We start from the raw sequence: 487,587 nt of genomic DNA on the forward strand, positions 1-487,587 counted from the left end.
TGTATGTGTCCAAACCAACTCCCCACCTCACCCACACCAGACTCAACCTCTCCACAAGCAGCTTCAAACAGCCTGTGAGGCAGCCTACCACGCCTGCACAGAGGCTACAGAAAGGAGTCCCTGGAATAAGGAGATAAGGTGGCCTTCTGAGAGTTAATTTAGTCTCAATCAAGACATCCATGTGGAGGCACCAGATAGCTGCAGAAACCACCTTACAGGGACAAGATTTCCCCAAATCATGAAAAGAGCAGAGAGAGCTACAGACCAATCAGGGTGACAAAGTTCTTCTTCAAAATGACAATGCATCAACAAGACTGAAACTTGAACAGTCTGGATAAAGATGTGTATATCCACTCAAGGTGGTTGCCTGGAGAGCAGAGCGAATGGCAAGACACACTTGGGTTTCAAGCCTACAATAACCAAGGACAGAGCTGTAATGAGTGGCTCACTGCTCAGGGGAAATCTGGCAGGGGACAGCAGCAGCAGAGCATTGGGCTTCCCAGCATGGATAACATCATCGAGGACCATTGGTTTCTGGCTCTGATTTTACATTCCACCCGTGAGACAGCAGTTCTCCAACATGTCTTTCTTGCTGTGTAAGTCCCAAATTTATTCAAGAGTTTGGCCTCCACAAAGGCCCACATCTCAAATGGGCTCAATCAAGATTAGAATAAACCAGTGATGCACATCAAATCCCTTTGACAGGACAGGATTAGGCCAGGCATAGAGGTCTCCATCTCCTCGCCAGTGTAAGCTTAGCAATAGTTGTGTGACCAAAGTCCGGCAGAGTGGGTGAAACTGGAAGTCTGCTGGAGGCGTCAAGAAAAACTTTTCACTGCTGTTCAAGAAGTGCACATCAAAGTCAAGTGCCAGTGGCTTGCACCTGTAATCCTAACTACTCAGAAGGCTGAGATCTGAGGATCTCCGTTCAAAGCCAGACTGATCAAGAAAACCCATGAAACTTGTATCTCAAACGGCTGGAAGTAGGGCTGTGACTCAAGTTGTAGAGTACCAGCCTTGAGTGAGAAAGCTAAGGGATCATGACAGCCCCTGAATTCAATTCCCAGTACCAGCATGTATACCCGTGTGCACACACTACTACTACTAATACTAATGCTGTTGCTGCTGCTGCTGCTGCCACTACTGTTATTGCTACTACTAAACATCAGGCAATCTCACTTCTTCCTACTTTGTTTATCTGCTCACAAAACTGGAACTATTACAGACTTCTGCTGAGTGCTAAAGAGACTTCACTGAGGCGTCCACAATGGTGAAGCAGCAAAAGAGAGCATGCTTCCTAAGGTCTAAGGTAGACATGTTGACCTAGGCCTGTAGCCACCCAACCTGTGGCCTTCTAGGTGCAACCAGGCTTCAGTTGAGATTCACACTCTTAGCTCCACTGGCAGCGGCTGAGACCATCTCAGAGTCACTTGATAAAAACTTTAGGCAACAATTGCACACGCTAGACACCATAGCAGCCATCATTCTTTCATTAACTGGATAAGAAGAGACCCACTGTAGTGAATAAGGTAGTGTTCCACCTTAAATATCAATAGATTAGGAGATTCTGTGTGCTACTCCTGAGAATCTGTTCATCTCTGGGAACACTAGTGAAGCCAGGCCATGGCTGGTGATAACCAGCTAGTGTCAAATTATCTAAAATTATCTAATGGCAACTAAAGGAACCAAGAGAAAACGCATGCTGTGTTCCTATCTCCACTCCACCTTTCATCCACCCACTCTATTCCTTGGTACTTGTAGAGTGATTAGTTCCAGGATCCCTCCTTGGATACCAAAACCCAAGGATCGCCAGATGTCCTATGCAAAATGGTATGGTATTTGCATAGAATCTGCACACATCCTCCTATACAATGGAAATCACCTCTAGAGGACTTATACAAAACAAGGCAAAGGGCATTTGAATAATTATTGAACTGTATTGTTTGGGTCCAGACCCCACAGTTCGTGGATATTTGTTTGCTGGCCTTTAAATCCACTATATTATTCTTACCTGCCTCCTGAGGTTTTTTTTTTTTCAGAGACTGCTGGCAATTAAGTCAATATGAACAGTACAAAATGATGGATAAATTATGGAATTTATAATACAAAGACTGCATTGGAAATCATCTCAACCTAAAGTGCATCATTATCCACAGTTGATGGATGCAGAAGCTCAAAGTCAGAGCTCACTCATTCTAGAAACACAAAAGGAGTCACGCGCTGGGCTGGGAACCAGAATCCAGCACTCTTTTCACACCAAATGTTCACCCCAGTCTTTTGGCTGTGTCTATGCACCAATTTTGCAGTGTCTAGCTCATCAGTAAACAACTAAAGGCACAAAAGATGTTTTAGCCCATGAGAGTGAGCTACAAAATAACTAACATTCTTGTCAAAGAAATCAGGAGAGAGAGAGAAAAAATGTGAGGCAGGCATGATTTGAGTACTACTAGAGTACTATCTATGGGTCAAGAGGCACAACTGTGCGGATGAGTTGGCTGAGCTTAGAATGCTGGCCACTTTTTCTTCATTCTCATGAAATCAGTTGCCTCTTATCAATGTGAAAGGAGAATCTTCTCTCATCGTCCAAAATAGCATGACTTCATTCCATCTTTTGTGCATGCTCCTTTGTCTGTCACACATTGTGTTACAGTCACTTCCCTAAACCCTGTGCTTCTTCTCCTCCCAAGACACTTGCCTGCTCTGGTCATGACACTCTTCTACTTAAGAACTTTCCATGGCTCCCCACTGCCTATAAAATGAAGGACAGGCTTAGGCTCAGATTTGATGATCGGGGTCCAAATAGAACTACTCACTATTGTCCACACACATCCTGTACCTGTTGACTTTTATGACTTCAAGTTGCTCATTTTGTCTAGGATTCCCCTCTCTTGCTTCCTTCCCTACCTCCATACTTATCAGTTTGACCTTAGGAAAATTACTTGTTCCTTAGAGGACTCAGTTCCCTCAACCATGAAATGGGAATGACACTGAGGCCTACCTTCCCCCCACTCACAGTGGAGAATGAACATGGAAGCCCATGGGACCAGTCACCACTCAACTTCCCTCTGAACAAATCACTCTTAACTTCCCAGCCAATGGATTTTTCTCTCCTTTGCTTAACTTCCAAAAGGACAGGACATACCATTAGCTTTTCTGCTTCCTCTTTGTATTTGCATGAATGTTTATATCTGGCTTGGACCTACTTCTCTTTGACAAATTATTCCTGTTGAGATAAAGATATACTTCTTCATTTGAGTGCAATGTACAATACTCAACCCAATTTAAGTACCCAGTCGAATTCAGTTCAATAATCAGTATTCTCTGGCTTTAAGTTGTTTCCCAGAGTGGCCTCACAGGGCTCTGAGCCACCAAGGAAGGTGGCCAGCACCTTGGGAAGGACACAAATTCAGAAATTAGATTTCACGTGTCTCTAGATACCTCTGTTCAAAGGGTCCCCCCAATCCACACGGGCTGGCCTGAGTCCAGTTCTCCATCCCAGAGCATCTTCCAATAATTCAAAGATTTCCTTCACATCAGGAGTCTCTTGTGCTTACTTAAAACAAAACAAAATAACCTTGGCTTCAGAAGAAAACCAATTTTCTCCTGTTTGATGCTCCAAGCCTCTGTTCTCCTTTTTGTTCTACTAGTCTAGGAAGCTTCATCTCTGCTTCTCTCCATAGGGAGTTGGACTCAGCAGAGGCCCAGGGCTTCTCAGCCCACAGCGGCAGGTCCAGCATAATCCTTTCCCCTGACTGCCCCCCCCCCCCCCCGTGCCCGGCGCTTCCTATGTACTTGAACAAGGCCCCCTCCTCATGTTGGGACCTAAGAACTCTGGATGGGACTTACTTCTTTCAGACTAGACCCTTCTGGGGGTGTTCCAAAAAAACTGAATAAGGCAGTTTTGATTTTTTTTTAATTTTGTTTGATTTTTTTTTTAGCAACTCACTAGGCAACAGAAACAATGAGATGGAGAGATATTCCTTGGGAATGCTGAAAATAAGGCATGCTGGGTAACAAAATGACCACTTTCTGATGACTCCCAAGGCTGACCCTATTTAGAAGAAAAAAATGTCAGCCACAATCCAATGCCTGTGTCAGAAGGCAGGAGCACAAGCTGAAATGCAGAACTGGCTGCCATCGCTGAAGGATAGAATACTTCCAATGGGCAGTTCCCATCTTCCTCCACTCCCTACCCAACTGTTTTGCTGCAGAGCCCTAATCCCACTAACTACTTCCATTCTTAGACCCACTACCCTCTACAGAGACGGCCAAGACCAGGAGAGAGAGCCTGGTCTGGGCCCCTCACGCAGCCTAACCCAGTATCTACTTATCTAGGTCCAGTGTAGATGCCAAGTCTCTGGCCACAAGGTTCCATGTATGAAGATCAACCATGTGTATGGCATCATGTACAGAGGCATGATGGGATAGAAAGGAACACAGGTCCACAAAGGGAAATGGCACTCTAACACTTAAGCCACGCTTCTAGCCTGTTTTTTGTGGCTTCATTTTGAGATAGAAAACTTTTCTGCCAAGGGTGGCCTTGAACCATGATCCTCTGAATTTCAGCCTCCTGAGTAGCTAGGATTACAGGCGCAAGCAACTGGTGCCAAGCTAACACCAGTGTTTTCAAAAAGCCTTTTGTGACTAAGATCATCCAATGGATTCCTTTCTCCGCTTAGCCTCTTCTTCACTAGTTGCAGGGTTTAAGCTCCAGAGGAAAAGGGAGGGGACTCTTACCTGTTCACACATACCATTCATCTCACTTACCTGAAGGACAGCCAAAATCGTCGCCCCTATCCTGCCAATCCACCCAAAAGGCCCCCAGACAAGCTCAATGTGGAGAGAGCTGGAGTCTCGCTTGCTTTGTCCTCAGACTCCCGCTTGATTCTCTGGCTGAGGTCCCCATAGGAAGGACATTTTTTGTCTGTGTTTGACAATCAAAACATCTTCCCCTGCAGATAAGAGCTAATTACTGAGGCCTTGCCACATGCCAGGCACTGAGCTGCACACTTGACCGGCCTGATGTCTGCTAAGCCTCACCTCAGGCCTGGAAGGAACTCTAACTCAAACCCTTTGACAGAGGACAGACTTGGGGTTCACAGAGGGCAGTCTGGGAGGCACGAACTTGAAGAAACACTTTTACCCACCAGGTGACCTTGTTAAGCTCTGCACCTCAGACATTTTAGGTGTCAAGGGGGCTATGCTAGCACATACTGCATGGGGCTTTGGTGAGATTAAATGAGCTAATACATATAAACGCATTAAGAATGCTAACAACGATTAACTGCTGCATTCTATTGGCAGTTAGCACTGCCATCGTTTCCAGAAAACTCGGCATTTCCTCTTCTCACTCTCTAGGACCAACTCCTCGTCTTTTATCCAATTTTCATCCTTGTACCAAACCTAGAGAGAATGTTCCAGAGGGAAAACTGAATGGCCCTTCCTCACCACTGCTTCCGGACACTCGAGTGCATCTGGGTCTCAAATAAAAGCAAGATGCGAATGGAGCAGCAGAGAGACTTGGCTTCTGGACCAGGCTTCCTTCAACCCTTGCTTACAAGGCCCCCCTTGGCACAGCCAAACCTCCTCCTCTGCGTCAACCTTCCAGATATAGGCTGCTCTGCTGGGATCCAGACACCTGGAGACTAATTAGCAGCCAGTCCTTGGGCAAATCAGCCCAGAGGCCCCAAGCAGGGGGCAGCTGCTGAGAGAGGCAGGCAGGCTGGGAGCCCACAGCCCATCCAAGGACTTACCGCAGCCAGCAACCTCTACTACAACAGTGACTCATAAGCCATCCTCCTACAAGGAAAGGGTACCATAAAGAGGTGCTGAACTGTGATAAATCTGAGGTCCTGGCTTCCAGAAATCGTGTAGAAAGAGATGGTTTGATTTTGTTTTTGTAAAAAAGGAGGAACTCCCACTCTGGACCTCAGACTCTGTTTCCTGCACAAGGAGGTTGGTGAGGATGCCCTTACTTTCTGGCACTGACCTTAAAATAATGACAAGCAGCTGGGCACCACTGGCTGATGCCTGTAATCCTAGCTGCTCAGGAGGCTGAGCTCTGAGGATCCAGCTTCAAAGCCAGCCAGGGCAGGAAAGTCCATGGGACTGTTATCGCTAAATAACTACCAGAAAACTGGAGCACTTGCCTTGAGCTGAAGAGCTCAGGGACAGTGCCCTGGCCCAGAGTTCAAGCCCCACAATAACAACAACAACAACCATTGGTAGCTCACACCTGTAATCCTAGCTACTCAGGAGGCTGAGATCTGAGGGCCAGGATCTGAAGTCAGCCCAAGAAGGAAAGTCTACCAGAAAACTGGAAGTAGAGCTATAGCTCAAAGTGGTAGAGTGCTAGCCTTGAGCAGAAAAGCTCAGTGAGAGTGCCCAGGATCTGAGTTCAAGCCCATAACCAAAAAGAAAGAGGGGGGGAAAGAAAGGGGAGGGAGGGAGAGGGGGAGAGGGAAAGAGGGAGAGGGAGAGAGAGAGAGAGGAAAAAAGAAAGAAAGAAAGAAAAGAGAGAAAGAGAGAGAGAATGGGAGAAAATCAAAGAGAAAGAAAGAAAGAAAGAAGGAAGGAAGGAAGGAAACAAGAAAGAGAAGAAAGGAAGGAAGGAAGGGAAGGGAGGGGAAGGGAAGGGAAAGAAAGACCGGAAGGGAAAAAGTCAGGCAAGCAAGCAAGCTTACTTTCTGGATTCCTCCAAAAAGCAGAAACAGAGCCTGTAAAAATCACCAGTCCCTGAATCTCTCCAGCAACCAGCCAGGCTGTCCCCTAATGCTCTGGGGACTGATAACCAGATTCAGGCCTGCAGATATCTTGGACCTCATCAGACCTAGGCCCAGACTCGGCGCAGGGTGGGAGGCCTTTTCTGAACAGACTTCATGTTCTTGATGGTGCAAGAACATGAAGGCAAAAGGCCTTCTGGAAGTGAGGTGTCAGATCCACGATGCCAAGGAAACCTCTGGAAAGAACCAGGGTTAGAAAACGGAAAATAAAGGACAAGGTTTTTCTCTGGCTCTAGCTCTTCTTCAAGTGATGAAGTATGTTGTCAACTTCATGGGGAAGTACATGGGCAGGGCAGTGGTAGCCACTGAGGGCAGCCTGTTCAGCCTGGACCCCCCAATCAGGGGCTATTTATCAAACCAGCAGAGGAGGCAATCCCTCTACACAGAGCAATGCCACTGGGAGATGCAGGGCCTTGCTCACCCCACCCCAACTGGACCAGCTTGCATTTCAATTCCTCCAGAAAAAATGCATCTCACCAACATTGTCCTTTCCAGCATCTGTTTCCCAGCTTCCCATGCCACTGCCCACTTGGAGAGGTATGCACTAAAGCAAAAGCTAGCCGGTGCCTGCCTGCACACGCCCCTGCCCAGCCGACTGGATGGACAGAGGATACCATCATTTTTCCTCCAGGAGTCTAGAGACATGACTATGTCTTCATGGCAGCCTAGCAAGAAGAAATGGGCTCTAGTGCTTACCCAGGAACCCTAATGCCTCATGAGGTTCTATAACCCGCTCAAGCTCGTGGGTAAGGTCCTAGGCAGAGTCAATCTACACCTTGCGGCATTACCAGCTGAACTCATTTTGGGAGTAGCTGTGTCTGACAAGAAAGGATCTATGGCATCCCCACAGTAAGGAACACAGGTCTTACCTGATTTATTCCAACAAGGATAATGTTCCAGGGGAGCACAGGTATGAAGAGATTAAGGACTGAGGCCTCACCTAAGCCTCACTTACTGTATGAACTTGAGAAGATTTCTCTCAAGCTTACTTTCTTCCTATACAATTGATTTTGAAAATAGAACCCATTGCCACAACTATGATAAAGCATCCAGCGTAAGCCTTGGTACACGGTGAGCTAGTAAGAACTCCAGGCTGGGAATCTGGTATCATTACTGCAAGCATTTCCGGGGGGAGGTGGACAACTGACCGAGCAAGCGTGGGTGCTGCTGCCCCATGAGGCCCCACATCAGCCTCTCTTCAGATCTCTTTCTCTCCCCACCACCCCCCTGATTCTAGCTGTCATGCGTCCCAACCTTCTGACCTAAACATTAAAAAAAAGAATCTACTAGCCACAATAAAAATGCAAACAGAGCAGAAAGGCTGAATTTGTTGGGAACAGATCTCTGGCCCTATAATAACTATATGACTTTCAACCTCCTTACTCCTGACACCCACCACCCTGCCCTTCTTTCTTCTGCTGCAAGACTCCAGGGCCTCATTAGTGCCTATTTAAGACTCTGCCTCTCTATCTGGAGGATAAGGGACCTAGAGAGTTTTACTAGATTGACAGAGAAGTAAAATCCACGGAGTCCCTACTATACTGACTGCACCCTATTCAAGGTCATGTTAAACCATAGAAAAATCCCTTGAAGTGAGTGTTATGTATGCATATGGAGATGGGCATACTCTCCACATGCCTCCCCAGGTCTCAGAGTACATGGCTAATTATTGGAAGTAACACATTGAAAGGCTCAAGTCTTAACACGTTTCTCAACACAGGGTAAATGCCCAAGACAGCAGCACTAGCAACACTGAGTACTTGTTAAAAACTCACCCTAGAACTAACAGGACAGAAGGCTGGAGATGGGTTCTAGTAATCTGTAGTTCTCAGAAGCACACCAGGAACTATATGAAAATTTGTGAACCACTGGTATAAATTATAGTCCAGCTAGCTGCTAGACTAGACTAGCTAGCTAGACTTCTTGTGAAGTCTTTACATTTATTAGAAAGGGAGCAGAAAATCATCTTGCCATCCGTGAAGTAAGAATCATGATGGGATCTTCTTCACTAGGTTATGAGGATTAAAGGAGATCCTGCATATAGCATGCTTAGCAACTACATGCTCATAAATGTTTGCTAGGTAAGTCTTCCCAACACGCCTAAGAGATGGATTCTAGAACTCAGAGGACAGGATGTTCCTCCTCCTGCATTATGCAATGTGCTTCTCAATGATAAGAAATTATTAGATGCGAAATGCTCATGGCACCTCCACTGAGAAACTCTCTGGAGCAGAGCACCAGGCCAGAGGCTTCCTGGGGAATCCATCAAACAAATCACAATAATGGCAGGGAGGGGGTGGGGTCCACAGAAGCCCTGTGTGGAGTGTTGGGAGAGCTAGCTTCCATTTTGGACACTCTGTAGATGTCCACTTCCACAAATGTACATCCTAACACCCAACACCATAGTATTAGGGATTCTGCAAATTCTCCAAAAGCTCAGACAGGAAATGATGAGGAGATGTGGTATGGATCTATTTTAAATTTTCTTTCTTCTTTTCTTTCTTTCTTTTTTCCTTCCTTCCTTCCTTCCTTCCTTCCTTCCTTCCTTCCTTCCTTCCTTCCTTCCTTCCTTCCTTCCGTTTTGATTGGTTGTAAGGCTTGAATTCAGGGCCTGGGCACTGTCCCTGAGCTTCTTTGGCTCAAGGATAGCACTTTGAGCCACAGAGCCACTTCTGGTTTTCTAGTGGTTAATTGGAGATAAGAGTCTCACAGATTTTCCTGCCCAAGCTGGCTTCTGTACCATGATCCTCAGATCTCAGCCTCCTGAGTAGCTAGGATTACAGGCATGAGCCACTGATGCCTATCTTAAAAGTTTTTGTGCTATTTATTATTTATTAGTCAGAGAGGAGAGAGGGAAACAAGACCTAGAATCAAAGGTTGGTGCTTTCACAAAGTAAAATATCCCGGCTATCAATAATGTAAGGAGTAGACTTATTCAAAAGAAGCAATAAAGATTTACTTTAAAGGCTGCCCAGACAATCCCTAGATAGAAAGACAGAAGTGAAAAAGTTCTAACAGTCCACAAAAGCGTGCACAAATCACTGGTTCTCCTGAAGTCATGACAATCTGTGGCACTGATGAAGTTGGCTCTTTCTCCTAACTTAACACCTCTTCTTCCCATACACAGCCCCTTTCTCGAGAGACTTCTACCTAGTGCTTTCACCAGTCTCCCCCTCCCCACAGAGTAGCAACCAACTGTGCTAAAATGTTCCCTGCCCCATAAACCATTAAGCTGTCAAGCTGAGGTGGTGAACAAACCCAGAGAGAGCCAGTACTGGAATGCTAATGGCAAAATAGCAATTATTCTTTCTGCTCTGGACAATTCCTGCTTCAACTTTACTGGCCTCAGGTCATATTTTGTGATCTCCGGATGTTGATGGAAGCGACATGGCCTGATGTAGAAAATGACCAGGGAGATTCTGCCTTGACAGAGATGGAAGAACTAGTAGAGGGTTTTTGTTGTTGTTGTTGATGCTGATGATGTGGTTTGCCTTTTGACAACCACACAGGTGTCAGAATAATATAGCTTCTGGCCATAAAGCCCCCTATCCAAAGGGAAAATAACCTCTCCATAAATACCTTGCCCACATCAGGGAAATAGCTGTGTTACACACTTGAGTACCATTTTGGAGGGTACTTTAAATAGAGCATTGGTGGTCGCTGCTTTCAATTTAACGTGTGAACGGAAGGGGAACTGCCAAGGCAGGCAGTGATGTTAAGGTGGAGGGGACAGGCTTGTAGTTTCTGCTGCTCTGACTTTCCAAGTGGAGCATCTGCTCTGACCTTTCACAGATCCACAGAGGGCAAGCCTCATGCAAGACCCACTTAACACATGAATGAGTGAGTACCTACTATGCATGAACCTAGCAAGCTAGGTGTTAGGTATTTCCCCTAGAGAGGTGGGCTTTACATGCAAATCACAATCGTTCAGGGAAGGTTGTAAATGGTATAAGATGATCCAAGTTCACAGCATTGCTGGGTAGCTACTATGTATTTTCCTTAGGTAAAACCCCACGCTATATTATGAGGGTTAAATGATATCATGTATGGATGGTGTTAAAGACAATGCCTGGAATTAAGTAAGTCACTCTCCTCATCTTCTTCCTCCTACCCCTTCTTCTCATCCCCAACCTCCCCTTCAATTTCCTTCTTCTCCTTCTCCCCTTCCTTCTCCTGCTCTTTTTTTTTTTCTTTGACTGTACCAGGGTAGGTGGCATTACCCTCAGGCCTGGTGTAATATAGGTGAGCCAAACCTCCAACCTTCTGATGATGAGAAAAGTAGTTGTAGAAGTAGGATTCATACTGTTGACCATAAGTTATCATTGACCTTTTTTAAACTGGGGCATAAACTCAGGGCCTCATGCTCTCACAAGGCTTTTCCCCTCAAGGCTGGTACTTGAGCCACACCCTAACTTCCAGCTTTGATTGGTTAATTGGAGATCAGAGTCTCATAGACTTTTCTACCGTGGTTGGCTTCAAACTGCAATTTTCAGATCTCAGTCTTCTGAGTTGCTGGGATTATAGGCATGAGCCAATAGCACCCAACTTATTATTGCTCATTTTAATGATAAATCCAGTTAAAGGTAAAAATAGGAAGATTATCAGATAGAGCTTTGTAAACAATGGGCAGATGAATATGACAATGTGTATGTCAAAGTATAGGTACAAGCAAATTGAGGACTTGCTTGATACTTCACAATAGTACAGCATGCCTTCAGCTTTCTATGTTTGAATTATGGCATGTCTAGATGTCCATTTCCTTTTATGAATCCTCCTTAAAGTATTTAGGTCTTCTTGTATCTATTGCCATTTTTTCTTAGTTCTAGAAACTTTATAGCCATCACTTCTGATATTTTTTTCCATGCTCTCTTTATTTGTAGAAATCCAATTAGATAGGCATAACATCCTCACTGTATATTTTATAGAGCAGTCTCTTACCTCCAACTTCATATTGATTATACTTTGGATGATTTCTTTTGCCACATCCTTTATTTTAATTATCTCTCTGGATGTTTCTAAATTATAGTTTAACTTGCCTATTGAATTCTTACTTATAGTTGCTACATTTTTTTCCATTCTAGAAGGTACTTGTTTAATATTTCCTCTATCATTTTTATAGTTTTTAGCTTTCTGTCAAAATTTGTAATTGTATTTTACTTCTTCTGAAAAATAGTAAACTTGAGCATTTTAAACCCAGTGCCTCATAACTGCAGTATCTAGAAGACTTACAGGGCTGCTATTTCTGCTGGTTCTTGCTTGGATTGACTTATTTCCTTGTGTGCCAGCTTATCTTTGATTGCATACCGGACAATGTATTCAAAGAGTTCTTTGTAGAAATAATTTGAAGATTAGGATAAAATATCTCTCTCTAGATATTATTTAGTTTCTTTGCAGCAGGTAACTGACTTGTAATAAAGTGTAACATTAATCTCATTTCAGGAATTGACATTTTTCTCAGCTACTCAAATGATTCAGAATGTGTGAAGCCAAGTTTACTTATAATCCTGACCCAAAATGTTCCCCATTTTGTCCCTTGACCTCCTGACGCTGACAGATGCAAGGCTTATACCTCAGCCGCCTCTTTAGAAACCAGGAAATATCTCATCCTTATGATTACTTAACATTTGGTTTCCATCTTCATCCAAAATTTGAGTCTATAAATAAATATTCATCACTTTGCTAGATTTATGTTTCCAAGTATCCTTTAAAAAATATTTCCCCCACATTTAAATTTTGTCTTAATAAGTGGGTCAGTCTGAATAATCTGTTTGCCACAAACAGAGCAAAAATGTGGATAGATAACTGGTTTTGTGTTAGGGAGTAAATAAAAAATAAAGTTAAAATATAAACTAATTCCAAAACATGCATCAACTTAAATGGCTGATTCAAGAGGAAAGAGACTCAGTAAGCTAAATGAGACACTGAAAATTCTAGAGAAAAAGAACAACTTGAAAGCTACACTTGAGGAAAATGAATTGGTCACTTGTAGATCAGATGGTGCCAAACAAAGTCCAAAATGCCATAATTCCAGATATTAAAATCCCCAAACATCACGACCCCCTAAAGTCTCAAAAGTCACAACTCAAAAGCTTAAAGTACATTTTGGTTGTGTAAAGAGCAGTTGCATCAAGTAGATCAAATGCCTAGGACTATTATTCTGGGTGTGTTCGTGAGGGAGTTTCCAATCATCAATGTGTATGTAACTCCAATGGACTGAGTAAAGACAATCTATCATTCAGAGTATGAAATGAGAAAAGGTGAGTGTATTCTCCAAGGAGGGCCAGGCTATAAAGAAAGAAGGCAGCCACTCACTGAGATGCAAGACTTCAAACTGTAGTTGGTGATCAGGAAAATCAGCCAGCTCTTAGAGACCACCTCTGTGCAAACACCCATCATCTGTCCTGCAGTACATTTTCCACATGTCAAGTTTTCTCTCTAGATTTCTTGGTTTGTCTTATTACTGTCATTTTTTTAAGTATTTTTAAGTATTGTATTTTAAGTAGTCAGTATGACTTGCACAATTCACTATGCTATGTATTTCACCCATGTACCATTTCCAATACTGGAATTGTAAATGGTTAAATATTTTTAGAAAGTGCTGATTTGCTTGATGTATTTTTTTTTTGCAAATTTGATTGTATGAGTGCACTATCACAATATTGACCGTATATAAGATTTATATGTGCATGTATAAAAACATTAAAACTTGCCAGGTGCTGGTGGCTCATGACTGTAATCCTAGCTACTCAAGAGACTGAGATCTGAGAATCATAGTTCTAAGTCAACCCAGGCAGGAAAATCTGTGAGAATGTTATCTCCAATAAATCACCAAAATACCAGAAGTGGAGCTATGACTCAAGAGGAAGAGTTCTAGCCTTGAGCACTCATGAACACCCAGATGCTCAGTTCAACCCTCAGAACCAGCAACATATAAATAAATATATATATATAATAGATCATAGATAATATAGATGTTATATATAATTAAAACATCCTCAACAAATAAAAAGATGTCCTTTCTATACATGTGTATTTATTAAATATAATTTTTGAGCTCTTAGTTCCTTATAAAACTACATATCATCAAAGAATTTGGGGCATCTATCATGGTGTTTCAGATAACCACAGTTATGAAATTGAGTGCATGCATCACATACCGCAGTGAGGGGCATGTACACACTTTGCTTTGTGGGCTATTTTCCTTATGAATATGGTTTTCCTGCTCATAACTGTGAAACCCATTCTATTGTCATTAGTAAACCTGAGTGTTGATGCTTGCAAGAATGTTAACATTGCCTATTTCAGAGAGTAAAGTGGTTGAGAAGTATTCTCATTTTTCTGCAGAATGACATTTTGGGGATTTTGCTCATCAAGAATTTAGACATTAGGAAAGTTGATGTTTTGAATGTTTAACATTTGAGATTATGACATTTCGAATCATGTCTTTCAAGACTGTGGCTCAAACCCCAAGTAAGGAAGGAGAATGGACATGTTTTATTGAACTTTGTGTGTTGCCAGTACCGGGTCTTGATCTCAGGACCTTAAACTCTTGACTGGCTTTTTCAAGGTTGATGCCATATCTCTACTTCTAGCTTTTTGCTGGTTAACTGGAGCTAAGAGCCATAGGGATTTTCCTGCCTGAACTGACTTTGAACCTCGATCTTCAGATCTCAGCCTCCCAAGTAGCTAGGATTACAGAGGTGAGCTCCTGGCATCCAGCTCCGTCAAACTTTTTAAAGAGTTACATGAAGCTACACCAGGGGTGTGGTATAAGAGTAATCAGGCAGGAAGAGGGACATCATCAAAAAAGAAATGCACTCATTTCCAGATTTATGGAACAGTAACCCCTCTGTACAACACCCTAATAATACCAATAAAATTATATATTTTAAAAAAGACTAATAAGACAATGGCAGGTGGAAGTTGAGGACTCCTGTGTGAGTGGGAACACTAATCAGAAAATGAGACAGGAATTAAATTGCCTGATGAAAAATAAACTCAGGGGGAAAGAGTAGAAACAGTAGAGTTTGTTCAGTAGCTGGGGATGGACTTGAAAGTAAAAGAAGAGGCAACAAAGGCTCTGAGCTACATGGGTAGCTCACAGTGATATGGTCTAAGCCACACCTACCCATCCTCCTTTTCGTTTTCATGACACAGTTGCAAGAGAAAGATCTCGACCAAGAAAACTCACAGAGATGACTTTGTGTGAGAACACATGCTCTAGAGTCACTAGGACGAGGCAGGTTTGCAGAAAGAAAGAGAAGCACTCTGCTTTGTGACATTCACTAAGTGAAGTTGGTTGGCTGCACAGTTCTTCGAGGGTGCAAAGAGAAAGCTCTGAGGGCCCTTGGTTAATGAGGTTCTGGGGTTTCAGAATATAAGCCAATAGATGCCATGGAAAATGAAGGCACACTGAAACAGACTGAAGTGTGCAGGGAGTGAATGGAGCTTACTCCACCGCTAACTGACTGCTGGCCACCGGGGACTTCCAGGTTTGTCATTTCTGGTTTGATTGAGTGCCACAAATGTTGCCACTAGGGTAACTTCCCTATAATCTACACACATACTGAAGTCAATAGGAATGTAAACCCTTAAACTATAAGCACACCTTTCTCATCCTAGATGTTTGCCACATTCTAGAGAGTTTTTACCGCCCCTCCCCAACCTCCACATCTCCTTTTCCATTTATATGAATAAGTGTCAAAGGCAACTATCTGTCAGGGAAAAGAAATCCAGCTTTCACTGTGGGGTTGTGGAAGATGAAATAAAATAAGAGTGAAATGTTACACGAGAAAGGGGCTATATAATTTCATAAATAAATTACAGAGCCTGACATCAATCTGAGCTAAAGCTGAGTTATATAGACAGAGGAGAGCAATCCAGCCACATCCGGCAAAGCTAACCACATGTCATATTTGCTTTTGCCGTTTTTTTTTGTCAGTCATGAGTCTTGAACTCAGGGCCTGGACATTGTTCTCCAGCTCTTTTATTCAAGGTTAGCACTCTACTATTTTGAGCCACAAAACCACTTCCAGTTTTCTGGTAGATAAGAGTCTTACAGACTTTCCTTCCAAGGAAGGTCCTCTGATTTCAGTCAGTGATCCTCAGCTCTCAGCCTTCTAAGTAGCTAGGATTATAGGTGTGAGCCACCAATGCCAACTTTTTTGGCTTTTTTTAAAAAACGAACTATCTGTACCAAATCCATAAGACCTGTAAAAAGCAAGTGCACTTTCTTTTTCCTAGCCTATCCCAGAACTCTTCTCCCTTTTCACACCTAGAATTCAAGACCTATGTTCCAAGTTATTTTAGGTCACATAGTCTAGCCCAAAAAGTTTCTGCTAATTCTCTCTGAAGAACCTCGGTTCTGCCATCACTCTGTAAGTGACTATGAGTAGCCTTTCATTTAACTAATCAATATTAGCATGAAGGAGTGGGTGAAGAATTAGAAAAACTATCCTGACAGAGTGAGGCTTGAACAAAACTTCTCAGTAACAGAAACTGGCTCCCTAAATATGGGACCATGCTTGCCAATTTACTACTGAAACCTCAAAATGTGGTACTTGGCTTTTAGAAGACCCCTCACAATATGTTTATTACATTGCTGAATTGGAAGAGATAGAATAAGAGATAGGCCACACATCCCCATATTCTTCAAATAATTCTTAAAATACTTGTCAGCTTCGAGCAAGGCCATGTATTGAGTCAATGTTTTCCCAACTCTTTCATTATACAGTCCCAAGAAAGATCTTTTCTTGAATTATGTTCTCAGTTTTTCCCATCAAAGCCTTTATTCCATAAACAAGCAAAACAACAACTGAATCTTCATAATGCCAAGAAAAGGAATGGCTCTGTAAATTTATTTTGTTTTGCAGGAAGGGAAAAAGGTGAGGAGAAGGATAAGTTGGGATTGAGGTGTTAAGATGTGTAATAGAGAAAAGAGACTAAGAAAAGCTGGAGTGTTGCTAAGGTAGGGAAAGGTCTGGCTGATTGGTTGACTACAACCACAACAGAATTACCTGCTATCTGGGGGTTTGGACCTAGCAGGAGAAGGTTGGGTATATTTCTCCTGACTGATGGGATAACTTTGCATATAAGAATTAACACTGAACCTGTTGCAACAACGAGAAGTACAAGTTGTCATGTTGAAAACGAGCTTTACAACGTTGGTGCGGGGGGGGGGGGGGTAGGATTGGGGGGGGAGGCTGGGAAGGGATGTGAAGGGTAAACAAAGGAGGAGGCTGCAATGCTTGATAAGAAATGTACGCATTATCCTGCCCATGTAATTGTAACCCCTTTGTACAGTATGTTCACAAAAAAAAAAATTAAATTAAATTTAAAAAAAAAGAATTAACACTGAGAACCAAAGAAGGACTCCTCCAATAACAAGCTAGCTCCAGAAAATGATAACTACCATGTGGCCAACCACCTTTGATAACCCAGCCATCAGCAGCTAGTCATCAGGAAACTGACTGTAGCAACCATCCTAGATGGACAACGTGGTCCAGAATGCTACACCTAGCTGAGCCAGACCTATGTCCAGTGTTTCTCTATGATGTTCAGGACAGGGACCATGATGTAGGGTCCTTTCTTTGAGCTACAGCTTCAGAAATTGCATAGCAACTACACCCAAAGCTAACATTTAGTATGAAAAACAATGGTTGGAACTGCAGAGAAAAGGAGAGATGGATATGAGAAAACAGATAGACTTCAAGAGAGGGCAAGTGTTAAATGTCCCCTTCGTATGGCCTGAGTCCCTAGCCAGTGGAAGAAGCATTTGCTCTCTGTGTTTTGTTCCGTCCTCCATTGCTTGCTTCTGACCAGTGCTGGGCTACCCTATAAATCCACCAGTGACTCTTCATCTACAACACTGGCCCTAAAGTGAGACTTCCAGTTGGAATGAGGGGGGGTGGGGAGCAGGGGTCATGCTGCTCCTCTTAGAATCCTCAGCAAAAGGTGTTCTATTCACTAAGCACAACCACAAAGAAAAGACTATCCGCTAGAATGCACCTGTGTGTTCAAGAGCAAAACTTAGGTGACAGTATCTTCTATCTCCACATAGACTCCAGAACTCTAGATCCTGTAACAATAATGGTTATATGGCATTCCTCTTCAGTAGGATTTGCCTAAACACCTTTGTGGAAGTCACAGGTTAACTCATTAAAGACCATGCTTTTAGGTCTGGGATAACAGCTCAATCTCAGTGTCCTATATTAGAAACATACATATAGAATCTAAGCATCTCAAGGGAAGTGGCAGAAATCAATAGCTTTACTGGATCTTTACCTAATTCTCATAGCATAGGCAGGGATCCTAAACTCATGAGCCAACCCAGAGACTCAAGCTACTAAGGCAAAGAGTGCAACAGAATAAATCAACCTAGGGAAGGGGTGGAGAGCAGGGAGATATAATGCTTCACAGGCTGAAGAGATGCAATCCAGGAAGAGTTCTAGTTATCTCCAGTTTTTCCATATGGGGATCAAGGTCCAGTGTTCCCAGATAGGCCTGCATTTCTATAGAAGTGCAAAATCATATTTGAAGTGAGATCTCCTGATCTTCAAACATTGACCACAGCAAAACATTCCATGGCCTAAATAAAACACAAATGTGGTTTGGCTCGTCAGCCTTACTCTGGTTAACAGTCACACTTGAAAACCACTAGTTTAGAGCTGGGAAGGTGGCTCAGTGGTAGAGCACTTGCCTTGCATGCCTGAGGCCCTGGGTTCGATTCCTCAGCACCACATAAGCAAAAAGAGAAAAGCCGGAAGTGGTGCTGTGGCTCAAGTGGTAGAGTGCTAGCCTTGAGCTGAAGAGCTGAGGAACAGCGCCCAGGCCCAGAGTTCAGGTCCCACAACCAGACCCCCCACCCCCCAAAAGAAAAACACTGGTTTAGTATCCACTTGAGAGTCACTAAGCTTTAGGGTGCCTCAGCCATGCCTAAAATGCCCCTCTTCTCCTTTCCCATTTTCAGGGTAGCATTGGTTATCCCAGGTAGAAAAAGAGCCAATAGCCTCCTAGACTGTTCAATTATAGCTTTCTGGTTCCTCCCAGCAATGAGGAGGAGGAAGACTTTTTAAAGTCCTTTCAAGGTCACCCAGTCTGACCCAACAGCTCCTACCACATAGACCACCCCTTCCTGATTCAGTTTTATCCACAATGACAATGCTACTTTGTAGGGTCCTTCAGTGCTCTGCTGGAAAATCACCAGAAATGAGGCTGCCATGCTCTTCCCTTGAGTTCCAGAATCTACAGGAGGAATAAAATTGGCACCACTCCAGAATCTGCTCATCCACAGTACCTAAAACCTACCCTGGAGAAGTAGAAGGAAGAAAAAAATGGGGAAAATAATAGCCCTCTAATTTCCTGAAGTCTGTCCTCACTCAGGCACGAAGAAGCAACTCCAGCAGCATTTCTGCTGGAAGAATCAGAAGACAACAATGGCTTCAGCTTTCGCAAGAGCTGCTGAGAGACTGTTTTCTTTCCTACCCAGGCAAAACAAGGAAGAGGCAAGGAAGGGACCGTGAGGAAACCCACAATCACATGCTGTTCTTCATCGTCTCTTCACGCCTCTGCAATGCCACAGCTTAGGAGAATCCTTGCAAAGAGCTTTGAAAACCTGAAAGGTGAAGGGAGGAGGGCAAAGAAGCTCACTGCCATGGGTGTGCGTGAGGCAGGCTTCGATTTCCATCTCCTCTGCTAGAATATGCCTCACTGCTGGGCTGGAAGAACTGCACAAGAAAGGAGTCCAACGATAGATCAAACTGTTAGAAGTCCCCCAAAAGGAAGAATACTGGTAGAAGCCATTGGTAAGAGTATCTCTGGGCTAATAAGGGCACCATTAATTCACAACCAGACACTCATGTAAATGCAAAGACAGTAGAGGACAGATGCTAAGTCTCCCCTGAGTAGTAAGTTTCTAATTACACCCTAGAGGGCAGAAGGGAGAAGCTACACCATTAATGAGCATGATTGAAAAGAACTTCCCAATAGTGAACAGAGGTCTTGCCTGGAGCTTCCAAAATTTGAGACCCTTTTATGAAGGTTCTTGTTCCCCACTCCCTACACTCCCAGTACTCTTGGATTCAGTGGTCCAGCATGGGGCTGGAGAAATAATACTTTTTCCAAAGTTCCTTAGATGAATCCTAGGATAAGAAGGGCTTGAGAATCATGGATCCAGTTGATGAGTGAGATTCACAAAACGAAAATAGATTTGCAAGTCAAAAGTTTAACCAGCCCATCTGGTTTCCTTATTCCAGGAAAGGGAGTCCTAAAGAATGGCAAGTTATTACAAGTATTCTGAAAAATACATTCTTTAAAGCACTTTCTCTTTTGCAATAGTAAACTGAATTACAGCAAGCTGGATCCGTGGTAATGTTTTCTCCTGATTCTGGTTCCAGAGAGGATTTAAAGTTAAAACACTTTTCCAAAAGGAAGGCATATGAGGCCAGGCTTCTTAACAATGCCTGCACTGGGCCAGCTACTAGCACTGAACATTCATATGCATCATCTCTCCTCAGCTGTAAGGAAGGAATGGACATCTTCATTTGAAACTCAAAGAAGTCACCTAAGGGAGTTTTAAGTAATTTTTCAGATTAGGAAGTGATGGGCTATAGATTTAATTGAGATGAGACGCTGACTCTTTACCTCTGGCCTAAAGTATGTCACTTTCTTAAACTTGCCCAGGCCTCTGTTTCTGCTTCAGTTTCTCATTCTCTGAGCATCACTTGACAAACAGCCCACCCTTCATCAGCAGCTTATTCAGTACCTCTGATGATCCTAAATGCATGCAATCATGGCTCAAAGATCCAACAGGTGACTGGAGCTAAGAGAGGCTGAGGACTGAGTTTAGGACCCTTCCTTTGAATTCTTGGTGAAAGGAAGAACTACCAGTGATTCTGACTCATTTACCAGTACATCAGGGTCAAAGGACAGATATTTCAACTGCAAGGCAAGCTGAAGCCTGGATGAGACAGGGGAGAACTGAATGTGGGCAGGACTCTGCAACCCACCGACCAACAGGATCAGATCCGTGGAGGCAGCAAGAGAATTTACTGGGAGTAAATTTGCCTGGTTTTCTACTCCTTTTGGTTGCTCTATGATTTACCCTTGTGTAGCAGGCTGCAAATAAGCCCTGGGGATGAGGAGAAAGTTGAAAGCACCTTTCTTTGTAGCCATAACTACAGAGCCCAAGATCACCATGACCAAATGAGGACAGAAGGCCCGCACTGACGCACACACGGCCCCGAAGAGTCTGAGCGCAAACAGATCCAGTGCTGTCGAACAAAACATGAAACCCAAGAAAACACCCAGCCACACAGAGCCTTTTGAATTGGTGGCTTCTCTCCAGGACCACAAGTGGGGAGAGAGACAAAGCTGTGCTTTGGAAAGTCTCAAAAGAGTTTCGAGGAATGCCACCTCCCAAATCCGGTGGGGTTTGCAAAGAGGTTAGAATCCTGGTTCTGGAACTCAACTTAGTTGTCATAGTAGACAGTAGAGCTCCACCCTCCCCCAGCCCTAGTCTTTAATCAAATTAAATCCGAATGCAAAATTAACTCAGAGTAGAGTTTCGTTCTAATTGCTGGATGACAGAGAGGAATTTCATGACAAGCAGATGAGCCTGGGGTAATTTCAAGTGCAAGTGAGGACGTCTTCATTTATTGCTATTACTTTATTTCCCATCATTTTGGATTTATTTTTATTTTATTATGATGGGGTGTTTTTTTGTGAGGAGAGCCCAGAAGGCAGGCTCAGACATGGACACAGACATTAGTAGCATCCATGAGAAAGCAACAGCTGAGTGACAACAGGGACTCTGAGTTTGCTGCTCCTACCAGCCACCCCAGAACACGTGCTCTCACTCAGCCAGGCACCGGCTCGCCAAGAACCAAGTGTAAGAGTTCCAGGATTACACTTCCAATAAATGCCCAGTCCTGCTTTCTCCAAAGCTAGAAATAGAGAACAAAACATCCATCTGTTCTGTCCTAATTTGCATGAATAACATGCACCCCCACATCATCACCCCAACCTAAGAAGCCCAGAATCCCAGGAAACCAAAGCTCCCCTACACAAAAAACACTGGCTAACTATTTGCTCCCTTGGAGGTCTGTCAGGAGGAACTGAACCACTTGGGGGTCAGCCTCTGGAAACAGCTCTGACTATGGTAACATGCCAGTTACCTGGGGGACATTTTTAAATCCTAGGTCCCCCACCCCAGACTCTGATACAGTTGTTCCCTCCCTCACTGAAACTTAGCACCACAGACCCTGGAAACATTTCCAAAGTAAACCATACAAATATCTCCAGGGCCAGATTCCCTTGATGCTGGGCAGACTGTTTGCTTGAGCCACTACCCATTTGCTGTCCTTGAAAATGGGAAAGCATTTCTGAATATAGAAAGGTAGCCTTAGCAGCCATGTGTATGCCTGCTTGGGTTGGAGCTCAAAGTGCCCCCCTACTAACAGCACAGTGATGAGTGGTTCTTTCTCTCTAGGGGTGCCAAGAGTGGCCTGTGAAGGCTGTCCAAGCCTAGAGATCTTTGCATTGATCTCCGACTTCCCTCAGTCCATCAGAGAAGCTTTATTTTTAATTACTGGTTTTGTAGAGTTGTTGTTATACAGAGGAGTTATGGTTACATGAATTCGTACAATCAGTACAATTCTTTTGGGGTCATGTCTCCCCTTCTATCGCTTTAAGCATGGGAGTTTTATTCAAAGTTATGACTAGAAGGGATCTGGGGAAGGGCTTTTATCCAAACTTGGATAAATAGATGGGACAGCAATGGGTCAGCATTTCTTGTAATTAGTGGACACTAAAAGGAGACTGGAGTACCATTCAATGTGTTAAAATCAGAATCTGAGTTTTAACCAAACTATGACCTTCTTTTATAAGGCACTGGATTCTGCTATACACTCACCCTCCCTGCCCTTTCCTGCCTGGTGGTTTTTCTGTAGACACTCGGGAAGGAGGAAGGAGTCAGCCCATCCTTTCTGCCTACCAACAATCGCCTTGGCTCGGTGCTTCATTCATCCTCCCTGAGGGTGCTGACCATACTTCTACTCTTACCCCTTTCCCACCTCTCCGGCCACAATCCTCAGGCTACTCACACAGTCACACCCTCACACCTGAACTCAGTGTCCCCACAGCCACCTAAATCTCAGCTTCAAAAACAGACTTCAGCAATTTTTTTCCCACCCGTGCTTCTTCTCTAACCTTCCCTTCCTTTGTTGGAGCAGAGCTACTTCCTGGCTCCTCCATGCCCCTGAGCTGCCCTGTCTGATTACCACCTTTCCCTTCCTCCCACTGATGCCATCAACCCAAACCCTCGTGACCTCTTTTCTGGACCAAAGTAACAGCTCATAATTGAGTCCCTCACTACAACATCATTGCTTCCATACTCTCCACCATGCCACTGAGACTGATATTTTTTAAAAGTACATCCACTTAGGCCACTTCCCTGAATCAACTTCTTCTGTAACTGCCCACATACTACAGTGCCAAAGAAGTCTAAACCTATTTTTATTTTGGCTTTTCTGCCTTCCTCCACCCCCGCTCCTCCCACCTCCCCTCTCCAGGAGAATGTTGACAGTGAAGTTTCCTCCATATGTTTCTGCATACTCATGTAACCAAACACACAGTCATATTACACATATTTTCTGCCACCAACAATCCCTCATGGAAATCTCTGCAGTTGCCAGGTTTAGCTACAACTCGGTTTGGGGATAGCTGTATAATATTCCCTGGTGTGAATGTACCACACCATCCATTCAGCTGTTTTCCTACCAACGTACATTCTGTGTAGTTTCTTCCCACTCTTTTTTTTTTTTTGGCACAAAGACTGATACCAGTGTAAACCTCTTTGTACTAACACTCTTACCTATTAGTACTGTGCTTCGCATGAGCGATATTTCTGGGAGTAAGAACTGGTTCTCCTGCTGTTGTTGTTCTTGCTTTATTAGATGTTGCCACAGTACTGTATGGATATTCTCATAGAAGCTTGGTTGATCCTCAACACAATTAGTGTCAGAGGCCATAACCCTGGTAATGGCTCAGCAATCCTCTTTATTAGCAAGAGAAGCTATCACCATGCATCAGGATATACATTATATAACCCAAAAGAGACATAAAAGATGTATGCTTAACTACCACAGATTTTAGGACAAGCAGTAAAAGGTCAAGGTCATTGGGACAAAGCAGACAGAGAGTTCCATGTTGTGGGACTAGGATTTGGCTAGGACTCACTTTTGTGACAATGAGGATGTGAAAGATAGATAACAGTGAATCTTTTCAAAAATCAATCTCTTCTCTTCTCAAACCATCTCACCATGATGACATGGTCCCCGTAGCTCTTGGCATCCTATACACATTGTTTTGCTTTTCTCCCTATAATATAAAGAGACTATTTGAGCTCTACCCTAGGAATCTAGTTCTTTGGACATCTACAGGAAAACCATTCCCTAAATACTTCTGAAACACAAAACTACTTCCTTTGGAGGCTCTTACAACCATTGCTCTATTCCCTTTAGTTTTTTTTTGTTGTTGTTGTTTTATTTTGGGTTTCTTTTTTCAACATTGGTTTAGAAAATACCTCCTCCGTTGATCTTTTTTTATCTTTTAATTGAAAAGGTGACGAGCTAGGGGGTTGATCTTGATGAGAAGTAGATAGTGTTGCCACCTTGAAGGTGTCCTGATGACTCTCTTGGCCATGTTCAGCCTCAAGGCTGCTCTGCAGCTTCACTTGGATCCTGTATTAAAGGACTGGTGTGTCCAGACTCTGCTGTCTATGAGAAATAGTGATCCCAGTCCAGATCTTCATGTCAGCTCTATCAAAGTCTACACATACATCAGTCCTGCTTTATCTATAGTATTGCTTTCTCTGGCTTTACTCATCCTCAATCAACTGTAGACCAAAAGTATTATTCTAGAAACAAGCAATTCATAAGTTAAATTGGGCCCCATTCTGGGTAGCATGATGAAATCTCACACCATCCTACTCCATCTTGCCCAGGTTGTCACCAGCCCGTTGTTTGGTATATCCATATTGCATATGATCTCTGCCTGTTATTTGATTAATGGTCACCACAGTTATCAGACAGAATACCATGGGCTTGTAGTGCTGGTATACAGGATTCAGTTCTCTTCCTGGATTCAGGAGTACTGGAATTTGTCCCTTCAAAATAAGGGGAAAGAAAAACTACTGTGCTTTCTCATTTGTTCTCTCACTTTTATTTAGTAGTTCATTCATTCATTTGCTTTTATGCTTTTACTTGTGCTGGATGGGGCTTAACACTTTTGCTCAGGTTTTCCATTCATGGCTGGTACTCTATCACTTGAACCACACATCCAGCTGGGTATTTTTGCTGGTTCATTAGAGGTTATCTCATGTAAATTTCTTTCCCTGCTGTTTTCATACCTTGATCTGATCTCAGCCTCCTGAGTAGCTAAGATTACAGGCAAGAACCTATCTTAACATGACACAGAGGAACCGGTAAGGAATTACAAAGCCCTAGAGATGGTAGAGCCACAGAATAGAAGGAACCTTGGTTCCTAAATGACTGTGTAGAGCAAATTCTCTCACATAATAATAACTTACCTTGGACCACAACATGTTCCCCTACTGAGAAATGACATTGTTTGCTACAGAATTAGCCTGCCCTGGTTTATACTGAACAACCCAAGAACAACAGAACAAGCCTATACCAGAATAGCAACACTTGTCCATGGACAGACCTCTCTCATTACAAGATGTTTGAGGGCCCTACAGCCATATAAGTAAATGAAGCTTTCTGGTCACTGCCCAAGGCCAGAGAGTCTCCATACATAAGCAGAGCTGTCTACGAGAGGCAGCCCTGCATCTCTACTTTCCTCTAGTTTCTCTCTTCAAATCATGCTGTTATCTGATCACAGAAGGAAAATAAAACATGACTCAAGGTGTCATATTTCAAAGGGTGTTAGTGACTGTCAGCTAAAGTGATTTAAACCCCAGAAAAACTTCCATGTCCTTTTCACATCCAAAATGAATCCTCTTCAGGCCAAGCATCAATGTTAAATAAACACAGGTTCCCATTAACCTGAACCTCTGTACATTTATTTTTTTTTTAAGCGGTGTCATTCTCTTTTAAATGAACATACTAATTAGTGTATTAATAAATAGCTGAATGGAATCAATGAGACATGTAATCAAGGTCTGACCAGGAATCAAGGCCAGGTTGAAAGAGGTGGGAGGAAGGAGAGGAGGACGGAAAAGAATCTTATTAGCAGGTTTGCTGAAGGGACACATGTAAAATCAATGCCTCATGTGCAGCCAAGATGTGGCCAGAGTTGACAGTTTGTGGGAAGCTAAGTGCTTGCCCCGCCTCTTCCTTTTGACAGGAAAGGTCCTGGTGAGAGTTAATGCAACTAGCAGGAAGGATGTTCATTGGTGCTGGAAAAGCCATTCCAAGATGGTGTCCCAGAACTTCAGTGCCAGGGACCTAACTCTTAAACCTTTATTTATAACAGTAAAAAACACACAAAAAAAGAACATGTGAGGAGAATGTTTGTTTTCAGCAATTACTCCCTCTCAAAACAAGAAGTTCAAGCGGGAGTTATCTGTTTAGGGCTCTTCATTGGTCTTGTTCCCCTTCCCAAGTCTTGGCTTACCTTTGCCCCAAGCTTCCTGGGCTTAGGAGGTCACATGACCCACCCTTTAGAACAGCCAACAGCTGTAGGGATGCTGAGGGAGAACTCTGCTCCCCCATCAGCTCTCAATTTCCAGTGACACACCTCCGATCAGGAAAGCTTGAGAAAGTGAGAAGGAGGAAATCTGTGTGCAGAGCTGAAGTGGGATCTGATTACTTGTACCTCTGCTGTTAGAAGTCAGGTGAGCATTGAGACTCCCATGTCTTCCTGCTGGGGTCCCACCCCCTTTGAGCTGCAAATCTCAGAACAGAAGAAAAGAAACCTGGGTTTTTATTTCCCTGGAGACAAACGTCCAGAGAAATGCCCTTCTGTTCAAAGTGCATTAGGTGACTGAGCTCCTCCCCCAAAGCCAGCTAAGGAATTCCAACTGAACTGGACATTGTGTTAGGCCCAGCTTTGCCCAGGACAAGTTCTCATGGAAAGCGAGGGGCTGAGGGTGGGGGTGAGGGGGCGCAAGCAGAGTGACTCCTACTAGTAGATAGAATTTGCTCCTTAACCATGGCGGGGGCTGCCTGGCCCAGAGTTCCAAAATGTCAAGGGGCTCTAATACCACAAAAATAAGCTTTTTCCTCATTCTGGTTGCCAGAGAAATCAGCTTCTGGGTATATCTTACAGGGAGAAAGCTTGCTGTCTGATTACCTACCTCATATTCTCTCTCTCTCTCTCTCTCTCTCTCTCTCTCTCTCACACACACACACACACACACACACACACACACACACACACACACAGAGTAGCTGATCTGGAAGCCTCAGCAGAGTCTGTATCCTGAGGTCCATTCTTGCCAGCACCAGGTGTGGCCTGTGACCTGCTCAACCCCAGGTCCACATTTCCTCTGAGGACACAGATTAAAGCAAGTGTGGGGACATGAGGAAAGGCAGCTCCCAGTGGCCCCTTGAGTTATTTTTCACATCACCACTGATCATGTTTTGTCCCAAGAGGCTCATAGCACTGCCAGAACATCCCAAGTTCCCCAGACCTGCCCCAGACCCATCAGAAAAGCCAAGGGGTGACAGCCATCATCAGCTCGGAGGCAGAGCTTCCTGCCACTATCCACAAATGAAAAGAAATGCAAAAGGAGGGGCCAGACACCGTGGGCTCCAAGCCCAATCTGTAAACAGAAAATGGAGCAGCAGACTCGCATAGGGCCTCCCTGAGTGGTTTGTAAGATTCTACCCAAGTCTCTCATACCAGTCAACATCTGCCAAAGTGCTTGGTAGGACATCATTCGCATATTGTGTCATTGTGTCTACCATCATGCTCTCTTTCAACGGCCTTTACCCTAGTGCTCCTCTTCAACTACTGTTATTTCCCTGTAGCCAAATGACTCTGGGAGGACATGAAAAGTGCTTACATCAGAGTTCCCAAAGGTTGATCTGGCTATGTAGTAAAAAGTGGGGAATGTTAGGGGATGCTGTCTTCTCTAGTCAACCAGAATTTGGTGGGCAGAAGGTATCTTGGCAGAACAAAAGGGCAATGACTTCCCAGCATAGAGATACAGCAAGGGAAGGCTAATGAAGCATGGAAAGGAATTTGCTCTTACTGCCCTTGAGCTGTAGGTTTATAAACTACAGTACAAAGCAATGGGGATCCTATCTAAAAAAAAGGAAAAGGGTAGAAATGACAAGTCTAATGGAGTACTGACAGCAAAATTCAACTACTTCTCAATTTAGTCCAAAGGTGACCACATTTGGATGGAGACAGAATATCGGATAATAACTAGATATATGAATATAAGTACAGAGAGAGATACGATGGCTGTTTTTAAAATCAAAAATATCAGGACACACTCCCCAGGAATAGCATAGAACATCTGGATCATGGACTGCTTTAGTGAATACAGGGCTGGTAATCATTATAGATGTGATAAAGAGTAGAAGATAGCTGTGAAAAGGATCCTGGGACTGAGGAAGACAGAGGAGGAAGAAGTGACAGTGCTCCACACAGTGTGACTTATAGTAGGAAGACCATCTCATTCAGGGCCAGCTGAATTCCCAGAGGCCCACGCATCTTCAAAAAACATTGACACACTTAAAATTCCTCAACTCCCAAAACCTTTGTTCCCTCTCTATATGTCTTATCACCATTCCTCACAGTTGACCAATGGCTTCTCCCTTTCTCAACAAGAGTGCTCCTTGGAATAATCCGATGTTTCAAGTCTGCCAGCATACCAAGATTTTACTGATTTGGGAGCTGAGTTACCTGGGGAAGAACTAAGCATGTCCTGCCAGCCAAGGGCAAAGACTCCGAATGTGACAGCTGTCCACACGTGGTGAAAACCCATGCAAGCAAATCTCAGGGGCCCTTACTATAAAGTGGAAGGCTATCTGTCCAGGGAATAAGGTCTGGAGATGAAGAAAGCAGAGATAGACTCTTTGTATACATATTTTCTGTTGAATGAAGGGAGGAAAACAAATTCTGTAGATGCAGTGAACATACCCCTTTTGACTCCAATGGACCATTTCAGCTTTTTAAGTCTGTTATAGGCATATATCAGTAAATACCCTACTCTGCAATGCTTGGCATAAGCATCAGGTAGGCTCCAGGCAATAATTACCCACTAATGGTTAGCTATTGCTTCGAGCCAAAAGTCTCCTATTTACTCTCTCCTAAAGTGAATTTAGAGCACTGGGGAAAAAACCTGAAAAAAAAAATCCAGTCATCATCACTATGACTTGGAAAGAAAAATACATTATCTGAGACATCTCTGTAGGTCCTATAAAAATACTGTACATTTATTTACATGTGTTCACTGGCAAGACGAATGGCCAAATCGAGCCCAGATTGGATATATAAACATGGCTGCTAAATCTAGACTCTGGAGAAATTCTGGTTCTTCCAGAGATGGAGGAATCCCTATAAATATTTTGAAGAGGTCATACTCAGAGGAAGAGCCAGAATTGATGCATCAGAAACAGCCACCTGCTCTTCCTCCCTTCCATGTGCTTGTAGAAACTCAAGGCTAGAGACTCATTCAAGCCCAGTGTTAGAAACAGGTGTGGCTATTTATAAACCAAGAAATTCAAGTTATTTTAACCCAACACAGGGAAGCAAGAAGCAGAACAACTTTTAGTTCTGAAGAGAAAGGAATGATTCCTGCGGTATTATACCTCCATATATTGAGCATTTAATAGGTGCCTGTGCAAATTAGTTCTCTCCTAATATGTCACATCACTGTCACAGTAGTCATCAATAGACTATTTTATTCTTTTAATAATAAACTAAATATCAGAGAAGGTATATAGCATGCCCTCATAAGAACTAGCACTGGATGCTACCTGTAAATTATGGCAGTGACTCCTTATCCACAAGGAACACCTTTGAAGACTCCACTGGGTTTCTGAAATCACAGATAATGTCAAATACCAGTTACATTGTACTTACTCCTATACTTACATACCTATAATGAAGTTTATTGTAAAAAAAAATAAGGCACAGAAAGAGATTAACAACAATAATCAATAGTAAAAATAAAACAAGCATAATCCTATCTTTCCACAAACTAATGCAAATGTGGAAGTAGCTACTCATAAACACACAGTCTCTCTCCATCATCTCTCTGATAAGATGAAGGGAGAGAAACCACATAGGTATTGCATATAGCATTAGGCTACTACATCACTTAAGAATTCCTTGAACACATGCACCACAGTGCTATGATAGTTGATCTGATTACAAATCACTACTAATTGAGAAGCAGACAGGTAGCATACACAGTATGGATATGATGGACAAAGATGATTTATGTCCTGGGTGAGAAAGACTGAGAAGGCAGGAGATTTAATACTACAACTCAGAAAGGGCACACAAGGTTAAACTTACAAACTGTGGGAACTTTCCATTTAGTATTTTTGGGCCTGATGATTATGCTAAGCATTGTAGGATGGGGTATCTGCTAACATGGGCTATGCTCACCTGCATCCAGTAGATAATATGTATGAAAAAGGCCTGTCCCTGCTATCTTCAGCCCCAGGCTCTGGTTTCCTGGTCAGGTAGTCTTCAACATCATAGTAAGAAGTGTAGAAAGTGAACTCTGAATAGAGGAGGACTTGTACTTTTAAGATATTTCTCTTTAAACCATGTAAGATAATAGCATGCGTGTTACTTTTAATCTGCATCTGGGGATGGTTAATTAACATCTCAAGTACTGAATCAGAAATGCAGACCCAGAGTTGGCAACTCTAAAAATCTTTTTCAGAATCTACACTGAGCATTTCAACTACATTATCCCAATGGGCACTACTGGGTTTGTTAGAGAGCAAAAGACAGGAATGATTTTTCACTGGAAAGTTAGAAGGTGACAAATCTAGATGACTGATTATAAATAGTATCCTGGGAATCTGTGCCTTTTGGGCTCAAGAATTTGGCAAGCATAGATCCCTTTGTGACTGTTCTTACCTAGGGCTCCCATTAGATCTATGGTTCAGCACTCAAAGGATGTTATCCTCTGGCCCCAATTGAAGACTAAGCTGAAAACTATAACCAAGGTAATTCTGTACCTTTTTTTTTTAAGCTTCCTTCAAGTGAATTCATCAAATCGCTAAGTCAGTACTTCATAAGCTTTCTCACTTCCTGGTACGTACAGAAAATGATAACAAAAATTTGCAATATCTTAGAGCCAAGAAAGGAGGCCTCTGCAGGCCACATGCTCTCCGTGGGGGGGGGGGGGGGGGAGAGGGGGGGGTTTGAGGATGGTCAAGGTGATGTACCACCTTAGCAGATCTTCTTACCCTGCCTGACAGATGAGCTGAGGCCCAGAGGAAGGTCTTCCTGGAACTGGCTGTGTCTGCTGACTAGCAAAGATTGGCAGGACTTGGAGAATTCCCATTGCTTTCAATAGAAGGTGGCCCGGGAAGAGGCCCACAGCACTCACCTACCAGTAATCACACAAACTGAGCCTACAAATAATCTGACCCAATGGTAGAGTTGGCACAGGTTGGGATGCACTGCCAGTTCCATCTGCCTCCAAAGTCTAGGTGGGTTCTTGGTATTTTACTACTTCTCGGGCCCACAGAAGGTGGCTCAATGCTTATTTGTCAAACCCATGAGAGACAGTCCCTAGGAAATGCCATGTCAAAGAGTTCTTTTCTTGGTACTATGCTGTTCCTTATTTTTAATCAATAATTTGAATGAAGACTGAGAGTCACATTTATCAAACATGCAGATGACAGTTTCTAGGACTCGTGAAGGTCATATGTGATAAATAAGAGAGCATTCATTAGGTATTAGAGTGAGTTTCAACCCACTGCAGGAGATAACACAAAGTTTAAAGTTATCTGCTTATCCCAATCGAACTCATCAAACTCCAAAGGAAACTTAAGGTAATAAATATGTTTAAAAATTTTAAGTGAATGCATAAAACTACTAGATGTCAGAAAAATATGTAAAACGCACACAAAAAATGAGGGTGGGCTGACTCTGCCTCTAGTTTCTAAGGGAGCTTATAACCAACAACATATACATAAAGATGAGTTTGACCTCAGGATTTTCTATCCCTGCCTCCTGCAAATTGTGACCGGTTTGTCTTTGCTGTACCACAAAGAGCAATTCACTCTCAGTCCAGGTGGAAAGGCCTTACTAGACAAAGAACTGGCTGATGTGCCACCAAGTATGGGTTGTTCTCCTTCTCTACAGATGTGCCCAACATGCCAGCTCAGCCAGGATGTCTGGCTCAGAGAAAAGAGGAGGAAAGAGAGCTGATAAAACTCTGAAAATGAACATTTACTTCACAGAAGATGGATGGATTTTACAATAAAAACGTATATATATATATATATATATATATATATATATATATACACACACATATAAAGATGGATGGAGTTGGGGGAAATGGATGAAAATAGACAATTTACTTATAATCCCAGTTATTTGGGAAGGTGAGAAACAAACTTCAGGATTGCCTGAAGTTTAAGGCCAGATGCTTCTCTAATATACCCCAAACCCTGGGTTCATCCCCCATGCCCCAAAAGAAAACAGACCATTAACAATTAATGTCCTTATCATTTTTTTTTTATGTTTCTACCTTTGTGAAACCTCAAACTGTTCTGGTTCAAGAAGACAGAAAGTGAGTCAAAGTTAGTGGAGTTTCCGTGTTAGAAAAGAAGCAACTTCTATCCCTACAAGGCAATATAGTCCTTTGACCCTAACTCATTGGATGCTCTATCATCATCCCACGGAAGTAAGAATGATAAAATGGAAGCATAAACACCTAGGCAGTCTTTCTCAGGAAACTGCTTCCACTTCCTGTACAAGTTATTTCAGAATGTGTAATGTCTTCTGCTATCTAGTCTTTCTAATACTCTTTTCAAGCTCAAAAAGTCCAGTTTCATATGGGAGGAGAAGAGAAAAATCAAACAATCTTATGTTGGGTCCAAAGGGAGCTTCTAATGTGTGTGAGACAATGCTTTGCTTTCAAGAAGTCTGCAATTAACTAAAGGGAAATAGCAAAAATACAAGATGGTAAATTGCAAAGTACCAGGAAATCTTGGCAGCATGCACTTTTTGGAGAGTCTCTCAGAAAACTACTATCTTCAGAGAAAAATGCCTGGACCCGTCTAACATCTAGAATATGTATAAAGTTATTTGCAAAGTTGGTTCATTAGTTAAAAACCCCACCATGCCCAGTAACATTTTAAAGTTCGCAAACCTAAGTTTGAGGTGAAAATGCCATTCTTTCAAAACAATATGTGCTAAGGAAATGTTATTTGACATTCCAAGAGTTTGTTTTCCATATTTGGCCTTGTGATATGCCTTCAGCTTTTTACTGTAGCTCTCTTGAGCGTTCTAAAAACAAACCTAGTGAAATTAAAACAGAAGAACTATTACCTCACTGCAAATCCTAGATGCAAACAAAATAGCATTTCATTCCATGATGACAGCCAGTAACATAAATACAGTTTGTACAAATTATTTAATAAGTCTATTTTAGAATATTTGCCAAGAAGGGTTGGTCTTGCTAGACTGAAGTCCTGGAAGGAGGAATAAAGGAGGGTGGAAGGAACTACACCAGTGTACCATGCAGTCAGGCCTGGGCTTCTGTATTTTGAGCATTCATCTCCTTTCTTGGGTCTTTTCATGTGACCTTAGGACCAGTGACCCCTTTGATAACCCACTGGCCAGTGGAAAGTCTTCAAAAGGAAGCCTAAAATGGTGATGTAAGGAAAGGAGATGCCCTACCTTTGTCTCAGGCTTGGAGATAACCTTGGAGGAAACCCAACATCCTGGTCCTGGCAGCCCCGCCACAGTAGAGAGATCTGTGTAGGGCTATAACCTGAGCACTCAGGCAGTGCCCACTGCTCTCTCCTTCGGTCCTGGCCACAGAGCACTGTGGTTAGGTTACTTCCCTTCTCTGGGTACCATATCTTGCCTTCTGCTCCTCAAGTTAGGAAATAATGTGTCACCAGATAAACTGGGGAAGCTGCTGTGTTCTCTGAAAGTAGAGATGCAGCTACAGCATAGCATATACAGAGAGCAGTGGAAAATGCACAAGGTTGTGTACAGAGGCATACTATGGGGCTCCTAGAAAAGTTAGTGCCCCCCCCAAAAAAGAAAAACCCACCTCTTCCCCTGCTGTTCTCCATGAGGTACCCCTACCGGACAGCTGTGTTTATTGACAGCCAGACAATACAGAGTCAAGACCAGATCTACCAACTCATTTGTGATTACACTGAGATCTTGAAGCTAAAGACACAGCGTGGGGCTGACCTCTCAGAGCTCCTGGTTCTAAAGGACTGACATGCACAGTGCCTGGGCTAGTCAGAAATTCTGCAGCGAGGGTCCTCTCTCCCCCATAAAAGGATGATTATCTTCCCTGGTAGCACAGGGGAGCCAAAGGTCTCCATGGAGTAGGGCAAGCCAGATGTCCCAAACTCTGCTCAAAGCCAATAGACTGCTTCCCATAGCTGCTGTCATATGAGCACTCTGATTGGGCTCAGAGAGTCTGAAAGGTTCACCACCAGCCCCCTCCATCCCTCCTACTGGATAGGGACCACTGAATTGCAAAGCTACCCTGTGGAATGCTAAGCACTCGGTACCATATTAATCTATTTCTTTTTGCCCACTGGGGAAAAGAGTAAGCAAACACTGGTTGGCATAAGGCTGTATTTGGCATTTTCATCCAAATACCCTCACTATAGATGTGCCAAGTGAAGGTTCAAGACCACAGGGAGGAGAGTCTGTGCCTTACTGCAAGGCACTGTCCCACCAAAAGGCATTCAGATAGTACAGCCTTTGTTTAATACTCCAGATTAAGCCTATCTAGTAGGCAGATCTTCCCTGCAGGCCTTGACTGTGCAAGCTGCCTCCTACTATTTAGGATGTGAGACTGGAGAAATAAGACATTATTCCTAGCTGGGCATAAAAAAGCATTATTCCTAACTACCCAGGAGGCTGAGAGCTGAGGATCATGAGTCGAAGTCAGTCCAGGCAGAAAAGTCTGTAAGACTCTCGCTTCCAGTTAACCAGCAAAAAAAAAAGTGATGTGAGCGCATGGCTCAAGTGGTAGAGAACTAGGCTTGAGTCAAAAAAAAGGCAAGCAAGAGCACAAGGCCCTGAGTTTAAGCTGCAGTCCTAGCACACATGCATGCATGCGTGCGTGCACGCACACATGTGCGCACGCATACACACACATACACACACACACACACACACATGATTGCTAAAGGGAAGAATTAAAATTTTAATCACCAGGTCTGGTGACTGAATGTTGTCTTCACTGAAAATGGAGGGCATAGACCAAGAAAGGGAACAACCTAATGTATAGAACAAAGAGCATCACCACCTTAATTCCAAGCTCACTCTGTAAGAGTCTGAATACTACTCAATCTCCCTGAATCGTCCTTTTCCAATTAGAAAATAGTGGGACCCTCCTAAGTCAAGGCAGATACCTTGGGTGCTATTAAGACAAATCTCAAGGAAATGGTTCAGGATAGCATGTTTAATTCCAAACATGAAACCTGCAACTGTAAAATTCCAGAGATGGTCTTCTTGCTTCTTTACCAAGCTGCTGCCAGATCCCAAAGTGAACTCCTAAAGTCCACAACGGGGCCCAGACATAAACAGCATAGGTAAACACGAGATGAAGCTGCCCTGAACACAAGTCTCTCCTATTTGCTGGCCTCTGGTCACCTCCAGTGGCAAATCCTACATCCCTTCCCCATACCTGGAGAAGAAAGCATCATTCCTACCCCAACACTCACCCCAACCTAGCTTCCTTCTAGAAACCTCTAGCTCTGTAACCACATTATCTTCTACAAAGCTGCCTATGCCAGACAGCTGTAAGATGGCCCCCAACTTCCCTTCCCTTGCTCCGATTAGTGTTACCACCACAGCCATCATCAGCTTCCCTCCTACGCTCCTCTCAAATCTATCCACCCCATTCACCGGAAGCCAGTGGTCCACACCTGTAATCCTAGCTTCTCAGGAGACTGAAATTTGAAGATCATGGTTCAGAGTCAGCCTAAGCAGCCAAATCCTTGAGACTATTATCTCCAGTGAACCTCCAGAAAAGAAGAAAAGGAAAGAAAAGAAGCCAGAAGTAGAGGCATGGATCAAATGGTAGAGTACTAATTCTAAGCAAAAACAAAAACAAAACTGAGCCCGAACTCAAGGCCCTGAGTTCAAGTCCCGGTACCAGCTGCCACTTCCTCTAGTCAATCCCCTCTAAGGTCTCCCTGGCTACTAGAATGCCCAGCTTCCAACAGTTCTCCACATGGCTTACATCTAGACATTTCTACACAAGTACCTGTGTTGATTCTTTGCCTTGGAAATCCCCTAGCCTGATCACTGCCTACCTTTAGCCAGACACTTGCATGGGTCCCATTACCCTCCTCCCTACTCAGAGTAGAACTCTGCAGGGGATCTGTTCTCAAACCTCTCCATGCATGCTCACGGTACATCTTCTACAGGAGCCTCCCATGTTCACAAAACCATCTTTGTTGGATTCCCCGCCCCCCTCCCCCCTTGTCCTGCTTCTTGTGAGCTACACAGGTTGCTCCACTTATAATTCCCAGGGCAACCTCTTCCTGCCACATTGCCTTTCATCTCTCTATATACTTCATGCTATGGCCACCCTACACTGCAAACTCCTTAACATCAGGAGCTAGGCTATTCACCTGTCACCTGGTCTTGCCTAGTGCTGGGCCCATAGTCGGTGATCAATAGATACTGACTGTATTGACTGATGAGCCATATGTCTGTACCTTTTATTCCATCATTTTACATCTAATCTCTCTAAATAAGACATGCAAATATATTTGGAGGAGTACAGTGAAAGGTGGACACTGAAGAATATCACAGCCTCTTTTCTTTTTTCAAGGTCCTCAGTTTAAACTGCTACCTTACCAGGCCTCACCCAGGCCTCTGTCTCTTGAGCTAACACCCACCCTCCTCCCCAGCCACCATCTCCAAGGAGCCCAATTGCATTGTCTCTTCTAGCCCTTGGCAAGAGGCATTTATCTCTTATAGATCTTCATCAGCAAACACAGGAGGTGCTAAAGGTGTTGTAGTGAGAGGCTTAGCTCATTCTTCAGTCTCTCCTTCTTGATTTCCTCTGACCTTGTGTGTAAATAGAATCTGCTTTCTGAAGCTCTCCAGGCCTTTAATATGTATGACCACATTCATCCTCACCTTCCCCGCTCTAGGTGGGGACAGCCAGGGCTTATTCCTGGCTTTAAAGAAAGAGAAATTGAGGACTCGCCCGGAGAGAACTCACTGGAAGCTATTCAGCAAATCTAGGATTAGAAGCTAGGTCTCCCTATTCCCTGGTCAGTACATAATACTTCTTCAATTGCTCTGAGAAATGAAAACCTCAGGATTATTTTTGCAGGAGAAGAGGGCGGAAAAGACCTGGAAAATGCTGTGGCCACATTTCCAACAAGCTCCATTCAGAGGACATGTAACTTACATAAATGATTTCCTATTACACCACAATTGTCACTGAAGCATGACAGTTTTTGCCATTTCCTTGAAGTGTTCTCTTTGTTGTTTTTCTGTGCAGATCCCCCACACACACACATACAGCAAAATCAAATATGGTCCGAGCAGGAAAACAAACCACATGACACCAGCAGTCCCAGATTCCCCTTCTGTGTGACTCTGCCTGAGCAGGACCAAAGAGAATGCAATGAATAGTCCCCTGTGGGTCTGAGCCCTCTCCCACCTGCCCTCTCCCCAAAGCTCTGCTGGATCTGTACAAATAGGATTCCTTCTTTTAAAAAAAAAAAATGAAAGCCAACCGTTTATGAAGAAGAAATGAAGTGGCAATTTCCCAGCATGGCTGGGAATCAATACAAGCTGTTGTCAGGGTTTTCCTTTCAAAGGGTGCTGTGCCTGCCACACTTCTCCAAAGTCAAGAGTGACAGAGCTCCAGTGCTTGACGTACAACTGTTTCATCATAGCAAGATATGTTTCGTTTAAAACTCACTGCAGTTGGGTTCGAACTCTGATGGGACTTGATTTATGGCTAATTCATTTCTCCGATTCCTATAATTCTAAACTCAGTCACCAAACAGTTTAATGCTGATAGAATCACCAGTGCAAAGCTTTATGAATGAGTGTTGGGGGAATTTTGTTAGTGTGTGTGTGTGTGTGTGTGTGTGTGTGTGTGTGTGTGTGTGTGTGTGTGTGTGTATGTGTGTTAGCAACTGTTATTTGCTTTGGAATGGAGTATGGTGCTCAGCTAGAGCAGGGAAAAGAGGCCCTATAATTGGGCATGTGGTTCCCAATTATTAGCTGGTGTCCCCAGGTGACCTAAACCCAAATACCACCAGAGGGCTACCTTCTTTTACCCCTTTACTCATGAATACACACACACCCACACACCCCATTGTCTCTGTAAAGTAAATTCCAGCTGTTGAAGATGCTTCCTAGGGGAATACCTATCTTTGCCCTTTGGGTCACTACTCCCATGGTGAAAACCATATATTTACAGTCAGATCAGAAACTAGAAATTTCCTGCCTGTCCTCTCTCAGGTGGCAAAGTTTCCTGTCCAGGAGAAAATTGTTTCAACCATCCAAAAATTCATGCAGCTGTGTCTTCACAACTCAATCCTCCTTCGTTAATTTGATAAACAAGCATTTATCTTTGTCAGTTATATTGAAGCCTCATATTCAATAAGTGTGGCTGGGAAAAAGAAATGGAGAGAGTGACTGGCATCACTCACATAGTTTGCAAACATCCCTCTTGATCTATAATGTGTAATAGAAAAAAAGTACTACTTGTTGGAAACAAGTCCACAACCTGTCTAAGCTGCATTCACACTTCTTAAGACAGTCCCTTTGGAAAACACACACCTGAAAGTTGGCTGTGTGGCCATCAGTGCAGAACTTCTGGGCCAATTCACCATCATTTCTGAGATGCTCAAGGGCACAAGAAGTTGGTGCTACTGAAAGTTGTTCCTAACAAGTTTTAACCAATACAGAAGAAAATCTATTTCCCTGATTTTTTTTCTTCTCTGAAACAAAACTTGAACTTAAAAGCTTCTGGTTGGAAGCCAGCATCAAGTCAGTCTGCCCCTCCCTCCCTTCCTTCCTTTCTTTCCTTTCTTCATTGCCTTCCTTCTTTCCTTTCTTCCTTCCTTCCTTCCTTCCTTCCTTCCTTCCCTCCTTCCTTCCTTCCCTCCTTCCTTTCTTCATTGCCTTCCTTCCTTCTTTCCCTCCTTCCTTCCTTCCTTCCTTCCTTCCTTCCTTCCTTCCTTCCTTCCTTCCTTCCTTCCTTCCTTCCTCCTTCCTTCTTCCCTCCCTCCCTTCTTTCTTTCCTTTTTTTTTTTTTTGTCAGTCATGGGGCTTGAACTCTGGGCCTGGGCACTGTCCCTCAGCTCTTCAGCTCAAGGCTAGTGCTCTACCACTTAAGCCACAGCGCCACTTTCAGTGTTCTGAGTGGTTTATTGGAGATAAGAGTCTCATAGACTTTCCTGCCTAGACTGGCTTTGAACCACGATCCTCAGATCTCATCTTCTTGAGTAGCTAGGATTACAGGCATAAGCCATGGGTGCTCGGCTTGTTTTTTCTTTCTCAGTGCTGAGGATCAAACCCAGGTCCTTGCACATGCTAGGCAAGAGCTCTACCATTAAGCTTCAAATCAGCCTCAAAATGCTTCCTGTCAAACAATAGTTCCAGAAGATACCAGCTGGTTTAAAACATGCACGCACACATGCATGCATGCACACCACACACACACACACACACACACACACACACACACACACACACACACACACACACAGAGTGAACGCCTATTACCAAACATATTGAAGAACAGTTGGCTGGCAATAAACAGGTTTCTCAATAGCAGGTCTGCTTCAGTTTTAATATGCTTACAAGGCACCTTGAATGTCTAGGAAGAATTCACAAGACAAGGTAGGTGCAGAACTTACTTGGCCACGAATTTTTTTTCTTCATGGTGGTGGAGGGGTCTTACAGACTAGTCTTTGAGAGGCTCTGAGGAATGCAGCTTGGCCAGTCCTCCCAAACTATCAGCACCTAATCCAACCTCAAGTGTCACATAGAAAACGAAGCTGCAAGTCCATGTTCATCAATATGAAAAGACTACTGTACCCTACCTGTCCCACTTCTACAGGCTCAGGAGATCTAAGAAATGTCCCAGTCAGTCACTGGCGGCTCACATCTGTAATCCTAGCTACTCAGCAAGCTGAGATCTGAGGATTGCGGTTCAAAGCCAGCCTGGGTAGGAAAGTCCATGAGACTCTTATGTCCAATTAACCACCAGAAACCCAGAAGTGGAGCTGTGGCTCAAATGGCAGAGTGCTAGCCTTGAGCTGAAGAGCTCAGGGGCAGCGCCCAGGCCCAGAGTTCAAGCCCCACGACCAGGGGGAAAAAAAATGTAGACACAGAAGGAAATCTAGTTGGTTTGGCAGGGGATGGGTTCCAGGAGCCCCTATGGATACCAAAATCTGAAGATTTATATGTAAAACTCTTACATGTAATGGGGTAGTAATTGCAAATAGTCTATGTATGCCCTCCAATATATTTCAAACCATCTTTCAATTATTCATAATACCTAATACACTGGAAATGTCATGTAAATGGTGGTTGTACCATATTATGTAGGGAGTAATGACAAAAAAAAAAGCCCATACATACTCAATACATATACACTCTTCTTTTTCTATTTTCAACCTGCATTCATTAAATCTACAGATCCAAAACCCTTGGATCGAGTGGACAAGCTGTAAATACAATCTCAGTGGTCATCTCTGCTGCTACCAGCAGCAGCTTCTTTGTCATCATGAGAAAGGATAACTTGAGTCCTGGTTGCACAAAAGACTGCTTCAAGTAGAGGCTGCCCCTGTCCAGCAATAGGAAGGAGAGAACTCTCAGGTAGACCCAGGTCCCTGCCAGTAAGACACTCACATCAGTCAGCGGTTAAAGACAAGTTAGAGGAGGAAGACGGAGCCACGTCGACTGGGGAGGAGAGCAGGGACAGTGACACAAGAAGAGTACAATCATCAGTCCTTTGACCAGCCTGACCTGAGAAGTGCTTCCCATCACAAGAGTCGGTGGTTCTGTTTTGTTTTTAAATGTTTTTTTAATGGAGGGACAGCAGAGCTGGCTAGAGGCAATGAGTTACAGAAAGTATTTTACTCAGAGATGCCCTCTGCTGTGTTATATTTCAGTACAACAGTTCTTAAAACTAGGAGAGGAAGCTAGGTACGGTGGCCCAAGTGTGTAATCCTAGTTATGTGAGAGGCAGAAATCAGGGGATCACAGTTCAAGGATAGTCTGGGCATAAACGTTTGTGAGAACCACAAACTGAACCACCTCAATTAGTGGCTGGTGTGTGGTATGTGCTGGTACAGCAATAGGCGAAGCACAATGACTGGACACACATCCCCAAGTGACAAGTAGAAGGATCACTGCCCTGGCCAACCCAGGCATAAAGTGAGACCCCACTTCAAAAATAACCAGCACAGCTGGACACCAGTGGCTCAGGCTTGTAATCCTAGCTACTCAGGAAGTGGAGATCTGAGGATCATGGTTTGAAGCCAACCTGAGCTGGAAAGCTTGTGAGACTCTTATCTCTGATTAATCACAAAAGAGAAAAAGAGAGAGAGAGAGTGCAAAGGGGGGGGGAATTAGAATTATGGCTCAAGTGGTAGAGTGCTAGCTTTGAGCAATATAAAGCTCAGGGATAGCACCCAGGTCCTGAGTTCAAGCCCCAAGACTGGCACCAAAAACACTATTTTAAAATAACACAAAAAGGAGGTTCAAAGTGCCTAGCAAATGTTCTAGGCCTCAACAAAATAAAACTAGAGAGTAGCTGAGGTCATTTTCTTCCAAGCTTTGGCTTCCCAGTAGCTGTGCCACTCAACTTATATGAGCTGATGTGCCAGGTATGGCCCCATACCACTCCACGAACGTGCTCGGAAGACAACTGTGTCTCAAAGTTAGGCAAAGCTCCTGGAATCTGATTAACACCTATACTCTTTTTAATATATTAAATTTAATAACTGCTATCAGGTATTAGCCAACTGTAAGAAATAATAAAGTCATTACATTCACAAGAGCAGAAATCATATAATGTAATGAGTAATAACTTCAAGAGAGGTCTGCACTCTTCATATCATTTCTGTTTGGATCTAAGGCGAGTGACTTGCCCCCACTCCCCATGTAGTTGGCCAATGCTACCACAGCTTCATGAGACTGGGGTGTGCTTTATTGGTACATCCTACCCTGTTTTGTTTCATTGCCTGGTCTCAGTCCTGAGGAATCGTGTGTTCCTTAATACAGAACCTATGACCTTGATCTCCCAAATTGTAATTTCCCAGATCGGTGTGGTTCTACTTATATTTCGCCCACCTACTCAATTCCAAGCTTCAAAACATTCTTTCTGCTTCCCATTAGAGTGGCTCCCTCTTCCTAAAGTTCTGATTGCCTTTCTTCCCTCAGAGAGAATGGTCAGGAAGCTCCCTCCCACTCTCAGGTACCCTGGGACATGGAAATCCAGCCCCTGGGACCTGACCCCAAACACCAATCTTGACAACCGACAAGGGAGTTAACACCTGATGGAGTGGCCTGTAGTCAACTAACCACAGCAGAAAAGAAAAACCAGGTCGGGGGAACTGCTGGCTATATCTACCTGCCATGATCCCCTCTGAGTGGCTGAGCAGCAGTGGTGTTCCACTGGGAACTCTGGCTGACCTTCCTTTCCTTTCTCACCTGTCTTCCCCTTTCCCAGAAAGCCCATCCCTCAATCAGGTGCCATCACACAGGCTCCAGGGAAGCCAAGCAGGCCAAAGTGGAGGGCCAAAGGGCCAGAGCATATGCCCAGGCATCCTTGCCTTTGACAAGAATGACCTTATTTGCATCTGATTGTGTGTGTGTGTGTGTGTGTGTGTGTGTGTATGTGTGTGTTATAGAGACTTCTACAACACACATATTAAAACATTGAAAAATCATTCTAGATCAACTGTTTCAATTCAAAACTGGTACTACGAAGACAGAGCTGGGATGATTCACATACATACATGTCTAGAGCCTTTCCTGTCCCATTGGTGGTTTTTGTTTTTATTTAAGCAAAAAAAAAAATACATACAAGAATTATTCATGACTCTAAGAAAAGGTACACATGCCTGAGGTGCACATGGTGTGTGAAGGTACACACCATCACCAGGACCCAGCACGCAGTAGAATGAAAACATTCAGATGGAATGTGTCACAGTCAAGAATGAAGACAAATGAAGACCTACGTCCTACTCATGTGTATGTACATGGTGCTAGCTGGATCTCAGGTCCTCTTCACTTGCATCTACCTGTGTAGTCCTCAATCCTTGTGGAAAAGTCCCCAAGTCAGGAACTCCTTTAATCCTTTGCACCATGGTCAATTTGGCCTGGCAATCGTTGCGCATAACTTGTATTCATGTTTCCATGGAATAAACTTTAGGAAATTCCTCTCTTTTCCAGTATTACTTGGAAGGTTGACATTCCACGTAGTTCAAACACACACCTTGATGTCTGCGGCCTCAACGCGCCCTCCTCTCTCTGTCTCTCTGCTCCTTCCACATAAAAAGAACCAGTAGACCAATTCTGCCTTGCTTAATCTCTGTCCTCTTGACTTCTGGGCCAAATCCAAGGAGCAATTAGTTCACTTTCTTGTTGTAGGGAAATGAGCTGAGCTCACGGGACAAGAGTTCTGTAAGGATGTCAGACAGGAAACTGAGCTACATCGATATCCAGAGAAGTCTTTGAACTTCTGTAGTTCTCCTTCCTAAATTTCCAGTGACCCTTTGCTCTCAACCGCTTCTGTCCTCACACCTCCAAATGAAAAGACTCTTCCGTGTAAGACCTCGGGAATTGATTGCACAGGGCTGGATTGAGCACATGGACTGCAGAGACGAGATCCTCTTAGCTAGTGATCTGTTTTGTGTTAGAGTGACAAAACATCCTAAAATCCAATTTGCTGTTGCGAATCCTGGTTCATGGGGACGACACGGAGGAGGGGAGGAGATATCCAAGCTTAGCAGGCCCAGGGACGGTGCCTGAGATGTCAGCAGGCACCTGTTGGTTTAATTCTGCATCGTTTCTGGCTACTATTGTCCTAGGTGGAGGTGATAAAACTCCCAGTGCATCCCTTTGATCCACTCCCAAGTTTTCTAGAACTTTCCCTCAGGTTACAATGCAGGGGAAAGCCAAATAAATAATGCACAGAGGAAAAGCATGTCTTTTGAAAATACACACACACACACACACACACACACACACACACACACACACACACACACACTAGAGCTCCACTTGTGGCTATTCTGTAAAAACATGAAGAGCAGAGAAGCCTGTGTCTGACAGCTTAGCCCTGGCTTTGGGGTAGAACAATTCCATGATCTCTCAGTACCTCACTGCCACACACACACCTCTCAGCATCAGTGTAAAACCTAATCACTGGCCTCAGTCCATGCTGTCTCTAGCTTCTGTTTTCTATCCATAAGGCAACCTGCCCAAATCAACCAGGTGTTCTAGGTCCATTCTCCCCCTCCACACACCATTGGCATGGACTTCCAACAAACCTCTGTCTCAACTGCCAACTAGGCCCACAGCGTGGCATGACAGCCCCTTGCCTCTGGGTCCCCACACCCTGAGCCCTACAGTCAGTGAATGAATGAAAGACCAAGTATGGAGGCCTGCCTTTGAGCAATGTAATGGGAAAAATTCTTGTCAGAGAATGAACCTGACATCTGTTGCCTAGCAACCTGGGGACTGGGGCATCTCACTTAAACTCTCTTCTCATCCTAAATTCCTAGGCCATCAAAATGGGAATCCATAAGATGCATCTGCAGGGCTACTGTCAGGATGCAATGAGGAAGTTCTTTCTACAACACCACCAATGCACAAGTCACTGGAGAGAACCACCCTTTCGCCAGAATTGGAACTCTCCCAGAAACAAAAGTAGAGATGGAAAGCTAATTTCACTCATTCACTTTTTTTCTGTTTCTCCCAGGAGAACGTGGGAGTTGCCAGCCTTCAGTAACTAACTGAGCACTTTGCTAGAAAGACCCATGTAGCCTTGTAATCTACCAACAGCTAAAAATAAAACTCGCCCCTCTTGACTCATGGGTTAACTGAAGTACCAAGAAAAAGTGCATTTGTTTGAGGCCAGAGGTGATTCAAGGGAGAAAGGAGAGCCATTCTAAACTTTTTGCTGGGGGGGGGGGGGGGGTTGGGGGTGGGTGGGGAGGGGAGGGCGGGTGTGAGCAACTCTCCTAGAGAGCAGCAACATGCTAGGCCCAAGCAGCTAAGTAAGAAGAATCTGGGTCAGATTGTTTAGAGTTGATGTGTGGCCTTATCCACTCTTTGGCTATGTGACCTTGGACAAAGTCCTTAAACTCTCTCCTCTTCATCACTGAAAACATAGCCCCCTTACCCCTGCCCTGCTTAAGAGGAATGCTTAAGAGCCAACCCCCACAAGGGTCTAAAATAATGCCTAATCCAAGGAAGTGTTCTACAACATGGACTACCACCATCAGCATCACCATCACCACCACCGTCATCATCATCATCACCACCACCATCATCATTATCACCACCACCACCACCACCACCATCATCGTTATCACCATGAATTAGGACTACTTTCTGTTCCCATCATTTCCATGAGGATTAGAGGCAAGTTCAGGGTCCTCGGAGCCTTTTCCCTGGGGAAGCCTAGGCCACGTAATCCTAAGGACAAGGATATAGGCAGGGGGACGTGAAGCAGGTTCCTTCTGGAATAAGTCCTGTGATCCCAAATTAGGACCCTTGCCTGCTAGCCTTCATGTGGAAGATCCACCTCTTACCCCTTAGCAGCGGGTTCTCTGCCTCTCCCCACCCCCTTCATTCTCCCCACTGGCTCCACCTTCCTGTCACCACTAGAAAGCTGCAGCAGGACTGGAAACTAAAGAGTAAGTCAGGACTGGGAGGGGACTTTGAGCATTAGAGGAGGGAGCAGTGAGGTCCGTCGCTTTTAAAGAGACAGTGTCTGCTTCAGGGTAGATCAAACCTTGCGTGGTGTGGACCAAGCATTGCTCAGTGAAGCCCACAGGGCAAATGCCCTAATCATGTGTGTCTCCCAACCCGCCTTTTGATTTATTAGCATCACATCTTTTTTTTTAATGTCGCTCTTAAATATAAATAACACTTAATCATCCAGCTGTCATTAAATTCATGTTATATTGATTTCTTGGAGTGCCACAGATTTGAGGAAGAATGGGCCAGCGGATGTGTGCACAAAACCACGAGGTAGATTAGCAAACTGGGGTGGGTGGAGAGGAAGGAGGAAGGAGACATTGGATAAAGGAGGGAAAAGAACCCTGTTCAATTGCTCAGAGTCAGAACCAGTTACTCATGGCATAGCATGGGACACAAACAAAGGAGGAGAGATCCCAGAACATCTGTTGCAATAAGGAATCAGAGCCAAGATCAGGGCTGATTTTCCCCTGATTGCTGCTGCCCCATCATGGCCAGTCACAGAGCCACTCCAACAGGTCTCTGATGTGCATTGTCTGTTCAGTGCTTTCTCTGGTGAGAAGAAGAGAAGTAGCTAAGAAATGCCCCCAGCTGGCTAGGAGGAGAGAGACTGGCTGCAATTTCTTTTGCAGCAAAGCCTGGTGATAACTATGAGCTAAGAGTAGTCCCTCACCCATCAGTCTTAGCTCTCTCCTCATTTAAAAAGTGCTGCTGTTCTTTAAAAAAAAAAAAAAGCCCCCCCCATTCAATTCCCAGCATTGTAATGAAAAGAAGGGGGGGGGGGCGCAAGTAGAGGCATACTCTGCTATGTAGATTTCCCTGACTGCAGGGAGCTGGAGCAGGAGAAGGAGATACAGAGGAGGACACAGTTAGCTGCCTTGGATTCCTCCAGAAATGACTGCATCCAAGGGGAGGTTCCTGGAAGCCCAGAGGAGACCCATAGGAATCCGGGAAGGAGAAGTTTGTGGGTGTCCCACGTGAAGTGTTCACAGAAGAGGTGTTAGGGCCTAGTGCAGCCACAGTAAGGGGTGGCTAGTATCTGTGCAGGGGTCTGTGCAGGGGCCTTTTGTCATTGTATGTGGCCGACTGCCTTCCAGTGAGAACCAGAGAACTTAGAAGGATGGCCACAGAAGAGCAATGGAGAGAGAAGGATGGGGCCAGACTAGACAGCCAGGCGGGGAAAATGAAAAGGTATACAGCCAGCTTTGCACAGATGTGCCTGGTCCTAGAGACCAAATCTCACACTCAGTGCAGAAAGTCTGAGGATTTTTTTTTTTCGAATCCTGATGTTCAGCTTATAACCAGCATACTGACTGCTGGTTTCACATTTAAAATGATGGATCCAGAGGCTGCAAGCATACGAGAAAGAAAAGGGGGAAGGCGGGGGAGGCAGAGGAATATACAGAGGACGACAGAAGAGATGAACAATTCAGGAAGATCTGCACCTAAACCTCTGCCCCTTCCACGTCCTGTGAGGGAATGTTTAACTGGGAACACCCACTTTCGCTGGAGCTTGCTAATCCTGCTGGAAATCATATGCTCTTCTACGAGAACATGAGACCTCCCTCTCCACATACTCCAAAGGGACGTGGGCACAGAAAGAGGCCAGGTTGTTTTTGCTTTTGTTTTTGCCACTGCCCCGGGGGACAAGAGTTGGACCTCACTGTCACACACAGTTGGATGTATCGGCTGCATTGGGCTAGACTCTGAGAATGTATAGGTACCCCCTCCCAAGTCTGTGCACACGCCCACCATTCTTAAAAAGAAAATATTCTCCTCCTGCCTGGCGTCTCCCCATTGTGAGTGCTTTGCTTTATTCTAGCTACCCTTTTCAATCAATCAAAGGGCAACTCACATCCCACCCAGCAGGAATACAATCTCCCTCCTGGGGCGTTTGCTCTCCTCCCCAGCCTAGTCTGGGAGAGAGAGAGGGAGAGAAAGATCTTTTCTGGAACTGAAAAAAAGAAGTTTGGAAATAGCAGAGCTGGGGGTGCAGGGAACCCCTTCTGCTATGCATCCCCCTTCAGGATCTACAAAAGCAACCCAAATTCTGTGCCCTTCCCGCCAGACCACCTAGAGCTAACGGTTCATTCTTTGCACACACCTTTGGAAGACACATTTCTCTCATTGGTGGGTTCACAGACACTCTAAACACATGATTTTATTTGGCAGTACAACCTTACTACAATTTTTTCCCCAGGTGGCCCCAAAGCCATCTCCAAGGAACAGCTATAGAAACATAGGAGCCTGCTACATGGATACATCAAAGCTATTCTTCCTACAACTGAGCCTCAAAAGAAGTTACTCTTAGACGCCGCCTCCTCCTCCTTTCCTCCTCCAGATGGGAATTATGAAAATGGCCCCTTTGCATCCCCAATCACCTTCTACCTCTTCCAGGAAAAGTTTGAAAAGGAGCAGCCTGTGAAAACCCCAGCCAGGGGAAAAGGGACAGAAGTGGCTTTGGGGAAAACAGCACCTTGCGCCATTGGTTTTGCAGAGAGCCATTCTGCAGGCAGGAAGAGCTGGGCTCTTGGGAGACGCTGGCAGACCCAAGAACGCCTACTTAGGGTGGGCAGCGCCAACATGGCCATGACAGTCCTCTTGGCTTTGGGAGGGGGGTCTCTTTGAACACACCCCTTCTCGATTCCCCGTTTCTAGTTCTTTTCTCTCAGACACACATCTCAAAAGGCTTGTGACAGGTGTGAGCCGGAGGCACGGGGAAAAGATGGAAAAGCCGGCTCCACGTGCCCAGGGAAAGGGGGGGGGGGGTGGACAGAGCCCCTGTCTGCCTGCGAGGTCCCCAGCAGCAGTTGGGAGTGTGATGAGACCCTCTCTTTGAAGGCAGATCTGGACCCCCCACCCCAGCATTCTCCCTAGGCCAGCTAACCATGGAGATCCCAGCATATGCCGGGGAAGCAGGGCCACGCCGCGCGTCAGGAAAGCGTTTGCACTGCCTCTTACTGGGGAAACGCAGCGTCGGTTCCGTATGCACCGCCCTACGGGACTGCAGCCTCCCCGGCGGCCGAGGTGGCCTCCTCCCCGCACCCACGCTCTCCAAATAATCTGCTCGAATAGCAGTCAGTCCGTCCGTCTGTCCGTCTGTCCGTCTGTCTCCCATTTTAAAAAAATCCCAGGTTGTCCAAAAGGCCAGGGTGCAGCCGCGATTACACTGGGCGGGTCTCTCAACATCTCCCATGACTTCTTAAAATTAAAAAGCCAGCTAGAGATGAAAGGAGCTAGAAACTGGGGGGGGGGGGGGGGCGGTCCTCCTCTTAGCCTCCCTGGGAGGAAAGGGGGGACACCAGATCCGGTACCGAATCGCACCCTCCAAGTCCAGGGGTTACCCGAAGTCTTGCGTCCTGGAGCTGGAGAGGAGAACGAGCCCCGGGGAATCCCCCGCTCGGGCCGGCCGTGCGCTGCCGCCCACGCGGGTGTCCAGGTGGGACGTGGGCAGGTGCGTGAGTGCGGCGTGTGCCTCTGTGTGTGTGTGTGCACACGCGTGTGTGCGCGCAGCGGGCTGGCTCCGGGGCAGCTGAGGACTCCAGGATCGGACTGGGTACGACCCCCCTCTCCGTGGTCCCTCCCCGCGGCCCGCCCGGGCCCCTCCACCCCACCCCCGAGCCCCAGCCGCCCCCCGGCGGCGGCGGCGGCGGCTCCTTACCTGCGGGCGCCGCGTTCGTCCCCCTCGTTCAGCGGGAGCGCCGCATTGACACTGCAGATGGAGCCTCTCGCCCTCCTCCGAACGTGTGCGTGTGTGCGCGCGTGTGGCTGCCTCCTCCAGCCCCAGCCCCGAACGCAAAGCCTCCACCACCCGCGGTGGCACCGGGGAAGCCGGCGGGGCCACGGCCACGCCGCCGCCGCCGCTCGGCAGGCGCCCAGATCCGAGCCTCTTTGCCCAGCCCGCCGAGGGGGGGCTCGACAGCTCCTCCCGTCGCGTCCAAGGTGGTGGGCGGTCGAATGTCCACAGAAAGGTCAGCAGACGTGGCTGGTTCCGAACGCACGCCCCGGAGCCCGGAGCCCCGGAGCCCCGAGCGGCAGTGGCGAGCTCTGTAGGGGGCTGCGGGTCTGGCGACGTGGGGCTGCTCCCCCCCTCACACACACACACTCACACACACACCCACACACACCCCTCCTTCTCCGTCCCCACCCCCGCGGGCTGAATGTCCTTGATGCCAAGCGGGCACGGCGGCGTCACTCCGCGCCGCCCATGCCGGCCGGGTCGGGCTGCTTTTCCCGGGCGCAAGCGAGTGCGCTGGGGACCCGCCGGGGCTGGGCAGGGTCCCCCTCCCTTCCCCAAGTCCCACCCCCCACCCCCCACCCACGAGCCCCCGGCCGGCTACGCCGCCGCTGTCCCCGCCCCTGCCGGGGGACTCTCGGAGCAGTGCTCCTCCTCCGGAGCCGGGGATCGGGGGGCTGCGGGAGCCGCGGGCTGCTCCCCGGGGAGGCGCGGGGCGGCGGCGGCGGCGGCGGCCGCGCGGGTGCTGGTGGTGACGGCGGCGGCGGAGCTGCCGGGCGCTGCTGCCGCTGCGGCTGCGGCTCCGGCGGCGGCCGCGAGCTCGGCCAGGGTCGGAGCCGGACCTCCTCCGCCGTGCGCCCCCGGGCCCCGGGGCTGGCGGGCTCGCAAAGTTTGCAGGGGGCACCGAGCGGGGCCGCGACCCCCGCGCCGCCGCCGCCGCCGGAGCTGCCGGGCCGCCCGCTGCCGCCGCGGCTCGCCGCTGCCGCTGTGCGTGGAAGCCCGGCCGAGCGCTGCGAAAAAACTCCAGCTGCCTGGCGCTCCCTGGGCCCTCCCCCCTCCGCCCGCCCTCCCCGCTCCGAGTCCCCTCCCCGCCGCCGCCGCCGCCGCCGCCGCCGCTCCCTCCCTGGCTCGCTCACGCTGGCTCGGAGCTCGCGGCTGACATCTAGACGCCGGCAGAGCCGAGGGGGACCGGCCCGGGGGCGCCTTCCCTGCCCGATCGCGCTCTCCATCTCCCTCCTCCGCTCCCCCACCCGGCTCGACCCCTTCTCCCGGGCACGCACGATGACCCCCCACCCCGCCGGGAGTCCCTTTGGCCTGTTCCCCAGCCACCGGGGCCGGGGCGATGGGGGGCCGAGGGGGGCGCAGACGTGGCCCGAGGAGGCACGCTGGTCTGCCCCCGGAACCCCCCCCCCCGCCTCCCTTCCCGGGCCAGAGGGGGGTGTCTGTTGGTCACCGGGACCTGGAGGTGTTCAGAAAGAGATCTGGGGTATCGCTGCCACGGATCGGTTCCTAATCAGAAACCGCCCTGCCACGGCCACCCCCCACCAAAGGACCAACACCCCCCCCGCCCCCGCTCCCGCTCCGTCCTGCGGCACCCGTGCCCAGCCGTTCCCCCCACCCCCACCCTCAGGACGGAAGGCCTGAGCCGGGGAGCAGGAATGGCCAGGTGCCCGAAGGCTCAAAACCTGACTTCTCTCCTATTGTCTACACGAAGACATTGCTGACCTGCCTGGTCTGGGGAACCCTGGATGCTGGACTCCATCCCAGACAGACAAAGCCAACATCGGGGTCGTTTCAGAGCACCCAGAAAGAAGTCCTGAGCTTGCTCGGGTTCCCGTCAGCCTACGGGGATGGGAATCGAACGCTCTCTAGAACGGTGCTGCCAGACCTGTCCCCCTGGGCATGCCCTGACCACCAGGAGAAACTTCAGGAATGCCCACTTTAATCCACTAGACTCTGGATACCTCCTTCTCCTCCAACTCCTAACCATAATCGCAGGACAAGTGGCTCCATCCGTCCTGTTGCCTAAAGAATCTCCTTGAAGGAACACCAGTCAAGGGTAAACTCTAAAGGAGCCCTGGAGTCCGGGTTTCACCCACCGTGTAAGTTTGCTTCGCACCCAGCCAGCCACTGCCTGCACACGACGGCCCCTCCCACCCAAGCCTCTTCTCAGAACCTGCTTATTAGGTAGAAAAGACTGACAGCGCTATACATTCCTACGCCTTCCTATAGGGGTTATATTTTCACAGAAATCCAAGTTGTAACCTGGGGAGGAGCTGCGGGGTGACAGGTTACATGAGCCCCACGGAGGGCAGCACGGGAGGGTCACAAGACCTGGCTGAAACCTCGCTGTCGCCTGGGAGAAGGTGATGAAGGAAGGAAGCCATTGCAGGAGGCAGGCAGACGTGGATGCTTTGGGTAAAGGGTATGCCCGGAGACAGTGTGGAGCCCCGTTAGTCTGGTTCTCCACTGAGTATTGCATGACCCAGAAAGCAGTAAGGAGTTATCATCTCATTAGCTCACGTTAATACATTGATCTGGCTCCTCTCTTCTCAGAAACCCTGGATCCCAGACTCTAGATAACGCTCACAATATCAAGTTAGTTTCAGAAGTCCAGAGAAACACAGAATAATTCAATCTTGAAGTTTCTCTGACATCCTTCCAGGGCTAAGGAGACTCCAGGACCAAATGTCTGTCTGTGCAGAACAAGGAGACACATGCGATGCCAAAATCTCAGCCTCCCTCAGGTCTGTGTGCGCTCTGTCTCACCTGGGCCTCAGCCTGCTTCTAGATGTTTCCTCGAAAAGTTCCATATGGCACCATCACAGACCCAGCCCAGGGGTGACATCCCACATAAGCTTCTGGAAGACTCTGCTGGGTTACTTAAGGAATATGGCTTGATAAGTTTGAGGGGGGGGGAATGTGTTTTCAAATATGTTGGCACTCAGCTCTCAGGATATGCCATAGAAACACAGAGAGGGAGGGAGGGAAGGAGGGAGGGAGGGAGGGAAGGAGGAGAAAAGTGAGAAACTAGCTCTGCCTCCCTTCTCCCTTCTCAGTCGTTCTAGCATATATTTTTAATGCTACCTGGTCATCTTTTCTGCCCCTTAGTTCTGTGTGTGTGTGTGTGTGTGTGTGTGTGTGTGTGTGTGTGTGTGTGTGTGTGTGTGTGTGTGTGTGTGTGTGTGTGTGTGTGTGTGTGTATCTGGTTGCCAGTTCCAGGCTCATTTCCTGATGGATGGATGAGATGTAAAGACCTCTGCCCCCCCCCTTTTTTTTTCCAGAGGTGGCAAATAAAATGTGTTTATTATTCTTTATCTCCCGCCTAGTGTGTGGTGTCATTTATTTTCATTCAGAGAAATGAATGTCATGTGGTGCCTGAAGAGTAATAACAGAGCCAGATGACAGGGAAGAAGTACACAGAAAGCAGGACCAACAATGAACAGGGAAGGAGCCCCTACCAGCTCTCTTGTTCTTGATGAGACCCAACCTTGTCCTGTCTTTTCTTTCCTTTCCTTCCACAGGGGAAAAAGGCAGGCCAACGGGGAAGTGTCCATATAATATCATTGTAAGGATGGACAGGAAGATGAGAGTCACCGCAGCGTGGACTTGTTGGCCCATTCAGTTTGCTCTGTGGAGTCTGCAAATTGACTAGGGGAGAGCGAGGAGAGGATCTGCGCTGGAGGTTACAAGACTCCTGTCATACTCCCGGCCCACCACTGACCAACTCTGTTATTGGACATGGATTGTGCTATCAGAGGAACTCACAGTCACCGACCACATTCACCCCTTACAGTGAAATTCCAAGGAGTCACTATATATTAGTGGGTTCTTTTTTTTCTTATCCCCTGTTAGTGTTTTATAACTCTAAGGTAAGTGCAATATACAGGTAGAGAATTAGTATTGCTTTTCAGATGAACCTATCTTTTTTTTCTTTTCAGTACTGGGGCTTGAACTCAGAATCTTCATGCTTGCTCAGCTTGCTTGATGGCTGTTCTACCACTTGAGCCATATATCCAGACTGACTTTTGGGTGTTTTTTTGTTTGGAAGATAATCGACTTTTCTACTTAGGCTGGCTTTGGACCGCTGTCCTTCAGATCTCAGCTTCCCAAGTAGCTAGGATTACAGGCATGAGCCACCAGTGCCCGGCCAAACATCTCTTTGTTCAAGTGAGACAATGCAATGAGGGCAGGCCCTCTGCTACCCTGACCCAACACTATGAATGAACACACTGGAAAAGGCAGAGTTGAAATGGTTTAAAGCAAATTTCTGCCTTAGATATCAGCCATCTAATTCACACCTCTGCCACTCCCACCAGCTGGTGAGGGGTGAAAAGAGTCCTCCGTGGGCAGTCTAGCTGTTTCCTGCAGACAATGAGTCTGTGAGTCACCTCCTCTAGCCTTGCCTGGTGGTGAAACTGGATAGGTCATTGTCTGGTTCTATGGCCACAAGAGGGAGAAGCTAAATGGCATATATCTTCTTAGAGTCTATTTTCTAAAGAGGCTATTTTTGTGAGCTTTTGGCTGTGGTTTATTGCCAGGTTTGAGAAGAAAAGTATTGGCTCATCTGTCCTGGCTAAAAGGGCCAGATTTAAGAAGAAATCCCTAACTTTTCCTTTACTTAGCTACCACCACTTTTATTAGCCTAGAAACAGAGCTGCTATTTGCGTTGATAAAAGCCAGATTTGCTCGTTAAACAAATCGCCAGAGCCTAACAAGTGCTATATAGAAAATGTTCTCCCATAAACTGCCCGGTGCCTGGGCTGGCACTCTAGCACTGGGAGAGAAAAAAAACAAAAAACCTCAAGCAGACAGCTGCTTAAAAACCTACATTGTGGCGCCACCTGCAGGAGAGCATAAATATCGACATTAGCCCAAATCTCAGTAGAGCATGGAAGAGAAGCTTTGTACAATGACACTGCCTTGACCAGCTAGCCAGGATCACACATCAAAAGTGTCTAAACATTACACTGGCCCTGCTTTGAGGCTCTATCAAGAGATGTCCTGTGAACATTCCAGCAACCTTCGATCTGCATCCTCCTTGGAAGCTGCCATTTTCAAAAACTGGCTGCAGCTCTACAGATTGTCAGTCTATTCGAACGTACTCTTTCCTCCATTTCCTTAAAATCTTGTCAGCCTGTAACCTGAGGTTTCTGTCTTCCAGGGACTGGCCACAGGATAGAAAATGACCATCTTTTGAGGAAGTTGACAAGAGGAGCATCCTCGTGTACCCCTTTTTCCTCAATGTTGCTTAAACTTGGCAGCTAGATATTAGCAGATTCAAACCATCGTAGGCTTCACTGGCTTGTATATAGAAATGAGGATACCAATATTAACATGTACATCTTATCCCAGCCTCTTCTGTTCATCTATGACAACTGCTCCCTATCTCCTCCTGTAATGTCAAAGACCCAGGTGATGCCATATTTAGGAACCAGCCTGACCATGTTAGTTCTTTTTTTTGGGGGGGGGGGGGGTCCAGTTGTGGGGCCTGAACTCTGGGCCTGGGCGCTGTCCCTCAGCTCTTCAGCTCAAGGCTAGCACTCTACCACTTGAGCCACAGCTCCACTTCCGGCTTTTTTCTTTTTGCTTATGTGGTGCTGAGGAATCGAACCCAGGGCCTCAGGCATGCAAGGCAAGCGCTCTACCACTGAGCCACCTTCCCAGCCCCTGACCATGTTAGTTCTTATTGGTCTTCTCCTTGTGTCCACTGCCCATGAGCCATTTGATGGGGAGACATCGTGGCATTGCTAGCCATATGATACCCTCTTCCATATTGCCTCTACTTGGTTATACTGCTGTACATTATCAGTGGCTTCCTACTCCGCACAAGGGTTGGGGCTATAGTAGAGAGGGTATCCCTCCACTCACTCACATACACACAGACACACACACAGACACACACACACACATACACTGCAGATTTTGGTCAAATCAGCTCTCATGTCTCCGTGGCCCAAGTCTTATTGCTTTTCCTCTGTTGACCCCATCACCCATGACCCTTTCTACAGAATCCTTTTTCTCTTTCAGCCAACAAACACATCTTTTCAAGTACACAACTCAAAAATATCTGGATGCCAGTGGCTTACATTTGTAATCCTAGCTACTCAGGAGCTGAGATCTGAGGATCACAGTTTGAAACCAGCCCAGGCAGAAAAATCCTGGAGATTCTTACCTCTAATTAATCACCATCTGCTCTTCACCTACTGCTCTTCAGGATCTCATACCAAATTAATTCTCCCATATCAACTCAGAGCTGTTAAGTGACCAATGAACTACTGCCGGTAGGGCCTCTCCTGAAGCTCTACTGAACCAGAGCCTCTACTGAAGCTCTCTCTTGGTCTCCTGGGTCATCTAGAGCTGCCATATGGTAGAGAACTGAGTCCATGTACTGGTCAGCCCCATGACCAGAGCTTCAGAAGTAAATTCTCTATCCCAGTCAAGTTATTTAGTTAATTCCAGCCTTTGGACTTTTCTTCTGAGGTCCAAGACATCATGGAACAGGGATAAGCTGTTGTTTTATGCCAATGATTTGGAGGTGGTCAGTTATGCATCGACGTGGCAAATATGGTAACTGGCAGAGAGGAAGCCATGCTGTATCTGCCTTGGATAGCATTGGACACCACTACACAGGTGTCTCTGCCAGGAAGTCTCATCACAGTTCCAGGGGTCAGCTTCTTACCACATTTCAATGTGTTAAGTGAACATGGGAAACCCAACTAAGATATCAGCACACAGAATGTTCCAGTCTAGCACTCACTTGACGTGGGCTGCTATCAGCTCCAGAATGTCAGCAATCAGAGATACCCTGGAGGGATGCAGAACATATGCTAGGTCCTATTTATTTTAGCCAGATGTCTGGCGCCTGCCCTTGGCAGAACTTGCTGAGGCCTCGTTGGGAATTTGTGGGGCTTTAGTGTGAGAACCTGTATCTACAGACACAAGACCCTGTGGGCTTTTGGACCTCCATCACACTTCCTGCTGGGCAGGAAGTCTGAGAAGAGCAGAAGATATAGTAAAAAAAGAGAGACTAAAAGCAAGAATGGAAGCTGACAGTGTAGTTTTTCCTCCCTACAATTCTGAGGACCTTGCCGCACTGCCTTCTCTCCTGGCCGAGAGTCTATCAGTAAGGCCAAGCCATGCATGAAAATGAAGAAGCCAGGCATGGTGGTGCATGCCTGTAATCTTAGCACTCAAACTGCTGAAGCAGGAAGATCTAGAGTTTGAGGCTAGATTGTGTTACATTGCAAAACTCTTCGATTCAAAACAACAATAGGGGAAAGGAGGAGGAGAAAGGGAGGAGAGGGAGAGAGGGAAAAACAGAAGAAGGAAGACAGGTACCTATCTCAAGTCAGAGTAAAAAGAGAACTAGATAATTGCCTTAGGGAGGTTCTGGAGACAACACTTAGGTCTGAGGTGACCTCTTCCCCCTTCACGGCCTTCTTCCAAAACTTCCCCTTCTTCCTTCTTCCCCTTCCCCCATTCCGTTCCTGGTTCTTTATTCTCTGTCAGGACCCATTCCTGCTCCTCTTTTGAAGGGCTGGCTACAAGCTTTACAAATGTGAACCGTTCCCCGTGGAATTCAGAGATTTTAAGTGTCCATCAAACCCCAAAGTTATGCTGGTCAGTAGCCTGTAGGAATTGGGAGTGAGTTAAACATTCCCATCTTCCCCAACTCTGCCTTCAGTGCTGCCATACTGATCACTGGGAACCAGTGGTCATGAAAATATTAACAACTGGCTATCAGCACACAGTGTAAATTGGAACTATCATTTTTGTGGTGAGCCAGTTACTACACAGTTGCTGGCACAACACTGGTGTGGTCAATGACGGGCCAATTATGAATAAAGTGGGTCATTGCAAATCAACCTGCTTATCTGGTCAGGTTATTGTTAATGGAAACTCATGCGTATTAGTTTATTTTCTGTTTCTATAATGAAATACCTGAAGATAGGTAACTATGTAAAGAAAACTAGTTTGTTTAGCATTCAGTTCTGGAGATTGGAGGGCAGGCATAGTACCAACATTAAGCTCTGGAGAATGGCATCACAAATCACAGCAGCATATGCAAGTGGGAGAAATAATATCACCAGATGGGAAGTCAAAGAGACTGGAGAGTAGCCAGATTCGTTCCTCTTTAACAACACTTCTGCAGGAACTAACAGGTATGCCAGGAGGACTATATTCATCTCTTCCAAGGGCAATGTCCCCAATGACCTAGAGATCTCCCACTAAGTCCCGCCTCTTAAAGGCATACCACCTCAACTGCTACCACTAACAACCAAGACTCCAATGCATGGACTTTTAGGAAATACATTCTAACAGTATCTAAACAGTAAAACCATCAAGTGCACCGTTATCATAAACCTGCCTTAGAGGTCATTATAGCCAAATAAGGATTCTCTTCTGCCTGATTTTCTTCTGCCTACATATCATCTCTAGATAGATATATACTCTCTGTTAGTTGACTGTCCCTAATAAAAGGGGCTTTTCTCTCCCAGAGCCAATTGTTTGTGGTTTCCTTTCACAAGGGATGTTAATGTGACCCAATTCAAGGCACACTGGAAGCTCAAAAGTAAATCTGTGGACACCTCTCATTAACTTTCTCCACTTCAATCTCACGATTAACTCCCTAGGTTTGGCATGAATTCTGTTTTTGCTCCCTGGAAGAAACTGCTGTTGAAATTATGGATACACCCATGCATTAGAATGCTGTGCAGATGTTAAACAAAATGAAGTAAATCTATGTATGCAAAACAACAGCTAAGCGGAGAACAGCATTTTGGTATATATATATTTGCATATTTTAAGTATATAGCAGAATGCATTCGTATCTATACAGGGCTGTAGACGTATACAGCATTTTGGAAGAATGCACCCCCCTCCCCCTGAAAAAAAGGTTTACTGCAGAAACTTCAGAGTAGAAGACAGGACGATAGATATATACTTTATACTTATTGTTTTGCTATATATCCTTTGTTCTTTTTGACATTTTACCATGTGCAAGTACTACATTCTCCTCTTTAAAAAAAAAAAAACCAGCTTGTTAAAAATGAACAAAAAAATACTGCTTCTAAAAGCATCTTCATCACACCGCCAGTCCTCTGCTCTCTCGCTTCTCAAAGCCAGCCAACCACTCCTCCACCCCATCTGTATACTTACCCAGGCTTGTCTTTGTTCTACTTTCCTATCCTACCCTCCATGCCACTCCTCCTTGTGCGCTGCTGTGGTGGTCAGACATCTGCCCAGGTGTGATGGGGTGAATGTCCCAAAGTCCTCATCTCTCCTATCCTCAAGACCAGACAATGCCTATTGTCCTGAGGATGGTGGTTTGGCGCTAGATGGATCAGCAGGAAATTTCATCCATTCCATGCTAACACAAGTCATATTAGATCAAGAGAAAGGAAATATGGAGAGAAACGAAGTAAGCCTGAAAGAAAGGAAGAGGGTTTGGTAATGGGAGGAAGATGGAATGGGACCCAGGAAGGGAAGCAGGGAGAGTAGGAGACTGACTGGGCAGGAAGAAGGCTTTGAGGACAGGAACTGGGATCAGAAAGCTCATGGTAATGAACACCCAGAGATGGTACCAGAGAACGGGAGAAAACTTTGCGTTCTTACTCATCTGAACCAGAAATGTAGAGAGAAGAAAGACTACAGACAAGAAAATGTCCTCCTAGGGGCTGGGAAGGCGGCTCAGTGGTAGAGTGCTTGCCTTGCATACATGAGGCCCTGGGTTCGAGTCCTCAGCACCACATAAGCAGAACAAGCCAGAAGTGGCACTATAGCTCAAGTGGTAGAGTGCTAGCCTTGAGAGAAGACCTGAGGGACAGCGCCCAGGCCCAGAGTTCAGGCCCCATGAGCAACAAACCAAGAAAAACAAAACCAACAAAAAAAAAGAAAAACAAATAGTTTAAATAGAAATACAGATTGACCCATCTCAACAATGAGATGTACAAGATGCTATGTCAAAAAAATAAACTTTACAATTTAGGCAGGGGGGGAGGCAGGGAGAGGGGAGGAGAGGGGGTAGCTGAGGAGATAGGAGGGAAGGGATGGAAGGGGAAAAACAAAGGAGGAGGCAACAATGCTGGATTAAAAATGTTCTCATTACCTTGCTCATGTAAATGTAACCCCGTTATACAGTATTTTCACAATAAAAAACTTAATTAATAAAAAAGAAAAAGAAGAAAATGTCCTCCTAGTTTTGCAAAAAAGGGAAACATCGTCTATCTTCTGAAAAATGCAAACATGAACATGACCTAGAAACAGACTGTTGGATCACGACAACAGGAAATTGATTATTTAGAAAAGAGTGGCATCGATCACCCGGAATAAGCCTGGAATCACTTGGGGACCACTATCATGAAAAACTACACTGAGCAACCTAAACAACGAATGGTTATTTTATGTAGTTCTGAAACCTGGGACTCTCAGATTTTAATGCAAGCAAGGGTGGGTTTGTGGTAAGGATCATCTCCTGGTTACATTTTCACTTGGCTTTTTTGGATTTATGTACACCAAGATCCCAAATGTCCATTCCCTTCTTTTTAAAAAACAATTTTGGTTGATTGTGGGGCTTGGACTCAAGACCTAGGTGCTACCCATGAGCTTTTTTGCTCAAGGCTAGTGTTCTACCACTTGAGCCACAGCTCCATGTTTGGGTTTTTGGTGGTTGATTGGAGATAACAGTTTTACAGACTTACCTGTCTGGGCTGGCTTTGAACAGAGATTCTCAGATCTCAGCCTCCTGAGTAGCTGGGATAACAGGTGTGAGCCACCAGTGCCCCTTCCATTCTTTTTATAAGGACATTGACTTTGACATAGGTAGAAACCTCACCTGTGAAACCTCACCTTACCACCACATCCTAGAGGGTTTCTTCTCCAAATACCATTACGTTGGGCTTGGGGTTTTCACCTGGAAATCTGGGGGAACCACTAGCACTCAGTTCATAGCAATTGTGAAGAACAAACTTGGTAAGGTTTGCCTCACCCTGGAACTCAACAAGGCTGTGAAGCTTTAAGGTACAGGAAACGTAAGAGGGAGCATCTGAATTAAATCAAGGCATTTACTTATTTGATAGGCTTTTAAATAAAAATTCATGTAGAACATGGGGCAATGTTCTACTTGAGAATATCAACTCAATCATTAAGCCTACAAGATTTTCATTACTATATCAAATGTGGAGGAAGGTTTTCTTGGGAAAGGGACCCACATTCTGTTCTTTAATTGAGCCTACTCAACACAATTACTATATGACTTGGATGAAGGCAGAAATGGTCATCAAGTATGTCCATGATCACAGGAAAATAAAAAAAAAATCATCACGAGTACAATCCTTGCTAGGGAGAAGGGCACCTTGGCCTGCTATTGAGCACTTTCAATATTAATTGGCATTTTGACATTAACTTGAGACATCCTACTGAGGAAAGAAAAAAAGTGAGAGCAGCTACACAGCTTACATGGAGCACTCCAAAAAACTCCAAAAAGGAAAAGGATTTGTGATGGGGTGGAGTGTGGAGAGGACGGGGGGGGGGGGGGGGGGGGGGGGGGGGGGGGAGATGGCGGAGAAACAGAGAAGGTGGAAGCCCCAGGAGGCATGCGCAGCCATTACCAGAAGATCCGGGGAAGTTTTTCAGAGTGTATGATTGGCTTCTTCCTTTTGATCCTTCTTCTTCAAGAGGCCGTCAATGAAGAATGCTGGGAATTTTTTCAGTGCTTTGAAGGTGCTTGGTTTGGCTTTCTTTTGGATAGATCATCAAGTTTCAGTAGATCACAAGACTCATTTTCTTCAGACTACAAGTGTTTGAAGAGAGCTCAGCAAGGAATAAGCATATAGTATCTGTATTCAGAAGTGATTCTGCATGCTGAAACTCTGAGGAAGCTTTTAAAACAATAAAGTGTAATATGGATATACGCAAGATAACAACTTTGAAAATATAGAATCAACAAGACATTCTAAAAAAAAAAAGTAGTGACACCAAGTTCAATACCAATTAACAGTGGGATGCAGTGAATAGGATGAATAAAGAGTGGAGATTCCAAAGAAAGTTGTCACTGTCCAGCTCTACCTTGAGAGAGAACATGCCCAGATTACTGTACACAGCTCAAAGCCCTTTACGATAAATTTGAGCACATTCAGGGGGCAGTAGCCAATCTCAGAATTAAAATTAGGATTAGAATTAGAATTAGAATCTGGTTATATTTGAACCAATCAAAGAAACTACTGTTGTTCAATTTGGAAAAGTTACGACTCATGATAGCTTCAAATATTTGAGGGGCTGCCAAAAAGGACAGTTGCTGCATTAGTTTTATGTAGTGTTTAAGATTTGTAAGGATGCTAAGAAGAGGGCACAGAATCAGAGGGAAATGGGAAAATATACAACAGAGGGGCCTATCAGCTGCACTGGACATTGATAAAAACAAACTAAGCAATTCAAGGGCAGTGATGGGAGGGAAGGAATGAGAGGGGAACAGGGAATAGTTTACACTAAGCAAAAGGAAAGAGATGTACATATCACCTGATGTGGAAGAAATAGTTGTATTGTCAAAGCTCATAGAATTCACAAACATTATAGACCATAATAATGACAATTTGCCTGTGGAGGTTAAAATATGTTTGTGACTTTAACTAAGTATCACTATCCCACAATACTGTGAAATTTGTCAAAGTTATATAATCACTTAATCTCAATAAAAAACTATTTTAAAAAAAGATTTGTAAGGAGGGCTGGGCGCTGGGGGCTTATGCCTGTAATCATAGATTCTCAAGGCTGAGATCTGAGGATCACGGTTCAAAGACAGCCCACGCAGGAAAATCCATGAAACTCATCTCCAAATAGCCACCCGAAAACCAAAAGTGGCGCTGTGGCTCAAAGTGGTAGAGTGCTAGCCTTGAGCTGAAGAGCTGAGGGACAGTGCCCAGGCCCAGAGTTGGAGCCCCATGACCAACAAAATTAAAAAAAAAAGATTGTAAGGAGGATCAATCGCTGAGTAGGATGTTTCTTATTTAGAGCTAATAATCAGAGCTCTCTGAGGTAGGCCAAATGTCTCTTTGCCACTCCTTTACTATGCTTCCTCCACATCTCCACCCATGTTGTCAAGGCCCTCCTGATCTCCTGCAAAACAAAACTAAAGCCTCCCATCTCTTCCTCCCCAAGGGCTAGAACACTGTTCAGGTGTTGTCATCTTTCCTCTCCTGATTCTTTGTGAAACTACAGTGAAAGAGAATATATTAGAAGTGGAGAGGAGAGGAGAGGAGGGGAGGGGAAAGGGGAAAGGGGAGGGGAGGGGGAAAGGGGAGGGGAGAAGAGGAGGGGAAAGGAGGAGAGGAGGGGAAAGGAGGGAATAGGGAGGGGAGGAGAGGAGAGGAGAGAGGAGAAGAAAAGCGATAGAAGGGGAAAGGGGGAAGGGAAAGAAGGGAGGAAAAGGGAATAGAGGGAAATGGAAGGAAGGGCAATAAGAGAGTGGGAGGGAGAAAGGAAGGAAAAGTGACAGAGAGGAGGAAGAAGGGAGGAGAGGGAGTAAAAGAGGATAAAGAGGGAAGGAAACAACAAGAGGAAAAGAATAAGATAATGGCAATGATAAAGCCATCATCCCAAGACCAAAACTGAGTCTGGGTGTTGAAGGCTCATACATGTAATCCTAGCTATTCAGGCAGTTGAGATCTGAGGATTTCAGTTTGGAGCCAGCCTGGGCAGAAAAGTTCCCAGGAGATTCATCATTAACTACTCAAAAACCAGAAATGACACTGTGGCTCAAAGTGATAGAGCACTAGCCTTGAGCAAAAAGAGCTCGGGGACTATGCCCAGGCCCAGAGTTTAAATCCTCATGACTGAACTAAAAAAAAAAAAAGCCAAATACCAAAACAGATATCACTGTTTTGCATGGAACTATAGTGATTTTTTTGTTTATATTTCACTAAGCAAAATATGCCAACAGATTAGTTTGTATAACTCATATCATGTTTCCAACCCCGCCTCTGCTCCCATGCAAAAGAACACTTCTGGGACACCTACCATATGGCTCCATGCTGCAGATCAAAACTTCGTCAGCCATAGTTGATACCTTCAGGGGCTTTAAGGTGAGCTGAGGACAACTCAGTCACCAAGTACAGCAATACACTGTTGGTACAAAAATGTCAGGAAGTTCCTGGCAGTGTAGGAGCAGAGGGCAAGTGTCATCTAGAAAGCCATTCTTCATTCTGATGGTAGCACCATATTCAAATTGTGACTATCCTTTTATTATTATTGTTATTATTATTATTATTAACAGTGCCTCTGCCTTCACAATGTTTTAAAAAAATCAGGCTCAGCTCAGTGAAAAGTAATAACATTCATATATGTTCCCCTAAGTTAGGATATTAAACTGTGGAAAGTTGATGATAGTGCAATATTTAATTAGCACTTTGCCTAGGAAACTGATTGTATTACCTTTTAGGATCCTCACTTCATAAATACTGAAATGCTCCCTTGGGGAGAAAAGCCGAGGACTCGCATGAGCAGGAGCCTCGGTTTCATTCATTCTTTCCATTATTGTTTCATTATATAAATACGAGCTCCTATGAAGCACCAGGTCCAGGGGATAAAGAGGAGCTCATGGCAAACAAGATCTTTGCTCTTCTGGGTAGAGGCAAGAATTAACAAGCTAAATGAATGAACGAGATGACTTCTGGGTATGGTAAATTCTATGAAGAAAATCAAAACCTAGTGTCATAAGGAGAAGAGATATTTATAAAGAGAAGAGAGTTAGGGGAAACTGCCCTGAGGTGATCTCATCTAAAGTGAGATTAAAGGACAGGAAGGAATTAGTCAGATGAAGAGAATATCAAATAGGAAAGCCCTGCGGTAGGTTGTGAATAAAGAATAATATTCAGTTGTAAAGAAGGCAGGTTTGGGGAGCCATGAAAGGATTGCTGTACACAGGAAAGCAATGGAACTAGCCATTAGCAATGCACAAATACACATACAGTAATATAAGAAGATAAAACAGGAAAGTTAGAAAAATGAATCATAATGCTATAAAAAGGAAAAGAAACATTTGGGTCATATGACTTCTTATGCCACATGGACCAAACCTAGCTCACTATCTTAGTTTGGATGAGCACAGAAGGAAACTGAGGGAATGAACTGAAGACAGAAGATGCTGATTAGAAATAGTGTCTAGGTTGGTTAGGAATGCTCTTGTCTGCCAGTAACAAAACATTCATCTATCTGCTTAAACGGTGATGACATTTCACATCTCACACAGCAGCCTGGAGGTGGGTGGTCTCTGGCTCAGAGCAGGGACTCAGTGAGGTTGCCAAAGCCCGCTTCATTACACTTTTTCTGTCTCACCCTTAGCAAGTTGGGCTTTTTTGCTCCAAAGTTTAGCTCCAGGCATCCCCTCCTCATGATCGTATTTCAGGCACAAGGGAAGAGAACAGCGGAGTTAGGGGTGACCATTTGGAGGAGCTCTTCTTTCTAACAGTTGAGATTTCTCAGAAAATTCCTATATGTCTGATTGGCTAAAACTGGGTCACATGGCTACTCAAAGCTGCAAGGGAGTCTGGGTAAGGAGGCCTGGAAAAGCAGAAAAGGATTACTACAGTTGATTTGTACTCAAGGTTCAGTCATCCCCTGCTGAGGTGACCATCATGGCAACCTTGGACAGAATTGGGAGGGAATGGCAGAGCTCAGGGATGTGCACCCTGGATGGAAGTGGGAGTTACAGCCAATGCACTACAAAGGAAAAATCCCATCTACAAGCAGAAGATAGAGGCTACCGTCCCAATTCTGACCAAGTCACTAAAATAGTCTCAACCACAATTCTTCATCTACAAAGTGGAAGTAACACCTACATATCAGGCAGGCTGTGAGGAGTGGAAATCACCAGAGTAGGACATGAATGCCTAGCATCTGCCCACAGCTACATGGGGATGCAGAGAGAAAGCATAACGTCCATCTATTTATGTGTCTCATTCTTTAAAAATATAGACAGTTGTGCATATATTATGATCTACAGAACACATTACAATAGCATAAATACAACTCATAAATAAATACATGTACATATGTTGCAGTGCTCAAAAATTTACTCATAAAGGTCCACTTGTTTTAAGTTTGGAAATACTTTTTAAAGAATGTGAGGCATATAAAGTACTCAGCACAAGATTGGGCACATATTGGGGCCTTCAAGAAAGGCTGTCTCTGTTCTCCCTTTCAGATGTAGAAGAATTACAAGTTTTACTGACAAGGACAGACATCTGTCACCAGTCCTTCCAAAATCCACTTGTGAAAAGTTGAATATCATATACTTTGGAGGGGGGGACAGCTCAAATCCCTGTCCCAGATAAACAGGATTACAGCTCTTCTCAGTGCAAGCAAGCCCTAGGAGGCCTTCATCTATTGCATAGTTTCCCTGACCCTTAGCCTCTTCTCTTTCCACCTGCCGCCCATCTTTTCAATATTTTCCTGGCTGGTGGGCAGCACACAAGGACAAGGAGAAGAGGGATGCAAAGTCAACCCTCTGGTGACTTGCCAACACAAGAAGGGAAAGGCCTCTCTGAGAGTGGATCTGGGCATTATCAGAACAATTCATTTCTCCCTAGGAGCTCTGCTTCCCATTAGCACAGACAAGGGAGAATTGTGGTATCTACTTCCCATCTGCCCTCATTTGTCTCTGCAGGTATTCAAGGCATTTAAGAAAGCTCATCCTTTTCTACCTCTCAGCATCTTCCCGGTGGTGTGTGACAGACAATGATGGGGTATGGGGTGCAGGTGGAGAAACCAAGTCATGAGATCATTTAGTGGCTTGGCTTAGAGGTATGCCCAGCAGTCTTAATGCCATCAGTTATTTGGGCTGTGAAGGCATCATTCACTCATTTAATTTCATCTCACCCTCCCCTTTCTGAAAAGGTTTATGGTTTGCCTTTCAAACGTCATGTTAAATTCTCACTGACCATCTTGCCTGGCACCCCTTCCTTTTGCTCCCTTTAAATGAGTTGTCGATAAAGGAATAAACTTGCTGAACAAATTGGAAAGAAGTCTCCAGAACGCTGTAGTCCTTTATGCTGCCCCTGTCCATGCTGAAGCCCCTCTCAAAAGAATTGAGAGATAATGCTAATGGAATTACATATTATGACTAGATCAGGGGCTGCCTCAGGAAGATAAATACCAAAGCAAGGCTAAGGCATTTAATCAAAAATAAACCCCCTGCATGTCTTTCTTGTTTTTTTTTTTTCTGAAGAGGAAAAAAAAATACTCAAGACCTTTCTCTATTTGCCACAGAGATGACTTCGCCTGTTGTGATGCTATTTTTCCAAAATAATTTGGTTTCAGGGAGGTCCGAAAGCAAAATTAAATGAGTAAGAGTGACCCACCCTGCCTATGTTTATAGTGACACAAAAGGCACGGTGGCAAATGTCTCTGAAGATAAACCATACATGGATAAATTTGTAGAGATGACATAGAGCTTATCTGTTTTGTTTAGGCGGCTCAATTTTAACAAGATAAAAATCACTAGGCCCTGTGATCTGCCACCAGTGAAGCTGTTTCCCCGCACTGTTGACATGTGATGTGGGCTGCTACAGAATGCAAATTAGCATGTGGCACCTGGTAGTCACATCCTTTCCCTGCCTACCCCAGCTCCAACCTGGTTGGGTTAGTCATATCCTCACTGAATACGTCTGAGATCTCACTCAAAGGGAAAAAAAAAAAAAAAATTTACATCATGGTAGTTAGTCATCTGTTAGGTCTCATGATACTTCCTGACTTGTTGTGAAATTCAAATGAAGGTGGAGACACCTCCCCAGGTAACCCATGGCCCCCTAGCTGTGTTAGACTTGCAAAAGTAACTGAAATGACTCAGTCTGCCCTCATAGGCAAAGATGGCGCTTCAAGGGGAAAAAATAAAAGCCATCAGGGATTTGCAAAGTGAGAAGCGAAGAAATTCAGGAGAACGATCTGGGAGGAGGCCACCATCCAAAACCAACTGGATTCAAAAAGAGGCCTCCACACAGGGGTTGCCCTTACTCAGAGGACAGAGCCCCTGGAAAATGGCCCTAAGAGGATGAGTCTAAGTATGACCCCACCTCAGCTCACTAGTAATAGAAGGAAGGTTTTCCCTTTCAGTTGCAAGAGAGAGAAAAACAAGCATTCTCTACAGAGGAAGTTCCAGACCACACAGGATTCCCCAGAGGAGAGAGTAAAACCTCAAAAGAGGAATGAGGAGTCCTCCAAGACTGACCACTGCCTGCCATTTTATAGATAAGAAAAACACAGTTAAGAATCCCGTTTACTCAGGAGGCTGAAATCTGAGGCTTCTGGTTCGAAGCCAGCCTGGGTAGAAAAGTCCCTGTGAAACTTATCGCCAATTAACCACTCAAAAACCAGAAGTGGTGCTGAGCCCAAGTGGTAGCACTCTACCACTAGGCTTGAACACAAAGAGGCTCAAGGGCCCTGAATTCAAGCCCCACAACTGACAGACAAAAAAAACCCAAAAAGAACAAAAAAAGAATCTCATTTAAAAACTGATATTTCACCTCACCCTAGTTAAAATGGCTACTATCAACAGAACAAACAAAAACAAATGCTGGCAAGGTTTCAGCAAAAAAGGAATTCTAATGTACTGTTGGTGGGAATGTAAGCTTTTTCAATCACTCTGAAAAACAGTGTGGACATTCTTCAAAAAAAATTGAATAGAAATACCATATGACCCAACAATCCCACTCTTGGGCATTTATCCAGTAGGACAAAAACAAGGTCACAGTAAAGCCACCAGCACAACCATGTTCATTATAGTACTGTTCTATTCACCATAGGCAAGGTGTGGAATCAGCCTAGATGCTCCTCAATGAATGAATGGATCAAGAAAATATGGTATATATACAAAATGGAATTTTAGTCACTATTGGAAAGAATGGTGTTGTACCATGGGTGAGGAAAGGGAAACATTTGGAAAAAATTATATTAAGTGAAGTAACCCAGACCCAGAGAAACAAAGATTGCATGGTTTCCTTTATTTGTGTTAGACAGAATGTAAATAAACACATGTAGTATGCAAGTGGTTACAAATGAATTAACTGAAGTATAATAGACTGTGGAGAAAGACTAGGTCAAAGCCCAACAAATCAACACCAAGGAATGGGTACATCCAAGAATTTGTTGGGGGCCAAGGAGAAAGGGGTAGATGAACGAAAGGGAGAAGGTAGGAAAAATATAGTCAAAAATTGATTGTATATACCATAAAATTAAGAAAAGTAAGGGAAGAAGTTGGTTGGATGGAGGTAATGTTGAAGAGGCGACACTGATTAAGAAGCATTGTATTCATAAACTGTTTTGTTATATGTCACCTCCTTTATACAACTACTTTAAGATCATTAAAAAAATTTTAAAAATGAATCCCACATTTAGTCTGAGCATCAGTCAGGAAGCGATAATGAAATGCCATAATGAAAAGAGTTCTGTATGAGGAATGGGGAGATTTAAAGTTAGGCTTGGGTGTCGTTGGGCAAGTCCATTTCATCTAGTTCATTGTTAGGGCTTTAACTGTCTTCTCAAAGTCCTATGTTGGATTCCTTACCTCCAGTGCTTCAGAACGTGAGTTTATCTGGAAACAGGATAATTACACACATATAATTAGATTAAGATGAGGTCATACTGGTCCTACTCCAGTTTGCTGGTGTCCCTAAAAAGAGGAAATTTAGACAGAGCCACACACACACAGGGAGAATGACGTGCTTTCCATAATTAGAGTTATTCTGTTATAAGCCAAAGAAATACTATCAGAAACCAAGAGAGAGAAGCTTCCAACAGCTCTTTACCTAGCACAACAGTAGCAAAGTAACCGGGCTGGCACCTTGAACTTGGACTCCTAGCCTCTAGAACTTGTGAGACAATATGTTTCCAAGCCAATTACTTTGTAGTACTGTGATAAAGCAGCCTTAGGAAACAAACACCCTTGTTTTGGGTTGTTATAGTTGTTGAACTATTTGAGTCTTAAGTTTGAACTTTGATTTAAGAGTCCCTAAACTTCTTGGAAAGACCCTTTGACAACCATGGAGCCAAGTAATCACCCAAGTTCCTTCAGCTCTCTCTATATATACTAAAGCCCTTCTCAGCTTTTGCAAAAGACTATTGAAAAGCTTGGAAAGGATGGACAACATTGGAGGGACTTTTTTTTTTCCTTCCTGATCAGTGACAGGCAGGCCTCTGCCTGTGTGGGTGTGTAGGTGCATGTATTATATATATGTATATAGCAAGTATATATGTGCATATATATTGCTGGGCATTGTTGAAAGGCTCTGTGATCTATCTCCTCAGCCACTCCTATCTCAGATCAGTCACCATGTCCAATGCCTTCTAGAAAAAGACACTACTTTAAGATATATATATATGTCCCTGGGTTTTGGTTATTTTGTGTTGTTATGGGTTTTTTGTTTGTTTGTTTTTGCTTTCAAATGAAGAAAGAAGGATTCTATATCACCAGTATTTGGAAGACTGTACCAATCATGATCCCAGGCTTGGTGTGTCAGAAGTTCTATATGGGATGATTACACAGTGGGAGACCAGTTGACTGATTATTCATTCGTCTTCCGTGCCAGACTAGGAGCTCCCTGAGAATGAGCACTACTGTGCTCAACTGTCTTGCATCCTCAGATACAAAAACCATGCGTACAGATGGAGAAGCCATAAGTGCTTTAGTGGGAAGACCTGAATAGCTGCCTCCCTCCGAGGCTCATATTATTTTAAAACCTGGAAAGGCATACACTCCCAACATCCAGATGCTAAGTCATAGCAGAGAGGAAAATTCAGCCAGCTAGACTTGCCCAACCTGATTCTGTCACAACATCAATCAAGCAATGATGCTCTCATAGAGGGGAGCCTCCAAGAGACAAAGAAAACAAGGCCCCTGGGCTTTTTTCCCCTAGAAACATTATAAAAATCATCCCATCCCTATATAATCAGTTTAAAAATGAGCACATGGCCACCTTCTACCGATACTGATTGTTATCATTTTTCCACATTTGTAGACATCATGAAATTTCAGCCTGCTGTTCTTGAGAATAAAACATTATCAAGAACCTACAAGGCCTACATTACCATGCATACAGAATTAATAAGTCTATCGTTATTATCTAACATTCAATTGTTTCATTGTGTGTTTCATTACAATATCATATAGGTTTCTTTCTTAATAGAGATGTGTTTCATAGCTATTTTTTTTAATAACCAAGATCCAAGTTTACATATTGCTTTTGGTTACAATATCCGGAGTCTCCTTTCACCCCACACAGCAATACAACCTTCCAACTTCTTTCTTTCATGCCAATGACTTCTTAAGGAATTTGGGCTGATGGTTTAATGGTGTGCTGTATATTGTTAACTGGCCTGATTGATTTGTCTTTCTATCTCCTAGAGACAGCCACTATCTTGACCTACCAAAAACTCTCCGTGTTGATTAAGATTATAAGAGAAATGAGCCGAGCACTGGTGGCCAATGCCTGTAATCCTAGCTACTCATCTGAGATCTAACGATGATCGTTCAAAACCAGACCAGACAGGAAAGTCCATGAGACTCTTGCCTTTCATTAAAACTACCCAAAAGCCAGAAACGGAACTGTGGCTCAAGTAGTAGAGCAACTAACCTTGAGTAAGAAAAAGTCAGGGATAGCACCCAGGTTCTGAGTTCAAGCCCCAGGAGGGAGAGAGAGAGAGAGAGAGAGAGAGAGACAGAGAGACAGAGAGACAGAGACAGAGACAGAGACAGACAGACAGACAGACAGGCAGGCAGACAGGCAGGCAGACAGACAGACAGAGAGACAGAGAGAGACAGAGACAGAGACAGAGAGACAGAGAGACACACAGAGAGAGACACACAGAGAGAGACAGAGACAGAGACAAAGAGGTAAAGAGAGACAGAAAGAGACAGAGGGAGAGATGGAGAAAGGGAGAGGGAGGGAGGGAAAGAGAGAGACAAACAGAGACAGAGACAGAGAGAGACAGAGACACATAGAGAGAGACAGAGACAGAGACAGAGAGGCAAAGAGAGACAGAAAGAGACAGGGGGAGAGATGGAGAAAGGGAGATAAAGGGAGGGGGGAGGGAGGGAGAGAGAAAGAGAGAGAATATGAGAGAGAGAGAGAGAGAGAGAGAGCACAATAGAACTGTTCACAGGGTCCTTCCAGTTCACTATACCAGCAGCTGCAACATCACACCCAATGTGTGGTCCTGTATGGAGCCATGGGTCCAGGACCTCGGAAAGCAGAGCTGTGCCCCTCCAAAGTGTGCTGCCTTTGAGGGTGTAGTGAGCATGGCTGGAAGTCTACATGTGGCCCCACAAAAAATTATGATGATTTAAAGATTTCTCAATGATTTATGTCTCTTTAATTAAGGGCTTTTATGCTTTAATTAAAAAGCTACAGAAGTTGTCTTTACTTCTGAAAAATGTGTTTATGGTTGACTGCATGAGTGAAGTAAATAGTGTGAACCCCTGGACTGGCTCCGTGCTGGAGACCTGGAGCTCATTTTCAGGGTAGGGAGAGGGAGAAGGAGGTCAGTGAGAAATACCATTAAGAAAGGAAGCTGTGACAACTTTCATTACTTTTTGATGATCATGCAATAATTTTCCATGATAAATCATCTCATTACATCTCAAACTTAGAGACAGAATTTAAATGTCATAGTTCTGCAAGGGGGGGAGGAAGGGGGGAGGGAATAAGACTTGTTTTTAAAGGAATCTGCCTCCTTTTCACGCATACAGAATAGAAGGTTATATCTTATTACTGATCTATGGATGAGGTCTTAGACACTGATCACGTTTACCAAAGGACTGTACAGAGTTCCATGTGGCTTCCATGCAAGTAGCCACTTCTAATTCTAACCGAGATGTGACCTGAGATTGAAAAAAACTATCCGTCAATAGAAAGCCCACGGACTGGGAGAAGATCTTTACTAGCCATACAACGGACAAGGGTCTCATATCTAAAATATACTAGGAACTCAAAAAATTAAACCCCCCAACAACAAATCCTCAAAGAAACAACTGCCCAATAAGTAAGTGGGCGAAAGACTTAAAGAGAAGCTTCTCTGAAGAAGAAAGAAGGATGGCCAATAGACACATGAAGAAATGTTCAACATCCCTAGCCATAAAAGAAATGCAAATCAAAACAACATTGAGATATCACCTCACTCCAGTTAGAACGGCAAAAATCAAGAACTCTAACAACAACAGATGCTGGAGGGGATGTGGACAGAAAGGAACCTTACTTCATTGTTGGTGGGAATGTAAACTTGTTCAACCACTTTGGAAAGCAGTATGGAGGTTCCTCAAAAGACTTCACATAGAGCTCCCCTATGACCCAGCAATCCCACTTTTGGGCATTTACCCTAATGTTTACAAACAAGACCACACTAAAGCTACCAGCACAACTATGTTTATTGCAGCATTATTTACCATAGCTAAGATATGGAACCAACCCAGATGCCCCTCAGTAGATGAATGGATCAAGAAAATGTGGTATATATACACAATGGAATTCTATGCCTCCATCAGAAAGAATGACATTGCCCCATTTGTTAGGAAATGGAAAAACTTGGAAAAAATTATATTAAGTGAAGTAAGCCAGGCCCAAAGAAACGTAGGTCCCATGGTTTCCCTTATTTGTAATATCTAGTATATGTATGAGTCAAGCGGAAAAGGTTAGATAATGTGATGTCAGGAAAATGAACCCTTAGATGTGTATTTTAATGTTTTTTTTTCTTTCATGCATGTGTTTCTAACACATTTATAAGATTATCTCTTTGTTGCTTTGTATGTCCCTCCTCCACAGTATAACCCCTGCTTTCACTATATTTGATGTCAGTATAACTTGTGGAGGTGATGGGGAAAAACCAGTTGTTTAAGGATACAGGTGGACCTGTTGCAACAATGAGAAGTACAAGTTGTCATGTCCAAAACGAGCTTTACAACGTTGGTGCAGGGGGGGGGGGGGGGGGGAGGAGAAGGATTGGGATTAGGGGGGGAGGGGGGAGGCTGGGAAGGGATGTGAAGGATAAACAAAGGAGGAGGCTGCAATGCTTGGTAAGAAATGTACGCATTATCCTGCCCATGTAACTGTAACTCCTCTGTACAGTATGTTCACAAATAAAATTAATTTAAATTTAAAAAAAAAAAAAAAAAACTATCCGTGTCCCCCGCTGGGTTCTGCAGGCTTAGTCTGGCTCAACATGCTCTCCTCCGTTCCCTACTCAGGATTACCATTCCCTGCCTTTGTATTTCATCCAATTTATTTCTATAATTCTTCACATCATTTGTGTATCTATCGTGAGCAGAATTCCCCCCAATATGTAAATCATTCTATGTCATTTTCAAGTGAAATATGTGATTCTTCTTTACTAAATTGGAGGAGGTAATAACTATAATTTGACTTCAATTTTTTTCTTTTTTTAATAGTCAAAAACCCTGTATTTAGTTTCTTCACCGGTTATAGTAATAATGGCACAATTCTCAGTCTTAAAGGAACATACAAAAATTTTCAATAAAACAATGTTTACTGTATAGGTTTTTTTATGTTATAAAACATTTGCTACTTTAAGGAATTTTCATTTAGTTGCTAGTTAGCTAAGAGTTTTGTCATAAACAATTGTTGAACTTAAGTCCTTTTTCTCTATCAGCTGAGATAGTGGTATGACTTTCCCCTTGGTGTATTAATATTCCAGGTTACATTGATGGATTTTCTGTTTGGTCATAATACATTTTAATATACTTCTACATTTAGCTAGTATTTAGTTAGCATTTTCATAAGAGAAATGTGCCTGTCGTTTTATTTTTTACATTGACTTTATCTTATTTTGAAATGACAATTACACTAACCTCAGGAACAAGCATTTATTCTTTTTTCTCTTTTCTAGAATAGAGTATAAAATTGATGGGGTGTGTTTCAAGTGCTAGAGTACCTGCCTAGAATGGAATAAATAGATTTTTATACATAGATATATGTGTGCACGTATATATATGTATATGCATACATATGTATCTGCACATATATATGTATATATACATATATGTATATGCATGCATATATATACAGGCATACATATATGTATGCATATACATATATATAGTGCACACATATATCTATGTGTACATAGAGAGAGAGAGAGAGAGAGAGAGAGAGGGAGAGAGAGAATTCACAGCTCTTCATACATTTGGTAAATGCAACATAACTCTCTGGGCTTGAGTTTTAAAGAAATCAGAGGTTTTGGTTACTACTCTAATTTCCTTAATATTTATTGGTCCAAATACATTCTCTAATTTTTCATCTTGAACCAATTCTCTAAGAATGTATTCATTACATCTTGCCTAATACTCATTATTTTTATTTTAATCCTTACTTCATCTATAGTTATTTCATTTTAATACCATTTCATTTATTTGTATCTTTTGTCTTCCATCTTGATTAGTCTCTTCAGAGCTCTATTTTACTAGTGATACCAAATAATTGACTTTTTTGTTTTGCTAATCTTTTTATTTGTTCTTAACTTATTGATTTCTGCTCTTGAATTTATTGTTTAATTTATTCTTTTTGTTTTTGTTGTTATTGTGTTGTTGAACTCCATAGTTGACTTTATGTCTCTAGAGATGAATACACAGAAGCTTTAATCAAGGATTAATTTTAGTATAACAGAGTTAAAGTAGGGAAAAATAGAAGAAAAGAGAGAAATATCTCTTGTTCCCATGCAAGGAAATGGAAATGAAAGACTCATAATGGCAGTATTTATCTGTAGCTTTTATATTTCCTGAGCTAGGCAAATAGATGTGGTCAAATTAGTCTAACAATTCTTAGTCTTTAGACAATGGTTTTGAGTAGGTAAGATAAACGAGGCCCATTCAAAACACAAGTGACCAGCAGGACTTTCAGTCTCTACTCAACCATAAAGAGTTCCCAGATTTTCACCATTTCAAAGGAGAAATTCCCTCCCATATTTCCTAATCTTAGATGCATTTAAATTTACATTTCAAAAATAAAACTATTTCTCTTAAGTTCTTACAGTAGAAGCAGAAATAGTCAGGCTCATCAAAGAATAAAAAATCTTTTCCTGTGGGTCATTAAAGGTTTTAAAATCAACCTACCTCTTCCATGAGACACTCAGTATAAATGCAAAACATTGCCCATAGAGCACAAACAGATGGAGATGGGTTGCCATCTTTAACACAGCTATCCACCTAGTATGCTGTTTATGTGGGTGGCAGGTGTATTCAATATGTCTCTTTGAAAGGATGATTTTTACTAATATCTCTTTGACTTCTCTCTTAGTTAGAAGAGTATCTTCTGATGTCTTCTGATCTTGGTCATCTTCTGGTCCTGATCATGGCAGCCTGTCAAGTACATTTCCTGCCAACTACATTTTCCACATCACCTCCTTCATCAGATAAAGAAACAAGTTTCTGGTTCCATTTCTGCAGACAGGGCCAGCATAACACTCTCAGCACAAAAGCAGCTGTAGAAGATAGACCATTACCCCCTCTGGACCTCTTGTAAGATGTAAAGCTACCAAAGTGGTTTAGAGGAGAAATAAAGAAGGATAGATATATGAGGAGACAAGAAAATGATATTCTCTTTTGAACAAATATCAAAAGAGCTATACCAGATGTTAAAAAGTAAAGTGAAAAGGCAGATGAACTTCCCTCCCGCCATAGAAGCTTTTAATTTATTTTTTAAATAAATGAATGAATTGTAAATACCTCATGATCATATAATATGTTTTGTCCATCTTCATTGTTCTACTTAGCATATGAAAGTCCTCAGTAATAGAATATTTTCAGAGGGAATATTTAATACAAATAAGCACATTGTTTGCTATCTAAAGAAACTTCTGAGGATTGTCTGATTACATGAAAAGATATTCTTCATATACTACGAGGAACTGTTGGTATGATCCTATGAACAAGAAGAAACATGGAAAAAAGGAAGAGACTTCCCTTACTATGACCTTAAATTCTTTATATTCTCATCAGCAATTTACTATTAATCAATAAAAAACATAGGAATGGGTATTGTGTATCTCAGTGGTAAAGTGGTTATAAGACCCTATGTAAGACCCTAAGTCTGATCCCCAACAGTAGAAATAAAAATAAATCCCCAAAATATATAGAAAAGAGCTGTTAGCCTGGAAATGAAAGTGTTAAAATGGTCCCTGTTCACCTTCCTTTCCATGCCAGTTTCTATTCTTCTCATAGCCAGTATGCTGGTTTCAATTTTCCTTTGAGTATCTCTCACACTACTGCAATTGCTAGTTTAAATGTCTCAAAGAAATGACATAGACTGCGGGGATCTGTATTCTTTCTCTTGAAAAAAATATCAAATGGACTGCAGAGAATTAGGTGGAATTAATTCCACCCTAGGAAGAGAGCAGGCGAGCCGTTTCAATCTCTTGGTTTATAAGGTCACCAAAATCCCTTGTTGGGAATTATTCCCCCGTAAATCACTTCTGCCCAGCTACTCAGCTGTCCTGTGCTGCAGATAATCCAGACACTGATTGTGCTTGGTCTCCAAGCAAAAGCCTCGCTGACCTCTTCCATGAGATTCTGGTACCAGCTTTGGCTATATGAAGTGAAAGACGCCTCCTGTTACCAGCACTAGCTCTTTTGACTACCTGCAAGCTAGAATTCAGCGTCATAGGAAACCATCTTGGGTAGGAGCCACTAATAAAAATACAGACTCTGATCCAGATGAGGGTTCCCAAACCCAGGGGCCCAGCTCAGTCTAAGAGTAGGAGGGCAGGGTTTGCCTTAGGTCTCAGGAAATGGGGTAGCCAGCTGTCACCACACATACTACAGTTCTAGCTCTAGCTGTGAGGTTTGGGGTGTAGGTCTTCATCGGAGGTGTTTTTATATTTTAGAAGTCATGTCCCAATGATCTTTAGCATCTAGTTAACTGGTCTTGAACAAATTGTTTCCTTTGGGATAAGGGGACTTAAAACAGAACTAAATTAAAATCCTACATCTGCTATATAGAAATGGTCCCTTTGAGCAAATGATATGGTGACCCTGAGCCTCAGTTTCTACACCAGTAGATTGGGGATGCTGATGCATATTTTGCAAGATTGTATTGAGTATTTTTTTTAACACTAACCTATAGAAATCTCATAGCAGACCACCTGGTTGTATTAGGCTCCAGTTGGGTATTTGTCCAACTGTGATCTTCATTCCTCACCACCATCTTCTGAAATGTTCCTGTAGGCCTGTAATCTGCATAGATGCAGGGTGGGGGCTGCTACTGACTTATGACTACTCTGTGGTCCAGAGTGAATACTCAGCCCAAGCTAAGCTAAAGTGAGTGCCTTACCCAAAGATTTCACACTGAGTGTAATGAGAAAGCTCTGAGTCTCCTCTGGACAGTGGACTATGAATATATTCTGTCTTAGGAATTGATAGGAAACAAATATTCTGTCAATCAGATTGTAACAGTGCAAGATTTAGTTCCCAAATGGAGAGAGAGAGAGAGAGAGACAGACAGACAGACAGACAGACAGACAAGAGGAACAGACAAGAGGAACAGACTTGTAGCAAGAGAGGACACAAGAGATGGGGAGAGGATTACATTTGAGTCCCTGGCTTCTCATTCATCTCTGCTTTGGACTTCTATGAAACTCACACCCCTCTATCCTCATAATAAAGTTTCCTTCCTTGTCAAAGTAAGTTTTTACTGATTTGCATTACCTGTAATAGGAAAAAAAAGGATTCTTAACAATCTGGGAGACTCTTGTTGTTCAATAAACAATGTAAAATGAAAAAAAAAAAAACAATGTAAGATGAGAGAATTGGCCACGGGATGCTGCAGTTTCTCCCATCCACCTCCCATCTGACTTGATGTAATTATTTTCTGGATGCTTGTCCTTGTCTCTAGCTCCTCTGCAACAATTCAGTCTAAATTACCACTGCCCAATAATTTATTCATTTGAATCATGACACAGCTCTATTCCCATGAGCAGATGTCTACCTCTCTCAGCCTTGTTCTCAGCCATAACTCTATCTGTACCAGGCTCTGACCATCACCACAGCCACGTGCGGGGACTCCCCCCTTATGGGGCTGCACTGTCCTCCCATCCTAACCCTGGATGGTCCTTCCTCCCCTGACCGTAGCCCTGGCTGTGCACTCCCGCCCAGCCTCAGCACCACTTGAGAAAGATGCACCTCTATAAGACGATTCAAAGAGCACACATGCACATCTTGTTCTGAGTACCCCACATCATCTCATTGAAGTCTCAGCGTGACTGGCTTCTGGCTTCCAGAACGGGAAACAACACATTTCTGTCATTTTAAGCTACCAGTTCATAGCACTTACTTATATAATCAGCCTGAGTAAATTAATACTGTCACCATCAGAGAAAGCTCTCAGGTCCCTGTACAGGTTTGAGTAATAATGAGAAACAGTAGTTTCCACTTTGAAGAAACTAGAGCCAGCCTGGCTGCTTCTCTGTACTTTCTACCTCTCTTAGAGGCCAAGGAACATCCTTTCCCCACCTCCTAGATGACCTATGGATGGATCAGAGCAACTCTCTTCCTTCCCTCCCTCCCTCCCTCCCTCCCCCTTCCTTTGCTTCCTTCCTTCCTTCCTTTTTTCTTCCTTCCTTCCTTTTTTCTTCCTTCCTTCTTTTTTCCTTCCTTCCTTTTTTCTTCCTTCCTTCTTTTATCCTTCCTTCTTTTTTCTCTTTCTTTTTCTCTCCTTCCTTCCTTCCTTCCTTCCTTCCTTCCTTTCTTTCTTTCTTTCTTTCTTTCTCCCTCCTTCCTTCCTTCCTTCCTTCTTTCTTTCTTTCCTTCTTTCTTTCTTTCTTGTACTGGTGCTTGAACTCAGGGCCAGGACACTGTCCCCAAGCTTCTATTTGCTCAGAGCTAGAGGTCTATCACTTGTACCACAGTTTCACATCTGGTTTTGGGGTGATTAACTGAAGATAAGAGTCTTATGATTTTCCTTCCTGGCCTGGCTTTGAAACAGGATCCTCAGATCTCAGGTTCCTGAGTAACTAGGATTATAGGTGTGAGCCACCAGTGCCCAGCCAGACACTCCTTTCTTTACCTCCACTGTAGAAATGGAGAAGACAATGTTCCAGCTCCCTCTTTAAGGCCCCTCAGTTGTCCTTTCTGTTTCCTCTGCCCCAAATATCTCTTCCTGGTGATTTTTTGCTCCATAGCATTTTCTTCCCCATGCAGAGGCATGCTGGTTTGATTATTTACCTTCAACTCCCTCCCGGGCAGCAGTGAACCCCCTCCACTAGGATTACCCTACTCCCAGATATGCACAGGGCTCAGTGTACTTACAAAGCATAGGACTGGAGCGGTGTGAATGCTAAGTAAGGTGATACACATAGACGGTCACTGTTTTAAGGACTTACTATAGGCCAAGCCTTCTCCTGTGTGTCCCTGAATGCTATGTGTTTCCCAAAGAATTGTTACAGGTGACAGTGAGGATGTGTTTGATGTTTTGGATACCATCTAGATACAGCTGAAGAACATCTTTTGTACTTAGTTTAAGATGCGGTCAAGCTTACAGTTTAGAAATGATCTTTGTAAATGATCTTATGCATTATTTGAGAAATCAACTTTGCCTGTTGTAAGAACAACTGTTTTGCTAGGTACCATGGTTCACACCTGTAATTACATCTACTTGAGAGGAGACATAGCATGCATGGGTAGCATGCCAGCCACAGGCAAAATAGGAGACCTTAACTAAAAATATAAATAACTAAAGCAAAAAGGGGTCGGGGGTATGGCTTAAATAGTAGAGCACTTGCCCAGCAAGTATAAGGCTATGAGTTCAAACCTCAGCTGTGTGTGTGCATGTGTGTGTATGTGTGCATGTGAACTACTATTTGTACAACCAGTTAGTGTGTTTTCTTATAAGAAAACACATGCCTTCCTGAAAAACACCACAATTTGAAAAGTCACAAAATAAAAGCCATGATGCTTATGGGGAAAACAGAGTTCAGGTACAACACTCAAAACTTCATCACTGACATACTAAAAACAACCTACTAAATATAGTAGCACATTTGTTTCATGTATAAAATGAAAATGATAAAGAGAACCATAAACAGTATAATAAGTATGGCTTTGCCCTGAAAAATGTCTTGAAGTTGGCTGGTAGAAATGGGTATCAGAAAGGCTGGAGTTTGTAGGCTATTGTGGAGTGGATGAGGACAGATGTATTAAACAGCTTTCTACCACTATTACAAAAGACTGGAGATAATTAACTTCAAAGGAAAAAGGGTTGTGGTTCATATAATTTCAGAGGCTCAGTCCATGATTGGTTGACCCCATTATCATGGTAGGAGCATATGCTGGAGCAAACTAGCTCACCTCATGGCAAAGAAACAAACAGTAAACAAGGAGAGACTGAGGCTCCACTAGCCCTTCAAGGGCAGGTTAGAGATCCTTGTGGTCTAACTACCAACAGCAAAACCCTAGGGAGCCAGTCTTCAAGACACCTAGGGAGACATTCAAGGAACTTCAGCATCAAGGAACTTCAGCATTGGGGTCATACCACCAGATGTGGACAGTTGTGCTTATACACAGTGGTGGACCGAGGTACTTAAAGGAGGCGAGCGTGCATCTTCTACATCCTTATGCCACTCAGTTTGGCTCTGTGCAGCTTTCTGTATTCACCTAGTGTTTCTCACAGGCTGAGTCGCACATAAGTAAATGTGAAATTCATGCTATGCTCAGATCGTTCCCTAATCCAACAATTGCGTTGGAACAGATTTGCCTTTCCAAAACAAGCGTCATTGCAGAACTGGCTCATCATCCAAACTGACGCAGGGAGTCAGCACCGGGGTGGGGCTGAGCTGACATGAAATTCTACAGCTTCCCGGAGCCCATCTCCCCTTTAGCCTGGCAACACATCAGGAGGAAGGAACACCTGATATGAAACAAAACTTTATTAGTCAGAGAGCAAGACACATCTTGATATATCTAAGATGCAAATGGCAATTCAGCCAAATAACATCGAGAACATACTGGAAAGAATAAGTCCCCTCCTCAAAGCTTTCCACACCTATAGCTGTGTGTAATAAAAATTGGCATTTCAGACTCAAGTTTCTGACTCAGGATCCTGTATCATTCTTGAATCACCAAACCAAGAGAAAAACAATATTCAATGTCCCAACGGCTGAGGAAAGGAAATAGACTGAAGTGTCTGAAAAAGAGTTTAACAAGACGAATCAACAGAAGGATTTTTTTGTGGTTGTTATTATCTGATGTTAACCAGCAACCTCATGGCTGGAACATTCCAGGGCTGAGAGCCAGCCTGTACCTGCCCACAGCAAAAGAGCCTTCAGGACACTGAAGGTATGTCCCAGGAGACAGATTGCCTGTATGGCTTAACTTGTCTAAGGTGAAGCTGCCTTTCTGTCCCTTCCTCCTTCCGGCTATATTTCACCCACTCCTCCCACCACCAGCCCAGGGCCCTTCCTGCTTCCCTGGGGGCAGACTAGGCTTCCCCAACCTCACCAGAAACAGCAGAACGCACAACAAAATAGCAGTTACAGATCTGTACTGAGCAGATGAGGGACTGCTGAGACATTTTCTAGATGGGGAGATGGATAGTTCTGAAGTGTAATAACCAGGCAAAGGGGATTGGAGTTTTATCTGCCTCTGGTAGAAAAGCCTTAATGGGGGCACCTCGTGAGCTATGACAGCAGCAGTCACAGTGTAATTGCAAGGTTCCCTGAGCCTATGGCTTCTTCCCGCCTGCCGAGATGTTCCAATCAGAGTAGTTTAGTCTAATTAATGAGGCCCCCTGTGTTCCCAGCTTAGAAGAATGTTTTGGAAAGAGGAAGGTGTTTGGCCTCCCATCATCACCATCAACTTCCATTATTACCATCATCATCATCACCATTACCATCATCATCATCTCCCAGGGGAGAAGGCACCTACAAGACCTCATGCTGAGGACTGTAACTAGCTGACCCGATACACTCTACCCTCCAGGAGTAGACAGTGCAAGGCAGAACAAAACACTCACTCACAAACGTATTCATTCCCTTACCAACAGCTTCAAATCTGTATTTGCAGAATAGTGAACATGAATAGAGGGCCCTGCATTCAAGGAGCATCCTGCCTAATGGCTAAGGAGAAATAGAATGTCAAAGATCATCAGGTGCTAGTGGCTCATACCTGTAATCCTCCTGACTCTGGAGGCTGAGGATCATGGTTCCAAGCCAGCCTGGGCAGAAAAATCTGTGAGACTCTCTGCAGTTAACCAGAAAATGAAATGAGGAAGTGGAACAGTGGCTATGGTTCAAGTGATAAAGCACTAGCCTCGAGAGAAAAAGCTCAAGAACCATGCCCAGGCTCTGAGTTCAAGACCAGCACACGCACACACACACACACACACAATCACATAACAAAGATTCTAATTACTCTGGAAAGCAAGAAGGCAATCACCCCAGCCTGTGGTTCCTCACCCCTATGCTCGATTCACCATCAAGATTGCCCAGTCTTTCCTCTCATTGTGACTTAACCCTGTCCATTCTGCCACTTTCTTGAGTCTGACTCCCCTATCTTTTATCACAAGCTAAAATCTAGCCTCTTCTTTCTCTTGGTCCAGTCTCCCCAGGGAAGCCAGATGTGTCTTTCTAAAGGAGTTTACAACGTCAGACTTATAGCCAAAAGTGATTTTCTTCAGGCAGATTCAAACCCACGGAGGGTTCCTGAGCATGGAACACAGCCTTACCCAGCAACTGGCACCTGACATGTCGAATCACCCCTGTGTTCTGGATGCTGGAAACCCTGTTGGGTTCATTGTTCCCTAGGGAGCCAAGCATGGCTGCACTCCCAAAAGTCTGCCTCTAGACCATCACTTCTGCCTGGACTGCCACACCCTGGGACTGCCTGTTGAAGTCTCTTTTGCTCCTAATGGCCCAGCTCAGCTATCTTTCTGAGTGACACCCAAGCACTTTTCTTCCCCTTCCAAGTAGAAGTCACCATACCTCCGTGATGGCATTTGACAATTGTGTCATGGTTATCTAACGATCTTTCCTCCTCGGCTGCAAATTCCTTGATGGCACAGCCAAGTCAGGGTCTGAGACTCATTTTTTGGTTCATCCAAAAAATAAAAATATATAACAGCCAGCCACAAAGTACCTGCCTTCAAAAGGCTCCTGTGGCCCTCTACTGTCCCATGACTGCTCTGTCCGGTGACTGGGGCCCTTCCCTCACCCTGGCTGACTGCAGGAACTCGTGTTTATGGGGTGAGTCCTGGTCTGAGGGCAAATACGCCATGGACACCTCATGGTCATGGATCCCCTTTTTGTTTGTCACAACTTCCATGTGACCTGCCCCATTTCTGACCTGGGCTGGTTTACCTCTCTTTAGGCTATTTGGTGACCCTCCATTTCCCAGGAGGTCACCATCTTGATGCCGAACTTAGTGCAGACACCCAATTGGCATAGCCCACTGCAGCCTAGAACTGGACTAAGCAATCCTTTGAGCTCAGACTTCTGAGTAGCTGAGATTACAGGTGTGTGATACCACACCCAGTGAATATTTCAAAAGACTCCACAGAGTTAAGTGTGGGGTTGGCTGGCATTACTCATAAGCTATTACTATAGAAGTCCCCTGCATATTCTTCTTTATTTTGTGAGACTGCTTTTGCTCATTCTGTTAGAATAATAGATACTGTCATCCCCATGGTGTAGGCACAAAAGCAGACCTTCTCAAGTTAATCCACCGTAGACCATACAGCTAGGAGGTACCAGCTCTAGGATTTGAATCCAGGACTGTTGACTCAGATCCTGAGCTCTGCCCACCACTCTGGCAGTGGAAGAGGGAAGCCTGGGGCTTATGGAAGGGTCGCTCGGATGGCATTGCTCCTGAAGCTCCTACTGCCAACACCCAGTGAACACTGGTTCTTGCTTACCTTATATGGTGAACAGAGTGGTACCCATGTCCCCCACCCCCCATTTCTGCAGACTCTAACAGACGGGTGCTAATTTGGTAAGTGCAAATTGTCTGGCTTCAGTTCTATCCACCATCTGCCTGTGTGAACTAGTGAAACCAGGGTGACTTGTAATTATGCCCAGTTCTCTTCCCCAGGTCCATCCATCCCTTCAGATGAGTTTATCCTCTTCCTATTTTAAGAAAGAGCTTCACAGAGCAGGACATTTGTGGAAGACTTCCAAGATCCAGAGAAAAAGAAAAAGAAAAAAAAGAAATGATATGAGGAAGTTAAAGCAATCATGCAGACAAAAACCCTCATATGAGATGCCAGAGCCTGGGGCTGGCCCTACTCTTCCCAGGGAAATTCCGGAAGATGGAATCAAGTCACTGCTACTCTCTGGCCTCAGTTTAACACTGGGTCACTAGCATTTGGAGTCCCTGGAAACAGAAAGTAGAGCTTTGTGGTTTGTATGGTGGACTACCCCTGAGGTGGTGGGCAGGTGTTTGGAGGAACTATCTCTAAGCCTCTCATCTCCACACTCCTAAAGAAGCCGTTAAGTGGGGCTGGGAAGATGGCTCAGTGGTAGAGTGCTTGCCTTGCATGCATGAGGCCTTGGGTTCGATTCCTCAGCACCACATAAGCAAAAAGAAAAAAGCCGGAAGTGGTGCTGTGACTCAAGTGGTAGAGCGCTAGCCTTGAGCTGAAGAGCTGAGGGACAGCGCCCAGGTCCAGAGTTCAGGCCCCATAACCGGATCCCCCCTGCAAAAAAAAGAAGCCGTTAAGTCCCTCTCAAAGATTCTGCCTGCTCCCCAGCCCAGCTGAAAATACAAGGTTGGATTTCATCTCTTTCAGACCACAATTAGGGTACCACTGCCTATCTGCTGTTTGTATTAACATCCAGCTCCCATCGTGTTTGTAAAACCAAACACATATGTAAACAATAGTCTGGCCAAGAGAAGCCATTTAAACCAACCACAGGGTACTCTTCAAACTCCAGGAGTCATTCACTCAAGTCTGAAGGAATACTTCCCATTCATTTATCTCAGGCTCTTCCTGGCCCACCAGTTTCTGTCTCCCTTTCTGTATCTTCTAGGAGCTAGCCACCCACATGGCAAGGAGAATGATCCCCACTCTTTTGTGTGGTAATTCCTTCTCAGAGTCTTGCTGCTTATGACGTGGGTGAGCAGAAATGTACATGGCCCATGGAGCAGCTCCCAGCCTGACCCCACGAGGAGATGACTTCCTGAGTTCAGAAAGCCCCTCTGCCTCCCTCCTCTTGGATCTCCCCAACCCCAACCACATACCCACCCTTCACTGCCATCTCTGAGACTGGCAAATGAGCCAGTCCCCCTGCCAGACGCCAAGTTAATTTTATAAAGTCTCTCCTTGACAAACTAAGAGGGAATGTTGGCTGATTCCTTGGGTGGTTTTCTTTAGCAACACTGAAATGTCTAACATCTAAATGTGTGGTGTTTGCGAACTTAAATATGTTGCCTCTGGACCAGCCATTCCTTAAGGAACATCTGCTCTCCAGAAGATCAGAAGTGAGAAAACACAACGTCGCATTACTTATCTTTCCTTAAAGAAATGAAAGGTGTTTCTCTCCCCCTCAAAGCAACAGCTCCTTCTCCACTCCACATCAAAACTCCAGCCTTTGGCAAACACATCTTAACGCTTGCTTCCAAATCCAAGCACCGGCACAGAACTTCAGAAGACTTCAAAAGTGACAGCAGCAGGCTGAGCTTGTGTAAAGGCAAAGAGTGAGGAAGCCTAGGCCTTTTCAGAGAAAAGAGTAGCCTGGTGCTGTCCAATAGAAATGCAGTGGGAGTCACACAGATAATTTTCTTTTTCTTTCTTTTATTTTTTGCTGATTGTGGGGCTTGAATTCTGGGCCCGGGCGCTGTTCCTCTCTTCAGCTCAAGGCTAGAGCTCTACCACTAGAGCCACAGCACTACTTCTGGTTTTCTGAGTGGTTTATTGGAGATAAGCGTCTCACGGTCTTTCCTGCCCAGGCTGACTTTGAACTGCAGTCCTCAGATCTCAGCCTCCTGAGTAGGTAGGATTACAGGCGTGAGCCACCGGTGCCTGGCTAATGTTCAATTTTCTAACAGACATATTAAGCAAACAAATACAAGGGAAGGAAAAGTGAGAGAAGAGATGGGTGAGGATGTTGAAAGGGGCGACATTGGTGAAGATGTCCTGTGCACATAGCCTGCTTTGTTGAATGGCGACACCTTTGTACAATTTTTAAAAGATAGTAAAAATACTCAAACATAAATAAATAAAATTCTACCCATGGAGGGAAAAAAGAAAGGAAATAGACTGGGGATGTAGGAGAGTGGCGAAGTTCTTGTTTGGCCTGTCTGAGTGGTGCTGGTTTCTATCCTCAGTGACTGAGTGGAAGGAGAAGGAAGGAAGGGGAGAGAGGGAGGAAGGAGGAAGGGAAGAAGAGAGAAGAAGAGAAAGAGAGGGAAGAGATAGGAAGGAGAGGGGAGGGAGAGGTCATTCCAACATAAAACAGCTAGTGCTCAGTAGCTACACATGGCCAGTATTGGGCATGTTGGCCTATGTAGGGCAGATCCACCCTGAGAAGATAATAAAATGTAGCAGGGAGAAGGGGAATTAGAAGAGGCTTATTCAGCGCTGCTTCATGATGAAAGTTACTGAAAGTAAAGCTTAGAGGTGGGGAGGTACGGACGGAGAGGCTTCTAGGATACAGGCTAAGGGGAGATCCTCAGGAGCACCACAGGACCACACACAGTAGCCACCACTATCCCTACTGATCTGACCACCTGACTCAGTGGGGACACAGAGCACCCAGCCCAATCTGGCTAAAGAGAACTTTCTAGGGACTTTGAGACTCATCCCATTGACTTGGGTCTCTCCGGTGATAAGCACTAAGGTGAGGTAGGAGCAGAGACACACAAGCAACAGAGAAAGAGATGGAAGCAAACATGCAGGGTGGGAGGCGATGATAAGCAGGCCCCCCCGGGGCTCTTCTCCCTTTCAAATTCTAGCTGCCAGACCCTTCTGAGCCTTCCTCAAAAGCCTACTGTTGCCAGCCCCAATGGCTCAGCCCTGTAATCCTAGCTACTCTGGAGGCTGAAATCTGGGGATTGAGGTTCAAAGCCAGCCCAGGCAGGGAAGTTCATGAGATACTTACCTCCAATTAATCACCATCAAGCTGCAAGCGGAGCTGTCGCTCAAGCCGTAGGACACCAGCCTTGAATGAAAAAGCTGAAGTCCAGCATCCAGGTCCTAAGTTCAACCCTAGTACAGGAGTGTGCATTCCATGTGTGCACACTTACGCACACACACATTTATTCTGTCTCTCCTCCATCCTTCTGTCACCTCTACCCTCAGGTAAGCTAATTAGCCTCTCTCTCTCTTTCTCTCTCCTCTTTTCATCCCCTCTCTCCCTCTTCCTCCTTTATTTTCCTTCTGGCTTTCTTCTTTCTCCTCCTCCCCCCCACACTGCACCCCCAACCATCAACCAGATTAATCTAGCAACTGCCTTTCCCTGAATAGATCTATCAAAGACCTCCAGCTATTCCAGGAAAAGCATGACAGGCAATATCTGGACTCCCTGGTTCTGTTTCCCTGGGCTCTCTAGACTGAGGCAGTAATTCTCTACCTGACCTCTGGTTGTTGAACACATTCCATGCCCGGTACTAGGCACCCTGCACTGCTATGAATGTACTTCTCCTCTGCTGTCCTTCTGAAAGTGTAGCTGTTTTACCCTCACTACTTCAAGCAATGGAGAAGAGAAGGCATTCACCCTAAATCTCCTTGTGTAGTCCTCTAATAACCTTTGAGTATTAACCCTAGGCACTTTTGAAAAGTGGGTCACAACCAGGAATCTATAGCCAGGGAATCAGAGTGTCATATGCCCTTTGGGTTAAGGATTTGGGGAGGGGGACCCTGTTTTCAAAGACTTCTCAGCATTCAACTCCCTAGAGGTTCGTGGGTTATCTTCTGTAGTCCAGTAGTATCCAAACATTTTTGATTGCTGGCTCTATCCATAATGCTTCTTTGAGCATCCATTTCCAGCATATACACATTTATTTATTTGTAATTATAATCACGTATAACTACATGTCCAAAATTATGTATATTATAAATAGACAAACTCATTATAATGGAAGTAACAGACCTCCTCAGAAAATAGAAATTGTAAAAGAAGATAAAGAATAAATATAACTAGACGTTCCATTATGGTGTGTGTGTATGTGTGCATGCTGATACTGGGCCTTGAACTCAGGGCCTAGAAACTGTCCCTTAGCTTTTCAGCTCAAGGCAGGTGCTCTGCTACTTGAACCACTGGTCCACTTCTGGGTTGTGTTTTTTTTTTTTTTTTGTGGTTGTTGTTTTGGTTTCGTTTTTAGTGGTTAATTAAAGATTAGAGTCTCAGACTTTCCTGCCTGGGCTGGCTTCAAACCTTGAACCTTACATCTCAGCCTCCTGAACAGTTAGTGTTACAAGTGTGAGCCACTGGCTCACACTTCCATTACATTCTGTCTGCAACCTATGCACCTCATAAGCACAAACGTGCTTTGAAGACTCACTGATTTTGGCCATCAGCCTTTTCACGGATAATCTCTGAGGCAGAAAGAACCACTGTCCACAAAAACTACCAGTTCCCCAAATCAGATACATACTTCCCCTTGAAGTCAGGAGTGGCATTATGACTAACTTTGTCCAATCATTGGGCCACTTCTAACTGAGTAGCAAGAGCCATGTCTGGCAAAGTCTTCTTTTCCCATGCTACAACAGAGCCTAAAGTTGCCTATTGGAACATATTTCACAAGAGGGCCATCCTGGATCCCTTCATGGATGACTAAAATGCACAGACATTGTCAATTCATGCTATATTTGAAGTGTGTGAGTTTCTGTTATTTCACTACAACTTAGCCTATTCCAATCCTGTTTCTGAAGAACCCAAGTGACAATGCCGTCATGGGCTCGTTTTCTGAGGTCTGGTCTTTCCAGATGTCATACTGAGAAGGTCCTCATTGAGCCACAGCACCATGGAGATAGAAGAGCACGGAACAGAGCAAGGGGTGGGTGGAGGTAGAAGACATGGCTCAGAGTCAGAAGACCAAATCTAGGGACCAAGCAAACACCATGTAGGCAGACGTCCCAGGAACCACTGGAGTCAAAGGCCATCCATGATGCCTGGACTGAGTGAAGAGTCATGCCAGAGCCTGAAACACAGCTCTGTCTCCTGCTTTCTGCATGCCTTGTATCTTCTTAATAGAAAATGGATTGCAAGCCAGACTGTAAATTCTTCTCCCTCTTGGGCAATATTCTTCCAGTTCCTGAGGCAATGGGTCTCTCTCTGTCTTTTAGAAGTTTGGAGGGAATTAAATTGGAAAAGTACCTAGAAGTAACCAAGGCTCCATCTCTATGGAATCTAAAACATTGTCCATCCATTGCCCAGATGCCTCCTGGATAAACCAATCTGGTGACCTCGGCTGACTCACACCCATTGGTTTCCAAGCAGTTTAGGAGAATTTAGAAGTTTAGAATTCTCATTTCAATCCACCATGACTTCATGTCTGAGTCCTGATGAACTATTGGAACAACTAAGTATCAGAAGCTTGGAAGAGATTGAGTTTCTTTTCTTTTCCATGTAGGATTTGCTACCTTCATCGTCGAAGCTCCCACATCATGGTCTAAGATGATTTCTCTAGTTTTCACCTCCAGGTGATTACACACTCTTCCTAATCACTTTCCCAGAAAACAGGAATAAGAGAAAGGACAGCGCACTCGTCATCATTTCAGGCATAAATCAGAAGTTATACTTCTGCTCCTGTCTGATTGACCAAAATTTAGTCTCCTGGCCAAACTCCATTGCAAGGAAGCCTGGGAAATGTAGTCCAGCCAACCAGTTATTGCTGGCTAAATTTTAAGAGTGCTATTATTAAAGGAAGAAGAGCAGAGGGGACATTGATAGACCACTAGCAGTCCCTGGTTAGTTAGTATTCTGTGCGGCCTTCTTCAGGAAGCTTTTCTCCTCCCTCCTCCTTGCCCAATATCTCTTGCACTATTGGCCAAGAGCATCCCCGAAGGGCCCTGTGAATACATGTAATCCTCTCTGGTCCCATGAGGTGAAGCTGTATGAGGCATTCGTTTACCGTGGTATCCACAGGCTCTGACACTTCGTAAGAACTTAATAAATATCCTTATGCATGCTTTCACTTTCTGTATTTGCAGTCCGGCATCAGCCCCAAACCCATATATTCAATAAGATATTTTGAGAAACCACACTTACGTAACTTTCATTATGATATAGTGTTACAATTATTCTATTATTATTATTATTATTTTGCCGGTCAGGGGGCCTGAACTCTGGGGCTGGGTGCTGTCCCTCAGCTCTTCAGCTCAAGGCTAGCGTTCTACCACTTGAGCCACAGCGACACTTCCAGCTTTTTTCTTTATGCTTCTGTGGTGCTGAGGAAACGAACCCAGGGCCTCTGGCATGCAAGGCAAGCGCTCTACCACTGAGCCACCTTCCCAGCCCCACATTTTCACCTTTTTATTAGTACACATTCACTGCGACATCTCCACACATCTTCAATGTTTTCCAGTCACTTCCCTTCCATCGCTCCCCTTCTCTCCTCTTCCCACTTCTGATACACTATCAACAGGTTTCACGGTTCCATTTTCATACATGCTGACAATCCATTTTGATCACATCCATTCTCTTTCACCCTCATTAGCCCACCCCTCTCACTAGTGCCCCTTTCAACAGAGCCTGTTTCTCTTTCCTCTCCCTCAACCCCCTACTGATCTTCATCTTCATGGGTTCTTTATGCTGTTTTCACATATAGTTGCAATGTATCTCAAACTTACTTCTTTCTTTCCCCCTTTCCCTTTCTCCTCCTATGTAGTCACCCCTATATACATATATAATTATGTTCATGTCTATGACTATACTGTAGCTTGCACAAATATGTGACAACATATGATACGTTGTTTTGAGCTTGGCTTGGCTGGCTCAATATGATGTCTTCCAATTCCATTCATTTTCCTTTATGGCTGGATAACATTGTCTTTTGAGGACCCTCCATGCTGATTTCCATAGTGGTTGTAGCCCCACAGTGTGGTTTCATTCCCACCAATGGTATGAGGATCCTTTTCCTTGCAGCCTCACCAGCATTTGTTGTTGTTTATTTTCTTTTGGATATCATTCTGATTGCTTCCAGATGGAATCTTGGTGTGGTTTTGATTTGCATACCTTTTTTGTTGTTGTTGTTGTTGTTGGTCGTGGGGCCTGAACTCTGGGCCTGAGCATTGTCCCTCAGCTCTTCAGCTCAAGGCTAGCGCTCTACCACTTGAGCCACAGCATCACTTCCGGCTTTTTTCTTTTTGCTTATGTGGTGCTGAGGAATTGAACCCAGGGCCTCATGCATGCAAGGCAAGTGCTCTACTACTCTAGCCACCTTCCCAGCCCCTATTTACATACATTTTATGGACAAGAACGTTGAACATTTCTTCATATATCTATGTGACTATTTATATTCCTTCTGAAAACTGTCTGCTTAGTCTTCTTGCCCATTTATTAACTGGATCTTTCTATTTTTCTTTCTCTCTTTCCCTCCCTCCCTCCCTTTCTCCCCTCCCTTGTTCCCTTGCTCCTTTCCTTCCTTCCTTCCTTTCTTCCTTCCTTCCTTCCTTCCTTCCTCCCTTCCTTCCTTCCTTCCTTCTCTCTTTCTTTCTTTCTCTCCCTCTCTTTCTTTCTTTCTTTTTTTCTTTCTCTCTTTTTCATTCCTTCATGGAAGTTGAACTCAGGGCCTGGGTGCTGTCCCTGAACATTTTACCACTTTGAGCCACAGTACCACATCTACTTTCCTGGTGGTTAATCGGAGATAAAAGTCTCATGGAAGCTGGGCACTGGTGGCTCACACCTGTAATCCTAGCTACTCAGGAGGCTGAGATTTGAGGATCACAGTTCAAAGCCAGCCCAGGCAGGAAAGTCCGTGAGACTCTTTTCTCCAATAAACCACTAGAAAACCGGAAGTGGCCTTGTGGCTCAAGCGGTAAAGCGCTCACCTTGAGCTGAAGAGCTGAGGGATGGTGCCCAAGCCCAGAGTTCAAGCCCCATGACTGACCAAAAAAAAAAAAAAAAAAAAGTCTCATGGACTTTTCTGCCTTGGCTGGCTTTGAATCACACTCCTTAGATCTCAGCTTCCTGAGTAGTAACTTACAGGAGTGAACCTCCAGTGCTCAACTGGATTATCCTTTTAATGTTTAATTTTTAATTTGATGTTAATTCTGGATATTAATACTTGATCTGTTGACTAACTGGCAAAGCTGTCTCTTGGCTCTGGTGATTATTTCTTCTGCTGTGCAAAACCTCTTCAATCCCATATGGTTCTCTTTTTCAATTCTTACTCTCATCCTCTGAGCACTGGAGTCCTATTTGGAAAGTATTTACCTGTGCCTTGAAACCATGATATTCTCTGGAGATTCCCATGATATACTGATATTCTTAATTCCATGTACAAACCAACTATTTTGGTTTGGTGCAATATGTTATCACATACATGAAATGCAATTTCAGGGTCTTCCTTATGCTTTCCTCCAGTACATTTAGTTTCAGGTCTTACTGTGAGCTTTGATTTGTGCACAGTTTTGGTCTCCTTCAAGTAGATGCTCCATTTTCCCAGAACCTTTTGTTCTTTCTCTAGTGTATGTTTTAGTTTCTAATACTAAGACTATAGTATAATTTGAAGTCTGGCATTCTGATAGTTCTAGTAGTGTTCTTTTTACTTAGAATTTCTTTTGTTATTTGGAGTCTTTTAGGCTTCTATGTGATTTTTTAGATTAATTTTTTTCTAATTCTGTGAGGAATGATATTGGTATTTTGATGGGTATTACATTGTATTACAAGTGTTTTGTGGCATTAAAAATACAAGAAGAGAATCTAATTTATTTGGATTTTTTTTTCAAATGTTAGATTGTGTTTCTCTGACCTAGACACTGCTGGGTCAATCAACAAGCCATGGCTCAGAAGGAATGACTCAGAACTCTGAGAAAATGTCAGCAAAGAATAAATCTCAGGAAACCTATTTGCAAAGATTTCTGTCTGCTTTGAATCCTTAGGAAAATAAATAAACAACCCTATAAAATATCAAAGTATATATCCATGTTTGTCAGGTAGAACTAAGCCTAGAAAACATGATATTCTATAGATAGCCTCATGAGATATTCATATTCTAAATTCCATTTACAAATCAACTATTTGAGTTGGAGGCAAAATAATTATATCATTTACATGAAATGCAACATCATGAACATGTGTACATGTCCAAAAGGATTAGCCGTCAGATACAAAAAAAAATTCTGAATTTTCCCATTAAGACGCAATAGTTCCTGGCTCATCGACCTAATTTTCTGGTTGTACTTGCTAGTCTGTGAGCAGTATCAAAAACTAAAGGAATAACATGGGAAACACACTGAAAAGAGAAAATTCTATGAGTTAGCTAAATGGTTATCAATGAGGAAATATTGAGACAGCTCCACAGGCAAAGTGGCAATAGTTATCAACTATTCTGCTTCTGCTCTTAGGAGAAACTGTCTGGAATAGTCTAGAAGTGAAACAAGTATATGTATCTAACAACTTTATATTACCTACTAGACTACTCAACTATAGTTTGGGAACTGTAGGGTAACAGCAGCTCCTTTGTTGTCAGTTTTTCTCAATTAGTTCTTTTTGATAGTTAGCATATTCAACGCTACAGGGCCATAATATCCTCCTAAGATTAAAGGACTCTTATCATGCATAAAGTCATAAACTCATCCACAGTTACCGTTCTTGAGGATAAATGGATAAATGGCCTGAATTCAAGCAGTTGACTGAATTCTTGTTTTGGAGTCCCCACCATTGAAATAGCGGAGTGCTATGTACCACTCCCAGCACTCCCATATTATTTTCCCTTCCTCTGCCTTGATGCTAACTGGCATGATGAGCCCGAGAGCCTTATGCTGAAGAGGGTGGAAACACAGAGGAGAGATGCCTGAATCCTGGAGTCACTGTTTGGAAAAGTGATACCCACCCATCTAGAATATCTAGTTAGAGTCAATGCAAGTGAGACACAAACTTCAAGTAGTTGAAGTATTCATTATAGCAGTCATCAGTATGGTAGTGAAAATCAGTTTGTTTATTTGTTTGTTTTAAATATTTGTGAGGCTGGGTACCAGTGGTTTATGCCTGTAATCCTAGCTACTCATGAGGCTGCGATCTGAGGATCATGGATCCAGGCCAGCCCAAGCAGGAAAGCCCCTGAGATTCTTAATCCCAAAAACCCAGGAATCAAGCTGTGGTTCAAGTGGTGGAGCACCAGCCTTGAGGGAAAAAGATAAGAGACAGCACCCAGGCCCTAAGTTCAAGCCCCTGTACTGGCATAAAAAAATAATAATAAAATAAATTGTGGGTGTTATTCTTTTTCTTTTTAGAAAAAGTTGCAATAAATCAGGACAGCCCTCAAGTAATTCAGGCCTCCCTAAATATCTCAAAAAATACTCCATCCTAGAGCTGTCTAAATAAGTAGGAACTATCTGAAGTCAGAAACCAGTGAAATATTCCACACTTTGGCTATCAAAGAGATTTCATCCATTTTATGGTCTCTACTTTGTCCTGAGAAGCAGTGCTTGCTGGGAAAGCTCAGTTTGTTGGTCAGTGCTTCAGGGTTGAGGGGCTGTCCCCTTGGAAATGTCCTGTCAGCCCTCAAGGTCAATTTCTGCCAAGCGTCTGGATGCTGCAGAATTGTTTCATCGGCGGCCACAGAATGACATTTGCTATTAGAATGCCGCCCACGAGCCCAGGGCTGAAGCCACTGCCTGGTTACCGGGTTACCTATGGAGGGTGACTTTCTGTGAAGCTGAGAAATTGCCTTAGGTGGAATCATGTCCAGTCTCTCTCATGAAGCACAGCCTCCTAGCCTGGTGGCTATCAAAGCCATTTGTGCAGGCTGGTGTCCTAGAGTGATGAAAGGAAACCAACTCTGCCTTCCAGGTGCCCTGTCACCCACATAGTCCCTTTCCCCTGACATTTACAAACTCGGATTAAAGTCTCCATGCCCTGGTTATACTCCAGTAATGGTGATAAGCTGACTATGCCCATGGCTGCTGGTGGGAAAGGAGAAGGACAAAGGGACTTTTTAAGAGGCTCACCCATGAGTTAACTACAGCAGTTAGGAAAGATCTTGGAGTCGGGCAGCCCGAGGCTCCTCTCACCAAAGCAGCAGTTGTGAACAAACAAAGCAGGCAAAGAGAAACAGCCTGGATGGAAGGCAGGGAGGAGGGCCAAGGACCTTCCTACATAGGAGTGTCTTCCTGGCACTCTCAGGCAGTTTGTAAACTTCCTGTCTAAAGGCCATTCCATGAGACCCATCCAAAGTTCTAGCCAGAAGCAACCTCCAAAAGGTCCAGCTTCACACCCAAGGGTGATAGACCAGCAAATCTAAACATGGAAATCACCACTGGGTCATAAAGCCATGATGCTTAGCTGTCTTTTGCCTATTATATTCCCACTACCTTGGCTGAATATCCAGCATAGAGCAAGCACTTAACATTTAGGGAATGAAAAGAATCAGAGTCACTTGGTATTGCAGTCAGAGTGTCCCCAAAACAAACTGGACACAGTTTACCCAGCACTCCCCACTGCACCTTCTCATTCAGTCCTCAGAACCCACAGTAAGAGAAGTAAGATAGAATTTGTCAGCCTCCTAGAAACTGAATAGCATGGAGGGTAGATGACAAGCTCAAAAACATGTAGCTAGTCACAGGCAATCACAGGTCCACAACTACATCTTCATGGTCCATACACTAATGCTCTCTCTTCTCCCCTCACCACAGACTCTGCCCACAAAATACTAGTCATGATGACGGCATGATGTTCATCAAGCTCATGGAATATGCAAAGCACAGACCATAAGCACACACAAGCAGGTTCTGCTCTTTCCATTGAGGTGATCCTTGCTCTGTGATAGGACAACAAATAGTCTAAGTGTTCCTACCAGAAGGTACTGGAGGAGTGGAGATCCTGGGCACATCAAACGCGCTCATCTGTATGCCATAGAAACCAACTCAAAACTTAACTCCCCTTCACATGGAAAATCCATGGAGGAGTTACTCAATCTGAGATCTCCTGGCTACTCCTCCACAAACCTTGGACATATGCACAGCACTGGGCTTGGTGCTGTGAGATATAGAGAAGTAAAATAATCTTCAATGGCAATAGTAAAAGACCTGGCCTCCCATCGAAGGAGGCAGACAGACACAAACAGGTGATACTGAAAATGATACCCTGGATCAAGAACAAAGGCCCACATATGCTACATGCTAACTACCAGGATGTGTTCTAGGTACTAGGATACAGCAAAGGAAACACAAGCCTGGAAACTACAATTCCTGCTTCCCGGTATAAGTCATAAACTGGGTCCATATAACTCATGGCTCACTGATGTGGTGGTATTTGGCAATCCATAGAGTAAACATCAACAGTGCTGATCCCAACAAATTTGACAAAGACCGACCTACTTACATTTCCACAAACCTGCCCATCACTTGTAGAATCAACTTCACCATAAGCCTTCAAATAAAGTCAGCACTTCTGGTCCCAGTGTGAACAGAAAAGCCTAGTGCAGAGCAGTCTCATGCAAGAGGATACGCAACTTCAGTCAGGAGACTTTTTTCTTTTTTCTTTTTTAATTTAATTTTTTTGTGAACATACTGTACAGAGGGGTTACAATTACATGGGCAGGATAATGCATACATTTCTTATCAAGCATTGCAGCCTCCTCCTTTGTTTACCCTTCAAATCCCTTCCCTACCTCCCCCCTCCCAGGAGACTTTTTTCTAGTTCCAGATTCTTTCACTTATTCTCCTTGTCTAAAGTAGATTAAATACCTCCTTTTCTGAGAATAACCAATGCTATCAGTGCACTTTTGCTGGCTGGACACTGAGCCCCAAAAATCTAACAATATATTTGACCTTCAAGGTCCTCCCCTTTAGCTTTTCAAATTTTTTCCTCTACTTTTTCCACCTGAAATATGAGGTCCAGGCAATCCCAGGAATTTAACCATCACCCTTTGATGGTGTGCAGACTGATGCTTTCAGCCCAGAAGAGTTAGAGGGTGTTGAATCAGGCCTCTGAAGGCTGAGGGTTATGCAGCCACATAAGAGGATCCTAGAGCCCAGCACACTTAACTTGAAACAATAGAGTTAGGATGATGAGGGAATCCCTATAGTTGCCTTTCTGACTTTTGTGGCTCTAAAATACAACCACTTCCCTGCTCTGCTAATGTACATTAATCTCCAATAAAACTGGATAATTTTACAATATTTTAAATGGAGTTTCCCCTGTCTCTGAACACCAACTTTTCACAACTCAGAGATCCTCTAGAACATCTGTTGCATCAAATACCAGACAGAACCTCGCAGAAAAGAGGAGCAGATCTGGCAGGCTGAGTTGGATATATGGGATTTTAAACGGTTAGAAACCTGAGATCTCCTGGCCACTCATCCACAAACTTTGGACATGTGTATACTTTGTACACAGTATTGTGCTGGGTGGCATGTAGAGGAGTAAAATAAACTTCGGTAGCAACACAGTAAAAGACCTGGCCTCCCATCCAAGGAGCCAGACAGACACAAACAAATGATCCTGGGAGCAGTACCCTGATCAAGAACAAATATCCACGTATGCTACATGTTGAGTACCAGGATCTGTTCTAGGCACTAGGAGACAGCAAAGGAAATGTGAGTCCCCTTCTCTTACTGGGTGTGTACTGTAGTAGGAAAAGATACTTCCAGATTTGACTGTGGAGCTCAGAAAAGCCATCAGTAGTATAGAGAAGAGCTCTGGATGGGCTGAGGCAGAAGCTCCAAGCAGATCTTCTGACCTGAAGACTTTTCTATATGGCTTACCCAAACAGCATCATTACCTTTCCTCCCATTTTCCTTAAACCTAGTCATCACCATGGTCCACTAAGCTTTAGCAACAAGAAGCCTGAGGTACACCAGATAATCCTATTTCCTCTTCTTCCCTTTACCAATCAAGCATATTCTGGATACGTGGTCTGCTAAATACCTCTGAAATCTCTTCCTTTCTTCCTGTTCCTACTGCCATACCCCATTCCAGTCCTCAACTTTTATGATCTGTAGTGGATATTATCATGCAAAGATTAAGTTGCCCTTTCATGAGGGATGCATTGTATCAGAGGTGGGAATGCTGGTGGTACCCAGCTTCCAGCTGTCAACAGCTGCAGAGAACTGATTTAGACAAGACCAACGCACCTCAGGCTACCCCGGTCAGCGCTGAAACGCAGTCGCTCTAGCTCCAGGGTGAGGTTGTTACTAGGTTGCTACTGGTCCTGCAGCATAACTTAGCATGTTCTCTACCTACTGTACCACCACAAGGGTTGATCCCAAGGGTTCTCTGTAAACAAGAAGCTTGCATGCTGGAATCCAACTATGATGCCAAGAAAATTGCCATGGCTCCAGATTCTGTCTCTGCTCAACATCTCACCAATCTCCTCAGAATATCTACAGAGATTTCCCATTTATTTAATTTAACTTTTGCTTCAATAGAAGTATTACAGAGTTGATGGAATTAAATATAACTTGAAGCTTAGAAAGAAGCGTGGCATTCCATTCCGCTACTCCTACCATCACCTTCTGGCATTTATTTTCACATTTCTAAATAACAGGCTTCTGCTTCTACTTGTTGATGCTTTTTAGTTTCAGATCTGTTTGTTGGATTCCTATTTTGGAAGATGAAGGTTTAGATCTTTTTTACATACACATGCATGTGTGTGTGCGTGAGCATGTACACGTGCGTGCGTACACACACACACTTTCCTATCTTTATTCTCCTGAAATTGTTAAGTCACAATTTTCATGTTTTTTTTGTTGTTGTTGTTGCTGTTGTTTTGACTCTATTTCTCACAACTGGTCCACATTATATGCTGTATTTACACTTATTTCCCTGTATTCTGTTGTTTGTTTTCCGTGTCTATCTTAGTGAGGTAGTTTGTATGCAGCCCTCCATTGCTAGGGTTTGAAGGTATGTGTCGCTCCTTATTTGGAATTAAGAACCATTGTGATAGGACAAAGAACTGGGGCTTTGGGAGATGAATAGGTGATGAGGGTTCCATCCTGATGAGTGGGAATGAGTGGTTTTGAGGAAACTAGCTAGACTCTCTTGCCCCTAATTCATTCCATCATATGAAGATTCATTTACCGTGTGAGGACCCAGCCAGAAGGCACTACCTTTGAAGCGGCGAGTGGGCCTTACCACACAAAGAATCTGCTGGTACATTTAGCTTGGGTGCTAAGCCTTTATAATTGTAGGAAAGGACATTTCTGTTCTTCATAACTTACCCAAACTAAGGTATTTGTTATAAAAGAAATGCTTCTTCTCAATATACTTAGACATCTGGTAATCAATTCATGTAATGTTTTTCTTCTTGGAGACATCCTTGCTGAAGCTATTTGCCTTGATTTTTTTAATTTTAATTTTTTAAAATTTTTTGGTCATTTATGGGCTTGAACTCAGGGCCTGAGCATTGTCCTTAGCTTTTCTGCTTAAGGTTAGCTCTCTCCCACTTTGAGCCACAGTACCACTTCTGGTTTTCTGGTATTTAGTTAGAGATAAAAGTCTTGTGGACTTTTCTGCCAGGGGTGGCTTTGAATTGCAATCATCAGATCTCAGCCTCCTGAGCTAGCTAGGATTACAGGTGTGAGCCACCAGTGCCTGGCCATTTTTAAATTTTTTATTATAGCCTAAAGCCCTCTGCTCAATAGTCTTCATTTTTGTGCCACATACTTTCTTGCAGCTCCTTAATAAAGGGTACCTTTTCTAAATACATTTTATCCAAATTTAGGATTTCCTAGATTTCCTTTTACTCTTTCATTTCACTCTCTATGCTATTTGATTTAATTTCTTAAAGTATTTCCATCAATGTTGTCATGTAGCTTTTTAGTAAATTTATTTTTTTCTCTTATTTTTAACTTCTGAGATTTTGTTTTTTGAAATTCCCTTGTTTTGTTTTACAACCATCTATTCTTCTTTTATGAATATATATCTGTCCTACATCTCAAAACATTTTTTTTTGTTTTTTGTTTTTTTAATTTAATTTTATTTTATTTGAGAACATACTGTACAGAGGGGTTACAATTACATGGGCAGGATAATGCATACATTTCTTACCAAGCATTGCAGCCTCCTCCTTTGTTTACCCTTCACCTTCCTTCCCAGCCTCCCCCCTCCCCCCCGCCACCGACATTGTAAAGCTCATTTTTGACATGACATTTTGTACTTCTCATTGTTGCAACAGGTCCACCTGAATCCTTAAACTACTTGTTTGTCCCCATCTCCTCCACAAGTTATACTGACATCAAATATAGTGAAAGCGGGGGTTACACTGTGGGGAAGGAACATACAAAGCAACAAAGAGATAATCTTATAAATGCGTTAGAAACACATGCATGAAAGAAAAAAACATTAAAATACATATTTAAGGGATCATTTTCCTAACATCACATTATCTGACTCAAAACATTTTAATCACAGGAATCTTTTTGTTTTCTTTCTAAACTAGGTCTTGAATTTGCTTCCCCTCAGTTCTTTCTGGTTTATTTAATTCAAGTTTTATCTCACTTAATTTACTTTTTCCAAAGTGGGCACCAGCGGCTCACACCTGCAATGCTACCTACACAGGAGGCTGAGATCTGAGGATCATTGATCAAAGCTAGCCCAGGCAGAAAAGTCCATGAGACTATTATCTCTAAGAAACTACTCAGAAAAAAGCTGACGTGGCACTGTGACTCAAGTGGTAGATCACTAAGAGGCTCAGGACAGCACCTAAGCCTTGAGCTCAAGCCCAGGACTGGCAAAAAAAAATTTTTTTTCAAAACTGAGCACTGGTGGCTCACAGCTGTAATCTTAGCTGCTCAGAAGGCCGAAATCTAAGGATCATAGTTCTCAGACAGCCCAGGAAGCAAAGTCCATGAGACTCTTATCTCCAATTAAATCACCAAAAAGCCAGAAGTGAAACTGTGGCTCAAATGGTAGAGTGGTAGCCCTGAAAAAAAGTTCAGGTACCATACCCAGAACTGGCATACACACACACATACACACACACACACACACACACACACACACACACACACACAATTTTTTTCCCCCAAATCTGATGTCCTTGGTTGTTTGTTTATGTTCAAGGCTAAAGCACTCAAATTATCATGGGAGGCTCTGTCACTGTCTTTCCCACTGGTGATCTTACTAATAGGGTGTCTAGTTGGGGACTAGGCCCTTTTATGAGGAGGTCCCAAATGTTAATTCTTTTTTTTTCCTGTTGATTGTGAGTCTTGAACTCAGGGCCTGGATGCTCTCTCTGAGCCTCTTTTGTGCTCAAGACTAGAGCTCAACCATTTGAGCCACAGTACCACTTCCAATTTTTGAGTAGTTACTTGGAATGAGAGTCTCATAAGGCCTTTTACTGCCCAGGCTGGCTTCAAACTGTGCTCCTCAGATCTCAGCCTTCTGAGTAGCCAAGGATTACAGGCATGAGCCACCAGCACCTGGCTCCAAATGTTAATTCTTTTAGATCATTTCTTTGGGGTGGATGGATTATTTTAGTCAGGGAAGAATCCTTGGAATTCCTGTCTTGGACTATGTCCCTCATATCGTCTTTCTACTGAGCATCACAGAGTCCTCCACTATCGGGTGTGTGTGTGTGTGTGTGTGTGAGAGAGAGAGAGAGAGAGAGAGAGAGAGAGAGAGAGTGATATATGTGTTCAAGCTGGTTCTGGGGCTTGAACGCAGGCCCTTATGCTCTTGTTTGTATTTCTTGCTTGTAGCTGGAGCTATACCAATGTAGCCTTGCCACCAGTCAGTCATCTCTCCTTATAGGAAATTAATCTTATCAGATGATGAGTCCACCCTCATGACAACATTTAACCTTAATTATCTCCCAAAGTTCTGATGTCTAAGGGTTGTCCCACTAGAGATGAAATCAGTCCAGAGCACCGAGTCTGTAAAAGGAGACTTCAGTGGGAGCCTTTGGTTCTGATTTCGAGTTCTTTCTATAAACTGATTCATTTCTTAGTTACTCCTGAACACAGTTTTGGCTTTTCCCACACTGTCAAGTCATATAGGCTTGTGCTTTGCACCATCCACAACTATGTAGGCACAATCTGCCTTAAAAAAATCTTTATGATCATTTCAGTGGAATTGGGAAGGATACAGGAATAAAAGTGAATATCCAAATGGTAAAATTTACCTGGCGTTCCTCAAGGGTGACATTTCTATACTGTAATCTTTACTCTGTCTCTTCCCTAACTAAAATCCTTCAATTTTCCCCGTGACACATGGAAAGAGCTTTCAAACTTTTGAACCAATGCACTGTAGTGGCAGAGGAGAATTAACATGTGTATGCATTCTCAAGTTTCTGGGATGTGGTCCAAAAAAGTCAACCACTTGCATGAAATTTGTCTGAAATCTCAAGTTTTATTTTTTTAACTATATGCAAATTTTGCCCCGATTCCATAATAGTTGTTTATTTTAATATAAGAATATTATTTAAAATTACTTGGCATTTAACTCGCTTTGCTTTCTTCTCTTTCCTCAATCTTCAAGTAAAACTGATGCGTTAGAAGACTGCTTGTGTTTACCTCAGTGCTTTCTGTATTCATGGGTGTATACCTCTACTTCAGAGACTGAGACTTTACTTCCCCTTTTTGTTACTTTCTAATTTATTGGTGGATATTAATTGTACAAAGGGTTTCATTGTGATATTCCCTTATGTGTATATAATTTGATCATGTTCACCTCTTTTATTACTTTTCCTTATCCCTCCCTTTATTAAACAATTTTAATAGGTTTCATTTTTCTGTTTTCATACATTCACACAAAGTACTTTAATCATATTCACCCTCTTCATCCGCTTCTTTTGCATTTCTGCCTCTTCCTATTTCCCTTATCCTAACAGTCCCTGCCTCATACTTGTATCACTCATTTTTCTTTTTAGGTTTAGATTTTACATATGAGAGAGACCATTTGATATTTGTTTTTCTTGGCCTACTGGTTGACTTCTCTTTAATATGATGATCATCTGTTTTATCTCTTTTTCTACCAAAAAATAATTTCTTGGTTGAAAAAGTACTCTAATGTACACACACTCACACACACATCTATCTATCTATCTATCTATCTATCTATCTATCTATCTATCTATCTATCTATTCCATTTTATTTTCTTTCTTGCCTGCACTTTCTTTTTTTCTCTGTTCTTGGTGGTATGGGGTTTGAACTTGGGGACTTGTACTTGCTCGGCAGCTGCCCTCACATTTTCTTTAGCCATTTCTCAGCTGATATAAGCACACACAAAGTCTGATTCTATATTTTGGCTATCAAGAATATAAACATGCTATAAACATGGATGTGTTGTATCTCTAGTATATGCTGATATTCCATTTGATATATGCTCAGAGGTGACAGAGCAGGGTACATTCCTATTCTGTATTCTGAGAAGCAGCCACAGTGATTTCTTGTTAATATTATTGTCTTTGAGTAGTTTGTACAAAGGGGTTTCCATTCAACATGTCAATTTATGAGTACAATGTATCTTCCATGTTACCTCTTCCATAATTCTTCATACCAATTTCTATAGTAACGTGCTCATATCAACAGTGCAGGATCTTCACCAGCATTTGTTGTTGCTTATTTCCTTAATAGTCATTTTGACTGACAAGCCTCAATCTTAAAGTACAAGTCATTTGGGCTGACAAGCCTTAATCTTATTGTGTTCCTAACTGTAGTGCATAGTCCTTAGGAAATACAAGAATATGATGAATGAAATGACAGGAATGATTTTGTTTGGATGGAGGATGGTGAGATATGGTCTAGAAGGTAGACTATTTAGCTAAACCACATTATAGATGAAGGAGGGAACACAGAGAGTGTCTGGTGAGTGTATACACTTAGCAGCTCCTTGAACTGGGAGCTTTTCCAAATACTTTTCTTCTAGACTTTTGCCCTATGAGCTCAGGGTAGCTGCATCCTTGATGAGTCTTGTCATTGAAGTGTCTTATCCTGACACATAATCCATCGTATATATCCACCCCCTGTTGCTCACTTGCTCCTCCTCTTTATGCCTGCAAAGACTGGCTATACTACACATCCAAGCCAAGGTAGAAGCAGGGCTGGTCTTCCACTGAGTAAATGCAGATGTTTCTGTTGTAAGCATCTCAAGGAGAGTCCCTAGCCCACTCAAGTCAGACATTCTTTCTTTGAGCCACTGTTCTCCTTCACCATCCCCCTACAAAAGGCCCTGGGAGGAGCACTGCAGGAAGTCTTTCACAGTCCAGGTGAAGTGATAGAAAAATAGCTATCTTCTGAGAACGACAGAGAGATTAAAAGACACAGACATTTTAACTTGTCCAACATAGCTAAGAGTCAGGACTAGTGGTGCCAGAAATAAAAATTGGAAACTAAGTAGCTTCTAGTGCATGAAGGCAGCTACTGGAGAATTCTTTGGTTCTCCTTTCCGCGTTTGTAGTGTGGCCTCATAATTGTGGTACAGTGAGTCCTCTGAATCTATGGATTTTGATCCTCAGGGGGGAAAGATAACTTTGGGCGTACTGAACACATATAGACTTCTTTCCTTATCATCTCTCCTGAAATAGTGTAGTATATCAACTAGTTACATAGTTTTTACATTATATTAAGAACTTTAAGTAATGTAGGGATTATTTATATATTTTTATATCTTTATATCCCTCTCTATATAGTATATATAAATACTATATCATTTTCTAAAAGGATTTGATCTGCTACCAGTTTAGGGGTCCATAGTGGAGGTCCTAAATACTAAGGGATGGCTATATACACAAATAGCAGTCTACAGCATTCTCTCATTTTTCTCCTTTCAATCTCTTTTTCTTTCACTGAAACCTAAACGACAAAGAAATATGAAAGAGGCCAGAGTATTTGACTACAAAAACATTCTAAGTTTTAAAAATTACACTTGGGATTACACTTCCTGGTAGGAAAAGAAAGAACAGTTTTAATGGAAATCTTTCAACGTGATAATAAAGGGGAACACCCAATAACTCATGTAAATTCTAGATTACTTCTAGTCTACTAAAAGTGTCTTCTAGAATGTTTCAAGTTTATGGAGGGGAAATCTGAAGCACGAGAGTCAGATGGCTAAATAGGTGCTGGCGTTGAGTATGACCTGGGCTGCACAGGCTCCAGGTTAAGTCCTTCCTTACTCTGGGTGCCAGTGGCTCATACCTGTGATCCTAGCTACGCAGCTAGGCGCTGGTGGCTCATACCTGTAATCCTAGCTACGCAGGAGGCTGAGATCTGAGGATCATGGTTCAAAGCCAGCCGGGTCAGGAAAGTCTGTGAGACTCTTATCTCCAATAAACCACCAGAAAACCAGAAGTGGCACTGTGGCTCAAGTGGTAGAGCGCTTGCCTTGAGCTGAAGAGCTGAGCGACAGCGCCCAGGTGCAGAGCTTAAGCCCCATGACTGACAACAACAACAAAAAGAAATGTAGCATCTATCTCAACAGCTTCCCAACTTGAGACTTCATTTGCCAAGAAAATTTAAAATAATTGGGGGGGGGGAGGGTAAATCAATGCCGTATTGCCAAGTTTATATTTTGCCAAATAGGCACATTAAAAATAAATCCTATTATCACTGTCATTTCACTTTTTAAAATGACTTGTTAACACCACAAAATGGGGAAGAAATAATCTCAGGATAGAGGCAGAAACTGAAGCAGAATAAATTTAGACTTATGAAAGACTATCTGCTCCTTATTTTCCTTATTTCACTGAAGACCAGTAAGAACTTACCGGAGCTGCCATGATCCCTTTCTAATACTCAAAACCACAGATCACTGCATCTCTGCTTTCTCAAAACCCAGAGCTGAATCTCTAGGACCATTTTGAGTGGGGTGGGGGGACACACACTCCAGCTCCAATGCCCCAACATTACAAGGAGGGAAAGCCAGTACTATCTGCCCCTCAGCAAGGCAGCCTCCATCACAACCAGACTTCCCACAACCTTCTTCTGCTCAAAATCATCCAGGGCCAAGAGCAGTCATAGTGGGGGGTGGAGGGGGAAGGTAAGGGAGGGAGGAGGTGGGCAGAGAGACAGCGACTAAAACCAAATCAATAAAGCCGGTGTTCTGAGTGGGCTGCGGAGATCGGAGGTCTAAAACTGAAATGGGGTTAATTGCTCAAGACTGAGGAGGACAAACAGCATTTACTGACGGTGACTGAGAAAACTGGGGCTTGACACTTTTACTCAGTTCTATCCTCAGTTCTATCCCCAGCAACACGTATTTATTCATTAATCCAGTTGTTCAGGGTAAGGCTCTGGAACTGGCCATTTTGCATCCTAAGTATTTTGCCAGATACTTCCTCTTTTACTCTCTCTCTCTCTCTCTCTCTCTCACACACACACACAATTATCTCCTTTAAAAAGTAGAACATTGCCAGCAACCCAGAAGACCCCCATGTTCCTCTTCCATTATTGGAAGTCTCTTATGGACTGAATCTTCCTAACCCTACTTCCCTGCCCATTACCTCAGGCTTCCATGTAAGGCCCCAACTCCTCAATCAACTCTGGCGGCAAAACACAACAGCCTCAGAAAATGCCTCGTGCTCATTTAAAGGTATGAGAAGTTTCCTGAAGGGCGGGTTCCATGAGTGTAAAAGACTTTGAACTTCTAAAAAAATTAATTTTTAAAGCGTTCTTCTCAAGTCGTTGTACTAAGGGGATTCATCTCAACATGTCAGTTTGTGAGCACAATGCATCTAGATTGATGTCACCCCTTTCATCATTCCCTCCCCTCTTTTGAAGAGAAGAAAGGCATGAAGTTACCTGCAGCAGCCAGGAGAGGCTGGAGAGAGGCGGGGATGGAAGAGGGGCTCTGAGGTCCTGGGAGGAGAAACTCTTTGCCCGAACCTGAAGGATTTAGGGTCTCTGAAGTTGATAGGCCTGCTGAAGAACTTTGGTGGCACCTTACCTTGCCATAGAGAAGGAACTATGGTTTGCAGACGGCTTGCTGCATCATCCCTGGGGCTTTCCAGGTTGGGATTTCATCTCTGTTGTAGAGCAGAAACTTCATTCAACTATGGTATTTATAGATGGGGCTTTGGGAAGTGATTAGGATTAGATAAGATTATTAAGAGGATTTCTGATTGAATCCTGCTGGCTGTATGAGAGAGGGAGAGAGACCACACACACACACACACACACATTCCTGGTGTCTCATCATGTAATACTGACTCTACCTTAAGACTCTACCAGTAATCTTGGACCAGAACCATGGGCCAAAATAAATTTTATTTCTTAAAATGTACCTAGTCTGTGGTATCATCCTAAGCAAAATAAAATGGACAAATGCACATGAGAAATGAGGACAATAAACCTCTGTCTCAACACCTCGGTTCCAAGACCTTTATCAGCTCAGCTCTGCACAAGAACTCAAAATCTCTGAGGCCTTCAGAGCCAGGAAGTAGCAGAGATCCTCAGAAACGGTCCCCGAGATGGGAGCCAAGAGGCTTCTGGAAGTTGAGGGACCAAAATAAATCAGTCAGGGTAGAGGCGAAAAAGGTCTACACAAAGTCAGGGAGGTGAACAGGGGTATCTTAGCCTGGGCTAGCCATGAGTTAGGAGACCTCTTTAGACACTAATGCTCCACACTAATTTGTGGAGCTTCTCAAATACATTTTTCAGGTATATTTGAGCTTCAGAGACTGTACTAAGGAATCACACACCCCACCCATGATAGACTGGCTGTAGTTTCATACCCTTGCCTCCATCCCATAGTTGCTATGTGAATGTCCCAATGTCCAGGTGCGATTGGGTATCACAGTGAGTCCATGCATGGAGTAGAGAGCAGCCACAGTCCCCTACCCGACCCTGCCCTAGGCTCCTGCCTGAATCTAACTCAAGCCTTAGATGGGTGTTTGACTTGATGCGATATTACAAGCCTTCCCTCACTGAACCTCAAAAAGAAGACTTTTACTGAATAAAGAAAGAGTTTCTTGGCTTAGCAGCTCCCTGTGATCATTCTCTTCCAACTATATTATTTGGTTCTCCTTGGGAAACCCCAAACTCACCCTTGCCTTTGAAAAAGGTTGCAAAGACCACAGCCAACTGGACCCAAAGCATATAGGAGACGGGGGGGGGGGGGGGGTGTGCCATGTCTAACAACCCAATATGCACTTCCTCCCTTCCAGGAAACTCAGTATTGCATGATGCAGAGCCATTGTCTATTGAAACGCCTGGAATGACAGGGATGGGTGAGAGAGAGGGCAGAGATAGATGATGGTACAAGTCCAATCCCAAAGAGCCTTTTGATCATTCGCTTGGCTCTCGGCTGCCCACCTGCCCCCTCCCTTGGCCAGGGCTACAATCTGTATGCACAGCCCTTGCTCAGCCTGTGGGTGTAAAAAAGGATGAATTACCTCCTTGATCTCAACATGATGGCCTCTATCCAAGCACCCCTCACCTGCTGGGTACATAATTGAAGTGTGGTCTCTGAGACTGCAGCCGTCCTGGAGGGGCTGACAGGATCTCTCCATGGCTGCCCTGACCACACAAGAATGCAATTTTCCACACCCTGAACACGAGGACATGCATGCGCAGACGCTGCAATTGCCCTTCACCTGACATCTACAAAAAAAGGAATCAGGATGACCCAGATTTGCTCTCAGTTTTCCTTTACCTCTGCTCCTGCCTAGGAAGATTCTGGAAGGCTGATCAGTGGAAACTAGGCTAGTCTTCCCACTCTAAGAGAAACTCTCAGCCTTTACCTGGGGTCTGTCCTATATCTCAGTTTCTCCCTTCTGTGTTGTGGCTACTCTAGCACTAAATAAATTAAAAATGAGCAAATAAAAATAAGAAAAATCACGTCTCCAAATTATAACTACCAGGCTTTCATTGTTTCTGCTACCTCTGTCTTCTCTTCTGCAGGTTGAGTAGCATGGCTACCTTCTCCTTTCCTGATTTCTGCTAATCTTAAGGAGACAAAAAACTTACAAAGGTGGCCCAGTCTTGTTTCCTACAACAGTCTCAGACTGGATAGCAACACCGATGTTTCCTGGAGTTTCTGGAATTGGCATAATCCACTGGGTTTCACCATCACCCACCTCAGTACTTCCTGACCCCAGCTGACTGTGGCCCAGCCTGCAGCTCATTCCTACTCATTCCAAGCTTCTGTGTTCCCATGCCTAGTAAGCATGAACCCCTGAGTTCAAACTCCAGTATAACAAAAAAAATCAATTAACCATGTACTGTGAACTGAAGGCAGCCGGGGACCCTGAACATTAGCAAGGGTCAGTGAACAGAACAGCCCCTCTGGGCTGAGCTTCAGTTCGGATCTTTCCTCCCCGTCTCTTCTGAAGGGACAGTGAGAGTTGTGAGCCCTGGGCCTTTTGTGCTCAATTTCTATGAGCCCCGGTGTCCACATCAGTCTTTCTCACAAGGGAAAGACCAAACCTCAAGCTCCTGAGTCTTCTCTCTACTTCTATTTTCCTGAAAGCAACTCCCAACTTCCCCCATCTCACCGCGACTACCACACTTGCATAAGACAAAGCAAGTAAAATAAAATGTGTGTCATTCAGCCTCTCCCACACTTGCCTGGAGGCCCTCAGGAACCATTTCTCTCATCGCTCACATAAAACGTTCTGCAACCCCATCCTTGCCAAGTGTCACCTCTACATTAAGCCAATGCTGCCTGCTCTCTTCCCAGCATGACACCTACGAAACTAAGGGGCTATTCTTGTGGAACAAAAGCCTAATCTCCAAAATAGTTTTACAATTTTGATCTCTTGCTAGTAAAAAAAAAAATAATACAGGTAATTTTTCCAGTAATAATTTTCTGTTTTCTGCACATCAAATTGCAGAAATCCAGCCTTGAGCCGGTGACTCAACACCTGTAATCCTAGCTACTCAGTAGGCTGAGATCTGAGGATCACAGATTGAAGCCAGCTGAGGCAGAAAAGTCCATGAGACTCTTATCTCCAATAAACTATTCAGAAAAAGCCAAAAGTGGCTCTGTGGCTCAAGTGGTAGACCACTACCCTTGAGCACAGAGGTCATTTCTGAAATTCTTTCCCCAAAACAGAAATGGTGCTGGATTCTTGGAAAAGATCACAAAAAAAAAGTCAGCAGTGAGACTACAAATTTGTGGAGCACCTGCCAGACTGCAGGCTGGGGTACAACAGGGTCAGTCAGCCTTCTCTTCATCATAACAAAACACATAAGGTCATTAACTTAAAAGGAGAAAAAAGTTATTTGGGCTCATAGAAATTTTGGTCCATGATTGGGTAGACTTAGTGTTTTTAGGTCATAGGGAGAGGACATGGCAGAGAAGGCTGCTGACATTATGAGCCAGAGAGAGAAGAGCAGAAAGAGAGGAGAAATCTTGACTTCCATTGCCATCAAGGGCATATTTCCAATGACCTAATGACCTCTGACTAGGCCCTGCTTTTAAAATTTCTACCACTTCCCAATAACCCTACCCTGGGGACAAGGGCTTTTGTGGGACATTCACCATCCAGACTGTAGCAGTGACCAAAGACGACATGTCATCATAGACAATCAAAGAAGTTATGTTTGTGGTCATTTGGGTAAATGTCCAGAAGTGGGATTGTTGGGTCTTGAGGAGCTCTATGTTTAGTCTTTTAAGATACCTCCAGGGAGGCTGGGAAGGGAGGTGAAGGGTAAACAAAGGAGGAGGCTGCAATGCTTGGTAAGAAATGTATGCATTATCCTGCCCATGTAATTGTAACCCCTCTGTACAGTATGTTCTCAAATAAAATAAAATTAAATTTAAAAAAAAAGGAACCTCCATACTGCTTTCCAAAGCAGTTGAACAAGTTTATACTCCCACCAACAGTGTAGCATCTGTTGTTATTAGTTTTCTTGATTATAGCCATTCTAACTAGGGTGAGGTGGAATCTCAATGTTGTTTTTATTTGCATTTCTTTTATGGCCAGAGAAGTTGAGCATTTCTTCATTTCTTCTTCTTATTTCCTCTTCATCAAGGTCTCTCTTTAAGTCTTTAGCCCACTTACTAATGAGGTGGTTGTTTTTTTGAGGATTTGCTTTGGGAGGGATTTAATTTTTTGAGTTCTAAGTACATTTTAGATATGAGGCCCTTGTCTGTTATATGGCTAGTGAAGATCTTCTCCCAATCTGTGGGCTTTCTACTGATCTTGCTAGTTATGGCCTTTTCCATGCAGAAGCTCTGAAGTTTAATGCAATCCCATTTGTCCAACCTTTCTTTAATTTGTTGTGTTTCTGGGTCTTTATTAAGAAAATTTCATCCTGTGCCAAGGAGCCCTAGAGTTTCTCTTATTCCTTCCTGTAATGTTTACAGGGTGTCTGCTCTTACTTCAAGGTTTTTGATCCAAGGCCACACTAAAGTTACCAGCACAACTATGTTTATTGAAGCATTATTCACCATAGCTAAGATACGGAATCAACCAGATGCCCCTCAGTAGGTGAATGGATTAAGAAAATGTGAGATATACATATATCACATATACATACATATATATCTATATCTCATATATATGTGTGTATATATATATGTATATATATATGTAGGAATTCTATGCTTCCATCACAAAGAATAATACTACCCCATTTGTAAAGAAATGGAAAGACTTGGAAAAAATCATATTAAGTGAATTAATCCAGACCCAAAGAAACATAGGTCCCATGGTTCTCTTATTTGCAAGAATTAGTATACGTCTAGGATAATCTTAGCAGATGAGCAGAATAGCTCAATAGCTATGTACATATGATCATATAAGATGATGCTAAGCAAAATGAACACCAAGATATGGACACAAGAGGTTCTTCTTTGTTGTTGTTGTTGTTGCTGCTGCTTTGTCAGTCATGGGGCCTGAACTCTGGGCCTGGACACTGTTCCTCAACTCTTCAGCTGAAGACTAGTGCTCTACCACTTGAACCATAGTGCCACTTCCGGCTTTTTCTGCTTATGTGGTGCTGAGGAATCAAACCCAGGGCCTCATGCATGCAAGGCAAGCACTCTACCACTGAGCCATCTTCCCAGCCCCTGTTGTTGTTTTTAATGTACTATGTGATTTCTTGTTTCTATTGTATGTTTCCCCTTATGGTATATCCCCTGTTGTCACTGCATTTGATTTTTGTACTCTGATATTTTATATACATTTATCTGAATTAGGAAAGGGAAGGGGAACAACAGAATGGTGAGACAAAGGACAAGGGGGAACCAATGTAACAGCGATACTCACAAGACATTATGTTGGAAATGATCTGTACAACTTAGGGGGTTGGGGGAGGAAAAGTAGAAGAAAATGAGGGAAGGGGTAACAGGTTTGACAAGAAATGTACTTATTACCTTACTTATATAACTGTAACCCCTCTGTACATCACCGTGACAAAAAAGAGAAAAATATATACTTATTGCCCTACTTATATAACTATAAACCCTCTGTACTTCATGTTCACAATAAAATAAAATATTATTTTTTTTAAAGTTATGGTCTTCAGGGAACTTTCAATGGGTGGGAGAGACTAAATAACAAAATAATTAAATAAAAGAACCAAACAAATAAATTACAATTGCTTATGGGTAAATTATGTGTCCTTTTGTCCTCAGAATTTACATTTTGAAGCCCTTTCCTCTACTGCAACTGTATTTGAAGATAAGTTCTTTGGATGAACGTAGTTAAGGTTAAAAACTCTAACTCACCAGGATTAGTACCCTTGTAAGAACAGGAAGAGACCAGTGCTCTCTCACACAACACATATGAAGAAAATGGGTCACATGAGGACACAGAGATCTAGCCACCAGAAGTATGAAAAAATAAATAATTTTCTCCTTCTGTCCAGTCAGTGGTATTTGGTTACAGAAACCTGAACTAATACCTGACATTACATGAAGCCTAAAACTCTATCCATTGGTTTTGCAATCATTATCTTAGGTATCATTTTTAAAATAAATGTAATTCTTCTTATCACTTCTAGACTTCAAGTTCCTAAAACTTTGTATGACTTACTGAAAGACTCTGTGTGTGTGATCGTGCACACGTGTGCACACACAGACACATGAATATGATGGTTCTGGGACTTGAATTCAGGGTCTGGGCTCTGGCCCTGACCTTTGTAGCTTAAGGCTAGCACTTTACCACTTGAGCCAAGGCTCTATTTCTAGGTTTTTTGCTGTTTGATTGGAGAGACAAGTCTCACACTTTCCTGCCCAGTCTGGCTTTGAACCATAATGCTCAGATCTCAGCCGCCTGAGTAGCTAGGATTATAGTCATGAGCCTGGCTCTGAAGGACGTTTAAAGAATCATTTCAACAGATACTTTTCTTTCCCTTATACAGGCGTGAAAATGGAAAATCAAAGCAACATCAGTTGACAAAAATTCCTCACTTAGAGTCTCACTCTTTCTGACTCACTTTCCATCTCAGAGTTCAAAATGGCATCATGGATAAACAGTAGATGAGGTGGCATTTCTTAAAAATGTGTTCAAACTATTGTCTCCAAGGCTTTCTTCCAAGCCCTGACAGCCATCATGTGAGATCTCTAAAGTATGACTTGTGATCTAACACCAGCAACAAAATGTCTTCCTGGTTTCATCCACTGGTGAGAAATGTTCTTAGGTTCTACCATTGCTCTACCAGGGATGCCTTATCAAAATGTCATAGGTTGGGGGCTAACACAACAGACCTTTAAGTTCTCAGTTGTGGGAGCTAAAGTCTAAAGACAAGGTGAGGTCAGGTTTGGTGGCTCCTGAGGAACATCTTGGCTTGCAGGTAGTCACTTTTGTGCTGTGTATTCACATGGCCATTCCTCTAATACACATCTCTTGTTAGGACATTGGTACTATTATATCACCAGCCATTCATTTGCCCTCATTTTATCCTAATCACCTTTTTAAAGGCGCTGTCTCCAAATATAGACTCACTGGGGATCTAAGTTTCAATATAGGGATCTGGGGTACCACAGTGAGAATTCTAAATGGCATTTGTGGTTACTTTGTAAGAAAAATGCTGCAATGATTCTCTTCAAATGATGAAAATTTGCTTTGCTTGCTAGCAAATTAACAATCTTCTGTTTCCTTCTTTCCTTTTCTTCCCCTTCCTTCTTCCCTTTCTTTCTTTCTTCCTTCCTACCTTTTTATTCTTCTTGCCCTGCCTTCCATCCTGCCATTTTTTTTCTTCCTCTGCTTTGCTCCATCTCTCCCTCTTTCATTCTTTCCTTCCTTTTTTGTGATTTTGATTTTATTCTTTGAAACAGTCACCATGCAGCGTGGCCTGGCCTCTAACTCACAATCTTCCCATTTCAGACTCCAGAGAGTGCATTGCACAAGGCATGCATCGCCATGCCTAGTAACCCTGTTTCCTCTCCATATACTTTTTGTGTCAGTGCTTAATCACAGTGACACCATTTTGAAGGTACTTTAGATATAAATTAAATGCCACCCATGTAATGTCAATCATGCACCACTGAGGGGCTGGATGTCAGGGTGAACAGCTATGATGAAGTCTGCTTGCTCAGACAATAACACAAGACTGCCGCCCCTCTCACACTTTGTGACAATATTGACAGTCACAGACATCCCAGCTTCAAGGGTGCATGTGTTACATGAACTACCACAAAATAAATTAAATTAGTATATCCACATCATTATTCCACAGTTTGAGTTCTTAATAAATTCGTTTCTATGTAATATAAAAACAATTTGCAAAATGCAACAGAGAAGGGATATACCCAAGATTTCAGTGAAGTTTTTAATGATTCTTTTGTTGTCCTTTCTTCCTTTAATTTTCTAGGTAATAAACCCTTGAGTCTTTTGAATGCTATATCAAAATGCATCGACACAATATCAGCTATGTCAAGGGCCAATGTTTCTATAATTAAACAGAGTCAATTGTGATTAAATTCCTTATCTGTTCCATCTTGCAGATTGCTTTTATCATATACAGAAGTGAAATTATTAAAATTCCAGACAGCAGAAGGACGTTCAGCCTTCCCTGTATGGTACTAAATGATTGATTAGGAGTGTACAAAAAGTATGCTGAGGATAAAGAGCTTTTCTGAGTAAAGACTTCCCAAGCTGATATCTGGAGGGTGAGTTAAAAATGAGAATTTCAAGAAGCAGCAGCACACAGAGTTCCTAGAGGCCAAAAGGAGAAGGCCAAAGACTACACCAGGAGAGGGCAAGAAGATCATGGCAGGAAGGGGAATCGGATGCAGAGCCCTCGCTTTGCCATGCTAAGATGCATTACCCCGAATAAGGAGGCCATTCATTGCTTCATTTTTCCATAATAGCAAAAGATTACATATAATCTAAATGTCTTACCAATAAAGGACTGGTTAAATAAACGTTAGTCCAACCAAATAAGAATTTCTAGAAGTCAGGAAAAAAAAGGAACATTGAACTCTGCATGAAGTGATTTCTGAGATATATTAAGTGCTAGATGGAAAGTACCAGATACAAAACAGTGAGCATAATGTGATATACGTGCTTTTTAAAAAGGACAAATGGATTTACACTCACTTATATGTGCTAGACTATTTCTGGGAGGATGCACAAGAAACTGGGAAAGCCGGCTACCTCCTGAGCACATCAGGGGGCTAGGGGGAGAGACAGGAGGGAGAATTTCAAGGGTCTGCCCTTTTGGACTCCTTTCACTCTTGAATATTGCAGATGTAGTGTCTTTCCTCCTAATTGCACTACAATTGAAAGAGAAAGAAGAGATGGAGGAACAGAAGGAGAAAAGGAGAAGGGAGAATAGAAAAGCAGCCTACTGAGGCTGGGGCTCTGAGTTTGGAAAGTCTTGCAGATGGACAAGTATGTATTCATTCAGGTTCCTTCATGCCATTCTCTCCCCAATATAATTCTATCTTTTCATATGGTGATACTATTTGACAAAGATCATTAAGCCCTCAAAGACAGCATAACCTGCAAATTTGGAATCACTTCAGCACTTAATATGTGCTAGACAAAGCAAAGTGGCAGGGGTGGGAATGTCTTACTTTTGGCTGCCATATTGCCCGGCTTCCTCCTCCCTCCCCAGACTTCTCCCTGGGGTCTAAGCAAATTCAATGTAGCACAGATGAGCTCAGTGCCTGACCTTCATGAGTCCTGTCAGCCCAATCTGAAGACCAGACACGTGTTTCTTAGAACTGATGTTTATGGTTGAAAGAATGTGTACAAACAATCACTGAGAAGAAGGCTCTATAAACTGAGTGTTCACAATTCATTAGTGAGTTGTAAAATCAATGTACTGAGTCCATCTAGCCTTTTCAAAAGAGAATGAAACCAGAGGCTGGTGACTTATGCCTGTAATCTTAGCTACTCAGGAGGCTGAGATCTGAGGATGACTGTTCAAATCCGTGAGACGCTTTTTTTCCTAATTAATCAGCAAAGAGCCTGAAATGAAGCTGTGGCTCAAGGGTAGAGCACTAGCCTTAAGCAAAAACAACAAAAAAAAGAAAAACACAAAGAGCTCAGGAACAGCACACAGACCAAGTTCAAGGCCCAGGACCACCAGCACACAAATTAAAAAAAGAAGAAGAAGAAGAATGGAATTTTTAAACCATCAGAATATATCACCCACAAATAAGAACAAATATTGTTTTGCGAGAATATTTTTATCTTCATTGTATGGTGAATGGGTTGTGAGGTAAACAATTTTTCCTACTGCAGATTGCAGCCCTAATATTTGAAAGCCAGTGAGAGAAGTGAGTGGGTAAAGTATTCTGGAATCAGATAAAGTTTGGATCGATCCCAGTTTTACATTTTTTTTATCTTCATGGAGAGACCCTCCCCTCCCCTCATAGTAAAGTGCAGACTTTAGCAATGCATGCCTCATGGACTATTTCTAAGATCTTAGCACTGGACTGAAGAAACAGGCTTCCAGCTTATTGAGCCCCCCTGGCTCAGATTTGACTAATATCTGGTTAAAGCAGAGGGTGTGTGTGTGTGTGTGTGTGTGTGTGTGTGTGTGTGTGTGTGTGTGTGTGTGTGTGTGTGTGTGTGTGTGTGTGTGTGTGTGTGTGTGTGTGTGTGTGTGTGTGTGTGTGTGTGTGTGTGTGTGTGTGTGTGTGTGTGTGTGTGTGTGTGTGTGTGTGTGTGTGTGTGTGTGTGTGTGTGTGTCCATGATATTAGCTGCCTCACAGCCCTCCTGATTGGCAGCTACCCCTCAATCTTTCTGCAAGCCAACAGTGGGCTCCCTAACATTCTGCCTCTTCCCCATCAGAACGGCTGTGTGACCACAAAACATATCTTAATTCAGCAGCAAACATTACTTTGATCTAATAGGACATTTGCTATCACAACCCCCTTTCAGCGTTGATGCTTGGGAAATAGCCCCTGGCTATTATAATCCCTTCATGATAGATTTAAAGAGGAAGAAAATGAAGAAAAAGATGGCAGCTGACTTGTGGTTTGAAGGAATATACAAAATACATGGCCCATCCAAAATTAAAGGTGTTGAATCAATATCTGCACAGCAGAGAAAGTGCTTTCTAACCTTAAGACTTCCTTTCTGGTTTTGTGTATTAGCCTTTGAAGAGTGGTGTGGCTTGGTCTTGAGACTCCTTGCCTGAAAGCTCACTTTCCTCCCTCTCGTGCTTCCCAAACCAGTGTGTGTACCCACCCAAAGCACAGGACGATAAGGTGGCCATATGCAGCCAAGAACCCAAAGACACTGGGGGATACTTAGATGGCACCTGTTGGATTATGATCATACTCAATGCCTTTGGGCCAGGAAGTCATGTATCACTTGAAGAAGTATGGAGTCCAGGGGTAACATACCTGTTGCTAAAGATACTCATAAGAGATTCACACCAGGACCAAGTACAGGCCTCAAGTAGCTGCTGTCATCACACTCATTTCATGTGCCCCTCCCTGTTCTATTACTAGCAGAAGGGCTTAGGTAAGTAGAGTTGCCACTGCAAAATCTTACAGACTAGGCAGCTTCAACAACAGCCATTCTGAAGGCTTGGAAATCCAGAGTGAAGATGTTAGTAGGTTGGTTTCTGGTAAAGCCTATCTTCCTAGCTTGCAGGTGGCTATTCCCTGTGCCTTCCCATGGTGCATTGAAAGTTCTGGTCTCGTCTTCATGATAAGGACATGAATTACATCACAGGGACTTCACCCTCATGACCTCTTCTAAACCTATTTATCCCCCAATGCACAACCTCCAAATACCATCACATACCATCATATTTTTTAACATATAAATTCTGAGGAGTGTTTATAAAGGGGAGATAATAAGATGGAGACTTCCCGTGCACTCAGATTTCATGAGTGGAAGAAACTCAGGATGGAAGATCTCAGTCAATCTAATGCTTCAGTTTTATCCTCATATGACTCAGCTCTAGAGAGATTGTAGCTATTCCTGAGAGAAAAACACTGAGAGGGCTGACAGAGGGGACATACTGTGCTTTATGAAGCTTGTCACTTTAATGGCCTGATGAAGGGAGGTTGACAGAGATAGATCAGGATAATATTGTAGATTACTTACTGGATTGCCATTATCATTAACAGTCTTAATTAGTCTATAATATACTGTACCTCGGCAGCAAGTGCTACTGCTAGGAATGGAAATCGGGCCAGCAAGTGGGAAGATGAGCAGCAGGAAGGCAGGAGTCCCCGGTTGCTCAAATCTACACAGCAGGCTAGTCTGACCTTGGGATTCAAGTACTCATTCAAGTACAAAATTGAAACTCCAGTTTCTAGTCCAGCCTCAATTTCTAGAGTCTTATTTTTTTTTTAGTCCCTACTCTCCCTTACCTAGAGAAGCAATACTTCATCTCCTCCTTTTGCTCACAGACAATGAGCATCCCACAGAGCATACTACGTTACACTTTTACCTAACATGTGTAGACTTACTTCTTTCATTCAGTAACTGCAACATAGGGAGGAGGAGTTCATTGTACCGACATAGGGAGTTGAGATATGGAGTCATCTGAAAAATGAAATAGGACTGAAGTCACAATCCACTGCCCATTCTATAGTCTGTCTGTCTCTGTCATACATACACATACTCACATACAGTCTCATCCACTCACACAGTCCCATGCACACATCCACACATGCTGTATACATGCATACGTACACTTGTGTTCATGTACACACACACATACATCACTACAATCCTTCTGATTACAGATTCGCTTTCCATTTCCAATAGTCTCATATAACACCTAATTTTTAAGATAAGGAATTTCTCATCAGTTTTCCAATGACACCAAGTGATTTGGCCATTTCTCAGGGGGCCTCTGCCAAGGGACATTGCTAAGTGCTATCTCTTGTGCATTTTCTGCCTCTACCACTGCTCCAAATATCAGTGAGTCTTAGTGAATGAGCCTCTCCACCCCATTCTTTTCCTGCGTGTGGGGAAATGAAAGCAGAGTCGTCAAAGAGTAGGTCCCTATCTTTATCCTTCCTTGATCCTGCTCAAAAGGAAGAAACACTAACCTGATCAGTTTATTCCTTCTATCCCCCCAATAATGGCCGAAACACAGCTCTGAGTAGGCAAGATCACTATGTATGATCTTGGGGAATATGTCTGTGCCCCCCACCAAATTCCATAACCCCAGTCACACTAGACAAACTAAGAAGACTCTATAGAACATATGATCAGTGCTTTTCTGATGCATTGAGGTCATGCAAAAAAAGAGATGATTGGAAACACATCACAGACTGGAGAACACTAAGAAGATGTGACAGCTAAATGCCACACAGAACACTGGAATGGGTCATGGGACAGAAAAGAATGTCAGTAGAAGAGCTTCTAAAGTCTGAATGAAGTTAGTACTTTAGTTAGTAATATCCTGTGCCAATTCTTGTTTCCCGGTTTTGACAGTGGTTTGATAGTTATAGGGGAAGGGAAGGGAAGCTGGTAATGGTGTATGGAAATGTACTATACTACCTCAGAAATTTTTCTATAAATCTAAAATCATTTCCAAATAAAATGTTTATCTGGAAACAGGCAAAACCAGACCATATTGACACAAAGCGACATGTTAAATGTTCCTTGTCCCTGAAACTGATGATTGTGTACTACAAGAGCTTGTGGAGATGATTACCCAGGGCATCTGAGCCTAGCCTGTGGGTCATTGCTAGGAAGGGTGCATATTTCAGGAATGCACTTGCTGATACTGTTCCATGGGGGTCAATGTGCCATATAAGTGCAGGGTTACAACCAATCAATGGCATGTTAATAAATAGCTTATACATACGTGTACAGAAGGCAAAAAGAGCTGTCTTCTAAGATCAATGTAAAAATAGGTTAGCCTAACAAAACAGACTAAACATTACATCATAATATGTTGCTATCTCGCATGTAACCCATGGGAGTTGTGTCTTCTATCTCTCTATAAAAGCAATTTTGAATGGAATCCAAAGCACTTCTGCAGAGGGATAACCTAGATCACGCAAGAGTTTGAGAGTCCCTCGTGCAATCCTTTGATTTAATAAGTACATACCCTGACAGGCTTATCCAAGATCACATAGCAAGTTGGGATAAGACCCAGATCTTCTGGCCTCTAGCCCTGGGCTTTCTGCACTATGGAAGAGAAGGGCAACGCTGAAAGGCTAAAGCACAGATAGTCTAGTGCATTTTAGCAAGGCAGGGAAGGTCAGCTGACTTGGAATGCTGAGGGCACGCAGTTCCGTGGCCCATACAGATGGATTTGCTTCCGGTAGAACTCACAGTCTTCAGAAAGGACTTCAAAAGAGAATCAGACGTGGGTGCATTGTGTGAAGCAGCTGATGAGCGAACAACTACCTGGAAGAGCTCAGAAGACTCTAGGCCTCCCCAGCATGACAGAGACCAGAAGAGCCAGCAGCTGAGCACAGCAGCTTGTGCAAAGCTGAGCACAGACCCTCCTGTGGAAAGCTGCTGTGGAATCTTGGCCAAGAGAAAGTGAGAAGCCACAATGGCTGGGTTCTCAGGGGAAATCAGATGCTTTGTGAGAATTGCCCAGGCTGCCCTGAAGGAAACAACATTATAGAGGCTATACAAACGCAAATAAGCCTTCGATGAATATTTCAACTGTTCCACACATACCCTTTTGTAAAAGATAGGTATGGCAGAATACACAGAGACATGCAAACTCTACTTCCAACTAAGCCCAAAGAACTCTAGTTCTGAGGCTTCTGTCAGTAATGCTTAGAGAAGCCAGCTCTTAGAGCCAGGTTGCTTGGATTTGGATGTCCTCCAAAGTGTCTTTTGTTAAGTCTTGTTCACCAGCTGTAGCATTACTGGGAGGTGGCAGAAAATATAAGGGGGGAGTCTAGTGGAAGGAAGTTAGATCATTGCAGGCATGCTCTTGGAGACTCTATTGCAACCCAAGCCCCATCCTTTCTCTTTGCCTCCCAGTAGGAGTGAAGTTAAGAGTCTTACTCTACCCTGCTCCTGTCACCATGATATACTGTGCCAATATGAAGCTGAGGTAAATGGCCATGGAAATCTCTGAAGTCAAGATCCCAAACAAGCCATTCTTCCTTTTAAATTTATTTTCCCCAGTATTCGGTCACAATGGAAAATAGGTGACTAGCACACAGGCCAACAGAGGGACAGACTGACATCTAAAGGAGTAATCCCAGGATGCAAGAAGTTCAGATTCCCTGGTATTTGATTTAGGGCAATAGTTGCCATCATCTTTCCCAAGACCATGGCTTGCTCTTTTTCAATCCCCACAGAGCTGTTACTTCAACTTTTTGGAAGGAGGGAAGTACTAGGGTCTGAATTCAGGGCCTTACACTTGCTAGATGAGCACTGTACTACTTGAACCAACCCCCTTATTTCTTCTTTTGTTATTCTTTTCAATAGGATCTTGCTTTTGTCCTTGGGTCAGCCTGGACAGTGACCCCCTAACTTATTTATTTATTTATTTATTTAGTCTGTCATGGGTCCTTTTTTTTTTGCTTTATTTTTTTATAATTGTGAAAATACCATACAGAGGGGTTACAATTACATGGGCAAGGTAATGAGTGCATTTCTTATCAAGCATTGTTGCCTCCTCTTTTGTTTCCCCTTACCATCGGTCATGGGTCTTGAGCTCTGGGCCTAGGCGCTGTTCCTCAGCTCTTCAGCTCAAGGCAAGTGGAGCCACGGCACCACTTCCGGTTAATTGGAGATAAGAGTCTCATGGACTTTCTTGCCTAGGCTAGCTTTGAACCGCAATCCTCAGATCTCAGCCTCCTAATCTACGATTACAGGCCTGAGCCACCGGCGCCAGATGCAATCTCCTACTTTATGCTTTTCATGTAGCTGAGATAATAGGTTGTGTGTTAGTTATTGGTTGAGATTACGTCTTGTGAACTTTTTTCCCCCAGGGTAGCCTGGAACTACAATCTTCTTTCTGTTCCCCAAGTAGCTAAGATTCTAGGCATGAACCACCATGCCTTGCTTTTCATCTTGTCAGCAAGATAATAATTTTCTTATCCTAAATTGTGAACACCATATTTCCCCCTTTCAAATCTTCTCATTCTTTAAAAGAGAACCTAAACTCCAGACACGGCCTGCAAGTCACCCTGGGATTTGGCTGCTGCCTGCTGTTCCAACCTCATGGTCACCTGCCTCCTCCCTCTCCTACCCACAAGTTTCACAGGTCTTTTTCTTGTGCCTAAACAGCATCTCAGAGGTATTCATTTGATGGTTCAGAACCAGAACACCATCCCTGCCCCGCCTCCCCCGCCCCCTTCCCAGGGCTGTCCCTTCCTGTCACGTGTCCTTCCTGATGCAAACAGTCACAGAGCATCACACAGCCTCCATTCTAGATAAGTACCATTTACATCTGAAAGGATCTTTCTCAGTGTGTGGTCATTTAATGCTTGTCTCCCTTATTAGAATGTCAGCATCTCATCTGTCTTGCTCAATGCTGTATCCCTCATCCCCTAGAACAGTGGTCCACGTGCAGAAGGGGTTCACAAATAGCTCTCATAAGGATGAATAGAAAGGCTCTCCCTGCACCTCCCGTTTGGGAGCTTTCTACATCAGAGACCTTGCCTGGATGCATCTCAGAGGCCGTTAGATGGGAAAAACGCTTCTCTGAGTATCTCAAGCAGCATCTTCCTTCAGCTTCATTTTCTCTTCCTACTGTGTGGCAGTGCAGCACCATGGTCTGCAAGCCGCCCTGAGACCCGGCTGCCTCCCGCTCGGGTTGTCACATCCACTGCAGCTGGTTTACAAGCCGAACGCTGGTATTTTTCTGTCCTTGGGTAAACTCTAACATTTGTGTCAGATGGTTTCTCTGTCTTAGGAATTCAAGACTTAGAAGGATATTGAAAGTATAGCCCAAGGCTAAAAGAGATTTAGCATTTCCTACATGGAACAGGGAACTTTAGCATCACAGACAGATGGTTTTGGCAGTCTACTTGGTGTAGCCCTTCATAAGCAAGCTTTACACACGAATTGTCAGAATTTTGAGTGTCTGGTATTTATGAGTTAGGGTAACAGTACCACTCTCTTTTCTTCCAGGTTTTTAAGAATAAAAGGACACTTCTTAATAAGAAAAAGGAAGTGGGGGACTTGTCCCACCAGATTTCAAGATTTATTACGCGGACCCATATTTTTGATATAAAAATGGCATTTTTGGATCACTGGGGAAAGTGGAAATTACAGTACATGAAGCCAAGACAATTGGCTAGCCACAGAGGGAAGGGGAGAAGAGGGAAATGTGTGACACATAAAAGCAATTTCAGGTACCTTGAAGACTGTAATATGAAAGGCAAACCTTCAAACATTTAGAAGATAAAATAGGGAAGAAATTTTATAAACCCAAGATAAGAAGGGGACACACATGTACACGCACGGGCGCACGAGCACACACACACACACATATACACACACAAAGATGAGTAGATATTGACTACTCTAGGATCAAGAACTTTTGTTCAAAAAAGAAAATAAGAAATGTGGCTTACCAGAAGATATCATTAAATAAATAAATAACAACCGAGATCAAACATTGGAAGGATATTTAATCAGTAAAGGATTAGTGTCTAAAACACAGACATAATTCTTATAAGTCAGTTTAGAAAAAGATAAATCCCACTGGAAAGAGAACAGAGATATGAAAAGGAAAAGTACTGAAGAGCATATGTGAAAATAAAGCACATGAGCAACACAGGCAACCTAATTCTATAATTAGGAGAAACAGAAATTAGGAGTACAAGTACATACCATATGATACTCACTAGATTAGTAAAGATTAAGAAACCAGGCACTGGTGGCTTTAGCCTGTAATCTTAGCTACTCAGGAAACTAAGATCTGTGGATCATGGTTTGAAGCCAGCCCAGGCAGGATAGTCTTTGAATCTCTTGTCTCCAGTTAACCAGTAAAAAGCCAGAATTAGGGAGATGTGGCTGAAGTGGTAAAGCACCAGTCTTGAACAAAAAGCCAAGCAAGACATGAGGCCTGGAGTTCAAGCCCCAGTATCAGCACAGAGGAAAGAACAAAGAAAAAAAGGAAACTGGGACTAAGTAGTGGTGACAGCCATTGGGAGTTAGAGGAACTCTGCTTTCAGAAGTATAAGTGAATTAGTATACCGAAACTAACTGGAGATATCTTGAAAGTTAAACCTGTATCTGCCATAGGCTAGACAGATTCTACTCTAGGAACACATACTAGAGAAAATCTTACAGGCGTGTACCAAGAGACACATATAAGATGTTTCTATCCAATATTCTCATAAGTTTGACACACCCAAATATCCATCAATAGCAAAAGAAATGCATTGGTTCTGGTGTATTCCCACAATGTAGTGTTAGACAACAGTAAAACAGGAACGGAATATAGTCACTCACAGACACACAGATCATTTTTGAATAAAAAACAAGAAGACAAAGAGTAGAGGATCTGGCACAACCTTTCTTCTCTAGTACTATAAAGGACTTTCTGTGACAGTGAAATGTTCCATATCTGCCTCGCCAATATGGTAGCCATCAGCACTTAAAATATAACTGGTATGACCAAGAAACTGAATTCTTAATTTTACTTGATTTGAATTAATTTGAAGAGCCAAGTGTAGCTAGTTACTCATGTACTCATGAATTATTAGACAGAAAAACTCTAGAAAAAAACTCTGAACAAAACTAGAAAAACAACAAAAATTGTCAGAAGGAAACAGCAAAATCAGAAGGCTTTTTGGCAGGTTCTAATCCAAGCTTAAGAATTCAGTATGAGCAGCATTCCTATGGTCTATGAGAAGAGAAATTTCTACCTGAAGTTGAGGGAAGAACCTAAACCCACTACCAAAAATATTCTTCTTTCCTAAGTAACGAGAGGCTAAAGTTAGATATAAATAAAGTCATCACTTTTGTTTATAATAATCCAAAACAGGAAAATATTTGGATGAACCAAATAAAAACTGTCATATTCTTATGATGGAATATTATACAAACATTAGAAATCGTGTTGGGGAGGGGGGGAGATGCAGTGGCTTATACCAGTAAGCCCAGCTACTCTGTAGGCAGAAATCAGGAGGATTACATTTCAGGATAGTCTTGACAAAAAGTTGGCAAGACTTCATTTCAACAAATACACTGGATGTTGTATTAAGTACCAGTAGTCCAAGTTATTCGGAAGACATACATGGAGGGATTGTGATCCAATGTTGTTACCAGGATAAGACTTTATAACCAATCCCTAGTTTAAAAAAAATGTAGCATACTAAAACATTGATAGAAGTCATTTCTAGGTGGTAGAATTTAGAGTATTGTTTTCACTTGTTTTTATATACGTTTTTATATTTTTCCATATTTTCAGTATGGCTATTTGTTATTCTAGCCAAAAAAGTTCTTGTTTAAAGGAGATTCAGAAGAACTTGTCATTTTCCTGTTTTTTTCTTTTTAACTACTTAGGTTTGAACTAAAATATTTTCCATAGAGGTTGGTGTTACATGGCTTGAGCCACATCTCCAGCCCAAGAATTTTTTTCCCTTAAGTAGTTGTAAAAAGGGGTTTCAATTCAACATGTCAGTTTGTGACTGTGATGCATCTCAATCTCCTCCATCTCTCCCAACCCCCACCAATCCCCTGAATTTACCTTGTTCCACTTTCACATATATATATTAAATATTATGACTGTGTTCTCCTGCCCCTTCTAATTTCATTTATCTCCCTCCCTCCCTTTGACCTCACCTTCCCCTCCCCACCCCCAACACATTTTCCAACCTCCTGGTAATCATTTTGTTAAACTGTCAGTTAGCTGTTCAAAGGATTTGCCCCACGGAAACCTTCCCCTGCCTATGCCATACTTCAGTCAGTACATCTGTGTGTATATGCATATGACCCTGTATGTGTTTACATAGATAGATACCATTTAGATCTAACTTCCACAGAGGAGAGAAAACCTGCATCTTTTGTCTCTCTGAGCCTGACTTACTTCACTTAACATAATTTTCCCAAGGATTTTTAATAATATGGAAAGTATACTTTATTATTGAAAAGACAAAAAGATAAGAAAAAAACAAGATATGATGTTCAGAAAAAGGTGGGTATGGTCGACATCCTCATAAGGAAGCACAAACAATACAGTGGTGTAGGTGCATTTCTTCCTACCATAGTCGTCTTCTTCCCAGCTTCCCTGCAATTAGATGTGTATTAGCTTCAAAAACAGGAGGGGAGAGGTGGAAATACAATCTAACACACCTGGACAAGACTCCTCTCCCAAATAGGAGTCTCCAGCCCTTACCCCATCCTGTCTTCTCCTCCCCCATCCTCCCAGGAACCCAGGGGCAGGATATGCCCAGTGACCTCGATGACCTCATGGCTCTCCCCCTTCCCAAATGGATGGCTACTTACCCCCGGAGGTCAATCCTCTCCTCTGCTCCCCTCCGACTCCATTACCACAGTGATTCATTCAACAAGATCAATACTTTTTAAAAAAGCAAAACCAATTGATCTTCTTTTCCCCGCCCACCTCTTCTTTCTCTAAACCATCTTGTCTGGCATACTATCCAGAATCAAACCAGATCAAATCCCTCAGAGGATGCCTTGCTATCTTGCCCTCTGTCCACATCTGCAGTGATTCCAACCTGGCAGATGCTATTGTTTCTACTGGCTCACAGGCAGTCCATATTGGGCTCCCCTTGTCTTCCTCCCTTCCTGCTAAAATCCCCAGCACCAGCCTCCCCGCCCATCCCCCCAAGTCAGCCAAAGCACAGGCTGTGATCACATCAATCTGTTTAGGAAAGACAGAAGATGATAACAGCTGCTTGAACAGCCTCCACGATGCACCCCAGTGCCTTGGCATAAGAAAGGAGGGATTCTCAAGTAGGCACATCTCAATAAAGATCCCCATTGCCTTCATCTCAAAATGGAGAGCTCAGAGATGCACATGAGCCAAAGTCAAGTAGGAACCCACCAAACCACCTCTCTCTGGAGGTTGAGGCATACAATCGACCGAACTTTAACACAAGTTTCCTATTTCCTATTGTCACCCAAGAGGTCCATTACCTGAAGTATTATTAAGGTCTATCTTTGCACAGTTTGTGTGGCCGGGTTGATGAACCCAACAAAACAGACATGGTATGAAATGCTAATTTAGAAGGAAAACTAGGACACCAAGAGATGAAGGTGGGGGTTCAGCTTCAGATGCCAAAGAGACTGTCTTGGTCCTTTTTATGTTGTTATAATCACAGATGTGAGGCTTTGTTTACAAAAAAAATGAGGTTTATTTGGTTCCATTTTTGAGGATGGAAGTCCAAGACTGAGCAATGTCACCTCTTTAGTTCCCTATATGATAATGTGGTAGAGCAGCGGAAAGTTACCAGCCACATGCAGAAGGGGCCCCGGGATACAGTGATTTAGCTTTATAACAACCAAGTCTCTTAATACTGATCTTGAATGCCTGCAAGAAATCATTAATATTCATGAGGGTAGCACCCTCTCACTAGACTCCCACTACTTCCTTAAATGTCTACCACCCACACTGGGGACCCAGCCTCCAACACATGAACCTTTGAGAACCACATCAAACCACAGCAGGCGTTTTGGGCATGTTAGAAATAGAGGCTGACCTAGATCTGGTATAATACCCACACAAACACACCCTACTGATGGCTTTAAACTATACCACTTGCCCTTAGAGATCGCCACTCCATCTTCACTGTAAAATCACCCCTGTTGGTACTAATCACTGATGCCAAACAGATACCATGGAGACCACACTGTTCCTGGTGTGACAACAGATGAACCCCTTCTTACCCTATTTCCTTTTCTGCCTTTCTTCTTATCTCCACTTGCTTTCATGTATCCCTGTATTTCTCTCATCACTCTATTATCTAAACATTCCTGTCATACCGTGGGTTGGCCTGGGATACTTACATGCACAAATTCCATCTCAAGGAGGGAAGACATGCCATCCCAATTGCAAAGCACACTCCACTGCTCCCAGGTGCAGGCCCAGCTGGCTTTGAGAGGCGAAACTCCTCACATTCTACAATGAATAGTACACATCTCCTTTCAAATGGAGTGCACAGTTCCTCCTCTGTATGCACATGTGGGACTAGAGCTCCTTAATGCCTGGCTTACCAGTCATGTAGCAAGCGTAGAAGGAACAGATGGAGATAGCTTGTGCCCAGGTGTGTGGAGGAGGGTGAGTCAGGAAGGGGAAAAAGGAAGAACATTTGGAGAAGAAGCAGGCAGAGACTAGTGAGAGTCATTTGGTGAGATGCATCTCAGGGACCAACCACAACCTGGCCAGTGGTGATGGAAATTCCGTCATTCCAACATCATTGCTGTAACTCAAGTCTGTGAAAACACCAAGGTCTTGGTAACACTTTAAAAGGTTGGTGGTGTTTTACACAGCTCTGAAGGTGTCTCTACTTCCTGGAGGCTGGTTTTGGAGATAGAAGTTGGGGAGTAGTCACCTTGAGCAAGGAAGGGTGGCTAAGGAGACTGGGGGTCGGGGATGCCGAGACAGTGAGGAGGTACTCAGAGCTCACCAGCTCCATACCATCCATGTCCCTCATGGGTCATCTCTAGTCTTTCCTCTTTTACCTGGTGTTGACTTCTTCTTTTCCCTCCTCTCTTCTTCTGCTGCACCTCTGCCCAGTCCCTATCCTTCTTTCCAGTCAGGTAGCTACAGGCCTTTCGACTGGCCTGACTCATTAGTTGCCTGCTGTGTGTGTCCCAAGGACTTGATAAGATAGTTAGCAAATAAACTTTCTTTTAATGTCTTCTAACTCAATAGCTTTTCCTTTATTCACTCCTTTCTTCTTCATTCTTTTTATTTCATTCCTCTTTCTTCTCCTCTTGCCCTCTACTCATCTTTCCTTTAATATTTAAATACCTATTTATGTGCTCAGCACAGGAAGTTATAAAAATACACAAACTAAGTGATTGCTCGTCTTTCATTCAAAACACACTTCAAAAAATCAAAGCCCAATGCAGAAAGCCAAAGGGCTTGTCTCATGAAGTTTAGATCTCACTTTAAATATGTATGTAAACATATACAATGGGCTACATACGTGTACACAGAAACATATTAACTGAAGTATGGTATATGGAGGAGGAGTAATATGGAGTGGTGTAATTCCTTTGTATAATTAACACAATTTAATAAAATGTATGCCAAGAGTCTGGAACATGTGTTGGAGGAAGTGAGGTCAGGTGAGCAGGGGGTAACAAGTGGAAAGAGGAAGGGTGGATGGATACAGTCATAATAGTCCATGTACCTGTGTGAAAATGAAGCCAGGTAGGTAACCTGCGGGGATGGACAGAGTTGGAAGAGATAAGGGAGGATGATGAAAGGGGTGACATTGATCAAGATGCATTGTACTCACACGCTGACATAGAGATTGAAACCCCTTTGGACAACCACTTAAAAATAATCGTAATAACCTAAGCCCCAAGCTTAGAGAGCCACAGACATTTGAGTTGCAAGTCTAGCTCATTTGCTATAGTTTAAGGCCCACTGAAAAGTGCACCTGTTAAATTCTGGTTCCCCGGATCATGGTTCTAGTGGGAGGTGATGGAGTCTAAGAAGTTAAGCCTGTTTGGAAGTCTTCCAGTCTCTCTCTTTGCTTCCCAGAGATGACAAGGAGAGCAGCCTTCTCTAACATCCACTCTATGCTACTCGCCCCAAAGCAATAGGGCCAACCAGTCATCAACTTCAGCCTCCAAAAACTCTAAACCAAACTAGATCTTTCCCCTTTAGAATTTCACTATCCTGAGTATTTTCGTCCCTACATGCGGCATCTCTATTGATAAAACAGGAACAGCAGTAAAGATAGGAAATCCTTATTTTTTTTCCTCACAACCTTGAAAAAGAATATATTGTTTTTGTCTATAGAAGCATATTCTATTCATTTGCATCCCTCTAGGAATTCATAGAAAAGCAAGCCGTATTAAATACACCAGTGAAAGATATTTCAACATTCAGAGAATGTCTATTTTGTGTATTAGTGCTTTGGCAAATCTACCCTAGAGATTGTGTTATAATAATATCTCATTTTAAAGTAAATGGAATTCATTATCTTAATGTAATAGAATATTTAGGGTATGTGTGATTTTTGTTTACTCTAGGTCATATTTGGAAAAGGAATTTCCAACAAAGACTGCCAAAAAAAGATTGCTTTTTTCTTCCTTATAAATTGCATTGTCTAATAATTACTGCATCTCTCACAGCATGAGTTATACCAAGGACTTGTACGTCGTGTTTTGAGTGCCAGCATGATGTGCTCAGAAGAACATTATACCAGTGTATTAACTGAAATATGGTAGATTCAAGAGAGAATTCAAATAGTGTGATTCCTTAGAAAGGCAAAGTTCAACAAAATAAATACCAGCAAGTGGGTACTTGAAATGGGTGGGGGATGGGGTCAAGAGGAAAGGGGGTAGATGAATGAAGAGAACACGTAGAGGAGAATTGAAGTCAAGAATTCAATGTAGGCTGGGAAGGTGGCTCAGTGGTAGAGTGCTTGCCTTGCATGCATGAGGCCCTGGGTTCGATTCCTCAGCACCACATAAGCAGAAACAGCCATAAGTGGCGCTGTGGCTCAAATGGTAGAGCACTAGCCTTGAACTGAAGAGCTGAGGGATGGTGCCCAGGCCCAGAGTTCAGGCCCCACGACTGGCAAAAGAAAAAAAAAGAAAAAAAAAAGAATTCAATGTATACCCTATAAGTTTAAGAAGAGTGAGAGGAGAGGTGGGAGGGATGGGTAAGAATGTTGGAAGAGGTAATATTGATCAAGATGTATTGGATTTATAAACTGCTGTTAGATGGCAACTCCTTTGTACAACTATTTTTAAGTTGTTTTTAAGTTTTGAAGCCTGGGTTCTTATGTTAGTATCCTCACTATTTCTGTAACTTTTCAAGTTCTTTTACTAGCTAGCATTGGACACTATCTCTAAATGACCTTTGAGTTATTAATTAGGAAGAATCCATCAGAAAGACCTTGGGGTCTCTCACAAAGTTGATGAATTAGTTGCACATCCAAGCTACATGAGGAGAAGGTGGGAGTTAGTTCTCACTGTTGGCATCAAAGAATGTGGACATCCTTCCAACGGAGATGCTCTTCAAGGCCTTACTTCAAAAATCCTTCCGGCTCCATTCTATCTTTAGTATCAAACACTGGTCTCAGCCTGAGACTGGGAGAAAAAGAAGGATGTTGTGTCTGGGGTTTAAGTTTAGAGGAGTCCATCAGATTATGATGACAGCCTACTTGTACTGCTGCCCCTGAACCATAGTCATCCTCAGAATACAGGGACTTGCACTTGTAACATTAGCTCCTCAGGAGGCGGAGATCTGAGGATCATTGTTCAGAGTTAGCCCAGGGAAGAAAAGTCCATGAGACTCTTGGCTTCAATTAATCAACCAAGAAGCAGAAGTGGAGGTATGGCCTAAACAGTAGAGCACCAGCCTTGTGCATAAAAGCCAAATGATAGCATGAAACCCTGAGTTCAAGTCCAAATATTCTCACACAAAAAAAAAGGAAGAAGAGAAGGACACTAACATGTTTTGGGGAGAGCTCTTAAGAGACGTCTGCCAGTATCTTTCAGCAAGTTACCCAACTCCTGGGCATTCAGTTCCTTCCATGAAGTCAGAATTGGTCCTGTAGCTAATAGTTTCTAATGCAATTAGAAAACAGTAATGATACTTCTTTGGAAATGTTCAACATTTCCAAAAATGCAGCAGAAAATTTGTTTTGTTTGTTTTGGGGGTTTTTGGGGGGTGGGAGAGATACAGTTGTGTAGGCATATTAAAGTATCATGCTTTGATTCGTGCCCTAGACTTGTTTCAACCAAGCAGAGAAGCAATGATCATTAAGTAATCAGAAACTCTCACTGGCAATTAATTTTGATTAACATAACATGGAAAAATAATCACTATTTGATCAATGTAACTTGAGTGAAAAAAAGTCTGAGATCTATCTTGTAAAAACAAACATATTTGTGGGAAGTTAAAATGCTTTTTTTTTACATCTAAACCAATAGACAGCTAAAAGAGAATTTGGGGAAAAAAGGAACTTGTGGCCACCGCTAGGAGCTCTCAGAAGTTGGAATATAATAGGCTTGTGTATTTTCTCTCCATGTGGACATTCATGATGAAAACACATTAAAATGACCAGAATATTATATTTTTATGCTTAAGTATTCCAGATAAATTATGACCTAGAAAGCTACTGTACCAGTTTGAATATCAAGAGAACCAGATTCTACTAACATTCTAGTTAGTCCTTTTCTTCCTGTAGCAACTGTTGTGTTTCTGGACCTCACCCTCTCAACTTCAATTTCCTTCTCAATATGTTAAGAATCTGAAGATGAGGCCCCTTAAGATTCTTTCTACTCCTTGGTATTTACCCAAAAGATTACAAACCAGGATATAGCAAAGTCACCAGTGCAACCATGTTTATTGCAGCTCTATTCACTATACCCAAGATATGGAATCAGCCCAGATGCCCCTCAATAGATGAATGGATCAAGAAAACGTGGCACCTATATACACTTGAATTTTAACCATCCATTAGAAAAAAAATTGGAAGTGAAGTGAGTGACTCAAGTGGTAGCGGAAGAGCTGAGGTACAACGCCCAGGCCCAGAGTTCAAGCCTCACAACCAACAAAAAAAAATTATATTGTACCATTTGTAAAGAAATGGAAAGACCTGCAAAAAATTATGCTAAGTAAGTCAAGCCCACAGAAACAAAGGATGTACGTTTAAGTAAATAAACACATTGAGTGGTATGCCAGTGTACACAAATATATTAACTGGAATATGGTAGATTCCTTAGAAGGGCAAAGTCAAAGTTAAGCAAAATAAAACACCAGGAAGTGGGTAGTCAAATAGATGGGTGGCGTCAAGTGGAAAGAGGTAGACTAATGAAAAGGAGTAAGGGGATGGGGATGTAGTTAAGGATTCAATGTATAGCCTACAAAATTAAAAAGAGTGAGGGAAAGAGTGGGGAGGGGGTGGGGAGAGGAAGGATGGTGAGAATGCCAATCAAGATATATTGTATTCCTTTTTTTAAAATAGCTTTGTTACATGCAGCTCCTTTGTACAAACAAGGATAATTTTTTCAAAAATAATTTTTAAAAGATTATTTCTAGTGCTTCTTTTTTTTGTGTTTTAGAAATAACTTCATTACTCTGGCTGATCATTACTATATAGTGATCTCTAGCAACAAAAGGCCATTTTCATCCCAGTTTTATGAACTGATGCATAGGGAAGCCAAGCCAGGAAGGAACTTAGAGTCTAATGCACTCAAGCACTGGCTGCTTCCCACATCCCCTTCCTCAAATCATGTCTACACAACCTGAGCAGACGCTTGCACATGCAGTTCTTTTCATCTTTCCCCGACATCATGCCTAATCACCTAAGTTACTTGTCTCTAGATTGCCTGTAATTTGTCTTCATCTTCCCAGAACTGAAAAGATGAGACAATGTACCTTCCAGGTGCAGGTTCCTGGAGGACCCTCAATAAGGTAATAAGTGTCTATCTGGAGGTACCTGGGGAAGTCCTCTATAGAGAACTGGCTGAATGGTGCTGTCCTAAATGAAGGGAAGCACAGAGAGCCCAAGTGGAGAGAACTGGAGGACAAATGGAGCAGGTTGGGAAACAGAACCCACGGTTCTTCAAGAACCGGAATTTGTCCACCTAAACATACTAAAGCTGAAATATTTCTCCATAGAAAACTGAGGTTTTTTACTCATTTTGCAATCAAGATACTGATTGACTGGGCTCCAGATCAATGGTGTAAGAACATTTATAAAGCAAACAGCTCTGTCTGGAAGACAGAGAAATTGGGTCCCACTCTGGAGTGACACTGCCCATTACAGATTTAGGTTTCCTAAGCTCAGAGTTGCTCTTCTATAATGGAATTCACCGTGCACACAGGCCAGTTTCCTTCTCATTTCATTAGTAATTCGGGTCCAGGAGGAAAATACAAGTAAACCAAGAATCTGGATACCGCATGTGCAATGAACCATAACAATCTTTCATCTTGGATCCAAGAATCTCAGGTCTTCCACAAGCCTGAAACCATCACAAGTTATTATTAATTTGTAAGTAGAGTAAAATTTCAGTCACTTTAAAACTCTTGGCATTAATAGATTTGAAGACAAGCTTCAATGAAAAAAAGGAACTTTCTGGTCTTCAAAGACAGGTCAATACACTTTATGGCTCTCTTCTTGAGAACTGAAGCAAGTACTCTTAAACTATAGAAAGAGATGTCAACAAACACACAAATGTGTGTTTGTTCTAGGACAAGTTTGGGATCTACTATCCCAGAAGATTTTAAAGAATAACATAAATACCTACTCATCTTGGATACAAGATCAGGCCTACCAGAATGCAGAGGTAAAAGCAAGTAGAAGCATGGCCTTCATAACCCCATAGTGTCCAAAAAGTGACTCTTTCTATACAGAGGCCCTGAGCCTGACTCCTCTCCCATGGCAAATATCCACCACATATAAGGCTTTCTCCAATGGGTTCGCTTCAAGTTGGTCAGTCCTAGAACAAAGTTGCTATGATTCTCACGATTCCCAGTGAGCACCTAAAAACAGGCTTTTAAGGAACTTCCTCCTCCTACTGTAGCTTTACCTTCCTGGCAAAGCTGCTGTTGAATTCAGAACCTTACCAAAGCAAGGAGGAGATGATGACAATTTTCCTAGAACCCAGTGGGTTGGGTGGCCACTATTACTTCACAATCGCTCTCTATTCTCCTTTCTTCTGTCCTCCCCATAATGTCCTCACAGGAATGGGTTGAGGAATGACTAGACCAGGATTGGGAAATCCCAATAAGTCATCATGTCCCACATGCCAGCAGATGGTGAAGGGAGTGATAACAATAGCAGGGAACTCTGAGTGCCACAGAAGGATTGATATTCTTACTTCCTCCATGACTATGGTACTTCCAATGCTCACTTTGCATACATGCTTTCTGACAAAGAGTTCAGAGCATTCCACATGACATCTTCTACACGTACCTACTCCATCAGGACTGTTTTACTTTCATATAGACCTTTTCCTCTCTCAAAATGCTGCTATCTCACTTGATTCTAATGAAACTCCATAGCCAGGGCAAATATTAGTAAATTCATGTTACCAATGAGGAAATTGGAGTTTCTAGAGATTTAAAGTATTGCTCGAGGCCAAGGTTTGCTGTTGTCTGTCATTGCTGAAACTGGAACCTGGTCTGAATTATGCTCTAGAAGGTGGTGCAAGAAGTAGACACGGGGAAGCTATCTCCATTTTACAGAAAGATAAGAATCAATTATTTGTCCAAGGCCACATATCAGGCGAGCTACCGTGAAATCAGAACTGGATTGGAGGTATCCAGAATCTCTGGTCCTAGATCCTTGTCAGTAACTTGGCCTTGCCTGAATGAATAGATGGAAAATCAAATTTAAGAGGAAAGCTAACAGGGCTGGGGGGTGAGGGTTGGCTCAGTGGTAGAACACTTGCCTAACAAGTACAAGGTCCTGAGTTCAAACTTCAGTACAACCAAAACAATAAAGGAAATTATCATGAAAGGGCTGGGTATGGGTTGATCCAGTTGCTGAATCTCCACAATCTGAATACCAGGACTTACAGAAAGATCGATCTGTCCTTGGTCTTTGACAATATAAGTTCCCCTCTTTACTTCACTGAGGAAGCAAATCTCCTAGTTTGGTATCAGACCAATTAGAATGTGAATCCCAACTCTGTTCTTTACTCTTTATGAGAACTAGGACAAAAAAAGAGAGAGAATTTCTTGGTCCTCCATATCTTTTCCTGTACAATAGTAATAATAATCATCTTATAGGACACAACATGGAGAAAAACGTAAATGTACAGCATTAACCAAATTAAAGATATTAACCAAATTATTAGCCATAAGACAGGGAGTTGGTAGATGACAAGTAGTTCCAGGGAGAAGAAGAGAGAAGGCAGATGACATTGGAGGCAGTGACAACACGCTTGCCCTGAATGTACTGAGTCCTATGGCCTCCCCCTAAGAAGAGGGATGGAAATGCCATCTTCAGGCTCTCCAGCCTGGTTTAAAGCCAGAGATGACTGAGCTGCCTGGAAGTCTTATGGCTCTGGGAAATGGCCATGAGTCAACCAAATCAGCTGAGCCTAGAAGCGACAGGATGCAGGAAGAAAAGCCCACTGCAGTGGAACCTCTGCTTGCCCAGACTCAAGACATGAAGACATCCAACCATGTCAAAGAAACCTAAGAGAAAATGTTTACAGACATGGAAAACGAAGTCTTGATCTTACTTCATATTGCTCAAACTCTTGTATCGAATGCATCCTCTCCATAACCTTAGTAGAGAAAAGGCAAGGGAAATGTTGGGTGCTGGATCCTTTTGTTAGTAAAGTGGTCTCGATGCTGACAGGGACTTATTTTCTAGCTCCAAGAAGAACCCAGTCCCAAGACAGATTTCTCTGCCTGCTGGCTGACCAGATGGAAAGCAACTCTGCAAAACACAGCAGTGTCCAGATGATCTGCAAAATCTGGAGCAGCCTATTTCAAACAGGAGCCGTTGGGCCAGGAGAAAGACACCAGTTATACGTCATTGCCATGAACAGTGCCGTGGAAGTGGGCCAGGCCAGTTAGAAGAACAAAAACGAGATTTATGCTATTTGAGCACGCTTGGCCTTGGACTTCCTCCCCTTCCTTATACACATATCACATATCAACTCCGCAAACTGACCCCCTCACTCACTCAGTTTCTCCTCCTTTGCTTTACCTTGGTGGTTTCATTTAGACCCCAGTGTGTCCTATGTTCTTTCTATAGAATCTCCCTGGGTGCCAAGATCCCTCACCCCAGCTATTCCTTACCCATCCATGCCCTATTCTCCAGCCAATTCTCTTAAAGGTCTGAACTAGAGAGCACTCTAGAACCTATTTGTTCCAATTTCTCTATTTACAGACAGAGACACTGCACAATAGCCTGTCCAAGGTTGCCCAGCAGGGGTTAGGAGTCTGGATCTAGAATCGAAGTGTCTTGGATAAAAACCTATTATTCTTTCACATCCCTCCCTTCTCTGGAACTATCTCTTTCACAGAGCTGAAATGGGGGTCTAAAATCCCACAATACTGCCAAACCCAGTCCCCTTTTCCCTGACACCTAAAGGAAGAGAAAATTGAAGTATGATTAACCTTTTTCTATGCTACATCTCAGGAAGTCTTAAGAGAACAAGAACCCCCTTTCAAGTATTCAAGCCATTAGAAGTGGAAGCAGTATGTGTCTGTATAAATCCAAGATGATAAAATCAGCCTGAGGAAAGTTGGTTGACAGCAATTCTTCTAGCTTTAGTTACATAATACTGGGACTCTTGAAATAAGGATAGTTTGGCATGGAGAATATAAGGCTGAGGGCAGTGAAGTAAGACTTTCATACTGACTCCACATTTAAAAAGAATTATAGATAGACAGACATATATAAAGAGGAACAAGAGAAAAAGAAAAGAAACAGACTTCTGTTATAGCAAGAAGATCAGACAGATCAAATATGTCCAAGAACTCCTAAACACTAAGACCCAGAAGACAGGAAATCAAGAAAGAACACAGAACACTGGCTTTGACCCCCAGGAGCTCAGGGTCACTGGTACGAAATGGACCTATGAGAACAGCACTTATATGAAGAGGGAAAACAGGTAATTATGCAGTTGGCCTTGTAGACCATGATCAGGTAACCTGAACACAAAGGGGGCCATGTCTTTTCCTGGGGGAAGATAATTATGTGGGCAGTCTCTTCCTGAGAGTACAGCTTTGTGGCAGGCTTAGTTCTCCTTCCCACCAGGGACCTAGGAAGTCCTGAATTTATTGGGACCCAGGTTCTGGTTAGAAGATTCAAGACCCCTGGAATGATCTGTTTCCTGACTAGAGACGGAGATCTGAGCTGCAGAGCTGAGGCATAAAGTTGGTATGGAGACCAAAGAACACTCAAGCAACTAAGTCCTCTCCTTTTTCTTCTTTTCTCTCCCACTCTCCCTGCTCAGTGTCCACGCTAATGAAAATCAGCCCGCACAGCTTCTTCTACAGCCCAAGAATTTGTTCAGAGCAATTTGAAGCCAATTGAATGATCGGGAATAAATGAGCAGATATTGCAGTTCATGGCTGGCTGCTCCAAGGCCCCAGGCAGTGATTAGAAGCCCTTGGTCCTTTTTATGCCCACAGCAAGGAGACGGGTGAAATTTAGTTCAGCTAAGAACTCTAAACAGGAGGTGCACTGGTAAGAAACAGGGTGGGTAATTATAGTCTGTGTTAATACTGGGGTGGTGGCTCTGCCACCCAGACCCAAGAAATCATTAAATGATTGAGAGAAAAGATTGAAACGGCGGGAGGCAGTGATTGCTTTGTTAGACCCATGGATAGACAGGGATGATGTTTCCTCGTGGGAGGGAAAGACAATTGCTACTTGTGGTTGACCTTGACTGTTGCTTGACTCTGTCCCAGCACCGATTCGGTTTCCTTAAGCAACAGGAGAAACACATGTGACCCACACACCTGCACACGTTTCCCTGGAGTATGCTTTGCTCTCTGTCCTCTTCCTTTATCTACCACCACTGCTGGAAAGTAGACTAGGACCATGAGGAACCCCTTGGCATTTGATGTCCAAGATTGGCTGTGCACTGGTCTGACCATGATCTGTCATCAGCTCTTTCTTTCAACCACACCAAGATGGCCATCTAGGGCCGTGGGCTCATCTGTGGTTTGGAATCAAGATTTTCTCCAAGTAAACAACTGTCTTTGAAAGGTGGAGTCCATGATCTTGAAGGCAGGACTAGATGGATGACCTTGGATGAACGTTTAAACTTCAGTGAAACATTTTGGGGAGAGGCTCCTGGGATGAGTACAAAAAAAAGAAAACACAGTCTTTATTAGGACACCCTCTATCCTTAGGCATTTTGTCCCCCTCCAGTATTGTGAGAATAAAATCAAAGACAGCATTTCTTCTAAAGCTCCCACCACACACACTTCTTTGTTCTGCTTTGCAGTAGCAGCACTGAAGCTATAAAAATGGATAAGGTTTGGTTTCCTGCTCTCAAGAAACTGAAGTCTTATAATGGAGACAGATAAGTAAACATAACCATTTCTACCTATAACACAGAAAATCCCATGTTGGAAATGGGTAGAGGGTGTTACTCAAGCAAAGAAAAATAGTACCTAATCCAGCCCCAGGGCATGAAATGAGCTGTGTCCTAAAAGGCGAGGAACAAGAATGAGCCAAAAAGAAGAGAATGCACAGGAAAAACTAGCACTAGCAAAAGCATTATGGTGGAAAATTGTATGGCTCATTTGGAGAATTACTGTTGGCCCAGTATTATGAAAACATAAGGTATAATACAGTTAGATGGACGCGATGAGATCAGCAGTTCCCAGACATCGTGCTCAAAACTACAGACCTTACTAAATAATGAGAGCCTCTGAAAGGTTTCAAATTAGTTGGAAAGGGTGGGAGAAAATGGTGAAGGATAACTAGATTTCAAATTTTGGAGAATGGAATTTAAGAAGTCAAATCTAGGATAGAGGAGTTAGGAAACTAACAGCAAAGGTCCAGATAAAACACTATGAGGTCATGCCTTGCTCTGATCATTTTAAGATGGGAAGAAGGGGAAAGATTTGAGAAATCCCTCAGGACAGTGGGTCAGCACTTGATTGAATATAAAGTCATGATGAAATTACAAAAGCAAGAGACAGGATAAGACTGGCTAGATCTGACCAGGAGAAGGACAAAGCCTGGGAGAGAAGGAGTTGATGTGCATATGAACAGGTGAATCCCAAGGACTTGATGGTATCCTATTGGAGAAATTTCCAGGGAATGGTAGGTCCCCTTCCTTGTCACTGTATAGATCTCTGGCTTAAGGAAGGCAATTGGTCTGTGCTTCAGTGAGAACTATAGCATTTTGCTCTCTTCAACCCACCTTCTGCAAATACATTGTAGAAGCCCAACATGAAAATATATTTTAAGCACTTTGGAAATAAATCTACTATATAAATACAATGGATTTTAAAGTCTCTATACTGAGCCTTCTTGGGTTCTCTATTGTTGCAAAGTGATTTAAAATGATGAATTTCTTTTGTGATGGGTCTGCTCTTCATGCATGAATCTTAAGATGTGTTTAAAAGATATGCAAGCTGAAAAGTTCAAGGTGCTTGGTTTCACTCATTTCTTCTTTGGTGCTGCAGAGATTGAGGAATGTATATCGCAGAGCACGCATGCACCTTGGAGGGACCTGAAAAGTTATTTACTTCAGTGGTCTCACTTTACAAATGAGGGGTGGGGGACAAGATTCACTGAAAGGATCTGAGAAGTGAATAGCAAAGCGGTATGCAGAGTCTCTAACTTTCCCTACAGCTCTTCATCCTTGGCAGGGTCTTTATCGATGGTAGCTTCTGAACTAAGACCCCACCTCAGCCTACTGGGCCTTTTATGTACCTCTGTCCTTCTGAGAGAAGACAGAGCTACTGTAATAATGGTGAAAAAGCCCTCTGAAGTCTCAAAAAAGTTAGAGATATATACATAAGGCCCGCACTAATGAGTCTCTCTCTCTTCATTTCAGGGCCAGAACATTTTCTAGATTTAAATAATGCAAGACTGAATATGGATGGGCTCAGTGACTGAGAGCAGCAGGAGAGAGATGTGGAACTGTGAATAAATTATAGCACTTGGGCCAGAGTGGGGTGCAAAAATGAACAGAAGTCAGAAGATAAACGAGCCTTCAGATGGGAAGAAGTATGGGCTAGAGACCTGGAAGATGAGGATGACTTCATCAGCCCCACAGAGCTCACAGCCCAAGCCAGGCTAGGACAGCTTCAGGGTACCTAGGAAGGTAGGTGGAGGGACCAGGACACCAAAGCTATCAGGTCTCCAAGACCCGGATACCATGTGAAGGTGGTGTGTTGGGAAAGTGTGTACATGTATCATACAATCTTCAGTGAGGATTCTATCATACAGAAAGTTCCCCAAGACCAAGCCATGAGACCTCCTGGGAGATGACTCTCACCAGGGATTCAGAGTAAGACATAGATGGAACTAGCACAGCCTGCTCCTGTTTTAAGGGATTTGAGTTCTCCTGTAGATAAATAGGCTTAAGTTGGCCGCCTCAATAAGCCAACCTTCCATTGCTGTAAGAAAATGCCTAGAGTAAGTTAATTTAAAAGAGTCAGGGTTACTTTGGCTCCAAAGTTGGCTTGCTCCATAACTTTGGGCCTGAGGTACAGAAGAATATTATGGCCATAGGAGTATGTGGTTAAAGAGGCTGCTTACCTCATAGCAGCTAGGAAGCAGAGAGGGAAAATGGGTTCCAACAGACCCTTCAAAGGCATACCCCTAGTGACCTTTAGCTAGGTTCCAGCTCCTAATATTCCATTCAGTTGCAAACTCCTCAATGCATTGATCCATTGTAGGTTAGCAAAGCTGTGGTCCAATCACCTCTCAATAGCACCATCAACTGGATACCAAGCACACGAGTGTTTGGGGACATTTATATCCAAACCATAATTTTGGTTTGTATCATTTCCCAAAGCTACTGATCACAGAAGTCCTTCCTCATAGCCTCATCTTGGAGATACAGCTGGAGACCATGCCCCATCTGTCCTTCCCAAGGTCAGGTGGGCACCTCTACTGAATGGACGCCATGATTACCAACTCTGTGGTGAAGCTGAGCATTAGGATTCTAGTATATAGTAGTAACTACTAACACAGATCAATCTAAACTTAGGTCAAAATAAAACTCTCAGTCTTCTGTAAGAATTCAGACCAGAATTCAATTTCATCTAGTACAGCAACTACATCCTAACATCAAGATCTCAGCACTAGAGTTCATACAGACACAGATAAAAGGATTCTGGTTTGAATACATTCTAGGCAAAGATGTAAGGCTCCAACACCAAACTTGGTAGATTCAAATCTGAGGTGGTCTTGAAGCCAAGCTAAAACTAGGGGTCCAGGGGATCAGACTATAGATGTTTGGAGAAGGAAAAGAAAAAATTTGAAAGACTTCCCTTTTTTATTGTAGTTCATTTAGCTTGAAATCTTCCATCTTACCCATTTTAAGTACACAGTCTATAGTATTAAATATATTCATGTTTCCAACCATTACTACTACAGCTCCATAACTTTTCATCTTACAAACCTGAAACTGTGTGGGAAGCAACTTCCCATTCCCCTCCCCCACTCTCTGGTAGCCACAAGTCTACTTTCTGTCCCTGAGAATCTAACTACTTCAGGGACCTCTTATAAATAAATTATACCGTATTTATACTTGTATACAATATTTATAAATTTTATACAGTATTTATACAGATAGATAGATAGATAGATAGATAGATAGATAGATAGATAGATAGATAGATAGTGTAACTTGTCCATGTAGCCTTCTTGCAAAGGTGGAGATCCAGAATTTAAGGATAGAGGAAAGAGCATGGCTGAGGGGGCTGCTTATGAACAGCTGTATGAAGGTGTCCACAGGACCCTGGACTTGCTAGAAACTGGGAAGTGACAGAGGCTCTTTTACTAGGGAACTGTAGCCTAGCAAGGACATATATCCCTTTTGATAGTGAAGGAAGGAAGGAAGGAAGGAAGGAAGGAAGGAAGGAAGGAAGGAAGGAAGGAAGGAAGGGAGGGAGGGAGGGAGGGAGGGAGGGAGGGAGGGAGGGAGGGAGGGAGGGAAAGGGAAGTGAAGGAAGGAGGACAGGAGGGAGGGAGAACAAGGCTCATCATTTGTAGATGGAAGAATATACTTTCCTCTTGATCTTAGAAGATTTTTAAGGTAGGTTCTAGAAGGAAAACTGCTTAATTGAGAGTAATCATGATACACATATGAGAGAAGACAGATGACCTCATGTTTGGGGTACTCCAAGGTAGATGAATGAAATGACTTCTCAAAATCTGGCCCTGAAGGAAGTCATTTTTCTGGTTAATAAACTAGTTCGCCCACCCAGGCCAGATGGTTTTCCCAATGAGGTCCTGGAATTCTGTCATATCACAGAACGGATTGGTCATTCCTACATTGATGGCATTTAAAATGCAACTTGACCACTGCTCCTGCTGAGTCCTCCCCACCAGTCCAGGCCAGAGGAACCAACAGATTGTCCCCCATCCCCCTGGGAGCTCAACTCTCAGTCCTGTCTCAACTCCCACATCCCTGTCACTGAACAATGGCCCCTGTATTACTCTGCCTCCTTCCCTGTCCACAAACCTTTATTATAGTAACTATGGAGCCAGCCTCTGTGCTTTCTGATGAGAAGGAAAAGAGCAATTAAAGGCTTTTGTCTCTGTCTTGTAGCCTGTCTGACATCATTCTCCATACCCTCAAATACACGGTTCATCATTAATGCCTCTTTCTCCTTGTGCCTCCTGATCAGGAAATCAAGTCAGGGACACACAACGAGGAACAGAATAATGAGTTGCAGCCCCCACGTCTAGACAAGCCAGGGCTCTGAGGATGCTGGGAGGAAATGTTCGAACAACCCAGAATATACAAAAAGATCTAGGCAATCACTGAAGTCACTGGGGACAGTTTACTACCTCACCTTGGCCCGTCCAGGGCCATGCTGTACACAGTGGAAACAAGTCCAGGGCTGAGTTCTGCAGCCCCTGAGGTTTTCTTCTCCTTCCCATAGTATTCTCTACTTGGAATCAATCCTGCCCACGCCAGTGCTAAGACAACAGAATGCAAGGTGCAAAACTCAATGTACATTGACTGTTCTCACAGCACTGAAACAATCCCTGGATCTTAGAAAAATCTTGTCAATTCTTAAAGCCTTTATTGAGTGCCTACTGCATGGTGGGCAGAACACAGAGCAATGAAAGTGAACAATGAATATAAGAGATCTAGGCCCTGTCCTTGGGGATCTCAAATAGACATTGAATCTTCCAGCGGATGGGAGAGGGCGGGCTAAAAGCCCCTTAGAGGTACCCCTAATCCAGTGCCAGACTTCAGGATCTTCCTGCAGAAAATGATGTTTTTGAGCTAGAAAGATAGGCAGAAATTAACCATAGGAAAAAGTGATGGATTGATGGGTGAAAACTCTTCATCATGGGAAAGAAGACAGACAGTTTCAGGAACTCCCAGGGCTGGATATCTAGAATATAGCAGACAAGGTCAGTGATGAGGGCACCAAGGCTATCCAAGCCTGCCCTCCCTACCTCTCCCTCCTCACAGGCACCAATGGAGAAGCCCCTTGTGGGACTGCTACAGCTTCTACTAAAACATCCCAGGGAAAGAAAGGAAGGAAATTGCAGTCTCTCTATATACAGCGGCAGTTGTTAGCAATGTCTTCTTTAAGTGAAGGTGAAGTATGAGTCAGGGCAGCAAACAGGAAAGAACATAGAACCTTGAATCCAAACAGATGGTATTCAGATCCTATCTCCGCCTCTTGCCAGCTCTGCAAATTCATCCAAATAACACTAATCTCTCTGAGTCTTTGTTCCCTCATCTTTGAAGCAGAGCAATAACATCTACCTCTAGATCTGTTAGGAAGATTAATTGAAAGAGGGAGAATAGAGCTCCTAGCCCAAAGCGTAGCCATATTTTCTTAAGCCCAAGTCCTCTTTCTCCTTGTGTTTCTTTGTGACATTTGTTAGATGATATGACCCTTTGTATTTATGAAGCTTCTCTAAATCTCATCATTCCTGGTCCTGTGGACCCTTTGTCATTTCCTATGATTCCAGGCTTTTTACCACCTGCTTGTACATCATTTTTATTTAAACCTGAGCTGCATGAGGGGAGGGTTTGTCCTTTATACCCCCAGCACAAAGTCCAGCACACTGGAAGCAATCACCATATGCTTCCCGACTGAATGACTGCAGCCCAAGTATGATGCTATTAACCCAGCCTATAATAGCCTTCGTTTTCACAGACTTGCATCATTCTAATAGACAATGAGAACCCTAGAACTTCCATATTGGAAGCTTATAGTAGGTTAAGCCTCTCTCATCCCAGCCTCATTCAGTTAGATTCTTACACTAAAGGCTTTGATTTATAACTCCTACATCTTATCTTGTTAGTTTCAGTCCATTGTTCTGGCCTACCCAGATCTCTTTGAACCTTCACTTATCATCTAACGTATTAGTTCTCCCATCTAGCTTTGCTTCATCTATCAATTTGCTGAGCATGTCTCCTATGTCTTCATGTATTGGGGGAGAAAATGTCAAAGAAGACAGTTCTTTGGGGAGATAGACAAGCCTCTTGTGACTCAGAACTAGAGAATTTCTAGTTGACATCAATTTGGTAGCCAACACATCTTGGAAACAAGTGTTAAACCTATAAGAAGCCTCCCACCAGCCCATATGTCTCCATTTTGACCACAATATTACAAGTCACTATAAAACTCTTCCTATATTAATAATCATCATCTAGGGGGGTGGTCTACCAGTGCCAAGCCTACTATGCACTATCTCATTTAACCCTTACCACACCATCACAAGCAGTTGAACAAGGCAGGCAAGATTGCTTGAGTTTGAGTCCTGACCCTGTTCCCTGCTGGCTGGCCTACTTCGGGACAATGAATTGTCACAGTAAGCCATTAGACTTCTCAATCTAAGTGAGTTAATACCATAAAGTTTTATTTCTTGCTCCTGTCTGGCCTGACCCCATGGGAGTGGCCTTCCACAGGATGGTTTGAAGATCAAGGATCTTGAAAATCTTCTCGGAGGCCTCCACTTTGTCTTCTCCAGTCTGCTAAATCACAAAGAGGACAGGGAATCCCTAGGCAGGTTCAGTCTTGACATGTATGGTGCTCATCTTCTTGTGACCGGCACTAGTCACATGACCAATCTCAATGCATTAGTCTCAATGCACTAGAGGCCATGAGTACTGTCGTCTCTGGTCCAGTAGCAGAGTCTGCTCCACTTATGTCACAGACTTGGATCCTGTTCTCTGATTCATAATGTCTATAATTAAAGATTGCCAGCAACCAAAGGCAATAGCGAGAGGACGAGAGAAAGAGGAGAGAGAGAAAGAGATTTGTTGTGAGGAATGGTTGTATAGGCTTCATGTCTGACACCTTCAGAGTAGACTGGAAATTCCAGCAGGGGTTCATGTCACAGACTTAAGTCCAAGAACAGCTTAGAGGCAGAATCCTTTTCTCTCTGGAGGACCTCAGTCTTTTCTCTTAGGGCCTTGAACTGATTGGATACGCCCAACCCATATGATGGAAGGTAATCTGCTTTACTCAAAATATACTGATATAATTGTTAATTACTTCTTTTAAAAATGCCTTTACAGCAACATCTTAGACTGGTATTTGGCCAACCAATTGGACACTATGACCTAGCCAAGTTGATAACAAAATGAATCACAATGCTATTGTATTAAATAAACAAAAACCATGTGTGACCTAGATTAGACTGGCTCTTGACACATACATAATACTCTTATACTTATTATAATTATTACTGTCTTGTTTTACAGATGAAGAAATTTGAGTCAAACAAGTCAAATACCTTGTCTAAAAACACCATTTCCAGATTCCAGGGCCAATTGCTCTTCTCTCCTCCCACAGTTCATTGGGACCAATAGGTGATAAGGAACTGTAACTGATGGTCAGAGGGTAGGACAGAGGGGAAGCTTGGGGTACCTAGTAGTCAGAGGGCCAGCTGCAATCAGGCAGAATGCCTCCTCTGCAAGTATATTGTGGTGCTGCTGAGAAACACCTGCCAATGAAAATATAAATGCTCTTATGAAATAACAGGTATGATCGCAGAGATTGAGCTGGTTCTTCTGTGGAGGAAGACGCCCAAGGAGAATGAAGGAGAATGGCTATCTTGTGGCCTTGTGTGCTGATGCTCCCCAACATCAGTTTAGATGGTATGTGACACACCCAGAAGATTCTCAGTGGCAAGGTGTGCCTTGGCCATAAAGTTCCACTCCTGCCATGTTTGGGAGGAAGGGTACTCTTCACACGTTGGTCAAGAGTTGGATAGTGAGAGGATGGCAAGTAATTCTGGGACCCCCCTAGGGGCAGCTCCCAAGCCAGTCACAACAGAAGCCTGTGGAAACTAGACTAGCAAAGTAACATACCAACACACGTGAGTGATCACATGTGTGACCAACGGTATCTAACCGCCCCTACCAGCACATGATGGATGCCTCACCTTTGCAGAAGCATGTTAAGAGCACAGATTGCAGAGGTCTACCTGGTGTTGACTGCTCTCTGATATGCCATGCAGCTAGGCTGGCCTGCTGCGTTTTTATCCAAGCTATGCCATCAGCACCATCTCCTCCAGCTAAACAGACACCTGGTCTAGAAATGAAACTTCATGGATCTATAAAGCCATCAATGACACCCAAGAAATCTCTGACCCAGCCCCCACTTTCCCCTTTGTCACATAATCTTAACTTCTTCAAGTCCAACCAGATGTACATTTACTCTCCTTTCCAACACGGCTTTGAAAACTAAAAATATTATCCAGCCTGCAGCCCTACCAATGGCATTTCTATTTGCAGGAACAAGACTACAGGCAGCCCCAGTCCAATAGGCCTATCTCTCCCTGTGCCAGCTGGTGCAGACTTTGGCAGTGGTACCCACAGACACAGTTCCTCGGTGTTGTCTGCCTGTGGCCATGGCATCTCAGGCTGTGAGTGCTGATCACATCTGGCTCCCGCCTGATCACCAGGCATTTCAGCCAAATGAAAAGAGTCTGAGCAACAAGCTTCACTTCTTGTACACTATGTAGGCAAAATGATGGCTCTCCAGGAAGATGTCCACACACTAAACTCCAAGACCTTGGACAGACAATTTGCATAGTAGAGAGATATCTGCAGATGAGACTAAGGTCAAGTCTGCTGAAACAGGGAGAGTGTCCTCCATTATTCAGGTAGACTCAATCTTATCACCAGAGTTCTTGAAAGTGGAGAAGCTTTCCCAGGTGTAGTGCAGGAAATACATGATCGCAGAGTGTGAATCACAGAGATGAGCACTGTTGGCTTTGGAGAGAAAAGAAGGAATCAAGAGCCAACCAATGAAACACAAATACACCATCCTCCCTAGAGCCTGGGGAGCAAAGCCCAGCCTAAGGATCTTCACTCAATGAGATTCCTGACTTCAAATGATAACACATGTATGTGTTAGGTCACTAGTGGGTGGTCATTTGCAACAGCAGCCACTGATACACATGTCCAGAAGGAGATGGCAGAAGCAGATACGTGTAAACTGGAATAAAGATGGAGAAATGAAGAGAAACGGAGAGGTTTAGGATAAGCCCTATACCAACTCTTCCATTCTTCCCCTCCCGTATGGAATACCATCCAAGTTTTTTGAATTTGAGAATAGCCGGTAGGGGTGGGATTGATGGAAGTGTTTTTTGTTCCCGATCCCAAGTTAGATAACACCACATCTGGCTACCTTAATGATTTCAAGGTGTTTCTGGTATGTGTGTTGGGGGGGCGGGGGGTTGAAATAGGAGAACACCAGTGCTTTTGCTACATACATCTCGACCTAAGAATGAAGAACAATCCTCTGTCTCTTTCTCCCTCTCTCCTTTCCACAGACATCCATCCACCAAGGGCCAGGCATCACACCACCTCTCCCTGGTGCCTACTTCCCTCCTCAGCAAGAGCCAGCAGTCATCCATGCTCAGCTCCTAGCCTTCTCTTTAGAGCGATGAATGTCATCGTTAGGGGCCTTTCATTATCAGCGGCTTGCACGCAGCTGATGTTGATTTGATGGAATCCAATTTAGCGTCCCGCTCTGGGCTCTGCTCCATACGCATTTGGGTTTAGCACGTACCAGCAGTTTGATGCTGTCTTGATGGCCTTTTAAGTGGCCGAGAAAATTGCTGGCATGGCAGTCTGGGAGCAGGAGTCTTTGACAGGTGGGGCTGGAGGAATGGGGGAAGGAGCAAGAGACCAGGGGACACTTCGGTCCCTATCTGTTAAAGGCAATCAAGTGTCTAGAAATCCTGTGTGGAAATAAAAACTGAACAGATACACACCAGGGTATCTGAGGGATCTGATCCGGAGAGACCATGGTGCCTCTTTCTGCAGGGTCCAGCATTGTCCCCAAAGCAAAAATATTTAGGAAGGGCACCTCAGCATTTACAAAACATTCTTGGTAGGTGATGTGCCAACTCCTTGCAGAATGAATGTGCTTCCTAGAGGGCAGTGATGTGCAGGTGAATGTTTAACCCCTGGATCTCCAAATTCAAAAGCCTGACTTTCAGCACTTGCCCATGAACCTGGTGTAAACACTGCCAACTCTGCAGATGACAAATCAACCAAGAGATGTCACTTAATGTGGTCTCAGGAAGAGATGTCCTTAATATATCCTGAAAGAGTGAGCTTTGCTTCACCAATAAGAAAAAAAAAATGATTTTTTTTGGTTGATCATGGGGCTTGAACTCAGGTCCTGGGCACTGTTCCTAAGCTCTTTTTCTCAAAGCTAGTGCTCTACCACTTAGAGTCACAGTGCCACTTTCCAGTTTTCTGGTGGTTAATCGGAGATAAGTCTCACAGGCTTTCCTGCCTGGGCTGGCTTCGAATAGCGATCCTCAGATCTCAGCCTCCTGAGTAGTTAGGGTTAGAGGTGTGAGCCACTGGTGCCTAGCATGACATTATTTTGAACCTATTTTTATAACAAAACAAATTGAGGCTTTGGAAAGCCAATATAGTCACAGGTATTAACGCAAACACTGGCTGCTGGTGTCAGGACCCTCAGAAGATGTGAAAAACTCTGTCACAGCAGCCACACTGTCACATCCTAAGAAATGCAGATGGAGAGAATGGAGGGAAGAGAATGGACAGAATAATTGAAAGGGGGTAAAGGAAGATTTGGAGGTCATATACAGAGCCCTCTCCAGGTACACAGCTGCGCTGCGGCGGGAAAGGAGCTGGGAGAAGAGAGACGAGGACTCTTCCATGTGCAGTGTGCACAGGCTCTGTGACAAGGATAGGGAGTTGAGGAGGAAAGGCCTTTGACTAGAACAAAAGAACTTGCTAAGAAAGCGCTCTGGAGGAGATGGACAGGACCTCAGCCTTGGGGGAACTTCATTAGTCAGCATTTATCACCGTCCCTTGGGGGCAGAAGGATACCTCATCCTTGAAAGTGCTGAGAGAAAGAGGATTTGTCCCAAGGGACCAAACATTCCACACATTTGGGTTAACCAATCCTGTTCTAACCATGGCCTGTCCACCTCCACGCCCCCCAGGACATGAAGAGTCTTACTACTGTCCCCTACCAGCTGTTAGCATGGTAACTGCCAGAAACCCAATAAACACGTTGAACAAGAAATCTAACCAATGCCCCTCCTCAGATGAAAGAGGCTATTGGTCTGGGTAGAAAGAAAATTAGTCAGATGACCTGGGGTTTTGTTCCCTTCCAGCCTCCTGTTCGTGACTTTGGGGAGGTCAGCTGTGTTTATGATTCCATTCCACAAAAGAGGAAAGGTTTGCTCCCAAAGAAAATCCTGAGATAGACATCATGTATTATATATATATATATATATATATATATATATATCAGCTATATGTATGTTTACTATAGATTATTCCTGGGGATAAACACTGGCATAAATGGCAAGCTCAACTCCTCAAGCTACAGGAATATCTAGCCTGGTCAGCCAGGCAGGTACCTGAGGATGCTAAGACTTCTAAGGCAAAGGCTGTGGTGTTGGGGGCTGGGTTGATGCTGAGGCTGGGTGTGGCTCTTTTCAGCGGCTCTTCAATAGCCTCTCCCGGGGGAACCTTGTGGTCTTAATGGAGGCTGCATTAGCTGATCTAGTGATTCAATTAGTTCTAAATGCTCCTGGCCTGAGAAGGAAGGATAGCAAGGTGGGGATTTGCTGACTCCTATTTGCCGGGAAGGGTTTCCCAAGACAATGGAGATGCAATTTGAATTCCCAAGCCCCCCACTTCTTATTCCATTCAGGAGCCCCTGGGTCATCAACCCAAATGAGATCATGCCTAGAAAGCACTTTGTATTTTTTATTACTCATCCCCCCTCTTGGGGGAGAGAGTAGGGGCTCATTGCCTAAGCCGGCCACTCTCTGGCCCAGAGAGTGAGGGGCTTCCTAGGTGCGGGGAGAAGGGCAAAAACCCAGGAAGTTGTAAGGGGATGCCTCAGGGCTAATGTGAGGACACCCTGGCCTATTGGCTTCTCTGATAGTCATAGGGCTATGAGGGTCATCTACAGGAAACACCAATTCTTCCTCTTGAGACAGTTCTGCTGAGTGCCTGGCCACCCTGCGTGGAAGGGAAACCCAGCACCACTTATTGGGACACACAACTAACACTTTCTATTTCCTGTAGGGGCCTTGCTCTCTAGAATGACCTCACTTTGGAGACATCTGAATTGTGAGTTCCTAGGGAACCAGGATTGATGGCCAGGAGGAAGAGTGGCCCACACAGCCTGCCATCCTCAGGTCCTTTCTCTAAGGAGGAAGATGTGCTTTTTCTAAAATGCAAGAAGCTCTAAGAACTTTATTTATTCATTTATTTATTTTTATTGGTCATGGGGCTTGAACTCAGGGCCTGGGTGCCATTCCTGAGCTTTTGTGCTCAAGGCTGACGCTTTACCACTTTGAGCCACAGCTCCACTTTTGGTTTTCTAGTAGTCAACTGGAGATAAGAGTCTCATGGACTTTCCTGCCCAGGCTGGCTTTGAACCGCAATCCTGAGATCTCTTAAGTAGCTAGGATTGCATGCATGAACCATAGGTGCCTGGCTTCTAGGAACTTTTGAAAAATACAGATAGCATTACCCTTCTGATCCCAGTGCCTTGAAAGCAAAATGTGCAATTTAGCTTGGAAATGAATTCCAACTTTGGCTTCACATTGAAATCAACTGGAAAGCTTTAAAACTATTCACGCCTTGCCACGCCTCTCACACCCCCCCCCCCCCCCGCCCCAGCCCCACCCCAGCATCCCCCTCCGCCAGATACTAAGTTAATTGCTTTAAGTACAGAAGCTTGAATGTGAGATCTCTTTTTGTTTCTCTATAGTTACTGATGTGTTGATAAATAAGATTTCAAATTAAAAAATAAAAAGATGGGATTGGTATCATCTGACAATTTCTATGGTGTGAACACTCCTATACAGCCTATTTCAAGCTATCAAGAGCATACCAAATGGCATACCACATTCTCCTGGTAGTCTAAGTGCCTCCCACCCCCACCAATGCTGGCCCTGTGGTCTACATGAACACCAGGAGACTTTTACCTAGGACTCAGTCCCCAGAGCAGAGGCTGGGGGAAGGATTTGGTTATAACTTACACGGAAACATCTCCCACGCCTCCCTTTTCTCTACCAGCCACAGAGGCCATCTTCTCACCCCATTCCCTTTGCCAAAGGCACTCCACAGCGGTTAGTGGAGATAAAGAGCCAAGACAGAAAGTGCTAGAGGCTGCCAAATGCTGTCAAGGCCCTTTCCAGGAAACCAGCTCTTAGCTGCTCATCCCCCTTTCTTATCCATCCGGAAAACCTCTTCAATACTGAAAGCAGTCAGCCAGACACAGTAGAGGTCAATTTTTAGCACATTATCCACTCTCACTAGTCGTAAGATCAAGAACTATTTCCCCAGAAGACACTTGGAACCTGTGTGGGAGCCGGGGAGGGGAGGGTTTCACAGGAAGAAGACAGACAGCTGCTTCTCCAGGCAGTGGTAAGCTTTTGGATGCTTTTTCTTAGAACCAAGTGTAGGGTCCTTTTCTTCCAACAGCATAGCACATGTTTAAGAACATTCACAAGTTCAGCTCTGTGTTAACCATTTTCCAATTTGGGTTTTTTGAGTGGAAACTTCTATACTTTGAGACACTTAATTAATAGAAATACACAGGCAAGAAATAAACTTAGAATGACAGGTGAGTAGAGGGCTAGTATCTGACCACTAACAGAAAGACAAGGGTTTTTGTTGATTTTTATAATAAACAAACCAGTGCTGGGGCTGAGAATGTGGCTTAGTGGTAGAGTGCTTGCCTAGCATGCATGAAGTCCTGGGTTTGATTCCTTATTACCACATAAACAGAAAAAGCCAGAAGTGGGTCTGTGGCTCAAGTGGTAGAGTGCTAAACCTGAACAAAAAGAAAGGAAGAAAGAGGAAAGGAAACGAAACGAAACGAAAGGAAATGAAAGGAAACGAAAGGAAAGGAAAGGAAAGGAAAGGAAAAAAGAAACCAGTACTGGGGCTTGAACTCAGGGCCTCACACTCTCATTTGGCTTTTTTGCTCAAGGCTGGGGCTCTACTTCCAGCTTTTTGCTGATTAGTTGGAAATAGGAGTGGCACAGAGTTTTCTATCCAGGCCAGCTTTGAACTCAGTTTCCTGAGTAGCTAGGAAACAGGCATAAGTCACCAGCGCCTGGTCAAGAGTACATTTTGTAAATATTTTTAAATACGATCAATTTCCAAAACTGAATATAAGCGGGTGATGTTCAGAGAAGGCTGTATAGGCTCAGACTAGTGGTCTTCATGGTAGAGAGACACGTGGTAATACAGAAAGCCATTGGTGGTCCCATGGGCAAGACAAGTCCAAGGCTACTAGGCCTCTAGAAAGTAGGAGAACTCAGCAGTCTCAGTGACAAAATGGAAGCAGGCCCTTGGTTGGACAATTTTGTCTTGCAGGGCCATCTTGCAGAACTGTCAAGCCACGAGCAATGGGTATATTCAAACTTAAAAGGGTATCTTTATCTAACTTGTTCAAAATCATCCAGTTGGCCAGCGAGAGTCCCAGAATGAGCTCATCCTACCAACACCATAGGGCCAAGCTTGCCTAGCTGACAGATCTGCACAAACTCCACTGCTAAGATTCAAGGATTCTCTAAAGAGATGCAACAATAAGTACTTTGCAGGTGAGTCTTTGATCATTGCTACCTTGGATTTACCTCAGATTTAGGCCAATATTTTATATTCTCCAAGTCTGCGTTGGCCTGGTAGCAGTTGGATGCCTGGGCATATCATGAGATACAAAATAGTTAAAAGGACTCTCTATAAGTAGTTATAATTGATCTGGGCACCAGTGGCTCATGCTTGTAATCCTAGCTACTCAGGAGGCTGAGATCTGAGGATCACAGTTAAAAGCCAGCTTGGGCAGGAAAGTTGTGAGATTCTTATCTCCAATGAACCACCAGAAAACTGGAAGTAGCACTGTGGCTCAAGTGGTAGATCACTAGCCTTGAACTGAAGAGCTCAGGGATAGTGCTCAGGATCAGGGTTCAAGTACCACAACTGACCCTCCCCCAAAAATGGTTATGATTGACTGCTTCTATAGTTTAGGTGTCAGATATTCCCAAATGTCCATGTGTTAAAGTCTTAGTCCTCAGGGAGGCACTAATGAGAGGTGATCTTAGGAGATGAGTCCTCATGACAGGTCCTTAGGTTATGGGGGTACAAATTTGAACGAGACCGTGGGAACATGGCCTCTTCTCCTTTCCCTTTTGCTCCCTGGCTATGAAGTGAGAAATGTGCACTGCTATGTGCTCCCTGCCATTGCTAGGCAACATGCCCACCAGAGGCCCAACATGATGATTCTGCTTGATCTTGCAAGTTCTGAAACTTTCAGAACTGCCCATTAAATCAAACCATGTATAAGTTAATCTTTCAAGCATTTTGTGATAGTCACACAAAGCTGACTAATAAAACTGCCTTCCCATATGCTAAAGTGAATATTTGTCATCCATCAAGTCCCCTGAACCACAGAACTGACAAATACTGACACTAGACAAGAGCTGGTAGATGCAGCTTGACGATAGACACTTGCCTAACCATGCATAAAGCCCTGAGTTTGATTCCTAAAAAACTAAAGGGATGCTTAGAGATGATCAGCAAAAATCATCTAATTCTACAAAAAAAAAAAAAAAACAGGAATAAAGAAGTAAAGTGGGAGAAATGGGGCTGTGACTCACATGGAGAGTGCCACAAAAAAAGCTAAGGAACAGTGCCTAGGCCTTGAGTTCAATCCCTCCATACTGGCATATGTACACACACATACACACACACTACACACACACACACACACACACACACACACACACACACTCACACACGCCTGCATCAATTCATACCACTTCTTAGACATGAATCACAGAGAGAAGGCATAGTCAGAGCAGTAACTACCATTCACAAGCCCCCATAATGGGCCTGAAAAGATAAGATAGAAGACAAGGCTGAATTGCACAAGAAATATTGAAGTAGACAGTAACACTGACACAATTCAATGGCAAATTGGAGTGAGGAGAGGAAAAAATAGATTTTAGAATTAGGCAAGGGCCAGATCAGTCAAGGGTGAACAAAGAGAACTATGAATGAAAGATGAATGGGGCACAGAATCATAGAGGAAGATGAAATAACTGAAGTATGAAATCAATCCTCCTAGGGCCACACTGCACGAGAAAGCCTTGAAAGATGCCACTCACTACCAGCCAGGGACGGACAGGAGGGGATGAGTCAGATGGCAGAGTTGCTCCTGGAGACTAAGGGGTTAACTCATCTGGTAGATCAATCCCTCCTTCACCAGCCAGAATAAGACTGCATCTGCCTTTCTCCACTGCCTGCTGAACCTTCAGAGTGAGTCTGGAGTGCAGGGTTCCATTGTCATCCAAGAACCCAGCATACATGCCGCCTCTTCCCCATGGGTCTACACAGAGGTGTCATGGCCCAAGTTCAAGATGTCTTAAACCCTCCCCTTAGCCATCATGCCCTTCCCCAGCCCCTCACTACGAAGGTTTGAGAACAGAGCCTCACTCCTGCTGAATTCAACTCCAGGAAGGCAGAATGGGAACAGAGGTGTCCCCTGGCAGAGAGACAGGATTCAGACTGCACTAGTCAACCATCCTACATCCTGGGAAGACCCTTCTGATCATAAAGGACCCCTTAAGCCACACAGATGCATAAGCTTTACTTCAAGGACAAAGATACAGACTAGAGTGACAGCCCAGAAAGCCAACAGATGAATGTGGGAGACGGGATAAAAGGACTGTAGTCGCCAGCTGAGCCTCATTCCAAGGACCATGATGCTCTCCTGACGACATGAGGGAGGCCTGAGACAGAGAGCTCAAGACTCATGGAGGGAGAGCCAAAGGTGTTCATTTGGCTTCCACCTTCAAGAAAGCAGAGAACTCACATAAACATCCATTATTCCTTCAGCCACTCTTCCTCAAGTCCCAGAGAAGAATAGTAGATGCTTTGCAAGTGAACTAGAAGAACTCCAAGAACTAAGGGTACAAGAATCATCCTTGAAGCAAGTTCAAATGCAGATCCCTATGCTCAGAGTTCCCTCAGCTTCTGTCACAGTAGGTCTGGGATGAGACTTGCTAATCTATAGATCTAAAGAACATGGGAACTGTTATCTCTGATCAGGTTGGTCCACACGTTGAAAGCCCTGGCAATAGTGTTACAGGCACTCCCAGAAGGCAAATTGTCAGGAAGGAAGGGAGAGGCACAAGGTTCAACTTTTACATCATTTTCCTCAGCACCTGACCTAGTTCACTGTAACAGCAATGACATTTCAGGGTCCAAAGCACTTCCCTGCTCAACTGACTGGGTCATCCCAGCCCCCGAGGATGTAGCCCGAGTGCATGTCAATCATCTCAAGTTCACAAAGAGAAAACCAGGGTCTTGTGTGGCAGTGGGAATTTCAAACTATGACCAATCCTTCCCGCTTCTGACTTCACCAATGCCCTACCCACCCTGTTCCACCTCTCCCCCAGAATAAAAAATAGTCAGATGGACAGTGGGAGATAGATGGAGGTACATTCACGAGAAAGGGTACCTGTTTGTTCTCAGAGGCCACAGCCAGCACACACACATGGCATCCTATACTCATGGGTACCACTGCTAAGCAGAGCACAGCTATTCCTCTAGGCACCCTAAGTTTCCTGTTTGTATGGTGACATGGGCTATCCCTGCTTATCTCACTCCTCTATCCCTGCCCACTTCACCCCTTCATGTACACAGTGGGCCAAGTCAATGTCAGAGGGGAGGGGAGCATCCAAGTTTAAATCCCCACTCTGAAAAGTAATCCTGTGTAGCTTTAAATGAGGATTTTACCTCTTTGAGCTCCCTTACCATAAGACCCTAATACAGACCTCTCAGGTTATTATAAAGAGTGAATAGAAAAGTGAAGGAAACCCCAGCAAATGGAAATTTATCCTTAAGTCTTTTCAGCCTTCTTGCTCTTGCAAAGGAACACAGTGTGGAGATGCTTAGGAATTTCCCTAAGCTCAGAAGTGGCGTTGCCCTAAAGGAAAAGCCCGGAAGAGCTACACTAGACCATGTAACACTCAGAACAGTCCCTTACTTAGAAAAGCCTCTCTCTACCGACCCCAGGATGTCTGCCCCCACTGAGCAGGATAATTGGGAATGTGGGCAGCAGGATGCTGGCTCAGCAGAGACCCCATACATAAAAATTATTCTTGATGGCTCCAATGGAGTTTGCACTGTCCAGGCCAAAATGAAATATGAAAGCGAGGCAGCGGAGAATGGCTGGGTGACACCTGGGAGCAGTGATTGAATGCAGCCCATGAGTTACATTCAATACTTATTGAAGTATAAAGATGTTAGCTTCCAATGGGTTATTTCTTCTCTGGTTTTCCAGATCCTGTCTCCAGCATCTCATTATGTGATCCCCTTTCTCTCTGGCCACTCCCTCCCTGGTAGGCATTGAAACAAGCTTGATCTCTCCCTGTGAATAAGAATCTCCTCATAGCTCTTTGTCCTGGTGTGGTGCCTCTGCCTGAGGTGGGAAAGCCCATTTCATTAATGGGCTGTGCAGCTAGGTACGGACATAAATGGGAATGTGGGAGACCTGGGTCCCTTTGTTTGACCTCTGCTTGACTATGGGAGCCTGAGCAAGCCATTCACCAAAGAATACGATCATTTAAATCCCATGAGCTAGGCACTAGTGGCTCCAACCTGTAATCTAAGCTACTCAGGAGGCTCAGATCTGAGGATTGTAGTTCAAAGCCATCCCAGGCAGGAAAATCCATGGGACTCTTATCTCCAATTAATTTGGCAAAAAAAAAAAGCCAAAAGTGGAGCTGTGGCTCAAATAGTAGAGTGCCAGCCTTGAACATAAAAGCTAAAGGACAGCACCTAGGCCCTGAAGCCTCATTGTTGGCATAAAAACAAAAAGTTTCTCAATCTGACTGATAGAGCCAAAGTATTTTGAGATACCTGGAAAGAGCTAATAGATTCCCACAATGGTTAATTTGGTGGCTGTATAAAAAGACAGCCACAGAGGCAGAGACCTGGCCTGGGAGGACTTCTTGGGGTGGGGGGGGGGGGGTGACTCTTTTTACCCACACTATGATGGAAAAATGTACTACTACTACTAATACTACTACTACTAATAATAATAATGTGGGACTCATTCGTTGTTTTCTTTGCCCAGTCACAGATCAGAGGTGAACGTCATTAATTCCGGAGGTTTTGTTCACTCAAAACTGAGAAGGCTTTTGCCTAATGAAGAACTCCTAATAGGTGTTGTTTTTCCTAAATTATCATATTAACCACAGATAATTAACAAGCGTATCCTTAATGCCGCAGGATACTGACAAACCCACTGAACGCATCTTGGTGCCTATAAATCATCCAGGCATCCTTCAAGGCAGCTGGTTAATTACTCTGCATTTGGGAGGAGCAATCTTGAGGCTCTCTAAATTTGGTTGCCAGTGAAAAATAAAGTCAGCAACATTTCAGTTCTTTATCATTGTGGCTCCATCTTAAGATGCGGTTGCAGTTCTATTTATAATGCTCAACACTGGAAACAACTCCAAGCCAAATGTCTAGCAATGGTGGAAGAGCTTGGCTGAACCAATTAAGGGTGCATACATTCAATGGGCCAACATATGGATCATAGTTAAATGACAAGACTGTGTCTACACATGGAAACACACCTTCTAAATCATATAAGATGGAAAGGAAACATAAAAGAACATGTTCACCATGATTATAACTAAATAAAAAGGTATACAGCCAGGTGCTGGTGGCTCACGTCTATAATTCTAACTACTCAGGAGGCTGAGATTGGGAGATCCTGGTTTGAAGTCAATCCAGGCAGGAAAGTCTGTGAGATTCTTGTCTTCAACTAATCAGCAAAAAGCTGTAAGTGGAAGTGTGGCTCCATTGTTAGAATGCCAACCTTAAGTAAAAAAGCTAAGTAACAATGCCCAGGCCCTGAGTTCTAACACCAGTACCAACACAAAGAGGAAATATATATATATAATTATTGACATATAATAGATGAGAATTTAAACTATGCTTGTTTTCTATTCTAAAGTAGACAATGTGTATTTCTAAAAGCCAAAATAAAATACTGCTAGTGGCAGTGCACTGAGTAGGTTTGGACTCCACCCACCATTGCTGAGGTTCACAAACTTTAAGAAAAGTCCCTCTACTGCCAGCTGATATCCCTTCTCTACAGTGCACTGGCTGTTCACTGGGCCCTGTGTCTAGATGGTGTTCAGCGGAACAATCAGCTACATTTGTTTATTTTTTTTAATACTCCATCGTTCCTGGCAACATGGGAAAAAAGGAACTACAAGGAACCTTACTCTCAGCAGCAATGTATTCTGCTCTCTTTAGGCCAGAATTCCTTCCTATAGGTTCAGCTGTGGGCTAGACTTGCCCAGACTTAGATCTCTGGATCATCAGCATCACCCAAAATCCAATAAGGCACAAAGATGCAGGATAGGAATCCTGGAGGAGGGGGAGAGAACTCTTCTTGCCTTTGAATTTGGAGAATTACTCTGAACTCAGAGCCTGGGTTCTGTTCCTTAGCATTTTTACTCAAGGCTGATACTCTACCCCTTGAAACATATCTTTACTTCTGGCATTTGGGGAGGGGGGTTGTTGTTGTTATCTGTCTCTGTGTTTGCTGGTTAAATGGAGATTACATTGATCCTCAGATCTCAGTCCCCTGAATATCTGCGATTTCAGGCTGGAGCTAACAGTGGCTGGCACTAGTACTTCTTTCTTGATGTAAATAGGAACTGAGTTCAACTCAATCATTGTGATATTTTTTTCAAGTTTATTTTTCCTTTTTTCCCCAAGGGAAGAAGAAAGGCCAGTGAACAGCAGCAAGGAGCACCAGGAAACCTCATGTTGGTTAGAAGGTGGACGCTGAGTGGTAAAGGATCACTCGCTAGCCAGCTTAGATTCTTTGTTCTTTCTGGTCAGGCTACTGGAATGTACAAGGAGAGAAAGAGATATTGAACCAAAGGCCTCTATCAGTCCCAAGCTCCGAGACTCAAGCTGTAGTCTCTGATCTCCCTTTCCCGGTAGAGGGAAGAGCTTTTAGTCATAAAAAAAAAAAAAAAAAAAAAGCAAGCTTAGCTAGTGGGGCACTGGTGGCTCACACCTATTGTGAAGGCTGAGATCCCAAGATTGCAGTTCAAGCTGAGCACTAGTGGCTCATGCCTGTAAGCCTAGCTACTCAAGAGGCTGAGGTCTGAGGATCACTTTCAACAGCAGCCTAGGCAAGAAAGTCTGTAAGGCTCTTATCTCCAATTAACCACCAGAAAACCAGAAGTGGTGCTGTGGTTCAAAGTGGTAGAAGGCTAGCCTTGAGCACAAAAGCTCAAGGACAGTTCCCAGGCCCTAAGTTCAAGCCCCACAACCAACAAAAACAACAAAGATTGTAGTTCAAAGTCAGTCCAGGCAAAAAAGTCCATGAGACTCTTACCTCCAATTAACCAGCAAAAAGCTGGAGGGGAGGTATGGCTCAAGTGGTAAAGCACCAGTTATGAGTGAAACAGCCGAGTAAGAGCAAAATGTCCCAAGTTCAAGCTACCAGGACCAGCGCATGTGTGTGCACACACACACACTAAAAGGAACAAGCTTGCTTAGTACCTCAGCTGGGTTAGGAACTTGCTTTGTGTAACACCAGCTGATTCTTGGCATGGAGCTGGGACATGTACCCCTCTGTGGAGACAGATGGAGGATGGTGGCTTCTCCCTCCCACCAGGCTGGGTGTTTGGGAGAGGTCTCCATCTCTTCTCCCACTCACATCTGCTTGTAGTCCATTATCTCCTTCGCCCTGCCTCCTGCTCACTGCCTCCTACTTCTCCTTGAGTTTATTTTTGGTTCTCATTAACATATGTAAGCAAAGTTAGGCATGAAGTCCTGAGGTGACCTGAGCCACTATGTTGTATTCACTTCTGTCCCTTATGGAGCCTGTGGGAAGCCATTAAACTGAAGTACTTGACAAGCTCTTTAAACCCAAAATACCAGTAACAAGCACCATAATAAAGAGAAAGGACCACAACATCACTCGTACATTGCCTGAATCCTAAAAGAAAAGCTAGTAGGGAAAACAGTCTCTGAGTAGGAAGCTAAGACCTGACCCTACAGGCATTCTCAAAGCACTTGTGAGATATGAGTGCTTTACACAGAGAATCTGATGCTCGAAGTCTAGTTACTTCTAAACTCATCCAACCGACAGCCAACATGTATCAACAGCAGACTCCAGATGCATGCTTGTAGCAAATGCTACATTCTGTCCTATGGATGACCACTACAAGAAGGTGAGTAAAAGGTAAGCTGGGGGGGGTGGGGTGGTGGGGCGGATACTATTCAGTGCAATCACCAATCAGGCAATACTGAAGCATCAATGCAGTAAGTTCCCCTGGGCATTGAAACAAGTGAATTATTTTCTAATGCCTTTTGCTCAGATTCTGTGCCCGTGACTTGAGCCTGTACACTGCCATTTGATTTTTAGAAAGGATACGTTCTCTGGGGAATGGGGCTGGAGCAAATAAATTGGGTTCTTCCATTTGTTTCCTGGTTGGTCATGCAGCTGGTGGCTTAGGGGTGAGTCAGATGGTACAAATCCCTCTGTCCTCTTCAGGCAGCAGCAAGTAAGCATCAAGAGCATCTTTCTAACAGAACAGTCTGTCTCAGGGTGCAGGTAGACAAGGGAGAGCCAGCTAATGGAGTCCCTGGTAGATCATGGAGGGGAGAGTGAGCCAATTCTCAGGAACTTGGGCAGGAGAATAAGCTGTCCAGTCCTTCACAGAACTCGGTCTATTTGTACTGCTAGCACAGAACACAGAGGACCAAACGATTTATAAAGAACAGATGTTTCTTTCACACAGTTTTGGGAAGTCCAAGATCAAGGTAGCAGGTTCAATGTCTGGTGAGCTATCTGCTTCCAAAATGGCACCTACTCCAAAGGAGAGAGTGCTATGTTTTTTACGTGGCAGAGTCTAAAACAGACCAACTTCCTTCCTCAAGGCTTTTTACCGGGGCATCAAGTCTCATCTCTGGAGGAGTTCACATAGCCCAATCTTGCCTTTTAAAGACCTACTTCCTAATATGATTACATTGGTAACATGTGAATTTTAGACAAGATACATTCATATCATAGCAGCCTACCTCTCCCCTTTCTTACCTGGTCAGATTTTAACTCTAGCCATGGAATGCCTACTTACCTGCCAGCCCAGTCCTTCTACCATCCAAAGACTACCCTCACTTCCATCCTTGAGGGCTGATTACAGTCACCAATAAAAGAAAACAAAACATTCTACAAAATAAAGAAGAAGAGAAAATAAAGGAACTCATGTTCAGCTAATGGGATTCCATTTGTGGAAAATGCTAATTACACATGTGTATGCCCAGAGAGAGGTCAGAAACCATTTGCTTGGGGCAGGGGGAGAGTGAGGAATTTCAGAGTGATTGTTCCTTTCTTTTTTATACTGCCTTGAATCACTTGAACGTTCTGCAATGAATGTGTATTGCCTCCATAAACAGAAAATATGCAAAAAAAAAAAAACCCTATAAACATAAATAAAATCCTCCCTTTCTCAGCAAAGCCTTTTTGGATTGGCTCAGGGAGCACCAAATTCTCCCAAAGATTTCTGGGAAATGGCTGCTTTACATTCCATGGAGGCTAGCTATTGTTTTCCTCCAAACCATGGATGGCACTTTACAATGTGGAAGACAGCCTCCTCTCCCTGGACAGCCGGTGTCTGTGTCCTAGATACCTCCAGGTACTTCTCCTTTAGAGGTGCTTAGACAAAAAGGTAGACGTTCCTCAGACTCCCTTACTCCAAGGAAGGCTTGGATCTATGTTTTCCAGAAGTTTCTGACAGTATATATGTTCATTAATTTCTCTTTTTTAAAACTTTTATTGTAAGGGTGATGTACAGAGGGGTTACAGTTACATAAGTCAGGTAATGAGAGCATTTTGTTTTGAACACTGTTACCCCCTCCCTCATTGTCTCCCACTCCCCACCCCTGCAAGGTGTAATGTTCATTTCCAACATAGGTCTAGTATCACTGTTGCATTGATTCACACTTTGTCCCATCGTTTCTGTGATTCCCCTTCCCTTCCCCAAATCAGATAAACTTATATACAAGACAAAGGGTACAGAAATTTAAAAATCAAAACAGTGACAAGGAATAAACCAAAAGGGAGGGGAAAAAAAAAGAAAAAAGGAAATAACTGCTAACAGCACAATTAAAAAAAAAACTCTTACTTCCATTTATTGGAGTTCATTTCGATAAGCATCATTTTATATGGCCATTCATTTCTTCTCCCTCTAAGGCAGCCTCTGGAATTCTCAGAGGTAAGCTGTGCCTGCTGTGCTGTAAGAGTGAAGCTTCTCCTCCTGGGGCTGGGCTGTCTTGCCCCTGGGCAGGTGTCTCTGGCCTCAGTCTCTCTATAGGTCTGTCATTTAGATGTATACCACTGGTCACATCTAGTGTCCTCAGAGGTCTTCCTTAATCCCACATGGATTCTCTGTATTCCCATCAAGCTCTGAATGGTAGTGCCAGTCAGAAATATGCTCAGTTATAATATCTCAGCCCTAGCCCAAGCCCTCACACCTACAGTTGAGAGAGGAAGGAGAAGGATTGATGAAGTTCAGTCATGTCTTTCCCTCCGTCCCTCCCTCCCTCCCTCCCTTCCTTCCTTCCTCCCTCTCTTCTTTCCTTCTTTCCTTCGTTCCTTTGTTCCTTCCTCTCTCTCTCCTCCTTCCTTCCTTCCTTTCTCCCTTTCTTCCTTCCTTTCTCTCTCTCTCCTTCTTCCTTCCTTCCTTCTTTCCTTTCTTCCTTCCTTTCTTCCTTCCTTTCTTTCTTTCTTCCTTTCTTTCTTTCTTTTTTCTTTCTTTCTTTCTTTCTTTTCTTCTTTCTTGGCAGGGTCTCCCTATGTAGCCCAGGCTTGCTTTGAACTCATGATATCCCTCCTACCGTAGTCTCTCCAGTGCTAGGATTATAAGTATGGCCTACTGAGCCTGATTCATGCCTTACTTTTTACCAGGAAATCCAAGCTTTACCAGGTCACTCATAGCAGACTTCCATTTGTACATTATCCTATGATCATTCCTGGATGCATGGGAGGCTGAGAAGCAAATATTTAGTTTTCCAGCCTCTAGTGTGGCATGTCCCGAAGATCCACTGAGCTAGCAAACCATCAGTTTGCATTGTAGGGGCCAACAGTGAGGTTGATCCTTTTTGTTAAGAAGCACAGTACACAGAATGACAACAGCAAATCCCTTGACAGAGCACTAACTAGTACTGTGCCTCTGTATATCTGCTGCTGTTTCCAGGCACGTGTGCGTGCACGCGCATACACACACACATACACACACACACACACACACACACACACACACTGTGGGGAAAGCACTCTGAGTGCTTCTTATAACTACAAAACCCACAACTTACAATGACTAGAGAACTTGCTGACAATGTTGCCATGTTAGCTACATTAAAGCTGGGATTTAAATCCCTCTTAACTGCTGCTCTCTCTGGGAAGGGCCAGATAATAAATACTGGGTTATAAGAGCCAAGCTGTCTGTGTTACTTCAGCTCTGCCATTGTAGCACAATGGCAGTAGGAACAAATGAGTCAAGTTCTAATAAAACTTTATTTATGGACACTATAATTTGAATTTCATGTCATTTTCATCTGTCATGAAATATTATTCTTCTTTGTTTTTTTTTTTTTCCTCACAACTAAAAATGGAAAAACTAAGCCAGACACCAGTGGTGCCTGGAGGACTCAGGAGGCTGAGATCTGAAAATCCATGGTTCAAAACCAGTCTGGGGAAGAAACCCTGAGAAACTCTTATCTCCAATTAATAACCAAAAAGCAGGAAGTAGAGCTGCGGCTCAAATGGTAGAGCTGTAGCCTTGAACATAAAAGCTCAGGGGCAGTGTCCAGATCCTCAGTTCAAGCTCCAAAACAAGCAAATAATAATAATAAAAAGAAGAAGAAGAAGAAACAGAAGCAGAAGAAGAAGAAAAAGAAGAAGCAGAAAGAAAGAAAGAAAGAAAGAAAGAAAGAAAGAAAGAAAGAAAGAAAGAAAGAAAGAAAGAAAGAAAGAAAGGAAAGAAAGAAAGGAAGGAAGGAAGGAAGGAAGGAAGGAAGGAAGGAAGGAAGGAAGGAAGAAAGAAAGAAAGAAAGAAAGAAAGAAAGAAAGAAAGAAAGAAAGAAAGAAAGAAAGAAAGAAAGAAAGAAAGAAAAGAAAGAAAGAAAGAAAAGCTATGTTCAACTTAAGCACCATACATATAAAACAGGCCACCATTCAGATTTGGCCCAAGTCCATGGTTTGTCAGCTCCTATGGTCAATGCATGCTGGAAAGATCTAGTATTCTATGTGCCTGTGGCTTTAACACTATGACGCCAAGGACTAATATTTGGGGACCAAGCCATCATCAAGCCATTGTAGAAACTGCTGGGCCTAGCCCTGGAGCTCACATTTGCCTCTTGACCCTTCCTGAGGGGCAGGTTTCCTCTGAAAGACACAGCAGTCTTCACTTGGCACTGACTCCCTTTGAGACTTGGAGGCTGTTGTGAGTCCTAATTTGAAGATGGCAAAGTTATGAAGGAAGAAGAATAGAAACGGAAGCAAGGTTGAGGCAAGAGGGCAAGCCAAGAAATCTATTATTTCCTCTGGGCAGACAACGGCTTGAGGTAGAGGAAATGCATTAGCCACAAAAAGCATCTGTTAGATGCTGTCTTTCCCTGTCATAACCTCCTACCACACTGCTTGGCTCCAGACAGCACATGTATCCCCTGGAGTGGAACTCCAGGAAGCTCTCGAAAGGAATCTAGAAAGGAATTCCTGAGAAGGGGTTGTGTTCTCTCTCAACATTATAGAAGACTAGGGGTCTTGACACCTTTGGTTTCCATGTCTTTCATTCCAGCAAGACCGTGGGCTGCCCCGGTGGCCTGATACCGTTCCCACACAGAAGACTTACCAAAGGAACCATTGTAAGAGATCGGTGCGGTGGCTTCACCTGCATTTACGCGGTGCAGCTTTCGCCATCATCCACCTCCTGAACTCTTCCTCTTTCAGAACTGAAACTCTAAGCCCATTCAACAGCAACACACATCCTCATTTCTCCCTCTCACATGCCCCTGCAACAACCATTCTGTTTCCTGTCTAGGTACAATGTGACTGACGAATCAGGCGGTACTTGTCCTTTTGCAGCTAGCTTATTTCACTGAGTGTAATGTTGTAAAGCATGTGATGTGTCGAAGTTTTCTTCTTTCTTTTATTTTTTGTGGTGCTGGGAACTGAACTCAGCATCTCACGCTGCTGAGACAGTTTCCCTCCTTTTGAAGGCTAAATAATTTTCCATTGTTCAGCTATATCACATGTTGGTTACGGGTGGGCAGCAAAAGCTGCTGTTATGCACAAGTATCCGTTTGAGAACATGATCTCAGTTAGTTGAGTTATATATTCAAAAGTAGCTGGATCACGGGCTGGGAGGGTGACTCAGTGGTAGAGAACCTGCCTCACACGCATGAGGCCCTGGGTTTGATTCCTCCACACCACATAAGCAGAAAAAGCTGGAAGTGGTGCTGTGGCTCAAGTGGTAGAGTGCTACTCTTGAGCTGAAGAGCTCAGGGACAGAGCCCAGGCCCAGAGTTCAGGCCCCACAACCGACTAAAAAACGCAAAAAACAAAAAACTAGCTGAATCATAAAGGAAGCAATCCTCATACTGCTCTCTAGGGCTACTATACCATCTAACTTCTCTCCCAACAGTACCCAGAGGTCCATTTTATCCATATCCATGACATGTACTACCTGCTTTTATTGCTGTTTGGTAGTAACCCTCGTAAAGAGTATGAGATGCCAAAGCCCCTTTAAAAGCATCCAGGGGTGTGAGAGTACCCTCATGTGCAGATGTATATATGAGGAGATGGACAAGAACCAGGCAATCGCTCTTTTATTTCCTGAAAGCCATTTCCTTACTAATAGTGGCAGAAGCATAAAAGAAGTTTCTGTGGTTGTTATGAGCTGAATTGTATTCCTCCAAAGTTCATATATGTCAAGTCCTTACCACCAGTACCTCAGCATGTGAGCTTATGTGGACATAGGGTCATGACAGATACAAATTGTTAAGATGAGTTTATTCTGGAGGAGAATGAGCCCTAATCCAATGCAACTGGTGTCCTTAGGAAAAGGGAAGCCACATAAGACAGAGACTGACACAGAGGGAGATGACTGGAAAAGATAGAGATGTTCCTTCTACAAGCCAGCGGATGTCTAAGGCTACCAGAGGTCTGAAGAGAACATTGGAACAGACGTGGAGCTTTCAGAGATACTGACACCTTGACTAAAGATTTCTAGCCCCTAGGATTGTGAAACAACATTTTTCTTTTGTTCGAAACCTCCTTGTTTGTGGTGCTTTGTTAAAGTAGCCCTAAGAAACCAGTACAGTGTCAGTCAATAAAGGTGATGATGGAATCCAGACACCGGTGGTTCACGCCTGTCATCCTAGCTACTCAGGAGGCTGAGATCTGAGGATTAAGGCTCGAAGCCAACCTAGGCAGGAGTCTGTGTGTCTCTCATCTCCTCTAAACTATCAAAAATTCCAGAAGTGGACCTGTGGCTCAAGTGGTGGACTGCTAGCATTGAGCCAAAGAAGCTCAGAGATAGTGCATAGATCCTCAGTTCCAGTGCCTAGGACCAGCAAAAAAAAAAAGTGATGGGCTGGGAAGGTGGCTCAGTGGTAGAGTGCCACTGTGGCTCAAGTGGTAGAGCGCTAGCCTTGAGCTGAAGAGCTGAGGGACAGCGCCCAGGCCTAGAGTTCAGTTCCCACAACCAACAACAACAAAAACAAAAAGTGACTGTGGGCATGAATATTCTCTATAGTGAAGACTGCAAACAAGCAAATATGTTTCTCAGCTGCTGACATGGGTGTTTAAGTCACGTCTATGATCTCAGCCAGGTAGGCTGTTGGCAAATGGCGAAGTGGGTGGAAAGCCATTCTCTGTGGAGCAGAGTCCAGCGCAGATAGAAGCCACTAAGGAAATTATCACAAAGGGAATAGAGCTGGATCTTCTCAGCTCTCCAGGACCCTGGGGAGTGACTGAGGACTCAGACACAGTCATCTCTAGGGTCCAGTATTAGTGTAACTAGTCTAGCCTTGCGGGCTACCCCACTCCCCCATCCTAACACTCCATCACTAGAGGGAGGGACCAATAACTTGTCTCAGAATAAGACCGTTTCCTGTGATTTGGGGAGGTACTTCAGGGAGGGAGGCCCTCCCTCAAATTACTACAAAGTAGACCTTGAGGTATTGAAAGAGGCTGAGAACCTTAGAAAAACATCCTGCTCCTTATCCCATTGTCCTAACATAGCAAACACTAGATTTCTGAAGTTCTATGTGATTGATTCTCCCTTCCTAACTTAGTCTTTAAGACAGAAGTAGAAGTCTGACAAGAGTCTTTTAGTGCCACGCCTCTCCAAGTTGTTTCAACTGCCATCTCCTGGGGAGCGTCTCAGGAGAGATTCCGGTTTACTATGTGATGCTGGAGCTCAGGCAACTAATATTAATGAAACTCCTTATCTTTCTCCGTCAGAAACCTTTACACACACACATGCAGACTCAATCCACATGCACACATACACATAACACTTCTCTTGCTCGCTCCATGGGGAGCATTCATTTTCCCTATAATGCTTTCCCATTGTGAGTGGTGATGGGCAATAGAGATGATGTAATAATAATTTTATTGGATCAATATATCATTTAGAAAACAAAAGCTCTCTGCTTTGTCAGGTGGTGACCAGGAGGGGAAATGCCTGTGTCTGGTCAGTAATTTATGTCTGTCACACAGAACGGATGGGGTCTCTAGCTCAAAGCATTGGTGTCTTTGTGTTTTACTGTATCCCCTATGTGTTCAGCAGTGCTCATAAACATTTCTCTGCTGAACAGGAATAGCTGCTGCCCCAAAGGGGTCAAGATGTCCTCTGCGAGGGGAGCTGGCCTGGCCTTGGCTGGTGATGAGGTTGATGTTGTTAAGGCTATTATTTTTTGAAGCTCATTTTGGTGCCTTCCTCAGCAAATCCCATTGTACAGATGGGAAAACAGAACCAAGATGGTAAATCTTTCCCTTTAGCTCCTAAGAGTAGACAAATATGGAACCAAGCAAGTCTTCCATTTCCACAGCAATGAAACACAGGTTCTAGCTCTCTCAGCTTTGTGGGTGGGATCAGAGCTGGAGAATGTAGGCAGGGAACTGTGTCACCCTGGGGTGGCTAAGTCAGGAGGACAGCGAAGTTCACTTCTCTCTCCCTTCCGGCCAATCCTGCCTTCCCATCTCAACCATAACCTTCTACTTCTGCCCTCTCCTCTATGAAAGGTCAGGGCCAGCTCCATGGGCAGCAGATTCTTTGGAGCTGGCTATGGTGCCCCTTGAATTTCTGTGTCATATTCCTGGCTGCTGGATTAGTGTGACTCGGCTTTGATTCAGTCCACATCCCTAAAGGAACTGGGAGGAATAGGAGGGGTGGGTAGAAACAAAAAACAAAAAAACAAAAATCAATGCAGGGAAACATTTGGCTGGTCAGTAGATTTCTGGGAGTAAAATGAAAGAAGGAAGAAAATCATTATTTTATGCATGGTAGACACTACATTGAAACCTTAAAATATACAAACACTCCGAAGGAAATTAAGTGATGTATATCTATATATATTATACCAATATATTATACATAATATATAATACACATATATATGCCTATAATGTATACATGGATGCAAGTACATACATGTATATATGTATGTATATATACATATATATCATATATAATAGTGTATATGAGTCTGTGTATGTATTCTATTTTATTCCTCTCTCCTCAGTATGTACTTGGTTAGTTTTACCCACTGTGAAGTTTTAGCTTCACAGCAAATTTTCAATTTTGAACAAGGGCATCCATTCATCTACCCATTCATTCACCCAGCTTCCTGAGGGAGGAGACAGGATTGGCCATGTGTCTAATGTATTCAGGACTAAGTCTTACAACAGAGAAGGAAACGTCCTAGTGAATTCCTTGTCAGCCTCTATGATGCTAGTATATACTATAAATTATATTCTACTAAAAAATAATTCATTGAGCACTTACTATGAGTCTGGCACTACCCCAAGCACAAGAGGTTCAAGGACAAATGAGACCCCATCCCTGCCCTCCAGTGACATGAGTAATGGCCAGGACACAGGACACGGCATAGTATTTCTCACATTGGCCTGGTTGCATCCAAATGAGTCAACTATTCCAGATTGAAATGCTTAGTGTTGTATTTGTTTTAGAAAAAGACATTCAAAACTCAGAAGGACCAGAAACCAATCAATAATAAAAAGCCACAATCCTGTCTTTCATCAAAGTGCATATCCCTCCTTCAATATGAAATCTCTCCAGAGATTCAATATGAAATGTCTCCAGAGAGACATCATTAGTTCTAACCTCTGGTTGTTTTAGGAAAAATCTCTGGCCACTGTCAGGACTTCCTCAAGGCTGGTCAGAGTTGTCCACTCATGCTCATTAAGTGAATGACTCCTTCCCCTCGGAAGGCCAGGGGGACTGGGTGGAGACAATGGGCTAGCATGGAATTCATAGCTCTCCATTCTGTCAATGATGCTCTGTGGAACAGCTCTTAGACCTTCTGTCCACCAAAAACCACTGCAGCTCCTGTTATTTATCATCTTCCTACCCCCGGGACTCTGCACCATGTCTACCACACAGTACAAGTTCAATAAATTTTTTTACAGTTGCCATTTTCTCAAAATGATGTGCATACAGTAGCAAATCAAATAACACAGAAGTGCTCTTTTGTACAAAGGGGGCATGAAGACATAACTGGCTAGCACCAGGTAGTATAGCTATAAAGCAGGGATTACTGGGAGAATATTTACAAGTAGAAAAATAGCAGAGCACACAGCCCAGGGGCTCACTGAGCCTTCCTGGCCTCTGGGCTAAGTGGGAGACAGCAGTTGCTGTCACAAGAGAGAGTGCAGGACTTAACTTTAGCCAGTATTTGTTTCCATCATTTACTTTTCTTGACTTCTAGATCCTTTGTCTGTTGACAGAGCTGCTGCCCAGCTTTCTTCTCATAGGGGACAATCCTGCTTTGATAGAATGAAGTGTTTTTCTTCAGTTCTTTGTCCATAACCCCTGACATCTTCCTGTAGAAGCTGAGCTTCTGGTATGAAGTTTGTTTCTATTTGACTGAGGGGACGTTTCTTCTCTGTTTCTTAACAGGACACTTCCACATCAGCAGGCATTTTCCTGATCTTCATGATGTATTTCACAATTAAGTTTAGACTTCATACTATTAGCTGTGAATTTCAGGTGGCAAAGGGAATGGGTCTTTTCGAAGACTTTTTATTCATCCTGGTAGCTCTTCACTTCTTCGATTTTCTTCATGTCTTTTTGAGAGCTTTTTTTGCTTTCACATTCAAAGTCTTTTAAAAGACATATGTAAGTTGATGTATCCACAGATCTCTTCAAATCAGCTTTTGACTAAGAGGCTGGATGAACTCCATTTTTCCTGTTTCCTCTTTTTCTTTTCCAGTTCCAAGTGTTCATTATCCATATGAGCTCTGAAGTGATCAGACAAATCTCCTGACTTCTCTTTGACATCCTCCAGTAGTGCTTTTGTTTTCTGCATTATTGTGCCAGTACTAAGGCTTGAACTCTGGGAAAGAAAGTCTGTGAGACCCTTGTTTCCAACTAATCAGCAAAAAGCCAGAAGTTCAGCTGTGGCTCAAGTGGCAGAGTCCTAGCCTTGAGCAAAAAAAGCCATGTGAGAGAGTACAAGGCTCTGAGTTTTCCATTTTCCTTTTTCAAGGTTCTTTTAATTTTTGTTTGATCTCAAGGATGATTATGTCTCTTGTCTTTAGTATATTTTCTTGTTGCATTCTTGTTCTACATTTTGGAAAAAAAATGACTTTCCATTCAAAGGTGGTTTTTTACTTTTTTATTTTGGAAATCAACATTTTTCAATCTCTTGGAACTGTTCTTTTTCAGTATATCTAATTCTTGCTTATGGATGCAATATACTCAAATTTGAGCTTATAAATTCCCTAAAAAAATTTTTTTCTGAATTCACTTGGTTTCTAGTGTGGCTAGTACATGTGGTAAATCTGTTGATCTTGGTCTGTCTTTTCATTCTTTTCATGCTCCTGGTTCTACTCTAATTCTTGAGCTTCTTAATTATCCTTTCATATTAAAAAGAAAAAAGGAAAGGCAGCTAATTTGGGTTTTGTGTATTATAATGGAACCCAAGAGGTCTATTTTTTTTTCTCACCAGGTCTATCCCTGGCATTCTGATTAGGCACTCTCTGTGGGTTGTGAAATGATGCCTGGTTACAAATTGGCAGTGTGGACTTTAAAGGAAGGCTTTAAGGAATTGATTTGATAGTCAATCATACTCCAAAGGCAGAGTACGGAAGGCCTTATTCTGTCACACCAAAGCCTGCACTAGATACTTTAGTCTTCTCTAGAGCCAGTTTATTCAGAGATGTACCTTTTAACATTTTGTCTTGAACCAGATACTAAACTGTACTAAGTAGGTTAGGTAGACATAACAACTCACCCCCATTCTTCTTATGCTCCCCATTTTCTATTCCTGTCTTCCACTGTACTTGCTAAATCTTGGCTCAGAATCCTTTTTGTTTCCTAGCAGAGCTTTTGGCTCCCATGTCCAGAGTAGGCCCATTTTATTCTTATGTTGATGTTTTCCTATTGCATGCATCAAAAAACCCATTCATTCCATCTGCCAGAAAGATGTTGAGCTTCCTTACATTGTACCCATTTCCCTCCCAAATCTCTGCCACCACAGGCATCTCAGAACACATGGCTCCATCCACCATCTTGAACCAGAAATTCTCACTGAAAATCTGTTGCAATTCTACAATGAATTCAAACTATAAATGCTATTCTGCTATGTGCCAACCATTATGTTTGACTTCATTAGGTTGCTGGTGATAACGTTAAACTAAAGATTAGATTGAGTCTGTTTAATTAAAAAGTTACTAACGGAAACTCAAAGTGGACTTGAGAGAACTACCTCAAAGGTTCAAGGGCTGAGAGGCCAGGCTTGGCAGCTCCTGCCGTGCCCCTTGACTGCAGCTGCTGGAGCACATAAGGGTTGGAGGCCACTTCAGCTCCTGCGGGGAAGAGGCCATGACTGTCAGTCAAGAGCAAAAGGCTGTGCCCTGGGGCTCTGATCCTGGGCTCCTCACCAACTTTTTCTCTGTGTCAGCTCAGCTGCCACCTCTGCACACACCTGCTTCCCCGCGTGGTGCCAGGAGAGCCATGAGGGCCAGACAGAGAGGAGGGAAGGCTGAATTCTAGACTGGTCTTGGATGTGCTCTTCATCCCCTGCTCTGGGAGTCACAACCAGCATAAAACTTCACCACACTATGATCTGGGACTCTGGTTGCCCAAAACAGAACAGGTTTGACCTAGCTGATAGTGACTAATGAAATCCAGCAGAGTTAAGTGGGTATTTGTTTGCCTACCAGTCCTAACTGTCATCCCCAGTGCTCTGTTTCATGCTCTTTTGTCCCTTCAGACTGGCTTTTTCTTCAGTCTATGTAATAGAACGTGTATATGGCTCCAATTGAAGGTTCACATAGACTGGTCTGACCATTCACAGAGCTTGATTCCCTTAAGGCGAGGACTAGGAAGCTTTTTTCTAAAGGCCAGATAGAAGACATCTTTAATTATGTAGGCCATACAATTCTGGGTAGAACTATTTAACTCTACTCTTCATTTCACAAAGGCATGAATGGATATGTGATTGTGTCCCAATAAAACTTTATTTACAAAAGCAGACAGTGAGCACTTTTTGACTACGTAGCTGATCTGGACCTTAGACACCGTCTCAATCTTTACAAGAAAACTGGATGGTTCTGTGGGAATCAGTAATCAGTCTCTTAATCAGTAAACAAGAGAGAGAAACATGGCCACTGGTCACTGAGGGTAGTTTCCACAGACCAAGAATCTGAGAAGCACCATGTATGGGCTCACTGATCAGTGCCTCATTAGGAAAGCCATCAATGAGGTGTTAGTTCTTAGTTCTTGCCCCTTCAAGCTCTTGTAGTATCATCTTGATATTCTCAGAAACAAAGTCCTTTCAAAATGAGACATTTCAAAATGTTCAATGAAGAAAAAAAGAAGAAAGAGGAAGAGGAGGAGGACTGCAAAGCAATTAGCCCTATAAACTACCCCAGCTCAGGAAGCCTATTCAAAAATGCTTATTGTTTTTAGATGAGCATTTAACTGTGATGTTTCACATTTAAACCCAAGACTCTGAAATAGAACAGAAGTAATTTTGAGCTACAGCTGCTGAGAGATTACACACCTCCACCCCCAGGGTCTGCGAGTGTACAGCAGTGTGGTGGAGGACTGAGTAATACACCCAGTGTGGTTATAACTCAGTTTGTCTCTTTGCCTCCCTTTACTGTGGGCCCTGCAGCTCACAGGTATGTTATAAAAATTCTGTGGTGGTGGTCAACTGATCTCAGATCACACATTGAGGTAGAAAACTGCCCATGCACTGACCTTTACTGGCTCCTACCTACCCTGTAGGAGCAAACTCCTGAGTCTGTGGGGCTTGCTCCCTGTCCTCTCCTCCAGTCAGTTTTTCGTTTTTGTGTTCCTGATCCCCATACATCCCTACATTATCCTAAATATATCGCTTTGAATACAATCAATTAGCCATGTCCCTTGTTCTCAACAAAGCATGGTGGTTCATCCATTCCAGGTTCTGTGCACTCCTCTGGGGGCCTCCAATTGTCCTCTATATTTCAGGGTTGATCCAAAGAATACAGAGAACAGCTAAAGGTTCAGGAAGTGACATTACAAGTTTGAACATCTGACATGACCAAAGACCAAAGACAATGGATCTAAATGATGGAAGTGGGTATTTAAGATAAACTGCCAATAAGGACTTAGAAGCATTAGGATACCTTCAGAAGACTATCTCTTTCACCTCCTAAATTTACTCATTAAGTCAGAAGCAGACCTGGCTAGACTGGTTCAGGTCCAGTCTGTAGGTAAGAGGTAGTCTAGGAGATGGATTACCTGTCCACAAGAAGTTAGGACTGCTTTACTGGGAGCCCCAATTCTTTCTCTTTATTCTGATATGTGGAGGTGAAAATCCTTAAAAATTCTGTCCAAACTCCTAGGTTACTAAGGTAGAGGGACCAGTGTCTAGGGCTGCATACCATGCTGCCATGTGATTAATGCTATCAAGAGAAGGTGAGAAAGTCTAACAACTGAACGGAAGGCTTGCATTTCTGAAGTCCTTGCCTTCTCTGAAGTCCTTGGAAGTTAGGATGAGTGGAGGCTTTGCCAGAGTCTATCTTCTGTGATCAACAATTTAGAAATGTGAGAGAACTGCAGTCAGCCCTCCATATCCAAGAGTTCCACCAATCAAGAATGGAAAGTATTTGGAGGGAAAAGTGCACCAGGGGTGAATTCCGCATCCTGCTTTTCTTGTCACCATGCACTAAATAATAGATTACAGTAACTATTTACATAGCCTTGTGCCAGGTATTATAGGTAATGTAGAGATGACATAAAGTGTTCAGAAACATTTCCCAGGTTCTATGCAAATATTACACCATTTTATTTGAGGGACAGGGACAACACAGATTTGAATATTGAGTTGTAGAGTCCTGGTTGTCTCCTGAGCACTGGAGGGGTAAATTCTATATATTTTTTTTACAAATTTCTTTTTCTTTCCTTCTGATGTCCTAGTCACTGCATCTAACCTGGTCCCCAAGTTCCCCTCATGCTAAACAGAGATGCTATCATGAAAGGGTTTGGAAACCATAAAGGTGTAATAGGGATACAAGTTTTAAGAAATGTCTAGAGTAAATAAGAGTGATATAAAGCTACACACTTCATTTCAAGAGAAGAATACATGGTTCATGGTTAATAAGGTAATTATTGGGGAAAAAAAGAAAGATGAACCACCCTTAGATGGGCAGAGAAATTGAGCTGAGGAGCAATCATCTTGGAGACAAACCAACAAAAGTTTATGAGAACTGCACAGCACCAGCTGAGCACAGGTCAGCCAAGCTGTTGGTCACCTGACCTGAGCTTAGTCACACTTGCATCATCTCTAGCTCAAGGCCTGGAGCTACTACTCATCTCAAGACACTAACAACAGCCGTGGGAAAGGCCAGGTCCATCCATCAGCACAGATCTTCAGATATGGCCATGGAGCCTGTATGCAAACAGGAAGTCATCCCCATTTCCTACTTCCGGTTATGGTCTCTGCTCAAGAGGGAGGTGCTGTCAGACAGTCTATTCCCAGAGACAAACATTCTCTCCCCAGGACCTTGGGGACTCAGGCGATCACCAAATTCACGGCCCCCAGTTCTCCTTAAGTGTGATAGATGGTCTGAGTTTTCCTGGCAGTTTAAACACTTTGCATTGATTTGTGTATTAGTTTGTATATTGTTTTGAGAGACCAATTTCAAGAAAATCTGTGCCCATCATCCATCAAAGCTCACTGGTGCTTTATCTTCATTCCAAGTTGGCTGCTCATCAGACTCTAGGCAGGCTGCTGCCAAAAGATCTTGCTTCAGGGAGGCCTTCATCCATCACAGCATGAGGAGCTCACCGTCTCAGGCTTGAGAAAGCTCAGGTAGAAGGGATGGTTCTTCACACTCATCCTCACTGCTCCTTGGAGAAGGTCTGGACACTGATCTTTGGGATTCTTTACATCTCCAGAACTGATAAGGTTGCAGCTTATAACCATTCTATCCATGTGGAAACTGAGTCAAGCAATATAGAATAGAAAAAGATATAACATACAGCTACTGCTCACAGTGTAGTGAATTGGACAGATGACAACACCTATTGAAATCAAGACATTCTTATGTGCCAAGCACCTATACTCAAAGCTGTGATGGCATATAACCTTGAAAGAGGGGTACCAGATTGAGCAGGAGTCTAAAACAAGCACCTATTCCCCTCCCCCCATTCTTTTCCTTTGTCCATCCCGAGCAGATCAAAGAGAGACATACAACATAAAAACAATATTGCAAAGGGACCACGGAGTGACCCCTCCTCCAAGTTACTGCTATGGTTTAGATGAGGCTTGCACCGTGTACTTGTTCCAGTATGGCGATATTGAGGGATGGTGGAACCTTTAATAGGTGGAGCTTAGTGCAAGGGAATTAGGGCATTGGGAGGGATTAATTAGGTCCCTGGAAGAGATGAATGTAGGTCTCCTGGCCTCCTGGGAGGTTATAGAAGAGCAAGCATAGCCCCTTGGTATGCTCTGGCTTGTGATCTCTGCCTCTCACATATGTTCCCACACAATGCCATCTGCTATGGTGGCTTAGATGGGGGGTGAAGGTCTGTCTGTCTGTCTGTCTGTCTCTGTCTCTCTCTCTCTCTCTTTCTCCAATACTAACACCTGCTGCTTGGACTTTCAGCCTCCTAAGTTATGAGCACCAGAAACCTCTCTTCTTAAAAGCTAAGCAGCCTCATATAGTTTGGTATAGTCACACAAACTAATTTACAAAGAATGAGGCTTCTCTGAGCAGACATATCTGGTGTTAACCCAGATATGAGGTGGTAACCCCTCACTCCAGTCTGTAGAATCAACAACTGTCCTGGCCACCCTCCTCCTCTACCATTAGAGTTCAGGCTAAAATGTTCTTACTATGCCCAGGTCTAAGAGTCATAAGAAATGGTAGTGAAGAAAGGCAGGCCAGGGTCATTATTTGGAGCAAGAGCAAGCCCAAGAGTGCCCCAGAGAGGCCATTGAGACAGTGAAGCCCTCTAAGACAAAGCAGGGGCCAGGAAAGTCTTGTGAAAGGAAATACACAAAGCTAGGTGATATATATGGCAGGAGGAATGGGCATCATTGTAAATAATTTTCATAGTGCAAAAATCATTCCACTTCCTTTATGAGATTCACCTACATCTTTTCAAGTTCTGTCTGTGCATTTTGAACCATGGTGCATAGCCATGTTATTTAGAGCATGTTCAAACTTGCATATGTCGTGAAATTGTATATGTCGTGACCTCTGTTAGCATAAAAGGAGCAAAATTCAAATACACAAAAACATTTTTTAAAAAATCATTCTACTTCCTGCACCACAAGAAATGCTATGTTCTGAACACTCTCCCAAGCAGAAAGCTGGAAGATCCAGCCCTCCCCAACAGGTCCAATACATTCACACAACATTACAAGCTTTATGTACCATCAACAGTAGATTACTTTATTCTCATGGAAAGGGTGTGAGTTAAGGAAAACCTAGGACCCCCAGAAGAGTGAATACTAAAATCATGTAGTTTAACAAGTTACTGTATTTCTGACTCATGCAATACTGTAGTCCCAGGCTGGTGTATAGGGACAGTAGATGCCTTTTCTTCCCAGCACAATGATACAAGGATTTATCACTATTGTCGTTTTATAAAGTTAAGTTTACTAGGAGGTTTCCAAACAAAAGGTGAATAGACTTCCTCATGGAGACTCAGACTCTTGCACCCTAGAACTTCATAGTTCTCTAGTGGTGTCTGTGTCAGTGTGGTTGATACAAACTATGTGGAGCTCTTTAAGTTCACATGTAAATTAATTAAATAGAACACAAAATTCAGCTTCTAAATTGCACTAACATATAGGGCCTGCTATGTATATAGTGGCTTCCAGTGATGGTTAATCTGATTTGTGAGCTGGATTGGATTGAGGAAGTATTAAAAGATTAGTAAAGCCGCCTCTGGGTATGCCTGTAAAGGAGTTCCCCGAAAGGTTTTTGGAGGGAGGAAGATCCACCCTGAATGTGGGCAGTACAATCCTCTAAGCTGGGAGAAAGGAAACTCTTTCCCGGTGACTGTTCTCTCTGTTTCCCTGGCTCCCATAAAGTGAGCTGCCCTGCTCTGCCATGCCTATGATGAACTGAAACCTTTGAAACCGTGAGCAGGATAAAATCTTTCCTCCTGAAGCTGTTTTGCTTAGGTATTTTGCCATAGCGGACACTACCTATCATATTGGATAGAGCAGTTATAGACACTGCCATTGTCACAGAAAATATTGGACATGCTGTTCCAGGGGCTCAGTCCGCTACTGCCAACCAACCAAAGGGGAAAGGGAGTGCAGAAGGGGCTATGCCTCTGCTCAGCCATGATCTTGAGGTGACACTCTTCCTTGGCTCACTGCCCATCAGAACATACTACACATACTTTCCCACATAGATGCATGGGACTGGGAAAGATCGCCACAGCTGCACAACTATATCACAGCCACACCTCCATGCCATGAACAGGAGGGGTGATCAGGCACCTCTCTATGCCACAAGTTAGTGTCCTCTCCTCCTAGTTGAGAGAACCAAAGATAAGAGATATAAAATGGATCCAACAGCCCAAAGGGAAAGTGGGAAGCTGAGACTAGAACCCAGATTGACACCTAGAGGGCCTTTCTAGGTGACAGATGTTCCTCAGCCTCGCCCTCATTGGCCAGAACTGAGAAATTGAGTAAGAGAAGAACATCCATACCCTGAGTGAAAGAGCCAATGAGGCCACAGTTAAAACCGACCTTTCCAGGAAAGGACCTTTCTCAACCCAACCAGCACTGAATTCTCCTGAGAGCAACTCCTAGGAGATGGTATCAGTATCTAGCAGCCACTTCATCTCTAAACTCACACAAAAATAAAAAGAAGACGGCAATATACTGATTATCGCAAGCACCCTAAGTTCATGCAAAGCAAGATGTGTCTTAAATGTTCCAATTCCCTAGCCGTATTTACTTCTTGGAGATAGATTTCCCTGGAGTTTCTCTGGGTGCCATCAAACTTCCCTAGATGCTGAAAATGACCAAGGAGGAGGAGGAAGCACAGAAACCCTGGGAGGGGCTGTTATGATGGGAATCCAGCACAAGACCATTCAGCAAAGGATGCCTTCTGTCTCTGTGCTACACAGGACAAACCATGCTTACTGGGCCAGAATTGCCCATGTTCTGAGGAAGGAAAGATGGTTGGCTGGGATGTCTGTCTCCTTAATAGAAAGCTTCACATCTCCATCAAGGATTCGCTAGGTACTTGTGGTGATATGGTAAAAAGTGCATCATGACCAAAAACAAATGGTCTGTGATCCTCCATTCTCACCACAAGGGCAGGTTGCAACTATAGCCAGAGAGAAGGAAAGGACATGCAGAAAGCAGGAGAGATACCTTGAGTGGTTAAATCTTGGGGTTTGCCTAATTTGAACTTGTTTTGAATAGTTGGCTGCCCCTGATTCACTAAAACTTGGCTGTTGTGATTAGTTGCGATTTGGCTACTTGTTACAGGAGTAGGAAACAATCTATTTATATATCAAATTAAGGTATGGCTCATGATGTACAAAGGAGCATTGAGACCAAATTTAAAATAGATATAGAGGAACCTTTCAAATAATCAATTTGATTTAGTATTTCTATTTGTTTGAATGAATGTATATCATATACTTCCTGTGAGTCCTGGCTAAGATAATTTTCATGAATGTACATCATTGTCTTAATATAAAGTCTCCAAACATGATAGTCACACTTTCTCTGAATGGTTGAATCTCAGGTACCTTGCCAGAAGCAATAATCTAGTTTGAAGAGCCTCTAACACCTCCAAGTAAAATGCCAAAAGTAACTTCCCATGTTGAACCTTCTTGAAGAATAAACCTAACCACAGCAAAGTAAGGAAGAAAAGAACTAGACAAATAGGGCTGAAATTTCGTATAGTTAAATTATTCAGGAGAAAGGCAAATGTTTGTTTGCATATAGATCATGCAGGAAAACCAATTGTATAAGCTTCAATGCAATGGTGAGTAATGAGTTACATCAAGCCCATGTTTCTCCTGTTTGGCCAGATTTACTGACCTCCAAATCCTGTTGCAAAGTGGCTGGTGATGATGCCCACCAAAACCCTGTGTGTGAAGCTTGTTGGCATCTATCTGTGACACTCTACCCAGCTCATGCCAGCCAGGAGCAAAAACTCAGAACACAAGCGTTCATCATCCATGTTGTGTGACAAACCAAGTTGTGTCTCAACAGGCTGAGAGAGTTCTAAGAGAGATATTGTAAGTAGCTTACAGATTGAGTAAGGCTATCAGTGATGGATGAGAGTTACATAAATCAGCGAGATCTAGATCTTATGAGGAGAGTCCCATTGGAGAGCTTGTGGTCACAAATTAGAGTCATGTTTAGGTCCTAGATACAGCTGGCTGCCTGCTACAAAAGGAACAAGGGCTATCAAAGCCGCCAGAGGGAGAATGAATAAGTGAGATGAATGGAGATCAAATCCCATTACAACCAATCCCATTACAAAGAAATTTTCACCTTAACAAAAATATATCCAAGCCCCAGGCCTTGACCCATAATAATCATATATCGTTAAAATAACCCAGTGTGAAGCATGCTGTTCCTCATCCTTCCAGATAATAGTCTGCAGCTATAACAACACTCTAGCACAATCCCATTTACCAGAATGAAAAACCTGCAGTTCTTACAATAGCCACAATCCTTTCCCCGCCCTCTAACTGTAGGAGGTGACTCTGAGATGCTCTATCAGAGGGTGACATTGGGAAATTTTTAAGAAATTGATCTTCATAAGAATCTTCATCTCACAGATATCCACCAAACTAGCCACCCAGCTCCAGTATCAATGGGAAGATTATTTAAAATGTTAACTTAGCACCTCCAAATATCCAGAACCAAAAATATAGAAGTTCATAGTGATATGTTAGTTTCCTGTAACTGGCTATAAAGTTGCATCCTATCTTTTATTTATTTACCTTTTAATTTATAGATCTATTTTACATGTAAAAGTTTTAATTTTTATAAAGTCATAGGACCACTTGCCCTTTTGGTTTTTTAAAAAATTTTAGTGTATGCATATACCTATGTGTAAATAAACATATGTATGTATGTATACATACATGTGTATATATCTGCTGAGATCTGCAGATCATGGTTCAAGACAAGCACAGAACAGAAAAGTTTCCTATACTCCATCTCTCAAATTAAAGAAAAAGTAAGGCCGCAGGTATACTTCAAGTAGGAGAGTACCAGCCTAGCGAACATGGGTTCCTAAGTTTAAACCCCAGTAGCACTAAAATAAAAAATGCTTACAGTATTTTGCTTCTCAGATAGGCAGCGTTCATTATATAATTCTTTAAAATTGTTAAGTATATATCATACTTGTAAACATAAGAGTCTTTGACCAAGATAGTTTGAAATATAAAGTGCCGATCTGCATGCTTTTGAACTAAAAGTACCAATGTCACATTGGTGTTGTGGCTCCCTTTGCTCATAATTGTAATCGCTCATCATGCCTAGGTCCACATCCCATCTTCTATTAACCTGTCATGTAGTGACAGTCCACTGACTTGGTTGTGGGAATAAGCCAGGGTTCTATTGTAGCCCAGTTCATGGAACTCTTCTATGCCATTTGCAAGTTTATCAGCTATGTAGCCACAATGTATTATTATTCTTAATGTGTATTCAGAAAGTAAGTTTTAAAATGTATTTTATGATGACAAAAGTAATGCAAGTTGTTATGCAGAATTTTTTAAGTAAATGTCAAGAACAAAATCAAAATTACCTATATTACCATCATGTAGGGACATTGTTAACAAGTCTTTATATTGACATTAGAATCCCACTGAAATATAATTATATGCCCTTATTGTTACCATTTAGTAAGTTTTCTTTTGACAACATAATTTTATTAGCAGCATAATACTTCATCTCATGGATGAATCGGTATTTATTAAGCAGCTCCAGATTTTGTGAACATCAAGGGTTTATTTTGTTCCCTCCAAAAGTGTATTTGACAAAGTATTCATAGTTCAAAAGAAAACCTTATTTTTTCTACTTCTATTTCAAAGAGGTACATCATTATAATTAAACTACAAGATCAGCAAGTACAACAATCATACTCAGGCTTAGAACTAAACAAGGAAAGTACACACGCCAACTGGGTATCCTTAAGGAGTTCATTAATTGGAGGTCAATTAAGAAACGAAACTACCAGATAAGAAAATGTACTATATATGTATATGGAACAGATATTGCCCAATTTCCTTTCCAATGTTTGTAACTACATTACACACAAAACATCAATCTACAATCAGATCCTCACTATACACAACACTGCATTTTTATTAGCAGTACAACAGATTTGCTAATATAGAAGACAAAAGAAAGAGAATCCTTTTATATCTTGATTTGTGTATAATTAGTAAGAAAGCTGAGCCTATTTTCATACTTTAACTGTTTTCTTTGCTTTCCTGTCTTTCTTCTTCCTTCCCTTCTTCCTTCCTTCCTTCCTTCCTTCCTTTCTTCCTCCCTCCCTCCCTCCTAGAATTTGAAGTCAGGACCAGACCCAAGCTCCAGCACTTTTTTGTGCCGGTTATTTTTGAGATAGAGTCTCACTTCCTGTCTCAGCATACTCCTGGACACCAATTCTCCTACTTCTCTCTCGCTGACGTAGCCTTCCTTGCCTTCATCTTCCATTGAGATAGGGTCTATCTCTATCTTGCTCCATGGGTTGGCCTGGAACCACAATCATTTTCATATTAGCTAGGAAGCCTGGCCTGTTTCATCATGCTCAGCTATTGGTTGAAAAGAGATCTCTTGAATATTTTTGCCTGGACTGGCTAGGAGCAGGAGTCCTCACAATCGAAGACTCCAAAGTAGCCACCAGTACCCAGCTGTATTTCCATGAATGGACCTAGTGTATTTCAGAAATCCTTTATTCTTGAGTAAAAGACTGGAGCAACCCCTAGTCCTTTTTAACCTTCATAATTTCTTTTCTGTTCTTTCTTTCTCTTTCCATTGTTTCTTTGTCTCTCTCTCTGTGTCTTTCTTCCTTCTTTCCTTCTTTCTTTCTTTCATTTGCCTGGATTTGGGGTTGGGGAAAGAGAAAAGAGAAAAATTTTATTGTCTAGTTATGGTCTAGTTAAATACCATATTCCCTAGACTTTGGGAATTCATAAACTTATGAAATTTAAAAATCAAGTTGCTGGTTCAAGGCTAAATCAGGCAGAAAAGTAAGGCACCTTCTCAATGAAAAACAGGACATGGTAGTATGCGTCTGTGATCCTAATTACCGGGAAGCCTAACATAGGTGAATCATACCCAGATGCATACCTGCACAGGAAGCAATATCCTATCTAAAAATTAATCAGCAGAAGACAGAGCTGGAAGTGGTGCTCAGTAGTTAGAGCTCCTCCTAGCAAAATGAGGTTCAAACCCTAGTGCCACTTTTTAAAAAAATAATTAAAGATCAAGGTTATCAGTTCGTTATTTGGTTAATTTTGGACATTTTGGGAAAACATTCATTGTGTAGGTGTGCTAATCTTGTGACTTACACTCAGTGCCTGGGGACTGACCTCAGTTTTTGTGCTCAGTGCCAGCATTCTACCACTTGAACATAGCTCTACTTCCAGCTTTTTTGATTGTTAATTGAACATAAGAGTTTCATAGAATTTCTTGTTTAGGCTGGCTTTGAACAGTGATCTTAAGGTCTCAGCCACCTGAGTAGCTAGGATCATGGGTGTAAGCCACCAGTGCCTGACGCATCATCTACTATTATTATTTCATTTTTAAAAGAGTTAGGAGGAAGGAGGGGGGAAGGGAAGTTGGGGGACGCATATCAACCTATCTACAAGAAAAGCAAGAGCTTCATTTTAGAGCTATGAATGCCCTCAAAGGAGTTTTTAACCTGACAATAGTGTTTTTGCTGAGAAGGATGAAAATTTCTCCAGCTGTGTGGCGGCAGCTGTCTATGGATAGGCATTTTGGAACTTCTACTCCAGGAACCCACACTGCCCCCTTTTCTTCCCAGAATTGCGTTTCTGCTCACCTCCCAGTATGACACCCAACCCCCGTCCAAATCCAGACATTCGTCCAAAGTCTAAGCATTTGACAGGCATGGCCCAATTTCCCTTCTGATGTTTATAACTCATTTTTATACAAGACATCAATCTATGGGTGGGACAATCCCCCTTCCCATCCTCACCACAGAGAACACTGTGTTTCTATCTGTCATATAAAAAGTTTGCTAATTTAAAAGACAAAGAAATCACAGCCTATTATCATCTTGATTTGCATTTAATTAGTAGGAAAGCTAATTTCCCACTTTCACCACCAGGGACAGTTTGTAGTTGATATAGAAATCAGACAGCAACAAGATTTGAAATGACCAAGCTACCAGGAAGCAGAAGCTCCTATCCAGTGAGAGAGTTCACACATCCCTACGTAGGGGAAATAGGTAATGCGCCATGTCTTCCCAGCAATCCTACTGTCACCTAGGACCTGGCTCTTACCCCCAGAATAGCTACAGTGCTACAGAACCCTGCCGCCCTCAGTCTAGCCCTGCCATGGCCTATAGAATAGTCTATGGCCCTCCCCTTACCAAACCCCTCCTCATCCTGACATTCAAGTTTCTTCAAGTTAGCCCAATCGTCTCTTATAGATTCATCTTCCATGTGGTACTTTCTGGACTATTGCCTTATACATATATATATACACATATATGCATATATAATTTGTATATTACTTATATTTATAATTTGTCACTTATCAAAGATTAATAGAGCATTTATCATGCTTGAAATGAATCTAAACACTTGAGGGGAAGCTATGACCTCAGATCTGCTTTCGTGATCTCTCTCTTTCTTTCTCTTTCTCCTGGTAATTTGCATTTTGTTTAGAGATATGTAGGCATAGAAGGGGACTCCCAATGGGACCAGGGAGAGGAAGGCCATAAACACTTCTTCTGGGAGTCTCCAGCACTACTTTGTCCCAACAGAGACTCTCATATCTTGTCTCTACAGTTAGACTAGGAAATTGGTAGTTTAGGAAGAGGTCCTCTTTTCTACTTGTCTCCTCACTCCTTTCCCATCCCTACATCTGATCTCCTCGGACTACTTATTACCTGCATATCTATTAAGCGTGCAGAAAGTTAGTTCCATTCTCTAGAATAGTTCCATTCACCTCTACCTCTCCAGATCAGCAGAGCCATTAGAAGACCAAGAAAAAAATTATAAAGTCCTTGCTGATGGGGTCAGTATGATCCCACTGCTTTCATCTAGACCTTGGAGCTTCAAGGAAATTAAGATGATGCGATTTAACTTGCTTCCTCTCTGAGGTCCAGAGGATAATGTGTCTGATGTCCTACTGTTGTCTAGCAAGACTCCAAACGGTCTTCTGCCTCTAAGAATCATGTTGTGTGTACTCTGCTGCAGCAGTCTCTGAGGTATATTCATTTGCTAAATCCCCAAAGCATCAGCTCAAGTCCTCTGGTCCCTGTGGGGGTTCCAAAAATATCAGAACGTGATTTAGTGACGTTCAAGCTCAGAGGGGGCTCATCCTCAGGACCCCACCCGTGTGGGGTCAGAGCCATGTTCTTCATCTCCGATGGGGACGGCACCCAAGCTGGTACAGTGGTGCAAGCAGAATAACAGGTTCCACATTTAGACAGTGACTCATCTTTTCGAATGTCACTGGGCTTGGAACAACTTGAAAGAGAAGGAAGGAAAGATGGGAATGCTAGAATCTCAGCAGCGTGTGCTGATGGAGACATAGTGCAAAGCAAAACAATGCTAACATTCCTTCACTCACTGACTGGATCCCTAGGATCGATGAACCTCTAAGAGCCAAGGATTGTGTTTAACAAGAGAATGACCTGGCTGTATTTATAGGTCAGTATCTGCAAATATCCCATCTAGACTGCTTTCTGGGTGGTGCTGATTTGTGCAGATCCAGGAGAAATGCACATGAGATGTAAAAAGGAGCTGGTGGTCCACACTATTGAATGGAAAAAACTAGAAGAAGCTTTTCCAATGCCTACACTCCCAAAGCTCATAGTGTAATGGGGACGCAGAATGACCTCTCGTGACCAATTGAAGACATCTATGGATAAGCACACAGGAGCTGGGACTTCACTTAAAGATAGTAACATATCCTTCTGATGAAAAGATAGATTAGTTAGGACCCAGGACAGCATCTTGGCCTAATAAGCTGAACCCAGATGGCAAAAGAGACATTACTTGAGAGAATTTGCCTCTGCCCTTCTCTAGTGGCTTCTAGATTCAATAATCTTCCCATGATCCTAGGGAGAGGATTTTCAGAAGAGACCTGATAAGGAATTAGCACCAATCAGAATGCTGTTGGACTAGACCAATAATGAGTTACCTTCCAAAACACCTAGTTAGAATGGGGCTAATCAATCAGAAAATAGCCCTAGGGTTATAAAAAAAACCCACTAGCTCAGTCACCCAGGAATGTATGCACACACAGAGCAGCTGTGGCCTTTAAGAGACGTAGCCATTGGGATTTTGAAAGCTCTTCAATCCCATTATGCAGTCAAACTGAGAACCATTGAAAGAGGTAAGGCAGGATCTGCATTTCACAGAGGGAATCTTAGACTTAGCAAGACTAAGAAGCTTGGCCTAGTCTTCTGTGGGCAGCAGCCCACAGTGGCAAAGCTAAATCTTAACCCCTGATTTTTGGATCCCAGAGGATTCCTTGAATGATCAAAATAGTCAGAGACAACAATATAGACCAACTGATAGCTGTTAAACAAAGTAGCCAGGAAAGTACAGGCTTGGGGTGAGGGAATAATCTAGATCCTTCAATATTTATGAAATTGACCTGTTTGATTTGCTGGTCAAGATTCAAGGACAATGAAAAAATGGGCTCTGAGTTTCAAAGTCTGAGGAGGCAGAACTGGTAGCATAGCTGTAAGCCATTGATCTCTTGGCTTACTAGGTACACCAGCCTACAAAGGTTGGGGAGAGGAGGGTACGACATGGAGCCCTCAATGTCAGACAATGTGGTTCTCTATGCACAAACCCTCACATATAGAAAAGTATCTCCAAATACCTACTCAACACCAGATTGCTCAACATCTTCTCATATGCAAAGATGTGCATTTGATTACTAACTCAATGTCAGACTAGGCAGGGCATTTCCTCTTTTCCTTCTTGCAGCCTGACTTTAGCAGCTTGGATCCAGCTAGACTCCAGCTACATCTCTGCACAGAATCATCCAGCCTTAAAGAGTGTCAGATTCAAAGTTGCTTAACTTTTATGCCTAATTAAAATGACCATAGGAATACTTGGTAAATACTTTGGGTCTAATTAAATCTGGTTGCTTTTGTGACAGAGAATCATACTTTTATTTTAATTTTGCAATTCCAAAGTGACTCTGCTCTCTGTGGTCACAATGATAACCTCACACTGCTCTTTCCTGCTGGAGTACAGTCCAGTCACACACAAGCCACAAGATCCACCGATTCTCCCATCCTGCAAAAGAAACTGCCTCATGCCATCACTCCACCTTTCTGGAACCATCTGCTGTCCTGGACCCTAATACTTGGAGGGCTCTCGTCTCTTCTCATTGGCTTCTTCATTGTTGTCAACCCTTGATAGTGATTCTCAACTTGGCTTTGGATTGAAATTGAAGAGCTTTCAAAATCCCAGTGGCCAGGTAACCTCCCCCCCAACCCCTGATTTGGAGAATGGCCTACCATCTGAATGTTTTTTAACATCTCATGTGGTTCTGCTGGGCATCTAAGGTTGGAAGAACACAACTGCGAGATTGACCTCGCTTTCAGGCTCTCGATCCTATCTCCACAGGTTGTGACTTCCAAATTTAATCTCCTCAACTCCAGAGCATTCATTCAGACTGCTGAGGAGACAAATTCATGTAAGATCTCACAAGCTTCACAAACTTCAAAAGTTGACCATGAGAATTTCTCTACAATGATTTAATGGAGCTCAAACCAAAGTCCTAGAAGCTATCCTTTGACTCTTCCCTTATTCTCGTGTAGCACATCCAATTTCGGTAGCAAAGTTCATCAATTGATTATACAACCAATATAGATACCAAACCTACTGTAGTAGACAGTATCCAAAATGACTCCCAAGCGTCCCTGATTCTGGGTATTCATATCCTGGTAAAATCTCCTCCCATATTGCCCCAGCACTGGTCAGGTGGTAGAATTGATGGTATGTCACTTCAGAGATTAGGTAATAAAATGGTTATAACTTCAGTCTTGTGTGCTATCATCTCCTTCTTCTCCTCTTTTTTCTCCTCATGCACAAGTCACACACATTTTCCCTTCATCCAGACACAAGAAATCTGTAGCCATGTGATGACCAGCCCCCAGAGATACTCCTGTGGCAGGGAACATAGGCTCCATGCCACCAGCTGTGGGTAATGGAGTCTTTCAATAGCCACATGAATGAGTCCAGAAGTAAATTCTCCAGCCCAACTTGGTCAATAGATAGAATATAACCTCATGAAACATTCTGGTCCAGAAAAAAAAAAAAAAACAGTTTTCTAGATTTCTAACCATGAGAAAATGTATAATGCAAGTGGTTGTTAAGTTACTACATTTAAGACTAATTAATGACATGACAACAGATAATCCACTCCTTCACATTTTTACTGCCTATAACTTGTATGAACTACTACAATGGCCTCTCAACAGGTCTCTACTTCTGTTCTTCACAAACTGTCCCCATATTTTAAAACATTAAGTTAGTTCCCATTCCTCCCCTGTTTAACAGCCTCACATATCTTCCTGATGACTTAGGATAAAAACTAGTTCCCACAGTAGTCTTGTATGAACTAAAGCCAATCATTATTTCCAATTTACTCTCCTCTCTCTTTTCCATTTTGTATTTCATTCCAGCCATATTGGTCTTTTGTTATATAGTACATACCCTTGTTTTTCTTTATGGTTAAAGGGGCTAGAGGAAAAGGGAAAAGTTTAACATCAGGGCCAGTGGGATCTGGGCAGCATTGCTCAAAACAGAAATAATGTTTTCTAAACCTATGACAAGTGTCCATCAAGCTGAGAATTACAGGAGTGCTAGATGGGAAAGAGCAAACACTGTGCTTCCGGGAATTTGTTGGCATAAGTGAGGCCATCCTCCAACATAAAACATCTAGAATTGCTAGAGAAAACATCACACATATTTTTAGATCATGGCTGAGCTATCAGGAGCAAAGGAATATATACAGAGGAAATAAATAAAGGGAAGTCGAATTCAATGGGGGATAAATAAGCTATGAAACATTTTCTCTGAGGAAATACACAGATTTCCAAGTGACCCAGAACCCTTCAGATAAGAGACTAGAAGAAAAACAGAACAAAACCAAACCACCTAGGACTTTCATAGAATGGGATTCTTATTAGCTAGAATCCTATAGAGTGACACTTCAGTGGCCCCATGGATAGAATTTGTGTGTTTCACCCTTGGTTCTTAGAGTAGAATAATGACATGGAGAAAATCTTCCCTAATATAAATTCAGGAACACAAGACTGGAATTCCCACCAAATAGGACCAGAAGGAAAAAGTAACTATATGGAAAAAAAAAAAAGTGGTTCCAGTTGATAGTTTTCTAAGTAACTGGTGAAACCAATGCAAATTCTCTCTCAAGAAATATATTCTTGATTCAGGATGCTTGTGCTTTTCACAAAAATCACTGCACATGTAGGAATGCCAGCTGGTGTGAGGGAGGGGCCACAGAACCAGACCCATGGTGCTCAAAGGTATGGAATCATCACACAAGGTTTTTAAAAGAATACACTTAATATAACTCAAGGCATAAAAGAGGATTTATAGTATTGTAAAGAAGCAAGAGATTATCAATATTGAACAAATCTATTTTAAAGAATCAAATATAACTTTTTGGAATTAAATCATAGTAATTAAACTGAGCATGTACTAGATGGGCCAAACCCCAAGTTAGACACAGCAAATGTCTATTTAGCAAACTGGAGGAAATAACCAAAAATTACCCATGATGCACCAGGAAGAAAAAGGAGAAAGGTATATTAAAAAAAAAAAAAGTTTTGGCCAGACACTGGTGGCTCACTCCTGTAATCCTAGCTGCTCAGGCAGTTGAGATTTTAAGATCAAGGGTCAAAGCCAGACTTGGCAGGAAAGTCCACGAGGCTTTTATCTCCAATTAACCACCAGAAAACTGGAAGTGGTGCTGTGGCTCAAGTGATACAGTGCTTACCTTGGGCTGAAGAGCTCAGGGACGGTACCCAGGCCCAGAGTTCAAGCCCCGCAACTGACCAAAAAAATAAATAAATAAAGTTTGAAGACAAGAGAGAAAGAATAAGATACAACATAAATATAAGTGTGGAGCTTCAGAGACTACAAATAAAGAATAAATGAAAGATAAAATATTTGAAAAGAAAATTATTTAGAATTTTCCAGATAACACTACTTGATTTCAGAGCATCTAAACCAAGTCTAACCAAGGTACAATATAATGAGGTTTTAAAAAGCTAAAGTCCAAAAAATCTTAGAAATATCGAGAGTTTAACAACAAAAGCACTACCCAAGGAAGAGCAATTACAGTGACTAGACTGACAGCTGCCCTCCACAGCAACAAAGAAAGTCAGAATGGTGGGCTGGGAAGGTGGCTCAGTAGTAGAGTGCTTGCCTTGCATACATGAGGCTCTGGGTTCAATTCCTTAGCACCACATAAGCAGAAAAGGCTGGAAGTGGTACTATAGCTCAGGTGATAGAGCACTAGCCTTGAGTTGAAGTGCTGAGGGACAGCGCCCAGGCCCAGAGTTCAGGCCCCACAACCATCAAAAAAAAAAAAAAAGGTCAGAATGGTGTCTTCAAATTGCTGAAAGAGATTCACTGTCCATTCTTTAGTGTATTAAAAATATTCATGGAAACTATAATCAAGGGTAACTGAGATTTATAAGATCAAAAGTCCATACAAAAGGAATATTCATCATATCGGAACTAAAAGATATATGAGTACTTATCCAATAGATTACAAAGTTACAGGAAAGCCATCAGCACAACCATATTCATTGGAACACTATTCAGCCAAAATATGGAATCATCCCAGTTGCCTCACATGGATCAAGAAGATGTGGTATATATACACAATGGAATTTACTCATCTATTGGAAAGAATGATATTATAACATTTGTAAGGAAAGGGAAAGAGCTGGAAAAAAATTATATTAAGTGAAGTGAGCAAACCCAGAAGAAAAAAGGTTGCATGGTTTCCCTCATTTGTGGTAGCCTGAATGTGCCTATGAATCTATAAGTAAACATATATTTATATAATATATATATAATATATAAACATACTCCTGCAAGTGGTTACAAATGAATTAACTGAAGTATAATAGACTCTACGTAGAGCTCAAATAGTATAATCTTTTACAAAGACTAGGGCAAAGTCCACCAAAATGACACCCGGAAATGGGTACATCCATGTGGAAAAATGTGAATTGGGAAAATGAGAAGGGAGAAGGGAGAAAGAATGAAGTCAAGAATTCATAGTATATACCATAAAACTAAGAAACTTAAGAAAAGGGATGGGCCAAAGGGGGGTAAAAATGAAGAGGTGACACTGATCATGATGTATTATAGTCATAAAATGCTTTGTTATATGGCACCTCCTCTGTACAATTACTTAAAGATAATTTTTAAAAAATCAAAATGGTACTTGAAGAAAATGACAAAATGTAAGATGGGCTACTAAATGACCAAAAATTGTAACATTGTGTGTAAAAAATGATTAGATAACCCATAATATATGTATATGACTTGTGAGATTAGATAGAATCAGGCTGAGGACTGAAAAATGCACAAAGCAATCTCATACTGATGGAGTTGACCTTCTAGTAGGGGGAAAATGAGATTCAGCAATTACAAGGGAGTGGACGCCATTCCTGCCCCAAAAGACCAGGCCATCCGAACAGTGGCAACCACAGCCACAAAGAGGTCAATGAGGATCACTCAAGAGCCAAAGACTTAGCTTTACTGTAGCACTGGGAATCAAACCAAGCGCCTTGGACCTGCTAAGTGCTCTCCTGGCCTTTGGGGGCCACTTTTCACTTGGTTAACAGGAAAGACCTTTTGGAGTCAGCCACATTCCAGCCATATGACCTCATAGGAAACAGCATTCCAGGCCAAGAGAAGTGTCAACAAGAGCAAAAGCCCTCTCTCTGCCTGGCTCAACATCTCTGATCTCAGATTCTTCATCCATAAAATAAAGATCATATTTTTCTCACTTTCATCAACTTCAATCGGCTTTTGTATGTGAAGTTCATCAAAAGTTTTGGATTATAGCCTACATGATCATTTCATGGAAGCAGCCTAGATTCCTGCAAAGAATACAGATTTTGGGCCGGCCAAAGCAAGATTTAGGCTGTAGGCTAAACAGTTCTTGTGGGCACACTCTGAAATACAATGTCACCATTTATAACTGGGAATGAAGCCTTTGCCACTTATGAGGAAGATAAAACCTTCACATAGTTCCTAGTCCTGTGCCTGGCATAGTGTAGAACTCAGTAAATACTAGTTTATTTCTCTTCCCTAGGCTACAATGCTAACATTTGTTTTAAAAGGGTTCCCATGGTCCCTTTTATCCTCCTCACAATGACTCCAGCTAGATATTCTCTTTTTTTCCACCATTTCTACCACACTGTATTCTTCTTTCTCAAACTTTTTTTATTACTCCTATAATAGTCATAGGCTCTCAGCCTTTTCCCATCTTTTGTTCCCCATAGTACCTAACCCAATGGCTTGCACAGTTCAGGCATTTAATGTTTTAATAAATGGAAGAATAAAGACATGAGCTCATTAGAATATCTCTACCACCTGGGAGCCAACTATTTCACAAGGCAGCTGATTGCCTGGCTCCAGTTATAAAGTTATATTTATATAGAATATAGTTATATAGTTCTCTCATCTTAAGTCGCAATCTGCTAGCAGTATATTTCATACCAACAGTCCCCAATAAGTCACTTCTCTGCTATCCAAACATCTCATGGTGACACCCCCACCCTGACTCTAGGCTTGGCCACAAAATATGCTTTGGTCAAACAGGACACAGAGGATTCTAGTCCTGTGCCTTGGGTCTCTTTATCTTGAGTCAGAGCCATTGCCATGGAAATGCTCACCAAATTCTCTTGTGAAAGAAGAAAGGTCACAGCATCTGAGGAACTCAGGGAGCCCAGAGCCCTGCCAGCCCATCTTGGGGTGTAAGTATATCAGCCCAGACAAAACGAACAGAAGCTACAAAATGGTGAGAAAGAATATAAATTGTTTTAAACCGCTCACTACCTTTTGGGAGGTAGCTTGTAACACAGAAATAGATACTTGTCCTTGAACTTCTGTCTTCAGTCCATGAACCTGATCCCTGTCCCACAGGATAGTCCTTCAAATGACTGTTTTCTTCTCGTCCTTGGGCCTTCTCCAAGCTAACCACCTTTCTGTAACAGATTTTCACTCTGAAAATGTCTCCAATGGTCCTCTGGTTTATCACTCCCCTTACAAATCCGGGATTAGTATAGAAACATATTCTCCATGGGCATATGACTCTCCACAGGAGAATGTTCTGGTAGATCTGACATTGGTCCACCTGCTCTTCCTCTTATATGTGGCAAAATCAATGTGAATCTGGCTCTTGGACATCCCCATCATAGAGTTCTGTTACCATGAGTCACTAATCTCATCAATCGTTATGAAGTCACATCTTCTAAACATTTTCACTTGACCCAATGTGTGAGTTCCTTCAAAACTGGTCACAATAATTTTGGCCTACTGAAGCCTTTCTAAACCCAAATCCTCTGTGTCCATGGATTTTCCTAACTTCCCTGGTCACTCTTCCAGTACCACTTGTTGGTGTTAACTATGGCCACTTTCCTCCCTATATTATTCTTCCATAACAAGTACTCTAGACTGGGAAGATGAAACTAAAGAAACAGTTCTGGAAGCTGAAGTCCCAGATCATGCTGCCAGGGTCTGTGGCTTCTGGTGACATCTCTCCCCGTGGCTCACAGATAGGTACCACCCAGTGTCTTCATCTGGCCTTTCTTCTGCACAGGTGAGGAGGGCAGGGAGGACAAAGGCACCATCTCCAAGTATCACAGTGGGGTTAGAGTTTTAGGGAGCATGCAATATTTAATCCATAACATCCACTCTAATCAGGCTTCTGACTATATTGCTCAATGGAAAAAGCTGTTATTATTTGACCACGATGCTGGCTAATTCAACTGTCAATTCCCAGTCTCCATCTGACAGTATATCAGCAACATCTAACACGCTTGCTCCCTCCTTCCTCCTCCTACGGATATTTCCTTTCCTTGGCTCAGAGAAAGTCCCCTCTCTGCTTTCTTCCCATCCCATTGGCTGCTCCTTCTCAAGTCTTTGCTGGGTCCTTGACTTCCCTCCTGTTTAATAGCATCTGAACAACCTATAAGTCCTAATTGCTCCCTTAAATTTCAGGCACATATATCCAATTGTCCACTAACTATCTCAGTGACACAACAAGAATCTTACATTTAACCCACCCAAATAGAACTCTTGATTTTCCACCCTCACTCTACCCTTGAACATCTCCCCATCTCAGGATGTTACACTGTCTTGTATATTTCCTGATTGCTCAGTGTGAAATCTGTGGGGCCCCTGCCTCAGCTCTTCCATTCTATATGTGATAGATGTGCAGATCTTAATGACTCTGCCTGCAGAGTACCTATGGACTCCAACATTGTCACCAACTCCACCACTCAGGCCCCTGGTCTAAACCACCACTGCCTTTCCCTTTGTCCCTCAAAGCAGCCAGTTCTGCATACAGCACCTGTTGTCATCACATAAAACACAAGTCATTCCCATCTCTCAATTATTCAAAGCCTTCAAGTGGTTTCTCACAGTCACTGAGAGCAAGACCCAACAATCACCCACGGCAGAGTGTTCTACATGATCTGGCCTTCACTTCCTTTTCAATCTGCCTGCTATTCTCACCCTCACTCACTTACCCACAGTCACACAGGCTTCCTCACTGTTGATACATATTCTTGCCTCAGAGGCCTGCAGAAAAAAAGATCAACAGGAATCTCTGTCACACATTGTCAGCCATGTCTTCTTAGCACTCACCCACCTGACACATAGATCTGTCTCCTCTTCTCAGGTGCATTGTTTCAGAGCATATAGGGGCTCTACCTGCTTTCCTGCTATCATCCAAGACTAGAACCAAGGCCAGATAATCCTAATTATTCTATACTAATTGAATAAATACATTAATGATCTCTCTTAGTTTTGGTTGTCTATATCATTATATTAACCCTAGAAATTGAGTCTTTCCATGGTCAAAATGCCATAACCATAGCACAGGCTGTGGTAGGAGCCACTGTAGACACAGCTGTGGAAATGGAAGATCCCAAGCTTAGACCATCTTGAATGATCAGTGAAATCTAGATTGTTTTCTCAACAGGCAGTAGGATATTATTAACAGTATTTGAATGTAAAAGGGTAGAAACTCTCATAAATAACTTCTACTGGGTACATTTTTTTTAATTCTAGATTGATTTGGAAGCAACTTGACATTTTCTTTTCTACTTTTTTTATTATTATGAACTGGCTTTTAGAACATGTTGACAAGTGTGCTTCATTTTGAATGGTTTCAAGCAATTCTCTGGACCAGAGCCGGGACCACCAGGTCATTTACAAACAAATGCACGTGGCTATGAATAAAGAGATTTATGCATCTGGGACTTTCTGACTACATTTCAGACTCCTAGCACATGTAGTTCTTATGTAACACCTGTGTGCAAAACTATATATAGCATACACAGAATCTTGTTTTCATATCATATGTATAGGTTCTTGCCAGAACTTCCTTCCAAGCCACAAGCCGGAGAGTCTGAGAAATAAAGCAAAGGGAACAGAGTGGAAGAGGATGTAGCCCAATCTGGCGTTGGCTCTGCCATGTACGCCCAACGCTGATGAGCTCATGGGTGTACACTCCTGCTCCCCGCAGCTGTCTGAGTTAACAGTTCAGTGGCAGCGAGTGGCCAAGAGAACGGAAATCTTGTCAGGGGGAATGGGCCCAGGGTGAGAAGGGAGTAAGTAGCAGAGGCCATGAACTTCCTCAGAATCAAGTAGAAAACAGCAGGGGGCGGCTGGCATTGAGACTTCAGAGCTCTACTGCCCATGCCTTCAGCCATCAGGGACAGCAGATGGGCTGTCAGAAGCAGCTACAGGACCCCAGGGGTTCAGAAGCAGAAGGACTCATCTCCAACGGGGCATCACTTTAGGCCACCCTCCTCAGAGACCCGAATGCTCAGGAACCAAAACCCAGATTTTTCTTCCTTACTGGATCTAGAAATATTACTGACACTTAGTTTTTCCTCTACGTAAACTATATCAGATCTGTCCTCAACTTTTCTTTCCTCCTTTCCTTCCAATGAAGCACTAATCCTTTCTTCCCAAACTCTGTCTCTCCCTCGCCACCCCTACTTTCTCTTTCCCTTCCCTTTCCTCCCTGACCATCTCTCTATCTTCCCCCCTTCAGCTTCCTGGCTCCTCTATATGACCTCCACTCTGACGTCCACTTCCCTTTGTTCATCCATGGCATAAATCTAAGTACAGATATCTGCCCACGCCAACAATCTCTTGTTCTGCTCTGGGTATAGTCACGCGTATGATTTTTCATGCACACAACTTCCACTTAGGCCAACTCTTGTAGTGATGGGTGAGCTTTTCCAGCTGGGAAAGCTCATGTGTGCTTGCTTACATACCTACAGCATGCATCAGCACCAATATACTGGGAAGGGAGCCAATGGGTGTGAACTGGGTCTTGCAGACCCACTAAGAGTCACCAGGTAACTACATCTGGATGCAGTAGGCATACACGTGCCATATAAGGCCTTGGCAATGGGGCCCCTCCTCCATGAGCTGCTCTCCGACTGGGAGCTGCAGGATGATTTGTGGGAACATACCAACATTTCCATGAGGCTCCCCATAGTTGTTTTAATCCCTGTAGGAAAGTCCTCTAGGAGAGGGCTCATGTTGAAAGGTCTGGAGCACACATAGTCCAGTGTGTTATCCCCTTCCCATATACCTCCATGTTTCTTGAACAAATATTTGTCTGCTAGACACTTTGTAGAAATGGAAGCAAGGCCTTACATCTCACCTGGATCCCAGGAAATGCCTGACTTCCTGCTCATACCAATTCAGGCACAGCTAGAAGCTGAAGAGGTGGAAGGGAGCGGTAGCCCTGAGCTTTGCATTTCAGGAAGTCTTGCAATGAAATTAATCATCGTTCTCCTGCTTCTCGGGCCTGAAATATGCAAGTGGCATGAAAAGAGTCTTCAATTCCACTGATGCAACATTTCCTGTGTTGTGTTCTTTCCTATTAGTAAAAGTCTGATTATTAACATCTGGCATTCAAAACACTTAATCCTGACCAGTGACACTCCTCATTACTCATTCTTTCCTTTTTTCTTTTAAGTTTTTTTGGCAGTACTAGGGTTTGAATTTAGGGACCCGTGCTTGCTAGGCCGGTGCTCTATCACTTGAACCATGCCCCCAACACTTTCTGCTTTAGTTACTTTTCAATTATGGTCTTGTATTCTTACTCAGTGCCTTCCTGAGGCTGCAATCATTCTACTTGTGCCTCCTGCATAGCTAGGATCATAGGCCAGCACTACCATGACCAGCTTGTTGGTTGAGATGGGATCTCTTTAACTTTTCATCTTGACTGGCCTCAACCTGTGATCCTCCTGATCTCTTTGTCCTAAGTAGCGGGGATTACAGGTGTGAGCCACCAAGCCTGGCTCCTCATTCCTTCTTTTCTTGAGGAAGTTCATTATTGAGTTTCAGTTCAGATCTTTCATTAGTATTTCTTTAAAGTTTCCTTAGAATTTTACAAGAGATGAAGTAGTCAATATACTTTCTGCACTTTTAAACAGTGGTGGAGTGCTAGCCTTGAGCAAAAAATAAAAAGCTCAGGGACAGCACCTAAGCCCTGAGTTCTAGACTGGCACATGTACACACATACACACACATACACACATGCGCGCACACACACATGCACATAAACACACATACACTTTCCTTACATGTTCTCATTTTACCATAATCTACACTGAGAAACTCAGACAGCTCTATGACTTGGTCATAGCACACTTCTGGTCTTTATCCTATCACCCAGTGCTTATAAGTGCCTATGAGATTTGGTTACAGAAACAGAGCTTTCTCTAGCTGTTCCATGGAGATTCAAACTGAGAGATGGCTGGTAAGTGAAGTCTGAACACAAGGCCAAGTCTTTGGCTACTAATAAGCTCTTTGGAGTTGGGAACAGCGGAAAAGGAAACAGAACCTCTGATGGCTTGGAAGACAAAGATTCTGAGTGCCCTGGTTGAAAGGTCTTAGGAATCATATGCAAGATGCAGGAGAGAATGGAATTAGAAGGCCTCAGCCTGAGCCTCAATGTTCCTCATGAATGCTAACTTCTTCAAATCACTGTTACATGAAAAAGTGGGAAGACTGATTTTTATGTGACAACTTGCCTAGCCTACAGTGCCCAGTTATTTGATCAAACACAAGTCTAGATGTGGCTGTGGATTTTTTTGTTATCTTATTGTATGTTGTAGATGTGAGTTGCATTCAATTCAAGGGACTTTGAAGGAAGCAGATTAGCCTCCACAGCATGGACAGACCTCAGCTAGTTAGTTGGAAAGACTGAGGGGGGGGAAGAAGAAGAAGAAGGAGGAGGAGGAGGAAGAGGAGGAGGAGGAGGAAGAGGAGGAGGAGGAGGAAGAGGAGGAGGAGGAGGAGGAGGAGGAGGAGGAGGAGGAGGAGGAGGAGGAAGGAGGAAGGAGGAAGGAGGAAGGAGGAAGGAGGAAGGAGGAAGGAGGAAGGAGGAAGGAGGAAGGAGGAAGGAAGAAGAAGAAGGAATTTTCCCTCCAGACTAACAAAATGGGTTTGTTTCTCTCAGAAACCTTAATAGGACAGTAAATGAAGCTCTAGGATAGCCTTAGAGTGGGTATCCAAGTAGTTGCTCTTTTCTGTCGTCCTCCCTGAATCTAGCTCCATCACCTTGTCAAATATACAAATGCCTGTACAGCGCCAAATGGACAAAAGTAGCATTTGTAACTGTCTGAATGTGCTGATGACCAGTCTGTGACAATATTAGGCTGGAATCCCCAGTGTTCTCTCTCGTCATCTGTTTCTTCATCAGCAACCTGTTTCCAACCCACCTCTCCACCCCCGCAACTTCCACAGTTGCTGTGCACATTTCACCCTAGAAACCAGAGATCCTCAAGCAAGAATGTACTGCAGCCCTTTGGGCCATAATTCTATTTGCACATTTCACCCAGGATTCTTGCCACCTTGGAACATCAGAAGTGTTTCAGGGAGAGACCTGATTTCTCGGTCTCTGCATGCAAGGTTCACACTGACCATCACTCAGGGAACTGTGATGATGTCTTCCACTAAGAGCCTGGGTCCCTATCTCTGTTTGCCTCATTTGCATATTGACTCTACTCTGTCAGTCTACCTATGGTCAGTTCACTGAGTCACGTAAGCCAAGCCAGCCTTTAAAAGCTGTTGGTCTGGGGCTGGGAAGGTGGCTCAGTGGTAGAGTGCTTGCCTTGCATGCATGAGGCCCTGGGTTCGATTCCTCAGCACCACATAAGCAAAAAGAAAAAAGCCAGAAGTGGTGCTGTGGCTCAAGTGGTAGAGGCTAGCCTTGAGCTGAAGAGCTGAGGGACAGCGCCCAGGCCCAGAGTTCAGGCCCCACGACCGGACCCAAAAAAAAAAAAAAAAAGCTGTTGGTCTGGTAAAGGATTCTGCCTACTTGCATGGCTCTCTAACTCTGCTTTACTACGGCCCACAGAGTTCATTCATATAGGCCATTCTCACTTCTGACGCCTACTGCAAGTTCTGAGGGGTTTCCATGACTCCTCTCAGGTTGACAATTTGTTAGAAGGACTCATTGAACTCACTGGAATCTGTTACACTCACATTTACAGCTGATTATCGCTACAGGTTGCAGGTTACAATCTGACTATGAAAGAGGCCATAAGGCAGAATTGAGGAAAGTAACACCAACAGTTTCCAGTTGTCCTCTCTCCGTAGAGTCGTGGACAACACAGGACATATGATATGTGCATAGGACATTGCTAACCAGGCCAGGTCTTCTGGGCCTCAATGTCTAGGGTTTTTATTTGGGCTACACGGTGGGCCTCTACAGAATTGACCTTGAATCTCCATTCCTCAAGAGACAAAGTAGAAACCACTTGGCTAAGAGCCCTATAATAAATCACTTTATCCCATGTAGCTAACACCCCCAGGAAAACAAAGACATTCTTATCAGGCAGGACACCCCAGGGAAGGTCACCCCTAATAGCTGAAGACACCACCAAATACATTTCTAACTCTACCTTAGTAGTTTTGAAAGTAAAGACTTCTTGTTTTAGAGCTGACCAGGAGGGAGAAGAACTGGAGATAATTCCACACACAGTCATCCCCTCTGTTGGTATTTTAATGAGATGCCAGGTCCACCAGAGGGGGCTGTGGTGTATACCTCTATAGTCTTCCTGCCACAAGCTCTCAAAGTTTAACCCCAATTTTAGGATCACTCAGAATTCTTCCTGATCCCTAAAGAATTAGCCAGCCTACCCCTCTGCCAACTGCAACTCCATTGTACCAGACAGCAGCATCTTTCCTCATCAAACACCTCTTTCTTCCAATGGCCTCACTTGACACGTTTCTTTTATATCACAAAAGGTAACTGAGCGAATTTTACATCTAGAAACAATGAACATTCAAATTCCTATCGGATTCATACAACACATCAAAACCAAGGACACAGGCTGGGAGAAAAGCTCAGTGGTGGTTGGACAGAGGTCCTTATGGATGTTAGTTGTACCTCCATGTCACATATCATATCTGGCATATATGTGTGTACATATATATGTGTGGACATACATTTTTATGTCTATACCCATATACATATTTTTGAGGCAGTCTTGTTATATTGTCCAGAATGGTCTTGAACACACAAACCTTCTGCTTCAGTTTCCTAAGGAGCTGAGATTAGGGGCGTATGTACTCCTGTACACAGCTCTCTGATTCCTTTTATGGGGGGAGCAGCAGAAAGGAATGAATGCTTGCAATCAAATCCCAGAGTGAAGTTGATCCTAAAACAGCACCTGTCCCAAGGCCCACCCTCCCATGACCCTGAAAGGGTACCAAGAGACCTGCTTTGCTCAGTGGAACTAAGACATCACTATAAATACTATCACAGAGAGCACACCCCCCCTCCCCCACTTTATCCAGGCTGGATGGGGCCTTGGCTGCTTCTGGAAGTGGCTTTGTCCCAATCTTTGCCCATAGGAGCAAAGAGACTAGAGGAAGTCACAAACTCAGTGTCCTTATGCCTTCTACCAATGCTACGCAATGCACAGACAGAAACTAGAGATTCCAAATTACCTGGGTTTTCATCAATTGCAGATTCTAGAGAGACCACTTTACTGCCTGGCCCCAAACTTTACCTTCCCCCCACCCAGAGCAAAAGAGCCCCTTTTCCCCTGCTCCCATAGAAGCCACCTTGCACAGTCCTCACCTGACTAGCATTACTCTGGGAGGAGACAGCAACCTTGTCTCTTTCATCTCCAAGTCCCATGGTAAGTTAAGATAGAATTGTTAGCACTTGTCAACTGTGTCAGTTTTAATCCTGGCTCCAGGACTGCAGAGAAAGAGACAAGAACAGCTGGTTATCCTGCCCCCTCCTTAGGGCTGGGTGAGGTCCCCTTGGTGTGCACAGAGTAGGGAGAGTTTACTGGGTGACCTGAGAAAAAAATCAGGTGCAGCCCCTTACCCCTCCCCCCCAAAATCATGGTCTATGACAATGTACCAAGGCTGAATCTCTAGGATTGAAGCCTACTCATCTCAAATGCCAAAGAAATCCAGCAAACCAGGGACACGTTCCAAGGACATCCTGGAAGCTGAGCTCAGCTCCCTCTCTCCCACCTGCAACTCCTGAAGCTAGAGACACCAGCATCCAGGGGCCAGGCGGGTAACGGCACAGGATCGGAACAACCTTGACACTGCTCCTTATCATCAGCCCAACAAAGTCACCCCCAGTGACCTGGAGTGACAGTCCTGGCTCCTTTATTTGGGGGCCATGAACTTAGCTCTCCTTCCAGGCTCTGCTTCCGGGGATGAGTGCCAAGGCTTGACCTGGCCATGACTAGAACATGCTACCACATTTCATCTCAACTCTGTCACCCATGATCTTGAGCTGTGTAAACTCTCCTCCTCTCTAAAATGAATTAAACTCGTTTCTGGAGAAGTCCTATGGAGAATGAGGTGACTCGTGCCAGGAAAGAGCCAGGAACACCTGGAGACACAGCAACACACTATTTTTACTTCCTACCTGAAAACAACAATCTCTCCACAAGTGGGCTATGTTGGCTTTTTCCGCACATTATGTTTGTGGTCGGATCATGTCTGTATTTAAACCAAACACAATATTTAAGCCACCAGAAATAAGAAATAAGAAAACAAAGAAGGGAAATTTCTACCTCATGTTTTTTTCTTCTTCTTTTTCTTCCTTCAGTCTATTCATCCAGATGGTGATAATTAGTGGAATCGCCTGTCTGCACCTGTTTATTGTTTATGTACACGTTCTACCTATAGGAATATGTGGGGAACTTTCTAGAAGAGTCTACTGAGTGGAGCTACAGATCTACCTTGTAGCTCCAGCATGCATCCTTGAGTTCTTGAGTGGAGTCAAGAATAAAACTCTTGATACAAGAAAGACCAGCAAATCCAGGCATAAATGACCAGGCCCAGGCCTCCTCTGCCTGGCACTTAAGCTGAAGCACATCCTGAACTTCAGTGCTTGCTTGTGATGATGCCATCATCACAATGACTACTGGCATTCCTTAACATTCCTCTTGCCAAGTCCCACACTAAACCCTTTGGGTGGCCACTCAGGTAGCCAGTCACTTGATTGAGTGATGTGAAAAAGAACTCAAAACTTTCAGTGGACATGTGGGTTGTGTTCCAGTTTTTGCCAGTAACTTCCTATCTTTCTTTTATGACTCTAGGTAAGTCATCTTCCTCTGGACCTAGCGCTAAAGTCTGGAATAACTGAATTCCTACATGTGTCCCAGGAGCTCCTGGAGTCATGGTTGGGTTCTTGGGTTGCCTGCTGGTTACAGGGATCAGAATGTTTCCAATGGCCTCAGTGAATCAGCTGAGGATATCTATGTGGATGAGACACATACAGCCCCAGTACTAGTTTAAGGTGAAATGGTTATTATAGAAATCATATTTAAAATGTTGATCCCAAGTGCAGTTTAGGATTGGAACGTGGCATTATTACAGAGAAGACGGCATTACTTCTGTGTGCTGTAATTTTCTCTGTAAGCAGAGACTCTGCTTTAGGGCACTGGAAGTTTGCCCTTCCAGTGCCTTGCAGTGAACCCACCTCTTCACCCTCTGAGCAGACCTGGGCAGACTGTCCGGGTAGGAAGCTGAACCCTGGGACACAGCCTTGGCCTTGTTACTATGTGCTAGGGACCCAGTTGTGTCCCCAGTTTATATGTTGGATGCCTGACTACTAGGTGACTATATTTTGGGGGGGATTTATGAGGCTAATCAAATTTAAATGAAGTCATAAGTCTGAGTTGAACAGGATGAATACCCTTATAAAAAGGAATCAGGGGGCTGGGAAGGTAGCTCCGTGGTGGAGTGTTTGCCTTGCATGCATGAGGCCCTGGGTTTGATTCCTCTACACCACAGAAGCTGGAAAGGCCAAAAGTGGCACTGTGGCTCAAGTGGTGGAGTGCTAGCCTTGAGCTGAAGAGCTGAGGGACAGCACCCAGGCCCAGAGTTCAGGCCCCTTGACTGACCAAAATAAAAGGAATCAGGGATCATACTTGATAACAGTACTAGAATACCTAGCCAGAGCAATAAGGCAAGAAGATGAAATGAAAGAGATTCAAATAGAGAAGGAAGAGTTATCCCTGTTTGCAAATGATTTGATCCTATATTTGAAAGATTTTTAAAGGAACATACACACACACACACACACACACACACACACACACACACACACACACACACACACACATACACACACACATGATCTGCCACACAGTAGGATATAAAATCAACACTAAAACTTAGTAGCTTTACCATAAACCAATAATAAAGGGAATGAACTTGTCCAAAGTACACTGAATGCATGTATAGAGTTTATCACAATAAAAGTCCTTCATATATGTAATATATGCTGATTCAAGAATAAGAAGGAGCAGGGAGAAGAAAGGAGAGTTTAACTCTCCAGTCTGTGATGCCTTTTATGGCAGCCAGAGCTAAGCTCTTCATCCACTATGATCAGTTAGCTTCCTGGACCATGTCAGTGGAGGCAGCCCACAGTTGTATGTGAATGTCACAATCTGCCTCAGGACAACTATTTCATCCTAAGTAGGGCTTCAGTGATTCAATGTGGGTCTTGTCTCCTAAACTCAATACAAACTCCTTCAGGCAGGAAGGTTAACAACCTTTTTTCCAACTTGTCTGCAAATTGCTCATGAAGTTGGTACTGGAAGGTATCACTCCAGTTGAGCTGATGGAGAAGACAACTGTGGTAGGAAACAGTGCTTCAGCTTTCCAGCTCTGGGTACTTGCTGTGCCTGTTTCCTTCAAGACCTAGGCTCTGGCAGCCCTCAGTGAAGACTTCCCTATGGGGTCAGATGGGCATGGGAGTGAGATGCTCTGGCTGCTTCCTACCATGTGGGACCAATGGAGATGGGTGGCATTTCCATGCCTGTGCAGTGGAACTCTCAACACAACTGAAGCTGTATCCATGGTTGGATCAAGAGGGCCATGGCTGTTGGACAGGGCATCTATGTTCCTCCTCCAGAGCCCTGTCCAGGGCAGATAGGACTGACCAGATTAGAGAGGCATGTACATTCAACACAATGTCAATGAAGTTATGATGTTTTGAGTATTTTTCATATTCTAGTAAACACCTTTAAATTGTTTGTCTTAAAATATAAATAAATATCTCAGGAGACTGAGATCTGAGGATTATCATTTAAACCCATCCCAGGCCAAAAAAAAAAAAAAAGTCTATGAGACTTTTATCTCCAATCAATCATCAAAAAGCTGGAAGTAGAAGTGTACCGCAAGTGGTCAGAGCTCTTGCCTTGGAGTGAAAAAGCCAAGTGCGACTGTGAGGCTCTGAGTTCAAGCCCCAGTACAATCATAGCCAGCTAGCTTGCTAGATAGACAGCTTGTCTAGACCTTTTGTGGCTAAGTACTTTCCTTAGTAATGTAGCTCTTTACAATTGCCTTTAGAGGCAGGTTTTATAGACAGTTTGTAGGGAAGGAAACAGCTAGGCCATGAGTGACCAAATTCATGAACGCCACACTCAGACTAACTCCTTGCTCTATTCCCTGTTCTGTGCTTCACACAGACGTTAATCCTAGCTATAAGCTACTGCTCCACTCAGCCCTCTGTGTCACAATCCTGTGCTATTGACTTTGAACTATAAGTGGTTAGATGGCTCATTGTAAAGTAGTGTTTCCCAAATAGGGTTCCAAGGGAACCTTATTTTTTAGGGAGATGGTGAAACACACTTAAAAAAATACTGAGTTGGTCTATGATCCAGTCGGGGCCATGCTAAATAGAGTCCTTAGCAACTAAAAGCTCAGAAACAAAATCTTCACAGTAAGACACCATTGTGAAGTCAATTCCACTAATTTTTCAAACAATATCTTGGTCCAGAAAGCAGGTGATGTAAGATCGAGAAATGTCAGTAGCGAAGAGTACACACTTGCTCTCCGTGACAGAAATAACGGATCGTTGGAGCAAAAGGAATTAAAGCCATAATCACTGTCAAATCACCATGCTTAACTCCTCTTATAAAACATGTCACTAAAAAAATTCTGTTAAATAACCTCTCCATGGTATTAACTCGCATCATTTCTCATGTCTAAGTGTATCTGTGGTTTTACTTGCACTATTACTACACATTACTTTGGTTACTTTATGGCTTATTTTCTAGATTTCTCAAGTATATGAATAGGTATCATTTACTAACACAAAGCAAGTAATTTCATGACATCTGCCAGCCCACACAGAGATTTTTAAAGGGAAGGATGGAGGAAATGGAGAAGGCAGTCTATGGGAGAAGCTCACTGCATGTTCTATTGTGCACAGCGCAAGCGGTTTCAAGCTGCAGCCAAGAGCCACTCTGAGGCATGGAAACTTGACTTTAGACAAATGGACTGCTGAGCCTCCCAGAGCTGACCTGTGTGTGCGTCCCTGTGTGGCCTGGGGAACTAGAAAAGAGATTAGAGACCAGGGAGATGGGAGGGGAGACATGGGCAAGAGCAGAAACTGGCTTTAGAAACTTGGAATCAAGGGAGTAGGGAGAGGGAAAGGAAGAGGGAGGGGCAGCGTGGTTTGACACAACACTTGAGGGTTCTAGAAATGATAGGGACCCACCAGAAACAGGGGAAGTGGTGACACAAATGAGGCTGGTTCACCATGCACACTGCCCCAAAAGCCTTTGAGTAATTTAGGTCATCCTCCCAGTGGGCCCATTTTGAACACAGGGAAATTGAGGCAGAACCATTTATGTCACAGGCTGGATTTCATAGAGCTAATAAGTGGTCAAGTCAAGTATGAACTCCTGACAGACTCACATGAGTGAAGGAGCTGTATGGTGGAGGCGGGGGTAAGGGATGCAGAGGCAGGTTCACCGCTTTGCATGGAGGAAGAGTGTGGTATTGATATCCATGCGAACCATAGGGGATGTCATGGAAAGTCAGGTTAAGGAAGGCAGTGTCAGCTATGTTCAACTGTGATCTCTGTTGGTTCTTTGCCATAATGGCATCCCAGGCATGGCTTTATTCATCCTTTAGTGCCCTTATAGGTAGGCATGAGCCAGGCTGTAACCTGAAAGCATGAAAATAGAAGGATATGAGTTAATTTTTAAAAGACTACACACCACCAGGCACACATACCTGTAATGTCAGCACTTAGGAAGCTGAAGTAGAAGGATCGAGAGTTTGAGGCCCACCTGGACTACATAGCAAGACTTTGTGTCAAAACAAAAAACAAAAACTAACAATCCTAAACCAAACAGACTATCCATGCAACAGAAGGACACAGGAGCCATCTTCACATACAAAATCACCTTCAAATGAATCAGAGATCTGAATGTGAAAGCTAAAAGTGTTGAACTCTTACAAGAAAATATAGGCATGCACCTTCATGATCTTGATTTAGGAAATGGCTTTCTTACAGCTGAATACCAACATCACAAGCAAAAAGAAGAAACACATTAGAATTCATAAAAGCTAAAAAACCTTTCTTCTGCAAACAATTCCATCAAGAAAGCAAAGACTGCTCAGAATAGGAGAAAATTCTGGCAAATCATACAGCTGATAAAGGATCTGTTTATAAAATGCATGAAGAACAATAATAAGATAAGCAACTCAATTTTTAAACATGGAAAAAGGATATGAATAGACATTTCTGCAAAGAAGAAATATAAATGGCTAATAAACACATAAAAGATACTCAGCACTATTAGTCATCAGGGATATAAGCAAAAAATCACAATGTAATACCAGTTTACACCAACCAGGATAGCTCTGATCAAATGACAGTCAATAAATAATAAAATTGTGAAAGCATTCAACTGTCATAATTACAGGTGGAACTTAAGATGGAAAACAGCTAGTTAGCCCTTCCAAATTTTAAGCACACGTATCATACAACTCATGAATCCCATCGCCACATATAAACCCAAAAGAAATGCAAACACAAAAACTCACAGAGAAAGGAGATATTCTGGGATCTCTGGGTCCCCAGCTCAGCCTGGAGGAAGCTGCTCAGCCCATGAGGGCCAGCCAGACAGGAGGAAAGGGAGAGCCATACCTGCTGCTGACTGTGGGCTCTCCCAACCAGCTTCTCGGGTGTTCTGAGATGTTCCCCGAGATTTCCTCCATCTGGTGACTCTTGGCACTCTTTGCAGCCCCCCTTGGAGCCTGTGACAGCCAGGCTTTGTCTCTCTCCTGCTGTGATGGAAGCACCTTCCACTTCCATTCCTCTTAATGAGCCAGAGAGGTGAGGTAAACAGCCAGCACTGAAATTCACAGATGATACTAATTTGGGAAGTGTAGGAAGTCCCAGCTCTCCGAGAAAGAGCAAACCTACTAGGGAGGGAGAGGTTAGCAGCCAAAGCAAGTGCTAAGGTAGTGAGGCAGGCTTGGGACCCCAGGAATGTGGATGGTCACTGCTGACAGAGGGAAAAAGGTTGGGGAGAGGGGGGGCAGTGGGGGGGGGACAGGGAAGGGCTCTATTTTCCCACATCTTCACCAGCACCTGTCATTATCCTTTTCTGTAATTAGTCATTTCCTTCGGATGAGTGAGAAGGCTACCTCATTGTGGTTTTCATTTGTACATTCCTAATGATCAGAGTTCCCAAACACCTCTTCCTCTTGTTGACTGCTTGTAATCATCTACAGAATATAATGTGTTCAAAGCCTTTGCCCACTGCCCAAGTGATGCTCATGAGCCTGTCTGGAGAATTCATTTACTGGGTTCTGTTCCATGAGTAGAGATTAAAAGCCAACCTTGAACCAGCAATGAGAAAGAGCTTCAGGTGGGAAATTACGAAAGTATCCGTAAAGCTAAGGAAAGCGCTAGACTGGAGATGGAGGAGAACTGGGAGAGGGGCTGCATCAGCAGCAGGTGTATCAGTTAGTTTTTCAGCTGAAGGTCACAGCAAACCCAACCTAACCACAAAAATGCACTGATTGTATAGCAGGCAATCTGAGGGCCAGAAGTGTTCAACAAAGCGGCTCAACAATATCACACAACAATGGACTTGGTTGTCTTTTACTTGTATCATCTGCCATGTTGCAGTTTTTGATTCTTAGTCCTGTCACTCCACAGTCATTAGGTCTTGTACACTTGCTCAGAAACTTCAAAGGCCATGATGAGAAGGAGGAAGCCCAGCTTCCCTTGCCACTGTGTAACTTTCCAGGAAGCACCCAGCAGAATTCTACCTCATTGGACAGAATTATATTTATTCCTGATCCAATCACTGGTGAGGCTTAGGCTAACCATGATTCATCCCTGGGTGGAAGAAAAGAGGCTAGTTTCATGCAAAAAGCCTGTTCATCTTTTACTTGAACAAATTCAAGGTCAGTCCACATGCAGGGTATTTGTTTTTAGTTAGACAACAGAGCAATGTCATTTATAGTATACTGTGGAGTAAGAGATTATGGCAACAAGAACAGGGAGAGACTTGACCCTTTTACATCACCCTCTACAGATTTATAGAGATTGCCCCAAAGGATACTATAGGCTGCCTGTAACCTTTTTAATGCCTAGCAATCCTCACTCTCAGGACATTATTTATGTGGCTGCAAGATGTCTATAAAACAAATTATTAGCTCAAGTTCTCCTGGTTCTAAAAGGCTGTCAAGGCCGAATGGATGATACTCACAAGCTCAAAGAATTATGGGATGAGGGAAGACTCTACGAACTACTAGATACCAGGCCATAGGACATGGTGATGTATGCACATACATACCAAAGAGTCAAAAGAGAAGCATCTGTGTCTCACACCTATAATCCTAGCTACTTAGGAGGCTGAGATCTGAGGATTGTAGTTCAAAGCCAGACCAGGAAGGAAACTCCGTGAGACTCTTGTTCAAAAACTTCAGAAACCCCATAAGTGAAACTATGGCTCATATGGCGGAGTGCTAGCTTTGAGCAGAAAAAGCTAAAGCACAGCATCTAAGCCTTGGGTCCCAGTACTGGAACACAAAGGAAGGAAGGAAGGAAGGAAGGAAGGAAGGAAGGAAGGAAGGAAGGAAGGAAGGAAGGAAGGAAGGAAGGAAGGAAGGAAGGAAGGAAGGGAGGGAGGGAGGGAGGGTGGGAGGGAGATCAAAGGATGAATGGTTTGGAAGAATCGAGGGAAATTGTAACTATCAGTTTTGGATACTTTGGGACAGTAGTCAAAATCATATAGAAGGGAAGGAAGGGGTGAAATTGTCCAAAAAGAAATGTAATCTTTACCTGACATATAACTGTAACCCCTCTGTATATTACCTTTATAATAACAATAAAAAAGTTTAAAAATCATCTAGAAAAATAAATGCAAGTTTTGGACCTTTGATTCTTTCTTTGGTTGCTGTTTAATCTTCAGCAACAAGAAAAAAACATATGCTAAAGGCATGAAGCAAAGGCTGAGCTGGTGGTATTTCATGCAGCCACACTCGTATCTGCCACTTCGTATCTGCATTCTTTTGTTGTTGTTGGTTGTGAAGCCTGAACTCTGGGCCTGGATATTATCCCTCAGCTCTTCAGCTCAAGGCTAGCACTCTACCACTTGAGCCACAGCACCACTTCTGGCTTTTTCTGCTGATGTGGTGCTGAGGAATCGAACCCAGGGCCTCATGCATGCAAGGCAAGCACTCTACCACTGAGCCACCTTCCCAGCCCACACGTTATCTGCATTCTTGAGCAGCCCAGCTTGCAAGCCAACACACCAACAACAAATGGCTGCTAAACAGGGGCCAGAAAGTTCTAACCAACTGTTACTTGCCTTCCAATCTTTTCACCTCAGAAGACCTTGGGAAACCAGCAGGTACGTGGACCTGGGTGATTTATTTAGAAAGACTGGGATCCACGCCCTGGGCCCTGATGGCCCACCTGGAGCCTGTTGAGGGGCTGCACCTGGGACACCCTTTGGTGGCAGACGCAGTGGGAGCACGCGGCCTGGTTGCCTCTCCAGCTCCGTCTCCAGCTTCCTGGGTGGCAGGCGGAGGGAGGGAAAGCGTGGAGTCAGGCAGATGTCTTGGAGCTCAGGGAAAGCTTTTTTTTTTTTTTAAAAGGAAGTGGGGAAATTGTCTGACAGACCCCAGTGAGCAAAATTAGCATCACTCACAGGCTGGAGGCTTTCCATTTTCCTCTGCTTGAAACCTCAGTAATTTTGCAACGATGAGACATTTTGTGGTACTGTACCTAGTACACAAGGATAAGGAAATGAAAAGAATGGGGCTTTTTTATTCGTTATTTATTCGCTTCAACCTTTATTGAGGGCTTCAACTGCATAAATGGTCCCATATTAGGCCAGAAGTTCAACAGGGATGAGAAAGCTAGAGAGAGCTAGACTCAGGCTGGTGATTCTAAGTGTGAGCCACTGTGCTTGGCTCTGTTTCTGACAGTACTGGTGATTTGATTCAGGTGGTGTTTGTCAGGGTTGTTCGAAATGTCCTGTATACTCTCAACCATTCACAGGCTTGGAGGTGCTATGGGTCTAGTTCAACTGTGTTCTCTGAGGATCCATATGCTGGAAGTCTGGTCCCTACTTAATTGATGTGAGAGGTGGTGGGGTCGTTCAGAACTGTGGCCCAGCAGAAGGTCGTTAGGTCATTGGGGGTACTGCCCTCAGAGGGAACTGTTACCTCAGTTATTTCTTGTGCAAGCATTGTTTATCAAAGAATGAGTGGCCCCTCTGCCTTCTCTCCGGCTTCTTGGTCCTTCCTGTGATCTTTCTGGTGTTGGCAATCTTCCACAGTCCCTTGCCAAAGCCGGGACCATGATGTATGGATTTTCAGCTTTCAAACCCATCAGCTCCATAAACCTTTCTTTTTTATGTTATTCAACCTTAGGTATTTTAGACCAATAACAAAAAAGAGATGAACATAGGAAGCAACTTAAATAACATCCTATCTTCTAAAAAAAAAAATTCTTGCCCGGTGCCTGTGGCTCCCATCTATAATCCTATTATAATCTTAGCTATTCAGTAGGCTGAGATCTGAGGATCACTGTTCAAAGCCAGCTTGGACAAGAAAGTGTCCCCATGAAATCTTATTTCCAATTAACTACTCGAAAACCAGAAGTGGAGCTGTGGCTCAAAGTGGCAGAGCATTAGCCTTGAGCAAAAGTGCTCATGGGACAGCACCCAAGCCTTGAGTTCAAGCTCTAGGGCCAACAACAACAACAAAAATTCTTCCTGAGTTTTAATATCCATTATTGTGATGATTACTCCTTTTGCATTTATTAGTTTGTGTAAGGTCCATTCCTGGACGGCGAACAGACCTCACCCAGTACCTGCGTTACCTAGGCAACTGGGATACCTGGAAGAGGTCACATCCGCATCCGCTGAGGTCACATCTTAACCTGATGTGGCCACACCTTTCTCCCACCTGATCCCACTTCCCTTTACCTGGACACACCCTTCCCCACCCCCTACCCTATATAAGGCCTAAACCGCGGCCAGACCGCCCTCTTTTCCTTTTGCCAGCCGTGTGGAGTGCCAACCTTGCCTGGTCCCAGCAGGTCTACTGAATAAACCTACCCCTTACCTGAATACCACGTGCGTGGTGCAGTTCTTACTCGGCCACCTCTTTTTAAAAACCTAACATAAATGGTGCCGTGACTCGGATAAAGGCTTAAAGTCAGGAAAGCTGGGATTTCTCTGTTTTTTTCCTCTTTTTTCTTTTTTTGTTCTTCCCTTTTTGCTCTGAGGAATACCCACAGTTCTGACGGCCTTTTGCGACTGTCTGCGGCGGAATCAGTGCATCTATACCATTGCTGCCTTCACATCCACGTCCACACCACTTCTCTACTCTGGTGAGTGAAACTACTCTATGGCTCTCTGTTACTCAGTCTCTGTCCAGACGTGGCGCCACGCCAGAGAGCTCCTACGGCCTTTAGCTGAAAGGCCGGTCACCTCTGAAGCCGAGGACGCTTGGCTTTGGGGGCTTGGCCATTTCTCTCTAGAGGGCTCTGGGGGAAGTCGGGACGCCGCTTCTGCCTGGTCAGCTCTCCTTCACTCACCAGACTGACTCTACTCATTTAATGGGGTGCTACGAATCACGCCTGAGCCGTGAAACCCCTTTGAAATGTCTCCTGCGCTCCCTGGAAAGCCAGAGAGCCTCATTTTTATGCCATTCTCAGAAGTACAGTTTTTGCTACTGCAATGGTAAATGATCAGAAGTCTGTTTACTTTCGGGCTAAAAACCTAACAGTTTGCAGTTTATTCTATTATTCTATATGTTCTAGGAAATACTTGCTTATTTGTATAGACTCTATCAGTATGAGGCCTCCCTGTATGATGTGTTACAATCATTATTGGTTTTGATGTTGAGACTGGCTCCGATTTGTTCCCATCTTGTATTTTTCCTTCGCTTACCCTGGTCTTAGCCATTTCTTCAAACATCCATGGTTTCTTTTAGGGGAGGATGGCATTTAGAAACTAAGATCTAGGCATCTGGTGTGCTCATTGCGATTAGAGTATTGTCGCATCCAGCTCCTCTCAGTGACAGAGCTAAGGTACACATGTAGGAATATACATACAATATGCATAATATATACATGTGGGTAGACTATAGATAAATATGCATGCACATCTGTGTCTGCATTTGCTTCAGGGTCTATCTGTTTATAGTTTAAACCGCCATTTGACATTCATATCTCCAATGCCGAGTGCAAAACCAACACCAGAATTCATTTTAATTAGTCTCCCTTTCCTTATTTGTAATTCACTTTTCTGATAGGAAGAAATCGGATTCCCGTTATCCTCCATAAATGTATGTATTGGATTTGTGCGTTCTGTAAGTAACCTACTTCCTCCTGCTATTGCTGTCTTTCCCCAAACTGCACAGCCCCTGTCCTCCCGTCCTCAGTCTCCAACACTACCGTGGGTGGGCAGCCTCCACCTCTGCTGTCTTGTGTCTCACTCTTGGCTGCCTTCCCTTCACCCCTCACCCCTGCGTGCAGACCCACATTGCTTGGCTCTACCTAATGGTTTCCGGTCTGAATTATTTAGGAAGGAAGAAAGGCAGAGAGAAAGGAAAGCCCTCAGACACTGTCATTTATTATTAGTGAACATTTCCTCGGGACACTCACCCCTCCTGGCTCATGGGAAGGTGGAAGCCATCAGAAAATGACATCATCCTCTCCCCACTTCATCCGCTAGCCGGCCTGTACCTGTCCTTACACTCCTACTTGTTGGTGGGTGGCTTGATCCCACTTTGTGGGAGGATTCTGGATTCCAGAGTCTTGATCCGCTCAAAGACTTGTCACGTAACTTATGGCAGTCGTCACTTATAGAATGTGGTCAGTCGCTCCCTCCTTGAAACTTCCTGTCCCCGGCCTCCAACTCAGCCTGGGGTTGTCTCCCACTTCTATTGTTCTTCCCTCATGGCCTCTTGCTGCCTCCTCTTCCTCTTTCTGTAAAGGTCAGAGAGTCCTTGGGCTGCCCTTTCCCCGTTGCCTATCACAACCTGTGCTCACACAAGGCCCTATTCCTTTCATCAGTAAGGACTTCATACCTTTCCCCTTAGCATTGGATCTGCATCCAATGGCCTCTTGGCCCCTCTGCTATGCAACATAACTTAAAAATTACAACATGAACTTATTTCCCACAGTTCTAGAGATTGAGAAGACTTCAGATCAAGATTCTGGAGAACTTGGTAGCTGGTGAGAGCCGCTTTCCTGCTTCACAGATGGCAGTTCCCAGAGTCCTCTAGAACAAGGCACCATTCCACTCATGAGGGCCCTGCTTTCATGCCCTAGTGCCCCCTAGAGGCCCCACCTCCCACACCAACCCTTTCCAGACTAGATTTCAGCATATGGATTTGTGGGTAGGACTCACACATTCAGACCACAGTAGTATCATTAGCCAATGCACTTATTTCTTCAGTCTGTTTTCCACTACTGTAACGCCGCTTCCTAAAGCACAGTGTTTTCTCTGTTATAAAAGTGTCTATTCAATAAAATTTGTAAATAGAACACAGAACAAAGGAAACCAAACCACGATGGTTCTTATTTTGATGTTTCTATTCCTTTGCTTCTGTTTTAAAAACAAAATCATGTTCAACACACACACACACACACACACACACACACACACAAATTTTACTTTACAAAACGGCATTATCACTTCCTTCCTGTTCCCCTCCTCCAAATCTTACTGGTATGAAGTATTTCTACCACCTACCAGGCTGCTTAGGCAATTTTTTTTGTTTTTTGAGAGGGGAGGTCTTTCCCTTTATTTCATTCCTCTTCCTCTCACACTCAATATCAAAAGCATCGGTGGGTGAGTCTGGGTCTTATGTGTGTCTCTACACCTCCTAAATCTGACTTATTTACTGCTGTCATTTCCAAGTCACCACTTTTTCTTGGATCACTAATGCAATGGCCCCTAATATTCTCCCAGCTTTTACTTAACCCACACTTCGATAATTCTGCATAAAGCCTGTAAAATCTTTTGTTAACATAAGACAGATCAATGGATGGCTCAGCATAAAACCCTCCAATGGGTTTTTGTCATCAAACCTCAAATCCTTACTACCATGGACAAACCCGCTTGCCTCCCCTGGGCCCATTTGCACCTTTGGATTTATCTCCCAGCACGATTCGCCTTTTCACTCCACTTAAGCTTTACTGTTCCCTTAACACACCCAGCTTGAATGTCCCTCTGGACCTCTGTGCTTACTATCCCTCCAACCTGGAAGGCACCTTCTCCAGATCTTCATGGGAATGAGTTCTCTTCTCTTTCCACGCTTAGGATTCTGTTCACAAGTCTTCTCCTTATAGCTAGCTGTCCTTACCATCCCACTAAAATAGCACACACTATCAAATGCTTATTCTCCCTCTTTTAGTATTTTGCATAGGATTCATCACTAGCTGATGAGAATAGCTATGGGTTGGTCCTCCTACCTCCTCCCTGGGAAGGCAAGAGCAGAAACAATTCACACAATGCCAGTGGTCAGAAGCCATTTCTCCTCAGGTCCAAGCTAAGACAAACATGGTGTCTAGGCATTAGGATGCACAAACTGTTCATATTGGGGAATGGAGGATGGTTAGGGAAACCCCAGACAGGAGGTAAAGTCCCCAACTGCTCTACCACAACATCTGTCCAACTTTTCTGCTACATTCATTTCCAGAGGGGGAAAAAAACTAACACTCTGGGCCCCCAACACTGGTATTTCCAGGTTCCATGTTATAAGCACCTGAGCATGAGGAATGGATACTTTTATTTGGGATTTGTATTTGAGATGTGGCTGCTGCAAAGGGTGTTTGAAGCACCCAGAGGAAATGCAAAATAACCCTTGTCGGCAGGTTAGCTGGCAGATAGCCTGTTGATGCCCTGTTGGAAGTGCATGGAACTCCTATTCTGGTCCACAGGCTGCCTTCCAGGCTTGACAAAAATGACAAATGTAAAGCCAAGCAAAAAGGCATGGGCTGGCTTTCTTTGATCACAGTGCCACCTTGTCCCCTAGACTGCACAGGAAACAGATAATAGGCACTTGACCTGTTATCTGGCCCTTAGCCCTATCCTCCATATTCACAGGAAGGGGCTGAGAGTGAGTAAGCATGGCCCTTAACCCATGCTGTGGCGAGTCTAGAGCAGCAGGCTGGTCACAGGCAGACCTGATAAGGAAAGCACTCAGCGGGAGGCTCCCAAATGTGAGAGCGCAGGTTCTGTGCTGTCCAGAAGGGCCCAGCAAGAATAGAGTGGTCCCTTGCAACCCAACTCTGACCAGTGAGGCCCACATTTGCATTTAAAAGCTATTATGGAAATTAATTTACTTTGAAGGCAGGGCTATATTCAAAGCCATCTCCTCAGCAAAGTGACCATGAGTCTAGCCAAAACCGGTTCTCCTAGGAGTGGGAGAAAGGAGACAGGGTGGGTGGGCCAAGTGGGGAGGGAAGTCAAGGTTTTCAGCATGGGGAAATCTTTGAAGTATGTGGTGGTCTCACCTACCTAATCAAGCTCACCGTGAAAGGTTTGAAGCACTTCATTAATTCCAGGCATAGCTGCTTTCCATTTAGAGTTCACTTGGTTTGAGGGACTTGTGGGGTGGAAATGAACAGTTTTAATTTCCAACTTCATCTGAAAAGCACAAGCTTGCTGCTCTGATTTATTTATTAATTTATTTTTTTATGAATCTAGGGAGGACGTAATACATTGGATTGTCCTAAGGCTTCTTTTCACTGATGGAGGAGACTTCATCTCACTGAGGAAGGGCAGGCAGAGCAGATTTGGGTCCTTTGCTCCATCCTCTATATTGAATCCATTTGCTTAGGATTAGAATCCATCTCCATGTGCAGCCTTGATCCAGAGCCAGGCTTCCACTTCAAGGATGTTTGTCTCATTCCTGGAGTTTTCCGTATGTTTTACTGTCAGTGAGTCCAAAGCAAAGGGACAAGAGAGGAGTCAAACTTGATAATCGTCTTCACTTTGTACTTGTGTGAAGGCTCAGATCCAGCGTCAGGGACCCACAATAAAATGCCTTAAACCAAGCTGAGGTCTTGCTAACTGCTAAACCCTTGGTATTCTTCACGGGCCACCGCAGGTGGTAGGGCCTCCCATTTCCCCGAGTGTCTGGACTGTGGGTCTCATTACACCTGCTTCTCTGGAGATATACACATACCTGGCCACCAACTCAACTCCTTGAGGCAGTGGACTTAAAAAGGGCATTGAGAGCTAGAAACAAATTTGTTTTGAGTGAATCTTAAAGTTCTATTTGTTTAGTTTGTAAATTAAAAGAACTACAGACCTAAGGGATTGCTAAAAGAGGAAAAAATATTGAAGATTGAATGGATTTTATAGGAGGCTGGAGAAGAAATGAGAGATGTGTTAAAAAAAATCACATTGTAACAGCAAGCAACACTGCAATGAAATGCTGCGGGCGGGGTGTGGGGGGGGGGAGTGAGAGCCCAGGATTCAGCCGTTTGAGCTCCTACACTGCCCAGCTCTTGGGAGGACCTGCCAGGCTATGAGTGGTGTGAAAAGTTTAAACATGCACAAGAGCCTATGGAGGGGATAAAGACGGCGGAGAAAGAGAAGCCGGGCTAGACAGATAACTTTTGGGAAAAGGCAAGGGAGCAGTGTGGGCATATGAATGAATGGCTAACACCCAGCACCAGCTTTTCAGGAATATTGAATTTAAAGGCACCTAACTTTTCAATTCATATGGTTTGAGTCACAGTATGTTGAAGCTCCCCATTCAATTGTTCAACTGCTCTAATTCTTTTTATAACTCCCTCCCCCCAAATGCAATATTAACTATAGTCATCATTTTGGACAAAAGGTCCTTTGAAGGTGTTCCTCCTCCCTGAAATTTTGTTCCAATTCTTCAATCTTCAAAGGGTCAGGGCTGGGAAGGTGGCTCAGTGGTTGAGTGCTTGCCTTGCATGCATGAGGCCCTGGGTTTGATTCCTCAACACAACATAAACAGAAAAAGCCAGAAGTGGGAGCTGTGGCTCAAGTAGTAGAGTGCTTGCCTTGAGCGCCCAGGCCCAGAGTTCAAGAACCCACAACTGACAAAAAATAAAAAAATAAAAAATGGAAAGGGTCAAGTCTTTGGGAAAATATGGGTTTCTAGCAAAGACAATTATATGTCAGGTTGGAAGAAAAGATGGACAAAGAGCCACCTGTCCTGGCTGTCCAGCCAGGGAAGTTGAAGCCTGTGGCTGCTCAGTTCAATTCTTAAGCTAGTATTACTTAAAACTCTTCAGTTGACCAGTTGCTACATTCCATTTTCAACAGTCCTTATCTGCATCAATGAGGCCCAGTCAGCAGGTTATAAATCCCTTCCATGTTGACAAGCTTCTTGCAGTCACTGGCTTCTCAAACACAAGACTTTGGGCTGGTCCAACCCAGCTCTCTTGTGTACGTTCACCAGATGTTTGTTCGGGTGCTAACATCTAACCAGCTTCTAAGGGACTGTATTCTAACTGGAGCTAAACTGATGTGGTTCAAGGTATGTTCACTTAGTGGGGGAAACTGTAACAGACCCCTCTGTGAGCTGCACACAGTCTTCCTAAGAGTGAATGGCGGCTAGGATGGAGTCAGGGTGCCATTAACAGGTCAAGGAGCAGAAAGGCTTCACACCTCACCTCCAGTGTCTCCCAAGTGCCATTCTTCCCTCTTGTACCCATCAGGTGTATCCACATGACAATGTGACACAGGGGCTGACAGCCCCCAAGGACTTCACTGGCTTGAAACACCCGACTCCTCGGTGCTGCTTTTTTCCGCCAGCGATAAGACTAGCAGACTGGGACATGCCAAGTTCTTGGCTCTAAATTGCAAAACAAAAGCATGTAAGAGGGAATTTGTGAATTAGACTGATTTGCAAACACTATAGAGCAAGTCACCATGTAAACATTTGTTTCTGTGTAACTACTAATTCTCTCAGGCTGCTACCTGGGTGTGATCCTGACATTGGTGGGCGCACTGCTGGGGAGTGACTGATGACTCTGTCCTTCACATCGAAGCGAACTCTGTCAATGCTGCATCATTAAAAAGCAAAACCAATACAACCAAACTGACCCAACAGGAAAAGAAAAATCTTCACTAGACAGCAATCACCGAGTAGCTCGGTAATGATAGAAGGAGTGTTTCCAGTGTCACTCAGAATCTACAGCAGGCCCACAGGTGTGCCCCCAAATGTGTGAAGATGTCGTTTAGGTGATAGAAACCTGGGAACAGAGCCAGTGACACTGACAAGGCTGTGCGAAGCTCTCTTGTCACATCTGCATCCTGTCTGTGAAGAGAAATGTGGCATGTGGATATACTTACCATGCCCCCAACTCCAAATCCAGCTTGCCCAAGAACTGCAGAAAGCCCCAACTTCCTGGGACAGACCAAATGTAGGTGGCGACAATCCCCACTCCTCCCCAGGCCCCTCTTCATGGCTGAGCAAGGGGACTTGGTTTGGCACTACAGCTACTACGTCATCGCCAGAATCTAACCATGGATGTGCCTTAGTAGAGCATGCATTTTTAATCATTTCACTTAGTTTTCTGGAACAAAGTTAAAGTGAAATAAGAATTTTACATTCAGGTGACATCACAGAACATGCGATTTACCATCCCCCCCCCCCCCCCCCCCCCCATTTTCTGGAAGAACTTTCTCAACTTAGCTTTCAACTCACTCAAATCCAGGGTTGAGCCAACAATCCTCATAGGAAGGGGAGAGTTAGAATCAGGAAGCTTCAATAAATTGGAAAGGTTTGGCTTTTCTTTCTATAACATTTTCATAACAGTATCACAGGGTCAGAAGGTCCTAACCAAGGTCATCTAATTTGTTTCTTGCTCCAGGCAGGATAGCTTAAGTCTTCTGAAAGAAAGCAAGATTCGTGAAAAGCCTTACAGAATTCTACCTATCTGAGAGGCAAGCTGCGATTATCACTGGCGTGTCTGGGACCTTGGTGAACTTGCCAGAGAAAGATATGGTGCACACGCAAATGAATAACCAAGTAAATCAATTACTATATACACACCCATCTAAGTCAGCTAAAGGAATGAACGAGGCTCCAAGCTATAATGCCAGTCTTTGTCAGAAAATATATTTATTATTGATAGTAAGTGAAGTTGTCAGTATTCACGATAGAGGTTGCATAAGCCAATGCTGTCTTTATATTGATAAAAACGCCTTATTTCATTGTAAATCATAAACATTATTCCAGTAAAACAGGTACATTTTCTTTCCTTTTTGTCTTCTTACTTACATGATCATCATAATAAGTTAAATGAAAAGCTCTTACATAATCAAAGAAGAAAAGAGAAAAAAAAGAACCCACAAGCCACAGCCTAGATAATTCTACTCAGCTGTGCCATCTCTAGCTCTCCTCTCCTCTCCTCTCCCCGGTCCACTTAGTTTAGCCTCTCCACCCCTCCCAGCTTGCCTAGAGAGGAGCTCTACCAATGGTGGAGTTTGGTGTGGGGAGAAACATTTTATGTCACTGGAAATTGAATAGAAAGTACAAAAAAAGGTGAAGAGGGCTTCCCTCCTCTTTTATTCATCACAAATGGGGTTTGTCATTCTCAGTGTATCTGCTGATAACTGATCCCTGATCTAGGTCTTGGCTTCTCAAAATGTTGCTGATCAAAACATGATATGCTTCCGCCCAATTCATTTTCCGGGGCTTCTCTTCTCTCTTAATTGGATTATTTTCTCATTAGGAAAAAAAAATGTTCCGCCTCTGGAATGAACGTTGAGGGAGTTTTGCATGTTCTGAAAGTTGATTTTATCCTCCTTTCTCTATCATGCCCTGAAAGAGAAATGGAAAGCACAAGTTTTACAACCACAAAGAGGATGGGGAAAAAAGCAGTAACTACTTGGGGTGCTTTTCAAATAGCTATCTCACACATCCTAAGGGATGGTAGATAGAATTCCTTCCTTCCCTTCTTCCTTCCTTCCCTCCTTCTCTCCCTCTCTCCCTCCCTCCCTCCCTTCCTTCCTTCCCTCCTTCCTTCCTTTTTTCCATTCCTTCCTTCCTTTTTTTCATTCCTTCTTCCCTCCCTCCCTTTCTTCTTTCTTCCTTCCTCCTTCCCTTCTCCCCTCTTTCCCTCCCTTTCATTCCCCCCCCCCCCCCTTTCCTTTTCCCTGTCCCTTTCCAGAGGACCTCAAGCTACCTGTAAGATCTGCCCTGGGCCATGCAGACCCTGTGCAGACACCTCCCTACCTCTTGGCTGTTTCCACTCAGTATTGGTGTTACCTAGGTAAATGGCTCACCCCGAAGCAGTTACTTCCCCTTCCTGCTAGGTCACATCCTGGACCATCTCTGGTCACATCTCCCATCTGACCTTAGGAGGGTCCCAGGCCCTGAGGTCACATTCGGATCCAGTGTGGCCACACCTTTCCCCTACACCTCTTCCTGTCTCTGGCCTAGATAAGTCCTGGCCTGGGGGGTGGGTCTACCCTTTCAGCCTTGCCTCTAGGGGCAGCAGTTTGGTAAATAAACTTTTCCTGCCTGAATATCATATGGTGTTCTCTTCATTGGCTACCTAATGAAACCTACCTACTTAATATACCTTGCACTACTCATGCCCCCCCGTAGAAAGAACTTGTAAACTATCACCTGGAGCATGGGGCATACTTCTTCCATTTGTATGGATTTTTAAGGAGGAAAAAAGTGATCCTTTCTCTCTTGGTTTTGAAATTACCATAAGGGGGAAGGTGCCATCCGATGCCACCTCTAGAGCACAGGTGCACGCCCTCCCCTTCCTGCCATCCCGGCACCCAGTTCTTACTGGGTCAAATCTTAGGTCAAGATTTGTTTTCCTAAATAATGTAGGCACACAGTAAAAAAAACTCAAAAGGAACAAAAACTCTGTCTGGGAATACGAACAGTCAGAGAGCCAGGGTGTGGGTGGGAAAGGGTAGGGAAAAGTCTCAGTATTTCCAGAAAGCAAGGAAGGAGACAGCCCCACTGGAAGACAGGTGTATGATCAGCTGATCTAGAGGAAGAGTACCTAGGCACAGAATAGATGCCACTGAAATGGTGAAAAAAATGGGTATTTTTTTTTGTCTAAATAGAAAACCTTTACAAAGGTGAACCTGACAGTGGGTCCAATAAAGGAGAGTATGGAGGCTGAGGACCAGGGAGGAGTCAACGGGAAACAAAGGAACAGGAAATAGAGCTGCCAAACACAATACCGGCAGAAAAGGAGAAGGTGAGAGCCCAGATACAGGTGGACTCTTGGAGGGGGAGGGGAGGGTCACGGAGCCAATGAGGAGCCAGTGGCAGGGGTCAGTTTGGAAACAAGGAGGATGACTTGAATTTTGAGTTTGTGTGTTAGGTGATTTGGGATGAGAAATCCCACATGGAAATGTCTAGAACAGACAGAGAAGAGAAGGTCAAGCGTATAGGTCACAGAAGAAGAGGGGATTCTTTCAGAGTCCAAGGTTATATGTTTCTGTAATCCATATCTACAAAGCATTGATAGATTTAAGGCAGGGAAACTAGCTGGAGAGAACGCACATGGAGATGGAAAGAAAAGAGATAATGATTCAGTCCAACCGGATGTAAAGGACAAACGCTCCATGTGTGCAGGAAAGACCTATAGATGAGCAGGAGGCTCTGCTCAGCCAACTTCCCTGGTAGAACACACCAGAATGTGAGCTTTTCTCAAACCCAGCTGTGGTGTTTTGGCAAAATAAAGCACTGAGTGGCTCTCATCCTTGATAACTCCCAAATACTGCTCGGCAGTGTCTCAGGGCCATCAGCGGTCCGACCAGTCACCCAGATGTAAACTCCAAATATACACCCCTCCCCCCAAGTCCCAACATTCTTTATTAAATGACAATGGAGGCCATAAAAGGCAGGTCTGTGCTGACTCATCTAAGGGCAGTTGGTTCCAGAACAAAGCACTCTGTCTCCTTAGGCATGAAGCCACTTGGCCATTTTGTATTACATGTCACCGATTCACTATTTTCTTGAATACACCAACAGGAACTTTAATTATCCAAGTACCTGCTGATTACCATTTCAAGACCCTGCCCTTTCCCTTCCCTACAACTCAGGTCTCATTATTCGGGGAACAACCATTTGACAATGTACCTCTTTCCAAATGTTGCCCTCCCTCCTTCCCCCACAAAAAAATCTGCTGTGTGCTAGTGCAATATAACTAACCACGGGGATTCTTTTAACCATTCTTTTCTCTGGATGGGCCATTTATCAGTCACATCATATAAATACTAACAATGTTAGTCTCTTTGAAAAACAAAACACAACAACATACAAAGACAGGCTTGGGCCCTGGCTGGGTTGGGGATCAGTGGGCCAGTTTGGCATGAAGATACTTGAGAATCCACATGAACAAATATGAAGCACATAACCCCACTTGAACCTCATTCACTCCCGAAGCGGACTCGGGAGTGAGCAGACTCATCAGGGGCCACAGCAAAGTTGGAGGTCTGTGTCTAAAACTCCGCTGTCTAACTGCAATACCAGCCACTAATTGTGGCAGAGGTGGTACAAAAGATCACATCATGGCCAGAGATCTCAACAAATGGAACAACTTACAGATGAAGGAATGGCTAGAATATTCTGTGGAATTCGTCTATTACAGCTATGCAATATGACGTGATGGAGAGTCCCAGACCTCAGGGCTTGGGTTGGGGGAGCCTCTGTCCTGCTAGGGTCTGTGCTCCATGAGGTTCTGTAAGTAGATGGCTGTTGGGCTGAATTTCAACACTGCATAAATTTAACACTGCATAAATTAACATAGGAAATTCCCCAAAGGATGAAGAAGCTTTGCAAGTTACATATTAAAAAAATCACTTCCTTCATTTAAGGAACTGCTAACACTTAATCTTCCATGTGGAGAAAGAAATTCCTTGCTGCTGCTGCTGCTCATTCACAGATTTGGGCCTAGAGCCCCTGGGGACTCAGCAGAAGGAACCCTAGGTTTGAGCAGCCATGCTGCTATCTCCTCAATTTTTCTCAACCCAGCCCCTGAGGAACCACCAGCAACTTTCACTGTCAAACAACAACAGTGCCCCTGGAGACCCAAGATACCGCATCATTTCCACTCACTAAAACAATCAACAACAATCCTCAAATATTTTTGTTACACAGCAATTTCATCAACTAATTTCTGAACTGTAGCTTTCTGAAGGGCCCAGCTATTCTATAGCAGTGTGCCAGCTCCTGTGTTTCAATAGATTTAAGAGGGATTTTGGCAGCCCTAGACTGCTCAATGATTATTACACAGAGAAGAGGTCTTTTTGTTTGTTTGTTTATTAAGACACCAATCAGAGGGGCAGGCCCAGTGATGAGCAACTGTAATCCCAGCTATTCAGGAGGTAGTGATCAGGAGAATCATGGCTTGAAGCCAGCAGGGACAAAATGTGAATGAGACTAACTTCAGGAAATAGAAACAAGATGGTTTTATCCTTTGGTGCTGTTTTTCTTTTCTGTCTTGCTTGTTCACTTATATGTTCTTGGGAGGGTAAGAGGAGGCTCCGAAATGGAGGGACAAAGGGTAAACAAATGCAGCAATGGTACTCACTAGACATTATGTTGAAAATGAACGGTATAACTTGTGGGTAGGGATGGGAGGGAAAAAAACTGGGTGAGAGGGAAGAGGTGACATTGTGCAAAAAGAAATGTACTCTTTACCTGACTTATGTAACTGTAACCCCTCTGTACATCACCTTTATAATAACAATAGAAAATTCTGTAAAAAAATTAATGAGAATCCTGTCGCACCAAATAAGCTGTGCATGGTGACTCATGCTTGCAATCTCTCATACTAGGAACACTAGTAAGAGAATCATAATACAAAATGTAGGGCCTTACCTGAAAAAATAAATAAAACACTATGGCAATAAAGGGAATGGAAGCCTGATTCAAGTAGAAGTGTGTTTGACTAGAAGTGTAAGGCCCTGAGATCAAATCCAGTACCATCAGTGGAAAAAAAAAATGCCACTTGGAGTTCTTGTTTAGATTCATTTACCAGACTTTTTCTAGGACTTCAGATGGAATCAGGCTGTGTATACATACATAGGCAGGTTTACATAGGTGTGTGGGGGAGGGAGAGAGGGGCAAGTCCTGATACCCAGTCTCAGTATCTGAGTTTCCACTAAGAAGAGACAGGAAGAGAATGGGGTCAATGATGATGAAGGACACAAGAAGACTGTGAGTGAGACAGGAAGGAAAAGCCATCTACAAATTCAATTAGGAGAAGCACAAAGCCGGCTATGCGGCATGCTCACCGTCCCTCACTACCTGCAAATCTGATTAGCTGACTAATTTTGTTTCCAGTGTCCGTCCTTTTCCCCAGCCAGGGCTGTGCTTCGTTTTCTTGCTTTAGAGGAAACTTTTTTCCACCTGGATCTCGTTTTCTATCTTCCATGACAAATGCTCCGTGTATTATTCAGATTAAGTTACAAGTAATTAACTGTTTATACAACTTGCTGCAATAACAGACAAAAACACTAACATATTGCAGTGCAGTTCTAACTCTTGAAGGATGAGCCTTAGAAAAGAAATACCTATTAGGAAAAATGAAAATCTATTACCATGGTAATATTTCTTCTATTAGACTCAGATTAAAACCAGAGAAAATATCATAAAGTCAACTATTACTCTCAGAAAGTGGTTTAGCAAAGGATTTCTGTGATGGAAGAGGCTGGGCCAACAGATTTGAAGTTGGGAATTTCATTTGCTTTGATGGGTCTCCAAATCCCAAGGGCTGCCTCACCTGCGTGGGAGCCTGAGCCCAGTAGCCCAGTAGCCCAGCGGGGAGAGTCATAAATGTCACTGGGCAATGGTGATAAGGAAGGCTCTGAACACAATAAACACATCTCCTGCAGGCCTTCCAACCAAGCTGACCTTCTTGATTTATCTTGGTGCTTTCTGAAGGGGTGCGGGGTACACATATTAGAGATCTCTCCCACCCCAACCAGGAGCAGGATGTTGGGGAATAGTACAGCCGAGGGTGGGTCTGGTCACAGCCGTAACCTAGCCGGGGCCGGACAGTATCACCTCAGATCGGCACTCCTTCCTGGCTCCCACCCATGAATACCAGGAGTGGCTCCTCTCCCAGCACTGCTTACAGATGGGGGGGGCGGGGGGGGGGGGAAGAGGACTTCTGGGGCTTCTTTCTCTTTCCATCAGCCCTGGAGGCTAATGATGCATTACGAGGGAGGTCCTGATGAAATCACTGTTGGTGGGTCTCATCTTTCTGAACGAGGAACAACACAGACCTGGCAGGACCTGGCCTGGAGAGGAGGAAGACCTCAATGCGGTCTAGCATGATGGGTTTTAGGAGAAACAGATCCCAGATGGCCGTACAGTCTTACAGGAGAGTTGGTGAAAGTTCAGGTGCCCTGCTCCCCATCCCACCTCCCAAATCAGAATTCGCAGAGGGGTTAAGCTCACCTACACTGACACCCACGGAGAAGAAGGCCCACTGGGCTGGAAATCCAGAGCAGGCTCTGGGGGGCTGGGCTTTGCTGCACCTACAGATTGGACCGCTCTGGTGCTAACTGTGCACAGGAAAAGATGAAGCTGATTTAGGTAACTGCTAAGTCCTTCTAGCTCCAACTGCCTGTTCTACTAAATCATTCACATATGCAGAATTCACCTGAAAATGATCAGAAAGTACAGTTTGCTTAGGCACATTCAAGAATAGTGACTGTTAAGTAAAAGCACCACCATGGTTTTCAGGTCCTCTTCCATATTTAAAATAAAAGGAAATATAGAATTCTAGTCGAACAGAAATCCAACCTATATGAGAGGTAAAATACAAATACATTGTCCTTAAGAAGGCTGTCAGAAAATTAGCCTAGCATATGCACTGATCTTGAGGTCTTCTGTTTGGAGCTGACCACTTACCAGAATGCCACTTACATTTAGGTATGCCAGCCTTGGCTGGAGGAATGGGGGGGTAGAGGGGAGGTTGTCACATTAAGATCCCATCTCCTTTATCAGAGTCTTAAATCTACTCCCCTCATTACATTATTTTCTGATTTGACAAGTAGGTGAACAGGAGACACATGTCTGAGGTGGAATAGAAGACTTTACTAGCTTGGTTGCTGATCCACTGCTGGCTCATTGATTTAAATCTCTGTGTGGTTTGCGGACTTCGCATTGCCCCAGCATCGGGCCCTACACAGCTCTCTGATCTTCAGGCATCTTCTGGGGTTAGCCCTTGCTTCCCTGAGTGTTCTTTGGTTCTTCACATCCTGGTTTTCTGCCCCCACACCTCTCCCCTCCCAGGGTCCCCTGCACCATCACCCACACCTCAAAGGACAAGGCATCATGATATATAGCAGGGGCCTGGGCATTCTGCATTTTCCAATGGTGTTTCTTCGTGGCAGTCCTGAGATAGCTGGTTTTCACTTACTGAGTTGGGAGAAACTGTGAAACTGTTTCCATCCCTCCCAGTTCGCCCTGCCGCTTGACTTCCCACAGGCTGTCAGGAGTGTGAACGTGCAGAAAGCACAAGTTGCTGTGGGAGGCGGGCAGTAGGCAGACCAGTCCCACGTGCCACCGCTCTGTCTGAGTGAAAGCTTAAGGCTGACAGCCAAATCTAAGAGGCAAAGACCCCAAACCCAGAGGTTTCGAAAGCGAGGGTGCTGCTTGTTCATCCATGAAGGCAGAATCAGTCCTAGAGCTCAGAGCTCAGGCCCCCACGGGTCACCTGCTTCAAACCCGTAACTCCTCAGAATTTGGGGGTTTTGAAGAAAATGGAAGTTCTAATCACTATACCTGGGCTAGGGAAGTAGTAATGGCATTTCCCAGGAATGCTTCTCTTCACGGAACACAGAATATTCTGAGAATCTAGCTAGCTCCTGTGCTTTCTGCCAATGGCAGGAGGAAACCCGAAATGCCCAAGAGTCCCTACCTTACCCTACAGCTGACCAGGAGGGAAGAATCAAGGCAGTAGGGTGTCGTGGCGCTCAGGAGCAATGCGGATCAGGAAGCTAGCCCTTTCTATGCCCTCTCTCCCTTTTAAAAAGCAGAACTTGGGCATACCCGGTCCCCTCCCCATGTAAAAAGGTGTACAGTTAAACTGAGTGGGAACTAGGTTTTTAAAGGTAAGAAGAAGTAATTCAATCTTAGGGCATTTAGAAAATTACAACTCTAAGCAGATTAAGAGAAAGAAAAAGAACACAGAATTCTGTGTCAGTCCATATTCTATATTTATTTAATTATTTATTTAGATAGAATCTCACTCTATATCACTATGTAGGCAAGACTGACCTAAAACTTGCAATTCTCTTTAATCGGCCTCCAGAGTGTGCACCCATACCAGGCATCTCCTTCATTTAAAAAGGCTCTCTCTCAGAGCCTGGGAGGTAGTTTAATAGTAGAGTTCGTTCTAGCATGTATAGGACCCTTAGATCTTTGGTTTGATTCCCAGCACCAAAAACAAACAAACAAACAAAAAAGGAGGGGGTGGGGGGGAAGAGGAGTGCTGTATCTCACATATCCTGGCGTTAGTCTTATAATTAATAATGAAAACATTTAATCTCTTTACCCTTATGAAGAACACATAAGTTAATATACTGACAGCAAGAGTCTAGATGTTTCAGGACAACTCATGAGTGGTTATTTAGGAATAGCTGAGATTGATGTGAAGAAGTGAAGAAGAATGGAAAGGAAGGCTAAAGAATATCCGGAAATCTTCCTACCAGTAAAATCTATTAGGTCTCCAGAACAATGCCCCAGGGATCCTGTGAAAGCCAATCATACGAGTAGAGAGGGTTTGTACTGGAGTTATTCCATGGGGAAATTTTACTTCAGAAATGGGCTGTATGATCTAATGGCTTGCATGTTCACATGTCTAGTCTGTTCTTGGGATCTAACAGGAAGTAGAAGGGAGTAGGTCCATCAAAACTGCCACCCTAGTCAGTGAGGACCACAGCACTGCCAAACAGCAGGACAGAGTTGGAGTCATGAGGCTAACTTCCCAGGGAGCAAGAGGTGTAGGCGTCTGAAGAAAAGCAACCATTCATAAGCAGTAGTATAATCTCTCTCTGGCTAAGAAACTTGGTGGGATCCTGGGATTCCTTTGACTGTGGGCTCTGTCATCTCTGCCTCTACTGATGATATTCAGTCTCTGTTATAACTTGACTACACCTTCCATGTTCTTTGCCCTCACTTTGTCATTATTGCCTTCATTTTCTCTCTCAGCAGTGTTTCTGTGTTAGTGGATGATGAATGGTCCTTCTAACACCCACTCAAAACAAAGCCCCATTTAACCTATTTTGAATTTGTTTTTATTTTTATGGCAGGTATATCTTGGTCTAGTTGTTAAATTTACCATTATGATTTCCCTGGGTTTCAATGCTCTCAACTGTAAAACGGTGAAAATAAAACCATTTCTATTTACATCTCAGGCTGTCAGAAAAAACAAGCAAGAGAATGGATATGAAATGACCTTGAAATCTCAAGTAGTGTAGAGACATAGGGTGGCATTGTTTCCTGGTTCTTGTCCATTTCAGTGTTGCCCATCTTAGGAAAAAGGTTTTGTAGGCTCTTACCTTTTAAATATTCCTTGTATTATACAAGTCATGGTGCATAAGGGTCATGGAAATAATAGGCACTTCAAGCACATATGTATATAATGACACTAAATTACATGGTAGACATGGGAGTGAGGGGAGGGAGGGGGTGTCTTGGAGTCACCAGTAATAATTTAATATTTTTGGCTGATGTGCATAGTTTCAACATGAAATGATACAATGGAGGAGAGAAAGGGAAATACAATTTAATTAAATCAAAAATAATCACAACATTACCCCAATTCACAGATGAGCAAAATCAAGGCTCAAAGTCTAGAGCTAGTAAACAAACCCAGGTCTGTCAGGTCTACCCTCCTTGTACATACCCCTATGTTCTGTCTGATATTGTGCCACGCCAATTTTGTTTTATCCTCTCTTTCTCTATGATCTCATGAAGCTGTGTGGATGATTCAACATCACCTGGTAGGCAGGATGGAGCTCATAGTCCTGATGCCCTTGTCCACAGCCAGTGTGTTATAAATCACACTGTGGAAATAGGCACACATGTCAGATTCTAGCCTTGAAACCTGTACTTTGTCACTGCTATTCTTCTACTGACTACTCAGTCTCACCTTAATAAAGCACTATTATCAAGTTAGAAAAATCCATGAGTCAACTGCCAAGTCCCAAGAGCATCAGGTAGTATTAATATGGAAGGTTGGGGCTTGTAAAGAGCATATAAGAAGCTGTTTTTGACAAATAAAATGCACTAACTCTTCACAATAGCCATATTACCTCTAGCAAAGATATTGAAAGCAAACGATCCCTGGCATGTACCAAGAGTTCTACAAGTGCTGCTATAAGGATGGAGCAGACAAAAGCAAGCCAGTAGCTTCTAAAGGCAACAGAGGCTTTTAACCTTGATATTTGTAGTGTTGCTGATAGTTTTGAGCTATTCAGACAATAGCAACCCTCCCATCAGTTATTAAGAATGTGTTAGAAATTTACACTAAATAGTATTATTATAACTGCAGCAAACGAGACTACAGAAAGGCATGCTGAACTCAAACACTAGATTTAGTTGGGTTAGAAGATCAACTCTAGGGAATTTGTCAGCAGAAAGAACCAAGGTTTCCAACAAGTTCTGTCTCTCAGAACCACCTACGTCCAACTGCAAACGTGGTTAAATGATAGGCAATTATGTGACCTGTCAGAATTGTTGGTTTGCTTTAGGGTTATCATTAGCTTTCTAATGTACATAAATTAAATACATATCCGGTGCACATCATATTATTCTGATATGAATGAAAGGCTAAGAAAAACCTATGAAAAAAAGGAAAAGCCTTTCCTAAGTTCTATCTCCAGTTTCCTTCTCTTGCCCAAATGAATGAACTCTACCAACTGGTAAAAGGGGTGACATGGTGACTGACTTGTGTTTCTTTCGTTGGTTTTTGACAGCAGGCTCTCTGTAAACCACTCTGCTGTTTATGGACCAGAGGCTGCTGGCCACTTCATTTACAGTGTTCTTCTGTTGGTTATGAATAGTGACCAAGGAATACAAGGCCATGACTGTGGATTATTAGAAAATAATGAGAAATGTAAAATTTTAATAGAACAGTTATTTCCGCCCCCTGCAAGCGTGTTTAACACCCAATCCAGCCTCTTCCTACAACCAAGTGGTTATAGGAAGCTATGAACTGACCAACTCTATAGAAATTCAAAATGAGGAAGACTTGTTGCGTTTCTAAAGCTTTCCACACACATGGAATTCTTACCTGTGCTCCATGGTGCTGGGCTTTCTATCTTACTCTCCTGGTACCCCAGTTAGGCTGTTCACACACCCACCTGTTTGGCATGGTTGACACACAGCATGTATTGGCTGGCCAGAGCGGAGCAGCTGAGGGTCTGCTGGGTGTTTTGGCGGAAACACTGGAGGATTTTCGCCTGCAGATCAGCACAGACTGGATGATACTCATACCGCCTGAAAACCAAAACAGGGGCCACTGAGATATCCATTCATTCAGAATAAAGGCCAAGGTTGAAGAACATATAAAACATCGAATAAGATAGAAATGGTACAGTAGTAGAAAAGGCACAATACTGTATTTCCCTTCATTTGACACTACTTCAAGTGACACTATCATCTTCTCTCCTAAAGCCAAAGTCAAAGCCAAACCCTATGTATGGTGCCAGGTCTCTATACTCATGTTCTCTGAGCCAGAAATCTTGTGGCCCTAACTTTGCTTTCCCTGCCCATATTCAGCAAGTCACAGATCTGGAGATCCAATTTTGTGGTGTGGTCCTTCTTAATACTGTCATTATAAAAATTCCAAGTGATTTACCTCCTAGATTCTGTGACCTACTGTGTCTCTATCCGTTACCCTCTACATGCTTGCCTTTGCCTTTGCCTGCCCCCCTCCCCCTGTCTCTCCCTCCCCCCACCCCTCATTTTCCCCCTGTAGTACTGGCTTTGAACTCATAGACTTGTACTTGCTAGAAAGGGGCTCTACCACTTGAGCCACATCCCTAGACCCATGAAGATTTTTCTAATCTGCAGATCTGAATCACGGCCTCTCCCTACCGCTTTCTAGCTTTCTAGATAAAACATGAGGCCAATAAACAAGCCAGCTTTAATCAGGTTCCCGCCTCAACTTTAGCCTCCATCCCACCCTACACTCTGCTGCAGCCTGGGCAAACCATATTCCCAGTTCGGTTCATGCAGTTTTCCTCACATTTGTGCTCACATTGCTCACAATTTTTTTTTTTTTTTGGTGAGGTGTGGGGCCTGAACTCTGGGCCTGAGCGCTGTGACACCTCAGCTCTTGAGCTCAAGGCTAGCGCTCTACCTGCCACTTGAGCCATATCCCCACTTCTGGCCTATTCTGCTTATGTGGTGCCTAGGAATAGAACCCAGGGCCTCATGCATGCAAGGCAAGCACTCTACCACTGAGCCACCTTCCCAGCCCCACATTGCTCATAATTTTGAAAATGTTCTGTGCCCAAAGTGCTACCCACACCTATGGAACAGGAAAATGCTCATCTTCCATCTCATCTTTCAGTGTTCATCTCATGTGTAAACTCTCCAGCTTTTGCTAGCGACCAGCCCCACCAACCCCCACCTCCACACCCCTTCCCCCTGCCCTGTCTCTCGCTCACCTCACCAGTGACACAGACTACAGACTAGTCTAATGGGGTGTATGAATCTAAATTTACTAGAATGCAAATGATATGTTTTCATTGAGATGCTGGCTGTTAGATATGGATACCTCTTACAGAAGTCACACAGTTAAGTTTGTTGAATGAATACAAATGGGTAGAAAGAAAACATTTGGAAGTATCCTGGATTAAGGCCTTGCAACTCTATTTACACATCTTAGATTTTTAGTTGCTCTCAGTGCCTCCACTGTACCAAATACAAATGTTTCTAAAAGCTGACATACACACTTCAAAGATAACAACAAAATAAACCAAATGAATTATATGAACAAAAATAAAATATTCTTTTTAATACGGTAGGGGAATTTGGATTATAAGGGCTAGACACACATAGAGAAAACCCATAAAACAATTGCTTTTCAAATTAGTTTAACAGAAAATGCTTCCAGTCTTCCTTATCAGTTCTGTCTCAGAAATTTAAATTTGTTATTTCCATATAATCTTGAAACTGCATTATTTTAAATTTAATAGGTTCTTAAAAAAAACAAACCCTAGAGAACACAGGGGGAATATTTGCTATCAATAAAGAACCCCCTGGGTGACGATTTGTCTCCTCATTACTTTTATCCAACATGCTAAGCTAATATATATCTTACTGGAATAGAAATGCAAACCATGTTACTAGTCCCTGAGGGAATTTACTTCCTTCTACCCTTCAAAGAAAGTAGACACAGGGAAAAAATAATCTCACAAATTTCAAATATCATTGAGTTTCCTTTTCCATTCATTATCTTACTGCTTTGTCAAATATCTAAGAACAGAATTTAAATTTAATCCCGAGAGTTTCAATTTTTTTTTCTTTTTTAAGATTGCAAAGTTCAGATGTCTGTGAATTTTTCTGGATCCAGACTTCTCTAATCCCCTACCATGAACACCAGTATTTTAAAAGGAGTCAGCCATGATTCCATGAGCGCAGGCACAGACACTGCTGACTGACTGATTACAGGAGGACTCACATCTGGATAAATATCAAAGAAAACATGAATAAGCATCAGGTCAGTGGAAAGCAGAACTACATTCTATCTCTGTGCTGAAAGGAATCGCTTCTCCAAAAGCAGAGGGAAGACCAGAAGAACACTGACCAGATAGATACATATCTCCTCCCAAGTAACACACACACACACACACACACACACACACACACACACACACACACACACACACAAGGGATCACACACACACACACACACACACACACACAAGGGATCACACACACACACACACACACACAAGGGATCACACACACACACTGCACACACACACACACACACACACAAGGGATCACACACACACACACACACACAAGGGATCACACACACACACACACACAAGGGATCACACACACACACACACACACACACACAAGGGATCACACACACACACACACAAGGGATCACACACACACACACACGCGCGCACACACACACACACACACACACACACACACACACACACACACACACACTGCACACCAGAAGGTGGTAACCATGCATATACTTTTTTTTTCCTCCAAAAGACTATTTGCAATGGGATAAGTCAGCTAATAACTTGGACTCCTTAGATAGAGATAATATAAGTTGAATATAAGCATTTACCTTTAGCTGAGATATTTGTCATGCACGTGAAAAAAAAATCTATGAGTTATTCATGATTAGGATGTGTCAAAATTTACTTTTATCAACACAAATCAATACTACTACTTTGCTTCCAGGGCTCTTTGTTTCTTGTCTGGCAGTTTTTCTGGATATGTGTATACACATAGCCATCATCTCAGATGGTTTCTATACACATTTCCATTTGTATTGACGATTAGATGGTAGAGAGGGAGCGAAGAGCAGTGAAAGTCAGCATCATTGTCCCCCAGCTCCTGGAGTAGACTTTGCCCATTTTTCTTGGCTTCATGTATAATGGTAAAGCTCTGCTTCTGTATTGATCTGCAAGCCTTGTTATGCTGCTCTAATGCACTGTTTTCACTTTGGGAAAATGCTAAATGAGATTAGTACCTAACTTTAGAAGGCCATAAAGCACAAGCCATGGCACCTTCCATTCAGGAAAAGAATTTCAAAGACATTTCCAATATGCATTATGGTAAAACCCTCTGTATAATCATAGACCTAGCAATTGACTTTTATTGACTGCTTTCATTCCTGCTGATGGAAGAAGCCATTATTAGGTAAAAATAACAAAAGGAAGAATTTCAAGCTGCCTAAGAAGGAAAATTAAATCTCAGTTGCAAAGGAGATTTGAACAACTTAATTTCATTGTATGTAGGAAGATTCAATAAAGAAATGGAGCATGGCAATGTAAAGAGCAAGATGAAGTGTAGATTTGGAGGACTCTAAGTCATAATAAGGAAAATATAACAATTATCCAAAAACAAGTTCAGCATAGAAGAGCCGGTAAGATACAGTCAAGCTTAAAATACATACATATATCAAAATCAAGAAAAAAAATCCAGTCTGTGACTACTTGAAATCATTGAGGACTTTTAATGGAATCCAATCCGTGTACACTCATTTTCTTTCTTTAGCCTTTCCTCTTCCTTCATTTATACCTGCATTAGCAGCCTGCCTACAGAGTAACTCTCCCCCCCTCCACCGCAGTGCTTATGGTCAGGGGTTAATGACAGTACACAAAAAGCAGGCCTGGAGCCCCAAAGATAGGGTCCAAGATCAAAATCAAAAGGAAGCGCTCTTTGTAGGTATTCTGTAGCCAAGTAAAACATTCTTATTTTGCTAATGTTTAATGCAAGTATTCACTTCAAAGGCATCTAAGATATTATTCCTAAAGATTTTTCTCAGAACTACTCTGCAAACTTTGGAAAAAGAAAAGAATCAAGATAGATAGAAGTTGTGACTCTAATTCTCCAGTGCTTTAAAACACCCGATAATGGACAGAAATTATTGTTATCACTTCTGATTACTTCCTTCTCGAAGTCTGGATTAACTGGTCAAAAGTACATGGAAACATTTTTTTTTTTTTGTAGAATGGAAGCTGATTTGAGCAGTCTTTAGAAGAACTCTCCTTTTCAGACTCTTGACTGTAGTGGCTTGGTTATCTGTTTTATAGCTAGCTGTTGGGTTCCCTGCTGCCGCTCTGACTTTCATGTTTTACAATCATCTTTGACGTGTGTCTGGAGCTTTCAACTTTGACGCAACTACTTAGCATCTTTTTAGTTTTGCTAATATAAAGAACTTGAATAATAAGGTAACTTCAGAGAAGGAAAATCAGGGAGCTAGATCTTTCTCAGAAGATCTCCATTCAGAAGGCAAAAAAAGTCAGGTAATGACAACCAGCAGCCATATCCCTAAAGCTCTCAGAGTGCAAACCATTTATTATCAATGCAAGTAACGCAGCAAAAGATTGCTTCCTGTATCTGGACCAGTCAGTACTCCGTGAGAATTCTACAGATCTGATGATGAAAGGAGAAAGAGAAGGAGCAAGGGAGAAAGAATCAATGAGAATGCCAAAAATTAAAGGAAAATTCTGTAAAAAACAAAAAAAAGTCCAATAACGAATCCTGCATGAAGTCAGGTGGTCTTATAAAACCCTATCTAACAAAGTAAAAACAGGATCAACTCTTCAATTCTTAAATTTCAAAAGCATTTATTTTATTTTGTACTAAATTGTACATCCGCTGTTAAATCTAGTAGTTGGCATTTCTGTCTTTCTTTCAAAACCCCAAAGGAAAGCTATTAAACACACTGCCAATATTTAAAATGTTTTAATAGTTCACCCATTTCTTATCATTTATAAGGTGATTACAGAACTCAAAGGAAGAAAATATCTAAAGTATATGAATTGTCTTCTAATAATATTTTTTCCATTTTTATTTTACCTGAGAGTATAGTATGGTAATGTTAGCAAGATAAAATGTAAACAAGATCTGCAAAACAACTTAATTTCAAGGTTTCCTGACATTCTTAACAACTGCTAACTATTTCATTAATGATGTTTCTAGCTTGGCTGTAATCAACTTTCCATAATCATACTTCAGAGGCCAAATATCTCCAAAAGGTGTCTGCTTTCTTTTTTGCATTTGTATACTACACACATTTCATGATATAATTCCTTCACAAATAAAATTAAGATGCAGGTTTTCCTCATAGACAACTATTACTAACGCGATGGATGCTAACTGCTGTGTTTTGTACCATCACCACACAATGAGAGGCAAAAGCCCCCCACTAGCACTGGAAAAGGGAACACCACCCCCAACTACAGCTTGGCTCAGCACTTAGTTCAATGAACCAGTCAAGCTAACAACAGACTACCACCCATAACAAGTGTGCGCTAGACCATTCAAACAGCAGATTGGCCGTGGGGCTGCAGGAGAAACAGCTCTGGCTAGAAGTGCTACAGAATATAGCCTGCCCTCTGTGTGTATGGACTAAGCAAGGAAACAAGTAGTTTGGACTACTACATCTACTATTTATATACCATGTACATTGTATTCAGTATTATAAGCAATCTGGGATGAGTTAGAGTATATGGAAGGATATGTATACATTATATGCAAATATCAAAACATTTTACTAAAGGATGTGAAGATTTAGGGGTGTGATATCTTTGCAGGGTCCTGGAACCAAGACTTTGGGGGGGAGGGATACAGAGGGATGAGGTAACTTTCTACCCCTACCATATTGTACTGTACAGTCTCAGTGAGAAGACTTTTCTTAGAGATATAAGCTATCCTTGTTAATAGATAATAAACAATATCAGGCAATAAGTCTGTAATAAAAGCAAGCACTAATGAGTTAACAACAGCGTCAAGAAACAGCAGCGGCTGTTTGCATAGAGTACACCAGGTGGGAAAAAGCACATAGTAGGAACTGCAAAATCAGTCTAGAGGAGCGGCTTGGTTATAAGTACGGGAATATTTGGAGCAGTAGTCTCCATGGCTTTTCACAAATTGGCAACAGTGAAATGTGGATGTTAGAGCCCCAAGTTGCATTTGCCAGAATTCACCAATGAGTGAGTGAAACCCAAACTTTATACACTTGAATTGTTCCCATTTGAGTATCTCAATAATCACGATTAAGACTAGCATTTTTGTTATTGTTAAGAAAAGCAAGACATTTCCACTCACCTGACTTTGTAAAGTAACTGGTTGGACAACTTAAGAAACTATTAATCAGAGGCATACACCATGTACCACTTTAGGTTTCATTTCTTTAGATACACGAGGCTATATAATACATTGGACCCTTTGTTAGCACAAATTCAAAGTTATTTTAATCTCTAGGATATGTGAGTTATTTCTATTCTCCCATGCTGCTACTCTGGGATGTTCATAAAGTTCGTTCAAAATATGAGAGTTGGCTGGTTGGTTCATTCACTTTACCAAATATGACTAAGCCTTGGATAATGATTAAGCATTTATGTCATCTGCAGGGACAGGTGTGGAACAGATGTGATCCTTGCCAGCAGCAGCTTGTGGTCTGTGGTCTGGGGAGGGGTGGGGCAGAGGTGTACATAAGCCTTACCTTGAGATCAAGAGGACAATAAACAGGAGGATGAAACAGAGATTTGGTTTGGGATGTCAACAAAATTGTATTCCAGATAAGAAACTCACCACCAGTGAAAAGGAAGTGAAGATTGGGCTTAAGAGTCCCTTTAACTTCCTAGCCATCAGGAAGCTATGTCCAGTGGACCTAGACTATAGAGATTCTGAGACTTGAGCTATGAATATATTCATAACCTTGCAAGTATATACATTCTGAATGCCTTTGCTTTCCCTCAGAGAAATGTTCAGTGCTTGTGCTCATGACATCTAACACAGGCTTGGCCTGGAGAGGTGGGAGGGGCTGAATGTGGTAGGAGCTTAAGTTTTCAGTCACCTCAAGAATCCACATGAAAACGATTAGAGGCCTTAGGTCAGCTTGTACATCCACCAAAGTAATCATGATGAGACCTTCCAGTTATTGAGCTTTAGGAAGAGGGCTCTGGCAGTAATTGCCAGTTGATGCCAATGGTCCCTCATAGGATGTCTTTTATAACCACTCTACTGCACTACACTGGTGTTGCCAAGAAGGAGAAAACTAGACAACTTGGTTCTGGATTATTGTCCTGATGTAGAGGCAGAGTTAGGAGGAGCTCAAAAAAGGTAGAATGATTGTGGGAAGCAAATAATTTGCCGATAAATCCTGGAGGAGATGTCATGGAGGTGGGGAGAGAGGGGGGGGATGGAGGGGGGACTGGCTGAGCAGGATCAATAATTCACTGAGAAGGACCAAGGGAAGAAGAAGCTGCAAGTTGTTCTAGACCAGGAGACTCATGAAAACTGGGATGCTTGTTTTCAAAGCTAGACTGAATTTCAATTTCTTGGAGGCATTACTTCCTCTATCATTCATTCTTCCTAAAGAAAGTCCTCAAGTCTAGAAGAGGAAGAAGCAGAAATAGGGCATCATCAGTATGGCCAGGTCAGGGCATTCATCCTGGCAATCTACCACTCTATCTAACAATGGATCCTTGCAATGAACCTAATGCTTTCTGAGAAAATCACCGAATCCCAGCCACCACCCCTCCACCACAGCCAAGAATCTTCCCATATTTGGAGAATTTACTTCATATGCCTTCAGGTATCATCTTTACCGGCAGAATCTGTTATAATAACAGATCTGCAGACCCTTCCTGTTGAGCAGCACAAAGGCTACTTCCTGTGTGTCACTCAGTTCAATACGGGCATTTAAACTTCTTCTTTTAGGTGCTTAGAAGTTTTAGGTGCTTAGTAGAAGTTTGCAAAAAGAATAACCCTTTGAGATACTTTTGTAATGCTTCTTCTCAGTTGAGGAGAGACTTGGGGATGGGGGAGGTTGGTGAATTCCATTTGGGTCACCCAGTATCTCAATGGCTTTCCTGCTATGACCACATTAAATTTAATATGAAGATAAGTTATTAACAACTTCATGTAAAAAAATTAAAAATGTCACATATCTCAATGAGGACTGTGACACACTTCAAAATACTACATTAAGATCAAAATTTAAGTCTGTAGACAGTGTGTTTCTTTACTTTAGGTGGTACTTTCTTCTGCATTTTAGGAGCAAGATCCAAATCCCAGAGAACTATATATTGGAAGGGCACATGTATGGCTCCCTTAGCTGAAAGAATTGTAATGCATGTGTTTTAGTGACAAGGAAGGAAAGGAATTATCCATATAGATTTGCCCTTTATGTGTCAGAGTATTCAAAAAGTTAGGAGCAGAGGAAGCAGACGTTGAAATGACGGGCAGAATTAAACCTTCTGTCTGCCTCCCATCTCTTCTGAGTGCCCAAAAGGGAGAACATTTGGGTGCTGCGATCCAAAGGACATCCCCCATAGATACAGGGCTGCCAGGCAGAGAGAATGCCACACGAGCATCACAGACACATAGCAACACAGGGGGAGGATACTGCATTCATCTCCCTGCCAGAAGCTTAACATTTATGGAAGGAGAAAGATACACATTAGCCAAGTGGTACAACTGTTCGTAGAGAGTGGCAGTGATCACAAGTCGTTAGGAGTAGCCAGTGGAGTTCCTGGAAGAGAAGAGATGGAATTTACAAAAATCTCCAAATGAAAGATAGGGCTGTAAGGTGCCAGGGGGGCGTTTTCCAGGGCCAGTGCAAGCCGACATCCAGGCTCCGGCAAGTTCTACAAGGTCAGGGCTCCTGGGTGGTACTGAGATGCTTAGGGCTGGGGAATGGGAAATATGAAACGAAGACCCAGTTCCAGACTACAGGTGATAGCAAGTCACTGAAGTTATAAAGGTGGTGTATTAGAAAAGTTCATAGCATGAATGAATCAGATATATGGAAGTGAGATCCCCTGGCTAGGTGGCTAGAGGTTCAGCACCTACCCATAAAGATGAAAACAGGTCAATAAGAGGACTAGCCAGGAAGAATAGAGGTACTGGCAAGCAAGAATGCAAAGAGTGGTAATTGACAGGCCATGGAAACAGAGAAAAGGAAGGGCCGAAGGAGCACACAGTGGCTCAGGCTGTGAGATTTGAAGAATTAGGGCACCTGAGTAATGTCAAGAAGCCAAAGTGATCCCCTCCTCCGCCTGCCCCCAAGAATCTAGTGTGTAGTGGGAGCTCAGCCTGAGGGCAGAGCTGTACCTCCCTGTCCCTCATGAAATCTCTGGCAAGATGTGAGGGGAGTGTGGGGACTGAGGGCAGGAAGGACAGTTGAGCCCTGAGGAACAGCTCGCATGGGACTGACAAGGAAGGGAGATGGTGCCCCCAGAGATTGAAGCATGGAGGAAAGCAGCAGTGTAATGCAGCATCACAAGGCTGGTAAGACCAAAGGCAAAAGGAATGAGACTGATAACAGGCCACAGAATGTGGCCCCTAGAATCTGGAGAAAGAAACTTCTACATAGCGCCAGAAGCCAGAAGCCAGATAGCAGGGAAGTGATCAAGGAGAAAGCAGACAGCAAAGCAAGAGGGCAGTAGATCAGGTCAGTTCAATATCCTCCACTTAGACTAGGAATGTGGGAGATGGGGAGGAACACCGACTGGCTTAATGAATGGCCTTAATGCAGTTCATCTGGCAATGGCAAAATATAACAGGGAAAGGATTAAATCTGGCTAGAGATGACTGGGCAGAGTCTTCAGATAAGATGGAATTAACAGTCCAGTCTGAAGGAACAGGAAAGGGCTTGGGCAGTGAAGGATGGGGTAGACAGACATTCCAGACAGAGAAGTGAAGGCAAGAAAAGCTGGAGCCAGAGGCAGTGATATCACTAATGAATGTCTTTTTTTTTTTTTTTAAGACATGGGAATTTTACACAAACAGATTAAAAAGCCAGAACACTTCCGGTAAGGATATACTGAAGAAATTCCCAAAAAGGCCTATGAGGAGTTGGGGCAGCCAGAGCAGAGCATGCGTAAAAGGGTGAGCTTTCAAGTCATTTCAAGAATGACCAAGTAGCACAGGGAGGAGGGCGTGGCCCGTGCAGAGGGAGTGGGGTTGAGAGTAACGCAGAGCTCTTGGCTCACACGCAAAGTCCACGGTGCAGGGTATTTTTAAATGAGGCTGTGAAGATAGGGAGGAGTGGAAGGAAATGGTTTATTGGGTGGGAAATCTTAAAGGTTAGATGAGTCACATGACAGTGACAGGAATCTTGGAGGGAGCTGGCTTAGGAGAAAAGAGCTAGAGGCAAGAGCAGGATTGAGGAGCGGAAAGGAGGCCCAGCTGCCCAGCAAAGGGTGACATCTGAGTGGAACAGGGGACTCCATCACACAGATGCCAGCAACAGCAGCGCCGGCCAAACTCCCTCCTGTGTCTCCCAACTTGTACATTCCTCTACTACACACATGCTTTTGTTCCTCTTCTTTTTTGGTGCCTGTCTTGGGGCTTAAACTCAGGGCTTGAGCACTATCCCTAAGGATTTTTACTCAAGGTAATACTCTACCACTTGCCAAGTCTCAGTTTTCTGGTTTGAGTCCCCTTCAAGAGCTCCAAACAGATACGTTCTAAAAATAATGGTTGGTTAAAGGTAATTGAAAGTGGAGAAACCTTGGTATAAAATATCTTCAAAAGTAAGAGTTTATGGATGTCAGTCAAGGATGCTTATTTATTCTGTATAAGCTCATGATTTATACAAGTTAATTTAAAAACATATAGCACCTACATGCTGACATATGCATAAAATATATCTGAAAAAAATATATAACTGGAAATAGCAGCTGCTTCCAAGGAGGAGAATTTGATAGGTGGTCAAAGAATTAAGATTTACTTTTCCATATATTTAAATTTTCTATCGCATTTCCCATTGCTTATCAGGAAATAACTATCAAAAATACAGTGGCATAGTGTTTATACATACTTTGTACGATCACAGCCCCCATCCCCCACCAGCTGCCTTGACATCACAATTCCTAATGGTAAGATCACTTTTATAGGGTTGGTGACATTAATTGAAAAACTGGTTGAAGATTTAACTCCCAGACACCAGATATGAAACCCAACAAAGCAAGTGTTACATGAAAGCAAAATGCAAATTGGGAAGTAAGTCCTAATGCCTCCATACACATCACCCTTCATTATATGTTTGGTACAAGTTTTTCTGATTTCAACATCTCAGTGACATTGTAAGAAAAGAGAGAGACTGCCAAAGCAGGTAAATTCTGGGTTAAGGTCCTGGTAGTAAAAGAGTAATTTGAAATTTTGAAAAACCGAGGAATGTTTGCCATCCATGGAATTTATTCCAAATTACTCTTTCTCTATTAATTTATCTATTTAGCCAGTACTGGGGCTTGAACTCAGGGCCTGGGTGCTATCCCTTAGTGTTTTCACTCAAGGCTAGCACTCTACCATTTGAACCACACCTGCACTCCTAGCTTTTTTGGTAGGTAGATATAAGAGCCATATGGCTTTTCTTCCCCGGCTAGCTTCAAACCATGATCCTCAGTTCTCAGCCTCCTGAGGAGATAGGCTGAGGCAGGAGCCACACTGGTGTCTGCTCTGCCTTTTAAATCCATTCTGTACCCTTCCTCTCTGTATGCACCTTCTCTTAGTTGTAAGTAATTCCCAAAGTGTGAATATTTGCTCTTAGTTCCTGGTACAGTTTTTCTACTTTCTTTAGCGGTTTTCTCACTACTTTTTGTGTGTGATGAAGTAGATTTCTAGTCTCTCTTCACTAAGCAGCTCTCTGTGTTTAGGTTGCACGATAAAATACATAGATAGTAATCTGAAGCTAGAGCTAGATTTGATGATCTACCTGGATTCCTTCCATGTAAGATTTCTAAACATCACCTAGATCTGTTCAATTTATTATTTTCATTTTCTTAACCAAACAAAAGCTCTTGAATCTATTTTAACGCAATGTGAGATTTGAACCTAGGGCCTCGTGCATATAACACGAACATCCTTGCAGACCTCCTTAGGATTTTTTTCAGCAGCAATTCTATAGCTCACCATTTTGCATTAAATCTTGGCTCTTTTGCTGTTATTTCATACTATGTATTTAAGAACTCATTGAAACCATCAGTTCTTCCTTTGAAATGCTTTCTGTTTTCAGGTCTTTCTCGGTTTCTCCTGTCCTCTCCCTAGACAAAGATGTCACTTCTTGCATATCCTAATACCAGTGCCCTGCAAATAGTCTCTCTGCCCTCAGGCACCTGCTTGCTGCTCATCAACAAGAATCCTAGCTTGCCTGGGAGTCAACTAGCCTTCGCCCTTCTCTACCTCCCAAAGCTAATTTTACCTTCAAAATATTTCTCACATCCCTTGCCTTCTCATAAGCTATTCCTAGTGGTGATGGGAGGGAAAAAAACACAAAACACTGAAAGTTGTGCTGAACCCCTGTGTACCTATTCTGACCCCAAAGTAAAGCACAGATGGTGACATTTACAAGATTGTTTTTGAACACAATCTAATATGAACCAGGATAATGGCAAAAGAGCACAACTACCACATTCCTAGTGTCTATTTCCCAAGCCATGTTATAAAATTATAAAATCATTTTTGAGATTGATTTTACTTTTCACTTGTGGAGAAGGGCACCATCTACAGCAGGGATAAGTTTCCATAGGAACTAAATTCATTTCAAAAGGTTGGACATCGAGGCTTAAAAAAAAGTGTTCAAATAACATAACAATATTAAGGCCTCACATCCTCAAAACTAAGAGCATTATAAAATATTAACCTTTCATTCTCCCAATGCCCCTGGAAATAGGAAGGCAGGCTCTTTGGATTTGAGGAATAAGTGTTGAGGGAAACTGGGTAGAGAATAAAAACAAACTCAGGAGATGAAATGCTAATTAACAATGTTTCATTTCTATGATTAATCACAATTAATCACATACAGTAACACCATTGGCTACTTCTTGGCAGTACACTATGAAATCAAGTAGTTACTTGATACTCTCTAAGTCAAATATAAAAATTAGAAAAAAAATGTCTTCAAAGCATTTTGTAGCTAAGAAAAGTGAAACCTTCACATGGGTACTTAAGCAACCGAACTAACGACATGTGTTCTTGTGGAACATCACACAATAACTGAATTTTAAACAACCTAATATGCTTCTTTCTCTGTTCTGATTAACTGAAATATTCGGTACTCATGTCAGAAGACAGCTTTGAATTCTAACACATCATATAATCTCATCCCCTTGTGTTAGCGAAATAGATTTAAGCATTTTTCAGAAGACAGGCAAAATTTAGCAAATTGGCTTAACATTTTAGGCTGCTGCTGAGTCTCAAAATGAACAAGACCAAATATAAAGCATAGAAAACAGCAATCTACTATACAAATTCTCCGAATGATTCTGATCAGCCTCATGCTTGAGTGTTTCAGGGGTGGGATCTCAGTGATTTCCACCTAAAGGCATAATGATGTATTACTGCAGGACCAAACAATGCATTTCTCAATTCATGTCTGGATTGGATTCACCATGCTGAGCTCCATTCGCTTTACCTCTCTCCACGGGTCCCAATTCAGCAGTATTAATCTATGCCATTACACATAGCCCCACCCTAGGAATGTCTGCCTTATGAATGTCCCTTAATACAGCTTTCCAGTTGAACATGTCTAGAGAAAAGCCACAAAACTAGGGAGACCGAAAACACTATAAATTCATGAGTAGACAAAGACTCCAGCCTACAAGATTACTTCATTTCTGTGAGCTAAACTCATTCTCCTTCCGCATTGACTATTCATGCAATAGCCAAGTTCCTCTTGAGATCTCACCTTGCCCTTCCCCTTTTACCTCTGGCTAATGACCAGGTCTCTTATTTAATGGAGGAAAATGGAAACCAAGAAGAACTCCCTCCCCTTCTTATCATAAAAATCTGGATCTTTACTTACCTTCCTTTTTGTTTCTTTGAAGTATATCTTACAAAGAAAGGCAAACTCTGCATATAGATCCAATTCTTACCACCCCCCACCCCACCCCCCTACCCCGGTTCTAGTGAGAGTTTCCCTATTTTCAAACTCTTCCTCTACTTGGTTATTTTCACCAGTGCTCAACATTTCTATAACTCCCAAACAAAACCTTGCACAGTGATAGAATCAGTCGAAATCCATGCCAGCATAATGGTCATGGCCACACGTGGCTATTGGACATCTAAAATGACCAGTGCAATTTAAATTTAATTTAATTTTCATAAATTTAAAATGAGAGTCCTCTGTGGATGCTGCCCTGTTGAAAGCACAGCTCTGACAAATTTCACCCTGACCACGGCTCCCTCCAGATCCTTCCAGGTGCTACCTTCTACCTGCACCTAAGTGCTTTCCATTCATTCACTCGAACAGCTAACATCAGAGCTCTCTAATGTGGCAAATTCAATGATCTTTAGTACACACTTTATAAGACTTAGCAGCACAGACTTGTTCCTGTAGGTTACCCTTTCTTGAAAAAATTTTGTGCCTGCCACAATAATCTCTGGCTCCTCTTCCTCTCAGTGCTCTGGCTAATCTCCAGCTGGTATCTACATGGTGGAGTCCTTGGGGGTCATGGGCCTGAAGGCCCTTCTCTTTTTAATCTGTACTCTCTCCACAGGAATCACAACTATCCCCCTGGCTTTACATTTTATCTATATGTTGGCAGCTCTCAAATCTGTATTTCTAGCCTACTCCTCTTATAGGACATTGCCTACTGCTACTTAGCACTGAAGCCCTCTTATAGGGCACTGTGTGTTTAAAACAGAACTCTCAATTCCCTCCTCTGTCCCTAATTTGTTCTTTCTTTCCTACTTCAGTAAATGGGCCCTCCAAAATCAGAGTCGTCCTTGACACTTCCGCCTCTTACATCACCAGTATCTAATCTGTCACCCAGAGCCAATGCATTACCCGATTCAATCTGCCTGGAAGTCTAAAATAGATCAACTCACTTCTCTCCACCTCCATTATTATTAGCCTAGTCCCAGCCATCACAACTGCCTGCCTTGAATAACAGTGGTCTCTTAAATAGTCTACAGGTTTTAATTGTCAGTTCCCCACGCTACAAATTATTAACAAAAGGACAACAGCAATCCCTTTAAAATGACAAATTTGATATTACCATGTCTGTGTTACTGTCCTAACTCTTCAAAGACCGTCCGCCTCTCTTGGAATAAAATCCAAAATATAATGACCCACAAGGAGCTAACAAGGTATCACCCCACTTCATCCCACATCATGATGACTCCACACTCTCTCCTCCCTTCAGAGTACCAAACTCTTTATGCAGACCCCTACACACTGGTCCTATAGTTTGTCTTTTAGGTGTCTCTTGATGCCAACTATTTAAAAATAGTTCTCAAATCTCAGCCTTAGAAGAGGTTGTCTCTCACCCTTTCCAGTCAATCCCTGTGGCTGATACACATTCTCATAGCACTTGACAACACTTTTCACAATTACTATTGTCAAGTTATGTGGGTGGCAACCTTTTCTCCCAATAGACTATAATCTCCAGGAACCACATCTGTTTAGTTTACCATACACAGAATTCCCAGTGCCTCACAAAACATCTGTCAACCTCCACTGGCTGCTCAGACTCATCTCCCACTAAAGCAACTGTTCTTACTTCTCACTGCCTTCAATGAGTCAGCGTGAACGTGTGAATGTGTGGAGAGAAGGTGCAAGGTGTGGGGGTGGGGAGAGAGAGGCTACAATAAGAGTGGCCAAAGCGTGCTGGAGAGAGACAAATCCCTTAACAGCCAAACTGGAACTGAAAGTGAACTTCCTAATACAGTGGCAGGACCAAAGTTGGTTAGGTTCTACAGGAATGCTTATGTATACTTACTTACTGTGATGATTTCTAAACACTAGCTCTAGCACGTGAAACATACATCTCTAAATCTGGGCTCTATCTTTCTTACTTAAAGAAGCTTGGTGAAGTTGTTAAAATAAGGTGAATTTAAGATTTTTTTGTAAATATTAGTCCCATATGGAAATAGAGGTGTGGGTCAGGTAGACAGAGTGCCAGCCTTAAATGAAAACAATAAGCAAGAGTGCTAAGCCCTGATTTTAAGCCTTACAGGTGTGTGCCCACGCACACGTGTACACACTCACACACACTCACACATACATTAGTTCTATACTATTTAAGGTTTCAGTACATGTCTGGCATAGAGGAAACTTTCATATACTAGCTATTTTTATTAGTTATTATTTACTGTAATAAATTCCTAATGAATTTCTGTGTCTTCTTCTGGCAGCCTAACAGTTATTACTTCATTTTCAAGGAAGAATGGGTTTCTACTTTTAAAGAGACAACTTCAGAACCAGGGTTTAGAATACAGCCATCTAAATGGGGGTGGCTGTTTACACAGCACGGGGTGCCCACGGTTTTCAGGTGGTGGTCAAAGATGGCTTGCCGCACGTGCTTTTGATAAAGGGATTAAAAGGCTGTACTCCTGTTAAAATCAGACCTCCAGCATGGGGTATATAATTAACATAAACCTATATACCGTTTCTTTCCTCAACTAAGTTCTCATGGGGAGCAACAGTTCCCTATGAATAAATGGAATTGTATTTGGAGTAATTACACTTGGCACAGATTTGCCCAACTGCTGGTGGCACGGCTGCTGCGTGTGACCAGGCAGGGAGGGGAACGCAACAGAATTGATGGCAAACTGCTTTAATTTGCTTTCATACTAGCAAAAGCCTGTCTAAAATAAGTTGGGCATTTCAAGAATAATCACCACAGTTAAAGTTCTATTACCATTAAACCAGTATTCAAACAGGTCAGAAACTGGTTTTCAGCTCCTTTCAGTGAGTCTCTGCATCTTTTGGGTCTTAAATGTCATTTTGTAAAGTCAAGCTGGCAGTCCTCAGCAAGAGGCCTAGAAGTGCCAGTGTTAATTAAAAATGTCGTCTACTGTTTCCGTGTTCCTGTGGTGAGGTCTGGTTCTCCCCCATCCCACCCTTTCACCACCAATGGACATCCAGAAGCAATAGAGAGGAATAGGGAGTATCAACGAGGATTTTATTTTGCAATGGTTTTGAATGGCCAGGTAATGATACCACTGATGGTCATGGGTCCCTAACCAGGCTATATAAGCAAGCTGGGGAAGGGGAAGTTCTCCCTTTGTAATACATGTACCGTGGCTGGATGCCAAGAAAAACCCAGATAAAAGATAAGGACAGGCTTCCTTGGTCCTGAACTGGTGGCCTCTGTGAAGGGTTGACGAGAATCTGGAGTCACACACACAACAAAAACAAGTGCTTATGGGTTGATTACTGTTCAGAGATAACTACATATTACTACACGATTATGTGGTGTTATATAATGGCTGCACCTATATTTTAGAGCATGAAGTAGGCATTTTAGACTTATCTGCCTAACTGGATTGACATAAATCGTCAAATTCACTAAGGATGGCCAATAATCCAGTTTTGGGAAAGTAGTGATGCTCACAGTTATAATTTCAGGTTAAGGTGCGGAAAGCTGGTCTAGTTGTATAAACTGAGTACATTTAGTTAGCTAAATGTCACCACAACCAATTATAATGAAATAAAGCATAAGGGCTTTGGCTAAAGCTCTTTAATATAATGGTAAATCAATGATAACATTGATTTCTACCAAATAGCATCAGCTTCTACCACCTTTAGGTCTGGCAATGGCTCCAATATTTTGGTTGAAGGGAGAACTTCTTTTTAACATGTGAAACTCTTCCTATTTGCCATACTCAGAAGTATTGGACTTTAAGTCAAATGACCCCTCAGACCCTATCTTAGAAATGCACTGAAGGTTACTATCTTTTCTTGTATTAACATTGTACTGAATGTCAAGCATAACCTCTTCTTACAAAGTAAGTGGCAGGTATGGCTGCATATGCAAGATACTTTCTTAACAGTGGTTTTTATCATGACTACTTTTTTAAGTCTCTACAAATGCCAGTCACTGTTTCCTAATGCTCAGGTTGCAGGAAATGAGAGAGAAGTAATGGAATCTTCTATGAGGAGTCACACTGGAACAAACAGTAACAAATTAAGAGTCCTGGTTAAGGTATTTCATTTTGCCAAGCGTGCTAGTAGAAGAGGCTGGAGCACAGATATTAATATTGTAGAGCTGCCAATTTTTCTTCATTCTTTTCTTTCCCACTACCCTCCACACTTCCTCGCTCTGGTTTGAGTACCATTAATTAAGGAATAAACAGATATTTATATATGCCTCTCAAGTAAGTATAGAAAATGGTGAAGTAACAATGCCAACTTTCTTCAATGTTTATGCCACTGACAGACATCACTAATAAATCCTGATCCTCTCTCAGCCATAAGCTATTGTCAAAGTTCTGGAATCCTTCTTACCTAATGTTTCAGGGAGCCACCATAACTAACTGAAGTTGGTGCCTAAAACCAAATTTATTTGCAAGTAAACTCTCTCCTAGTGCTTTTGCTCTGGCACTGGGCTAGACTCTCTTGACTCTGCACTTCCTGTGGTTCTACAGTTTAGATCAGGGCTGAACATTTTGTGATGCTGACATTCATGAGGCCTGGCTCTGTCTCCAACAGCACTTTGCAGTATAAAACTCAAGGTTTCTGAAAGCAAGAAAGAGACCAGATAATGCCTCTTCCATACTCATTCCACATTCTCTGAAAGGAAATAAAAACCCATGAAATACTGTCCGGGCTTCACAATTTATTTCCTGGAAAAATAAGAAAGAGTGGGGTTCTATAAATGTTCAAGCCGTGGTCGTAACTAAAGCTGATGGGAGGTGGAGATTCAGTATTTAGGTTTTGAGGTGTGTGTTTAGAAGTTTCCTGACAGTCACCAGATTGCCTTCATGAGCACTTGAGAAGCACCTTCCCCATACTTTAGTATACTCGCTCATTTGGCTTCATGTTTAATTGAACCGTCTCTCCAGAAAGCTGGTAATGACTCCATCTCACATATCCAACCTTCATAATTTGGCTCTCCCAAAATCAGTGCAGGGCTTCCTGAGGTACATATTGCTGCCATCATGGGCCAAATGTGATTCTCACAGCTGCTGCTGAGCGTCCTCCTCCTTGGCAGGGGCAGGGGCAGGGGCAGGGTTGTGATCATGCTCCCAGGCCTATGCATTAGAAGCCTTCCCAGCATCAAGAGGTCCTGAAAGGCACCCAGCCTGGGCCAGGGGCCATGTTCTGTTCACCGTGATGACTAAGGGGTGCTTCAGAGAGCACTGTCTCCACACTTAATTGAGAGACCTTCCCAGATAAAGAAGCTAACCAAAATTCAGGGGATTGGCAAAATCTTGCCATTTTTTTCTTTCAAGAAATTATACCCAAAAGCTTTAAAAACTCATAGCATATTGAAATAGAGGTAGGTTCAATCATGAACCTAGCGTGGCTGCCTGAAAGAGAGACATGAGCCACAGAGACACAGAGCTAGGAGCGGAAAGAAAGGTGGTAATTTGCACAGAGCTCTGGAGAATATGCTGGTTGTGGCAGTTCTCATCAGCTTTATAAGGCGTTGAGAAGACTGGAGTGATTTTTCTGGGGTTCCAAGCTTTTAGAATTTTTTTGGGTGTGGGGGAGATCCACAGAGACCCCTTTTCCCACAATTACCTTCACTTAAAAGAAAACACAGCTGCTGTTCTGCATATTCAGATGCAACATGGATTTGTGAGATTTCAGCCTAAAAGATCTACCATAGTAGATTAAAGTTTTTTTTTTAAACACATACAACAACAACAAAACAGAGGCAAAGTGACTATTCTTCTTGGGGACAAATGTCTTATTGAGCAAGAAGCTATAGGTACTATTTTTCAGAAGAGCTGCCTGCTACTACTTGGAGTGATTGCAGATATTCAGGAGCCAGAATTTCTGGCTCCTCCCACCTCTGGGGTTTGTGTGGTAGAGTGAGCTGGTGGTACATGTGCCCTGAGGCTAAATTAGTGTGTAATTACTGGACTGCTGTCACCTTGGGATAACTGAACCATCCTGTCCATTACTAGCTCTGCATTGCTGGCTACTGTTAAGAGGAAACCTTGGGAGAAATGTGCTAACTCAAGCAAAAGCAAGGGAGTCACTCACTCTTTTGAGTGGATGCTGTATTGCTCAGAGGGCCTGGCCCATGCAAAATGTGGAATAGTGCCAGAGAGGACAATGAACCTAATTAGAGTTAGTTAGTATTTGTTACAGTTACAATCGCAAGTAATAACACTCCTGCCTACTGTGCTGTTTTATGTGATGTCTTCTTCATGTGACCATCTTTTCATAAATCAACGCAAAAGCCAATACCAGACAGTTTCTTATACAGCTTGCCTGATAATAAAAGTTAACACTGACCTTAGCTGTTATCAATCTTCATAAATGTGTCCACAATGTGGCAAGAGTGCTTCATGTTACAGAGGGGCTGTCACTAATGAATGCAAGGGAGTGACCCACTGCGTTAATAGGACTTGACAATCAGTGCAGTTTTAATTGAGCCAGGAAAAAGGAATGATGCAAAAGTAGACATGAGTTTTCCCCTCTATTCCTCAGTCCCCTCAGTATCTTGGCTCAGAAAATGCCTCTAATCATGTTTAATATAGACCCACAGAGCAGACAATAGAGATCTCATGGGGAATGGAGGTAGGTAGGTTTCTAGAAAAAGAAGACTTTGTTATACAGTATTTAATTGGCATTCTTGGTAGAGAACTCCCAGACTTGAAGATAGATACGATGTTTCCAGGTTCAACTAGAAAATACTAATGAGTCATACTTTGGTTTTCAAAAAATATAAATCTATCTACATTAACAGAAGTGAAAAGCAGTCTTCAAACATAGCAGAAAAATTCAAATACCAATAAGTTTTCCTTAAGAAAAATTCACAGAAGATCTTGTTCTCTTTCTAAATACCGTATTGATACTGTCAAAAGGAAAACCCAGTTCTATCTAGCATGTCTTAGAGATGAACTCTGGCAATTAGCTAATGTCCACAAAAATCAACTCTGTATTAATGGCATGTAATGAACCATCAACAGCTAGTTAAATCAAACCATTACATTGGACACAGCTTAATGGCATCACCCTAATTTGCTGAGTGAATTCATTTCAACATGTATTTTTCAAAGGCAGTAAACTCACTAATTGTGGGGAAGATGCAGAAAGAGAACCAAATTCCTGCCTGCAGGAAGGTTCCAGTTCAATTGGGAATGAGATTCACTATTTGCTGTAACTAGAGAGAAGATCTTGGTCCTTCAAGTTCTCAACAGTCATTCTTTCTTAGCTCTTTAGAGTATTTTTTGTTCTGTTTTGTTTTTAAGGGCTGCTGATATAGTGAAAACATTCTGAGAGCTGAAAGTAAGATGCTGGACTTACGAGTTCAGTTCAGCTTAGGGAAGAACAATTCGGATATTAATTGAGCATCTATTAGAGTGCTCCGCTTATCAGAGCTCAGGTCCAGCTCATGTATACAGGGCAAACGAGAAGAGACTGGGCACAAGTAATCGTGAAACAAATTAATAAGGGTTTGAATTTCACAAACACAAAGGAGAGATTACTGTGTCTTTTCAGTGGGAATAAAATGAACATGGGAAGCAGGCCCTGGCAGACGAAGTTCACCAGCAGAGAAACAGAAAGGTGGGTGGGGCTCTGAATACAGGGACTCAGATGTATGTAGCACCAGGAGGAAAAAGCTCCGGACAGGCTGGATGTGGGCTGGTGAGTGAGCTGAAGTACAGGAGGCAGGAGGGCTGCAGAAGTGCCGGAGGCTCTTTTCACATTGTACTCCATAGCGTGGCCTACTATCAGAAGTTTGGGGCATTTGTCTGAACTTCTATATTATGATTTATTAGATACTGTCAATTATTCTGCTTTGAAGCAGGAACTTGGTGTGTTTTTAATCATATAGATCAGACTGATGGTTGAGTATCTTGTGATTGCCAAGACAAGCTGTTAAAAAAAAAAAGAAAAAAAAAACCCTCAGCATTTGCCACTATTTATACCACTGCACAGAAGGGTCATCACAGCTGCAACTGATTACATAAATATGTGCTGCGGCTGAAGTAAGACTGCAGCTTTTACCTCTAGCCCTTAACCACCAAATGCTGTATTCATGAAAGGAAGTTTCATTGTCTTCTTTATAGTTAAGGAAAGGCTGTAGGTCCATTTAGAAACTACAGTTAAAGTGATAAAATAGCATCTTATCAATTATAGGTAGGTACTAGGAAGTCTATATTTGCTTTCATTTGACAATAAGGATTCCACTAACTGCTACATAGTCCACCAACAGCTAAGTAACAATATTTGCAACGTTGGTGGAGGGGAGGTAGAGGGGTGGGAGACAGGGAGAAGGCCAATATCCTGAGGTTTTCTAGTGCTTCTTCACAAAAAGGGGGCTGTACCTATAATTGAGTTAGCACAGACTACTAAGCAGTGTACACACGCACACACGCGCGCGCACACACACACACCCCTCTTATTTCTTTTTCTCTTTGGTTCTTCATTGTCTCCAACTTCCAGTCTTCCATTCTTAATTATAGAGGAATAGGATTCAACAGGCTTTTAAGGACAAACCTAGACAGCTAAACTATAGTGTCATTTTTATTTCCAGGGAAAATAATGATCTAAGTGCCAAGCAACTGGGTTCAGAACAAGTTTTAGGAACATTTAATTGCCCACAATCTTAAATGAGTATAAATATTCTCAAGGTACAACAAAGATCCATATGACAAGTATGCCATGAGCTAACCAGAGTGGCATTTATCTGAGCAAAGCATTCCAGATGCATTTCTAATGAAATTACATAGTTCTTTCTCATTTACCATGATAAAATATAATTATTATTTTGAGCTGTGTGGATGTTAGTTAATTATTTGACAGGAAACACATGCTTTTAAAAGCATGTATGTTCCCAATTGCAATTTTATTGTGGCCACAGATTATACCCTAGAGAAATGCGTATTAGATTATACGATGAGCATTGATTTAAAAAAATACAAAACTCACTCAATAGAAACTTGAACTATTGATGCTTAGAATAATTAGCTAACTCCTGAGTGCTTGTGTTGCCAAGAACATGAATGGACATCATTGAATCCTTCATAACATCTCTATACTAATATTTTACAGTAGGATGGGAAGGAGGAGAACTTGCAAGAGTAAATCTATTGCATTATGTGAATGATAGCCAGAGACACTATATTCAATTTTTGCATAAGTGGCTATTACTTCATCATAGATCTCATGGAGTGGGGAAATTAGAGAAATTCTAAAAGGTTAAGAAAAAAAAAAAAAACCTGGGAAGACCAAGAACCACAAATAGGAGTGAAAAAATTTTCTGTTTGATTCTATAGGAAAATCTGTAGCATATTAAAACATTCCTCTTTTCTTGAATCTATTTCCGAGATACTCTATCATACAAAAGAAGAATTGTAGAGGATGAAGGACAAATAGATGTATCATTAATAAGAATGGATCAGCCTTTCTACAAAAGCTTAGCACTCAAATCTTTTAAAGATTCTAGCCTTAATGTACTTTCTGGAGCAACAATCTTATTTTCTCTGCATCATCAAGTTCTGAGAATGTATTTTCCATTTGTCTTGTTGTCAAGTAGAAAGGTGAAGATGTGTATACATTTTGGTTTTCAATTCTCCTATTAAGTCAGCTTCTCGGCACTCCAGGTTCCAAATGCTCCAGAAGAGGTATGTATAGACTGACATTTCTGCCAAAGGACAATTTTTTTGCTCTGTAGTTTTCCCCAGAGTTAATGGAAAAAAGTTCTAATACTAATCTTTTCAATTCACCTCTAGGGAATTATAAACTAGCAGCAAAACCTGCAATGGTTGTGCCAAAATATAGTTCTTTTTAAATTATACAAATCAAGAAAAGAAAAAAAAACTCTACAATCCACAAAACAAGTTCATTTTCTTTCTTTCTTTTTTTTTTAATCGTCATTACTGTGGATGTGTACAAAGAGGTTACAGGCTATGAGTGCTTCTTGGACCAGGTCACCACTTCCTTCACTTTTCCCATCTCCCCCTTTCTGTCCCTGCCCACGGTTACCTGGCTTATTTTTTATATAGTGTACATTGAATACAAGGACTACATTTGTTCACACTTCCTCCCTCCATTCCTGTCCCCCCTCCCCAGCTCCCAGAAAAAAATCCCCAACCCCCCCATGTTCCCATTTCCTGGAATTTGTTGTGACAAATACTACTTTGGATATTCAGGAGTTACACCTTTGGGTTCCTTCCCTAAATATATCCTCCTTTAGTCATAGAACCCTATATACATTATCCTATCCAGATGCAAACATGCCTTTCCTTAGAAGCAAAGCAAAACAAACAAACAAAAATCCCTTGTAGATTTCAATCTGCACTGTGATGATGAAAGCTGTAAAGGCTAACTGACCTGAGTACTGACAACTCTAACCCTTCTAGGTCTCCAAGGACATTAACCTTCGACAGGGCTGGTAAGCTCATAAATGTCTGAAATTTTACTTGTAAACCATATAGCAATGCACATATACATTTCCGACATCAGCCAAAAGAAGCTCAAGAGCTTAATGCAACACAGTTCCCAGGGAAGGTTGCAATTCAAGCCCCATCCTTACTACAGAAATAAAAGTATTTGCCAATTCCTGAGGGTTCATCTGCAAGTTTGTTTCACAGCAGCCTTTTTTTTTTCTTCTATCAAAATAGAAAAGTCTTTTGAAGGGAATAGAGTATCTGCCAATGGGGGAGGGACCCTAGAAATTAGAGTGGACCAATGCTATGGAATATTATGCAGCTATTTAAAAGAATGAGCTGGAGTTCTGTGCAAATGGCTTATGCTTCTAACTACGTAGGAAGCTGAGATCTGAGGATCACAGTTAGAAGCCAGCCAGGGCAGGAAAGTCTTTAAGATGTTTAGCTCCAATTAACCACAAAAAGCTGAAAGTCAATGCTGGGCACTGGCAGATCATGCCTTTAATCCTAGCTATTCAGGAGGCTAAAAAATCGGAGGATCACTGTTCAAAGCCAGCTTGGGCAGGAAAGTCTACGGGACTCCTCTCTAATTAATCACCAGAAAACCAAAGTGGCTCAAAGTAGTAGAACACTAGTCCCTAAGCCTGAGTTCAAGCCCTACCGTGGGCACACAAAAAAAGAGAGAGCTAAATTTATATATGTTGGCATATGATAAACATGGCATAATTCCATATATTTTTATAAAATAAACAAAATCTGTTAACACTTCTATTCATAGACATTAATGTGAATGGTTTAATATCAAACTACAACTTCATAAATTTTACTTTTAAAGGGTTGACTTAGAGGAGAGGAGAAAAATTACATTTCTCTTCTAAAAAGGAAGAAAAAAAATACTTAAGAATTTTTAAATAAAACTAACCATTTTAACTAATATCCTTTATACTTTCTGGCCTAAATCTCAAGAGAGTATTTCAAAAATTGATCATAAAGTCCAATGGGAAGAAAAGAGCATATTTAAAAAGATGTATTTAATAATAACAGTAGAATTTTCAAGTGGATAAACAGGAGAAAATTTACCTGGAATATGATCTAATTTTACAAACTTTGGTTATGCTCAACTAGTTACAGACATAAATAAAAGAAAGGAAATCTAAAGAAATTCCATCTGAAGATGCTTGTAATACATTCTTTGTAACAACATGCAGAATTTGGCTCTGCATGAATTCTTAGATAACTTTTCATAGTCTGTGATTAGGAACATTTACAAAGTTCACATATACAATCCCACTGGTTCTTTGCTTTCTAAAGACTTGAGATTTCCTCAGACATCATGCCAAGAACCAAATCTTTCTTAACTCTTTCCTTTCTGGTCTCTCAGGCAAAACTACCATTGCTTATGTCCCATTCTCTTAAGCCCTGAACTTTGCCAGGAGATAGGAAATATGACAAGCTATTATGTGCTTAGTTTTGGATGGAATATTCATATATACTCAACAAAGAGTAAGTTGAAATGATAACAAATGTAATTGTTATATGTATATTATACTTGTATATGGAGTAGAGAATGTCTAGAAACAATGCGCAGCTCAAAACACCTAATTTTAATTGTGAGACCTACGGGTAACAGGCATAAGTGGCAGAAAACAATACAATTACCAAGCTGGGTACTGGTGGCTCTGTCATGTAAATCCTAGCTATTCAGGGACCTGACACCTGAAGATCATGGTTTGAAGTCAGCATAAGCAGAGATATTCATGAGTCTTATCTCCAATTAATCAGCAAAAAGCCAGAAATGGAGACATGACTCAAGTGGGAGAGTGCCAGCCAAGTGAGAATATAGGGCACTGAGTTCAAGCCCCAGCACCAGTGAAGGACGGACGGATGGAAGGAAAAGAAAGAAAAATACTACTCCCAAGTAGGTAGAAGTTTTGATTAAATCTTTATATTGTACAAGCTTTGCCTTTCTAAGCACAGTATTTAAACCTCCTCAAAATCTGAGTTTAGTGTTCCATTATGGTCCCATACTCCATCTGATCTCTTCTCATTTAATTCAAACTATTCTTAGTATTTGATTCCTCCTTAATAGCCATTTTGGTACTACCTACATTGAGAACACGTCAAGGCGAGATGTGTTTAAGCTAGCCCCTTCCACATGCACCCTAAGTCCTCCTCAGTCCTGCAGCACTCTTTACCTTCCATGCTAACATCTCTCACAGGAGGGCCACTTTTTGTATTTCCAACATACAAGACCCACCAGCGATGCCTATGATATGGTTCTCAACAGTTCCTAAAGAAATGTTAAAGTTATAATTTTTTAAATCAGATCTTAATGTTGTTAATAAACTCTCTCAAAAGAGACAGTTAATATTCTTAATGAGTATAAAACTCTGAGGGCAGGGAATCTTGTACTCCCAGAGCCAAGAGAACTTGGAGCATCAAAGGGAAACTTGTCAGTTAAGTGCTGTCACATTAACACTTTCAAGAAATAATAAATATATGCCACTGAGCTATCCACTGAGGGAACAAGCCAACCAAATGGGGACAGGGTGTCAGAATTCACTAATTATGAAGCACTCTCAATATAGCAGAGATATGAAATTGGTCTAGAAAAATCCAGTCTCTTAACTGATGCTCAGTGACTTGAGAAAGACTCTCAAAGCCAAAGACCACTATCAAATCAAAACCACAAATGCTAGAAGCAATGGAACATTTAGTTCCTGCTTCTGGCCTGCTGACGGGGACACCGGACACACCCGGTCAGATGCATCCCACTGCCATCATGTTTTGGTTCTTTACTGTCCTTTGTACTATCATGCAAAGAAAGGAACCATTTCATGATGAGTAGTAACAAATGAGCTGTAATGGAGGTGTTATGAATGTAAATCAGGCGAGGCCTGACACAGAGAACAGCAGCATCTGGGCTTGCAGCTTGCAAAGTAATGAGACTGATGATGCACTGGCACTGGGTTTGATCACTTCATCTTGTTCCAGCGCGCTGCTGGGGACACCAAGGGAAGAGGCGCTGACCTCCTGCCCACAGCTCGCACAAACACCTAAAATTTGAAGGGTTGGAGACTGATCCAATCCTCTTCCCTCTTCTCTTCCTTGCTAACACAGGCCTTTCCTGGAACTGATGGTTTCTTAGCTGGGGGCCCAGCAGAAAGCACGATGAGCAGGTTTCTGCCATATGAGACGTCATGTCTGAACATGTCGACAGTAATTGGCAATTCATTTTTCATCCGGAAAGCAGAAACAGGTGTATGCTATCTTTGAAATCTCAAGCATAAACCATGCTGCATCCATTTCTGGTGCAGGCACTTTGTTGAGATCTATGCCAGTGGCAGGTTAGTGTACCTTCTGGACTCTCCATAGAAGGCTCTGTCTCATAAATACTTAGATATTTCTGTAGTCCCAGAAGCACAAGAGAACAAAATGAGAAAGAAAGAAAGAAAAATCCCAGTACACAGCAGCAGCCCTTGGTCTTTCTGGAGTAAATACTGTTAATTAACAAATAACTGACTTCTCTGTGCTTGAAAGATTCCCACAATACCCATGAAACAGAGTCCAAAAAAAAAAAGAGAGAGGTTTCAGTTCTTGAAATGAGTATAAAGCCAGATACAACACTGCACTGAGTTTCATGCCAACTTCATTCAGAAACACTAGCTGGGGTGACTTGTGAAATGGAGCCAAGAGCAAGAACTCTCCTTAATGAGCACATCTATCAATTTTCAAGGGATGCAGCTGATTACCAGCATTTGGACATACAAATTCACAAAAGGAACAAGGCAATTTAACTGTGGGCCACTGAATGAGAAGGCACAGAAAATAAGGCAGCCATGTGAGCAAGTTGGGGATGGCTGGGATGCTTGGCGACACGTTAACATGTGAACATGTGTGCTTTCACTTCAACATGCAGGGAAGGGCCAAGATGCAGGCTTTTACAAGTTTTCAAGCATTCTGCCGGGACTCAATAAATAGTATGAACAAATTGCCGCGTAAGATTAATATCTTAAACTGTGCCAGAGCTACTGTACAAATGTTTCATTTCCAAATACTACTCTCTTCAAATCTCTTTATCAAAAATAATCTACCAAATTTAAACAGGCCTATTGACATGGTTCCAGTGAAAAAAGTCCTCCCCCTCCCCCAACACATTCCCCAGCAACACTGGTCTTCCTCCTGGAAACACTGGAATTAGCAAATAGCTTACAGATTTCCTTGTGTGCCTGAGATCCATAAACAGTTCAATAGGCAAGTGTAATTTCAGAAGGGTAAGAAAGCTAATTCTTCAGAAACAAATAACATGATGCATTCCTATGTCTATAGTAAAAAAAAAAACCCAACATACTGAATGAATAACCTTTTGAGATAAGAAATTCAAATTCTGATAAAAAAACATGATTGTGGATAGGATTAGTAACCAGAGTTCCTTCAGACTGTGATATTATTTGGAGCAAAGAATTAAAAATTGAGAATTTCAAGTATTAAAAATTTCCCATTTTTAGGGTCTGGGAAGGTGGCTCAGTGGTAGAGTGCTTGCCTTGCATGCATGAGACCCTGAGTTTGATTCCTTAGCACCATGTGAGCAGAGAAAGCTGGAAGTGGTGCTGCGGCTCACGTGGTAGAGCTCTAGCCTTGAGCTGAAGAGCTGAGGGACACAGAACCTAGGCCCAGATCAGCACCCATGGCCGACAAAAAGAAAAAAGAAAAAAAAATTAGCATTTTTTAATTAAAATTAAAAATGAATTCAGGGTCTCAAAGATATAATTGACATATAAAATGCTCTGATCATAAATGTTCATATTGCCCTTAAAGTCATAAACCAGTGTTACTATCACTCAGAATACCAGAGACTTGTGTTCCTTTGCAATCAAGTCACTATCTTCATTAAGCACGTCCAGGTTCCTATTGGTATCATTCTATTTTTGGACTTCATCTAATGGAATCACACACAGTAGTATTGCTTCACATCTGGGTTTTTTGCTTTTTTGTGTAACACACTTTTCCACACATGTATGGATGGCCTATCAGACGATGCCCCCTTTGGGGTTGTTTCTAAAACATTTGCCTAATGTGAATGAACCTGCTATGAACATATGTGTAGAAATCTTACTGTGGATGTAGCTAAGACTGATGTAGCTATGACTGCTGAGTCATAGATAAGGAACATGCTTAAGTTTTTAAGAAACTTTACAAGTTTTCCCCAAGTGGTGGTTTTTTTGTTTTGTTTTTGTTTTACCATTTTAAACCTTTACCAACAAAACACTAGAATTATAGTTTTTCCACATCTTTTTGGACAATTAAGTATTATCAGTCTTTGGATTTTAGCCATTCAGACGGTTTTAATTTGCATTTCCTTGGCAACTAATAATGTGGAGCCCTTTTCATGTGCTAATTGGTCATTCATATATCTCCCTTTGAAGTGTAAGTCATCTGCCTATTTTGAAAAAAAATTCTCTTAATGGTGTCTTAAGATGTGCAGAACTTTAACATTTTAATCCAATTTATCAATTTTTGAATTTTGTTTATATTCTAAGGAAAATCAGAGAACAAGAAATACGAATCCTTGACAGACTGAGTCCAAGAGGGACGGTTTTGTAATTATTCTTTAAAAAGGGCAAGAGAAAGAAACCCTTGGCTAAGTACAATCACCTGAAAGTTCTGGTATCAACTTTAGCAAGTGGCTTTATCTAAGGCACTTAGATAACTGTATAGATCTATAACCTAAATATCTGGTGGAGAACAGGGAAGAAGTGATAACATTTAGAATGGACGTGCCAAACTCTGCAGTTATAACACAAAAGCAAGCGGCATAATATAGCTTACCCTGTACAAGATTCCAGAGCTAATCCTGCCGGCTACTATTTTGATGGGTAGACAGCATCTTTGATACAATTTTTCACCATGCTTAAGTTTTAAGATGGTTAACTTTGTGAATTTGACATGAGGACATTATTTAATGTCTACCTTTCCAGAAGTCTTGGGCATTTTATAATGTGGCAGGTCAGTCAGACAATAATTAACTCTAATTGGCCCTCCCGCCAGCTCACTGCTTTCTACCTGTAGCTGAGTGGCTCTTGAAAAGCAAAGTAATGTTTCCTTATCTTTGAAAGCATCAAAGGGAAAAAAAATCAAAGAAATTATTTTAAACTGGAGCCCTTAAAAAGTAAGTGAACTCTAGTTCAAATCAGCAAGAGGAAGAACTCAGTAACTCCAGTTAGAAATAACTTTGGGGAACTCGAAGCCATGTAACTAATTACTCAAATAAGCAAGAATCAATAAACAAATTTCAAAAGACCATGTACCCCAGAACTCACAATGTTCTCATTGAACATAGCACGGCACAAGGAAAAGTAATAAGCTATCACTTTGGCAGGATCTTCATTTATCTAACTAACAGGGTACAATTAATATTTCATATAGCACGTAGAGTACACTAGATTCTTAATGGATCGTATTGATTAAAGAAGAAAGTTCAATGTTAATGTTCCTGTAGGGGAAAACAGAACAATTTGTTATCTCACAAGGAAGAGATCATGAGTTTAGAAGCTTACGGGCCATGAACTTGAAGGCAACATGACTAGCTTCACTCATTTCCATGCAGGACATAAACAGATTACATTAACAGAAAGAAGACTTGATTGCAAAGGGACACAAGGACCTTCTCAGGTGTTGGGAATAGTCTCTGGTATTCTGAGTGATAGTAACACTGGTATACAACTTTAAGGGCAACATGAACACTTATGATTGGCGCATTTTTATATGTCAGTTATATCTTTGAGACCCTGAATTCACTGTGAATCTTAATTAACAATGAAATTAAATAACTGGGTTGAAATTTAGTGGAAATTTATGACTGGCTTCTTATACAAAGTCTAAGAAGAGCAATTTAACAACCCCCAGCTATGAGCTGGGACAGAGAAAAGAGCTCTAGATCATAGATTTATCAGCAACTATTTCACGATCTATGATTTCCTCACACCTTACATAGAAGGAATAGAGAAATTTCCACAGTGATCCATCCTCCTGAGCTTGTGACCAACACAGGCATTCAAGAGATGGCTACAGCTTGCAATGACTCTTTGCAGAAACAGGTAACACTGTCTGTCCCGTTTGCAAGCCTGCTCCTGTCCTTCTGAGCTGTCTATTACAAGCAGCTCTGCCATCCTGCCCTGCGCCCCTCTGTAGAACAGAAATGGAAAAATAAAACAGATGAAGTCAAGCCGGATGCCAGTGGCTCACGCCTGTAATCTCAGGAGGCTGAGATCTGAGGATCGCGGTTCAAAGCCAGCCCGGGCAGGAAAGTCGGTGAGACTCTTATCTCCAATAAACCACCAGAAAACCAGAAGTGGTGCTGTGGCTCAAGTGGTAGAGCGCTGGCCTTGAGCTGAAGAGCTGAGGGACAGTGCCCAGGCCCAGAGTTCAAGCCCCACGACTGACCCCCCCCCAAAAAAAAAAAAACCAGATGAAGTCTAAATACTGAGGATCTAGTTTCCCAGCACTTCTATTATCTTAGAATAAAACAGTATCTTACATTAAACATGGAGACTCAACCCAAAGAAGAAACAGAAAATAAGCATCTAACCAGATAGTTCTGGAAAGTCTCCAATCTTGGGGGTGGGGGGGAGAGGAGGGCTTATTATAAAGAATGCTGCCAAACAGCAGGTCTCTCTTTCCTTGGAACTACTTTGGTGAGAAATGAATTTGTGAGAAAACAGCAAACAAAAAACAAAACAAAACAAAAAAACCATCACAGCTCAAGAGCACTGCACAGCTCTGACTGGGTCTTCAAGACCACTGTTTTCTCCGGACAAACACCAAGAACATGAGTCTTTACTTTCCGTTTCTTTCAGCGGAATCAGGAATGTTTCTCTGTCTCTGTCTCTGTCTCTGTCTCTGTCTCTTCTCTTTCTCTTCCCATTTCTTCCTACTTTATTTTGTTAGCCTGAACTAAAATAAAGCCTTGCCAAAGTATTAAAAAAGAGATCAAAACTCATTGAATATATAAACTGCTTTATTAAATGGCCAAAACAATGCAACATATACCTTACAAAATTAAGAACAGCGAGGAGGGGTGGGCTGGGAGCGTAAGGTGCGAATGTTGAAAGGGGTGACATTGATCAAAATGCACTGTGTTCACAAACTGCTTTGTTGAATGGTAACACCTTTGTACAACTGCTTAAAGACAATAAAACATTTTTTAAAGAGATCACTAAAAGAACTTCTTTTTGTAACTTTGAAATCTTTTAGTTTGCAGGTGCTGACAAATGCAAGGATGACAGTTCATGGTTCACACTTTATTGATGGAAAAATATAATACGGACAAGTCAGAGACATAATAAATAATCTGCCTGGACTTGGACATTTTAAATAACAATGTTTGTGTTTCAATTTACTGGGAATTTACCATTAGTTTTTATACAAAGTCTGTTCTTAAGCACAAACATATTTAACTTCAGAGTTATAATCCTCATATTCCACAAGGCAACGTGAATTACTATAGAAGCTGACGTGGATGAGCAGATGTCTAAAAAACAAACACCAACAAATAAGCTGAGAAGGCATTTGTAACTAAGAAACTTAGCACAAAAGGTACAGGTATATTTACTTTATCTAGAATTTTGTCTCTTCAATTACTCTCTTACTGAATAATCAAGATGTTACTTGGCTCCAAGGGCCACAGGGAATAAAATGTCACCACTGCAGCTGTTGTATTTCCTGCTCACAGCCCTTCAAATTAAAAAAAGGGGAATAAGGCCCAATACAAATGTAGAATTTAATTAGTTAGTAAAAGCCCAAATCCTTGCCTGAAGCCCTGTTCTTCCCAGAATACTGCATTCTTTTCTTCTTGTGTAAACTTTTCATTATGAAGGAGACATCTTTATAATGCAATAACTGTAGTTATAATGTAACTGCGGGTAACATAACTCCCACATTAGAAAAAGCAGCATGTTCAAGTAATGTCGCTTTAATACAATTTGTGTTCAGCAAAAACCAAGTCAACTTGGTCATTTAGAATTTGATCAATGTGTATTAGTGTCTTACTGAGATGAACCATTTGATCATTTCAAAATTGATCAATGAGAATCAGAGATAAAACATTTATCATGTGCATTTGGCATATTAGATCCATTCACACAGCACTAAAGTAGGTTATAAGTAGACATCAGTAAGTGTTAGAGATGAGGTACAGGGTCCGTCATCTGGGGATACAAATACATGGACAACAGCATACAAGACTTTTGATCAGCAGAGTTATTTGATAAAGCAGGTGGAGTCACTAAAAATTTGGAAGAGCTCAACTTCAGAGAAGCCAGAAAGAGCAGCACAGCCACACAGACTAGCTTAAACTTTTGAAAAAACTTTTAATTAAAAATTTAGGCAGGGGAACATAAATTTACCTCACTAAACTTCGAGACGAGATTGAAGCCTATTAATCAGGGTAAACTTGGTACCTGCAGCACAATTAAGTCTATGAATCTAATATTTCCAAACTGAAGTTGCATTGACATTCAGGCACACTGGCTTATGCATCTAACGGAATTATAAATTCACCAGTCAAAACCTTATTTAATTATTTTACAGCCAATTAGGCAGGATCTTTAAGTGGTGTTGGTACAACTGTCCACGATCCACATGGTAATTACAGAGAACAGGAGAAACACCTGCTGGTTCCTTTGTCACCCTCAGCTTCACAGATTTCTTTCAAAGCACAGCTATCAAAATCCATACCCAAAACAGAAATAAAACACCACCAAAAAAAAAATTCAAGGACATTTTAGAGTTAAATCTCTCAATACACAGTTTTATCTGTCGAGGTTTGCATAGCATTCTCAGATATTTTAACCCCACCTCAACTAGTCCTTCAGGGCAATTCATCTTTTAATTCTCTGTAAGGCTAACCCAAGCTTCTTCCCAGGAGCCTAAATTTATAACTCAGGTTTCAAAAACTTCATTCAAAGATAAAAGTGAAAAGTCCTTCTACAATCTGGCACACAAAGGACCATTACCTGTATTCATGCACCATCTCAGAAAATTATGCGCCTTCACAGGAGCGTCAACTTTCAAAGAAACTGAAGTCAAGTTGGAAAGTCATACCTCTAATGAAACCATTCGAATAACATCAGTAGGGCTCTATGTCACTTTCCATGCATATTTCATTTTCTATTATAGAAGGCAGAGATCTGTCACTTCATTATCTTAAGGACAGCATAGGAATACAAGAGCAATTGATCAACCAGTCCTTTTTAGACTGTGTTTCATGACTGCTATTACATTGTCTTGACAATGTTTGTTTTGCCTTTAGACATTTTACATTTGTTTGGTATGTGCTTTTTGTTTTAAAAGCAATTGCATGAGCATAAATACTCTGACAGCATTTCCTTTTTAAGGCCTGGTCTATGGGCTCCAATCTACACAGAGTGCTCCAGTTCCCAGGCTGCCAGAGAACGTCGCCCTGCAGCAGGACCACTGTCCTGCCACCGATTGCTTTATGAGCTTAGTCCTGGCTACAATGTGGGCATCCTGCATCCATCTCATTCCTCTATTGAAGAATCTATCTGCATATAGATATTTGTGGGATCAAAATGAAGAAATATCACCTATGGTATATGCTTTTATAACCTGAAGATCAATTTAACATTTATGTGGTATTAGACCTGTGTGAAGGACTGCACTTAACTTTTTTGGGAAGGTATGAGGGCCCGAATCCAAGGCCTCATGCATGCTAGGCACAGGCAAACTTCCTTATCCTAAGCACCATGTAACATTATTGAATATATTACTTTACTACTCTATAACTGAGAGGATAGAATTAAAGGATTAATACAGAACACAAATTTTATTCAGCTCATCTACAGCATGGTACCAATACCATAGAACAACAGCCAACATTGTAAGTTGTTCTTTTTAGCAAATAATAACTATGGTGATCAGGTCATATAAAGTGCAAATAAAGATTGTTTTGTTGGAATAGAAAAAGAAATGGTAGTTCTGAAAGCTGAATGTCCAAAAAATGTTGAATTTGCTTAATGATTTACATGTTACAGCTAAAAATTGAAAGCTGTTATGAACAAAAGTTCTTGCAGGAAAAGAGACAGTACAAATTCTCTATCTTGTCTTTTACTTCTTACTAAAATGAGGATGCATGCACGTGCACACACACACACTCACACACACACACACACACACACACACACACACACACACACACACACTCACATACCAGAACTTAAACTCAGGGCTTTGTGCTACTCAACCATGTGAGTCAGACCTCCAGTCTGGCATTTGCTGGAGATGGAGTCTGGAGGATTGTTCTGCTCATGTAGCTTTGAAGCATGACCTTCCGACCTCAGTCTCCTACATGGCTTAGGATTACAGGAGTGAGCCACTGTGACTCAACTGAGAAATAATATTTTTAATAGCTTAATATTTGTTGTGATATAACTGTCTGGTCATCATAGGACTTTGGATTTTTTTTGGAGCTTTTAAAAAAGGTACTTAACTTTTTCTTCTTTGGAAGTAGTGGAGTTTGAATTTAAGGCCTCATGCTTGCCAGGCAGGCACTCTACTATTTGAACTACACTCCAGCCCTATTTGCTTTCATTATCTTTCAAGTAAGACCTTACATTTATACCTAGGCTGGCCTGGGACCCAAGCCTTATAATTGTATGTTGTCCTCCAAGCTGGGATGTCAGGTGTAAATCAAAATACCTGTCTTTTATTGGTGGTTGAGTGAAATGGCTCACATGAACCTTTTGTCTGGACTGTCTATAAACCATGATCCTGTTGATCACTGCCTCCTTTAGCATTTCATGAGTGAGCCACTGTGTCTGACCAGCTTTTAATGTTACAATGTTGTCTTCTTTTTGTTCTCCTGTGATGAAGTCTAAGTTTCATGCTCGTATGATCCTGCCTGGCTCATAGCTGAACACTCAGAATCAAACAGGGGCTTCTTTGTAGAAAAAAATAGGGAAATTGTACCACTAATTCTTCAGTGTTTATATGGTTGGCAGCCCAAACTACACCTGAAGGACCAAAGTGTGAGCTAATGCTTTAAGGTGCTTACAATCACCTTATGAGTTATCTGGTTGCATTTACCCACAAGAGGGATGTTAGTTGTGTTCAGCTATAAATGCGTTCTGCTCTCATTTCCTTTATGGTGATTGTGTGTGATGGGCTATAATAGGTGCATAATATTGTCCTTTAGATTACAACTTAAAAAAAAAATCCATCTCCTCTAGTTAGGATGCACCTGAATGAACTCAACTTCCTTCAGATACATCTTCCTTAAAATCCTTCAGTGCCTAACGAGGGACTGCAGAGTGCTCAGAGATCTTCAGGCAAGGTTTGCTGATGCTAATCTGGTTGTAGAGACAGGAGCCAGGCAAGACATTGCTGTTCTGCAATGGAAAGAGTACCGCCTGCTGCGGTACTCTGGAAGACTCAAGGGTCATGATTACCAGAGATGGTCGAACTTCTAAGGAGAAACATAGTTTTCCTAGCAATCTCTGTTCCATCAAAGATAGTAAGCATCCCATACAGTCAACACACTATCACTTCCTAGTACCAGAGATGGTCCAACTTCTAAGGAGAAACATAGTTTTCCTAGCAATCTCTGTTCCATCAAAGATAGTAAGCATCCTGTACAGTCAACACACCATCACTTCCTAGGGGTTTAATGAAAGATATTATGTAATACAGTAACTCTTGAAATCCCTTTATGGTGTGTAAACTTGGTGTCTCTGTTTATAATGAAGTTGGTCAAATAGCTAAGGAAACAATCCCTAGACTGCCTCCCTCCACCCTTTTCCTTGACAAAAAGTGTCATATAGTTCTCAAACAACTCTAAGGATCAATAGTTCACTAAAAAAAAAAAATCTCAGAACTGACCAGAAGCTATTAAATCACAGGTATGGCTTATCACAAGGAAAATGATAGAATCAGACAAAGGTGGAGATGCAGAGCAATCTGAAACAGTAGCAATCTGGATGTGTCCACTGCCCCAGGACCACTGACCTGGTATCAGAATATGATAACTCCCATCAAGTAATGTCAACCTGTGAGTATGTGTGCAGAGTTCTATTGGGCCTCATTACATAATATGATTGGCTGCTTGCTCATATTCTATAATTCAGTCAACCCCACTCCACTACTATTGAATGGACTGAGAAGTCCACAAAGAATATCAAAGGCTTAGACATTACCAGTACCCTTGGAGCTAGTACAAAACTGGCTTCTCTATGGTAAATCTACAAGCTTATGACAGTATAGACAGATGAATATAGGATCTTATAAGGAATAGTGTTTTAAACCAGGTACCAGTGTCTCACACTTAGAATCCTAGCTGCTCAGGAGGAGGAGATCTGGAGAATCCAGATTCAAAGCCAGACAGACAGAAAAGTCTGCAAGACTCTATTTCTAAAATAACCAGCAAAAGTCCAGGCTGAAGGTATGGCTCAAGGGGTAGAGTAATAGCTGAGCAAGGAAACTGAGCAAGTATGAGGCTCTGAGCTCAAACCCCAGTACTGGCAAACAAACAAACAAACAGACAGAGAAGGATGTGGACTGGGCGTGGTGATTGTGAAGTTCTGGTTCAAGACCAGCCTAGAGTGAGAACTGTGCCCCCTCAATAAATAAATAAATTAACCAGGCAATGGTGGGTTCTCTCATTCCATCTTAATCTGTGCGTCATTTTTAGAGGTCTTTTTCCACTGCCCCCAGAAGAGATAAGTTACTAAGGAAGACTGGCCATTTTTATCAGTCTTAATACACCTAAAACTACCTTTTTATTTTTACAAATCTTAGTGAACATAATATCCATTACCACACAAATTGTACTGTAGCAGAAAATAGTATCTCTATGTTAAGGTTTAATCATTTTTTTAAAAAACAATTTTTTTATTGAGATTAAGTGATTACATAAATTTCACAGTATTGTGGGATAGTGATACTTTGTTAAAGTCACAAACACATTTTTAACCTTCACAAGGCAAATTGTCATTTTATCCAATACTTACAAACATGCACAATACAGGTCAGAGCCCAATGCAGTCCTTTAACTAAACCTGTCACAACACCCTTTTTTGCTTCATTAATGTGCACATATGTTTCTCACAGGGTGATACAATGGGATCATTTATACACTCAGGAAAAAGGCTTAATGATGTCTTCTTACCTGACAGGAGAGTTGGCAACAGAGAGAATGTACAAGGCCACGGGTCATGGACACTCTGATCCATCAATTACAGAACATTCACTTGAGCATCCCAAGGATTAACAGAGGCAGCAATTTAACATCACCTCCATAATCAAGGGCAAGGTAAAGTCTACGGTTTAAATGCTTTCAGGGTTCTTGTTAAAGAAAATAAAGATAGTTTAAACATGAGAAAGGTAGGTATCCACACTTGGACATGTCCATTATTTCACTATACTGAAGTAAATGTTTTCTGTAATTCTATTAATAGAGGTGGCAATTGAACATCACCTTCATAATGAAGGGCTTTCTGTCTTATATACTATTCCAAATGAAAATTCTATTATGTTGCTTCTACTTTCCTTTGTTCATAAAATGCATGAAGTTTCAATAAGCTTTCATCAATTATCCTATATCCTATTGTTGGTACAGCACAGAATATGGCCCTATTTCACTACCCCCAAAACACTTCCACGTACTCTACAGTCTACATAACGAACTCTTCTCTATTCAGAAAGCTATAAAATTGTGTTTCTGTCTTGTTAAGAAGAGCAAATAATCACAGTAATGTTAAAAGACTTACTTGAACTTGGCTTCTACTTCTTCAGCAGCTTTCTGATATTGCTCGGTGGTAACTTTGTAGAACTCTGAGCTCTGTGAATAAAAAAAGAGCATTTCACTATCCAAGAAGACAAAATGTGTGGAAGATCTACGATTTTCAAACAATATATACAACCTTGTTTCAGCCACTGAAATAGTGTAGAGGATCTCTTATCTAAGTGGCACATGTAGATTGTATTTACAGAATAAATGTTCATAGTAACAACTCAACGATATTTGACCCTCTCTTGAGAAAATTCTTAGCTTTGAAAGATTACTTGGCTCTACCATTGCCAGATCAAATGCTGTTTGATCACTCATTTGCTTATTAGTCTATTAATGTTCTAATTCAGACGTTTATACATTATTTCTTTTACATAATATTTTGTCTTCAAGCTGGATTCTTTGTGGAATGGAAACTAAAACAGTATCAGCATCTGTAATAATAACTTATTCAACAGAAGTGAAGGGCAGCCTTAGGTACTCCACTACCGAATCTACACCAAAATGACAAGTCGCAATGGGAAGTGATGCCTTTTCTAGGGCAGGAGAATTTAGAATTATCCATTGTGACTGGCTATTTAGAAACCACTCCTCCGGTAGGGCTAGATGAGCTCTCTCAGACTCGGTGAACTCCCCTGCAAAATATACAGCAATACAAAAGAACTCAACACTGTGATACATAGGTCTAACCCTCGCCCCCTCACTCAGGCTTCACCCGTGGGCAGGACTACAGTGGTTTATTTTGTAATAAATCATTGGCAGTTGGGGAGAAGATGAAAACGAAACCCTCTTCACACCAGCGACCCCTCTGCATTTCACAATCTGGGTTGCCCAATGACAGTCACATCCAGGTTTCTAGGATGTAGATAAAATCAATAGGTATGTGATTAGACATCAGGCTCAGGGTGGCTGGAGCCACCGACAGGTCACCATTTGAGATGATGAATGGCTTTCTATCAACCTATAGTCCCCTATGATGCTAACACTTACTATAATCTTATTTGGGCTACGATTTATCTTTCTTGCACCTGATCAATAAAGATGAACAGAACAGTTGTAAGGATCGATTGTAATTTTTTATCATTTTCAAGCACAAAGGTGCATTTCTGACACGAAGACAATATTCTAAGTGGACTGCTTCTGCATTTTTTAAAAATTGCAATTTGAGTGATCAACTGCACTAGTCTATATGTGGAGAGGTTTTAATCCATCTGTGGGTCTAAAGCTACCCAAAAGCCATTTATCTTCCCGGATACTGTAACTTTAGGTTATATCATACCTTCCTCTTACACTTGCAAGATTTTCTCTCCTTTACAATATATACTGGTCATGTTGATTTTCTTTCCCAATGTTTGGCTTAAGTTCTTCTTTTAACATTTTTAACCAGGAGGTTAACAGCAGAGGTAGTTACTAACATATCACTAACAACAAAGAGAAACTCCCAGATTGCTGTGACTGGCTGTCAATAGGCATTCTGCTATTGAATTATCTATTAACATGTGGACAAAGCAGTATCATCTGGATTACTACCTCCGCTTATTTTTAGCAGTGATGTTGTGGCATATGGACAGGACTGGGTTGAAAGACTGAGTTTCTGGTTCTGTTCTGTGACCCTGATTCACTCTTACCACCTCCCCCCAGCTTCCATCTCAGTGTTTGTAGCCCATAAAATGGGGATGGTGATCTGGCACAGCTACTGTCCACACACACTGCTACAGAGGCCAAAGAAGTCATTTTAGAGAGCTGTGAAATCTAGGTGTTTTTGCAAAGTAAGACCAACATCAAAGTAAAGTAACGTCAGAGGAAAATAGCTAATTTTGGTAATTCCACTAAGAATTCTAAGTGGTCAAATTCTAAATGATCTAAAATAAATACGATGCTTTCTCACAACAATGACCTACAGAAGCAAGAGTTCTTGTGATATCAGTCATTCCCACTCCCTCCCCCTCTCCCTTCCCCCCAGCTCAAGCCCCCATAATGTCAAATGCAGGCTGATGGTGTCAAGATTTCCCACAGGAGGTTAAACACAAGAACCCGAACATGTTTTGCCTGAAAACTCAGCATATAAAGCTTAGGCCTCACATGTTCACATCAGTGACAGTGTTTCATACTGTAGAAATCTCTCTCACAATAATGAAAATCACCAGGAAACAATATTACATAAATAGCAAGGAGATAAACAGAAATATATGAAAAACATGTAGGTAGTGTTTAATTAAAGTCTTTCTTTATTCATTCAACATCAGATCCTAATTATCAAAATAGTACATGTCTTCTCAAAAAGTTTTCCATCTAACACAATAGGAAATTAAAATAATCATAATGGAAGCCCACAAGGGTTACCTAAATTTGGAAAGATAAGATGTCTCCATTGGCTCCAAAAACCTCTAAAGAATACACATTACTCATTCAAAATCAAAACTAGAACATATCAATATATATTTACCAACTAGAGGATGAATAAATGTTGAGGGCTTATACAGTAGAGGCAAGAATGAAATAGGCATATTGTAATTTATAGACAAATTGAAAAAATGCCAAGTTGAAGATACGTGGCAGGCTGCAATTTATACCAAATTTGAAAAAGTGAACTTAGTAATACTGAGTGACATATTCCACTGATGATCTCCAAGGGACAGCAGTTAGGTGGTGGCAGAAGGGATAAGAAGGGAAAAGGGGATAAGAGTTACAGGTAAGAAGGGCCACAAAGGGAGCATGGGATTCACTCATCCTTAAAATGAGGTATGGGGAGGCACCCAGCGGTTATGCTGGCTTCAAATATTTCATAATGATGTAAAGACTGTATTCCCCCTTACCCACAAGGGGGCTAATTAACAACAAATGAAATTTTATTTGGCCAGAACAGTGTATCTGGGGAAGCAGGATATATACAGAAGAGGTTGGCCTGAGTAGAGACTTTATATTTTTTCTTGCATACTATGCCCCTACACATACATATTACACAAATGTACTTTTTTCACCTTTTTGATTGTAATTTTAGACTCACAAAAAAGAGGTTAAAAAAAAAAGAGCTTCTCACAGATCACTTAACTGTCTCCTCATCTCAACATCATACCCAAAGCACAGGTATCTAGAGAACAACCAAACAGTGCTACAGTACCAATACCTAGTAGCTGCAGTAATAGGTACAAAGTAAACTACAGGACATTTTTTCCCCACTAAGGTTCTTTTTCTCCTTTAGGATTTGACCCTGGATCCCATAAAGCAATCAGTGGCTGTGGCTCCTTAGTCTCCTCTAACCTGTGACTGTTTCTCAGCCTTTACCAGGGTTTTCCCCCATCCCCATCATGCCCTTAATTTTTGTGCCAGCATCAGGTCCAACTCAGGACTTGGGCTTCATCCCTGAGATTCTTTTGTTCAGGGTTAGCACTATACCACTTGAGCCACAGCTCCACTTCTGGCTTTTTGGTAGCTTATTAAAGATGAGCATCTCATGGACTTTCTTGCTTGAGCTGGCTTTGAACTGCAATCCTCAGATCCCAGTCTCCAAAGTAACTGGGATTACAGGCATGAGCTTCTGCTGCCTTGTCTTCCCAAGTCTTTTATGACTTTCATATCCCTGAAAGATACTGGTCAGAAACTTTTGGCAAGCCTTGTACAATGAGGGATTGTGAAGTTTTTCGTGATGAATTGGGTTCCTTCACCATTAGCAAGAATTCCACATAAGCAAGGAGCCCTTCTCAGAGCAGGCCTCCAGGGCTACTTTATGCAGCTAGATCTTTCTAGATGTTGGCTTTGATCACTTCTGCATGGTTTCTGCACATCAAAGTCACTGTTTTTCCTCCCGTAATTAATCTCTTGCAGGAGATACTTGGATACTGCATCTATCCTGTTTCTCCACAAGGCTTGTCCCTCCCTTTGTGTGTCCTTTGGTGAGTCTCTTCTGCCGCAATGATTAACTGGTGCTCTGGCGATGCACTTAGTTTTAAATGGCATCATTGCACACTTAGACCTTATTGATATAATGACAATCTTCATTTCCTTTTACTCAATAATGAAAACTACAGAGGCGCATAGGAAAAGCCTTTTAAAACAAAGGCCTTCAAAGACTGGGTAACTGTTCACAGTATGGAATGGTAGGTAAACAAGAGGGGAAGTAAGGAACTCTAGAAGGATGTATCTGAGTTTTGGAAACCAATCCCCTCCTTCTATTCTGCTGCAATATCTGGACTTTCTAGCTTCCCTGAGTGACCCTCTGTACTACTGCATACTGAAGCCCACCCATACTACTGTAAGGACCTGTCCATCAAGAGGAGGATGAGAAGACTGGCTTTGGCAAGGAGAGAAAGTGGGGAGGGGGTGGGTGATTTGTGATGCTCCCCAGGGGCTGCTGAAGCTCCAGATCCAGCTGTTTAGGAGTTGAGGAGAGAGCTTCAACTCACTTGACTGTCTTGTGAAGCCCTGGACAAAGGCCAATTCTAGGGTTACTTGTGCAGTCATTTGTAGAGTCCTGAATGGAACCAGGAAGCTGCATTTCTAACAGGGATCTCAGGTGATTCTGAACCCACATTGAGGCTGGAAAGCTACTGCTTCCTAGAACAATACACAAATAATCCACTATTTAGCTTGCCATTCAACATGAAAAACCATCAGTGTCTTTGAAGAACAATGGCAAATACCACTTTTCATAATTAAATGTAGCTATAATCTTACAGAAGTGTTCCAAATTAGCGATGCTGCCAATATTGTCTACAAATCACGGGTGAAACCCTAACTCCCCCAAGAATCTGGCTTCCCACATTGCCAAGCAACACAGCACTGTGCCTCCCCCAATAGAAAATAAGTCTAAAGTACAGTAATTTCAGAAAGGCTGCTTTCATTATGTGTGTTAGCCTGAGACAGTACTTGTTTGTACACGCTGCTGTCTTATTTATTAACCATACATGAATGCTACTTTAACATCATCATTGCAATGAAGTTTGTCATTTGATGAACCCTACAATTTGTAGTGGACATACTTTCATCGACTGTTTCTAATCATTTCACAATAACTAAATTTAGATAAATAAGGAATATCTCCTCTCTTATTTCTTAAGAAGGTATGTGTATATTCCTTCTAAACAGTTGATATATGAAGTCTCATAGTCTAAGGAGTCCAGGAAAAAACCTGGGTAAGATGACCTTAAAAACAGAACTTATTTTTTGCTTTGGTAGCATATAAGCTAAAATTAGGGCTGGGATGTAGCTCAGTGACAACGTGTGCCTAGCAAGTGCAATGTCTTGGGCTTGATCCTCAGTACCAAAAAAGGGAAAGACCGAAACAAACAAACAACAAAACCCTAAAATTAGGACATGCAGAGAAGAGTATCATGGACCCAATTCACAGATCAAACTGTTCCATAATTTTTATGACTAAAGTATTTCTTATGCATGTATGGATATGTCACAATGAAATCCTTATTCTATACAATTAACATGTTAATAAAAGATAAAAATACAGCCAGGCACCGGTAGTTCATGCCTGTAATCCTAGCTACTCAGACTGAGATCTGAGCCAGCCCAGGCAGGAAAGTCCGTGAGAGTCTTATCTCCAATAAACCACCAGAACACTGGAAGTGGCATTGTGGCTCAAGTGGTAGAGCACAAGCTTTGAGCTGAAGAATTGAGGAACAGTGCCCAGGCCCAGAGTTTAAGCCACATGACTGACAAAAAAAAATAAACATAAAAATTCAGCAGGTATGGTGGTATACATCTGTAATCCCAGCTGTGTAGAAAATTTCCACAGGTATAGGCTCTTCAAAGCCTACTCCAGGCAAAAAGCACAAGATATTACCTGAAAAATAAAGTAAAAAGATCTGGAGGTATGAGTGAAATGGTATTGCACCTGCCCAGCATGTCCAAGGCTTTCAGTTAATATCCCAATACTGCCCTCCCCAAAAGTTAAAAAGAGTTAAGAAAGGGAAAGACCCACAAAGAACAGATGAAGAAAGAGGCTTGTGATCTTGAAGGGTGGCCTTCCAATGAATGGTTATTGCTTTGCATAAGGCTTATCATTTCTATGTCTGTAAGGAGCTTGACAGCCTAAAATTAAAAACCCTTCCACTCATATTCCTTCTGCACAGTCTCCTGCCTCATCAACAACAAGAGAAATTTTTGACATGATTTGCCTGGCAGTGGTATGGATTTGTGGCAGGTAAATGTGATTTAAATCAAATATTAGAGGTCTGATTTATTAATTTCTTCCTTCCAGACAGAAACCTTTATTGATATGAGCATAAAACATGTTTCCCACCAAGATTTTCTTTGAGAAGGTAGATCTCTTAAATTCAAAGTAGAATGGCAGTATCTTTTAGATGTTTTAGCCCTATCAAAAAATCGGATAAAGGCTGTCTTTCTTTATTAAATGAAATGAGTTCCTAGAAGGTGAACCGTCTCCAAAATAACAATATAATTTTTTTATATTTGGGACATTCCTGTCACCTATCCTATAGGATAGATGAAGTATCATTGGAAGAAATTTTGCATTTTTATTGTTTATATTCAAACATTTCCAAACACAGCTAGCGAAGTGCATGGGGTGCAGTAGAAGACCCCTACTCAGGCAGTACTAGTACTGCCTAGTACTAGTACTCCGGAGTGACAGAGCCCACCGCAACGAAGTTATTAACAAAGAAGCAACTTTATTGAGAAGGTTCCTACACTGACCGGTCAGGGCTGCAGCACAGGTTCGAGAGCTGACACTGTGACCCCGAGCGACCCCCATTCTTTTGTTTTTTAAAGGCAAAATCCATAAGGTTGAGCCCGGCCATGAGCAGGTGACCCATGAGATCGTAACACACAAATGATTGTACAGTCATACCAGACCACAGGCAGGTGGCCAATGAGGTTACAGTTTGTCTGTAATGGCTGTCTAGCCTATCACTTTGGTTTAAAAATGGCACCCAAATTTAGCGGGTAAGGTGGGTCTACCTTTTGGTGGGCAAAAGGCGGAGTTTACTGTAAGCACTTGCAAAAGGCGCAAAAGGTGGGTGTCGCCAGTTTGAGCCAAGTTACAACCTACCTGTTTTATGGGTCAGTCTTTAACTCAACAATCAAGGGTGGGCTAGGTTGTTAAGGGAAGGGGGACTAGATGCATTTTTTTCCACTCTGGGAACTAGGCCCATTGAGTCTAAAATCCCTAAAACAAAGGCAAAGCTCAAAATGGAATCAGACCAGCTTGGGCTCCATCTCAGGATCCACTTCAGGGGAGACTTGGGTTTTTTTGTTGGTCATGGGGCTTGGACTCAGGGCCTTCGTCCTATCCCTGAGCTTTTTTGCTCAAGGCTAGTTAGTACTCTATCACTTTGAGCCACAGATCCGTTTCTGGTTTTTAGGTGGTTTCGTGGACATAAGAGGCTTGTGGCCTTTCCTGTTCTGGCTGGCTTTGAACCATGATCATCAGATCTCAGCCTCCTGAGTAGCTAAGATTACAGGCGTGAGCGGGGCCCATCTTGTGGTGAGACTTTGAATGTCTTACTCAACACGACTACCCCATCCAGCACTCCACACTCTGCAGCACAGTTGTTATAGTGTGCTGGTTAGGAGGAAGGATTGCAGGGTCACACTGCCAATCCCTGGGTGTGCCTTTGTGGAACTGAACAGGTTTCTGAACCCCAACACATTGCCTCATATCTGCCAAATAGGGACAGTAACAATGATTTCCTAATAGCATCCTTTGGATAGGAAACAGGATTGCACATATAATAATTTCTTGATAGAACCTGGGAGCATGTAACTGTTTCAAAAAGCCATTAAAAATGCAACTCTTGCAAAGAACAAGTTCTTTTTTTTTTTTTTTCCCTAGCAAGCCAAGCACCACTGAGTGCTGTGTACATTGTCTGCCAGCCTGGTCAGCATCCAGAGTGCTGAAGCCTATCATTAAGTTACTGGCCCCTAGAGTTGTAATCCAAGCATTGGAAGGCTGAGGCAGGAGGCTCACTAGTTTGTGGGCCTGGCCCAGACTGGGCCACTTAACAAGAGTTTTTCTTCACAAAACAGACATCAACAAATTTTTTTTAAAAAAATCGTATTTTCCAAGTTAGAACCAATGACATCGAATAAAGTACAGAAGTATTTTAATGTCAAGACTTCTCATGGCCTTAATTCCCACTCTACACTGTAAATCTCCAATAAATGTTGTCTATAGTTTTAAAAAGATCATGGAACTCCAACTCCACCCCTTTCCATTTTTTTTTTTTTTGTGCTAGTCCTGGGGTGTGAACTCAGGGACTGAGTACTGTCCCTGGGCTTTTTTTTTTCCCTCCCTAAAAGCTAGCAGTCTACCACTGAAATCACTTCTGGCTTTTTGGTGATTAGCTGAGGTAAGAATCTCATGAACGTTCCTGCCTGGGCTAGATTTTAACTGTGATCCTCAGATCTCAGCCTCCTGATGTGAGCCACCAACACTGGGCTTTTAATTTTGAAGTCTCCTGTTGAAGTTCCTGAGGGGAACAAAAACCCCTCAGTCTAAGAGAAATGCAATGAAAATTCAACCACTATTCCAATACTGCACTTTTTGACATGCGACTTTTCCTTTCTCAAAGCCACATTTTCTTATGGCTATTTTTAAACTCATAAGAAACAAGCTCAAATGTTCAGGAAAGAGAAGAAATTGCCAATACTGGAAAATGATTCTCAAACTGATGACATCACGATTGTATCATTTTTTTTCACCACTAGTGGAAAACGAATATGTTATTATCCTGAATTTTGAAAATGTCAGATGAAATACTTTTAAGAAAATTGTTGCTATTTTTGCCACTTGTTCTGTCAGATCCCCGCGGTAGGTGACAAAAATGGGCCACAATTCTTTCTCCCCTTTTCTGAATTCATGCCCCTTGGGTTCCAGCATGAACAGATGGAGTGTACTTCCCCATCTCTTTGATCTGGGCCATGCTTCTGACTTGTGGTCCATGCATGTGGCCATTCCAATATGACACTTCTAACCCCAAACCTTTCTCTTGGAATCCTGCCCTGAGTCAAAACCCCCTCTGGCCTGGTGATACCAAGTTACCCGTGCTGAGGACATCCCAGCTAAGCCAGCCCCACTGGTGACCTGCACAACCAACAGGTGAATAACCTGTGGTTATTTCAAGCCACAACATTTGGTTGTCATACAGGAGAGCGGACTAAAGTTCCCACATATTCTGACAACAGGTATTTACATGTGGTCTCTGCTAGTCCATAAGCCCTACCAAGAAGATACCTTGTCTTCTTCATTATTACACTAAGCAAAACTCCTGATGTCACCAACTCACTGAAATAATATTAGAGGGACACCAGCAATTCTGAACTGTATTCAACTATACTTCAATAAGACAGGGCAGAGAGCTATATCTAATATACATGAAATAAAGCCACAATAAGAATATGATAGTTGGGCACCAGTGGCTCATGCCTGTAATCCTGGCTACTCTGGAGGCTGAGATCTGAGGATCATGGGTCAAAGTCAGCCCAAGCAGGAAAGTCTGTGAGACACTTATCTCTAATTAACCACCAAAAAACTAGAAGTGTCACTGTGGCTCTAGTGGTAGAGCACTTGCCTTGAGCTGAAGAGCTCAGGGACAGTGCCCAGCTGAGTTCAAGCCCCGTGACCGACCAAAAAAAAAAAGGAGAAATATAAAATATGACATGATATGACACGAATTAGGTCTCCCAGAAATAACTTCAGGCTGAGACACTGCAGCCTGTAATGTCCCCCCTCCCGCCCACGAAGATTGCTTAAGGGATAGGGAGCCTTTTTTTTTTCCTAGCAAGGGCCCTTTGGATATTTATAACATTTTTGGGACAATACAGGCAGACCACTAAGAGCAACTGACAAGAAAAGCATTCGGGAAGCATCTGTATCTATTTCACCATGAACCAAGTGATTCCTCAGGTCCTGTATCACCCATGGACTGGATGTTCTCCACCCCTGAGCAATGACTGCACAGTGAGACCTAAGGCTGTGAACAGTGCCTTCAACTAAAAGATGTTGTTTCTTTTTCATGTACTAAGAAAAGTAGATGATGGAAATCTGGAGCTGACATAGCTATTCAAACATACCATCAAACAATAAGGCCCTTTTGTCTGTTTCTTCCCTGCGTCCCTTGGTACCTAGGTTTTTTTTGGTCTCAGTGTACCTCCAGTTTTTACACCCACATTCTAAGAAAGGAAAAGGGGGTAGGAAGATAGAGGGTGAAAAGCCTTCTCCAGAAATTCACATTCATACATTTAGCCTGAATTATACATCAAGTTCAATCCTGACTGCAAAAAAGAGCCTGAGAACCTGAGTACTTTTGTTTTCTCACTTCTAGAGTAAAGAAAGAAAAGAAGGAATTTGCAATGGGCTTTATTGAATCAATTTATCATACTTGCCAGAGTTGAGCGGACAGCATAAAATAATGCTCAAAATTGTGTGGCTGATTTTAGCCTAATGGGAGAGGAGGTAGATCTGCCTATCTGATACCCAGAAAAAAAAGTTTCAGGCAGTAAGGGAGAAGAATGGGAATGAACACAGTGGCATGGCTCCCAAGTTTCTTTGTCCTGGCCAGCCCCGTGTTTGAATATGTGATACACTTGCTCAACTTTGTCCTTAAAAAATTTTTTTTACAATGCACAGGCACAGATATATATTAGTGCTAGATCTGAAGTGTCTGTTTTCAAGCTCTAAATTAGATCAGAAGAAAACATGCATACACATACAATGTCTTTGCAATATTTTCTGAGTCTCTGTCTGAATCTCATTTCTGTCTTCCTGCCATCACTGTGATCATACCTGTAGTTCAGAAGACACAAAGGTCAGCAGAAAAACTAGTAATTAGCTCTTGGTAGTTCTTCACAGAATGAAGTAGCACTGCAATTCTGGTGGCCTGAGATGATTCCCCAGGGAACAAGACGTCTCCTCACTATCACATATGGGTCATACAACCCCATGACAGGCACCTGAGAGTGAGAGGCAGCAAGAATTAACCAGGCACATGCTGGGCATGCGCTGACTGGTCAAAATGGTGTTGTTTTCCTGTCTACACTGATCTACAACCACCCTTAAGAACCACAGATCTCTCTCCACATACAGCCCATCTAATACAGTGCTGTTCTAGTGGCTAGTCAACTTAAGCATAGGTTTAGAACATACACCACCAATGCCAGCAAAAGCAGAAGGTTCAAAACAGTCTTATTAAGCTGGATGCCTGTGACTCACTCCTGTAATCATACCTACTCAGGAGGCTGAGATCTGAGGATATGAGTTCAAAACCTGCCACAGGCAGGGAAAGTCCATGAGACTTTCTGATTAAACGGCAGAAAGCAGGAAGTGGAGCTGTGGCTAAGAGTATCAGCCTTGAGCAAAAAAGCTAAGGGGCAGTGCCCAGACCCTGAGTTCAAGCCCTAGTACTTTCCTTGTATCTGTATGTGTGTGTGTGGGGGGGGGGGGGGGGGAGATCCATAAAATACAAAGAAGTCTTATTTATCCTTTTCGCTGTAACACCCAGGAACTGTGTAGTAATACATGATCGGACAAATATATGCAAATCTGTTTCCCTCAAGGTGAAAGGAAGCACTTAGGAGCCAAATTTAATTCTGCATTAATTGCAGCTCGGACATAATTCCAGGCATGCAAGCCTCAAAATAGTCTTTTTACTCAGTGGCAGCAGGTGGCTAAAGAGTCTGTGTCTTGTCTTTTTATATAACTACCCAGAATTAAGAGGCTGACTCTGCAATACAACCACATTTTTACCACAACAATTTCAAGAGTTATTTTTTTTTAAATCACTAATGGTCCAAATTAGAAAGTATATGGTAGTTTTAGCATTTCTCCTGAGAATGCTGTTTTACATTGTGCTTTCCCTCCCCCTGCGTGGACATCAGGAGGATCAGTGGAACAAACTAAAATCTCAGCCACAGAAGGGGCTCCATGGGGCAGCTAGCTGGCATCCTAAAGAACCTAGAACCTTTTATGACAGGGACATCTGTAACCCAGGGCCTTGATTCTATCATCTCCTGCCTCTCTCCTTTGCTCTCTTTTACTCTTACCCCTGCCTGCTCAGGAGAAGGCTGTCCATAGGACAGTAAATACAAAGACAATACTTAAACTGCCTGCAAATGGCCAACAGTGGTTCAGATTCATAGTATATCAGATCCAGTATTGCTTTTCTGAAATGTGCCCCAAGGAATAGTTTGGGTTATTTAAACCAAGCCTCACTTTTTTTTTTTTTTTTCCCTGTTAAAATGAGGTGTGTGATTCTATCTCTGGGAGAGAGTAAGCCAGGAGCTGGCTTACAGCCTGGATTCTCTCTGAATAACCAACCACCCTTCACAGCCTGAATCTCCACTAATCTATCCACACCTGAGCACAATCCTGAAAAACGATGGCTGAGGTTAGAGATTTAAACTGCATCTCTAAGGCTCAGCATTGTAGTCTGCTTTGTGTAAGCTATGTTATTTATTCTCAGTGTTCCTGTATTTCTAATAGACATTTGTGAATATCCCTAAGTGTATCTTAGTTTTTCTCAGCCTTATTTTTTTCCAAATCCATACCACTAGTGATCAATAGCAAATGACTAATTTAGCACTTTCTATTGATTTAAAAAAAAATCCTATTACATATTGTAGTAAAGACAAATGAAGATACCCTACAGGGGAAAAACTATCAGTGGCTTATCCCAACAGCGTTCCTTCTACTTCAATAATCCTGATTTTTCAGCAGGACATATGGTCAACCAAACTACATTTCCAGGTCTGCTCCCATGTGAACAGTGCTGTGAGTGACTCGTTCGCGTCAGCTGAACTCAGCTGGCCAGGAATCTTTACAGGCGTTTTGCCTACCCTCCTTCTCCCTCCAGTTTGCAACGTCGATGTGATGGTCAGGGCTCTAGCAGCCACCTTGAAATTGTAGACTTAAGAGAGGGAAACTGTCAAGAGTCTAAGAGTGGGACATGACAGAGGCCACAGCCCTGGAGGATTTGCATCTACACTTTTACTAATTCAGAGAAGAAGAACTTGCTTTCTAATTGAAGCCCTTGTCTTCCGGATACAGATTCAAGTTAACCAGGGGCACTCTTGCAGTCTTCAGACACTACTTTTCATGCACCTCATGAACTTTGATAAAAAAAAAAATCAAATGACACACGCAGAGCACCTTCTTCTCTGCAGTAATGCTCACTCCACTTATCAAAATTTTCCTTCCCTCTCTGCTCTTTCCTACCCCAAAAAAGAACAGGGAGAATTTAAAACAAACAGAAAGGATGGTTACATTTCACTCCAGCATCAAATCTTACCATCTGAAAAATGCTACATTTCATGAAAACCTCATTGTCTCCTAGGTACCTTGACAAAATTAATAAACTGCTTTTATAATTATCCTTTCATTCCATTTCTCATAAAAGAAACAGCTATTCAGAGCTGCTTCTGGTATTTCTAGTTTATTCTAGGAGCTTTAGAAACTTCACTAATTAGAGTCTCACAGTTTTGTTTTGTTTTTGACTAGTTTTCTAATTAAAATAGGAACCCTAGATTCACTGAGAGCCCTACCAGGACAAAAGGCAACCTTAGGCAAATTATCTCAGGTCTTAGTATCCACAACTGGGCAATTGCAATGAACAAATGCTCTAAAAACTCACGTGGTTTTGTTTCCTCTTATTCTCTTGTGTTCATTCCTTAAGTACTGAAAGTCTGTGCCAGACACTAAGCCAGAAAGTTGGAATATAACTATGGAATAAAACATGGCTTTACTATGCTGGAGTTTATGACATAATGGCGGGGGGGGGGGGAGACATAAATTTAGAAATCACAGAAATACATTAGTGAGACCTTTTAGTACCATAGGATCACTACATGAATTTCCTTTGTATTTTTAGTAAGTAGATTTTCTAATGAACCTCTAAAGACTTCCATTTTGTTGAAGTACCTTACTACTTATTATATGAAGTTCTTTGGTTAGCTATGATTTTATTTTCTTTTAATTTCTTTTAATTTATCTTTCTGTCAGACAATTGAAGCTTCATCTTAGAGTTCTACTTATAAAAGTATATTCTGACCCCTTTAACAATAAATGAGATCTTGATACAGATCCCATCTTTATATAGAAAGAGGCTCAAAGCCAGGTGCCAGGAGCTCACACCTGTAATCCTAGCTACTCAGGAACCTGAAATCTGAAGATTGAGGTTTGAAGCCAGCCCAGATAGGAAAGTCTGAGAGACTCTTATTGGAAAATTAACCACCAAAAAGTTAGAAGTGGATCTGTGTCTCAAGGGGTGGAGCACTAGCTTTGAGGGAAAAAGCTAAGGGACCGTGCCCATGCCCTGAGTTTGAGCCCTAGTACCTGTACAGAAAAATACAAAGATAGGAAAGAAAGAAAAAGGAAGAAAAAGAAGAAAGAGGAAGGAAGGAAGGAAGGAAGGAAGGAAGGAAGGAAGGAAGGAAGGAAGGAAGGGAAAGAAGGCAAAAAAGGAAGCTCAAGAGGTACAAAAAGAGAGAGGCAAAGTATAGTATACACTTTGAATAATAGATTTTTATAGACAAAAGCATTAAAAAATTCAAATATACTCAGAAGTGTTCTTCACATTAACACTTGTAATTCCTGGGAAGAGGACATGAAAAGATACTTTTCCTTTTTCTTTTTATTTAATAGACTTGCATAAAAACTTGCAGTTTTAGCAGAGGCGTGTATGGTTTTATAAGAAAATTAATTGTGTCTTAATTTCCACATGTGTTCCACCAGAATCCTTATCATGCAAGATAGCTAACTTCTCTAGACAGTACTGAAAATGTAGTTCTTTTCCACCTACAGCTCCCATTTACCAAGCTTAAATTCAGACATGCCCTTTATCAAATGTGAGACATTTTTCCCCTCACTATTATTTTTTTCTATAATACTGTCAGTGAAAAGTCTTACATCTTTCTATTTTGTGCTCCTCTCTCTGTGACAACAGTGTTACCATTCCTCTCACCTCTCTGGCTTCTATATCACACTCCTGAAACCTTCCTGCTCCCACTATGGGTGTGTGTCTTACTCTTTCTTCCACAAGGTTGAGTCAAAGCAATTTCGCAGTTATCAGAAGGGTTTATCAAGAGAATTTACCAGGATGTTTTACAAGACCTGTAGAGTAACTCTTAAATTACTGTGTGTTACCAGTGCAGGTCCCTCATTCTCCTGGGCTCTGGGATGTGACACAGTCACTCGAGAGCGAATGTCTTTCTTGGGAAGGGTTCAGTGATGTGAGGTTGCAGGCACATTTAATGGCACCCCAGTGATGGCTTCATGTAGAAGCTGTCAGATAAGTACTGCCAACACACCTCAGGCTGGCATATCACTGTACCCAAACTGAGCTCACATCCTGTCCTGTGGAAGGAACTCTATAAATCTACCAAACACTTACTTTTGCATCTGTTTGCCACAAGAGCTGGTACAAGCCCCTGCTCAGAAGGCTCTCTTGAAAACAAGAGTAAGAGGAAATGCAAAAGTGACCATACATACTGTAAAGGAAGCCAAGTAAACAATAACACAGTTAAACAGCAACTGTCCAGCTCTTCACTCATTCCCAGTTTCATATGAATGACCTGAAGGATGATGAGTAGGTGCTCACTTCGCAGACCAGGACTTACTCATTTCATTTGATTTCCAGCCTCCGGACAATTCTACCTTAGATAATACATTCAAAAAGTATTATCATTGGTGAGCTAACAGGGACCAGTCTCAGGGAAATGCCCCCGTCCAGGGAAGTGCCCCTGTCCAGGGAAATGCCCCCGTCCAGGGAAGTGCCCCTGTCCAGGGAAATGCCCCAAGTATGGAAAGGGGAAAGAGATCTTGAAATGCTACTTCAAAGAGCAATGTGAAAAATGAATCAATCACAGTACACAAACATGATTGGCTTCAGTTTTGTCATGCTGTTGGGGTCTTCTATAGCTCTCTACCTGAAAATGCCATGGAAAGTGGTGAGCTTTGTCATCCAACTTAGTGCTCTTTGAACTAGTGAGGTCACCTTATAACTGAAAATACAATATTGATCACAGAATGAATCACATAAGACACAAATGTCTCCTCCCCCTCTCATGGTAAATAATGGGGTTTGAACTCAGGGCCTTAGGCTTACTGGGAAAACACTAACTTGAGCCACACCCTCAGTCTAGGAAACAAATTTAAAGATTCTAACTTAGAAAATTAGAACATCTCTGAGATCATTCTCCCAAAATCTGGGTTGAGAAGCAATGAATGAATCTATCTGCTTACAAACACTTTCTACAAGACTCATAGCTGACTAGTGGACAGAGAAGAATTCTTGCCAGAGCAAAAACTAAGCATGCAGGGGAAAGAACAGCTCTGTGTTAGGGAAGAAACAAGCACTGGGAAGAAGAACAGAGATGCTCTTCTTAGAAGGCTAAGCTTGCTTTTATCCACTTTTGCCTAGAACCTACTTTTAAACATATCATTGCATCAAATGTTTATAGCAACGTGGAAGAAAAGTATTCCATGAAGAGGCTCATGCCAATAACTCATTCTCATCTAGAAATCCTACATAAGGACAACTTTCCTTAAAATTGAGCCAACCTTTGAACTCTTTTGCAGACAGGACAAAGCTGGTTGCTTTGTTCCTTGGCACCAACAGAGTAGTAACTTGGAATGCATCAAATTTATTTGCTTGGAAGTAATACCTTTCCATTCCCACAGCTAATAGGCAGTTCTCTTGAAAGGTGAGTGCCATAGAAAAGCTCACATCCCAGACAGTGTACTTCTCTCTAAGGGAATAAGATGAGAAAATTCTGGCTGACCTCGCAGTTACAAGCTAAAGGCCTAATGAGAACCTGATCCAATGAGGGAAGTAAGGCAGAGCATTCTGAACCTCAAAAGATAATTTCATCACCATGCCAAGAAAGCTATTTGTATCACCTCTTAAGGTTAGGAGGTGACACAAATAACTTTAATAACTTTAAGAGGTGACACAAATAGCATTACCTGATGAGTAAAATAGATTTACTCATTAAAACCTGGGTGCTCACCTTTTAATGCATACATTTAACACCTATATTCAATATTGTCTTAGGACCTTTACTTAAACACTCAATAAAGTTGTGGAATTGATGCCAGCAATGGGCACAGAATTACTAACAGTTTCTCCTTTGTGAATTTACCTTTTGTGGCACTCACTGTACGAGGTATACCTACAAAAAAAGGGAAAACCCAACCATAACCACTATTTTTAAAAATTACTGTTTTCTAAACAGAAATTTTATCTGATTTAACAGAAGATCTCAATCTTCTGCTTGGGAAATAGAAGCAAGAAAGATCTAGACTACAGACAAACCCTTCCTTGACTGTAATATTTGAAAAGTTTGCGATACAAAAACTGGTAAAAATCATTTTATTTGACTCCTATCCAATCGGTTTTCTTTTTTTTTTTTTTAAGCCAAGATATATTGAACATCAATGAGTACATTATGAACCGAGTATCCTCATAATGTGCTCTAGTACAAATCAATACAGTTTATGGCAAAACATTTCATATGCCTTCCACTAATGTACACTCTGACTCAGGCTTCATTTCTAGAAATATCTGAAATAATCAAGGATATGTATAAAATTTAGCTAAAATTTGTTAATCACCAAGTACGTAAGATTGAAACACAGAAAAAGCTAAAATAAGTAAGAATATATGGAATGAATGGTAGGAGTACTACGAGTATTTTTTTCTCCCAAAGAAAGGCAAAATGACAAGAAGTGTTTGATCCCTTGGTGAACAGATTTAAGAATACAGTTACACAACAGGGTTATGGTGCTCCAAATGGTATAAGCTCTCTACCCAAAGAAAAGTGGCATTTGCACATGGTACAAATGTTTCCATTCTTAAAGCCAATTCAGATAAGTATGGAGATAAAAATCCTACTTTTCCTGGTGTCTCTGAAGTTCTTCTGTTACTTCTAGTGGTACTACATATAGTAAGATATCTTACTGTATCATATAGTGGTAAGTGAAGGGGAATTTTTAAAAAGTAATTATGCAACTCCAGTGTTTGCAATGTAAGAGTCATAATGAAAAAGCCGTGGAAACAGGAGACATCAGAAAATCCTCCTTTACAAGTGAACACAATTTTGTCAGAGGAAGAGTCAAAACTACTGGAAGGCTAATGCAGATTAGACTCCCTAAGAACAAGTATAGTCATAAAGTTTGGTTTTATTGCAAAATCAGCCAAGGAAGAATTAAGGTTAAGCATTCTTTCCTCTTTTCCCCTACCATATTTATTTCTTAAGTCATATAAGAATGAACTGCCATACCCAAGCAAATGACCTAATACACATGATCCACCATGAAATTCGAGTTTTAATTTCCTTTCAATGAATCTGAGCACAAACTCAAATGTGAAAAATAACTGTGACAAGATTTCCCCAAGTGCTATCAATGAGTGTAGAAAACGACATAGGTGAATGGAAAAGTCAGTCTTAATTTAAGGGTTAAAAGTCTCAGATATGAAATGGAGAAGGATTTCAAAAGTGGCAGAGATCACCTCTCCATTTGAAAGATGTGTTTATCGTTTTGTATTTCAAAGGAAGGGCCCTTTGAAAGATCTGGCATAGAAATATGCATGTGAATAGAAGCACATTGAAAAGTCTTAGCTTTCAGTTATAATGGCTCTCCCTCAGAAAGCACAGTGCAGGATTCCTGAATCTCTAAGGTGCATTTCATATGCTGCCAAGTACATGAAGACCCTGCAGTGTCACTCTGCCTAGCTTCTATGTAATGGCTTATTAGCATTTTCATGCATGATGGCCTGAAACTCTACTCCTCCTAAGTGTCACCTCTCAACTGCAGAAATGCATTCTTTCATATGGCACTGAATACACCAGAAGGTGTCATATTTAAAAAAGAAGAAGAAGATGAAGAAGAAGGTGGGTGCGATGGGGACAAAAAGATAATTATGGAGGACACAATAAGCAAGTCGGATAGTCTGCTAGAAATATTCATGAAAATCTGTCCCTGAAAACGCTTGGTATTTGTTAGCCAATCTTTTCCACGTGACTGCTGAGAAATGTTCTTAGAAAGAGCCCACAAAGGGTGAGAATAAAATGCATCAAATCAAAGGATCTTTCATTCTGGCATGGTGTTACTTCCTCACATCTCCATGTGGGTTGCAACTCTTCTTCCAAGGCCTATCTCATTCATTCCATCTTAATTACACCGCACACTCTGCCAAGTACGAATCCAAGTCTTTCAAGCAAGACCTGTAAGCAAGAATGCACCCATCCATCTACAGGGACAAAAGCATACTGTATTCTGTTAGTCCCCACAAAGGCAGACACCAGGGATTTAGGGAGTTGAGGTCTACAAAGAAGTCGAAAGAATAGTATATTCACTCCACAAGGTTAGAAATCTTGTGTAACCCCTGTAGTCTTAAACACATCTCAAGGGAAAAGGCCTGGATCTGTACTTTTGAAAAAGGTCTTTATTAAAAAGATAAATGTGAAATACAAATGGAATCTGGGGTAAGAAATGGGAACCAGGCTCTGAACTGATTCCTTTTCTTAGCACACAGTCACAGAAATTACAGAGCACAGAAAGCCTGCAATAACCAGACTGTGTTTGAATCCTGGCTTATTGCTCAGTATGACCCAAATGTAACCAGACCAAATCCATCAGTAGAGAGATGTAAATGGCCTTGTGCTAGGCTTAAGTTTCAACAGGCATTCTCCAGCCTGCTGAAAAACCTTCTTTTCCAACTAGAGGCCAAGTTATTAAGAAATTGTTTGTCATCTTAGATTGAACTGATCATTTGTTTCCCCGAATTCTTTTTCTCATCATTTACTCATTACACGCCTCCTCCTGATAGAAGTAGACATTTATTAGCTTCAGCATTTATTGCATTGGCAAACAGAAACATTCTGCTGCATTTCCTGGGGGTCTGCTCATTTATCTATTGGATAAGAGACTGAAGTTTTCTACAGGGCAGAAAAATTAAAATATCAGTCAGGTTGACAGCTGGGAAAATGAGGGTCTATCTGCAACAAGAAGCTTGCTTAAACTTTTGGTTTAGTGAAGATTCACAGTGTTATTTCATGAAACAACCACTTCATATATAACCACAATTTTAGCTAGTACACACAAGTATTCCAAACATGTATTACAGGGCACACTGTAAAGTATCTGAGATGCAGTGCTAATTGCTGTTTTAAATGAAAGATACACAACCATGCTTTTAAAGATCCATTCCCATAAGGAGCTAAAGCTCTATAATACTCTATTATTATCTTAATCCATGAAAGAGTTGTAAGAGGGCTTAGAGGTCATCAAATTCTTAGGCAAGAGTCTTCTTTGCAGTCTTACTGTAAGAGTTCACTCTGGTATATCTCAGGGTGCGGACTGTTTCAGAACTGAAGATACCTGATTGGCAGGAGGATGCTTTCTCAAGGTAGTTGACTGGTGTGACTTTGGGCAAGCCAATAAACACTCTGGATCTCAATGCCCTTTTTTTCAGATATCAAACAGGTTCAGATACCTGACATTGGTTGAAAGAACCAACATTCTGATCAGTTCAACTAATACCCAAAGCCTCAGTTTAGCATCTGCATGAGCTCCTCACTCATTACTGCTAAGGGCTTAACTCTTACAAGTGAACTCAGCTGCAGGCTTGACCATTCATTCTGCTGCACTCCTCTGACTGTGCATCAGTAACTTAGCATTAAGCCTTACCAAAGATTAATTTATGTTGTTCTTTAAGTAGAGAATAATTCATTTAAAAAAATGATCAAGAGGCTAGAGTTTCCTTTGTGTTCTCTTTTAAACAACCACCTTGGGGAAAGAAAACAATAGGTTCTTCAGAGATGATTCACAGTTTAAAATTCCCAGTTTCCATTATAAAACATTGGATGGATGGCAAGATTATTTAATTTAGTTTTTTTTTTTATCATTTTTTTATTCCAAGAAAAACAATTTCTGAAAGTGACCTTATTTTGAAAAAGAAAATTCTTTCAAACATTTCACTATATGTAAGGCATTATTGGAACCCAAAAGAGTCATACCATATAAGTTGTCCTTACCCAAAGCTAGGGAACTAGAGAACGAAACCATGTTAATAGTAATATTTCACATCCAAGGAAAAGATCATGTGTCAGGTAATTACATCTTTTAATTTCCTTATTTCATTTTATTGTATGGATAAGGACACAGTATGTCGCCTCTATCTCCTGTTCCTGCCTCCAGAATGCTAGGGTCCCAGGCATCTCACACTATGTCCAACTCCTATTTGGAACTTTATATAGATTATCTCACTTAAACATTATAATAACATCATCATGTCAGAACTATTACCTTCTGTTTCTGAATGAGAAAACTGAAGCCAGAATTTATTTAACATTTCTACATCACAAAATGAAGTCACAAAAAAGGGAATGACAAACCACAGAAGAAAACAATTGCTTAACAGGTCAATAACCATAACCTTATTTTTCCCATACATACAGGTCAAAATGTACTTTAATCCTATGCAAATTAAACTTAAATGAATTCCTACTTTAATAAGACTAATAAAATTTAGGTATGTTGAAGATATTACTGGTATAGCAGATGTTCTTTTTTTAATATTTTATTGTCGAGGTAATATACAGTTACATAAGGTAGTAAATACATTTCTTGTCAAACTCGTTACCCCCTCCCTCATTTTTCTCCCACTTTTCCTCCCCCTCAGTTGTACAGATCATTTCCAACGTATGTCTTGTGAGTATCACTTCTGCATTGGTTCCCCCTTGTCCTTTGTCTCTCCATTTTGTTGCTCCCCTTCCCTTCCCTAACTCAGATAAACGTATATACCATACCCAGGGTACCAAAATCAAACACAGTGACAACAGAGGATAAACCATAGTGGGGGAAAAAACACACAAAAGAAACAAGAAATCACATACTGCATTAAAAACAACAACAAAGAAACACCTCTTATGTCTGTCTTGGAATTCATTTCACTTATCATCATCTTATATGGTCATATGTACATAGCTATTGAGCTATTCTGCTCATCTTCTAGGAGTATCCTAGACATATACTAATTATTACAAATGAAGGAAACCATGGGACCTATGTTTCTTTGGGATGGCTTCCCTCACTTAATGATTTTTTTTTTCCCAAGTCTTTCCATTTCCTTACAAATGGGGCAATGTCATTCTTTCTGATGGAAGCATAGAATTCCATTTTGTGTGTGTGTGTGTGTGTGTGTGTGTGTGTGTGTGTATACCACACTTTCATCTGGATTAGTTCCAAATCTTAGCAATGGTAAACAATAGTGCAATGAACATAGTTGTGTTGGTAGCTTCAGTATAACCTTGTTTGTGGCCATTTGAGTTAAATGCCCAGAAGTGGGATTGCTGGGTCACAGGGGAGTTCTATGTTTAGTCTTTTGAGGAACCTCCATACTGCATTCCAGAGTGGCTGAACAAGTTTACACTCTCACCAACAGTGTAGTAGTGTTCCCTTTTGGCCACGTCCTCTCTAGTTCTTGATCTTTTGAATTTCTTTTTTTAAAAATTTTTTTCTTTATTGTGAAAATACCGTACAGAGGGGTTACAATTACATGGGCAAGATAATGAATACATTTCTTTTTTTGTTTTTTTGGGGAGGTCTGGTCATGGGGCCTGAACTCTGGGCCTGGGCGCTGTCCCTCAGCTCTTCAGCTCAAGGCTAGCGCTCTACCACTTGTGCCACAGTGCCACTTGCGCTTTTTTTTCCCCCCTGCTTATGTGGTACTGAGGAATCAAACCCAGGGCCTCATGCATGCAAGGCAAGCGCTCTACCACTGAGCCACCTTCCCAGTCCCAATGAACACATTTCTTATCAAGCATTGTTGCCTCCTCCTTTGTTTCCCCTTCCTATCCTTTCCCATCTCCCTTCCTGCCCCGTCCTCCAGCCCCCCAAAGTTGTAAAGTTTGTTTTTCGACATAATGACTTGTACATCTCATTGTTGCAATGGGTCCGCCTGTATCCCTATTTAAACGATTTGTTTTTTCCCTTCCCCTCCACAAATTATACCAACATCAAATACAGTGAAAACAGGGGTTATACCATGGGGGAGGGACATACAAAGCAACAAAGAAATAATCTTATAAATGTGTTAGAAACAATCACATGAAAGAAAAAAAACATTTGAATATTTATCTTGGGGTTCATTTCGCCTAACATCAACTTATCTGACCTTTTCTGCTTGTCTCAGACATATACTAGTTATTACAAATAAGGGAAACCATGGGACCTATATTTCTTTGGGTCTGGCTTACTTCACTTAATATAATTTTTTCCAAATCCTTCCATTTCCTAACAAATGGGGCAATGTCATTTCTTTAGACTATGATTGCTACTTCCTCCATGATGGTAGAGAATGGCTTCCCAGTTTTGTTTACCACCCAATTCCAGTAGAAGAATCCCATTAGACTCTTGTTCTCCCCAGAGATATCATCACCCATTCTGGCCTCAGGGCTTATTCAGGTCCATTTGTATTCTGGACCTTCATTTGGCCTCTCAAGGAAGCTCCCCAGTCTTATAGCTTTGTATTGTCCCCATAGACTACAATTTCCAAGCCTTGTCTCTAACTTCATATGCTATAATCTATTATGGAAGTACCCAAAATTTACATTGATAAAAGTAAAAAAAAAAGCCATTATTTATGATTTACATACTGATTGTTATTTCCTAGCTTCAACAAGCAAATTTACTTTTCTCTGTCTTCTAGATTCAGTAACCTAGTTCTATCCTTTACCTAGGTGAAGCAGCCAGGATTGACCAAGGTCAGTACAGGACTGACCTTGCTTCCTTGTTTTTTCTCATCTTAAATCCAGTCTATGACGTGAGGTGTTCCTTACTCTCTTCTTTCTAGTTATACTTGCCTCCTTACCTCTTGTTTAAGAGACAAGTAAAGGATTTGGACTCTATTTAAGGAGAAGCAAAGATGGTCTCTAATCGAACTCAAGTTCCTGAAATATTACTTTGCTTAAATAGACAGTAGTGATGGTTAGGATGACTGAAGTAAGGAGATAAACAATTATAAGAGTTTAAGCACAAAGAGTCAAGTCAGGTACTAGGGGCTCACACCTGAAAGCCTAGTCACTTTGAGGCAAAGATCAGAATGATAATGGTTTGAGGCCAGCCCAGAGAGGAAAAGATCCCATCGGAACCAATAGCTGGACAAGCTGGTTCATATCTTTCATAGCAGCTGTGAAGGAGGTTGAGAACAGGAGGGCTGCAGTTCTAGGCCTGCCTGGGCAAACAATTCATAGAACGCCATCTCAACAGAAAAAGCTGGGCACAGTGGAGTTTACCTATTACTCCAGCTATAGGAGAGTAAGAAGACTGCAGTCCAGGAAGACCTTGACTCAAAGTGAGACATTATTTGAAAAATTAGCAGAGCCAAAGAGGTGGAAGTTGAGGCTGAGGTGGTAATGCATCTGTCTTGCAAATGTGAGGCCCTGAGTTCAAACCCCAGTACTTCTAAAAGGCCTGAAACATATCTGGGGCTCATTTGTATGTTTAGCTCCAGTAGCAACACTGAGTCAAAGAGAATGCTTAACTCCTTTTTGTCTAGTGAACTCTTAAGCCCCGTTAGCTCTCACTAAGCATGTGTATGTAAAGTTGAGGAATATGATTCTTGCTATATCTTCAGGATCCTAGATAAAGTACATACCATTACTGAACCTCACTCTATTTCTCTATAGAATGAGAAGAGCACTCCAGGCATCTGGAAAGGTTAAATAAAATAATGGAGTATGTTGGACTGGTAAATGATAAGCTCACAACAAATGTTATGCTTCATTTCATATAGCCATGTAGGATTATTAATGTTGACTTGGATTTGGGGGAGGCTTGAGGAAAGGCACAGGGAAAATCATGGTGCACTTTCACTTGATAAGAAATGTAAAAAATACTTCAATATTCATTTACCAGATTTGTATTGCCTATTTACTATTTCTCTAGAAGAAAAAAGGATTAGAGTCACTCTTGAAATGAGAGTGCCATTTGAACTTAACATAGAAATGATCGGCTGAAATACAGACCAAAATAAGCACCATCTGCTGGGCTTGGCAGGCCAGACACTGTACTTGAAAAGCAACCCTGGCACTTTCTGAAAAGAGAGTGAAGAAGGCAACAGATCAGTAAATGGTATTGAGTCAATGTGCGAGATTGGGACAACTAATGCTAATCAAGAACTGCCAGAGGTTTTTCCCAAGGTATATGATACACATGGTACTTGTATTCGGTCCCTAATCAAGCAGCATCTACTTTTCTGCCAGGCTGGTATCAAACTGTGATCCTCAGATCTCATCTTCCTGAGATATGATAGATAGATAGATAGATAGATAGATAGATAGATAGATAGATAGATAGATAGATAGATATAGACAGCGACATAATTCTATATGCAAATAATTCTTACCACGAATTATCCCTACTTCTCATAAAGTTTGTGGTTGTCCTGCATTAACAGATTGTTACCTCTAGAAAGAAGAGTTTTTATTTGGTGTTCTGCAACATCCTCAGAACCTAAACTGAGCCTGACCCATAGAAGACTCTTTCCTTACAAAAGGAAAAATGAAATCTAGTGATCAACCAACGGCAACAAAAACATAGGGTGAAAAAAGAAACACTACCTGACCTAGGTCCTGAATTGTTAATAACAAGGACAAAAATGTTAACATTTTTTTTTAAAGTTTATAACATTCCCAAGAAAATCCTTCAAACCTAATTTAAATCTTAGCTGAGACAGTTATTTTTGATTAACAAAACTTACAGAGAAACCAGGTAGTTTTATGAGTATTTTTGAACTTATTAATTGATGACAGCAAACACTTTTCTCTCTCTTAAAATATTTATAAGTAGTATTAGAAATATGTTAAATAAGTCAGTATTTTACTTATTTAAATATGTATCATGAACATATAATATTTTGTTACCATTCCTGATTTTAGGACAAATGATTAGAAATGTAAGGCAGGAATGATATATACCAATATCTTGCTTTGCTGTTTGGATAAACTTTAAAAGAAGTAATTTTCTCAAAAGAAACATGGTTTTCTTTAAATAATGGTAGGATTGAGAAGGTACATTATATAAAATGGGCTTTGGGAAATATAGGCATACTGTTTCAAGGTGGCAAGTCAGCAAATACTTTACCACATTCTGTATCCCAGTGAAAATGGAACAAAAACAAAACAATTTAAAATAGTATGTGCAATTTTGTCTTGATATAATAGCATACACAAATAAAAAAAACACATTTACCCTCAATTGAGGGTAAATTGAGTTTAATCCTGACCTTACATTCTAACATTTGTATGTACATAGTCATTAAGACAGAATTTGATTCAGGGGATAGAAAATACTCCACCGATGGACATGAAAGATACCTGATAGGGGTCTTATCAGTATTCAGGGTTTTTGTTTACTTTTCAAGCATTCAGAATAAATTCAGTAGAAAGTTTTGGAAGAAATACAAAAGGAAATTTAAATTGCAAGAAGAAGATAACAGAGGTTCATACCAAAAAGTATTTTAGATGGTTATTGCTTGGAAACTGCACTATTTCCTCATTTAATTTTAATGAAAATTCTCTAATCTCAGGATGCTTTTGAAAAGAATTTAGTCAAAAAAGGTCAAGCTGTAAGAAAGATAGCACTGCCTACTGTGATTTTTTTTTCCCCCACAGAGGTAGCCAACAATATGCTAAGATTCTTAGTTTTATAATTAAAAGGAATTTTGGTGGTTTTGTTCAATGGCGAATACTTTTCATATGAGACATGCCAAAAGTACATCAGAGTACATTTTCCTGTAGAAATGAAATTTACAAATATCAGTATCAACATTCTACTGTTATTCTCCTGAAAGCCACCACCCTAGAAATGTGTTCTGGCTTCAAGGAATAAATTCCAAAATAAAAGTCTTAGTTTTCAAGGAAAGGTCTTTTAACCAGGATTAATCTTGGCTGTGCACAGGATCATCAGGACAGGAGTAGCTGGCCAGGACTAACCACTCCAGGTCTTCCTGGCATGTTCCCAAGCCAGTGGCAATGCCACTCACACATCCATGGGTCTGTCTTGTCATCCACAGCACTTGGAGGGATGACACAGAGGATAAAATGTTCTCATTTGTCACTTCTCCTTGTTATATTTTATTTTCTTTAGGTGGTTATACAGGAATTGCCATTCAACAGAGCAGGTTATAAATACAGTGCCTCTTGAGCAATGTCACCCCTTTTACCGTACTCACCCATTCCATCCCTTTCTTCATTTTTCTTAATTTTAGGTTATGTACTGATTTTTCCATTTAGCAAAGCATTTTATGATTTCTCTTGATCTGTGTCATTCCTTCAATTTTTACCCCCCTGCACACACTTCTACTTATCCCCCCTTCCCTGATTTTTCTCAATGCATTCTTGCCTGCATTCTTCTTCTTTCCCCCATTCATTCTTCTACCCCTCTCCTCTTGATGCTCCCCTAGTAGGTATCCATTTGCTAATAGTCACTTTGTTGGGCTTTTGACTTATTCTTTCTAAAGAATTACACTATTTGCACTCTCCAAGGATTCTTTTATCCTTCAGCTAACTCATTTATAATTGCCTGGGTACCACCTAGTGTGCTTACTTCTAGATTTGTGGGTACATTCTAGCTCCCACGAATGAGGGAAACTACGCAACCTGTGCTTCTCGGGGTCTGGCTTGCTTCATTTAACATAATCCTCTCCAAGTCTTTTCCTTCTTACTTAATGTTAAAAAAAAAAAAAGTAAAACCCCTGCAAGACTGGCCCAGATGTCAAATTTAAAAAGTTAATTCTTTTTGCATACAGATTTCCTAACTCAGAGACTTTCTCTGTAATGTTAAAATTAAAACCAAAAAGTATCCGCTGACGTGTGCGTGGCACACCATCAGAGGATCCCATGTACGCAAGGCCTTTCCCCCAGATGGCAACTTCTTCAAGCTCTGCAGCCTCAATCCCTAGAACCTATCTTCCTCATTTCTTTGGTCTGGAGGAACTGGACTACAAAATCACAGTATCACAGGGTTATGGTAAACAAGCCACTTAAATTGTAGAAATGTGACAGCGAAACCAGTCCTATTGCTTTTGCTTTAAATTTCCTACCTATTAGCTAGAGAGATATTCATTCAACTACAAAGAAAAAGAGCTCAAAAAATAGTGGATGACAGAAAAGACCTATGTTTACATACACCAATATCGCATATAAAGCCTACCAAATTTGAATGAAAATCTGCTCATCAAATAAAAAGACATACATTGAAGAGGTCTGAAAAAATCAGAAAGGCTACGTGTACGCTTAATGTAGGCTAAAAGAATTATTATTTATGAGTTGGGCGCCGGTGGCTCATGCCTGTAGTCCTAGCTACTTAGGAGGTTGAGATCTAAGGATCTCAGTTCAAAACCAGCTCAGGCAGAAAAGTCCATGAGACTCTTATCTCCAATAAATCACTGGAAACCCAGAAGTGGCGCTGTGGCTCAAGCAGTAGAGCGCTCGCCTTGAGCTGAAGAGCTGAGGGACAATGTCCAAAGCCCAGAGTTCAAGCCCCATGACCAACCAAAAAAAAAAGAATGATTATTTATGTATCACAAAAGAAGTTCTTCAGTTGACTCAAAAACTCATGTCTTTAGGCAAAATTTTATGCACTATTTTAACACAAAATAATGCATAATTATTTCAAATACAATTCCAGTGTTTACAAATTCAACCCTTCTATATTCTTTTAGGGCTACTCTGATTTTCCGCAAAAGCTGCCTGAAATTCATATGTCCCTTCTAGGTATTGCTGTTGCTAATAATATCTGATATTTGCCCTAACTGAATGTATATATAAATTCACACATAATGTTTTGTTCAATCCCCATACTCACAAAGAAGGATGTCACAAAGGCCACTCTACCCATGAGAAATGTGAGGGCCAAACAGACTATACATTCCCAAGGACAAAGGTAGTAGGTCTAACACCTGAAGCCACACCCACTTGTCTCTGATAATCCCTTGGGGCAGAGGTCTCAAGTTGTTCTCGCACTGCCTATCCTCCCTAAAACTCTGAGGCTAAAGGTTATTCTCATCTACCCCAGGTAATTACAAAGTTATCACAGGACAAGGATGGAAGAACTACTGCTTCACAACATCAGCAACTAGGGTGAATAACTAAGTACTCCTTTCCTCTGATAAAACAATTCAGGTAAGTTTAGCTGAAAATTCCATTGGTATGCAAGGAACTCAAAGACAACATTCCACACTCATTTACAATGCAAACAAAACTGGTGAGATCTTATTGCCTGCTTGGTCTTCATAAAATCTGCTTGGTGGTGGTCAAGGGGCTTGAACTCTGGGCCTGGGCGCTGTCCCTAAGCTCTTCAGTTCAAGCTTGCACTCTACCACTTGAGCCACTGCATCACTTCCGGTTTTCTGGTGGTTAATTGGAGATAAATGTCTCACAGACTTTCCTGCCTGGGCTGGCTTTGAACTGTGATCCTTAGATCTCAGCCTCCTGAGTAGCGAGGAATCTATAGGAATGAGCCACGAGTGCTCAGCTATCATAGTTATTTTTAATCGTGACTATAAATTCTTTGGAAGGGCCTCCACAATAAATCAGTTCTAAGGATGTAAACAAATATGTATCATTTACTCCCCTAGAACTTATTTGATGAACCAATAACAATTAGGTAAACATCGCCATCATTCCCTTTGCCAACGATGTAAAAACCAAATTTTAAGCTTCCAGGTTTCCAATTCCCTTCTGAAGAGAGGTGTACTTCTATACGAGATGAATACTCAAGGTCTCAGCAGCAGTAAACTTTTGTCTATTTCATTAACACAGTATCCAGGTTATTGTTTCAATACTGGTTGTAAGCGTTAGTCTGGAGAGGCCTATAAAACATCAGCAATCTTGTTCTGTTGTCTGGCAGCTCTAGGAACCCAGGATTTTATCATAACCACCAGTGCTTATTTGGCCACTTCTACAGTAACATTCATTCAGAAGCTATCTTTTGCATAATTACTCTTAAATTGCTAGAATATAGCTGATATTTCTATAAATGTGGTTACTTTATATAATTTGAGCCTCAAGTGAGATTAAAATACTTACTCTTTTGTCTTTCTGCCATTATTCTTTTGGGAAATAGGTTCAGGGTCAAATCTAAATGACACATAATATGATTTTTTAATGTATCCAACAGTGAAATGGCAGTCTCTGACTTTAATTACATACTACTGAATTTTAACAAAAAAGTTCTAGGGATGTCTGCCAAATGTCTGCAATTTAGAATAACTACACCATGAGAGAATATAGCTCACAATTTACTATGTGTTATTTTCCTACTACAGAAGCACTTATTATAGTTCTAGTCACATGTTCACCTAATGACAGAGTAAACAGACCCACAGACTGATTTCAACACCAAGATCACTCACCCAGGATAACCTACAATGTTTTCTTCTCAGTCTTGAACTTTTCTACTCTCATTGCTATTTCTATTCCCTAAATGTGGTACAGACACTCCACCTATATACAAGGTAGAAAGACTAATGTTAAAAAGAGGTGTGACCATAACTAAGATATGGAACCAACCCAGATGCCCCTCAGTAGATGAATGGATCAAGAAAATGTGGTATAGATAGATAGATAGATAGATAGATAGATAGATAGATAGATAGATAGGTAGATAGATAGATGGATAAATAGATAAATAGATAGATAGATGGATAGATAGATAGATAGATAGATAGATAGATAGATAGATAGATAGATAGATAGATAGATAGATAGATAGATAGATAGATAGATAATTCTATGCTTCCATAGAAAGAATGACACCGACCCATTTTTTAGGAAAAGAAAGACTTGGAAAAAATCATATTAAGTGAAGTAAGCCAGACCTGAAGAAATATAGGTCCCATGGTTTCCCTCATTTGCTATTATTAGTATATGTCTAGGATAATTTTATCAGATGAGCAGAAAAGCTCAAAAACTATGTACATATGAACATATAAGATGATGCTAAATAAAATGAACCCCAAGATATGGACACAAGAGGTCTTTCTTTGTTGTTGTTGTTGTTCTTAATGTGCTACGTGATTTTTTTTTGTTTCCTTTGTATATTCTTCCTCCTATGGTATATCCCCTGCTGTCACTGTACTTGATTTTGGTACCCTGCATCTTGTATATACATTTGTTTAATTAGGGGAGGGGAAGGAGAATAACAAAATGCTGAAACAAGGACACAGGATGACCATTGCAACAATGACACTCACAAGACATTTCAACAATGATACCCACCAGACAGCATATTGGAAATGAACTTTTACAACTTCGGGGGGCGGAAGAGGTAGCAGTAAGGGAGGTGGGAGAGGGAAGGGGTAACAATGCTTGACAAGAAATGTCCTCATTGCTTTATTCACGTAACTATAACCCCTCTGTACAGCATCTTTACAATAAATAAAATTTTTTTAAAAAGAGGTGTGAGCAGACTGTGTCACATGGTAGGATATGAAGTAGGGTAGCAACAGTGATGATGGGAGGGCTAACGAAGCAAAGGAATGTACAGAGAAAAGCAAGTTTTGGGATCAAGCATGATGACGTATACTTCCTGTGATCCCAACATTGGGGAGACAGAGGCAGGAGGATCATAGGTTGAGGCCAGCCTATTTACACAGTAAGACTCTCTCCAAAAATCTAGCAAACAGAAGCTCGGGGATTTGTTAGTGAGGAACCTTGGTGCTGTCAGTACCCAGAAAAGAATCTGTCAACAAGCTAAAGTTAAAAGCAGGAATTGAGTCAGCAGTGGATTTACTAAGATATTAATTACTGAAACTAATTTTGAGGGCAGAGTCTAGAGAAAATGAAATTCAAATAATTCTATGACAGGAAGACTGATGGCATGAAACTAGAGATAAAACAAGAGTCAATGCCTGTTTTAAAAACTCAGTAATGCTAAAGGCATATTTTGGTGGCCATAAACTAAGCTTTTGAATCAAAACAATGTAAGCATTGGGCGACGCAGAACAGGCAGTGGTTCGAGGGAGATGTCAGAGTGCTACTGCTAGTTGCCATCACACTAAGTCTCATGACCACGGCCTGGCAGAGCTACCTTGACTTGTGCTTTTATTTCTGGTTATTTTGCCCCATTGAATTTCTGCAACTAACCTCTTTTACTCTATCCCTTCAGAAAAGTACACCCTACTTCACAGTTCCTTTATTGCTTCCAGTTATCACCAGCTCTTATTTTGTAAGACTGTACCACAGCTACCCTAAATAATGATATCCAATCATCATCACATAATACCTGACTATGAAGCTGGTAAAGAAAGGAATTTTTCCTTACCATAAATATGATCCGCTATGATGTAAGCCTATGACAAATAACCTCTAAATAAGTAGTCAACCAAATATTGCTAAGGCATACTTAGTTGACAGTCTATTACTTGAGTCTAGTGGCTCAAAACAAAAAAAAATGCCCATAATGGGAGGGGGGTTAAAACACATAATAAATGCACAACCAAAGCCTCTTGGAAGCTTTATTGTCCAGCAGTGCTCACCCAGAAGGAGCTGTTAAGAGCAGAGAAAGGCAGAGGCTTAACTGTACTAGCTGGGAAACCTTAAGCAAGTCACTCAAGGTCTCTAATCTTCCAAGAACCAAACCAGCAATTAGCTTGGCACAATGGGTCGTGCCTATGATTCTAAACACTTGATAGGTTCAGAGTAAGAGGATGAGTTTTGAAGCCAGCCTAGCAACACGTTCATCAGCTGTCATCTTAATACATGTAGGGGTGCACGTCATCCTAACCATGTAAGACAGGATGGATGCTAGCCTAGGCAAAAACATTCACAAGAGTTCATCTCCACAGATAAAGCAAGTGGAGTAAACAGGAAGATGTAGTCCAGGATGGTCTATGGAAAAATCAAGACCTTATTTCAAACTAAATGCACAAAAAAGCTGGAACTGCTGCTCAAGCAAGCATAAAGCCTTGAGTTCAAACTCCATTACTGTAAAAAAAAAAAAAAAATCAACAAATTGATTAGGTGAATAGGAGGAAAAAATGCCTTTCTCTTATTTTAGGGATAAAATGTTACAGTACTGGGTTAAATCCTTTCAAGCACTGCTAGCTTATGATAATCTCTTAATAGACCATTCCAGTTGAACATCCCTAATCCCAAAATTCCAAATGCTTCATAACTAGAAGCTTTCTATGCACTGACATTATTTCACAAGTGAAAAATTCTACACTTAACCGCATGAGTTGGGTTACCATTAAAATGTAAGTATATATAAAAATATTATACAAAGTTTTCTTTAGGCTGTTTGTAAAAGGTGTATATGAAACGTAAATGAATTCTGTTTTTTAGACTTGGGTCTCATCCCCAAGCTAGGCTACTATGTTCATACAACTCTTGTAAAAGCTAGGGAGTGGGAAGGAGGCAATATCCAAAACAAAGTCCTGGCTGCAAGCATTTTGGATAAAGGATTTTAATTCTGAGCTGCTATAATGATGATTCTCACACTGTTTTTCCTGGCCAAGGGCCTTGGAACAAGAAGGCTGTTCAGAGAACACAGTACCCAGGAGTACTGTCACCCAAAAGCCAAGTGTGAAAAAAAATACATAAAGTTGTGCATGATTTAGCACTAGGCTTGTGGATAAAACTAATTCTACACCACTCGCAAGTTATCTAAAAACAATGGATAGAAGACTCATTAGTAAGGATGATTTATCTCTAAAGTTCTAATTGCACTGATATTTAATTTCATCAGAAAAGAAGGATGGCAGCTGATCTGAAAATCTGCAGGTAAGGTAGACCCTGAAGTGAGCAGTTAATAAGCAACCTGGAAGAACTATCTCTAAACTCCATGGGCCATTCGTGACCTCCTACTCATACTTTCATTCATCTATTCAATAGATATATTCACCAAGCATGTACTCAGTTAAATGTTAAGTGCTAGTCTCCGTACTTCAGTTACAATAGGGAACCGACATGGTCCTCACTGTGACAGCACTCACAGGGGGCCGGATGCAAGGGGATATGGATGTACAGTGTTACCTGAGCTATCTTTCCAAACTTCATCTGAAGGCAAATGAATTACTGAGTGTGTAATCACTGGCTTGTATCATCTCCAGGTACAAAACAACTCTAGACTTAGGCCAGAAAACCCCACCACAAGATTCTGAATCTCAACATAGTAAAGTTCAGATAAAACCCTACTACTTGTGATTTCTAATTCTGAGGAGGCTTGAGAAAGCTAAGCATGAATCAGGACCATGCATATAAATACAAAATTGAGAAGTATATATTGTGCTGCACTTTTCACAAAGACTCTTATTAGAGTGACTAAGGCTTACAAGGAGAATTCAGAGGAGGGGCGGTGGGGAGGGAGAGCAGCCTTGCCCGAGGGAGCTGCAGTGTGTTTAACCAGCCTGTTTCTCACTGGTCCACAGAGTGCAAAGGGGAAGCAATCCCAGGACATGCGCAAGTTCCCAGGAGCCCTCAGACTAGGAAATCTGCAATAGAATTCTATTTCTTCTCTACTTTGATATCAAAGGATGCCATGGGTGACTCAAAACCTGTGAGTATTTGTATTCTGCAGAGATGCAAATCTCAGATGACACAGCAGGAAAGATTAATGGATGTTTCCAAAAAGGAGACTCTGTAGTGAAAATAACAATGCTGAAACATGGTACCCAGTGGCAGCTCCTCTTGTGAACTCTGGATGTATATAAACTCTCAGAAGGTCTGTAGTAAAGATGTCTCAGTTAGACTCAACATTCTTCAACTTATTTGGTGATAGAATTCAGCCCACAGTCTCACAAAGTCATTAGTTAAAAAAATCCCATGTCTAATATGTGCCAGGTGCTATCACTGTGATCAAAGGGGAAATAGCTTCGTCTTTATGAAACCTACTTGCTTAATATTTATTTTTCAGAGATTCCATGGCGACCTAGTACATCAGGCATTGGATGTTGATCTGAAAATTTAACCTGCTAGCTCTTTCCAACCCATTAAATCTCCTTTGGGTGCCATGATCTTCTGACCAGCTATCAGTGGATAGCAGACATTCTTCACAAAACACTTCTGCTCTTGAAAATAAAGAATCAAGCATAGTCCCCATGAATCCATTCTGTGAATGAAAAGGTCTGTGCCAGATGCCCAGGTGTGTTTATGCCATTCGTATTCATTATCATATTTATGCGGAATGCACGTTCCCTTGTAGGAGATTAATACATGTGTTTGTGAATGAGTGGTGAATGCCACTGATTCTCGCTAGCCACCTTATTACTGATAAGAATGGTCAAGGTCAAAATCCTACCTTAATCTCAGTGACCAAATTGGATTTGTGTTCCCTTCATTAAATGCTGACTTTATTGTGCAGACCTGCTTGATATGACACATTCAGATGTGGGCACTTCCTTCTGGGTGATTCTATGAGCTAACATCATTTGCAAATGTTGTAATGACCAAATGTATCTTTCTAACTGAAACTAATGTATTGCAATATAATCTCAAGAAGGCACAGCTGTCTCATGGTCTGTGCATAAAACTGGGAGTGAAGAGCATTTTCTAACACAAGCCCTGCAATTTCCTTTAAAAAATTTAATACTCATGTTTTTTAATTTTTCAGTCAGGAAAACACAAAAAAATAAGGCTGGTGTGCCTCAATAAAGTTCTTTTGAAACTTATAAATAAACATAATATCAAGAAGCAAAATAATCCCTAATTTACAAATTGGATGTGAAGAAAATTCAAAAGATTAGTCCATTTTCAATCTCATACAAAGGAAACAGAACGACTTCCTGGCTACAACATTTTTGGCAATGGCAAAGAAAGAAAAAGATTCCAAAGAAGGGAAAGGAGGTATTAATTGTTTGTCACATTCAATGGCTTGCTTAGCCTCCACAAAACATATAGAATCTTTAAAACTAGAATGAATTGCCCTGAATTTCAATGCTTCATTACTTCCCTTGTCTCTACATATTCAGGTAGCTTGGTATGTTATTTTAAAAAGCCATCGTGGCAAACAGAATCATATTGTTTTGTTGCAGTCTTTCAGAAGGCAAAGGAAACATGGGGAGGTGAGGACGTAGGTAACCCACATTGTGGCATCTTCACACTTGGGATCATTACAAGCGCTCACAGAAAGGCAACCCTGGGCTTTAAAGCTGAACTCTATATTATCTTGCCCAGAGCCCTGGAGCTATCACTGCAAAGCACAGTGGTCCATTCTAATCTCTGAATAGAGAAAAGGAAGAGATCATTAAATTATAATTTCCATGCAGAATTGGTACAAGTATTTCCTACCAACAGGATTAATATGAAAGCAAGATCCCAGAATAAAGCAGCTCAGCAGAGAGGATGGCAGTTTAGTGTCTTGTAAATGTGATTTCACTGAAAGGCCTGACACATCATAATAGTGAAATCCTATTTACTGTAGCAAGCAGGATGGATAATGCTATTTAATACCTGGTGTACTGTATGCTGTCCGCTCACAGCTTTGTACTCCATGGTCTCATCTTACCTTAAGGTTAATACTTCTTGACAGCCAACATGGTAAATAGAGCCCCAAATTAAGTGCTGATCCCATGATTTGCAAATCTTTTCTCTAAAGTCAGACACAGAAGAACTGGCTCCAGTTAAGGAGATCATTTTAGTGGGATGCTCTTTTTAAAGCTCACTCCAGGAAGGGAAAAAAAAAAAAAAAAGTAAGACTCGTATCCCTAAAGCCAGATTAAAAAAGCAATTCAAGGTTACTCAAACCACATTTCCCACTCAAAATTTCAGAGCGGTTAACAGAAAAGCCAATGCATTTGGAGGATTTGTTGAATAATGAATTAAGGATAAGACCTTCATACCCACTAAACTGTATTGATTTTTTTTTTCCCAGAGAATGAAATGAGGAAAAATCTTACTTGCTACTTTAAAAAATACTTGCTACTTTAAAAAATATTATTGCAAGGCAATAATAAACCTTCTTTGGGATAGTAAGAAAGAGTACAGAATGGTTCAGTCTTTGCACCTAAGCTATAAATAGGTGTATCAAAATATATGGTGATGTATGGGCCTTATTAAATTTTTTACCTAACAATTAATATATGTGTGTTTATGTGAACCCTCATTTCTTGCTTAAAATAACTCAACAGACATTCTCCAAGCAAGTTTTCTGAAATCTCTGAAGTAACTGTCACAGTTACAATAGCACTGGCTTCTCTTGTCTTCAGTGTGCAAACCTGTGGACCAGAGAACTTCATCTCTGCTCCTGCAATTCTCAGTAACTATAGAAGCCACAGGGAACCTGCCCAGATTTCACATGAATGAGGAAATCAGTACAACATTTCCAAGAATCAAAGGAATAATATATCTCTCTAGGTGTGCAAAACTCACACAGGCAAATCTACATGAAGTTCTGCTTTTAATCACTATGTGAAGGTGAGGATCTTATACAAGAAGCCACCCACTGACCTAAAATCATTGACAAATGTTTAGAAAGCACTTTAGTGAAAGAAAAAAAAAAAATCAAAGAATTTTTTATTCCATATACCATTTTTATTAAGTTATTGCCATACTCCTCCCAAAAGGCTTGTTTGTATTTTAGAATCTCAGTGGCTCAGCTGTGGTTCTATTATATGCTAAACTAGCTCCACTCATTGGTTTATTTTACAAGGATAGACTTCATCTCGTAGTATAAGTACATAAAAATTTCTTCTCCTCCTTGACTCTTTGAGGGAATGGACTGTCCTGTCGTGTTGTTGTTTCTTTTTATTATCATTATTGGCATTATGTTCCTCCCCAAGCTTTCCAGAGGAACAAAGAAACAAAATATTAATTGATATAGAAGTCAAGCAATCAAAAAGCCAATTAATCATACAGATAAGTATGACACTTTATGATGCAATATAAGCAATGCCATCTACTATAAGTGACATATATTTAAAATTACTCATTTGATGTATGCATGACTATAGAATTTAATTAGCAACCCTCACAAGTGAAACTAGTAAAATATCTTTCTTCTTAATGGCAATTTATTTTCTTCACCATTCCTCTCAAATGACTCTCTTTTGCCAGCTTATACAATTCCCTGTCTGTCATAATTCTACAGGGTTTATTGCAGGGCTAGCTACAAACTGCTGGAATCCAGAGTCTGTAAATGACTAGGTTGATCAGGGTTCTTTAACTACCTCATTAAAGCTTTTTCATCTCCTCAGCTCCTGAAGCCACCAGATCTTTTATACACTCCTTCACACCATGCCAAACCCTACCAACCTTAGGAAGGCTAAGAGAAATGTAGACTCAGTAGAGCAAATCAGTAGAGCTTATGAGTGAGAAATTAAGACACTTAAACCCTCAAAAATGTCAAGTTTTCAAGACCTCATTGGGAAATTGGTGCCTTCATCTTGGCTGGGTCCTGGGAAAATGTGGATTCAACCCTGTTGTATGCCCAAAGTCCTTGCTTTCCCTACCCCCACAACCAAGAGATTACTGAAGGATACACATCTTTCTGAAGAACACGTCAATAATCCAGACTGTACTGAAATAACCAACAAAACAACTTCGCAAAAGTAAAAAAAATGTATTCCCTTTTCCTTCTTGACGGTTAAAAATAAGACAACTATCCTATAGCAACACCATGAAAGTAGGACAGAATGAATACTTTGAAAAATTCAAGCTGCTCAAGTGGCTACAGCTTTCTAACTCTGAAGTGAAAGAAGCACAATTTGATACTCCAATAAATTTTAGTAGTATCTGATGTAGTTGCTAGGTAATAAGACCTTTTTTTATAACCTTTTGGTCAAAGCTGTCCTGCCAGTGTCAAATCCTGGGGAGAAAATTATGCAATTTTGAATATTTAACATTTTGGGTTGTGAGGTAGCAATAATCAAATTATAACAGGACTAAAAAAGTTGTATTAGAAACAAAAAGAGAGAACTAATACTACTCAACAAGATACCTTTTTTCCCTAGTACTGCTGTTTGAATTCAACCTCTTGTGCACCACACATCCTGCAGGCCTTTCTTTTTTAGGCTATTTTTCAGAAATGATCTTGCCATTTTTTCCCTCCCTCTTTTCTTCCACTCCCTCTTTCTCTCCCTCCATCCCTCCTCCTCTTTGTTCTCTCTTCTCCCTCCCTCCCTCCCTCCCTTCCTCTCTTCCTTCCTTCCTTCCTTCCTTCCTTCCTTCCTTCCTTCCTTCCTTCCTTCCTTCCTTCCTTCCTTCCTTCCTTCCTTCCTTCTTTCCTTCCTTCCTTCATCTATCTGCCTCAGGCAGACACAAACAGAGGTAACTATGTCTCTAGTATAGCTGGAATTATAGACATGTAACACTACCATACCTAGCTTATTGAGACTTGGCTAAACTTTTTGCTTAGGCTGGCTTTGAACTGTGATCCTAGGGATCTCCACCTCCCAAGTAGCTGGCATTACAAGCATAAGCCACTGGACCCAGCCAGGATTGAACTTCTTAATGACAGAACTTATAGTTTTGGTAAGAAATATCAAAATGTTGTGTTAAACTTGACCTTTACAAAGGATGAATTATCAATTCAATAATCAGGGAAGGAAAAAGTAAACTGTCTGTGTATATTTTTATTATTTTTATTTTTTTATGCATGTGATTTTTTTTAATTGTGAAAATACTGTACAGAGGGGTTACAATTACATCGGCAAGATAATGAGTGTATTTCTTATCAAGCATTGTAGCCTCCTCCTTTTTTTCCCCTTCCCATCCCTTCCCATCCTCCATCCTCCCCCACCCCAATCCTCCCTGCTCCCCCGCCCCCCGTGTATATTTTTAAATGACTTGCTTATTGTTTCTAATAATACATGGTAGGAGTCTGGTAAATCTAAGGTTCCTTGATTATGCTCCTACTATATGTGAATTGAAGAAAACACAGAAGAAAATGAGCTCTCCCTGAAGGAATTTACAACATAAATACACATCATGGGTCACAATTACTATGGATACAGTATGACACACAAAGAGAGCTATAAAGTATGTGGATTTGTCCATCATATATCAATATAGATAGGGAAACAAAAAAAAATTCACTGAGGACTTTGGAAAGACCTCTTAAAATTAAGTATTTTGGAGTCTTCTCTTTGACAGATACTCTGGGTTTCCTTTGAAATTAGTATTTTTTCAGGACTCCTACACCAATAAGCAGGAAATAATTTACTCCAAGTCTTTTTCAGGACACATACCTAAGATAGAAGTTTACTTTCATATCACTGTCACTGCTATTTGATAAGTCAGCAACGTTTGGCTGACTGGGAAATAAGGAGTTGCAAAACTTTCAAATGGCTTTGACCTTCTTTGAAAACTCGTTCTAAGAATGGTAAAAATTCGTGTCTGGTTAAATTATACTTATTTCACCTCACATGTTAGTCAAAGGAGAAAATTATCTGAAGCCCTTGGTGGACAAACACCTGAAGGAAAAACGCCACACTGTTACCTGATAATGAGTTTATTAAAATTAGCCTGATAATGAGTTTATTGAAATAAACTTACAAGGAGCAAACCAAGTTGTATTATAAAAACTAAATGAGCTTCAAATGCTTAAGGGAATCGGGAGAAAGAAATCTTCCTGGAGCCAATGAAAACAGCTAAGGCCCAGAGGTGTGTTTGTTAGTCTAACCGACAGCAGTTGGCAAGATTCATTTGGAGTTCCTCCCTAAGACTTGTTGAGGGCTCCCTGTTCGTTAATAATATACCTCTGGTTATGGACTTAAGTTTGTTTCATCATTGTATTTGTTAAAGATATATCTACTGTATACACACCAGGACAACTTGAGTTTCAAAGCAACTTACATGATTCTGTAAGTTAATATTGTCGTTTTATTCTTACATTAGGAACTACTGTATTTAGCATTTTTATGCCCTCTAACACAAATAGAAATGCATACCCATTGTTCCTTTGCTAGCATAACAATACAGAGAAAATCTCCGTATAACCTTTTGGATTAAATCTAAAGAATGTTTCATCTTACAGACTTAATGTCTTTCTAATTACTCTAAAAATGGAAATAACAAGAGCAAGACTTCCTGGAAATGGGCAAAAGACAAGAGGAAGCTGAGTAACCAAGGTAATTCTATGGTTTTTAGGACATTCTAGGATGGCAACTCTTGTCGGTTTTCAAGATGCTTTTCTGTACATCATCTTATTTAGCTTCTCCCATACCCCCACAAAATGGAGTAGGCAGCAAGAGTAGTATTCTCATTATATACATGGAAAACTAAAGAGACGTTATTACATTTGTAAAGATGAACTAAATCCATCTCATAATCTAATACCATGAGAAAGCTATGCCCTGACTCCCATCCTAATGTTTTCTATACATTATGAAATATGGAGTTAAATATTAACAAATAGTAATCAATAGTAATCATTGTACCTCAGGAGTCTAAGCTCATTGGTGCCTCTCAATTTTCAGCTTAAGTTCCTAAGTAACTACTTTCCAGACTGATCTTTACAAAATTATGATAGTAAATATATTGATTATACTGTATCCATCTGATCTACTGTTTGTCAATTGGAGCCCCAAACAACAATTCACTTGCTAAGCAGACAAGCACAGATTTGCAAGTCCTCTCAGTACCCGGTATAAACCTCTGAACTGTCTCAGTCAAACTGGAAGGTCTATGAGAAATGAGGGAATATTTTTCAATGATTTTTCTTCTGCCCTACAAAATAATGCAAATAATAAAGGCATTGTTATTACCTTTATTATGAAGTACCTGCCAAAATAAAATTTGATGGCAAAGGAGACTATCCTTGGGTGTTAGTGAGTAAATCATACCAGAAATGCTAACACTTAATGTGTGTAATAGTGCTTTGGAAATATAAAAGGAAAATAAGTTACTATAGATTCAGTGGTTTCCATGGATAGGATACATTCCAGGAAAAATGAGTAATAGCTCATTTTAACTTAGTGAGGTTAATGATGTTATGTCCTCCTTCTGGGGATGAGGAAATAGATGAGCGAGGCTCTCCAAGATGCAAAGCAAGAATAGGACATGTCTGGGATTTGTACGCAAGACACAGTTGGAACACGGAAAGACTTCTGCACACTATAACCGCAAGGTCACATGGCGCCCGCCCTCCGCCCCTCTTTCCCCTCCCCGCCCCCCCCCCCCCCATCACCACATATTTTTATATAGTCTGAAGAATGGCATTTTCAATTTTCAGTGGTTGAAGACATAACCACAAAAAAAATGACAACATGCAAACTATACAAAAATCCAAACTTCAATGTGTATATATAGCCACCTTCACTTACTTTCAAATTACAAAGAAAGAGGTGAAACACTGTAACACAGACTGAATGAGGCCCACAGGAATTAAAGTATTTACTACCAGGTCCTTTACCGGAAACATTGTTGATGTCTGCTCTAAGCCACACTACTTTTTTTTTCTTTTGTGACAGTCATGGGACTTTAACTCAAGGCCTGACTGCTGTCCCTGACCTTTTTGCTCAAGGCCTGTGCTCTACCACCTGAGTCATAGCTCCATTCTGTATCTGTTCAATGATTTTACATAAATATCTTAGTGTCACAAACTTAACATATTCAAACCAAACTCTCCAATTTCTCCTACTACTCATATCCCAATAATCTCTATCTCAATAATCTTTCCTATGGAAAATTTATTTTCTTAGTTAGAAAAGCCATGGACCTAAAGATTACTCTGAGTTTTTTCTTTTATTTATAGTCAAAACCATCAGCAAATTCAGTCAGTTTACCACTGCAATATCCAAACATATTTTTTAACCTCTCTTAGCACCCTGGTGCAAGTCATCACCATACCATTTCTGAATTTGCCTCTTACCAACTCCTATCCAAGAAAACAGCTAGATTGCTATTGCAAACCTATGGCCTTCCAAGCTCACTACTGCTGCCCCAAGGCTCTGATGCTAACTTGCTTCCCTTTTACTATTGGCCTCTTCCAAAATGTTATCTCATTTCTTCTCCATCCAACCCCAAACTACACATTGGCCCTAGGACTTCATTTTCCCTGCCAATTCGTTGTTCCTCTTAATATCCATCCTGCCATATACTATCTAAAACTGGCTTTTCACCTGATTTAAGTTCCATGAGAGTTGATGTTTATTTTATTTTCAAAACTGGGGCATCCATCTCTGGCACTAGTCAAGAGCTTGACATATATCAGAAACTTAAGTGGACATCTGCTAAACCTAGTGACATAGACAGATGGGTAAATACATTTAACAGATAAAGGACCATACCAAGCAGGAATTTTGGGTCTTCTTTAGTATCAAATATTATATTCTAAACAAATTAAACTTCAGGAGTCTTGATCAAAAATAAGAGAAAAGCCGGGCATCACTGGCTCATGCCTGTAATCCTAGTGCTGAGATCTGAGGATACTGATTCAAAGCCAGCCCAGCCCAGTCTGTGAAACTCATCTTCCAATAAACCACCCCAAAACCAGTAGTTGTGCTATGGCTCAAGTGGTAGAGCGCTCACCTTGAGCTGAAGAGCTGAGGGACAACACCCAGGCCCTGAGGTCAAGCCCCACCACAAAACAGAAAAATAAAAAAGGAAGAGACAGCTCACTTTATAGTTTATGGGATATGTATGAAATTAATCTAGACCACAAATCTAGTCCAGTATACAACTCCATTCTAAACTGATTTCATTCTTTCATTTGTAGTCCTAATTCCCAGTTGTGTCTCTGCACAGTGATAAGCTCTACTCCCTCCTCTCCTCCCAAGTCTATTCTCTAAGGACTACTATTTGGCTCCTACATTTCTTAACCAAAAAGGCAGTGAAAAGGGCTTTTCCTAAGTACAATATCACCTTTAAGAAATACCACCTCTAATCTACTCAAGTTTAGTCAGTGTTTGGAAGAGCTATTAGTAGCACTCTACTGTTAGAAATGGAGACAATGAATCTTACAAACATACTGAATAAAGAGAAAACATGTGAGGGACTTTTCAAGTGATAAAATGCATCAATAAACCAATAACACAACTATACCAAAAACAGCAAAAGAAGATATGATATTTCCGGAGAGAATGACCTACTGGCGTGGTTTCATTTCCTTGAAGTTAAAGTCTTAATTTAATGATTTTTAAATGAATGTAAGGGAAGCTGCAAATGTAGTACAAGTATCAATGACAAGAAATAGTCATACCCTCTCCTCCAGTCTAGCCAGCTGCTCTTTGTAGAATGCATCCTGCTTCTTTATCATTCGGTCTTTTTCTTCCAGCTGCTTAGCCTAAAAAAAGAAACGAAGAATATACTATATCAAGAAAAGGAAGCAACAGCAAAGCAAAAGTCAAGTACAAATCACATTAGCAATAAGTACACAAAGAAAAGCATACCATAGAAAAGCATTAATAAGATGATGATTGCTGTATTTCAATGTAAAGAAAGGGCTGGCATTGTTGGGTTTTTTGTTGTTGTTGTTGTTGTTTTCTGTAACAGCTGTGTCCTACTTTGCCCAAATGTGTTTGGACTAAGAATACCAGCACACTACAGACATCTTATTTAACTTCTTTCAAAGAATGTATTTTGCAAAAGAAAACTTCCGATATCATTCTGGGAAGATCTATGTTTACTGACGTTCTTCATTAATAACAACAAAAGTTGCATATGTAACAATTTGTACATAAGCCTTACACTTGAGAACACTTAAATTGCCCAGTAACACTTACTTGTAGAGATACATATGTTGATCTAGTTCTTTATTTATGAAATACTAATTTCCTTAGGGAGAGAGAAGCCAAAACTATTGTAATTGTTTATTTAAATAACTTAAAATAATAAATATCCTTTAAAATAATTAGTAATAATACTTCTAATTTACAAGCTCTTACTTTACAAAGTTAGTAAGGCCAATAATAAAATATTTTGATTCTTTAAAAAATAATAAAGATGGCCACTTGTGAATGTTTCCCAAGATTACTTTTAAAAACTTTTCTTGAACTACTGTAGTACACTCAATCATATTTAATTGATTTTTATCCCTGATGGAAATGCCTTTATGTCATCTCAACTTAGAAAAGATATTAAGGCTACATGTCTGATTACTATTTATGAGAAATGAACATATTTTGGCATTCCCACTATTGCATAGGTTCCCCCCACCCCCACCTTTTTTTTTTTTTTTGGTCAGTCGTAGGTCTTGAACTCTTGAACTCTGTGTCTGGGCGCTGTCTCTGAGCTCTTCAGCTCAAGGCTAGTGCTCTAACACTTGAACCACAGCACCACTTCCAGTTTTCTGGTGGTTAATTGGAGATTCATATCTCCAGTTCTCACGGACATTCCTACCCAGCTAGCTTTGAACCGTGATCCTCAGCTCTCAGCCTCCTGAGTAGCTAGGATTACAAGTGTGAGCCATCAGCACCAGGCCACAGGACCATAATTCTTTTGGGAAGTGTCTGCTGGCTGGCTCAGTTTACTTCAGGGTACCTGTCCACTCAACTCCTCCTAGTTAACATGAATGAACCTGCACATTTATTGGTTGTTTTGTTACTTACTTTGTCTTCAATATCCTGCAGCATGTCAAAAACAAACAACAATCGTTTAACAACCTAATAAGCACAATTTTTTTCCTAATGCCCAAGACAAATCAAGTAATTTTTTTCAATGTAAGCCAGAAAAAGTAATGGGGGAAATAAAAGACTGTAATTTGGAACACATTGAAATGTCACTGTACTCTTCCTGTTTAAATATAAGATTTCAATAAAAAGTTCAAGCTGCTTGAAAGCATATGAAGATTAAATAAAGCATATAAGATTAAATAAAAGCAAAATCATGTGCAAGTAAATAATCTACAGTCCATTGTGATTGAAAAATCTTACTAGTCTTTACCAATATACAAAGAAAGATAAATGACAAAAGAATTTTTGACAAAGCTGAGATGAAATATCATTGACTATAACCTAAAAAGTCCTCAAAATTTAATGTGTATAACTATATATCAAAAAATGGAAGAGAATGTATTTGTAAAGGCATCCACAAACCCATACAGGTGTATATGATATGTATACACACACATAAGAATCATATATAATTATATATGTATATAATAAAAATGAAGAAATAACAGAAAGAGGAAAACAAGTATGTGCAAAAGCTAATGTTATTAATGTTCTAATGTTATTAGAACACTTTAAAAAAGAAGACTTTAGCCCACTTCTCCAATAAACTCAAGAGAAAACCATACACAAATAGCATAGACCAGTAATTCACAGAAAAAAATACAAATGTAATAGCATATGGAAAAAATATTAATGTGAATTTAAATGTTAATGTAAATCTGAATATAAATTCAGGTAATAAGGTTGTATTACTCATTTATAAAATTGACATAAATATTAGATTATAATAGCCGAAACTGGCAAGGATATAGAAAAATAGACCCTCTATACTGCTGGTCAAAGTATAAATTGGTATAGCTATTAAGATATTAATTTGACAAAATGAATTACAGTAAGTTCTAAAACTGGGCATAGCACTGAGATCTAAAACTCTACTTCTAGGATTTTTCTTAAGTAGTTACAGCAATATGCAAAAATGGTCATTATAGAGTTGCTAAGACTTAGCAGGGAAATGAAAGAAAATCCAATTTTTAACTAATATATATATACTTACTAAATAATAATTAATATGTATACTAACTAAAATGGCCAAAAAGAAAAAGGAAAGACTAATACAAAGGACAGTGGGCTCTTTTCTGAAGCAAAGGAGATAGAAAGCCCAAAAATACATTCTATAAAAAGAATCAAGGTATAATATACATATATATATAATACCTTTATATATATATATATATATATATATATATATATATATATATACACACACACACTCACACACATATGGAATTCTATGCTTCCATAAGAAAAAAATGACACTGCCCCATTTTTAAGGAAATGGAAGGACTTAGAAAAAATCATATTAAGTGAAGTAAGCCAGACCCACCAAAGAAACATAGGTCCCATGGTCTTCTTTATTTGCAACAATTAGTATACATCCAGTATAATCTTAGCAGATGAGCAGAATAGTTCATCTGCTATATGACCATATAAGATAATGCTAAGCCAAATGAACTCCAAGACATGGACACAGAGGTTTCTCTTTGTTCTTGTTCTCAATGTACTACGTGATTTCTTTTTTCTTTTGTGTTTTTCCCCCTGTGATTTATCCCCTGTTGTCACTGTGTTCAATTTTGGCACACTGGGTATTGTATATATGTTTATCTGAACTAGGGAAGGGAAGGGGAACAACAAAATGGTGAGGCCAAGGACAAAGGAGGGACCTATGCAACAGTGATACTCACTGTTGGAAATGATCTGTACAACTTGGGGGGGTTAGGGGGGCAGGAAAGAGGGAGAAAAACGAGGGCAGGGGAAACAAGTTAGACAAGAAATATAATCACTACCTTACCTATGTATCTGTAACCCTTCTGTATATCACCTTAACATCACAGTAGGATGGCAAGTGATGAGCACTTTGCATATTCTTGTTTATATTTTCAGAATTAATAACAAACATACTTTGTAGCCAAGTACCAAAACAAAAGACTTTTATGAAGTGGGGATATGACATTTTTTCTTATTTGTAGTGGTTACTACACAATTGTATGCATTTGTCAAAACCCAGAGCTGTACATCAAGATGGAGTTTATTATATAGAACTTTAGAAGTAAATATAAATAAAGCATACTAAAAATTGTGAATTCATTATATGGATATGTATAGAGGTATTACTGTATTTTAAAATCATATGACTGGTTTACTTCCTTATTCCTATTGTTCCAAATATTAAGAAAAAAATCACAAAAAATTTATATATCACAAAATTCAATTAGAATCACATGTTGATAGCTCATGCCTGTAATAATAACTAGCCAGGAGTGTAGGACCTGGAGGATCTCAGTTCAAAGTCAGGTGGAGCAGAAAAGTCTTGAGATTCTGTTTCCAAAATAATTAACAAAAAGCTAAGTTGGCAGCATTGCTCAAGTTATAGAAGTCCATCTGTAAGCAAGAGAGCTGAGGAGGTTTGAAGCTCTGATTTTAAGCCTAGCTACTGGCAAAAGAAAATAAATGAATAAAAAAATAAAAATTGCAATTAGCATTATTTAAAATAATAAAACAAGTGGAAACAAGGTTTGGGCAAGTAAGATATGGTTCAACGAATCATAAAGACTTTGGCCCAGTCATATAATCAAATATTAGGAGTCACTAAAAACTCATGCTTCAGAAGAATCATTTCAGTGGGAAAAAAGGTCAAAAACAGCACATACAATAAGCTCTTAATTTTTAATAAGAAATGGTAAATGGCAACAGAAGTTAAGGACAAAGAAGACTGAAGGTCTGGCTAGGAAAACATGGAAAAAAGTATACAGATTGGTTATGGTTTGCACAATGGGCTATATGTTTTATATGGAATAGTCTCCACATTCTACACTGAACAATTCTGCAGCCAGAAAAAATACAGTTTTAATATCTATACATATATAATTAACTATGAGGTGTTAATGTAAGTTGGAATAGAATCTAAAAAAGTATTAGTTTACAACTCCAAAATTTTGCTTTAATAAATTGAATAGTTATAGATTGCAAGGAAATTTTACTCCCAAAATGTATTATTCTTAATGTATTCACATGAAGAATTGTTTCTCTTTCAATTCAATGTATGAGATATTACCCATCAAAGCTGTTAAAACACTATCACTATATAATGTTTCTTCTGTTCACACAGTGAGATTTTATAAAGATACAATGAGGCCTTAATGGATATTCCATTATAGTTATTTAGAAAACACAAAAAATTCAATGCTGCAAGTATATTGCTTGTGATGAGGACATTGTACCAATCAACTAATTTCAAAGAGTAGATTACAACCTAAACAAAAGATGTATACAAAGATCCTTAAATATGATGTAATCCATGAAAAAAATTAAACACTACCAATGTCAGATATGTACACTATAGACCAAAGACAGAGATAGCTCCAAAGACCTGACAACATCAAACTATAGGCTAACACCATAAATCTTTCCCTCAAATGCAAACAGAATCAATCGTTTGAGATACACTGGGGAGAATAACAAAGCAGGAAACAGGGCCACAACACTTTAATGGTACATTGCTTTGAAACAGTTAATGGGATGCTGGGCAGAAAAGTCACACGATATGAATCCTGAAACTTAAATAAGATGAGAATACATTGACTAAGCTAATAGCTACTGAGGATGGAGAGTCACACGCAACTTAAGAAAAAGCTGTAAACTAACAGCAAGGAAATAAAAGTTCTCTATAGAAGTCTCTTACAGACACAGAACCGTGGCAAATAAATAAAGAACAACAGAGAGAATTATGACATTATTTACTGTTAGGTTAAAATCATTTCTTAGGAAAAAAATGAAATGAAACATGTAGTCCTTCCCCGTCTCCTGTTTGTTATTCCTAGAAGAAATGTACACTGATTAGTTTTCAGGTCCTGTTAGATCTGGGATAACATGATTGGGCTTGGAAATGTGACAGAATATGTTTAAGTAGATCATTATGGAAATCTAGAGCATCCCATAATCAAGAGAAACAAAGAAAATAAGGAAATCAAGTTTTAAGAAACCCAACAAAAACATTTTGATGTCTTAACTCAAGTGTCGGTAGCTAGATTAAAAATGAAATACACATGCATTTGACTCCAAAGAGATGTACCTTTAGAGTAAAATATATGGAGAAAACTGGCATTGCGGCTATGACATACTGTGCAGATAGAAACTTACCTTCCCACGTACATTCTTAGGTAACTCTTCATAGGGCAACCTTCTTGACATTACTATGCTCTTTTAGCCCTGACTGCTCTTAAAGAATCCAGGTATAGCACAGAGGGCATTGCATTGGGAACCCAATGACATCACAATCACTTAGCTCAGAGGTAATATATTGTTACCCCATGCTTGAAGTGCAAGGCATAGGAAGGCAAGATCCTGCGCTATGGAATAGCTTGTATATTGTTTAAAAAAATCAAAATCAAAAACAAAAACAAAACAAAAAACCCAAAAGCCCTTGAAAGGTCAGTGCTCAATTTTAAAAGCTTGAGGTAGAAAATAAAGCAGATACCTGTTCAATTGTCCATGAGATGAAACTATGAAGCCAGAGACTACTCAGATTGGGAAAAGGCAACAAATGCTAAACCACTCTAAATAGGAAATGCCCCAAACCATATTTCCTTATTCTAATTCTTACAACATTTTGAAATATATAAGAAACTTGTATCACAATTCCCTCACACAGGGAGGCAGATCACAGCAAATGAGAATAGGAAAGGAACTTGCTTCATTATCGAAACTACAATATAAAACTAATGAAATTACATGCTCATATAAAACAAAAAAAACTAAAGTATGAAAAGGGGGTTGAGACATAGACTTGTAAGTTAACGCTATATTTAGAAGCTGCAGGACATGATAGGGAAGAATATCAATGAGCATAAAAGAATAAAGTAGCATGGATCTAATTAGTTGAGTACTAGACTAGAAATTACATAAGATCCACTGAGCTTTTGTCAATGGTTGTGTAATGGTTAATCTAATCAACTTGATTAAACAGTACCAACGCGATTAGTAAAGCATACCTTGGACTGTGTTTGTGAGGGGATTTCTAGAGAGGATTACCTGTGGGGGAAAGATAGCCTGAATGTGGCAGTAACACCCCATAGGCTGGGGACCGAGATGGAAAGAAGGGAAAGCCAGTAAGCACGACCATTCTCCCCCTCTGCTTCCTCGCCACGGTGATCTCCGCTGCTCTGCTTCGCCACCGTGCTGAACGGTGACACCTCTTAAACCATCAGCCCAAATAAACCCATTCTGCCTTGCAGTATTTTGTCATAGTGAGGGGAAAAAGTCTGACTAATGCAAATGACATTAATATGCAAAGAATTACATTAAAGCATTGCTTTCAAAATCATGCCAGAAGATGGCCTTCAAAAGGATACTTATCTTGATAAACTTAAAAGATGGTAGCATATTATCAACATTTGTCATACTTTTTCAGTGAGTCCATTGAGGTATAAGTATAAGCTAGGGGTCTATCCTAGTGAGTGCTGTTAAACTAGTCTGATTCCACTAACACTGTACCACTTGACAGAGGTTGAACATGGATAAAAGATGATGAGAGAGAGCTCACTGTTCTTTTAATTATTATTATATTTTCATCATCTTTAAGTAGTTGTACCAAAGGGTTACCATTCAACAAATCAGTTTGTAAGTACAGTGCATCTTGATTGATGTCAGCCCATTCACGATCTTTACCATCCAGCCCCACCCAACCTCTCCCCGCAGCTGTGCTACTTCCATGGAATACATACACATTGACTGCATTCTCCTAACAAACTTCTGTAAGTGTGGAATTCAAACGAAAGCCCTCAGGATTTGATGGCATCACTGTGTAATTATTTACTGATTTTTGAGAGTTTTAAGAACTCTGGTCAACATTTCAGTTTTGTTTTGTTTTTGTAGTTGTTACATACTGGGGAAGGTTAACTGAATATATTCTCTGCTGCTTTTAGGCACGTCCACTTACCCCCTGGAAATAAGAAGACAGAAGTAAAATCAATGTTTTGTTTTGTTTTTAAATTAAAAAGTGAGGCCAGCAATGAATGAGGAAATCACTAGAGTAGGCAGGGATAGTTTTGTTTTAATGATGTTTAATTAATGTTTTAATTTCTAGACATTCTCGGGTAACTTTAGTTTACAGATCATAGCACTCACCAAAGAAGCAAATTAAGTACCAGTTGAAACCTGGAAAGCTTTCTTGAATAATTTTTTTTTTTTTTTGGGGGGGGGGGTTCCATTTCTAGTCTTCTTGCTTAATTCCACAATTCAGGACTTAATTCTTGACAGCATTAGCAGGAAGGCCATTTAATAAGGACCTAGTGGTAGCTTTGCTAAGCTACCATAGAACCATTCACTAACCTAGCCCAGCCTCTGAGTCCAGAACTGTCTTCACTATTTCATCATGGAGTTTTTGCCACATCAGACCCACTGCCTCTTCTATCTTTGCCTTTGGTAAAATCTCTGAATAAACCTCTGCCAGTGCCTATTTTCATTCCGCCTTCTCTTAGACATGTTTACTCATCCTCTATCCCTCTCCTTAACTCAGCAATCTGGGGGATAGGCAAAGAGCTTTCCTTCTGTTTACACTCTTGGCTCAGTCGACATCTGTACTTTTCGCAAAGGATGCGTTCAGTCCATAATGACTAAACAATGAGAGCAAGGGTTTGTACAAAGCATCCATGAAGCAGCTTTGTGATTTGTTTCAGAAGGGCACGCCAAGCACAGTGTCATTGTGTGTATGTGCTGCTTAGGCTAGGCATGGTAGAGATACTGCCAGCATGCCATTGAAGATCATGCCATCTGGGGAAAAATCAGCAGGTTTTTTTAAAAAAAACAAAAAGCCCCCAAAAAACCAGAATCTCAAAACTAGAATCTCAAGACTAAGCAGCTTCACTATAAAGGGCTTCATTCATCCATATCCTGATCAACAATGATGCTTTGCTAATTAGTACAATGACTGTTGGAAATGAGATTTTATTAGAGAATATGGTCCATTAACTGCCATGATAAATGTTAGATATGGGTTCTTCTTAGTAAAATGAAAGTTAATGGGCAGATAAAAGGGATAGCTACTATTTTATGAAGATAGTGCTACATCTGTTTCGTTAACAGGTTATAGTACTCCAATAAAGCCTGCGTAGCTTTAAGGATTTTAGGAATGACTTCCCAGAACAGATCTCTAATGTGCCCATTCCGGCTAAAACAGAGATTCTCATCCCCAGCCCTACTGAAATACTGGCCCAGAACATTCTTTGTCATGAAGTTCTCCTGTGTACCTACAGCAAGATTAGCAGCATTTCCGGTCTCACACCTGTGTAGCCCAGCAGCACCTCCCTTTACCCTGAGCGATGACAACCAACACTGTCTCTAGATCCTCCCAAATGTCTCTGAAGAGAAATAACTGTTCCTGCTGGGAAGCGCTGGGGTGAGAGGATTACTGGCTGTCAGAGGCCAGCAAGCAACATCCTAACCTAGCAATGAGAACCTTCCCTGCAAAGAAAGCACTTGAAAGAACAGGAAAGTAGGACATCACTGATGTCACATAATGGGTTGTGTGAAGCATTTTGTGCTTTCTTGCCAATAAATTTTTGCTGAATAAATGTCTCTATGTATTGAAGAGTTAGGCCGGGAACTGTTTGTATCATAACCTGATTGTAGGGCTGAACTACAAAGACAGTGTATAAAAGCAGTCAGAGTAGCCACATCTCTGAAAAGTAATGACTCATATCGCAGTGAGAGAGGAACTTAGACATTTTAACTCCCTATTTTTGAACTAAGGGGAAAAAAAGTACAAAATAGCTACATGAGCACAGTCTTTTCTGTGGCTACCTATAAACCCAGAATGAAGGCCTATAACGCACATAAGACGTTGAACCACTGAATTGATGTTTGGTTCAGGCAGGACTGATTCAGTTAACATGAAGTGGTACTGGTTGTTTAACATTTGTTCTGCTTGGGCAGTGACTATGCCATTCCTGCTGTTAAATATTTTATGCATCATTCCTGAGAACAAGGCCCAATGTGATTCCATTATAACTTACAAGTTTCAAGTTACAAAGTAACAAAAATCTCAACCTGAGCTTTCAACATGGTGTTAAAATGCATCACTACCTTCTGTTCACTGTCATACAGTCACTGTTCCTCTCCCCACACCCATCGCAATTGCCAGTATCTAAGAAGAATTAAATAAATGCTCAGTCAAAAGTGAAACAAGCAGTTTTACCTTTCCTAATGACCTACCGTTAGCTATTACAGGCTTGTGAAATAAACGCACATTAAGGCTAAAAGACCATACTGAATCCGATTGAAGAACTGAATTGAAAAAGTTCTATTAGACTTGATATAACACATAAGGAATCCATGTCAGAGAGAATATAAGCTTTAAAAATATAAAGATTAAAAATTCTAAGCTAGACACTGAGGCTCAGGACAGTAATCCAACTCAGGAGGCTGAGATTTGAAGATTGTGGTTTAAAGCCAGACTCTGCAGAGATGTCTGTGAGACCCTTAGCTCTAACTAACCCTTAAAAAAGCTGGAAGTGGAGGTGTGGCTCAAAAGGTATACTGCCAACGTTAACCAAAAAAGCCTTGCAAGAGTTGTAAGGCCCTGAGTTCAAGCCCTGATACACACACGCGCACACACACACACACACACACACACACACACACACACACACACAATTGAAAGAAGAAAGTGTGGTAAAGGAAACGATATTCAATAAAACTACTATGTGGTCACATAAAGCAGCAAAGGACTTCCATGGATTGGTTGATCAGTCACTATATACTGCCACAGCACTACACAGCTGGGTTGTTTCACTAAACCACAGCTGCTGGGACATTGCTAAGAGGCAGGAAGCATTTTGAGTTCCCTAAATTAAAGAGCGATTCTATTAAAATGTATTATTTTATTCTATACTGTAAAGAATAAAACATGCATTTACAAACACTTATAAGTAGTCTCATCTTTGCATGGACATTACAAAACTCAGACATGTTCTGACAGAAATGCTAGCTTAACTGTACGAGCTGGGCCCAGGTATTCGGTGCTACTGATCTGACAAGGAAATTGGACAACAAATTGGAGACAATTACCACATAACTTCTGAATTCCTTTTCATTGGACTAACTTGTATTTTGTTGCATTTAAATTTAGGTTTAATGTTCCCATGATGGAGACCAATTGGCAAGGCAACATCTCTTGAAATCTATTTCACATCCAGAGTGAATAACCCTGTGAGATCACACAGCTCATTTGACAGGCAGTGAGCACCCAAGCTCCTTGCTGACCAGGGGAATTCTTTAAGGTCATGAAGTAAATTGGTTCTGGGACTCCTACCTCTTGACCGCAGTGTATTTCCCATCACTTAGACTTTTATTTCTTTCATTCTGATTTAAAGTTAAAGGAAGAAAATGTAAAAATGACTAATGAAACACTTGTGGTTATTTTACTAATGTTCCACAATAGTCACTGCGGACTATTCCAAAAGTATTTCTAAAACCACCTGTGTGCTGTGTCAGTTCAGGTCTCTGTGATGCAAGTGGTAAGACAGAAACAAAGTAAAGAGATCGATAAGAGGCAACATCTAGGAAGGATGGGGGGAGCTGGGGGAAGAAGCCAGGTACCTCAAAACAAAACACCAGCCACAGAAGGCGTTCTGAGAAAAACCTTAGGCAAGCTGATGCCTTCCTCACAGGATATCTTTAAAGAGATCTGAAGGGCACATTCTCACAGCTGACGCACAGTCTGACTGGCTAATTAACACGAAACAAAATAATAACAATAAGTTTTGAGCAAATATTAAATGTCAACTTCCAGATCAAACAGAAGACTAACCAGCCAACTATGGATGTGCTTATATGTTTGTAAAAACTATTCCCTTTAGGATTGCTCCCTTTATGCAGGATAGGGTAGGTGAATCAAATGCACCTCAGGAATATAATTTGATAAGAGATTCTATGCAATAGGAAAAGCAAAACAGGAATCTGGCAATTGGAGCTTTAATTCCATCTTAGCGACCAACTCATGGTCTTGGACAATTTAGTTCAGGATCAGTTTTCTTATTTGTGCAATTCAGAGAATATGCTAAATGCTTCTAAGATGCCTCAAACATTTACCACGTTTCTTTCATTACTCATTTTGAATCCACTCTATAGCTAGGCCAGAGGAAATTCAATAAATGAGTTTGTCCTGCTGCCAAATTGCTAGGATGTGACACGCACACGTTAAACAACATTTGGAAATAACCATGTAGACGTGACACCTGGTTGCCAGGGGCAGACACTGCGTGGCGGCAGCGATGCTCCCTCTCTGTCTGACTTGGCAACGGCACTGAGTTTGCACCGCTAGAGCCGTGCCTTAGCAATATATGCCGGGCTCCCTCCTGACCCTAATACCACCTGGAACAATGAAATAGGCAAACATTGTGACTGGGGAGTCCATGTTTCTAAAGCAAATTCAACTTACTACTGCTAACAAAATCATTCTATTTTTGTTTTCTACAGAAGAATGAATAAGGCTGGCCAGTAGTCCAGTATCACCACCCCACTCCCCTCCCCACCATGGCTCTTCACAGAGACAGGCAGAGTGCAAATACACTGCAAGCACATTTAGCTTATACAAGCACCATGGCCTGGGTTAGTGGAGGGAGGCAGGGTGGTTTTCAGGAGCCCAACCTGATCCATGTGGAAGAACTCTGGATGGGAGACTCCCATCAACTCTACACTTTGGGCATTATTTCTTTCCCATATATCCTCCTAGCAAGAACACCTCTGCCCAGGAAATGGAATTCTAATGTGTGAAGTTATATATAGGTTTCATTAACAAACTCTTAAATGATCCCATTTCCACACTAAAGGAAACCACTGACCTAAAATATCAAAGGAAATCTAGAAATGTCAGACTCAGAACAATAACATTTAGCCAAAGAAAGTTTTACCTTGAATGTTGAGTTTAAAAAATAAATTTTAAAAAATCTTTAAGATGTGCCTCCACTCTGGTCCATGCAATACAGAATTTGGAGAAATCTCTGAGGGATTGGAAACTACCTATGTTTAAAAACACCAACAAAACTTCAACAATAGCCACTAGCAATGACAGCCTGACAAGAGTCTCCAGCCCTTTACAGCACCCCACCGTCCCCCAACTCAATCAATCACAAGGGGATTCTCAAAGATCTCTAGCATCTATTCAAAGTCTCTAGCTCACCTTACAAAACAAAAGAAGATGAGAGATAGGATTATGGGAAAAGCACAGTGACAACTTGGTGTTTAGACAATGCCAGAAGGAAAAGAAGTCCTTGAAAGAAGGGATGGGAAAGATGAGAATGCACCCAAAGTCCAAATCACCTAGACAAAAACAAGGGATAGATGGAATAAGCCACATTAGTCCCTGGATCAACTCTGGTGAAGGGAGATGAGAAGACAGCCATTATTTTGCCCACCATTGAAGGCGCTCCACTATGTGGCAGTCAAATATCCCTGGAGGGAAGCCATCAACCTTCTCCTATGGTGTATTTTTCAGGCTAGACTACTTTGTTCTCATCCTCCTTTGAACAGATGTGTGGACTCCCAGGTACTCTAGAGGTAGTTTTAATCAGAGGATTGCTCCCAAAAACTTATGAACACACCTAACATTCTTTATCACTTTTAAATACTTATAACTGCACTGAAACACCCCTCTACAAAGCAATGTCAAGGAAATAACATAATTTCCATAGCATGTCTTTATTCATCTGCTCTTTCAGTTAGGTAAACAATTGTAGACAAGACACTTGCCTAAATCCACAGCTGGAAGGACTGTCAGTTGAACGCGGAATCTATGATTCTTTCTTTCTTTCACCAGCCAGAACTTTCTGTAGAGTTGTATCCAACAACAAAAAGCCACCTCATGACTTTGATTAGATGCTGATGGAAAATTACAATATTATTAACTATCTTATATGAGTATCCTGTCTGCTTTATGGCTCTGGCTATCTTCTCAATTATATATTGCCTTTTTGGTTTAAAAAAATCATGTCCAGCCAGGCACTGGTGGCTCATGCCTTCAATTCTAGCTACTCAGGAAGCTGAGATCTGAGGGTCAAAGCCAGCCCAGGCAGAAAAGTATATGAGACTCTTATCTCCAATAACCACCAGAAAACCAGAACAGGCACTCTGGCTCAAAATGGTAAAGCACTAGCCTTGAGTAAAAAGAGCTGAGGGACAGTGCCCAGGCCTAGAGTTCAAGCCCCATGACTGACAAAAAAAAAAAAAAAAAGAGTCCGGTGAATAAGATTTTTATTAATCTATCATTGGATCAGCTACTAGGAAGCTCCTAACAACAGTTTAGACGGAGGTGTTCATCAATCAGACTACAGTCTGGAGGAAAGTAGCTCCCAGCCTCAAGACTCTAAAGTCAAGTATGAGCACCTAATATGTAAAATGATTATCTTAATGACAAGTGAGAATGACATTTGAAGTCACATTTCTCAGAAATACTCAGACAAGCTGGGATGAAGCTCAATGGTAGACTGCTTGCTTAGCATGCAAAAGTCCCAGGGTTTAATTACTAACACTTGGAAAAATAAAATACTCATACATTTTAAAAAAAAAAAAACCTTTGTATGAGTGTGTGTGTGTGTGAGTGTGTAAAAGAAATGTATCTTATAGACCAAGATCTCTGGATATTAAAAGATACTTTTACAATCATAGAGCTAATTAGACATAGTTAAGAATACAGATTTATGTGGAAAATGACCTATGTAACTTGTGTTCAGGGATGGGAAGAGGAAACTGGGGAAAGCAAAGGAAAGGAAGGGATGGCTTGGCCAAAACAAGATCTATTCCCATTACCTAACTTATAAAATGGTAACCCCTCTGTACAACAACTTACTAGTAGCAATCCAATTTCAAAATAGAATAGAGATTATGTAAAGCTTACACTTTAAAGTTGGCATACTAACATCTAGTATATGTCTGAGTCAAGCAGAAAAGGTCAGATAAGGTGATGTTAGGGAAAAGAATCCTAAGATATGTATTCAAATGTTTTTTTTCTTTCATGTGATTGTTTCTAACACATTTATAAGATTATTTCTTTGTTGCTTTGTATGTCCCTCCCCCTGCTTTCACTGTATTTGATGTCGGTATAATTTGTGGAGGGGAAGGGGAAAAACAAATCGTTTAAATAGGGATACAGGTGGACCCATTGCAACAATGAGATGTACAAGTCCTTATGTCAAAAACAAACATAATTGGGGAGGGGGGGGGAGGGGCGGCGCCGGGGAGGATTGGGTGGGGGGGCGGGGAGGAGGATGGGAAGGGATGGGAAGGGGAAACAAAGGAGGAGGCTATAATGCTTGATAAGAAATGTACTCATTATCTTGCCCATGTAATTGTAACCTCTATGTACAGTATTTTCCCAATAAAAAAATAAAGTTGGCATACTAAACAATATCTGCTTTTTTAAAAAAACTTGTACATAAGTAAGGAAAAAATGCAAAGCAATTACACACACATATACACAGATACATATAGACACACATACATAAACAAGCACACAAAGAGAAATGTTGCATTAACTGTCATTTACATAAGTGGCTATCTACATTTTGGGGGGGGGGGGAAGGGTCCGGTCTTGGAGCCTGAACTCTGGGCCTGGGCGCTGTCCCTCAGCTCTTCAGCTCAAGGCTGGCGCTCCACCACTTGAGCCACAGCGCCACTTCCGGCTTTTTTCTTTTTGCTTATGTGGTGCTGAGGAATCGAACCCAGGGCCTCAGGCATGCAAGGCAAGCACTCTACCACTGAACCACCTTCCCAGCCCTATCTACAACATTTCTAAGATATAATTTCCAGAGGCATTCAGTATCTGCAATGAGCAATGTAGAGAAGACAATATGACACATCACCATCAACATGGTTGCATAAAAATACATTTAAAGGAACAGTTACGTATGTTAAACATAAATAACCAAGATGTTTAACTCAATTAGTATAATAAGAGAAATATTTTGCTGAACATGCTGTGCGGGTTTGGTTCTTTAAAAAAATTTACAATGAGCCAGCTACCCAATTTTTTTAACATGTCGAATGTTTTGTGATCTTTGCCTTTGTCATCTTGCACAGAAATATTCCAGGGAACAGTGAAGAATTAGTGCTTTCTCTAACTGAACTAAAAGACAGCCTGTTTGCTTTGAAAAATGGTTACCACCTGCTATTAATCTAAAACTGAAAACAAGCAGTATAATGACATTTAGCAAGTTAACACCCCACTGCCACTTTCCTGTAAGAGTATAAGGGACATTTTATAAAAATCTTATCAAAAATCTTTTAAAGTTGCAAGAAACACATTTATAATTCACTAGTAGTAATGACACAGAGATTATTAAAGCCAGACTCTGTGCTCCTGGAGGGTGACAAGCATGGTCTAGGCGCTTAAGGATTTCCCTCCCAAGCCCCCTGTCTGTGTCCTTTTTTCTTTCTGTCTGGTGGCAGATGAAGTCTGCAGTAATGATGACATGATCAAGGCAGAGCTGGCAACTGGCTGCAAAATTTGTAAGAGACTGCCTCGCTGGTCTTAGTAACAAGCTATCTTTTGTCCTTCTAGAGTGTTCTGTCACCTGAGATCACCTGCATCCTCAAGAGATGAAATGCAACAGAAAAATATTAACTGGAGTATGGTCCAAACACTTCATGTTATCCTTCAGATGGTGAACTTCCCCCAATTTGGTTTGTAAAGTGGCACGGCCACCATACTCAGCTCTAAGTAAGCATATAGACATGCTCTAAGCAGAAGACACAATTTACAATTATCTAAAAAGGACTCTGTGTTCCCTCTAATATACAGACATTGGATCTAAAATGCACTGGGGCATGATCAATTATACAGGATTCTAATGTTCACACACAGTGAGACTGAAAAAAGGAGAGAAACACAAAGGCTCAATGCCTAAGTGCCTCATTAAGATAATGTACATTTCTAAACGAACCCTAAGATACGGAAACAGGAGACCTCTCTTTAATTTTTTTAGATTTTAGTCATTAATTTTGGGTGATTCTGTCTTCTTTTCTGATGTATGGTGTATTCAAGTGTGTATCTTCAGAAGGGTTGGAGAGGAGGATACAGACTTGAGGGGTGGCAAAGTGCAGCAGTGGCGCTCACTGGACACTGCTGAAAGGAAACTATAATAGCTCATGGGTAGAGATAGGAGGAAGGGACTAGGAGAGAATGATGGAACAGAAGAAAACTGTATGAAAGGAAATGTACTCATTACCTGACTCGGGTAATTGTAATCCCTCTGTATATCACCGCTATAATACATTAAAAATAAAAGACGCTGGGAAAATCTGAACATACGTATTCTTGCAGAAATAAACACACTGTCCACTATATACATGTTAATATACTAGTTAAATTTTAAAATAATTTGCCTACCTGGAGAACAATTCAAGTACAATGTTTCTGCCCATTTTAACAACATTCAATGAAAATCTATTATGTACAAGACTTTCAGACACTGAGCTGGACGCGGTTGCCTGTAACAAATAACTTCCCTAACAGCATCTTATCTAATGACCATAAACAATCCTAAAAGTCCATTCACATGAAAGCTACAAAACTGCCAAGAATCCATTACTATCTATAAAGACCACTTTCCTCAGGAATTTACAGATTAGGAATGGGAGTCCACAAACAATTGTTTGCTATGCACAAACAATCATAAAAGAGGTAAAACTGACCAAGAAACACTGTACTCATAACCTGGCTTACAGCATTAAAACCCTTTTGTACAACCACATCATCATCATCATCATCATCATCATCATAATATGTGATGAAAGTAGTGAATTCTGGACAGGAATCTGAAAGCTAAAGAAGGACTTAGATGGGTATAGATGAGTCAAAAGCAAAAAATGGGGGAGGGAACAACAAACAGGGATACTGGGGAGGAAAGGAAGGAAGTCTCAGCTTCTATATTACTAGAAGAGAGAATTATGGTGGAAGGCCAGAAAAGAGGTATTAAATGGGCTACAGGAAGACTTACCTGCATGGCGGAGAGGTCTGGACTTCAGCATGCAGGTCATGGGGCAGAGGGAGTCCTCTTAAGGTTTTGAGCACAATGAAACAGTATTTTCAAATGAAAATAAACTACTCGTGGTGTGCAGGATAGATTAGGAGAGAATGCCTATAGGAGAAATCACTAAAAAGAATATAGACAGGACCCAGAAGTGATACACTAGGTAGGACTTCCACAAGTTGAATGGCAGTTATGTTCCTACCTATAGCTTCCCAATATCATCTAAAGTAAATACACAAATTCTAGCAAGAGGACAGTGAACTGCAAAACTGAAACAACAAGTCATGTTCCAAAACATGAGAATTAAAACAGTGAACATAGTTGACTAAACAGAAATAACCATTGAAATCATATAATTTAGAATAGGGTCCTTACTGATAACATCTAAGAACTCAAATCCCCTATGCCTAAAATTAAATTAAAGAGAAAAGTATAACCGATGAAAGAAGAGAAACTCAAGAAATCTCACTGTGAGTTAATAGAAGTATTTTCTTTAATTACAGGTCTTAGTCTATGATTGAAAAACTAAAATTTAAGAAATTATGGTGCTACCATAATACACAGGAAATATAGTAGTTGTTATATGCCCAGCTCAACATAAGTAATCATATCTTTCCATCAAAAGTACAAACTCAAAACAACAAATTTTAATTCCTTTATCCCAAACAAAAGGCTATTGTACAAAATCTTCAACTTCAGGAAAATCATGTTTCTGTTTAATATCCTCTCAGCCCACTTTTGGTAACCTCTTGCCCCAAACAGTGGGTTCAGACCAGGCAGGCCCCTGTAGGGATACTTCAACAAAATGGAAGATGGATACATAAGGATAGATTCATGAACTCAGCAGTTTAGAGGAATCCAACCTACTAATAAAGATTAATACATAGTAATCGCTACACAACTCTGTTGATTTTATAAAGTTCCTTTGTATTCATTATGTCACTTAATATAATTGTTAAAGCCAGTACTTAAGTTCCTAAGGCTCTGGCTAAAATATAACAGAGGAACAGCAAAATAAGCAAACCCAGCCAAATTTTACCCTGAGTCCACAATGGAGCTCAATGAGAGTCAGAGAAGTGAAAGGAATTGACCAAGTGACTAGGTCAATAAATGGTCTAGTTTTTCTTTAATCAATCATTCTCTCACTATTAACAATTGCCTTCATCATATTCTTTACACAGCCATGCTGGGGTTTGCTGACCATTCTCTTAATTTCTGTGGTGCCTGCAACTTAGAGCATATAATTCACTCAACAATGCTTATGGAGAAACTCCAAGGCATGAGTTGTGGTATTCTTGTACTGCTTGGAGCAAAGCAAAAATGAGAAAGTAATCAGAATTAGGTTGGTGTATAAGAAAGTTCTATCAAAACCAATTGAGAATATTATATATATATATATATATATATATATATATATATATATATATAAATTAGAAGTATAATGGATGGAGTCTTTGAGGACAGGAAACATGTCTTTTCATTACTGAGCCTAGCCCAGGGCCTGTAAGTACAAGACAGGTGCTCTGGATGGTTTGGAGAGGGCTAAGATTTCCTCTGGCTCCCACATTTGTCTCAGGCTCCTGGAAGATTGGGGATGGCTTAACTAAACACACAGTCTTCATTCCTCCACCTTTTTATACATTTGAACTACTGCGACTTCATGGAAGGATTTTTGACCAATAAGGATAGAGAGGATAAAAACATATTTCAGCAGTTCCTCTCTAAATGTCTATCCCTTAATTTAATACTGTGCTTTTCTATGTGTCATTTGTTCCCTGACCCTTGTGCCAAGAACTAAGCTTAAGCATTCAGCTTACTATTTCCATTCCTCTCTATCCAACCTGACCTTTCTAACTTTACCAAACCACACAGAGCTCTAATCAGGTTAGATGTAACAACTACGTGCTCCCAAGACGTGGCAGACTCAGAGGCAAGAATCGAACAGTTCCCTGCTCCTTCCTAAACTGTGGAAGACATCTTAGCACCTGCACCAGGGCCCTCTATCCAGTGAAATGGAGTGAGGCCCACAATTCCCCACTTGAGAGAGTACAGTCCTGGCTGTCAGACATGGTAAAAGTGAAAGAACAGTCCTGTGAGGAGAAGAAGAAAGGAGAAGTGAGGAGAGGAGAGGAGAGGAGAGGAGAGGAGAGGAGAGGAGAGGAGAGGAGAGGAGAGGAGAGGAGAGGAGAGAAGAAGAGGGAAAGGAAGGAAGGAAGGAAGGAAGGAAGGAAGGAAGGAAGGAAGGAAGGAAGGAAGGAAGGAAGGAAGGAAGGAAGGAAGGAAGGAAGGAAGGAAGGAAGGAAGGAAGGCAGGCAGGCAGGCAGGCAGGCAGGCAGGCAGGCAGGCAGGCAGGCAGGCTACAAAGAGTAAAAGAACATAATTAAGGGGGAGCAGATGGAATCAGATTATGCCTAAAAGGAAGCACAGGCCAATCTTGGCCATAGAGGATCATGAGTATGAAAGTCATAGAGAAAATGGACCAAAAAAAGCTGCAGGAGATGGAAGTCCCAGAAATGCACAGCAGTGATGACAGTCTCGGGAGGCATGTCCTGGATCCCACTGGATATCTCACATTGAGGCGATGAGACAGAAACTCATACTTGGGAAGGTAGAGACTGACTTAAGACACTATGAGAAGGAGCAGCAGCTAGGAATTAAGACTTGTCGTTTAGGAAATATCTTGCAAACAAGGATAAGGGCCACTTGTAGCATCACTGAAGTACCTGTCACTGTCACTTTAGGCCAAGAAAAGCCACTGGAGAAGAGGCATGATGACTAATCTGGTGTCATACTGTGCACAAGAAACGTCATAATGCAAATGGGTCGTGGCAGACAAGGGATCCAAAAGAAAGCCCCAGGAATACAAAGTCCCATCAACTGTCACAGGAAGAAGAACCAACACTCCACGAAGACAACTGCCTGTATAGGTAGCACAGTGCATGTCCTACAGAACTCCAAAACAGTAAACCAAAATAGTGATAAATACTTGACTTTCTTAGAAATTTTCTTATGTTGAAATAAAAGGCAAAAGTGGAGGAAGTGTTGTACCATTTGGTAATTATTTTCTTTAAAAAGGTGGTATTTTTTTACCTTGTTGGTCCTCACATTTGTATAAATGATATCCATTTTCCTTCAGCACATCTAAGTATCAGAATACGCAAATGTTTGTTATGGACATGAATGAAAAGTGACCTGGCGAAGTATAGATGCTGTGTACAGAATGCCACTTGGGTCCTCCCAAGGTCAGTCATATGCTTCTACTGGCAGTACCCTCTAGACTGACTCACAGCAGTTGACTGTGGGATCTCATAACCATTCTCTTCAAAAACGTCCTCACCTCCATCACAGGCAAATGTTTCAAAGTCATACGAATTATCCAATGGAACACTTCTGAAATTTCACTACCTACCCTAAGGGAAAAAAGTCACCAATATACAAGTTCTTCAACAGGGAGATCTACTTATCCTGAAGACATGTTCTCATGCCATATTATGTCCAGGCTAAAGAAGGATAAAGAGTGAATTACAATAGATTCTGCACAACAATGATATACACAAGACAACATGTTGGAAATGATCTGTACAACCGGGTGGGGGGGGCGGGGCGGGGTTAGGGGAGGAGAAGTAGGAGAAAATTAAGGGAAGGAGTAACAAGTTTGACAAGAACTGTACTTACTACTTTACTTATGTAACTATAACCCCTCCGTACATCACCTTTACCATTTAAAAAAAATGGGAAAGGCACACCCACAAAAATAGCACTGGACTTGAGTCCAGGTGGTCAGTGGTAGAGGAAGGAATGAAGGGCTTTTAGTTTTTTATTATTTATTTATTATTGTTATTATAAAGGTGATATACAGAGGAGTAACAGCTCCATAAGTGAGGTCAAGAACACATTTCTTTTTAGACAGTGTTACCCCTTCCTTCACTCTCTCCCAGGTTTCCTTCCTGTCCCCACGCACAAGTACAGTTCACTTTACATGTAGTGTCCAGTGAATACCACTGATGTATGCATTCACCCTTGGTCCCTCCATTGGACTGAAAGGTTTTTAAAGATAGCCTAAAGGAAACCGACCACAATATTATGCTATGAGATCTAGGAAGCAACTATATAGAGAGATCATACTAGTGAGCAGCAATCTTAAGCCCCTAGGGACATAGGACAATTTACAGTCAGAAGAGGGTGGAGATTGGTTCTAGGACTTCAGAATTGCAGGTACTAAAATTTTAAAGTGCTGAAATGCTTTAAATAAATGGATATACTATTTGTAGATCACCCCTACACACATCTTCCTATATACTTTAAATCACTTCTATATAATATGTTAACTAGTACAATATGTTACCTATGTTAACTGCTAACTAGTGCACTATAAATAGCATGTACTATTTAGGGAAGAATGATGAGTAAAATATGCCGTACTAAATACATGATATGTGAACAAGAGGTGACACTAGCAATGCTCAACAGCTGGAGAGATTTTTTTTTTTTTTGTCGGTCGTGGGGCTTGAACTCGGCCTGGGCGCTGTCCCTCAGCTCTCAGCTCTTCAGCTCAAGGCGAGCGCTCTACCACTTGAGCTACAGCGCCACTTCCGGTTTTCTGGTGGTTTATTGGAGATAGGAGTCCCACGGTCTCTCCTGCCCGGGCTGGCTTTGAACCGCGATCCTCAGATCTCAGCCTCCTGAGTAGCTAGGATTACAGGCGTGAGCCACCAGCGCCCGGCGCTGGAGAGATCTTTGACACGGGAGGGAGCTCCAGCAAGACCTACCTGCACATCACTTTATTTGCATAGTCATTACACAGTCTCAGCTACAGGGGAATTCAAGTTTTGCATTTTTGATATTTCTGAATTTTTAAAATATATTGTATATCTGCCAACTAATTGAATAGCCAGCTAACTATTTTGAAGGATATTTGGATGAAAATCAAAGCTATCAATAGCAAATCGGCTCTCTTACTTCCAATTAATGTAGGGCACAGAATCTAACCAAAGAATTCAGTGATTTCTACTAATGTCTTAAGCATCCAGAAATGATACTATAATCTTAATCACTAAAACATGGGGATACAATTACATTCATCCAATGTCTCCAACTAATGTGTCCATAATTAATAGGAAACAGATATTCTTACAAAAATAGAAAAAGCAATAATTAAGTTTCAAAAATATAATTAAGTTCTTATAGTTGTTGTGATAATGCCCTAAAATGAAAGGAAAGATGAACACAAGAACTTTTCTGGACAATAGTCTTTGAATATTCTCATCCATTACTCCTGCAAATAAAAGCAAAGGGTGCAGTAGCTCCAGGAAAGCAGTAGAGAGGCAGTGAAGGGCATTTGCCAGTGTTATGCGCATGTGTTCATGGACACATGCATGCACATGCACAAGTTGGATGGGAGAAGAGGGATTCTAAACGATACAGAATCTGATTCCTGAGATACATCAATTTAGAAACAACATATACCATGAAGCCCTTCATACCTCAGAAACTTGGTACATCCATGAGATATGTTTACCTACCAGCCGAGGACATCCAGAGGAAGACACAAAACAAGGAGCCAAAGCAGGAGAAAAGAAACAGTTCTACTGGATTACACAGCAGAGCATGGCCAGGGATTATGAGAACATGCTGGAGGAGCCTCTGGAGGGCAGAAGAGGAGGGCTATGCAGGCTCCTCATTCTCGTTCCTCTGCTGCTTCCCTTTGAACTCTGCTCCACAATCATCCTCTTGGCTCTATCCTTCTACTCAGCAAGATTTTCTTTTTTCTCGGCTCATTTCATCTTCCTCATCTTTTATTTCCTCACTTATGCTCTTAATGGGCTAAAAACAAGACATTCATTAGAGTTCTTTTGTTTCAGAGTTCAAAGACGTGGAGTATTCCACATGTCAGACTCTAGGAATCCCCAGCTATTAGTCCCGTCCCACCCCCACGGTGGCCTGACTGCTTTTTGCCTGGTGATCAGTAGTAGCAATTGAGGTTTCCCACCCCTGAGTTAACAAATACATTTCCAGTTCTTTCAATCTTTCCCCATCAGTCTTTTACCTGCTTTTCTAATTTTCTGTTTCTTAAGCATGAAGAACAATGGGTACTGAGTATGCAATAAATTCAGTGCAATAACTGTGGTGCCTTGTGTTGAGATGTTTAATTTAAAAAAAAAAATTAGCACTGCTGTTATAGATCTCACACTGAAGAGTTTTATAGATGTAGGTGATAGCCCAGTAAAGTATTATGTCTCCCAATAAAGTTAGATTTCCAAGTGTCTCTTTTCTACTGTCTATTTTTCTAACCAATGACTATGACATAGCAAAACAAAACTAACCTCTGAAATTGATTTTTCCTAAATCCACACTTCTTGCCTTTAAAATCTCTTACCTAACTCTCTTTTCTCCATTATAATCAGTTTATTGCTGCCTGCGTCTACCATTAACGTGCTCTTTCAAAGAATTAGAAATAATAACTAAATCCCTCAGTAGAAAGGAATAAAAACTGATGGAAGAGAGAGCTTATAAGGAAGTGTCTTTCTACCTAAAGACATTGTTTAACATCTCCATTCTTCATTTGGCCTTGGATGAAAAGAACACAGTGGAAAATTGTTTACAATGAAGTTTAGCTACATAATTTATTTTGAGTTCATTAAAATGTTACAGAAGTTTGTGATTCCATGGGAATTCTCAAAAAGTATACACTACTTTATATCTATGTAACCACATTTGGTTGGCTAGTTCATTATTCCAATTCTAGACAGAATGTAAAACTCTTTTATACAATTCCATAGATGTTAGCCAACAGATATTCCTTCCACAAGAATGAGTTTCCATCTTTAAATCCTTCCTTCTGAATCCTCAAAAAAGAAGAGATTAATCCCCTACTCAGATGTAGCTAGAAAAGAGTCCATCATAATCCTCTGTTTGTCATAATCCTCATATTTGTTTCAACACACAGTAGAAGGTAATGCCCTCAACCTTCCCCTTGTAACTATTTGTATTATATAGCAAAATATTTCTTCACCTAACTTTTCAACTGCAATGTGGCTCTTTTCTATATAATTAAACTCTCTGCTCTCAGTTCATTCAAATTCTATGAGCTTTGGTTTATTCATCTAAAAAATACCTTCCTCATTACCTGTCTTTTAAGAATAATAAACACAAAGCGTATTACAGTATGGCTCATCTTACTCACATATCTCTGAGAGGCAAATTAGAAGGTTTGTGCTCTCTGAGCTCTGAGCAGTTCCTGTAGACACTACTGGATGAAGAGAGATGTCTTGCTTCAACTTTGACACCTGAATGCTATACAACTCAAACTTAACTTCTCTAAAACCAGCACTACTCAAAGACTGTATGGTTATAATCTGATGTGTGGCACAGCTCAGAGTCTGGCAGGTAATCTGGTACCAGCAATGCAGTACTGAGGATTGTGAATGATTTATATCTTACATAAATCAGAGATGATTTAAAGTTATTCCTGTTGTTGACACTCCTTAAGTGTTTGAAATGTTTGATTAAATGAGAGGGCAAAGAGTACAGCACCAAAGAACACACAGGAAAGCACAACTCATCAACCCCTTACTGACTATGTGTGTAGACTATGGGTAGATCATAGAGTGGTGGTGTACATAGGAAGACAGAATTAGAATTGTCACTCCAATATTGATGCCAGCCTATGGCCTAAGAACCAAATGTGCCTTTTGAGAGGAAATGTTATTAGAACATAGCCACTTCTATTCATTTATGTACTGCTTTTGCACTACAATGACAGTCAAGAATTATGAGAGGCATTAGGGGCTCACACCTGTAATACAAGCTACTCAGGAAGTTGATATCTGAGGATTAAGGTTCAAAGCCATTTCAAAGTCCATGACACTGTTATTTCTAATAAACTACACACACACACACACACACACACACACACACACACACACTCTCTGCAAGTAAAGCAGTGGCTCAAGTAGTAGAGCATTAACCTTGAACACAAAAGCTCAGGGACATCACCCAGGCCTTGAGTTCAAGCCCCAGGGCCTGCAAAAACAAAAAAACAAAACAACAACAACAAAAAAGAACTACAAGAGACAAGCTGGATATAATAGTACATGCTTTTAGTCCCAACACTCAGGACACTGAAATAGGAGCATTCATATTTTGGGATGAGCCTGTGCTATATAGTAGGCTATAATTACAAGACAAAGGAAGCAAGAGAAACCAAGAAACACAATGACTGAAATTTCTTCTATTTCACTCTTTAGAAAAAAAAGCTTGCCAAGCTCTACTCTACCGAAAATATGGTACCTCGAGAAAAAGAGCTAGAAAAATCTGGCTCCCAACATCTTGAGAAGAAAATGAATAGCTATACAAAGATGACACTTAACAAATGAGCACCCCCTTAAAGCGGAGAAACAAAAGATTAAAATACATTATTACTTTTCTGAGTGAACAAATACATACAATTAAAATAAGTAGGTTTCTTCAATTTATTATATGTAAGATATAGAAATCATAAATAAAGAAGGTATTTTCAGACCCATTTCATGGATTATTACTTCATATGTTTGTGTACAAAATGTATTTTTCAGGCATTTTACCTTCCTGTTAAACAGGGAGGCGTGGCGCGGCTGCAAGCAGCCCATCCAACACTAGTTAAGGGGTTTCACCCTTTACTAGTATTATAAGCTTGTGAATCCCCTCAAAAAAGAATACAAACATTTCTCACTTAATTGTATCATTTGTATAGTATCAGTAGTTTCAATATTTTTTAGATATTCTCAGGTAATCCACAGATTGCCTTAAAAGCCATCTGGTTCTGAAATTCATAATGAAAGCAACACTATCTCAAAGTACATATTCCAGACATCTCAACTTCTTTGTGGACAATTCTAAACATTGTCTCTTTTCAGTGCACTTACCCACACTTACTGCATGGGGAAAGGACATGGCGATGGGATGGTTTGGGGTGAAACTGTAACTGCAGGCAGTGGTTATTCTCCAGCTATCCCTCTTGGTTTCCTCATGATAGATTCCCACCACAGAAAAGCAAAGCCCGTAGAACATCCGTGGAAGTAAAACAAGAGGAGAGGGGGCTGGGAAGGTGGCTCAGTGGTAGAGTGCTTGCCTTGCATGCATGAGGCCCTGGGTTCGATTCTTCAGCACCACATAAGCAGAAAAAGCCAGAAGTGGCACTGTGGCTCAAGTGGTAGAGCACTAGCCTTGAGCTGAAGAGCAAAAAATAAATAAATAAAGAGGAGAAAAATGTAAAATGAACAGTACTTTAACATTATTAGTACTACTGTTATTATTGCTTTATTTCAGTGAATTATGGCTCCAATTTAAGATGGGTTTGAGGATCTATACAAATATAAGCTAAATGACTAACTATACTTACAATGATACTCTGATTTTTGTAAACTTCTTCTCTACCAAAGAATTCAAACCAATTATATATTCCTGAAATATACTTACACCACTACTTTCCTCCAGGCTCTGAAATTTCATTTAACAAATGTAATAAAAGCAAGTAATTTTAAGTACTAGGACAAGTTTCAGTATTCACCACTTGAAACTGTTTTCTCCTAAAGTAATAAGATTAATAACCCACAAATCTGTGTGTTAAGGCTCACCCTAAAAGTAAATAGTAAATAAGCCCAATACATGCTAGAAGGAACTGTTAAAAAAAAAAAATCCCAATTTATAGATACATTGAAATAAAGAAGAGCTTGAGACTTTTACTAAATAAAAAAGAATGCATAACTCACACACGAACAACAACAAAATGCCAAAGAGGTTTTATGTAAGTCATTTTCCAAATTTTAAGACTAAAATTTAAGACTAAATTTTAAGACAATTGCTTGGAATTCTGACCATATTTTTGCATTAAAAAATAGTCCTCCAGCAGCCTGCAAAGCCTAAAGCCCCCTGCAGGGGGCGTCTTCCCACCAAGCCTCAGAGGCTGATGACACTGGGCTAGTAGAAAGTCTACTTTTCCTGTAGAACATGCAGCTTTCATAAATACAGCATTTATAGTTCCAGACAACTTGAGAAATTCTTTCTTTCACGTCACATCTCTGTTTCTAGGAAACAAAGGTTCAGTAAGAATAAAAGCCTGCCCAAGGATGCATAGCAAGAAAAAAAAATATGGAAAAGAAGTTGTGCTACCAAATTCATCTTTTGCTACACTTGATTTGCTTCTTTTTTTAAGCTTGCAAAGAATAGAGAAGAAGCCAACTTTCTCAAGTTAGGAAACAGAAAAAGGTGCAATGACTCCAGGTATGTGAAGCTTCTTGAAGAAATAGAGACTTGTCCCAGTACCAGCAAAAGGACAAAGATTAGGAATGATAAAGACACTTGGCCTTTAAGACACTTGCCCTTTAGTTGAATCTCTTCTGATCCAAAATCAGTTGGAAAGGATTGAATGTCACTACCCTCAAGCAAACTTACTAACATCACCAATACATTCTCTTTTCATTAATCTTCAATACTCAGTTCACCTCCAAGTTCTAAAGACCAGACAGAAGGCCACACCCAATTCCCAAATTGTACTTACCACTGCAGGTCTACACATTCTGTTCCCAGTTCCTACTTCTCACATATCTTTGTAATTTGAAAAACAAGAAGCAAATTTACTAGGTCCTGTTGATATAGAATAACTAATAAAATGTAAACTAGGTTTTTAAAATGAGTTGTTATGTTTTCCACATGAGCAAGTCATATTCTCAACTTGAGCAAGAAAACTATTTTTGAGTTCATGATTCCATTGGATTGACCAATTTTGGAAAGTTGTATTCTCTCATTCTTCAGCCACAATTAAGAATCACAACCTTATCTTAGGTATATTTATTTAAAAAGTTACCCTGTATTTCAATTATAGTAAGTAATAATAAGGGAACTACTTTCTAGTTTTCTAAATCATAATCTTTGGCCAAAAATGAGAAACGATTCCAAAATGTGGCTTCATCAAACCTACACTATTCCAATGTCTTTAAAGAATAGTAGACGTGCACTCAAAACTGACATGCAAAAACATTCCTTCTCACACAAGTAGAATCTAAAAATGGTAATGTTAGACTGCTGTTCTAGTTGGAACTGATTATGTGACTGGACAATACAAGCCCATCTCTTCCATATGATAAAAGAGACAAAATTAGACATAGATGTGACTGAAGACGTAAAATATTCATAGAGAAGAAAAATAAACAAACCTGACCATACATGCATTTTAAGGTTCCTTCAGATCATCATTCATAAACTTGCAAAATGAGAAGTCAGAACACAAATGAATTATTTGGCTTATTTAATTTCAACCCAAATAAACATGTTATTAGAAAATATTCTTTGTCGTCCTGGGAAGGTGGCTCAGTGGTAGAGCGCTTGCCTTGTATGCATGAGGCCCTGGGTTCGATTCCTCAGCACCACATAAGCAAAAAGAAAAAAAGCCGGAAGTGGCGCTGTGGCTCAAGTGGTAGAGCACTAGCCTTGAGCTGAAGAGCTGAGGGACAGTGCCCAGGCCCAGAGTTCAAGCCCCACGACCGGACCCAAAAAAAAAAAAAAGAAAGAAAGAAAGAAAATATACTTTGTCAATGTTATGGAAGGCATAAGCCACTCAGCAATAAGAAACTTTTTTTGACTTTTACTGCTTGAAAAACACATTTGTCACGCAAAGGTAAAATGAAACAGATACATGGAAATTCAACTTGACTTAGAGGAGAGTGAAAGATAAAGGAAAATAATTAATATGTGAGTGCATTTAAATATTCACTAAATTTGTAAAAGGAATGGGCTTTCAAATTCTGGAGACAACTGCTACTCTGTAGACAAATAAACTATGCCATGTGTCAAAACTGTAAGATTAACATTTGACCCTGGAGGAAATCCTACAACTGAGAGGAAACTGGAACTTGGCCCATAACTAGAAAAATAAAAGATTCAGGCAAAAAAAGAAAATTTGACACTTGCAGGACAGTAAGATCAGTTACAACATTGAGATACTGATGGTGCTGAGGAAAGAGAGGCTGGAAATAAATATGGAATGTACCACATGAAAAATTTGAAGGCAGATGACCAAACAGCCTATTAAGTGGGGTAACTCTGGTCTACCATTGTCTATCACAGGTTTCATGACAATATCACAACACAAATACATGAATCACTGCACGAAGAACAAAGTAGAAACAGCAAAACTGTTTTCAACATACTATGTTCCACCGCTGACTAGCAACCTGGTTGCTAGTCCTAAAATAAATAATGATTCATCACACCTCATCTCATTCTACCAGAGCCTCACACCAAGAATACAAACAGCCTCGAGTTGATTTCCAAGAGTCTTATGAGGTCTAGTCTAAGTGAGGATTTAAAATACTATTTTTACAGCCTCTTTAAAAAGAATCAAGCAACTGTGTAATATGAATTCAAAATTCTCCTGACACAAACAGATACTTTTAAATAGAGATCTTTTAAGGACTCCCAAGTTGGCATAAATAGAAATGAGTAGTATTTCAACACAAGTGCATACCTTGAAGATATGTCTTTGAAATGGGCATCACATAGTTTGCCTAATTTCACACACATCAAATGCAAATACACACACACACACAGACACACACACACACACACACACATACACACACACACACACACACACACACACACACACACACACACACACACACACACCAGGATGCAGAAATACCTAGGCCTGTGGCCTGGAGAGAGATGTGAGACTGCAACAAATTCAACTAGATCCCATTTCTTTAAGGTCCAGCACTGAAAAGAACTCTGAAACACTGGGGTGAACCTGTATCCCTTTGATCTCCATTGGAACAAAAAAGCAAAATGACATGCTCAAATGAAAAATGATTCATAATGGATGAAAGAAGGGTGATTCTTTCTTTGAATTCTATCTGTCAGAGGGAAAGAGTGGAGTGGGGGCTGGAAGAGAAATAAATTCTCAAAACAAAACCAGCCTTTCAACAGGATAATGCCAGTAATGGACTGAAGCGGTAGGCAATGAAAGGGAGAGTGCAAGAACAGGATGCAGCAGAAATTGCATCCGTCTCTGTTCAAAAGGAGGGAATCTCACTTAAAAAAAAATGGGAGATAAAAAAATGGGAGATCATTTCTCATTTAGGCAAGACTAATTTTACAAGAGCAGATGCAAAATTATACATAACCCTGCACTGCTGTGAATCTGGAACACATTTCAAGATGACTGAATTTCATCAATGCTTCCACCAGCAATTTACTACTTTATAAGACATAAATATTAGACACAATAAATTTGTCTAGCTAGCGCCTCCAAATGTTAAAAATGAATGACATTAAATGCCTCGCTCATAAGAAACATTGTTCCTTGTTTTACCTTCAAGATAGAGTTGTGCAGTGATACTCACTAGACACTGTTGAAAATGAACTTTATAGCTTGCAGGGGGTTGGGGAGATGAGTTAGGAGAGGGAAAAGTGGGAGAAAATAAGAGAAGAGCAACACTGTTCAAAAGAAATTGCCCGACAGGGCTGGAAGGTGGCTCAGTGGTAGAGTGTTTGCCTTGCATGCACGAGGCCCTGGATTTGATTCCTCAGCACCACAGAAGCAGAAGAAGCCGGAAGTGGCGTTGTGGCTCAAATGGTAGAGCACTAGCCTTGAGCTGAAGAGCTCAGGGACAGAGCCCAGGCCCAGAGTTCAGGCCCCACAACCAACAAAAACAAAAACAAACAACCCCCCCCCCCAAAAAAAAAGAAATTACCTGACTTATCTAACTGTAACCCCTGGGTATATCACCATTACAATAAAATTTAAATTAAAAAAGAGAAAATTTTTTACAAGAGTTGTGAAGCTTTTACTTACTTTGTGTTACTTATATAAACTGTGCCAAGTTCTGACACAAGCTACCAAAACCTAAAGGTTAAAATCTATATTCTTCTTTTAATCAAGGGGTATAATCAACCAAGAGCAAAGGTTTAGTCACTACTTTCCTTTCTTTCTGTTAAAAAATTGGTATAGTCTTTCAATTAAAATTTCCGTAGAACTGTGAAGCTTTGAACTTTGAAGGTACACACCCATAATCTAATTGTAGATACTCAAAAGACAGAAAACAGGGAGACTGCAGTTTAAGGTTTAGCCTATGCAAAATGTTCATAAGTATCCTGTGCTGAAGAGCACAAGGCAAGTGCCCAGGCCCAGAGTTCAAGCCCTACAACCGACCAGAAAAAAACAAAACAAAAAAAAAATCCATCTCAACCAGACTGGGTACTAGTATCATGAGCCTGCCATCCCAACTATAAATATGAGGATCACAGTGTAGGCCAGCCTAGGCATAAATGTGTGAAGTCCTGCTGCAGCTAAGTAAGACTACAGATTTCACGTTCTTTTCTCCTGTTCCTTACCCATCCTCAGCACTTCCATTGGACTCCTTTCCAAAGCCATCAGCCATCCCAGCTCAGCCCTGCACCCTAAGTTCCAACTAAAAAAAGCTACTCACCTTCTGAAAGCAAACACATGCTCTCAGCTGCTTGCTCAGTCTGAGTTTCAAGTATGTTTAATATATATCAAATTCTGATAACTTCCCTTTTAAAAATCCCAGATCAGATCCCCTTTTAAGAGAATGCCAGATTCTCTCCTCATTCACTCACATATCCCAACCCTAGACAGAACATGAATCACTCTTCCAGCCCTACAATGTGTTATGTTTCCATCTATGCTGTCAGTCTTCTGCACTAGAATTTAAAAGCCAAGAAATCTGAGTCTTCTCTGTCAGACAGAAAGCACTAGAGTACACTCACTGTACAGCAAGCAGGCCGCAATTAGGAGAGACATTAGGCTAGACTTGGAAACACAAGTACCAGCTCCAATTATTACTCAGTCATCTGTGTGGCCGCACCAATTTCCATCACATCCCTTAACATTTTCACTCTCAGTCCCCTCATCAATAATGTATCAAGTAATAATTCATACCTTGGATATTTCAAGGAACCATGCATGATATACGAAAATTCTTTGCAAAACCAGTATGACATGAACAAATACAAGCTAGACTTATTAGTAGAATGCTTTTCTCCAATGTTTGTTGATAAAGATTGACTCAAACTTAACCTTCTTTAAAGGAAATGTTGCTTATAAATGATTGAGCATTTTGCTACAGAAACTGGAAGAGACAAAAACATCAAAGAAGTTTGCTCACTGGTAATATTTGAGCTCTTTAAGTCAATGCATTGTTTTATCTTACTGGACTATAAAGTGCTAATCAACACATTAAAACTAGATTTTAATGTGCACTCTTTTGTATCTTCAGGCATTAATTTGGGTAAACCAGTCATTATGTTACACTCAGATGTCTAAATGCTGTTATATCTTCAACATAAATGTCCAATTACATGAAATAGCCTTTGAAAGAGAACATTTTTTTTTCCTTATGATTCACCATTAATATAATCATACATTCTCACTGGCCAAATTCTGTAAAAAGAATATCTTCAATGTTCCCTCCCACCCCCAACATACACATTTAACACCATGGCTGCATTATTTCTGAAAGGCAGAAACCCACTGTGCAGCGGGCGGTGTGAAATATAATGCAGCTTTGCACTGCATTATGAGAGCAAGAAAACAGCCAGCTGTGAGTTAGAAATAGAACAAAACTCTGAGTTCCCAACCCAAGAGACCTTAGGTAGCATTCAAAGTGCTCCTTAATGATGAATGGCTGATTTTATTTCAGACACACTAAGGACACCATGGGACATATTTAACATTTTAATTTTTTAGTTTCAAAAGCAATAAACCTGTTGGCTAGATGGAAGCTTAGCAGTCACAGCGGCTGTTCTATCAGTCAATCCAACATGGCGGGGCTCTGCCAGCAGCCCCTGACACCAATTAGGAAACTGCAACCGAGAGCCGCTGCTACCACGTTACAGTTTTGCCAATTAGAGTGCAGCCCGGGTGAGGGGGCCCTGCGAACGCTGGAACTCAGGGTCAGGAAAGAGAGGTGAAAAGCACCTCATGTACTGCAACATGAAAAAGGAGGATTGCGGGAGGGACACAGGAAAGAAGCGAGACAGTCTGGAATCAAACAGGTTACTTTATTGTTCATCTGTCAAAGGCAGGTAGGCATTAAGACAAAGACAAAGCCAGGCGCTCCCCGGTGTCTGACCTGGAAGGCTCCGCTCCGTGGCCTACAAGACTCGGGAGCCAATGGCTGTAACACAGCCGCACCAAAGCTGCTGGCTCCGACTGTTCTCTTTTAGTCAGGATTCTCAAGTTAAGCCAGCTCACACAGGGCCGTAACGTCAAAGACAGACACATATCAAAGTCTGGTGTTTCAAATCAGGCTCATTATTTGTGTGTAAATCTCTTCTGCTAAATTTTCTCATTTCTACAGCCTCCAAAATTTTAGGGACCTCCTTTCAATTTTTCTCCCTGAGCTCCTTTTTCAAACCATGACTTGTGGTCCTGGCTTATCTAAGGGCCTCAAAAATCTTTCTTTCCTCTTGAATCCCTTCATCTAACCATGGTTTTGGTCTCCCCCCCCCCCCAACCCCCCAGAACACTTCCCATTAATGCCATTTCTATCTCCTCGCTTTGGGGGCTCCCAGTTGATCCTTTCTGCCCTTGAAAAGGGTAAAAGCCAAAGTGAGGCTGACAGGACCAAAAAAGAAAAAACCTTCCAGCCTCTGCAAGTTTGGGACTCCAGGGGTCACTCTCAGATTCAGATGCAAAACCCAGGTCCTGACCTATTTCACAAATTTATTAAACAGATTCTAGTCTGAGTTACATGAAAAGAGTAAGAAAAAAAAGTCTTAGAAGTTAAAAAAGAACTATTATTTTACAAGTGTAAAAATGTCATTATTCATTTACTGAATTGTCTTTTTGGGGGGAAGGGGAGGGACATATTTTTTTCAGGAAATGATGTCAATCTCATTGTGACTCAGACAATTGTGGCAAGTCAATTCTGTAGCCATCAGTTCAGCCCTTGAGAACAGGAGGGTTTGATTTCTTTTTTATTTATTGTTATTGTAAAGGGGATGTACAGAGGGGTTACAGGTATGTAAGTCAGATAAAGAGTACATTTCTTTTTAACAATGCCTCCCCTTCTTTCTTGTCTCCCAGTTTTGCCCTCCTGTCCCCACTATTACAAGTGTCTAGTGAGACAAAAGGAAAACAGAAACAGCAACAAAGGAAAAAAAAAAAAACCTCTTGTCTCCATTTCTTGGAGATAAATATTATTTTGTATATCAGATGCACACAGGCATTGTGCCTTTCTGTTCCTCTCCTGAGTGTCATCCTTTGGGGTTGGTTTCCAACGGCATACTTGACATGCCACCTGCACGCCCATGACCGCATGAGAAGCATGAATTTGGGTGACTTAGCATTTTAATGTTAGCCAGAGTTTATCATCAAGATTTCATAAAATATCTTATGGTTTTAACCACATATAAGATTAAGTTTGTGCCAGAGCAGGGGATCACAGTCTCAGTCACCCCTTAAGACCACCTGAAGGGCTTGGGGCTTGTCTGAACTTGCAGAGAGGCTAATTTCACTGGAAATTATGCCTAAGAACTATGCCTAAGATTTTCTTTAAAGATCCCAGGCCTGACTAACTTGGTCCTCACATGGGTCCAAACATAGTACATCTGAGTCAGTGACAGTAAAGAATGGGGGGAGGGAGAGAGAGGGTACAGAGAGAGAAAGAGAGAGAAAAAAAGAGAGAGGAGGGAGGGAGAGAGAAAGACAAACAGAGTGAGAAACAAGGAGCGAGAAACAGGGTGGGAAACACTAAGAGACAGAGACAGAGAGACAGAGACAGAGAGACAGAGAGCAAGCCACTTGATAAGATATACATACAGGACCACACTGCACCAGCAGGGTTTCTAAAGGATACTGAAAGCAAGCTAATTTCAGGCAGCTCAACAGAGAGAGGAGTCACCTGTCACTGACTATATTGCCATGGCTCTAAAAATTGTATCTGGTCATCCTGTTTAAAGCACCTTCCCCTGAAGGCTTTTCACAAATGCAATTCCTATGGTGGTCTTAGGCTTACAGATTCAGGATCCTGTTGAAGGATCAGATAACATGAGGAATGTTGTAGTCCACAACTCTTATTTCTTTGCCTTTCATTACCATTTCTCATGCAGTGACAACATCCTCACAGTGAGCACGTATTTACAGATCTACTGGCTTTAGATATTGTTGATTTTACTCACTAGAATACATACTTCAAGAAAGCAGCATTCTCTGTGTCTCATTCCCTCACTCTAACAGCACCCAGCACAGAGGAAACATTATCAAATGTCTGCTCACTTGGGGAAGAGCTAGGTAAGATGACTCAGGCAGTCAGGTCAAGATGATGCCAGTTCATGCAGGGCTACAACAATACCAATTCAGTCTAGGTAAAGTCAAGAAGAACAGAAAGCTCAATCAAGCCTTCTGGTCAGCAGTCAGGTAAGAGGCTGCCTGCGAAGGGATAACAAGATGAGAAAGACGGGACAATCCTGCATCTTCTCAACTGCTGTCTGAAAGACATTTGGTAAACTAGATCCAGCCCAACATGAGACAAAATGAGAAAGGATAACTGGAGAAAGACCATTTTTCTCTTTTAGCTTCCTCCAATTGCTGTAATGAACTGGACCAGCATAGAAGAACTCAGAAAGAAAGGAAGCCAGGTCTAGAAAGCAAAATTCTGAGTATAACCAAGTAATGTGAAGTCTACTAGACCCCCAAAGGACCGTGATAAAATGGCAAAGCAGAAATTCATGGCCTTGGGAAAAACATTAATCCATCCTTAGAATTCAATCACTCACAAATGCCTACTGGCAAAACTATTTGAGGTCTTATAAAATTAGAAAACTAACACAATTAGAAGTGCAGGTACCTGAGGCTACACATGAGCAGAGAGCAAAATTGAGGAACACACATTTCACTGGCCAGCACAAGCCCCACCAGACCAGCACTGAATTGCTATGATTTTCCATCTCTAGATTGCTATCTATTAGTGACTGTGAAGTCATATTAGAGGGCTACAGCCAGCATTTGTAAACTTAGAATGATTAGAAAATAAAATACAAAATGTAGGAGGACAAAAAAAAATCCACAGTAAATCACAAGCACTAGGATTTCTTATGCATGAATTAATATGTGTACATACTGCGTCAGGATGCTAAATGTGTTATTAAAATAATAATTTAGCAAAAAAAACAACCTGCATGTCTACCTGCATCAAGAAGGATCACATTTCACATAGTGAATAGGTAATGTTTACAATTATATTGAGTATATATTTATAGTAAGGAAGTGGTATTGTACCCCAGTGGAACAGTCTGGAGCCCAAACGGTTACTCTGAATAAATTATTTAACTATTTTAACCCTTATTCCTATCGTAGGAACAATAAAATTACAACCCCATGCAGTAACAATTTATTAAAATATATGTTGAATTCTTAGTATAGTACTTGGCATGGGTAAGCACCCAGTAAACACTACTCACTATATTATTCACTCTCAAACACAAGCTTGAAACATTTATTATCCAATACAGAGGTTCCTTGGCTCCTATAATGTAAAATATCAGTCCTCTGCCTTGAGATCAATCACATGGTCGAGAGCAGACCTGGGCTCACTGTCACTACCAAGCATTGTGAAAGAGTGTCATTGCTTCCCTGCCATCAGAAAGTCAAAACAATAAAAATCAAAATTTTAAAAAAGAAGTCAAACCAGTATAAGTTGGGGGCTGCATGTATTTCAGTGGAAGATACATATAGGGTGTGATTGTCTTGTAAGCAAAGGACTGGGGCTGTTCCATGAGTAAAAATGGAGGAGCTCAGCTAATTCTGGAATCCATTTGAAATTAAAAGCTTGCCCTTGCAAAGGGACAAGATGGGAGAAACTCATGGAAATGCCACCAAATTGAGATGCTGTAAGGAAAGAGAGCACAGGTCAATAAAGGTACAAATGAAATGATCACCACAGCACACCCGAGCCTCTTCCTCCAACTTGTTCTTCTTGTAAACTGCCTTTTCATTTGGGCCCATGAAAGTACACAGGACCTTCAGCTCGCCCTATTTCCCAGTCTTACTCAAACTGTGAGGAACCACACTGGATTCTGAAGAACCAATTATTATTAGAAGCCCTGGAAAGCTGGACAGTGCTCATTATTATTAAATCCAATAATCAAAAAAAGGATGTGGATAATTACTCTATTTGCTTCTCCAACTGGTCACGATGAAGCCCACTGAAGCTACTCTAAACACTAGTGTCACTACTGGTAAAAGCACTCAATTTGCTGGCACCTCATCAATGGCATGCTTGAAGCTCCTATTGCTTGCTGTTAAAGTAACAGTTTATATTAGGCTACACACAGTCTGGTCGCCATTGTCAAGAAAATTGGAGTTGCTCAGGCATGACAGAGTTACTGATGTTATTTGTTTGGAAGCCTTGTGATTTAGTGAATCACCACCAATTGTTAAGCAAGTAATTAAACTATAAAGCCAAGACCTGTGATTTTTCAGGCTGATTCAAAGCAATAATCATCAAAATTCCAAGTACCATTTAACTGATTCCCTTCTAAACATACTGGCAGCATTTATGCTGCTGTCATTCATCCAGTCGCACCATTTCTAAAAACTAGATATACTGCGTAACTACTCTGCGAAGTACAAGAGGTTTGATGGGAAAATGTTCAAGAAGTAGTTAATGAAACTGGATCTGAGAAGACTTGGATTTGCTCATGGATACAGCTATCATAGGTTTAATAACAACTCAAAGAAGTCTATTTTTAGGGCTGAAATACTAAAATAACTGGACTATTGTTCTTGTAACCTTTTCTAAACATAATGCATTATATAAATTTCACAATTCCCCTAAGTGCCTTTAAAATTACAAGCAATTTAGTCTATGATTCACACTCCACACTGACTGCATGCCAGGTTTTCTTTTTTTTTTTTTAACTTCCCACCGATTATATCTTAATATTATGGGAGTTGAAATGCATTAAATAAATCATATTTCACAGATTCCTAGTAAAGTAATAATACATACACTTTGAAGAAATTGGCCTGCATTATAAATGTATTCATAATGCCTTTACCTGTGCTTTCCACGCTGACTGAAATATTAGGCCGCAGTGCCTGTTTCACGCTACTGATCAAAGAGTCTCGAAAACCTTACACTTATTTGGGGCTGGCAATTAGCTGTGTTAGTTAATAAAACCCAGCATTTACAAACAGCAGTTTATTCAATAGATAAGGCAGCTCTAGTAATTAGTGAAGCATTGTTGCTGATTAAGACTTAATATGGTGGTTGAATAAGTATTTCTACCACCGTGGGACATTAAGAGACGGCGGCTTCTCCACTTACCAAAGAACAACATATCTTCTTACTGAAAGGTGTTTTTATTCTTAAACATACAACTCTAGATTACATAAAAATAGTAAATAAGTGGTTTTGTAAAGCAGCAGGAACAACAAAAATACCAGCACATCTATTCAACAACTTAAGATTTCTAGTACCTTAGAGGCCAGTCAACAACTATTTGAGATATTAATATTAAATAATTGTTAATTTCATTTAGATCCCTACCAAAGACCCTACATGCATAGATCATGCATACAATCTTACAGAATGTTCAGGATCATTTTACAAAGTACATATTTTAGCTATTAGTTATCTGTTAATAAATGAAAACACCTAAGCTCACGACTTGCTCAAGGACACATAGCTGAAAGAACAGAGCTTCATGACCTAGCATCTTGACTGCAAAGCCAATATTCTTTTCTTCTGTACTAAACATAACCTTGATGTACCTGTTTCTATAGCTGGAGAAGACTCCTGCAAAAATTCATCAGGAAGAGATAGAAGCACAGACAGTAAACAACCTGGAAATGGGTAGTTCAAAAAAGTCATATGACTTTATGAGTTTGAAAAACAAGGTGCTTCCCCACAGGGGAAAAGAAAAAGTTCTAAGCCAGCCTAAGCCAATTTCTTTATTATATAACTGAACTATATCACCATTAAAAACGCAGTTGCTCTAGCTAAACTCATTATAATATTGTTTCTTGACAAGTACATGTTGAATGGAAGGAAGTGTACCAAGAAAAAAAAAAACCACAACAACAACAAAGTTAAAACCTAGGTAATAATTGTACAATCTCTCAAAACAGTATGAGACAAAAGGCTTGAAAGATATGGTATCCTCAATTACATTCATTGCCATTAAAAACTCTTCCGTTGTTAAAACTGATTCATGAAACTTCTATTCCCCAGAGCCCATCAACTGATAAACAGCCCTCATGGACAGATTGTCTCCTGAATCAAACCTTCAACACACACAGCTCCATAAATGTATCACAGGGAAAACAACCTCTTTTAAAGAGCTACTTATCTAAAAGGTGTGAGTGATAGAAAGCAATAACATAATACATTGTCACTCCCATTAGCAATATTAGTGCTAATGAGAAAGTACATGAACAAGAACATACACCTCTTAATTTGAATGTGTTACAAATAAAGACTAGATTAGTCACAGCTACTAGGATTAAATTTTAGCACTTAACACGAATTCTACATGAGGCAATGCTTATATTGGTTTTGCAGCACAATTCCAGCTATTTAATTACAGTTTTCAAATCATTTAACACCTCTTGGCACACAGAAGCTAGATGTGTATGCATGTGTGTTAGTCGGATAGTTCAAGAATGAAGCATAACTCAATTATCTGGAATCTTGAGAAATGAAGTGCTCTGTTTAAGTACGTTTTTCTACATAACAGAGGCTTCTCCTTTCATGCACCCTAAATTCCTGATTAAATGTGCAGCCATGTGTTAGGGAAATCTTTCCTCAGAGTCATTTCCCTGCATCCCCTAGGGCTGGGAACCATTTTTCTGCCAAGGGCCATTCAAACATTTATAACATTACTCAGGGCTGGGCTGTAGCTCTGTGGCAACATGCTTGCCTAGCAAGTGCAACACTCTGGGTTTGATACCCAGGACCATTAAAAAAAAACTACTCAAAAGTCGTACAAAATTAATAACACAGGCAGATGAGTCACCAGCAACCAACAAGAAGCACATATGTTTGTCCTGACATGTATCAAATGTTTTTGCAGGCCCTATAGGGCCAGCAAAGATGTTCTTCACCTGGATTCACCTGGATGGGAAAAGGTTAAGTGGTTAATGACTTTGAGCAGTCAGTTTCCTTATAACTACAGTGACAGTTTCTAATACAGACTGCATTAGCCCATCAGCCTAAGAGTTATGTTCCATTGATCATGGGGAGAGTAGAGGAACTTGTGAAGGAAAGCACATTCCATAAATGTTAATAAGAACAAGTATAATTTGATTATTTAGCAACCAACGTGCTAATGATTTGGGACTAGTCCTGGAGAAAAGACAGCAAGACCCTACCTTAACCACTACAGATGGGTGTGACAGTGTGTACCCATCAACTCACCGGTGTGGGAGGCATACTCAGAAGAAATGGTCCAGGACTTAAGAACCTACTGTGAGGAGAGGGAAGCAAAAAGGGTGGGAGGTGTGGCTTAACCAGAAGAATACCTACCTACCTGGCATGCCCTACCTAGCATGCCTGAAGACTTGAGTTTAAGCCAAAGTACTTCCAACTAGCAAACCAACAATAGTTTAAATATCGTTCAACCTATCCAGGCAGTTCATACTATTAAAAAACAGCAGGAAAAAAAAAAACTTAGATTCTATACCCTGTATCAAGATCCAAAATCCATTAAAACACAAAAAGGCACTTTCTCATTGGTGTAGGGCCATTCAAAATACTTGAAGTTGAGGCTTCTAACCTTAAATGTGTCTTATTCTGAGGCACAATCTATTTTTATCCATTCTTACATGGTTCCCTGCTAAAAATATGATGTGTGTATCCGAATGCACCAGAAAGGCTATGGTGGGACATTCTGTCCTGAAGCATGTTCCTAAGAAGTAGCTCAACAAAGGGCTTGCCACCACAGTTCTTGGAGTCACTTCATTCTTAAAGACAGGAGTATCCTTAAAATGGGGCACTTTGTTTTCACAGCTTCATGCGAGTAGTTCCTTACAAGCCTCCAATTACTCCATGGGCCTTATCTATGCTTATTCTAGGCCATCCTCAGCTAGGTGACACTGAGGATCTCTGTGCTGGCCAGCAGAACTACACATCAGCTCACAGCTACAGCCTTCCTATCAGCCATGCACCACAACAGCCACTCCAAGGCGAGGCTTCCAGGCTCTACCCTTCTGCATGCACGTTCAACTTGAGATTCTTCTCTTTAACTGCAAATGCCTCGTTTCCCAGTTTTCCACTCTCGGTATCAATGGGCAAACCCTCCACCTCTACCTGTAGATTTCCTGAAAATAATGGGTTCCTCACATTTCAGGAGACACCAAAAATTAGTAGCACCACACTGCTGTTCATTTTTGTACTACACAACTATCTCTCTACCAAAATTGGGGTTGGCTGGGTGATCTAGCAGGAGTGATTATGAACAGCAGCTTTTGGCCTCCCATGTCTAACCTTGGGATTTGTCTGTATCTTTTCCAATCCTTGCAAACAGTAGAATAACTTAATGTGTGTAATCACACTCTAAATAGTACATTCAGAGACTGGAAGCCTAGCTCAATGGTAAAATGCTCGTTCAACATGTGCTCACACCCAAGCTGCAGTACTGCAACACAAGCATACATGTTTACACACACACATCACAGAAAGACTATACTGTGCCCCAAATGTGTTTATGGAGTAGTCAGCTAAATAGCAAATCAATCTAAGTCAGCACCTGCTGGTTTCCTCTTAGGCTGCCTATGACTATTACAGCCCTGTAATTACTAGCTAGAAACTCCCAGACACACCTATATATTTCTAATGAAGACGAGGCAGAAATTAACAGGCAGAAGAGGAGAATGCCACTCTAGTATTGCCTTCATTAAAAAAAAAAAATACTCATAGCAACATAGTTTATCATCCTTGATACAGACAAGAACTAGGGTGATATAAATTATTGATGATGTGTAACCGTTTAATGGAGTATAAAATAGATTCCTTTTTCACAGTTAGTCAAAGTTGTGGTTTCAATGGTGTCATATAGAGACAGAGCATGTATCCCACCATCCTGACTTTTGACAGTAGCATCAATTTTCTAAATTGTTCTTTAACAACTATAAGTTAGGGAAGAAGGAAAATTACTCACAGTGTTAGTAATTGCAATTCTCGGAAGACTCTAAAGAACCCACTATGATTTCACATTATTGGGACCTGTGGCTTTATACATTGGGACATTTTTCAGACAGTTTTTCCTGTTTACTTTATAAAAGATGACTACATGACACACGCTGAAGGGCTGGAAATGATCTCATAGGATCTAAACTGGTACTACCAACATGAGGCTGTTGTATGACATAGACAAATATGACCCAATGTCCTCAGAAAAAGCCAACAGGCAATTCTGTCGATGACCAAGCCAGCAAAATTTAGCTAAATAAACTGTAGGTCAATACAAAGTAATGATACTTCTGAAAAACAAAATTCACATCATATGAATGGCCACTGGGCACCTGATTGGCTGCCAGAGGTCTTCATTAGCTACAAAATATCCAGCCAAGCACAATTAACAAAAGGTTTAATGCCAAACAGAGAAAAGGGGATCCAAGCAAGCAAAGAGAGAATAAAAAGAGAAAGAATGAAGATGGATAGATCCTCTAAGGAATCAATCATCTATCATATATTAAATTAGAAGCAAAAAATTCAGCTTAAACATATATACCAGATACTACATATAAATATTTCAAAACAAATAGCTAAGGGATTTAAGTTCTGAAATGCTTAATGAAGACAGAATAATGTTCATTTTGAAGATAAATCATAAAAGCGAAGAAATTTTGAGAACTAATTGTCATCACTGGGGAACTGTCTTGATAATTTTTTTTATATTTTATCTAAAATGTACACTTTATTATTTAGGATTATCTCATCTACAAATACGTGCTCTGCAGATATTCAAGCTTTCAAATTAGGCTTATTATCTTCATGTTTATCACATATTACAACCCAATTCCCAACATTGTTCAGTTTCAGGAAATTTTCCTAACTAAATGTGTAATACTATTTTGCTTTCCCCTCAAAAAATGACTTTTTTGCAGGTTCTGGTGTCTCACACCTGAATCCTAGCTACTGAGGAGGTTCGGCTCTGAGGATTATGGTTTGAAACCAGCCCTGGCAGGAAAATCCATGAGACTCTTATCTCCAGTTAACTACCAGAAAATTAGAAGTGGCTCAAAGCATTAGCCTTGAACAAAAACAAAACTCAGGGACAGCAAGCAGGCCCTGAGTTCAAGCCCCATGAATAACAAAAAAACAAAAAAACAAATTTAATTTTCACATGTCCACTTTTTATCTTTAAAGTACATATTATGCTGTATTTGATAGTTCTTTATGTATAGTGTTAAACACATGATGTCTGTTCCATAGAACCATAAGTTTATTCTCTAACTCTACCCATCACACTTCTTTCTTTTTTTTTTTCTTTTTTTTTGGGGGGGGGGGGGGGAGAGAGGGTCTGGTTGTGGGGCCTGAACTCTGGGCCTGGGCGCTGTCCCTCAGCTCTTCAGCTCAAGGCTAGTGCTCTACCACCTGAGCCACAGCACCACTTCCAGCTTTTTTCTTTTTTGTTTTATGTGGTGCTGAGGAATCAAACCCAGGGCCTCAGGCATGCAAGGCAAACACTCCACCACTGAGCCACCTTCCCAGCTCCCATCACACTTATTTCAAATGTCTACCTCTCTTTTCTTAATTATACTTTTATTTTTTTTAACTCTGAATTTAGAATAAGTAATGGTATAGTACTAATTCAAGAGCTAGCAAATATGCCAACTACACAGAATTTAAATACCAGAAAAACCCACAATTCTGTATTTTCTACATAAAATAATCAAGACAAATCTGAAAATGGATAAATTTACTTGTTCAAAACACTAATATGAGGAAACCTTTATAGAAGAACTTGGTGAGATACCTCATGTCAAAATCAATAAGGTGAATAAAAATTTGATTGTAAAAAAACCTAAAATTAAAGCGCAAATTAAAGTGATTATTTAACTGTTAAAGGAAGCGAAACTTTTTCAAATATTTAATTACTATGAAGTAAGAAATCCAACCAACCTGACTAAAACTTAAAATGTATAAATATAAACAATGAGAGAGAGAGACCCCTATAAAAATGTTTTAAAACAGCTCTGGAGATTGAAAAGAAGGTTAAGAATAAGTAATTGAAATTAGCAGTATATGTCTGTTGGTCTGTTAGCTCCAATGTCTTTGCTTCTAAGAAGCACAAACAAAAATGAGATCTTGATAAGTGAACGAGAAAAACTAGGCATCCTCACATATTGTAGCATGAATATAAACTGGTAAACACTTCTGAAAAGTGTAAATGTGTGTATATGTATATATGATATGAATAATGAAATATTAAACTATACCCTTTCACCCAACAATTTTACTACCAGAAATACACACAAAAAAATGAACAGACAATAGATCACAGATATCAACTAAGATTTAGCAAATACGATATTCTTCTTGGCATTTTGATGTTTGTGTATGTAAACTCCATACACAATCCAAAACAGGGAAGTGGTCAAGTATGCAATATACATACATGAGATAGATATAAGAGAAGATGATTCATCATGAGAGAATGCTCACAATACATTGCTGTAATAAAACATAGAGAATACTGTAGTGCAGCATTGGCACAGTGGCTCAATCCTGTAATCCTAGCTACCTGGGAGGCACAGCAAAAAAAGGTGTTTCCAGTTACAGGCCAGCCAAGGCATAACAGTGCACCAGATTCCAATTCAACCAATGGTTCATAATCATTTCTGAATTAAGCTTTAGTTAAGTTTTAAAAACTTAGAATAATGTGTTTTTATCCCTCCTATGAGATAGTTCAAAATAATATATATAAGCATCAGCTAGCAAATATGCTCAGGAACACTAGAAATTCTATGACCCATTATCTTTACAGGGCAGATGTACATAGGTCAGATAAACAGTTTTAGTGAAAATGATAAACAGAGCCATCTGTATGCACACACTGTCCAAACTCGTATTTCAAAATTACAAACTGGATAAACATAAGACACATTATAACATCAAACATTTTTTAAAAATCATGCCAATGATTACTATATTTAACATAGATAAGATATGCTTAATCATTAGGAAATAATCCAACTACAATCTATAATTTTAGTTGTTCATTATACACGTACTTTTTGAAAAGTAATGTTACTTGAAAAGAATAGTAAGAAATCCAAAGCAATATGAACACATTTGGAATATACCTAATTTGGTGAAAACATGTACCCTCGTGACTAGTACAGTATAGTGAACAGAAATGACCTAGTTTTACTATGAGGCTGGGATATCATTGGGAGCTTTTCCTGTGACCTTGCTCAATTTGGTTACAGGCTAAGCTGGTAGAAACTGGAGACCCATGCCACTTGGAACCTTACTTAAACAGAAGTGGCAAACATTAAATCTTCTTATTACAGGTCATGAGAGTGAAGAATTTAAACCCAAAATGATCAGTCTCATATTCTAACTCTTTTCTTCTATTATCTTTAAGTAGTTGTACAAAAGAGTTGCCATTTAACAAAGCAGTTTATGAATATAGTATGTCTTGATCAATTTAAAGGCAAAGATTGATCTATATCAGATTGAGTTCCACAGTGATAGGATTCTATTTATTTTATAGCATTATTAATGAGCTTATACCTTTATGAATATATGTATGGATATAGGTATAAATACACGTAACATTTTATTAAATGAATAGGCAGCAACTCTATTTTTCCTCTTAATTTTTAAAAATTTTCAAATCCACAGTAACTTTCATAACATGTTGTGAAATTTATAAGCCACTGTACTTTTTAAAACCATTTTAGTATGTTTAATATATTTAATACATTATATATTATATACCATATATATTATATACATTGATATATTAATATATTCAATATATTAATGTATTTAAGTAGTTGTACTTAATTAATTGTGTAATTTAAGAATACAATACAGCCACTGACCTTTTTATCAATTTGTCTACCAGGAATATAAATGTGAATCAGCATTCATTTTTGCTAAACAGACATAAAACTACTCCTTGTAAAGAAGTGAACTAATAGGTTCTTATTTGAAAGACAAACATCACCCTCTTGAAATACTAGAAAATCTAATAAAGATGTGGTTTTTCTATGTAAATAGTTTTTACTTTAAGAAAGTATAAAAATGGCTTCTTATATGTATGATTATAATTACCATTCTTATGCATGCTTTAAAATTATCATGTACTATAATGACATAGTTGAAGACATAATTTTAATAATAAAAATGGAAGAAAATAAACCAAGTAGCACAATAACCAGAAACAATACATACTTGATATTAGTATCTAAGCATATTTATTTGGCTTTCAAACTAAGTCTTTTCCTTTAATCCTCCCTACCTGCTTTCCTTCCAAAGCAAGTTCAATTGTATCTTCACTCTCCTTTAAAACTTTATAAAGTTAACAGAATGAAAATGAAATTTATGATAGCCAATAAGCACGAAAAGTAAATATTTGCCAAATGATAGACTTTTAAAAAATGAGATGCCATTCAAGGTCAAGAGATAGAAGTGATTTTTTTTCTTGATTGACTGATATTGTGTGTGTGTGTGTGTGTTTGCATGCACATGCGTGCATGTGCTGGTCTTGGGGCTTAAAATCAAGGCCTGAATGCTGTTCCCAAACTTTCGTGATCAAGGGTAATGTTCTACCACTTTGAGCCATAGCTCCATTTCCTGCTTTTTGGTAGTTAACTGGAGATCAGGGTCACATGGACTTTCCCTCCTAGGCTCGCTTTGAACCACAATCCTAAGATCTCAGCTTCCTGAGTAGCTAGGATTTATAGGCATGAGCCACTAGCACCCAGTAGAAGTGGTATTTTTTAAGATTAAAATCCTCTTTGAATAAATATCAAGTTTTATATTTAACATATTAAAAGACTCCAGTGTTTAGAGTAACTGCTAAATCTTACTTTTGTAAGATTATACTTTTAGAGCAATATTGGTTAATAATGACAATACGAATTATAACATTTGATATATTATTGCATCTGATGATGTAGATTTAGATAATTATATTTAAAGTATTGAAATTTTGCTGCCAATTTTCAAATGTTAACTACAAATGAAAAACATCTATCAAGTAGCCAACTTATGTAATTAAATATTGAGTAAAATGTTATTTCCTCCACTGTTGCGTCATTTTAATTACTATATTTCAAATGTGATATCACTAAAAACCACAAAAAATTAAAGGGTAACAATTATCACACACTCATTTGAAGGCACAGACAAGATGAAAGAGGAAGACATAAATATAAAAATAACTTAGTAATATTCATTTTCTATAAATACAAATAGAAATAGGCACATGTATCAAACAGACATATCAAAATGAGATTTCCTATTTTGGAACTCTATTTTGGGACTCCTCCTTCTAGAATCTCAAGAAAAGTGATCTTATTATGTCCTAGTCACTCCTTCTAGCTAACTGAAAATGTTATTATAGTTTGATCATTCACCAGCCCTGACTCCAAATGACTTCTGGCTGTTCCCAAAAAATCAAATCTATTCTCAGCTAATGAAGATTTATCACCTTGGAGAATATGCAAAGGGACTTACAATTTAAGGCAATTCTTGCAAGAAAGTAGAGAAAAAGGGGAAGGGAGAGAAAGAAAAGAGGCTGCTTACACTTTTAGAAAGGGCAAGTCCAGTAAAATAAATGTAACAACTTGCCAAAGAGACTCCTTTATAAGAAAGAAGATTATTTGTGTTAAGAGTAGACCAAAATCATACATATGTGAACTATTTAGTCTTCAGACAATTTTCATTATATTATAGTCAAACTTCTTCAGGTATGAACGGATGGACATTTAAGTCTTTTGTATTTATATGACCAACAAGAGTACCAGAACTCCAGAGTGAAGTTTTTCTATGGACAACTAACCACAAATATCCAAATAATACATGTCTACTAAACATAATGGGTACGTGGATTTTTACTTTATGACTTTTTTTTCCTTCATTATACTACTGACAATTGACTTTCTCACAGCTAAAACTTTCAAATCGCAAAAACAGATTTTAAAGACATTTTCTGTAATTAAAAACGGCTGCTTATGCACAGAGAGAATTTCTCAAGGATAATGTTGCCTTTCACTTTTCCCTTGAAAGACTCAAATGAAAGAGAAATGTGTTGAAATCAAGTGCAGTAATTAGAATTCCATTTGGTCCATCACCCCTTTTCAAAATTTATTTAAAGATTCTAGATTTTACTGACAACTTTTTAGCACCACAACATCTAAGAAAATAATAGTACTTGGTATTTTCAAATGAATATATGTAATCAAAAAGTCAATATGATTTATAACTGCAAAGAAGCTGTCAAGAAATGTTAGATATGTAAATACATTTGAAAATTGGCTCTGCATCAGAAAGCTCAAATATCAGTTGTGGAAACCATGTGTAACTGGGGCAGATGTTAACGCCTCATAATTTCCCTCTTGCCTTTATTAATAAAAGGACTTCAGATATTTAGCAGGGCTCATTATTATCATAAAAAAAAAAACCACTTCCTAGCTGCGTGTGCACAGAATGGGAGGGAATGGTGAGCCGCACCCTTCCTTCCCAGACCTCTTCAGTGAGTGGGGGCATGGTCTCCTTTCCGGACCCCCACCCCTTCCCATTGGCTGAAACATTAGGACACAAACCTTTCTAGGAACTTGTAAAGGAGAATGACATACAATATAATGTTTACACTTAGAAAATCCATCTTCTAAGTCTGTGGTTATTTATGTCAATAGTGTAACAGTAATTGTCTGAGATGGCAAAGACCTATGAAAGCACCTTTTCCCAATTCACTGAACTCTAAATTTTAAACCACCCAATAACCTTAAACATATATAACAATGAACGTCATTTATTCATTTATTTAAATACAAGTAAATGTTTCAAAAGAGTAAGAAAAAACAAAAATCAGACCCTGAAGTTAATAAAATAGGCTTTAAGATGTGAAAAACTACTTGTTTCCAAAGCACCAAGAAAAGAAGACCAAAAAAAAAAAAACAAAAAAAAAAAAAAAACAAAAAAGTCTCTTCAAAAGATGCAGGAGTCCAGAGCAGCATGGCACAGAAGGGTTAAACCCACAGTAAATGGAAGGGTTTAATACTGACAGCTCAGGGGCACTGTCTTACATCTGTAATCCTGGCTACTCACAAGGCTGAGATCTGAGGATCACAGTTCAAATCAAAGCCAGCCCAGGCAGGAAAGTCAGTAAACCAAAGTGGGGCTATGACTCAAGTGGCAGAGGGTTAGCCTGGAGCAAAAAAGCTCAGGGTTAGGGCCCAGGCCCTGAAGACCAACATGCGTGTATGAAGACCTCCTGTGCGCATACAGGCATGCACACACAAATCAGAGATCTCAGAAGTCGGGGCCTTTCCACTGTCAGCTCTGTAGGAAATGTGACTTAAGTGGCTTTCCTTTTGGAGTCTCGCCGTTTTGGTTTGGGAAAAGGGGTGCCATCTGATCTTGCCCACTTTAAAATCTTGTTGTAAACATCAAGCAGGAAAACAATTCACAGGTGTCTACAACACGAGGAAGTATTTTTTACATAGCCACATACACACGCTAGAAGTACATACTGGTTGCACGCTTATAAAAACGAAAGAACATCATTTTGCTTTTTAAAAAAATGAATCATTATAAATCCAATCATCTAGTGCAGACCTTCTCTCATTACTCTTGACAACTCAGAAAAAAAGAGATGGCTTGATTTGCTTCTCTGAAGATTTCCCCCTCAAAACTAAACAGGTAAATATTTACCAGTATTCTTTAAAAATGGCAGACCCTCTGAAGAACATTTTTTCATAAGGTGTGAACCACATCAATTGCATGATTGACCCTATGACAGAGCATGGGAAGAGAGAAGCAAAAGGTCCTGGAGTTAAACATCCATGGAAGTAAAGATCCTGAGAAACACAGTAAGTTTATTTGTAATTTCTGAAATTAAACTTTATTTTTAAAAATTAACTATTTTGAAAGCCTGGAAGACAATCTCAAGATAGTTCATTAAATACTGATATACTCTGTAGTATGTTCCTATGTGGTTTGGGGTTTATCAAAATTATATCTGAGGGAATGAAAACCATTTGTCTACATTTAGAATTCCTCATCTACAACTCAATATTTTTCCTTGATGTATTCTAAATGCCCTAGTAGAAATTATTTTGAAAAGAAACCATTAAAGGTATGCTAATGACTCTGAATTGTGACAGATGCTGTGGAAACAGGCCTGTTGGCTGAGGCACAGCACCATTAACTATCTATCATAAAGTACTCTGGACTTGCTCATTTATTACTGCTGTGTTGCTCAAGGGGGGAGGAAAACAGCAAGAGTTTCTCTTTCTGAGGCAAAAATCGTAAGCTACTCACTTATTCTAATGTCATGATCCCCACTGTTTATCGGCATGATAATTAGGCAAATCAGAAGTAGTGGAATATTATTTTAACAACGTGATTAGAATTAAGCCTTGAAAAGGCCAAGGAGGAAACTTCACATGCTTCTCCAACATAAGATAATGAAGTCCTGTTTCATGGGAATGAATGAGGGGGTAGAATTCTTATCTTTACTTGGGGGATGAGGGAGGGTATAGAGGAAAGAAGAATCTAGAAACATCATTTCTTTTTTTCCCCCCTCAGACTAAGGCTCAAACTCTAGTTTGATGATCTCTCATTCATTGGCTGCAGCTCTACCACCTGAGCCATGATACAACCCCTAGGAACATCATTTCTGTAAGAATCTTTTCTTCTACAACTGGCCAAGTATATTTGTTGGCCACTCATTTTCATAGGGAAGACAGATTTGGCCACTATGGGAAATATATGTATCAAGAAATATATAAGTATATATGGAGATATGTATATGCATACATACATACAATAATAAATACAATGCTGCACTATTATAAATTAGCTCTATTGATCCTATTTTTAAAAGGCATAAGAAAAAGATCATTTGAAGTCCAGCGCTACTAGCTATTCTCAGGAGGCTATGATCTGAAGATTGGAGTTCCAAGACAGCTTGGGTGGGAATATCCAGGACACTGATCTCCAATTAATCACCAGGCAGGAAGTAGAGTTGTAGCTCAGATGAGAGAATGCTAGCCTTGAGCACAACACAAATGCTCAGGGACAACAACCAGGCCCAGAGTTCAAGCTCAGGCCCAGAGTTCAAGCCCAGGACCAGCGCATAAGAAATAAAATAGGTCGTCTGGATTTTCAAATAGAGAAAGCTGAGAAATGTGCACTTTGACAGAGGATTTTAATAGTCAGCCAAAACTGGAAACTTCCATCCCAGAATTATTGGACAGCTCTTCCTTTTGCATTTGTACCCACAGCTGGTAGAGAACATGAAGAAGGTACAAATTCACACCTTTAAAAGTTGGCTATAAATTTTACAAGAGTGAACAAAGGACAGGAAGTATAGTAAAGAATTAAACAATAAACTATCCTGTCCAGGAAGGTAATATAAAACCAAAGGGATTTTTAACTACAGAGGGGGAAGTACCCAAGCCAGCCCTGAATGGATAGATGACAAGTTCACTTTCATAGCAAATATAATAAACTCAGGCCATATAGAGTTTGCTGATCACAGGTGTCTGATAAAAAAAAGTGTTATAATACTCCAGGCTCAGAAGTTTGCACTAACAGTTTGCCAATTGAGTCAAATTATAGACTGCAGTAAAAACCAAATGCTCATTACTCACAAAAAGGTTTTAAATGTCTACCTTTTCTATCGAAGTTGGCCCCTCAGCACCGAAGAATAATGACAAAGACCTTTGGGCTGTTTGACAGAGGGCTCTTATAAGGGTCTATAAAGTAGAAGTCAATGTACCCATTATTTACTTATTTTAGAACCACGTAGTAATAAACTCAATATTTTATTCAGTACTCCACTTCATTATACCAATAGCAGCAGCCTACTCTGGCCATTGAAAAGGCCTGTTTAAATGGCAAGACCTTCATTTATATGTAAAAGCCTGTGAACTAATGTCATCTAGACTCTACATCATGGGAATTCCTTGATGACAGTCTGTAAAAAGAACTGCAAGGAATCTTCTACTCCACATAACAGTCAGTGGCCTTACTAAGTGATTATAATATTCTTGAATGTTATGAGTTTAATAGATTGCCAGGAGGCATTCGGAGTAAATGAAGACTGAAGATACAAACCACAGTAAGTAGAAATAGGGCCCTGTTACCAACCTACCTCCTGCCTGCCTCAGAGGAAGCTGTACTTTTGTCCCAGATGGGCGCCTGTAACCACTGACATGATCACCCAGGAACCATGACTCCACCACCTTCTAGACAGCCTCTGAGGATGCCCGACTTCACTCGATCACTGCAGCCCAGAGCAGGTCCAGATTGCCACTTCCCAAGATTTAGACCATGGAATAATACAAAGAGCCACTCTGCAGCTGAGTCTCCCTGGTCCTTTCTCTGTCTGTTAGGCCTAATCTTCTCTCTGTAGGCTGCCAAGGAAGTCCCAGGAAGTCTGCTCAACTTCTGATAGCCATGAAGGAAAGCAAAAATTCTAGTCAGCAAGCTCTAGTGACCTCCTACTAAACATTTATCCAGTACAGAATTCCAAGGATAAATGGCATCCATGCTCCTTTTCTGTACCTTCTACTTCCACAATAGAACTCACTTTAAAAGAAAAGGCGGGGCTGGGAAGGTGGCTCAGTGGTAGAGCGCTTGCCTTGTATGCATGAGGCCCTGGGTTCGATTCCTCAGCACTACATAAGCAAAAAGAAAAAAAGCCAGAAGTGGCGCTGTGGCTCAAGTGGTAGAGCGCTAGCCTTGAGCTGAAGAGCTGAGGGACAGCGCCCAGGCCCAGAGTTCAGGCCCCACGACCAGACCCAAAAAAATAAAATAAAATAAAATGGGAACATATACTTGATCCGACTATATTTTATTGCTACAGAGGTTAAAGGTCACAAATAGGTCACATTCATATGTCTGGGTTTGCCTGGAACATCTCCATTTATGTGTTGCTTCACCATATTTAAGATAGTCTCCATTGGCCTTCTGTCATTGGATGACAAGTTATTTATAAATCATTCTAGTCATGAAACGATTATAAACAAGAGGTTTTGCAAACATGGAAAGGACTGATCATGTCTGAATCTGGAAATCAGGAAGGATTTACAAAGGAGCTATTTATGCCATAGCTTGAAAGGGAGGACTGAGGGGTAGAATAGAAAGCAAGGGGGGTATTCCACACAGAGTGAGAGAAGCACACATCTCTACCTCATGCTCCAGAAGCAATCATGAATCTGTCTTATTTTATACATAATGGTGTCCATTGTAGCCATTCTGCACTTTTTAGAGCAAGGACTCTGCTCCATCTTCTGCCCCTGCCGCTGACACAGAGGAAATGCATGAAACTCATAGGTTAATAAATAAGTATGGGTTGCTATTCAACTGGATAATTTGATAATTTAGGCATCATCTATGTCATATGACACAGCTCTATTTTAAGGGGAAGTGTATGGCCACAACACTAATACTTTTTGTGGGCCCTCCAAGTGTAGGAGAATCTGAAGACAGTGCCATTGTTAGATGCTACATTTTCCAGAAACAGGGTCAGGGCAGGGGTAATCCTGAAGCAAGCATCCAGAGAGACATTTGTGAGGAGTGGTCAGCAGGGCAAAAGGAAGTGGCAACGCCACCATGGTGAAACTATAGTGCTCTCCTGAGCCACCTTTGGCATCTCAAGGAAAAGGGGATTCCAATATTCAGAGAAGCAGAGCCCATCTGCAGGCCCAACTGTTCAATGGGTACAGCCCCAATCCAGAAAAGCACTAGGACTGTCATGGCTACTGAGGGGCCATATAGGGCAGGAGTCTCTACTTGATAAGCAGCAAGCTTTCCTCTCCATTGGCCAGCCTGGCTTCCTCTGGATTTCTACATTCCCTGCAAATCTGAGGCCCATTTTGGCCTTATTGAGTTAAGCATGATTTTAACCAAGAATAACCAATACTGTCAGTGCTCAGATGCATGCTCTTTGTTCTTCAGAACATTCTTTGGGAATGGAGGCACATACTGCACTGCAGAGAGGCAAAGGAGTACAAGCTAGTAATCATAAAATATGGTATGCAAGCTGGGCACCAGTGGTTCATGCCTGTATTCCTCTCTACTCAGGAGGCTAAGATCTGAGGACTGTGGTTTGAAGCCAGTCGGGGCTTCAAACTTGGAGACTCTTATCTCTAATTAACCATTCAAAAACCAGTAGTGTAGCTGTGGCTCAAAATGGTAGAGCGAGCAATAAGAGCTCAGGGACAGAGCTCAGGCCCTGAGTTCAAGCCCTACAACTGACCAAAAAAAAGAAAGTATGCAACTCGGAGGAGTCAACTGGGAGGACTGTGGACTAGCCCTGTTGAGTTACAAAGTCCCAAGTCCTGGCAGACACACCAGAAATGCCAAGCTGCAAAGTATGTGTATACTAGGGGTCTGGAGGTGACATTCTTCAATCACTATCTTTCTCCATTTTCACAAAATGTCCTGCACTCACAATGTGGAGGAAGAAAATCCTTCACATCCTGCAGCTACTGGTGCCTTGTTGTCACAAATGCGATCATCTGGTTTTCTACAGTATCAGCCAGAAAGGGCAAAAAGCACTTTTGAGGTTTTTCATCTATAAAGAACAGACGGTCATTGTTACCATTCATTTAATATGCCAACTTGGCTATACCATGGTGTCCAGATGTTTCATCAAGCATCAGCCCAGCTATTGCTGGACCTTAACAGGAAGAATAAGGAAAGCAATAGCTGAAGTAGGTTTGCTTGGGGTACATTGTATGCATGTATGACAATATCACAATGAACTCCTTTGTACAATTAATATAAGCTAGCAAAATATAAAATAAAAAATAGAACTTTAAAAACAATAATATGTTGAATGGAATCGGTATTGTACATCTGAAAGCCCAGTCTGTCAACAGACTCAGAAGTTTGTAGAGACCTATTAATCAACCAAAAGGCCAAACTATTGCTTTAAAATATGAATCACATCTGCCGGGGAGAAGAGCCACATGGGGCCTTCCAACTAAGGCCATGTGGGTAGAAAGCCAGATCCTAACTGGAGGGCCATTTGATAAGACTTAGGATCTGAACCTATCCTGGCACGAGATAAACATAGCTGGTTGCAAGCATTCCACGAGAGGCAGACACCTACTGTGCAATTCAGTTGTTAGATGTGGCCAGGGCAGGACAGACAACTGTCTTAATCTCTTCTTCCTTCTATATATTAGACTCTCTTCTTAGATTCTTCTTATTAGACTCTCTTCTTAGATGCTTCTAAGTAAGAATTAATGCTTTTGTTTAATTACTTTTGTGAAATTAATATCTATTTCTGAGACTCAGGTAAACACAGAAATATGTTTTAAATGCCTGAAAGAAAGTAAAAAAAGAATATACACTCACTACTAAATTTTCTGTCTATGCTGATACGTAGATACCGAAGAAAATCCCATTTATTTTAATCTAGTAAGCATCATATTGTAAACATTTATCATGATATTTAAAACTTTAAATCTTGAAAAGTAAGTATTGCTGTATCCTTTCTTTAATCATATACAAATATTCAAGTCAGCTACAAGCAATTTCTGTTCTGGAGCTACTGACTATGTTTTCAGGCTTATCCCAGGAAAACTATTACTCTCTTATTTTGAAATATAATCATTTTACTGTAACCTGTGAGCCCCAATATAAATGCGCAGTCAATTAGAACCTTTATGCCTTGTATCATCCTGGTGGTGACAGGGTGGCAACTTGACAAGCTACAAAATATTATTATGAACATTGGAAAGGGAGCAGTAACCTCCCTCAAATACCATCTGATCAAGGAGTATGTGAATACCAATGGTGGTCTTGTCCATCTAAATACATCTACACTTTCCTCTGAAGAGGATTAAAGGAAAGCAAGAATAGAGAGGAGAGAAAGGTCATGCCAAGCCAGTGAAAAGTATATTCTAGAGGATATAATCTGGCAGTATCAAATCACATCATTATTCCACCTACAAACAAAATGAGATTCGATTCCCAAATTAGGTTACACACATACACATCAGGAACTTTTTCAGCCTTCTGCAAAATATGACTATAAATCTGGAGAAATGCCCCCAGAGCCTTGTATGAAACTGTGAACCCTGTAAGAGCATTCTCTTAAAAATGCAGAGTTGCTTGCTACCTGCTTCTGTCCTGTCTTTTGGTGATCTGATGGGGGTAGAGGACAGAAATGCCTTCTGCACAGCTTCAATCTGATGATGGACCTTAATAGAAATGCATGGATAGATTTTACAGCTGGCATGGATCAATTTCTAGTTATTTTACAATTATTGATTAGGGATCTCAAACAGGCTTTGTTACTTGCCAGACAAAAAGCTAAATCTTACCCCTTTCATAAATCTTGAGAAAAAGCCAAAGAAACATGCAAACTGATGTATTCTGGAAACCGTGCGTGCCAAGACAAGATTATAACCAACTCAAAGCTGAGAATCAAGAAACAAATGTGTTTCCAGAACGGAGCTTGAGAAACATGCGGTCCTGGCAAGTTGCTCTCCCTTGTAGCAGCCACCTTTGTTGCCATCAGAATTGATGGACACTTTTTCCCTTCACGTAAAAAGATTTCTGTCAGAGTGAACATATTTTTAATCCACCGCATGTATTTGTACCATGTCATTTACAAGGACAAAACCTGACTACTTTGAGTCTGGCTTTTGTTGTGTCAGTCTACAAGCGTAGTACATATGTGCCCTAAGATCACAAAATAGATCTATGTATTCAGAGAGGAGAGAGGCTGCAGGAAGCAATATTATAACATATGTACTGCTATAGCTGGTCTTGGAAATGGTGATCTACAAGATGGAGACACAATGAAATATGCAGCCTTCAAAAGAAGCTTGGTATTTAGAACTTGTTCTTTTGGATGCCTTCAAGGATGGAACTGAGCCAGTCTCTTTATAATATATTGAGTTCTGTATGGAGGTTAAAAAAAAAAGTTTCAATCACCAGTGTATAATGTCACCCATGCATGACAAGGAATGACAAGAACAGTCTAAAGATGCCACTGTCCATATGCTGCAAATGGAACAGGAACAAGGGAAGGGCTGGGAAAGAAAAAGAACAAGTTAGAAAGGGGCGGGTGGGGGACAAGGCAAAAAATACAAGGGTCCCACAAAAAAATATGATTTTTAATGAACTAAATAAATGAAAATCATTTAAAACTTGAAAAAATGAATTTCTAAGCTTAGGGTTCATCCAGAATAATATAGAAACTTATGTCACAATTTACTCCCTACCACCACCCCTGGTTATTGGCTTTTCCCCACCTTGATTGAAGTATAAGTAACAAATACCAATTACTATATTTAAGGTGACAGCATGTTTTGACATATGTATACATGGTAAAATCACCTCACAGCTACCTTATCACATATGGTGGAAACATTTAAGATCTATAATACAGCAAATATCAAGTACACAAGATAGTATTACTAACAATACCCACAAAATTATACACATTAGAACCACATAACTTATTCATCTTATACTGGAGTTTGTATCCTTTGACCAATACCATCTCATCCCCAGATTCTGACAACTACCACTCTCCACTCTCTGCTTTTGAGTCTACTACTTTTAAATTCCACATATTAAAAAATCACACAGTCTTTCAGTGTCTAGCCTAATTCACTCAGAATAATGTCTTCTAGATTCCTAGGGCAAATAAGTTAATAATCTCTATTTTTAAATATAAAGTAGAAAAAGAACCTTTTAATTTGGTTATATACATTTTCAGATAACAAAGTAAGTTTATTTGCTAACAAAGCTCTCTGAGTTTTCATTCTAAGGCAACAAACACAATATTCCCAGAAGGATCCCATACCTTATTTCCAAGAAAATGACCCCCTCATTATGACCATCTCACCGTACTGATGCTGAAGAGCATTATACCCGTGCCTACTACCAAAGCATGTCAACTAATCACAATGAGTTCTCAATGAAAAAAAAATCCAATTTAACCAAGGAAATAAAGGCTTTCAACGTTACTATTTTTCTTATTTTCGAAATGTACTTTCTTAATAACCAAAGCAAATTAAAATAGATGTGACTCTTGGAATTGGTAGCCTATTCATAAAACAAAATTACTTTATGAAAAGTCAATTTATAAGTACATAGAACTTAGCCTACTCTAAGAACCTGTGTATTTATATATTTATTCATCAAGGGAAAAGACTTTAAAGAGAAGCACAATAGAGACCTTGTCCTCATTTTAAGCAGATGGAAACAAAGGGTATCAAGAAAAGGAAGCAATTTGCCTAAAATTACATGGAGTAGAATCTGGAAGACAGAGACAGAGAGACAGAAAGAAGGCTATTTCAGATGAAATTACTATTCAGAACAACTCTTGAAAAATAGGAAAAGCGTTCCCTTTCTAATAGGGTTTAATGATAGAACCTGGATGCCTGCTACAGCATTTTTAGTTCATGAAAACATTTACTTCAACTCACCCACAATATGGAATATTAACCTCTATGTCTGAGTGAGACCTTTCATCTCTCATCTCATCCTAATTTCTTAGGTAACAATGCTCAATAGGAAATGTACTCATTACCTTGCTCATGTAACTGTAACCCCTCTGTACAGCATTTTTACAATAAAAAGCATACAAGAAAAACTCCAGCAATGACAGCAGAAATTCATTAACATAATGTTCTCATCTTAATCCTATTGTTTGCAAAGCATACTTAAAATGGAATTCTGAGACATGTCAACTAGCTGCAAGTGAAAATTTAGAATATATCATGTATGGGAGGAAAAACTGCTAATGAATTTAAGAGGAAATGACAAAATTAGAATCTGGATTAAGATTAATGTTAAACTTCCTGACTTGGTAACTGTCTTGGGTTACAGAAAAACACACATTAGATAAATGGGCATAGGGTATAAAACCCATGCATGTATGCATACACATTTGTACATAAATACATCCATATGTAAAAAGTAAATATAAAACAAGTATGATATAAATGTTTCAAAATGAAATCTAAGTTTTTGAATTATTCTCACACCTTTTTGTAAGCTAAGAATTATGTCAAAGTAAATCTATATATATAAATGTTAAAATCATGACTTGTTTAGTGTCTTTTATCATGGGCAACACACACACACACACACACACACACTCTCTCTCTCTCTCTCTCTCTCTCTCTCTCTCTCTCTCTCTCTCTCTCTCTCCAGTAATGTTAAACTCAGTTTTGAATTTTTGCAATAGCAAAACTAAGTGTCAGTTACCAGTTTTTCCTTTTATTCTGCCAGGGTTAAAAAGAAATAACTTGTTTGGGGGAAATAAATTAATTTTTAGAACATTAGTTAATGTTCTATCTTGAGATTAGAAAGTGCAATTTGAAAACATATTAGTGATTCTATAACTACATCTTTATATTTATTTGCTTTTTTTAAACATAACAAATTTCCAGAATGGTCAATAGTAATTTTGCAAATTCTATTTAAAGCTTACAAGAAACACCTGCAGCATATCTTCATTTTAAATTTCTCATTAAAGTCTACAAAACACATCCAATTGATTGACTGTACTTTGTGAGTAGATACTACTAACATACATTACATTTACTTTTAAAACTAATCTATTACAGTAAGTCTTTCTCTATTTTCCTTAACAACCATCCTTTATTATCCTAGGTAAGAAAACAACAAATCATCTCTTCTCTCTCCTGATAACAAAGACTTCACACTGCAAAGTTTAAGAAGAAGAGAAATGTGTCCTTATGAGTATTTTTTTTTGAAGACAAGAAAATGAATACCTGTTACACACCAGGTCCCTGCATCTAGGTCAACCACCTCTCCCCAAATATGGCAGGTCATAGCCAACATATTGCTTATGTCTGATTATTTTAGTTTTGATACACACAAGACACTATGTTTGAAATGAATGTTACAATTTGGGAGAGGGGTGTCTGGGGTGAGGAGGGAAAGCAGAAGAAAATGAGGCAGGGGAACAATGTTCAACAAAAATTGTACTCAGTCCCTGACTTACGTAACTGCAGCCCCTCTGTATATCAGCTTGAAATAAATTTTTAAAATATGTAAATAAGTACCAGACACAATTTATGTTGAGTTTACTAAGTATTAGGTTTTAGGAAATTTCTTTTGTAAGTCAGGTACACTTCAGGGAAAATGCCTTTCTGTCACTAGTAAATTTTGTGAATATCTATTGATTATGGACATAGTTAATTAATTTTCTATTTAACTACTAATTCGTGTCGCCAGGTGAATACAAAAATATACTAAACAAGAAATATTTGTATATATCCTCAAATCAACAATGCAATTTTTGGTTTCTGTAGACAAGTTTTTACAGAATGATGCTAATAAAATTAATATATTTAAAAAAGAAAAAAATAAAGAAAAATGCATAGCTGCTACATACCAGGTCCCTGTATTTAGATCAACCACCTCTCCCAAAATACAGCAGATCATAGCCAACATATTTTTATGTCTGCTTATTTTATTTTTGATGTTACTATTTTTATTTTTTATTATCTTTAAGTAGTTGTACACAGGCAGTGCCATCCCAAACCAGTTTATGAATTCAGTGCACCTTGCTCATTGTCTCCTCTTCCACCATTTCCACCCCTTTCAACTGGCCCCTTCCCATACTTTTTTTGTGAGTTCTTGACTTCATTCTCCCTACTTTTCCCTCTTCATTCATCTACCCTTGCCCCTTGGCCCTACCTTGGTATTTGTTGTTGTTGTTGTTTTCCCGTAAGAGAAACTTGAAATCACACAAAAGCACTTCATTTAACCATTCCTCTACAATGTAACATTTCACTTAAGACCATTTTCGACACTAACTTTACAATGAGCAGTGCTAAAACTTTTAAAAGTCAAAACGGTTTAGGTAGAGGCTTCATTCCATTGTATATATCTCAATGTCTTGTTGCTCTATTATCCTTAATCCATGATAGTGCTATAATGATGAATACATTGCCCAATGCACTCACTGGCTACCAGAGCTGCCCGCCCCTGTGCTGAGCAGGTCTGAAACACCACCTTATACTTCCTGTGTGCACACATCATATGCATGATATTTACTTACTTTTTTATGTCTGCAGTAATTTCTGTGCTGAGCATGTGCCTGTTGCTAGCAGTCCCCTCACCCTTTCTAAAATCATGGATTACATTCCACTAGAGGTAACAACAACAACAATAATAAATTTACTAGCACTAACTAGAAATATGAATCATAACTAAGACTATTACTGTGCTACCTTTCAATTTGCTTTCTTTGAATATTTGTCTAATTGCCCTTAATAGGGATGATAGATGTCCTCCCATACCAAATATCAAAAGAGATAGTAGATCTGAAAGCTTCTGACTAAATGAACAGTACTGTTATTTTTGCTGAGATTCTGGTCCTCAATAAAGTCAATGTGCTTTATGACACTAGCTAGGAACAGTCGTGATTCCTCCAGGTTTGAAGCTACAGTTCTAGGAGACTGGCTAGCTGTGTTCCTCAGAATCAAATATGTGTTCTACAAAAGAAAACATGGACTTTAACGTAGGTATATACACAGGGGTAAGGAAATGATAAAAGTATAATGCTTAATTTCTAAGCAGAAAATGTGTATTGAGTAGGTTTTATCATTTTCAATAACGGGTAATGATTAGAAATCTTTCTTCTCAAGAGAATTAGGCCTAACTTTGGAGTTAAATTTAGAATCAGTTTTTGGAATAAGCAGAGGATATTTAGACCCATAACTATGGAAGTTTGTAATCATCTGTCATGAAAATGAAAGATGGGGAAAGCTAGTTAGAAAATTCAAAAAGTTTAATCAACAAATTTCTGTGACAATGAAGACATCCGATAAGTTTCCCATAAGTAATCATAACTTATTGGTGCTGATCATTCCATTATATTTCTTGAAAGTAGCTTGGTGCTGAGTAAATCATACTCTGCCTGGGGCTATGTAGCTTACCTCGAATTATTTCAGAATCATCTAAAATGATTCATTTTTCTATTAAGATGATGAATGAGCTAAATGAGGTATGTAATAAATACTGCAGGTTGGTAAACAGATTCCTGCTCTCTAGAGAATGCAGACCTTACTTCATTTGGTAATTCTGCCCCTTGGTATTTTCAAGAGAAGTCATCCTTAAACTGTAGTTAGCAAAGAAAAGAGAAGAGTAAGTCACATTGGACAAAATGGTGAATGTCTTTAGGGCCACAAGGGAATAGTCCCAGAGTTATTCCCCTTCATCATAAAATACACACACACACACACACACACACACACACACACACACACACACACACACACACACACACACACACACACACACACACACACACACACACACACACACACACACACACACACACACACACACACCAGCAGAGCATATTTCTGATCGTCAAGAACACAGGAAGGACATAACTAAGTTCCATTTTGAAATCATGTCTAAACAATAAAAACAGGTATACAGTAAAGAAATAACTATGAGCTGGAATGCTCGTTAATGTCCAATTTACAAAGATGAAGTAACTCTGCTTGCACATGGTATATATCACACAGTAAACTGCTATTCAATTTTCTGCTGAATTTACTAGGCCATAGGTCCATACACTATAAGTTGAAAGCAATTCACAGGGTGGTGTTGGAAGTGACAGTTGTGAGACTTGCCATGCTGGCAAACTGGAAAGCTTGGCTGCTGAAACAAGAGGAAAGAGCTCATCAGTCCTCAAGTCTCATTCAAAACCTAATGTGCAAAACCCTTAGTTGGGGTCTGTAAGGACTGACAGACTTGATTGTGCTTATGTTAAACTTTTAATTTGTTACAGGTTAAAGCAAACAGCAAGGGTGATATTTCTTAGCCTCTTCAGTAGGAAATGAGATTATGATGTCGGTTCAATAAAATTTCAGGGCCCTAATGACAGTTCATTTCCAACCCGGCCATGAAGCAAATATATTAACAATAAATGCCAAGTCATTATGAAGAGATGGAATTATAACTAGCCCTTTGCACTTTAGTTACCTATGGATTTTTACTCAGTGCTTTCCATATCTCACCTGGACACCCGTAATGACTCAAGTGATAGGTTGTCAATAAGCTATTCGTGGCAGGGCTACCACATAGGACACTACTCACCAAGACTTGCCCGGAGCCAACCAGTTTGCAAGCAACTTGATGAATTTCTAAAAGCACATTTAAAATGAAAACATGACAACACATTCTAAGCAGAGTTGCTCCCCACAGCTGTCATTAAATATGATTAATGTCGGCAAGAATTTCAATAGCATTCTACTCAGTTGTGTTGTCTTCTTCTCTAATCACTTTGTCAACAAGGTCACACAGTCTGAGACAGCCCCTTGAGTAAAAGGCAGCTTATGTGAACTGCAATGGCCTACATTGGGTTCTCTGGATTGGTTCCCCAATCTTGACAGTAAAATTTAATCTCCACCTCCAGAATATGCACTATTCTCTACTACAAGCCCTCTAGTATCAGAGCAACAATATGTGTTTCTCTAAGGCACCCAAATGAGAAGGCACGTTTAAGAAATATCTCCATCTGCGTCAATTGTCAGTACGCATGCAAGCAGTGTTACGTCTGTACTCTGCACAACGATTCCTCATTGTGCTTTCACATTGAAACAAAACATGCTTGCCCTTCTCCACTGAAGAAACTGTCCTGCCACTCCACAGAATATCTCATTAACAACTTCTTCATTGGGTTGTGGTGTTCCAGCTGACAATCATAAAGCTATAATAGAGAAAGCAGTATTACAAGCAATGACAAAGAACAGGAGAAGAGAACACAGCCGTGTTTTGTCTTAGCAACTGTATGGTCTGCTGAACCCAAAAGCACAGGAAGCAAATGGGCACCGCGTGCCTCTGCCCTCACCTGTACGGAGGTGCTGTTTCACTGAGGAAGAGTTATTAAGAATGGGACTTGGAGACAGAGACCAAACCCAGTTCTCAAGCAGTAACCTTGAGAAAGACATTCTAAACCCTCACCAGCTCAAATCCCTCAAACAAAAGGTGGAAATGTGCATTTACACAGTCCTCAAAAGCAAAAGCCCAAAATCATTAGCTTAATTTCCAGCAATCAAAGCAAACTAATACTCTCTGCAAATCCAAATAACTGGAGCTTCGTTTCTATGGCAAGAAGACCAGCACACAGCTCATTTGACCAGAGGGAGAATTGAAACAGAGGTTACAAGCAAAGTACTGAATTTCACACACACACACACACACACAAAGAAAGGGAAAAATATTTAAATTACTGTTAAGTGCCCAATTAAAGAAAAAAGAAAAACCAGGATAACCACTGTTCCCTGGCAAATTGATTCACCTGGCTAATTGTAATACAGAACAACCCATGTGATGAATCTCACTGTTTTTTTACACAGAACTTTTAAGCAGGAATCTTGTTGATCATTTCAAAATCACAAGCCCAGCTGCATCCTTTGCCCTTCAGCAGAACCTTACTTACACTTGGACAAGCAGTGATATTCTTACCTACATCCTTTAATTCAGTCATTTTTTCTCCATGCTTTACATCCAAAACCTTTTTCTGTTTTACCATGAAATTTCAACTGTCACAGTTTGAAGCACAAAAAAACCCCACAGAACTGAAAAGCACACAGCACAAAATTAATCAATTCTTCTTGATTGCTTCACTGGTGCATTTCAGACAAAAAGGAAACTGGGGGAAAAAGTGACATTTTGGTGGGGGAAAAAAAATCACTTAAACTTGCAAAAACTAAATTTATGCATTTACCTGCTTACTTTTTTCAATGTTATGTTTTTTACTTTTTTCAATGTTATGTTTTTCTAAAACAATATGAGGTCTTATAAACGCAAAACTTAAAAAACATACGTAAAAGAAAACCCAAGGTTAAGAACGACCTTCCCCACAAAGACTTGAGACTCAGAAAAACAACCAGATCTCCCTCACTTCTGTGTCCCCAACAGCAGTGCCTAGTGCATATGTGTCTTATGCAAATTTGATGAAAAGTAAAATAAAGTATTTTTTAACATAAATTATGTTTGAATTGTGAAATTTCAAGATTTCAGTACTGTTTAAAATTGATTTTCTGATTTATCCAATACATGTATATATCTTCGCTAATAGTAAGCAACAATAAGGAAGAAAGTTAACAAATAAGTTGGGAATTTTCTAGTAGCTAAATGCCATAGGCAGTTACGTTGCTGTCGCCACAACATACCACCCAAACATCCAAGAACATTAAACACAGGAAAACATCCTCTGAACCAGTTCTTATCCAGCCTTATAAATTCCACTTGGATTCCCTAAGTGCTTTGAGTACTTTATTTGGCCAATATTATGATAGATGGTAGAATTCAGGAGTTGTGAGCACTGTAATTTGTCAACTATATGATACAACCCCAGAATGGACAATATCAGTTTCCTAAGTTTGAACAAATTTTAAAAAGAGCACAAGTATTTAAGATTTATTATGTAAAAAGAGAAAGCCGAAAACACACTGCTCTAACCATATCACATTACGCAACATTTTGTTGTTCCATGTAAAAATATCTTTTTGTGAAAACTTTCTTCTTTTCATGCCTTGCTATATGCATGTGTGTTCACACTCAAGCATATTTAATGAGCTTTCCAAAAAAAATGTAAAGTGAATAAGACAGTCTATCTAAATTCAGGTGAAGAGCCAACAGAAAGAATGTTTAAAGAATATGATACGAAAGGTCGTAAGATGAAGAAGAACAGAGAAGAACAGAGAAAAATGCCAACCAAGAATTCTTCTATCCAATGGAAAATGAAAATTTTTCTCCTCTTCCATCCTGAAACATGAACAGTATTAACTCTCTGTTCATTATAGAAGTGTGTGTGTGTGTGTGTGTGTGTGTGTGTGTGAGTTGGGGAGGGCAGGGGGGGGAGATGGGGGACAAAGAGGTGGGGGGGAGAGGGAGAGAGAGAGAGAGAGAGAGAAAGAGAGAGAGCATATGCACACCCATGCACAAGAACTTACACTAGGGGTCTCTAATTCTCATTGGCTTTTTTGTTCAAGGTTGGCACTGAAGTGGACCCTGAGATGGAGCCCCAGCTGGTATGATTCCATTTTGAGCTTTGCCTTTGTTTTAGGGATTTTAGACTTGATGGGCCTAGTTCCTGGAATGAAAAAAATGCATCTGGTCCCCCTCCCCTTAACAACCTAACCCATCCTTGATTGTTGAGATAAAGACTGACCCACAAAACAGGTAGGTTGAATCTAGCTCCAACTGGTGACACCACGCGCTTCCCATAAACCCTGCCTTTTGCACATGCTTACGGTAAACTCCGCCTATTAGCCACCTGTGTGTGGTCTGGTATGACTATACAATCCTTTGTGTGTGTTATGATCCCACTGGTCATCTGCGCATGACCAGGCTCGACCTCATGGATTTTGCCTTTAAAAACCAAAGAATGGGGGCTGCTTGGGGTCGCAGTATCAGCTTCCCAGCCTGTGCTGCAGACCTGACTGGTCAGTGTAGGAACCTTCTCAATAAAGTTGCTTCTTTGTTAACAACTTTGTGGTGGGCTCTGTCACTCCAGATGACTAGGTGGGCTTGCCTGCATGAATAGGGGTCTTCCTACTACAGGCACTCTACCACTGGAGCCATCCACTTCCAGCTTTGCAGGTTAATTGGAGAGAAGAGTCTCCTATACTTTTCTGCCCAGGATGGCTTTTTTTAATGTGGATAGAAATGACCATTTGGCCCAACAGTCTCACTTATTCTCCATTCCTCAGAGAGCCCTGGGGTTGCAGCTACATTAACTAGTTTCCTTAAAGCTAGTTCAAGGAAAAGATTATTCCCCAAGGCCTCTTTAAGCTCAGAGAGTGACTAACCAAAGTTTAATTCACCTAGCTTAAGTCTCCTGAACTAGCAGGTGGAAGTTGCCAGAAGTAGAAGAAGGCAGGTGAGGCTGCTAACCCACTGGTTTCAAAGATAATCAGACCAAAAGTAAAGGGGAAACAAGCAAAGGAATAATACTCTTCCAGGCCTGACAAACGTGCATGAATTTGTGTGCTGGTCCTGACTTCAATACTTCTGAAGTCACCTGCTTTGAAGACCTTGGTGGTAAAAATCTTAAATTGTCAGCTACTTGGAAAAGGCAAAACTTCAGAAAATCTCAGCCAAGGGAACATGTGTACATATTATCAACACTAAAAGTAGGCTTTTCCCAAACACCAGGGATTTCCTTGAAGGCAAGATATGTTTAATAAAATTCTTAGACTTACCAGGTGCTTTGCCTTCAAGCGCTCCTGCTCACTTGATATCCTTTCTTGAAGAATGGCTCTGGTTAACTGCTCATTGGCTGCAGCCTTCTCTCGCTCCAGCTCCTTGGCTTGCTTGAATCTATGAAGACAGGAGAGGTCTACCTTAGAATATTTTGTTAGTTGACTTACTTATTTTATGTTAAATAAAAAGAAACATATACTCATAAATATCAATAGCTAAAATCATCTTGGCCCACAATATATATGAAAAAGGAGATATAAAAGTAAACCTCTATGTAGTTTCTATCCACATTTCGAAAAAATAAAAACAAAAACAAAATCAAATCCCTGAAGCTTATCAATAAGGCTACCAGATATATCTAAGTTTTACAAAGTTGTTAGCTAAAACTGAAGTTTTCCCACCTGAAAATTCCATCATTGACATCTCCTGGTGCTCCCTGCAAATTTAAGTGATGAACCTAGCAAGCCATCTCTGTGATGATGAACACTTGAGATTATCATTATCTTTCTTCTCAAAATTGACCCAGCCCAATTTTTGCTGACTTTGTGCCAGGCACTGTGTAAGAAATGAGGATATGGTGATTGAAAAGAAAAGCTGAAAACATTCTGCCTAATGGCTCTCACATTATAGCAGGGATGATCTAGTAATGCAACGAAGGCATTTTTCTAGCCAATGTATTTCTCCCATTTTGTAACCATCCTCATATACAAATACAACAAACATTTCATCCAGCAAGCTCCTCCCTTCTGGAATGAATCCAGTATTTTCCTGACTGTTACTAGGTAGAGTTAGGTGTAGCTCCATACTTGACGTAGGATCCCAGATATGGTCCAGCATCATGAGACAGCAGACCCTTGCGTCTGCTGTGGACCTACACACAACACATTCTATTAATGAAGCAAACAATTGTTTGAAGTTTGTCAGTAGCCTCATCACACAATTAGATTAAAACTCATTGTATCTGATAAAAAGAAATTACTTTGGCACCAATTTGGCATGATACTTGGCACAGAAAGGCATTCCGTATCACTGAATGAGAGAACATTTCAGCCTAATCTCATGGACAAAGATTTTCTGATTGCCTTTCTTCTCTCAGAGAATAACCTTGTCTCTAGACCATCATATCCTCAAAGGTATGAGCTGTGCTTTAAAAGGAAAAAGTAAATTGTTCTGTTGATGTAATTATGAACAAATTCTAAAGTATGAATGAAAAGCAGTAGGTCCTACTTGGTACTAACCATCAAATTCCAGTCTTAAAAAGAATCTTGAAAAGGACTTAAGAATGTAAAATTTCTTGTTACTATTTTTGAATTACATATCATCCTGATAACCTGGAATTCTCAGAAATAAATTATAACAGAAAAAAGTATCCTAAAAAATATAACTTTCTCCCCTAAAAAGTAAACTTCACATGTAGTTTTATGTCTAATGAATAGAAACAAATTAAAACTTTAACTTTGAGATTATCTAATGTGAAAATAATCTTTTCTTATTTTATTGTAAAGAGGAGTTACAGTTATATGAGTAAGATAAGAGTACATTTCTTGTCAAACATTGTTACCTACTCCTTTGTTTTTCTCCAACTATCCCTTTTCCTCCTCCCGTATCCTCCCCCTCCCCCAATGTTGTAAAGTTTATTTCCCACAGTGTCTTGTGAGGCAATGGGTCATCCTTTATCCTTGTTTCAGCATTCTGTTATTCCCCTTCCCTTCCCCAAATCAGAAAACTGCATATACAAGAAGCAGGGTACAGAATCAAATTCAGTAATTGCCAGGGATAAACCAATGAAAAAAGAAAAATGGAATAAAATAAGAAGAACTAGATACAGTACATTGGTGACAACAAGGTAAACAACCCCCAAAAAAGCAAAAAAAAGACCTTTGTCTCCATGTCTTGGAGTGCTTTTCAATTAGCATCATATTTTGTATGGTCGTATGTACACAGCTATTGAGTTTTTATGATTCTCTGCCAGGACTATCCTAGGCATATAATAATTACTACAAATGAGAGAAACCAAAAGTAATCTCTAAAAATCTTCCAAATCAACAGCACAACAATGATGTATATGCAAACCAAATTTCTCTAAGCTACCTTATAAATACCATACAGTAAATTCAGCAACATCAATGATGCCAGCACACTCTTTCTACTGGACATGTAAGAGAATAATAAGAATTAGAAGTCACTGAAATTACTCCAGAGCTGCAGTTGGACGAGGTTAGTGAACACGAGGTTAGCAGCCACGGCGTCACCTGGGAGTCTATAACATGCACACGCTGTTGAACACCATGCACAACTTCTGCATCAGAAACTTTAAGGGTTGTGTCCAGCAAATGTCCTTTATAGCCCTCTGGGTGATTCTCCTTCATGATCAGGCTTGAGAGCCACAGCGCAATACATAAATAAATCCTGGAGATATATCAAAGGAAATAAATTTCAAAAAGGAGTGGTCCAACTGAGGACATTGCACTGATACCTGCTGAGGTTACTGAATTGGATTACAAAAGTGTGCATTTAAAACACTTGTACAGGCATATTCCTGTAGTTTATTTATATATATATCCATAGATAATGTGTATACAGACACATACACATACACATGCATGAGGCAGAAACCTAAATAATAACATTATTCTCAGTTATGGCTCATCTACTATATGCCAAGCATTATATACGCCTTATAAAAATGATAGTTATTCATATCATTCATTTGTGAAACATAAAATGAATTTTACAGAATGATATTTTGTCACAGAGTGTATAATATAGTATTTCAACAAATAGCTACATGTTAGCTGAGTTTACTTCGATGTAGCATAATTTTTTATTACAAATGGAATTACGGGTAGTGTAAAAAATATAAAATCATAAAGTTTGAGCAAATTAACATGAAAAACATGATCATGAGATTCTTCAACATTATAAATAAAGGTTATTTGTTTTGTCATACTGGGAAAGAAAGAATAAAGTCTGCAATAGAACTCCCTAGTTCTAAACTTACTAGCTATTTCCCAGAGTCCTATTCTCCTCATGGGTACAATGCATTGGTATAATCCCTATTTTCTACATAACAAAGCATTTAGGATAATGCCTGTAATATGATAGCACTCTATAAATTTAAACAGGGGTAATGATAACGGTACCTACTTATGGAGTCTGAAAGCAGCAATTTTCTGACAAAAAAAAACACAAATTCTCTAGTACACATAATAACTTTGTCTTCTTTATCTTTTCTTCTAATTTTTGACAACTGGATGTTCTGTTTCATTATTATTATTACTTTCAAAGACTTCTAAAATTGAATACTGACACTAACTGTCCATCATTTTCCTTCCTTCCTTCTTTCCTTCATTTCCTTCCTTGGTTTTTTTCTTCCCTCCCACTTTCTTTCCTTCCTTCCTTCTACTCTCACTAACCTAAAAGTTTAAAAATGACAAGGACTTGGGTCTATTTCTATTGGTGCTATATCCTTAGTTCCGTAACCATGCCTGCCACATAAAAGCCACTCACAAAATATAAAGCATACATGCTGAATGTATGTTTGCATGTATGAATGAATGAAATGGTATATTTCCAACAATAAACAAAAATAAATATTAAGCTAAAAAAAACAGAAGACTAAGGGATAAAAACAAACAAAAAAAATTTTAAATACACTGGCTCGTACATGGGCCACACAATGGTGCATGGGGCTGTATGTAATACAATCCAGATATACTCAATAACCTACAATTCAACCATGTAAGAACACCAGAGACTCTGGAACACAACATCTAATTATACAACTCTTGTATATAGAAACATTGCAACAAAATTAACTAACATAAGAATTGTTTCTCTTTCATAAGACATTCTTAGTTACTTTCATTTATATTTGGAAATCTAATTGCATAAAATCTATTTATTTTAAAGGAATATTTGTTCTATGCACTGAATGCTTAAGAAGCAGAGTTGTATATATCCAGGGAGCTTAGCAAAACACCAGAACAAATTCTCCTTCCTATCAACACCTTAGCTGTATAACCTAGTAAACCTGTTTTCTAAGCTTTAAAGTCTGAAGGATGAACTATATAATCTGAAGATTCCTTGAAGCTAAATGATTTACACATACCATATCTGAGACATATTATTCCCTTTCTCACCATTATAAGGTTACTTCTTTTGCTATACTTGAAACAGATGAATGAATCAGAGAGATAGCTCCAAATTTTATACTGAAATAATTTCCTTCCAATAGGCACTCAAACTTCTATGATTCTTAGATTTCCTATTACTTAACCAACAATGTACATTAAGTAAGAGTAAATGTTACTTGCATATTTACACTATTCTGATTATTGGGAACAAAGTAGTGAGCAAGAGACAAGTCCCTTCCCTCGTGAAGTTTAATTCTAAGTTACAAGTGAAAAATGCATATTTTAAATAAGGTTGCTGTGGCACTCCAGGATGTGAATTCCACCTGATATCAAAGGACATGGGCTGACCCACACAGAAAAGGAAAAAGTGACTTCAGAAAAGAAATCTAGAAGCCCAGAAAGATCTTCCTTTAGGTAGAGTCCCATGACAACTTCCCAAGTGTCCCAGAAGTTCAAAATCACCTCCAAAAAGACTTTTTGTTTTCTTGGAGATTATTCTGGAGAGCACAGCTTTAGATAATCACTATGCTAACTGAAGTTTCATTTTGTCCAGTGCTTCTTAAGAGTAAAAGTGGCAAATTAGAAACTTCTAAATTGCACTATTCTCCCTTTCCCAAAACTTCCCTTCCAAAAATTCACTTAGAATGGTTTCTTTTTCAAATAAGTTTCGAACTGCTTATATGCTTTAAAGCTTCCAGGTCTTTTTAAAACTTCCTCTCCATTCTCCTTGGTTTTATCTCCCATCAGCGTACTCCATTCAAAGCCAACCTAGATGAGCAGACATTTTCCTCTTTCTGAGCCAAATGAAATGACCATTATCCCAAGAGCAGAGCTGTACCAACAGCAGCCATTTTACTTCACAGATACGGGGGGGGGGGGGGGGGGGGGGGGGGGGGGGGGTCCTGAGGGTACTCTCTCATTGGCAATTGAAGGCATGAAATAAAATCAGGCTTTCATTAACTTGGGTTTCCAATGACTTAAGAATTATCTCAAAACAAAACTAAACATACCAAGCATCTGAGCAAATACATCTCCTTTTTTATTTATTGCCATTTCCCACTTATTTTCAGATCTCCTGGTCTAATGTTATTCTACATTAAGCCCTTGATTTAAGTTTCATTTAAATTTCCTGCCTTTAAATACATATCCCCCCTCATTTAAATTCTCTAGAGTTTTAAGCAAAGAAGTAGGAGTTTAATGTAAACTTTTCTTATTTGCATTAAGTAATTGGATAGCTTGCCTAAGCTTAATGAAACAAATACCAGTTGGTGCTGTCCTTAGACCTCCAGCCCAGTGATTTAGCTCTTCTTCTCTGAGTATTCTCAATCAGCTGAGAGACTTAAGAAACACGGGCAAAATGAATTTCTAAAAACCAGTCAAATTTCCTATAATGAATATTATCACACATCTTTAGAAATGATGGAGGGGGAAAAACCTACACATAAACATACAACTCACATACATGCCTCATATATAAAAATCTCATTCTATAAATTTCAGTCCCAAAGTAGAACAGTACCAGGTATTATTGCATTCTGAAGAATTGAAAGGTTTTTTTCAACAGGTAGAAAGGGGATTTGAAAGGCACTTTTGAAATACTGAACCTCATCATGATCCAGAAGAAGGCAGTGCTACCTCTATTTTTAACAGAAGAAAACCTGAGATGTACACAGAGGCAGGGAACACCCGGACTCTGTATCCAAAGCCATATTTCTTTTTTTTTTTTTTTAATTGTAAAGATACTATACAGAGGGTTACAGTTACATGGGTGAGGTAATAAGTACACTTCCTCTTGAACATTGTTACCCCCTCCATTGTTTTCCCCTACCATCCCCTCCCTCCCTCCCTTCCCCAGGTTCTTTTTTTTTTTTTTTGGATTGTGATTAAGTGATTACATAATTTCCGGAATTTCACAGTATTGTGGAATAATGATGCTCATTTAAAGTCACAAGTTCATTCTAACTTTCCTGGAGCAAATTGTCTATCACAGTCTGTAACATATAACGGTGTTCACATGTTATATGCCATATATGTGATCAGCAGCATCAATGCCATATTTCTTAATCCTCTTAAAGAGTGAACTCCATACAAGAAATTTGTTTCTCCTACATTACTCATCTGTATAGTCACATAAGGGCAAGATTTCAATCCTATATTATTCATAGCTGTTTTGAAATATATTTTTACTTGCATTCCCTGCATCAAGTCAGGTTTTGCTAGGATCCAAATTATTATCAGCCCATTCCTAAAGTCTTTTGGTAGTAAATAGCCCTAAATGTCTCTCTAACTTGGATACTATTCATTTAGTCATTCACAAATACTCAGATTTATTTTCATGCACACTGACACGTAAGTAATTCTATATACCTCTAGCTTAGAAGATTACTTAATAATTTAATATCCAAGGCCATTATAATACAAAAAGAAAGTGGATTTAAAAAAAAAAAAAACCTCAGGTAACAGGTGAGAGTAAATGCAAAACTATAATTGCTGGAGATAAAGTGATTTGATTAAATGATTTATTTAAAATTGAACTATGGAGGCTGGGAAGGTGGCTCAGTGGTAGAGAGCTTGCCTTGCATGCATGAGGCCCTGGGTTCGATTCCTCAGCACCACATAAGCAAAAAGAAAAAAGTGGAAGTGGCACTGTGGCTCAAGTGGTAGAGTGCTAGCCTTGAGCTGAAGAGCTGAGGGACAGCACCCAGGCCCAGAGTTCAGACCCCACAACTGGACCCAAAAAAAAACTATGACCATTATACATGAAAGGTATCTGTAAACATTGCAACATATTTGACTCAGAAAGACGGTTTCAAACATTGGAAGAAAAATATGAGTAATTACAACCCCAAATTTTATTTTAATGCAGCCTATTTTAATAGAACCTGCTGAATTAGCAGACAAAATCCTGTTTATCATTCATTTTTAAATAGAAAAGCTGGGCTCGATAACTCAAGGAAGTAATTATTAGCCTATTAAAAATAATAATAGAATAAGCACATTTATAAGACTTTACAAAAATAAAAGGATACAGCAAACTTAACACTTTTCAACTCAAAGTATCTAAAATGTCAGACAGAAATGAACACAGGTTGACATTCCAAAATAAATGCATGTTATATTCATATAATATCGATAGGTGTGACAGATAAAGGATTAACTTTTTATTGCGCTGTGTACCAGGTACAGTTCTAAGTACTTGACAGGTATAACTCATTTAATCCTCACAACAACCCTCCTGAATAGGTTTATTATCTTTCAGATGAGAAGGTTAGGGACAAAGAAATTACATAAAACTGAGGCTTACAGATACAGCAAGTAATATAGTGGATGTCACAAAGACAGTGAGAAGTACAGGCAAAATTAAAGTCAGTCTGACTTCATGTCCTGCGTGCGCGTGCACACGCGCACACACACACGCACACTCACACACGCACACACACACACACACATACATTTAGAATATATAAGTAGCATGGAGATAAAGACTATCTTGAGGACAACAACAACAAAGAAAAACCTTATGTGTCCATGTCTTGGGAGTTCATTTCGCTTAGCATCATCTTATATGGTCACATGTACATAGCTATTGTACTATTCTGCTCATCTGCTAAGATTATCCTAGATGTATACTAATTATTACAAATAAGGGAGACAATGGGACATATGTTTCCTTGGGTCTGGCTTATTTCACTTAATATGATTTTTTCAAAGTCTTTCCATTTCCTTACAAATAGGGTAGTTTTCCCACTATGGTTCATCCCCTGCTGTCATTGTATTTGATGTTGGTACCCTGGGTATTATTTATATGTTTATCTGAACTAGGGAAGGGAAGAGGAACAACAAAATGGTGAGACAAAGAACAAGGGAGGAATCTATGCAACAGCAATACTTACAAGACAATATGTTGGAAATGATCTGTACAACTTGGGGGGTGGGGAGAGGAGAGTCTCGGGGGAGGGAAAAAAGGAGAAAAGCAAGGGAAGGAGTAACAAGTTACACAAGAAATGTAATCACTACCTTCCTTATGTAACTATAACCACACTGTATGTCACCTTGATAATAAAATTTTTAAAAAACAAAAACTTTATCTTAAGCACCACTGTAACCCAGACACAAATAATGCCTGGCTCGTGGTAGGCACACAATAAATATATTTGAAAGACCAGATAAAGGACAAGCACATTTTGATAACAAGTTCTGGAACCTGGTAATTCAACAATAAACAGCACTGACTTAGAAATATAACCTGAAATCTAGCAAACCATATATTTTAGCAAAAGTATTTAACCAACAGTAAACCCTGGTTGTGAAATGTCCCAAAAATACGTGCATTTAGATTATCTGCTTTTCTACATAAACCTAACTCAAAATGGCACTCTTAAATTAAAAGTCAAGGTTTGCTTCTGCTATAGTTTGGGTCTGGAATGTGCTCCAAAGGGCCATATGTTAAAAGCTTGGTCCTCAGGGAAATACTGTGGAAGGCGGTGGGGCCCTATGGGGGCTCGACCCCTCCCCCTGGCTAGAGATCAGCAGTCTTGTTTGGCTACATTCCCAGCATGACCAAAGCAACAGAGCCAACTACTCCTCCTGTGTTGGAGCCTCCAAATGGTGAACCAGAATAAACCTTTTCTCTTTATAAGCTGATTGTCTCTGGTATTTGCAATAGTACCAGACAGCTTGCTTTCCACACAAACATTCTAAAAGGAGATTGTACTTCACTTCACACTGAAATCTGGACATTTGTCAGAGTGGATTCAAATGATGCAGAAAGAGGGAAGGAAAAAAAAAAAAAAACTAACCCCCAAACTAGAGGCTTACTTTTCTAACTGGGGATTATCCATAGCCATAATATACAGTTTTCATTCCTCCCTGCAGATAATTGCCTTCCAGTTACCCATTGCGTATTATTTTGTACCTAAAGTTCCTATTGCAGTTCTCATTTGGGAACAAAATACCACCTGCCCTACATTTCTCTATCAAGTATTTTCCCCTAATGCATTGAAAAGGACAGTTAATTTGAAAGCACTCTTTTTTCAAGCACACATTAATGTCACCATACACATGACATGACCCCTAACCCCCCCTCCCTCAGTAATTCCCAATCAAACTCCTACACAACCGAAAGCACTCTGGATTTCCTGCACTAGAAGGGTCTATGGCCACTATCTGTCTAATTTGAACTGAATATTTAAGGATACCTTAAACCAAATAATCAAGTTCTTATTGTAAAATATACTTTGATGTTATAATAGTCAGCTGGGCACCTGTGGCTCACTCCTGTAATCCTAGCTACTCTGGAGGCTGAGATCTGAGGATCATGGCCAGCCTGCGCAGGAAAGTCCATGAGACTAATCTCCAATAAACCACACACAAAACTGGAAGTGGCGCTGTGGCTCAAGTGATAGAGGGCTAGCCTAGAGCTGAACAGCTGAGGGACAGTGCCCAGGCCCAGAGTTCAAGCCTCATGAAGGACAAGAAATAAAATAATAATAGTAGTCAAAATGTGGCAGAATGATGGTGATGGAAATAAAAGCACCCATCATTCTCCTGTGCCATATCAGCAGGATGTCAGAAAGTCTGTTGTATAGAAGCAATGGAATGAAATACTATGCATGATCTGCTGTTCCAGGCCTGGTCAGAGAGCAGGGCTAGCTCCCTGCTGTTGTGGCCAGCCTGCGCCATCCAGCCCTGGATGGATAGGTGTTCACTAAGATGCAGGGAGAGAACAGCCATGATTTCAGGTGGACGAAAAGGAACTTGAAGGGAGGTAAGGGTATCTCTAGGGTTAAATTCATCACCTCCCACTGGGCAAAAACCAAGTCCTCCACCCAGCAAGTCTCCAGCCCAAGTCAAAGGCTTAGTGTGTGCCTCCCTCAAGCTCTACATAAGGATGTGTGAGCAAAAAATGATGACACGAAGTCTTCTGATATTTTTTTACATCAAGTCTGCACATTTATAATCCTTTTTTGATTCGTAAGTTAAGCTAACCTGATTGGCGTATAAAGGTTAATGATTGTTGTCTTTTCAACTGTGTGCTCCTGCTCATTACCTAATTGTGCTTTTTCTGTGTACTACTTATCATCCTCTATTGTACCATCTCTCCTATTTCTTTGGGTTTGAGAAAGCTGTGCTAACCCATTAATTTTTAAACCCTTCATTAAGGTTACATACAACAAATTACTTTCCTGCCTAAGTTTATACAAATAGTGAGCAATTCACAAAAGAAATATCTGAGTGTCATAACTCTTAAAAAATGTGTTAAGATTAATCTATGATGGAAGAGATTTACTCTGGTCAAGAGGCATTATACGTATCAATGGCCATGTGAAATTGGAGCCTCCTTGTAGAACCACTGATGATAACAAAATAATCTGTATGACACACAAACACGTGTGTCATACAGTAAGTAGCAAAACCATTCTATGATGGGACTAATTTTCACAGAGGTTGGAAATCTCAGTAATGAATCTCCCTCTTGTTCCTGGGATGCTGAGGTAAGCACCCTAACCAAGGGGATGAATCAGAAATAAAAAGGACATCACGGAAACGCCAGTTAACCATCAGATATCTTCAAATCCCCAAACTGAATTGATATAGTTCTACAATACTAGTGAAGGGTTAGTGGTATCTAAAACATATATTTTATATTGACCATGTGTTACTATTTTAGATACACTGGGAAAAATAAATAAAACTGTTTCCATCTGTCTTTTGATTTCAGACACAGCTATCAGAAAGTTAACTATGTAGACGATTCACATTTTATTCTATTAAACAGTACTGCTTTAGAAGAACAGTTTTTGTTTGTTTTATTTCTACCTTTAGAGCGTTTAAATGGCTCATTAACATTAAATTCTCTCTTTAAAAACAACTGGTAGGTTGTGTTTCCTTACTGGACTCTGTCTACTAGCTATTTACATTAATAAATTCCCTAAATCCTTCCATACCCATAGACCTCCATGAGGGAGGGAGAACTCAGCAGAGAATTCTAGGATTTCAATCCTTTTTCCAAGGAACTTCCAGGTGTCATTCTATTTCTAGTTTCTTGTTTGCAGAAGCAAAGTCTAAACCCACAACGATCCCATTTCTTTTATAAATTAGTTGTTTTCCTACCTAGAAGCTTATAAGCTTTCCTTTTTATCCTTAGAAATTTTTTTCTCTTTATCCTTCAGACATTTTAGCACTCTATGACTAGATGTGCATCTTTCCTCATCAATCTATGTAGCATAAAGCCTCCTTTTGGTTTATAGGCTCCAATCTTTCTTCAGCTCGGTGAAATGTTTTATATCATTTAATTATCACCTATCCTCTCTTTGTTTTCTTCTAGAAGTTAGTCTGTTTCATCAAATATAACACAAAGTTATTTTCTCCAGCTATATCTACAAGATCAGTTGTAAAATTGAGGGCATCATATAAGCAAGTGGCAATACAGTCCATGCTACAAGCATTAAAGCAGCATGGAAATGCTACAAGACTTCTTGTAGGAAGTCGCCTTCTCTCAGTGTTCCTACCTTCCCTTCCTTCTCCCCATCTCCCTCTCTCTACCTCAGCAGATGCCTCCCTATTTCACTCTGGCTACTCACCTGAGCTCACATCTAGCTATAAGGCTACTGAAAGCTGGCGGTGACCCAGTTACATGCATCAGCTGACAAGTTTGTGGCCCTGAGTCAAAGGAACCTGGAGGAAGTCTGTGTTCCCAGGTCCCCACATCCCATACCCTCAAACCAGCGGACAGAGATGGAAACCAAAAGGTTCTCTTGGCAACTTTTAACACAGACTGTGGTCTCAGGCTACACGCAATGTCAACACACCACCAGTGGCAAGGAATGCTTATCAGACACTTTCCTAGACTGACCCTGAGAGGAAAGACAGCACAGAAGCACAGGGCACCCAGCTTTCTAGAATCCTTTCTGCTTTCAACCTTTCCATCATATGTTTATGCTTTAACATTTAAGGGTTAAACAAATTTTAGGGTAAAGTTAGCAAGTGAAAAGCTGGATCATACAATAGAGGACACTGTACACTCATATTTATGAAAAATTGCTCTTTGTCACCTATATCACTTGTTATAGTCACCTCCTTTTCCTAAAAATATTTTCAAAAACAAAATACAAATGAGCAATTTGACATAGGGACAGACTAAAATAATGAGGCATAATTGAAGAACAGCTTTCTGACCTGTATTTCAGGTCACTACTTTGAACATTACCAAGTATTAAATCCAAGATTAAATTCTATGGCAAGCATCTATTCTGTAATGCTGGTAGACACAGCCAGTTGCTGTAAAGATCAACCAAGGGCAAAATGGCATTCTCTTGAAAACTGAAGAATTTAATGAAATTGTGGGAGAAAACAGGAGGCCAAACCCTACCCAAAAGAGTATATTTTGAAAAACACAGTTTGAAAGCTTTTCTAATAAGATAAACAGTCGCTCAAGAGATAAAGTTTAGCTGAGTGTGATGGTACATGCCTGTGATCCCAACTCCAGGGGTAAGAAAAGAGGAGCCTGGGCCACATAGTGAATTGTGGGCAGCTTGAGCGACAACACAAAACTCTGTCTCACAACACAAAAACAAGCCAGAGACAGAGAGAGACAGAGACAGAGAGAAAGAGAAGTGTTTTTTACATAATCACAATTGTTATTATAGACTAGTAAAGCACAGGCCTTTGAAAAGAATTCCTAGTCTCACCTCAAAATAAAGAGCTATATACACACATACATACATATATACATAAATACACATACATGTGCATGTATGTCTACACATACACACCACACACACACACACACACACACATACACACACACACACACACACACACACATACACACACCAGCTCCATTGCAACCACCTGAAAAAAAGAAGAGTGAAAAGCCTAAGAGAGCTATCATATGATCTGGCACACCAAACTTGTGCATTTGGAAAAGTCACCTTGGCACATGGAGGAATTATAGCAGACCACATTAGCACCCACAACACCAGGTTCACATTAAATAACCATCGGTTCCCCAGCCTCTCTCACACCATTCATCAGCCGACAATTCATTCCTTGGCAGGTGTTTTATTTCTATTATTTCCTATAAAAACACATTCTAATAACAAATGCAATGACTGACAACCAGAGTATAAAGCTTAGAACCTTATACTTATTTGTTCTAATTTTCACCTTAAACACAAAGTGAAATGGCAGAAATGTTTAATGAAATAGTAAATATATGTGTGTGTATGTGTGTGTGTGTGTGTGTGTGTGTGTGAGTGTGTATGTTACTATGATTTTATCTACCGTCATTTTAGGTTAACTCCTGTTCTTTCTCTTTTGGTTATTTTTCTCTCTCTCTCTCATTTTTTAACTACTTCCATAAGGTATGGCTAACCTATAGAAAATGAGAATATTTAAGGTATACATCTCCACAAGTTTGGGAATAAGTAAATATCCATAAAACCATCATCAACATCAACTCCCAAAGTTTCCCTCTATCCTTTTTTGAGGGGGAGGGCTATCATGGGGCTTGAACTCAGGGCCTGGGCACTGTCCCTGAGCTCTTTTGTTCAAGACTAGCACTGTAGCACCACTTCTGGTTTTCTGGTGGATAATTGGAGATAAGAGTCTCACAGACTTTCTTGCCTGGGCTGGGTTCAAACTGTGGTCCTAAGATCTCAGTCTCCTGAATAGTTAGGATCGCAGGCAAGAGCCACTAGCGCCTGGTACCACTTCCATTCCCCACCCCCTTTTTTATTTAAGGTACCCTAGGCAAATGCTCTACTACTGAGCTATAACTCTGCCTCTAGCTTCTGGTAACTTCAAATTTATTTTGTCTCTAAATTTGACTAGTCTAGACTCTTTATTGAAGCTGTTATTTGGGTTTGGGGGGGTGGGGCTTTGGTAGAAGCAAGGCAAGGCACACACATAAATGACAACTATCCTAAGTTCTATCCTCCTAACATACTTTAGTTTACAATATACTACTATATATGCTATACAGCAGTTCACCATGCATCAATTGATATTTGCTCTGCCTCAAAAGTTAAATCAGACATACTTCAAAAAATAAGAATTATTATGCCAAAGTCACATCAAAGACAAAAACCAAACAAACAACAAACAAATGAAGATGCCTGGAGTCAAAGTGCACTAACAAGTACTTTTTGAAAATGTAATATGTGGATCATAGTGTGAAGACATAGAATCAATCAGCAGGAGACAGAGCATACATTTAGGCTTTGCTTTGACGGGAACTATCAGATTTCAATTCATTCCAATAAAAGCTATCAGACTTGTGCAGTCCTTTTACTTCCTACCCCATTTGTTATTTTTAGCATTATGTTTTCAACATGCAACTTAGGCCATATAAAAATTTTTGAGTGCACAATATTCTACTACTTCATGAAGGTCCTTCTATGTCAAATTGTTTAACAGGTTCTTTACTAAATACATTCTTTCTCTCTCTTTCTCTCTCTCTCGCTCTCTCACTCTCTCTCCCTCTCTCTCTCACATGCACACACACACACACACACACACACACACACACACACACACACACACACACACACACACACACACCTGAGGCATATTGCCTTTTCAGAGCTAAAGAAACTAAAACTCAGAGGAGTTAATTAAAATGCCGAAAATTACAAAGGAAAAAACATGGTAGAATTAATCTTCTGAATTTATGACTCCAAAAGTCAGATATTGGTCACTACACTACATGATCATGATTGCATAAAAAAATGCTTAAGGATTCTCAAAGTAACACATTGGTGTTAAGATTCAAATGCTTCCACACACATCCAGTCTTCCTTCCCCTCACAAACAAACCCTGTGGCCTGTGGTACAGTGGTATAGGCCAAGTATTGCTCTGTGGCGGGACTGCCACTCACTTGGCTCTCATGCACTTGCAAAAGCAAGCCCAGGTACTGCCATTCCATGTCATCAATGACCACAATGTGTTCCATTCTTTTGCCTCTCTCACAGACTTCTAAGGTTCAGCAATGGTGCTAAATATTTATTCCAGCTGGACAGTAAGGTCTCATATCAGTAATCCTTGTTACTCAGGAGGCTGAGATCTGAACATCACAGTTCAAAGCCAACCAACACAGGACAGTCCATGAGACTCTTATCTCCAGTTAACCAGCAAAAAGTTGCAAGTGGAATTGCAGCTCAAGTGAAAGAGTGCCAGCCTTGAACAAAAAAACAAAGAAGGTTAAGAAAGCACCCAGACCCTGAATTTAAGCCTTAGTACTGGCATAAATGAATAAATAAGTTGCAACATACAACTTTGCATGTAAAAATCATAGTATATGAAGAAAAATGAAATGAAAGATTACAGTAGATTATGACTATTAAATATTATGCTTATGATTAAAAAAACAATGGAGGTTCTGGTTTAGTTCTTCTCTGTTACCGCTGCTGAAGTTGGGAGGGTAATAATTAATGCTGAAATTGTTTAGTAGATTTATAAGTGCCTATGAGGTCTCGGAACCTGACCCACTGCAAAGATGGAGACTCTTCCAAACTCCTCCCTGATCCTTCCAAAGGGGAAGGCAAAGGCTTGGAAATAGCCCATGTGGAGACAGTACTCCTAGGCCTTGAAATGGACTATAAAGCATGGAGCAGCCTTTCAAGAAGACAAACATTGTGGGGTTGGAAATCAGGCAAGGGGGGAACTAGAGAAAGAATTATAGTTTAAAAAAAAAAAAAAAAGCAGAACTGCCTTCATGTTCCACAAACATTCAATATCCTAAAAAATTCAAAATGACTAGGTAAACAGCACCCGCTTCTACAAATAAAATGGTATTTCTATGATGTTAACAACCCTTTCTAAATTTCAACCACATTACAGACCTGAGGAACTAAGGCTTTTTAATTATGCAGTATTAGTCAGTGACATGGTGCTCAAATCTCACGCGGCACCAACCATGTTAGCTAAACTAACAAAATGAATAATTAAAAACTCAACCAGCAGGAATTCACTATAGCACCTTTACTATTTACTTCACAATATTCATAGCTATCATTTTTGAGGTAACAGCTGTAGGTGTTCAAGATAAGCCTACTGGCTTCCTATCTAGTTTTCTACCTAAAATCACAGGAACATTTTCCTGCCTTCCATTCTAATAAAAAAAATAAAAAAAAAAAGTCCAGGTTCCCAAGATGTTTTAAAGCCAACTTTCACTCTCTTAGAGACATCCTTATTAAATTTGATTAACATGTAATATAATCAACGTAACATCTTTCAGATAAAGCTCATACACTCTGTTATTGCCACAGCACAAAAAGACAAGGTATCCTCTTATTGACTCCAAATTTTCACATTTTGCTGGGTGAATTTTCTTTACTGTACCTAAGAACCGTTTTCTTTTTTTTCCCCCTTAAGGAACAATCTCAGACAAAAGAAATGTTTCTATCAATTTCCTTCCTAGAAAGGATTTCATAGCTTCCCATTGTAACTAACAGGGTTACTGGAAAGCGGGAAAAGGCCTAGGTGTTCACATCAATTGGAATAAATGTTGTCAGAGAAACTAAGGCATGAACATCATCACTGTCTTAAATGCTGCCAAATATCAAGTTTCCCACTTAGCCCATAGTTCAATAGCCTAGATAGTTCCCCTACCATGCAAGGGATAGGCAGCATAGAGATTTAAAAACTGGTCCCTGAATCTAATACTGCTGTTTAATAACCAGATAGAATGGTACTAACTCACATTCAATTCAATTTATAAATAAGTCAAGCAATAAAAAAAAAAACTTGTGGATAACTATAAAGATGTATAGCAGATGTGATGTGAAAGATGAATATTCACTCCATCTGGCTTCCAATGCAAATCATTTTTTTCCTTATAGTGATTTCCAAATATCCCAACACAAAACGTTTAGGTTGTACAGAAATCCAACGATGACACTGTTTGTGGTACAAAACAGTTTGTCTTTTTTTTTTTTTTTTGCTTAGTTCAACATGACTAAGTTTGTTAATATATTTTGACAGACTTGCCTAACATCCGAAAATGTTTTGAACAATGCCGTTTAGGCTGCAATGCAATATTAATGATTGAATAATGTTCTTGAATATAAGGTTTAATATTTAATGATTTGGCGTGCTGCCTTGATTTGATGCGGAAGAAAACAACATGGTTTGGAATCACTGTACTTATCAGGGGACGTGAGAAAAAAACTTCAGGGGCCAGACAAACCTTTAACCCAAACTTGGAATAGGATCTCCTGTGTGAAAACAGATGCTTTACCATTGAATTCTTACTACTTGCCAGCATGCACAGGATCATATTATGTATAGTGTCATTTATCAGAATTTTTAAATCACTAGAAGCTCACATGTCTATATCAAGAGGTGAAAAAGAAAAGAAAAGAAAAAAGGGTTAGTTCAAAAACTAATTGCAATGGCTATCTATACTAAAACACGTTGAAGAATCCAACATGTCAGTCACATCAACGTGTCAATTTGATTATTCCTCTCTTTAAAAATGTGTGAAATTGTAATAAAGCAGCATGTTCAGATCAAATAATGATGTGGGCTCTGTGTTTTCTGTAAAGACAAGCACTTAATCACATACTATCACATAGCAAAATTGGTTCAATGTGTCAATCTAATCCAATGAATGGGTGATCTACATACATTTACTAGACTTACCTGGTTTGCTGTTTTAGAAATAATCATGAGAACAGATCTTGCTTAAATCAGTTACGGAACACCAAAACCCACAGAGCTGAGAGAGAATAACTAATTTTAAAGAACTCTTGACTGAATGTCAACTATAATTTTAAGCATTATTCCAAGTATAAAAATTAACCCCAATCTCCAGTAACTATACATTTCTATTTATATACTAAAAATTACTAAAATATGAACTAGAGTTAAAACAATGAGGCTATGGACTCTATTCTAATTTATCATTGACTAAATTTTCTCTTTTCTAAATTTATTATTGACAAACACATTGACTCTGAGTCAATGGTTTTCACATATGAAGATGAAAACACTTAACATCCTATTTTAAGAGATTATTGGGAGATTGAGTTAACTGATACTGTCAAACACACACAAAGAAAAATCTGTGTAATATTTATTGAGCCGCTTCAATGTTTCAAGACCCTGCATGAAACCTATACACAAATTATATGTAGTTATATTAATTTTAAAAAGCAAGCAAAAGCCGGGCGCTGATGGCTCACACCTGTACTTCTAGTAACTCAGGAGGCTGAGATCTGAGGATCGCCATTCAAAGCCAGCCCAGGCAGCAAAGTCGGTAAGACTCTTATCTCCAATAAAAACCACCAGAAAACATAAAGTGGAGCTGTGGCTCAAGTGATAGAGTGCTAGCCTTGCACTAAAGAGTTGAGGGACAGCGCCCAGGCCTAGGGTTCAAGCCCCATGACCAACAAAAACAAAAAATAAAAAAAAGCAAATTGGCACTGGGTAGTTCACAACTATACTCCTAGCTACTCAAGAAGCCGAGATCTGAGGATCATAGTTCAAAGCCAGCTCAGGCAGCAAAGTCTATGAGACTCTTATCTCAAATTAACCACTTAAAAAATGGAAGCTGTAATGTGGCTCAACATGGTAACACTAGCCTTGAGCAAAAAGAGCTCAGGGACAGTGCCCAGGCCCTGAGTTCATACCCCATGACTGACAAGGAAGAAAGAAAAAAAAAAAAAAAACCAAGCAAGCAAGGACCGTTTTAGTGTTGCCTCATTTCAATTCTATAATAAAGGAGGAAAATGAGTGCAAATGTATGAGTTTAAAAAATCTTTCCTTACTGTCTAAACTTTCATTAAGGTCATATTCTGATAGTTCACCAAGTTATCTTCTTAATCTGAACAAAGGACAAATAGTGATACTCAATGCTCTATAATTCATTTGCCATAATGTGCTTTAATCATTGATTAGTTATTAGGAATTTATTGTGTGCTTAGAACAGTGTACAAAGTGTTGTTTTAAATGATACACTGACTCTACTACCAACTATAAGGTCTTTCCTTTATGATAGTCACATAATGCTGCCATTTAGATTAATTGTATCCTATTTTGCCAAATTAGAAATTATGTCAACAATTATTGGGGATCAGGAAGACAAAAAAGAAACAAAGCTGCTTAAAAGTTTATATTACAAAATCTGGAAAAGTTCTGCCCATGATAGCTAATGGTCTTCACTTGGTATGAGAGGTCTCATTAGCGCTCGAGTCATTCTGATAAACCATGTAAAAAAAACTGGTGCTACAAACTCACTGTTACCAATGAGGTGGAGGCTCTTTATAGATATACAGATTCAGTAATCTGATTTTTTATAAATGTGAGTAATTGAGGGGGGGAAAGGCATATAGATATTCATTTGGGGAAGTGGTGCTATAGCTCAAGTGGTAGAGTGCTCGCCTTGAGCTGAAGAGCTGAGGGACAGCGCCCAAGCCCAGGGTTCAAGCCCCATGACTGACCAAAAAAAAACAAAAAAACAAAAAAACTCAGATATTCATTTGGTCTTTTTACCAACTCAAACCGAAATTCTCCCTCACATTATAGTAGCTTTTAGAATTTTACTCTAATGAACTTAAGACCAAAGCCCTTTTAAAAAATAATTTAAAAATACACAAGAAAATCATTAACAATGGCTCCCACTTTTGAGTGAAGTTGGGCACTGCGCTTGACTTCCTGAATTCTTCTTTATTCCATTTGTCTACAAATGTCTTCTTACATTTAAACTAAATAAAATATGGAAGGGTATATATTCTTACAAATACAAGCTGTATAGGTAATTATAAATTTTTAGAACCCCTATTAGAAAAGAAAGCCATTCAAATTCATGGTTAATTTTAACCATGTATTTTATTTGGCCTAATACACCCAAAATATAATTCATTCATCATGTAATTAATATAGTCAATTATTCAATAAGTTTTTATATTTTGTTCTTAGTAAGCCTTTGAAATATGCTGCTCTACATTTAGAATATATCTCAGACATATGCAAGGTACAAGGTAGGTTTATTCCTTTCTATATATCAAAGCAATAATAAGGTGCTCATTAAAAGTCATCAGGTTTTGCTCACAGCTCATTCACTGTTTAATTCTAAGACATTTATCAGGTTTCCCTCTCTGATAGCATCTTCCTCACCAAACTGATTTCTCTCCAAAAGGCCAGTATTTAATTTATCCTCAGTCCTTGTACTTATTTACTATCCAGGCATAAATGAGAATTCTTAAAATCAAATTTATATGCTATGCTGCTACATTCGCAGAGTTGGCTCTAACCCATGTGGATTTCCTTTCAGAGAGTCTTTTTAAAAGCCAAACACAACTAGATCCTCCTGTCTCCCATGCAGCACCGCAGTACTCCAGTAAAGAGATCCTTGGATCGTACTGCGTATCTCCAGCCCCCTGAAAACGATTTGCTAAACAGACAAATCAAAAGATAAAGGTGCCAACACATAAAAATCAACCGCTGAAACTAAAATTAATTTATAAGTTTACATGAGCAAACAGCTTTCCAACTAAAGGGTGTTTTTACTTAATTATAAATCTGCCAAGAAAAACATGTCATCTTATTTCTCCTACTTGGAACTTCTGGAACTAGAAATGGGCCAACAATAGAGAAGAAAATCAATGACTCTTGTAAAACAAAAAAGTTCATCTATCTTCATTCAGCTTTATTTTTTTCTCTCCATTTCACCAGCAAGATTCTCTACAATTCTTAGAAATTGTAAAGGCAACAGGAAGTAAGAAAGGTTATACAGAGAAAAGAAGAGGTTTTTCACTCTATACAACTAGAGAACTCTCTGAAATGAATGAATGGATGGATGAAGTAGATAATCACACAGACAATTTACTATGACTCTTTATGAGAACCTGTGCTGTTCTAAGAATTTTACATGGAACGTATCATTGAATGTTCAAAACAACCCTGAAGCATTACAAACCTGAAGCATTATCACCTTCCATCTCACAGACAAGGAAAGTTCTTAGGTGTTGTCAGAATTGGAACCAGACTTGGAACTCAGTCCAATAGAGCACTTCCTGAGACTGTCACAGAGGGAATAAGAGCTCTAGAAGAATAAGCATTTGAATGTGCATGTGCATTCATATTTATCCTCCATTTGAGGCAAGCTTATCAGTTTCTTGCTGCGGAAACAAAGGGTTATACCTACTCAAGAGTCATAAACAAAACTGGCCATGGTGTCATGTAAATCATATCTTTCCAGCAGTGATCAATGTTAAATTTGAGTTCCTGAATGTTCTTCATCATAACTAGATTTGATATTGTTATAATTGTAGAAATTCATGATAATTATATTTTCCCTTTTGGGACTATAACAGTTCACAAGAACATTATACAGAGATAACCTGTGTAAAGGTAAGAATTACAAAAAATATCACTCATATAAAAAGACTTATTAGAGTCTACATTACTGCTTGGATTCTAATTCACTTAGCTTGACTTAATAGAATTAACTCTGAATAGGATTACAATTTAAATAAAGACACATTTACAATTTCTTTTTCTTTTCAAATATCTATAGAACCTTACTAAAATTGCTCTTCCATTTAATGTCCCATAATGACCAACTCTTGAAACCTCATATACAATGCAGTCAGATCAGCAGTAAATGGTGCAATGATATTAACTTACCATTCACTTAAAAGGAGATTGAGCAAGAATAAAAATGAAAGTGAGTAATACTGTTATATAGTTTCATTACACTTTACGGGATGAAATGAAACACCCAAGTTATTGGAAAATAAAACAAGTATTCAGTTTCCAGGAGCTGCAGTATGTTATTTATAGCCATGAGCAAGGAAATGGGGTAGAAAAAGATGTAAGAGAGCAATGGGGTCAATTTCAAGTTTATGGAAAAATAAATCCTAAAAGCATTAAGGATATATATACATATATATATATATACATATATATATATATAGCTCTACATAAGTAAAATTAATCATTAAGAAGAAGCTCAAAAGGCAGCATCTCAGGTAAGATAAATATTTCAAAGACAATGATCACTCTAATTTGCAGAAAGAAGATTGCCGATAATGACATGAAACAACCCACTATTGCCAATTCTTTAAAATTCCCTCAAGACTCGTATTTACTGGGCTAACAGAGAACAGAATGAGCAAACATTCTCTTAAAAGAGCTAGAGACCTGTTTGCTTTAAAAATGGGCTTCGAATGATAAATTAACCTCTCTAGGTTTGGGTCAGTCATGGGACTAGACAAGATAGACTGCTTGATTTTGAAAGAAGGGTTAAGAAAAACAAGCACCACTGCTGAGCCTTAGTATGTGGGAGACACAGAACTGAACATCTCCCATGATGCATGTGTGAGCAAATGATCATTTTGTCATTGTCCCCAACGCGTGACAACAAAAAAGCATCCTGTGGCTATAAGGATCAGTTGTACTTTCCCTCTGTACCATGTCAGTGCATTTCAGATCTTAGTTCATTCAAATTCACACACTCCTGGGTTTCATGTTTTCTGAGGCTCAATGCCTTGACTCAAGCTCTTGGCCAAAGTAATCTATCACCTTTGACTGGCTACTCCTCATAGTAAATATACTCCTTATAGTAATATGTATATTGCTATAAATACACCTTCTGATATCATAAATATAGGTTATATAGGGTAACAACAGATTAACTAAGGACAAATGACAACATCTTTATAGATCAGCTGAATGTGAACTCTTTAAAACCTTCAAACATATTAAAAATTCTCTTCATCAGGACTCTCCATTATGTTAATGCTTAAAAGGGCCAGGCTTGGTAGCTCATGCCTGTCACCCCAGCCGCTTAGGAAGCAGAAACTGCAATTCAAGACCAAGCTGGACAGTAAGTTAACCAGATCCCATCTCAACAAATAAACCAGTTGTAATGGTTCACCTCTGCCAACTTACAAGAGACATGGGTAGAAGAACTGTGGTCTGAGGTAAGCTCTGGGCAAAATTCTGAGACGTTATCTAAGAAAGAATGTACAAAAGGCGTAGAAGCATAGCTCAGGGAGCATAATGCCTACCTAGCAAACGTGAGGCCCAGAGTTCAAACTTCAGTCAATGCTGCAGAATTTCAGGTCTGAAAGTGACCATTAAAGATTTAATATGAGAGATAGTGTGTTACTGAGGAAGCACTACTAAAACCAAACCAGACCCATCAATCTTTCCATATCTCTTATTAGCCAGTCTAGCCACTTCCTGCAGGGAAACATTGAAGTAGATACAGTTCATGAAACTGGCCCTGACAAGAGCCCATGCAAGCACAAGGTAAATCTCAGAAACGCTACTTTGTAAATACATGCAAAACAAAACCAGGCAGCCCGGGGTCAGATGAATGCCACTGTAGAAACTGGGTTAAGATACATGTCGAAAACCAAGTGCGAACAGAAAGAGTAACACTGGAACAATTACATGACAGGAGAAAAGACAACAGGAAGAAAAAGACAATGTGAAACAGACTCTAAATGTGGGGGAAGGAATGGGGGACACAAGACACTATGAAAGGCAGTCTTGCACCGCAGTAAGAAAGGTTTTCAGACACACTGACTACTGATTTAGGCTCCAGGATCTATGGAGTGTGATCACATGACACTGATTCGTGCCATGGTGCATGCCTGTCATCCCAGCTACCTGTGAAGTACGAGGATCACCATTCACCCACAACAAAGCAAAAGGGCAGGAGGTACAGCTCATAGGGCTAGAGTACCAGAGTTCAAACCCAAGTTCTGGAAGAGAAAAAAAAAGTAAAAATCTAAGCTATACAACTTTTTAAGACCAGAGTTTTGTTGCTCATTTCACTTCCCATAGGTATTTTGCTTTCATTTTCTAACTTATTTGACTTGCCTTCATTTACAATAAGCAGAAGGCAAACACCTGTTATCTCTCAAAAGGTAGAACATTATGATCTAAAGCATTCCAAAAATGTTAGTATTTACTACGTTCAGGCCAATATTTTACTTGTAAGGCTGGCAGTGTCTCCCACTGGCTTCTTTCTTCTCTGGCATCTGACCCTAACCACAGTCAGCTGGTAGATACAGGTGCCATTGAACCAGCCAGGTAAGCTGAGGCCAGGTCAGAAGCTGAACCCATTCCTAGTCAACTGGGTCTCAGCTTGTCCTGTCTATACCCAATACACATCTATTAGCCTCTGACCAGCTACCCTCATGCTTCAGGGGAATTGCTATCTACAAGTCTGTAGATAGCAATTATTGGAATGAATTAAGTAGGTTTTAAACTACATAGACTTCACAACAATCTGAAATGACCTAACAATATTCATTCACACAATGCCTACACCAGAACAACAGAGAAACCATTCTACCCTATCAGAAAGCATCCATCTAAAGTTAATGAAAATGCTAGTCGGACAAACATGATAAGGTATGTCACATAGATGTACGGCAGCCCAATGTTGGCTTTATTACTTTATTCCCCACGTTTGCAATAATGAGTGGGGGAGGAGACAAGAGAAACTCATATTGGTAGTGAGTTAACTAGCACAATTTCTGGAGGGTAAGTTGGCAATAATATTTTATATAACCTTTGACCTGGTAATTTTACTTGGGATTTACCCTCAGGAAACACTGGATATGTATAAATTTAATAACAAGGATATTTGGTATTTAGTGAATCATTCTCAACCGTTTATTTGAAAGCCTAAATACCTAATACTGAGCAACCATGAAGTTATATGCTGACAAAACCAGGCTCACCATAGATCTTAGGAGAGCCAAACTAAAGCAGCTCATAAAAATGACAATACTCCTGTTACTCTCCCCATGAGTTTGTGTGAAGAGTGGAATTAATGGTGGGTAGCTTTCATTATCTTCCTTTGTTCAGCTGCATTTCTCTATTTGGCACATATTATTTTTCTAATTAGTAAAAACACTTCTTAGTACTGTCACATGCCCTGTGATTTGTCCCTTTAACATGGATACTACTATACTCTTGAGTACTAGGAAGACAGACCCTGAGGAGAAAATGGGCTGCAATCATCCATCAACAATGGGCCCAGGGAAGAGAAGCAAGCAGAGGCAGAGTTTCCCCGAGGCCCACTTCCAGTCTCCTGGTATATATACTCTGACCTCACGCTCCTCTGGATATTCATCACAACTCTGCTCTTACCGAGAGATCAGACAACCTGATGGTTGACTGGGTTCTTTTTTAATTTTATCATCTTATTTCCGGGCTAGCTTTTATGATACTTGTCTTTTATGATGCTACCAAGTAAACGCCCGCCCCACCCCAGCAGGGGGCAGGAAGATAGTAATATCATCTCTGCAACAGACATAAGGCTGGAGGGTAGAAGAAACTAGGCCCCCTGGACCTCCTTAGAGATCTCCTGCTATACGTCTGCACAGCCTCCTCCTGGACCCATGCTATAATACAATGTATTCCAACCTTCTGATTCTTTTAGCTTCTTGATTAATTTACTTGCCCTTTCAAAATGTCCTCTAATCCATTACAGCCTTCCTGGAATTGCTGTCTGGCTTCTCCACATGTGATATCAGATGTCCCATAAACAACAGGACTATTACATTAAAACGATGAATGAGATGTACGCATCCTACTTCTCCTCAAGCCTATTAACTTGATGTTCCACAGGTTGACTCTCATTTAATTTACCATTTGTCAGATAACCTTTCCAGGTATATGGCTCAAGTTATGAATATCTCTTAATATCTGGAGGATGGAGAAGAACATCTGAAAGTGGGAAAAGAATCTGTGATGGTTTTTTTTTTTTTTTAATAACAGAAACCACTGGAGAAGGTGTGCACACAGTGCAATCACTTCAAGACTGGACAACAAGACTGGAGGATACCTCCTAAGTATAGTAGACCCCAGATGCTAACAGAAGGTATATTCCTGTCTCTGGAATGACAAGACTGAGTGATCAGCTAAGAACATGTCGAATTCTTTGATACTTTGCCATTAGGCACATAGTAGAAGACAGCTGTCTTTATGCATAGAACTGTCACCAAATGCACCCAGACTCAACAGATGCTGCATATCAAAGTTTTTTTTTTTTCAAGACTGAAGAAGGGGGGAAAAAATCTATCAAAATGAGGTTTGTCTGACTTTTAAACACAGGCAAAAGGAAAAAATAAAAGATTGTAATTTGGTAGAGGGAGGATACAAGTATAGGATACAACAATGCCAAGAGTATTTTTAACAAGAAGAAAAACAATTTGCTTCATAACCTCTTGCAGTGTTACAACAGAAGAATATGTTAAATACATCCAGAGAACACTGGCAAGCCATACAAAATTCCTGAGACAAATTTAAATGACCACCATCATAAAGAATTTGATTTTTTCCTTTTATGCTCTCCCTAGGCTTATGTCTGTAAAGTAAAATAAACATGTTATTAAAAGGGAATCAATAGGAGGCTTTAAAATATACAGTATCACAAAAGGTCAAGCCCCAGTATTGATTTTAATATAACATTTTTTTGTGGGCAGCTTCCCAAAGGGTTCTTTTCTAATATTGTTCTTCATTTTTCTCCCACTTTGTTCTCTGACTGGCGAATTTGTTGTTCTTGTCTGCAAAACGCTATCTAAGGCCAAGTGTGCTATGTGTGTGTCATTCCTATGACAAGCTGCTGGAAAATGAAAAAAAAAAACTAAAAGTAGCAAGTGGGAAGGCAGGAAGCAGGGATATAATAAAACTCAGAAACTTCACCACCAACAGCCACTTGGGACTCTGCTTCCCTGGGGCCTTGGCCAGCACCAATGCCCAGGAGCTGGGAGACTGAGGCAGTCAGAAAAAAAAAAAGAGATGATCTCTCAAGTTGCTGCAAAAAACTCTGAGCCAATCCTTACCGCTCCACGCTCCTCCTGATCAAAGCCCCAAATGATCTAAGGACAACGGGAATCCCTTTGTCAAGTCCAGGGGAACAAATCAGAGGCAGATGCAGCTACTTTCTGGCTCTGCCCCAACCATCAAGGCTCAAAAATTCACATAAATATTCTGACTCAGTCTCCTCTAAAAAAGAAATGCACCATACAGTATATGTTTTACATGTAATATGTTTGGGCTCAAAAATAAAAATAGAAGAGACCTTAAGAATATGTTTTCATTCTAAATTTTTAGGACAAGATGAGAAAGTCATTATTTTTATCTGGTCACCCCAGAATTATTGACGCACTCCTCATACCAGAAACTGAAAGCCAACCTTCTAGAAGGGAAAACGTGAATCACAGCTACTGCCTACAAACCACAAAAATTTGATGAGCAAGCTTTGGGCAAAAGGCCTGCAGTAGAAGGGAAAGGAGATGGAATCCAGATACCGCCTCTGGTCAGTATTTTTAGCCCCTCCAAGCTGCTTTCCAATTGAAAATTAAACCCTAAGTCAACAGAGAAGAGAGCTATCAGAAATGTGCTCCCTAGTTTGACTTAAAGGAAAAACACCTAGCCTTGTGTGCCTAGGAAGGTACACATTAGCTATAGCAAGAGTTATTGGATCTTGAGAAAGTTTGGATCTAACATACGCAAATGAATGTGTCTGGTACACAGGTAAGTGCCTGGCACACAGTAGGTGATAATTAAATAGTAGTTGCTATTGATATAAGGAATATATCTTGTCTTTTTCTCCTTCAGTACATATTCTAGCTCATTTCAATTTATCAGGCACAAGAATAAAATAATGCTGCAATTTAGTGATCGATTCTTTTTCATCCCTCCCATACAACAGACCATGAGCTTTACCTTCATTCCTTTATATTCCTGTGCAAGAGAAAGACCGTCAACAGATAAAGTACTGTGAGAAAAAAGAAAAGGAGGAGGCAACAATGCTTGATAAGAAATGCACTCATTACCTTGCTCATGCAATTGTAAGCCCTCTGTACAGTATTTTCACAATTAAAAAAAAGCATTTAAAAAATGAAAGAAAGGAAAAAAGAAAACAACAAAAACCATAAGGCAGGAAAAGGACAGCCTGTGTGAGAGGACAGAAAATCGAACACTGTAGATATTTCAGACAAAGTAATCAGGTCAAGGATCTCAGTGGGGTTATTTGAAAAGAAATATGAACAGTTAAGTGGGAGCCAGCCATACAAAACACCAGGCACCTCAAGGATCCTGGGGAGAGAACTGTAGGCGCAAACCAGTCTTCCCACCTGATGTAGCTGGATGATCAATGAGAGGGCAAAGAGGAGACCTCGATGTATGAATGTAGAAAAGAGGGCAGAAAGACAAGAGGTCAAGGGAACGGGCTGAAACTTTGTGCTAGCTACATTTTTACACTCTATGTAAATCTAATCGAAAAGCCATTAGAAGGTTTTAAGCAAATAAACCAACAATATTTAAAAGACTTTCTCTTTAAGTAAACTAATGCTGCTTTCTGAGAAACAGAATATGAGGGACAAGTGGCTCTGAGCAGGTGACTGTGGAATAGGAGAGTGAGAAATGATAATGGCTCAGTGCGTGTTTCTCAACCTTACCATTATTGACATTTTGGACAGGATGATTCTTTGTGGTGAGAGGCTATCTGTGGTATGTTTAGCAGCAACACTGGCCTCCACCTGATAGATGCCAGCAGTACCTAGATGTTGTGATGAACTAAAGTGTCAGGAAAACAAACTCTCCAACTACTGAGAAGTATTAGTTTAGACTTTGGTGTGGATACAAATGGTTAAGAGACAAATGATTTGTAGTGTATTTTTAAAGTACAAATATTAAAGCTCAATTACTCAGAATGAGGAAAGAAGGGGAAATAAAAGCAGAACAAAGGAATCAAGAATAATTAGTCATCAAAATTCTGGTGTTACCTTCATCTTTTTGGTAATCTAACACTATTCACATGTTCACCTGTTTCAAGAGCTTTCTAAGACACACCCATCAAGTTGTATAAGTTCCAGAAATCCACTTGGATAAGAGTTTATGTTTCTTTCCTTTAATTTTATAAAAAAATGAATTGCAGTTGACAGATATATTCATAAAGAAATGCACAATTTCCAGTAAATAACTGTAATGTATATAGAAATATTAATCTTTACCCACTATGTGATAGTATTTTGACAGTTTTATCTCAAAATATGCTCATGTGAATTAAAAAAACAAAAACTCCAAAAAAATTCTTTCATTTGCAAATCCTTTTGAACTAAATCCTGAATTCACTGGACTCCACAATCAAAGCAGAGCCAATCTCCACTGTGTTGAAACCTACAAAACCTTTAGTAACTATTTCAAAACAGCCTTGGGTGGAGTGTTCAGAAAACAGAAAATGCCATCGTTGCTGGGACATAATCCAAGAGCGTGATGACTATGCCTCAGATGCTAGCTGCTTGAGTTCAAATCCCAATCCCATCTTTGCTGCCAGTGTGATTACGTGAGCAAGTAAAACTCAATGTGCTGCAGTCTTTCCATCCACCAAGTGAGGATGCCTACAGGTCAAAGCCTGCCCCACAGAAATTCAGTGAGGATCAAAGACAGAGTACATGCCAAGTACTTGTGCAAGTGCAGGGTCTAAAAGCTGTGAGCTCCTACTATTACATGTGATCACTGATTACCATGTATACTAATAATACCATGACATGGTTCTATTATTTTTCCTAAAGAAAGTCTTCCTTTTGCTTTTTGAGACCTGGTCTCACTACAACTACCTCAATCTAGGGCTATCAGACTGATCTCAAATCCATGATCCTCCTATCTCTACCACCTGATTGCTGGGATTACTGTTAGCCTCCACACCCAACTGGGAAAGTTATCTTTAAAAAGAAAAAGTATTGCAAAGGTGATGTACAGAGGGGCTACGGTCACATAAGACAGGTACTGAGTATTATTCTCCCTCATTCTCTCCCAGTTTTTCCCCTCCCATCACCTCTCCCTACCAAGTTGTATAGTTCATTTCCAACATAGTGTCTAGTGAGTATCACTGCTGAATTGACTCACCATTTATCCCACTATTTCTGTGCTTCTCCTTCCCCTCCCCAAATCAGATAAATTTATATACAAGATAAAGGGTTCAGAACCAAAAACATGGACAAAAGGGAATAAACCAAAGAAAAAAAGGAAAGAAAAAAATGCAAACATTGCAAAACTCTTGTTTCTATTTCTTATTTTATATGATCGCATGCACATAGCTACTGATCTCCTAAGAATATCCTCCTTTGTTCTCACTGTGTGAATGTTTAGAGTGCTGTTTACTTTTTTTTTTTTTTTTGGTCAGTCATGAGTCCTGAACTCTGGGCCTGGGCACTGTCCCTCAGCTCTTCAGCTCAAGGCTAGCGCTCTACCACTTGAGCCACAGCACCACTTCTGGCCTTTTCTGCTTATTTGGTGCTGAGGAATCAAACCCAGGGCCTCATGCATGCAAGGCAAGCACTCTACCGCTGAGCCACCTTCCCAACTAGAGTGCTGTTTAAGTCCAAGTGTAATTATTTGTCTTTTACTATCCATTCGGTTTACTGGTAGATTTAAGGCACAATCTAATTATTACAAATGAGGGAAACCATGCAGCCTATGTTTCTTTGGGTCTGCCTTACTTCACTTAGTATAACTTTTTACAAGTTGTAAAGTCTTTTTAAATGGTGTTTATTGTTTAAGAACTACTGAGATCTTTATATTCTGAATTGGGAGAAAGGGTAGATCATATACAATATTACTCAATCTTATTTTCTTCAGAACAAACTATAGCTGGGCACTGGTACCTCATGCCTGTAATCCTAGCTACTCAGGAAGCTGAGATCTGAGGATCACAGTTCAAAGCCAGCCTGGGCAAGAGACTCTTATCTCCAATTAACCACCAGAAAACCAGAAGTGGCACTGTAGCTCAAAGTGGTAGAGCACCAACCTTGAGCAAAAAGAGCTCAGGGACAGCACCCACAACCCCAAGGATATGAATGTGTGAATGATTTTATCTGGAGAAAAACAAGGTTGAAAAGAGGAGGAAGATTCACATATTTCTTCGGTAAATTTCTCCTCTAACCAGAATTATTCATGTTTTCACTGGTCTGGAGTATGACTTTTCTTAGTCAGACCTACTTAGTTCTGTAGAAGTGAAAAAAGAATCACAAAAGCTGTTGGATAATGGCTTTTTAATTAATAGACATTCTTACATTGGTGGTTTCAGTAATGTTTTGGTACTATTTTGATGTGGCTTGGCTTTAATCTATCAATGCCATAAGGAAGCAAAATGCACTGTAATTTATGAATTTCTAAGACATTCTTGTTTTAACATAATCAGTACTCACAAAATGGAATGGGGTAATAAGGAATCTAAATGATCCATTCTGAGTAATCATGATAGAACTTGATTTAAGAGATTAGTTGAAACACTTACATGGTTAACTTCCATTTTTAAACTTTTTGTTTGACACTAAAATCTCACCAAAATCATTTTAATGAGACAACCTGAAAAACATTCAAATGAAATAGTTAAAGCCCGGAGGAAAAGATAGTTCATAAGAAAGCAAGCCAGTGTAAATAGCATATGACTAATAAATTGTTCCCATGCAGGTTGCACATATTTCAGTGAAGGAAGTCAGTATTTTATACCCAAGGAAAAATAGCCCAGCAGCTAACTTTCTTTTTTTTTTTTTTTTGGTTGGTTATAGGGCCTGAACTCTGGGCCTGAGCACTAACCCTCAGCTCTTTAGCTTAAGGCTAGTGCTCTAGCACTTGAGCCACAGCACCACTTCCAGCTTTTTCGGCTTATGTGGTGCTGAGGAATGAACCCAGGGCCTCATGCATGCAAGGCAAGCACTCTACCACTGAGCCACCTTCCCAGCCCTTAGCTAACTTTTTAATTGATTAGAAAATATAAATTTTGTAGACTCTACGGCTATGTAGACTCATGTGAAAGGCAAACAAACAGTAACACTATATACTATAAAGCCAACAACCCAACACACCATTTAATGCAACCAACACCTAATAATAGAGTAAATCAGTCTTCCGTTCTAAAAAGAGAAAGTAAGCCTATAAAGATAGAAGGAGAAATGCAAAATGATTTCCCCTAGAGAACAGATATTAATGTAAATATTGCCCCTCTTCATTGCTTCCTGTCTCTAGGGCAGGCTGACAAGTTCCTGCACCATAGAAAGTATCCTAATTGCTCTGCCAAATAGTGGATCCAGCAGGCACAGGCTGAGCCTCACTGACCAGAAGCGCGGACAGTCAGCTCTGAAGTTCATGAGGCAGGGAACCGTCTGCTTCAATGTATTCCGCACTGTCGGGGGAAAAAAACAAACCTGTCCCAATCTGAAGCTAACAAGAACTAAACTAAGAAATTTAATTGACACATTCATGAAACTAATGCACACAAAACATACTGAGTAGTGACAGTCTACATATTCAAAAAAAAAAAAAAAAACTTCAAACACAGACTCTTAAAAGAGTTTGGTCCCAAGATGGAGAAAGTTTTACAGATATCACATAGTAGCTGTCTAGATCTAATACCTTACAGCAGATCTTTTATTTACCAAAGGTTCTTAAAGAGAAAAATCAAAGTAAATCCTTGTTATTCCTTGCCATAATGGTAAATGAGAAAGTTTAAAAGCATTCCCTGGACATAGGAATTGGAACTATCAAACAATTACGTGCATGAATTCAACAAAGAAGTGTTTTCAAATCTCAACACACCTTCCTAGGGAAGTGGCTTAGCCTCTCTGTATTCTCATTTTATGAAGTGGGGTTTATGGTAATACCCAACAGGGATGTTGCAAAAATGAGACAGAACAGATGAAACGCTGAAAACAGTGGTCAATGTACGGAATGTAAAGAAAACATCAACCTATTTTTGCTTTTTTCTCATTTTAGTTGGGCATGGAAATGTTCTGCTCTGAAAAGGTTTTCACAACAAATAATCCATGACTCCAAGATATATAACTAGGTATAAATAAATTTGTCTGTATGTCATGAGGAAACTTTTTAACCAAAGATAAAGCCCATCTGCCTCTGTATAGGAATGGGAAGCAAGAGAATATAGTTCCCTCAATATGATTCTTTTTTTTTTTTTTTAGTTGGTCATGGGGCTTGAACTCTGGGCACTATCCCTGCGTTCTTTACCTCAAGGCGAGTGCTCTACCACTTGAGCCACAGCGCCACTTCTGGTTTTCTAGTGATTAATTGGAGATAAGAATCTCATGGACTTTCCTGCCCAGGCTGGTTTTGAACCTCAATCCTCAAATCTCAGCCTCCTGAGTAGCTAGGATTACAGGCGTGAGCCACCGGCGCCCAGCAATATAATACTTAACAGTCTTCTCTAACTAGAAAAAGCAAAAGAAGAGGGAGAAATGCAAAAGGATATAATGTAATGTTTGGAAAAAATATATAATCCAGAGATAAAACTGATAATTCATTCACAACTTTTTCAGGTCAAGGCTCAGGTGGCAAAGCTATTAAAAATCAAGGGAGGGCAGAAGGAAGCCCTCTGTATAATTGCTCCGAGTGGACTGTGTGTAGAAGGACCTCATCCTCTTCTCTGTGTATGTGCTGTGGCTCTCACCCTCTGCTACTCTTTCTTAAGGCACAGAACCAGTGGGACCAGCAGATAGCTTCCAGAAGGCCAAGACTGATGTCAGGTTGCTGCCCATGAAGATGGCCTTCTAAACTTAAGAAAACAGATATGGAGCCAGAGTCTAACTCTCCTTCTAGAATAACACAGAACAGTCTGCCCTACAGATGCTATCTGGATTAGAAAAATACATTCCTCAAATACTAGGTATCCGAAGTTGATAGCCAATGATTCTGATCCACAGTGTCATGAACAAAGCCCCAAGTTAGCATGAGAACCTACAATGACTCCTAGGTCTCCAAGAAAAGAAATTAGAGAGGGACTACCAGTGCTTTAAATCCACATACCTAATTATATCCCCACTTGAATGAGATTATCTCGGTTTCCATGTTAAACTTCCCTTAAATAAATGTTTACGTAAAGACCAAGTTAACAGGACTCAACAATGCACTGAGTAGGCCATTCTAGTCTAGTTCTGCTATCAACTGAAACACTTTGTAAATAGCTTTCTCAGTCACCTGTCTTTAAAAACTAGAGACAGGACTGACAATAAGCATGAATACACTACGACATAAATAATACATGATCCAAAGAACATGTTGCAAATCCCTTCCCAACCCCCAAAAGAGAAAACCTAGATTGTTCCAAGTAATGGAGAAACTTCAACAAGAATTCCTACAATAGAACACTGAGAAATGAATTCCTAGAAACGTCCACATACAGAAAGCAGCTTGAGCACAAATTACTTCAAATGGTATGCTTCTTGAGAAATAAACACTATAATTACTGTCAAACAACACGTTTGAACAAGAAGTGGGTGCACATCACTGTCGCTATTAGAACTAGTAAAAAGTTACAGATTTCTATGGCATGCTTGATTGACTTTGGTTCTCCGATTTTCTTGCTATGCAAAAATAGCTTCTAAAACAGGATTCAGAGCAGGATTCCACCGTAGCAGCAGAGCATCAGTAGGAAAGAAAATTAGGTTTGGAAAAAGAAGTAAAGAGATATGAATAAAACAGACTGGATACTCCAACCTTCTATAATTGTGAGTTATAGAAAAGCAGTTGTCTCTATTAAAAACATAGAAGTGTCACTTGAAGAAAAAAGATGAAAGTAGCAGATGGCACAGATTCTACTACCTAGTAAACAGCACTTCCAATCTTCTCCAGTGAAAACACTGAGTGCAAAGGAGTGATCTTCCTAATCCATTCACAGTGATTAGGTCTTTATCTACTTTGAAGCAGAAAGAAATGGAAAAGTATGGGTGTAAAACAACAGCAATTCAGAAAGCTAGGGACGGGTGGGAGACAGAGCTAAAATAGGGTTAGGAAGAAAAATCATCCGAAAATAGTGGGATCTTTATTTTTCATAAGAAAAAACATCACTGCAAGCCATACCCTAACAGTCATGTGATGCTGGGATTTCTGGAATTACTCACTTTGTTAGCACACTTTGTGTGCTACTTTACTCACTTCTTTGTAAATATTTTTTTTAATTAGAAGTAAAATTCATTTAACCATGCCAGTTTGACTGCAGCATAAGAAAATACTGACTGTAAACAGATGTTTTGAGGGAGATCCAGAAGATGGAGGGCAGATGAATGGAGAGAATACAGTCATAATATTCCATGTACATGCGTGAAAACAGAACCAGGTTACTTGAAGGGATGGGGAAGAGGTGGGAGGCAACAATGGAAGGGGTGACATTGGTCAAGATGCATTGTATTCATAAACTGACATGTTGAAATAAAATTCCTTTTTCCAACTACTTAAAGATCACTTTAAAATATTTGAAACATAGTAAATACAGATGAAAGGTTAAGATGGCTCAAGATTTTGAAGACTTGTGATTATGACATCAAAATTAGACTCAGCTCCATGAAGGAGGGATCTGTTGGCAGATAGTACCATAGCAAGGGCATGTTGTGAGAGTCAGAGATCACATTGCCAGTCAAGAATCAGACTTGTTCTTATAACAACTCAATCTTGAAAGAACTCAAGGATCCTATGACAGCTACTTTACTCACTTCCAAGAGCAGTGTTTACCCCCCGCCCCTACACACACACACCCATCTCTTAAAGATTCCTTTGCCTTCTTTTCCACTCAAGAAACCAAGTTTCCAAACTGAGAACCCTTTGGGAATAAGCCACATCCAAACCATAACCCTGTCCCTCCTAGAAAATTCTGTGGTCAAGATCTTACATCATAGTGATTCACTCCATTGAACATGATTACTGAACATTCTACTTGAAAGGTCCCATGCTATATACACAATTTTTCATATTAAATTCTTTAAACATGACTATAACTCACAAAACCCTGTTTGTAGCTTGCAAACTCCTCCTTCCTAGTCTAACTTTTTCATATGAAGGCTAAAAATACTTAATACAATCAATTCTTTTTTAAGTAAGTTTTTTATTGTGAAAATACTGTACAGAAGGGTTACAGTTACATGAGCAAGGTAATGAGTACATTTCTTATCCAGCATTGTTGCCTCCTCCTTTATTTTTCCCCTACCATCCCTTCCCTCCCACATCCTCAGCTACACCCCTCACCCCCACACCCAAAATCACTTCTTAAACATAACCAATTTAAACAGAAGGAACCAGCCCTATAAATTCCACCATTATGAGAAACTAAAAGGTACAAATAAGTTTTACGCCCCACTTGATGGTATCTATCCGGCTATCAATGGAAAAGTAAATGGTCTGTGTTATATGTTAAACAAGATAACCGATAAAAATGTATGACTAATTTATTAGGCCACTTACTAAATTAATTATTTTAAGCCTCACAAGTCAAATGCAATTTTCCAAATAATTAAAAGTGAGGGGAAAAATTTTCAACTAACATCCAACCAACATTCAACTAACAAGCAGCCAACAGGAAATCTTGGCTGATGTACAACTAGTTACATCAAGCAGCTATTACTTCATTCTGTAGAAAGGTAATTAAAACTAACATATTTTTACTTTAATAAGAGGTAAAATTCAAATGCCAAAGATTAAAGGTCATGAGTGGTAACATTTTTCTGGCTGTCAAGAATCTGACTTCTGAAGGCAGGACAAAGGGGAGAAGTAAAGAACATTTAAAAAGACTACACTCACACTGTATCACATATACTTGCTACACTGGCTGGTTGTGGTTGCAAATCGACACAGTCAACTACTATCTAAATATACATAAGACTTTCACCACAAAAACAGAAGGCTCACGGTCGAATTAACTCTGTACTGCATGCTGAGTTCCTATTCTGTACTATACACGTTTTGATAAGCAAAAGCATGACTCTATAAATTAGAATCACCAATTTCAGATTTTGAACTAATCCATCAGCAATTTGGATGCATAACTTTGTTAACTAAGCAAATCGCTCAGGAGTCCCATAAACCTACTAAACAGAATCCATGTGTAAGCTTTATTCTAAATATAACAGCTTATAGCTGATGTTGTCACTGTGGCTTTACCAACAAACCTCTACTGGGGCATGTCTGCATTAAAGTTTAAAGGAAAGACAATCTACAAGGAGTTGGGTTGACTTATAATGCCCTAAAGAAATTTCCGTTTTGCTAATTTTGGAATGGGATCTAAATATGTGTAGCAATCAGTCAGAGAAGTAGACAAAGAGGAGAAAGGTAAAACACCCTAGGGAAGTTATTCCATCTGTCAGATTCCATGTTCTGAGTGTATAGAGACTCGGTTTTGCCAGTTCTAGAACACATGCTTTTCCATGTTTTCACATGCCTGAAAGCATCTCACAACTGCTGCCCGCCAGTGGCAATCCTGCTGCTATTGTCATAGCTAGTATGTAAGCATCAAAATTTGCAGACCTTTAAGGATACAGGCGGACCTGTTGCAACAATGAGAAGTACAAGCTGTCATGTCCAAAGCGAGCTTTACAACGTTTGGGGGGGGGAGGGGGAGGGGAGAGGGAGGGAAGGGATGTGAAGGGTAAACAAAGGAGGAAGCTGCAATGCTTGATAAGAAATGTACGCATTATCCTGCCCATGTAATTGTAACTCCTCTGTACAGTATGTTCACAAAAAAATAAAATAAAATGAAAAAAAATATTTGCAGACCTGGTGTCAGCCCTTCAGCCTAAAAAATTCCCAAGAACAGTAGAGCAATCAGTTAAAGAATACGGTACCACCAGGTTTTCATCAACACAGAACATGATATTATACAGAAAAACAAGGACATCATACCCCTAGTCTAAACATGATTCAAAGGATAGAAATTCTGTATGCATAGGTCTGAAGAACAGTGGTTGCATTACCAGCACAATCCATTCTCTGTTGTGGGCAGTGAGCAGGGAACCTGTGCTGTGAATTATAGGACATTTAAGACTATCTCTGGTCTCCCACAATGTGTAAAAACACTTGACAAGTATGACAGGCAACATGGTCTACAAATATTATCAAGCATCCCAAGACTAAAATCTCCCCCAGTTCCAAACCATTACCTTAATCAATGTATTTTGCTTACTCTTTCCTCTTAATGAATATACAAGTGATGTGTTTTTACAAATTCAAAATTAGTCTTCAGGAGCCCTTTCAATAAAGAAGCCCAAAGAAATAAACTATTGTGCTGCATGTTGTAACAAATTTTTTCTTAATGGTATATCTTTTTCAAAAAAATCACGGCCTCTTCAGTTCAATGGAATTCAGCCGCCTGCTATCTATCCCCCTTTGTTAGAGGGCCCTCCCTCATCTAGATCTCTTTTTGAGGATTACTTCCCACTGTGAACAGTTTTAGTAGTCTCCAGTCCTTCCCTATGGTTCTCTAGTCTTCCTTTTAATGCTTTTGAACTATCAAATACACTTCTAAAAATTGCCCTTCTTCCAAGTTAATCGGGGTTAAGTTTCTATCTTTCAACCAAAAGACATCAAACTGGAACATGGTCTTTACTTAAGCTACCCAGATGGAAGACATTTCAGGATATGTCCCAGCCACAAAGTTCACAAACTTCCCTGCCTCACCCCTTAACTCTCCTCCACCTAGTAGAATGAGTAGGGTGAACTGAAAATGGTTAGAACTGTGGGTGGTGGTTCTGGAGATTCAACGGACTCTTCTCTGGCTTTGAGTGAGCCTAAAAAGTTCCACATTGTTTTAAAGAAGATTACACATAAAAATCAAAAGAATATTGAATGTTTATGCCACAAAGAAATGATAAGCATTTGAGGAAGCCAGTTTGCCATAACCTGAACATTATGTAGTATTTGAATCTGTTGAAAAAAAATCACTAAGTGTACATATATACAAATGGAACTAGGAAACTTGATAGGTGAGAGTGAAGAAAAATGATGGAAGGGTGACTTTGACCAAGACTCACTGTACATAGAAATAATGAACATGTGAAATTGAAAACCCCTGTAAAATGATTTGAAGATGCTACTAGATTACAGATAGATAGATGGATAGACACGCAAGTTATAGACACATAGATACATGGATGAGAGACGATGATACAGACAGACAAGAAGCAGCACATGGTACCCCATAAGTATATACAATTTTTAGGTGCCAATTTAAAATATAGCAAATCAATTTTATAATAATTCTTTTTTTTGGGGGGAGGGGGTCCGGTCGGGTCGTGGGGCCTGAACTCTGGGCCTGGGCGCTGTCCCTCAGCTCTTCAGCTCAAGGCTAGCACTCTACCACTTGAGCCACAGTGCCACTTCCGGCTTTTTTCTTTTTGCTTATATGGTGCTGAAGAATCGAACCCAGGGCCTCAGGCATGCAAGGCAAGCGCTCTACCACTGAGCCACCTTCCTAGTCCCAATTTTATAATAATTTTATAAAGAAAATTATCACAATGAAAATTAATCCTCAAATCCTTTCAAACAAGTATAGTTGAAAGTTACAAGTACTAGCACATACATTCAGATCCAATGTACTGGAGACATGGTTGACCATGTGAACACTGGAGGAGTATTGAAAACTTAAGTCATCGAGAGATGTACAAGTGGCATTACAATGGCATGAGGAACTATTTTTGCAAAACTGCTTGCAAGTCTGATTTCAAATTAGGAAACAGATACGATAATGCATAAATAAAAGTTGCTTTTAAAAGACGAACCATAAAACTTACTGCTTTTTGAAAAGTTTCTTCTATGGTAGAAAAAAGGAAACAAAACCAAACAAGAAAAAAAAAAGCAGCTATCAATTCCTCTAAGAACCACCATATTGAAGAACACACTTTTTGTCAAGATTTGACAGCTAGAAGTTTTCATAAAGGAGGCTTCAAACAAAACATTTTTAAAAAGAAAAAAATAATAAAAAGGCTGTACCACTCTCTGTTCTCCTTAAAAGTGACAGAAAATAAATTCTTTATCAATACTCATTTGTCCAAGTTACAGCTAGGCTGCCAAGCCTATTCTAAATGAGATATGAAATTGGCTCTCACCAGCACCTTTTATTCAACTTATCTGTCTGGTCCTTTTTCCAGAATCAGCAGGGCACACAGGAGTAGAATAAGGAAGGAAAGAAACACAAACACATAGGCATACACACAACAACATACACACACACACACACACACACACCATAGGGAACGTTATCATAACTAAAAGACTGAACCATATAAGAAAAAAAATCCTATGTGAAATATAATAAACAAAATTAGTTTAACCAAAAATCTTTTATTAAAAATAAGATTCAATTAAAAATAATAGAATTTCAAAAGCTAAGAACTGCTACTACAACACATTGGTTTTCTCTACTTAATGAAAGTGAATTGAATTTTTTAATATTTAAACTTTACTATCTAATTATATATTCTACCAAGCAAACCCAAATAAATAATTTTAAATGCTCCATGGGAAACTAATGAAATATACACAGACTCTTTTGGAAGTACTACCCATAGCTTCAATTTTTTTCAAAACATGAAGCCATAAACCACCTCTTCTTCTTGAGAAAATAGTGGTCTTAAACAATTCATATTCTGATCTGTATGTTTTGTGCACATTATGGGTTACCTTAGCTGTTTGTCAAGGGGAGGAACACAGAGAACATATTTCAACCTCTTCATTTCAGGGATTCGTGCCCAAAGAGGTTAAGTTGAGGGTCCTAGGGTCAATAAGGACTTCAGTCTATTCAAAGGTTCTTTATTGGCTCTCTCAAACAAAAAGATTCAAAACAAAACAGCCGCACAGCGAGCATCGACTCAGTGGAGGCCTGTGCCTGATGCTCACAGTAGAGAGACATTCACACCACGTGATCCGAATGCTCTGTTCTACATGCAAACCTCAGAAATGGCACAGATGGGAAGCACTTGACACTATCTTGGACTAAAATGTATTCACACATTTTTCTGAATAAATATATACTTTAAGTCTTTTAAAAGTACTGTTTTTGACCCAAAAAAATGTATTTGTGCTGTTTTGTACACTGCTTTTTTTTTTCAGTTCATGGCTCTTAGCATCCTTTTGAATCAGCACATAAGGATATACTTGACTGTCGAGTATCCCATGGTAGGAATAGACCATACTGCATCCATTTGCTTCCTCAAGAGGGCCACGTGGATTGCTTCTAATTTTCTACTATTACAAAACCCTTCAGTGCGTAGTTTTTAACTGTTATTTGTAATAACAAAATAATGGCAATAATAAGATGAAATATATATGTAGAAAAAAATCTATAGTATTAAGAATGGTTATGGCTACAAGACAGAATTATAGAAGATTTTTAATCTTCATATACATTCCTGTAACATCACCAATTTTTAAGTGAGAATATTACCAATTAATACTATTTGTTAATTTGAGTACTATATTCAAAACGGTATAATCTCTAACATTATCTGCTTTAATATTTAATAACAGGTAATTTGATTTTTATTCTTAAACATATTCATTGGTAGATTTTGAAATTCTGAAAAAATCCTCAAAACTTAAATTTCATATATTGAGAAAGCAAGACTCAATATTTGTATAACTAAGAATCTTTAGTAGATATGATAACTCTGTACAATCAAGTGTGGGGAGAAGGTAATACAGGATTTTAACAAGCACATTTCAAAACTAAAATTGGGCTGGGCACCAGTGGCTCACACCTATAATCCTTACTCGGGATCCCAGTTCAAAGCCAGTCTGGGTAGGAAAGTCAAGTCCAAGAAACTCTTAACTCCAATTAACAAGAGGGGATTAAAAAAAAAAAAAAGACAAAAGTGGAGCTCAAGTGGTAAAGTGCTAACCTTGAGCAAAACAGCTCAGGGAGAAAACTCTGGCCCTGAGTTTGAGCCCCAGGAGGACACTGGAAACAAAAAAACAAGCTGAGCTGGTGGCTCACGCCTGTAATCCTAGCTCTCAGGAGGCTGAGATCTGAGGATCAAGGTTCAAAGCCAGCCCAGGCAGGAAAGTCCGTGAGACTATTATCTCCAATAAACCACTCAGAAACCGGAAGTGGTGCTAAGTGGCGTTGTGGCTCAAGTGGTAGAGTGCTAGCTTTGAGTTGAAGAGCTGAGGGACAGCGCCCAGGCCCAGAGTTCAAGCCCCACAACCGACAAAAACAAACAAACCAAAAAAAAACCCTAAAATTATCCAAGTTCATATCAGATCATTCTGAAGTTCAGCCAATCGAAAATAATGTGTCTTATTACAATCATTCTCCTCTAAAGACATTTGATGCTTATGACAAGTCCACAAAAATTCCGAGATGCCATGGAACTCACCGCCTCTGACTTTCAGAATCCCTTTTGGCTTGTCCCAGTGCCAGCTCCTCCGCTACTCTTCGTTTTAATTCTTCATCGGAAACTAGAATCAACAAAAGCAGAAACAGATGAAATAAGCAACTTCTGAAAACAAGGGCAAGAAAACACTCAGGAAAAGCAAGCTGAGCTGGAGCGGATGGACCAAGTTGGGCCAGGTGCTCAGTGCCTCCTTCCAATGCATTTCCAATGCACTATGGAAGAGCAATTAGTACGCCCAGGAGTACTTTCATCAAGAGTTGTCTGGTGACCTAGAAATTTCCACACGTGCCAAAATTTGTCATAAACTTGAGGAGCTTCTAACTGCCCAGTGGGGATCGAGCTATTAAGTATGAATTCTTTAAAATAATGTCCTAATATTAAAGTCTGACAACTGCAAGTAAAGAGAAGTCCAGGGACGTTAGAAAAGTGGAAAATGAACCAAAGTCTTCCCTTCAATAACTAAATATTTAATAAAATCATTCATTATCTAATGATCCTTTGTATTATATTCACTTCTTCTTGATTTATGATATATAGAAATTTGGAAACAATATTTTTTGGAAAACATGTCATTCAAATTCAAGTGCCAACAACTGGAAGGAGGCCAGTGTTGAGACCACGGCTGTATCTTCCTAAATATCCAGTGACTTAAATCATGACCCAAAGAGCCCCAGAAACTATTTCAGAATTGTCTGGAGTACAAATAATCAGGTATTATTTCAAATGGTTCAACTACTAGCTGGGAAACAGGGCAGTACTGTTTCTGTTATTTGGATATACTATTTGATGCCCCAGACAGTATGTTTCCTTTGTCTCAGCACAAAATCATAAAAATTAAAGTAACAACTTTTTAAAATATTTAATAGACACTAAACAATAACAAAAAATGTGCATGAAAAGTTACTTTTTCTCTCATTTGTAGAGAAAGCAAACTAAAGATAGGCCAGGTGTGATGAACAAACCTGCAAGCCGAGCCTCTCAGGAGCTGGGGGTTGAGGGGATCCCAGTTCAAGGCTAGCCTTGGCAAAAGGTTAATGCGATCTCAATCTCTGTCAACAAACTGGGCATGGTGAAATGTCTGGAACCTCAGCTACATGGGAGGAGAGAAAGAGAGAGGGAGAGGGAGAAGTAGAGAGGGAGATGGAAGAGAGATGAAGGAGAAAGAAGAGGAAAAGGGAAATGAAGAGGCAAATCACAGAATGCAAGGAAGAAAATATCTACAAGGAATTTATATCCAGAGTTCAGAACACTGAATAACTGATACAGGCAAGCAATAAAAAGATAAACCAATTAAAAATGGGCACAAGTCATACATGGGCATTTCTCAAAAGATATGTAAATGGCCAATAAACACATGAAAAGTTGCCCAACCATATCCATTAGTAAAACACAAATCAAAACCATAATGATATGCTACTTCAAACATACTATGATTTAAAAATTAATAATGTTGGTGAAGATCTACAGAAACTCGAATGCTCATATACTGCTGGTGGGAACATAAAATGGCACAGCCACTGTGATGAACAGTTTGGTGGTCCTGAGAAGTCCAAGTGGAGTTATCACATGACCCAGAAATCCATCCTCGGGTACTGAAAATTCTCATGAGAACTGAAAACATATGTCAACACAGAAATTTGCTCATGAACATTTATAGCATCATTACTTATAGGTTCCCCAAAGTGGAGACCATCTACATCCCCATCAACGGATGAATGAATGGTCACCATAAGGTTGACTGTAACAGGATTCAGTCACTAAAAGGAGTGAAGTACAGAGTACAACACAGATGAACCTTAAAAACATCATGGCTTCTGAAAGAAGCCTGCCACAAAACGTTGTGTGTTATGTATTTCCACGCATATGAAATATCCAGATTAGGCCTGAACACAGAAAGTGGATTAGTGGTTGCTGAAGTGGGAGAAAAAGGAAGATGGAGAAAGTCTAAAGGGTCAGTGGCTTTTTTCCTTGGGGGTAGAGGGGGTGTGGCGGGGGTCAGGGAAGCAGGGAGGCCATGTCTCATCATGTAGCCCAGGCTGGCCTCTCGTTCAAGATCCTTACGCCCTGGCCACCCAAATTCTGGGATGACATGCATGTGCCATCATGCTCAGCTCTGGCTTCTTTCAGCAGCGTTCAAAATGTTCTGAAATTAGTAACAGAGGTTACACAACTCTGTAAACTTTCTATTTTAAAAACCTGACCTATATACTTCGAATAGTTCAATGTATCTCAAGCAAGTGGGGGTGTGCATGACATAAAGAAGCATGGATAGTAGACTCGGGGTCTAATTCCCAACATGGATGTCTAATTCTGGGGGACCCTGAGAAAGTTTCTACCCTCTAGGCAGCCGTTCTCTCAAACTCTGTGCACTAGGATCCCTTCCAACTCTCTAGTAGGTTCCAGTTTGGCTTTCCCCCCACTTACAGTCATAGCATGAGAAAGATACAAGTCTTTGCTTTGAAAAGATCACACAAAATCTAGAAAGCCACAAAAGCAAACAATTCTATTTGTATTTTGTATTTGTATTCAGGCAAATCTTGGCTTTTCTCATGATTAAAGGATTTTAAGCAATACAAACAATAGCAGACAAACTACAAGCAGAAATAGCTCAGCAAGAATCTAACTAGTGTGCTTTCCTACTAACCAGACTCTGGATAAACAAATTAATCTGCCCAATGTTTGGTCTCCTTATCCATTGAACACGTGGGTTGTTTCTGCTAGCTACCAAGCCACTGACTAGGTACTTGCACACAGTTCTCACAAATGAGCAGGATAATCAGACACTACATTTTTCAAAGTATATACGGCTCTGCTAAAAGAAAAAGAAAAAAGAAGAAAAGACATACTTTACCTAATTGGTACTACTACTGATCAAACTACACTCTGAGGTTCAACATGCAAGTTAGAATCATTACTCTGTCGATCTATATATGCAAAACCATGCTGCCTCACCTTGATTACTTCAAATTCCAAAAGAACAAAAAATGTCTCAGGCAAAATTTAATCAGATTGTCAATCAAAATTCAATTTTAAATTAATTAATAATTAAAACTTAGTATCTGTAAGACCTCAGTATACCAAGTCTAAGTATGAAGCAATGAGATAGATTATTTTTTTCCTAATTGAGCTCATATCTTCTCTTTGTTGTTTTGGGTTATTCTCCCACACTTACCAAGGTATGACTGACCCCCAAATAATGTATATATTCAACATGATCATTCCATATCCACACAAATTATGTTATGATTACTGCAATCAAATGAACACATCAAGCTGGGCACCAATGGCTCACACCTATAATCGTAGCTATTCAAAAGGCTGAGATCTGAAGATCACAGTTCAAAGCCAGCCCCAGCAGGAAAGGCCACAAAACTTTTATCTCCAATAAACTATTCAGAAAAAGCTGGAAGTGGTGCTGTGGCTCAAGTGGTACAGTGCTAGCTTTCTAGCCTTGAGCACAGAAAAGTGCAGGGGCAGAGCCCAGGCCTGGAGTTCAAGCCCCAGGAACAGAAGAAAACAAAAAACAAAAACACAACAACCACCACACATACTTACCATTTATGTATGTGTGGAGTAAGGACTGTAAAATCTGGTCTTATCAAAATAAACAACAGCATATTATAAAATAAAGTCATCTGGTACCAAGAATACTGATACATAACTGGAGAGTGTGAGGCAGGAGGATTCAAAAGTTGGAGGCCAGCCTGGGCTACTACACCACCAAGTTAAGAGGAGAGAGGGATGAGGGTGGGCGGGGGAAGAGAGAAAAGGAAAGACCAAAACAATCACCATGCTATGTAGTATGCCCTAAAATTTATCCCTAGCTCAAAGTTTCTAGCCTTTGACCAACATCCTTCTATTCCCTGCCCCTCCACCCAAACTTCTGACAACTGCAGTTCAGCTTCTTTATGTTGTGCAGACAAGAAAGCTCATGTAATATTTGTCTTTCTGCATGAGACTCATTTCACTTAGCACAGTGTCATCTTCTATCTGTTGTATAGGACTTCCTACCAGAAGAAAAGTTAGTCTGGAACAGAAGGATGAGAATGTCATCACCAAATAATGACCAGCTTGGTGGATGGGCAGGAGGCCATGCAGGTGAGTGTGGAAGGCAGTGGGTGGCAGTGGGTGAGAAAGAGACCTAGCTTAGAGACCTGCTCATTCTGACCCTACCCTGTCAGCCTTGGGCCCCTGCTGTGAGGGCAGCAGAGGACAGATGTAGGTAAGAGGGCATCATCTAGGTCAGCCGGGAGAGGAGGAGATCGTGGGAACAGGAGAACACCAGTAAAGCTGATGGCTCAGGAAAGCTGGAGAGCCACTAAAGCAGACATGCTAAGAGACCAGCTGGGTGACATCACTTCTAGTTCAGTAAAAGTAAAGAGACCAAAGCACAGCTGTCTTTCTAATACTTTACCTAGTTCCAGAAAGGAAAAAAAGAAAAAGGAAAATCACAAGTTCTGGGTCTCCAGGCCAAGGTCACACCTGAAAAAGTAATTAGCTTAGCTACAATGGAGATTTTAAAATAACAAAAGATAAACCATGACCTGGCATAAAGAGTTTAAAATCTAAAATAGCAGATCAAAGCACAGACGAAAAAATAAACCAGTGTGGTAATGGATTTTCAGCAAGCCTAAGCTTCATGTTATTTGTTTTTAAATCAATAGAATACAGAACACGACAATATAGTTCTTGTGATAGGTCAGCTCCAACGTGTATCAGAGAAAAAGATACAGCATTTGGAGACCACTATTTAAGATGGCCTTTCTGAAAACACTCTATAGCTCTCGGGATCTGAACATTTTCTCAAATAAAACTGTTATTAAAGTAAAAGGTCAGCGTTTCAGGATGGCTACTTTAAGGGAAGCACAAGAAAGGCCAACTTTGCCTATTAGCACAGTGAGTTTCCAAGCAGAGCTTTAGGGACTGGCAAAGTTGGTCAAATGAGAAAAAGAGTAAAAAGTGAGAAGTGTTTAAGCCATATACTTCAATTTGCCATGGAAATTGTGAACCTACATCAAGTTCAGTAAATGTGGATGGGTGTGTGTGTGTGTGTGTGTGTGTGTGTGTGTGTGTGTGTGTGTGTGTGTGTGTGTGTGTGTGTGTGTGTGTGTGTGTGTGTGTGTGTGTGTGTGTGTGTGTGTGTGTGTGTGTGTGTGTGGCTTTTCCTTTGTGTGTGTGTGTGTGTGTGTGTGTGTGTGGCTTTTCCTTTGTGTGTGTGTGTGTGTGTGTGTGTGTGTGTGGCTTTTCCTTTACACTGTACTAAGATGAGAATGTTTTCTTCACACCCTAATACCCTATACTTTCTATACGTCCAAAAATGTTTTTAAAAATCAGTTTGATTTCTTTCTCAATGTCATTTTGTCAGTCGCAGATGATGCAATACTGCCCATAAAATAGGGGAAAGGTAAGCACAGCAACTGCTTCGCTAGAGCAAGTATGGCCTTCAACGTTTTTGAAGCTTTTGTTGAAAATAATACATTCTTAAATGATTACAAGCAGTTCATGATTGCTGGCAATTTTTTGATTGTATACTACACGCATGTTCAGGCTAGTCTAAACAATCTTCTTTAATGATTGATTAGCGATCTTTTCTTTCTCCTGGCTACCTAATTTTCTAAGCTATACATTAAAAAATTCCAAGATTTTCTAACCTTATGCTTGATTCTGAATATTTTTTACATTTTTATTGTTAAGAAGGGTACGATGAACAGAGGGATTACAGTTACATAAGTCAGGTCATGAATACATTTCTTTTTGTACAGTGTTACCCCCCTACTTCACTCTCTCCTGATTCTGAGTATTTTTAACACTGTTAACCTCATAGTTAACAGAAAGTACTGCACATATTGAACACACTTGTTCTGTGTAACCATTTCTGTGTTTGGACTTACAGAAAAATATCCAGAAACTGGTGACAAAAATTGGAGGGTAAGCACAGATACTATCATATATTTCAAGCAGACCTTTATGTAATGAATAGAAGTGACTCCCTAAGATGGAAGGAATTTATAAATTTATCATCCATAAAAAAATTAAAACAGGCACTGGGAAGGTGGCTCAGTGGTACAGTGCTTGCCTTGCATGCATGAAGCCTTGGGTTCAATTCTCCAGGACCACATAAAGCAGAAAAAGCTGGAAGTGGCACTGTGGCTCAAGTGGTAGAGCGCTAGCCTGGAGCTGAAGAGCTGAGGGCCAGAGTTCAGGCCCCACGACAAGCAAAAAGATAAAAATTTAAAAAATTTTAAAAATTAAAACACTGAAAATGCAGCCATTATGTGAGATTTACATGGACTCCTTGGAGATCAAAAGACATGACAATTTTCTTGGCAATTTTTCCCACCTATGATTTCCCTTCCCTTTATTTTCTCTATATAATTCTTTAACATGAACTCTATCTCCAATTACAGTATTTCTTAATCTAAATTGCATAAGAAAAATTATGACTTGCTAATTAGAAAAACCTTGGTTCCTTTGGGACTTTTCCTTTCGTGTATTTCTTTTTCATTTTATTATTTGCTGATAAATGTCATGACCAATTATTTAAGACCTACTATTTTCTCTTTCATTGGTGGGACTGGGGTTTGAATTCAAGGTCTTACACTTGCTCTTATCACATGTATCTGTCAGCCCTATTTTGCATTGATTACTTTTGATATAGGTTCTTAAATAATGTCAGGCCAGGGGCTGGGAATGTGGCTTAGTGGTAAGTGCTTGCCTAGCATGCATGAAGCCCTGGGTTCAATTCCTCAGTACCAAATACACAGAAAAGGCTAGAAGTGACACTGTGGCTTAAGTGGTAGAGTGCTAGCCTTGAGCAAAAGAAGCTTAGGGACAGAGCCCAGGCCCTGGGTTCAAGCCCCAGGACTGGAAAAACTAAAGATGGGGTCTCATGTTTTGTGTCAGGGTTGGCCTCAAACCATGATTCCAATCTACGCCTCTCAAGTAGCTAAGATTATAAGTTTGACTCAATGCACCAAGAAGGCCTATTATTTTCTATGCTAGTTTAAAACATGCATGAGAAACTGAAGATCTATCAGAAAAAAAATGTTATATGATTGCATAAAATAAAAGATTTGAGATAATGACTACAAGTTTCCCAAGATTGAGATAGTTAAGCTCAAGATTATAGTATAAGATACACTCAAATTAAATTTTCAGCTCCCTAGAAATCCATTAATCTTATCATTTCAAATTCATTAATATGAGAAAAGAGCTTTTTTAAAATACTAATGGATGCATTTCTGCAATCAATGAAATAGAACACAAAGTATATTGAAACTAAATAACTCACAGTATGTGTTGCAAGTTTATTCTTAGCCTACTTCTTATCTCCTAAGAGATATAGGGTTTGATTAAAAGGACAGTAAAAAAAAAATAAAATAAGACTAAAACAGCGTCGGGAATTTGAAAAAAATATGTAATAGTTTCTCATCTGTGGCACGGATCTAATCAGCAGACAAAGAAACCTGATTTAAGCACAAAAACATAAATGCACAGAGAATGTAAGTATGGTTAGTCATTGCCTCAGAAGCAAAATGAAGCTTAAGACAGCCTTCAAGACCCACCTGTCTCCAGATGTAGCAGGGTAACTGGCTACTTACACATTAAAGTTAATGAAGATGGTGGAGCAAAAATTCTTACTGTACATTTATAATCATAAATATTGTGTCAGAAGGCACAGTGTTACAAAGAGTTTGGTGATAGTGGGAAGTTAGTGGTTTATTTTGTAATATTATTGCTCCATCAGGATTTATATACCTTTGTAAATTTCTAATCTGAATGGCGTAATTGCAAATAGTGCCCATTTAGCTCACCGCTTCACAGTGAGCTTTCACAGAAACCAGCTCCACATTCTACTGGAATTGAAAACAAATATCAGTACCAGGCTATAGACACTACACAGTGATAAATAAGCTAGTAATTTACATGCCACAGTTTCCATGTTTTTAAGTAGACAATTCGTAAAACCAGAATTGAGATTCAGATATCTCTAGTATTTCATGTCTTAATATCCTGAATAATAGTTGCAAGATCTCACAAAGCCTGCAGGAAAATAAGATCTATAATTTAAATTAAAAATAATAATTACCTCTGGATATTGCTTTTTGATGCATAGCTTAATTTTTTGTTTCAAAAATGAACCTATTTTGTTCACTGGTGATAAAACTGTAAATTAAATGGCATTAACTCTCCAACTCCAAACAAAGTTCAAAATCCATCCAAACGTGTTTTCACTGAATTCCAGCAGTCAAAGGTATCTTCCATAGGAGTCATGAGACACCCCCGTCCACCACCACCACCACCACCACCACCACCACCATCATCATCACCCAGAGAAACACAAGCTGGAAGTGAAGGAGGGTAAGGTCTGATCTTTACTTTGCCACAATTAGTTTCTTGTGATTTTTCTGTAAACATTTTATTCCTTTAGGCCAACATGTCTCATCTAGAAAACCAGGACCCAAACTACCTGCCTTTTTCCTTCTATGATTTACTAACTGAGAGACTGATAAATTTAGTTCACATGGCCTAGAAAGTCCAATGGAATGAATCCAAAGAACAGTATGGCTCTATCAGAGTTGTTTTCCTTAAAGTGACAATTTATTCACATTCACATATTATCTTTCAAATACCCACCTGGCAAACTATCAATATCTGCTTCGAGGTTTTACAGATGAAGCAAAAAAGGAACGGGAGGAGGTGGTCAATATGATAACATTGCATAGTCTTTGCTAAACAAGTATTTGCAGAAGTTCACTGAAAATGTGTTTATTGTATGACTTGTACATTCAAACATAAGGAATTAACCAACTTTAAGTATAGCCTAAAAAAAAAAAAGCACACAATATAAGTATAAAGATAGTAGGTAATACCTACACATAAAAAGACCTCCAGACAAATCCCTTTACTCAGATTTGCTGCCATCACAGTATTTCTGCTCCTGGATACTCCTTCTTAGAAAATCTGGCCATAGTCAGTGTAAAAATTCTATACTGGCCAAAACATTGAGTTTCAATGTTTAAATTCTGATTTCTGTTCTCTGAGCAACCACATGATGTTTAACTACAACATGTTTACATGGCTACTTTAATTATTTTTTTATCCAAATCAAGGGACTTCCAGGTATAACCCAAACTAGGGAAATGGATCAATGCACTCAGTAATAAATCCATGTTGCTTTAATCCTTGCTTCGGCTTTATGAAATTGATAGATAGCACTTAGCAATAAGGAAATAGGAACCTAAAATGAAGGATGAGATCACAGGGTCTTTGAGAGAAACTATTTTAATTAAGCTTTCCTACTAATATAGGTGACTAGCCTAAGTGGTCACCAGGGTCATAAAATGTCACCACATTTTTTTTTTTTTTGAGTATTCCGTCCACCTAATGATAGGTTTTATTCCAACCAAAGGTTAAAAAAAGAAAATAGTCCTAAAGCCTTCCCAGGCCAGTAAAAACTAGAGGTCAATGTAATTCAGTAAACCTCCCAGACCCCTGGGACAGTAACTTTGTCCCACTGGCTGTGGAAGGGACTTGATGCTCTGGAGCCATTCTCACTGGCAGTCACTTTACAGCCATCTTGGAATCCAGGAAGGCCTGAAGGCAGCATAATGTCTCTCATTGTAACAAGACGCTGCCTACCAATCCTGAGATAATGGACTGGTCTGACTACTGGACCTCTGAACCTCTAGAACTGCCTGTGACTTAAGACTGTTTTAATCACACATACCTTCTCACTCCCTGCCAAAAATTCTCCCCCATTTAACCCATAGCCAAGGTCTGTAATCATGAAAACAGGAAAATGGAAAAGATGGGCTAAAATATCATTTTTCATGGATTATTTATGCTACATAAATATTTTTCTGCCATGTTTCTAATAAACTAATAAACTTTCCTAATAAACTTTCTTTCACTTGTACTATATTCACATCTTGCCTGAATTCTTCCAAGGCTGGATTCAAGAATGGAGGTTAATTAGCTGTGCTAAATTTCTAAAAATAAATGAGCATAAGCCAGGCACCACCAGTGCTTCACACCTATAAATCTTGCTATCAGCAGGCTGAGATTTGAGGATCTGTTCAAAGCCAGTCCCAGCAGAAAAATCCAGGAGATTCCTATCTCCAGTAAACTACTCAAAAAAGGCTGGAAGTGGAGCTATAGTTCAAGTGGTAGAGAGCACTAGCCTTAAACAAAAACAGCTCAGGGACAGCGCCTAAATCTTGAGTTCAAGCCCCAGGACCAACAACAACAATACCAAAAGAAAAAAGGGGAAAAAAAAAAAGATGAGCACATAGAACCTAATATTTTGGAAATAAGAAGAGTCTGTGTTTGTAAGACAGTAATATTGGGGTTCAGTATCAAGAAAAACTACCAAGTTCAGCTACAGTTGAGGAGATGGGCCTAAAGGTACCAAAGTGCACAGATGGAAAACAAGTTTTGTAAGAAGTAAAAACAGAAGGGTAAATTATGCAAAATTGTGGGGAGTTTCAGGAAGTACAAAAGAATGTAAAGAAGAAATGTTAAGAAAAGGTATCACAAACAATTGTAAAATAAAGGTACCAAAATCAAAGGCTAGGGATGTTTCATCTAGCAAAGGTGGGCAAAAGAGGAGAAAAAAATTTAAAGCAAGATGGTTGTTGATGTACTTCCACATTCTCCTCAAAGCAGCAGCACCCCAGGGGACTTGTTAGACACCTGCTGAATCAAAAGCTCAAGGGATGAGGCCTGGTAATATGTGTTAACAAGAGCTCCAGGTGACTGAAGGTGGAGAGGCTTTGGTGATGAGGACCTCAAGTGGGAGACTAGCAGTGAAGGTGGAATATAAGATACAGGACCTTTTGCTACAGAAAGAAAAGAGAGAAAGAAAGAAAGGAAGGAAGGAAGGAAGGAAGGGAGGGAGGGAGGGAGGGAGGGAGGGAGGGAGGGAGGGAGGGAGGGAAGGAAGGAAGGAAGGAAGGAAGAAAGAAAGAAAGAAAGAAAGAAAGAAAGAAAGAAAGAAAGAAAGAAAGAAAGAAAGAAAGGAAGGAAGGAAGGAAGGAAGAAAGGAAGAAAGAAAGAAAGAAAGAAAGGAAAGAAAGGAAGGAAGAAAGAAAGAAAGGAAGAAAGGAAGGAAGGAAGGAAGGAAGGAAGGAAGAAAGAAAGGAAGAAAGGAAGGAAGGAAGGAAGGAAGGAAGGAAGGAAGGAAGGAAGGAAGGAAGGAAGGAAGGAAGGAAGGAAGGAAGGAAGGAAGGAAGGAAGGAAGGAAGGAAAGGAAGGAAGGGAAGGAAGAAAGGAAGAAAGGAAGGAAGGAAGGAAGGAAGGAAGGAAGGAAGGAAGGAAGGAAGGAAGGGAGGGAAGGAAGGGAAGGAAGAAAGGAAGAAAGGAAGAAAGGAAGGAAGAAAGAAAGAAAGGAAGAAAGGAAGGAAGGAAGGAAGGAAGGAAGAAAGAAAGGAAGGAAGGAAGGAAGGAAGAAAGGAAGGAAGGAAGGAAGGAAGGAAGGAAGGAAAGGAAGGAAGGGAAGAAGGAAGGAAGGAAGGAAGGAAGGAAGGAAGGAAGGAAGGAAGGAAGGAAGGAAGGAAGGAAAGAAGGAAGGGAAGAGAAGAGAAGAGAGAAGGAGGGAGGGAGGGAGGGAGGAAAGAAAGAAAAGAGAAAAACCCAGTTCAACTGAGATGGAGAGATCAAAGGGAAAGATGTCAAAGGTGCACCCAGATGCCAAAAAATTAATACCCATGATGATCAATTAAGAAAAGGAGAGGCAGTTTGGGGAAGGAAGATAATGAGCTCAGTTTCAGACATATCCAGTTGAAGGTAATGGCAGAATCACCACATGGAATTGTAGGCAATTAGGTATTTGAACCTGAAATTCAGATTTGACTTGAGACTTGGGCAGAAATGCTGATCTGGGAATGACTGTTACAGATCTGAGTGCAGTGGATTCTCCCAGAAAAAAGAAAAATGTAAAGGGAAAAAAGAAAAAGGCTGTGGAATAAGTCTTAAAAATTGATCAGATGAAGGAGTGAAGTGGAAGAGAAACATCATTAGGGACAAACAAGAAATGGAATGAAAAGGAAGAAAGAAATCAGGAGAGCACACATAGAAATTGCTGACAGATTTCACGTCATGTGCTGATTCTGATCAACCCCGGTGAGAGCCTGGGGTGCTGTGTGGAGAACTCTGAGGTGTCTAGGCTGCCTGAAACACGAGGAGGATCTGCCAGCATGGCTTACGATTCCCCCTCATCCCACGGAGTGCATGAAAATTGTATTGTGTAATGAGCATCAGAGCCCACTGGGAGGAGAGCAAAGGGAGGCAGCCATGACAGGCCTGCCCAACGAGTTTACAAATGAAACAAAGAGTGGGAAGATCATAAATAAAAGATATTTCTCACAAATAGTGGAAATGTATGTGTATTTGAAGAGCAGTTAAAATCAATAATCTGTGCTGATGGATGCTAGTTATTATTTCACAAAAGAAATTTAGAGGAGCAACATAATGTACAAACTCATAAACAGTAGGTGTTTTAATATACAGTAACATAAGACCAATTAACATTTACATATTATACACTACTCCATTTTCCTAATGACTATCCTCAAGCAGGCTTAATAGCAATTTTTAATTTCATAACAATGAAGCAGTAAACAAGCCCGCTATCACTTTTAAAAAAAAAAGCCTTAACCAAGACAATTCCCTCTCCTAAATAATACAGTTTGACAATTAGCACAGCAAATACAGTTCTAATGACTCATAAATCAATCTATTCTCTTTCTATTGTTATGAACATCTTTGTGCTTTTTAGCCATATATGGATTTAATCTCCCCAAATCGGTAACACAAATAAAACTCCTGAATTCTACTAAGATACTATTGAGCTCTTTAAACTCTAATGCTATTTTCTAAAGAAGACTTTAAATCTATCATTATATGGAATCAAAGTGCAAGAAAAGATTCCAAAGTCTGAAAATAATTCCTGTCTTTTCATCTACCTCACTGTTTACATTCAAGGAAAAAAGTCAACTAACTGCTACCTCGATTTTCTTATGAGTGAAAAATGAAATTCATGGCTTATCTACAACTCTTTTTATAAGGAAGAAAGCTAGCATCCTAGCTCTAGATACTGGCTTACTACTAGCCAAAAAAATAGTGATGGGCAGATTGCTCATAGTTAGACCTATGGCTTCAGTGGATTCATTGGCAGTTCATCAAGGGTAAGATGATTTAAAAAAAAAAAAAAGAGCAACCTACTTAACACATCAGCTAACCACTACACAACAATGGCTTTTGAAAACTTTTGAAAAGTACAATTCAGATTTTACAACCAAGCTTAATTCGTATTTTATGATAGTTCAAATATATTAAAATGTCAAGACAATATAATACACATTGGTATCATATTTTTCATTCAACTATAGTGCAATATCCTGAGCATTTTTTTTATTTAACTCACATCATGATAATTAGATCAGCCTCTTTTGAAGTCAGATTGTAATACCTATGGCTATGTTATTTTTTTTCTTCAAAAGGAAGAAATCTTCACTTAATGTTCAGAAAACACCATTTGATGGATTCATAAGTAGTTATAATCTCTAATAAAACAAAAATAATTCTCTGTGAAGATAGGAAGCTTTGTGATTTGGCTGATCCTAGCTGATTTTACCATCTTTAAAATACAATTCCGTACAAAAGGATTTTAAGAGCAAAGCAGAGTGCTTTCTTTCCTTTAAATGCAAGAGTGTACTTAGCCTTTTTTCTAAAAGTAAAATAAATTATCCATAGTAAAGTTACACTGGATAACCATAGATAAAAAAGAAAATATTGCAATTAGATTCATGATAATCCATAAATCTCCTTAATACCAACTGTTACTTAGAACCTATGCTAAAACAGCATTTTCATTTGTATAATTTACTCCATGTTCTGTGTAAAGCTTAGGAGTGTCAATCCAGAAGAAATCCAGGGACTGCATAGAGGAACAATGGAAAAAGATACTTCTACTCAAACCAATAGTTCTCACCCTTATCAGACTCAGTTCTGTGGTTTGCTTGCTTGCTTTCTTGCCTGTTTGCTTGCTTTATATTTGCAATAGTGGTAGAACTCAGGGCCATAAGCATGGTAAGACAGCACTCTAACTCTAAACTACATGCCAGCCCCAAGTTCTACTTTTTGTTTTTCCCATCCTGGGACTTGAATTCAGGGCCTGGGTGATGTTCCTGAGCTTCTTATCTCAAGACTAGCACACTCTACACTTAAGCCACAGTTCCACTTCCAGCTTTTATGGTAGTTTATTGGAGATAAGAGTCTCACAGACTTTCCTGCCTGCACTGGCTTTGAACCGTGTTCCTCAGCTCTCAGCCTTCTGACCAGCTAGGCTTACAGATGGGAGCCACTGGTACCTTGCTCTACTTTCCTAATAACAGATATTTGATTATTACTTCTCTGAAATGAGACAGATAATAATCCAACACAAATTTTTAATCTGAAATGAGACAGATAATAATCCAACACAAATTTTTATTCAACAGAATGCCTAAGTAATATTTTAAAAACAAAGGAAACAAGTTTTAATAAAATAATGACATTTCACTATGCAGATACTCAACTATAATCAGTCTGAATCTTGAATTAAGTGTGATAAATCACCACAAATGTAAGTGCTACACTAACAGTATTTCTGGTAAGTTCAGTATAGTTTTAAATCAGACAAAATATATAGACATAAATACCACCAAAGTTCTAAGCCAGGTAAACAATGACAGGAATTTCTGTTGGACCAACCCAAAGTTGAGTGCACAGAACAATTCCATGAGATGCAAACTAGCCCAGGCACTGCCAGACATCTACATGTCCACCTTTTGCCACTGACCACTAGTGGCTTCCCACAAAATTCAAAGTTCCTAAAGAAGCACAATGTTTTCTACAGTGTAGCTATATCGTCGGGCCAGTAGACACCATTCCTTTGGCTATGCTAAATTATACAAAGGAAGAAAGAAAGGAATAGAAAAGAAGGAAGGGGGAAGGAAGGAAACATGGGAAAACTAAGTTCTTTATGGTTTGTGTGACTACTAGAGGTCAACAAATATCCACCAATGTTACTATGGCTTTTTCAAAGACAAATAAAAAATTGAAGATGATGCCAAAATGTCCTCCTGCAACATGATCTGTGCCTGTAGGTGCCAAGCATTACCAGCTTCTCCTGTCTCCACAGCCAGTGAAAATGCCCTCACCAGACCTACCACAGAGATCATCCTGAATCTCCGTAGGGTACTTACAATTACTCTGCCAAACACTAAATTGTCTATTTCTCCCCTGATAGCTCAAGAGATGATCCTAGAAGAAGAGGGCACCATTACTAGTTCAAAGGAGATGGAAAAGCTGAGTACAAATCACAGCCAAAAAAAGAGACCCCAGGGGGCTGTGATGACATCACAAGAATGTCCACAAGAATGTCCAAGGCTCTGCCCTTCTTCACACAAACGGTTCAAATGTTCTCATTCCTGCTCTTCCAGATATTTTCAGGTTATTTTCTTTAAGGTAATAATTTCCCAAACAGCATTATTTCATGCCAACATACTTCCCACCAAAGCTATCTAAATCAGATAGTTTTTGATCAATTAATGTTATTTAACTGACAAAAATGAGAATTAACACTGAACAAACACTTCAATAAGGCCCTATCATTTTTACAGTAAAGGAAAATGAGAAAAGGACTTCACGTTACTCATGCTAAATGAACTTAGGATAATTCAGAGATTCTTTTTATGAAATGAAGGAAGTGAAAGGAGTGTTTTCTCTATAACATCAAAAAATAAATTGGCTTTCCTGAAAGTATGTAATACAAAACTATCTAGAATAAATGTTAGAAAGACACCAAGAATGAGTTTAATCTGAACACACATGACAATTTAAAAGAAATGCAGTTAGAATTCAAGTACATTCAGCAATTAGATTCAGTCTTTTAAAAAGTGTTATCAGTAAGAAGTCCTCAGGGGAAATTGTTCTAATGAAACTAATAATTAGAATAGTGATTCTCTGAATTACTGATTTTCCATAAATAATAAGTTCCAACATACATGATGATTTCAGAAAATAATTTACTAATTTGAGATTTCCTCTCAGGGAAATCACTTACAAACCTTTTCTCATTCTCATCCCATTCCCCACTCCCAACATTTTAGTGAAAGTAAACATAAATCTTCTCTAATTTTGTGACAAATTATAAATTAAATTACCCTAAATGAGTAAGACCTAATTGAATGTTTTCACACTATAAGTAATTTTAATATACTTATCTCAGTTACATAGTTTATAGAGAATTTACCAGGAAGAAATTAATCTAGTAACATTACATAACTTTTTTTTTAAATCAAAACTAGGGTAGGTATCTGTTTAGGGGAGGGTAAGGAAGAACACAGAAATGGTAGGACGAAGGGTGAACAAATGCAGCCATGACACTCACTAGACACTATGTTGAAAATGAACTATACAACTTTGGCAGGGGCCGTTGGGAAGAAAACCGGGAAAATTCAAGGGAAGAGATGACACTGTTCAAAAAGAAATGTACTCATTATCTGGCTTATGTAACTGTAACCCCTCTGTAGATCACCTTCACAACAACAATTAAAGAAACAGAATAGCATTATGTTCAGATTTAAATTTATATGTAGTTGGGACAAGGCAATCAAGTAATAAGAATAGCATAACATGACATAAGTAAAAGGTTATCACAAAAATATATAACATAACTAGAATAAGTGGTAGAAAAGAAGCAAGAATGACTACAATCTAAATGTGTGTGTGATCTCTACACACACACACACACACACACACATACACACACACACACACACAGAGAAATGCATTTAAAATTCTCAAATACCTTATCTGACCTTTTCTGCTTGACTCATACATATACTAGATATTGCAAATAAGGGAAACCATGGGACCTATGTTTCTTTGGGCTTGGCTTACTTCACTTAATATAATTTTTTCCAAGTCTTTCCATTTCCTAACAAATAGGGCAATGTCATTTTTTCTAAGGTCAGATAAGGTGATGTTAGGAAAATGAACCCTAAGATATGTATTTAAATGTTTTTTTTCTTTCATGCATTTTTTTCTAACGCATTTGTAAGGTTATTTCTTTGTTGCTTTGTATGTCCCTCCCCCACAGTATAACCCTGCTTTCACTGTATTTGATGTCGATATAATTTGTGGAGGGGAAGGGGAAAAACAAGTCATTTAAATAAGGATACAGGTGGACCCGTTGCAACAATGAGAAGTACAAGTTGTCATGTCGAAAATGAACTTTACAACTTTGGGGGGGGGAGGATTAGGTGGGGGGTGGAGGGAGGCTGGGAAGGGATGGGAAGGGGAAACAAAGGAGGAGGCTACAATGCTTGATAAGAAATGTACTCATTATCTTGCCCATGTAATTGTAACCCCTCTGTACAGTATTTTCACAATAAAATTTTAAAAAAATAAAATAAATAAAAATTCTCAAATACCTTAAACAAAGGTGTTTTGAGGTAGAAGTGGGGAGCCTTATGCATGCATTTGTTGTTAGTAGATACATAAACCACAGGATGGAGAAATAGAGAATCAACTTACATGGATATAAAGAGCTCAATGAGAAGTATAGCAAACTGATTTTAATAAAATGAACCAAATTCACAAAGACCTAGGTTCTCCTGACCTACCCTCTATGACTTAATTTCTTATCCATATAAATTACCAATAAGGTTCCTCTTTGAGAAGAAAGGCAGTGAACTGAAGAGGTATTTGTAGGTCAAAGATGAACATCATTACGCTAACAATGAAACTCTATTCAACTGTAGAACCACTAATATTTTCCTTTAAGAGTCCTAAATGATGTTGTATAACATTTCAGTGAGCCACTAGTATATTTTACAAGAGACTATTTAAGGCATACACTCTTCACAATGTAACATTTTAGGGTGTGCAATTTTTTTTATAACTTGCAGAAAAGATTATGTAACAAAAAAATAGAATTGGTGGTGCATCTTTCATAGGGATTTAGCATCTGGCTTGATGACCAGTTCCAATTACAAGAGTGTTTCAGCTTTTGATAGCCAAGGCTCACATATTTATTGTAAATGAATTTGATTTGACAGTAATAAGAATTAATTTGAAGCTCTTTCATTGCCTTTGAACACTGCTCAAGCCACAGATTATGATGAATGATCAAGGAACGAAAGGGTAAAGTAAAATTGATGTTGATCAAGTATTTTCTAAAAACTCATTTTCATGACCAGCCTAAATTTAAGTGCCTATTAAATCTTCCTCCAAGAAACATGAAAGATGATGACAAAGACCTACACGATGTAGGTCTATATTTTATACATGAAACAATGCAAATACAAATAGACAATAAAAATACTATGGTAATATTAAGAAACCAAGCTTTTAAAAAATTCTCATGAGTAAGTTAAAAGGACAAGACACAAGGCAGGTTGGTCTTCATTTCCTTTTTGTATATGTCTGCCACTGAAAATTAACACAAGCAAACCATCACAAAGAAATGCATGCCCATATATGGCCTCGAATGACAGCCAAAAGGCTATTAAGAATTCACTTAATTTGGGAGAAAATACATCATATTCCTTCATTCTGTGTACTTGACTGTATCTGTACTGAAAGATGTTTGTACTTTCATCATCATCCAAGTCATTTTAAGCAATGCATTAATAGGCAAATTTACAGTTTTTTATTTACAAGGCAACTTTATCAAGTATACAGGTATGTACCTATAGTCCTAGCTACTTGGGAGGCCAAATCAAGATCACTTAAACTCAAGAGCTGGAGCCCAGCTTAGGCAAAACCTCCTGTTTGAAAAAATTAGAATAAATAAGAACACAATTTTTATCAATCTAAACATGAAATGCAAGTATAAAAATTCTATAAAAATTCAGAGCAGACTCATAGCCACATGAGGATTGGCTGAGCTTAAAGTGAACACTATATGATCTAAGAAAAGTCACTGTTTTATATACTTTTGTTTACACTTTTTAATCGCACAGCCAGCCTGCTCACATCCCACTATATGAAAACTCTATGTTCCCAAGAGGTAAACTATTCACCAAGAGTTTAGAGGAGTAGAGTTTAGAACACACAATTTGTTGTTTGCTCCCTAGAAGTATAACACAGATGGGATATTTGCTAAAGAGTTCTTCTGTAATTGAAAATAATTTTTGAATATTTCAGAAACTGTATCCAATGGCTGTATCGAAAATAGATGGAAAATTCAGGAAATCTCCACAAATATTCTCTTCTCACACTACTTTTCTAAGTGGTATTTAATTTTGTGACTTCCATTTAGATTTTTCAAGGGGTAAGACTGAACATATGTTAACCAAGGACAAATAATGAAAATGCCTCAGCCATTGACTAAGCACCAGCTGAAGTGAAGCCCGTCAGATAAAAAGAATAAAGATAATCAGACAATATTTTCTACATCATGCAACAAATATCCCTCAACATAACAGTGGCAAAGCTCTATGGACAGCCATTTTTTTACATGCAGCAGTCACTAACACAAAAATCACTAAATTCAGGGGTAATCTAGAAAAAGCTCTCTGTAAATTGTCCATTTTGACTGTGGAAAAGACAGAGCAACCTAACCATTTTATGCCATACAGAAATAAGTTTTAAAAAAAGAAAACTTCAACTATAAATCTAAACTATATTATATTCATCATTACATTCTTTGCTGCCACTAGCAAAATAAAACATTTAATGTTCTTTGCTTGCTGATTAGATTTATACTTAGTAGGAAACACATATCAAAATGTAGCCTTGCTTCCTTAAAATAGAATCTGACAGCTTTTCACTGGAGTTTCATGGCCTGGAGTGTCTCTAGTGAAAGCTATTATTTAACAAACCAAAATTCTTTTTTAGTTGCTTAGCCCATACACACACTATAAGCAATTGACTAAAACAAAAAGATCTTAAATTCCTATTTGTGAGAATTACATCTCAATAATAAATGTCAAAAACCACTTCCCATAAAATTTTGAAGACACAGGGCTGGGAGGGTGGCTCAGTGGTAGAGCGCTTGCCTTGCATGCATGAGGCCCTGGGTTCAATTCCTCAACACCACATAAGCAGAAAAAAGAAAAAGCCGGAAGTGGCACTGTGGCTCAAGTGGTAGAGTGCTAGCCTTGAGCTGAAGAGCTGAGGGACAGCGCCCAGGCCCAGAGGTCAGGCCCCATGACTGGACCCAAAAAAAAAAAAAAAAATGACAATCAGAGCTACTATAGCTTTATCTTGAGTTTAATCTTCATTTTATTTATTTTGATTTTTTAAACTAACTAAATTATTCCTTACATTAGCAGAGGAATCCTCAGATATTATTGATACTATTTTGGATATAAATTGAAAATATCAAGTCTTTTCAATTTCTCATCATAACAAAAATCCAAACAGATTCAAACATGTGAGAAAATAAGGCCTCTATAACCCAAAATATTCCAATATAACTCCACTCTATTTTGAAAATATACAAATTGAAGACACAAGTTGTTTCTCAGAGTTGGCAATGTCTCCAATACTTAAAAGTCTTGACTGTAGGTACGCTTTTCCACTCTCCTCTGGGAATACCAAGAAAATTATTAATAGCACAATGCAGTGCCCTCTGCAACAACAGCCTGCAAGTGTGTTCCTATTCATCATTCTAGTCAAACCCAGGGCCGGTCTCAGCAGATTACAGTTTCCAGCTTCACTGTCATTACAAAAAGCCTGGTGACTATGTTCTGTAGTTTTGAAAAGCCTAGTGACTGTTCTGTGGCTACTACAATGCAAAGCACTATGCTGTAGGCCGTCCAAGCTGACCTTCATGGCCTAGGCTTGGTCAGAACTGAAGCCAATTCAGACCATGTAGATAATGGAAACACCCTACACATACAGGGACTATGACAAAAGGAGATTGAGTCCAATTATGTGAAATATTACATGAAAAAAAAATCCAACAGGATTTCCATCCCAACAATGAAATCCATATTCTACCTATATATGCCACTAAACCATGATAAAAATTCTAAGGTCTAGCTTTCCATTTGTCAGATGGAAAAGGATCAAAAGACAGTTTCAAAAAGGTACACAGTAAGGAAATGAAGCAGCTAAAAATTCAGAAGCGGATACTAGTCCCAGCAATGTCTCTTTAATTATACCTATCCAAAATGGAGAATAAAAGGAAATTGCAAAATCACTGAGCTGCTTGGTTCATGCTAAGGCAGGTAAACTAATTCATTCAATCTCTGTCGAAGAGCCATTTCATTATTTGTAGAATGAGAGGCAAGAATTAGATCACCTCTATGCCCTTTCAGCTAGAATAATAGTAAAATGGTGATTCTTCACCCAGGCCTTCAAGCAGAGCAGCCAAGAAAGAATGTCAACTCTAGGCTCCTATCCCCTAGGTTCTAAGCCGGTTCTGCCATGTGTTTCATTTATGTCTTTGGGCAGGTTCACTAGCTCACTAGCGTCCATGGCTCTGTTTCCTCAACTGTACATGGAGAGAGAAAAGTAACCACATAATAGCATTGTTCTGAGAATTTTATCACCTTCTGATATACACTAAACCTCATCTGACTATATTCTCATTCCCATAAACCTACAATACCCAAAAGTCTAAAAAGTAATCCTCAAATTCCAAATATCAGGTATCCATAGATTAGTCACCAATATGACAAAATTACACTCTACTCCGGCAATTCTTTGAGGCTCCATGCACTACTTATTGCTTAATGATCAGTCTAACTTACTCAAAGAGACTAATAACTCACTAACTCTATACCATCTTTCCGGCAAGCTAAACTTACATGAGAAAATGCCTCAGCCATGGAGACATTTTTTGGGAAGCTGAATGGCTTTTCTTCTTTCTCTTTTCTTATGCAGCACTCTCTACTGCAGAACCAGGATCCAATATATATCATCTCAATTACAAATTTCCCTTCATTGAAAATCCAGTTAGCAGAACTTGAAATACAAGGCTACCCAAATCACAAATTCATTATTTTCCTCTCTACCCCTACTGGTCACAAACACACACACATACATGCACACACACACACACACACACACACACACACACACACACACACACACAAAGCTTCATTGTGATCTCCAACAATCCTATCCTAGCTGTATCCATCTAAGAACCCACTTCTGCTAATCTTTGTTCTGCTGTCATGTATTGGGAATTTCTAAAGCCCAAAACAAACAATTGTACTAATTTAATATTCGTACTGAGATGTTAACAGTCCCTAAGGGAACTTAGACTATCAGCTAAAAAATAAACATTAGCTTAGGTCTAAAGCAGTCTGCCTGGGTATAAGTTAGGTAAAATATGAATACATTAGAGGAACGGGTAATGTTTTTAGCATTAGTGTAAAATTCTGTAAGAAAATAATTATTTTAAGCATGCAATGACAGATTTGCCATATTCTTAAGAAATGCAAATTATATCCAGGGGCCCTTTTTTTTCCAATATAGCATGTCCAATTTTATAAAAGATGTAAATGGAGAACTATAATCCACTTAAACATATTCACTTAAAAGCAAGCTTTGTTGAAACATCTTTTTTTCTAATAAACAATACTTGTACTTTTATACTCACAAAAATACTTCCCTTAATCCTATCACCATATTGCTTCTACATTTCCTTAAGATGCTTTCAAATGATATGAGAATTTTTTCATCATTGTAACAAAACAGCTTGGGCTCGCTAACTTTATAAAGAAAAGAGGTTTAGTTAGTTCTATTTGAAAAGCCAAAAGTCCAAGACTTGGTGGCACCATTAGTTCCATCCTTGATGGGGGGGCCAACAAACAGATGGCATTAAAATCAAAGGAACACAAGTGAAGGAAGACGTCACTTCCTAAGACAGCAGACTAGAGAGCAATTTGGGGATCCTAGGAGAGCTACATTACCTGCCCAAAGCAGCTTCCCCGCTGCTTTTACAGGTAGCTTCTCCATCCCTAAGCATCATCACGCAAGGGATCAAGACCCCAGCACAGCAGCTCTTGGAGAGCACACTCAACACCCAATACTATCGTAGGTTCCGCAAATAACATTTCTTTACATCTCTTTGCTCCACAAGACAGATCTCCAAATGCTCAAGGTCAAGGGAACATCCTCTAAGGGTGGCTCCTATTTCTAGCTGCCTCCTGACACCCAGGACAACTCTTGGTACTCTAAACATTCTTACCCTAGAAAGAAGTAAAGAGCTTGGCATCATGTTGGGTTATACCCATCATTACAAGCAACTCTGCTTTAACACGGGGAAACAGGCAAGGCCAATACACTGCTGAAGTCATCCAAAGCTGGCTCTGGTCTGTGCCAATGTGTGCAGATTTCCATACAATCTCTCCTTGAGGCAGTCACTGAGAGGATGTTTCACTTTGCAACCAAAAGCTCTTCTGCATCACATTCCAACTGATGACTACATTTCTCAACACTTTGAGAAGTGCAAATATTCTCACAATACAAGCTGAAGAAACCCTTCAGTAATTTTAAAAACATCTGTAGCTAGATGCCAGTAGCTCATGCCCATAATCCTAGCTACTCAGGGAAGCTTTTATCTGAAGATCGCAGTTCAAAGCCAGCCAGGGCAGTAAGGGCTATGAGACTCTTTTTCTCTCCAATTAACCATCAGAAAACTGGAAGCGATGCTATATCTCAAAGTGGTAGAGCACTAAACTTTGAGTAAAGAGTTCAGGGATTGCACTGAGGCCCTAAATTCAAGCCCCAAGACCAACAAAAAAGGAAAGAAAAGAAAAGAAAAGGAAGAGAAAAGAAAGGAAAGGAAAAGAAATGAAATTTTCATGACCCAATGTTCACAATTCTTCATCTTGACACATAGAGAAATTAACTGATTTAATTTTAGAACTTTTGTGTCTTATTTTGAGATGACAAGAAGAAAGATTTCAAGGTGGTATTTGCTAATGCAAATACATTTGAGGGAAGCTTTTATTCCCAGTGTATGAAAAGCAAAACTGAACATAACAATCACCTTGTCTGAGTTCTCTTTGTAACATTAGGCATTAAACTACAAGACATCCTGGCATGCTACCTGTGAGGCTTTATTTTATCACATACTTTGTCCCACTCAAATGAAAAGCATCCTAAAGCTAATTTTCAGAGCCATCATCACATTTATGATGCTCATTAAGCTGCCTTTCAGAATCAGTGTTTTACATGTTTTCATACTTTAACCAGTAACCGATTATGGGCATACATCTTAAATACTAAATAAGTATAAATAAAAAGTTTAAGCTATATAAATGTCTCATCACCATAGTAGGTAGCAGCATGTGTCATAAGGCAAATGTCTGATAAAGCAACTGAGGGGCTAAAAGCCCATTTGCCTGATCTTCACTATCAAAAACCTCATTAGACATTCAAAGAAAATACTTAAATAACTGCTCTACTGGTTGATTTGTTAATAGAAACTAAAATATTCTCCGTTAGAGTTTTTCACAGCATGTGTTCTCCAAAACAATGTCATTTAAGTCCTCAGTGGGGAATGATTCAAAATACCAACCTAAACAGAATGATAGTCTTTCAAAGGATCCTATCATAAGACAGATGCTTATTTTTTAGGTTTCAAAGTTTCCTAATGGGGTGTAGCAAAATAAAAGTTAATGGATAAGAAGGTTAAGTATCAAAAAAAAAAGTTGTTACTTTTTCAAAAAGGTACTGTATTAGTAAATTTTCTGTTACTATAATGAAATACCTGAGACTGTCTTCTTTATGAAAAAGGTTTATTTGGTTCACAGTTCTAGAACATGCGGAACATATTTGAAAGGGAAAATCTGTGCAGCAAGACAGGAGACCAGAGAAGCTGGGGAAGGACAAAGCTCACTCTGCTGCCACAACAGTCTCCCAAGCACTTGCCCAGGTTTGTCAGAATTCTATCCACTCCTCCCGATGGCAGCACCCTCAATGACTCATCTTAGGCTCACTTCTTCCAAAGTCAGAACAATGGGGACCACGGTGGCCTTCAGCACATCCACCCTTTAAGGACACACTCAAACTACAGCCACAGCCATTGCACGCACTACCCAATGTGCAGGCCATATTTGAAATAATCTGTCCTCAGAACTTCAAGGGTTAGTATTCTCCCAATCTTACAAGCAAAAGATCTTCACAAAAGGTCAAGTCAAAATCTTTTCTAAGCTATTTTTCATAAAGTATAAAAAGATAGGAGCTGGGCACTGGTGGATCATGCCAGTAATCCTAGCTACTCAGAAGGCTGAGATTTGAGGATCACAGTTCAAAACCAGACTGGGCAGGAAAGTCTGTAAGACTCTTACCTCCAAAAAACTACTCAGAAAAAGCCAGAAGTGGGGGCTGAGAAGGTGGCTCAGTGGTAGAGTGCTTGCCTTGCATGCCTGAGGCCCTGAGTTTGATTCCTCAGTACCACATAAGCAAAAAGAAAAAAGCCGGAAGTGGTGCTGTGGCTCAAGTGGTAGAGCACTAGCCTTGAGCTGAAGAGCTGAGGGACAGCGCCCAGGCCCAGAGTTCAGGCCCCATGACCGGACCCAAAAAAAAAAAAAAAAAAAAGCCAGAAGTAGTGGTGTGGCTCAAGTGGTCAAACGGTAGAGCACAAAGAGTCTCAAGGACAAGACCCAAGCCCTGAGTTCAAGCTCCCAGATGAGCAAAACAAGACAGTAAAATGTTGATGATCATTAAAAAAAAAAAAAAACTAGCAAATAGGGTGGGGAAGAGCAGAGGGAAGTGTACAACAAAAGAAAATTCCATAAGACAGTTTTGCAGAGAAAACTTGGAAGGAGGAGTCCAAGAAGATGGAGTTAAGCACACGCTGATCTGCAGCCTCCACCAGGAAGGATCCTGAGGCTCTGAGCAGAACAGAGCAGGTCACAAAGCCTCACAATGGTGCCCGGCCTTCACCTCTCCCCAGCGAAACATCTGGGCAAAGCAAAGGCCAGAGCTTCTTGTGAGCTCCAGGGCTAAGAGAGCATAGAAGGCCTGCTGCATGGTGCATGTACTAGATCTCAAGCTTTTCCTGTCAACATCACCCAAGTTACATCATATTTCCAGAGTTACAACTGAGTCAGACAGACAGGCCTAACAGAATGGAAGAAACAGTTTGCCTATTCCTAGGTAAGAGGAAATAAAGTGCTTTTACGTAGTTACCTCCTGTTTGGTTAAGGAAAGAACAAGCAGAATTCAATTTCAGGGAAGAATGACCACAGTACACTCTAACTATGGGACCTGACAACTGATGAAGAGGATCAGATGCACCAGGTGAAAAGCAATAAAACAAACCTGTCCAGGCTCCCACATCTGCAGGAAACCAGGTCATCCCAAGGCTCTCTCCCATTCTACTTCAGGTCCTGTCCCTCCCTACCTTCCCTGTCATCTAGTCATCACGGATGCAGAATGAAACTCTCCATAACAGACACTCACTAAAACAAATTGCCCAGAACCGGCTAGAATACAGAAGGCAATGGCTTTTTAATGAGGAAAATATCATGCCCCAATATAATCATTTGACTTTTAGGGGAAGGAAAGGCAGAGAACTGACCAGAATCCTAAGGAACATAATTTTAAAGTGAAGGTTCTACAATTTTAACGTGAATTTTGATGTTTACGCTCAAGAACCTAATGAGACATGTATGATTCTTCCTCTTGTAAAGAAGGCCTATCGAAAGCCTATCCAGTTTTTATTAAGTGTCTCAATGTGCCAGATCCAGCAGGTAGAATAAATGTAGAGAGGCAGACACGGACTGGCTCTGCATAGCAGTTCTTAACCTGGACATTAGGGGAGCTATAAAGTTGTAGGAAAAAAAACTTTATTTTCACTACCTTCTAAATGAATATTAGTACTTCCTCAATTATGAATGTTAGCCCAAAACCAAGCAGCATTAGCCACAATACCTACAATTTGTCATGAAAAAAAAAAATCAGACATTTTCATTACAGATTATAATGGCCTCAGACATCTCCAAATATGAATGTCATCACTACATTGAAATAGCAATCATTAATACAACTAATAACATATCCTTTTATTAAAGGTACCAATAAGCACAATATAGTGCTATTGTATGGAGACTTGTAGTATTCTGAAGATGTCATTGTAATTGATTTCTGTTTTAATGTTACATAGTGAATTTATTTTAAAACACTACTCTGCGAATGGGCAAACTGACTTCACCAGAATGCTGAAGCAGACCATGGCCCCAAAAGTGAAGAAGCTCTCCCCAAGAGTTGCAAAGAAAATACAAATTTAAACTCCAGCACTGTGACCCATGGTCTAAGGATGTTGCTTCATCTTCTATGGTCTTCAAGAAGTATTTTCAAGTACTTCTGAGAGTTACTGGGATATGAAAATTCATAAATAAGCATGAATCAAACATTAGGTAGTTCCAGACTATGGTAGAGATGCTAGAATAAATAGCATATATATGGTCAATGTGATTTTTAGTTATCTTTTTGTTGTTTTTGTTTTGTTGGGTCATGGGGCTTGAACTCTAGGCCTGGGCGTTGGCCCTGAGCTCTTCAGCTAAAGGCTAGCGCTCTACCACTTAAGCCACAGTGCCACTTCCTCAATGCAGTTTTTCAAAAAAGGAAAAGACTTAACAACAACAATTTAAGAAAAAAGTTTCAGAGTCAAAACAAAGGTAAAGAAAACATTTTATGATAAAAATGTATGTGTCTGTGTTATGTATATAAAATAGATACACAGATAGACAGATAATCTTGACCTTGGGTAAACTTTAAAAGTTAATAAAAAATAAGAGTAGGGCTGGGGATATAAATAGTGGTAGAGTGCTTGCCTAGCATGCATGAAGCCCTGGGTTTGATTCCTCAGTACCACATAAACAGAAAAGGCAGGAAGTGATGCTGTGGCTCAAGTGGAAGAGTGACAGCCTTGAGCAAAAGAAACTAAATAACAGTGAACATATGAGCCAAAGTCAGAGCTCATACTTCCCATAATCACCAAAGAATGCTTCTTGAAATGCTCGATATTCCTGGCCATAAAGGAAATCAAAACAACATTGAGACTCTATCTCACCCTTTAGCCAGCATTGAGAATTTGAACAATATCAAATGCTGGTGGGATGTAGGGAAAAATGATTATTAATACACTGTTGATGAGAATATAAACTAGTGAAACCACTGGAAGATAGACTGGAAATTCCTCAAAAAATTAAACATTGCCCTATTCTATGATCCAGCTACATCATGCCTGAGTATCTACCCCAGCATTATAAGTCAGGATATGGTAAAGACATTCTCATATCCATGTTCACTGCAGCATATTCACAAAAGCCAAGTTACACAAACAACTGAAGTGCCCTACAATGAATAACTGGACCAAGAAAATGTGATACAAGCCAGGAGCCAATAACCATGACTGTAATCCTAGCTACTCACGAAGCTGAGATCTGAGAATCACAATTGGAAGCCAGGTCAGACAATAAAGTCCATGAGACTCTTATCTCCAATTAATCACTGAAAAGCTGAAAACAGAGTTGTGACTCAAGTGGTAGAGTACCAGCCATGAGCAAAAAAAGCTCAAAGACTGCCCAGGTCTTGAATTCGGGCCCCAGGTTTGGAAAAAAAAAAAAAAAAGTAAATAAATAAAATAAAATACATACATATATACAATGGAATTTTACTCATCAATTAGCATGAATAATATTGTATCATTTGCAGGGAAATGGATGGATCTAGAAAAAGTTATGTTAAGTGAAGTAAGCCAGGCCCAAAGAGATAAACGACGCATGTTTTCCCTCCTATGTGAAAGCTAGATATAAAATATAAGCAAACATTATAGTGTTTTATGCATATACACACAAACTGACTAAAGGATGGTAAACATAGGAGAGGAATCCAAGGTGTAACTCTTCTGAACAACTAATGAATGGGAAAGGGAAGGGGGGCAGGAGGGGTGGAGCTCACCAGTTGAATTACATAACTTGAGGGTAGGGATGGGAGGGGGGAGGAGAGCAATGGAAGGGGTGGCACTGATCAAGATGCATTGTACTCATAGCCTGACACATGGAATTATAAACTCTTGGTGCAACCACACAACAATCACAACAATAATAATACAAATGCTTCCTGACCTAAGCTGAATCAACAGAAAGAAAAGATTAACAGTTACAATGAAGATGCAAATGTGCTATTTCTTTGGGCAAATAATCAGCCTCATCATTTTATCCTTACCACAGAGAAAAACAGAGTTATACTTTGTGGTAGCAAATTTATAACAAATGAACTTGCTACACTATGAAAATATTATTCAATTAATCCAAGATAAAAAAGACCAAACAATTGTATCCTACCTAGGTATTTGAGTTTAAGATCTATGATGGTGTTTTAGTTTGGTTTTTGATGGTAAGATGTTTGAACTCTAGGCCTCATGCTTGCTAGGCTGGCACTCTACCACTTGAGCCATACCTCCAGCCTGCTTTTGCTACTTAATTTGGAAATGAAATCCCACAGATGTTTTCTTAGCAACCTGAACCCAACAAAGCTGACTTAAACTTATTTTAAAATATGAAGCACAATACATGCTTTTTAATACTTACCAAGAACCAGAAGACTGCTTAAGTCTTGCTAGCTGTGTTCTCATTTTTCCTTTAACTAACAGTACCCTGAAGGAAATTCATCTTTGGGTGTGAAACTATGTTAAATATAGTTTAGATTTTTTTTTTTTTTTTTTGCCATTCCTAGGGCTTGAACCCAGGGCCTGAGCATTGTCCCTGAGCTTCATTTGCTCAAGGATACCACTCTACCACTTGAGCCACAGCCCCACTTCCAGCTCTTTCTGCTTATGTGGTACTGAGGAATCGAACCCATGTATGCAAGGCAAGCATTCAACCACTAAGCCACATTCCCAGCCCTAGTTTAGAAATTTTTAAAGGGGAAAGCACATTGGGTGTTTGAAAGGTAATTGAACAGGACACGGAAAACAACTATTATTTTCAGATTACAGTCTCTACTAAGATTCTCCCTGAGGGAGGAAGGAATGGTGGTGGACCCATAATCCCAGCACTTAGGAGGGAAGATGTGGCAGCAGAATTCCTGAGTTCGAGGTCAGACTGAGCTACACAGGGAGAACTTGTCTCAAAAAAAATATTTTAAAGCTGGGAACCATAGCTTGTACCTGTCATCCCAAGTTAGATGAAAGGCTGAGATTGGGAAGATAGGTACCAGCCAGGAAGGAACATCAGCAAGACTCTATCATCCAGGGAAGGTGCACACAGTGACACATATCTATGATATGAGCTACAACTTTCTAAGCAGATCACAGGCCCTACACGTGCCTAGTGAGCACTAAGCCCCTGTCTGGAAAGTAACCAGTGAAAACAGGGCTAAAGGTACGGCCCAGCGATGCAAGGCTGTGTTCAAAGCCCAGGACCACAAAAAAAAATAAAAGCAAATTTTGCATAAAAACAATAAGTATAACAGTGCCAAATAAGATAAAACTACTCTCTGGAGATTTTTTTGTTTTGTTTTTGTTTTAGCAGTATTACAGCTTGAATTCGGGGCCTTCCACTCTACCACTTGAGCCATACTAACAGCCTTGCATGTTGCTGGTGAATTTGGAGATGGAGTCTAGTGAAAATTTCCATCCAGCTGGCTTCAAGCTTTGATCCTATACCTCAGCCTCCAGAGTAGTTAGTATCACAGGCCTCTAGTGCCTAGCCTCATTATCTTTAATGCTGGTCCTAGCCATTTAGAATATGGAAAACTATCCCATATTCTACCCCTCCAGTACTAGTCTTTTTGGATGAGATTAAGGTTGCCCTTATGGCTGGTAAACTACTGCCAGGTTCTATTGACTCTAGGGCATACATGGGAATCCATTTTAACACCTCTGATATCATTATTATTTTTCAATGCCTGGCTACTGTAAGCCAGGTGACAGTGCTACTATCTGTAGAAAAACAAAGGAATCAAAACATTTAAAATGAGTGTCAGCAGCATGGTAAAAGAGTTGTTGCTGGGGCTGGGAAGGTGGCTCAGTGGTAGAGCTTGCCTTGCATGCCTGAGGCCCTGGGTTCAATTCCTCAGCACCACATAAGCAAAAAGAAAAAAGCCGGAAGTGGCGCTGTGGCTCAAGTGGTAGAGTGCTAGCCTTGAGCTGAAGAGCTGAGGGACAGCGCTCAGGCCCAGAGTTCAGGCCCACCACCAGACCCAAAAAAAAAAAAAAAAAGAGTTGCTGCTGTTTGGTTTCCACTCTGGCTTTCTTTCCTTTTTTTCTTTTTTTTTGGGGGGGAAGGTCCGGTCGTGGGGCCTAAACTCTGGGCCTGGGCGCTGTCCCTCAGCTCTTCAGCTCAAGGCTAGCGCTCTACCACTTGAGCCACAGCACCACTTCCGGCTTTTTTTCTTTTTGCTTATGTGGTGCTGGGGAATCGAACCCAGGGCCTCATGCATGCAAGGCAAGCGCTCTACCACTGAGCCACCTTCCCAGCCCCCTCTGACTTTCTTTTATAGTACTAGGGTTGAACCCACAGCTTCACCCATGCCTGGGAAGTATTCTACTACTTGAGCCACATTGTTGTTGTTGTTGTGTTTGTGCCTGCCCTGAGGCTTGAACTCAGAGCCTACGCACTGTTCTTGAGCTGTTTTGCTCAAGGCTAGCACTCTACCAGTTGAGCCACAGCTCCACTTGCAGCTTTTTGGTGTTAATTGGAAATAAGAGTCTCATGGACTTTCCTGCTGAGGCTTGCTTTGGACCTTGATCCTCAGATCACAGCCAGCTAATTAGCTAGGATTACAGGCTTGAGCTACCTGCACCTGTCTTACAGCTCTGTTTTTAAAAACTGCTATATCACTGGCCAGTGGTATAGAGAACTAGAACGCAAAAGCCACTGACACAGACAACTTGCAGTCAGGAAGTAACACTAGCCATAACACCTGGACTCCAAATGAAAGTTTCAACAATAATGCTACCAATTCTACTTAAATTTTGCTTTTCATCAAGTTCTTCCAGCAACTGTAAAAAGAACATTTTCATAGATAGGAAAGCAGTTTGTCATGGTTTAAATGATCTTATTGGAACATAAACTAATGGTATAAGTCATAATTACTGGCAGCTTAGACATTAATAATATGGTTTTTCAAGCACAGAAAATGCTGACCAATATTCTCAGAAGTTCCTTCAGAGACAGAGCTCAGCCATGAACACCACCACATTTACCAGCTTTCCACTAACCATCCCAGACATTATCAAGGTTCTTGCAAGCTTGCAATCATTCAATCAGCCCTCCTACAGGCTGCATTGCACAAGGCCAGGTCTTCATCTCCTCAAAATGGGCCTCTGGCTCCTAGCGGAGCCATCAACTAGAGCCCAGTAGGGGAGACAGCAGGCCACACACCCCACACACCAAAACACAGCTGGGGGATTAAATCTAGGTCTACCAACCTTGACAGCGCCCTTTTAATTGCTACATTTTCCCTAATTCTCTGGAGTGTTTTTTTTTAAACCTAGAAGCTGCCAACAGCAATTTTCTGTTGGCCAAGTTACTCTAAGAGTTATAGACAAACAATAAAACCAATTATTTTAAAGTAACAGATCTTTTAAAATGCAATCATCTATATGTATTTTATCTAATTGTTTAAATTTTATTCATTAGATAAGTATATGTATACACATCTGTGTATATGTACGCATATATTTGTGTATGCATGAATATATATGTGTATATATAAAATATAAGAATGAATATTTAAAGATGTGTTTCAGATTGGGAACGAACCTTAAAAGAAGCTAATCTTCATTTGATAAATGTTCACAGACATAGACAAATAAGCTCAAAATTATATCTTCATATATTATGACTCAGGTAATAAACACAGCTGGAAACTCATTCACTCAATATTTGCCAGGGTAGCAGTGTTTGAGTCAAAGACAATGAAAATGGTTCTTATCTAAAAAGCTCACAAAGGAATCTCAGAGCTAGCAGTCTATTCAACCATTTGACAAGTTTGAATATTGAAATCTAGAGACATAAAAAATAAATAAATGTCCAAAGTAAAATGGCTTGCTGATCATGAGTGCATAGAAAAGCTTCACTAATTTTATCTTTCCTATTTGTGTGTGTATGTGGGTGCGTATGTACATGTATTATGCACACACTCATGGTACCAAGGCTTAAACTCAGGGCCTCACAACCTTGCCCAGTTTTCTTGCTCATGGCTCATTCTACCACTTGAGCCACACCTCCAGGCTGGTTAAATGTACATTGAATCTCCAGATTTTTCTTCCTGGGCTGGCTTTGAATCAATATCTTCTGCAGTCTCAGCCTCCTGAGTAGCGAAGATTATAAGCATAAGCCAGGAGCATGGAGGTCTCCAATCACTACGAAAGTAAGATGGAGGCATTAAGTTCTAGGTCTGCCTCTGCATTAATACCCAGACTCTGGTCTCCGCCTGAACAAGGACATGGCACAATAAGACAGCAGCTCCATGTATGTACGCTAAATCCTCCCTCCTACTCTTAAGTTTCATGGTGGTGAAATGCAATAGTTGGTACACTCAAAGTAAACAAAAACAGAAACAAAAAGAGCACTTTGAAAAAAGTACAAAACTGAGTAAACAAAACCCAACCAAAATTTTATCAATTTAAATTACCAGAGCCTCTTCACTTCACTCCCCAGCCATTGTAGCCCACAGCAAACAAGTAATGTGGGAAATTATGCATTTGATATGAGCCTGTACCACAAGGGAACTTCAGTGACTATTACATAGTTAAAAATGTCTGTTAGGCTGACACAGAGGTAACATCTGAACCATGCCAAATCCGACCAAAGCACTGAGCAACACTTGCCACTTATAAGACAAGTAAAGAGAAATCAAATATAATGCGTTCACTATTACATCCTCTTAAGAAACCCCAGTAACAATCAGATCCAACATGAGAAAGCACTCACCACCATTATTCCTGTGAAGTCAGTGTCAAAGAGATCATATCAGCCACCCCAAAACATTAATCTGAAGCCTCCTACTCTTCAAGAAGGTTGGCAATCATATGAAAAAGAAAAATGTACATACAATAATGGTAAATGTCCTAAAGGACTGCTCTGGTGATAGAGTGTCAGGAAATAACTGTTATATATAAGTTGTTTTATGATTTCTTGTGGATAGATTGCATGATGAATTCCTTTCGGTTATGATCTTTTGTTCATTTTTCAAGAGTGCTAAATTTTGCATGAGTGAGCAAACCAGGATAGGAGCCTCCTGCTGTTTAATCAAAACAAAGCCTACCAGTCCCTACAATATAGAAAAGAAAACCACATTAAACATTGTACTTGAGGGCACATGCTTTATTAATCTATATGACTTCACAAATGCTTTAGTCTGAAATACATTAAAAGTAAATAAAGCTAATGACAAAGACAGGATCAACTACCTAAAAAAACTGCAGCTACCACTCTTATTCTGAAAGCAAGAGAAAAATGTTACATCCTTCCTACTGTCAATATTTATGTCTTTTTACTGAGACAAAGCAATGTATTCCTAAGGACAAACTTCCTCAATGATTTATAAAATGAAAGTAAATTATTCAGGCATACCCAACATTACTATTTGGTTAAATATTAAAGTAAGTAACTGTATCACTTCTCTGGCAAAGAGAATGAAGTTGCTTCAATGGCTCATCAGGTCCCTGTCCCCAACCCCAACCAAACCTCTGAAAGAATCAAAGACTTCTCAGAGCTCCTAACAAGTAGTATGCACAAAGCCCAGGGTTGGACCTCTACACCTGCATACTATAACTGGCAAACGTGAGAATAGGAGAAAATGCATCTGAAGGTGAGAATAGGAGAAAATGCATCTGAAGACATTTGTATAATCTGACATAATTTCAAAAGTATTCAATAGCTTTCCTGAGATGAAATTTATATAGAGTAAAATACATTTATGCAATGGTTGACAGTAGACTCAGAGCTGTGAGCCATCAGTAGCCCCAACCGTAGGTGAGAAATCTATTAGATTTGACTATTCTAGGCATTTCATATAAATGTGGTCTTGTGGGACTGGAGTGTTTCAGTAAGCAAATGTTCCAAAGTCACAATTACTGTGAAGAAGCTGAGGCTGGCATGGAAACTTTGCCTTTGTTCACTCTACTGTCTTTGATTGCTAAGCACTTTGAGCAGATGCACAAGGGGTGGCAAAGGAACCAAAGGTTTTGGTCTATCCTCAAGGAGCTTAACACCCAGTAAAAATGCTAACACAGCCATAAAGAAGTACCTCCCCTAGGACCAGAGGTAAAGACAAAACAATAAAAACATCCAGAAAAGATAAGACATGTGCTCTTTGCAAAAATTACACAAGCCAGGAATTGCTATAAGCAAATCCTCCTTTCCTCTTATTTAGGAGAATATCCTTTTCTCAGTACTAGCCCTAAAGAAAAGCAAAAGCTTGGCTGGGAAGGTGGTTCAGTGGTAGAGCGCTTGCCTTGCACGCATGAGGCCCTGGGTTTGATTTCTCAGCACCACATAAGCAAAAAAAAGAAAAAAGCCGGAAGTGGTGCTGTGGTTCAAGTGGTAGAGTGCTAACCTTGAGCTGAAGAACTGAGGGACAGCGCCCAGGCCCAGAGTTCAGGCCCCACGACCGGACCCCCCCCCCCCCAACAAAAAAAAAAAAGAAAAGCAAAAGCTTCTGGTAAAATCTTTTTTGGGGGGGGAGGGGAGGGAGGCTTGAAAGAGGGGTACTGAGGATGAAACTCAGTGCCTTGCACTTGCTAGGCAAGCAGTCTACCATTGAGCCACACCCCAGTCGGGACAAGATGGAATAATACAATGTTCTTTCTCAAAAAACAAAAACAAAAAAAATGTTAATCTACAAAGCAGTACCTACCAAAGAAGTGTACATAAGGTAACATGCGAGTTTAGAGGAAGGAAAAATAAATAAGATCAAGAAAAATACTAAAAAAAACAGCCATTACAGTCAGTCAATATCTTTCTTAACTCTCTCAAAGTGTGTGAAAGATGTAGGAATAGGAAGCATTTCCTACAGCAGCAAATCTGCATCTGCATTTAATCCTTACACCTTCATCTGCCACTGATGGTTGAATTTCAAAAATATATGTAACTAACTAGATATAATTTCTAGAAACCCTTTACATTTCTAAGCAGCACAACCTGCATTTCCCTCTCAAGAAATGTTCTTTCCCATAAGCCTCTACCACAAATCCATCCTGCTTGATTGTATACTCCTATTCACTCTTCAGTATTCAACTCCAATATCACTCTTGCATGTAGGAAGTAGGAAGTTTACTCTGCCTTCCCCTTAACCTGTCCTCTGAGCTCCATGTGCATCTCTGCTACAGCTCATACTGCATCACTCCGCTCTCTTCATCTCTGAACCCAGCCACTGTTCAACGAATGTTTTCTGGAACAAGGGGACAAAAAAAAAAAAAAAACAGCGAAAGGAAAAGGAGGTAGCTCTCTTTGGCAAAGGTCAGCCTGGCAAGGATAAAAAGTGTCAGTAAAGTTGCAACCCTGGCTGCTGTGCTAACAAAGAAAAAGAGAAAAGGACTCTATTGATTCTCCTGGTATATTTCTACACCTGCATGGTATCTCATTTAGTCTCTATGACAACCGAGTGAAATTGGCATTAGTCTCTCCATTATATCCTGGAAGAAAATGAGATCACTGCTCAAGATCACACAACTGTTAAGTAGCAAAACTCTCTCAACACTAAACATATCACACACACACACACACACACACACACACACAAATACACTCTTCTGTTCAGAGGTGATTCAACTATCACCTTATTATATTCCATTGGAAGAACTGGGTTTATTTCCTCTGTGTACCTGTGTGTAACCACACATCACATTTCATCACTGCCAGCAAAGCAGAAGTGATGATTACAGTTGGCCTTTGTACCAGGGTCTCATTAGAATGGTACAAACCCTGCCCACCTGGGTAAAAGATACTTTAGTCCTGAGTACCAGGGTGGTCTTTGTTGTGATTCAACTGGAAGTATTTTACTTCAATAGAGAAGAAAGTAGTTTTCAAATAAAACACAATGTGAAGCTGAGTGTCAATGGCTTACACCTGTAATACTATCTACTCAGGAAGCTGAGATCTGAAGATCAAGGTTGGAGGACAACACAACTTACCAAGACTCCATTTCCAATTAATTCTCAAAATGCCTGACTAGAGGCATGGCTCAAGCGGTAAGAGAGCCAGCTGTGAGCGAGCAAGCCAAGGGAGAGCACAGAGTCCTGAGATCAAACCACGGTACCAGGAAAGAAAGAGAGAAACAGAGAAAGAGAGAGAAGAAGAGAGGAAGAGAGAAAGAGAGAAAGAAAGGAGAGGAGAGAAAGGAGAGGGAGGGAAAGGGAGGAAGGGAGGAAGGAAGGGAGGAAGGAAGGAAGGAAGGAAGGAATAACATACCCACAAAAAGTTTAAGTTCGAGCAACTAAAATGAATAACAAAAAGACAGTATTCTTAAAAAGTCATACTTTGTTATTTTTGCTTATGTCATTTTTGCAAAAAGATGGACATGGGATATGAAACACTATGTCGCTAAAAGTATTGTGTTTAATAAGGCAGGGAAAAAAGAATCAGAGGAAGAAACTTATCATTTATATGTTTATCTGGCTTGATAAAAACATTTTTAATTATATAGTCTATGTTTTTCTTAAATATTTTTATTAAAAAACTAATAAAACATGTCAAAGGTCAAAGAATAATCATGGAAAGAGGATAACTTCCCGTAGTTTTATACTAATCACACCAAAGAGCTACTGAGATAGAATATTAATGCTATTATTTTTAGGAAAGATTTAAATAAGTGTCACCACAGTGGCTTATGGCCTCCCTCCCCTAGGATTCCCAGAGAAGTTAACATGTAATTTAGAAAATGCACAGAAACACGCTGTATTTAACAGGTCTGAGCACAACAATGCTACTTACCCAGCCTTGTTCTCCTCCTGGTGGAACTTTGAGGAGTAGATGGAAAAGGAGACCAGAAGGGACAGGCCTCATTATCATTGCAAGCACAAGTATGCAGCACAGAGTTAGAGCCAAGTTTCAAGAGACACATACTAAGGGCTACCACGGGTATTTCCTCAAAGTAATCATATTTTGTTCAAATAAATTGTTTAAATTACTAAAAGGGTAACATTCAGATCCACATCCTAGCTGGTTACATGATAAAACAAAACAAAGGTTTTGGGGAACTTGTTGATCTTCACTTCTGCTTTAATGCTTTTGATGTCCTGATGACAGTGATTTTTCACATCATTCCTCAGGTCTACCCTGAAAAAATGGCAGACAACAATCGGTATTTTATATCATTTTTTTAAATCACAAGATAACCACTGTGCAAACAGTAAGATAATGATACCTGATGGGTCCTGTGTTATCTACCAAAAGACAGTATGGAATAAAACCAAGCCTATCATGGCTAGAAGGTGACAATGGGAAGCGAGAGCAAAGGCCCACATGAACTAATTCAAATTCCTAGAGGTCTGGCTTCTTCCTTAGTCAGGACTTAGGTGAGTTTCAACATACTGGAAGAAAGTCTCCCCAGTCTGACCTGACTAGACACAAGCTGTGAGGCTGTCTTCAATGAGCTTGGCAGACGGAGGGAGCCAAAGAGACAACTCTTCAGGAAGAAAACAGCGATGATCCTTGACACAGAAAATGGTTCCAGCAAAAGAAGGAGAAGGCATGATAGCAAGAGGTTGATTCTCAAGGGTCCCAACATTTTGACAAGAGGAAATAGCTTATCATTTATGTTTATCTGGCTTGATAAAAACATTTTTAATTATATATAATTATAGATTATATAGAGTAAGAATATATATAATTATATATTGTTTTTATAATTATTGTATACATTTTATAATTATTATATTTAATATAGTTATACAATTATAAATATATATAATTATTATATAATGGAGCTCTGGGTCAGAACATACTAACCTAACCTACTTTGAAATTTCAGGAGCAGCCAGGAGCTGGTGGCTCACACCTCTAATCCTAGTTACTCTGGAGGCTGAGATCTAGGATAGTGGTTCAAAGCCAGCCCAGGCAGGAAAGTCCATAAAACTCTTTTAACCACCAGAAAACCAGAAGTGGTGCTGTGGCTCAAGTGGTAGAGCTCTTACCTTGAACTGAAGAGCTCAGAGACAGCACCCAGGCCTAGAGTTCAAGCCCCACAACCAACCAAACGGAAAAAAAAAAAATTCAGGGGCAAAATAATAAGATGCGGTCCATTTGGCCCTGATAGAGAAGCAAAGTAAGGAGAACACAAGGAAAAAACAGTACAAAGACCCAGAGGGCAAATCCATACTTGCTTCAGCCTGCCCCAAATCTTAGCAAGTCTATACCAAGAATTATACCCTTTCTAAACCAAATCAGTAATTAGAGGTTGGTCCTAAATCTCATCAATATTTCCAACTTAGAGTCCTACTCTCTAGCTACCACCTCTACAAACTCATCCTTTCCCCACGAGAGTGTTCAAAACTCATATACCTCTTCCAACAGGACCTCATTGGATCTTCTACAATTGAGACCTGAAACTGCCCAAAAGAATCGTGTCAGGTGAAGAACCTCACATTCAGAAAGACCCTTTTTCCTCTGATTCTAGAAGACACATGCATTTATACACTTATACTTCAGGCTTCCTTCTCTGATTTGCTTTAGTTCATTCATTCTACAACCACTTATCGAGCTTCTAACATTATAATACAGTCCCTGTGATTAAGGGTACAGAAGTGTAGCAAACATAGCTCAAAACAACATACAAAAAAAAAAGTATACATGAAATTATAACATAAATCTACAGCAAGGATCCAACAAGTAAAATTAGTGATTTAAGAAAAGGAAACTTCAAAAAGGTATCAATTTGGCCAGTCCACATTGGGAACATGAGAAAATGTCTCAGAAGAGAAATGTCCCTGACCCAACATGACTTTCTACTATCCCACTGCTCCTAACAATCCAGCCTCCGCCAAGTCATTATTTACTCATATGATAGCCTGCTCTTCACCTCCCCAAGAACTGGAACAACAGGAAATGCAGGGGGGAAAAAATGTCACTTTTCAAGCAAACACATGAAATAGAAGCTGCGCTGTCTAATGGAAGGGGGTTAGGTAAGAGCAACTGTAGCACTATGTGCTAAGTATGGTAAGTCTATTGTATTTGAAGGAAAAGTACAAATAGGGCACACTGCAGTCTATGCAGGAGAGGCACAGAACCCAGACTGGGTGTCAGGAAACACTTCCAGTGCAGTTTCTAGGCAGAGGTCTGAATAACAAGCAAAGTGGACTAGACAAGAAGAGTTAGCTGGTAGAAAGTGAATTGCGGGGGTGAAGAATGGTTGGAAGAACAGTGTTGAGACAGAAGAAAACAATCAAAATCTCAAAAAGGACAAGTTCAAGGACTCTCAAGAACTTCAATCTGACTAAATGAAGAAGTTCAATAAGAGAGGAGAGATATATAATATATAATATAGGAAATATAGGAAACCAAAGCAGGACACAAAATGTTTAATAAAAGGATTTAGACTTCCTCCTGAGTTGTAGGGAGCTCTCAAATTTTGGAAAAAGTTATATTCAGATTGGTTTTACATTTTGGAATGATTACTAAACTGCAGTGGGAATAAAATAGGAAATGCAAGTTCCATTTTGTTCAGGGTTTTTTTTTTTATTGTGAAAATGCCATACAGAGGGGTTACAATTACATGGGCAAGATGGTGAGTACATTTCTTATCAAGCATTGTTGCCTCCTCCTTTGTTTCCCCTTCCCATCCCTTCCCATCTCCCCCTATACCCCCATTTGTTCAGGTTTAACTTCGTGTCTTTCAGAAGGGCTTCAAAGTTTCCCTCATGTATGTTTTTTGAATTTCTTGAGACCCTTTTTTTCTTGGTATTTGATATAGGTTTTGTTTTTGTTTTTGTCAATTATGGGCCTTAAACTAAGGGTATGAGCGCTGTCCCTGAGCTCTTTTGCTCAAGGCTAGAGCTCTACCACTTTGAGCCACAGCTTCACCTCCAGGTTTTCATTTGGTTAATTGGAAACAAGAATCTCATGGGCTTTCTTGCTTAGGCTGGCTTTGAATTATGATTCTCGGATCTCACCCTCCTAGGTAGCTATGATTATAGGCATGAGCTTATATACCTTTTTGATAGATATTTTAAATTGGAATTTATCTTTCATAACTCATTGTACTTACATTTGTGAATAGAAAAGCTATTTGTTATTTGGTTCCAAATTAAATGTACATTTTTATTGAATTACTTTCTTTATTAGTAATATGTTGTATGGATGTGTAGTATTGCCTTCTATAGAAATATCATATATTGATATAACTATCTTTTGGCATTGGACATTTATTTGTGTGTATATATATATGCGTGTTTGTATTTATGTGAACATTTATTTTCCACTATTAACACAGGAATGTGAACACATTTGCTGCTAAATAATTTTTAGCTCTTTGGCTACTTCCTTATAATATATCCTTAGAAGTGAAAAATTAAAAATAAAATACATAAAATAGGAAAGGCTGAAGACAGGATCCCCAAAGCAGATCATCGGAGCAAAGCAAGAGAGAGATGATACGGAGACCAGGGCAGTGACATCAGGATGCGGGGAAAAGATCTGTGAAACCTGAGACCAGAAAATGGAAAATGCAGAGGAAGGCTCTACTGCTAACTCATCAAATACAGAGCAAGGTCTAATACCACTGATAGAGAAAGGGAAAGAAAGAAAGGGAAGGAGGAAGAGAGAAAGAGAGGAAGACAGTGGAAAGAAACAAGAACAGGTCTAGGAAAAGGTGAGGGTAGTGAGAAGCAGACCAACCCCTCTCATGAATCTGATGAAGGAAATCAGTCCTGCCAAAACTTGAGCACACACCAACCAGCGTTAAACAAGTGAGCACTGCTCACCAGACAAGCTAAGATATTCCAACACCTATCCTTTATAGGAACAAGAGTTACCACTACTGCCCTGGAGTACTTACCTAAATAATAAATAAATAATAAAATAACTTAAATAGTAAGATAAATTACATAAAAGTAATTTCAAGCTCACATCATTTGATGCTGGTGAATTAGAAGCTCCATTTCAAACAGCCACTCAATGAGGGGAATCGGGACACAGAGCATCAAGAAACATCTTAAGCATGCCACAGCCACTCCATAAAAGAGAGAAGATCCTTTCAGTAAAGATCCACATGGGTTCCTCAGGCTTTCTGGGGAGCCTGACAGCTGGCAATAAAAGGTCAGATAGCCCCTGGGTAGAACAGGTTTTCAGGAGACTTAAAAGCACTTATTGTCCCCAGGTAGCAGGATGTGGCCCTGTACCCAGCACTGCAGGAGTACAGTGACTGAATCACCAGAGAGACAGGAAAGGGTGAAGGAAAGAAATAAAATGCTGTGTCAGGCCTTAATTTTTAAAAATGTTTCTCACAAGGAAAAACATCATCATCAACAATAACCTACTATTTGGCTGACAGCTGGAAAGTCAATGGATTGATTGCAAGCACCTCCACTTGCATTTGGAAAAATACACATTTAAAAGTACTGTAGGCATTTTTTAAAAAGATCTTGAAGGCCATCCCAATGATGCCCTCAAAATCTGCCAAATTCCAAGATAAAAATACTGCCAATTGTTTATTTTACAATTGACATATAAAATTTAAGCCAAAAACAGTTATTTTTTAGGTATTGTTCTATCTTAAGCTTTATATTCCATTCGAGCAGCTTATATAATAACCAGGGTTGGATATTTTGTTTTACAAATCCTGCTGCACAGTTACAAAATTTCTACTCTATAATTATTTTCTCTTTGATTTGATTTGATATCTGTGATTTACTCAGTTATACCCCAGAATCTGCTCTATTTAAAAAAAAAAAAAACTCACAATCCACTATGCAACAATTCACTTTAAAGTTAGCATCCAAAATCTGCGAAGCAAACACAGGGAATTTCCTAAAAACAACATTTCTCTTTTTTGTTCCTGTGGTCACTGAAAATACCAGAGACAAATGCATGCCCCGACTTCCAATTCCTGAGACTGCGTCTCCTGGCTTTACCACAGTTCAAATCATAGGCAATGCACCTCCCTAGCTGCTGCTCAGTACCAAGTCCAGCACTCTACCACCACATTTCTAATCTCCATAAGTAATGTTACCTCCCTAGTTGCTGCTCAGTACCAAGTCCTGCACAAGCCAGGAATGCCCAACCCTCTTGATTTCATGCCACATGCAAGTACTTATGTGCAGTAACTTAAGTAGAGGTAGACAGAGGGCAGGGGCACTGAACATTTATTGAACAAAGCTGCTGAGACCAGTGATTAATCCCCTAACCAGAAAATCAAGGGGCAGAAGTTCCTAGTTGCAAGAGACAACAGGAAAGTTTGATTCAGGAACATTTGAGATGCTACTAGAAGCTTTTTCTCCACAAGTCCTTCCTTTTCCACTCCAGCTTTTTGGTTTGTATAATGCCCTTTCATCATCCCCAAACACATTGAATATTAATATTGTCTATCATTCGTTATTACATAAAAAGGGTGCTTATGTTCCTCCTCTTAAAACAGTGAGTTTGCATTTTTATGGATTTCTCAAAAGCTAAGAGTCATCAGGTGGCATCAAGGAGGAGTGAAGGACTGCCAGTCGTGTAGCTCAGTCCCCCCAAATTCTTCTGTACCTTCGCTAATTGCACAGAAACAGAAAAACTGCTTTCCTTCCCTCTCCATTTCTCAACTTATCCTTTCATTATCTTTCCAACAACCAGCCTACTCTCTCACCTTCCCTGCTCAGACCGGTCTGTTACACCCTATACCGCCAGACTGCCTCAACCCATGTTCCATATTTGGTTTGCTATGGGGCCAAGTAAGCACAACTAAAAGTGTTTACTGGGCATTTAATTTTGTCATTCAAAAATGAAAGTTGGAATTGGAGGCGTGGCTCAGTGAGTAGAGTGCTAGCCAATGAGTAAAAGCATCAGGTACCAAGTTCCAGGTGGGAGTCTTGGACAACAAAGAAAAGAAGAGAAGAGAAGAGAAGAGAAGAGAAGAGAAGAGAAGAGAAGAGAAGAGAAGAGAAGAGAAGAGAAGAGAAGAGAAGAGAAGAGAAGAGAAGGAAGGTAAGAAGGAAGGAAGGAAGGAAGCTAGGAAGGAAGGAAGGAAGGGAGGGAATGGGGAAGGGAAGATGAGAGGAAGGGGAACAGAGAAAGGAGAAAGGAAGGGGGAAGGGAAGGAAAAAGGGAAAGGAGAAAGGAAGGGGGGGGAAAGGAAGGGAAGGGAAAAAAGAAAAGAAGGGGAAAGGGGAAGGAAAGGGAATTCAATTTAATTTCATTGAATATAAAAATATCAAGGAGAAAATCAGCACTTCACTTTTATCCATGAAAATGTTATCAAATAGGGCTGGGAAGGTGGCTCAGTGGTAGAGCTCTTGCCTTGAATGCCTGAGGTCCTGGGTTCAATTCCTCAGTACCACATAAACAGAAAAAGCCAGAAGTGGCACTGTGGCTCAAGTGGCAGAATGCTAGCTTTGAGCTAAAGAGCTGAGGGGCAGCACCCAGGCCTAGAATTCAAGCCCCACGACCGACAAAAAGAAAAAGAAAAGTCTTTTAAAATGTTATCAATAAAAACCAAACACTACTGACTCATGCCTGTGATCCTAGCTACTCAGGAGGTGTAGATCTGAGGATCGTGGTTCAAAGCCAATCAGGACAGAGAAGTCATGAGGCTATTTAACCTCCAATTTACCACCAAAAAGGTGAAAGTGCAGTTGTGGCTCAAGTGATAGAGTGTTAGCCTTGAGCACAAAAGCTCAGAGACAGCACCGGACCCTGAGTTCAAGCCCCAAGAACTGCATATACCACATACACACACCAAAAAAAAAAATATATATATATATATACACATATATATCAATATTTTGGTATGTTTGAAGAAGGTACTAATGCAACTTCATCCTAAAACTGAACAGAACTGCTCAGTAGCTGCTTAGGCTCTATATGATAAAATTGAACTCCTTAGTTTCCTCAATCTACCCACCCACTTGAGCCCAAGAAACCTTCATCTGAACTAGTGTGGAATGTGTATAACTCTAGTGGGAATACCTTCCAGGACAGCACCCTTCAGAGCCCCTTATTCCTACAGGTTAGGCTCAAGTACATTTCCCATGATGGCAGAATCTTCCCTTTATGAATTCCTAAATCATAGGAATTCTTGTCATAGGCTCTCACTTACATATTCACTCATTTAATCAATATTAATAGAGCAAGTGAAAGGTGGTACGTCAGTATTCATTCACCACAACATAATATTAAGCATGATTTGACCAAACTGGTATCTCCCCAGATTCACAGGTCACTGTCATGACAATACTTGTTGATAGACAAAACTAATAACTTGAGTTCTTTAACCACCCATTAACTATGGACTGTTTATGGATATTCTTCTAAGACTAGAATACAGTGACTAGAGAATTAGATGGAATAACTTTGGAACTTACAGGTGAATTACCCATTACACACAAAAAGTGCATAATTGAGACAGGGGCATCACAAAGTCTTACACATTACAAGTTGGAAACCTACCTACTGCAACTCCCTTCAGGTTGTAAAACTCCAGTCAAAGGAAGAAGTGTAGCTTATTTACTCTGAACTCTTCCCCACAGTGCCATGTCTAAATAAGCCTTAAAGAGCTGTTTAAAAATAACTAGGAAAGCCAGATTCTGGGAGAAAAATACACAGAACATATAGATGAATCTTTTTCCCTAAATTGGCTGTTTAGTTTGGGCTGTGCTATTTCCTACTCAAATTGGTTTCCTGCAATTTGTTAAGGCTGCCAAATACTTAGTGATCTCGGTGATCTATAGTGATATACTTAACACAAATCGGCACATCTTTCTTATTTTTCACAATGACAAGAAATTTTCAGAGGAACTTGCAGAGTGAGGATAATAATAAAAGTGAGTTCATTTGTCTGCTTTTCCAGATTTGTCATTTCCATCCAGTTGCTAGTGGCTTAGGAAATCAACAAATAGCTGCTAATACCACTTCCTGTCTGATATTTTTTTCATATTGATTTGGGGACCGCTTCTTCAGTGGTAGATAGGTTCCAACATGAGTATACTAACATCACTATAAGCCAAAAGGTTGGGGGGGGGGGGGGGCGGGGAAGATCAGGTTAAAAAGGAGAACATCAGTCCTCAATACTGCTCTTTAAAAATCAAAAGATGCAAAATGTTAATAAAAAGGTAGGTCCATTACTATGTACAATGGCATCCTTCATTTTAATCTAAGAAAAAAATTATCTGCTATAAGAGCAAACTTACATAGTCTGAGATAATGCAGCAGAGAATGTGAGCAGCCAGGACACAGTTAAGTTCTTAAAGAGCACATTCATTTATTAAAGTGGCATTATAATCTGCTGTGTGTCACACACTATATTATTTTGCCCAAGCAGCTTTACATGCAAATACTTATTGCAACGATTCATTGATCTGGTTCAAGGTTTAGCAAAAAATTAGTTTCAGTAGTCTTTAGAAGAACTTACTTTCTTAGAGTATAAATTACATTTTCAAAACCATATATATGACACAACTTAGTTCTTATATTCAGAAATCCTGAGGTCTTCAATCATTCAAATACAGTGCCCTATATTCACACCTATGAATAGCCTAAGGCTGCGATGAATAAGAGTCCTGAGAGAAAAGAAAGCATTTTAATAAATATTAAAAATTCCAAGTTACATTTAATACAAAATTTACTTCACACTGAAAAATGTAGAAAAGGCTGATGACAGTTTTTATCAATACTTTTTTTAGATGTGATAAATTATTTCACCACAATCTAAGTTATAAATCATAACAAACCTATTACTGAGTACCAAGGAAAAACCTTAAATGAGACAGACTCAGAAGACAGGTTTTCTACTTTTATCAACATATCTTTTTAATTCTAAGAACAGATAGATCGCTGTTAATTTATAAAACCCTAGTATAATTGCATTCTTAACCTAAAGGCAAGATTCTTTCAAAACAGCACATAAGTCTTAGTTCTTTTCTCGGCTCAAGTTGGAACAGGTGAAGGACATGACACATGTACTCCAGAGCCTTTCCTCCAGCCTTGTAGAATATTTTTTATACTTTGGTACAAATAAGGGGAAAAAGCATCTGCATGAAACATGGTGTTACCTAATTGATCCAGCTACATCAGGTCTAAGGAGAAGGTTTACTCTTTAATATACAGACTAGGAAAGACTGAGGTAAAGATACTATGTCTTGGAATGTTCCCACAAGCTTTATTTACTGCTACTCCTGGGGCACAGGTATGAGGAAGGGAGCAAAGGTCACGAACATAGCAACACACAAAGCCATCTAGCCATAACCTCTGTCATCATTAAAAGTAATCTGATAGGCCCACAATGCCAAGCACTGCTGTACTGTAGACAAGAGTACCCTAAGAGTACCCTAAGATATGTATTCAAATGTTTTTTTCTTCCAACTAGTTTTTACCACATCTCTTCTACAATAAGGTGTTGTGCAAGTTATAACAAAACAGAGTGGTTAACAACTATGGAGTCACATGGACTTAAACTCATCACTGCCATTGCTCACAAGGTGTGTCTCAAAATGGGTTAGTAATAGTTCTTTCTATGAGAGTACAATCAGATAGGAGGTATGTAAAGAATTTGGCAGAAAACTACTACATAATAAATATTATTCGTTATCTATCATACTTCACCATCCTAACTTTGTTAGCACAGTTGGTAGTGGTACTAAATAATAAATATATCTTCCTAGAATCTATTAGGAACTTTACTTTCAAAAATACTCATAATCAAAACATATGTTTAACACAAAATACTTACAATTTTACTATCTTTTTGGACTTGTTTTATACTGTCTCTTCCGCCCTCAGAGTCTTATTCTATACTTAGTTGTATCTGCCCCAAATCTCTAAATGCTTTGAAAGGACAGGTCATTAATCTGTCCATTGTGTTCTCTCAAAATAGCTTAAAAATTTACAGAATTATATTCCAGAATAACCAAAAGTAGTTGTTTTTAAAAGGTATAATGAGATCTGTTCTAAGGTAATTCAATGAACACTTAATAATCAGCACTCACTCAGCAACAAGTACTACCCTAGGATAATATTTAGAAACACACAGGCCAGGGACAAAGGGATGGAAGCCCCTAAGCTTATCTGCTGATGACAGTAACAGCCGCGGTGGGTGAGGAGAAGGGTGGCCGGCAATGATAACAGATGGCATGATATTGGGAAGACAGAAAAAAAGCTGGGCACGGTACATCACCAAGGCCAAGGGAAACAGCTCTGATGGCATTCTTTGGAGATCCACCCTTTGGACATGAGATCTATCAACTGTTTGTTTTCTTTTTTGGGGGGGGTCTGGTCGTGGGGCCTGAACTCTGGGCCTGGGCGCTGTCCCTCAGCTCTTCAGCTCAAGGCTAGTGCTCTACCACTTGAGCCACAGCGCCACTTCCGGCTTTTTTCTTTTTGCTTATGTGGTGCTGAGGAATCGAACCCAGGGCCTCAGGCATGCAAGGCAAGCACTCTACCACTGAGCCACCTTCCCAGCCCCTGTTTGTTTTCTTTAAAAAAAAAAAAAAAAAAAGGAAGAAAATTGTGAGGGCCTCTGTGTACATAGCACAGCAGAGGGTGCCAGTTAAAAGTTTGTACAGCAGGACAAGTAAGAGATGGTGAAGGGAAAGAGAAGGGGAAGGAGAAGGAGAGAGGAGGATCACTTATTTTCTAAGTTCAATTTTTAAAATAAATACTCCAAAAATTCTAGTATCCCTAGTAGTAATCTATTTTATACACAAAGAGTATCATGTAACCTTCCAAAGCCTAGTATAGTTCAGAAGTCAGATAAGAAAATTTCCAAAGGCTATTTGAAAGCCGTGTTCAATATTTAAAAAGAAATCCTCAAGCCAGGCACAATGGCTCTCACGCATTATCCTAGCTCACTGGGAGGCTGCAATTGGACAGATTACAGTTCAAGGCTAGCTCAGGTAAAACAGTCAAGAGACTCCTATCTCAACCAACAAAAGCGGGGCCTATGACAGCTTTCTAGTGGCATTCACCTATCAGTCCAGATACAGTAGGAATGAAGTATAAAGGCGTAAGTCCTCATTTTAAAAACCACTAATGCAAAAAGGGCTGGAGGCATGGCTCCAGTGCAAGAGCAAGAGCAAGGCCTTGAAATCAAACCACTGTACCACCAAAAGCAGAAAAAGAAAAAGAGAAATCCTGAGATTGATTTCTAACATTTCCTATAAAAGCCGGACATCCAAATAACAAAAGATAGAGAGCAGTGGAACTTACTTGCATGAATTTATTTCTACTTCTAATTTTCAACTAAAAAATCCAAAATTCAAGTGTTACAATACCTGATGTACCATAAATACCAGAATACCGCCGAGTCTTCGGGCCAGATGAAGAAGATTCTTTCATTCGATCAATCACATTTTCTGAAAGCTGAAAAGCAACATTAAAATGAAATCAATGCTAAAAGAACAAAAAGGAAAAATAGTACAAAAACATCTAAGTAACTCAGTCAATATGCATAAAAAATGGCCTGCAGAAATCAGGCAAACTCAAATAGAAGCAAGCAAGAATGGTTTTAACATTTCAAGATATACCCCCTTGGTCCCACTTCTTTATTTCCTCTAATGCACTACTAATTGCTCATTATACCTTACTCTTCTCCTTATTTTATGCTGTGCAATAAATCAGAATTTCAGAAAAATATGAGCCATAAGAACTCCTCCAACTTTTCTCCCTTAACCCAACAAATTTATTTATGTACTAACAGCCCTTATCGCCTGCCTTTTTGTCAGTCCCAAAGAAAAGCATTCCCTTCTTTCTCCCTTTCTTTTTTTAAGGATTAACCATAGATCATTCAACAGATTTTATTAGGAACTGTACCATGAACCACACTAGATTGTGAATTTCAAGTGATCGCATTGCTTAAAGTGGAATAGACAGACAACTGCCAGACATTTAATTACAACACAAAGGGTCTACAGTCTGCAAGCGTGTGATGGAAGTCTACAGAAGCATAATGCGCAGCAGGGCCAGCAGAGCTGTGCGGTATGAGGCAGGCACAGAGAGTCAGGGGAGACTTCTTACAAGCGATGGAGGAACAGAGGTCAGGAAGAGAATGTTCCAAGACAAAGAAACCACATTTAGAATTGATGAGGAAGTTGGTTTGCCACCACTAGACATCTAAATGAAAATCCAAAGGGGGAAGCCAGCAGCAGTCTGGGGAATCCGGCACACACAGGCCTAGAGATTTGAGTCATCTGCCCCACAGTTACTACTATACCATGGATTTTTACTTTTTCGATAGTACATACCAGTACCTGATGCTTTCTTGTCTACTGTCTTGCCTTTCACACTAGAAAGTTTCATGAAAGCAAGGAATTAGCTGCCCTATTGTATATCCCTGAGGCTCAAGAAGGCTGGTTAATAGAATGAATTGTTAAACAACAACAAAAGTACATGAATGAATGAACAAATGAATGAGTGAAAAAGAAAACTGAAGTGTGGCCATAATGAAAGAGAAAATGCAAAGAGAAGGTATTATAGTTCAGGATTCAAAACCTCTTAGTAAACTCAAAGCGATTGAGCCAGTTTCATGGGGACAATGAACTCTACTGAAGGATTTTCAAGGATGATGACATGACCAGATTTCCATTTCAGGATGATCACTCTGGCTACAGGAGAGAGAACAGATTGGAGAGGGATAAGCACCGAAGAAGGACCCTTCAAGGAGGCTAAAGGACCAATTAAGAAGCTGTTAAGCATATGTCCACACAGAGATCTGCTCAGGGTATTCAAAGCAGTATTACCCATAATAGCAAGAGTGGAAACAACCACCCATCAAGTATCAGAGTATAGTTCAGCAGCAAAGAGGAATGAAATTCTAATACGAGCTACAAAATAATTGTGCCTAGAAATAATTAAAATAGCCAAATACAAAAAGACTACATTCTGTATGATTCCTTTTTCTTAGTTTTTCTTTATGTGTTTTGAGACAGGATCTCACTATGTAGTTTAGACTGGCCTCAAACTCACTTCCTCCTACCTTCAACTCCTGATTTCTGGGAATGACAGGTTTGAACCATACCTACCTACATGGTTCTACTTAAATGGAATGGCCAGAAAAGACAACTCCATAAATACATGTTACCTAAACATGTTATCAAATATATTATATAGTATACTATAGTGTTATATAACCAATATGATTTATATGCATATGTATAAAGTTGGTATATAAAACCAATTGTTTTACATGATTCCTTTTTTTTTTTTCAGTAGTCCTGAGTTTTGAACCTAGGTCCACATGTTTGCTAAGCAGGTACTCAACAAGGCCACTTGGGCCATGCTCGCAGCCCCTTGGTTTATATCTAATTTTTATAAGGTTACTTCATTTTGTTATTTAAATATTTATATTTCAAGCCAAAATCAAAAAAATTGCAAAATTAAAAATGTATTTTACTGGGGTGGGAAGGGCTTGCTTCGCATGCATGAGGCCCTGAGTTTGATTCCTCAGCACCACATAAGCAGAAAAAAGCCAGAAGTGGTATTGTGGCTCAAGTGGTAGAGCACTGGCCTTGAGCTGAAGAGCTGAGGGACAGCACCCAGGCCCAGAGTTCAGGCCGTACAACTGACCTATAATATATATAGACATATATATATATTAGATTTAATCAGAAAGTCAGTTAGCTATAAATCATGTTAGCTATAAACCTCCACCTGTATTAGATACAAGCCACCTCCTAATACCACTTCATCTATTCATCAAAAACCATACCTCACTATCATCTACTTCCACTATAAAAGTCCTTTCAGTCCCTAATGTAGCCTCGAAAACATCACCCACTCCCAGAGTGGGGAAAAGAAAGCTGGTACAGAATAGATGGAAAAGCATGTCTACCTACTAACTGTGGAACCCTGGAGAAGTGGCCTCACTCCTCTCATTTAAAAATGGAAATACTTACCTGGAGGAATAATGAGGGCTATAGTTTATGCACCATCCATGGTAACTGGCTGCACAGATATTTGGTGCTGTTATTACTCACACAGCTCTAGCCATGGGGACTCACTGATTTTTATTTCTTCTCAGTTCATTCTCACCACCTGAGTGTGAGCATGTACTCTTTTCTCTCTACATGAGAATGAGGCCTTGGCCTACAGCTATGGCTGGCAGCAGCTATGGATGTCCTGATGAGCGCATGGAAGATGCTATACTCTTGGAGAGATAAGCATGGATTGTCTCCTTCAACCCGTCACTAAATGTTTTCTTAATTTCTCATTTGATTTTGTGGCTTCTCTGATGTATCAGAATTAGTGTCACATCTGAACATCAATCAAAACATTTCAATCGGTCGTTATATGCAGTTCAGTAAATTTATCTGTACATCCCAAAGGATACAGGTATCCCAAAGGAACTACCACATAAATACATCATAGGAGGAGCTGGGAAGGTAGCTCAGTTGGTAGAGTGCTTGCCATGCATGAATGAGGCCCTGGGTTCAATTCCTCAGCACCACATAAGCAGAAAAAGCTGGAAATGGTGTTGTGGCTTAAGTGGTAGAGCACTACCCTTGAGCTGAAGAGGTGAGGAACAGCGCCCAGGCCCAGAGTTCAGATCCAATGACAAAAAAAAAAAAAAAAAATATATATATATATATATATATATATATATATATATATATATAAAAAATAGGGCTGGAGATATAGCTTGAGCCACACCTAGAGTACAGTGCTTTCCAGGAGGCTTCTCTCCAATTAACTAACCAAGTATGGCTCAAGTGACAGAGCACGAAATAGTGATAGAAAAAACTGAGCTATAGTTCACACCTCAGTATTGGCACCAAAATATGTAAAAAAAAATTTACAAAAAGCCAAGTGTCCGTGGTTTGCATCTGTAATCCGAGTTACTCAGCTGGGATCTCAGGATGGAGGTTCAAATCCAGCCTGAGCAGGAAAATCCATGAAACGCTTGTCTCCAATTAACAACCAAAGAGCCAGAAGTGTAACTTAGGCTCAAAGTGGTAGAGCGCTATCCTTATGCACAAAAGCTCAGGGACAGTACCAAAGCCCTGAGTTCAAGCCCCAGGATTGCTTGCGTGCACGTGCACGTGCACATACACATACACAAACACACACACACACACACACACACACACTAGGGTTGCCTTACTGATAGTCAACCTTTTGTTCTTACCGTAACTACACAAATAAATCCTTAGGCTCTGCAGAGGAACACCAGTGGCAACGGCGGCCTTCAAAGACAACTTTGGCTTTGAGCATTATTATCCTTCCCCAATGTGCATGCAATTCTATTCAAAACAACAGTGATTCTGTGCTGTCAATGTACCTGCATAAGCGGTCTCTCGTAAGAAGCAACTTTGCCAGGAAAACACATCAGGAAAATACAGGGCACTTCTTTCACAAAAGCCTTTTTCCCACATCTACAATGCCTGCTTTCAAGCCATCTCTCTGGGTTCTACATCAAGACAAATCTCAAATGCAACTTATAGAAATTATTAATACTAAAGAATACTGAAATAACCCATACACATACTGATGCAAAGAATTACAATCAGAGGTCCATAAACTGCATAGTCCATGGATCATTCAACTATGGGCTTATACTGCATTGCTTGGGGCACAGCTTACACTCACAAAGTTCTGTGCCTTAGAAGTTAACAACTATTAGGAGAGGTGATCTTTGTGTGATCTAGTCTTCCCATTCATCTCTTTCCACCCATTTGGTCTCATTCAAACTTAGCACACACACACACCACCCCCAGATGCTGAATCCAGTATTTTCTCAGAGTCAGGAAGCTGGATGAGAAGCACAAAAATAAAGGACAGAGTAAAAGGAGAAGGAAACTCTTAAGTTGCCCTTCTCAGAGGTGAAGTCAGGAACCATGAGATAAGAAACAAATCAGACCCCCAGCCCAACAAGTTCTCCACTCTTCTTCCAGATGTGTCTCAACAAGTTGACTAAAGAACTCAGACCCATTTTATCCCTTGATCTTTCTTCTACATAGGAATTTGTCAAGATAAGCTTCCTTTACAATTATCTTTGTAAGAAACAGGCTCTCACCAGGCACCAGTGGCTCACACCTATACTCCTAGCTACTCAGGAGGCTGAGACCTAGAGAATCTGCCGGGGCAGAAAAGTCTGCAAGGTTCCATCTCCAATTAACCAGCAAAATGTCAATGACAGATGTGGCTCAAGTGATGGAGGGCCAGCTGTCAACCAGAGAGCCAAGCAATCTTACTAAGCAAGAACATGAGGCCCTGAGTTCAAGCCCCAATACCAGTTTTTAAAAGGGAGGGCAGGGACTGGGATTGTGGCTTAGTGGTAGAGTGCACATAGATAGAAAAAGCTACAAGTGGTGCTGTGGCTCAAGTAGTAGAGTGTTAGCCTTGAGCAAAAAGAAGCTTAGGGTCAGTGTCTAAGCCCTGAATTCAAGCCCCAGGACTGGCCAGAAAAAAAAAAAAAAAAAAAAAGGTACAGGATCCCAAAACTGCTATTATTATTTGGGAGAAATTACTCCCATAAACTTAAGGACATAGGGTGCTGTGGGGAGTACATTCAGATACAGATAGATAATTATAAAATAAATAATTCATAGCTTGTGTTTACAGTTTATCATAATGTTCCTTTGCATTTGTTATTAGCAGATAAAACACAAAACTGTCTATCCTAGATTTTCAAAGCTTAAGAGGATAGCATGCTCAAGAGATTCACAGAATCTAAAGTTAAAAGAACCCAGTCATCCATTAGTTAAATGAATTACTTCTACAACACTCACAGCAACTGACAGAATGAATCTTTAGTCTCTGCTCACATACCTTCTCCACAGTCTTCCTTAACACATCTCATTGAGTAATCCCTTCACTGAGGAACTCTGAACAGCCAATACCTCCCAAAGCATACAATGTATCATGTAAGTATTCATACTGCCACATTGGCTCCTGTGAATTTTAACTTGCAACTTCAAGGCCAGATGCAGAGATCCATCTAGGTCTGGAAACCACGATAAGTAAAACTTTGAAAATGATACTCATTGAAGTTGACATCTGCTCTAGAAGAGTTCACTCACAGCTTTGATGTTTAAGATAAACTTGTGAGATTGGGTGCTAAGTATACCTTCCAAGCAGGCACCGCAGGTGGTCACAAAAATCCTATTAAGCATGTGTAATGTGAGTAATAAAAAGGTTCTGTCTTTCAATCACTAGAAATTTATTGTAGACTTGCAAGAGGAAAACAAGCCTTTTAGCCAAGCCAGAATTGGTTTTAGATTTGAAGCTGGAATCAGGTACATCTACACCGGGTGTGGTAGAGCACATCTATAACCCTAGCATTCAAGAGGTAGTGAGGCCAGCCCAGACTATATGGAAAAACCCTGTCATGAAATGCCAAAAAGTAATAAATAAATAAATAAGCAAACAAACAAACATGGAAGGAGGGGCAAAAAGAATGTTTTAAAGGCCCTATAAATATCATGAAAATAGGACGTGACAGCCTATCCTTCAGCTTAAAAGTGAAAACAGGTTCATTAATTGATAGCTATTAAGGACGTCAGCAAGAAAAACATAAAAAAAAACTCTAATAATCTTGGCCTAGTTATTGAATGTTTTATGTTGGTATTCTATCTACATGAAGATAAATGAAGATGAAGCTGAGCATCAGTGGCTCAAGCTTATAAATCTAGTTTCTTGGGAGACTGAGGTTTTGAGATTAGAGTCTGAACAGAAAAGTCCGTGAAACTTTTATCTCCAAAATAACCAGCAAAGAGCAGAACTGAAGGTGCAGGTCAAATAGCAGAGCACCAGCCAAGCAAGCAGGAGTCCCAGTATTGCAAAATTCAGAAGAAAGGAAGAAAAGAAGGGAGGGAGCAAGGGTAGGAGGGAGGGAGGGAGGGAAGGAGGAAGGAAGGAGGGAAGGGAAGGAAGGAAAGAAAAAAAAGACTAGTATTCTTAATGAAACAGAAATGGTTTTCTGGCAGTGACTGTTGAACTGCTGGTACAATCTGGTTTCTTAGAACTGATGGCCTAAACGTTAGAAAATTGATCAAAGTTGGAAATTTTTCTTCAAATGGAACTTTGCAATCAAAACTGAACCTCAGGCCTCATCAGTACTGTCTTCACAGACTGAGCTAAAAACGGTGCCTTGCTTACATACTGAGAATATTGTTCCCAGTCCGCAAGGAGAAATATGATGACTATTCCAAAAAGCCAAGAAAAATATTAACTAAAAGGTATCTACCAAAAAAAAAAAAAAACACCAACAACAAACCTAGACAAAATTCCCACAGGCAATGGGAATGGGGCAGGACCCAGGATTCCCTCCCATCTCCCATCCAAACCCTGAGAGGTATACACTTGTGGTGCAAACTTGTGTTTTGTATGTAACCACTTAAAGGCCACGTATGTTTATGCATCCATTCTTTTAAACAGCTCTAACAGGTACTATTGATTAAGCGTAAACACTGTAAGTAAATGTAAGTAAATACATACTGACATACATGTCAAGTTTCCCCAAGGTGCGTTACTCAGATACACTAAATAAGAAACACCACTGAAAGAGTTAACACAGCTAGTAAAAAGTAATGCTTTGATCCAAACCCAGGTAAGTTTAATTCCAAATCACACACCATTTTGTACATGGTTATTTTTCAGGGTTTCAGGGTTGAAAGGAACCCTAAAATGGCAATCTTGTATTAAAAATCTATGAATTATGAGATGCTTTATATACCTTTCATCATCTTCTTACCCTAACCAATCAAAGGAAGTGAATGATATTCCCCTTTACAGATAAGACTATATCATCAGAAAAGCAATCTGTTGAAGATCTCACACTCAGACTAAATTCTAAGATTAAAAACTTGAAAGTCTACCTAAGTTCAAATTGACATTCTTTTTGACCATGACCTCCAGGAAACCATAATGACCTCTAAGTATTCACAATTTAATAGCATGCCATTTTTAGATGAAACGTCACTAGGTTGGGCGTGGCTACACAAAAGTTATGGTGTCACTGGGCTCACAGTTCAGAACTGGAAAAGATCAAAGACTTCAGGGACATTCTCAACTCCACTAATTTTCACAAGAGAAAAATGAAAGCAAGGAGGTTGCAAATCATGCTTGGAAAAGGATCTGAAGCAGAGTGCAAGAGTAGTATGGGTGAAGAAAAGCACACAGCCAAAATGAAAGCAGTGTTTTAACATTCTCTACCTGATATAATGTATATATAAGAAAGGAATAAAAATGAAAGCTTTAAACAGTAACAATGTAGATAAAATGTATGGAAGAAAAGGAAAAAAATTAAAGTTTCTATCAAATTGTCTGGCTAAAGGGCACAGTTTCTTTTCTTAAAATGAGTAAGAAGGCCTTTTTTTAAAAATGACTACCATTGTAATCATTGTTTCCTAATTGTCCTGCTTACCTTACTCACCCTAGTGTAGTACTTGGCATAAATCTCTGTAGTGGGGTCAAAAATCTCTTTTAATTGATTGATACTAGAGCATGAGAACATGGATCTATACATTTTTCTAATCAATATCTCACCCAAACCTACTTTTTTCTCTTTTTTAAAACTTTTCACCTTCCAGTGGGGAAGGCAACACTTTTTCATATCTGCATAAAATTTAAGAGCTTATAATTAATTTTCATTTTACTCCAAGGAGTACCAATTAAATCACAATATAGCAAAGCATGTAATGTCTGTTATTTTAGTACAAAATATAGTCCTGTGGTTCATGAATACAATATATAGAGAAATAAATGCTGGTCACAGACCAAAAACTGAGTTCAACAGTCTTGAGTTTCTATAAAGAAAACTTTAATAAGTTCTTTCCAAGGTAACAATTTCAGAAGAAAAAGTTTGTAAACACTTTAAATATTGAATAACTTTTATTTCCTAATAACAAATGCTGCAAGTAGTTTACACATGTACCAACACTAGCTGTGTAATAACAGAGGAGGAAAAACTGTAGTTATAAAACTTCTCTGAAGTCATAAAGCTTTATTTACTAGGTTCAGACATCAAACTTCCAAAAAATGTGCAGCTCCACATTCAGGTGCACCAGGGAGAGCGTGTTAATAAAGTTAGTGCTGGTATGCTGACACCCTAGAGAAAAAAAAATCAAGTTTCCAGTTTATGTATCCAGTACATGCACAGAAGGTATAAAGTTATTCTCTACAACGTCTCAGTCAGAATTACAACTTCAACTAGCCTGAAGAACTGCACATCTAAGTCAGCCCCTATTCAAGCTGGTAGAGCAGAGGCCTGTAGCAATTGGGCCTAGTCCAACAGGAGGAGCCTGGGGAAAAAACGAGATATCAGATGAAAGTGAAGGAGAAGCCAGAAGTCAGCCAGATGGGCCAGAAAAGATGGTGTGTGCGTGTGCGTGTGCGTGTGCGTGTGTGTGTCCGTGTGTGTATGTGTGTCCCTGTGTGTGTGTGTGCGCGCGCGCATGGGGCAGGGAAGAGCATTCAATGACACAGGGTAAATGAAGGCGATCCTTCACGGTGCAAAGCAGGGTCTGGGGTCTTGACCTCAGAAAGCCTCATGTCCTGCAGCTAGTGACCGGTGAAGACTCGACCGTGAGAGCCCTTTGCAGCTCCAATCAACCTGGCACCCTCCCTACTCGCCCCCAAGCCTTGCCTGGCACTTGGCACGCCACCGAGACCTCTCTCTCTCTCTGAATGAGTGCTCCAAGTTTGGAAACTCCCGAATTCTTCCCCCAAAGACCCAGGATTCTGGCGGGACAGAACCAGGGCGGGCCCGGGATGGGAGACAGCAGGCCGGTCGGGTCCGGGGACGGTCGGGGCGCGGGGGTCCCCGTCCGAGGACTGGACATCCGTCCACCCCCACCCCCACCACTCACCCGGATGCCCTTCACCACCGTGATGTTCTCATTCTCGTCCGCCTCGAAGGTGACCCGGCGAGTGCTGGCGGCCCCGCCCATGGCTCCTACTCGGGTCCCCGCAGTCTGGGCGAGGGTGCACGAGCAGCTAGGATCCCGCGCGCACACCCGCGCGTGGAGCCGCCGGGACACTTCCTCCGCCCGGCGGGTGCAAGGCTACGACCCCAAGAAGCAAGGAGACGGCGCGGACCCTGGGCTCCCGCCTCCTCCGGTCACGTGCCATCGCTGAGACAGCTCGGGATGGTTGAAAAGGAGAAGGTCCCACCTCTCCTACTTCACGATGCTCTGATTGGTTGTCTTGGACCCGGATGCTATGGCAACAGGTGGTGGTTAACCAGGTTTCCGGAGCCCCTGAGTGTAGTGGGAATTGTAGTCTGTTCTTTTACTCTAATGTACGAAAGCAGCAGGACATTCTGGGAGTTGTGGTCCTGAAGAGTCGAAAGGCTTCTAACTCCACAACCTTCAGAAAAGTTGAAGGCTGAAGTTAACGCAAGGCGCTGTTGGATGTAGGAGACACTCGGCTAGTCAACTCACGCCTGCGGTCCTATTTATAAATTCTTGACACAAAACAATTTCTTTATTCCACTTGTAAACATTGTTTTATTTCATTTTGTAAAGCATAATTTTATAGTTTTCAAATCTACATATGAGAAAACTCAAGGAAAAAAATTATTCACAGCAAGCCTATTAGGCAAAACATTTGTATCTTCGCTTACATGAAGAGACCAAGTATGGTTAGGCAGAGAAAAGTTAAGTGATTACCAAAGATGGCATAAATTAATGAAAAATTAAATACACCAGACTTAAGATGAACTATTTTGGAAAGCTTCCTTTTCAGTATTTCACAGTTACAAGAGGCAAATAAGCTTAAGATTTTTCCATGTATATATTACATCATGTTTTGTTAATTAAGTGTTTTGGTATATGACCTTAGACTTACAAAGGCCGGGGTATTTCCTTTAGAAACTAGATGAATGGAGGTTGCAAGTATAGACCACTGATAGCATGGGCAAGGGCCTGGGTTCAATGCCCAGTACAAAAGAAAACAGAAATTAAGTGCTCAGGGCCTGGGCACTGCCCCTGAGCCTCTTTGGGTTCAAGGCTAGCACTCCACCACTTCGGCCACAGCACCACTTCCAGCTTTTTCCCAGTAGTTTCTTGGAGATAAAGCCAGCCTGGGCTGGCTTTGAACTGCAACTGTGACAT

At 40.8% G+C, this 487,587-nt stretch overlaps 1 protein-coding gene and 1 long non-coding RNA gene across 3 annotated transcripts; one reads left to right on the top strand and one right to left on the bottom strand.

Annotated features, from left to right (window-relative positions):
- Positions 1-222,418: 222,418 nt before the first annotated feature.
- Chchd3 (coiled-coil-helix-coiled-coil-helix domain containing 3) lies at positions 222,419-486,589 on the bottom strand. 2 transcript variants are annotated; one of them, XM_042696002.1, is made up of 8 exons: positions 486,343-486,589; positions 476,812-476,899; positions 427,422-427,503; positions 385,158-385,275; positions 317,243-317,326; positions 273,113-273,183; positions 233,675-233,810; positions 222,419-223,139 (listed from the first exon to the last, which is right to left on the bottom strand). In XM_042696002.1, the coding sequence occupies exons 1-8, from the start codon at positions 486,421-486,423 to the stop codon at positions 223,116-223,118; spliced, it is 684 nt and encodes a 227-aa protein (XP_042551936.1). In that variant the 5' UTR covers positions 486,424-486,589; the 3' UTR covers positions 222,419-223,115. The 2 variants fall into 2 exon arrangements, with proteins under 2 accessions (XP_042551936.1, XP_042551935.1); XM_042696001.1 differs by having other exon boundaries at positions 222,419-223,142.
- On the top strand, positions 246,364-273,184 carry LOC122121821. Its single transcript, XR_006150041.1, has 4 exons — positions 246,364-246,373; positions 250,925-250,927; positions 251,365-251,375; positions 273,107-273,184. It is a non-coding gene; the product is annotated as an uncharacterized LOC122121821 (long non-coding RNA).
- Positions 486,590-487,587: the final 998 nt, after the last annotated feature.

Source organism: Dipodomys spectabilis, unplaced genomic scaffold (genome assembly GCF_019054845.1).
Source record: "Dipodomys spectabilis isolate Male_0828 unplaced genomic scaffold, ASM1905484v1 ptg000197l, whole genome shotgun sequence".
Lineage (NCBI taxonomy): Eukaryota > Metazoa > Chordata > Mammalia > Rodentia > Heteromyidae > Dipodomys > Dipodomys spectabilis.

Coding starts and splice junctions, on each gene's coding strand:
- Chchd3 (XM_042696001.1), bottom strand. CDS start 486,423: ATGGGCGGGGCCGCCAGCACTCGCCGGGTCACCTTCGAGGCGGACGAG. Junction 385,276..427,421: donor GATTCTGAAAGTCAGAGGCG/GTGAGTTCCATG, acceptor CTGTCTTCATAG/ATTCAAGCAAGCCAAGGAGC. Junction 317,327..385,157: donor GCTTGAAGGCAAAGCACCTG/GTAAGTCTAAGA, acceptor TTCTTTTTTTAG/GCTAAGCAGCTGGAAGAAAA.